This window comes from Onychostoma macrolepis, chromosome 02 (genome assembly GCF_012432095.1).
Source record: "Onychostoma macrolepis isolate SWU-2019 chromosome 02, ASM1243209v1, whole genome shotgun sequence".
In the NCBI taxonomy this organism is placed as follows: Eukaryota; Metazoa; Chordata; class Actinopteri; order Cypriniformes; family Cyprinidae; genus Onychostoma; species Onychostoma macrolepis.
In genome coordinates, this window is record NC_081156.1 from 23,986,777 (window position 1) to 24,439,276 (window position 452,500).

At 37.3% G+C, this 452,500-nt stretch overlaps 35 protein-coding genes, 1 long non-coding RNA gene, 1 other non-coding gene and 1 pseudogene across 73 annotated transcripts in view; 14 read left to right on the top strand and 24 right to left on the bottom strand.

Annotated features, from left to right (window-relative positions):
- The window catches only part of skila (SKI-like proto-oncogene a), a 29,202-nt gene extending 20,225 nt beyond the window's left edge, over positions 1–8,977 (bottom strand). For all 3 annotated transcript variants that reach the window (XM_058745943.1, XM_058745934.1, XM_058745926.1), the window contains exons 1-2: positions 8,840–8,977; positions 5,853–7,135 (exon numbers count right to left, since the gene is read on the bottom strand). In XM_058745943.1, the coding sequence (XP_058601926.1) occupies positions 5,853–6,968 (1,116 nt within the window). In that variant the 5' untranslated portion in view covers positions 6,969–7,135; positions 8,840–8,977. The remainder of the gene's footprint in view (positions 1–5,852; positions 7,136–8,839) is intronic.
- Positions 8,978–13,716: 4,739 nt separating this feature from the next.
- prkci (protein kinase C, iota) lies at positions 13,717–44,164 on the bottom strand. The gene is made up of 18 exons (XM_058750249.1): positions 43,800–44,164; positions 35,560–35,681; positions 34,082–34,171; positions 32,467–32,517; positions 32,237–32,322; positions 31,978–32,115; positions 31,653–31,710; positions 30,677–30,732; positions 28,260–28,436; positions 27,414–27,511; positions 27,129–27,215; positions 26,842–26,977; positions 25,739–25,826; positions 25,403–25,528; positions 25,232–25,311; positions 24,958–25,047; positions 15,656–15,771; positions 13,717–15,365 (listed from the first exon to the last, which is right to left on the bottom strand). The coding sequence occupies exons 1-18, from the start codon at positions 43,877–43,879 to the stop codon at positions 15,278–15,280; spliced, it is 1,767 nt and encodes a 588-aa protein (XP_058606232.1). The 5' UTR covers positions 43,880–44,164; the 3' UTR covers positions 13,717–15,277.
- Positions 44,165–46,204: 2,040 nt separating this feature from the next.
- Positions 46,205–57,217, top strand: phc3 (polyhomeotic homolog 3 (Drosophila)). Of its 10 annotated transcripts, none has more exons than XM_058750201.1 (15): positions 46,205–46,333; positions 48,777–48,982; positions 49,222–49,383; positions 49,467–49,556; positions 50,098–50,253; positions 50,375–50,464; positions 51,651–51,882; positions 52,533–53,140; positions 54,462–54,621; positions 54,703–54,947; positions 55,229–55,379; positions 55,461–55,575; positions 56,099–56,237; positions 56,337–56,589; positions 56,702–57,214. In XM_058750201.1, exons 2-15 carry the CDS (start codon positions 48,806–48,808, stop codon positions 56,854–56,856), a joined length of 2,733 nt encoding a protein of 910 aa, XP_058606184.1. In that variant the 5' UTR covers positions 46,205–46,333; positions 48,777–48,805; the 3' UTR covers positions 56,857–57,214. The 10 variants fall into 10 exon arrangements, with proteins under 10 accessions (XP_058606184.1, XP_058606217.1, XP_058606196.1 ...); XM_058750234.1 differs by having other exon boundaries at positions 46,214–46,333; positions 48,819–48,982; XM_058750213.1 differs by lacking the exon at positions 46,205–46,333 and adding an exon at positions 46,525–46,622.
- A 57-nt stretch (positions 57,218–57,274) lies between these two features.
- On the bottom strand, positions 57,275–68,249 carry si:dkey-127k13.1 (PWWP domain-containing DNA repair factor 3B). Of its 3 annotated transcripts, none has more exons than XM_058750270.1 (13): positions 68,133–68,249; positions 66,627–67,467; positions 64,771–66,536; positions 60,704–60,847; positions 60,550–60,620; positions 60,367–60,482; positions 60,190–60,250; positions 59,987–60,062; positions 59,791–59,841; positions 59,049–59,287; positions 58,703–58,918; positions 58,105–58,193; positions 57,275–58,017 (listed from the first exon to the last, which is right to left on the bottom strand). In XM_058750270.1, the coding sequence occupies exons 3-13, from the start codon at positions 65,360–65,362 to the stop codon at positions 57,942–57,944; spliced, it is 1,731 nt and encodes a 576-aa protein (XP_058606253.1). In that variant the 5' UTR covers positions 65,363–66,536; positions 66,627–67,467; positions 68,133–68,249; the 3' UTR covers positions 57,275–57,941. The 3 variants fall into 3 exon arrangements, with proteins under 3 accessions (XP_058606253.1, XP_058606264.1, XP_058606245.1); XM_058750281.1 differs by having other exon boundaries at positions 60,367–60,452; positions 68,024–68,210; XM_058750262.1 differs by having other exon boundaries at positions 68,024–68,210.
- A 3,106-nt stretch (positions 68,250–71,355) lies between these two features.
- dapk3 (death-associated protein kinase 3) lies at positions 71,356–78,184 on the bottom strand. Of its 2 annotated transcripts, none has more exons than XM_058750294.1 (9): positions 78,059–78,184; positions 77,295–77,382; positions 74,929–75,289; positions 74,221–74,350; positions 74,065–74,113; positions 73,713–73,739; positions 73,438–73,590; positions 73,130–73,175; positions 71,356–73,040 (listed from the first exon to the last, which is right to left on the bottom strand). In XM_058750294.1, exons 2-9 carry the CDS (start codon positions 77,354–77,356, stop codon positions 72,507–72,509), a joined length of 1,362 nt encoding a protein of 453 aa, XP_058606277.1. In that variant the 5' UTR covers positions 77,357–77,382; positions 78,059–78,184; the 3' UTR covers positions 71,356–72,506. The 2 variants fall into 2 exon arrangements, with proteins under 2 accessions (XP_058606277.1, XP_058606286.1); XM_058750303.1 differs by lacking the exon at positions 78,059–78,184 and adding an exon at positions 77,862–78,005.
- A 1,285-nt stretch (positions 78,185–79,469) lies between these two features.
- sppl2 (signal peptide peptidase-like 2) lies at positions 79,470–86,282 on the top strand. Its single transcript, XM_058750329.1, has 15 exons — positions 79,470–79,545; positions 80,745–80,861; positions 80,988–81,177; positions 81,274–81,356; positions 81,431–81,570; positions 81,665–81,807; positions 81,902–81,998; positions 82,080–82,196; positions 82,271–82,352; positions 82,438–82,512; positions 82,590–82,652; positions 82,740–82,839; positions 83,238–83,315; positions 83,449–83,609; positions 84,840–86,282. The coding sequence occupies exons 1-15, from the start codon at positions 79,498–79,500 to the stop codon at positions 85,011–85,013; spliced, it is 1,668 nt and encodes a 555-aa protein (XP_058606312.1). The 5' UTR covers positions 79,470–79,497; the 3' UTR covers positions 85,014–86,282.
- A 2,589-nt stretch (positions 86,283–88,871) lies between these two features.
- Positions 88,872–109,693, bottom strand: arhgef18a (rho/rac guanine nucleotide exchange factor (GEF) 18a). Its single transcript, XM_058750164.1, has 20 exons — positions 109,463–109,693; positions 101,577–101,703; positions 101,257–101,353; positions 101,006–101,146; positions 100,659–100,909; positions 99,718–99,843; positions 99,457–99,574; positions 98,951–99,205; positions 98,662–98,738; positions 98,391–98,569; positions 94,038–94,099; positions 93,757–93,942; positions 92,300–92,440; positions 92,136–92,218; positions 91,982–92,044; positions 91,577–91,624; positions 90,907–91,416; positions 90,567–90,825; positions 90,348–90,449; positions 88,872–89,995 (listed from the first exon to the last, which is right to left on the bottom strand). Exons 3-20 carry the CDS (start codon positions 101,345–101,347, stop codon positions 89,838–89,840), a joined length of 2,850 nt encoding a protein of 949 aa, XP_058606147.1. The 5' UTR covers positions 101,348–101,353; positions 101,577–101,703; positions 109,463–109,693; the 3' UTR covers positions 88,872–89,837.
- A 1,851-nt stretch (positions 109,694–111,544) lies between these two features.
- insra (insulin receptor a) lies at positions 111,545–179,943 on the bottom strand. 2 transcript variants are annotated; one of them, XM_058798753.1, is made up of 21 exons: positions 179,847–179,943; positions 157,863–158,411; positions 134,219–134,540; positions 129,609–129,748; positions 128,840–128,984; positions 128,519–128,733; positions 128,305–128,431; positions 126,885–127,135; positions 125,866–126,033; positions 125,565–125,763; positions 121,326–121,609; positions 121,097–121,236; positions 120,400–120,559; positions 116,934–117,033; positions 116,771–116,838; positions 116,313–116,542; positions 115,966–116,076; positions 115,674–115,833; positions 114,728–114,857; positions 113,306–113,440; positions 111,545–112,974 (listed from the first exon to the last, which is right to left on the bottom strand). In XM_058798753.1, exons 2-21 carry the CDS (start codon positions 158,317–158,319, stop codon positions 112,620–112,622), a joined length of 3,897 nt encoding a protein of 1,298 aa, XP_058654736.1. In that variant the 5' UTR covers positions 158,320–158,411; positions 179,847–179,943; the 3' UTR covers positions 111,545–112,619. The 2 variants fall into 2 exon arrangements, with proteins under 2 accessions (XP_058654736.1, XP_058654728.1); XM_058798745.1 differs by lacking the exon at positions 179,847–179,943 and adding an exon at positions 169,025–170,140.
- Positions 179,944–183,968: 4,025 nt separating this feature from the next.
- mfsd14a2 (major facilitator superfamily domain containing 14A2) lies at positions 183,969–203,759 on the bottom strand. 2 transcript variants are annotated; one of them, XM_058756733.1, is made up of 12 exons: positions 203,557–203,759; positions 201,468–201,557; positions 197,812–197,874; positions 197,330–197,457; positions 194,784–194,898; positions 194,329–194,547; positions 191,575–191,688; positions 188,007–188,078; positions 187,710–187,822; positions 187,046–187,143; positions 186,079–186,245; positions 183,969–185,995 (listed from the first exon to the last, which is right to left on the bottom strand). In XM_058756733.1, exons 1-12 carry the CDS (start codon positions 203,638–203,640, stop codon positions 185,783–185,785), a joined length of 1,476 nt encoding a protein of 491 aa, XP_058612716.1. In that variant the 5' UTR covers positions 203,641–203,759; the 3' UTR covers positions 183,969–185,782. The 2 variants fall into 2 exon arrangements, with proteins under 2 accessions (XP_058612716.1, XP_058612708.1); XM_058756725.1 differs by having other exon boundaries at positions 201,468–201,563.
- A 2,129-nt stretch (positions 203,760–205,888) lies between these two features.
- Positions 205,889–241,680, bottom strand: myo9b (myosin IXb). 4 transcript variants are annotated; one of them, XM_058750751.1, is made up of 42 exons: positions 241,398–241,679; positions 239,924–240,820; positions 234,148–234,242; positions 233,793–233,855; positions 233,581–233,680; positions 233,191–233,291; positions 232,298–232,421; positions 231,716–231,805; positions 231,403–231,519; positions 231,126–231,260; positions 230,916–231,037; positions 230,310–230,451; positions 229,990–230,185; positions 229,824–229,899; positions 229,590–229,682; positions 229,270–229,377; positions 229,049–229,088; positions 228,303–228,425; positions 228,000–228,080; positions 227,791–227,901; positions 226,546–226,668; positions 226,290–226,439; positions 216,158–216,282; positions 215,606–216,082; positions 215,201–215,288; positions 214,536–214,712; positions 213,252–213,340; positions 213,003–213,094; positions 212,617–212,801; positions 212,324–212,431; positions 212,041–212,211; positions 211,687–211,728; positions 211,474–211,585; positions 211,324–211,397; positions 210,944–211,133; positions 209,842–209,970; positions 209,644–209,749; positions 209,425–209,556; positions 209,042–209,165; positions 207,992–208,098; positions 207,619–207,746; positions 205,889–207,388 (listed from the first exon to the last, which is right to left on the bottom strand). In XM_058750751.1, the coding sequence occupies exons 2-42, from the start codon at positions 240,758–240,760 to the stop codon at positions 207,126–207,128; spliced, it is 5,946 nt and encodes a 1,981-aa protein (XP_058606734.1). In that variant the 5' UTR covers positions 240,761–240,820; positions 241,398–241,679; the 3' UTR covers positions 205,889–207,125. The 4 variants fall into 4 exon arrangements, with proteins under 4 accessions (XP_058606734.1, XP_058606741.1, XP_058606749.1 ...); XM_058750772.1 differs by having other exon boundaries at positions 207,251–207,388; positions 207,607–207,746; positions 241,398–241,680; XM_058750758.1 differs by lacking the exon at positions 229,270–229,377 and having other exon boundaries at positions 241,398–241,678.
- Positions 241,681–242,678: 998 nt separating this feature from the next.
- Positions 242,679–245,602, bottom strand: LOC131530071 (uncharacterized). Its single transcript, XR_009268316.1, has 3 exons — positions 245,551–245,602; positions 244,647–244,711; positions 242,679–243,637 (listed from the first exon to the last, which is right to left on the bottom strand). It is a non-coding gene; the product is annotated as an uncharacterized LOC131530071 (long non-coding RNA).
- Positions 245,603–247,553: 1,951 nt separating this feature from the next.
- myadmb (myeloid associated differentiation marker b) lies at positions 247,554–255,011 on the top strand. Its single transcript, XM_058760773.1, has 2 exons — positions 247,554–247,643; positions 252,445–255,011. The coding sequence occupies exon 2, from the start codon at positions 252,539–252,541 to the stop codon at positions 253,418–253,420; it is 882 nt and encodes a 293-aa protein (XP_058616756.1). The 5' UTR covers positions 247,554–247,643; positions 252,445–252,538; the 3' UTR covers positions 253,421–255,011.
- Positions 255,012–258,550: 3,539 nt separating this feature from the next.
- ftr66 (finTRIM family, member 66) lies at positions 258,551–262,951 on the top strand. Its single transcript, XM_058760761.1, has 6 exons — positions 258,551–259,182; positions 259,936–260,031; positions 260,301–260,522; positions 260,615–260,765; positions 260,902–260,961; positions 261,857–262,951. Exons 1-6 carry the CDS (start codon positions 258,601–258,603, stop codon positions 262,384–262,386), a joined length of 1,641 nt encoding a protein of 546 aa, XP_058616744.1. The 5' UTR covers positions 258,551–258,600; the 3' UTR covers positions 262,387–262,951.
- Positions 262,952–264,764: 1,813 nt separating this feature from the next.
- nfatc4 (nuclear factor of activated T cells 4) lies at positions 264,765–278,950 on the bottom strand. Of its 3 annotated transcripts, none has more exons than XM_058764265.1 (13): positions 277,715–278,713; positions 275,350–275,501; positions 272,922–273,428; positions 271,350–271,525; positions 269,611–269,773; positions 268,764–268,864; positions 268,571–268,672; positions 268,303–268,490; positions 268,046–268,186; positions 267,569–267,624; positions 267,335–267,461; positions 265,736–266,428; positions 264,765–265,074 (listed from the first exon to the last, which is right to left on the bottom strand). In XM_058764265.1, the coding sequence occupies exons 1-13, from the start codon at positions 277,914–277,916 to the stop codon at positions 265,004–265,006; spliced, it is 2,679 nt and encodes an 892-aa protein (XP_058620248.1). In that variant the 5' UTR covers positions 277,917–278,713; the 3' UTR covers positions 264,765–265,003. The 3 variants fall into 3 exon arrangements, with proteins under 3 accessions (XP_058620248.1, XP_058620258.1, XP_058620268.1); XM_058764275.1 differs by having other exon boundaries at positions 277,781–278,549; XM_058764285.1 differs by lacking the exon at positions 264,765–265,074 and having other exon boundaries at positions 266,041–266,237; positions 266,326–266,428; positions 277,715–278,950.
- A 2,268-nt stretch (positions 278,951–281,218) lies between these two features.
- On the top strand, positions 281,219–285,025 carry ltb4r2b (leukotriene B4 receptor 2b). 2 transcript variants are annotated; one of them, XM_058763860.1, is made up of 5 exons: positions 281,219–281,482; positions 282,355–283,386; positions 284,158–284,358; positions 284,447–284,487; positions 284,576–285,025. In XM_058763860.1, exons 2-5 carry the CDS (start codon positions 282,832–282,834, stop codon positions 284,781–284,783), a joined length of 1,005 nt encoding a protein of 334 aa, XP_058619843.1. In that variant the 5' UTR covers positions 281,219–281,482; positions 282,355–282,831; the 3' UTR covers positions 284,784–285,025. The 2 variants fall into 2 exon arrangements, with proteins under 2 accessions (XP_058619843.1, XP_058619851.1); XM_058763868.1 differs by having other exon boundaries at positions 282,813–283,386.
- A 2,314-nt stretch (positions 285,026–287,339) lies between these two features.
- On the top strand, positions 287,340–290,010 carry sdr39u1 (short chain dehydrogenase/reductase family 39U, member 1). The gene is made up of 6 exons (XM_058763882.1): positions 287,340–287,500; positions 288,078–288,184; positions 288,439–288,521; positions 288,628–288,749; positions 288,931–289,083; positions 289,334–290,010. Exons 1-6 carry the CDS (start codon positions 287,485–287,487, stop codon positions 289,756–289,758), a joined length of 906 nt encoding a protein of 301 aa, XP_058619865.1. The 5' UTR covers positions 287,340–287,484; the 3' UTR covers positions 289,759–290,010.
- A 1,816-nt stretch (positions 290,011–291,826) lies between these two features.
- mettl17 (methyltransferase like 17) lies at positions 291,827–296,792 on the bottom strand. The gene is made up of 14 exons (XM_058763093.1): positions 296,652–296,792; positions 295,173–295,311; positions 294,947–295,096; positions 294,761–294,848; positions 294,566–294,647; positions 294,180–294,253; positions 293,931–294,025; positions 293,779–293,849; positions 293,580–293,687; positions 292,758–292,826; positions 292,598–292,648; positions 292,411–292,503; positions 292,084–292,283; positions 291,827–291,993 (listed from the first exon to the last, which is right to left on the bottom strand). Exons 1-14 carry the CDS (start codon positions 296,727–296,729, stop codon positions 291,897–291,899), a joined length of 1,395 nt encoding a protein of 464 aa, XP_058619076.1. The 5' UTR covers positions 296,730–296,792; the 3' UTR covers positions 291,827–291,896.
- Positions 296,260–303,547, top strand: parp2 (poly (ADP-ribose) polymerase 2). 4 transcript variants are annotated; one of them, XM_058763078.1, is made up of 19 exons: positions 296,893–296,969; positions 297,046–297,111; positions 297,231–297,319; positions 297,559–297,762; positions 297,844–298,017; positions 298,300–298,373; positions 298,528–298,578; positions 299,099–299,195; positions 299,292–299,367; positions 299,452–299,554; positions 299,653–299,806; positions 299,959–300,097; positions 301,636–301,699; positions 301,823–301,957; positions 302,097–302,224; positions 302,389–302,488; positions 302,631–302,729; positions 302,956–303,080; positions 303,163–303,547. In XM_058763078.1, exons 3-19 carry the CDS (start codon positions 297,238–297,240, stop codon positions 303,320–303,322), a joined length of 1,965 nt encoding a protein of 654 aa, XP_058619061.1. In that variant the 5' UTR covers positions 296,893–296,969; positions 297,046–297,111; positions 297,231–297,237; the 3' UTR covers positions 303,323–303,547. The 4 variants fall into 4 exon arrangements, with proteins under 4 accessions (XP_058619045.1, XP_058619035.1, XP_058619061.1 ...); XM_058763062.1 differs by lacking the exons at positions 296,893–296,969; positions 297,046–297,111 and adding an exon at positions 296,260–296,527; XM_058763052.1 differs by lacking the exon at positions 297,046–297,111 and having other exon boundaries at positions 296,800–296,969.
- A 2,040-nt stretch (positions 303,548–305,587) lies between these two features.
- Positions 305,588–311,094, bottom strand: si:ch211-284o19.8 (protein lifeguard 1). Its single transcript, XM_058758380.1, has 7 exons — positions 310,412–311,094; positions 309,398–309,615; positions 309,197–309,276; positions 308,900–309,100; positions 306,620–306,748; positions 306,268–306,411; positions 305,588–306,166 (listed from the first exon to the last, which is right to left on the bottom strand). Exons 2-7 carry the CDS (start codon positions 309,612–309,614, stop codon positions 306,014–306,016), a joined length of 924 nt encoding a protein of 307 aa, XP_058614363.1. The 5' UTR covers position 309,615; positions 310,412–311,094; the 3' UTR covers positions 305,588–306,013.
- Positions 311,095–311,233: 139 nt separating this feature from the next.
- zgc:66427 (uncharacterized protein LOC406256 homolog) lies at positions 311,234–316,516 on the bottom strand. Its single transcript, XM_058758390.1, has 5 exons — positions 315,742–316,516; positions 314,527–314,622; positions 314,328–314,433; positions 314,149–314,241; positions 311,234–313,290 (listed from the first exon to the last, which is right to left on the bottom strand). The coding sequence occupies exons 1-4, from the start codon at positions 316,244–316,246 to the stop codon at positions 314,184–314,186; spliced, it is 765 nt and encodes a 254-aa protein (XP_058614373.1). The 5' UTR covers positions 316,247–316,516; the 3' UTR covers positions 311,234–313,290; positions 314,149–314,183.
- Positions 316,517–317,126: 610 nt separating this feature from the next.
- On the top strand, positions 317,127–318,400 carry cbln13 (cerebellin 13). The gene is made up of 4 exons (XM_058793777.1): positions 317,127–317,331; positions 317,481–317,543; positions 317,633–317,767; positions 317,887–318,400. The coding sequence occupies exons 1-4, from the start codon at positions 317,178–317,180 to the stop codon at positions 318,162–318,164; spliced, it is 630 nt and encodes a 209-aa protein (XP_058649760.1). The 5' UTR covers positions 317,127–317,177; the 3' UTR covers positions 318,165–318,400.
- Positions 318,401–318,661: 261 nt separating this feature from the next.
- On the bottom strand, positions 318,662–323,306 carry hbl4 (hexose-binding lectin 4). The gene is given in 8 exon segments (XM_058757705.1): positions 318,662–319,177; positions 319,283–319,366; positions 319,811–319,894; positions 320,008–320,191; positions 320,656–320,702; positions 322,028–322,111; positions 323,140–323,221; positions 323,223–323,306. Coding segments are annotated over 8 exon segments (1,014 nt in total). The 5' UTR covers positions 323,292–323,306; the 3' UTR covers positions 318,662–318,797.
- On the bottom strand, positions 322,803–322,962 carry LOC131533430 (U1 spliceosomal RNA). Its single transcript, XR_009269107.1, has one exon. It is a non-coding gene; the product is annotated as a U1 spliceosomal RNA (small nuclear RNA).
- Positions 323,307–325,061: 1,755 nt separating the features above from the next.
- Positions 325,062–328,045, bottom strand: LOC131527186 (mannose-binding protein A-like). The gene is given in 4 exon segments (XM_058756092.1): positions 325,062–325,943; positions 326,115–326,201; positions 326,282–326,486; positions 327,528–328,045. Coding segments are annotated over 3 exon segments (771 nt in total). The 5' UTR covers positions 327,528–328,045; the 3' UTR covers positions 325,062–325,464.
- Positions 328,046–328,178: 133 nt separating this feature from the next.
- On the bottom strand, positions 328,179–331,168 carry LOC131526856 (mannose-binding protein C-like). 3 transcript variants are annotated; one of them, XM_058755496.1, is made up of 4 exons: positions 330,183–330,332; positions 329,146–329,359; positions 328,967–329,044; positions 328,179–328,841 (listed from the first exon to the last, which is right to left on the bottom strand). In XM_058755496.1, the coding sequence occupies exons 1-4, from the start codon at positions 330,207–330,209 to the stop codon at positions 328,363–328,365; spliced, it is 798 nt and encodes a 265-aa protein (XP_058611479.1). In that variant the 5' UTR covers positions 330,210–330,332; the 3' UTR covers positions 328,179–328,362. The 3 variants fall into 3 exon arrangements, with proteins under 3 accessions (XP_058611479.1, XP_058611488.1, XP_058611497.1); XM_058755505.1 differs by lacking the exon at positions 330,183–330,332 and adding an exon at positions 329,657–329,681; XM_058755514.1 differs by lacking the exon at positions 330,183–330,332 and adding an exon at positions 331,000–331,168 and having other exon boundaries at positions 328,180–328,841.
- Positions 331,169–332,046: 878 nt separating this feature from the next.
- Positions 332,047–354,294, top strand: LOC131527799 (telomerase protein component 1-like). The gene is given in 59 exon segments (XM_058757109.1): positions 332,047–332,056; positions 333,359–333,986; positions 334,246–334,413; positions 337,062–337,211; positions 337,296–337,460; positions 337,639–337,776; positions 338,010–338,081; positions 338,168–338,289; positions 338,410–338,567; positions 338,649–338,758; positions 338,848–338,926; positions 339,647–339,839; positions 339,980–340,199; positions 340,384–340,536; positions 341,018–341,098; positions 341,189–341,307; positions 341,449–341,526; positions 341,809–341,955; positions 342,121–342,412; positions 342,825–342,946; positions 343,114–343,227; positions 343,305–343,422; positions 343,653–343,838; positions 343,922–344,106; positions 344,184–344,322; positions 344,417–344,596; positions 344,687–344,779; positions 344,882–345,014; positions 345,367–345,526; positions 345,608–345,741; positions 346,194–346,282; positions 346,382–346,496; positions 346,594–346,638; positions 346,801–346,904; positions 346,906–347,009; positions 347,227–347,347; positions 347,455–347,579; positions 347,689–347,788; positions 347,868–348,023; positions 348,100–348,312; positions 348,423–348,450; positions 348,453–348,478; positions 348,975–349,113; positions 349,230–349,460; positions 349,662–349,819; positions 349,913–350,020; positions 350,115–350,219; positions 350,298–350,427; positions 350,541–350,626; positions 351,343–351,478; positions 351,555–351,685; positions 351,814–351,935; positions 352,329–352,466; positions 352,586–352,685; positions 352,770–352,999; positions 353,001–353,137; positions 353,434–353,516; positions 353,612–353,716; positions 353,807–354,294. Coding segments are annotated over 58 exon segments (8,112 nt in total). The 5' UTR covers positions 332,047–332,056; positions 333,359–333,368; the 3' UTR covers positions 353,927–354,294.
- A 5,653-nt stretch (positions 354,295–359,947) lies between these two features.
- On the top strand, positions 359,948–383,909 carry LOC131528516 (telomerase protein component 1-like; annotated as a pseudogene).
- Positions 383,910–383,925: 16 nt separating this feature from the next.
- On the bottom strand, positions 383,926–385,813 carry LOC131530637 (cerebellin-2). The gene is made up of 4 exons (XM_058761009.1): positions 385,543–385,813; positions 385,213–385,296; positions 384,561–384,698; positions 383,926–384,470 (listed from the first exon to the last, which is right to left on the bottom strand). The coding sequence occupies exons 1-4, from the start codon at positions 385,709–385,711 to the stop codon at positions 384,184–384,186; spliced, it is 678 nt and encodes a 225-aa protein (XP_058616992.1). The 5' UTR covers positions 385,712–385,813; the 3' UTR covers positions 383,926–384,183.
- A 153-nt stretch (positions 385,814–385,966) lies between these two features.
- LOC131530629 (complement C1q-like protein 2) lies at positions 385,967–388,932 on the bottom strand. Its single transcript, XM_058761000.1, has 5 exons — positions 388,669–388,932; positions 388,280–388,363; positions 388,119–388,202; positions 387,718–387,837; positions 385,967–387,617 (listed from the first exon to the last, which is right to left on the bottom strand). Exons 1-5 carry the CDS (start codon positions 388,835–388,837, stop codon positions 387,334–387,336), a joined length of 741 nt encoding a protein of 246 aa, XP_058616983.1. The 5' UTR covers positions 388,838–388,932; the 3' UTR covers positions 385,967–387,333.
- A 400-nt stretch (positions 388,933–389,332) lies between these two features.
- LOC131530927 (complement C1q-like protein 2) lies at positions 389,333–391,339 on the bottom strand. The gene is made up of 5 exons (XM_058761472.1): positions 391,061–391,339; positions 390,815–390,877; positions 390,607–390,690; positions 390,153–390,272; positions 389,333–390,068 (listed from the first exon to the last, which is right to left on the bottom strand). The coding sequence occupies exons 1-5, from the start codon at positions 391,227–391,229 to the stop codon at positions 389,785–389,787; spliced, it is 720 nt and encodes a 239-aa protein (XP_058617455.1). The 5' UTR covers positions 391,230–391,339; the 3' UTR covers positions 389,333–389,784.
- A 1,981-nt stretch (positions 391,340–393,320) lies between these two features.
- Positions 393,321–394,549, bottom strand: LOC131530945 (cerebellin-2-like). The gene is made up of 3 exons (XM_058761504.1): positions 394,221–394,549; positions 393,853–393,990; positions 393,321–393,760 (listed from the first exon to the last, which is right to left on the bottom strand). Exons 1-3 carry the CDS (start codon positions 394,360–394,362, stop codon positions 393,477–393,479), a joined length of 564 nt encoding a protein of 187 aa, XP_058617487.1. The 5' UTR covers positions 394,363–394,549; the 3' UTR covers positions 393,321–393,476.
- Positions 394,550–399,668: 5,119 nt separating this feature from the next.
- Positions 399,669–402,186, bottom strand: LOC131530931 (cerebellin-1-like). The gene is made up of 4 exons (XM_058761484.1): positions 401,928–402,186; positions 401,051–401,098; positions 400,770–400,910; positions 399,669–400,437 (listed from the first exon to the last, which is right to left on the bottom strand). Exons 1-4 carry the CDS (start codon positions 402,100–402,102, stop codon positions 400,154–400,156), a joined length of 648 nt encoding a protein of 215 aa, XP_058617467.1. The 5' UTR covers positions 402,103–402,186; the 3' UTR covers positions 399,669–400,153.
- A 5,654-nt stretch (positions 402,187–407,840) lies between these two features.
- On the top strand, positions 407,841–418,447 carry LOC131530878 (uncharacterized). Of its 8 annotated transcripts, none has more exons than XM_058761378.1 (23): positions 407,841–409,357; positions 409,895–409,978; positions 410,321–410,368; positions 411,081–411,136; positions 411,250–411,354; positions 411,438–411,494; positions 411,724–411,789; positions 411,918–411,986; positions 412,440–412,490; positions 412,859–412,930; positions 413,060–413,107; positions 413,213–413,278; positions 413,418–413,492; positions 413,589–413,660; positions 413,748–413,816; positions 413,915–413,953; positions 414,383–414,445; positions 414,521–414,583; positions 414,769–414,843; positions 414,936–414,972; positions 415,250–415,301; positions 415,377–415,791; positions 415,928–418,447. In XM_058761378.1, the coding sequence occupies exons 5-23, from the start codon at positions 411,265–411,267 to the stop codon at positions 416,513–416,515; spliced, it is 2,067 nt and encodes a 688-aa protein (XP_058617361.1). In that variant the 5' UTR covers positions 407,841–409,357; positions 409,895–409,978; positions 410,321–410,368; positions 411,081–411,136; positions 411,250–411,264; the 3' UTR covers positions 416,516–418,447. The 8 variants fall into 8 exon arrangements, with proteins under 8 accessions (XP_058617361.1, XP_058617352.1, XP_058617384.1 ...); XM_058761369.1 differs by having other exon boundaries at positions 409,909–409,978; XM_058761401.1 differs by having other exon boundaries at positions 409,909–409,978; positions 411,438–411,488.
- Positions 418,448–418,594: 147 nt separating this feature from the next.
- pcp4l1 (Purkinje cell protein 4 like 1) lies at positions 418,595–426,189 on the bottom strand. 2 transcript variants are annotated; one of them, XM_058761522.1, is made up of 3 exons: positions 425,919–426,189; positions 422,714–422,768; positions 418,595–421,734 (listed from the first exon to the last, which is right to left on the bottom strand). In XM_058761522.1, exons 1-3 carry the CDS (start codon positions 425,919–425,921, stop codon positions 421,583–421,585), a joined length of 210 nt encoding a protein of 69 aa, XP_058617505.1. In that variant the 5' UTR covers positions 425,922–426,189; the 3' UTR covers positions 418,595–421,582. The 2 variants fall into 2 exon arrangements, with proteins under 2 accessions (XP_058617505.1, XP_058617498.1); XM_058761515.1 differs by lacking the exon at positions 425,919–426,189 and adding an exon at positions 424,552–424,755.
- Positions 425,481–436,001, top strand: dcaf8 (DDB1 and CUL4 associated factor 8). The gene is made up of 13 exons (XM_058761441.1): positions 425,481–425,782; positions 426,569–426,638; positions 426,972–427,058; positions 427,595–428,235; positions 429,123–429,263; positions 429,691–429,785; positions 431,120–431,230; positions 431,422–431,552; positions 431,665–431,772; positions 431,925–432,055; positions 432,563–432,682; positions 433,661–433,777; positions 434,113–436,001. The coding sequence occupies exons 2-13, from the start codon at positions 426,602–426,604 to the stop codon at positions 434,221–434,223; spliced, it is 1,830 nt and encodes a 609-aa protein (XP_058617424.1). The 5' UTR covers positions 425,481–425,782; positions 426,569–426,601; the 3' UTR covers positions 434,224–436,001.
- A 749-nt stretch (positions 436,002–436,750) lies between these two features.
- LOC131530916 (heterogeneous nuclear ribonucleoprotein C) lies at positions 436,751–442,340 on the top strand. 2 transcript variants are annotated; one of them, XM_058761459.1, is made up of 9 exons: positions 436,751–438,155; positions 438,999–439,140; positions 439,275–439,540; positions 439,618–439,690; positions 439,803–439,853; positions 439,931–440,100; positions 440,312–440,425; positions 441,445–441,584; positions 441,693–442,340. In XM_058761459.1, exons 2-9 carry the CDS (start codon positions 439,136–439,138, stop codon positions 441,801–441,803), a joined length of 930 nt encoding a protein of 309 aa, XP_058617442.1. In that variant the 5' UTR covers positions 436,751–438,155; positions 438,999–439,135; the 3' UTR covers positions 441,804–442,340. The 2 variants fall into 2 exon arrangements, with proteins under 2 accessions (XP_058617442.1, XP_058617436.1); XM_058761453.1 differs by having other exon boundaries at positions 439,800–439,853; positions 441,693–442,339.
- A 361-nt stretch (positions 442,341–442,701) lies between these two features.
- c1ql4l (complement component 1, q subcomponent-like 4 like) lies at positions 442,702–444,038 on the bottom strand. The gene is made up of 4 exons (XM_058761495.1): positions 443,788–444,038; positions 443,576–443,638; positions 443,334–443,465; positions 442,702–443,243 (listed from the first exon to the last, which is right to left on the bottom strand). Exons 1-4 carry the CDS (start codon positions 443,954–443,956, stop codon positions 442,966–442,968), a joined length of 642 nt encoding a protein of 213 aa, XP_058617478.1. The 5' UTR covers positions 443,957–444,038; the 3' UTR covers positions 442,702–442,965.
- Positions 444,039–446,264: 2,226 nt separating this feature from the next.
- casq1a (calsequestrin 1a) overlaps positions 446,265–452,500 on the top strand; it is a 10,682-nt gene continuing 4,446 nt past the window's right edge. Inside the window, exons 1-3 of the mRNA XM_058793607.1 lie at positions 446,265–446,674; positions 451,684–451,777; positions 452,322–452,422. Coding sequence (XP_058649590.1) covers positions 446,438–446,674; positions 451,684–451,777; positions 452,322–452,422 — 432 coding nt within the window. The 5' untranslated portion in view covers positions 446,265–446,437. The remainder of the gene's footprint in view (positions 446,675–451,683; positions 451,778–452,321; positions 452,423–452,500) is intronic.

The window sequence follows — 452,500 nt, forward strand, 5'->3', positions numbered from 1 at the left end:
TGAGGACAAACAGTTGGAAATAAATGAACGAAGCTTGGAGTGTGTGACCGCCTGAGCACATGGACTGCCACGAATCTCGATGAAGGTGAATGCTTCACCATGAATAGAGCAGAAGGAAAGAGTAAAAGCTGCTAAAACCGGCTACCGCCAGCATGTCCTGAGCTGAACCATGCATCCTTATATCTTTCTACTCTTTTTTTTTTTTTCATATACCACACTGTTATTAGTACCTTTATCTAACCATTTCTCATCATGTCTATGGCCAATGGGTGTGCACACGCACACCTGTCTATTTTTTTGTTTATCCAATTGTCAGCAACTCGCTACGTTTGTATGCATTAACATTTTTTTGACATTTATTTGTGTTTGTGAGAAGACTACTTTATTTTTATTTTTTTTTATACACAGCTAGTCTGACAATGCATCCTCCTGACCAGACTTGGCATAATAAAATGACATTTTGAAAAATAATTTCTGATTAGCAGTGATTTTTATCATTTAGCATTTTTATTAAAGGCAAAAAAACTAGCCCTGGTTAGGACATTGTGTAAATCAATCTCACTCTTCTTCAGCCTGTCTCTCTCTCTTCTATACACACGGTTACTGTCTGACTGAATTCATCCACTCCAGCCAGATCAATAGTTCTCCTCAATCGCTCTCTCTCCCCCATAAACACACACTCACTGCCTTCCGTTCCCCTTATGTAAACAGAGACTGATTAGGTCATTCGGCTGCTTATTTTGAGGGGCTGAGTTGCATCCACTGGAGTCTCTGATATTTACACTGGAGCAAACCCTGAGCTCAACACCCTCGATCAAACAGACAAAACCCTGAGCCTCCACCACCTCTGACCTTTCATTACCCTTGTATCTCTCACCAAAACCCAGGCGGCATGAAGATAAAGTTCCCAAGATACAATGTCGAGCTCTGCGGATTGCTGAAAATGCCATGTTTGGAGAGATCAGACGGAAAATATAAAGCAGAACAACCCTTCGTAATATCGATCTAAAGGTGCTGCCACATTTACCACTGAAATTTAACAGGTGAAATTTCAATAGGAATCCATGCAATCAGGAGTTTCTCATGTGGGTGGAAAAGTTTCCCACTACCATTTCACTTGTGTTCAAGTTGGTCAAAAGAAATTCACCACACTGACCAGAACAGAAAGCTGCATGAGTTTAAAAACTCTTCTGTGTGAGCAGCGCTTCATGCATCGCTACACTATTGATGATAGACAATGGACCTTTTTTGCCTGCAAAATTTTGCTAATGTGACCCCTCCCTTAGTGCTGCGGAACTGAGGTGGAGAGAATGACAATATAAGCAGCAAATGGTGAAGCAATAACACATGAGTAAACCTATAAACAAGTTAAGTACTTTACATTTTAGACACAATACAGCCATTTTGTTAATGTTTCCTCCAAAATTGTATTACCTTATATAGCCATACTGAAAGCAACAACAGATAGTTTACCTTAGAATATAAATTAAAGCAAAGACATAAGACAAAACTGTGAACTCAATGCGAACCAACAAGTGTATTCTTTAACAAAGATGGTATCAGTCACTTAGTATGTACATTTAATAATGTTAAAAAGGTTTAATATTTATGAATTAGATCATAAACTTATCCATTTCATTGCGAGTGCAGTGCGCTTCCAGAGAGAGCCCGCCCACACATGCTTTTGATTGACTGTGATATTTGATTGAGTCTCTCGCGTTGTGGTGTCGTGTCGCGTTTGGTTTGGACAGCCAAATTGCTTGTTGCGTTGTGTGTAGTTAAGACACGGTGTAAGGTTTTTATAAAAAAATAAAAATAAAGGGCTTTCCTGAAAACACCACATATCCAATCAATAGAGGACCGGAACTAACTGTAGAATGATAAATGATAGACACGTGACTAAATGGAAACAGCTATGCTGTGGCTGAAAGAGGAAGCAAAACCAGAGGAAAAAAACAGAGAGAGAGAGAGAAAAGTCTGACAAGGTACGTCACAGATGAGGTTTGTGGTCGAGGTACAGGACGAGAGAACAAAACACAGTCAGACAGGAAAATGACAGTTTTTCTCTCGTAGATTGAAAAAGGAAGGAAAGAAATACAGAAAGTGGAAATAAAAGAGCGAGATAGGGGAGAATTGGTCTCCGTGCCTGTGGTGCATGAAGTCACTGATTTCACAATTACAAAAGGGAAGATAGAGAGACACAAACAGAGAGAGAGAGAGGAAAAAAGAGAAGCAGCTGTCTGGTGTCTGCACCGCAGCCGCTGTCTCAGCCTCTGTGGGAGATCGACAGGACTCCATCTGTCTGCCAGACATGTCTGCACACCAAGCCTCAAACCATCACAGCTGCCTGTCTTTCACTGTCATACAATCATACAAACAAGCAAACACACACTAGCTATCTACGAGAGCCAAGTGGCACGATTAGAAAAACGAAATGAAACGGGAAATGATGAGGAGAAACAGATCAGGTAATGTCACAAGCCTAAATGACTCAAACTTGTGTCAACAAAATGAGCAGCATGGCTCATTGTACAGTCGATGCATGCATGCTAACCATTTGGCCACAACATTTTAATTTTAGAAGGAAAATCTAACATCAGATAAATCTAAACTTGGGTGTGGAGTCTAAAAATATTTGTGTTCTGACAGTCTCTGGTCAGGTGGTCCCCATCTAGCCATGAGCTTTAACAACTTGCTCTGTAGACGCACTAACCGGATACAGTGCCTAGGCAACAGACATAAATACAGACATACACAAACTCAAAAGGCATCCAAGAAAGTTCTTCAGAATTCTCTCTAGAACACCTGGAATGGCAGCTGTGTGTCAAATTTTTTTTTAAACTGTTCATTTGTAAATTTGATTATTCGTGTTAAAATTTACTTGTTAATTTTTTCTGTTTTTATTTTATTTTTTTGTATATTCATTATTTATTTTGGCACACAAAAATGTAGAGTTTTGTAGTTTCACTAAGACTTTTGTTAATGCTTTGGAGAACTTTAAGAAAAAATAAATTAATAAAATAGGTTATTATCTCTATAGTTTAGATCACAGGCATGTTTCAACAGTGGCTAGAATATACAGCTCACTAAAGTTTTGAAACACAGCCTGTGTCCTTGATGAAGGGGAAGAGGGCTGGTTCTGAACAAGCTGAAGTGCCGTGTGCAGAAGTCTGGCGGTGAGGGTCTGATCGTCACCGACATCCACATGGCCACCTGTGGAAACTCTGAGTCACTTGTTCTGGCACTACAGCATCACAGATGTTTAGAGTGAACATTTCACCCAGTAAACTGATGAGCCTGTCTGCCCTGCTTCCCGTTCAGACACACATGCACGTAACAGTGATTTCTTGATATGGAAGCCAGCAGATGAGTGCGCATGTGTTGCTGTTCTTTATCGGAACAACCCGTGTAAGCTCAGCGTCTCAGTAATGACCTTTCACGCACGCACATATGCCTGTTTACAGTTCCTTCAAAAGCAGTTTAACACAAAACTGTAAGCACCTGTTTCTTTGACAATGCTTCACTCCTAATCAGTGTTGTTACTGTTAACTGAAACTACATCTATATCTGTTAGAAATCATTTCCAGTAATTAAAATAAAGCTGAAAAAATAAAAATATTAGATGAAGTTAAAATTATAAAATTAAAATGAGTAAAAAAAACTGAAAATATTATTTCAATTTTAGCTTCGATAATTTTAACTTCATAACATCATTTTAATAAATTTATTTCAGTTTTAGTTGTTAAAATTATTAAATTAAAAGTTATCAAAACTAAAACTGAAATAAAAATAAAAGCTAAATAGAAATATTAAAAAACTAAAGCACAAAACAAAACTACTAAAATGTAAACTACAATTTAAATGTGAAAACTGAAAATATAAAAAACGGATTCAAAATGTTAATAAATATTATAATAGTAGATAAATATATATTTGAATTTCCTATATGCGTTTTACACCTGGGGTTTTCAAACCAGGGACAGTAGAAAATTAGAGAGTCAAAATATGCCAATTTTTAAATTTTGCTTAAAACAATATAAATCACAAAAAAAACAGAAGGATCAGGCAAAGCGTCAGGGCAGGTGCAAGACGCTGCCAGACAGGGATGTGTCAGGAGCTCGACAGTTAACGTGTAAAGAGAAGGTGTCACTGACTCACTCGTATTTCTGGGAGTTTGATATCTCACCCTTAGCCGAGCGCAGCAGAGACACTCCCTGGGGGCATTTAGCGTGTGCGTGTGAATCAATTTCATTAGTGTGCGTTAAGCATAAGTGAGCTGAGTGTTACAGTGTTACTGGCTGTTTGTGTGTCAGGGTTAGGTCAGTCTGTGCAGCAGATGTGACTGTATAACTGACAGACTCAAGGTCTGTTTTAATACATGAAGTGTGTGTGTTGGGGGGGAGGGAGGGCGGAAGGAGGAATGTGGTTTGGGTGCTAGACGAGACACCAGACGGTATTTCCGGCACACTTGCATAAGCACACAGGAGAGACCGGGGCTTTTCTTCCTCACTTAGACAGAACACAATCATTCGCTCACATCGCCTCTAAACTAAATATAATTGTGTCTACTGGAACGTTACCACACTGTTAAACCATTAACTGTTGCCACTTGCATTTGAAAGAAATCTCTGACAGCACCAACAGGGGGTCAATCTTTGTCTAACATGAGCATGAACAACAAAAAAAGCTCTGGCTTGGTCAAGGGGGTCATGAGACATAGCTGGTCAATGGGAGTGAAACAATCCAGACCTTTTTTCCCCCACTAGGATGACCTTTCTATAGTTTCTAGTGCACTAGTACAGTTTGTGGAGTTTTGTTTCAAAGGTCACATCATGAAAGTGGAAGTATCTCCAGTGTTCTGACTTTATGCAATCATGCAATGCGGGCTTTTCCCAACACAATGATTTCATTACAAATTTCCCTATTAAATAGGGACAACTTCAACAGATGACACATCTGAAGTGAAGGGTAAAATTATTTGGCTAGAAACCAGTGCTTAGAATATGATATCAAATACAAATTTGCAGTATCAAGCAATACATCAAAATGTTTTCATACAGCTAAAATAACTGGAAGCAGCTCACACTGAAAGCCTTGAACATTCAAGAACATTCATTAAAAAAAATTGCTAAAACTAACAAAAAACATGACATTATTAAACATGACAATGCCACTAGACAGCAAAAATACTAGATTTAAAGTACGAAACTTAATAATGTTTAAATGATAACAGTAAGCGCATTAATTTAACAGAAATAAAATAATAAAACTAAAAATTTTATTAACTTGAAAAGCCAAAAATCTGAAAAATCTAACAATGATAAAATGCAAAACAAACTAAATTGAAAATCAAATATAAAATAAAATAAAAATGTTCATTTGTGGATTTTATATTTTAAATTGTATATTTGTTATATTTTATTTTACATTTTTTTTACATTTTGCATTATTATTAATCACCTTCATAAGTTTATTTTATTTTTATAATACCACATTCAAGGTAAAAATAAAAATCCACACTCTTATGTATATTATATCAAATTTAAGGATGTGCTATGCCCCCGCACTCCCCCAAAGATGTCCCTCTTCTGACCTGGCAGAATAATGTACTTCCCCTTCAGCCAGACCAACTGGAATTCCCTCCCTCCTGCCATACGTCCCCACCTGCCTCGTGCCACCTCATAAAATTGGGTCAACACTAGTTTATCAAAACAACTGCAGCCTGGCCCAGACAATAGCAAACAGTCTCCTCTACAGACTATCACACATTACCATCTGGTCACACACGTGCAAATCCACTTGCAAAACTTGACCTTAGCGCACTAGCAAACATGGAAGGAAAAGACACTTACTTTGTCCAGAGGCCTCTTTAGCTGGTAGTGAAACTTCTCCTTCATCTCGTCCAGCAGCTGTTTGAGTTGCGGCTCCTCCAGCGTGCCCTCATGCTTGCGGCCAAGCTGTAGGTAGCAGGGCCACTTGGCTGAATCGAAACCCCAGTGGCAGGTTCTCTTGTCGGGGGACTTGTGTGAGTGCATTACAAAGTTCTGTGGGGAAAACAGCAGCTGGCATTCCATGCACTGAATACAAGGAGCGTCCGGCTGGACGTAGAATTGGGGCACGAACAGGCCTTGGCACTTGCCCAGACACTGGTGCTCGACCTGGAAACTTGCTTCGCTCTCCTTCAGCAGGCCTTGGCCTGGCAGTTTGCTGTTGGGGTCAGCCGAGAGGGCAGCACCTGGGCGGAGCAGGGCGTTGCAGAGGCGTTGGGCATCAGTTAGGGTGATCAGGCCACAGGAAGGTGCGTTGAAAGGCAGGATGCCCAGCACCTTGAGGATGTGCAGCTGCTCGGCATCGCATCGGGAACAGTAAACGTAAAGTTCGTCACAGACAGCGTTGATCTGCTGCAGAGAGAAATCTCGCAGCACCGAATTGAGTACCTGGGGCAGACAAAGACGCTTCTCGCCACCTACAACAAAGCAGGAGATGGACTCTCCTTCGAGCAGAGAATGGGTGAGCTCTGTGGAGCTGTCGCAGGGAACCAAGAGCGGACCGCCTCCGAGGACTGGGGGAGACGGTAGGGGAGCCATGCCAGCAGGAGAGGCGCACTCCTGTGCAGATTTTGCTGAGAAGGCAGCAGGACCTCCCAGGGAGCTCTGGCTGCTCAGCGTGAACTGTGCCAGAGTGTGCTTGAGGCCGGCGCTGAGATCTAAAGCCTTGGAAGCCCCGACTACGTGGAACTCTCTTTCCTCTATGTCCATTTCTGAGCTGCCGTGTTCCTCGCGCTCCTTCTTGACCTTCAGGGGCTTGGGGATGCTCTCCAGGCTGCGTCGTTTCAGGTGCATCTCTGCCATTACGCGCTTTTTAATGGGTGCATCCTCCAGTCGCTCCCTGTACAGCCGCTTCATGTTGCCTTTGAATGACGTCAGGTCTTTGAAAGGGGTTTTCAGACTAGTCTGAGGGCTGGCCATGTCCGTACACAGATGATTGGTCTTTCTCGGGTAGAAAATCTTCAGCTGTTCTTCAAACACGGCACCTTTGAGTTGGTCCTTCTTTCCTCACTGTGTTAAAGGTTGCAAATCCTTTTACGTCCAGCTACATGCATGATGGTGACAGAATTAATGATCTGATGAGCTTCCTGTGAAGGAAACAAAAAAGAATAAAGTTTCAATTGTTAAAAACATAAGGGCTTAGACAAAAATTTAGAAAAACAACGAATCAGAGTGTGAAGCCACACAAATGCTCATGAAAAGAATATGCTGTCAGGGCAATAAAAAGCATCCAGAACAGTTTTTGTGTTGGGCACAGTGCTAAACTAGACGACAGAAACATTTTCACCTCATCAGGATAATCTAATTTGAGACCAATCGATATAAGGACAGTTTCTCGGTGGTTTAGAGCGCTGTTTCTCTCTACTGACAACATGCCGAATCCGTCAACGCGTTAAATGAGTCAATGCACTAATAACGTCGGTTTAACACACAGATAACCAACAGCAACCGTAACTAACAGCGAGCAGCCATTTAGTCCTGTCCAACCACAGCAGGCTTGAGATAAGATGTAACAACTGTACATAACCACCACATATATGAAAAGATCAAATCACACGCGCCATCTATAACAGAGGAAAGGCTGACTGAATAATTGTTCGCAAAAGCCTGACTGACACTGATGGAAACGGAATTTCCGAGCATGAATATGAAGGCAAAATGAGAGATCACAGCCCCAAAATCAGCGCATGCCATTGAGGTTTCGGCTAAAACCAGCACGAAACGCGTTTAATTTGTTATTCACAACATGCGCCTCTGCTCCACGAATGTTAAACGACGCACACGCGCATACCGGCCAAATTTAACACGGTACCAAAACGCAAGTTCCTCGAAATAAAACGACATTTTTGCCCTGGTTACGCTTTACCAAATGTGTGACAGCTCAAATAGACTGACCCTGACCGCAGACGTCGTTTCGTTTCCTCGTAAAATAACCATTTTCCAGAAACACTGACAAAATGCTGTCTATTTTTAACCCTGAGCGACAGTGTCGATCTTTTTACCCCGCAAGGGCACCGCGGCTCTGTCCACGCCTCTATCCGTCTCTCCCATCTCATTCTCCGGGCACAGCTGCGCTGAGCGCCCGCGGTGTGACATTCCCCATCTCCGCGACCGGGAGACCCTCAACATAACTACAGAAAAACCGACCACATATTAAATCCCAAATATGTCAAAATGACAGCGAACGCTTGGATTTTAAACCCATTTCTGTGACTTTACACGGCAGTGAATCATTTGCCAAGCTATTTAACGTTAGACTGACACCTGACCCTACAAAAATGTTAAATAGCTATCGCCCCAAATGCGTTTCTGTCTTTTTTCCTTTTTAATATTAAAAATACTAGACATAATGTTGATCAAGCTGAGGTTTTAAATCAAAAACCAGATCATCGGAGCACGACGATGCGTCTCTTAAATATGAACGTTGAGCAAATGTGAATATAAACGTTCCTTTTAAACGGCACATCAAAACATATATCCCACCGATTCACACGCTACATTTAACCAAATCACCATGGCTTAATAACAACACCTAAACCGGTTTTACATCTAAAAGCTGGCTCGTTCGTACAGGCAGCTTTAGCAGTGCGGCTAAAACATTTAAACCCTTTAGCACGCGCTAACCGAGCTAACGCTACAAATCCCGTGCCGAGCTCGAAGAACATCACATAACCATTAAAAACCATCAAAAACGATTTAAAAACAACCCGAGAATCTGTTGAGCCGTTTAGTAAATGAAGACAGTGTATAAGTGAGCTTGCTGTCGCTTTTTTTTTTTTAAAGGGACTTACCTCAGGATGATCGCTCCTGGTCCGCTGTCTCTCTCTGTCTGACCGTCAACAACACGCGCACAGACTGAAAGCCTTCAGACAGCGCGAGCGTCACGGCGGATGTCGCGCGGGCGTGTCTGTCTGTCTACCGCCCTCCCCCAATGTCTTGTGAAGTTCAGACTTGCAAGACTTCAGGTATAAAGGTATAATTTAAAGCATGTAGAGGCATCTGTTTTCATACGGGATGTGGTAGGTAGTTTGTGTTACATGTGACGAATTAATGGAAGGTTTGTTTAGACGACGTTTCGAAATGCATTAACATTTAGTCATTTAGCAGACGCTTTTATCCAAAGCGACTTACAAATGAGGACAATAGAAGCAATCAAAACCAACAAAAAAATTAGCAATAATATGCAAGTACTATACAAGTCTTGGTTAGCCTGCTTACTATATTAGACTAGGCTATATGAGCAATAAAAGCCTGATGTACCAAATATGATAGGCCTACTCAAGAGAAAACACATGTGCAGACTTTTTCATATTTTGTCTAAAGGTTCAATAAACTGTTCCATTTAAAAAAAAGAAATATTTTTATGACTATTATTTCATATATCAGGCTTGACCTAGATGTCTTGATTATATCTGTCCTGTCTCTTCTCCAGCTCAGCTTCCAGTGTATTTTCATACTGAAGCAGCAGATGTCCTGTTCGCTGGAGATTCTTAGTGTTTTCTTTGTAAGTATTTGTAGAAGTATTTTCTTTGTATAAATAAGGGAGGTTTTTGTCACCATCGGATTTAGCGACATTCTTTTGGGGATCATGGGGGAATCGTATGCTAAATTTGAATAACTTTGTGGTGACAGAATGGAGTGAATGGAAATTAAAATGTCATTGCAGCCATTTCCCCAGAATGCAAAGATTTAGCATGATTTATGATGAACAGTGAAGGGCTGCATGAGCAGATGTCTGTAAACGTTTCACAAATAATGAATCATCTGAAATGTTTCCTTTGAATGAAATTCCTTTCATCTTAAACATCACACTTTTTGTATATGCTTGAGCAATGACTTAACATAAAAACGTGTGTTATTTTTGTAATAATATACCTATGTTATAATGTTTCATTAATTTTTTGAATTAGTTTTATTTTTATATTTTATTTTATTTTTATTTGTTTGTGTTTTTGTCATTTTTATTTGTGCTTTTTATTAGTTTACTATTTTTATGTCAGCTTAGTTCATTTTTATTTTTTATTTTTTTACATAGTAATTTTATTGCTTCAACTTCAACTTATAATTTATTTGCTGAAGCAACATTTATAATTCTTTTTAGTTTAATTTTTTATCTAATATTTATTTAAATTTCATTCAGATGTTTTTTGTTGATTTTTTTTTTATTTAATTGTTTTAGTTTCGACTTAAAATGAAAATATATGTCAACAGATTTTTCATCTTGCACTGTAGAAGCTTAAAAAGAACATTATCAGATATGATGTCTGAACTGACCTAATTATAAGACACCCGGACATGTTTATGGACATTAGTTTGAGTAACTGTTATGCTAGTACAAATGTTGTGGAGGCTTTTGCCAAGGACATTAAGTAATAGAACATTCTCTGTGGCTGAGTAATGGCCTGGAGCCAATCCAGCAGTTTGCTTGATCCACAGGGCTTCCGCCATCCAATGGGCTTCTTTTTTTCAATGAAGCCATGATGGGGTGCTGGGATCACCTTTGGTTTGGTATCCATCTCTGTGTGAGCCATTTGTTAGGTGTGATTTAAATATTAAATGGAAGAGGCAGAGCTATGAGGGCCTGAATTCAACAGCCCATTCACAAACACCAACTGCATTAACACTTTTAAAGGCTTCTCCACCACACTGACCCAGGTCATGTTCAGGCAAGATGGGTTTGTGAAGATTTGAATAGTTTTGATGTGCTTAGAGGTGTTGTGTTTGTGTTTAGACTGAATACTCACACAAAAGAGCAAGAGGTTACATTGACACCTTCCTTGGAAAATCTAACATTTAAGAACTTAAAAAGTGTTTTTTGCATTTGCCAGAATATGCAAAACACCAAAAGCCTGATCTGAACCATGCAGGCTTGTGGATTTTAGTAGTATTTTAGTGTAACAGGAATACTATTATATTAATTTGGGTAATTACCATGAAATTTAAATAATGACAACAGGACTCTGCAACTATACCTCATCAAGAACTATTTTAAACCTTTTTAAATTATTACTGTATATATATATATATATATATATATATATATATATATATATATATATATATATATATAAAATGCAGTTTTAATAAATTATTTGTGACACAGTAGAGATACTTTCATGGATATGTATTGGTGTTAATCTTCAGTAAGGTAAATAACATTTTATTTAATAAATATATACATAAAATATATACATTTATAATACTACTGTGTTTGTGTTTGTGTGTGTGTGTGTGTGTGTGTGTGTATGTATGTATAGTGTATATACAGTGTATATATATATATATATATATATATATTTATTTATTTATTTATCTTTACTTAATAAAAATACTAAATTACTTTTTTTTCATAAATAACATTTTCTAAACATTTTAACACCAAAACATGAAAAACATTATTTTTAAAAGGTAGATGTATATCTACCTTTAGATATAATATATATATTTTACTAAATAAAAACACTAAATTCTTTTTTTTTTAATAAATAACATTTTCTTAATATTTTAACACCAAAACATGAAAAACATACTTTTATAATGCATATATTTTTAAACGTACATGTTACATATATATATATATATATATACATACAACATCACACACACACAAACATGCTATGTGTATATGCTACTAAATAAACATCCTATTTTTATTATATATATATATATATATATATATACATATATATATATAATTATATAAATATATTTTATTTTATATAAATACATATATTTTTGGTCTAAAATCTTTGGGGAAAAATGTTACTTGTCAATAATTCACTTTTATCCCTGCTAACTGTGATTTGAACATGACTGACATCATTTGCTGGTTGGGTATAAACTAATTTTTTATGAGATCAATGTCACCAGTCTGTGTGAGGTTTGATGCACCAATGATCAAGGCCCATTTCAGCGGCGTTTTCACCATTCGCTGCAGATAGCAAGGTCAGCAGATGTATTATGAAAGCAGGTGCACCCACACACACAGTGTGCTGTGCCTGAACTCCAAACAGCGCATTGATTTTTTTTTTCCAGAGGGTAATAACATCATCCCAGTATTGTGAGGAGTAATTTAAACTTAATATGGGTAATTACTCTCCAATAGCTGATAGTTCATTTAAAGCTTGACATAATGCTGTTTGCGTGCAGGAGAATGAAGGATAAAGAATGCCAGGAAAATGGATTAAGCGCTGATGGGCCACACAGTTAGTCAGGCAGCTGTCTTCATTACAGTCTATGGGACTAAGCCCTAAGCACCCCCCTGAGGATGTAGCTTCAGAGGAAATCTATATAGAAATGCATCATCAGACAGCAAGACAAACAAACGCTTATCACCAGCACTACTGTTACAAGGCAGACTTGTGCTACCTGCTCTGAAAAGGACTTTGGGGTTGGCGTTTAAACAGATGATCTAAAGGAAACACACCTGGCTCTCCTTCTCTAAAGAACGATTCAGAATGGCAGATGTATTTTGAGTAAATACACTGTAAAAATGATTTTGCGAAGTTGTAAATAACATGAATAAGTCTTTTAACTAAAATTCACATTGTTACTTACTCAGCTACTTACTTTTTTTGATTTAGTGTTTGTTCTAAACTTCTAAAACTGAAATAAAAAGTAATAAAAATGATAAAAACACAAAATGACTAAAACTTTAATTAAAATTTTAAAGAAAACAGAACAAATGTATAAAAAAGTAATTAAAATATTAATAAAGACTATAATTGTATCTCAATGAACCTAAAATAACACTGGCTAGTTGGTGTTTCTTTGTCATTTTTTTGTGAAATTTATAGCAATTTTTAGAATGGCTACATTTGGTAATTCGAACAAAAATAGAATACAAAAGCATTACTTTAAAACAAAACAGAACCTCTATCTGTTCTCCACCACTAATCAAACAAGGTCACGCATCTCTTCTTTAGAGGGCAACCCTGCTCTTCCTTCCACAGGGAATTGTGTGCCCTGCTCTCGTGAGAAAGAGGACACAGAGACAATGTCACAGAGTACAGTCTGGTGCAGAAAAACATTCACATTCATCGTTCCTCACGGATTTACAGTAATGGCCAAAGTCACACAAGGTGAGCCATTCCACCGGCACTGTCAACGCCAGACGCGTGAGGCGAGGTCCTCAACCATCTGGCCAACAAGGTGCAGCTCCACACAAGCATGTAATACATATGTTTATTTAAATCACAGGAAGTGGATTTTGATTTTTTAAACTTTGAAGTGAGATTATGTATGCATGAAGGTCGTGTTAAATTTTTAATATCATGTTTACATATCAGATAGAAAGATTATTATTTGATGCAGACGGTTCAAGCCCAAAGGAATTTACAGCAATGGTGTGATTGATGTAGGAACTTCCATTTGTTTAGTCTACAAATGCATATTATGCCACTTGCGAGATTGGTACTGACGTTAAATACGAAACAAGATATACTGTATACATAATGAACTAGCTTGAGATGACAAATGTTCACTTTCTTAATCTTTGTGATACTGCTGTTCTCTCTCATTGTTTTATTGAACAGATGTTTCATCATATAAAACACACACCAATGTTTTTAAGAACAATTATTAATTTTATGCAATACTTTTTGCACATGAAATTGATTACAAATAGTTAGATATGAATTTTGTCCAATCACAACAAAACAAACTGATGTCGAGTTTTCCTTAAATATTTTAATTAGGTGTTAACAAAAAAGTGGTACAGTTTATTCCAGTCAGTTGATAGTGTTTTTCAGTGTGCATATTAATATACAGAACATCCAAAGAAAAAAACAGGTCCACTTCAGCCCCCTGATGTTTCTTTAAAGCATATTAGCACATCGTTTACTTTTTATGGGAATGCATCGAGGGCTTTAAACGATTCAATCATTTATAACGTCGGGTTGCTAACGAGCTCCTTACAGCTCGAAACCAGTGTGAACATCTGTGAAAATATAAGCGAGTTGATACGTGCATGGTGAGGAATGAGAGAGGGTGATGCTGTGTTTAATGTCATCATTTGGTCATTATTGTCAAAGGTCCTTTCAGTGTAACACACACAAACAAACAATAATGCGTCCAGACATGATCTGTTTTCAAAACGCTTCACCCGAAGAGCTGGGCGCCATTTATGGGGCCGTGAAGGGTAAATACAATCCAGGGCCCCTTACTACATCATGCATCCGATCTGACTAGAAATCCCCCAAAGGGACAAAATTAACAACAACAACAAAAACAGCTTTTCCGTGACTGTAATGAGAAACAATGAACTCGCGTGCATTGATGCTCAGTGTAAAAAGTATATAAACGGAATATCATAACCAGAAAGGCAACGTATCACATTTAACACAAAAAGCAAGAAATAAAAGAAGAAAAAAGTGAGAAATACTTTACACATGCAGCCGTTGAAGAGTAAAAACATACTTTTACCTCGTCTCTATGGAGAGCACTGACAGGAACATACTCACTTTAGTGTCTTATTTTGGTCCTGTGTTGAAGAAAGCTGTTGTATTTCATGTCTATTTTCTCCCTCCTTCCCCTCTCTATACAGAAAACTTCTCCATTCACAGTTTGACAGTATTTACAACAGTGTTCATTAGTGTTCCCTGCTCCATTCTTACAAGTTTGATACCCACTTCGATCTAAAGCGAGGCCACATGCCCAATCATCATAAAACAACTTCTTGATTCAATACATTGTGCACATTCTATAAAGATGACAGTATTTTTAAATAAAACATAACAATAAAACAAAGTATAAAGTTTTTTTTCCTTACGCTACAGGAGAGGCAGAACAGATTCAGAAAGTCTTCAAGAATATCCCATGTAGTATAGAGTTTAAAAATGGCTTACTATATATGCTCAATGGATTCTCTTTAATATATACAAATAAAGTGTGTATCAGACACCATAAGTATTAGGAGGTCTTGCGTACCATCACAGTCATTCTTTTCCTTTAGTTTGCAGAGTGTTCAGTAATCTAAAACTGGCATTTCGACACACAAAGGCACCGATACATTTCATCAGTGCTGATTTACATGATACAAAAATAAACAAGAAAAAGTAGACTTAAGGACTAGTGGTTACAAATGGCAGAAAGTGAAAGTGGTTTGGCAAAGTTAATGATTCATCTGGTCCCAACAAAATGAAGTCAGGTTGTTGTTTTCTTTCTGATTGTTTGCGACCATGCAAATAAAGGCAGCGATGATATGCACGTAACAGACACAGGCAGGCCATTCACACACACTCCTCTGCGGACATCAGCAGAGGGTTGATGTACTCAAAGCCCTCAAACTCAGACTGGTCGATCTTCTTTACAGCATCACTGGGAGGGAGACAAAGACATAATCAATCAGTATTAACTGCAACGGCACATTAAACTCACTTCGGCTTTCAAATAGAGCCCAGGCTGTAAAACATCTTCCTGTAAAACTGGGATATGTGGAAACGAGGGAAAACGGTATAATGTGTCATCAGGGGTCATAAATTTGATACTACTTCCTGATGAAACCTGCATTGCTGTGGTAAAGATCTGAAGCAGATTAATGGTGCCTGAGGTCTGATTCAGAAAGCTTGACGCGTGACACAGACAGATACACATGAACAGACACTCACTCATCGTCAGGCGTGAGCTGAATGGGCTCATTGGTGAATTGGGCATCAAAGTTATCCAACCCAAACTCGCCAGAGATGTTGGGCTTGAAGGGTGGAACCACTTGCTTCTGCTCCATCTGAAATACAGTTAACATGAGTCAATTAACGACTAGGAATGTGTCATAAAGCAGTCTCACACTTCAGCACGCAGTGCTCATATTAAATACTAACCAGTAATTACATATGGCATTGGTTTTTAAAAGAATAGAAAGAGTACTAGTGTTGGGCGATATGGTCATTTTTCATATCGCCGAAATTACCGTGCATGGGTGGGTGGGGGCAAGAGACAGTCTCCCTACTTATCATAGGCCATTTCATAACTATTTGGTGATTTTAAACCACAAGTGCGTGAGAGAGAGAGAGCCTGGAAGCACGATAACTTATTAACTGCATATTTTTTTATAATAACGATGATGAAGAATAAGCATCATTGTTTTTTGTTAATGTGCTGTAAAGAAAAAGAAATGCTGCCGGTGCAGTTTCGTCATGTTCATTCATAGCTCATGATGTCTCTTTTTGCACTCTTGACATAGCCTAATTTGTAAATAAAGGTTTATCACCCTGCAGTTAAATTTTGATGTGGGCTTAGTTTTAGAGTTTTGTGACACAGTAGAGATACTTTCATGGATATGTATTGGTGTTAATTAATTAATTTTCAGTAAGGTAAATAACATTTTATTTAATAAATATATACATAAAATATATACATTTATAATACTACTGTGTTTGTGTGTGTGTGTGTGTGTGTGTGTGTGTGTGTGTGTGTGTGTGTGTGTGTGTATGTATGTATAGTGTATATTTTTTAAAACATTTCCAATGAGGAGAAGCCTAATCCTCATTTGCGCGTGTGTGAAGTGCGGCGCTGAGGTGAAATAGCGGGACAATTTGATAATGATAGCCCAATAATAATAGGCCGCCTAATAATAATAATAATAATAATAGTTTTATACAGTAATAGGAGAATGAGCCTAATATCGTCTTGACTATCGACAAAGACATCTGCTATCGTCGATATCTCTGACTATCGTTGATACATGATACTATCGTCACAACCCTAAAGAGTACTATTAAAAATTTTTTATAAAAAGTCTTATGCTCATTAAGGCTATATATATATATATATATATATATATATATATATATATATATATATATATATATATATATATATATATATAATTTTTTGTTTAAATAAAAATACAATAAAACCAGTATTTATTCACAGGATTTGTTCAGTGTTGCTATTAGTTTGGCCTTCTCTGTGCTGTAAACCTAACAGGGCTGCAAGGTCAGGATCAGCTCCCCCTGCAGGCCGACTCGGGCACTGCATCCTGTCTGAGTAGAAAGTGTAATCTGAGCCCTTCAACCTGTCTGACCGCCACTTTGTGTGTGTGTGTTTACCCAGACCAAACAGGGACAAGAGGTCACCGTGTTCGTCTGAGCCTCGTCTGCTGGTTTGACATCATTTAAACCTGCCTCACACATGATACAGTTCACTGTCACAACCTCAGACCAGAAAAATCAATGATTTGACACCTTATCACCTTCATTAAATCACTGGCCTTACACGTGATAGTTCATGTCATGATACAACCATGTACCACCAAAAGGGTCACTTCTCGTCTGCTAGATTATTAGAGTATTTGATAAGAATTCATAAAATTAATGTTTAAAAATCAGTGCTGTCAATCGATTAAAAAAACAACAACTAATTAATAGCACATTTGTTCTGAAATTATTTGCGATTAATCCCACCTAACATTAAAGTTTTTAAATATACTTTTATATTGCAATAATTTCACATTCAATCTTCAAATTAATGTACAAACAACATATTTTTAATATTTGTTTAATGACATCTTTTTTATGACTGGAGGCCAGTATCACTGATACCAAGTAATACTGATTTCCCAATAAGAAATTTTCCCCTAATATTTAACCATTGACTATAGCCATTAAACATTACATTATAATTAAGAGAGCTCTATCAATTTTAACATTTATTAGACTTTAAAAATAACTTCTAATTTAAGTGAACTTAAAACAATCTTCACATAAACCCTTTATAATAAATGTTATATTTAACTAGGCTACTTGTGCCCCTCAGCAGAAATATACAGAAATTGAATAAAGTTGTCAAACACTAAATTCTAAAGTAAATACAGATAAATACGTACAGCTATTTAGAAGTTATTGATTTCCTCTTTTTTTTTTTTTTTTTATTCTTGATGAACAGACATCACAGTGGGGTTTGAACGACTTCTGATTTTTTAAAGTCGACTAGTCGCTGATGACGTCATTAATGAAGAAATAAGTCTGGAGCTGTGACAAACAGCTATGGCATATGATACAGTGCTGCCCACATGGCTATTGCTCCTATAACAGCTAATTTTTATCAGTTCTTTTGTCTTTGGGTCGTTGTATTTCTCACAGATTTCTGCTCGTTCTAAATCACATACAGATAAAGTAGCACAGTAAAGATTACATTCATATGAATGCATTAGTGAGAGCGATATTGTGTGTGAGAATTAATTCTACCTGGTAGCGCCTCTCTACTAGTAGTGAAGCTGTGGGATTTAGTTATTAAGAAATATATGCTTGAACTTTTCAGTTTCTAAGCTATTTTATTGAGAAATCACAGAACAGCGTTGACAATAGGCCTACATTTCTGCGCTGAAAGTTTCTGTGCACGCGCGAATGTGTTGCCAGATTGGGCAGGTTTCCGCCCAATTGAGCGGCTTTGAATTTGATTGTGCGGGTAAATATTGGCTTGGGCGGGTGGTTTTTGGTCAGTTTGGCTGTTTTCAAAAACATAAATTGTATAGGCTAATTGGTTAACAAACAAGCCCAAGTGTGCATATATAGCCTACTGCATGCATCCAATCAGTCATCACAACGTTACTAAGCACACACGCACAATATCTGGTGCTGATGTTGACGTCGCGGCCGCACTTTTAGCCATCACTAGGGATCAGCAGACAGATGTGATGATTCATGAGTGACTGGTTTTTAGCGCGATAACGGATCTGATTTTGAATGTATAACTGTAAGTGATCATAATGCCTAAATATAAGTTCGATGGTAAAGAGTGGAGAGTGTTTTAACTCACAAAACGTGAATTACACCTGTTGAGGGAGATGACACGAAGGCTCAATCACTGCAACTCCGAAATCAGAGCACAGTTAAATTATTTAATCAAAATCTATGTTATACGATCCTGTCTTTTGTCTTTTAAATGGTCCAGATTGGTAGCTATATCCTTTAAAGCTGCTGGACTTGTTAGTTTTGACTGTGCAAAGTTCTATATTATGTTCAATATGAACTTCACGAAAGACTTAGTTCTGTGTGAAATTATAGAGCTAGATGTTGTGGTTTAATTTTTTATTGTCGGATTATCATACAGAATGACACAGTTTTGACTGTCATGGTGTGTGCATGAACAAGTGTGAAATACCTATAATTACATTGCTTATTCTGATCACTTACAGGTGCATCTCAATAAATTAGAATGTCGTGGAAAAGTTCATTTATTTCAGTAATTCAACTCAAATTGTGAAACTCGTGTATTAAATAAATTCAATGCACACAGACTGAAGTAGTTTAAGTCTTTGGTTCTTTTAATTGTGATGATTTTGGCTCACATTTAACAAAAACCCACCAATTCACTATCTCAACAAATTAGAATATGGTGACATGCCAATCAGCTAATCAACTCAAAACACCTGCAAAGTTTTCCTGAGCCTTCAAAATGGTCTCTCAGTTTGGTTCACTAGGCTACACAATCATGGGGAAGACTGCTGATCTGACAGTTGTCCAGAAGACAATCATCGACACCCTTCACAAGGAGGGTAAGCCACAAACATTCATTGCCAAAGAAGCTGGCTGTTCACAGAGTGCTGTATCCAAGCATATTAACAAAGTTGAGTGGAAGGAAAAAGTGTGGAAGAAAAAGATGCACAACCAACCGAGAGAACCGCAGCCTTATGAGGATTGTCAAGCAAAATCGATTCAAGAATTTGGGTGAACTTCACAAGGAATGGACTGAGGCTGGGGTCAAGGCATCAAGAGCCACCACACACAGACGGGTCAGACGTGGCTACAGTTGACGTATTCCTCTTGTTAAGCCACTCCTGAACCACAGACAACCTCAGAGGCGTCTTACCTGGGCTAAGGAGGAGAAGAACTGGACCGTTGCCCAGTGATCCAAAGTCCTCTTTTCAGATGAGAGCAAGTTTTGTATTTCATTCGGAAACCAAGGTCCTAGAGTCTGGAGGAAGGGTGGAGAAGCTCATAGCCCAAGTTGCTTGAAGTCCAGTGTTAAGTTTCCACAGTCTGTGATGATTTGGGGTGCAATGTCATCTGCTGGTGTTGGTCCATTGTGTTTTTTGAAAACCAGTCGCTAAACCCGTTTACCAAGAAATTTTGGAGCACTTCATGCTTCCTTCTGCTGACCAGCTTTTTAAAGATGCTGATTTCATTTTCCAGCAGGATTTGGCACATGCCCACACTGCCAAAAGCACCAAAAGTTGGTTAAATGACCATGGTGTTGGTGTGCTTGACTGGCCAGCAAACTCACCAGACCTGAACTATGAGGTATTGTCAAGAGGAAAATGCGAAACAAGACCAAAAAATGCAGATGAGCTGAAGGCCACTGTAAAAGAAACCTGGGCTTCCATACCACCTCAGCAGTGCCACAAACTGATCACGTCCATGCCACACTGAATTGAGGCAGTAATTAACAGAGGTGGGGGCAAGTCACACATGTTCAAGTCTCAAGTCACAGTACAAACAAATCAAGCAAAGCAAGTCAAGTCAGTGGCTCACCTCAAGCAAGTCAAGTCGAGTCCTGATAAGGGTGAAGTCAAGTCAAGTCACAGTATCAAACAGGAACAAATATATTTTTGCCACACGACCTTATTCATTTTTCCTCAGAAACTTACTTTTTTAATTACACATTTTAAATAATAATGTTTTAAATATAACATTTTGAAAATAGGCAAAATACTACTTTGTATACTGATAAGTCTGTAATTGAGAAAATATTGATAAAAATACAAGATAAAAATATGTATCTCATATTTATGTTATATTGAGTTTGACCATCCTAGGAGATGATTTTGCACTAAATATCTCCAGTGAAGCCTGGGATTTAGTCTCGGCGCACGCTAAAGAATTTCAGTGTGTAACAAAACATGCTATTCAATTTAAAATAATATGTTGACTACAAATCACCCCTTATATCAGAAATAAAATGGACCCAAATTTTTCATCGGATATAGACACGCAAACATTGTTCTTGAAAACTATTGTCATTATGGCTCAAAACAAGAAACCTATTACTGTTAATGTTTATGTATCTTCCCCTGTAACTTATCGATTTCTTTGATTTTATCTTAATAAGAACTAAATTGACAGCTGTGCATTTAAGGTCTGCCTAAGCTTTTTGTTTTGTTTTGTTTTTGTTTTCTGTTTGTTCTGTTGGGGGGAACAAATAATTAAAAAAATTGAATATAGAAATATGAAATGAAATGATAGGCCTACTCTACGACATTAATGCCACCAGTAAGTGGTGGCAAATCACTGCTTTATCACAGAAGCGTTCATTGAACTGATTCATTCAAAATTGATTCGTTCATGAACAAGCAAGAATGGGCCACTGAATCACTCAACCGATTCCTTCAAATCCCTGGATTCGTTCAGTATTCAGTGTGTTGCTTAGAGACGCGTAACTCTAGCTGTGGGCTCAACGGAACTGTTGGCAGCCGCTGAAAATATTACTATATCGTTATAAATATAAAACTCATACTAAGGCCATTTTGACAACATGTCTTGGATTTTGGGTTCAAGAGAAATATCACTAATCGAAATCACTGTGGTTTCCGGGGTACAATTCCATATATTGATTTACAAAGAGGGATACTTGACACTAAAGCACTGTTTTGAGAGGCAAAACGCCAGCGAAATTAAAGTTTGACGTCGTTAATTACAAACACGAACAAGCTTACATACATTTCCTTTATGAAGTGGTGACGTCCTGGCTTTGCAAATGCATATAGTTTGGAAGAGTGTTAATCCAAACATCGCGATATTCTCTTGCTCCCTGTATTTGGCGCACTGTGTTCCTGTGCTCGTGCAGTGTCATGAACTGCGCAGACTCGGATCTCTTCTGCCGCTGGTTCAGTGGCTTGCGTTTTGTTTACCAAATTATGTCGCACTCGCAATGATTTATAATAATAATTAGTTGTTATAAAGTCAAGTCCTGCAGAGTCATGAAGGTCAAGTCAAGTCAAGTCTCAAGTCACTGGATCTCAAGTCCAAGTCAAGTCAAGTCATTTTCTTTATTTAGTCAAGCAAGTCACAAGTCCTTAAATTTGCGACTCGAGTCAAGTCATGTGACTCGAGTCCCCCACCTCTGGTAATTAAAGCAAAAGGAGCCCCTACCAAGTATTGAGTACATATACAGTAAATGAACATACTTTCCAGAACGCCAACCATTCACTAAAAATGTTTTTCTTTATTGGTCTTATGAAGTATTCTAATTTGTTGAGATAGTGAATTGGTGGGTTTTTGTTAAATGTGAGCCAAAATCATCACAATTAAAAGAACCAAAGACTTAAACTACTTCAATCTGTGTGCATTGAATTTATTTAACACACGAGTTTCACAATTTGAGTTGAATTACTGAAATAAATGAACTTTTCCACAACATTCTAATTTATTGAGATGCACCTGTATAATGGGCCCTTTTTTGCATTTAAATTCCGACTGTTGACATTGAAAATGATGCATGTGTTTTTCCGAGGGTATCGGTTAATTTCTTGATTGCCGTTTTGATAGTGTCTGCTTGCATATTTTAATCATATTTGGTAGTTCTCTTTAATGTATTTTCCCCGATTTGATCCATGGGAAATTTATCTAGCATTATATTTATATTATTTTGTCGTCATTATTTCGTTATAAGGAGGTAAAAATGGCTCTTATCAACCTTGATTTACATTCTATCACATTATTTTGACAGTTAAAGTTTTGGGCAGTTTTTGGGCGGGTAAATCGTCCATCCAATCTGGCAACACTGCGCGCGATGTCCGCATGAAGTACGCGCTACTGTCTGTAGCCTATGTGTGTGCATTACAGAGCAGCAGCGCATTATATTAGAATGGCGATTAACTGACCTGTACTATAAGCTGTTTAAAACATGCATTCTCCTGTTCAATTTCGAGCATCCAGTAATATATTCACACATGTCTTGTGGAACGCTTTCAGAGTATGCATTTATTTGTCATTTTAACTGTTTGTAATCGGAGCGTAAATGTGGAAGTCCTTCAGAGATTTCTTACACTGTTGCGCCCTCTATAGGACAAGCGACTAGTCAATGTCAAGCTTAAAGCGTCATGGCAGAGCATTAAAGTCAACTAGTCGATTAGTCGATGCAACCCCCACATCACAGCAGCTGGTTATTAGGTTGTTTTGGCTGCTATTTCTTTAAGAGATGTCGCTGCTGAACGTGACGCGGATCTGACACGCATCGTGTTTTCTCTGAACTCTCATCACCTTTTCTGAGCTGACGAGTTGAATCGGGTGTGTTAGATGAGGGAGACAGTACTGGGCTGCTCCAGGACAGTTTTGAAAACCATTTCAGAGACATGTTCTTAATGTAACTTATATATAACATATTACAAAAATGCACAGTTTTAAGGCAGCTTTAAGCGCCTTTTTGATAACTTCATGCCTTAACCGACCACGACATTGCATGCACGTAGTTTATTTCACGCTTTGATAAGAACTGATACAGGCTACAGTGCGCGCCGGGTTTCCGCACTTGTTTGACTCGCGCCTGCCGCTGAAGTGAAGCTGGAGCGCGCGTCTGAAACGTCCCTGGATTGATGTGATCGTAAAGACGTTCTGCAACTGAATAAATGCACTTCTTGTCAAGGAAAAAAAACCAGACAGAAACAGCAGTTATGAGAGGGGTGGCCAAACCTAGGCTCCGCCCCTGCGTTAACGGCGTTAAATAATTTTAACGTGTTAAACTAGAAAAATTTATTGCCTGCATTAACGCGCTAATTTTGACAGCACTAGTAAAAATATGTAAATCAGGAAATGCAGAAAATGCTGAAAAAATTAAAGGAATTTAAACATTTTATAATCATTTAGTCACACTCATGCCATTTCAAACCCTTATGCTGTCTTATTGATGATGATCATTAATAAACTAATAATAATGTAGGAACACACCCTAGAGATTCACAAAAACCTGTTGGAAACATTGTATAATATATACCGTATTGACCCGAATATAAGACGACCCTGATTATAAGACGACCCTCCTTTTTCCAGATGTACCTTTTGGAAAAAGGCTTTTTAAAAAACAAATCTTGTTTTGTTTTTTTTCTCTCTCTCTGTAAAACACATTTTTTCTTAAATTATTTTCATATTGCATATTTTCCTATTTTAATTTTTGTTTTGAAAGTATGGTAAATACTTGTAAAATGTACCAACAATGACATTGAAAAATATACACTTTTTGATATATCATAAAAATAACAGGAAGCCCATCTGAATTACATAACATTTAGGCTATCCATCTCATGGTAGCCAACCAAAATTTTATCATCAGTAGAATTGAAATCTTATTGTAGTCTTCAAATCTGGGTACTGTCTTAGATTTTAAAATCACTTACAGTGATTGAAGTTTGTTCCCATCAGGCTAACATGACAGTCATGACTCGTGCCGCTGTAAGCTTTTCTTTTTCTTTTGTTTTCACTCGCGATCTTTACAACACACATTACATTACATATTTCATGGCACACTCGTTTTATGTGTGTTTGTCGCCACCTATTGTTGTGGGTGTATTATTGACATGTCAAAGTCTAGACCCTGAATATAAGACGACCGTGTTTTTTCAGATGTATTTCCAAGAAAAAAACATTGTCTTATATTTGGGCCAATACGGTACATAAAAAATAACAGCAGGTGTGGGAAAAAATACAGGTGTAAATATTGACTACTTTTAAAGCTGACGTTCCTGAAATTATATGTAATAGTGGTAATAGTGCTAACGTCAAATTAGGTCTATATGAGTAATCAAATAGATGGTTACTCAAGGTCATAAACAACACTAAATAGTTTTTCAGGCTCCAGTAAGTCCTCTGTTTAGTTTCACTAGCGTCAGGCTACAGCGAATGATTCATGCTTCCGCTGCAGGCTCGAGTCAAAACATCCAATAAGTCAGATAAAGGAAACCGAGATAGCGGTGACTCACAAGATCCCAGTCTACATTTCGGAAAAAAGGATGGGCCATGATGTCTGCAAAGCCTGTCTGAGGGTGACATCCGAGGCGTTCCTTTGGCTCCTACAAAAAAATGGAAAAGAAATCAGTAAGAAGAAACAAGACAGCAAAGAGACAAAAACAGAAAAACAAAGAGAGTAGAGAGATTAGAGTGTACGAAAGAGGTGGGGAACAATGATTATGACAGTTCTATAACAGGTCCATATGATATAAGGATATTAACATTGATCTGTCTGGTCTGCTTTACCTTGTTGAGGAATCCCTTCAGCACGCTAGCGGCTTTAACTGATAACGATCTGGGAATTCTGATCTGCTTCTCCAAAATTACTGCAAATGAGGAAGACAAAAAAAATGAATGGGCTATACTGAGAGACATTGAATACATTTTTTGAAACACGTATGCTTGTGTGTCACATACCTTGGAAAAGATAATCTTCTGTGTTTTGGTCAGGGTTATCAGAGCTGCCGACTATATCAAAGGGTGACCTCCCAGCCATCATCTCAAACATCAGGACACCCAGTGCCCACCAGTCCACACTAAAACCTTTAAAGAAAACACGCACACACAAAGTTGCACATGTATCATCCTAAGCCTCTGAAATGGGAAGCTTAGCACTGACATAAACTCAAATGGCAGAAAGTCATGAAGTAGACACTAATAGCAATAAATGGATTAAGCACTATGCATTAGCGCACATAGTTGCCAACTGAAAGTCTTTGTGAAGAGGCTTGTCTGTGTGTGAACTGTGCTTACCGTAGTCTTCTCCTCTCAGAATCTCAGGTGCAATGTAATTGGGGGTTCCACAGAAAGTGCTGGTTGTGTCTCCTGGTCTCAGTCCCTCCTGCATAAAAGATGAATATTGAAACCAAAGAAACACTCAGGCACACAATAAGACTACTGATCAATTTTTTCTTTATAGCCAGTGGCTATATTTTAGAGATATACAATATTAATGGTAGTAAATAACACATGCATCATTTCTGCAATTAAATTATTTATTTTACATAATATTTACTAAAATAATAAAAATAGAAAGTGAGGAAATGAAGAAATATTTGAAAAGTAATTTTTAAAAGAGTCACATACTTTATGATTAAGTAAACCTATTACAGTATTTTACACAAATACAGAAACAGATAAAAATAAATAAAATGGAAGTAAAAACTGTAACCAGCAGTGCATTTAGTAACATGGTATGTTTGTGTGCACTGGGAATTATTTTCACAAATAAAAAGCAGGTAATGTTGATTTTACATATAGTACACTGTGAATATGAGATAAATATGACAAGAGGCAAACTTGATATTAGGGCTGCCCACGACTTAAGATTTTTCTAGCCAACTAATTACACATTTATATTATTTAAATTAATTAAATATACTGGGAGTGGGGAACTAAACCATAATGAGCCTTTAATATGTAGCCTATTCTGTGGTCAAGTGCACAAATAACTTGCCACAAAACACCGGCGAAAGTTATGACCATGTGTTGGGAAAGTCTAAAGCCTATACGCTGAGTTTCGCCACAGTCCAGCACGTGAAGACCGAGATAGCAGAAAGGGCGTCCTGTTTGTTCTCTTTATTTTACGAAAGCACAACATCTTGTCGATATTGTGTGCATATATAAATAAAAGCAGCGTCCACACTCCACACAGACTCATGCATATATAATAAAGTGCACCTAATAAAGCACATTTATCTAGGTTAACGTTAGAGCAAATGGCCATGTAAAGTTACTACTACTCAAATGTTTCAATGATAAAGCCATATTTGAGGTCGATGAATGAAAGGCATGAATGAAAGTTTGCATGATATTCAAAGATAATCAACTGAGACAATGAACATCTTTAGACGTACCTTACACATGCCGTAATCAGTGAGTTTGATGTGTCCCTCTGACTCCAGCAGAACATTGTCCAGCTTCAGGTCCCTGTAAATGATGCCACGCTCATGGAGGTAGTTCAAGGCAAGACTGATCTCTGCTGAGTAAAACCTGCCAGTAGAAAGAACAAGAGAAACAGTGAGTGACCTCATTTGTGTTTCTGTTCCTGTGGTGTGTCATTCAGACTGAAGTCAATTCCAACCCTGCTCAGACTGTTCATTAATATGTTCATGTTACTGATAGACCGCTCACATCCTCATACCTGGCATGCTCTTCCGGAAGTTTTCTCTGTCGCTGCATGTGGAACATTAGATCCCCTCCATTCACATATTCGATTACAAAGAATAGCCTGTGAAAGAAAAGCATTAAATAATCATTAGCCCTCACCAGACAAACAAAACAGTTTTCACTAAACTGAAGGGCTAAACCATAAGAATAGCCTGAGGACCAATATAAGAGCATCACTTTAATTTTTTTATACCAGTTATTCCTTGTCACTACGTCTTATACTTGTATGTTTGCATAAAAAGAGCGAGTATGGACAGACCTGCTCTCTGTCTGGAAGCAGGAATGAAGTCCCACCAGGAAGGGATGGTTGGAAGCCTGCTCAAACACATGCTTTTCTGTTTGAACCCAGTCAATATCCTGAAAAACAAGAAAGAGAAGAACACACACACACACACACACACAAAAATCAATCTCCCATTGAAAAGCAGAGCATTCTTTCTGTCAGTAGGGGAAACATTTGGAAGGACATTCAGGACTGTATCGAGTAGAAGCACCTCACAAGGCTGAAAACTGATAAAGGTTTAAAAGACGGGGGCAACAGGTCTTCCCAAGGAGCTGCTCCTGGATGTGAGGAGACTCACAATGGACAGATACAGAGTGAAAAACTAGGACCTTTCATTGACAGCCTGGTAAAAATACCTCTGACCGTGAGACTCGCACTGCGGGGCCAGTAGAGCGCAGCTGCCATTATTGACCATCGGCTGCTGCTGTCAATTCATCACACAAGGCTTAAGTGCATCTAATCAACGTTAAATGCCCACTTCATCAACATCTAGTCATCTGTATGTGTACTTCAACACCTCCTGGAAAGATTAGAGCCAGAGGCGGCTCTTTGCTTGTTTTATTTTGCAGTCAAGACTCAAAAAGCTCAAATTATTGAGTTGTTCAGTAATTTATTGTCACAAGAAGCATTTCAAGTTGTGAAGCGTCAAGAATGCTTTCAACCTTGAGCACAGAGTTGGGTGTGACAAGGTAGTCTGGGATGTGGTTCATTTGAACTTGGTACAGTTCGAAACCGATATGAATGCAATCTGACTGAATTTAAATAAATTACATATCAGTGGCATCTTTGCACATTCCCATTGTATGAAATGTGAAATGTCACCTCATCATCGTTCACCAGCTCCTTCTTCACCACCTTCATGGCGTAGATGCGGTCTGTCTTTTTGAGACGCACCAGCAGCACCTTGGCGTAGCTGCCCCTGCCAATCACTCGGAGCAGGTCAAAGTCTGTTAGCCCCAAACTGGATACAGCCTTCCCTGAGTCCCGACTGCCCACAGCCTGAGAGATGGACAAAGAGAATATTAAACCACCAACAGCTTTTATTTATTTATATTTATATACACATTGTGTGATGTAGCCAATTAGAATGCTATTATATGCTCCTAAAATTCCAGATATGAGGGCAAACAATGCTCCTGTAGGGGTTTTGTCTTATATTTATATCATGTGACAGTTTAACAGGATCATATGTGACCCTGGACCACAAAACCAGTCATGAGTCGCTATATTTGTAGCAATAGCCAACAATACATTGTATGGGTCAAAATTATTGATTTTTCTTTTATGCCAAAATTAGGATACTAAGTAAAGATCATGTTCCATGAAGATATTTTGTATATATCCTACCGTAAATCTATCAAAACTTAATTTTTGATTAGTAATATGTATTGCTAAGAACTTTATTTAGACAACTTTAAAGGCAATTTTCTCGATATTTAGATTTTTTTGCACCCTCAGATTCCAGATTTTCAAATAGTTGTCATATCCTAACAAACCATACATCAATGGAATTATACATCAGATAATGTAAAAAATCTCAATTAAAAATTTTTTTTTTGTGGTCCAGGGACACATATGAGTGCTGTTTTTCCCCCCTGAATATCTGCACAATTGCAAATGGAATACTGATTTTACACAACAGTTAAATAAACAAGAAGTAATACTGTTACATTTTAGACACACTATTGTCTGTTACTGCTCATTTTCACACAAAAAAGTTCCAAACAAAGCCACAGCAGAACTGTTGTAAGTCTCCAAACAACGCACAGTGGTGTTTCATTACTGAACGAATCCATGTTTTTTTTAAAGAATGAAGTGAACTAATGATTCAGTGACCCATTTATAAAGACAGTGACTTGATTCATTTTTGAATCAGTGGTTTGAACGAATCGGTTGAAGGAATGACTAAATGACTCACTTATTAAGACAGTGACTTGCCACAACCTACTGGCAGTTTTAGTTTCATATTCACAGTATCATTTCATTTTTTTTAAATAGTTTCAAATGTTATTGGTACATTTTAGCCTTGAAAGTTTGTGTAATCAATTCTATGTTGAATAAAAATATTTCTCTCTAAAGCTTTTTTGTAATGGCTATGTAATGGCTTTTTTTATTTATCACAATAAAAACTTTAATTGATCTTTTGGGGGGAATTTCAGCCCAAATCGATGAGTTAATTTGCAATTAATTAATCAGCACATCGTCATCATAATCAATTAGATTAAAAGTGTTAATCGCTTGACAGCCCTAATATGTATATGAATAATCAATCTCTTCTCTCTGGTTTATATCTCTTCCCTGTCCTTTCCCTCTGTATGATTTCCCATGACTGCGACAGATCTACAGGAGCATGTGCCCTTAATCAGATTCTAATGACCCTGATAGAAGGTTACTTTATTAGCTCCACTAAAGGAAATCAATACAGCCCGACTGAACCTTGTGCACACCCCCATCCCTTTCCCTGAGTGACAACTTCAGCCTGACCATCTGTCGGAGAATGGACTGCTGAAAGCTCATGTAATCAAACGAAACATTCATAATGGTGCCATTAACACCTGTTACTAACATTTATTTTGACAAATTGGATCAAGAAGTGGAAATTGCTAAAAACATGGTGTGGTCTGATTGATCATACCGCATTAAAAAACACATTTGTGTACATTGCATTTGTAGTGTAAATGCTTATCTGCCCTGGAGCATCTGAGAGATCATCAAACATGCAAGTGACCAGCTAATGATAAAAAAAGAACACCCTTTTCACCCATTCAATACAACTATAAAATAATAATAACAACATCAACAACAATTGCTATTATTCAAAGTAATATTTTTATTTTATTTATAAAAATTAAATCAAAGATATAAATTACTATTGCAATAATATAATAGTACTGTAAATAATAATCATTATAATTATTTTATTTTACAAAACAGTAAAATTACAATACTAATATTTATGGCTGTCTGTCCTACTTTGCTTTCAAACTTTAAACTATAGAGATTTTATTCTGGCATAAAACTGCAGGGAGACCGTAAAGCTTCTCTTTTGTTGACAACAGATTTATAAACAAAAGGGGAAGATGACTGGCGTGTCACGTTTTCAATGCACATTAAAAGCGACTTAAGCTCACAGCGCTTGCAGAGATGGAGATGGCGAGAAGCAGCATTTACCACTTGTGAACGGATCAACTGAAATGGATGTTAAAACCAGGAGTAAACAAGGCCAAAGCGTGTCTTACCTCATGCTCCTCTCCCTCGTGATTGATACTTTCTGTTGAGTTCTTTTTGTCTAGAACTAGAAAACAACAAAGAGAAACAGGAAAAATCATCACTCAGCAGCCTGTTGGCATTGTTCATTAATATACTTACAAAAAACTAATTCACAAGCCTCTAAACCTAACCAGGCACTTTGATAAATAAAGCACTTTGAAAAAACAGGGGGATTGAAATTTATCTGACCAGCACTGTAACTAAAGCCATGAGCCTGTTCACGTCATTAATTCCAACAAACAAGCTTAATCTTGTGAGAAGACTCACGCCTGTAGGCTGCTCAGTGCATCAATCTGTTTCAGTGCAAGCACACGCTAATTACTAAAGGGAAACATCGGCTTAGCCCATCCAGTCATTTAAAACCCCTCAAGATGAAAATCAGTGGCATCAATGAGCCACTATAGATCTTAGTGAATCAATTTAGTCACTTAATGAATGCAATAACTCAAATGAACACTGTTTAACACCTCTGCATTACAAGCTACTTTTTAGTTAGTGAGTTTGCTAAGAAAACACATGGCAAGTTTATCTGCTTGACTTCGGATTTTTGCAAATGGATCTCTGGGTAAAATGTTTATGTAGTTACCAGGTCTTTCAATTCAGGTTCAGAGTCGTATACCTGATTAAACTTAAAAAAAAAACATTCTGAAATTGATTTTTGAAAAGTCTGAGCAAGGCACAGAAGGTTGATTATTATGTGACCCCAGGCAGAATCATTTAAACTCAGATGGAAAGCCTTAAAAGAAAATTCTTTTTGAAAACTGATTGCAAGTTTAATTGAAAATCTCAAAAGGACATTCTTTCCTAAAAAAATGATTTTATACAAGTATTAGTCTGCTATTCAAGCACAAAGTAGTAAGGAAAATGTAATAAACACACATGATAGATATATAATGACAAGTGCATGTGTAGCACTTGACAAATATAGATGAGAGTCTATAGTACCTTGATCAGCATGCTCTGATGGAGTGGACCCTGGATCGATTCTTCCAATCATTGGGTCCTAGAAAAATTGTACGAAGGTCAAAAATAAAGACAGATTGAAATTCATAGTGTTATTAGCAGAAAATGCATGTCCAACATGAAGGTCTATACAAAAAACTGAAAGTTTTCCATCCCTTGCATGTCGATTTATTAAATATCTGGGATATCTGGTAATACAATTAGATACCAATAAGAATGTCTAATCAATTTTATATTTAAATTTACTTCACAACATAAAAAAGTGAAAGCAGCATGCAGATTCCATGTGGACTTACTAATGTCTCACCTGTATTACCTGTCTACCACACTCCACTGTGACCAATTTATGGCATTTCTTATGGACCAGCAGTTTACAGTTTATGCACTTGTATCCCTGCCTGCCCAGGCCCCAGATACGATCTGTGCAGATGGCACAATGTGCACGCTGTACACAACAGAAAACACAGGAACAGGAACAATAAACTATACTGAAGGCATGTGCATATAATTCAGACAAATTAAGTAACATACCCGGTTTCAGAAATAAAAAAAGAGCATGTTTGTACCCTGTTAAAACGTTTAGCCTGAAACGCATGTCCATTGGCATAGTAGAGTTTCCTCCAGCGCCGAGCTCCGCGACGGTATATGGACTCTGAACACAACATTAAGGCATGAATTAAACCTACTAATTACCATCATTATAACCCAATGCATGCTTTCCAGCAATATAAAGTGCAACCCCCCCCCCAAAAAAACATTATGATCTAAATGACCATAAGTGACAAAATGCACATACTGTCTTCTCCAGGACAGGGCATGCCAGGCTTCTCAGGGACACACGGAAACACTGTGGAGAGAGAGAGACAGTGAAAAAAACACTGACAAACATTTCCAGAACGACCTCTCTGTGACCTCTCCTCATCTGACAGCGGATAAGGACTTTGGGGTCAAGAAACAGAGTCTGTCCAGGCCTGCGAGGTCAGCTGGTGTGGAAAGTGGCTATTGACGGACAGTCGGTTGGGGTCTTTTTCTGAAAGCCCTTGGGGCCAGACGTCTCCTCCTCAGCATTACTAATTAACTCACACAGCAGGCAGAACAATGTATCTCTGTCAATCATGCCCTGAATCCTATCTCTCCTGTACACTATTGATCTAAGGACCTGTATAATGCTGTAGGGTGTGTTATAAATAAATAAATACATGTACCCAAGCTAGAACATCAAAACGTGGAGCTTGGACTAAGCTCATTAGCAGGGACCTGCTACACTGCATGTCACATGTCATGCTTCAAAGGACATGGCTGTAATGACTCTGACTCTGTGTCTGATGTGACAAGTTTCCAGCAACAAGCTGAATGCAAAATTGCTGTGCAATGTGACACAATCAGACCCAGTCAGAAGATATTTGATGTTTAAAGGTACAAAAATTTGAACAAGTGAGATTTCGTGGCGGGCCGGGCTACCCAGCGTAACACCACTGAAAAGGGAATGTAGATTAGTGTCTGTGACCATTAAACTGCAAAAATGTGCTATTTAAATAAGAAGTTTGTTTGTTCTGCAGGTCTGTCTGTCTTTGTGTGAATGAGCTGTTTTTGTCTACTACATACACTCAAGCATGTGTGGTGCATGTGGCCTTTTCAGCGTCTGATGTCTCTATACAAGGACACTCCACATGAACATCTCCAGAATTCACATCACAAGCATTTCACCATAAAAACTATTGTCAGATAAACACAGAAATTTAAAAGGTCTTCATTACAACCCTCCACAATAAAAGTTTAGTTCACTTTGAAGAAACGAAGGACAGAAACATATTACTAATGTACAGTAGAATTAATGTACTTCTCATATTAAAACATTATTTTTAAGGAATATCACAATTTTTCATCCATATTTTTCATACATTTTTCATCCATCAAACATCAAACCAGTCTGCAGCACTTTGCTTACTGAAAAATTAGGTATTGGTAAAATTTCATTAATTTCATTACAATTTAAAGATAAACTACATTTTTAAACAAAGTAAGTTTTATACATTCATTTGATTACGACTGTTTTTGATGATAAATTTGTATTAAATCAAAAAACAATGCAGAAGTTTCAAAACGACAACACTGAATTTCTGAAATAAAAAAATAAAAAAATTCACAGGCCACTACTGTCATTGAAATTTTAATAAATTATTAAATTGTCAAAATTGTATTAATTAAACATCCTTTTTGCTTATTAACAGAAATAGGGAAAAAACTAAAAAGTATTTCATAGGACCCTGTTTGTCGCTTTTTCATGTCACATCAGCTTAAGACATGGTTTAAGGCTCCATCTGTCATAATTCTTTCATGAATCTACAGAATGACACAGGGTACAAAATCATATGTAGCCCACCGACATCAAAAGCCAAATCCCAGCATACCGTGAATAATGAGCTCCGAGTCTTTGTTGAGTTCATAGAGACGTAAGGCCTCCTCCAGCTCCAGCTGAGAAGAAACGGTGCACGGATCCCCTACAATGACAAGCACAGTGAACACTCACTAGAAAATGCAACCAAGACATCAGCATAAGCGACATAACTGACACTGCAAAGAGAAACAGAGAGAGAGAGAGAGAAATAAAGTGAGGAAACTGAGAAAGAGACAAGAAACAAGCTCCTGCTTGTGATTCTACCGATTTTGGGAGCGCATAATGCAAAAACCTGTTTTTCACCATGAATTAGTAACAGGGTCTGTGGTGTTGTCCGAAGTTGACGTCAATCGTGTTGTCATCTAAAGAGCAGCCTGTGGCACTGACAGTCTCCGCTTGTGTAGACATCACAGCGGAGGCAATGAGTGACGGCGGGCATCGATGCCAAGGTTTGTGCAGACAGACGGGATTAACTGCTCGCCATGACGACCCTCTCAGATCAGCTATGCTAATGAGCAGCATGACTCTGGGCTCAGCGTGGAATGGTGAAGATTTTGGTATTTAAATGAACGTTCTCCCATCACCATTTCCCATCTCGCATGACTAATGCAGCAGTTAATCATAGCACACAGTCAATCTTTCCAGAGTAAAACCTGCTCCCTGCTGCGCGCTGCGTTCATATTCACTTTATTTCCCATGTAAAATCCATCCATTTTATTCCTGCCAGTGGAGTCCAGGGTAATTTTGAGACTCTAATGCAATCTACCAAAAGTGGGTTCATTTGTAATACATAAAATGCTGGTGCAAATGAAGCAGACGTTTCAGCAGAATGGCAGGGGGAAGCTTGTTGCTACGGTGACAGTTAGAGGAACAGAATGAGAGGCCACATTTAAACCTGGTATTACCATCTGTCTCAGGGGAACTGATCACAGGTGGACAGCACTTAATATAGGTTCAAACAGAGTCCAAAACATTTTGTCATCACTCAAACCACAAATGGAGATAGTCAGAAATGAAAATAAGCATACTGCATGTATAATGTAAAAGCCTGCATTTATAATAAACTTTAATTTGCGCCTCGCATAGCAATAAATAATACAATGATATGATATTGCAGTCAATACAGACATTTCATAGAAACATTAAAAACAAGCAGGGTTATAATATAATAACCCATTAAAAAAACTCACACCGTGTCAACATGACAAAAGACAGTAGAACCCATTATAAGTTATATAACAACAAGAAGAAACAAAAGTAAAAAATAAAGATAATGAGCAAAAATGGCACTCATTGGTTTAAGTCCTCTATGTAGTCATGAAATCAGAGTCTCTCTTTAACGAAATCTGATCACAGGAACGCATGTTAATACCAGGTGTAAATGGCAATTTTCTCAGCTGACTGCTTGCAATCAGATCACCAGGGACAGATGTTAATACCAGCTGTAAATATGGCCAGAGAGAGCAAAGAAACACAAATGAAAAAACGAACCTTCTTCATCAATCCATTTCATGGTGAAGAGCTGGTCATTGTCCATGGAGCACATGTCCCGCACCTCACTGCACAGCCCCTCATAGGAGATGGAGGGATCGAAATGTGTGATCATGATGTCCCTAAAACAGAAAAAGGTGACAGTCATTAAGGCAAGGCAAGTTTATTTATATAGCACATTTCATACACAATGGTAATTCAAAGTGATTTACATAAAAGGAATTAAAATAATCATAAGAAATATCACAATATAACAAAATAATACACAAATAATCACAACAATAAAATCAAGGAATTTATTTATTTTTTATTCAGATTTTTCTTAAATCCAATATTTAAAAATGTATTCAAAATGACTTAAACAGTTAAATTTAAAAAAATGACTGTACATAAAATACAGTGCGATCAGTTCGGACATAGCACAGTGCTCATTCAGTAAATGCACAGCTCAAACAGATGTGTTTTGACTCTAGATTTAAATGTGGCTAATGTTTTAGCACATCTGATTTCTTCTGGTTCCAACTGCGAGCGGCATAATAGCTAAACGCAGACTCCCCTTGTTTGGAGTGAACCCTTGGTATTTCTAATAACTGACTTGATCCAAATGATCTGAGTGGTCTCCTTGGTCTGTATTCATGGAGCATAATGGCAATGCATTTAGGTCCTAGTCCATTGAGCGATTTATAAACGAGTAAAAATACTTTAAAATCAATCCTAAATGTAACTGGAAGCTGATGTAAGGAGGACCTGACGACTGGTGTGATATGCTCTAGAATCTTGGCAGCAGCGTTCTGGATGAGCTGCAGCTGTCTAATGGTCTTCTCGGGAGGATCAGTGAGGAGACCATTACAATAGTCCACCCTGCTGGTGATAAAGGCATGAACGAGTTTCTCCAAGTCTTGACTGGAAACAAAACATCTAATTCTTGCAACGTTTTTGAGATGACAGTATGCCGAGTTAGGCCGTGTTCACACTTGGCGTCTTTTTTGAAGCTACCAGCGTCTGTTTTACATTATAATCCTATGGAGTAAACCGTGTTTCCAAAAAAGTCCTGAGCGCTTTTTAAAACGCCACCGCCGGCGTCTTTTTCTGCAGCTCAGAGCGTCTTTTCAAGTTGAAAAAAGTTTAACTTTTCTGAAAAAAACACCCTACGTCAAGCGCCTTTTTGACAGCTGACCAATGACAAGCGAGTGGCGAGTCGTTTCCATAACAACAAAAACAACAAGAAAAAAGGAGAAGATAGCCGGTAGACAGATCGTACTAGTTTCGGAGCACAAGGAACAGCATGAAACAGTGCATCATCCAACCGGAGCTCCTGGACTAAATTGTTGGTAGCACCATACAGTTTCCTTCCCCGTATAATGTCACGCTCCCACAAACGCCGTTGTGAACCGACACCCTCCCCGTTAACTTCAAAAGCCGACATTTCTGCAGCACACAGCGCTAGCTACTGTTGCAGCTGTTGTTATAGCAACAAAAGACGCCCTCGGCTGCTATTTGTAACCAAAACGCTGCCAGCTTTTTATTTTACTAAAAAAGCGCTCTTGTCGACTTTTTCTAGTCAAAAAAGACACCAAGTGTGAACACGGCCTTAGTTACTGCTTTGACATGACTACTAAAACTAAGGTCTGATTCCAGAATCACACCAAGATTATTGACTTGATTTTTAGTTGTGTGATCCCTAGAGTCAAGGTATGCATTCACCTTGAGAACTTCATCTTTGTTTCCAAATGCAATGACTTTAGTTTTCTCCTTGTTTAACTGAAGAATGATTTGGCACATCCAACTGTTAATTTCATCTATGCATTGGCAGAGGGAGTCAATGGGGCTGTAGTCATTTGGCGATAAGGCTAGGTAAACCTGGGTATCATCTGCATAGCTGTGATAGGCAATTTCCCTCAGTGGGAGCATTTACAGGCTGAATAGGAGTGGTGCAAGAATTGAGACTTGTGGGACTCTGCATGTCATGGTCCAAGTAGATTTATGCTCTCCTATACTCACATAATAACCTCTCCCTTCTAAGTATGACCTGAACCATTTTTAGGACCATCCGAGAAAGCCCGACCCAGTTTTCCAGTCCTTCTAGAATTATGTTGTGATCAACAGTGTCAAACGTAGCACTGAGATCTAGTAGTACCAGCACTGATATTTTGCCAGAATCAGAATTTAAGCGGAAACCAGATTGAAAATTGTCCAGGTATCCATTTGAGTTTAAGTAGTTGTTCAGCTGATAAGAGTTTATTCCAATAATATTCTATATTTTATTTAAGCTTATCATAAATGTGGGGAGATATTAGTGCTGGGCGGTATACCGGTTCATACCGAATACCGGTGTTTATTTTTCTTATGATATGAATTTTTAAAATACCGCAATACCGGTGTTATTTAAATAACGTTCAGAACGCGACACACTGTTTGAGAGGGGTCTCTTTCCACTATTGCATTGTGGCAAGAACGCAGCTGTATGTGTTACTAAGCGTGAAAGTTCTAAAGCTGCAGAACTAGTTGAACGTGATGACACAGAAGAACTCATCCACAATATCCACCGCCCGCTGCCATCAGCTCCCGCGTCTCACACACACGAGCGTGACTTTAGCACTATATTTAGCAACTTTCAGACCCTTTTAGCGGCTTTTTTTCCATAGATTATACAAACTGACAAACCTAGCGAATGTTTTGGATAAACCTTAGCTATGGTTCAGTTGGAAGATGTCTCCAGTGCTGCCCCGCGAGCGCGAGATCTGACTCCCAGCGCAGCGTCGCGTCTCTCTGCGTCTGTTCTGTGCAGCGAGCGGCAGAGAAGCACCGCATTCATTTGGCCGTACCGCGACTGTTTGGAATTATAAATATGAGCATAGTTCGTCTGTTAATATTATGCACTTTTTTTTTTTTAGTTTACTCAGAAGCAGGCAGTGCGCTGCATGAGACAAAAAAGTAATATAGCCAAAACCACCGCATAGCCACTCTTTAGTATAACGTTAGATGCAAATGAGAATGACTCCTGGTTAACGTGTATTAATGGGTCGTGTTTAGTCACTATTTAGTGTGGAATTTTTCTACAATATTCGCTCATCATGACAGTAAAATAGGGCAAGTCATAAGTCAATCTACTGCAGTTTTTTCTCTCTCAATCAGTAGAAAATGTGGTTAACACCCGATCATGCATGAAAAAAAAAAATACCGTCATATACCGTGAAACCGGTATAATTTTGAAAAATACCGTGATATAAATTTTTGGTCATACCGCCCAGCACTAGGAGATATTCTGTAACCTTGTATTTGGTAACTCGAAATTTATTCAAAACACTATCCGCCATTGTTAAAAGACCAAAAGACGAATACAGTACAGCAGGGAGTATCATATGGTGAGTTTCTGGGAAGCTGTGTTGTATTACTAGCAAATTCCCATAGTAGGAGGCACCCTAGCAGCTTCTTTCCCTCTGTTGACTATTGTGTTCACACTGTTTTGGTTAATTATTGACAGCAGGGGAGTCCTTCCTGTCTATGAGCCAACGCGCATGCCTTCAGGTGGCCGCTAAGACTAGCGGGAGTGCACACACCACCTTATGACAGAAAAACACAAGGCTGGTTTCATCTGATCCAGGACCATTATGAAGAAGCTACTGTATGAATGTTAAAGGGGAGCTCTGTGCTTCCTGTGATGCATATCTCTGACATTCTATAAGCTCTGCATCAGTAAACTGTGCTGTAGTTAATATTTACAGAGGGATAACCTTCCTCTTACTGTTGCCTCTTGCAAACAATATAAAATTATTCTGGCACATAACTGACATTGTACCCACTCTCTTGCATGAACAGATGCAGCCTGCGAGAGCTCAGCATCATTGAAAGGAGGTGGTGAAGCAACATTCCTCCGTAGGGCACACATGGATCAGCTAACACTCCCTTTCATAACAGCATAATGAACAAACATTCATTCCCACTGTCAAATAGGACTTATAAGAACGTGAAACACAATTTTCTGAACCTGGAGGTATAAACAAGCTCATGGACACTAAAGTCAATGTGATAAATACACAAGGAAATAAGACCATTATTTTAAAGCAAACAATGAGTGCATTAAAGGAATAGTTCATGCAAAAATACTCACCCTCATGTCATTACAAACCTGTATGACTTTCTTTTTTCTCTGGAACATAAAAGAAGATATTACAAGAAATTTCTCAGTGTTTTTTGTTTTTGTTTTGTTTTTTTTACCATGAAATGGAAGTCAATTGAAGACAATGGTCATGAAAACATTCTTCAAAATCTTCTTTTGTGTACCACAGAATAGAGCTGCATGATTAATCATATTTTACAATTAATTAAGAAAAATCGCCTGCAATATTGGCCTGCTTTCATCATTAAAACATTTTTTTATTGGACATTTCTGTTATACAGCATTGTAACAAGCCTCTAAAAGCATTCATGGGGGTTTACAGATGTCAAGAGTTTAAATCCCCCAATCCGAGCACTACTGATATAAAAACAGACAATAGTTAACAGTTTAACAGTCTCAATTACAACTAGAAGCTAAAGTTCAAAGATGAACTTTGATGTTGGCTTGGCAAAAGAGCAAGAGTACTTGTGTGTCCAGTGTTCTTGGGCTGCCCCGCTGCAAAAAACGTAAAATAGTATTTCTCTATGAACCCTTGCTATTTTCTATTCTAATAAAAAAGCCTACTAGGCTATGACAACAGCTTCAACAGAGCTGGCTAGCTGGATGCGAAATAAGTCATGCCTTTTATTGCTTTCCCTGTTTGTTATCTGCTACATTCAGTTACGTCAAATATGTTGTCAATACCATTAAAATTACGATTAAAAAAATGTAATGGTCTATCAGTATGTAGGAGATTACAGAAGTCACTTAAATTAAACATTTTCAAAGTCTGAACTGAGAGCTTGAAGGATTTGTTATCCTGTGGCTCCCTCGAGTGGACAACATTAGCATTATGGCCTTCATCTCTGAACAACATTAAGAGAAAATGGGCAATATGTTTTTGAATGATTACAAATGTGTAATGATTCATTTACTGATAATATATCCACATTAAACTGAAATGTACTGATTCTGTATTTTATTTCATGCTTTAAGAGTTTAATTCTCGACTTACATTTTTAATCAGCGATGATTGATTATTATATGAAAAGTACAACATTGTCTTCATAATATTTTGTATAGACACTTATTTTGAATTATAATGGAGAAGTTTTTATGGCAACAAGAATCGTAATTGCAAAAAATTAAACACTAATTTCATTCATATTGTTTTTCAATAGGTCAAGCACCTTTTCATAAATATTACTGTTTCCGAGTATAACAGAGCAGGTTTTAGGTTTTTAGATGTTTAGATGCAGATATGGAAAAATCCTAAAATAACATTGCATAGTTTTCATTAAATATTGATTCTTCTTAAAGCAATACATAAATAAATACATACATACATAAGTAAAAGAAGCCAAGACAAACGAATGATTTTCTGTTTTTTATGGATTAACATTGAAGACAGCAAGCAGCTGGTAAATGCGGTCCCTTTAATGTTCACATACATCCACCTCGGATTTATTTCTCAACAGTTTATATGAGACATAAACTAATGTTTTCGATTATATTCGCCAAGCTATCATGTATTTTGAAATAATCTCATCTGTGTTTGTCCAAGAGAAGTCTTTCTTATTGAGAGAAGTGAGGATGAATGCGGTCCGGAGTGCGAGTGTCCTGCGACGCGTTGCTCTGCAGTTAGATAAAAAATATCTAACAAGCACTCATTTTATTATGTTCTTCTATATGTGCTGTGTTCGATCGCTGGAATGTTTTGATTTATAACGCTGTAAAACACATGGAAATGATGTAGTTTATTGTATGTACTTCTCCTTTCAAACACGGAGGGCAGCTGCCGCGATTGTGACGTGTCACGTGCATGTCAGTAAAGCATAAAAAAACAGTTCACTTTTTTCACTCAATTTAGCTTTGTATTATGTTCTTCTACATGTATTATGTTCAGTCGCTGGTGTGCTTTAACTTAAAAGGCTGAAACACGTGCAAATAAGTTTAAGTTTAATGAGGAAGCTGGCAGTGAGCTCGCGATCGCCGCGCTCCAGGAGCGATCGACACAGACTGACTTCAGTTTCACACTAAAACAGCTAACAAACAACATAATAACTTGGAATTTTTTTTATTAATATTAGGCATTTCAATGTATTAGCATTGAGAAAAAAACTTTTAACAGTCTTTACAATGTAGAGATTGTGTTAATATATATGAAAAATAAAGTAAATCAGGAAAGTAGATGAGGTAAAACAAATGCCCTGTGGACATTCTCTTGATTTATGCAAAACATTTTGACATTCTGAAATATAAATTTTTCAACTGAGAACAACTGTGATTAATAATCAAGATAAAAAATTTTGTGAAAAATAATAACAACAGTTACTGATATTGCACAGCCCAATCACAGAAGAAAGTAAGCCATAAAGGTTTGGAATGACCTGAGGATGGATTAATAATTTAGTTTTGGTGAACTATCTTTTTAAGTCAGATGACCATGACATCTGGCAGAGACATAAAGACATAAAGTAACATTTCTTCTGTATTTGACATCCATACAAAAATTCAGAAACGAGTTGCAATATAGGTCAAATCCCCTTAAAGCTTATTACAGACATACAACACATAAGCAAGGGGAAAATAAAAACGCAGATGAGTGACAGAAAGAGTGACAGATAAGTGAAAGAACAGAGGGCAGAGAAAAAAAAAGAGGAGGTGGATAAAGGCTGTGAATTTCATATTTGCCAAGCTTCAGGGGCTTTCAAACAGAAGATAAAAGGTGCAGCGAGTAAGATGTCCTTCACTCTATTCAAGACTCTACTGCATTCAGGCAGAAACCTGCCATTAAGGCCTCCATACACCAAAGTAACAACCTCTGATCACCTCCATCGCGGCCACAATAGAGGTTTATACAGAATAAGGGCGTTGAAACTGGTTCAAAGATTGGATAAAATGACCTGCTGAAAAACAACAGAATCCAAAGGGAACACACATACAGGGACAAATGGTGGGTTTCAAAACTGTCCACACCCAGGAATTCGGTGCTACTATTTTTATAAGGCATGAGCCGTCAATCCACGCTCTCCACAGAGCTTTTCTTCAAAGCCAAAATGAAATCAGCTTCACTGAAACTGAGATTTAAAAAACAAAGTATTGTATCATGGTGGATGATAGGTTCAACATCACTGAGGCCAGTTCACACACACTAATGGCAGTGGACCTGTCAATTCCCTATAATGATATTAATAATAATATATTATTAATATATTATAAGAATTATTATTATTACTACTACTAATATTATCGTCAGCAACTGACAGAAACTGACTTAATCATCAAGACAGCTGCACACATACAATAGCGCTGATGTTGAGTGAGAATAGATCAGTCTCCCAACAGGTCTGGCATAAGATACTTGTCATACAAGTTTTTCAAGTGCATGACAAGCACAGGCGTCATCATGAAAGGAAATCTAACTGAAAATCAGCTGCGCATAAATGTGCTCCTTTATGCACATAAAAGATATATATTTTCATAGCAACCCCAAGAGTCGTTCCCTAAACAGTAAGAGAAGTAAGAAACAAATTTACAGGTCATTACGTCCCATTCTGCTAACAATTCACTGATACACTCGTTTAGAAATAAATCTGTCATAATATTAGATAAATAATATGATGATCAATATAATGTGTTCATAACGCATGAACAAACTGTTTACGTATATCATTTAATGAGTTCCATTACAAGTATCTGTAACTGTAGTATTCCTTTAATTATACTGTTATATAGAACCACATAAATGTGACAGAGAACGCAAACGTTATAATAGACAGGTAGACATATCAAGCTCCATGACAGGCACAGTTCTGAAAACATCACATCATAAGCCATAATTATCTTAACTCACAAACAATACACAAACATATAATCAGTATGTTTACGTGAACTATTATGAGAATGGAAGATAGACCAACTGTAGAGGAAGAAATGGAGAAACGGATGTTTTATTGGAGTTGGTTTCACTTGACAACTTCATCAGAGTTTTGTTTTGGGCTTAGCTAACACTGTCTGCTAGCTGGCTAATCATTTATTTGTTTATATCCCGAAACCACACAATTAAAGAGGTCAAGATAAGAGAATAAGTGTATCGAAATATCTAAAAAGACAGCGCAGAGTCTCACTGGCTACTCACCCTCTGTAGTAAGCTTTTACCCGGACCTGGTGCGGGTTTTCTCCGGGGTGGGACATGGTGCTGTCCCGCAGCGTGGGCATTATGAACTCCCCGTACTCCGGCTAGCGAGCTAACTTAGCTAATGAGGCTAGCCCGCTGTCGTCTGACGAGAAGAAAAAATAACTACTGGAATTAGAAAACTGGACTTATTCCTTGGTCCAAAATAGTGTTTTCCCCGGTGGTAGAATCGGTCTGTCTGAAATATTATTACTCAAGTTCTAACAGAAATTATTAGGACTAGTAAAACTTCTGTGTCTGACTGGAAACACTCCCTTCTCTCGCTCAGGCCTCGAGACGGAATGATCCAAACAGCGGAATGTGGAGGGGGAATGGGGGGGGGGGATTCCACCAAAAACATTACACATTATTAGTTACTGTTAGTATCAGAAAAATAATTTGTCTAGACAGTTTAGAGAATGTGAAAATATTAAACGCCCGCAATACGAATAATGTTGGATATATATGATATTTATGATCAAATGAGTTGGATTGGATGGAAGCGTCCGGTGGCATTCCGATTATACCACACGGACTCCGAAGAGGGTGGAGAAGAGTAGCCAAGGAAGTAGCTCGCATCCTTTTGCGAGGCTAGAAACGAGTAGAGATGGGTTTCATGAGCAACTTTACGATTCTAGCTGGCACCGATTCCTCTTTAAGATTTTTCTACTAGTTTTGAAGAAGAAATATTTGGGGAAAATGCAATTCAAAGATGTCAATAGAACGGATATAGCAAATCAGGAAAAAAATAATACAATAAAAAATATTTTTAATGACTTTTGAAATGCTGAATAAGTGCAGTCCTTTAAACTAACACTTGCACTCTTTATTCTATTTCTATTCTAACACTTGTTTTCTTTTAAAAAAAATAATCCTCTAACACTAGCATTCTCTATTCTTTTTCTTTTCTATCTACTTGTTTTCTTTGTACTTATTATAAGAATGACCCACTAACACACTAGCATTCTATTCTTTTTCTATTCTTTTTTTTAGACTTGTTTTATTTTTATTTTAAAAACCTCTAGCCTCTAATTCTCTATTATTTTTCTATTCTATCTGTTTTCTTTGTATTTATTATAAAAATGACCCTCTGACATAGCATTATCTATTCTTTTGCCTTGTTTTATTTTTATTTTAAAAACCCTCTAACACTAGCGTTGCCTATTCTTTTCCTATTCTATCTAGCCCACTTGTTTTTTTTTAATTTATTATCATATAATAAACCTTGCTACGTGTTCTGCGTTAGGCTAACCGAGACTTGTCATAGCGTTTAGCCTACATATTATTGCTCTTTTGTTGGTTTTGATTGATTCTATTGTCCTCATGCCGCTGTAGATAAAAGCGTCTGCTTAATGTAAACTGTACAGCATAACACAGTAACCGAGGCAGTCATGAGGAAATTAATAACTTGTTCATTAAGTCAAATTAATTCAGTAACTGTTCCGACCGATTCAATAAAAATAACCTGTTCATATTGACTTTGTTCGGTATGTTTTAGATTCACTAAAAGAACCATCTCATAGGAGTCATTCGTTCGGATTCTTGCGTGCTACAAGAATCATTTTACTTTTATAATTCATGGTGTAATACGCCTTCTAGTGGCAAAACTACTGTACTAGATTAGCGCAGATTCCTACTTGATACAAGAGTCTGTGTGCTGTAACCAGCCTAGTCTACTCACTGAACCATGTCATTCTGACAATATTATCAAATCGTATAACCTTAGAGGTTTAAAAAACATAACATTTTAATACGTTTAGGACTTTGCATGTAATGCAGACTGAAATCGATGTGCAAATGAAGCCGATGCACTCCTAATGAATCTGCACGTGTGCAATTTCATTACAAAGTTGAAAACATTTAAAATCCACCACTAAACATATAGGCCTATGCATTGTACAATCAATCAATCAATCAGAATTATTTGGGAATTAATATTACAGACTGTTGCTTTCCTTGTGTTAAATTTCGTATTAGAAAGTGTACAGAAATACGCACCGTGAATCTATAGGCAACATCATCCCTATTACATCCTTATTACATTTCATCTCATTTATCACAATAATGGCTCATTTATTGATTTTTAATACTGTCGCTAGTGAAATTTAAGTACTAGCCAAAATGACTGTATTTTACACTAAGTTAAAAATTTGTCGAATACAATTACAGAAAATCAAGTTTAGGCCTACCAATGCAAACTATCAGAAACTACAATTAGCGGTTTTTAACTACTGAGTAGATACAACTAGGAATGCAGTACCATTAGTGTCCCTGAATGATAAGCAAAAAAGGGCCAGTGGTGAGAATTCTTCACGTGGAGAGCAGCGCTGCAAGAAGTCCTCCTACACAGCAAGTGGTGCTGCTGGCTCAGAAATTTCTCAGCCTCGTAGCGTTTTGTTTTTATCTCCATTTTAGAGCGCGCTGTCGCATTACAACATGACTGGGGCCGTGACAGAGCACAGCAGCGCGCGCTCACGTCTCATATTCATATCAGCCAGGTAACTCATCAGATGCGCCTTCAACACTGCATGGGACAAAAGCGTCATGATCGCATGATTCCCCAATGACGGAGACGGAAAGTCTTAATAAAAACATATTTTGAAAAATAATTCCCGTCAAATCGTTTGTTAAAAGAAATCTCAGTGTCCCACATGAAGAATGTCATGGTGGGCTCGACTGGAGAGGTGGGCGTTTCTCCATGTCACTGGGTTGTTAGAAGCAGTTAGGACTATAGACAGATGATTGAGGCACACATTCGGCCTGCTGAGATACTCTACAACGCACTTCGTAAGCGACGACAGCCTGTTTTTAAGTATTTCCGATTATTGAAATAATTGATAGCCTAAATTTAAAATGCCGCGTATTCTACTGTAACAATGTTGATTTAATAACCCATAACACGCGAGTTCAAGTTGAGTCAAATTTGGAAGTCACACAAGTAGAAACAGATTTTATTGATTTTTTTTTTCTACAAAAGCCTTATTAAATAATTCCGACGTGCGTGAGTTTTATATTTAATTAGACTATATTTAAATATTTTATGCTATATAACATTATCAAATTATTTCTTTAAAGCCTTCCTTTGCCTTTAAACGGATTAGTCTATATACACAATCATTTTACAATTGACTGTAAGTTCACGACACAGAGATACCGAGAGAGGTCTGGCTTTTTATATTTTAGTTAACGTTAGGTTATTTAAATTTCTCCGTTGATCTTCTTCATCATTACATTGTAAAGAATTTATTTTACTGATTATGGTAGTCTATAAGGAGGTTTTTAAACTATTTACTGAATGACCTTTAGGGAGGGGAAAAGATTAGAATTCCTAAATAGGCTATCTCTGTGAATATCTAGCCTATGTAATATGATCTTTTTAATCGGCTAGCGCATATATTTTGGATAGTGTGTCTGGATACAAAATGTCGTATAGCATAAACTAATATTAAACATTTTTTAAACAAAAAATCACTCAGTTGTAAAGATCGAATGAAGTTCGCGGCAAAAGAAAGCGCGTGGGAGTAACGTACACGCATAAACCAATATGCATCCCCGCTTCATAAGCCTATTTTCGCCTATTCTAATTATTTTCCTAAAAAATGTTGTATGTGTGACAGTATGGCATAGACTGTACTGTACAAATACTGTAATCCGACAGAGAAAATGAATTTCACAATTTTAATATTAAAAACCTTAAAAATGCAGATCTAGAAAACAAGCGACATTTGCGCACAGAAATCGGCCAACATGCTGAATTTGAAACGTCAGGTTTTAAATAAACTATCCATTCTACAATTCATTGCTGTTAAATTTTGTTAAATGCAGATGTAAAACTGCAAATAAGCTGCTCTATTTCTTATAGCAACAGTTTTATCAAACTGATATTGTAAATGTATTATATAACCTATTAAATAAAATAGTTTTCAATAATCTTATAAAATAAAAATGAATTTATGACATTGTTTGAATTATTATTACATCTATATATGTACATTAAGTTATAGCCTACATTTTAATTATACATTTAAATGAATTATTTTAATTATAGCTAATAACTTAAAAGTTTAGAATTTTGTAAACTTGTGCATTTTCAAGGTATCTAGTAATGTGTTATAAATGTGAAATGTGATTCTGAAAGGCCATATTGGTGCAAGCATTCATATTGTAGTGTGTTAATCACTTTAATTTCCTTTCCAGAATATGTATTGCTGTTATGTTTATGTCTGTTTATTTTGGGGACCTTTTGAGCAATACTGCATTTATAAATGCATTTGAGATTTCTTAAGAATGACTTGTTTTTAGTGGTCCTGATTGATCTGGCTTTTTGATCTCAGGTTATGACATGGGATGGACCTAATTAATCACATATCACACCCAGAATTCACATTAATTCATACATTTTTCACACATTAATACATAATTCATACTTCTTAAATACAGCATAGGCTACACTAGGTTTTTTTTTTTTCAATCTGTATGACTGATAATCTAATGTCTATATAACATTAAGTGTATTTAATTATATAATTAAAAATCTTTTTACCCTAGTATTTTAATGTAAATTTTAGAGCATTTAGTAAAATATTTTAAATGCTAAATTTATTGATTTATTTTTTGGTAACTGAAACTGTCTGAACTAATTTCTGCAACGTAATTGCAAACATTGACCTTTAGTAATAAACTAAAAAGTTAACATAGGATACATTTTTTCATAGTTCTCAAATATGCCAATAAATATGTTGTAATAAAAAATTTTTTTTTTAAATTAAGTTAACCTCTAAATCAAATTCTTAATCTAGTTAAATCAAACTCAATGAGCTAAATAACCCAATAACCAGCAAACCATGCAGTTAAACAGAAGTGGATTACAGAATACAGGATATTCTCTCAGTTTTTTAAAATCTTTCTGTATATTTTTAAACTATTTCTCCAAAATTACAGTGGCTAGCTGTGCCTAACAAACCCTTCTGATGGGCGACACAGATAAACAGAGTCAGGAAGAGATGGAGGGTGACGGCTGTGTGACAACAGGCTCCAGCGTCACTGCACCCAACGCCAGCTCTACACCCAGATCCAGCACTCCCACAGGCACCCAGCCCAACGCCATTCCTCTGGGAAACATCACTTCAGACAGACAGGCAGTCCAGGTAGTTCCCCACCGGTATCAACGGTATAACTTATTAAACAAATGGTATTACACAATGCTAATGTATCCTGTTTCATTTAACACTGAGAAAGAATAGCAACAGCCAAATTCTGAACGTTGCTTTGAGGCTAATCTAATATTCAGATGCCATGTCTTTGTTGTGGTTTTGAGTAAATGAAATGGGCAAAAAGTTGATTCCTTCCAGTGCCGTGTGAAGCCTATGATGTGGTGTTTTGCTAGGTAATCCAGCAGACGTTACACAGACCACAGAGCATGACAGCTCAGTACCTGCAACAGATGTATGCTGCCCAACAACAACATATCCTGCTGCAAACAGCTGCACTACAACAGCAGCATCAACAAAACCTCACGGCTACACAAATCCTGAGCGCTACAGAGCAGGTATGAGGATATATACTCTATGAAAATATGTGCAATATAATGTAATATAATATAATATAATATATAATGCTACTTCTTATCAGGCCACACAAACTAATGGCAGGCAGCCCACCTCCTCCCCTCCATCATCCAATGGGAATGTAACACAGCTGGCTAGTGTATCTCAAACATCAGTGAGTGCTTTCATTTTTTTATACACTTTTGTCACAAACCTATTTTTGTTTCACGTAGATGGACCACATGATCTCATTTGGACATTATGCTAGAAAAAGAGCCCCATAAAAAGTGTACTGTAATTTTATTTGTGAAAAGTCCTTAATTCTGTAAAATAATTCTGTTCTTTGTAAAAAAGCTAAGTTCAGGCTTTATCTAGACATTTAAAGGGAAAGTCAATTCTGTCATAATTTTTTCACCTTCATGTTGTTCCAAACATGTATGAGTTTCTTTCTCCTGTTGAATTAAAAAAAAAAAAGATATTTTGAAAAATGTTGGTAACCAAACAGTTGACGGTAGCCATTGACTTCCACAGCATTATTTTCCATAGCATGGGAGTCAATGACTACCATTCAAAATATATTTTTTGTACTCAACAGAAGAAAGAAACTCAGAGTCAGGTTTAAATTGACTTAAGTAGATGATGACAGAATTTTCATTTTTTGCTACTAGCCCTTCATCAAAGATAAATTACATAGGAAAACCCCTCTCTCCCTCTAGATCACCATGCCAACCTCTCCTGTAACTCAGCCAATAGGTCGCATCCAGGTCACTAGCTCCAATAGCACAGCGGGAGCCATATCCCAGCAGGCCATGCTTCTAGGAAACAGCTCTCCCACAGGTAGCCAGGCCCAAATGTATCTGCGCACTCAGATGGTAAGCAGATATTTACTAAGAGCATCAGAGTTCATTGGTGTTCTGAAGTCTCCACTGACATGACCTGATTCTGTTTTGTGTTCTTTCTTCTATTGTCGTGTCTCTGTCTCTTAACCTGTAGCTGATTCTTACTCCTGCTGCCACCGTAGCTGCTGTTCAACCTGATCTGACTGTCGTGAGTTCAGTGTCCTCTCAATCAGCATCGTCACAGGTAAGACAGAGGTTTTTTTAGTCAATTTATGGGTTAATGGTGCCATTTGTGTCAGATTTATGTATGCATTTAATTATGTAATAAATAATATAAAATATATGATATAATAAATCATTTATTTCTTTATTTACTAAGGTTACTGATGTATAATGAATAAAGATAAAATCATATTTTCCCCACATCAGAGTTATTTTATATAGATTTTTGTCGGAATTTAAAAGAATTAATTTAATCCAGTCATTTATATATTTGTATAAGCATTAAACATTTTATAAATTAAATATCATGTAATAAAGAATGGGGGAATGCAAATTGGCTGTTTATTTTTTTGCAATAATAATTTAACAACATTTAACTAAACGGAGTTAAACCTATCAAATACATTTCTGACAATCTCCATCATGTATCCTGTTTATAATATCAGTACTAAGTCATTGTCAGTCCTCTGTCGTGTGTGTCATGAGTTCCTGCCTCTTGTTTCCATATTTGGTCTTGTTCCTGTCCTTGTTAAGTGTGATTATTAGTTAAGTCTTGTCCAGCTGTGTTTTAGTTATTATCAGTAATTGTCATGTGTATTTAGTTCCTGCCTGTTTAGTTAGTTTTCGTCTGGTCTACTCGTTATTCCCCGGTGTTCCTGTCTGTGTCAACCTTGCCTTGCCCTGTCCTGATGTCACCATTAAAGACTATTATTTTGAAGTTACTCCTCGTCTGCGTGTTCGTCGTTCCTCCCTGCTGTGTGCACCGTGACAGTCATGGACACATAATCTACACCCCAATTGATGCACTATGCACTTATACATTATGTACTTACGCACTAAGTACTCAACCATGTAGTGTATGAATTTTATAAGGTTATTTTGTCATCAATAATCAGAGTCTGATAGCCCCTCCCCTTTGGCTATAGAATTAAAGCTGCGACAGTTTTGTGCATGAAGTGTCCAACATTTTTTCCAACATCTTTTTTCCCTGGTTATTTAAGTGCATCTTCCATGTATTTATAGTGCACTTTTTTTGAGGGGGGTTTTCAGTGTTAACCCGCTACTCGTGCTATTTTTACTACTAAATGTCATAGAATAGTGCATAAGTATGCGATCTGGGACCCCCCCTACAATAAATGACCCAATATATTGCAATAAAATTAACAGTGATGCTCCACATTCATTGAGCATGTTTTGTCCTCTGCAAGGTTCAGAGTTTGGCTCTCCGCACACATCCTCCTGGAGCTCTTGCTACTCCCCAGAACGTCCAGATCAAGCCTTCTCTTCAAGGTCAGACACTAGTGTGCCCCCTGCCCAAGATGTCCATTTGCCCACTGAAGTCCACACAGCTGTCTCAGAACCTGGCAGAAACTTCTAGAAGTGAGTCACTGTTGACCGATGTTACTCAGCCACCATCAGCCCAACCACTCATTCCTCCTTGTAAGTCACAAGATCACATTTCCATCTCCATTACTTTCACTGTTGTTAATGCAGAATAATGTAAATGTAGTAAATATTGCAGAATTATTTTAATTGCAAAACAACTAAAATAATTTAATGTTGGTTAAGCTACATATCATAACACAGTGGTTCTCAACCAGGATCCACTAGGAGGCCTCAAGATGGTTCAAAATTATTTGTTGATTTTATGAAATTAAATATTTCTACATCTGGAGAAGTCACAGAAATTAATAATATAAATAAATAAAGGTTAAATATATGCATATATAATCAATATATACAGTGTATGTGTATATATATATATATATATATATTCTAATTATGTCAATTAGAAAATAATTGTCAACATAATTTATTGGTTAAAAAAACTTATCCTGTAATCATTAAGAGCTGGAAAAATCATGTGAATTAATTTGTCATAAAGAGTGTGAACCCTGAACAACTTTCAATTCTTAAAAGTTCTGGAATTATGGGAATTAATTATTTTAGCAGTGCCACTCTTAGTTGGCATCAAAATTAAAAAATGTTGAGATTCACTTCTACAACTCATCTGTTTTTCTTTTCAAAGATCTCTGAACTGTTTAAACTGAACACTTTCTGTTTGCTCCTAACGACTGTCTCTACTGCAGCAACCTTCACACCAGTTCAGTCTCATACCTTGGTCAGGCACCAACTACATTGCCCTTCTGGCCAGAGGGTGGCGCCACACCAGCTCTTCATCCAGCAGAGCTCCACTGCTCACAGACAGGTCCAGCCCATTGCGTTGCGTGTCACGCCGCAGGACAACTCTCCTCCACCCCTCGCCCTGCAGACCCGTACCACTCCCACTACAGCCACCGTCCAATCACAGCACACTGAGTTTCTCTCAGTGCCCTCCTCTTTAAATCAGCCAGCCAATCAATCAGCAGTGGTGTCTACGTCCACAACTCCCCCTGCAGTGCTCCCTGACCCTCCACCACTTCATCTGGGCCCAGCGCTAGAGCCAGTGTCCCAGTATTCACCTCTGTCCAGCCCCCCTCCTCTCACCATGGCTCTGCCCAGGCTGGTCCAGCCACAGAGACTGTCTCTCCGCTCAGTCCAGACTGTAGCTGTCCAATCTGACCACATGCTGGTGTCTGAGGAGGAGCTCCCAGTCGCTGAAGCAGTATTTCAGTTGCCTTTTCAGAATCTGCCGCCACCACAGACGGTGGCAGTGGACCTAAAGGTGCAACCCGCCACACAAACAGAAGCTCCCTCGGTTAGTCTTATTCAAAGCAATTCAATACTGTCATTATTTACTCACAATCATTTTGTTTGAAACCTTATTTTATTTTACAGTGGAAGAGAAAGGGATATTTTTATGTAAGGAGTGTCCAGACTGCTCTTTTCTATAAAAGAAAATTTGAACATGACCAGTCACTCGAATGTGGACAGGCATGAATGAATGAAATCAAAAGTTTTTTTAGTGACCAACAAATTTCAGTCTTTTCCTCACACAAAGCTATCATATGATTACAGAAGACTCAGAATATACTATATGACATGTATAGATTACATTTATGATGTTATGGTGCTTTATTGGGTTTTCTTGGAAGCTGCACTAGCGCAAGATCCGTAAGAATTTGTTTTTTAAAGAAATGAATACTGTTATTTAACAAGGATGCATTAAATTGATCAAAAGTGACAGTAGAGATGTTTACATTGTTACAAAAGACTTCTGTTTCAAATAAATGTTTGTCTTTTGAACTTTCTATTGATCAAAAAATCTTGAAACTGTCTTCAGCATTGATAATCATGTTGCTTGAGCACCAAATCAGCATATTAGAATGATTTCTGAGCATCATGTGACACTGAAGATTGGAGTAACGGCTGCCAAAAATTCAGCTTTGCTATCAGAAATGTATTGCTTTTTAAAATACACTAGGATTGGACAGTTACTTTAAACTGTAATATTTTAATAATTATTACAGTTAAATAAATGCCTTGGTGAGCAGAAGAGGCTTCTTTTAAAATTTTACCAACCCCAAACATTTAAATGGAGCAACTTCTGAGTTTTTACACAGTTAAAATAGTGTAAATACTCATAGTTTTTGTCTTTGTCTTTTAAAAATAATCAATATTTCGTCATGTCATATTCATTTTATTTAGTCATAGCTTTTGACTTCTGATGAAAATATCCTTCTAGTCAATATTTTTTCATGTAACTTTTATTAATTTTAGTACATTTTACTCTTAAAATGCCATCTGATTTTAGTTGATGAAAATGTCATTCAAACATTCTTAAATCAGTTTCAACATATTAACCTTTAACAAAAACAACATGTGAAAACTGTCTTACTTTTTGTATTCTTTATTTAATTATCATCATGATCTATCTGTCTACGCTATCACTGACATGCAAAAACTTCAGACGAGAATTTCAGACTCAGTGTGCAAAGTCCTTAACACTGTGTTCTATTGTGTCCCATAGAAGAAAGAAAATCACTGAGGATAAGTAAATTATGACAGAATATATTTTGGGTGAACTATTCATTTAAATATACTATTTTAATCATTATGCTTATTATGAAATTTGGCAGGCAACACTGCTGTTGAAGGAGAGTGGAAGCATGGATTTGGTGAAGGATGTAGAACGTGCGTGTCCTCAGAACAGAACGCCCACACCGCCGCCACTGTCCCCACCAGACGAGCCCCAGGGAAGCTCTGATGATGTAACAGCACAACCAGAAAACTGTACAGGTATCTTATATATATATATATATATTAAAGACTAACAAAGTGGTCTGCAGAACTCTAACCCGACTTCTACTCTAACCATAGCTGATCTGGACCAACCGAGCGAACCATCCAGCAGATCTGTGATCCAGTCACCGGAGGACCCCACATATGCCAACAGTCCCCCCCCTCCCCTCCTCACCTCTGCGGTAAGAAGCACCAGCAGGTTTCCCCCAGCCAGCCTCCCAGGGAACCCTGAGGGTCGGCCCTCACAGGCCATCGTTAGACCTCACATCCTCACACACCTCATTGAGGGCTTCGTCATCCGAGAGGGCCTGGAGCCGTTCCCGGTATGTCCACTGGTTGACAACGTAGCAACTCACTGCTGCCATGAGGCCCTAATGAAGCCCATGGTTCTCTAGTGTTGCTAAAGATCCCTCAAAGATCCCTCACTCCCTGAGAGCAGAGAGTAAGACGGCCTGGTGAGGATCTGGGGCCAAACATTCAGATCAACCAGTTATTAAAGTCCCCATCACAAAGTGCTCCATACTTTCAGAAGTCGAAACCACAAAAAGCATCTCAAAAATATGTCTGGTAAGTCCACTATTGATGTGCTGGTATTTTTTATCAGGTGAGACGTACTTCCTTAGAGATGAACCTGCAGGCCACACTACCAGAAGATAGAGAGAACGGAGAATCAGCCCAGGATGACTGCCTGATGGAAGCGGACCATCTGGAGAACTCCACCGATTCCGACCTTGATAACCCACCCGCTGAGGATGGTGGGCTCATTAGCACATTTCTTATTAACAGACTCTTAGAGTCACTATGAGCATTTCTTGCCGAATTTCTTCTTTTTTCAGAAAAGACAGTTGAAAACCTGCCTGATGTACTCGAATGTGAGTTCTGTGGGAAGAGAGGCTTCGCTCGTACCTTCCTCAGGTCCAAACGCTTCTGCTCCATGACATGCGTCAGAAGGTAAAGAGCCCTATGGGTAGTGTTAATCACACTTTTTGAAGTTTGTAGTGTCAGTCGAATTATTATTGCTCATACTTTAGGTTCAAGGATTGTTCTAAACCTCAGTATTGAACTTGTTTAAAACAGTTGTGGTGCCTAATATTTTTTTGTGAAAACTATGATGCATTTCTTTGATACTTAGATAAATAGAAAGTTCAAAAGAACAGCATTTATTTGAAATAGATTTTTTGTAACAGTTTAAAAGTCTTTACTGTCACTGTTGACCAATTAGATGCATACTTGCTGAATAAAAAAAAATTGTTAAAAAATTAATTTTGTCTTACTGACCCCAAACTGTTGAACAGAAGTTTATATGCACTCATTTCTGTAAGAATGTATGCATATAATGAGGAAAACACATTTATGATATTTGCCAGTCCAATTTGACGGAAACTGTTTTACCTAAACAGAATTTAGCAAGTTTGTGTTCATAAAACTGTATACTGCAGCACACACAGCCTTGTTCATCTGTCACACCTTACAGATTCAATATAAGCTGTAAAAAGCGTCTAAACCTGTTCAGGTCAGAAAAAGTTGGCCGCTGGCCCCACAGGCCCATGGGCAAGCGGGGGAGACCACCTAGTCGCATAAACGGTGGGTCCAGGGAACACTTCCTCCGGAAGGTCAGTGAAAACCAACAAATAACCATTTAACCAAACTATACAATGCAATGGCATAATTAATAAGTGAGCGTGACCTACTGTACTACATTATTTCCTTAGCAGCTGCAAGACTCCCATCGTACCAACAACGACCAGAGGGCCTCCAATTCAATTTGGATAGAGAGAGAAGAGGAAGATCCACCAGGACCGATGACGACAAGACTGCGTTTGCAGACTGAAAGAGAGAAGGAGCAAGACAGAGAAAGAGAACAGAGCAGAGTGGAGAGCAGCAGCGGCTCCGAATGTCTTCCTGACTCAAGTCCCTCACAGTGGAGTGTAGAGCAAGTGTGCTCCTTCATCAGCTCTTTACCAGGTAAATTCAGCTTTGGACCACAGGGATAAATTGCTAATAAATAGATTTCTCTATGATCTTTAGAATCATATGCTTATCTTTGCTTATGCTCATCTCCTCCACTTGCCCTAAGGGTGCCATGATATTGCTGCAGAGTTCCGGTCACAGGAGATTGATGGACAGGCCTTGTTGCTGCTTACGGAGGACCATCTCATGAATGCTATGAACATTAAATTGGGCCCTGCGCTCAAAATTTGTGCGCAGATCAATGCTCTCAAAGAACATTAGACATCTTTCCACTCTCAGTGTGTGGGTCACACAGTATTCGAGAGTCAGATTCCTCTAAAGTGCCATGATTTCAGCGTGTGGCCATTCTACAAATACTGTAGACACTCGTGGGGACCTTCTGCATATACCTCAAAGTTTCACGGTGGACTTATCTTGGATTTCATTCCATTCAGTGATAAGTTTTATAATATCTACAACTAAATTCTGATCTTGTATATTACATTTATAGTAAACAGACCAACTGGAAAGGCAGATTATGAAGAATGTGAGATGATGTAGCTGAGCAGCCACAATTTGTGGAAGTTGGCACACAATGTACGAAGTATTTAAAAAAAAAAACAATTTACACAACACTTAAAATATACAGAAATGCTTTTCAAATGATGTAAATGTTTACAAAAATAAAGAGTATATAATGTGTGTTGAAAAATAAAGATTTATTGATAAACATCAATTGCAATGTCCTGAATAAAATTTGTATGTACATTAGACCAGAATTCAGTTGCAGTAAAATGCAACAACTTTGGCATCTTTTCTTACATCGGTGTGGAAAAAGCTTCCATAAACAGAAAATTACTGTGAATTGTGGTGTGGCTAAAAAGGCAACACTTTTTAGAGACATCAGCCGTGTGGATTGTAAATGCAGCTTGACAGGGTTCAGTTAGTTACAAACACCCAAGCACACACTTAAGCATTTTCAAAGCAAGTAGCAACCACGTTTTAGTTAATCTGAGCAATAGTACATTATTTTTAAATTATGTATTTATGTATTAGCACAAGGCATTTACTTAGTTATTATACACTGCACACATTAAAAGCACCATATTTTGCTGACTTTAGCATCATAGATACACCATTCAGCTCATAACGTCTCAGAGATTTGATAATAAACATTTAATATCAGATTACTTTACAATCAACAGCAAAATCTTTTTTGACATGAAAAATCTTTCAATTCAACCATCATTCAATTAATTTTCTTATATACTATGATTAGAAAGAAAATATATTGAAGAAAATATTCCTATTCATAAAAATATGAACAGAATTCATAAAAGGTAATTTATTTTTAAAATAGAGGGCCGTCACTGCCTATGAAGCCGGGGGATTTCCTTGAGCTTCATCTGCTGTTCAATCATCATGTCAAACTCCTGTCTTTCTCTAAAACACAATCAAATAAAAACAGCTGCAAGTTACACAGATGCAAGATTCAGTTTTTCAGGGCAAGTGAGTTCACAAGTACTCTACCTGTTACTAAAGCACGGCCCTCTGCGATACTTTTCCTCTGCCTTCTCCAGGGAAAGCTTGTGGACTCCAGCAATGGCATAGATTATGGCCTAAAAAACAAAACTGTCACTGAAGCATGGCAATGCAAGATGCTAGAATGTGGTTGGAAGTATTAGACACAAAAGTGTCTGTAGGATTTAAAAATAATAATATTACTACTTTTATTTAGCAAGGATGCATTAAATTCATCACAAGTTACAGTAAAGTCTATTACAAAGGATTTTTAGTTCAAATAACACCAATTATTTGAAATTTCTATTGATCGAAGAATCCTAAAAAAAAATCATGGTTTCCACAAAAAATTAAGCAGCATATCTGTTTTCAGCAGTGATGATGATAATAGTTCATCGAGCACTGAATCAGCATATTTGAATGTTTAAAAAAAAATTAAAATACAGAACATAGTACAGTTATTTTACACGGTAATAATATTTCACAGTATTTCTGTTTCTACTGTACTTTTGATCAAATAACTGCAGCCTTCGTGAGCATAAGAGACTTTTTTCAAAAGCATTAAACCTTATCAAGCCCAAATGGTAGTGTAAATGAAGGCGATTACCTCAGGCAGAAGCACATCAAGAATAAGGCGGATCCGGTCGGCCTGGATGTTTTCTAGACAGGTGTTTATTTGAGGGGCACTATCACAGACTTTGCTCAGGTAGCGGTACACCTTATCAACCTGCTCCTCATCTTCCAGGTAGACATCAACCACTGGGCGAGAAGGCTTCTGGAGGGCTTGCATCCATTTAGAGGACTCATGACCGCTAATGATTGCCTATGAGCACCAGACAGAAGAGTTAGCTGTGTGTACATTCGTCTGTCATAATGTAATAAACGTCTCAAATTAAAAAAAAAAAAAAATGGAATTCTAAATACATTTACGAATATATCAGTAGCAATCGTACCAATAAGCGGCTTTCGACTTTTCGTCTGATGATGAAGTCAACCAACTGTTTGTTGGCACGGTTGCGTGCAGCCTTGGATCGGTCAGGCAGCACTTTCTTGGAGAGAAGCTCATCTTGCTCTTCCACGACGATGTCCTCCATGCTATTATCAGAGCTGTCACACTGCTCGCCCAGAATCTCCTGACTGGGGAAGGTCAGCACAGATTTCCCCTCGGAGTACTTCCTCCGCACCGGACAACCTGGGATCATCGGATCAAGGGACCATTTCTGTTAAATCAGCACTGGTAAATGAGAATTACTTAATACATAATGAGATTTTAAACTGTTTTACGTTGAGAATGGACATTGATTGATTGTAAATTTTCATAGTCAGCTATTATTAAAATGAACAATCAATTAACTGATTGTTAAAGTACCATAAAACGTGGAGTACTACAAATACCATCTGCATGTAGTCTATTTTATTAAGTACTACTTAATCTTAAAAATAGTATTGGAAATGTTTTTATTTTTAACATTATTACTGTTACTCACAGGTACTTAAATGAATTATTATTACTATTTTATTGATTAATAAATTAACCACCTATAATGTGTGTTATAGTTTTTATATTTTTTTATTTGTGCAGATTTAAACAAAGTCTTAAATCTTACATTTTAACAAGTAATTAATTAGCACCCCTAACATGCAATTAAAAACATGTTAGATGAGTGTGAAAATCTATAATGAAAGGAAACCTACTGATGTCAGCAGCACAGTATTCGATGAAGGAGCCAGAGAATGATCCACATCCTGCCAGAAAACATCTGAATTTCAGCTTTTCAGAAAGTTTTTGTAAATTGCTGTTTGAAAAGGTGACTCTGTTAAATATTATTTCTAATTTATTAATGTTTAAATGTGCTAAAAGAAAACAGACAAGACACTGAGAGATAAATACCAATGCGGATCCTGTAGTCTGAGATCAGTTCCAGAGACCAGGTAATAGCATTGCCATACTTTTCTTTTGCAATGTCCTAAAACGGATACATAAAATAAATACACCATTTCTTTAAAAATTGCCTTGAAGCATGCTTTTTTTTTTGCTTTTTTGCATGAAAAAGCAAAAAAAACGGAAAACAAGTCAAAGAGATGTCACTTTACCACCAAATGTTCGCATTCTTCACAATCAAAAGGTTTTAAGGTTCGCAAGGAAACAGAAAACCTACGGATAAAAAAAAAGGGTTAAGACACTTCAAATTTATTATGTGATTTACTATAAATACACATACATATAGACACTAAACAATAAGTGATATTAAGATACTGATCATTTCTTACCCTTTTCTAATTCTCTTCTGGTCGATTAGGTAACAATCAATAAATACAATGCTGGCTTTTTTGTTCTTGCGATTCACACTTTTAACCTGTGCCATGGATGAACAACTTGTCATCAACTACAGTATGAAATCAAGAGTTACAAACTGCACAAAATCCATAGTGTGCACAGTGAGCTTATCTTACCACTGCAGGCCAGTAGGGATATTTCCTCAGTTTGCACCACACACAAAGTCCCTTTGAGATTGACAAAGGCTCTGGAAACCAAATATATCAAAGCACATATTGGATGCATATAGGATACATATACACATTTTTCTTCTTTTTATTGCTCACTCACTTTTATTGTCCTGTTGCAAAAAGCTGGGCAGCTCCTCATCGTCGTCTAGGTCCTCTTCCTCCTCCATGAAGAGAGAGTTGTTAAGAGGATGAGGCTTCTCTTGCAGGCTCAGCTCGATGGAGAGGTCAGAGGACATGTTTTGATCTGATGGGTACATAATACAGCGACTGATTTCAAAAGACAACAACATCACATATTTGAGGCTCCATTTACAATTATTAACATTAACTTTGTAACCTTATTTACGCATATTTACGATAAAGCCACAAGAACAACTTTTTTTGTAATTGAACGTTTAATTGTTTTATTAGATTAATACAATTTATGTAACTGAATAATCTTAGGGATGCACCGAATATTCTCGGCCGAAAATGGCCCAAAAGTGCATTTTCGGTTTTCGGCCGAAAGACTTTTATCACCGAAACAATACGGCCGAAATTTTGTGATGACGCAAACAGAAACCGCGACCTGCACGTGCTTGTTTGAAGCAACATATCTGCGGTGTGGACGGATGTTTTCAAATGGAGCGGCATGTAATACACAGAGCCGTAGTTCACTGACAAGCTATGCAATATCACGTTCAATATCGCAGACGATTCATCTGCGATTCTGAGCGCGAATTGCGTAGTTTGTCAGTGAACTACGGCTCTGTGTATTAAATGCTGCTGCGTTTGAAAACAGGTGATGGAGATTTAGCGCTAATCACGGAACCGGCTTTACTGGCGAGATGCGCATGACTATCGCATGCAAAATATCGTGCAGCCCTACCTGAAATCCAAACATTCCGATCGCTACGCTGAATATGAGAGGAACGCGTCGCGGCACAGAAAAGGAAAACGCCTCCGAGCACGCCCACTCCGTCTGTGGCGGACGTTTTTGAAAAGGCAAGGAAGTTTCCCAGTGATGGTGTCAAGGCAAAGGGCATAAACATACACAAAAGTTAACATATGGGATATGGCAGTCTTTGTTTTGATACACTATTATGTTGACAGTGTTGGGCAAGCTACTTGGAAAATGTAGTGAGCTAAGCTAACAGTTACTCCTCGTTAAATGAAGCTTAACTACACTAAAGCTACAGCCCTGGGAAATGTAGCAAGCTAAGCTACGGCAACACGGCAAAAGTAGTTTACTACATCCAAGCTATTTAAAAAAAATAAAAAATTCTATTGAGCCAACATCATACCAAGTCAATGCTCTCTCGGTGATCAATAAAACTGTCAGTCAAGCAGATAGACAGGCATCAGTTTAATTGTTTATTCAACAGCTGTTCCAAACCAATTTGGCAACATAATCAGTATCAAATACACGGCCGGATTTACCTCATATTGTGACATAGGCAAAATACATTTTTGCTGTCGGCCAGAAACCTCCTATTGGTTGTTGGTATTGTGGCTTTATTGTATACAGATACATTTATATAAATGGTAACACTTCACAATAAGGTTCAGTAGTTAAGATTAGTTAACTAGTGTAGTTAACATGAACTAAGAATGAACAATACTTCTGTAGCATTTATCTTAATGTTAATTTCAACATTTACTAATGCATTATTAAAATCAAAAGTTTGTTAACATTTGTTAATGCACTGTGAACTAACATGAACTACCAATGAACGACTGTATTTTCAATAACTAACAATAACAAAGATTAATAAATACTGTAATACATGTATTTTAATGTAATACTGTAATGAATGTATTTTATACATTGTATGCTCACGTACATTAGCTAACATTAATGAAATCGTATTGTATAGTGTTACCATATAGATGTTTAGGTCTAAAGATAGGCTATGTTTATTTGCATCGTTGCATGTGTCATTAGATATTAATATAAACATTTCACCAAAATCAAGTTCAAATACGAAGCTTTTGACCAGCAAATGTTTTTTTTTTCCTGACTCGTGTCCTGTTTTCCCCAGTTTTCTGTCATTATGTGGGCGTTCAGTTTTTTTCTGTTATTTGGTCAAAGTATCATATTATGAAAGATTCAGCGCTTCGCACGAGCTGTTTGGCTGTGACTCGACAACAAATGCTAGACTAAGAAACTCTTCTCCGCTTCTCAAATACAAAAAAAAAAAAGCATTAGCCTTTATAATTAGTGTTTTTTGAGTAAAAAAAAACCGCTGTACTTATTCAATCAGCAGCTCTTTATTTACCTTCAGACTGCAAACAAGCTGAGATGCTCCAAACTGCGCTCCGCACTTCATTGACGAGGCGGAGAAATAATGAGGTTTGACTGACAGCTTGAGGAGCCAATGGCGTTACGAGCTTTTGTGTCTGTGGCGTCACTTACTGATCCAGGATCAGTGATCCGTAGCTGTTTTATTTCTGATTTGAGCTTGAGTTTCAGAATGCTTTCTTTGAATAATGTAACGTTAGCTTTTGTTGACGCTACCGCGCTACTTGATCAAAAAAAGAGCTTAACTAGCGTAAAGCTATTTGATTCAGAAAGCAGTGACGCTACCGCCACGCTACTGAGAAATGTAGTTAAACTAGTAGCGTCACTACTTGTAGCGACGCTACTGCCCATCACTGTATGTTGAAGGCCTTCAGAGAAAATATTATTGTATCTTTAAAGGTGCTGTATGTAGGATTGACACCGAGTGGTTGAAATAGGTATTGCAGTCCAAATTCAAAATATTGGAGACGGTTATTTTCACCCTCCCCTTCCTCCTCAGGCTTGACGCACACGCAGGTTGCCAGATTAATGACATCAACAGGAACGAGCGCACATGATGATGAAGACAATTAAATACACTGTGTTTTCCACCAACTGGCAACCCGCGGTGCCGAAATACAATTGGGTAAACTGGCAGTGGGCGGGTTTCACAAACCATAACAAACACAGACATTCCAGGCCGGAATGCACATTTTCAAAGGAGAATAACTGACTGTAGCATTGTTTTTCAGATAAACAAGTATGTTAACTTGGCATGTTTCTTAAATATCTGCAAACATTTTATGGTATTTTTATGCTTTAGTAGAGTCAAAATCCTACATACAGCACCTTTAAGCAGTTGCACTTGTTCTGAATGCACTTTCTTGTAGTGTTCCTACAGAGAAAAATTTAAAATGCATTTGACCTAAATGCACTTTGTTTTTATGAGAGAACATTTCATTTTACAACCTTTCAGCAGGCCAGTAGGCCTGTACATTATTATTTAATGTACACATGAGTGGGGTCAAGTTAAACATTTTAGTTTGAATTTTATTTTATACTGTGCATTGTTGCAATGTGCTAAATAAATATTTGCATAATTTGTAATTGATTTATTCTTTGAAACTTTAATATTAATTTATGCAATTGCAATGCCTTGATTTTAGTTAGTACACAGTCATGGCCATAAATGCAATGGTACTAATAATTGGCATAAATTCTTTCGGTGTTTCGGTTTTCGGCCTTGGTTTCCTCTTTTTTGGTTTTCGGTTTCGGCCAAGAATTTTCATTTCGGTGCATCCCTAATAATCATTATTATTTTTTTGGATATTTAAATAAATATTTAATTCAATTACTACTAATAGAATAAATAGTTTTGGTGTCCGCATCAAATTAAATTCAGAAGTGATTTACATACATATAAAGCTTATTAAATGTAAGTAAAGTGTCTACTTTAATGTTTCAATTAACTTGTGGGAAAACAAAATGTCAAAATGTGTGGGAAATTATTCAACATATATTTATATATTTTATATTTTCGATAGATTTATGTAAAAATGACACAACATGCTTATCCTGACCTGTACTTATTATAACATAAAAGAAAAAGTGATATAAAATTTAAAGTGATACAAAAGTGACACAAAATTTACAAAATTAACTTCTTTTTTTTTTTTACTTTTTATTATTTATAACAAGGTGTCTTCTGTCATGGTCAAATTTTTTTTTTGCTCAGAAAAAAAATGAAACATGACATACAGAAAATATACAGAAAAAATTATAAAATGCTATTAAACCTCCATTTATATCATTTTAAAAAAGTGATAGAATGTATCAAGTGTAAATACCAGGCAGATGCAAGACTATATTATTTTCATTTTTCTAAAGACAAAAAAAATGCCATGTACCTGATTCCTGTGGCTCTGGCATCTGGGTTTGAACGTAAGCTTTATTTGGAGGCAGCGTCTCAACAGCTGGCTCTTCCTGAGGAGATTCTAGATCAGATGTTGCACTCCTCCTGCGTTGTTTCACTGATGGAGAGGCAATTGGTTGTTCCTCCATAATCTTTTTCTTGCGTCCTCTTGGCCTCCCTACTGCCTTGAGCCTCCGAGGTTTAGATGGTGTAACGTCTGTAGGAGGCTCGGGCATCTGGGTTTCAACATGAGCTTCATTTAGAAGTGGCGTCTCAACAGCTGGCTCTATCTGAGGAGATTCTAGATCAGATGTTGCACTCCTCCTGCATTGTTTCACTGATGGAGAGGCAATTGGTTGTTCCTCCATAATCTTTTTCTTGCGTCCTCTTGGCCTCCCTACTGCCTTGAGCCTCCGATGTCTAGATGGTGTAACGTCTGTAGGAGGCTCGGGCATCTGGGTTTCAACATGAGCTTCATTTAGAAGTGGCGTCTCAACAGCTGGCTCTTCCTGAGGAGATTCTAGATCAGATGTTGCACTCCTCCTGCGTTGTTTCACTGATGGAGAGGCAATTGGTTGTTCCTCCATAATCTTTTTCTTCGTCCTCTTGGCCTCCCTACTGCCTTGAGCCTCCGAGGTTTAGATGGTGTAACGTCTGTAGGAGGCTCGGGCATCTGGGTTTCAACATGAGCTTCATTTAGAAGTGGCGTCTCAACAGCTGGCTCTTCCTGAGGAGATTCTAGATCAGATGTTGCACTCCTCCTGCATTGTTTCACTGATGGAGAGGCAATTGATTGTTCCTCCATGATCTTTTTCTTGCGACCTCTTGGCCTCCCTACTGCCTTGAGCCTCCGAGGTTTAGATGGTGTAACGTCTGTAGGAGGCTCGGGCATCTGGGTTTCAACATGAGCTTCATTTAGAAGTGGCGTCTCAACAGCTGGCTCTATCTGAGGAGATTCTAGATCAGATGTTGCACTCCTCCTGCATTGTTTCACTGATGGAGAGGCAATTGGTTGTTCCTCCACGATCTTTTTCTTCGTCCTCTTGGCCTCCCTACTGCCTTGAGCCTCCGAGGTTTAGATGGTGTAACGTCTGTAGGAGGCTCGGGCATCTGGGTTTCAACATGAGCTTCATTTAGAAGTGGCGTCTCAACAGCTGGCTCTTCCTGAGGAGATTCTAGATCAGATGTTGCACTCCTCCTGCATTGTTTCACTGATGGAGAGGCAATTGATTGTTCCTCCATGATCTTTTTCTTGCGACCTCTTGGCCTCCCTACTGCCTTGAGCCTCCGAGGTTTAGATGGTGTAACGTCTGTAGGAGGCTCGGGCATCTGGGTTTCAACATGAGCTTCATTTAGAAGTGGCGTCTCAACAGCTGGCTCTATCTGAGGAGATTCTAGATCAGATGTTGCACTCCTCCTGCATTGTTTCACTGATGGAGAGGCAATTGGTTGTTCCTCCACGATCTTTTTCTTGCGACCTCTTGGCCTCCCTACTGCCTTGAGCCTCCGAGGTTTAGATGGTGTAACGTCTGTAGGAGGCTCGGGCATCTGGGTTTCAACATGAGCTTCATTTAGAAGTGGCGTCTCAACAGCTGGCTCTATCTGAGGAGATTCTAGATCAGATGTTGCACTCCTCCTGCATTGTTTCACTGATGGAGAGGCAATTGGTTGTTCCTCCATAATCTTTTTCTTGCGTCCTCTTGGCCTCCCTACTGCCTTGAGCCTCCGATGTCTAGATGGTGTAACGTCTGTAGGAGGCGTCTAACAGGAATACCACATGAAAAATAGTTAAGCCACAAATTGCATAAAACAGTTAGCAATCGATAATGCAATAATGATTGTCACACTAACCTTTACTTGACTGGACTCTTTGGCATTCTGATGATTATGTTGTGTGCAACTATTCTTAGCTCTTTTTGGAGATAGGGGTTGGAAGTCTGAGGTCGGTGTGGAGCTGAAGAGAGGCCTGGTCCGGGGCCTGCCCCGTTTCGGGGTGCGTGGTATAGAGCTACAATCACCGTTAGTGTGGCAGGAGGAGAGCTCCGTGAGATGAAGAGGAGATGTAGTACATGTGTGAAGCCCTGTAGAAACATCAGAGGGGGTCTGATTGTTTTGAGTTTTTTTTGAGTGCCGATAAAGTGTCCCTTTTGTTTTTTGAGAGTGCAAGTGTTGTTCTGTGCAAGAATTGTGTTCAGAATGGTCCAGTCTGTCTGAACAAGCTATGCTAGCAGCTACTTCTTTCTCACTGGGTTGAATGACCTTCTTTTTTCTTCCCTTGTGAGATATTTTTGATGTCTCTGATGGACATTTGGGGGTGGTAATTTTTTGAGGCACCATCGGCTCAAGTTCATGTGACTTTGAAGACACCAGTCCATTTAGTTGATGTGCTGATTTCTGTAAACAAGCTGACAAGTCAGGAAGAGCATTTTGGTTTGTTGCTTGAAGTTTCTCCTTCTTGGTTGTTCTCCGTCCATGTGATTCTGCAGAATTCAGTTCTTGAGACACTGTGGTTCCTTTAATATGCAAGATGGAAGCTTTGTCACCTGAAACAGGTTTGTTAAGTTCTGAAGGAACTTCCAAAATGGTGCGACGGGTCCTGTGAGGATTCCTTCGATGGTGAGAAGAGTTCATTCCTGCAACCATAAAGGTTTCAAAACACTGGCACAACCAAGTTTGGTCCCATTATGCTGAGCTGCAAAGAAACCCACAGTGAGGTTTATTACTTCATTGTAGCTTGTAACCATATGCAACTTGCCATAAATTTTACATGGGTAAAAATTCACACAGCAACCAAGAGCCTGACAATAAAGCTGATAAACAAAGAGCTTTTACTGTAACAAAGATATAAAACGCATGACGTTAAATGAATTATACTATATACCAAATAAACCATAAGAAGATTCCAGCAACTGCATCACAGACTATACTAAACTTAACAATGAACATACAGAAAAAATCAGCTTATAAAGCCGCTGTCAGTTCTTGTAACGTTAAATACTTGGGTTTGCAGAGATACTGGAACTGGCGTAACCCAAGCGCTTTAGCTAAAAACATTCGCAAAAATCAACCTTATAAGATCCGTGTGATGACGGATACAACGATATATACGCTCAAAATGCAACACAAAGTAAGTAACTTATATAAAGGACGTCAGACGTGTTGACTAGGAGCGCTGTGTGTTAGCATTAGCAGCTCCATGGAAAAACCAACGTAAACACGGTCAGGCAGAGCGTGTTATAGTAACTTACTCTAAATCTGCAGAAGAAGGTTTAGTTGCTGCTGTTTTTTAAAAAGTGAAAATACATTTTGAAATAAAACGTGTGCGCTCATGTGAAATATCAGTATCTAAGCTCCTACTCATTGGATTTTCAGCTGTTTACGAAGCGTTCGGTCGTCAACAGTTGAACAGCGTTTCAGGTTCAATCAGGAAGTTGTTTTCTGCTGCTATTCCTTCTAAAAAACCACACGCAAAAGTACAATCTCTTTTCTTTTTCTTTTTTTCTTTCTTTCCTTCTTTTCTTTCAATAATTATAAACCCAAAATATAAACATATTTTCAAAACATGAATAAAAAACAAACAACTTAAAAAGAAAGAACTATATATATATATATATATATATATATATATATATATATGTATCTTATCTTTAAAGGAATCATTTCTGGTATGTCTTGAGACAAAGAATTAATTAAAAAAATCCAAAAATTCAAATATGTTCATATGCACCCAACTTTATTCACACAACAACAATAATGTATCATTATTTATTTAATTTACTATGGATATATCTCAGAATGTCTCATTATGATGAAGACCGTGTCAGTATATTTTATAGCACTTTTCATATACCAATTTACTTAAAAATAAAAATCAAAGTAAAATATTTTCATGTCATCCCAACTTTAGACACATAATGATGATAATGTTATTATTTTAATAATCCTTGTTTTAATCATCATCATCATCATTTATTATTATTATTATTATTATATTTCACTTTACTATGAAAATGTCAGAATGTCTCGATATGTATTACTGTTCAACGGCAACAACATAAACAAACAGTTTCCCTGGTAACGGCTGTAGACAAAGCAGCGCTGAGCTTACAAACGCTGCTTTATGTAAGGGATAATCAACTGCTAGCTGTTTCGTCAGTGATAGAAATATGATTTAAGACTATTGTTAGCAAGTTTAGTTTGAAAAAGTTTAATAGTAAATAAGACACAATTAGACAGTATTTCAATAAAATAATAACAATAAGAAGAAATATTTATTTGTAACAACTGTTGGAGCGCTGAATGCTGCACGCACGCGCAGCGTTGTCAAGGTAACATCTGGTCCATAATAACTATCCGTGATGGCGTTTTCTGTTGTTATGGAAGTCTTCTGTTCCTCACACATTAACCTTGCAGTTCTCTCTGTAAAATGGATAAAGAAGCGAATGAAACAACGCTCTGTAAAATAAACGTCTTGTATGATATATGAGGTCGATTTATAATCACTCACACTTGCTTGACAAGGTAAGCTGTTTTGGTTTCACAGGCTTTCCTCTGACTGTCTGCTGCCACCTGCTGGCTGCTCGCGGAATCCCGTAGAGCTGCGCATGAATCCAAGTGATGCGAGCCACTGGTCAGATTCACCCACAGAATATCAATGAGAGCTGCGAGAGACAGAAGAAACAACACGTTTTCATACATCGGTCTTATTCTGAAGTCAAATTCAAGCAATTTATTTATTATTTTTTAAGCAAACTTGACCTAATGAAATTGTTATCGTATTCTTTATAGCACGCTTAAAATAGCCCATTACATTATGCTTCTTATCTAAAAACAGATAATTATGCTCTCATGGAAAACATGCAGATGACGTCTTTGGTTGCACCAACTTTCCATTTTAGGCTCTCTTACCCTCCTGTTGAGCCAGCTCAGAAAAAAGTCTTGCATGTTCGCTCTGGTGCACGAGTCTTTGATTTTCCAAAGCTGTTAAATTTTTCTTTAGGGTCACCTAAAATGAGGGGTGGGGGGGGGCAATAAAATCAGTTTAACCATAATAAAAAACAATTCAGATAATTTTGTCTCTGTATCAATTTTTTAATCATCCTTCCACAACTGTGAATGTGGTACTCTGACATAATGCACCAACCAACACACATGCATCACATTCTGAAACTCACTTGCAGTCGGAGACTCTCAGTTAGAGATCCATTGGTTTTCCTCTGGCTCTCTAGGAGACTCCCCAGCTCTTCTTGGAGTTTGGTCTGGTTCTCTAAGCTCAGCTTCAGTACAGATTTCAAGACCTCTTGCTCTTTTTCCTTCATCACTTTGGCTCCTTCCATCTTCTCAATTAAGGCCTGTTGTGCTGCTCTGCATTGTGTAATGCCAGCCAAGGGGGGCCAGGTGGCCCAAACAACAATGACGATCAGAGAGATCATGGACCACAGCGCCAGGAGAGCCATAATCCAGTTACAGGTGTTCTGGGCTGAACTGGACTTGGCCATCCTGAGAAAGACACAAACTAAAGCGACCTTCTGCAGTCCGGTCTGACAGGGAGGGAAATTTATCTGGATCAGGGTTGAACCAACTGTGTTTTGCTCACTGAGGCTGGGCTGTGTGCTGTGTCTCTGGATGTGAGTGGAAGCTACGTCAGCATATCTACAATGTTATTTTAAGGACCTTATCAGTGCTCTGAGAAATAATTATACATTACAGTTTTAGAAAATATTCTAAAAGTTTTTCCCTTGAGACATTTCTTTCATGGCATTATGGCTCTTAAATGAGTGATAATCCACGATGCAGTAATGAGATGAGTATGGTGGCATTAAGACTTTTTAACAAAAAAAAAAAAAATGAACAGTTATCATTTAATATTTTTTGGACCCCATTGAGTTTCATTGTACGGACAAAAACAGTTGAAACATTATTTAAAATATAAAGCAAGTCATACATTTTTAAAACGACATGATGGCAAAAAAATATTAACGATTTAATTTTAAAATGATACAAATATTAATTATTCCTTTGATGACAGCATAGATTTAAAATTGACCATAAAAACTGGAAGGTTCACATCGCCAGAGCCAAACAGAGAAATGCACTGTTGATTTATGTCAACACATCTCATGGGAAGCTAACAGTTCTCAGAATGTTCATAGATGTCCTGTGGTTTGAAATTTCAAAGTAAACAGATGCATTTACAAGACCCCAAAAATCCAAATGTTTATCTGAGTAGCAAAAAAACGATTATGTTACAATGGAGATGGAAAAATATTTTGTTTAATTAAAACTCTGGGACTTTCAACATCTGTAGACATGTTGAAAATTCAGATAAAGAGGTTGACAAATGCTCAGAGTTATAAAACACTATACTTCACCTCCCAGTGCGTTCCCACACACACACCAAATAAAGACACTGTAACTCTATTGCTCTTCAATTCTTTTATTTGAATGGACTTTTCTGATGTATAAACTTGTCGTAAATAAAACAACATAACAACAGGTACAGTACTGTAAGCAAACAGATATGAATCTCTCTATGACCTAACTACAAATGAGCACAACCATTTCCAGATTCTGATGCTCACTCACATATGGAATGTCATACAAAAAAAAAAAAAAATGGAATGTTTGAAGTGTGTTTTGAACAAAAGTGTTTAACAATAGTTCACCCAAAAAATAAAAATTCTATCATAATTTACTCGCCCTCATGTCGTTCCAAACAAACCTCAAATCTTTCTTTTTCTGTGGAACACAAATGTTTCGATTAGTGCTGTCAAACGATTAATCGCATCCAAAATAAGTTTTTGTTTACATAATACGTGTGTGTACTGTGTATATTTATTTTGTATATATAAAGACACACACATACAGCATATATTTTGAAAATATTTACATGCATGTGTGTGTATTTATATAAACATAATAAATATACACAGCACACACACATATATTATGTAAACAAAAACTTTTATTTTGGATGCGATTAATCAGTTGACAGCACTAGTTTTGATATACTATGGCAAAGAAAAAAAAGATTTTTAAAATATCTTTAAAACAGCTTTCCACAAAAAAATAAATAAAAATAAGTCAAACGGATTTGGAATTTTATGAAAGCGAGTAAAGGCCAAACTTTCGTTTTTAGGTGAACTATCCCTTTAAATTGTCATATTCATAGATACAGAAGCAGCTTACTTAATATTCGATATATGTACAGATCATTCAAGACAGCATTTAGGACTATCATAAGTGTAGAAGTCGTTTCCTTTGTCTCATATCATAAAATTAGAATTCGATTTGCATAGGAAAAGTGGACATGCAGAGCAACAAAAGCAACTGGCATCTTGAGATTCTTCAATTCCTCATAGAGGACTGTGTAGTGCATTACTCACAATGTACATTAATATGCTTTGCTCTTAGTGCTGTAATAGAGTTGTAAATAAATCTACTGATCCAGCATGTATATTTTTGAGGTGACTAATAAAAATACTAAATGCTTGCTTCAGCTTTAACAGACTGGCATCACATAAGGATACTGCAATGCACAGGCGAAACACATGCACACCCTCACTCAGCATTTATAGAAAATACCATTTGCATTGCTTTTGTTCTAGGAGTAACATGAACTCTACAGGCTTACATGAAGCTTATTGCAAAGTTTAATACTCTATATATGCCCTGCACATACCAAGCGAAGATATTAGATAGTCACTGCATTCAGAAAGCAAACAGAGCCGCTCAAGCCATGCTGGTGCTGCGAGTGTCATTTTCAGCTGAAATTGAGCGCACCAGCTCTTCAACCCAGCGCACCTCGGAGACCATCTGCTCAGCGAGCACTTCATAGCGGTTCTCCAACCGGCCAAACTTGCGTTTGAGGGCATTGGCTGACAGCATGGTGGCGCGGGCCTCTTCCTGGCTCTGTCTGCGCAGGGCTTGTGCTCTCTGCAGCTCCTGTTTGATCTGATTGAGATCTGCAGCGATGCTTTCGTTCTCCTCCTTGTACCAGCTTTCTTTCTCCTCATAGATGGAGAGCAGAGCGGCCACGTCCTCAGCGCAGGAGCGCTGGTTCTTCTCCAGCTCTCGCAGGCCATCCTCGGCCACTGCGATCTCCTCCATGACCTGCGAGAAGCGCTCAAAGTTGATGTAGGTGTTGTTGGGAGGCATGCTGGAGTGGGATTTGATGGTGTACTCCTTCAGACGGGTGGTCTTCAGACGCCTGCGCTCTGTCTTGCGCTCGCTCTCCTCAGGTCGAACGTTACGCCTCTTGATCACCTGTATTGGGGGGGATGGGATGGGAACTAGTCAAGCACTGCTCAAACAGAGACAAAACTCAAGAGGGAGAAAAAGAGAAGCATTCAAACCTTGATCCAGGGGTGCTGGAGACTGTCCTCGATTGTCATTCTCTTCCTGAATGTTAAAAGCAAATATTAAATTAAATATTAATAAACAGGAATGAAATTTGCTTCATATTAAACAAATGAGGCTTATATCAGTGTTAATTACATACTATTACCGTATTTAATCATATTTTGAATTACATTTTCGGTTTTAATTTTAGTAATTGTGTTATGCACATTTTTTAAATGTATGTTTTTTTTAAATCTAATACTTAGACTTTATTTTATTACATAATTTTTAATAGTTTGTTACAACACTGGATTTGACTAACTTTGGATCCTTGACCAGCAGTCGGCGAATGAAGTCCTTGGCGAGCTCACTTGTGTTGCTGAAGTACTCTTCATCAAAGTCATAGTTGACAGCTGAAATGTTGGTAAGTGTTTCTTGTTTGGTCTCGCCAAGAAACGGAGAAGCACCACTCAAGCTAAAGACAATTAATAATGCATTAATATTAGTCAAGCAAAGTAAAACAGCATCATCTGGGTGTGGAAAAAGCATTGAATCAATGCAGCCAAACAAGTCTTTTACATGATTATTACAACTTACAGTATATATGTGATAACTCCGATGCTCCTGCAGGAAAGAAAATCACAAGAGAATTCATTTTGAGTTTTGATAATATCCATTTGATAAACCGAATATCATTTATTAACACTCTAACCCAGTGCTTCCCAAACCTGTCCTGGAGGACCCCTGACCTGCACATTTTGCATGTCTCCCTTATCTAACACATCTGATTCTACTCATCAGTTCGTTAGTAGAGACTGCAAGAACTAAATTGGGTGTGTCTGATTAGGGATACATACAAAATGCGCAGGGCAGGGGGTCCTCCAGGACAGGTTTGGGAAGCACTGCTCTAACCAATATATTAAAAATATCATTGACAGCTAAGACTCACCACATATCTGCCTCCAGGCCAAGAGGCTCATAATTCACTATTTCTGGTGCTACAAAGCATAAAAGTCATGACAAAGATAAAGGACACCTAATAAAGTTATCATAAATAAGGATAAAAATTATTAAGTGTTAACTTATAATAATCTCAAGTTCTCACCAACAAATTCAGGAGTTCCAAAGATGTTTTTAAATTCATTTCCGTCCTTAATCTGATGAGCAATTCCAAAATCTATCAGCTTGATTCTGGGGTTCGGCACATTTTTGTCCAGCAGCATTATGTTCTCAGGCTGAAAACAAAGTGATTCAAGATGTTTGTAGTACATGTTTCCATGGTCCCCCAAAAATAACATTAACATACATTAATAAATAGCAAACCTAGTTCACACAAAATGAAAAACTGCTGAAAATGTATTCACCCTCAGTTCATCCAAGATGTAGAGGAGTTTGTTTCCTTATCAGAACAGATTTGGAGAAATTTAGCATTACATCACTTGCTCACTAATGGATCCTCTGCAGTGAATGAAGCTTTTTCACTGAAGGAAGCATTATTATGGATTATATATATTAGCCTGAAGCAAAGGTTTGAAGTTAAAAAATGCCTTATTGATGGATTTATTACAAACATGTAGCTTTTCACTTCCCAAGATGTTAACTGATGGACAGTGGATTACTTGTGGAGCTGTCTGAACTCTCATTCTGACGGCACTCATTCACTGCAGAGGATTCACTGGTGAACAAGTGATGTAACGCTAAATTTCTCCAAATCTGTTGCAATGACGTAACTACACATTGGATGGCCTGAGCGTGAGCAAATTTTCATTTTTGGGTGAACTACTCTTTTAAAACAAATCATCCTTGTGCTCACCTTCAAGTCAAAGTGTGCTATGCGTTTCGAGTGGAGGTAGTGAACTCCATCCAGGATCTGCTTGAGGAACTGCGTGGCCTCCTCCTCAGTCAGTGACTCCTTCTCAGCCAGGAAGTCAAACAGCTCCCCTCCAGACACCAGCTCCAGAATCAGGATCACATCGGTTTTGTTCTCAAAGATGTCATGGAGGGTGATGATGTTGCTGTGCTGGATCTCTCGAAGGATGTTCACCTCTCGCTCGATCTCCTCTCGGCTCACACCTCGTCGGCTAGATGACAGCCGTCTCTTCTTGATAAACTTAGCAGCATATTCTGTTCCGCTGCTCTTGTCTTTACATTTACGCACAATAGCAAACTGCCCACTAGGAAACAGGGTACAATGATACACAGAAAACAGAAATGAAAAAGAAGAAATCATGTCATTGCATATAGAAGATAAGGATATGGAACAGGCACAAACAACACTACATATATGAACTAGGGTTGTCACGATACCATAAAAATGTCTTACGATACTATGCCAGCTGAAGTATCACGATACCATGCAGTATCACGATACCATGCAGTATTGTGTTAATTTAAAATTCAATTCTACAAAATAAATAAATAGATGTAAGTGAAAACAGACAATATTATTCTCTGAATACTTAATGTGAATGAATGACTGGCTATTGTTATCCATGAAATGATCTAAACAAAACTCATCTTAGCACTGCACAGAAGCAGCATGGAGTGACATTTAGATGTGGCATTTATACATAATTGCATAAATAATGTTATGAGATTAGTGTTTTAAATACTAAATTCTGAATATAGAAATATGTTGGAAAATAATGTAATATGCCTACTTTTAGATGGGAAACTTAAAAACGGCCAGCAGGTGGCAGAAGTTCGTGATTGAATCACTGAGTCATTCAAACGATTCTTTCAAAACGGCTGAATCCTTCAGGAGCGAATCAAATGACTTTTTATGAACGGCTCAGTGAATCAGTGATTCGCCCAAATCAACGCGGATTTGGATTCGAACACAAACGAAACAAAAACAGCACTCTTGCTCGTGTCGTATTGCCTAAGTGTCAGGAGCATTTTTTTGTTCTTGTATCTTGAAATTTCCGAGTTAGCAGCATGTATATTAAAACATAACATTATAAATGAATAAACAAAATATACATAATGATTGATAAGAACCAAGTGCAAAGCCGCTATGCTGATGAATGGATTTGCATTCGTGATCGCAAAGATGCTTCCAGAAACGAACTATTACACCTGTTCTAGAAGTGGTCAAATTAATTAAACTGTGAGACTACTTTCTTGTAAGATATTATGATGTTGAATAAGTGATGCTTGAGCTGCTGTTTTTTTTAAATTACATAAGATGGTCTGAATCAGACCCTTTCTTCTGATAAACTGCAGCATGAACAACGACGTGCAAGTGCGACTTCCCATTGCAAACTGAACTGAAGCATCGGGAAACACTCAGCACCATATAACGCGTAACGTTATACACAAAGCACAGCAGAAAGACAATTGGCAATCAACTTGTAATGTTTCTGCTGGCATGCATGTTCAAATGAAAGTTTTAAACAGTGTTCTTGCCGTGCATACAACATATCTTACGGTACCGTATGGACGATACTACCGTTTAAAAAATGCAATGGCACCGCGGGTATTTTTAAGCTTTAGTATCGCGATACTACCGTAGTACCGGTGTATCGTGCAACCCTAATATGAACAGAAGTACATACTGTACTTTCCACAAAACCAAGCTCTAATAACTTTCTAAAGGAGTTAGAGAGTAACTTGTTTAGGTAAATGGTATATATATATATATATATATATATATATATATATATATATATATATATATATATATATAAAAAAGTCAGATAAAATGTGTGGTTGATGGCTCCTCTCTGGCCCATCTGTAGTCTCATTTGCACTACAGCTGCTCTCAGGCTCAGAAAGCAAGCATATGCATTGTAAAGCAGTGATGTCATGCTGCAGCAGCACAGCACAGAAACCTCCACGTCCATATATAGAAAAAAGGCCAGGCTTGTGTTTGCAGATGATTAAGTCACTGTGCTGGGTATTTTTAAATTGCAGGGCTCTCATAATGTTTGTTGTTACACCGCACTGATAAGCACAAACACTACATTCCCTTGGCAACTCTAGGCCAAACACTATGATGCATTCACTTGCCTTTTATTAAAGAGCTTTCATAACTACATAATTATGGTGCTTAATCAAACATTAAGATCTTAGGCTAATTCAAATCTTAATCTTTGTTTTATTCACTATATATGAGATCATTTTAAATCAGGTTAAACTAGTTTTTACAGAGTTTTGGAGGGAAATGACATCTCTTACCTTCCTAACTCCTCTCCCATTTCATAGTACAGCTCCACATCCTCCTGCCTGAAGCCAGCCATGATTTGCTGACTTCAAATGAATCAATCTGTTAGAAAATGAGCAGAAATTGTGCCTAGTTTAGTTTCACGGCAGTTTTGACTTTGTCTTCAGTCCACTAAAGATTTTGACACTTTGTTGACAATGACTATAAATGACCTCACAGGAAGTTGGATTTTAAACTGACACGGGAATGAGAAGTTCCTTGTGCATAATGTGGACATTCTTCTATTCCTACTTATGTCATTACCTAAAGTCATAAACCAGGGTTGCCAGATTCTTTCATTTGTTTATTTATGGACCTTTCTTAACACTGCAGTGCAGTACAAACTTACACTAAAAATGACACTCAAAAGCTATGCTGTAAATCATGTTTCGAACCTTAATGTATAAAGATAACTACAAGAGCAGTCATTTATTTTAGCTCAGAGGTACTGTTTCACAGCCAAAAATAAGCTGAAATGTGGCCAATAGGTTCGTAAGAGAAATACGAAATAAACATATTACGATAATCCACAAAATATCTACCAAAGCACCGACTACTTCCAGGTAGCCATATGGCTAACTTGTAAAAGAAACGACCAACGAACACCGGCAACCTACGTAAGTTCCACACAAAACACATTACGGAATAAATATATAAGATTTTCTCTTATACGCTATTAATGATGTTATCTATAACAACGCTATCTCGAATAAGTAAACGCTGAGAGTTTGTTACATACCTCAACGTCGCCGCATTCCTCAGCCAATGGATATTTTCCGGTTGCTGCGCTCTGAGGGGCGTGGCTTTTTCAGTGACATCATCGAGACGCCACCGCAGGATGATGTCAACATGCGTGTACCTGTTATTAAGCGTCTGCCAGGTGTTAGCACTGATCTAAGTTAAAAACTACTTGTATGGGCTTGTTTTGCACTGTTCCTTTGTCAGTGTTACCACAACAGACTCATAACACATTTAAAAAGGTGTAAATGAATGAAAGAATGAGTTTGCCTGCAAAATCTAATAATAAAGGTACAAAAATAAATACATAAATACTTTTTGTTGTGAATCGGTGTTACATGAGAGACATCCACAGTGCTAGGGACCGATTTTAACCTCATTGCCAGTGTCAAATATTCCTCATTTATTGAGCACATCAGATTAGTGGTTTTCAGACGTTTCTTGAAGATGGCAGCTGCTCGGATTGAGTTGGGCAGGTCACTTCACCAGGAGGGAACAGTTAATGTAAAAGTCTGTGAAAGTGATCCCTCTTTGGGATGGCGCAATAATGCGCCGTTCACGTGCAGAACGCAAGCTTCTAGAAAGCACATAAGTCTGAAGTTGAGAATTTAGGTAAAGGGGTGCCGAGCCAGTGGTGGCTTTGTAGGTAAACATTAGTGTCTTGAATTTTATGTGAGCAGATAGCCAGTAAAGCAAATCTGCAGGACCGGACAGTTTCAGCAATGTGGTCTGAGAAATTCAGCTGATCATCAATCATAACTCCAAGGTTTCTGGCTGCTTTGAGTTATGGAGTTATGGTTGATGTGCCTAACTGGATGGAGAAATTGTGATGAAGTGATGGCTTTGCTGGAACCACAAGCAGTTCTGTCTTGGCAAGGTTGAGTTGAAGGTGATGGTCCTTCAACCAGCAAGAAATGTCTGTTAGACGAGCGGAGATGCGAGCAGCTATCGTGTCAAAAGCAGCGGACAGATCTAGCAAGATTAATACTGAAGATTAGCACGTACTGCCCGCTCTTGGCAGTCTTAGAGCTTCAACAACTGAGAGCAAGGCAGTCTCGGTTGAATGTCCACTTCTGAAACCAGACTGGTTGCTGTCGAGGAGGTTGTTCTGTGTGAGAAAGGCAGAGACTGAAAAAAAAATCAATAAACAACGGGGAAAAACAAAGGACTTAAATGCATTAGGCCTAATGGTTTTGCAAAACTGGCCGTAAAATATGATGTCACTAAGAAATGACAAATTTGGATGTTAAGAAGTGGAGGCGTGACTAAAATATTATTGATTAGAGCTAAAGCCAATAGGCCAAGAGGGGACGTTCGGAAGCGGACGAAGTTAGCCAATCGGCAAAGTACTGCAGAACGTGGGCGGGATAAGCGTTAACAGCTGATAGTTAAGTCGGAGGAGGGCAGTGCGGATGGGGGAGACGACAACAATCAGGCATCATGCGATTTTTGTTAAGTCTCCTTTGGGCAGCTCTTTTGATCGAACAGGTAAGACGTAAGAAAACAAAAGAATCCGTATTCTTTTTTGGTGGATTCCTCAACCGGTCTGTAACGTTACCCAGTTTGTCTGATTTTTTTTTTGCCGATGATTACTAGCTACATGCTATGTACGATTAGCTTGCGGTGGACTTCAGTAGGATGTGCTCGTGCATGTTTGGGGGCCGCGCGGCCGAGTCCTCTCGCGCTCCTGTTGACATGACACTGTTACAGCAAAACAAATACAAAACACTGATCAAACGAGCGACAAACTGTCATTTTTGCTGGATCACCATTAATGATAAACCTTTATTTTCATTTGATTATATATTGTGCAAGCGTCAAGCAGTGATACTGTAAAAACCCTTTCGTTTGCGTTACGTTAATACTTACCAAATTTAATTTCCTGTAAAAAGTAATAAGGCAATACGTTTACAGTTTTCAAATGACTGACTCTTTTCGGGATTCCCTGCGTGAAAAACATTTGTTTTTATATTAATAATGTAATGTATTATTTTCACACTGGAGTATTATATTGCATTTTATGTTATTTGTGACCCTGGACCACAAAACCAGTCATAAGGGTCAATTTTTCGAAATTGAGATTTATACATCGTCTGAAAGCCGAATAAATAAGCTTTCCAGTGATGTATGGTTTGTTAGAATCGCACAATATTTGGTCGAGATACAACTATTTGAAAATCTGGAATCTGAGGTTGCAAAAACATCAAAATATTGAGAAAATCACTTTTAAATTTGTCCAAATGAAGTTCTTAGCAATGCATATTACTAATCAAAAATTAAGTTTTGATATATTTACAGTAGGAAATTTACAAAATATCTTCATGGAACATGATCTTTACTTAATATCCTAATGATTTTTGGCATAAAAGAAAAATCTATAATTTTGACCCATACAATGTATTTTTGGCTATTACACAATTTCTGATGTGGTCCTGCAAGTTTAAATGAAACTAAAACTATTTAACTAAAAACAGGTAGCAAATGAAAGTCAAACATTTGTATATATTAGTAAACATAATTCACATTTTTTCTACGAAGTTTTAGGTAACTTTATGCAAGTTCATGTCACCTATTTGCTACAGACATATGCATTTCTCTCCCTTTTCCAAGGTTTCCCTTTTTGCACACCAATCTTATGCAGAAACCTGTTAACCAATAACCTAAGCTGCATCCGTTTTGGTTCACAGGTTTTAGGTGAATATGGCATGGCACATTTCAGTGATGGGGGGAACAGTAAAGGCAAAGATTACTGCATCTTCTTCAACTCTCAGTGGGCTCGACTACCTCAGGACCTCAGTAAAGCAGTTAGTAGCAATTTACAGTGTACACACACACACATAAATAGAAATCCCCAGATCTCTTACTGTTGGATTTCAAATCAATTGCAGCATTTCCATTGCCACATATTCACCCTTTATTGTTTTCCTCAGGCACGGCTGCAGACTTATGATCTCACCACCTCTGTGCTGTGCTCCCCCTCTGATGTACCTCAGGGTGGCTTCCCAAACAGCATCCCAATGGTGATGAGAGGAAATTGCACTTTCTATGAAAAAGTCAGATTGGCCCAGATCAATGGTGCCAAGGGACTTCTGATTGTCAGCAAAGATAGACTGGTAACACATCATAACACCATAAATGGCGCCATGAACGTTCGTCGAAACACTTTCACATAAGTCACACATAAATTAACTTGTTTGAAATGATTTACAGACTCCACCTCAGGCAACAAGTCCCAGTATGAAGAGATAGGCATCCCAGTGGCCTTGCTAAGCTATAAAGACATGTTGGACATAAGTAAGGTATGTTTAGAATCACTTCAACGCATTATATTGTAATGACAAAGGCAACAACAAAAAAAAAATTCTGTCTTTAGATGTTTGGAGAGAAAAGGCAGGTGGCCATGTATGCGCCCAATGAACCGGTGGTGGACTACAACATGGTGCTCATCTTCCTGATGGCGGTGGGCACAGTGGCTGTCGGAGGATATTGGGCTGGCAGCAGGGACATTAAAAAGTAAGAATTGTGCCCTTGAGGCACAGGTTACAAGATAAATGAGTGATAAAGCTGACGAATTTATTCAACTAAACTCACATCTTTGTGCTTCTAGACGTTACATGAAGCACAAGAGGGATGACGGTGCCGAGAAACAAGACGAGGAGACAGTTGACGTCACCCCCATCATGATTTGTGTGTTTGTGGTCATGTGTTGCTCTATGCTGGTGCTCTTGTATTTCTTCTATGATCAATTGGGTAAATAAATGAATCAGTTATTACCGTCGTTCAGTAAACTGTCTGTATTTTGATTAATCTTGATTTAATTTATTCCTCACCCTTTCTTTCACAGTGTATATGACTATCGCAACGTTCTGTCTGGCATCTGCCGTCGGTCTGTACAGCTGTCTTTGGCCTTTTGTCCGAAGAATACCGTTTGGGAAATGCAGGTTAGAGATGTGCATGAGACAGAGTAGATAGGTTTCTTTTTGGCTTTGTATTGAAGGAAATGCTTTGTTGTGTGTTGACAGGATACCTGAGAATAACCTGCCATACTGTCACAAGCGGCCACAGGTGCGCATGCTGATCCTGTCAGCCTTCTGTATAGGAGTCAGTGTCACTTGGGGAGTTTTCCGCAACGAGGACCAGTAAGAATAGAACACTTTAGGTTTTGACACTTTTAGCATTATTACAGTAACTGATCAAAAATCATGTTCCCTAGGTGGGCATGGATACTTCAGGATGCGCTAGGCATCGCATTCTGTCTCTACATGCTGAAAACAATCAGGCTGCCCACTTTCAAGGTGAGTTTAAAATGCAGATGGATGCTTCCGTTTGTCAGCATAACATATTTAGGATTTGGAGATGATCTGTTTCTTCTTGTTGTAGGCCTGCACTCTGATGTTGGTCGTGCTGTTCGTGTATGACGTGTTTTTTGTTTTCATAACACCACTCTTAACTGAGGTATGAGGTTTTTTTTAAAAAACTAAAACTGATGTAAAATAGAATTGTATAATATTTTTGTATGTGATTCTGTGCAGAGTGGGGAAAGTATCATGGTAGAGGTGGCGGCTGGTCCCTCTGATTCTTCTACTCATGAGAAGGTAGGAAGGTGTTTTTTGAATATGCATAAATTTAAATGCATATTTGTAATTTTTTGGTGTCAAATTTGGCATCTTTGTCTTAATTAGCTTCCCATGGTGCTGAAAGTGCCCAGGTTGAATTCTTCTCCTCTGGTCCTGTGTGACCGGCCATTCTCTCTCCTGGGCTTTGGGGATATCTTGGTACCAGGTAACGTCACTACGTCATGATGAACAGATTTACAGGATTCATGGAAAGAACTTAGTGATGCACCAAAATAAAATTTTCTACCAAAATTGAAATTAGTGTTCATTTAGCCGAAGATGAAGTTTGGGTAATTGAACGTGGCAAGCTTTCCAATAGCTATTTTGACCGTTAATTAATTTGTATTTTTTTGGTTGTCGAAATTTTTATACATCTTTGAAAGAAAATGACAATATTAGGCAAACTTGGTTGTCTGGCTCTGGTTTTATCAAACTTGATAAAAGATTTTATTAATGATGTATCTGATTTCTTGGTATTCAGACTTCAATGTTTTTTTTTTTTTTTCTTCCTTTCTTTTAGTCATCTTTTACTTCATTTTAATTATGACATTTTTGTTTCCTCAGGTCTGCTGGTGGCATATTGTCACAGATTTGACATTCTCATGCAGACTTCTCGAATTTACTTTCTGGCCTGCACTATTGGTAAGACGCTGACTACCTTGCACTGTTGTATTTTGTATGTTTCAAGCGTTTATTGAGTTATTTAGTATTTTTTAAGCATGCACGATACATTGTGCCTCTCATTTAGAGACTGTGAATCTGATCTGTTTTTTAGGCTACGGCATTGGTCTTCTCATCACATTTGTGGCTCTGGCACTGATGCAGATGGGTCAGCCTGCCCTCTTATACCTGGTGCCTTGCACGCTCCTCACCAGTCTTGCGGTGGCACTGTGGCGCAAGGAGCTGCCTTTGTTTTGGACAGGAAGTGGATTTGTGGTGAATACCAGTTTGATATGAGTGCCTTCTGCAGTCGGAAAAGTTCTAGGGTTATGTACAGTTACTAGACTTACAGTTGAGTAAATTCACCCACGTGTTTTTGTTCCGCTCTAATTTTGCTCTCATTTTTACTGTGGGTGTTTTCTTCTCTTTAAAGGAGGGGTTCGGTGTCAACCTTAGGGATAAAATATAACTGTTCTTAACACAGAATCTACATCCTTTGATTTCGCAGGCATTTGTTTAAAATGTTTAGAAACTTTTACAGCATAGATCCTGAACAGAAATTCTACCTCCTGTAGTAAAAGGAGATTTTACAGGCTTTAGACAAATGCCTGTTTGACTGAATTTATTATAGCCAAATATTTTTCTCTAAACCACGTTATTAGGAAATGCTGTGCTACGGACTGATATACACAAGTTAAATCCACCGTTTCACATCACAATGGGTTGATAAACACTAGATCTCTCCTTTAGATCTGGTAAGAGATCTGTGTGTGCCAGAAGAGGGCTTATGTTTCATTTCCTCGGCTCTTTAGCTAACAGTGTTCAAGCTTTTAATCTAATAATAGGCCTGGAGATTTGTTGGTCTTGAGTTAATCTATGGTGACTTCCTGTATGAGAAGAATCTGATCTGTGTCATGTCCTCTGATTGTTTGCTTCTTCGGTTATAGTTATGGATCAGAAGCCATTTTCTCGTTCTCACTGCTGAAGTGATTCTAACATTTTTCTTCTGCTTTTAATTGCAATTGGATTGGTATTGCTGTCTATATTTATATATACACTACCGTTCAGAAGGGGTCGGTAAGATTTTTATTAATTATGGAAGAAGTCACCACCATTTGATTAAAAAAACTATTTAAAATAACTGAATTTTCAGCAGCCATGACTCTAGTCTTCAGTGTCACACGATCCTTCAGAAATTATTCTCAAATGCTAAATGTTGTTTTTGTGGAAACCGAGGTAATTTCTTCAGGATTTTTTGATGAATAGAAAGTAGATAAGCATTTATCTGAAACAGAAATATTTGTAATGTTATTATAAATGTCTTGATTACAATTTTATTTTTTTTATGTGTCCTTGCTGAATAAAAGTGTTTTAAAAAATCGTACTGACCCCAAATTTTTGAATAGTAGTGTATACAAATATTTCGAATTTAATTACATTTTTTAAAAATAATTTAATTTAAAATTTTACTTATCTTTCATCATGTGTGTCTCATTTCGTCCTCAGCCGCCTCCCATTGTCATGGAACAAATTAACTGTACTCAAACCCCAGGACCATCCACAGATGAACCCCAGTCCAATCCTGAGCCGGCAGACTCTGAAACGACCAATCAGTGTGAGGACCCTCCTCCACCAGCACAAGAGGAAGTTCCGCATCTTACAGATGCATCTACTACATAAAGACAAAAGACTCGAAGGATGCTAATTTCTTTTTCATTTTTTTTAAGTCAGTTATATATCTGACTATATATGTAATAGACTTGAGCAGTATGAACATCTCGGTGCACTTGTTTTAAGCCGTTGAAATTGTACAGTCTTTTGAGTTGAAGGAGGAGGAGACACAACAACAATTGCTGTGCTTCAGCAAATTTGCTTCAAGTTCACGTTTGATGGCATTAGGAGGGCACAGAATGGATCACTTTTATCTTCTTTGCAAGGATCTCAACTCTGTGTGTTATTTTTGTTGTTCCTCCTTGTTTTTTGTAAATTAACATTCTTTCAGTAAATGAAACAAAGTGCAGCTAGACATTTGAAAACAAATGTCAAGAAAATTCTAGACAGCTCACTGAAAATATTTCTATTTGGCTTTCAGTTACTGATGGGTTTTGTCCTTGTCGTAACAGTGCTGAAGTATCACATCCTTTAAAACACGGTGCTAATAAGGGCCGAATGAACCAAAGGCTTTGGGAATTTATTCATTTCATCCTGAGTTTTGAGATACGAATGCTGTGGGTTGGTAAGATTGTTAATTGTTTATATCGCAGTACGCTGTATAAATAAGCAGTTCTGTTATACAACACATAATTTAACAAAAACGTCCTTATTGGTTTGGAAGGTGACTTCAACTTTAGTTGCATTGAAATAGATCATATTCATATGCTCATGGCTTATTGAAACCATTGTATTTAGAATGCGCTGTTTACTTGATGGAAGGGATGTTTGAGATTTCAAAATAAAAAGATAAATGCAAACATTTTTAAAAGAAGTGCAGTTTTTAAGAACAGTTGCCTGCCCAACTATTGAGTGACAGTCCTTCTGTTTTATAGTAGGATTTTTGTATTCATGGTACTTTTTAAAGTTGTTTTTCGGTGTAAAGCACTGATATTATATTCTCTGTATGATTTAACAGTTTTAAGTTACAGTATATAAGGTTTATTTAAGAAGTTTATGTGGCACTGTTGTCTCATTGAAATCTGTTTGACTTGGCCACAGCGTGTTTTGTTTTTATTGGGCCAATGTTATCATGTGGAATAACGTGGACAAGTTGTAATCAAGATGTTTTGTCCGTTTATTAATACTCCTGATGTCTGGAGGTCGTGTGTCATAGATCTTCAGAGTAATGTATGCTGAAGCTCTCGATTAGAGATCAACATATGCTGTAAAAGTGTGATTTTGAAAAGTTGTTGAAGAGTGCACATATTAAAGGAATAATGCATTATGTTAGTGGAATATTGTTGTGTTTTAATGTGTTGAGAATTAATTAGGATGTTTATTGTAAAATAATGTATTGTATCATGAGTTCTTTGCATTTCCTCCCACATTAAAAGGTACGCGGTAAAGCAGTATAATTGTGGGCTATATATTATCAAATTATGAGTCATAGTGGTTGTGACCTGGAATTGATACTTCCTGGATTGTGGTTACACCACCCAGAGCTTGATTCACTCTCTTTTATCTGGTTCACTGGACTCTAACTCCAGGCTATTGTTGAACTGTATGACCAAGCTAAAAAAAACAACACCACATTTTTATATTATATAAACTACTGTGTGCAAAATGAGCCATACTTAAGTAGTCTTAAGTAGCAGACAGAAAGAAATGACACTTGTACAAAAAGATAGTTGAGCCTTGGCCAAGAGAGCTCTTTTTTTAATGAACAGAAGCTGAATGAACAGCCCCTGCAAACAAGCCTGCACTGGCCCTTTACGGGCTGCCAGCGCAGGGCCCCTGAGAATTTGCTCATTGGCAAAATGTTGGGCCCTTAGCACTGGCAGCCCTCACTTAACCGCCAGGAAAAAATAATACAGTTTGAAGTCACCCTTATGGAGGTAAGTGCTTGCTTTATTTGGTTTCCTGACCCTTGACTTCTTAACTTTAATGTTTCTCTGGCTGCTGTAACTGTGTTTCTGTTTCTGTTTTGTTATAGCAAAAGTTTCAAGAAGAAAAACTGATTTGATGATTCAGTCATCACGTAGAGGCCTGATTCCCTGATCTCACCCAGAGTTTGATCTCTGAGGACATTATTTAAATTTAATTATTTCACTTTATAGTAGCCCTAAAATACTGCATGAAATTTTATCCGGTTTTAATATTTTGAAGTCTTTATGCAGAAATTATTTGGATGGGATCATGTAGACTCACACAGATATCAGCGTATGAAGCTCAACAATGGTGACAATGGTGACAAAACAAGCTTTTTGTTGATTGTCACCATTGTTGAGGTTCATACACTGAATCTTGATATCTGTGTGAGTCTACATGATCCCATCCAAATAATTTCTGCATTACAACTTAAAAACATTCAAAATATTAAAGCAGGACAAAATTTCATGCAGTGTATTCTAGGGAAACTATAAAGTGAAATTATTAAACCTAAATAATGTTCTCAGAGATCAGCCTCTGGATGAGATCATTGAATCAGGACACTACATGATGACTTTTGCTATAACAAATGTGCTTCAGAAACACAGTTATAGCAGCCAGAGAAACATTAAAGTTAAGAAGTCAAGGGACAGGAACCCAACTAAAGCAAGCTCTTACCTCCATAACGGTGACTTCAAACTTTATTATTTTCAATAAAACAGCGCTTAGGCCTCCTGGATGCTAAGTGAGGGCTGCCCGTGCAGGGCCAGTGGTAAGGGGCCAACGTTTTGCCAATGAGCAAATTCTCAGGGGCCCTGCGCTGGCAGCTCTAAGTGGGCCCGTAAAGGGCCAGTGCAGGCTTGTTTGCAGGGGCAGTTTCAGAAGGCTAAAATTATTCTTCTGATCTATGGTTACTGAATGGATGTTGCAATGCCATTGTATAGATCATGTGTGTCCAATTCTAATGTTCTACCCTGTTGAAAAAAAAAACACTTCCTATTTAGGTATGTTTTGAAGCATCACTACTGGTCATGAGCTGGTTCTAAGCAACTAGCTCCTGCTCAGCACCAGCACATGACCAGCTTAAACCAGCAGCCATGCTTTAAAACTAGGGGTGTGTGATACTGCAAATTTTGGAATCGATCCGATACCAAGTAAATACAGGGCAAGTTTCGCCGATACCGATAACTTTTTCCTTTTTAATAACATACATTTAAATGACCAATTACACTTTGAAAATTAACAATAACTTCTGTTGAGATGACTAAAATATTACATTCACCTTAAAGCTATGTGGATATTATTTGCCTTTCTGAAAGGAGTTCGCAAGCAGAGGAGCCCAGAATATGAAAGCAATGTGTAAAGTTTTGTGTTAAGCATTTTCCTCCCATAGAAAAAAAAAAAAAAAAAAACTTAACGTGGCCTAATGCATAAAAGTAATATTGAAAGGCCAACTCAGTATACTGATGATGCAAACTATATGCAGGCCAACAGCCTAGGATATGAACGCAAAGTGCATGCATGTAAGCGTTTTCCTCTGATAGAAAACCTTTATAAAGAAAAAACAAAACAATGTGGCTTAATGGTTGAAGAAACCCATTCAATTGAATGGGTCTGGCTTCCAGTCTCATCTGCTTCCAGCAATTTTTAACTGTACAAAACAGCTCGTTTTACTGCTTGCTTGGTATTGCAAACTAGTGTTTCTTACCATATTATTTTAATGAATTGTCTTAATTAAAAACACAAACGGTGGATAGCACAATTTTACCGTTATTTTTCTCATGATTTCCCTACCGTGCCTAATGAAGTGGAAGTCTCACACATTCAGTCTATGAAAAAAGCTTACTTCCACATTGAAAAAGGTGAATAAGTTTGGTGCTGTTGCCACAGTAAATCTTTCACTTTTAAGCAAACTAGACACCGTTTTTTTTGTGAATAATGACAAACAACGTGAAGTAAATATGAGTATACAGGTTTTATGTTTGTTCATGTAACAGAGCGAGCACTTAAAAGTGCAGCAGTACTCGTTGAGAGAACCCAAAAAGCTGTATTTCTTCTGCACTATTTACAATGTACATTTCTACCTAAGACAATCTGTATTTTCTCAGAATAAAACAATGTATAAAATAAAAATAATGATCCAACAGAACTGTGCCACATGAATTTAGACAAAAACTAAAAAAAGATATAAGCAGAGGTACCTTTGACATTTAGTAGTGATGAGAATGTATCCCCAACTCATGAAGAAAAACAAGGCTATTTTTTTCTAAAACACTACAAAATTTTTGCTCAAATATAACATCATTTTCCAGTTAACAGAAGCAAAACAAAGATCCCCTGATCTGTGCAGAAACTGGAGGAAAACTCCAAAAGGAAATTTACACTTTAAACAAATTCCATACATTAAATAGGTTGACACTTTTTTGAGAGAAGCTCTTGATTACATGACTCCTATAAAGAGTCCAGGAAGAACACTAAGACAGTGCAACACTTGTGGGGCTCAAACATCCCTGAATTAAAATCACAATAAATAACTAAAAACGGCTATTTACAGGAACGACAAATCGTTAAGACAAAGACCACTCTGTAATGCGGACCTGAACTGAATTTTGTACTGATATACTGTGACTGTCGGATCACAAAGCCTTTAGGAAACAGACTTAAAGTAAAGAAGCCTAAATCTCACCTAAGTACTTCTGGGTACCTCCAAAATGGGTTTTCACTGTCCCTCTGAATGAATGTTTTTTTTCTTTCCCAATTCAATTTAAATCATAGTAAAAAAAAAAAAAAAAAGTCATAATTATGACTAAAATCTGCATGATTACATTTTTGGAAAAATGCACTTACGTCAGTGCAAGTCATGTTAGAGTGATAACAATCACTCTGCAACAATGTTGTACTCTCGCAGATTGCACAGGCTTATTAAAAGTAAAATATGTCTTCTGCACTTGCGTTGTCTTTGGTTTTACAATGTCCTGGCTGGGTACTGTGTGCGTTATGATTGTGGTTGCGTTTCCTGATGCCGTTTCCTGAATGAGAGGGTATGGAGCTGGATAACTTCTCTGGATGGATAAACATATCTACAGAAACACCACAGAAATGGATTTACTAATGTAGAAATACATATGAATGGTGAAATGACTAAAACAGTGCTGCTTTGAAGTAATATGAAGATACAGAATGCACAAAGAAAACAAAAAAGGCAGAATAAATGATAATTCACCACCCCAAAAATAATTTCAATTATTTACCACTCCAAAAAATCATACAGGTTTGGATTAAAATGAGGGTGAGCAAATAACTGAATTTAATTTCTAGGTGTACTGTCCCTTTAAACGAAGAAAAGGGAAAAATTTTAAAATTAGAAACAGACCAATCCCAAGAGAGAAAGAAACTAAACTTAAGGTGAGACACAGAATCAAGAAGTTTCACCTGGATGGAGCCGGTGGGGACTGTTGGATCTCATGACTCTTAAACTGCCTCCTTCCTTTGTTGAAATTTTGATGGGAAGTACCTCAGACACCTCTATGCCAGCTATAAGTGTGAAAAACCATTCAAGTTGAATTAAATTCAACTAAATCTTACTGATAGCTCTTCACCACTGCCCACAAAACAACATCAGCTCACAGACTAATGTAATGGAGTTCATACCTGCGCTCTTGGTGCGCTGGTGGGAGTTCCTGGGCTTGCTGTGCTTCTCCTTGCCTCTCGGTTGGGCAGCCAGTTTGGTGGGGATCTTCTGTTGGACGGAGCTGGCTTTGTGGGATTGGTTGGTGGTGCTAACGAGGTGGATGGGCACTTCAGGTTTAACAGGAATGTTAGCGATGCTCTCCTTGCGTGGCGGTACCAGAGGAGGCCTTTCGTCGAAGCCAGGAGTTACCATATTCAATATGGGGTAAGGTGGAGGTAGCTAGAAAGAAAGGCTAGTTTATGCATGTACACATATTAGGTACTTTAACTGTGATTTATACTATTTTGTCTCTCGTTATACCTGTATCTGTTCATTCTCCATGGGAAAGGTTGCAGTGTTAAGAACATTCTCATTCTTCTTATACTTCTTCTCCAGCTGTTCCAGCCTTTCTCTGTCCTTCTCCAGCTTCTCTCTGTCCTTCTCCACCTTTTCTCTTTCCTTCTCCACAATGCGCATCGAGTCTCTGAGGCGCTCCAGATCCTTCTGGTATTCTGATTTACACCCGGCCAGTTCCTGTTTATCCTCTGCCAGCTTTTTCTCCTGTTTGCTGCATTCCAGCTCTCTGTCCCTCAGCTCCAGCTCCCTGACCTCCGCCTGCACCCTCTGCCGCTCTCTTTCCTGCTCCCACTGCACCTGCTCCTGTCGGTGCTGGTTCTGGAGCCGCTGGAAGTTGACCAGCTCCTCACGCTGCTTTTCCAAGTTCCGTTGCTTTTCCTTCTCCAGGAGAGTATTTCCCCGGGGGCGGGACATCAGATCCTCAATAGTGGCGTGCTGTACCTCTATGTGGCTCTCTAGCTGCTGGACGACAGACTGAGGAGGGAAGGGAACAGATGAAGAAATCAAAGAGTCAGTTGTGCTGATCTGAATTTACACAGATGAAGCTTTTATTTAAAACCATCATAGGCAACAGATAATTAATCATTTGATAACTACGATAGAGAAGCACGACATGAAATGCAGTTTGGATTACCTGAAGGCTGTAAAGCTTCTGAGACAATTTAGTTACAATGTCATAAAGCTGTGGAGATAAAAACAGGTTATGTTTAATTAAAGTTCAATGTGTTTGAAGTAAGTGAAGTACACAATAGATTACACACTGCAATCACTTTTGTTAGTTTGTGCATACTGGTTGTCATAATAAAGGTGCAAATGTGATACGAACAGCATGAAAACAGAAAAGAAGTGTTCTTGTAACCTCACAAAACCCCTATAAATATATCTGCACAACAAATGAAAAAAAAAAAAAAAAAAACCTCACACACACTAAAACCTGTCCTGGTCAAAACAAAACAAAAAAGCTACAAAACACAACACAAAAAAACAAAACTCCTCAGAAGTTTTGCGTTAAAGCGAGTAATCAAATATTAAATCTCACCTCTGCTTTAGGAAAGTCTGAAGGATATGCACTCCAGCTCTGTGGAGTTATCTCCTCATCTGCCTAAAGGGTCAAAAGCAAGAACATACATTCTGGTTTAGAGTCCAGTCCCACAGCAAAAAATAAAAAGTATGACACTTTAGTGTCAGCTCACCGACAGCTCCAGGTTTTCATCAGGGTCCGAGTTGGCCCACTGACTTCCGTCTCTCTGTCTTTCCATTAAACTCCCAATACCATCTGCAAACAAGTCCATTAGTCAAGGGGACTGAATATGTCACTATTACACTGGTGTCACGAAAAAGTTAAAAGTTCTCTTACTTCCTGGCTGCATGCAGGCATCGCTGTCAAAGCCTGTGAAAGCACCCGGTCCCTTGGATAGTGGGACCAGATCCATTCCTTCACCAGAGGAAGGAGTTTGGCCCTCCTCACATGTTACAAGCATGTTCTGTAAAATCTCCACTGAAGAAAGATTGAAAATAGATTACAATTAACCAAGCTTTAATATTCAAATACACCACATTAATCTAATATACAGATACGCAGATATATGTGTGTGAAAAATATTATATAAAGGTGTTAAAAAAAAAAAAAGACACTTCTATTTTTATTTGAGCTCCACAAGATGAGATGAGACGTCACACCTAGAAACGTTTGCTTGCCATTTATTGTCACTGTCACTAGCTTTTTATTACTAGAACGGAAGGATGGCGTTTAATGAATTAACTTCAAAAAGGTAACAGCAATACAAACATTTTCGGTCAATTTTATCAATTTATCAATACACACATTTTCGGTAATCGTTGTATAATAGCAATAATATTACTGCTTAAGACTTAAAGAATTTAAACTTTTACACACAGTTCCAAAACAGTGGATCAATCAGAAGACCCCGGAGGCGGGGCAAGTGTTGTGGGCGTTTGTTTACAGTAGCAGGTTGACATAACACAACAGAGTAGGCTTTCTGCACTGTGCTTTTTTTAAACCATTCCTGAGTGCTGCGTCTTGCGGTTTTAGACACAAAGATGTGTTCTGTGTGAACGGCCAGTAAGAACCTAGAGTAAATACACATATAGGGTAACAGGACAAGATCAATGAGATGGTGCCATGCTCTTTCTCTTAATCAGCAGACAGCAGTGTTCTATTTGCATACATTCATTATTTAAAACATTTGTTTACAGGAGATGCAAAGTTATTATTTTCTACTTTTCACATTACATTATTTAAAATAATAGCCTATTAATTTATGAGATACAAGTTATTTTCTACTTTCCGCACAACGATATTTAAAATGCATTTTGTTTGCAAGAGATGCTGGTTATTTTCTACTTTTGACATGGAAATACTAATTTATTTTGTTTGCAATAAATGAAAGTTATTTTCTTTTTTAGGAAAGTTGCTTTTTACAATAAAACTGAAATGTGACTTTTTTCAAAAGACTTCTTCATTTCAAGCAAGCTTTGATTTCAGTTTTTCGAAATATTTAACAAACCATAAATAGTTTGTTCCCTTCAATTATTTTAAAATCACAAAGATAAGAAATGCACTCTTTCATTAGAAAAAAAAAAAAATCCCACATTTATTAGTGGAGTATTTTTACACTACAACCATTTAAATGAACTATGAGGGCAATAATAATAATAATCATCGTTTAATAATTACAATAAATTGTAATCGAGGTAAAGTGTTCAATTAATCGAGGTTTTGATTTTAGGTCAAATCGCCCAGCCCTAATATAAACACAATTTCCTTTTTCTACTGAGCAGTGGAAGTCTCACCATCTTTTACGGCTCCAGCGAGGAGTTGTTCTCCCTGCAGGGGCTCTGCTACATTCCCACGCAGCAGATGGCGCTCACTCAGTGAGATGTCGGGAACACCTGTCCCATAGGCTGTGAAGCTGGAGAATAAACTCTGCTTCTCTGTAAGGAGCTGCTCTATCAAGGCATCACGCATACAAAGCTCCTCTACTCAGAAAACACCATTCAAAAAAGAAAGGACAATGTTAAATGTGACAACAGCTCATTGTATATGAAAAAATGCACAGAAATATGCATGTTACTTTGAAAGTTCCGGATCCTCTCAGGAAGCTCTTCTGGCTCCTCTTTCTCCTCTTCAGGACAGCTGAAACAACCAGAATACTGTTGTTAGAAATAATCCCAGAAAAATTATGAAATATTACCCAGATTTCACTAATCCAAACAATTTTAACAAACCTTTAGGGGAAAAAAAGTTAAATGTTTACAAAAATCCAGTTTAATGTGCAAGAACATTGAACTTTCACTGCAAATCACAAGTCTGTTGTCTGGCACATTTTTAGCCTTTTGATTGACAGGACGTAATCAGCTCACAATTACCCATAAGAAGTACAATTTGTTGTTAATTTACTTTTTTCAGGGCAACATACACTACAGTTCAAAGTTTAGGGTCTGTAATAATTTTTTTTATTTTTATTTTTTAAATAAATACTTTTATTCAGCAAAGATGCATTAAACTGATCAAAAGTGAGAATAAAGACATTTATAATGTTAGATTATAAGCAGTGCTGTCAAATGATTAATCGCATCCAAAATAAAAGTTTTTGTGGTAACACTTTACAATAAGGTGTCATTTGTTAACATTAGTTATTGTATTAACTAACAATGAATAATACATTTGTTACCCTAATTATTAATCTTTGTTAATGTTAATGAAAATACAGTTATTCATTGTTTGTTCATGTTAGTTCACAGTGCATTAACTAATGTTAAAAAATAAAATTTTAGATTTTAATGATGTATTAGTAAATGTTAAAATTAACATTAACTAAGATCAATAAATGCTGTAGAAGCATTGTTCATGTTAACTAATGAAACTTATTGTAAAGTGTTACCGTTTTTGTTTACATAATGTGTGTGTGTACTGTGTATATTTATTATGTATGTATATATATATATATATATATATATATATATATATATATATATATATATATATATATATATATATATATATATATATATATATATATATATATATATATACACACACACACAGTGGGGCAAAAAGTATTTAGTCAGCCATCAATTGTGCAAGTTCTCCCACTTAAAAAGATGAGAGAGGCCTGTAATTTTCATCATAGGTATACCTCAACTATGAGAGACAAAATGAGAAAAAAAAATCCAGAAAATCACATTGTAGGATTTTTAAAGAATTAATTTGCAAATTATGGTGGAAAATAAGTATTTGGTCAATAACAAAATTTCATCTCAATACTTTGTTATATACCCTTTGTTGGCAATGACAGAGGTCAAACGTTTTCTGTAAGTCTTCACAAGGTTTTCACACACTGTTGCTGGTATTTTGGCCCATTCCTCCATGCAGATCTCCTCTAGAGCAGTAATGTTTTGGGGCTGTCGCTGGGCAACACGGACTTTCAACTCCCTCAAAGATTTTCGATGGGGTTGAGATCTGGAGACTGGCTAGGCCACTCCAGGACCTTGAAATGCTTCTTCTGAAGCCACTCCTTCGTTGCCAGGCGGTGTGTTTGGGATCATTGTCATGCTGAAAGACCCAGCCACGTTTCATCTTCAATGCCCTTGCTGATGGAAGGAGGTTTTCACTCAAAATCTCACGATACATGGCTCCATTCATTCTTTCGTTTACACGGATCAGTCGTCCTGGTCCCTTTGCAGAAAAACAGCCCAAAAGCATGATGTTTCCACCCCCATGCTTCACAGTAGGTACGGTGTTCTTTGGATGCAACTCAGCATTCTTTCTCCTCCAAACACGACAAGTTGAGTTTTTACCAAAAAGTTCTATTTTGGTTCCATCCGATTCTCCCAATCCTCTTCTGGATCATCCAAATGCTCTCTAGCAAACTTCAGACGGGCCCGGACATGTACTGGCTTAAGCAGGGGGACACGTCTGGCACTGCAGGACCAGCTCTCTGCAGGTCTTTCACTAGGTCCCCCCGTGTGGTTCTGGGATTTTTGCTCACAGTTCTTGTGATCATTTTGACCCCACGGGTGAGATCTTCGTGGAGCCCCAGATCGAGGAGATTATCAGTGGTCTTGTATGTCTTCCATTTTCTAATAATTGCTCCCACAGTTGATTTCTTCACACCAAGCTGCTTACCTATTGCAGATTCAGTCTTCCCAGCCTGGTGCAGGTCTACAATTTTGTTTCTGGTGTCCTTTGACAGCTCTTTGGTCTTGGCCATGGTGGACTGTTTGAGGTTGTGGACAGGTGTCTTTTATACTGATCACGAGTTCAAACAGATGCCATTAATACAGGTAACGAGTGGAGGACAGAGGAGCATCTTAAAGAAGAAGTTACAGGTCTGTGAGAGCCAGAAATCTTGCTTGTTTGTAGGTGACCAAATACTTATTTTACCGAGGAATTTACCAATTAATTCTTTAAAAATCCTACAATGTGATTTTCTTTTCTCATTTTGTCTCTCATAGTTGAGGTATACCTATGATGAAAATTACAGGCCTCTCTCATCTTTTTAAGTGGGAGAGCTTGCACAATTGGTGGCTGACTAAATACTTTTTTGCCCCACTGTGTGTGTGTGTGTGTGTGTGTGTGTGTATATATAAATGCATGTATATATTTAAGAAAAATATGTTGTGTTTATATATTAAATATTTATATATATAATATAAATTATATGAACAGAAATATATACACGTGGTCAGAATCCTTGGTAAATATGATCAAAGAAGGCTCTGAAAATAAAACATTGAACTAAAACAATTGAAAATGGGGGAAAATCTCACGTTGGACACAATTAATGGTACCCCTAGAAATTCTTATAAGTAAAATATCTTTGAAGTATATTCCCATTCATATTCACAATTTTGAGCACTTTGGGCGATTATGAACATGAAATTACCCAGCCATGGCTTCCTGTTTCACAGAAATATAAATAGGAGGGAAAACAAAGTCCAAATTCCCTTAATCATCCATCACAATGAGAAAAACCAAAGAATATATTTCTTATGTGCAGCAAAAGATTATTGAGCTTCACAAATTAGTGAAGTGGCTTTAAGAAAAGAGCTGGAGCAGTGAAAATTCCCATTTCCACCATCAGGACAATAATTAAGAATTTCCAATCAACGTAAAATGTTACGAAACTGCCTGGAAGAGGACGTGTGTCTATATCGTCTTAATGCATGGTGAGAAGGAGAGTTTGAGTGGCTAAAGACTCTCCAAGGACCACAGCTGGAGAATTGCAGAAAATAGTTGAGTCTCGGGGTCAGAAAACCTTAAAAAAAAATTGTCAAACAGCACCTACATCACCACATGTTGTTTGGGAGGGTTTCAAGAAAAATTCTCCTAGCTCATCCAAAAACAAACTCCAGCATATTCAGTTATCAGACACGACTGGAACTTCAAATGGGACTGGCTTCTATGGTCAGATGAAACTAAAAAATGAGCTTTCACTCAAGATGGGTTTGGTGCACACAGGGATAAAAAAAATAAATAAAAAAAAAAGTACCCCCATGCGTACAATGAAATATATTGCGGTATTTTTGATGTTGTGGGCCTATATTTCTGCTGGAGGTCCTGGACATCTTGCTTAGACACATGGCATTATGGATTCAATCAAATACCAACAGATAAAAAAATCAATAAGTGACTGACTCTGTTAGAAATCTTATAATGGCCCATGTTTAGATCTGTACAATAATCCCAAAACAAACCTCAAAAACAACACAAAAATGGATCACTGAGCACAAAACCAAGCTGCTATGGCCATTCCAGTCATCTGACCTGAACCCTATAGAAAATGAGTGGGGTGAACTGAAGAGAAGAAGCACCAACATGGAGCTGGGAATCTAAAGGGTCTGGAGTGATTCTGGATGAAGGAATGGTCTCTGATCTCTTGTCAGGTGTTATAGGAGAAAATTTAGAGCTGTTAAACTGGCAAATGGAGGTTTCAAAACCTGGTTTCAATGCAGACTAATTTTCACAGCCTTCTTTGATCATATTTACCAAGGGTACCAACAATTCTGACCACGTGTGTACATGTAAATATTTTCAAAATATATATTGTATGTGTGTGTATTTGTATATACATAAATATACACAGTACACACACATATATTATGTAAACAAAAACATTTATTTTGGATGTGTGATTAATTGTTTTACAGCACTAATTACATGACTTAGAAGAAATGCATGATTTCTATTTTCAAAGAAATGCTTTTGAACTTTCTATTCAAGGAAACCTGAAAAAAAGGGTTTCCACAAAAATGTTAAGTAGGACAACTGTTTCAAAATATAACAATATTTCTGAATATTACTGGTTTTACTGTATTTTTTATCAAATAAAGGTGGTGCAAATCAGAGACTTCAAAACAAATGTTACCATCTTAACCAAATTTCTGAATGTTAGTTCATTAAAAAATAAAAATAAAAAGCGCACCGTTCCACAGCCTTCCAGATTTGGTCTCTCCAGGTTTTGCGCTCCTCCCCGGAGGAGGTGCGAAACTCATACATTCCTGGATTGTCCGAGGAGGCTGAGATCAGGAACAAGGCCTTCTCATCTTGAGCCACTTCACGCACGATAAGCTTCAGCAGTGAGATCACCGCAGGCTTACCATCCTACAGGAGCACGTTAGGCAGCTGACATTTAATGAGATTGACAACTGTAAACTAGACATAAATAACATGCCAAATTAATACATTCTGCTCACCAGAGAGGCAAAGGTAAGTCGCTGATCTTTCTCCAGTAACAGCAGCAAAACATCTGACAACAGCAAGACAAGGACATCTAAAGGCATATGAGAGAAATACTGAAATGTCAGTCAGCTATCAAATGAGCAAAGTAAAATTACAGATAATTACAGAAAAAACTAAGCACATGACCTGCAACATAAGAACCCAAGTTGATGGGAAACAAGATGAAAATGCAAATTAAACTATGTTTTAATTATTTTCTATTAAGTCCAGTCATTATAGATCTGTTATTGGTACAATGATCACCTTTGCTTTTGTTAGAAGTTAGCCTCCAGTTGAGAATGCCCTCATGAAGCAGCTTCCTCTCACCCTGCAGCATGTCCTCTCTGCGGAACACTCTCCCGTGCGTCGTCTTGACCTGGGACTTGGGCTCCAGCTTACTGCTCAAGTCCCTCAGCCGTGCCGCTTTCTCAAACTCGTCAACGTGGGTATTTACTTGTGAGATGGTGCCTTTTAGCTGTTCCAGACCTTGTACCAGGTTCCTGTGCTCCTCTGAGTCAACTGTCAAAAGGAAGCAAATCATCTCAGTGAAGGTGTCTTATGGATATGCTTTTTTTAAACACTATTTTCAACACTAATAATAAAATACATAATATTTAATAATACCATTTCATAATAATTTTGTTCTAAAGAACAAAATTCTCTATTTGAAGTTACATTTACGTAAAAAACAAACTATACAAACTCAAAACAGAACATACTGTTTTCTTGAAAGAAAAACAAAAGTAATTCATTTTAAAAAACGTACGTACCTTCAGTGTATTTAATTACACGTTCAATTAAAACTGGATATTTTGTGATGCGCTGTGTTATAAGAAGAATTATCTCTGGTATTCCTAATCTCCGCATGATAGACAGCTGACATATTTTCTGAGAACAGAAAATGGTGTTGTTATCAGAAAGTAAAATTATTTATTGAACAAAACTTTTTTTTTTTTTTTTAAATAAAAGAATATAATAAAACTATTTCAAGAAGTCCTTTTAAAACTTGACAACAAAAGTTCAGGTCTTACTCGTATAAAACTCTGGAATTTCTTGCTGTTTTGCATTAAGTCTTTGTAGAAGCTGACTGCATCGGTGTGGTGACTGCAGAACACTCCATAGCAGTATTGCAGTCTGTCTCCTATTTCACCTGAAAACTACACACACAATCAATACATGCAGATCAGATAGTAGAAGTACCATTGCTAAAAGCAAAAGATATTTATAATGCTAAAAGTTAATCAAGAAATGTTCAGGTTATTTACAAATGTAAACATTTAAAATCAGTTAAGACAGTTATGAACACTGTTTAATTTAATCATACATTACAGTCTGAAAATGTTTGGTGTCAAATTTTTTTAAATGTTTTTTTCAAAGAAGTCTCTTACGCTCAACATATGCTATATTTATTTGATCGAAAACACAATAACATTGCAAAACATTCTTATAACTGCTTTCTATTTTAAAATACAATTTACTGATGAATTTTCAGCTGCCATTACTTCAGTCACACAGGTGTCCTAGCAATGTGGTTCAACACATTAACTCTATTAACAACTATGTTCCACAAAAATAAAAAATCTCAAGTTTAAGCCTATAAACAACCTTCCAGTAAAATGCTTGAATACTTTGATACTTTGTTATATAATGCAATTGCAATAATAGATTAATTACAGCTTGAGCATCCAGATAATTTAAAACCTATTTTAATGTTGAAACAATCATTCCATTCATTTCAGGAAGCACCTGCTGCTTAGCTCAGCCGTAGGGAATGTGGACCCAAAGATCATATGAAGGACAATGGCTATAACTGACAGCTTGGCGATCAAAAGCATGCAGCTAAAGAAACAAAAGTCTAATCCAGGTTGGTACTTGGTATTTTGTCGTTTAACTAACAATTGAGCCTCAAGTCTTTAAATGCATCTGGCATACTGGGAATCTATGCACATCCTACAGCATATAAGAAAAATACCTGTGCGATAAGAATGTCTCCAATACTGTGGATGCAGTAATTCTGGGTACTGCCTGGCTCCAAAGATTCGATTCTTCGCTGTTTAAGGTGGTTGAGGAAAAGCCGATGCAGCTGCAGCAGGTTATCCACCTGTGGAAACAGTCTTTCCAGCTGCATCTCGTCCATTTGCAGGGTCTCACGCAGTTCCCGAACATATACATCCAAAACCAGCTTTAGCATCCGCACGTGGTTTATTTCCGTCTGAATCAGCTCTGTCATAATAATGATAACAATCACATATTTCTCAAGCGATAAACTTTTCTAAGAAAATGAGGAAAAAAACAAAACAACGTAATGAAAGCCCATACCATGTATTACATCTTGTCTTTTAATGTCCTCTTTGGAATACTCTTTTAAATATTGCTGGTCAACAGTTAAACTCCAGGTGGGAGCCTCAAAGTCCCGAGCATCTGCTTCCAGATCTTCACGTAGTGCATTATAACACCCATCTGTGTAGAAGAGAAGTAAATATAAACTTACCTTAACATCAACAAACAAGACCTGTAATCATGACACATTTAATGCACATTACAGTAACTAAACAGGTAAAATATCCAACCGTCAATATTGATGGTGTCAGCAGAGTATGTCGACGGGACACTTGAATCTTCTAGCAAGGGCTTGAATCTCACAGAATCGATTTCTTCCATCTTGTTCTGAAAACAAAAGGACAACCAGAAGACTATTAAAATGAGCAAGAAAAACTGCAAACAATTCTTAAAGGTGAAGCATCTCATTTCTGTGCCACCAAACAGAATCATAAGAATAAAATCTAATATGCAAGTAAACATCAGTTGAGCCAATGTTGCTGCTTCACGAAAGAAATTATTTTAAAGCAACTGTTACTACGGTTTCTGCCCAGAATGCCAGAGCACTGACCTGTAGCTGGAGTGATAACTAGAGATGGTTAAAGTCTGGAGGATGCAGGTTTATCTGTGCTATAAGAGGGTCATGCCTGGTATGTCATGGAGCAGATACAGCCAAACGCAGGATGAATAATCTCTGTCTGAGGAAAAAGAGCAGAAAATTAGTTTTGGGTCTTTGGATCTGCTACTTAAAAAACATTCTGGATCAAATACATATTTAGACGCAATAAGTTCCTTCTTGGTATTCTTACACAGATACAATGCAGAAGTTACTGGGTTTCCAGAATTTAAGAAATATTGTAATATTATGAGAAATACATAAAATAGGGGCCAAGCCTTCTACCATTGATGCTTGGCAGTGCTTTCTCTTTGATATACGTGACTGTATAAAGGAGTGACTTTTGTGTTTTTCTTGTCCTTCCCTCTCTCCCTCCCTTTGACTGGACTTTGAGATATTGAGTACGTGTCTGTTGTTTTTTTTGTTTTTTTTTGGGTGTTATGTATGAAAAATAAAAAATGTTGATAACAAAAAAGAAATACATAAAATAGTTAATGTCTTACAATTGTTTTCCAAACTGATGGACAAGTAGAAAATATTTTCTGTTGTAATCGGCAACATGTGACAGTTTAAGCGGGAATGAGTGAGGACGCATAAAAAAAAAAAAAAACACTCTGAGACCATTATTCATTAAACAAGACATTAGAGCTAAAAGTCATTTAAATAGATCCATATGTACAACTTTACACCTAAATAAGATCAAGCACTGTTCCACACATTTTGCTTTTAATGATGGCCTTAAAGGGATAGTTCACCCAAAAATAAAAATTCTGTCATCATTTTCTCACCCTCAAGTAGTTCCAAACCTGTATGAATTTCTTTGTTCTGCCGAACACAAAGGAAGATATTTTGAAGAAAGTTTGTAACCAGGCTGTTTTGGGGCACCATTGACTTCCATAGTAGGAAAGATATATATACTGTGGAAGTCAATGGTGCCCCAGAACTACTCTGTTTCCCACATTCTTCAGAATATCTTCCTTTGTGTTCAACAGAACAAAGAAATGCATACAGGTTTGGCACTACTTGAGGGTAAGTAAATGATGACAGAATTTTCATTTTAGGGTGAACTATCCCTTTATAGGCTTGCGTGACTATGGCTGTGCAGGTAAAAGTGACAGAAGCATGTTTGACATGAATACACTTCTAGTGAACATATATGATATGATCTGCTTTGGTTTGTCTCCAACACACGCACACGCTGAAGTGGAAAACTGATCAAGCGAGTGCATGAACATTATATGACAAACCGATATAATGTAATAAAATGTATACATTGAATGCAACATAAGCCATTTTCATATAAAAGTGTCTGCCCAACGCAAATGCAATGTAGACACAGGCAAGAGAAATAAATGGGTACTAGTCCGGTTCCATACTTGGAAATCAGGATATTGAAACAAATCTGCTTCTCTGAAACAGCAAACTGGTTTTGGTTTGTCAGATTACTAAACTCTTGTCAGACACGGTTAAAGAGCAGAAGGCACATGACTTTGCAGAAAACAGGCTTGATTTTTTCCCCTTTTGCATGGATATTTATTTTTGGACTGTGGTTTTCTTTTCCCCCATTGACAAATTCAAAGGGAAGTAAACTTCTAATAAAAATGCAGATTTACATAGATAGGCCTAAATAGTAAAAGTTGCCTTATCTGAGATATGAAATGTTTCTTACAGTTTCCAGTATGTAAGGCATAAAACTAAAGTACACAAATCCACCAGCCAAATTTACACAGGTAGATTATTATATAATTGTATAACACTACAAAAGTTTGGTGCCAGTAATTAGTACTTTTATTTACCAAGGACACATTAAAATAGATTTTTTTTGGCAACAATGTAGAAGTCTGTCACTTTTAAACAATTTCAAATAAATGCTGTCCTTTTATCAAACAGTTCTGATAAATGCATCACTGTTTCTACATAAATATTACACAGCACAACTGTTTTCAACATTGATAAGAAACTCGTCATAAGAAATTCTATAATATTTCACTCTAGTTGTTTTTAGTATTTTTGTAATTTGTGTTTATTGCATCAAATACATACTTTGGGGAGCATAAAAGACTTTTCAAAAATGAACAAAAAAAAGATTGCACTGATCACAAACCTCTGAACGGCACTGTATTTTTAGATGCTTTGACAGATCACCAGGTATTTCAGCATTTTAGCGGTTCACCTCAGAAATATACTTTCAAATCTTCAAAGATTCTATGTAGGCTGGTTTCTTAATTAATACAAGGTCATAAAGTGGCAAAGTATAGATATAAAAGAATTAGAAAAATGCTGTTTGAAGTAGTTTTAGATGAAGTATTGGATGACACTGCAGGATACTGATGTGACTCATGTCAACTACCCAAAGGCTTTATTCTGAGAACAGCCAAACAAAAACATGTATAAAGACAAGACAATTTACAGAAAACCCAGAGAAACACGTTGACAAATGTACAACACACTATGAGATTACATTTATACACCAAAGGGTGTGTCCTAACAAAACACTGAAGATGAATCAATACTGTCTGACACATCAAGGCAATGACACAGTAAGGAGTTTCAGATCCAAACAACACTTGACCCCACTGACTTTAACTTTTAAAAAAGAGCGATTGAGACATTCTTCAAATATCTTCTTTTGTGTCCCAGACAAGAAGGAAAGTCATACAGGTTTGGAACAACATGAGGGAGAGTAAATGATGAGACATTTACTATTTTATGTGAATACCGTATAATTGTAGTTGTCATATTAAGCTGTCATAGGAGAAAATGTTTTAACAACAACTTATAATTAATACATTTAAAATGACTACAGTTGAAAGCACTCTGCTCTATCTTCAAGAAAGTTACGATACACCTTGTGAACACACTAACAATGCTTAATAGCAGAGATGGGGGCAAGTCACACATGTTCAAGTCTCAAGCAAGTCCCAAGTCCCTACCATCAAGTCTCAAGCAAGTCTCAAGTCACAGTACAAACAAATCAAGCAAGTCAAGTCAAGTCAGTGGCTCACCTCAAGCAAGTCAAGTCGAGTCCTGATAAGGGTCAAGTCAAGTCACATATCAAACAGGAACAAATATATTTTTGCCACACGACCTTATTCATTTTTCCTCAGAAATTTACTTTTTTAATTATACATTTTAAATAATAATGTTTTAAATATAACATTTTGAAAATAGGCAAAATACTACTTTGTATACCGATAAGTCTGTAATTGAGAATTTTTTTTATAAAAATACAAGATAAAAATATGTATCTCATATTTATGTTATATTGAGTTTGACCATCCTAGGAGTCAAAGATAATAGATGTTTGAAAATGATTTGCACTAAATATCTCCAGTGAAGACTGGGATTCAGTCTGGGAGCACGCTAAAGAATTTCAGTGTGTAACAAAACATGCTATTCAACTTTAAATGATATGCTGAGTATAAATTACCCCTTATATCAAATAAAATGGACCCAAAATTGGCATCGGATATAGACACCCTATTTGGACTGTTTCTTTCACTTTGCATGATTGCCTACATTGTTCTTGAAAACTATTATCATCATGGCTCAAAACAAGAAGACTATTGCTGTTAATGTTTATTTATCTTCCCTGTAGCTTATCCATTTCTTTGATTTTATCTTAATAAGAACTAAATTGACAGCTGTGCATTTAAGGTCTGCCTAAGCTTTTTGTTTTGTTTTGTTTTGTTTTTGTTTCGTTTTGTTTTCTGTTTGTTCTGTTGGAAAAATAATTAATTTAAAAAAAAATTGAATATCGAAATATGAAATTAACTGATAGACCAACTCTATGACATTAATGCCACCAGTAAGTGGTGGCAAATCACAGCTTTATCACAGAAGTGTTCACTGAACCGATTCATTCAAAACAGTTGATTCGTTCATGAACAAGCAAGAATGGGCCACTGAATCACTCAACCGATTCGTTCAAATCCCTGGATTCGTTCAGTATTCAGTGTGTTGCTTAGAGACGCGTAACTCTAATTTAGCTGTGGACTCAGCGGAACTGTTGGCAGCGCTGAAAATATTACTAAATATCGTAAGTTATAAATATAAAAACTCATACTAGGGCCATTTTGACAACATGTCTTGGATTTTGGGTTCAAGAGAAATATCACTAATCGATAAAACACTGTGGTTTTCAACTAACGAACACGTTTACATACCTTTCCTTTATGAAGTGGTGACGTCCTGGCTTTGCAAATGCATACAGTTTCGTAGTGTTAATCCAAACATCGCGAGCTTCTCTTGCTCCGTGTATTTGGCGCGCGGTGTTCCTGCGCTCGTGCAGTGTCAGCTGCGCAGACTCGGATCACTTCTGCCGCGGGTTCAGTGGCTTGCGTTTTGTTGACCAAATTATGTCGCAATGATTTATAATAACAATTAGAGTTGTTATAAAGTCAAGTCCTGCCGAGTCATGAAGGTCAAGTCAAGTCAAGTCTCAAGTCACTGGATCTCAAGTCCAAGTCAAGTCAAGTCATTTTCTTTACTTATTCAAGCAAGTCACAAGTCCTTAAATTTGTGACTCGAGTCAGACTCGAGTCAAGTCATGTGACTCGAGTCCCCCACCTCTGCTTAATAGCACTCAAACAATGTGCGCACTGCTATTCATACAGTACACTCATTCATAAAGACATGTGTAAAGTGCATGAAGGCTAAATGAAAGGCAATCCAGGAGAGAGAACCTGCCCATAAACACATGACTTTTGCCCCATTATAAAGAGGAGGATACTGACTAGGATGCATATTTCATACTCAAATCCAGCTGCACCTTGATGAATGGAGGTTAAAGGCACTGACTTGCCATCTGAAAGTGCTGGGAGACCAAGTAGTATCTCTACATGGGCTGAATCACTCAAATAAACACTCAGACCTCCCCTCAGTAGTTATGTAATGCCATTTTCTGCAGGTGGTTTCATTACGGTATACCGTTCACGCTGAATGACAACTTCTGCTGGAGGCTGCACCTCCCTTGAATCATCTACTGGATGGAGATGAGTATAGCCAATCAAAATGCGGCTAAGGTTTATGCTTATCGGTCAAACGAGAAAAGCAGGCTGCCCCAGTCTGGGTAGAACAACGAACGCCCTCCTTCCTTTACACCGAGCATAAGACACATGAAATTTGACTCTTCCACCATCTTTGTTTTTCTTATAAACTAAAAACCCCCATTCTGAACTGTAACATTGAGGGAGGGCATCGGTTACATTAATATTAACTGGGTTTGCACAGGTGTGATCAGAGGATGCAGCAGCTGCAAAATGTGAGAGTTTTTTGTTTACACATGCTGTAACTGATTTACTATTTCTGTTACTGTGTGGAAAACGCCTGGCTTGCAAACCGCTTCTGACCATGAAGCCAACCTCCCCCCTCGCACATCAACAGGCCAGATAAAATACAGAAAGCCTCCCTGTTTCTCACAAAAAAAACAGATAAGCTAAAGATTACCCATAACCTTTAAAGACGATGACCTTTAATGCTAGTCTAAGACAAGGTTTTGTGAGATTCCTGCTGAATGTGGTGAGCTCTTGATCAGAGTAAAGGGACTGACTTTATTAGAGGAATAATGGATGAATAAAGGGGTAGCAGAAAGTTGCATATTATATATACACAAGTATAAGTTTCATATAAGCATAACTGAATGCTGAAGGCGTATTATAAGCCTTTAAACTAACAAGTGCCTATTTGTATGTTACTGGTACTTAATTTATAATTTATTCCCTTTAATTATCAATTAGATATCAGTCTGTACTTTAATGATGGTTCATATTTTATACAGTCACAAGCACTTGTTCATCACATCTAGCCTAGTAGCACTTCTTTCTTCTACTAGTAACTATTCTAACAGTTATTAGTATCTATTCCTGATTTACAGTACAAATACCTTTATATGAGACACTAGTATTCATCCCAATAGTTTCTAGAAATATTTCTTATCTCATTGGTTATTTATTTATAAATAACCAAAGCATACAATTAATAAAAAACTACATAAGACATTTAATCTCAATACTAGACAAAGATTCCCCCAAAAAAACCTCAGGTGATACTTTTTTTTTTTTTTAAATACATCAGTTAAGCACATGAATAAAATTGTTGTTTATTTACACTAAAAACAGCGCAGTACAGTAAAATATGTTTAACAGCCATTGTAGTTGACTTTGAAGAAGGATGATAGCGGTAGTGTGTGCGTGTGTGTGTGTGTGTGTGTGTGTGTGTGTGTGTGTGTGTATATATACATTTACACTTTTTTTTTAATATACCTTTGTTTTAGTCAGATGTCCTAATCAGAATTGGGGTTGTCATAGTTAACGAAAACTTAAAAAATTATTGCTACTTGAAATAAAATAAAATATTAAAAAACTTAATGAAAATAATAAAAATAAAAATGACAATACAACAAAATTACTAAAAATGTAACTAAAAATTAAATATTATAATTTTTTCTTATATTAATAAAACCATAAAAGTATCTCAATAGCACTAAAATAACACTGATCAGTGTTTATAGGTCATTAAAAATGTCCCTATAAAGTCAAAAACATTACTATAAAAACTGGAATACAATACCGATGTCTATTTATTTACTACTAAGAAAACCTAAAAACTATTCTAGCAACTACTTCTATAGTTACAATCAGCTAAAGAAAAAAAGCTAGTACTAAACGAACTGTTTACAAGTAACTTTAATTGGGACAAGGAACAACTGCATGAAAATCAGAAGCTGACATCTGAACCACAGAGTCCTCTAGAGAAAAAACAAACAAACAAAACATTGTTTGTTTGTTTGAGGGAAGGACAAGAAAAACACAAAAGTCACTCCTTTATACAGTCACGTATATCAAAGAGAAAGCACTGCCAAGCTTCAATGGTAGAAGGCTTGGCCCCTATTTTATGCATTTCTCATAATATTACAATATTTCTTAAATTCTGGAAACCCAGTAACTTCTGCATTGTATCTGTGTAAGAATACCAAGAAGGAACTTATTGCGTCTAACAAAAAATTGCTATTGTTAATGGAATAGTAGTTACCTGTCACTATCCAGACATTTAGAAAAATAAAATGACTATAAAGGAGTGTCTAATTGAACAGATACTAGTCATTACTGGTTTCCAAGGTATTACTGGAAAAAGTACTAGTTTCTAAGGTATGAAAGGTTAAAAGTGAAACTGAATTACATATAAAAAAAATATACTAGTCACTGTTTGATTAAAAACAAGTATCTAAAACACAGGAAAACAAGTTCATTATTTTACAAATAAAAAAGAAAGGACCACAAACCAAACAAAAACTCAGTCCTTCTACAGATCCGACACCGGTGAAAACTAGTGTCATGAATGAATTAGTCATTAATCAAAGACAGAATGCGAGGAATGTAATGGTCGCACAGATCAACCATCTGCATTCTTCTTCATTACAGCAGAGTGTAAACACAGCCATCAAACTTCACTGACCGCAGCTACTCGCCACTATAAACATGTCATGCACTGATTAAAACACAAAGCTACGTTTGTGCTTCTTTCAGAATTAAAGAGGCTTCATTATTTATCCTGTAAATAAAGTAAAACCACAGCGAAACTTTTCCTGCTGCTGATCTCTGCGCCACACTCATCTGAGGAGCACCGCAACGATAAATGAATGATAGGCCACAAAAACTAAAAAATAAGCACTTAAAAGACGTCGTGTCTCTAAACAAAACCAAAAGTACTGTTTGGTAGCAAAAATACATGTTTCGCAACCTATAAACATCAACGTCAATTAAAAAACAGGAGGCCTCGATCACAAAACTTTAAACACAAAGAGGCTCGAGCAAAGTTTAGCTACGAAAGTTTCTACTCACCATTTTTAAAGAAACATCACATCATTTCAGCTTCGACCCGTTTATTCCTGATCCTATCCTACCCTCTCCTCTTTTTCAGGAGTTTCAGGACAGTTTCTTTTCTTAAGCATCCGCCACACTGCTTACAACAAGTGCAGTGCGCACACACACAAGAGAAAGATCGCTCTCCTCGCGCACGCTCCCGCGCGCGCACGCTCACTTCGAGGCATCACGGGAACAGAAGGCGCGGGGTTTGTGTTCACCTGCAGCAGTTTTGGTTTTGTCACTTTAGTAGACTAGTTTTCATTTTAAGTAGACTATGTCTATATCATAAGTGTAGATTTTTGAAAACCACCCCTTCTTTTCCTCACTTTATAAATGAACCTACAATTATTTCTTCATCTCTTTGTACACTTTCGAGTAATAAGTTTAGTGATTCATAGCATCTAAACCCCTTCTGCAAAATTACGTGCATGCATTATTGTTATTATTATTATTTAAATTGACTATATTTCATTTTGATTTCTAATTCAAATTTAACCACTGCCATGTATTTAACTTATAGTTGTGTCTGCCTATTGTTTACAACTGTATATATTGATATTTCTTACTTTAGTTCACTTAAAGCCTGTTTTGTTACCTTTTTGATTTTCAGTTATATATATATATATATATATATATATATATAGCGTTGATTGGGAGAGTGAGAGAAAGGCTGAGAAAATAGAAAGAAATAGAAATAAAGCAAATAAGACTGGAAACAAATATAGATGAAACAAAAAAGAAAACTAACATAATAGACAGTGTTTGTGTGTGTTGGTTACTCTCACAGTTTTGGCAAGTGTAGCGTAGTTTGTGGAATATTATAGGCTATAAAATGGTGTTATGTTATGAGAGAGCCTGCTAATTCATCATCTGATTCCGTAATTTAGCATTAATACCAAGTTACAGCTTTTACAGTGGACCATGTTACACAGCAGGTGGAAGCAAAATCTCTGTAGTTAACGTTACTTTTTAGGTCAAGTAGGCCATATAGAAATACTGTAGAACTCACTGATCTACAATAGAGAACATGTGACCCTGGACCACAAAACGAGTCATAAGTAGTTTGGGTATATTTGTAGCAATAGCCAACATTACATTGTATGAGATTTTTCAAAAATTGACCCTTGGTTTTGTGTTCCAAGGTTATATCATTATATAGAACCATCAATTAGCTCCACTTGATTAACTCTGTACATGGAACTTTGCAGTGACTATGAGGTCATCCTGACAGGCACAGGAGTGGAAGGACGGAGAGATATACTGTGGAGAAAAGGATAAAGCAATCCCATATAAAAAGATCTGTGCGAACAACACAGGCCTCTGTATATGGGATGGTTTCTAAAAATTATAAGAGGAGGCATGGGGATGTAATAGGCTGGGGTTAAGAGGAGAGGTCAGCCTAAAGTGACCAGATTTATGAAATGGAAACAGGGAACGTTTACTATTTCAGTGGTTAAAATATCATGAAACTCTTTCGTATTATACATTAATATAAATAAACAACTGTGCAATAACAAATTTAAACTGTCAATAACAGTGCAAATTGTTTGTTTGGTAGTGTAATTATTAATTTTCTTTTGTATTTATATAGATTTTTTTAGTCTTTGCTTCTTTGCATTTTTTCTTCTCTGCTGTAACATGGAAATTTTCCATTGTGAGACAAATAAAGGTTTATCTAATCTAATCTAAATAAATACACAGGAAAATTTATGCAATTGCATTTATGCAATTTAAAGCTTGCGTGTCAACTGTTACTGTGCTTATGGAAATAGATCTTAAATATCCCTAATTGGGCATGCTATTTTGTATTCACAAAGTATGTGCTTTCGGCAAAGTGTAAATGGTATAGTTATGATGTGTGTTTGGGTATTACTGCATTGTGGCAGCTAATTTTGGGAACATTTAAAATAGTGTTTGCAAAACAATCCCACACCCTGTTCAGGCCGTTATCTAGTACAGACAATCAGTACTACTTTAATTTAATATGTGGAGTTAGTACGTCACTACCTTAAATGACAACGATAACCAGTTTTTCAACAGAAACACATCCATTCGCTCTTGTTGAATGCACCTCACTGCTTTATTTACAGCAGTTATTTCCATTGATATCAAGATTTGACATCTGAAGCTGAAGGCGTCTAGATACTCCTGTGCATCTTGGAGCTGCTGGCTGATCAGAGGTCCAGGATGATTAGTATGATTTTCAGATTAGAAAAAATAAAGATTCGAGACAAACATGTAAAAACATTTCTACAACCGGCAATAACTCTCGAATGACAACATATCATCTATTTACAAAAACATCAATAATATATTTATATATACTTTTTATCATCATCTATACCCACTAAAATATATCAAAGCAGCAACTATTGGTCAATCTGAGGAACTCTTTTAGTCCTGAAAACAGTTTAAATATCCTTCAGCTGTAAATGTGTGAACACCAGGGGGAAAAAGAAGAGAAAGAGCACAGGTAGGCAAATAAATAAAAAAATAAGAGTCCAAAAATCAGTTCGTTCTCTGTGTAGTCTGGAATACTGAGTAGCAGGTAGAAAAGCAGTGTCTTGTACAGGCCTCCCCTGTAGACTGTTTGTTCTTGGAAGGATGCTTAATGTCATCCTACAGTTCCCAAGTTCAACAGATTTGCCACCAAAGCCAAAAAGTGTACAGATTGAGACACAACTCCATGTTGTCATGACGTAGGCCACAAACAGAGTAAGGTCACTTTTTTTTTTCTCTTAATTTCTTCTAGATTCTGTCTTTTTCTGGAGAGAGTCAGGGAGAATCTGTTGGTGGATGAGGAGATGTAAGGTTTAAAGCAGCCTTCTGGTTGTCTGAGGTTAATTTCACAGTTTGTTCCATTTGACCAGTCCTTGAAACTTGGCAAATATATATATAAAAAAAAAAAAAAAAGACAGAAAAGAAGCAGTTGATGTGTATCTTATTTAAATACAAGAAAAAAAACCTGCACCCTGTATCATCATCATCATCATCATCATCATACTGAGGCAGTAAAGAAGAAAACAAATGTCCTGAGATTACTTTCTGAAGGGCTTCTGATATAGAGCTCGATAAAAGTGAATCTATAAAATGATGAAAAACAATCTAATATAGCTTGATGGGGTTAATAATATTAAGAAGGGTTAGATCGGGGTAGGGATAAGATGCGTCCGTTTTTCTTGCTGCCATTCATATGTGTATACGGCACGTGTTCCTCATAACTCCCCCTAAGCCCCACGGAGGAGCCCTCGTCCCCGTCTAGACAGCACTCCCTCTGAGAGTATGAGGAAGGGTCCAGCGGGATGCTCTCCATGTTCTCCATGTCCATATCAAACTCTTCCGTCTCAGGCGGCTTGTTCTCCTCACTGTAGAAGAAGGAGACCTCCTGAAACGAGGGATGCAGATCCTCCCGGAGCATCTCGATGATCTCCTGGAAGGCGGGCCTCATTTTGGGATTGTAATGCCAGCACATCTGCATCAGGTTATGCCTGGAAGATCAGGAAAAAGGAGATGTATGAATTCAAGACTTATGCTGGGTTAAAGCAAATGCTGGGTATTACACTGATCATATGTAATCCAATTCCAAAAACTAAATACTGGTAATTAGATTATATTACCTAAAACACTCTGCCTACAGTTATTTTTTATTGTTTACATGATTACTTAATATTAAGAAAATGTAAAAATATATATTTTTTAAAATCATTCTTTCGTGCATCAGTGAAAATGTTGGCAGGGTAAGTAGAAATTGTAACTACTGGTTTGACTGGTCAGCAGAAAAAAAACAAAACACAGGCAATATGTCAGTAATATACTCACAATCTGTCTGCACAGTTGTCTGGTCTGTCCAGATACCCTCCCTCCATCACAAACTTAAGGACCTGTTCATTGGACAGCCCCTGGTATGGCTGCTCAGCCAGAGTACTGATCTCCCATAACACCACGCCAAATGACCTGGACAAGCACAGCATGGTTCATGAGTGATTAAAACATATGCTGTCCTACATAGGGTTGGGAATAGAAAATCGATTCTGATTCCAGAATCGGATACTTAAGGCTAGGAATCGGATATTTGTTGTCAAATTAAAATTTCGATTCCGCCTATCAATTCCTATGCGCTTTTTTTCTTCATCTGTGAGGACCGGACCTAGTGATCTGCCAGGACCTTGCTCGCTAATCTAAGCACTCCAAAGTTTGGCTACATTTGCGATCAGAAGCCAAAAAAGCTAAGTATAATATCTGTGATAGCTAAACATGTTGCAAGAGAGGTGTCACCACCAACATGACAAAGCAATTTAATTTAATAGATCGTTAAAGATCATGAACACGATTCAAACACCAATGTGATTCTATTCCTAAATTACAATGATTTCTTCTGTTTCATTCCTCAACCTTTGTCTTGTGCGATCACAATGTTGTGGTGATCACTTGGTTCGTCCGTGCAGCGTACAATCACACCAGTGAGATTTGAACATTTAAATCTGTGTTCATGCTGCTGATCTGAAGAGAACAGCTGTCATCTGTCATGAATGAAACAGCTTCACAGTCTTTTCAACCACACAGTACCATTATTTCTGTGTTACAAACATTCAAATCACAGAAGAACTGGGATAAAAGTTTATAGTTCAGATATAAACTCTGATGTGGACGGTAGCTATTAAAATAGAGCAAATCACCTTTTGAAAGTAATTTGACACTTCAAATGAAGATATATCGATTACATTGTTAAGCCAGTAGGTGGCGAAAAGGGGCTGTTAAAATGTATTTGTCTTTAAAACATACAAGAGATTCGTTCAAGAACGCTGATTCAAACAGTAATGAAACAAGTACATCTTGAGTGAGTCATTGAATCATTCATTCATAAATTACATGTGATTTTGTTTAGTTGTCTAATGTTTTTTCTTCAGAATCATGAAAGAACCACAACTTCCATTGGGAAAAAAACTGAATTTATCCAGAATCATGCAGTTCTATTTTGCACACAAACAGCTCTTAAAGAGTCCAGTTTTTATGTAGCCTGTTGATTTTTGTTCATGGTATTCAGCTGCAACTAAATGGTTTGCAAAAAAGTGACAGGATAAATGTTTGATATCATTATATAATCACATTGGAATCGAAACTGGGAGTCGAAAAGAATCTGAATCGGAATTGATCAAATTCAGAAGATACCCAACCCTAGTTCTACAACAATAACGCATGTCTTTGTATGGTTGTTTGTGTGTGTGCATACTGTCAGCTCACCAGCAGTCTGAGCGAGCTGTAAAAACTCCATCCTTCAGTGACTCAGGGGCCATCCATCTCACAGGAAGCAGGCCCTTCCCACCCTTTCTGTAGTAATCGGTCTCATAAATGTCTCTCGTCATGCCAAAATCTGACAGCAGAGAACACAAGACAAAATAACATCATTAGAAAGCTCTTAGAATAAAAGATGACACAATCAAATATACAAGATATATTACAGCACATCTTGTGCTTCAACACTTGTCCCCTCCTTTATCATTATGATCTTGTATTCAGATCTAGATTAAGACTAGTTCCACCCAGACAGAGAATAATTTATCATAAAAGGACATAATTATACATGGTGGTTTTTCATTCACATGAAACCAGAGGATTGAAGCGTCGCCTATGATGAAAATACACATTTTAACAAGGTATTTACACGGGAATCATAATTTTGGGACACAATGAATCAGTTAAGAGTGTCTGCATTTTCTTGATTGTGTTGACTGTTTATTGTTGTCCTCTTTTAAGAGCTGCTTTACAGCAGAATTTAATTTTGTTTGCATCACTGAAACATTATTATCCTGTTTAACACTGTAAAGCTGCTTTGACACAATCTGTATTGTATAAAGTTCTGTATAAACAAAGGTGACTTCACTTGATTTTTGAAAAGAAAATGGTACAAAATATTGGTTATGGTGTGTAATGTTTTTTCTTTTTCGCTAAATAAGCTATAGAAATCAATTTTATTTATTTATATAGCTTATTGATAGCTTTTTAGATTTTCAGTTTTCATTTCAATTTTATTACTTTTATTCGTGCTTTTGTCATTTTATTAGCTTTTTAAAATTTGTATATAGCTTTAATGCATTTTTATTTCAGTTTTAGTAATTTTTGCATTTCAACAAATCTATTTAGTTCAGTTAGTTACCAAGGAAGCATTTCTAATTATCTTGTACTATACCTCCAATTTTTACAGTCAGGTCTTCGGCCACCATGCAGTTCCTGGCAGCAAGGTCTCGGTGCACAAACTTCTTGGCGTTGAGGTAAGCCATGCCATCTGCTATCTCTGCGGCCATCTGAATCATCTCTTTCAGCGTTGGAGGAGGCCGACCTGGATTATTCTGTCAAACAGCAGAGAAAACAACAATCCATTATTTAAACACTGCTTTTATTCATCTAAAAGTCAAACTCCTTATAACAAATCTAAAAGCTGTAGCAGGTCTGATAGTGACTCTTCTGCTATGGTTCGTTACCTCGGATTCAGGTCTGAGAGAACGTAGATAACTCTTTAGATCTCCATGTGTCATGAGCTCCATCACCACCAGAGTTGGCTGGCCTTTAGACACCACTCCCAGCAGCCTCACCTAACCCACAAAATCACATTCGTTACCATCAAAATATGCCAGTCCAACCAGTGTTATTACAGTTAACTACAACTTACTTAGTCTTAAAGACTATCTTCATAATTAAAATAAAGCTGAAAAAGATAAAAACTGAAAATATAAAAATATATAAATAGTATATGAATAGTACCATAATAACACAGTCTAACTACAAAGCATGCAGGACAGCAAGGCTGACATGTAGAGACATGTCTTACCACATGGTGGCAGCTGAATGCCTTCATCACAGAAGCTTCGTTGAGGAACTCAATCCTCTCTCTGAGGCTGGCCGATTCGTTAACCGTCTTCACCGCGACACGGGTCTGCGGCTCACCTTTAACTATGTCCTTTCCGATGCCCTCATACACCATGCCGAAAGATCCCTGGCCTAACTCTCGCAACAGAGCAATCTTTTCACGAGGCACCTCCCACTCGTCTGGCTCATACACTGCACAAACACAACAGATGTGCATGACACACGGTGCCATATTTGAGATGGAGCAGATTTCATAGAGAGGAGAAAGTCATTTTAAATGTGATAATCATCCTAAATCGATAATACTGTTAATGTGATGAACTCTTGGTTCTATTAAAACAAAATTAAATGTGCATCGACCACAGCATTTTCTGTCAGATGTCATTAAGCACACTAAAAAAAGAAAGGAAAGTGGCTCACCCTCATCTGGGCTGAAATACTCTGGATTTGGAGAGGTATAAAGACGCCCAGTCGGACCTTCTGTTTGCCTGGTCAGACAAGCACACCAAATTAAATTCATATACCTCATAAAGTTCAGTTTCCTGCATTAGTTTTAAGGATATTCCCAAGAGAAAACGCTTACTTTTTCTTGAACATGAAAAAGCCCACAACTCCCATCACGAAGAGTAGAACGCCACAGATCACAGGACCAATCGCAATCTTCAGTATGTTAGGGTCCATACCTGTTCACATATACACAATAGAAAAACTATAGAAAAAGTGTGCATATCCAAACCATGTTTGGTACAGGTGCAGGACACAATGGAGCAAATACTAATAAAGAAAAAGTAAATAAAAATAATAAGTATCCATACACTGATTCAATGAACAATTCACTAATGTGTTACAGAAAGCCTTAAAATGCCAAGGAACAGGCCTGGCGCTATGGGGGGCATCGACCCCCCAGAAAAAAATGTATGCCCCCTCAGTTTTCATAATGAACTTTAATTATTTAACCCGTTAATGGATAATAATTGTAGGAGCATGGCTGTACCGTCTGAGCGCATAAAGTTGTGTTCGATTTGCACAGATCGATTAGCGCCTGCACCGCAAGAGCGATTCGCAGCAGATGCTGATTAGGGTCATCACAGTTTCTCCAGCGTGACTGCACAAGCTCTGATGAGGACAGCTAATTCTCAATTAACCAGACTCTCTGTATTTCATGTGGTGCTTTATTAGGTTAGCGTATTGTGTCATGTTTATCAAAATAAAACTGATAAAAAGTGAATTTACACACAAAAGATCATTTTGCCAACATCTCTTTCATTATTCTTAAAGGTAATGTAAACTATGGTGGCCTGGATGAGACTGCCGGCCTGGCTGGAAATTTGTCCCAGACCGGCATTAAATTAATATTTGTGGCCTGAAACAGCTGGAAAATTGAAAGAGTAGTGCAACTCAATGGATTTTTTGCAATTTAGGTAGGGTTATTAAAGTTAACTAAAACTATTAAAAACATTTCTGTTAATTGAAATAAAGCTGAAATAAAATAACAAATATGAACGGAGAAAAACTGAATACAAATCACACATACGAAATAAATAAATAGCCCTATTCACAAAATATATTTGACTTAATTCACATTTAACAAAATGAAAGAAAAACTGCGACAAGTTCTACATGCCGATTTTCTTGTTTTCTTTTTTTTTTTTTTTTTTTAAAGCACAGTGTTTTGTCGTTAGTGTCTATACTAGAGATGTTCCGATACCCTTTTTCCCTTCCCGATAACGATTCCGATACCTAGGCTCAGGGTATCGGCCGATACCGAGTACTGATCCGGTACCCGGGTGTGTATCTAGTTACAGCTGTGTGTACTACTAGCCCTGTATGAATTGATACAATTATTTTAGATAGATAGATAGAGAGATAGAGATATAGATAAATAGTCTGGCAAGTAAACAAAAAAATATTATATATAATGTTTGGAAAATGGCACATCTATTTAAATATCTAAAAGTACACTCTTAACATCAGTCAGTCAAGCATTATAAATATATTATGATAATCAGTATTATTTAATGATATAACTTTAGAAATTAGAATTAAAACTTGGTAACCATGTATGAATACAGTGATTTTAACAGAACTGGTGGTGGTGCTTTTTGGTCATTCAGTGTTTCTGTAAAATATGGAAGCTATCAATAATACTGATAAGATAATAATCATACTATGAGTTCTACTAAGAACAACATAAAATGCACTAAGGATTAACGAGCTGCTGGATTCATGAATATTAATCACGTTCTCTGCATTCGCTTAAACTGATTTGCTGAAATCAAACCAGGGAAGATAATAGGTGAGCGCCAGCCAATGAGATTGTCGTTTGCGCATTAGCTCCGCCTACTACCGGAGAACCCGGCAGTTATTAAAAGCTGAAGAATTCCAAAGGAACTCCGTTATTTTGACAGGAAAATACAACAAAGAATATCGTTTACATACCATGCAGAATTGACGCTACATGTAAGACTCTCTCTCTCTCTCTCTCTGCGTGTGAGGAAAAAGCAAAGCGACGGTAGTCGTGCGCTTCACACTAGAGTTCTGATGCGTCAAATACAGGTGCGCTGCGCATTCATTCAGATGATCTGAAAAATAGATCGCTTGACGGAGAGTGGAACTCTGAAGCGCTTGGTCAGAGTGTTCAGCGAGTGACAATATATCTGTGCTAAACTTATACATAGCCTCCAACTCACACACTGGCGAGTAAAATCTGAGCGTTTATTAGCCAGTGGCTAATATTAGACATCATTTAGTTGCCCAGGGTGAAGATTTAGTCACATATGCAAGTGATTTACTGGCAATGCGCTACCACATTTGTATTTATTCTTCGCAAGAAGAATCGATTTTCGATTTGCAGCGTTAGGCATAACTATAGGTCTTGTTTAAAAATGGTATAGGATCGGTACATGGGTTCAAGTACTCGCCGATACCGATGCCAGAATTTTTTGTGGTATCGGTGGAATTTCCGATACTAGTATCGGAATCGGAACAACCCTAGTCTATACACAAATAAACGTAGACCCTTTATAGTTTCATATTGATGTCTCAATCTTTGTTTCTGCTATCATAAGGAACAAATTCAAGTGATCACACAGGCACCTCACACACGCTCGCACACGCACGCACGCACACACACACACACACACACACACACACACACACAACATTAGTTCTAGCATACTTGACATCGCAGCCTGTTCATTATCAAAATAAAATAAGCCAACCACACATATAAAAAGTTACACTGCTCAATTTAAATAGTCCGAAGTACGCCCATTTAAGTTTCAGCAGCAATGAATTTGTTTTGAGTTGATGTTTGACTACTATCCTATTTTTCTGAATACCGTTAAATTTAAAGGATTTGTTATGGAGTGAGAGGAACTAGAATAGCTTTTAGTTATGTTTATCTGTATTTATAATGTTAGTAAACATTTAGCTTTATTTACCAGCATTTTACATTAGGCTATTCATGAATGTAATAATAAAACACAACTTGGCCTTTACACGGCTTACCTGTGACCTGTTTGTTTGTTTCTTTAGTCTCTCAAAAACAATTTTATAAAAGGTATTTTTAAACCATGCAGCAAACGTTTTAAAATATCTTTAAAAATGAGTCAACTTTTGTATGTGCGCACGCGGGTGTGTCCTTGTCTGTTTCGTCATTAGGCATTATAAGTAGTGGTGCCATTTGATTGAAATCCCCCCCTTTTATGCCATCCTGGCGCCAGGCCTGCCAAGGAATTAAAAATAATCTATAATCAATTAATAATAAGTATTAAAAATGAATAAATAAATTAAAACACAAATGACCAACAAAAAACAATAAAACCAATTTATGGTTTAAAAAAAAATCTTAGGGCTTCCAAATTAAAATGCAACATTTTCTTTTATGTGAACCTTTGCCCCATTATATCAGTGTGTGTGAATATTTACAAGTTTTCCCACATATACACACAAAAACCTTTTCAAAATCCAGTTATGTAATTTAAAAACTGAAAATGAGATTCATAAGCATAATACACAAGCTTTGTGTGTGTATAATAGCGTCTTACGTAGGTCTTCTACATAGAAGTGTGTTGGCTCTGTCCATGATCCATTGCCTGCCAGAGAGGTGGCTCTGAGCCGCACTGTATAATTCCCAGGATGCACCACTCTCAGCTTGCAGCCTCCGTCTGCAATATAATTCTTCCTGGATACGCAATGGTGCAGCTCCTAAGACATAAAGGCACGCAGTTAAGACAACCCACACTGCTGTGCACATCAGACTAAAGACGTCCATTAGCCAGTGGCACAGTCTTGGCTTTTATCATGGTTTTACAGTCCATCTCACACTAATACATCCAAATATTATTCATCAGACTTTAATGAAACTGCCAGAGGTCAGTGTAAACAGTTACAACAGAGTGTTTCAAATCCATCAACAGAAACAGGTGCATGTGCCACTAAGTGCAAAACCATCATGTTTTGCCCTCGCTTACAACAATTATTAGCCTTTATATAATCACTCCTTGTTTATCCAAAGCTTTTCAAAAACAACATTATGAACATTTCCACTTTCTCTGGCTAGATTTCTCCATGGTTACAGAAATACACAGCTGACGCAATGATGCTAAAATAGCTTGTTGATTTGCAGCTAGCACATGTTGATTTCAACAGGATTGATAAAAATCAGATTTAAAGTGCAGCCAGCGTTTATGGGAGCAGAGAGCCTGGAAAGAATACAGACTTCGATCTCATGTAACATCTCACCTCTGTATCTCCCAGTCTCTTATAATGGACTTCATAGAGAATAATCATGCCATTAGGGGCCTTAGGCTCCATCCACCGGATGTGTACGGAGTACTCAGACACCTCGCAGATTATCGGCCCTACAATGTCATCTGCTTTTTCTATAAAAACAGATAAAAAGATAGTTATTAATAATACATTCACTACACTATATGAAATAAAAATGCATCATAATATAACAATCCCATACCTTCAGGCATGGTGCGGGCACTGACGTAGGCCGCCATACTGCAGCGAGAGGGGTCAGTCTCATGGTTGCAGGCATGGATTTCTATCTGGTAGCTGGTGAAATGGCGTAGATTGGAGATGACCGTCGACTCCTTGGTCTGAACAATCAGGGAAATCTTACTGGCTTCTGCTTCCTCTTCTGGGCTACGAGTGGCAGAGCCATTGGGCAGTGAAGACGGGGTAGTGAAAAGACGAGACGAGGTCCTGTTGGCAATGCCCACCAGAGATCGACGCTGTCTTGATGTCCTAGAGACACAGAAACACGCAAAGTAGTACTAGATTTAGATTCAGTCTATACAGGTTGAATTTTACAATGGTTTGTATCTTGAATTAGCACATGTGAATGACTGATCAGATCTTTAGAATGGAAACCAAATGACTATGGATGTAGAAAAAGTGTGCATATGTTGTGATATCAGCTGTAAATTATGCTGCCTTGCCCGAAGATCAAACAATATGATTGACTGCAGCAAAACAAACATTTAAATGGCAGTTCTATACGTTGTAGCACTTATTGAGTCCATTAATCGAATGGTCACCTGCCCTAAACAGATGTTCAAGTAACAAGCTTCAACTCTTCAAAGCAACGTTCAATGTTCTTTCTTTGGCTCTGTGACTAAGCTAGCTTTACTACAGCTCAGAAGGAAAAGGGCTTCCATTATCACTTCATTGTTGGATACAGACCACAAATCACTGTATAATTACATAAAAGGCATGCCAAATTATGGTTTAGGAAATATATGGAGTCTTAAAGTGACTATTCATTCAACACCTCTGAACAAATTCAAACATTAGCAACTTCACTTGAGTGCAGTTTTCCTTCTGTTGACTTTTCCTGTTGAAGCAGGTTGTTTGCGAGAATATTTACACTGTAAAAAGAATCAACTGAACAAAAAGATTTAAATGTTTGGGGTCAGTAAGACTTTTTTAATACTTGAACTTATAAAGGACACAGAAAACTGATCAAAATGACAGCAAAAAAACATTAATAACATTACAAAAGGGTCCATGGTTTCTTGCAAAAATATTAAGGAAAGCATTATAAAAAAAATATAAAGCACATAAAGCACTAAGGACTATTTTCAACAGGGGTCACCAAACTTTATCCTGGAGGGCCGGTGTCCTGCAGAGTTTATCTCTAACTTGCCTCAACACACCTGCCTGGAAGTTTCAAGTATACATGGTAAGACCTTGATTTTCTGGTTCAGGTGTGTTGGATTAGTGTTAGAGCTAAACTCTGCAGGATACCGGCCCTCCAGGACCGAGTCTGGAAACCCCTGATTTTCAACACTGATAATAAGAATGTTTTTGAGCACTAAATCAGTGCAGTAGTAGAACGATTCAGAAGAAAAATTTAATCGGAACTGGAACTCCATTTTCAAAATGGAAAATAGTTATTTTAGATGGTAACACTTTTTCACAGTATTACGGTTTTACTGTAATGTTTTTCACTTTATTATCACATTAATGTAGCCTTGGTAGGCAAAAGATACTCTTTCAAAAACACTACAAAATATTACCGACCCCAGACTACTGAATGTTCATGTATTTGACCCATTATACCAGAAGACAAAATCTAAAGGTGTATATTTGCTAACTGTTATTTTGGTCATCTTTTAAGGAGCACAACACTACCATACATGGATTACAAGCCACAAAATTCCAGTTCATCGAGTTCATTACTCACATCACCACTAGAGGGAGCAGAGGAGCATTTCATGTGGTTGGTTTTAACTATTCCAGTGGTAAACCGCTACCAGAGCACCACAGCCTTCAGTTATTTCCTCGAATGTAAGAGCTCAGGACAGGAGGATTCAGCTCTTTTGGTGTGTTCTAAGAGCCTAAGCATTTCCGAGGATAAAACCATTTTTAAGTAAAACCATATTTTAACATCTAAATAAAATGAACTGAATACTTTTTATAGTCTGTAAAAGTGCTGTGAATAAAACGTGCAGACCAGCTGCAAGACAACCATAATATTTAGAACAATGAAGGGTAGCGAGACAAACCGTCTGGTGAGCATCGTGGTGGTCATCGTCAACATTGTCTATCACTACTACAGACAGCATCTTCCCCCAAAATAAAGATTACACTAAACCAAGGCCTGTAAAAGGCATGAGAGAAAGTCTGTGTGTACGTGGGAGCGTGCATGTGTGTAGGAGTGGAAGGGGATCTTTAAAGCCAGCTGTGAGCTTCTGAAGGCCAAAGATACACAAAGACAGTGAAAAAGCACCTAAGAAAAACACATACTCAAGGTCTTGGTGGAGTCAAAAACAACCCAGCCTGACCACTAAGATGTTCAACCCTGAGCTTAGAACTCTGGAGAAAACAGATGAACACCATGAACCACTAGAGAATCTCCTCCTAGAGGGTCACGTCAGGTGAAGAACCTGACAGCTGCATTTCAAGGGTCTCAGAATGGAAAAATATAATCTGTTTCAAAGGCTTGTTTCATTAGGACTAACTAAGAACTATTTTGATAATTGATCAATCTGTTGATAAATCTTGCACAATGCTCTCCTTGAAACAACGTGAAAACTGTCTATATATGCAAAAAAAAAAAAAAGACCTAATGTATGAAATATATACTGACTATATACGTAAAAAGCCTATATAATTTATGCTATATGTTGCCTAAAAATCCAAAAGTGTATGCAATATATTGTCTACATATGAAAAATGTTTATATAATATATGCAATATACTGTTAATTCATTAGTGCTGTCAAACAATTAATCGCATCCAAAATAAAAGTTCGTTTACATAATATACGTATGAATTGTGTATATTTAATATGTATATATAAAATATACACACATACAGCATACATTTAGAAAATATTTACATGCATTTACATGTTTTTATATTCATATAATTTATATCAGATATAAATTAATGCTGTCAAAGTTAATAACGCGTTAACGCAAATTCATTTTAACGGCACTAATTTTATTAACGCAGCACGCATTTTCTGTTCAAAAAAGCACCTAGCGAAAAATCTTTAGGGTTTGCCCAAACCTTATTTAGTTTCTGAGACTCTAGGTCTTGCTGTCCAGCACGCGTGAACACACCCCTTTCTTTCTCTCGGTGCGTATGTATTGTTCAGCGCGCGGCGGAGAGGAGCAGCGCTTTCATTTAAACACAGATATTATTTTGCTTCTCTAATTTTACATGAAAGTATAGCCGAAATCACAGCACAGCTATTGTCATTATCTTATGTGTATTTGATTTCATCAGATGACGGCTCGATTTCAGGATTTTTGTGCAGATTAACATCTTGGAAAGGAGAGCTGGTTATGTAGCCTTGTCTCAGTGGGTCACGTTTCAGTCACTATTTCATATTCATTCCGTTGTCTGACAACAGAAACAGTAAAATATACCAATGAAAAATTTTAATGAATATTAAAATAAAATGAATTTAGCTACATCAAAATAAATTATGTGGGCACAGAGAGGCAAACAAATCTAATAATAAATAATAAATGTACATTTTGCATTTTCAGAAGTGAGCTGCCCTGTCCTGCAAAAATGTATATAGGTTCGTGTAAGTAAATTGCTCAGTGCAAAGAAAGAGAAGTAATGGGAACCTGGTATTTCTTTTTTCATGCGTCTAATAGACATGAACAAGTTCTTTGAAAAACATCTATGACCTTTGAAACATGTCTACTCTTCATACTCTATGCTGACTATGGTTTCAATAATAATAAACATACATTTGCATAAAGCATCCATATTTGTCCATGCCCATGTTAATTAGAGTTTTAAAAACTTGAAAAGTATTAATTCAAGGTACATTTACAACAAATAAAAATGTGCGATTAAGTTGCAATTAATCAAAAGTTAACTCATGACAATCATGCGATTAAATATTTTAATCGATTGACAGCCCTAATATAAATATATAAACGTAACACATTTTTCTTAAATATATACATGCATGTGTGTGTATTTATATAAACATAATAAATATGCACAGTACACACACATATATTATGTAAACAAAATTTTTATTAATCGTTTGACAGCGCTAAATAAAATGTTTGGGGATTTTTTCCATAGAAAACCATTTTTTACTACTCAGTGGTGTCACTGGTGCAGGTTCTAAATGATAATTTGTAAATCAATTGTTTTCATTATCGATTACACTTTAATTTTTGCAGTTGTAATCTACACTAGTTAAATGAGGAACCAGAAAGTTTACCTGAGCTCAAAGACTTCATTATGGAGGTAGTTCTCGAAGGTTTTGCGGTATTCTGTCTCTTCCGCCTCTTTCTTCAGTTGTTTCTCTGTTTTGGGGCAAGCGCAGCAGCGGCTATCTTGGCCCTGCTCTTCAGTTTGGTTCCACTTCTGTTCCTCTTCACTGTCCACTTGTGTGGGGGCTCTGGTGGGCAGCTTCATACCTGAACAACAGAAACACAAGGCTCAGACTTTGTTCTTATCAACCCTAAACTTTTGAATGGCAGTGTGTATGTTCTACATTATGTTCTTGTATGTTTTCTAACCTTTCTGACAGTAATCAAACTTATAGAGCTCGCTGGCTTCTGGTTGCTGCTGGCAGAAGACCAGGTAGTGTGTGATGTTTCCATTTGGATCGTTAGGGGGCTTCCACTTCAGTATGATCTGAGATGAGGAGTTTGATGAAGATATGGGGTCCAGGGGCACAGAGGGTTCTAAAAAAGAACAAAAAAACAAAACACCTCAAACAAGGGTAAATGGAAAAATTTAATGGAATAATTTTAAATGAGAACAAAGCCAAAAAAGTAGACTAGTAGAACAGCAGACTGAACTCAATTCTGGTTAGACCACATTGTCAGACTGGGTCACCAATAAGACAAGAAGAATAACGACAGCTTCCGTCTAAAAAGGAAGAAGTGGAACAGCACCATCGATGTCATGGCGTGCAAACCCAACAGTTTGCCAAACCAGAAAAAAAAAAAGAAAAAAGAAAAAAAAAGAGAGAAAAACCCCAAAGCACTACTTTCAGCCCTTGCCAACCAGCTACTGAAACAATGTTCTCAGCTTAGTGAATGGTTATGTGGTTTATCAGGAAAGAAAGACAAAACAAGCTCAAAAGGAAGCCAGACAGACACCTGGCAGCACTGAAAGCAAACCACATTGGTTTTTTCTCCTAAATCACGGCCTGTCATGCTGCACACTGCTGAGTGAGCAACCTATTTTACCAGTCTTTGACCTCTTTTATTGCTCTCTCATGCCAAGCCTACACAATAAACACTGCTACTGGAGGCAGAAAACAACTTCCGAAATGATTAAATTCAGTTTAAGCAGGTTTGGTACAGAGATCATGCATACAAATGCTCCAAATTCAAACCTCTAAGAGAGTAGAGGTTGATGAGCAAGGGCTTACAAAAAAAAAAAAAAACTGACCTTCTTAACTTTCTAAATTTGTTTTCTCCACTTTTGGAAAAAGAGTCATATTTTTAAAATTTCATTTTGCACAACAGTGTAAGGAGTTGTAAAAAACTTCATAATCTTCTTATGACACTGCTTCTGAAGCTCTTACTGGTAGCATTGGTGCGGACATAAATGATTTCGCTCTTTGCTCCATGGACTTGGTGTTCATCAGAAGCGGAGAGCTGGGTTTTGACCATGATGGCATACTGCGTCCACGGCTTCAGAGGGAGGATGAGATACCCGGGTTCCTGCTGTTCCTTTCCATCTGTGGCGCGAGGCGGAGGGTCTACATCTGCTATGACCCAGCTGTTAGAGCCACATGCATCCTGACCGTCAAACTCAGTCACGTTCTTATAGGGCCTAGAGAAGCAGAGAGAAATGTCAACAAATCCTTACACTAGGGATGTTCATTTCGGTTATTTTTCCTAACCGACAACCGACGCTCGTTAACCGATTATTAACCGTTAACCGACAAGATTATTTTAAATTAGAACTAAAATTAAATTAGAAAGAATAAGTCTGTGACCATTAAAAATACTAACATTTGTTTTCCGGGGATTAATTTTACATGCGCAAAAAGCAGTAAACAACCCTAACCTTTTACCTTCATGACTAGTTGCTTCCACTGTTAGAAGGAAAAAAAAAAAAAAAAAAATAATCAAGTGATTGCTCCAGCACGCATGCGCGCACACGGTTAAGCATTCTACTTTGACAATACAGCCTGTTCATTATCATTATAAAAAAACAATCAGTCAAACATATGGGAAAAAAAAAAAATGCTCAGTTTAAATATGTAGTAAAATCTGTGCCGTTAAATTATCACCGTACCGCCGTGAAGTTATGCAAAACATTTTGTTTTACGTGGATATTGGAACGCGAGTGAAGTAGGCCTGTACATAAAAGGTAAATAATATTTTGGCATTCAAATACATCGCGAATACAGAAACATTTGATTTTGTGTCGAACGAGAGACCCAACATTGGTTTCCGTTTCGTTTTAGCCTTAATTCGTTTTGGTTTGTCGCTATAGCTTCTTACATTTAATTCTTGTTCTTTTCTGAATAGCCTACTGTTAATTGAAAGGATTTGCTGTGGAGTGAGGGGAACTAAAATAGCATAACTATGTTTACAGCGTTTATTATAATATTTGTAATTCGGTCAAAATTCTTATCGGTCGGTTAACGGTAAAACGGTTAAAATGAACATCCCTACCTTACACATAAATCATCACTTCATTGCAATGAACTCAATCTACAAACTTAAAAAAAACTATAAAATGAACCTTAGAGTCAGGGTAGATGACGTTTTGAATACGGTGAAAGTGAAAATGAGGCAGAAGTACAGGAAGTAGGGTCTGTTTAACTTGGTATGGACCATTAAGTTGACAAAACACAAAATACAGACTTCACTTAAAAGTTTCCAGTGGGCAAAATGCTCTGGATTTTGGACAGTACTTATATTCCTCAAAGCCTTGTTCAAAACACACTGTCTACATTAATTAAGCTCCATTTAAAAAGTCGAGTCACTTACGCCTCTTTGTATAAAACCATGAATCCCAGGAGGTCTCGAAAATCTGGTGGCCAGAAAGGCTCCCATTTAATTATGATCTTGTCAGAAAGTGTGCGGATCTGTGTGAACTTCAAAACCTGGCTCTCACCTAGTGAAACAGAAACAAAAATGCATTCAGATTTATTCAGAAAGAGCATATGAGCATAAATGAGAAGCAAGGCTATGTCTTCCTCACATGAAGCCTGATCTCCATTGGTCTTTGAGACAATGTCATTCTTTGTTTGCCGGTTCTTAGTGCCCGTCACCTCCTCCATCTTCCGGATCTCTGACATGCAGAGTTTAGAATTATGATGGAAAAACATGCGACCCTGCTTGATGGTCAGGTTGTGTTTGGACCAGTCCCACAGCTGACGCAGGTTCTGGTTATCGAGGGCATAGAAGGAATAATTCCTGATGGGAAAGAACACAGCACACGTGTGAGGACGAGGGAAGAGGAGGGAATATATAGATGACATGGGATTGTTAGGTTTGACAGATCCATTGACAAGACTCATACCCGACTTCCTGTGTCTCTCCATGGATGATTTGGAGCTTGCGAAGGAATGATAGAGAGACTAAGGCGTATGAGTGTCGTACAGTCAGGTAACCGGTGATCTCCTCCAGCTGCCCCAAGTTAGCTTCCAGCTCTGCGGCTATGTTATCTAACAGGAAGAAACGGAAAGAAGAGCAAGTTTAGAATTGAAATTTTTGAAAAGCCGAGACTGATGTGCAAATGTGTTTTTGTAATTGATTACATAAGTATAATTAATGACAAACCATTAAATTATTGGAAGTAAATGCACACCCAAGGTGGCAATGCAGTCACAGTGCAAAATAGAGAAATGTATGATATTATTAATTATTATAGTAGTTATTTATTAAGATTATTAAACCCCTGAATGACAGACAAATGAACAATTATAAGTTTTGTAATAATTATAATAATTATTGTGTATATTTATATGATTATTTAAATTATATATATTTATACTCTAGAATAATTGACAGATTAATAATTAATTAAAACAGAAACGGTGTGTGTGTGTATATAAACAAACAAACAAACAAATTATTATTAACATCTCATTGGTGTTTAATTACTAATCTGTAAAGGAGAATGGTTGCCACAGACATTATCCAATTATATAGTTTAGTCATGCAATAACATTTGCAGAACGCTGATTAACCAATCAGAACCATGAATTCCAGAGAGCTGTGTAATAAAGACGTCCTTCTACACTTGCACAAAGAGGAGAAATTGTATTAAAGAGATTGTTTGTTCTTACTCCCTCCGCGGATGTTGATGACCAAACTGCCATTGATGACAGTGCATCCTCTGAGAGCCTGCGCCGCAGTGACTGAGTCCACTGTCTTCAGCCCCATGCACACTTTCGGACAGAGGCCAGCGCAAGGGGTGCAGTTCAACCTGCGGCACAAAACACAAGAGTCACATGTACATAAAGCCGCACGACAAACAAAAGTCATTCATCCAAACGTGCTGTGAACAGAACACGGAAACAAAGAAACGCAGATATGATGGAGTGTTTCTATTCTCGTAGACATCGAAGCAAATTTGCTGTATTAGGACAATAACGGATTGTTTGTGAAAAGGACGTGGATCCTGTTGCGCAAAGTGTCAGCGCTGGGAGAAGGGGCGCGGGTGACCTTGCAGGGCAGGCCGAGGGTGCAATCAAGGATGAATGAGACGCCCTTTCAGACGTGCCAGAGACACAGCTTAATCACTGATTGTTTTTGTAGATACGTCGGGCCTGACTGAGGAACTGTTTGTCTTCTGTGCAGGATGCTATCTGCGCCACTGTTTCCTGTGAAACAACACTACGCATATTTGTACAACAACTGTAATAAAGTGTGAATCCACAGGCAAAAAAAAAAGGATATGGAGGCGTGGTCTACATGCCAAAAGTCTTAATTATAATAGCGTCACAACATGAGACCAGATGTGAAGCTGTGCCAAGAATGTGCACAAACCACTGGGTAAAGCGCAAGTAATGGGTCATCGCTGTGTTTTGCGCCTTGCTACTCTTTTGTGGTACCTGCCAAAAAGGACGGAATGTGCTGCGGTTTTATCCAGCTAATCTGAAGCGAAGCTGGTGCGTGGGTGAAAGCCGTATTGCAGACATATCAGAGAGTCCAGTATGCCGTGTCTCCCTGCGGCAGGGATGCAACTCAAGAGTCGTTTATCTGTCAGTGGCCAGACGGCGCTCCCTGTCTATGCAGCTGACAGACAGGGGGAGACAAGCTGATCAGACAAGGGTGTCGAAACTCCTGATATCTCAATGGAGGCCGGATAGCGTGCTGAGACTGTAACCGAGGGCGAGAGGCCTGACCACTGCGCTGTGTCTGTCCAGCCTCTTTGATTTGTGTGTCTGCTGTCTGAATTCCCACAGTGCACCCACACTGCCCAGCCTAGGGGTCATACTGGCACAGGGGAAGCAAGAGTATCATGAGAAAGAGGGAAGGAAAAAGAGTAAGAGAAAAGAGGAGTGCCCTAATCTGGCAGAACATGCATTTCAGTTCTCTCATTATTTACTCACCTTAATTTTTCTTCAACCACATTTTTGCTTTTATTCTAATGAACACAAAAGTAAATTTTAGGTCTGCTTTTTAGATACAACAAAACAGGATGGTAATTCAGACTGTCAAGCTTCAAAAATGATAAAAAGTGCCATAAAATTGGTTCATACAACATTTGAAGCCATGTAGTAGCTGCGTCTGAGAAACTCATTACACACAAAATATAGTCTGTTACTCAAACAAAGCTATAGAGTGGCTTCAGTACACTGGGAATATAGTGAAAGAGTCATAAGGGGTAATTTCCTGAAAGACTGCTTATGCTTATGGTGCTTATGCTTTCTGCAGATTGACAGTATGACTCACCATTTTGTGTTGTTGCAGTATGAATAAAAACAGCTTGGACATTACACATTTTCATGAGCAGAATAAACTGAATGTCTGAACAGAACTTTTACCCATTTAAACAAGGGTACTATTTTTCTATATTAAATTTTTTTAATCTTGCATCTAAGTATCTCATCTTGATTGTATGCTCTGCTGTTTTCATTTAGGGCTTTTGCTGGTGTCTGACTACAGCTGGACCAAAGAGCTTCTGAAAATCAGAGATTTCAGAATGTCAAAAACCATTTATATGAACAATCGCCCATCCTTACGCATACAGAAACGCATGTGTGTGTAGAAATAGCGTGAGAGGTAATAAAGCTATGAGACATTGGCTATCCTGCATTTCCACCACAAACAAACAAACAAACAAACAATACATTCTGTGTAAACCTATGTAAAAGCTCTGTAAAACAGAGTGTAAGGATGAAAGAACCTCAGATAATTTGATCTGAGAAACAGACAATACAAACATGCACGGGCATCTTCGAGACACCCCACAGAGTGGAGGTGCAGGAAACTTCCTTCCCTTCTGTCCACTTGTTTCTTCTTAAACCCCTTCACCCATCCTTCCTTCTACTCAGTCTGCGCAAAATGGTCAATAGTAGATTGTAATGTTCTACATTAATGCAAGTGATATTCAGTCATGTTTGGTATCATTTGAATTGTCTCAGGGCGACTGGTACAATGGTCTCATTCTTATAAGTAGTAAACTAAAAGGTAATACAGATCCTAAGAGTTTAGAGATATTTTGCACACTGTAGAGGGCAGGTAAGTTCCCATGCAAATTACCTTCTATCCCAAAAGGTGATAACTCTACTTGATCAATGCAAATTCCAATTGTTAATTCCTATCTCCATCTCGGGGGTCGTTGGTCTTGGTCTGAAGTACTTAAGGAAATGTTGCAAAAGGATCGGGGCCTTCTGTAGCTGGAATGAGCCCATAGGATGAAGTGTGTTCGCACTAGGGCTGCACGATTATGACAAAAATCATAATTGTCGATTATTAAACTGACGAAATTTCAAATTACAGTAACATGTTACAGTACTATTTATATTATCAGGGCTCCAGACTAACATTCGAGAGCAATGGCACCAGCACCTGATTCGGTAGCACTGAACATGTAAGAATAATATTACAAGTTTTGTCTCTTAGAAATGCACATTAGAACAGGAACTTGAGCTCAGAGTAGCTTGAGTTGGGATGCAGATGTACATTTAACAGTACCATTGTGAAAACTGTAACAGCCTCATCTTTTATACATAACCAAAAGTACAGCACCTCATTACCATGGTAAAAAAGTAGCCTAACTATATGGTTTCTATGGGGTTTGCATTGAAAAACAGTAGCCTAAAGACATTCAGTGAATTACAAATCCACATCAACTGATAAAATAATTAACAAAATAATGTAATTATATTCCATTACTAGTATATAATAATAATTATAATAATACTCAATATGAATATCCTACTTTTCTGCCACCGTACCACTGTTACATTTAGTGTTACTACAGTAAAACTATGGTAACTGTGGGTGATTTGTGGATTGAAACGTCTTCTAACTGGATCGTTGTTGCACTGTTTCTGCTGCTTTCTGCATCAGTGTTGATGAGAATAAAAGCTCTGATTTATTTGGCTTTAAACTAACTTTTCTTTTGAGGCGAGTGGACAAAAGGTCCATGTGGTACGCATTTCAAATGAGTACCTCTATTTTGTTCCGCTTTGAGTCTTAACTAAGTTGTTACATAGGTGACTGTAGGGGGCTAAACAGAACCACTATTTAAAAATGACAAACATAAAGCGGTCTATTAAATAGTCATAACCTCCGACTAATGATCAGACTGGAGGGTTTGTGACCGTGGGGTACATGTACATCGGCCGGCGTGTTACACCCTGAGCGACATAGATTCATAATGAACGAGTAATAAAAGTAAAGAGTTAACTAGAATAATCAAACGTCAGAAGAATAATAATTAGGAACAGACAACCAATTTGTATTTCAACCTAAATTCGAGGTCATAATAAAATGGAGTCAGATTAGAATTGAACATAAATTTAATAACTTTGCATGCTGAGAAGACTGAACACGCAGGAAACCTTCATACACCATTGGATACCTTCTTTGGGCCAAGTGTGTGGACCTTACAAGAGGTTAGTGGCCTGTTGTAGTCGTCCTATTCTTGCTCAGACCTTCTTTAAATGGGCACAAACAGCACTGCCAAGCCTCACGCCAAGTCATCGCTGCTTTAAAACTCACACTCTTCCTCTCATTAACATACAACGTTCCTTTTCTGACACACTCTGTCACTCGCTCTGTCCCAAATGATCCTTTGTGCACTCAGACAGTCGATTGAGGTCAGTACAGCCCTGATCACTCTAAGCCATCTTTGCAGTTTAGTCCTTTTCTTCACTTCTTGTTCCTCTTCCTTGAATGAGACAAACAGGAAGGATGCATGAAATCCCTGCTGAAAAAATTACTTAAACCGGCCTAAGCTGTTTTGCTGGTCTTAGCAGGTCTCTCAGCCTGGTCAGACTTGTCTAGCATAATGGATTTAGGGGGATTTTGAACATTTTTCAGACTGGTACACCAGCTAGACCAGTTTAAACCAGCTATACCACCAACCCAGTTTTTTTCAGCAGCAATGCCAGTTCATTTAACCAACACTGAGTCCTTGGTGCTGTTTGAGCATATGAAAAACATTAAAATCATGTTTCTCATGTAAATAAGAGGAAAAGTCAAGCAGCAAGTCTATCTATTCCATTTTCAAGTCTCAAGTCTGAAGGAGGCATAAAGTGGTCCAGTGACCCAGACACCTCCCTCTTAACAGGTCACACTTCATACACAAAAGATTTGGCTTTTATGGGTCCTGACGCACACATGTAGTGTGTGAAGTACCCTTTAAAACACTTGGGGACATGTGCGCTAGTATTTGTGCACGTTCATTGAGTGGAGAGCATACAAGTAGCGGGTTACTTACGTAGTGGAGTTCACAGTGGTGTACCCAGAAGGGCACTCTGGGATGCAGGCGCCGTTGTGGATGACGTATTCATGGCAGTCACCTTTGCCCGGCTTGCACTTGTTGTGGAGCTCCTGGCAAAAGCTGAAGCTGACGCAGCGCCAGCCCTTAAAGGTGTAGAAACCAGGTGGGCACTTGTCAACACAGATGTTATTGTGCATGTAGTTGCGGCAGGCCACGCATTTGCTCGAAGAGTTGGGCTCCAAGCAGCCACCCAGACACTGGTCGTGGCAGCACCGGTTGTCTTTAGTGCAGGCGCGGTGCTTGCATGAGGATGGGCACACTGTGGAGAGACAGAGAGAGGGAGGATATATTCAAAAAAAATTAATTTTAGGGAAAGAATAGATGCTTCTCATTCACAGTGACATATTCATATAGTGGGGAGCTCTGGCCTAGTGCGAAAAAACCAGGCTACCACACTTGACCATTCATTTCCATAGGGAAAAATTTATATAATTAAATATAAAACAAGTGCAAAATATGTACGAAAAAACAATGAAATAACTACACATTTTATTCTCATGGCAAATCAATAAAATATGCTAAAGTAAGACTGCTGTAATTTAAATCTGACTGGAAATATAGATTATTATCAGCAATATTAATAATACTAAATTATGTTGATAAAATAACACCAGACCACAACACACAATGATCAGGTATTTTATTTAATTTCACTTCCTTTTTTCAGAAATGTACTCATTAATTTAAAACATGCAAAGAGAAAATTGCAAGCATACACCTATTTAAGTGTGTACTTCAAAAGGCTCAAGCAATATTCCTATTTTCCAACTTAATATTGGACAGCATCTGTGGTCTGTTGTTGATTACCACAGAAAATAATGTTGACGTCAGTTTATAAAAAGAACAGAAAACACATTTACATGGAACCCTTGCAGGCAAAGTACACAGATTCTTCAAAAGCCAAAACTTCAAACTGTGTCAAAGACTTTAAAAAAATAAATAAAAATAAGCACATTAATTATTCAGCGCAATGTTTTTGTTTTTTCTGTAAAGCTGACTAAATTGTTCCTTATGAGGAAAGACTCCTTTTCTAAGGTGGGCCTACATGATCATATCTTTTCCATGTCTTTTCATGCTAACGTGTAAATGTGTAAAGCCAAAGTGTTATTATTTTTTTTTTTTACTTTCATTTCAGCTTGTTTTGCAGAATGAAGAAGATTGTTCCAAAAAGTGTAAAATACTTTGGCATTATCAACACATAATTCTGGTTTTTTAAACCCTGATTGGCTTGACACAAAAACACTGGCTTAACTTATGCCGCAAGTTTGAAGCAGGACTATCAGTTTGTCAAACCAATGGAAGACAAGGAAGTATTTTAATGCTGAATGTATGACAAAGTGTTGCTGAAACTTGTTAGACTTCCAATGCAAATGCAAAACAGTAAAAGCATTTAATTTGTTCCTTCCGTTTAATTCAGTATTTTCTGTGGAAATTCACAGATGCTGTTAATACCTCACTTGTAATATACGTTTAAATGTTTTCTCAATAAATCTACAGTCACGCCCTATCTTGCTGTAACACCACATTACAATTGTCAATATTAAAACAATGACAAAATGGCCTACTCTGATAAGCAGCTCCTAAAATGGTGTAACCGCATTCCTCTGCCTTTTATGTGCTCTTTCTTTCCGTCATACACACGCACACAAAACCCCATAAACACACACTACACACACATTGCTGCCAGTTGCTTGACAAGAGTCTTGTTGTAAGTCCTTCTCTCCCACAGAAGTCCGTGTTTACATATTTCTCCACCCCCCACCAAAACGACAGAGGTAAAAGAGGCCACATGTGGCATAGGAGAAGGAAAGAAAGATAGGAAAAACCCAAAAGATAAATTCTTGAGGGTCATAGAGGTCCTTATATAATGGATATAAGAGAATCTACAGTGATCTAGGCTATGGATTCCTCTGGAATTACTATGTGACTTTACTGGCCTCTTCCTAACAACATGACCCACAAGCTTGTCTCTGAGACAGCCTGTTAAAAATAAACCACACATGGCTAGCTGGAGCATGCGCTGCTGCCCTCATACATATGAACGCGCTTGCGCGTGTGTTTGAACACGCACACACAACCTCCCTCTCACAAACACACACAAGTGAACAGAGTTTCGTGGCTGGCTGTGGGATTCTTATATAAGAGTTACTAGAAATGAGTTCCTAGAAATGTACTCTTTGTGGTTTTAAACAGTTTTAAGTAGTAGAAGTTATTTATTTCTATTGCCATGTCAGCATCCAAGGCCATCCTCATTGCAAGAACCAAACTGGAACAACACAAGAGTTACAAACAAAACAAACCCCAAACACACACAAATACAGTAAATAAAATTATACAAGACTTTTTAAATTAACATATGATAAAAAAAATCTAAAATCTTTTCAGGGAAAAACTTACTAAACACGTCTTTCATAAAGTAGTGACTTTTAATGAAAAATGAAAATTTAATGACTAACAAAAATAATGTGGTGCAATTAACAAATAAAAGTACACTTTCATTATTTGAAAGTTTTTAACATTTCTTGATTTTTTTTTCTTCACATTTTTAACTATGTTAAAATAGAAAACAGTTCACATAATACTGTATTTCTGATCAAATAAATGCAGGTATAAGAGCTTTCGTTATTGTATGAGTATAAGAGCTTTCATTAAAAGACAAAATAAATAAAACAAAAAAAACTCACTAATCCCAAACTTTTGTATAGTAGTGAATGAATTACAAATTGAATAAATTAATAGATAGAACAAATTAATTGGCATTATGTCACTGATCTCGATGCGTGACTGTATCAGCACAACCCTAATGTACACAGAAACACACACCATTAGAGCTGTGCACAAGGAAAAGACATGATAATGAATCGCATTAAGACACCAAGAGGACAAAGAACAAGCCACAGAAGAAATGTGTGTGTGTGTCTCCTAATGGAATATTGGCTCTCGCCGGTGCGGTTAACACCACAACTCAGTCAAACACGATCCTGGAGTTGGTTTAGTTCATAAAGAAAGGCCAGCAAACACCTCTGCTTCCATGACAACAACAAGACAAAATGAGGGATCAGAAATGTCCAGTCCTGCCTTGTGTATAATAATTAAACATTCAACTGACTTTTAACACCATGTTAAAACCTTCGAAAAGTGTTCGGTGATTCAAGCAAACAAAACTAAGCTTTCAGAAATGCTTGGAGGCTTCTCTGAAATTTCCAAATGCTCTTGACAAGCTCTGACAAACCCAGGAATCATGAAATGCCTGGTAAAAAAAAAAAAAAGTGAATTTATGTAGTGCTTTGGGGAAATAGAGCGTGCTGAAAATACAAGAAAAAAAGAAAAGAAAAAGAATGAAAACAGAGGAAAAGTTGTCATGAAAAGTGAGAATGCTGGCGGTAATCCAAGCAGCTAAAATGGATTCATATGCAAGTTCAAAACAATTCTCAGTTTTTCCACTGAGCTCCTCAATACATATTTCGAAATACTGAAAAGGTATAAAATGGAGCTGCCTTTCACACATATGTTTTTATAACACGTTAAGGTATAAAACAAGTCTGGTGAGTGTATAGATGTTGTTCACTTCAATGTCAGGTGACACCAGGTCAGCCAACTCAAGAGCAAAACAACATTACCCTCTGCCCCTTATACACAACAATCCAGGGAGGGCCACCTCACCGCCTGCCGCGAAAAGAAGGGGAAGCGCGTGTGTGTGTGTGTGCGCGTGCGTGCACATGTGACAACAATGGAGGTGCTAAGTTGGAAAAAAACAAGCAAACCACAAAGATTGTGTCAATTGAAAGCACATTAAATTAAGAAGAATTCTGTACAAAAAACAACCTTGTTGACTCGAATGGCTTTCCGTGAAAATTCATTATCATCTATTCTTCGAAAAACCCTACTGCCTCTGCCCCTATTTTCTCTCCCTCCCTCCCTCCTTCTCCTCGCTCTCCCGGTTATAAGCAAACAGACACATGGCGTGCATGGTGACTCCTGATCCAGAGAGTCCAGTCCATTTAACAGCCCCAGCCGCAGACCCACCCTCAACCTTAACCAATGTGTTTGCTGGCTGTAGAAGGGAGCCATTCAATGGCCTGTACAGTCTGTGAGGCAGAGCCACCGTGTATTAACCCTTTATTGCCCATGTGTCCGCAACCTTGGGCAGAAAGACAAGGGGAGGGGATAACACTGCTACAAGAGTTAGAAAAACTTGTTCCTCTGCTCTGGAAAGATGTCTGCTCCTCTCTGCATTCCACCTACAGAGCCGCTGGGAAGTCCTGCAGTCCAGAGAGTTGTTGTTGATAAGTTGTGCTTGTTAAGTGGTGCATGTTTGATACCTTAAATAGTGCGGCTTATTGAGGAGAAGTGTGCCGTTACTTCACAGAGTCATCTTACTTACAATACAACCAGAACAGCCTAGCATTGTGGCAGAGTATGTCTAGGTAATATGTCAAAAATTCACTATACATTATATACTAACTTTTTTTTAATAATACTTTTATTCAGCAAGGATGCATTAAATTGATCAAAAGTGACAGCAAAGACATTGATAAGGTTACAAAAGATTGAGAGAGAGCAAGTGGGATTATGGCGTCTACAGATCGATAGTCAGGCAAAGACAGTAATACTAAAGAAAAACTTATGACATTACTTTGGCTTCGAAATGACAGACATCGAACAAAACAGGTAATTTGCAAGAGCTGTGCCACAACGCATAAGAACTCCCTGATCGGTTCTGCTTTTAGTACTGGAGGATAAAAGATACATTCTTAGATGTTTTTATTAGTACATGAATGTTATCTTACACATTTTATCTCCCCAACAGATTCTAATTTGAAATAGGTTTATAATACATGTTTGCTATTCTCAATTTGGAAGACTGCACACACAGCCTGTGTCTCTGAATGCTTCTCATACTCGCTCCTCTCTGCCCCACGCGGCACGAATACCGGACGAGCCATTCACACTTGCCGCACACATGCAGCCTGTTTCGTAATGCTCGTTTATACTCGCGCCCGGCTCCGCACCGCAAGTCTCCGTGAGCGCATAGTGTATCATCTCGCACCTGGCTCCGCGTTTAAAACAAATGTAAATTTGGTAACCTATGTAACACTTTAATAATTGACTAAAGTAATACAGTTCTTTAAAAAATAAAGTTCACAAAATAAACAAATCTTTCTTGTGAAATTCAGTAATTAGGTCAATTCTGTAAAAGCAGCAATACCATTATAATCTTCCCTACTGAAAAAAACAATAGAACTCCTCTCAAAACACAATAGAAAATTTTATGAATTTAAAGGGGTCATCGGATGGCCATTTTCCACAAGTTGATATGATTCTTTAGGGTCTATAAAATACTTAAATTTCTCAATGGTAGTGTAAAAAACACCTTTTTTACCCTGTCAAAATCAGCTCTGTTTTCAGTGAGCCATTCTAGTCCATGTTGCTTTAAATGCTAATGAGCTCTGCTGACCCCGCCCCTCTCTTCCGTGGGGTGACGAGCAGACTTTAAACTTCAGCCGCGAAACTGGCTAACTAGCACATTATTAGGAAAGGTGATTTCATAAAAAAACCCTTATACTCACTTATTCTGAAGATGAAGCTGGATCATGAATGATTTGCGCGAATACACGCGCATTTAGGCAGATCGGCGCATTCCCTTCAAAACGAAAGTAACGTTAATCCACTGCGTCTTCGAGTAAATGATGACTGCTATATTCATTATTACATCCAACAACAAAATGCCTCAATCTCTTAATCGGAGACATCTTGTCTTCCCCTGCACCGGAGTCAACACAATGGCGGATAGATGACAGCTCACTCAGGGCGGGTCTAAGGTAAGACGACCTCGTCAATCAACTATCGTGGGAGCAGTCTGTGCAGAACTACGTCATTCTGACAGGAATCTCAGAACAGCCTGTTTTGAGAAAGGGGATTTAAAAAAAAAAAAACACTGGGTGGATTTTTATCATTATAGGATGGACACACTTCCAACACACATTTATGTTCAAACAACTTGTAAAGAGAATTTTGCATCCGATGACCCCTTTAAGGGTTATAATGGGAATTGTATTGGTTTTAATGTAAACTATAAAGCTGTCTATTGGTATTTGATGGATTCTATTGGTGGGATGTAATCTGGTAGATGGGAACCAATAGAACAATAGTAATACCTATTGGAATAATGCCCAAAACACACTATGTAAAGGAATTTTGTAATGGTTTTAATGGAAACCACACGAATTTCTGCCTTTTATTTTTCCTTTTGTTCAATTAGTGAAAAACAGTTTGGAAAACATTACCTTTATTAGACTACTAATTGTCTGTTTTGGTCTAAATGATGGTTCTGCTGACACCCTTTTAAACCATTTGAGAAGAAATATAAAAATAGTGAATTATATAATATTGAATATTTTTAAAAGTCTAAAAAAAAAAAAAAATAAATAAAAAAAAAAAAAAAAAAAAGGGAAAATAAATAAAGCCATGTCAAGCAATATAAAATGTGATTTCTTCAATGTTCCTTCTCTCCATGTGCAGATCTAATTGAGTACAGAGGGAGTCATTCATTGCTCATTAGCTTTCATTCATTCATGTTCTGGGCGTCTATCTGCTGGATCTGGGTCACATTTCAACATCAGGGTGGGTGTTGTGTGACTCATTTATCAGAAACAGCCAGCTGTGCTCGTAGGCTTAGCAGCAGTGAAATTCAGTTCAGCACGAGCAGAAACGCCATCTACACCTGTGTGCAAACATCTGAGATGGGAAGATCAACTTCCATTAAGGATATGCAGTGCATAAATGTGTGAGAAAGAGAAGAGCGTTAAAGAGATGAGAGGTGTGTGAAAGGAAGAGAGTATTTACCTTTGGCGCCGAGACATAGAATCTGACCCTAGCAAAAGAAACGTCCTCGCTGGACATAGATCACAATACAGCTCGGTCTATAAACACACAACTGTACCGCAGGAAGGAAAGGCAGCACTAGAGAGTTCAGCCATTGTTTTTATGACAGCCGACATCTGACACTTCAGCAAGTGACAAACACTCTCGCAACCTGCTTTTTGTCACCGCAAATTCACAGTAATTCACACACATTATAGTATGTAATTAGCACCCGAGATGTTTGCCTTGAGTAAGAACGGTTTTATGTCTTTACGCAGAAACAACAGATTCGGTTAGGAAATGTAGGGTAACCATGACTCAAATTGTCCTACACAAGCCATGCATATAAACATCCATGAAAAGATTAAAGCAAGACAAACAGACACCTTAACAACTGCAAGAGGAAAAACAAACAAGCTATCTCTCGAAATTATTTGTCTTTAAACTGGGTCAAAGGCCATGAGATACAGATTCTCCTCAGAGAAACCGAAATATTCAGTGCTAAGACCAAAACAATCACACACAAACCTTCATGTGTATTCAGCTGCATGTCTTTTCTTGTTAAAATCATGCACATAATTCCAGACAGCACTGTTTATGAAATTAAACTCTGCTTTGTGCACTTGTCAGACAATTTTCAAGGTTCATATCTTGAGGACTTCACTACAGTAAGGGGCCCCTTATAATTCAACAGATGGGTGAAAGGATTTCTTGGAAAGAGTAGGGATCTCAGGGGAAAGCGGGGTAGATCCAATGGCAATATCCTGGCAAACTGACCTGGATGCTTTTGACAGTACAAAGAAAAAGATTCTCTGCAGTAAAGTAGCACAAGTAGTGCTTGCCTATGCAAAAGATGCTGGGTACCTGCAAGGGTGTAAATATCCAGTTGCTAGGGTATCCCAAATCAAAAGTATTCATTAAAAATAAATTAAGTTTTATAATTTATTATGTTCTGGTCTTTGATATGTAGTAAAAGTTACACAGTCAGTTTTAGGGCTGTCACAATTCCTCAATTCAATTCGAGTACTCCATTTAAAAAAATCCTCGATTACATTTTGTGTCAAATAACCAGCAAAATACCAGAAGCGATGCATTCCATGGACGAAAATCCATGAAATGTATTATTAAACCGTTTCCCAAGGCTGCATGATATATTAAACCCATTTAAAAATCATATTTAAGCATAATGCTATTGTGAATTCACAAATGCTATGACTCAATTTAATAAATATAGGTTTAATATATGTGCTTTATTTACATGCGTGTAGGTTACGTACGTGTGTCTCAGAGCGGCTCCGTTCACAGTAAATGCTGCTCCACACAAACTCATCATTTACATGTGTGGAGCATCTCAAACTCCATCTCTGCATATTGTTGAGTTTGCATTTATTATAACGTTCATCTGGGAACGTAACGTGCACCATTTCAGCAGATTTGTAAGGTAAATCATTTATAAACCTACGCAAACACGGGAGAATACATCAATACTTTTCTCAATATTCTACCTGTTTATCACAATTTCAAAATAAAAGTGTAAACCCTTACAGTGTAAACATTACAGTGGCTGTAGAAGAAATGGCCAAATATTTCTTCAATAAAACCATATGATTACTTGCTTTTGATACTTTATTTGATCTAGTTATTATTGCCTCATTACCATTTTATATGAATTTTAAGTTCATTAATTATTATGATCTGATTCCTCTATTAATCGTCGGTATAACTGACTGATTAGTTGATATAGAATAGGGCTGGGTATCGATTCAGATGTCCTGATTCGATTCGATTTCGATTCGCAAGCTCTCGATTCGATTCTCGATTTTTTTGTTGATTACATTCAGTGAATATATTTTTAAGACAAAAGCTATTGATATTTCTAAAAAATGAACAGTAAACGCAGTTTACAAATGGTGAATTAATAAAAAGAAATTAAGACCCACAGGTCTGTATTTTAAACCTATTCTTTTTTTTGTATAGGGTCCTTTCTTAAACAATAATAGAGCCCTATAAAATGTTCTTAATTTTTCTGGTAATCAGATGAAGGCCTAAAACATTAATTTATCAAATGAAAATTAAACCCTTTTATTTTTTGGCAAACAAAGTTCTGCACAACAGAGGTTTACTGTTAAAATTAAAAAGAAAACAAATAGGATTATTCCTTTAAAAATAAAGATTTATTAATATTTATTATTAGTAGTAGCATTGAGTCTTAAGACTGCGCTTAACGTTAAACTAAACTTTTATTTTGACAGGTTGCCATGAGGAACTTGCAGCTGCTGTGTATCATGTGATATGACGGTAGTTTTCTCAAATTAAACTGTAAAATGCTAATGAAATGACTCTCAGAGCAGCAGTGTGTTAATATCATCATATAGTGAGACGGCAGAAGATGAAAACACCACGAGCGTCGTCCGCTTATTATGTGTGTAGTAAACAAAAGAGTGCGTCGCACAATCCGCCATTCATTCATTCATTCATTGCAGAAATCACGGCGCCTTATGCATGATATCAAATGCTTCATTTCACCTGAGCATTACGAATCACATGCATGGTTTTGTTCTTTCTCATTAACAGTTTCTCCGCCATGATAAGCACTGAATGAATGACAGGCTTTCTGTTGTAACATCGCGCATCGGTAAATAAGGGTGACATCTAGTGGAGAAGACTAATGATAAGAATCACATTAATCAGATCTTGTTTTAAATGTGTGCTGAAATAAATACCGGAAAAGATCGATTCGTGGCTTTTGAGAATCGATATTGAATCGACGTCATTAAAAAAAAACGATTAATCGGAAAAAAATATTTTTTTGCCCAGCCCTAATTGAGAATGCATTAGATCTTTGTTCAACGGGTTGAGATTTACGGAGCCGGTAGCCTCGTGGCTAGGTCTGCGCGATAAATCGCATGTGATTGTCATGCACATCTCGTCAGTAAAGCCGGTTCTGTGATTAGTAGTAAATCTCCATCACATGCTTTCAGATGGAGCGGCATTTAATACACAGAGCCGTAGTTCACTGACAAGCTACACAATATCGCGTTCATAATCGCAGATGAATCGCCTTTGATTATGAATGTGATATTGCTTAGCTTGTATTAAATGACCGCTCTATCTGAAAACACGTGATGGAGATATACTACTAATCACAGAACCGGCTTGAACGAGATGCACAAGACAATCGCATGCGATTTATCGTCCGACATACAGTGCTGTTGCGCTACGGGCATCCAGAGTTTTGTGGACCTTTACCGATCTCATCCCTCTCTCTCTCCCAATTTCCTGTCTACATACGGTCCTATCGCAATAAAGGCAATAAAATGCCAAAAATAAATCGTAAAAAAAAAAAAAAAAAAGACTGATGACCATCATAGCGTCTTCCTATTTCCTATCTCTTTCTGTCCATTTTTTCTATGGGTAATTCCTGTCAGATCTGTGCTTGTGTGATTTTCCTAGCTGAACTACAGCAGGGTTACCTGCACGCAGATACCTAAACACACTGCTCAAACTACACCTCACATGTGAAGACAAGACTAATTCTTTACTTATGGGCCTCTCTGCCAAAGCAACTTGAGACTGAACAACACCTCCTGTCCAAATAACACATAATTCCAGAGTAAGGCGTTGTTTTATCATAAACTAGCGGGATGTTCTGTACTTCTTCAACTGTAATATTTCCCAGCCTGTCAGAGAGTCATTTAAATGCTTCATCATAACAGTGAAGAGGAATTACAGTAAAGTTTGGATGACCCTTTGAAAGTTATATTGTGGTGAAACCAGACTAGTGGTCTACTACATATGCACCTGCGTTCAGGGCCTTCATTTCTTCCAACATTTTCTGGTTATGAAGTTACTTCCGAGTGGATTAATTTGATTTCCTTTACCAATCAATCAATACTAAAAACGAAAATCATGAAGGTGATTAAATAATGACAGAAATGTCATTTTTTGGTGAATGATGAAAACTGAAAAAATGAAAATCCTTCTTTACATTAGATTTCAGGCCATTTACTTCAAAAATTAAACTCAAAAACATGTGTAATGTGCTTGCTGTAAATTCACTGTGCTGTATTTAGAAAGGCACATGACTACAGGAGGTGTCACAGTTCACGACAGGGCAAAACCAAGCATTGAACTCTCTGCAGACCTCTGCAGACCTTTCTCTCCTTTGAGAAGAATATAAATTTAACATTTAAGACTCCGAGGCGCAAAGTCAGAGAGGTGAGAAAGCACCCGATGGCCCCTCAGAGCTCCGAGTTACTGTGCAGAGCTAGAAAAACATCTAAGAAAGACAATCAAGTCTTTTAGCAAGAACTGAGAGACTGGCTCAGCATCACACAGCTTCACGCTAGAGAGGAGATTTAGTAAGACAACAACTTGAAGCACACAGCCAAAACAATGCTCAAGTTTCTGAATGCCCTCGATAACCTTGTTATTGTGGGCATTTGTGTGTCGACTGACAGAGAGGAAATCTTTTCAGTTCTTTTTGAATTGAAGTATGGCTGCATTTTCCAACAATGCGCAAAAAGCACATAGACAACTTCATTGGTGATAGTATGTGCATACATAATATACTTATGACAGTGTAGATATACTTGCATATCTAATTCATGCAATGATTCCTAAATAGGCAAGAGGAACAAGCCATTTAGAACATCAGACGTTTCAAGAAATAACCGTCCCAAAGAAATTGATCAAACAACTAAATAATCTTATACTGAGTGTAACTGCGTCAGAGAGTGCACATTTGGCTCAATAGCTGGCAGTCAGTCAGTTCTCTTGGCCTTATCACATGCATTTGGGTCCTTGTAACCAGTTTAGCCTGACAGGATGCTGCTTTAATGTGTGCTTACACATTCATTGAGTGCATTGAAGAGGATGTGTGTGGCCAAGAGGTCCTAACGCGTCAGAGATATGCGCTCGTTCTACGATGAGGATGAGGACTGTGAGAACAAGACAGAGTAATGAGATGCTACAAGGACAGCTATAAATTAGTCTTTGTGTTTTGGGGTTAATTGTGGTTTCAGAGAGGTGACAGCACTATGTGACACACTGCAGGCGGTGAAACAGTGGCTACTAGCAGTAGAGCAGAGACAGACGCTGTAAACACTTTCATTAGGCAACCAGCCACCCGTAATGGAGGAAAAACACTCCAACATCACGATTTTGTTTTTCATTGCCACCAGGTCGAGTATTGCAATGACAGGCAAGATATCGAAATTAGACATGAAGATCCAGATCACAAACAGTGCCGCATCAACCGCACTAATGTGTTGATGAATGACGCAGGGACATCATGCAAATAAAAACCATCTACGTAGGAAATTTGTTTCTCCCACATTGTGTTACAATAATTTATTGAGACTGTAATGAACATGAAATTTAGTCAAATGAAAAGGCTTGAAGGGATGATTCACTCAAAAATGAAAACGGTCTTCATTTCCTCAACCTCACATAATTCTAAGCCTGTATGACTTTTCCTTCTGTGAAGCACAAAAGATGATAAAATGGCACCGAGATTAGATTTTTCAATATTTTGATTTAGTTGTTATTTTTATATTTTCATTTTAGTGATAGTTTCAGTAATTTTGGATGGTGTTTTTGTCATTTTGATTACTTGTCTACGTTTTTTAATTCAATTTTAGTTTTAGTTAATTTAGTACACTGTTATACTTTAAAATGAAAGGTTGCTTTGGCAACTAGCTGAAAATAATGTTTAATAAATATGTTTGCGTCTAGTTTCAGTTCGTGTTCATTTTATTTCAAGTAACAAAATGCTTTTTTATGGTTTTAGATTTAGTCAAGGTTGTTTTAAACCCCAGTGTTCATCAAAATCCCATGTTCTGTTTTTAGCAGAGGAAAGATAGTCATACAGGTTTGGAATGACACAAGGGTGAGTAAAATGATGACAGAACATTAATTTTTAGGTGAACTATCCCTTTAATGACTGTATGCAAGACATCTCTCTCTTCTAACAGCAGAGAGGTATGTCAGATCAGCTTTGACTACCACACCCCAAACTGAAGCTTGAAGATCAGTCTGGACAGAACACCCCTACGGCTACTGAAAGAACAGCACCGTCTCCTTCTCGGTCTGTACCACATTAACATGTGTTGGGTGGATCTGCAAAGGTTACTTAGCAGATACGTACATAATTGAAACTGTCAAGGAAAAGATACTGTCACTGCTGGAAACATCTGAACTTCTTAAGCATATTCCAATTCTTCTCAAGTCATACAATACCTTTGTGTGAAAACAGACTGAATTCATTATGAATTAATTACTTGACTTAATTATTTTGATTCAATCCACTGAAAATCTTGGCATCCGCCCTAGTCTCCTTGGCATGTTAATAAGAATTTATAAGAGAAGCAGTGATTTCATCTGAAAAACAATTCATTCTTTTGAGATGAATCTTTTCAATGAATCAGCTGATACAGAATGATAAATGAAAAAATTGGACCAATGAGTCAACTCACTGACAGCAGTGAACAGCTCACTGAAAGGGAAGATTTGCAATGAAGGTCCCACTTTATATTAGGTGGCCTTAACAACAATGTTCTTACATTTAAATTAATCATTTGATACAATGCACTTATTGTGTACATACATGTTTTTACATTGTACTTATATTTTTTAAAAATACCTGTATGTAGTTACATCTGTAATTAATTTCTGTAATTACATTTATAATTACTCTGTTGACCCATCCCTTACACCTTAACCCACCCTTAAACCTACCCATACCACCAAACCTGTCCCTAACCTAGGGGTGTGCGATATGATCTGCTTTTGAAGAAATATCGTAGTATTGTGCTACAGTGCACATTCTGTAAGTTACAGTTCTGACGCCTCCGTCTCTATATGCTGTATAATGCCACATCCATTCAGTGTTAACTCAGCGGTAGAGTTACTCTCACGGGACTCTGCACTTATTCGCAATCACAAAAGTACATTATTTGCGTGTGTTATTAGCCTTGCCGGTTAAACTTTTCATTCACGCGCTGGTCTGACATGTGCTTTTTCTGAGCCCGTACACCTGAAGCGTGCGCACTAAAAAGCCTGTCTAACAGTGCCTGATTACCCAACTAAGTTATCTTTAGAGCTAATACTGTCAAAACACACAAGGTTTACATATAGACTCAGTTGGTTATGTCTAAAATGAAAGTAAACAGATGAGAGAGAAACGGATGCGTGCTTGTATATTAGATGAGTGCCGGTCTTAAAGGGACAGAACTAAACATGCAGACGACTGTCATTAAAGGGATAAAGGGATTAAAGGGTTCACCCTAAAATTTAATTTCTGTCATTATTTACTCACTCACATGTTGTCCCAAACCTGTATTAATTTCTTTCATGTGCTGAACACAAAAGATGATATTTTGAAGAATGTGGGTAACCAAACAGTTGCTGGTTCACATTGAATTTGATAGAAAAAAAAAAATACTGTGGAAGTCACTGTGGACCAGCAACTGTTTGGTTAAAACCATTAAAAAAAATTACACGTTCTTCAAAATAGCATATATGTTCAGCAGAAAAAAGAAACTCATTCAGGTTTAAAACTAATTTTGAGCGAGTAAACGATGGTATAAATATAAAACACTATGACAGAATCAACAGACAGATAACAGAATTTTTATTCTTTAATGTTAAAACAACAAAACACAAAAAGAAAAAAAAAAAACTTGTTACTCTTGACTGAGAAAAAAAAAAAAAAAGTTACTTTAATAGGAATCAATTTCTTGAATATTCCTGCTAAATATGCCTATTGTACCTGAAAATTAAACACTGTTTTATTTGTATATTATGTGTATTTTTAATGTGTATCTTTGTTCTTATATATTTATTTTTTAAAGATTTTAATCTCCGCCCACTTTGGCCTAAATATCCACCATTCTTTTTTATATTTTGTTACCTTGAAAGGATTTGTCTTTTTAATAGGGAAATTAGTTTGGCTGTACTGCTCAGACAAAATAGTAAAACCAACATGACCAAGAATCATGATAAAATTGTGAAATCGTGATATTTCTTAAAAAAAAAAAAAAAAAATTGTGATATGATATTTTTTCCATATCGCCCACCCCTACCCTAACCTATTTAGAAGATTACATGAATTATAGAGACATGGAGGAGGAGACAGGCAGCATGGCCTTTAAAGGCATGTGTTAGGGAGCTCATGGCTAAGAGGAGGCAGAGAGTTAAAAATATTACAAATAAAATAAAATAAAACACTATTTTGGCATCACTGAATGAACTAGTCAGTAGAGAAATGCATTACAGCAGCTTTGTATTTAAAGTGTTCATGACAGGTTCATTTTTGGGTGAACTATCCTTTCAATCCCTGATAAACTGACAAAAAAGATTTGAGCCAACTGCAAGCAATGTTTTGATAGTATGCAGACCCAGTGCAGAAATACCTCTCTCTGCAAGCTTTGATCTCTTAAAACCTAGTAGATCTAGAGTTACTACATTTATTGTGGAAAAGGATTGTAACGAAAAGGCAAATACTTCAGTTATAAATTTTCCAAGCACCAGCTCATATGTAGGACTCCACAAAATAAAAACGCTGCCAACTTCTCGGATAAAATAAGATGAATCTTGTTTTATATTTCACGCTTCTGTGCTCCACAAATCAAATCTGATTGCCATGATTAAGTTAAAACACTATTCATCAGCATGAAAGCAGATCTGCAGATGTGAAGAACGTCTAAAGAGCCTGGCCAGAGACGTCTTCACAGAAGAGCTTTGAGTGAAAAACTGTTAAAAAAAACTGATGAAATGCTTGCCTGCTGAGGTTTAATGAATGCTTTGGATGTCTGGGATTCCAGGAGAAGGGCTTGAGCAGTAAGGATTTTGACTGAGTTAATACCTTTGGCACTCAATGGGCCGCCGGTCTCAGCCCTAAAGGAGGGGCTCCACTAGAGTATACGGCCTTGATAATCAGCCCAGTGAGAACTCAAGCATCCAAAAGAGCCAAAAATGTATGTGGAAACTTCAAAAAGTTAACCAGATCCATTATCAGCCAATTATAATCAATTATCATAGACTTACAATTTGTATAATTGGGTCTTTTGAAAGGTTGAAAGATCCCAATCTTTTTTCAGATCTTAGTGACCTCACAAGTGGGAAGAGAAAACCTTCAAAATGTGTTTTGGTTTTCTGCCAAAAACTCCACCTGATGAATGCATCATTTTGTGGATGGACATATTCATTAATGCTGAATATGGCATGATTAATTTCCTGATATTACAGAAGGGCTATTTAAAGAGGCTTAAGAAAGCACTTTTAGGGATACATGTTCAGAAGCCAAGTTCAAACATTTCACCAAGAGGAAGAACGTTTCGTTGAGTAAGGCCGAGCTAAAGAAAGAAAGAGAGAGGGAGATTAGCTGCAGAGTATGAGCATGGTATAAAAAAATAAAAAAAATAAAAAAAACAGACAGAGAGAACAAGGGTGAAAAAGGAAGAGAGTAAAAGTGATTAATTTAGAGGCAATGATGTGGCTCTGGCTGGGCTTACGAACATGTGTGTTTTAGGAGGCTACAAGGTGCGTAATGAGAACTTGCTATGGAAGAGTTTTGAAAATGACTTGTGCAGCAGTTCCACATTTTGAACGAATGTCAAAAAGCTGCTTTAATCCTACAAATTTGGGTCAAGTGAACTTTCAAATGTTCATCAATTTACTATCAAAGTAAAAAGTAAAGATGCTGAAGAGGAACTGGCTTCCTCAATGTACTTAAGAAATTAAATCAAAATTGTTTGAGTTGTTTTGGCCTTTATTCTATGTCTGTAAACCTTGATGCTAATCCATAATGTTGACAAAATTCATTTATACACATAAATGTCTTTGTCTTTCAGGAAAAGAAACCAAAAACATTGACTCACCCTGTGCTACAAAGGTTTTGTCCAATCAAATGGTAGAACGAGAATGTCCTACACCCAAAAAAACCCGAATAAAACTGACTAGAAAGTAGCTAAACATGGTACACTTGAACGCTACTCAATTTCACCAGTATTATAGTATTTATTAATGTTTTGAATTTGCTTTAATTTTTATATTTCTAATTTTCAATTTAATTGTAGTTTAAGTTTTAGTAATTTTGTCATGCGCTTTTGTTTTCTTTTTATTTATTTTATTTCTATTTTAGAAATTTTAGTACGTTAACAAAGAACACTTAAGTTTAGGTTAAATTAACAATAACAACGCTGAATATGACATGTTCTGAAAAATCGAATGTCTCATCTAAACGATCAGTGTGCCACATACACACAAAGCAATACTTTAAAAGATATTACACATGGATGAAAATGTTGGCCCGTTTCGATCAACAGTATTTAAAATATTCACTTTTTTAAATGAGATTTTAACATTTTCTGAAGAAAATGCTCGCCAGTGCCAACTTTCACATATTTTGTGGGTGGTTATCAAGGAGTTTCTATGCGACTGCTACGGTATTCGGTGGTTTTCGTCAAGCGTCCATTCTCCCTTTCTCCCAAATCAGGCACAGTTCATGTGTACGGATCCTAACACGTTTTGGTCTATCCTTGAACTCTGGGTAAAAACATCCTCCCCACAGCTAAGCGGCACACTGGAAAGGTTTGGTTCCTGTCTAATATTGGTGGTGCTGATGGTCAGAGGGTCTAGGAGCTCTGCCCCTGGGACCATTCATAACCTCCCAGTAGGAAGCCACCTAACAATGCCCGGAAACAATTGGGACGAACATTCTGTGAAGTTCAGTAACAGCTATTGTTCCATGCTGAGATTGAATTGGCGCCAGTGTATCCTGTAGTATCGGAGTGTCAGGCAATTTAGGGGGAAACGGGGGACTCGATAGTGAAGCCTCCTGCCGTAGACGGTCCTTCCTTTAGGATACACCCCTGCGTGCACTTTACACACACTTTCACCCCAGGAGTTACTTACGTTTCTTAGCAGCACTAAGAAACAACAAGTGTATACATAAGATCTCATTTCCGCACATAAATAACAGAAGCATAGGCGAGTTATTTTCTAGCTGACCCTTACCCTCAGAGATTGAAACGGATGGCGACGTGAAGGTCACTGACGTATGTGAATCTGGAATCATCTCACATGGAAAAAACTACAGGAAGGATCACACTCCTCAAGGTCTAACACTTATAAAGAGTGTTAAAAATAAAACAGCTCCATTAAAAAGGTTTCCTTCAGCCTTTATCATCATTTCTCATGCTATTAATATATTTGACATGTTCCTATGCAGAATCGGTTCTGCAATAAAACAAGAATAGAATGATGTTTGGATCTGTTAAAGGTTCCCATACACAAGTTATTCCACCGATGTGTGCAGAACCACACTGAAACACTCAGACAGTGTTTCCTGCACTACTATTCAGAAGCACCACAATGCTACTAATCTACAGTGCAAAACCATGCAGTCCATCCAATTCCTGAGCTGGTTCTTTTCCATGAATCAAACACGTCCAGCTGGCAACTTACTTGAAGCATTTTTTGTTCAGTATTGTTTAATGTATAGTTAGGTCAATTATTGGATACAAAAGATTTTTATTTTTTTTTTACTTTCTATTCATCAAGAATCCTGAAAATCTATCAGTGTTAGCATCAGTGAATGGCACCAAATCAGCAAATTAAAATTATTTCTGAAGGATCATGTGACACTGAGCACTGCTTTGCTATCACAGGTATAAATTACATTTTAAAACAAATAAAAAAACTGTAATAATACAATATTTCACAATATTACAGATTTTACTGAATTTTTGATCAAATAAATGCAGCCGTGTTGTAAAAGATAAACTTCTTTTACAAACATTAAAAAGTCTTACCGCCTCCAAACTTTTCAACAATTATGTACTCTAAATGACTTTGTTTACTAACTAAACTAACGCTTAAAGAGCATCTAGTGAGCTATTTTGAGCTAGCTGCTTTATTAGTAGCTTGTAGCGTTACAAACTACTTTTTAAAAGGGTAGACAGTCATTTAACGACTTTAATTTATGTGTAGCTTGTAGCTTATGAAGCTACACTTTCAAAGTAGTTTCCTTTACATTGCTGCGTGTGAACAAGTCAGACAAACTATATGACCCAGGCTGAGCCTTGAGGAAATCGGATAAGAATGGCTACACAAAGCTCATTATTCAAATAACAAAAAAAAAAAAAGAAACATACTGTACTAGCTAATCAAATATGAGCCAATTCTCTAAGCCAAATGCAATCTGTCACCAGGGAGGTGGACGTTAAACCACAAACTTAAACATTTAGCTACATGTTAGTGTTCCTATTCTCCCAGTCAAACTACTGTTTCTCCATCCCAGCTGTGTTTCTAATCCCCTCTGAGGACAGATAACGAAGATCATTTTTTAATGTGTGTAAAATATTCAGTGGCGGGGGAAGCCCAGCCTCATTCAGCACTGGCTGACAGCCTCAACAGAAGCCTCGGCGCTCCCCTAACAGATCTAACACAAAACATGGACTTTACACCGACAGCGAACTTCCCAGGTGTGAAGGACAGGCAGAAACTGTTCCCAAATCACCAATGTTCTTCTCATTTGTACTGTACATGATTACAGAAGCACCTTTAGAAAAGCATTCAAGTATATCATCGTCCTTCAACGGTTCCTGTTTACCCTTTTATTTGCCCATTTAACGCCTCAGTTCCCCACAGGGCAGCTGGCGGGCACAATGAAGTCAGGCCCATTGCTGTGTCATCGTGCAGGATGATGCTCGGTTATTCAGTTCGGTGCGGTTGGTTGGTATAAGCGAGCATCAGGCATTTAAAAACACCAAAAAAGGGCCTGATCTACCGTCAGTCTTTATTAATTCCTCAATGGCGATAGATTTAAATCAGTTTTACTGCTTCCAACAGTCAAAATATGCTCACTGTGCAAAGCTGCTCAGGAAAAACCAGTGCCAACACTTCCAAAACTATTCCAAATATGAAACAAAACCACATTTGTACGGCTGCCAAAAAAACCGCGGAAATCTGCAAAAGAGACTTTGGCAGCACGTCCCTGCGCAGTTACCACAGGCTCTTTTTTCTTGCTATCTCTTTCCCTCCTTCTCTTTTAGAGGCAGCTGCGCAAGAGGCCTGCTGATCTGGCCATCCTCAGTAACTTTCCTCTTTCTTTGGATCAGACACAAGGAAGGGCGCATGGCTGCAGTCGACCACTCACCGTGGATCACCTACTGACAGAATTAAGCAATGCAACTCTGCAACTCCCTCCATGTGGCGCAGGATTGAGGGCGAGGGACACGCTTGGATTCCTGTTGAAATCCAGCAGCTGGACAGACATGTGTGTAAGACAAAAGCTCTTAATGTGATTCAACATTATGCAAAGAAGCATATGGGAAAGAGGGACCTTAGCAAATGAGCAAGAATGCTAGAGAGAGAGAGAGAGAGAGAGAGACGGTATGTGTAAGATCCTCCACGTAGAGGGATTAATGAGCGAGGAAAACTCACCTCACTAACAGCTTAATCCCACAGGGATTAAAGCTCTATTATGGAGCTCATCAAATTGATACGCTGTGTAGAAGCCCTCGTGTGCTTTAAGAGTAAATACAAGAGTAAATGCTTATGCATCCTGAATAACAGCAACCAATGGTAATAATTCACTTGCAAATGAAACAAACACTTTGCTAGTTACATGCATTTTACAAAGAAAGTAAATTGCTAACAACATAATTTAGGAAATATTTTTTTTGGAAACCGTGATTTCTATTTTAAAGTATGCTCTTTTGAACTCTCTATTCTTCAACCAATCCTGAAATAAACTTAACATTACAAATGTCTTTACTTTTGACAAATTTAACACATGCCTGATGATGAATAAAAGCATTGATTTCTTCTTTCTTTTTTTTTTTCTTTCTTTTTTTTTAAATCTTACTGACCACAAACTTAAAAAATAAATAAATAAATAAGAAACAGAAATGAAAGTACTGTTTTAGTCTGATAATGTTTTTTATGTAATATTTTGCATTCTTAGGGGATTTTATGGCCCTAACTTCTATTTATGTAGTAGTTATAATCCATTTACTACTTGTTAACCAACTGTTGTAAATCTTGAAGACACTTGGCAGATTATGCTGAAGTGAGAAAAAATCTAAAGTTTGTTATTAAAACTGCGCAAAAATACTATTTTACTATTACTATTAAAACTATTAATAGTGTATCACCTTTGTGTCTCCTTTACGCAGCAACAAACTGATATAGCAAGTGATGTATGCAGCTATGAATTCAAAGGCTCTCCTCTCAACAAAATCTGATCACAAGTGGCCACAGGAGACACATCTGAGATGCATGTCAATGCCAAGTGTAAACAGTAATGTGTCTCAACCCGACCACCTGTGATCAGATCAACCATGACAGATGTCAGTGGCCCAGTTTTTATCTGGTATTCTGTCGCCAGGACACTGAAAACAGTGTTTTTTTTCCCCACAGGAGTATTTTAGGTCAAAATGTACATATAAAAGGGAAAAATGTATATAGTAGATGCTGTTGTTTTAGCACTTCAATAATCTTAAAAAAAAAAAAAAAAAGCTACACTGAAGATTTTAAGTACACATATTGCAACAATATGTAGTCATGAAAATAAGAAAAAATATTGTAAAACGTTTTTTATAGTTTTGAAATACACTGTCAAGCCACAGAACAGGGCCTAAATACAACATCTTAAGGCATTGCTACAACATGGATGACGAAAATAAGACAAGACTTATTGCCAGAATTAGCTCTTGAGGTCAAGTGCCAAATGGCAGAAAACCTCTCATAAAACTGCACAAAATATGCTCGCTTGACTTTACACAATCAGCCGTTTTTGCAAAATCCACAAAACAACATCCAAAAAGGCAACTTTACGGTTCACTACCTTCTTAATCCATTATTAACGGATAGTGTAATTCCTGCGGTACACACAACAAACACTATGAGGTCTGTGCAACATACACAAATCAAAACTGTATGAAAACAACATTCATCTTACAGCATCTCTTTGCTCTTTAGTGCTGTGTGGTTTTATAAGCTGCTGCACACTCAAAGCAATATTGAACCCCTAACCACAAGTCCTTCACCACAGACCAAGCAGCAGGCCAGGACTGATTCTATCATTAGATAATGCTTTTTTAATCCCCGCCTTCGGACAAAAACTCCATCCCCTACTGTACAACTGCAACTCATCAGACATGAGTCAAAGCAGCCCGAACAAAGATATTATCAAGGCACTTAACAAGGACTTCAGTCTATCCTTACCCTTGCATTAATCACCTACAGGCAGTTTGTCCCTCAACTCCACATAAACAGATAAAGCAGCATTACAAAAATCAGCTGCTTTTGTCATTTAAAAGTTGAGGAGTTTATACACTACCGTTATTGTTTTCTGAATGTTTTTCAAAGTCTCTAATGCTCACCAAGGCTGCATTTATTTGGTCAATTATAAATTATATTGTGAAATATTACTACAATTTAAAAAAACTTCTCTATTTTAAAATGTGATTTATTCCTCGTGTGAGGAATTCTCAATATACTCAAGTCTTCAGTGTCACATGATCCTTCAAAAATCATTTTAATATGCACATTTGGTGCTCATTTTTTATTATTAATGTTGAAAACAAAAGTTCAAGAGAACAGCATTTATTTGAAATAGAAATCTGTTGTAACATTACAATTGTCTGTACTGTCCCTTTGAACAATTAATGCATCACTGCTGAATAAAAGTTTTTATTTGCAGTATATTTACTGTGTATATGAATAGCAATACTAGAGTTACATATTGACACTGGAATGGCTTTAGCATGTTGCTATATTGTTTGGGTGGTTGCTAAGGTACTGGCACAAGTCAAAAGAGCCCACCTCAATGTATTTATTTTGGTCACTAGAGACTCAGGCCCTTCTCCAACTTAAGACAAAGGGATTTCTGCCTGAAAACTAATTGCACACATCTGCCTTAGCAAACAGAGCAAGAGAAGAGAATCTTTTCTTTTTAAAATGGGGCCGCAGAAAGACCATAACAGAACATGATCATACCTCCAAGACACATATGACACCATACAGCTGGTTCAAAGAACAGTTACATGATGTGTCCCATGTGTTGCGTAATTGTGTGAGCTCAAGGGCTTTTCACCAATATGTAAAGTTCTTCCGCATGTTTAAAACTCAAGTTCTTCAACACTTCAAAAACAAATTGCTATAGACGGCTTCACTGGTCGCAGACCAGCTCAAAATGTGCAACTGGCCACTCCAATGAATCCTGTCAGCTAAAAAAAAAAAAAAACAACAAAGAAAAAAAACCACAAACACCTACACAGAGCACCTCCCACACCCCGAACTACTGCACAAACAGGGGAGTTGCGTCATAATCTGGAACATGGTTCATGCTTTGACACTTGGCTTAGTTAACTGCAGCTGATCACCTGACTTGTTGCTTCCAGCATGGTTGCTGTTGGCCGTTTTTATTGCTGAAAGAAACCAGTGAATGTACTGCCAACACACTGTCTGACACACACACACAGAGCCCTAACAACTTTCCACTCACTTCTCAAAACATCTCGAGACTCTATGGTAATATAAATATTATTACCCTAATGCGCCAGTGAAAACGGAGATTTGAAACGATTATCTGACGACGAGGGGGAGGCGAAAACGAGTGGGATTCCTCTTGAGGGTGTAAATACATTCTGTGTGATGGTTTAAAAGCGCAAAACTAAAATAAAACAAAGTGCTTTAGGTTACGTACTTCTCTGGCAATGCTTCTGGTTCCAGCAGCGCTCGCTGAAGTCACCGTTGATGGTGGTGAGGGGGCAGGTGGTTTTGCCCTGAACCGTCCCGGGGCAGACATCTCCGCACTCTCGATCGTTCTTATTGGCCACAATGTAGTTGTCCTCCACCGAGTCAAGGATCATGGACCAGTCGAGGGTGGAGAGGTAGCAGAGATCGGGGTTCTTCTCCACGCGCACGGCTCCACGGGTGATGTTCATCAGGCTGTGAAGGCCGATCTCTTTCAGCTGCAGCATCTCGAACAACACAAGCGCATAGTTGAAGAAGAGATTATTGCCGCGCACCACTGTGAGGTTGGGAAATAGGTTGCTGAGACTCTCCAGGCCGTAAACACGGAACAGGAGTAGGTAGTCCGTCACTACCGTCAGCTTGGGGTAACTCAGGCCACGGAAATCCTCTGGTTTGGTTGTGAACATGAGCAGGATCTTTAAGTGGCCTTCGATTACGGTGCAGTTCTCCAGCACCCGCAGGTTGGTCACGTTATTTCTGATGTCTTTACTTGAGCAAACTGCAACGACAAAAAAGACAGCATAATGTTAATTGGTGTGGTGAGAATGTACAGCAAAAATTGCTTACAGATGATGACCTTCAATTTAACAGGATTATATTCTGTAACGAGCATAAACAAACAAAAACAAAATGTGAAAATGTATTCTATAGAAACCTATAAAGGAGATCATATACAGAACCATAAAAAATTATTAGAACTACATAAAGTTTTCTGTCGCACTGTTCAATTTTCTCCCTTTGAGCTGATGCCTTCCATATGACATAACATGGTTAATGAAGATAATAAAAGCTCTTCCTGCAGATTTACTAGTGTATGAGCTGCAGAGATGCTTCTCAAGTGAACCAAAATTGCTTTGCCTAAGGTATGAGACAATGCCACATAAATGGATAAATAGACAGACAGACAGACGGATGTATAGATATATGGATAGATTTATTTATTTATCATTTAATGCCATAACAGCATCCAAGCATTTCAAGCAGAGTCCTGCACGCGGGCGGGTACCCGCGGTGAACCGCAAAAATTGACATAACGGGTGGAATAATATTGACGTGTCGGTGCGGTGCGGTGCGGTGCGGTGCGGGTCGGACTGGTGACAGGCACGGGCGGGTTGCGGGTACAATTATAACCAAGACTATTTCGACTTAATCCAGTACACGCTGATAGGCAGCTCCTTTCAAATTGTCCTGTGCTTGTGTTCGTGCGCTCTGTCTGAAGACCGGGCTTCTACAGCGGGATTTGCAAACACTGAGCACTGTAGCCAATCGACAGCTGTATTGACATTGATTGACAGCTGTAGGTCTAGTGATTACATTAAAGGGAGCACTCTTTGCTCGCTTTTCTGTAGTTAATCTATTCACAGTTTGAATAAAAGTTTTAGTCCGCAATAGTTTTATATTTTTTACACGTTGAATGGTGCTTTCTCTCTCTCTCTGTTAACTTGTTGGGCTGCTTGTTAAATGTTATTATTAAATTTATTATTATTTATTATTAAAATATTAACGCATTAACTCAGAATGACTTGTTAATTGCTTGTTACACAAAATAAAATAAAGGTGTTTTGTCTGCCTTATGTAGATTTAATGCGGGTGCGGTTTGGGTCGCGGTTTTTATGTCAAACGGGTCGGGTCGGGTTCAGAATTAAATTAGTGTTGCTGTCGGATAACGGGTTGGGTATTCGGTTAACTACTGCGGGTGCGGGTTTATCAAACAGGACCCGTGCAGGACTCTGATTTCAAGTCCCACTAGCTAAGTCAAATAGATAAAAATTCTCATTTGTACCATGTGCTATCAACCCTGCTCAATTCTAATGAGAAGTAGTAGCTTTTTAGACTTCTTGTTTTTTATTATTTATGTTTAATGTATTACTGATGTTTTCCATTTGTTGTTGTGTACGTGCTTGTAATTCACGCAGCAGAACAAATTGCCCTCAAGGCAGAAAATAAAAGGTTAAAAAAGGGCTATATTAATAGAATAATAAATAAATATTTAAAATAATGCTTGAATTGTATACAATAATGTAACCGTATATATTGCTTTTACAAACAAATGAAAACAATTAATTAAAATTATAGACAATCTTTCAAACTGATGCTTGCCAAAAAAAAATAATTATATATATATATATATATATTAGTGTTGTCACGGTACCAAAATTTCAGTATTCGGTACCGATACCAGTGAAAATCCACGGTTCTCGGTACCAATTTCGGTACCACATGCTAATTAAAAACACACTATTTTTAATAATAGTCAAACAAAAATAAAATTTACAAAAATCAATGCCATTCTTCATACTTATTTAAATTGTGTTTCAAGTTTTTCCGCAAGTAATAAAAGTATGAAAAATAGTAAACCGTAAAGTTTCACCCAAATTTAATTTGTCTTTTAATTAATGAAATTTAAACATTTTATTTTTTGGGTAAATAAAGGGGATTTACTATTAAAATTAAAATATGGAAGAAATATTGTGTGATTATTTCTTTAAAAATATATATATTTTTTAATCAACAGTAGTAATAGTATCACATACATTCTACTAAATAATAGTAATATATTTTTGGCACAATGTCTTTAAGATAAACTTTTATTTTGACGGGTTGCCGTGAATACCTTTAAATTTCTGTGTGTAGCTATATGATATGAAGCTGGTTTTACTCAAATGGATCGGTAGAATACTCGTGAAGGGACTCTCAGAGCAGTTCTGTAGATGTTTATGTATTTATGTCTTCATTGAGACTGCAGATGATGAAATCACCGCGAGCGTCGCGCACTTCAGTGTAAAAAAAAAAAAAAACTCGCGTCTCTGCCATTCATTCACACACACAGAGACTCGCAGAACATGCGGGATTCATATCTGAATCGACTTTTGCGGCTTAATATTTACAGATACTAGTCCATGTCGCGATTTGATTAAAGTGTGACGACCTACTTTTGATTAATTCATCCAAACTTTGACAAATTCCGTGCTAAACTGTAAACTCTGTTTTTATAACTGGAGTCCGAGATTCTGTCCGCGTTTTCTGCATCGCGGAAATCATAGGTCCGTACGCGTCAAGAACCGGGTTGACCGGGTACTCGGTAAAACCTGGTACAGTGACGTTTTCATTTTTTTTGTACCGACTTGGTACCGAAGTACCGGGTCTTTTGACAATACTAATATATATATATATATGTGATAAGAGAGAGAATTGTAGAATGTGTCTCTTCAAAAGAAAAAAAATAAAAGAAAAATGGACAGAAAACAAAGAATACAAAATATTACAAAATGTGACCCTGGACCACAAAATCAGTCTTAAGTTGCTGGGGTATATTTGTAGCAATAGCCAAAAATACACTGTATGGGTCAAAATGATAGATTTTTCTTTTATGCCAAAAATCATTAGTATATTAAGTAAAGATTATATTACATGAAGATATTTTGTAAATTTACTACTGTAAATATATCAAAAAGTCATTTTTGATTAGTAATATGCATTACTAAGAATTCATTTGGACAACTTTAAAGGCAATTTTCTCAATATTTTGATTTTTTTGCACCCTCGGATTACAGATTGTCAAATAGTTGTATCTCGGCCAAATATTGTCCGATCCCATTCGAAAAATTGACACTTAAGACTGGTTTTGTGGTCCAGGGTCACAAATCATAAACAATAATAATACCTAGGATGCTACAGATCTAATTGTGTCCTGTTGGTTCCCAGGCCCCCTTTAAATGAAAAACAGCCCCTGCTGCTCATGACTTGAAAGATTCCACAACGGTTTACATGAATTACACGCATACATGAACTCTGATGAGCGGTCAGCCCATGCATAACTGAGACCTTTCAAACACTGAGCACTCACAGCACGAGGCATTGGGAGGTCAAAAATACCTTGCGCTGGCTACTTGTTTACATTAGTTATAACAGTGGCCCCACCACAGGGATTCATAAATGTGGCAGTCCGGAAGTTTTGGAGCACGAGGAAGCTGAAACACGTAGTATAACCCTATTGACATGTGCTTCCTCTCTCTCTCTATCAGACACACACAATGTGCAATACCTCTACGCTTACACTTATTTTTAGCACCACACTCCTAATACACTATGTACAAATGAGGTGCCAGGCACTTGAAAAGATTATCGTTGAAGCACATGAAAGGAGCGGCGGCACAGTGAGCTGAGATGTGTCCTGGCTGACTGTGTGTAGTCATTCACTTTATGCAATGAATCTTTGAATGACGCTCTAGCCAAATTTAAAACCTGAACATCTAACAATGAGTATTATAAGTAACTAGTGTGCATTCATTTAAGGGACGGCTGCTTCAATTTATATGATTTTTAAAATCAAGTTTTGTCAAAAGAATTTGTATAAAATTTAATTTGTTTTTAAAGACAAAAATAATATCATGCATTTACATTTAAATTCAATTATTAAATATTTAAAGTTTTAGAAAGGTGTTATTTTATACAGGTTACACATTATTTGTTTTATTTATCCAAGTAAAAAACAGGTAAAAAAGCATTTTTCATTTGTAAAAGATCAAAACATAAACCATAACAGGTTAATTTTTAAGTAAACTACAGGTTTAAGAAGAAGAAAATAAAATGTCAAAATAAGAAAAGGCATGTAATTGAGGTAGCGATTTATGGCAATGCTGATTACTCTGACTTTCTCTGCGGCTAGTTCTGCTTTGTTACAGACCTGAAAAGTATATTTCAACCTGACATATTGATTGAAATCTGCATTCAATCTGCATAAGTGTGTTTGCCTTCGCAGCCACCATTAAGAGATCAAAATAAATCTTGTGTCAATGCAATGCAAATGTTCTTGAATGAAAAAATTCATTAATAAATGCAGCAAACAGCTAAACCACACAAAGTACTCACTTTCCTCTGAAACAAGACAAACAATAGCAAACATCACAGGACAGGGGAAGGAATTGTAAGTGTGACAATTTAAAAGCAGAAGTCTTAAAAAGAGGCGCGTCTCCACACCTCTCGTCCCACTTCCTCTTTGAGGTTTCACTGGTTTGTAATCATCTGCTTTTTGGGTTCTACCCATTAAACCGAATTGACGAGCTATAGTTGTATATACACTGAACAAAATTATAAATGCAACACTTTTGTTTTTGCCCCCATTTTTCCCCCAACTCAAAGATCTAAGACTTTTTCTATGTACACAAAAGGCCTATTTCTCTCAAAAATTTGTAATATACAAATCTGTCTAAATCTGTGTTAGTGAGCACTTCCCCTTTGCCGAGATAATCCATCCACCTCACAGGTGTGGGATACCAAGATGCTAATTAGACAGCATGATTATTGCACAGGTGTGCCTTAGGCTGGCCACAATAAAAGGCCACTCTAAAATGTGCAGTTTTACTGTATTGGGAGGGTCCGGGGGGGTCCAAAAACCAGTCAGTATGGTGTGACCACCATTTGCCTCACGCAGTGCAGAGAGAGATGTGGATTCGGATGGCAATTAAGTTACCACACAACCTTGGTGTTTATCAAAAAAACAGTAGATGATTTTTACGGGGTGGTGAAACACTGACATCCTGGATTCGAACGGCAATTAAATCGACGACTACCCCCACCGTAAATGGTGAAAGTCACTTACGTCCCCATGAGAAACAATTACTGTCCGAATAGGGCTTTACACATGAACATGCATTCAATAATAATAATAATAATAATAATATCAAACAACCTCATTCTCATAATTACTTTAAAGATCATGAATTTCCTCCAGACATGCTTTGTGCATTGGGCCAAACTACCATTATGAACATCCTTCATATCTTTATACTACAGTATTTTAGATAATTTATGTGAACACACTGGGGGCATAAATGTGACACCATAGTGACACACCTCACCCTGTGAAAAAAGACTGCAATAAAGGTTACAGGAAATAAATTTAGCATACAGAACGATTGGGTAACCAATATCAGTGAGCGGAGTGGAGAGTCTAGACACGGGATGATTTAAAGATACACCTGCACACCAGCTGCTGTGGTGTCCTCAAACTGAGTGAGAAGAACAATATTACTGGGCGGGTTTCCACCGCTAAACTGTGTAAGTCCCTGGGCACACACTTGAAATCAGAAAAAAAGTGGGGTCTAACAATTGTTGCACAAGAATTTGCATGAGTTCTGATTTGAGTCTGCAACTAGCTGAATCTATTTTAAAACTCGTGAGAGACAAACTGCATGGGAAATCACAATAACTCAAAGGTTGGGATTTGATATAAGAAACTATTTTTTTGGACAAAATGACCCATAAATGTGCTTTAAAAAATATCATGCTGTGTCAACTTCATAATAGCATGAATATAGCTGAACCAGTAGGGGTGGGCGATATGGCAAAAATATAATATCACGATATTTTTAAGAAAAATCACGATTCACGATTTTATCACGATTCTTTGTCATGTTAGTTTTACTATTTTGCAAGTTGTCTGAGCATTACAGCCAAACTAATTTCCCTATTATAAAGACAAAACCTTTCAAGATAACAAAAATATTAAAAAAGAATGGTGGATATTTAGGCCAAAGTGGGCGAAGATAAAAATTTTTGTCATTATTTTATCTTTGTTATTAAAAAATGAGAACAAAGATACACATTACAAACACACATACTATACAAATAAAATAGTGTTTTATTTTCAGGTACAATAGGTGTATTTAGCAGGAGCATTCAATAAATTGAATCAACAAATATAAAAATAAAACGCTATATAGATTGATTCCTATTAAATCAACTGTATTAACGTTTTTCAGTCAAGAGTAGTGAGTGATTTTTCTCTTTGTGTTTTGGTGTTTTATTAACATTGAAGAAATAATTAACCCCAAAATAAAAAGTGTTTTATATTTATACCATCATTTACTCACTCAAAAGTTTCTTTAAACCTGAATGAGTTTCTTCTGCTGAACATAAATGCTATTTTGAGGAACATGGAAAACCAAACAGTTGCTGGTCCCCAGTGACTTATTCCATAGTATTTTTTTTTTTCCTTCTATCAAAAGTCAATGTGGACCAGATACTGTTTGGTTACCCACATTCTTCAAAATATCTTCTTTTGTGTTCAGCACAAGAAAGAAATTAATACAGGTTTGGGACAACATGCGAGTTAGTAAATAATGACAGAAATTTAATTTTAAGGTGAACTATCCCTTTAATGACAGTCGGCAGCATGTTCAGTACTGCCCCTTTAAGACATGCACGCATCTAATATACAGAGGCACGCATCCGTTTTCTCTCAGCTGTTTACTTACTCATTTTAGACATAAGCAACGGAGTCTATACATAAACCTTGTGTGTTTTGACAGTATTAGTGCACAAGATAACTTAGTTCAGTAATCAGGCGCTGTTTGACAGGCTTTAGCACGCGCGCTTCGGGTGTACGGGCTCAGAAAAAGCGCACGTCAGACCAACGCGTGAATAAAACATTTAACCGGCAAGGCTTTAAAGCAGATCCCAATAATGTACAGTATATTGAGACGGAGGAATAAGAACTGCAGCTGATATAATGTGCGCTGTAGCACGATACTACGATATTTCTTCAAAAGCAGATCGTGGAGACATTTTTATCGTCCACGATCAAAAATCGTCATATCGCACACCCCTATGAACCAGTAACACATTCTTAATCATTTCAAAGTAATAATGAGCATAAGCACTGAATGCAAACAATGAAATAAATATACAGCAGATTAAATGAATGTGACACAATCAGACTCATTGTTAACAAATATCCTGTAACCACTCACAATGATACAGCGGTATATGAATTACTTAGTAAGCTCCTTGTGAGACACTAAAACCACCTGAAGAGCTATGACGAACTTTAAAACAGAACAAATAACAGGCTCAAGGGGAAGCTTTTAATCGTTGGTTTGAATGAGGTGATCACAAGGGATCGTAATAGAAGCTAACAATGTGTACAATCAGGAAGCACAATGAGCCGCAAGATCTGAGAAAGCATGGAGTAACGTGGACAAAGGGTGTGGCAAATACATGCGAAATGATTTCTCACTGCTTCAATGGTCATGCCATGTCAGCTAAGACTTGACAAGGTTGAACATAGCAATTACGAAATTATATATGACTTGTTTTTGGATATTAGCAATGCAACCAAGCAGGTGATTCAGTCAAACGGTTTCGGATTCTAGTCTGCAGAGGTATAAATTATGTTGTCATGTGCTGTTCGTGTCTATAAAGACACACGACTGACAGAAGAATGTTAAGAGTGACAGCTGTACTATTAGTTTGACCAAATAAAAACTTACAGACTAGCTGATTGACTGCAAAGAAGACAGATAGTAAAACGTACAGACGGCATTGGGCAATTGAGTAAATTTATACACTATATTTTTAATTTAGCACTGCAAGCACAAGAAAGCAATTAAACATGAAAAAAGCAAAATGTGTAAACCAAAAAGGATAGTTTATTATTAATAATAATATACAGTCAGAGGGGTGCAAAATCTGAGACCATATTGCAAATCTGAGATTCAAAGTATAATTTTGGAAATAAACAAGGTTAAGAAAATAAATGAAGTATTTTGATATAGAAGACTTTCATATGTAGAAATATCAACATAATATGAATAAAAGTAACTTAGAAAGATTCTGCATTTTTTCTAAGATAATAATCAAATAAGGAAATTTGCGATATTGAGCAAGTGTACAAAAGGTCAGATGTCCTCGTTTCCATTTAAAAACAAGATGCTCTTTGGATCATTCTCAGATCAAGCTTGAAAACATGATCATCAGGTTTTACTAAGGGATTTCACAGTTTGTGAGTTGCTGACATTGCAGCAAAAGTGTGACAAACAAAACACTAAAACAATCTTGTTCATTTTTAAATGGCTTTTTCAATCCAACTGTTACGCTGGGATTATAATTTGTAATGGAGAAAAATGTATTCAATAAAAAAACATTACAATATAAAATAGCGATCTCAGAATTTTCAACCCCACTGTAAGATTGAAGCTGAACTTTGAATTAATAAATGTTCCAAGATGAGCCGGGCTCTGAGCAGATTTCCAGTCCTGACGAGGCTGAACTGAAGCCCTAAAATAGTTCCACTCTTCCCTACAGTGGTTCACTACAAGCCGAAGAGGAACAAGAAGGGGGCCAACTTAGCAATTACACAACTTGTTTATGTTCAATCTGCCCTTAAAATCTCGCACAAACTGGTTTCACGATATTACTCAATCTTTTATTTTCAGTTTTAATAAAAAGATGGCATACATACACCCCCAGGTGTTAATTTATCTAATGCTAAAAACAATGTTGTGACAAGACACAAAAAAGAAGCAACACTCCAAATATTTTCTTTTCGTATTGCCTGGAAACAAGCCAAGCATATCTTACAGATTTTGTTGCCGATAAAGAAAATTTTGCCGAGCAACTTTATAATAACAAACAGGAATTAAATTTAGTACAAAAAGAATAAATTCACTAAAAGAGGCCTAGAGTGTTATAAGTATTAAAAGGCCGATTAAAGCCACATCAGATTATTACAGACAGAGAGAGCCAACAGTCTGTTCATTTGTAACTTTCCACGCAGTGCTTGTTATTAGTTTTTCAAACATATGTAGGTCCTGACCTAAAATCTAACAGAGTTTTTAAACATACTGTTCTGATATACAGTAGCTTAACCGTGAGACACATGGAAGAGTCTCAAAATGGAAACTGGCAGAACTTTGAATGCATAAATTTCATCCAAACCAATGCTATATTTAGAAATCTGCAGAGCAACAAGATAAGAAAAAATGCGCTTGGGGTTTAACACAGCTCACAATTCAACAAATAAGGCCCAAAATCATCTGAATTTCTCATAATGATAGCGTGCAACTTGGAGCATTTCATTTGATTTTCTCCCAAAAAAAAAGAAAAAAAACCTTAATGACAAAAATACTACTGCATTTTTTAACTTTCCAAAAAATATGGTAAAACTCATTTGTTGAGCAAACTGAATTTAAGCCAATGTTTTGTTTGGAGCTGAACATAGCCAAGTGTGTCAAAAGCATGCTTATATTTATTTAGCTGTTGCAGGAAGTCTTCCAAGAGCACTAAAAAACAACAAGTGGTACCTAATTACACAATCATTTAAATGACTACTGCCTAATTAAAAACAATTACCAGCATGTATGCATTTAGTAATTCTTTCTATTCTGTCTGTTTTATATAAAATATTACTACAAAAGTAATACAAACATATTAAGCATTTACATAAGTCACTATACATTAAAATATACTCTGTATAATCAAGCATACAGATAAACTATATCAATCTAATATTCAGCATTAAATTCAACATTTTCTGTTCATACAACGAGTCTTCAAAGAGCACTGCCTTGAGTTGACATGAAATAAGTGACTGATAAATAAAGACTTATTGATCAGATGTTCCGCTGCTCCAGTGTTTACCGAAAATTTCTGAGTAGTTTGCTAATAAACATTTGTGGCCCGGTGATATCAATCTACAATAGTTTTATTGTGCAGAAAGCTCAATTTTAAAAGGACATCTGCGAGCTCTAGTACTAGTTTGCTGCCAAAGTAACGCACTTTCCAAACTCATAAAGATCGGATCACAGACCTCCAGTCAGGTTTCATGACTTTTAACAACAAATAAAAACACAGCCCTATAGATCTCGACTGATCTGATTAGGATTTAAAATCCTCTTGCAACTCTGTCAACGCTGCAAATGGCTGCATGAAACAGGGGCCTGGCTGAACTTGAAAACCATTTCCGAGCCTCACTAGCAGTTCGAGCTACAAATAGATCAATGCTGTCCTCAAACGATTGATAATCTGGCTTTAGGGTCAAGGCGCACACTCCATATAATCGATCGTACCATTAAAGCCAGTTAGAAACGATTTGTCTAAATCAAAACTAACGTTACACGATATTTGATTTATTCGCCACTTGCCCTGCAGTGTCCTTCTGTCTGGCTCTGCTTTACCAAATGTGTCACAGTGGTCAAGAGCTACGATCCCCCTTTCCCGTTCAGAGAGCTCGATAACGTTTGTAGATTAACATTTAAACAGACAATACTCCTATGGTATTAAATCCGTATCCATGTGAAAGACAGAACAAAGCCGTTAAGTTACACTTACTTTCTCCATTTGTTTGTTGACAGTTGCAAACAGTGTAGACAGACGCAACCAAAACAATCAAAGTCCGCAGCCGCATTTTGACCCCGGAGAAACCGAAAATCTGACCAAAAATCCCCTCCGAATCCGTCTTGGTGTGGGTAACGATCTGTTTTAATAGTCCAGTGTTGTTTTTGGGAGATAAAAATAAAAAAGAACAGAAAAAGCCCTCTGTCACCCCCCTCAGAAAAAAAAATGGGCGGAGAGGAAAGTTCAACGTGTTCAATCCGCTCTGCTGTCGCGCTCACTGATGCTGACGCTCGAGCGCTAAGCTAATGACAGCGCGTGCTGCGACTTTCATTCACTGTTAAACAATCCACACCTATAAAGCATGCGGACTGCATCATTTACAACGAGCGGCCGAATCATTTCCGATCGATTGCATATATTTGTCCAGCACTTGCGTAGATTGCTACAAGCTTGGCGAAAAAAAAGGAAAAACTGGTGAAGCACGGGGAGGAATGGCTGCGCAGGCCGAGATAATCAATTGAGCGTCTTTTTTGTAGCGGTTTCGATTTATTTTTCAGATGAAAAGATCTTATAGTTCTAATAAGCTGTCTACGGACTTATAAGTAGCAGGTAGTGCTGCTGCAAAACGTCCAAGATCTCCAGGGTTCGTAACGGGCAGATTTCAGTGTGTACTTTTTCCAGGTTCCTGCTGACTGCGAGCTTTTGCCGTAGTGCGTTTACGGGTCACAAACGCGGTAGTTTCTCCGTAGCCTACTATTCCTCTCGGCGAGCCTGTAAGCTGGCAGTTTAGTGAATCGTATCGGTTCTGGAGGCGTCTGCTGAAAACACTGCAGTCGCTGAGATTTCCGCGAGACCTCCAGCACAAATGCTCCACATGCAGTCTTTCTGCGCCGCTTTGCTGGCGAACAGTTGCCTTGCTTCACAGATCAATACAACGAAGTGAAGCTGATTCCGCAAAGCTCACTTACTCGTCTTTAACTCTCTCGCGGAGAAAAAGAGGAGAATAAAAATTCAAGAAAAAATGTGTTTTTTATTTTTTTGTCGCCACGCTGGTTGTAACTAGTGCATTGACATATCCCCTCTCGCCAAGGATCCCCTTTCCTGTCTTTGCGCCAGTAAACAAGACCTGCCAGAGAGGCAGATAGAGCACAGGGGAAATATGGACTGGAACGATGGACCGAGACAGCGTGCGCGCACTAAGCACTGGCGTGCATTTTGCATATGCTAAAACACTGGCTTCTAGGCAATGCATTGACATTTAATTATGTTGTGTCCAGAGTAGGGATGCAACGATTATAGATTTTGTTGGTATGATTATAGTCTGAGGAATAATCACGGTTTCACGATTATTACGATTAGTATGCATTTATTCATTTCACAACATAAAATCACATAAACACTCTTTAGATATAAAAGTGTTATTTATTGCTGCCTTTTGAAACAGAAATAACACATTAACCAATAATACAACACAAAATAATAATACAAAAAAAAAAAAAAAAGGCTATCTCTCCTATTGGAATTAAAAAACTTTACCTCTGCTCTGTAAACATCCATGTCAGTATTTCCCTTTTGAAAATAACAAATGTATTTGGTGTTTTCATTTCATTCTTTCTACATTTCTTTTGGACCTGAGGTACAGAACTTGGAAAGATGGTGAAAAATAAATTGACATATGAATGAATAATACTATAACAGGGATGATAAATCACAATATTAATTAAGTATTATTAATATAAGACTAATATTAACTTTATTTATCCCACAGAGGACACTGTTACTAATGAGGGGAATAAACTAAACTATTATAGTAATCAACTGTCATCCATACTTATTCATTTTAATAATATTTATTCATCCATCTGATTTTACATATGGCCTGAAAAAATCATGTCTATTATTTTGGTTTGTGAGATCGAGATCGAGCTGCCCACACAAACATTTAGGAGGACAGAAACGTGTTGTCAACGCTGCCCAGTGACTTTCATTAATAAAATAGCTTAGATACTGGATTGCTACATTATATTAATCAGCAAAGAGGGGGTAAAACGACTGTTTAAATAACTAAACTCAAATCTTCATTGTTTGTAGTGACGCGCAGATGCAGGTAGGCTAATTCACACTCTCTCTCTCTCTCACCGCACTATTTAATCTCTGAAGCGGGCAGAATGTTAGAGCTAACGAACTTCGCGTCAGGTTGTCCTTGCCTTCACTTCGTGCATTAAAATAGTTTATGCCATGGTCTGTCTGAATACTCGATTCTGATTGGCTGGCAGGTGTTTGTTGATTAAATTCGTTGAACTGCACATGTAGTTCCCAGGTCAGTTTAATCACGTAAGACCTTTTTCTTGAATAACCGATGAGCGGCGCCATGATGGATTCTAACTTCCGTTTGGGTGCTCTCGTGTTCCGGTCTCCATAGAACTCCGTTAAAACGGGGTAAAAAAAAGACAGACTGAATTGAAACTTTTTCAATATAACTACATATAAAAATGTGCGGAGGGTTGCTGTGCTGTTGTTGGCTGCCACAGTAACTTCAGTAAGCTAAGGAATTCCTTTAAAGTACTTGTTTTGCGTATCAGAAAATCTGTCTTGTCAGGCACTGTATATATAGCTTGCAGCGCTTAAGTTAAAATACTGAGTGTGAAATAATAATATATGTTAAAATAATGTTTGCTCTTATCATTCTGTGTACAAAATCCCATGAACTTCACCCCGATCGGGAGATGTATGTGCATTCATCTGTTTTCAATGTAACGTTAGCTTAACCTCGCGTCGCTTCATGTCATCTTCCCACTCACTGAACTATGACTGGTCCTTTACTGCAAAAAGACGGTCATTGCGACACTGTAAAGTGATGAAACAATGGCGCCACATGATTTTTTAAAATGACTTTCATAGGTTTTACATTATATTATCGGCTCTGAAAATATGTAAATGTGACTAGAAACCGGAAATGTAAAGCACCGTTCTAATTGGGGGAGACTTCCGCGTTCAGAAAAAGGTCTTAATGCGCTTCCTATAAACATTGGTAACCATAGTAACATACAGTTAGAGTTGAACAGTAATACAGACGAAAATAACCGTCATTTTTATCGTTTCGGTCAAATATTGCAGCGCAAATATTATTAACATCTTTAATATGTGAATGCTGGGAAATGACCATGGCATAAATGGGATAATCAACGGCTAGCTGTGCATTAAACGATTTGAATGCACTTCGCGGAGGCAACCACACTCTGCTGCGCGTCGGGCGGTTCTTCGCCTCCACGTCGTGCATTCAAATCATTTAATGCACAGCTAGCCGTTGATTATCCCTTACTTATTGCACAGCGAGAACAGGTTGGCTAACCGTGCATTATCCCTTATGTATTCGCTCTTTAACAGCAATTTTTACGGCAATATTTAAATGACGCCCTGGTCATTCTTGATGTACCCAAAATGGTTTTAGTGTGGAAAAATCGCTTACTAACCTTTTCTGTGTGACGTTATAAATTTTACAGTCTCACTGTCATTATAACATGAAGCCATAAACCATTAAATTCCTGTAAAAATGACGAGAAAAACTTTACAGCTAAAGATATGCAAGTTTTAACAGAAGAGTACATGTAAGTGCCTTTACGAAAATATAAACTTCCCACTTCTGCTTTTAATTACTCCAAAAACATGCCCCATAACATAGCTTTTTTCTTTTCTAAAAAAAAAAAAAAAAAAATTGAGGCACAAGTCGAAATAATTTTTGTGGTAATCAACATTTTTAGCTACTTCCACAATTTACACTAAATCTACAACCTATAAACTGTAATTTAATTTTAAGTACAAAGAGTACTGAACGTAATCAACTTGATTGAATTCCGTGATCCTGGATGCCCTGTGGTCTCTTTAATCTCATAATAAAATGATTTCAGCTCAAATTAATTTCATGTCCATTTACTTATGTATTAGGTAAGCAGTCGTGCTAAAAGCGAGATAATATACAGCCAGCCGGTCATTATGCTTTACTGTCAGGGTTTATTCTGTGATAATGGAAATAATCTTTAGACAGTGTAGTCGAAAATCTGGAAAAAAAAAGGAAAATATAGGTTGATGTGTATAGTTCTGTTGAACTTATGAGCCTCTAAGATGGAAAGAGATCGTCATAGAAAAACAGTGTAGACTATGTCAATAAACATACACATCCTGGCCATCAGTGAGAACTGTGTTGGTAAGAAACAGGACTCTGTTGTTCAAGGTGATAAATATGTTTTTGTTTATGTTTTTACAGCTCAGATAAGCTGTCCAACAACATATGTTTAGGAATATTCTGGGATCAGTAGAAAGCTGATGGCACAATGTTGATTACAACAAAAATGATTTTGACTTGTCACTTTTAAAAAGCAGAAATGTGGGTTACAGAGAGGTACTTATAGTCGGACTGATCTGTAAATGTTACAGCCACAAGATGTAAACAATATACATTTTAACATGATTTTAGTATTACTGTGTATAGTCACACGCATTTTTAACAACTATGGTGCCATGACAACAAAACACCATAATCTAAAAATCACTGTTAAAATTATGAGATCAACTTTACAACTCAAATAATACACATATAATCATTAGAATTAATGTAATTCAGGGCTCGCAAAATTTCAAAATCCCTGGTAGAATGAATGAATGAGGCATATATATATCGGTTTATTGTGTATTGCTGTACACCCAAAGCGCTTTACAATCATGTGGGGGGGGTCTCTCCTCAACCACCACCAGTGTGCAGCATCCACTTGGATGATGCAACGGCAGCCACAGCACAACGGCGCCAGTGTGCTCACCACACACCAGCTACAGGTGGAGAGGAGAAAGAGATAGAGCCAATCAAGTGGATGGGGATTATTAGGAGGCCATGATTGATAAAGGCCAGTGGAGGGAATCTGGCCAGGACACCGGGGTTACACCCCTACTCTTTACGAGAAGTGCCATGGGATTTTTAATGACCACAGAGAGTCAGGACCTTGGTTTAACGTCTCATCCGAAAGACGGTGCTTTTTTACAGTATAGTGTCCCCATCACTATACTGGGGCGTTAGGACCCACACAGACTGCAGGGTGAGCACCCCCTACTGGCCTCACTAACACTTATTTTTGTGGGAGATTCTCACATTTTTGTTGTATAAACTTAAAAAGACAAGTTGAGAAAACTCAAAAATCTGCTGAAGCTGGTTGCCTTAAAATTTTAAGTTGGCTCAACTTTTTTTTTTTTTTACAGTGCAGGTACTCCAGATTTTGGTAACCCAAAAATTAATTTAACTAGCCCAAATAAAAAATTTAAAAAAGACTATAAATGTCAATCAAAAACATTTTCAATACACAAATATCAACGAATATCAAGGAAAGCGTTTTTTTATGACTTTTTAAGAGCTGTACAAGTAAAATGAACACCGTATAAGTGGGGTTGGACAATATCTATGGTAACATATTAAGCCATAAAATGACATGATTTACAATTCAGATACAGGTTTTCACAAAAACAAAAATCTTATAAAATGGTATTTCAGCCTTTAAATCATTTTTATGAAAAGGGATGTCAAACATATGAATTATTATATAAATTTAAAACATAAATATTACTGTCTAAATTGTTCAGATTTTTAGAAGGCACATTAACTTCTTTCACATTTACAACTATTTGCTGCGTAAAAGCATGGGTCGATATGCACAATTGGGCATTGATCTAAGCATAAGATAGGCTTTTTAGAAATGCAAATTCACTCTCTGTCACCAGGTGGCGCTTAAAGATCAGCTGAAATAAAGCGGTTCCCCCGGTAACGGCTTTACACAAAGCAGCACTGGGCTCATAAACGCTGTTTTATCAGGCATTATAGGCAAGATGACATGAAAATGCCAACGACACGTTTCTGAGGACAGTCGGTTCCCTTCAGAGACACATTCACATAAAGACATCCGTGCTGTGTTTTGACTTTAAAAGGTGCAGCGCTCATATTTATTCAATGACATCATTGCCTTTTGAAGTTTAATCCAGCTGTATCGCGATTCTTGCCTTTCCACCCCCAACTGTAAGACCTCTTGAAATTAGAATTAAGACTTTTCTTATACCATTTAACATATTTAAAACTTTTTAAGGCCATAAAAACTCTTTACAATTTAGTTGTGTCAAATTTAAGGACCCGTGGGAGCCCTGTATTTAAGATACATTTTTGCGGTGATACATTTTGGTAGCTCGACTGGAAAACACAATAGCCCGGGACGTCGGGCTAGCGATTTTAGGTCCTCCAAAATCAGCTCCATTTGCTTCCATTCTAAGTGCTTTTTTCTAAGTGCAATTTTTGCTTTTTTAATACACAAGTCAAAATTTGTTGTAATCAACATTATGCCACAAATGCCTTAGTGTAACTTGTTTTGAACCTGATATATTTCTTTAACACATCCATTTCTCTGTAGAACAATACAGAAAATCAATCCATGTAAATTCATAATACATTTAAATCTGCGATTTCGCCAATTGAATTGTGATCTGGAATAGAAGGGTGGCTTGTGTGTACACAGCCACAGGCCATGTCTTAAAACAAATCACAATGTGTAGTCTGACTGATGTCTTCCCTTCCTGATGAACATGAGAGAGAGGAGGAGGCACAATAACATCCCCAATCCCTCTTGCCCTACAACCTGTTTACATCCTCTGTTCTAAGAACCGCCACTATTATGTGTGGGAACACCACGTTAAACCCTTCCAAATGTCAGGTACACAGAGAGAAAACAACTGTCTTCGTCACCACTGGAAGTGAAAAAAGACACCAACGCCTTTGCAATATAAAATACATAAAAGCTTTTTGAAATTAGTTATGGAGTGAAACGTAATGGACTGAATTTCATGATGGACTGAATCTGAATGATTCATGTAATGCAGCAAACACAGATGAAAGGGGAATCTGTGAGAATGAACAGGTTGCTAATTATTTGACAGAACAGTTGAGGATAGGATGCAAACAGAGAGAAGAGAAGAATTGGAAAAGGATATATATATATTAGTGCTGTCAAACAATTAATCGCGGTTAATTGCATCCAAACTAAAAGTTTTTGTTTACATAATATATGTATGTTTACTGTGTATATTTATTATGTATATGTAAAGACACTCACATACAGTATATATTTTAAAAATATTTACATATACATTTATATATTTATACTCTTTTATTTTATATTATATATAAATATATTTAATATATAAACATAACATATTTTTCTTAAATATATACATGCATGTGTTTGTATTTATATATACGTAATAAATATACACAGTTTACACATATTTATTTTTTATTTTGGATGCGATTAATCGCGATTAATCCTTTGACAGCACTAATATATATATATTAGGGTGCATCAAAAAACACAATTCTTGAATTTTGATATAGCTGGGTGCTAAAAGTGTTCCAATATATGTAGAAACAACACATGCAAAATATTTTTCCAGTACATGATGATTTAGGGGTGCCACCGCACATCTGTTTTTGTTGGATAAAGTGGTTAACAGTGCTCAGTGGTCGCCATTGAGATCTGAGGTAAACAATACTACAGCTCAAGAAAACTGAGGTGATCTTTCTGTGTTGGGTATGTATTATTACATATTACTATCATATCTGTAGTTGTGTCTTTGTATACTTATTTATCATAAGTCATTTAAGTCATATTTATAGGTATTTGGTGCTCATTACATCTAGCTAACGTTAGTTTGCCAACCACAGTTAGCTATCTATGTTAGCTAAGCTTAATAGCTTAACATCAACAGTATTCTAGAGTGGACAATGTCATATTCAGTGTATACAGTGGGTACGGAAAGTATTCAGACCCCCTTAAATTTTTCACTCTTTGTTATATTGCAGCCATTTGCTAAAATCATTTAAGTTCTTTTTTTTTCCTCAATGTACACACAGCACCCCATATTGACAGAAAAACACAGAATTGTTGACATTTTTGCAGATTTATTAAAAAAGAAAAACTGAAATATCACATGGTCCTAAGTATTCAGACCCTTTGCTGTGACACTCATATATTTAACTCAGGTGCTGTCCATTTCTTCAGCTGTGTTTGATTATACTGATTGGACTTGATTAGGAAAGCCACACACCTGTCTATATAAGACCTTACAGCTCACAGTGCATGTCAGAGCAAATGAGAATCATGAGGTCAAAGGAACTGCCTGAAGAGCTCAGAGACAGAATTGTGGCAAGGCACAGATCTGGCCAAGGTTACAAAAAAATTTCTGCTGCACTTAAGGTTCCTAAGAGCACAGTGGCCTCCATAATCCTTAAATGCAAGACGTTTGGGACGACCAGAACCCTTCCTAGAGCTGGCCGTCCGGCCAAACTGAGCTATCGGGGGAGAAGAGCCTTGGTGAGAGAGGTAAAGAAGAACCCAAAGATCACTGTGGCTGAGCTCCAGAGATGCAGTCGGGAGATGGGAGAAAGTTGTAGAAAGTCAACCATCACTGCAGCCCTCCACCAGTCGGGGCTTTATGGCAGAGTGGCCCGATGGAAGCCTCTCCACAGTGCAAGACACATGAAAGCCCGCATGGAGTTTGCTAAAAAACACCTGTATAAGATTCTCTGGTCTGATGAGACCAAGATAGAACTTTGGCCTTAATTCTAAGCGGTATGTGTGGAAAACCAGGCACTGCTCATCACCTGTCCAATACAGTCCCAACAGTGAAGCATGGTGGTGGCAGCATCATGCTGTGGGGGTGTTTTTCAGCTGCATGGGCAGGACGACTGATGAATACAGGGATATCCTGGACGAAAACCTTCTCCAGAGTGCTCAGGACCTCAGACTGGGCCGAAGGTTTACCTTCCAACAAGACAATGACCCTAAGCACACAGCTAAAATAACGAAGGAGTGGCTTCACAACAACTCCGTCACTGTTCTTGAATGGCCCAGCCAGAGCCCTGACTTAAACCCAATTGAGCATCTCTGGAGAGACCTAAAAATGGCTGTCCACCAATGTTTACCATCCAACCTGACAGAACTGGAGAGGATCTGCAAGGAGGAATGGCAGAGGATCCCCAAATCCAGGTGTGAAAAACTTGTTGCATCTTTCCCAAAAAGACTCATGGCTGTATTAGATCAAAAGGGTGCTTCTACTAAATACTGAGCAAAGGGTCTGAATACTTAGGACCATGTGATGTTTTTCTGTCAATATGGGGTGCTGTGTGTACATTAATGAGGAAAAAAATGAACTTAAATGATTTTAGCAAATGGCTGCAATATAACAAAGAGTGAAAAATTTAAGAGGGTCTGAATACTTTCCGTACCCACTGTAGATGTCTCATGTTTATTGAGAGTAGCATTGTATTTGTTACAGTAAATTAACATGATGTTGCTCATTGGAGCAGACTCTGGCACAGACTGAGCAATTAAGTTTTAAGTTTAGTTAGTGTCAGCTCTTACCATTTAGGCCCTGTTAGTTGCCAGTGAGTTAGCCACTAGAGAGGGTTTGTTCTTTTAAGTGTGTCAGTATCTCCCCTTGTGTTTAACAATAAAGTCAATTAAACTTTATATGTGTGTCCGACATCCATCACTGCTGCACAAAATTCAGGGTAAGACCACGTGAACATGTCCCATTGACCTCCATTCATTTTGTCTATAGGACAAATTAATGGAGAATCTTGAAAGTTGAATTCTGAGAAATGCCCAAGTTGCACAAAGGGCAAACAAACAACTTTACTTTGATAACCCTATAGAACATGTTACTGTATAAAAGTTCACTGTACTCAACATTTCCAGGTCAACCTTTTGGCAATTAGACAAAAAATTGCACATTTTTCGAAATTTCGCCAAAGTTCATGTGTTAGGTGGCACCCCTAAATCTCAGTGGAATTCCTCAAAACTTTGCAAAAGTAATTTTTATGTTAATTGGAACAAAATGCAATGCCAGCCAAATTGATATTTTGAAATTAAAATTTCCCATTCAAATTTGATGCACCCTAATATATATATATATATACACACACACACACACACATATATTAGATGGACAGATGGCAAGGACAGGATGATGATTCAGCCTGTAAGCCAATGATGGTAACCCTCATGATATATATGAGGATGTTTAATCTGATGTAATAGTGATTACACCACATAGTGGAACTACTTAAATGGGATCATCAACAGTATGCTGACCACTCATAACATGATATTCATAATCTCAGACTACTTGAAGAATACTAATAAATTCTGTGGTAAAAACAAAACAAAACAAAATGCACCACAGCAGGGGCAAAAATGAACTTTTTCAGCATGGGGCAATATTTCTAACCTATTTTCTAATTACCTTACTAAATGTATCTGTTTTTATGTAAAATTCTTAGATTTAACTAGTTAGTTTAATCAATAACAATACTGTTACCAGTCATTTTTCAGCATCAGCAAAAGGTGGAATAGAAGCTGAATTAGCAGCTCATTAGAGGGTGAAGCTGCAATATCATGACAAGTCATTATTGTTGATTATTGCTCTTGATATTGTAATAATGATATTAATGGCGATTAATAGATTTATTAGATTAATAGATTTATTTTTAATGGGGGAGATAAAGAAAGTCATATTCTGGCTAAAGGCAAAACCACCTAATAGCCACCTTATTGTTTTGTTTTTTGTTTTTTACGGATTAGAAAACCAAGACTTCACACATTATTCCAGCATGAAAAAGAAAACTCAAGTGGTCATGGCTTCAGTCTGATAATGTGAGTTATGCATTTAGAAAAAACTACCCTTATAATCACTGAAGCTGTCTAAGCTGCAAAATAAATATCTTACTTACATATTTTCTGCAAGTCGTTGTTTATGATGATGATGAGAGAATTCGCAAATGCAGATTCACAATACAGTAAATGAGCGCGGGCGCGTTCTCTGCGGCGACTAATCAAAACGCCGCTGATTGGACGCTGCATTCATAAGCTCAACAAAAACGTGCGTGATTGGTTACGATGCAAGGCGCGTAAAAAGAAATTTAAGTGCACGGTGGGCAAACCAAATGTAAATGAAATCGACATTTTTAAATCTATTTATTTCACAGTCGTAATAGATCTAGCTTAATTGTGCAATTAATTAATTAATTGTTAATTAATGGAATTTGGGGGGCATTTTTGTTAATTTTGGTCAGAAAAAAATATGGAGGTGCTGGTCATAGATGGTTGGCTGGTCTGTGCTATTTGCCATCAGAGTGGTCTGATCTGATTTAATACCTTAATTTCCTCTGAAATTACTTTCTCCATTCTACAAACATTTATAGGGGCAAATAAGCATGAATGAGAAGCAGGAAATCATGAGAGTAAATTGCTAAAGCTCACTAATCACTTCTTTACAATATTTGGTGTAAGGTCACCATGACAACTTGCTTTTATGTTTCAGGACTGTATATTGTGTTCCTTCCTGGGATTGGTGGATTGGTTAAATGATGGTGGAAATGTGCTGGAAAGGTCAGTGAAAATAACTTGAAAACATGACACTTTTAGAGACGGACTAAAAATGAACACAAAATAGGACAGGATGTTATTTCTCTGGCCACGTATCGTAAGAACGGATGTCCTATTAATTGCTTTATTAAATCCGCTGCCTTTTCTTGCTGTTTTGGACTAAAAGGACAACATGAGTATTATCAAAATTACATGTGAGTGATTTTTATATTCTTTCTTACTTATTGAAATGTTGTTGAGAACTTCTAACATCTGACATCAGATCTGAGCATCCCCGGGGAAACTAAGCCTCTCAGATCTCTCACTTAATGCATGGCATTACTGCAGTGATATAACTGCTCACAATAGGCTCAGTTAAGAGCTTAATCAACACCATACACAAGCAACAGTGGGATAAATATGATAAAGTATTAAAGAGGGGGTTAGGATTTACTTTTTGTGGGGTCTCTTAATACAGGCTTCGCTTTAGCGAGAATTGTATTTAGTTGTAGGAAGACCTGATGAATTTCACATTGAAAAGTAGTCACAGGTAAGTAAAAAAATCAGCTTCCACAAAAATTTTAAACACCCTCAATAATTTTAATCATGAGAAAATGAGAAATGTTTCTTGAGCAACAAATCAGCTTTATAAAATGATTTCTGAAGGATCATGTAACACTGAAGAATAAATTACATTTTAAAATATATTATAGAAATTATTTTAAATTGTAATACTATTTTACAATTTTGTAGTTTTACTGAATTTTTATTATTTTTTTTATCAAATAAATGCAGCCTTGGTGAGCATATAAGAACTTTCAAAAACATTCGGAAATCTTACTGACTTCAATACAGTTTTGGTTTAAATAGACCGTTTTCATATTCATCTTTTTTTCATGTTGCTGTAATGTTGACAGTTTGCTGAAAATCCATTAAATAATTAATTTGAAAACATATGTGTGTTTATTTACCTCTACGTCTATCTCTATATCTACATTAATCCCTTTAAGGCAATGTGCTGAATAATTTCTTGATCTTAATTTCTCGGTCGATTTCATGATGTATGGAACATTTAGCTTAAATTCAGTTCAGATGATTTGCCCTTTACCTTTGAATAACCTTTCCAAACTAAATTCGTTGCTGTTATCTTCAGGAAGCACTCAGTGTTGATATGTTAACTCTAGGCCTTTCATTATTCGATTACACACAGATATAGCGTGAAACAGTTACTATGCAACTTCCACATCACCTCAGGAGGAAATGAGGCCAGCTATAGGGTAATAAAAAGGACAACACATAAATATCAGCAGCACTCATCACCATGTAAAAATGTTTGCTGTTCCAGTTCAGGCTAATTGAATCATTCCTTTGTGTATTCAGGACACTAACTGATAAAATGAACTCACTCAATGCAGTTCAATCCACTTGCACGTACTCTAACACATCATGCTGGCATTCACAACCCAAATATGACCTGACAGCACACACAGTCCCATGAGCTCTGACTTCTTTTGTTTAGTAGAATACACACCCGCTGAGGTTTAATGCTCAACCTCTGCCCTTAGTTAGCAAAAGGGAAAAGGCAGAAATCTATACATATCTGCTTATAGAACAGGAAAGGAAACAGAACAGGAGCCACGCAGGCTCCCACACAGAGATTCACCCCAAAGGTTCCTCCATGCACTGCTATCTAATGTAAATATATATGCTGGGGCCGATGCTGATTGAGTTTTTATCAGTCCTCTGTCTTTACCCTTCCTACTTTCCCCTTCAGAGCCACTCCAGCTGACAGTAGTGTCCTTCTGAAAACAGAATGTATCCTGTTTCTGACCCTGTCCCTGTCGCATTGACCCTACAGCACTCTAATAGGTCTAATAGGATTACATGTGCTGAGGCTGCTTTGAAAAACAGTCTTGAGCAACTGTATCATCTGTGTGAAACAGTTGCAGAGACAGTGCATTTAAAAGAATCTTGCAGAAAAAAGTATCATTGTATTATAATTATATTATATAATAGACATTTATTTATTCGAATATTTATAAATATGCATGTATATATATATATATATATTTACTGTATATATGTGTGTGTGTGTGTGTTTGTTTTGTTTTATTTCAGTTTACCTTTATTTTAAGGAACAAAAAATGTTTTTCACCGTTTTAGTTAATTATAGTATATATAATAACAGTAATTAGTAAATTTGTAGCAAAAGCCAACAATACATCGTATGGGTCAAAATTACGATTTTTTTTAATGTCAAAAATCATTAGGATATTAAGTAAAGATCATGTTCCAGAAGACATTTGGTAAATTTCCCACTGTAAATATATCAAATTTTTGATTAGCATTATGCATTGCTAAGGACTTAATTTGGACAAATTTAAAGGCGACTCAGATTCCAGATCTTGGCCAAATATTGTCATATTGTCCTAACAAACCATACATCAATGGAAAGCATATTTATTCAGCTTTCAGATGTATAAATCTCAATTTCAAGAAATTGACTCTTATGAGTGGTTTTGTGGTCCAGGGTCACATATACATATGTATTAGTTATTTACAATGTATTATATACTTAGAGTTAACTATAATTTTATGTTTTTAGTTTTAGTTAATAACCCTGATGGTTATTTTAAAAATTCTGTTGGTGCAATCTAGTCAGGTTAAAGTCAAATGAAATTAGATTTTTGATCAGTACTTAGATTGAAAATAAGCGCGAATTAAGTGCAAGAAGAGCGCTGATATATTATTACATGTGGTGTAGCTCTGGTGTTACATTGTGAAACTCTGACTCAGCTCGTCAAATTGTTTTTCTCACTTCTTATGCGTGATTCCACCTCTTTGTCAGACGCATTTCTTACACATGCTGCCGTTGGTGGCAAAATTACGCCAACTGCTAACTTTGTCTAAAACTATGGCGTATACACCAGTCAACAGTAACCAATCCGCATCACGAAAGGCGAAAGAAACTTTGAGAGTAAAACCACAAAACAATGTCTTCTGCTGCATCACGTCCAGTTTGCAAACACGCTGTACAGGTTGGTTATAAAGCTGTCCACTGCTGCCCTCTGGTGGATTAACATTGAATTGTCTTTTACAAAGCAATAGAGATACGTCTTTGGAAATTTGAGTCAAAAGCAGGAGGTAGATCTCAGGAAGACTATGATTACCCCTAACAGCACACATTTTTACAGACACGTCAGACTTGGCTTCTGTCCCCAGATTTCAAATATATTAGTCTGAATAAAAAGAGCCTAGACATTTTTCTCATTGCCTGCTTTAAATGGCGGCAAAATTTTGTTAAACCCTGAATAATCGCTTGTACTGAGACTTAAGAATAATCTTTTAATTTTAGCTGATATTAAAAATCAAAACTAAAAGCCATATACATATATAAATAAATGGGCTTATTGTGGATTTTTTTTTTTATATCAGCTAAAATTAATATATATTATTTTATTTATTTTTTTGGAAGAAAACACCAAGACTTCAATATCAATAAACTTTTAATAAATAGTTTCTCATTAGTTCCTAATATTTACAGCCAGTTCACCATTCACATAATGTTTCTATTCTTTTAGAGCACATTTTAGGCACAAATTAATTGGCTTTTTTTTTTTCTGAGGCAAACACCAGATTTCTTTGCAAGTTAGTGGCAAGTGGATGAAGTAATTATGCAGGTACAAAACAGGATGATAACCATTGTCTCTGTTACTCGCTAGGATATGAGACAAAGAATTCCATTCAAGTTTGGTCATACAGATCAATGCAAAAATTCAGTCCATTTTAAATAACATTTACATGGTTTTTAAATGCTGTAAAAGAACAAATGGTCCAAAATGTTAGCTAAAAGAAGTTACTATGACTAAACCTGTGGATCATCTTGTTGATTTGTCTTGAAAATAGTAAAAGAAAACCATACAAATACCAGAAAGTCAATAAAAACACACAAAGACAGAAATAAAGTCATAGGTATGGCACCTAAAACCAAATAAACAAAACCTAGATATCGGTTAAAAAAAAAACAAGTGATCTGAATGCACTTAGAGGTTTTCTCTGGAAAAATCAAACGTTCATGTTGAGATCTGATAAAGTATTCAAAGTTTGTTTCACCAGAAAGAAAGAAAAATAAATAAATGCACCGCAAATAGAAATCGGCCACAAAATTTGGGGTCTAAAATTACAACGACGTGCCCAGAAAGCTTAGCTCGAATAGAAATACCACGTTTAGAGTCTAGTATAATACCACAGAACTTTGTAACCTTGTACAACCTACAGTAGCAGCATGTGTGATATTAATTGACTGGATCTAGCGATGCTCATCCAATAACATGTAAGCTAATCCACCCACATCAGTGCTTGCGGTAATATGAAAACTAGGTATGCGGTCAGTAAGCTCTTAACCCTGCTAGCCTGTTGAAACATGGCAGTGCTGACGTTCACAGGGAGCTCTGGCGGCAAGGCGGACGATAAATGAGAATGAAATGTGTGCAGGCTCCGACAGGAGCGATACGATTGACCCTTCTCAGAGCGAAGTCTTCATCTGGGTTTGGTAATTGCAATAGAAAGTCACTTAAAGGCATCTTTTACTTCCCCTGCATGAATTTTGACATACCTCTCATGATAGAAAAGGAGAGGAAGTACAAACCATTTCATCTGATGTACAAGAACAGAAACTGTAGGTTGAAAGGGCATGATACTACAGCGATGACTGCGTGAAATGACGCTGATGACCTTCTCTCTTAAATTTCTTGGTTGCGTTTCCTCTAGGATTCAAAGAGAAGACACTCAATTTGTTGTATCTGTAGTACAAAACCCAAGAAGAACCAGTAGAAAGCAGCACATCAAAAGTTAGCCTGTAACGTCACGACAGACACGTTCCCTATTGTTACAGTTACCAGGTCTTTGGACAAGGAACATTTATATAATTTATGTTGAAATTCTGAAAGAGAGAAAAAACAACAACAAAAAAAAAAAACTACGTAACAGTAAAAATGAGGAAAACCGTCACCAAGTCTGTATCGGCACACAACTGCGTCTGCTCGCATTTCCCTCACTTGTGCAAGGCAAAATGTCTTTAGCTCCACTTCCTGTTCCTCAAGGCCAAGGTCAGCTCCCTGTTGGCCCAGTAACGCACTTGTAAGATCTGCACCAGTTCCCACAGCTCGTTCCGCGAGGGAACAAGAGAGGACGGTGATGCCATCTTGTGTAAAAGATGCACTGCACGCGTGCGTTTGGGGAGGTTGGGGTGGTGATTGTGAGGGGGTTTGGGGTCCGTCGCCCGTCCCCCTCGTCAGTGGGGTTATACGCTGCTGTCCTCCAGTAGAGGCTCCTTGCCCTCGCAGGGTCCGCCCTGCGAACTGTGTAAGTGGCTCTGTGCGCCGTTGTTGTGCTTCTTGTAGCTACCGGGCCGCTGGTTGAGGGCATTGTGCTCTGGGATGAAGAGGGCAACCAGCAGGGACAGCAACACCGAGCACGCTCCGAACAGGAAGGGAGGGCCAGGGATGATGGCACTCTGAAGAGGCACGGATAGAGAGAGATTTGTGGGTAGGTGCATGTTTTGTAATACAGATAGATTTCTCAATGCTTATCACTCACCTCATCTGTAGGGTTGGCCATGTTGGGTTTGGCACCCTTCTCTGGGCTCTCTGCGGGGTCCATTTCACTGAGCTCCACGTGGAACAGGTAGAAGACGAAGCCGTAGAGCGCTGGACCCAGACCGTTACACAGTCCTCGGATTCCCGTGATCATCCCCTGCACCACACCTGACACAGAAACAGGACAGACTGAATGAGTGCGCATTTTTCGCTTCTTTAAAAGAGTACAAAGCAAAGCAACAATACACTCCCATTCAAAATTTTGCGCAATTTGTTTAAGAAATTCATACTTTGATTCAGCAAGGACACAAAGGGAAAGACACCATTACAAAATGTTACAAAAAATTATATTAAAAATGTTATATTAAAAACACCTGCTTAATATTAAAAATATTAAGCAGCTGTTCTCAAGATTGATAAGAAGCCTTGTCAGAATAAGAGTATTCCTTAAAAAATAAATATTTATTTTAGTTGTTAGTATTCTACATTTACACAAAATAAAAATGTAAAATAAAATATAAAGTTAAATTAAAAATTTAAATAATGTATTTTACTATCAGTATAACATTAAAACTATTAATCAGCTTATTAGTATTGACCACAATTTGGTACATGAATAATAATTCAACCAACTGCATAAGATCAGACAGTCATTACTGGGTTAAAAGTAAACTGGTTTATTCTGCATATTATCCTGTTTATTACATGGTTAACAAATACATACATGCACATAAGATGATGATTTTATTACTTGAGACGAGATTGCATAGTTACACAAGAGACATGAAACTAACAAAGCTTTGTTTTTGTCCACGGAATGCAGCGAATATTCAAGAGAACCAAGTAATAACAATTAACAGCGGCTTATCATAATCATTCTGTGGCTAAGCTTAACTAAATGTGCCAGCCAGAGGATTTTGAGAGTGAATATTTTAAGATTGGACATTTTGAGGCTGCATGTGTCTCACCTTGTTGGTCGGGGTCTGCGTTGCGGGACACTATGGCACTGATTGCTGGGAAGGTGATGCTGGACATGGCAGCAACGGCTCCAGCAGCCCACATCATCCTTAAAAAACAAATCAACCATCGGACTCTCTCACACACACAGACTCAATCTGTTTTAGTTTACATGCATGTGTAACTGGTTTCAGGAACACGCACTGATCCAAAACACACACTGTTGAGGTCATGTTTACTTGTCTATTTGAGTTCCAGCCAAGAGACACAGATAGATAACTTAATGATAGCTTTCCTAAAGTTCAAAGAGTAAAGCGCGGTGCTAGCACCGCCAAGGTCACATGTTCGATTCCCAGGGAAAGCGTGAACCGATTAAAAAAATAAATAAGTGTACCGTGAAGTCGCTTTGGATGAAATGGTCTGCTAAATGTAAATGATGCTTGTAATAGCAGGATAAAGGAGTCAACATGTTTTCTTGTATTTCCATTTTTCCAAAATTATGTTTTAGGAAAGTATCTAAGCTCTAAAACATCTAGTTCAAGTGCTTTAAATAAAGCTTATGAAATACCACAATAATAAGTACTGATTTCAAGTACAAATCCGATTATCACCTGAACTGTACCATGCCTAATGAAGGTTGCTGCCCTCTAGTGGGTTTCTAGATGATAAACTCACCAGGGCTGGGAGCCAAAGCCGTACCAGGCCAGCTGTAGGATCTGAAAGCCGAGGCCTAACAAGATAGTGTTCTTATTCCCTATGGAACGCATCAGGATTCCCAGGACAACCGTCTGCACAGAGAAAGGAAACATTACTCTGAAATCTTCACTGCCTTCCATTTACAACCGAATGCCTGACGCACTCGCACAGTGAGCAGATTAGTACGAATGCACACACGCTGTGCTGCTCAGAGTCAGGCAATACAACCTTACAATGGAACGGGTGAAAAAAAAAAAAAAAAGCCTGGAAACCAACCTGAGCCAAGATGGACAGGATTCCCACCACTGCAATGAAGGCAGCAACTGTTTCTGATGTAAATCCAATGACCTGGGAATTAAAGGCAAGATTTGGGTAGTTGAAAATGTACACGGTTTAAGACGATTTTATGATTTAGGTACTAAACATTCAATAAAGGAAAATTTTCGTTCGGGTGCAACAATCCAGTGGATCTAACTGTGCAAATAATGATGTTATTTATGTATATGCATGTATGTGTGTGCGCGCGCGCGTGTATGCGTGCGTGCTTGTGAAAAGTCAGGACATAGATTTGTATAATGACAAAGGTATGACATAGGTACTACAAGGTGAAGGTGACATCGACATCTCAGGACATTGACCCATGTCCCCACTTTTCAAAACACTTAAATCATACAGAGCGAGGTTTTTTTTGGGGAAAGTTGAAATGCACAGTCTCCTGTAAGGTGTAGGTTTAGGTGTAGGGCAATAGCACATACAGTAAGTACAGTATAAAAACCATTACGCCTATGGGTTGTCCCCACTTTTCACAAGAACGTGTATATATGTATATGTATATGTATATATACACACATACATGTATACACAGTGGGTACGGAAAGTATTCAGACCCCCTTAAATTTTTCACTCGGTTATATTGCAGCCATTTGCTAAAATCATTTAAGTTCATTTTTTTTCCTCATTAATGTACACACAGCACCCCATATTGACAGAAAAACACAGAATTGTTGACATTTTTGCAGATTTATTAAAAAAGAAAAACTGAAATATCACATGGTCCTAAGTATTCAGACCCTTTGCTCAGTATTTAGTAGAAGCACCCTTTTGATCTAATACAGCCATGAGTCTTTTTGGGAAAGATGCAACAAGTTTTTCACACCTGGATTTGGGGATCCTCTGCCATTCCTCCTTGCGGATCCTCTCCAGTTCTGTCAGGTTGGATGGTAAACGTTGGTGGACAGCCATTTTAGGTCTCTCCAGAGATGCTCAATTGGGTTTAAGTCAGGGCTCTGGCTGGGCCATTCAAGAACAGTCACGGAGTTGTTGTGAAGCCACTCCTTCGTTATTTTAGCTGTGTGCTTAGGGTCATTGTCTTGTTGGAAGGTAAACCTTCGCCCAGTCTGAGGTCCTGAGCACTCTGGAGAAGGTTTTCGTCCAGGATATCCCTGTACTTGTCCGCATTCATCTTTCCCTCGATTGCAATCAGTCGTCCTGTCCCTGCAGCTAAAAACACCCCACAGCATGATGCTGCCACCACCATGCTTCACTGTTGGGACTGTATTGGACAGGTGATGAGCAGTGCCTGGTTTTCCACACATACCGCTTAGAATTAAGGCCAAAGTTCTATCTTGGTCTCATCAGACCAGAGAATCTTATTTCTCACCATCTTGGAGTCCTCCATGCGGGCTTTCATGTGTCTTGCACTGAGGAGAGGCTTCCGTTGGGCCACTCTGCCATAAAGCCCCGACTGGTGGAGGGCTGCAGTGATGGTTGACTTTCTACAACTTTCTCCCATCTCCCGACTGCATCTCTGGAGCTCAGCCACAGTGATCTTTGGGTTCTTCTTTACCTCTCTCACCAAGGCTCTTCTCCCCCAATAGCTCAGTTTGGCCGGACGGCCAGCTCTAGGAAGGGTTCTGGTCGTCCCAAATGTCTTCCATTTAAGGATTATGGAGGCCACTGTGCTCTTAGGAACCTTAAGTGCAGCAGAAATTTTTTTGTAACCTTGGCTAGATCTGTGCCTTGCCACAATTCTGTCTCTGAGCTCTTCAGGCAGTTCCTTTGACCTCATGATTCTCATTTGCTCTGACATGCACTGTGAGCTGTAAGGTCTTATATAGACAGGTGTGTGGCTTTCCTAATCAAGTCCAATCAGAATAAGCAAACACAGCTGGACTCAAATGAAGGTGTAGAACGATCTCAAGGATAATCAGAAGAAATGGACAGCACCTGAGTTAAATATATGAGTGTCACAGCAAAGGGTCTGAATACTTAGGACCATGTGATATTTCAGTTTTTCTTTTTTAATAAATCTGCAAAAATGTCAACAATTCTGTGTTTTTCTGTCAATATGGGGTGCTGTGTGTACATCAATGAGGGGAAAAAATTAACAAATGATTTTAGCAAATGGCTGCAATATAACAAAGAATGAAAAATTTAAGGGGGTCTGAATACTTTCCGTACCCACTGAGATATATATATATATATATATGCACTAATGTATCTATTATTTTTACATTTTTCAGCTTTTATTCAAACTTCACTAGTAACTTTGTGTGCTTTTGTCAATTTTTAAAAATTGTTTTAAAAATCTGTTTTAAATTTACTTAATTTTAGAACTTAAAAGTAATTTAAGGTTTTCATCATATGACCCTGGAGCACAAAACCAGTCTTGAGTGTCTCTTTTTCAAAATTGAGATGTATACATAATCTGAAATCTGAATAAATAAGCTTTCCATTGATGTATGGTTTGTTAGGATTGGACAATATTTGGCCGAGATACAACTATTTGAAAATCTGGAATCTGAGGGAGCAAAAAAAAATAAATCTAAATATTGAGAAAAATCGCCTTTAAAGTTGGCCAAATGAAGTTCTTAATGCATAACTAATCAAATGAAGTTGATATATTTATGGTAAGAAATTTACAAAATATCTTCATGGAACATGATCTTTATTTAATATCCTAATGATTTTTGGCATAAAAGAAAAATCGATAATTTTGACCCATACAATGTATTTTTGGCTATTGCTACAAATATACCCCAGCGACTTGAGACTGGTTTTGTGGTCCAGGGTCACATATGTGCTGTCAAACGATTAATCGCATCCAAAATAAAAGTTCTCATAATAAATATACACAGTATACACAAACACACACACAAAAACTTATTTAAAAAAAAAAAAAAAAAAAGCGATTAATCGTTTGACAGGACTAATATTATATGTGCTTTATTTCAATGAACAAAAATGTTTTAATAGTTTTAGTTTCTGATAGCAACACTGTCGTGAAATAAACCTCTGATTTATTAAATGGAAAAAACCCATTTATAGCAACAGCATCAATCATGCTGTTTCCTTAGTTTATTTTCAGTCATTTAATTTCCAATAACTGTCAGTTGCAAGGTGGAAGAAAACAAGTGTTACATGATGTTTCTAAGAACTGCAGTAATCAGATACAGGTACATCAGGCCTGTGGTATTGTATGCACGCATCTCACAAAACCACACAACGCTCTGCTCTGAAATATTGGCAAATGGCCTTCTGCAAAATAGATGCATTTTAAAAGGAAGATGAGTTTAAAAAAACATGACTATCTCAAACAGTTACTTCTATCTATTTACTTGGAGGGTGAGGGAAGCTATGTGAAGTATGACTCATGAATATGTGACTCACATTTAGGGTATTTGCTTAAGCTACAACAAGGTTTGAGTGTTTGCATAAGCGTCACGGTACATTCATGCTACCTGCAGTGAACAGCAGCTGCAACCTCAGAGATCCGCCGTGCCAATACATTAGAGTTACAGATCTGTTTCCTTGTAGTATTGATACAAAAGTGTGTGAACTGTACCTGTCTGAGATACAGGAAGAAACTGGAATACTGTCCAGCCTCAGGCAGGTAAGACAGGAAGACTGTGATGCAGATCAGGAGAACCGTGGAGTCCTGGCCCACCTTACGCAAGGACTGTGAACAAGAGAGTCACAGAGAGAACATGAGACTGAGGGAGGAGGACACAGAGAGAGAGAGAATGAGTGGGCAGCAGCACAGAAACAGGATTCATTTAGTAAGTGACAGACTACATCTATTCTTCTTCAAATGCTTGCTGTTGTACAGCAGCTCAGGGGTTTGTTTCTTCTGGTATCGACACTGGTAGTGATTTGTGGCAACAAGGCAACCAGATTGGGAACATGCAAATTGTTTCAGATGGGAAAATATAAAATAATAATCAAATAATAACCATCATAATTTGATTCAATTCTGATTTAATGATCAAGATGCATATTATCAATGCTGAAAACAGTTGTACTTTAATATTTTTGTGGAAACATTTATTCTTTGAATGAGAAACTGTAAAAATAGCATTTATTTTAAAATATACATATTTTTGTAACATTATCAATGTTTTTACTGTCAGTTTTGATCAAATACATACATCCTTGGAGAACTAAATTATAAATTTTTCTATTTTTTTTTTTTATGTAGTGTTTTCAAAAAAAAAAAAAAAAAAAAAAAACACACACAACACTACACCAAACATTTGTAGCACGCCTCGCATCCAATAATCACAAAGAGCTCCGTGCTTTCTTACTTCTGATAAGAAACAAACTCTCAGCTTTCAAATCCAGTACATTCTATCACTAAATACAAACAATGAATACCATTTTGACGCTTTTAAATGTGACGTGACGGATTGCTATTGCACCTCAGTTCTAGTCTCTTCCAGTTTAATAAGTTATAGCGCAAAATACACACGAATGTACATCATAAGATGTTGAAAGATACAGTATGGCTTACCAAAATGTATCATGTCTGTCTAATGTAATCACTCAATCAGTGTTTCAACTGTGGAAAGATGCCAATAAAACTGCTGAGGTAAATGTCACATTAAGTGACATACTGTTCACAATCTAAGTTATTCCGCTGTTCACAGTTCATTAGTTAGCTATAAAACAACACTGAAGGAGAGCTTTTTTTACTTATTATATATGCATGTTTGAATAAATCTCGTTCACCATTCCTGGCTGGTGGAATGATCTTCCCACCCATATTCGGAGCGCTGGATCCCTGTCAATCTTCAAGCAACAGCTGAAAACTCATCTCTTTCGACACTACTTGACTTCACCCTACACATTTATATAAAAAAAAAAAAAAAAAAAAAAACCTCTCCTTATTTATTCGTTCCCTTGCTAGCTTGTACTTATTTAAACAATGCCTGAGACTTGGTGTTACAAGCACTTCGTTTGTCTGATTGCCTCTTCAAGATGAATCGCTTTATGTATTCCCCAATTGTAAGTCGCTTTGGATAAAAGCGTCTGCAAAATGACTAAATGTAAAATGTAAATGTAAATCTGGCATTAAGGCATTTATGAAGAAAAAAAAAAAAATAAAAAAGGAAAATTAATGTTCAAGTTTATGGTAACAAAAGTGATTAACATTCAACCTGTTCTTTTTCATCAGTATTATTTGTGATTTGAATTGCGTGAACGGGAGTTCCTCTTTTGCTGTGCTATAAGCCGGGCTTCAGACGAATTCACGACCTTATCACTTTTTACAAGAAAAGATAAGTCCGTTTTGCTTACATCTATTCACAGTTTAAAACTAAAACAAATGATTGAAAGATGGATTCATTGTTATTCTTAACTGAAAAGCAGAACAACAATAAAACCGTAGGCTACAAACCAACTTATATAAATGTAATTAACAAACGAATAACATGAGGTATGGCATAGGCTACACCAGAACATTTAGCAAACACTGAGGAATCAAATAAAAAAAGAAAACATTTAAAAGAAAGCCTCCATAGCGTAACTTGAGATAAACGGCTAAGACAAAACCAACAATGTTCACCTTCTCTGGTTTAAGCAGCAGTCTTTTATTTTACTTTCGCTTGAAAACCAAATCCTCCGTCCCGTCTGCCATCGTTTCCTCATTTTTGCCGCTTGTGCTGACGAGAGTATAAATCAGGCTCTGCTCCTAAAGAGCTCGCATTGAAAGGGCCTCTCTCACTCTCTTCACGTGATCAGAAAACTTACACCTGCTGCACTGTGCGGCGGCTCTGCACCGCGCACTTTATGCATGGAGCAGAGCAGACAAACATCACAAAGAAAAAAAATTTAACTTGCTGCAGTAGGAGAAGGCACTGCATATAAATTTTAGTATACAATAAATTACAAGCTTCAGAGCACGCAGACGAAACATGATCTTATTTTGGGACCGCAGTTTTGGGAGTTAATTATAACAAAACACTTTGAAGAGTCTTTGCTCAAGCATTTTAGAATGACAACAAATGGCAACAAGATCCGTCTGCTGGTTAGTCAAATTATCTCATCGCAAAGTCACATGTCTTTTTTGATGCACCTTAAAGAATTTATTCGGTAAAAGTGTTGCCATCATAGTTTATGTGCATGTTTTCTTACCAGATAAGAAATTGATCCTACTTAGTGGAGTGTATAAGTTTATTAATGCGCATCTTGCCATTTCCATTCAGCATTTTTTTATACATATATATATATATATATATATATATACTTTTTTAATATAATATCCCAAAATGCGCATAAAAATAGGTTGACGGAAACATAGCTATTGACATCAGTGACTCACTGCAAAGGGGTCTGCCTGCTCCCATGAGATGGGGGCTCCCCATGAAGCTGGTCTCATCTTCTCAGGCAAGGACTCAGGAACCGCTACCAGGATAAAACAGATGTCTAGCAGAGCAATGGCCGTGGCAAGAATCACCACCAGAGTGTCTCCATATGCTGCTGAGAGGTAAGCACCGATCGCTGGGCTTGTCACCAAACTGGCTGCAAAAGTGGCCGATACCTGTGGGAAAGGACCAGAATCTTGAGATTAAAATCAACTGCGCTGACCGCAAGGGAAATGTTCAACAATGCAATTAACACATTCATTTCTTGTTTGCAGGGCAAAAACGGAAACCACAGACGGCTGTTAAAACAGGAAACTAATATGTGCCAAAGCGCTACAAAAAAAGTAACTGCTGTTGCACATATGCTGTGAAGTCAGGTTACAACATCAAAACATCATGGTTCTCTTCTCACCAAGCCATATGCTGTGCTCCTTTCATGCTCCTGAGTGATATCGGCCACATATGCAAAGATCACAGAGAAAGTGACCGCAAACACACCAGACATGGAGATCACTGCAAAGTACCACCTGTGGGATCAGACAGTCAGAATGAGAAGATCTCCAGAAAAATGCTTTAACTTTAAAATAACTGTACATGACATTTACAAAAATAGCTTCTCACCTTAAGGTTAAACTCACAACAGTGTGTATATATTAGTGCTGTCAAATGATTAATCGGATCCAAAATAATAGTTTGTTTACATAATACAGTGGGGCAAAAAAGTATTTAGTCAGCCACCAATTGTGCAAGTTCTCCCACTTAAAAAGATGAGAGAGGCCTGTAATTTTCATCATAGGTATACCTCAACTATGAGAGTCAAAATGAGGAAAAAAAAAAAAAAAAAAAAATCCAGAAAATCACATTGTAGGATTTTTAAAGAATTAATTGGTAAATTCCTCGGTAAAATAAGTATTTGGTCACCTACAAACAAGCAAGATTTCTGGTTCTCACAGACCTGTAACTACTTCTTTAAGAGGCTCCTCTGTCCTCCACTCGTTACCTGTATTAATGGCATCTGTTTGAACTCGTTATCAGTATAAAAAGACACCTGTCCACAACCTCAAACAGTCCAACTCCAAACTCCACCATGGCCAAGACCAAAGAGCTGTCAAAGGACACCAGAAACAAAATTGTAGACCTGCACCAGGCTGGGAAGACTGAATCTGCAATAGGTAAGCAGCTTGGTGTGAAGAAATCAACTGTGGGAGCAATTATTAGAAAATGGAAGACATACAAGACCACTGATAATCTCCCTCGATCTGGGGCTCCACGAAGATCTCACCCGTGGGGTCAAAATGATCACAAGAACTGTGAGCAAAAATCCCAGAACCACACGGGGACCTAGTGAATGACCTGCAGAGAGCTGGGACCAAAGTAACAAAGGCCTCAAATCCTGCAGTGCCAGGCGTGTCCCCTGCTTAAGCCAGTACATGTCCGGGCCCGTCTGAAGTTTGCTAGAGAGCATTTGGATGATCCAGAAGAGGATTGAGAGAATGTCATATGGTCAGATGAAACCAAAATAGAACTTTTTGGTAAAAACTCAACTTGTTGTGTTTGGAGAAGAATGCTGAGTTGCATCCAAAGAACACCATACCTACTGTGAAGCATGGGGGTGGAAACATCATGCTTTGGGGCTGTTTTTCTGCAAAGGGACCAGGACGACTGATCCGTGTAAATGAAAGAATGAATGGGGCAATGTATCGTGAGATTTTGAGTGAAAACCTCCTTCCATCAGCAAGGGCATTGAAGATGAAACGTGGCTGGGTCTTTCAGCATGACAATGATCCCAAACACACCGCCCGGGCAATGAAGGAGTGGCTTCGTAAGAAGCATTTCAAGGTACTGGAGTGGCCTAGCCAGTCTCCAGATCTCAACCCCATCAAAAATCTTTGGAGGGAGTTGAAAGTCCGTGTTGCCCAGCGACAGCCCCAAAACATTACTGCTCTAGAGGAGATCTGCATGGAGGAATGGGCCAAAATACCAGCAACAGTGTGTGAAAACCTTGTGAAGACTTACAGAAAACGTTTGACCCCTATCATTGCCAACAAAGGGTATATAACAGTGTTGAGATGAAATTTTGTTATTGACCAAATACTTATTTTTCACCATAATTTGCAAATAAATTCTTTAAAAATCCTACAATGTGATTTTCTGGGTTTTTTTTTCATTTTGTCTCTCATAGTTGAGGTATACCTATGATGAAAATTACAGGCCTCTCATCTTTTTAAGTGGGAGAACTTGCACAATTGGTGGCTGACTAAATACTTTTTTGCCCCACTGTATATGTATGTGTACTGTGTATATTTATTATGTATATATAAATACACACACATACAGTATATTTAGAAAATATTTACAGGTATATACATTTATATATTTATATTTTATATATTAACATAACATTTTTCTTAAATATATACATGCATGTCTTTGTATTTATATATACCAAATATTCACACATTATATAAACAGAAACGTTTATTTTGGATGCAATTAATCGTTTGACAGCACTAATAATGTGTATATGTATGCATGCATAAGTATTATTCTACCCAGACACAATGACACATTTTATCAACATATTAAAAATATTGTGTTTCATATTACATTAATTAGAATACATTTTTCAAATGGGTGTTAAAACTACGTAAGCCTTCATTTTCTTGATTAAAAATAATATTTTTCCATTTATTTTTTTTTAAATTGCAATATACAACATTTCCTGAAGATTTGTGTGAAATTAACTTACTAAACTAATACTAATCTCTGCAGAAGTATCTGGCTATGTTGCCTATAGAGCTGTGACATATTAACCCTAAATAGGAGTCAAGAAAACAAACATTTGTAATGTTAAGGTGTAGGTGATCTAGGTCTTTTATGTGCAGTCAATGTGAAGTCTATGGAGGGTGACTCTTGAGCCTTTGCCTGTCTGCATTGGTCTTCATGTAAGAGACGTACCATGGGCTGATCTTCATGAGAGGGATGGGAGCGCAAGTGAAGAACACCGTGAGCAGCAGGAAGGACTTCCGACCCCACACATCTGATAGAGCACCGATTAGTGGAGCACTCAGAAAAGACAGCAGACCCTGAGTGAATACAAAAGGCACATGACTCCCTTAAATGACACATTTACTTTAAAGTTACGAAACATCAGAATGACACGACCAGAGCTTGTCAGGATGTGATAAACTTATATTTGACAATAACACACAAGTCAGGCTGATCACAGAATCTTGTTTGTTGGTCAGATTTAAAAATGGTACATTATGTACCAACTTCACCATATTTAGGGGTATCACTGCGTGACCAGGGCTTATCATGAATAAACATGGCAACCGAAAGAGCAGCGAGCTTCAATCATGACTTATTCCTCTTCTCCCTTTCTGATGTGAGAAGAGATAAGAATGAGTAAAAGTGAACAGCTGTAGTCAATGTCCTACCTTGACACCATGAATAAGTCCGTTCATCAGGAATGTGTGCTGGGGGAATGTCTGATGTAACACCTGAAACGAAAACACAGATTGACCATAAATGTATGCTGTAAACTGATAATCTGTTGGCTACAAAATAACCACGAGCTGGTAATTATTCACTAGCTTTACGCTCTGACAGAACTCAAAGCAGCACTGCTACTGGCTAACAAGAAGGATTGGGTGATTCATCACAATGAAATTTACACAGACTTTGCTCACAATATAAAAGTATGCAACATCATGAACCTTACAACGATTTTAATGCACTTTTAGACTCAAGATTCATCTTTCTCTCATGAGTATAAGAGTCAGAGATGCTTTATTAAGCTCTTATTTAAACTTCCAATTTCAATGAAACATTACATAATAAACAGTCAGTTTTTAATTATGTCAGTGCGTATAATCACAACAGGTGTCAAAATATCAATAAAAGTGTTTATGTAGTATACAACTGCAGAAAACTTGCCTAATATTTTGCTTTACTTCATGCATTAAACATTTTGGTTGTACTTGGCAACAAACAAGTTTGATTAAACAGAATACAAAAATAATGAATAGATAAATACATTTCTGTATCTCTACTTATTTGCTCTGAAAATGCTTACATGTTAACTAACATCAGCAAACAGTTGAAAACAACCCATTTCCACTTTAAAAATTATTAATTGGGTAGAAAATCGTGTGTAATCTGTAATGTCCGTGTCAAATACCCAAGCTGTCGACAAGCCAAGTTTGCTGCATGATCGAAAAGCTCATTTGTTTTTCCAGATAAATGATGAGTGTCATTTGTTCTTACTGAAGGTTACAAAATAACCACCTCAAGTACAAAACATGCTGTTTTGACTATGCAATGAAATGACCAACCTATGACCAACCTATAATAAAGTACAAGACAAGGCTGTATTAAAACAGCAATGATACTTGTGCATTCTGAGAGGTGAACTGCTTTTTATTTGAGGCTGAGCACAAGTACCGTCATTGCTGTTGATTGCAGGTGCAGGCCTCTAACTGGAGCAATGATTCCCACAGCTGGATTAATCATTAAACTCACTGTATACAACAATGTCAATGTTTTACATATGTACATAAGTGCACAAGAGATCTGTTCTTTTATGATTGGGAGACAAATCAATTGACCTGTATACAAATTCAAAGACAAAGTCTTCAGTTCCAAGAGGTCCAAAAGTCTAACAAGGAACATTAAGCTTTACTTATAAAGCAGCATGGTCAATTCTTGATTCTGCTAGGCTAAAAAAAGGCATTTATCAGTTATCTTCTATAACTGCACAGCTATAACAGACTAACTGGTTATTGGTAATTCAATGTTGTTGGTCTGTTGTAAACTGACCTGCAAAAATGATTCTGCTTGTATATAGGTCAGATTCATACAATGAGAATGGAAATGTAAACGGTTTAACAAACCCTCAATGCACCAGTGGGGAGAAGTCAAGTCAAGTCACCTTTATTTATATAGCGCTTTTAACAATACAGATTGTGTCAAAGCACTTAACAGTATCAAATTGGAGGATAGTGTCAGTAACGTACAAGATTAAACACTAAATTTTCAGTTAAAGGCATTTCATTATTAAATTTAGAGATGTCATTGTCTAGATCAGTTTAGCATAAATAGTATAAAGTATAGAAGAATTTTTTTTTTTAAACTGAAATGAGTAAAAAAATAATTGTTTCTTCACTTTTGCTTAATGTTTCAATTGTTCCGTTCTCATTTAAGAAATGATGGGTGATTTTGAATTGTACTGGTACTTTTCCCCACTCTAAATGTCAGAATGAATGCTTTGAACAGACTGTTCTGTTGCTCTGTTAGGAGATGAAAAAGCACGTAACACATTTCACCTGCTGTGTTAATTTGATATAGAACTCAGATTTTAGGGTGTGCTGAAGCACAGCTGAAAGTCTGAAAGAGCAAAACTGTGCCTCTAACTGAGACATAAGACTTGTCAGTGCGGCGTTCAGCTGGAAGGGTTTGTTAGGCTCATTAGTGCTTCAGTGTCAGAGGCTACTAATCAAATAAAAGGCCAGAGCAAAGAGGCGACTTTCTGGCTCAACTGCACCAACTAAATGCTAATCCTCCTCCCAAATTAGGAAATGAGGACAATGAAGGGACAAAAAAGGGTCAATTTATTCATATATGAGACATTAAGCAACTAGGGTCCATTTACATTTCAGCCACTACCAACAGCCGATAATACAACCTACAAAAAAAAAAAAAAAAAGATTTCAATTTGTTCTCAGATTTCTGTATGCTGTGGCTGATAAATGATATCAAGGCTCATATTATAAATCTATATGGTTCTGTGTTTATTGTGCCGAGGTATCGAGAGAACAGACAATGCCAATATTTGCAGATACAGAGACGGTAACAGATACACTGCACCATACATCCCTAGAAACAACCCTACAAAATAAACAAAGAAAACAAACCTGGACATATTTGATACCTTAATTTAATAGCAGTAAGATTAAATCTTATATTTACACTACCAGGTCAGCAAGTTTGCAATGCAGTTAAGAAACTTATAATGCTACAAAAGATTTCTATTACCATTTATTTATTTACTTTTTATTCACCAAAGAATTTTGAAAAATATGCATCATGGTTTGCACAAATATTAATCAGCACAACTATCAACACTGATAATAATAAGGAATATTTCTTGTCCACTAAATCAGCATAATGGATTTCTGAAGGATCATGTGACACTGAAAACCGGAGTAATGGCTACTGAAAACTTTACTTTGCTAATAATATAGTCCACAATAACTGTTTTACTGTATTTTTGATCAAATAAAATGCAGCCTTGATGAGAATAAGACTTCTTTAAAAATAAAAAATGACTGACCCCAAACTTTTAGATGGTGTCTAATGTAATTATATATATATATATATATATATATATCAGATCAAATATACATTTAAATGCATATTAATATATATTGAGCTTGGCCTGATTGGTCCAGATTTCGCTCTAAGGGCTTGCTGACTTGTACTGCAAGTCAGACCCAACACTACTTTCAATTCATGCATTATTCAAGAAAAGGAAACTGCAATTCCACTTTGCATGCTGTGTAAATCTTAAGGAAACACCGGTTACAATCAGAGCCACGGATCACTTTGAGGCAAAAGGTTTTGCAAATAGCACGTTGTGCAGCATGCTGTGACTGTACTGGATACAGCGTCAACAATAGTATCGTGCTGACCAGCATAAAAAAAAAAAAATAATAAATAAAAAAAAACTGGCAGAAACTTACAAAGTAAATCACAGGTTCAGCTTCATTTACAACCATGTGGCCTGATAAACCCTCCAGTTAGCCTTCAGAATAAAAAGGTCATTATTAGCATGACGCCGTTTGATGTTGTTTTAAAATGGCTGGGTCCATTATACTCCGCCAACACAATCAACTAAAACTGAGTGCATCATTCTGCCCTCTCCATTTGATCAGGATTAATTTATTCAGAAATTTGTACAAGGCTCCTTAGATACGGGCAATGGGAAATGTCACTCCTTGTTATGGATACAAAAGGATGAATGCAAACATTCATTGCTCATAATTCGCTCTGATCTGAAACTGTGAATGTGGGCAATGAAGCAAAACTGGTTTACCGTAAGCATGGGAGTGGTGAGCAGTCCCCAGGCGAAGAACTCCAGGAAGATAACCACCACCGCATGGTAGACACTGGGCTCTCCAATCCCCTGTGGCTAAACAAGGAGGATCTACATTACAAATAATGTTACTACAAACAAACAAAATACAGGCTGCAATGTGAACAACATAGATAAAGGAAGCAATACGGAGGAAGTTTGGACAAGAGAAATAGGAGAAGGCATGATACACAAATACAATATATTTGACTTAACAGAGGTTTTATTATCACTAAATAAACAAGATCACAGTTTGCAATAACAGGGTCCAAAGGGCCTACAATGTTAAACTCATTATCTCACACTTACTTTCACTTTAGTTTTCACTAAACCAACCCCTAAAAGCCCAAAACTGCCTTGCCATACCCTTATTGAAATTATGCACGCTGAACTGGAACTGACTTAATGGTACGCAAGAAAGCCCACACACCTGTGTACAATAGCCTGCGGACTGAGCTCAATGCTAAAGATCATTAGAAAAGGGTGAGAGAAAGAAACGTGGTCTGTGTCAAAGCGGCTAACTGTGCAAACACATCTTGAATAGCTTGAATGTACTTGTAAAAGCTCTCAATAAAATTTAGAACATCACAATATTAACTGGGGAGTTTGAAGAGCTACTGTTGATACCTAGAGCTATTGTGTCAAACGTTTAAATTGACTTCGAGGAGACTCAAGCTAATCATTTGTACAACAATAATGTCAATGATTAGAAAGCTCTTATGTACAACTTGTTTATGGTACAGTGTATAACCATCTTACACTTCTTGGAAAATGTGTAGTGCGTTTAAATTACATAGGAGAGGTCAAAGAAAAAAATATTTACTTTAAAAGCAAACATATAATTTAGCATGGTACAAAATTACCATTCAACTCGGGGGGGTTTGTGACGGGAGTTGATAAAAACCTAATCATTAATTAAACTCGACATAACATTAAAATAAACAAACGGGGCTGCACAATTAACCAAATTTAAACTGAAATAGTTATATCTTATCTATCCATAATTATCAAAACAAAGGCTGCAATTTAACTGAAGTGTTGCATTTGGAAATGCAAAGGCAGGTGGTTCACTTTATTGACATTTACATAATTTCCAACATTTTTGAGGACAGAAGTGGAGTGCTTTTTAGCAATATTAAATAAAATAAAAAACGAAAGGTCAAAAATTACATGTTAAAAGCTTTTGGGTTTAAATGTTTGAAAGTGAAGAAATTAAGACTTTTTTTGTAACAAGCACAGGTTTCAAATACATGCACAAAACACCATGATTTCAGGGTATATAACAAAATTTTGTTTTACTTTATGATTAATCTTAATGCCCTTGTAGTCTTTTCAGACATTTGTGAGTTCAGGGCCTTTAAAATGTATTGAAAAGTGTTTCCTTCATAGACAATGGTGCCATAGACTATACAGTATATCATGGGAATACATCCTACGTGATCCATTAAAATTTGACAGCCCATTAACAGCTGTCTTGACATTTTAAGCCCAAATCGACCCTTTAAAAATCAGTTTACAACCAAAACACCATGATAAAACCATAAACACGTAATTTTTATAGAGGACACATCGGGTGAACTGTCGAACAAAACATATGTCATAAAAAGCATGTTGATTTCTATCCTGATGGGACACCCACTTCTGTCACTGGTGGTCACCATAAAGACTATTTCTCTTACTAAATGATTCATTGTCCTAATTTCTAGCTTCCAGTTTCATTTCCAGGTTTTAAGCATAAGGTAACTCACGCGATGTCAAAACGCAAGCTATGATTGATCTGGTTGGCTTTCACGCCAGCTGGCTTGTTTTCACTGTTGACTGCCTAATGAAACTATTGTCTCTCACAAATTACTGTTCATTTCTTCTCGTAAGTAAGAATATACGAGATTACATCACGAAACAGATTAAATCACCAGAAGGTGTCTGACAGGTTGCAATCGAAACGACACTCAATGTAGAGCTGTTACAGCTCATCCTGTAAAAACACTTGCTTAGCCTGCTAGCCCTGACTAGCATATGGCTAACTGCCACAAAGAAATGTTTTACTCACAGTGCCTCCATCTTTAATGATGATTTTCTTGGCTAGAAGAATGCTGCGGTTCAGCCGCTTTTTCTTCTTTTTCTCTCCAGTCATTGTTAACTTATATCCATTCTTGTTTGTGGGAGATGGACCTGCGAGGTGTGGCTAAATATTACAGTTTACCGTTAGCATCCACGCTAAGATATGCGACTTCCTGTCCTCAGTCCTCGCTCTGAGGAGTCCGGCCCATTTTTCTCAATGGGGGCTTTTTATTGGTCAATGTCATACGGGAGTGGTTTTCCTCGCTATTTGATTGGCTGAGTATATCGTCCGTGAGAGTGAACCCAAAGTGCTTATTACCATAATCGGGTACACAAAACAATGAGGAATCCCTCTGTCTTGTAAACTGCTGACTGTTGTGCTGTTTTTATTGTGTTATCCTCACTAACAGACTGGGTTTTGCCAGGCACAAAACTCCGGGGATGTTATTTCGTTACTTTAGAAGAATAAATGACAGATCACAATCATTTTGTTGGATCTTTATATTGGATGTCTTCAATGCCAACAACAAAACTGAAATCATTTGATTTAAAGTTACATAACATAAAGCCATTTACAGACAAGATGTAGCAATCTGCAGCATTAAACCAGTTTCGACACACCTGTTGTAACCATTTCTTACGGAGCCCGGGAAGGCACCTGTAGGAGAAAAAAATCCGTTCCCGTTCAATCCGTTCCCTCAGTTTATAAACCGTACTCACGAATTCTTAAACTGTTCCCTCGGTTTAACAAATCGTGCCCACGGATTAATAAACCGTACCCACGAATTTCCAATCCGTGAGCTCAGATTTTGTAAACCTTACCCACAGATTCATAATCCGCGCGCACGCTTTCGCAATCTGTCCCCACGGGTTTGTAAACTGTACTCACGGATTCATGCAGCAAGCTCCTAGGTAGCCTACGTGTTAACAAATCATACTGTATATTGTTTTATTGCTTATTATTATGTGGAATAGGCCTACAGCAAATTGTAACGGACACGAGTTGGAATACAACGATTTAATAAGAAAGAAGTGCGTCAAAATCTTGTTTAATTTGTGATCTTCTTAGACTTGATTATTATTGTATAATAAACCTGGCATTGTGACTGACTTTGGAGTCATTTGTTACTCTTTTGTAAGTCGTTTTGAATAAAAGCTTCTTCTAAATGCATGTAACCTAAATATATAACAACAACAACAACAATAATAATAATAAAATAATAGTTATTATTATTATTTTAATTTATAGGCTAAATAAATGAGTGCACTTAAGCCAGTAAAATTAACCCCCGGCCGCCACTCACATGCCACGCTTACCCTACTGTACATATGTATATGTATTGTTGAGTGTATGATGCATTGAAAAAGCGTGACGTGCAGCGTGGAACCAGCCCAGTGCAAAGTCCAAAGTCCAACCCTTGGTGTTTTTAACTCCATCCTAATGATCTGAGTGGTCTGTTAGGTTTATATTCAGTGAGCATCTGCAATGCATTTAGGTCCTATGCCATTGAGTGCTTTATAAACGAGTAATAGTACTTCAAAATCAATCCTAAATGTAACTGGAAGCCAGTGTAAGGATCTGAGGACTGGTGTGATATGCTCAGATTTTCTGGTTCTAGTCAGAATCCTGGCAGCAGTGTTCTGGATGAGCTGCAGCTGTCTAATGGTCTTCTTTGAAAGGCCGGTGAGGAGACTATTACAATAATCCACCCTGCTGGTGATAAAGGCATGAACAAGTTTCTCCAAGTCTTGACTGAACACAAAACATCTAATTCTTGCAATGTTTTTGAGATGATAGTATGCTGATTTAGTTACTGCTTTGACCTGACTACTAAAACTAAGGTCTGTCTCCAGAAACACCCCAAGATTGTTTACTTGGTTTTTAGTTGTTTGACCCCTAGACTCAAGGTATGCATTCACCTTGAGAACTTCATCTTTGTTTCCAAATGCGATGACTTCAGTTTTCTCCTTGTTTAACTGAAGAAAGTTCTGGCACATCCACATTAACAGCATCTAACTCTGGGGGGAAAAGCTTAGTATAATAAAATCACCAAAATAAGTCTTCATGTTAAGAATGAATAGTACACAAACACATTTCCAAAACTGTAAAATGTTATTAAAAATAAAGCATTCATGAATTATTGTATGACAAACATTTTACTGTCTTAAGTGCACTCATTTATTTAGCCTATAAATTAAAATAATAATAATAACTATTATTTTATTATTATTATTGTTGTTGTTATATATTTAGGTTACATCCATTTAGAAGCGGCTTTTATTCAAAACGACTTACAAAAGAGTAACAAATGACTCCAAAGTCAGTCACAATGCCAGGTTTATTATACAATAATAATCAAGTCTAAGATGATCACAAATTAAACAAGATTTTGACGCACTTCTTTCTTATTAAATCGCTGTATTCCAACTCGTGTCCGTTACAATTTGCTGTAGGCCTATTCCACATAATAATAAGCAATAAAACAATATACAGTATGATTTGTTAACACGTAGGCTACCTAGGAGCTTGCTGCATGAATCCGTGAGTACAGTTTACAAACCCGTGGGGACAGATTGCGAAAGCGTGCGCGCGGATTATGAATCTGTGGGTACGGATTCAAAAACCGAGGGTACGGTTTACAAAATCTGAGCTCACGGATTGGAAATTCGTGGGTACGGTTTATTAATCCGTGGGCACGATTTGTTAAACCGAGGGAACAGTTTAAGAATTCGTGAGTACGGTTTATAAACTGAGGGAACGGATTGCAAAACCGTCGGCACGGATTGTTTTTTTTTCTCCTACAGGTGACTTCCCGGGCTCCTCACTAGACCGGAATATATCAGTACTATCCTTACAGTATAAAACATCTGCCTTTATGACACTGACATAATTCTCACAGATTTCTCCTTAAAGAAAAGTAAATTGAATGCTGATAGGAGAACATTTTATAATCTGCAGTGGATAACTGCATTAAAAAATACATATATATCTTGCAGCAGCTTCAACAGTGCACTTCACACAGGCATGCAAGAACAGCAATGATAATTCCAACATCTCTTTAAAAAAAAAAAAAATTGATTTGATTTAATTGAGAAAGCTCTGGTTTTTCATAACTATTTACACCACTTACAGTAATTTCACAGAAAACTTAACAGAATCATGCATTAAGAGAACAGTCCTCTACAGTTTCTTGTTTGTGTGAAGAATGAAGAACTATCGACAAAATAGAAAAAAAAAAAAAACTGTTAATAAAATATTTTGAACAATCAAAATGTTGCTAAGATTAGAAAGAATGCTTAAATAATCCAAGCAAAACAAAACACAAAGTAATTATGGCTTTAAAGATTAAAAAAAACAAAACTTTTGTTTTATAAATGTATTGTATAAACACAACATGCTATAAGATCACTTGCATGAACCTGGCATTTGATTTATTCCTCAAAACAAAGTGAGTGCTGATATGGTCAGAAATGGGTTACCGACTGTTGCTTGAACCGTTGCAGGAAAGACAAACATTTGCATAGATTTTAAAATATGCTCTTTTTGGTGTAACAATGTCAAACATCCTCATCTATAAAAGGAATGTCAAGGTCTGAAAATCGTCTCTTGCCCTGATTGCCTGCAGAAACAGAGGCAGCGAGGGATTCTGTGACATCTTGCTTCTGGATGACACACATGGACTGGACTCCTTCTCGGCGTGAGGTGGAGCGGTTTTGGTTCTGTTCCTCAACAGGCTGTTTGCTCCCTCTTTTGGGATCATGTGTTGGATCAGGTGGTTTAGCAGGTTTCTCTGGCTTAGAGCTGTTCAAGGCAGTGTTTGCTGAAAGAGATGCTTTGGATCAGCCACTGGGGACTAAATATATTAACGCAATATTGTACATTTTTTATTAAAGCAGCAGTGCAAACCCATGGTTAGAGAAACAGCAGGTTAAAACTGAAGCTCAACAAACGGCTCACCGCAAGAGCAGCGAATCCAAGCCCTCTTTAACACCGAGCATGCGGGGCGTCCAATCATAATGTAATTAAAATGTCCTGTACCTCAGTACTGACCTTCCATGTCCAAACTCACACAATAGTCTTCTAGTAGACTGTCAGAGCTGACTAATGATTCTGAGTCTGTGTTCTCAGCATCGGAGCTATCCTGGTCAAACTCAGGCAGTCTGAAGGCCAAATCGTTCCTAAACGACAAACAGAAGATTTTGTGAACTGAGGTACTAATAATTCTCAATATCAGCACAAACCTAATATGTGCCCTTGAACAAAAGTTACTGAGGTTTGAACATAAAATCAAAATGCACACGTGAACTGACACTACTTCACTGTAAATTAAGCACTAGAAACAAATAACAATTTGTAATTATTTTCCCAGGAGCAAGAACAATTAATGCATGAAAAAATGTTAAACATTTATTTCTCAACTTACTTTTCCTTCTTAATGGACTTGATTCTCTCAAGCAGGTTCTTTTCGATTTCAAGGTGAGCGCTGTCCACTGAAGAGACATAGGATCCTAATTTTGGCCGCTCAAATATCTAATGGAAAATGAGATCATGAAATCATGATCGGTTAGGACATGAGGTGCACTTTGCTAACTGTTATACTAAAGGGGCTAATTATTAAGACTAGAAATGGCACACACATTTAAGCAATGAGGTACGTAAGTCTTCACTACAATCTGAATAGTTAGCCACAATGTGTCACGGATCGTCTACAGCTACGTCGGTATTCAGAATTTGGTTTACTGCTTTTTTAAAATGGTTAGCACATACTAAATGTTTGTGCTTTATGGATTCATAATCACACCAGGAGCATCATCTTTCCACTAGAAGATTCGATCCCGACATCTAAACAAAGGTTTAAGAGTTCTCTAACTGCAGCATGGTGATATATTATATACAGGTGAACAAGTGTTTTGTGTTACTATATTGCATATTTTATCATGCTTGAAAAAGTGGTTTTAATAATGGCATTACATCATTTCAAAATTTTCTAATTTCAAATTTTACTGTTACTGTTATCTTATTTACACTACTGGTTGGTAAGATTTTAAAATATTTTTGAAAAAAAGTCTCATATCTAGCAAGGATGAATTTATTTGTTTAAAAAAACAAAAACAATTTAAAACAACCGTTTTCTATTTGAATATATATTTAAAATATAATGTATTCTGTGGTGGCAAGGGTGAATTTTTAGCAGCCATTACTCCAGTATTCAGTGTCACATGATCTATCAGAAATCATTCTAATAGGCTGATTTGAAGCTCAGGAGTGATATTCTCAAGAAGTGATATTTTTTGATGAATAGAAAGTACAAAAGACCAGCATTTATTTGAAACTAAAATGAGTTTAATTGATTTTTTAAATTAATTATTTGTCAGTTTGATCAATTTAATGCCTACTGGCGGATTAAAAACACTAATTTCTTTTTTTTTTTTTTAAGTGTATTTTGCAACCTAGCATGTGATGCTTTTCTTACCGTGTTCTGCCTTCTGAGCTTGAGCTGTTTAACGGCCATAGCTTCTGCATTTTCCAACTGCTGAATTTCTTCCATTTTCTGATTATAGCGCCTTGTTTGCTCATTAATCAGAATCTCCACACAACTGCACATAAATGTTAACCATAAGGTTCATACAGTATGTGAGGCAATGTAGTTAAAGTTGGCAAAATGTTGACCTTTTTACAAAGTGTTGGCCAATTAACAATTATTTGGTAATAATAATTAACAATTTATCTGCTTACACAGATTTTTTTTATGTATTTTTATTTTACCTTTTCCTGTTTTACTACCAACCACCAGCACCTAGTCAAACCATACAAATCTAATCATAAAGAATACCAATAAACCAAAATGATTCTCACAGAGTGGTCTTGTTTATATCTTTCATACTGAGAAGTGGGTCAGAAGAATCCGGGCAGCGTAGAATGCAGGGTGCAAACACGATAGCAAGAGCGCTAGTGGACATTCGATTGTGAGCTTCCTCTTTTGTCACTCTAAATATAAAAAGAAAGTACACAAGCGGTGAGGCAATGCACAGGATGTCTAGATATTCACCTTAGTCATATGCAATGGTTCCTTACTTCACAAGATGAAAAATAAGCCTTTCAAGAGTAGAGAAGTTTGGGGGAGGCAGTTCGTCCAACTTTCGGTAGATAGCACGCAGCCGCTCAGATGCTTCGGGCAGATCTGGAGGGGAAGAAAATGTGTCATTCTTTCTAAATTGTGTGGTATACATGTTTAGCCTCCACACCCGAAATTGAATGTGGTGAAAAACCTACCAACAGCATACAGGAAGTCACTGTAGAGGCTGTATGTCATAAGTGGGTCGGGTAGCTCCCGTAACCACTGTTTGACCAGGCCGGTGATTGTGTGGATGGGGTAATTGTCAAAACTGACAGCCTGCGGATCTGGGGAGATAAAAAACTTTTTAATGCATAAAGGTTAAGCTATTTTTAAAATAAAATAGATTCCAGTAAACAGTAAGCACATGACAAAGGTTGCAAAACCAAAAAATGATTATCTGCTGAAATTACAGATTTTGAGAAATTTAGCATCACTTGCTCCTCAATGGATCGTCTGCAGTGAATGGGTGCCATCAGAATGAGAGTCCAAACGACTGATCAAAACTATAAATCACTATAATCTACAAGTAATCCACAACTCCAGTCCATCAATTAAAGTATTGTGACAAGCTGCATGTTTGTAAGAAACAAATCCAACATTAAATCCATAATCCATAATAATGTATCCTCCAGTGAAAAAGTCCATCCCTTGTTATTACGTTACAATTAAACCGTTTTGTACTGTTTTTGCATGTAAACGGTGCTTGATCTGTGCATATTTCTCTCCTGATTCAGACAAGATGACTTTTTCACTGAACAAAGCAATATTATGGATAGTGGATTTATATTTTAGCTAGAAGCACTGGTCTGAAGTTAAAATGCATTTAATGATGGAATTGTTTCTTACAAACATGCAGCTTTTCATTTCACAAGATGTTAATTGATTTACTGGATTATGATATTTTTATCAGCGGTTTGAACTCTTATTCTGATGGCACCCATTCACTGCAGGGGATCCATTACAGAACAAGCTATGCAGTGAAAAAATTCTGAACTATTCCTTTAAAACAATTTACTTTAAGGATGTGCCCTCTAATTTCTGATAATGAGGTGTTTAAGAGCATTTATTTATTTATATAGCACTTTTAATGCAACCACTGATTGCCCAAAGAGCTTCACTATCACTAACACACATGCATAAATAACATACAATCACAGAATAAAAAAAAAAAAAAGAAATACACAGAGCAACACACAGAGTTATAGACAAGGTAAAAATAAAAAAAATTCAAACAATCAATTGAAACCACACTAACACCTTTCTCTAGTAAGTGATGAAGCTCTTTGGCTCGGCAGGCTGAGCCAGACTTGCGGTAGATGCCCTCTGTGTACAGTCCGTTCATTTCAACATGAACCAGCATCTTCTCCATGACAAATGGTACAGAGTCAGCTGTGCGGACCAGGGCACAGACAGGTACACCAAAGTGAAGGGTCTGCTCACCATCTTTCTAAATAATGGAAACATACAAAGAAACTGTAACTATATGATCTAACACATCTTTTATTACAAATAGAAATTAAACTTATGTCACCATCTATGCTATCATGTTAGCGAGATTGAGTAGATGATGGCAAAAATCTCACTGTGTGTATGTGATGGAGTAATATTATGTGAAGTAATATGACAGCAGTGCTCACCTTCCTGTCACAGTGACCTGTGCAATTTACTGTTATCTTGCTCAGACACTTCTTATGACACACCATTTTACAAGCTGAAACAGAAAACACAGCATAAAGTACCACTGGATCCATTCACATTGTTTAATGAAAATAGTGGTGGATACTTACAGCTGCACATGAAGGCCTTTTCCATTCCCCATATGAAGGAGTTGCACTGGTCACATGATTGCATAATGGTCACCTGGTATGTGCTAAATACGTGACCCAGTGGGCTGTCAGGCTTACAGACAAAACAAAAGTTTTTTTTGGAACAGGTGAAATAAATGTTCTCATCATATATCATAAATATATACGTGTTTCCGTGTCACAAAAATAACTTACACATGTATCTCTTTTAGATTTTCTTCTATTCCTCTCCTTAACCTGAAAATTAGACAGAAGGGTACATATGCTCAATTCAAGGATAAATGATAACTAGTTTGGGTCAGATTAAGAATATTTTAAAAGAATAATTTTTTTGCATGAAATTGACCAAAGGTATAAGAAACATTTTTCAAAAACATTGGAAAATTAGCAAAATTGGATTCAATTGGTAATTGTATTTTTTGGTGTAAATCTTAAGTCCTCTATGGAATTATGCAGGCCCAGATTCATTGAGGATCTTGTGATAACTTCTCAAAAAATAATTAAGCACAGCTAAGCTTCTGTGGAAATCTTTATAACTTGTTAAGTTACCTTACAAGGCTCTGCCTCCAGTCGTTTGAGCTCTCCCCTGATAAATCCATCCAGAACTGACTGAAAAAGATTTACAACCAGTGGCACCTCAGATGCTTTCTTCAGCCCTGCGAGACTGGATACCCTTGTCTGGTAACCTGACATCAGGGACTTATAGCCAATATTGGGATTCTTTTGGGCACAGGAAAAATACAATTTCAAACACTTGCCAAAAAACGGAACTTTTTTTTATCTACTGCACTATGATGAGAGTAAGGTTATAGATGCGTGCAGATAAACTTACTGATATGGAGTACATGCTTTTGATGGCGTCTCTGAACTGCGTGGTGGCTAAAAAGAAGATTTTCTCCGTTTCTGAGAGTTCCTTTGTGCGGGTGCTTAGATCGTTCATCTGGATTCAATACCACACCAACAAGATTAAGTACATAAAAGTACAAAGTCATGACTATCAACAAACTATCAGGATCAGGACTATCAGGAACTCAGCAGGAAACAACTTTTAACAACTAGAGTGTCAAATCCAACTATAGAATTAAAATCAAAATGCCTTTCAAAAAGCCGACGAAGAACACAAACCTGATTTCCCAAGAACTCATCCAAATGGCGAAGTTCATTACTGTCAGTGATTTCTCTGTCCAGCGAAGCATTCCACTTCTCCTGGACACGAGTAGCTCGGCTGATTTTAATGGTGGGGTTGCGACGGGGTCCAGGAAAAGTGGCTGAGCTCTTGACACGTGGAGAATAAGAGTGAGGGCCACTGGCTTTTGGCCCGAAGAGAGAGAGGTAAATGAGAGAAAAAGTCATTGCAACTGAAACATTTACTCACAACTGGTCTACTAAATACATTTTTCTTAACTAATTTTTTATTCATTCATTCAAATACTTAACTAATTCATGAATAAATAAATACAAGATTAATTTAATTATGACTGAATAAAGTGGGTCTGGGAGAATAATTCAACCTAGCTCCTCTTTTTCTGCCAACGTCTTTGCCATAGTTATACTCCCATCCTGGGGTGTCAGACGCTTCTTAAAATATTTTAGGAATCCCCGCCTACAAGACACAAATGGAAAAAATAAAGTAAATTGAAATGCAAGCAACACGCTTATATGCATTATAAAATATTAAAAACAAAAATAAAACACATTACATTAGCTTTGATATCTCAATCAAAAGCTAGAACAGCAAGGTCCAGAAAAGGACTGATCACCTTTCTGGTGTGCTGGACGGTGCAATTGCTTCTTCACTTGTCCTCCTTTTGATACTAATGCATGCATCAGTTTCTGCAGGTGACTGGATCTGAAAGACCACAGCATGTTGAGAGACTCGATAAAAATTATTATCATGAAAAAGCGATTCACTCATCCAAACTCTGAATGCCCTGACAATCCCTCCAATCAAAATTAAACATAACAATGAGTTTTTATACTATATATTACTTTGTTCCCCATAGTCCCGCCATGCATTCAGATCAGCAAACCAGCCACAGACAGTTCAGGAAAAAGCAAGGCAATATTCAAGCGGATGCAAAACAACAGTTTAGCTGACAACCATTTAGCGAAGAATGTTTTCTAACCATAATATTGACTGACAATGCAAACTGATTGGGTTTATTTCCTCAAATTAGTGCCACCACCAACCTCCCACACTGCATCCCAAGATCCATGTTGACCTTTTTTGCTATGGGTTATGGGATTTTAGCTGTATTTCATATTGCTGTACAAAATGGGTCTTGCTAAACCTGCACAAGGCCTGACAATTATTAGTAAATTAATGAAAATTACTGTTAAATTAGTTGGCAAAGCTGTTCAGAGCCACAGTATCCACCATTGTGAGATCATTCTCTGTGGCAAATAAGTGAATAAATAGAAAACTAAAACCTCACAAAACAGATACTGGAGCTGTTAAAGCTTGGAGTCAATTTTGAGGAAATGAGTGTTGCAAAAAAAGTTATAAGGGATAGTTCACCCCCAAAAAAATAAAATAAAATAATAACAACGACAGAATTTCCATTTTTGGGTGAACTATTCCTTTAATATGAAATAGAATGTGTTTATGATAAAAAAATATTCTAGCGTACAATGTTATTGAAGACCCAAAAATCACAATAAAAGATGATTAAATCACTTCTATAATGAAACTAATTGTCGAAGCCAAACAAACATCAAAGGCATTGGCCATTTAAAACATCTGCAAATCAACAACCACAACATTATTTTTCTTATATCTATTTACTATTTTCACTCATTAGCACACCTAGCAGCAGCCTCATTGTGTGTACAGTGTCAAATAAAACAAAAAAGGTCAGAAACCAGCTTCCAGTCAGAAACATCCAAGAACAGGATCAGCCTGGTTTCCAAAGAGAAGTCTTTGAAACGTTCAACATTGAGCTAATGCTGATTCTCATGGTATGTTAGCTGTTGCGTGCAAAAGCAAGGCCCACAGCAGCTCGAATGGTCCCTTTGTAACTGTTGTAACTGGGTCAGTCTTTTACCACAGTCTCCAGTTCCACGCGGATACTGGACTGGTTGGGAGTGGAGGGGCTTATGGGAGGAAGGGGAAAACTCCAGTACTCCGCATCGCTTAGCTCCATATGATCCCACTTCAGCCCGCTGCGGGGATGTGCTAGTCGACGTTTGTGTCTGAAGCGCTTACGGTTGTGAAACATAACCTATGATATGTGAACCCGTTTAGATGAGGAAAAAAAAAAAAAGTAACCTGTACCTGCTGATCCATAAACACTGTAAAATAATCAGTAAAGCATCTTTGAGATTCTCTCAATATACACTACCGTTCAGAGGTTTACGGCTGGTGAAATTATGTAAACTATGTATTTTTGACTTTTCAGGATTCTTTGATGAATAGAAAGTTTAAAAGAACAGCATTTATTTGAAATAGACAACTTTTGTAACATTATAAATGCCTTTAGTGTCTCTCTTGACTGATTTAATGGGTTCTTGCTGAATAAAAGGATTAATTTTGTTCTTCCAAAAAAAAAAAAAAAAAAACCTTACAGAACCAAAACTTTTGAATGGTAGTGTATATGTTGGTATACATCTGTTTTTGGGGACAAGAATAAATGTAAGTCAATTTTTTTTTTGGAGGTCTCACAAAATTTTTGATTTAACAGACAGACCATAACTAGTTTTTGAACAGTACCTCATTTCTGGATGATGAGGCTGAGCTGTCCGACTCTGAAGAACTAATTCTGGACACATTATCCAGGGACTGGGAAATGCCACATTTCCTATCATATAAGAAAAAGTAACAAATAAATAAGGAATAATGTGTATAACAATCAGCCAGGCATTACTGCCTGAAAAACTGAATATACATAATTACATGGTTGCTTAAATGATAAATTATTATACATGAAACATTGATGATAGTTTCAGGTAAAACAGTCAAATACACCGTTTAATGGTTACACAAAAATTTACATTTACATTTATTCATTTAGCAGAAAATAATACACAAAAATAATTGATTACATAATGACCAATCAGAATCAAGCAATCCAGAGAGTCACAAACTAAAAAAAGTCATGACCAAAACAAAACTCACCGTAAACCCGATGTTCTCAGGCTCTTAAGTCGTAGTATCTCAGCACTGATGTTCTCCATATGTGCTGCTTCACTGCTCCTCTCCTTCCATTTCTCAGGCTTCTCCTTCATCCTTGTTGTCCTGTTGTGACGTTGTAGGTGTACAGCATTTTGAGTTTCATCAGAAGCACTTTGGCTCATGTTCAGTGGAAGTGACACAGGCCGAGGAAGGCCTGCAGGAGATGGTGGTCTTTCTATATTGCCAGTCATGCCTTTATCATCTTGAATAGGTCGGTCCTCACTGATGCTGAGTTGCTTTTTGATTCTAGTAGGTTGTACTTTGACCTTAGGCTTGGTCTCTGTGTTTGCCTGCAGGCTCAGTTCCTCCATCTTCTTTCGTTCAGGTGTGCGGGATTCATCAGGCAGTGGAGGCTGTGGCTTTGGCTGACTTGGCTTCTTTTCTTCAGTCTTGTTCAAATGGCCCAGCTCTGTCTGAGATCTGAAAGAAAGATCAAAATGACTAATATTGTTTTACCTAGAAGTAAAAAAACACTCAAAGGTAACTTGGCCTTACGTCTGCGCATTGAGTTTTTCTTGCTGCTTCAGATATTCAACTCTCTCCTTGGACCTTCGCCATGCAGTCTGGATCACAATAGCTGCTTGGCATCGGTATGTCTCACGCAAATAACGCCACGATCGCTGAGGGATAAGAGAGGAAACATCTGCTCAGGTACATTATTATTTATTGCAGAGTTTCCCAACCAGGTCCACAAACCGTTTGAGGCTCATGACGATTCAAAATTAAAATAAATTACACAACACTGTTTAACAGCATTACATACTGTAAAATGAGAATATTTCATTGGAACATCTATGTCTAACAAAGGATGAGTCTTAAATGTTATTGGTTTGTTTAAAACGAAAAGAAAGACTTCATTTTAAATGCATACACAACTTTTTAAAAGCTTGGTAAGAGTTTAATGTTTTTGAATGAAGTTTCTTATGTTCATCAAGGATGCATTTATCAAACATACAGCAAAAACAGTAATATTGTTAAATATTACAATTTAAAATAATCTTTCTTAAAATGTAATTTATTCCTATAATGCAAAACGTCTCGGTTACGTATGTAACCCTCGTTCCCTGAAGAAGGGATGACCGACGAATTGGGATCTCGCCAGAGAGACCAATCCACTTCGAGTGTAACCAAACGAGCCAATGGACATTGGCATACGATCATTGCATCCAGCTGCCGCTGATCACAGCGCGAGTATAAGAGGCAGCGGGTGCACCGCATTAATTCATGCTCTCGCTGAGGAGCCGAGCCGGTGGCCCGGCCGCCCAGCGGTGGTACAGCGACTGTGGTGACGGGACGTGACGTCTCCGTTCCCTTCTTCAGGGAACGAGGGTTACATACGTAACCGAGATGTTCCCTTTCAGTCAGTCACTCCGAGTCACGTCGGATGACCGACGAATTGGGATCCCTACCAAAGCGCCACAGGAGCTGCCCCTTCCAGTGCCCTGTGTAGGCCTCCTGACCCTTCCTATAAGGCAGACGATAGGACCGGGCTCTACACAGAGAGGGTCAACTACTGTTGTTCCTTGGGCAACCAAGACAGTAGGACTTGGATAACACTGGGAAGCGTGCCCTTCCATTTGGAAGAGGCACACTGCGGAGTCACCTCCTCCCAGAGGGGGTTAAGTGGCATTTAGACATGTGAAGTAACCCCGTAGGGCCCTATTGCACATGGAAGTCTCTGAGATGGCTTAGGCTGCATCATTAGAGATGGCAGAATGTGGTCTGCCAGAGGAAACACGGCTCTAATAAGCATACCGTGGAATACACATATGGGATCCCGGCAGGGTCTCTCATATGGGCACAAGCCTCACATCAGATTTCAAGAATTCATTGGCTGAAAGGCCTGGCGCCGGACGCTCCGCCACGTCCGGACGCCGCAGTGCTGGAGGACTCGACAGGGTTTGCCTGGTTAAGGAACTCTCTGGAGAATTAGGTGAAAGAACGCCGCAAGCCGACTCTGAGCCGGGCCTCTCAGTGCCACTACCCGTTTGAGGTGAGAACACAGGAGGAAACCGGTTCGACACATAGGCTATAAAACCTAGCGAACGTGTTAGGAGTCGCCCAACCCGCAGCTCTACAGATGTCTGCTAGCGAGGCACCACGAGCCAGCGCCCAGGACGATGCGACACCCCTAGTGGAGTGAGCACGCAACCTGAGCGGGCAGGGCACACCTTGTGCTTCATAGGCCAAGGTGATGGCATCCACTATCCAGTGGGCCATCCTCTGCTTGGAGACAGCCTTCCCCTTCTGCTGTCCTCCGTAACAGACAAAGAGCTGTTCTGAGGTCCTGAAGCTCTGAGTTCTATCCACGTACTGTCGCAGTGCACGTACAGGACAGAGCAAAGCTAGGGCTGGGTCTGCCTCCTCCAGGGGCAGCGCTTGCAGGTTCACTACCTGGTCCCTGAAGGGAGTGGTAGGAACCTTGGGCACATAGCCGGGCCGGGGCCTCAGTGTTGCACTGGAGTCAGCCGGCCCAAACTCAAGGCATAATTCGTCGACCGAAAATGCCTGCAGGTCCCCCACCCTCTTGATCGAGGCCAACGCAGTCAGGAGTAGGGTTTTCATAGAGAGAAACTTCACCTCAACTGACTGCAAAGGCTCGAAGGGGGCAATTTGTAGAGCTCTTAGCACCAATGCCAAATCCCAAGAGGGTAGGGAGGGAGGCCTAGGAAGGTTTAACCTCCTGGCCCCCCTAAGAAACCTGACAACCAGATCGTGCTTCCCCACCGACCTCCCCTCTACGGGGTCGTGGTGAGCGGAAATAGCAGCAACACAGCCTACGCTCCAACCCTTGTTGCAAAAAGGAAAGCACGGCTCTGATCAAACATCTCCGGGGGTCCTCACGGTGAGAGGAACATCATTCGACGAACAGGTTCCACTTCAGCGCATAGGCCCGTCTCGTGGACGGTGCTCGTGCTGAAGCGATAGTGAGAGCTACCTCCTGGGGTAGATCACCTAGGATGATCCAAGATGGCGGCGCGATCAGACGCAGCGGCTGCTCCAGGTCCCAAAGACGGTGCTTTTTTGTCTTTTAATGTCGTCTGTTCGTCTCCAAATAGTGTAAATTTACCGCTAGTTCATAAGGAAATCACTCCTAAACTCATATATGTTCGCCAAAGACTTTTGGATATCGGCAACGCATACAAAGACCAACTCTCGCCGGCGGCTACTGAGAAGCTACGAGGCCTCTGTTTACTGCTGAAGCCGGACCTCGAGACCGCGGCCTCGCCTACTGTCGCTACCCACACAAGGCGGTGTCGCAAGCGGTGTGAGAGAGGACGGAAGCGGTAAGCGCGGAGGTATCTGAGCTAGGCTGAGGAAAACCCCACAAGACCGGCTCTTCCAACACTCATGCTCTCAAACGTTCGCTCTCTGGAAAACAAACTGGACTTAATTCAACTCAGTCGATCTACACAGCATGAGACAAGGGATTGTTGTGTGTTTGTTTTCACTGAAACATGGCTGAACGACAACATCCCGGACTCCGCCATTCAGCTGCACGGACTAACTTGCTACCGCGGACAGAGATTCATCACTGTCTGGTAAGATTCGCGGCGGTGGCTTGTGTGTGTACGTCAACAAAGAATGGTGTAACAATGCTGGGGTAGTGACAAAACACTGTTCATCGCTGGTGGAGTTTATGTTTGTGAAGTGTCGACCGTTCTATCTGCCGCGGGAGTTCACGGCCATTGTTATTGTCGCGGTATACATCCCACCGTGCGCAAACGCAAAGGACGCGCTTCGCGAGCTGTACAGCGCCATCAGCGAACAACAAACAAATAACCCCGACGGCTTTTTCATCATAGCCGGTGACTTCAACCACGCAAACTTAAAGACAGTTTTGCCAAAGTTCTACCAACATGTGAACTTTGCAACAAGGGGAAATAACACACTGGACTTTGTTTACACAACAGTTAAGAGCGCATACAAAGCTGAACCCCGCCCCCACCTCGGGTACTCGGACCACATCTCTGTTATGCTAATCCCAGAATACAGACCACTTCTGAAACTGGCCAAACCGGTTCACAAACAGATCAAGGTATGGCCAAACAATGCCACCTCAGCACTGCAGGACTGCTTCCAGGACACAGACTGGAACATGTTCAAAGAGGCGGCCACCTACAACAACCACACAGACCTGCAGGAGTACACTGAAACTGTGACTGCTTACATCCAAAAGTGCACTGATGATGTGACAGTCACCAAGACCATCACCACACGCGCCAACCAGAAGCCATGGATGACAGCAGAGGTTCGTGGGCTGCTAAAGTCCAGAGATGAAGCATTCAGATCAGGAGATAAAGCAGCCCTCAAAACAGCAAGAGCCAATCTGTCCCGCAGCATCAAAAATGCAAAACGGTCATATGCTCAAAAAATCAACAATCACTTCACAGACAGCAGTGACACACGGAGCCTGTGGCAAGCTATTCAGACCATCACAGACTACAAGCCCCCGCCACAGGCCTGTGATGATGACACATCCCTCCCAGATACACTCAACCACTTTTACTCACGGTTTGAAATGCAGAATGACACACCTGCACAAAAACTGCCCACACCTCCCAACGACCAGGCGCTCTGTCTGTCTCCAGCCGACATAAGGAAGTCCCTATCTAGGATCAACCCACGCAAGGCTGCGGGTCCCGACAACATACCTGGCCGTGTACTGAAAGACTGTGCTGCACAGCTGACAGATGTCCTAACAGATATCTTCTGTCGGCCACAACACCTCGAGCACTACCACACTGAACACAGGTGCCCCACAAGGCTGTGTGCTCAGCCCGCTGCTCTTCACGCTGCTGACCCACGACTGCACTGCCAAGTCCAGCTCCAACCACATCATCAAGTTTGCTGACGACACAACAGTGGTAGGTCTCATCAGCAACAACGATGAAACGCACTACAGAGAGGAAGTGGCACAGCTGGCTGAATGGTGTGGCACTAACAACCTGTCCCTCAATGTGAGTAAGACAAAGGAGGTTGTGATGGACTTCAGGAGAAACTCCGTTGATCACCCCCCACTGACCATCGACAGCTCGACTGTGGAGAGAGTCAGCAGCACTAAATTCCTGGGGGTGCACATCACAGAGGATCTCACCTGGTCCACCAACACCATGTCACTCTCCAAGAAGGCACAACAGCGCCTACACTTCCTCCGCCGGCTGAAAAGAGCAAGTCTCCCTCCACCCATCCTCACCACTTTCTACAGGGGCACCATTGAGAGTGTGCTGACCAGCTGCATCACTGTCTGGTACGGGAACTGTACTGCAGCAGACCGCAAGACCCTCCAGCGAACAGTGAACACCACTGCAAGGATCATCGGTGCCCCCCTCCCCTCCATCCTGGATATTTTCCTCACACGATGCTCCAGCAAAGCCAATAGTATCGTGAAGGACTCCACACATCCCTCCCACAGTCTCTTCCAGCTCCTACCATCAGGAAGACGGTACCGGAGCATCAGAGCCCGCTCTGCCAGACTGCTCAACAGCTTTCTCCCCCAGGCTGTGAGAGCCCTGAACTCAAATCACCCTGCCCTCTCTGAACCCCCATACAAACCCCTACCTCCTGTAACATGTAACGTGCAATTCAAGTGTGCTACACACAGGTGAGTGGGCCTGTACAAACCACCTGTAGTAGCACACTCTCCTCCTCTATGCGCACTAGTCACTTTTCACACACACTGCTGTGTGTACACAAATCCACAAAAGAACTCAGTAATATATGTATGTTTACATGCTCATGCACTACAAATCCTCCTGCACTGTTCCCCAGCCAGCTGCTTGAACTCAATGTTTCTCCTTGCACATGTACAGTATTTATCTGAAGCATTCGTATAGTTTGTATAGTTTGTATTTTTTAGTTTGTATAGGTACTTTTTATAGATAGTATATTTATAGTCAAATCTATCAGTAGGATAGTTGTGTATAGGTTTATATTGTCTTACTCCATTGTTGTATGCCTGTATTTATGTAGCACCGTGGTCCTGTGAGGCACGACATTTCGTTCCACTGTATGCCCCCGCATGTAGCGGAATGACAATAAAGCTCAACTTGACTTGACTTGACTTGACTAGAACCTCCGCGTCCCGTCCAGGGACCACACATGGAGTTTCCACAAGTCTGGACGTGGGTGCCAGAGGGTGCCCCATCTCTGAGAAAGCAGATCCTTCCTCAGAGGAATCGGCCAGGGAGAGGCTGTCGCGAGGAGCATGAGTTCCGGGAACCAGGTCCTGTTGGGCCAATATGGAGCCACTAACAAGACCTGCTCCTCGTCCTGCCTGATCTTGCACAGTGTCTGTGCTAGCAGGCTCACTGGGGGGAACGCATATTTGCGCAGGGCCAGGGGCCAGCTGTGCGCCAGTGCATCCGTGCCGAGCGTTGCCTCGGACAGGGAATAGAACCACTGGCAGTGGGTGGTTTCTAGAGACGCAAACAGGTCTACCTGAGCAACTCCGAACCGACTCCAAATCAGCTGGACCGCCTGGGGATGGAGTCTCCACTCCCCAGGGAGTGCCGCTCGAGACAGCTCGTCGGCCACCTGATTGAACACTCCTGGGATATGGATGGCACGAAGGGACCTCAGATGCTTCTGACTCCAGCGGAGGAGGTGGCGGGCGAGTTGCGACATGCGACGGGAGCGTAAACCGCCTTGCCGGTTGATATATGCAACGGTCGCATTGTTGTCCGTGACGACCAGAACGCCCTTGCCCGGCGCCCTCTGAGGCGGTTCAAGGCAAGGCGTACTGCCAGCAACTCGAGGCAATTGATATGCCAACGCAGTTGGGGACCCGTCCACACCCCTGACACTGCGTGCCCGTTGTACGTGGCTCCCCAGCCGGTGGCCGAGGCATCTGTAAATACCACAGCATGCCTGGATACCTGCTCCAAGGGCACTCCTGCCCGAAGGAACGAGGGATCTGTCCACGGGCTGAAGGTTTTGCGGCAGGCCGGTGTAATCTGAACCCGGTGAGTACCGCGTTTCCACGCCCACCTCGGGACTCGGCCATGGAGCCAGTGCTGAAGCGGTCTCATATGGAGCAGACCGAGCGGAACTATCGCCGCAGCTGCAGCCATATGCCCCAGGAGCCTCTGAAAGAGTTTCAGTGGGACCGCCGTCCTGCCTGATAAAGTCTTGAGGCAGTTCAGCACCGACTGAGCACGTTCCTGGGTGAGGCGTGCTGTCTGGTTGACCGAATCCAACTCCATGCCGAGAAAAGAGATCCTCTGCGTTGGCACGAGTTTGCTCTTTTCCCAGTTGACCCGAAGACCCAACTGGCTGTGCTGCTCTCAACTGCTCTTGAGACTGTGCAAGTATGAGCCAGTCGTCGAGGTAGTTGAGGATGCGCACACCCCGTTCTCTCAAGGGAACAAGGGACGCCTCTGTGACTTTGGTGAAGACGCGAGGCGAAAAGGGACAGCCCGAAGGGCAGGACCTTGTACTGATATGCCTGACCCTCGAACACGAATCGCAGAAATGGCCTGTGTCGCGGGAGAATCGAGACATGAAAGTACGCGTCCTTCAGGTCGATCGCTGCAAACCAATCTAGGGGACGGACGCACCCAAAAATGCGTTTCTGCGTCAACATCCTGAACGGCATCTTGTGAAGTGCACGGTTCAAAACTCGCAGATCCAAGATCGGTCGTAACCCACCGCCTTTCTTGGGCACAATGAAGTAAGGGCTGTAAAACCCCGACCTCATATCGGCTGGAGGGACTGGCTCTATCGCGTCCTTCGCCAGCAGGACTGCAATTTCCGCACGCAAGACAGGGGCATCGACGGCCTTGACTGAAGTGAACCGGATGCCCCCGAACTTGGGGGGACGCCGGGCGAACTGAATCGCGTAGCCGAGTCTGATGGTCCGCAGGAGCCACCGAGACGGACTGAGGAGCGCTAGCCAGGCTCCGAGAGACCGTACCAGCGGGACCAACGGGGCCACCGACATACCCGCGGTGGGGCAGCGAGGTGGAACACAGGGACCCGGCTTGAGGCTTGTGACAGCCTGGCGTGTGACGACTTGAAGCGGGGACTTGAGTGCTACCGCCCTTACCTAGTTCCACGAATGGGCAGGAGGGGTGCTCTTGGGCAACCCACTGCTGCCTGCTGGCGAGAGAGGAGAAGGGAAGTGATCCTGTGATGCACGGTTCACCACTCTCCTCCTCTTGAGACCCAGAGATTGAGGAAACTGCTCTTTTACTGATGTTTTGGGTACCGCTGGAGCAGCCAGCGGCGGATCAAAAACAAAACGAAACAAAGTATTCTCCACCCGGCCCTCCTCAGTGGTGCGGTCACCATCTCCCGACGAGCAGTCTCCACCATCTCCGGGTCGCCCGTCTCAGGGCCTCTTGCACTTGCGCTTGCCGCCAGGTTTGGCGGGGGCCTGGACGGGCTGGGCGTCCTGCCTGCGACCGGCTCCACGACGCTGCCTGGTGGAAGGCTGCTGCGGCTGCGGGAGCGGGGCAGCCGCAGAGGCGCCCACGGCGACGAGCAGGCTGAGGGGCTGCAGCCGGAGTGGAAGCAGCAGGTTTCCTCCGGCGCATGATGTGTTTGATCGCCTCAGTCTGCTTCTGGGCTGCCGAGAACTGCTGGGCAAAGCTCTCGACAGCGTCGCCGAAAGGCCGGTCTGCGACACGGGAGCATTCAGGAACTGTACCTTCTCCTGCTCCTTCATGTCAGCAAGACACAGCCAGAGATGGCGCTCCTGGACCACTAGCGTGGACATCGCACGACCCAGAGACTGTGCGGTCACCTTCGTCGCTCGAAGCGCGAGGTCCGTCGCAGCACGCAGCTCATGTAGAACCGCCAGGTAGTGACCACCCTCGTGCAGGTCTTTCAGGGCTTTGGCCTGGTGGACCTGCAGTAACGCCATGGCGTGAAGGGCAGAAGCCGCCTCCCCACAGGCTCTATAAGCACTGCCAGTTAGACCTGACGAATACTTACAGGCCCGCGAGGGGAGACACGGGTCACCCCGCAGAGTGGTAGTGGCTGTTGGACATAGTTGTATGGCCACAGACCGCTCCACAGAGGGGATGCCCGCATGCCCCAAAGCGGCTCCACCATCGAGGGTGGTGAGGGGGGAGGAGCCGCAAGATTTGTTTCGGGCAGTGAAAGGAGCCCTCCACGATCTTGTGAGCTCCTCATGCACTTCCAGGAAGAATGGCACCGGAGGGGGGCGCTGAGCGACCCCCGCCGAGAAACCACTCGTCCAGCCTCGAAGGATCGGGACACGGTGGAGGATTCCACACGAGCCCGACATTCTCGGCGGCCCGGGAAAGCATAGCCGTCATCTCTGGGTCTGGCTCGACAACGCTACCACACCCGAAGGGGCAACGAGCCGGTCGTCATCCCGGAGAGAGGACTCACCCTCCGATGCAGCGACCGACATCTGGTCGTCAGAGGGGCGCCGGCAAACGCGTGGTGCACCCTGTCCAGCAGAGGGCCCAGCGTGCTCTTCGGCAGCTCCACCGCCGCGGAGTGCTTGAGGGGTGAGGAACTCCTCTTGGGGAAGCCCTCACCGTAACCCTCAGATTACCTCTGACTCCACTGGATCCAGCGCCGCCCCGGGAACGAACACTGGATCGCGGCAGAGGCAGAGGGACTCCGCCATGTTTGACATAACGGAGTCTATTGTGCAACTCCGAGATGGTCATGTCCCCACAAGAAGAACATGAACCATCCACGAAAGCTTCCTCAGCGTGCTGAATGCCCAGACACGTGAGGCAGCGATCGTGACCGTCCTGAGGCGCCAGGAAACGACCACACCCAGAAACGCACGGGTGATAAGACATCTTTAAAAAGACGCGATCACCCGTGTTACTCTTTTAGAGAAAATTTGCTCTTTATTAGTGCTGAAGCACGCAGGGGAGCTGGCCACCACACACTCCTAGTGTGACTGCCTTCACGGGAATCGATCTCTTTCTCCCGTGAGACCGCGACCACCGCTGCTGCGCTGTAACGCCCGCACTCGCTCGCTCGTCTTCTCACTCGTTCAGGAAAGGAGAGCAGCAGTAATTCACCGCCCCTTGGCTCCAAAGCGAAAGGATGAATTAATGCGGTGCACCTGCTGCCTCTTATACTCACGCTGTGATCAGCGGCAGCTGGATGCAATGATCGCATGCCAATGTCCATTGGCTCGTTTAGTTACACTCGAAGTGGATTGGTCTCTCTGGCGAGATCCCAATTCGTCGGTCATCCGACGTGACTCGGAGTGACCGACTGAAAGGGAACTAAATTTTCAGCAGCCATTTCTCTAGTCACATGATCTTTCGGAAATCATTCTAACATGCTGATTTGGTGTTCAACAAACCTTTCTGATTATTATCAATGTTGGAAACAGTTGTGCTGTTTTGGATTCTCTACTGAAAATAAAGTTCAAATGGAAAATGGAAAACTTTTGTTACATTTTTGATCAATTTAATGTGTTGTTGCTGAATAAAGTATTAATTTAACCCTTACAATTTTGAAGGTTAAGTTATTATATTTATATTTAAAGGTTAGATTATTACTTAAAACTTGTGAGAGGCAGCAAGTAAATGTATCTAGGTAGTAAGGTTTTAGCTGACCTTCAGCAAACCATAATCATAATTGAGACGCAAAGTGTAAAGTCCCTAGACAACCAAACGAATAGTACCTGTATGGTTATAATTCCTTCCCTCTCACGCAAATATTGTTTCCTCATCAAACAGGCACGGAACCATCTCTGCAGGATGATGATACGCCTCATCACTTCTTTATGAAGGGCTTCCTGAAGTATTTGTCTTTCTGACTCTTTCAAGAACACCTGTGCACATAGATTCATAGTCAATTATGGAAATCTGGAAACTGATCTGAATGACAAAATGCAGATATTGAGTACTTCTTAAATGAAGAGTGTAAGTGAAATAAACCTTGGTTCGGCCAATCTGAAAACTAGAACTGGGCAATCCCATTTTGGTCAGCAGATTGGTGATATCCTGTTGAGGTGTTGATATTTCCTTTGGCAGCAGCACTCTAAACTGATCTGTAAACTCCTGCAGTGACATTGTAAAATAAGACATGTCTGTTTAAATCAAAATATGAAAGGCATTTGTATTCATGGTTCCAAAATGCATTATTTCTCAATAACTAATCTTAAAGTAGTTCACCTTAAAAATGATAATTTGCTGAAAATTTACTCACTCTCAGGCCATCCAAGATGTAGATGAGTTTGTCTTCATCGGAACAGATTTGGAGAAATGTATCATTACATCACTCTTCAATGGATCCTCTGCAGTGAATGGGTGCCGTCACAGTGAGGGCATAATACGAGCAAAATGTGTGTCGATAATACATAATAATGCTTCTTCCAATGAAAAAGTCCATCCTCTGTTGTCCTCCTACATCAAAATCCTCTGACATATTAGTTTAGAACTGCATTGGACTGTTTTCACTGTTAAACAGTGCTTGATCTGTGTATATTTCTCTTTGATTCAGACAAGATGACTTTTTCACTGGAGAAAGCATAGGTAGAGGACTCATATTTTAGCCTGTAGCAACTATTTAAAGTTAAAAAGGTCTTGATGTTTTTTGCTTCATAAGACATGATGGACCGGAGTTGTGTCAATTAGTTGTTTTTATGAGCTGTTTGGGCCCTCATTCTGACGGCACCCATTCACTGCAGAGGATCCACTTGTGAGCAAGTGATGTAATGCTAAATTACTCCGAATCTGTTGTGATACAGGAAAACTCATTCACATCTTGGATGGCCTGAGGGTGAGCACATTCTCAGCAAATTATTAATAAATTAAACAAATCAAGCAATCAAATTAACCTCCAAACAACTGCCGAGAAGTCTTTATATGAAGATGTAAGCAGACGAGTAAAGCATTGGACAGACATAAAAATAAAAAAATTAAAAAAAATCTATATATGCCTATTACTGGCATACAGTCCACCGCAAACCATTTTGTAACTTTGTTAACCCTTTTAATGTTTTTAATCCTCTCAATGTTTTTATTAAATTAAAATTAAATGTCATAGTAGCAAATTTATTTATTAAGGGGCATAAACAAATTGGTTATTTAAGCAGTTACTTAAAAAATTACTTTAAAACTGTATTAAATTCAGAGCTCTAATTAATAACTCTTAACTAAAAACAGTCCATGTTACATTACCTTGAAGGTGAATTTGGCTCCATACCCAGACCTCCTTATCCGAACCGTCTGTAGCATGCCTGTGTACCTCAGCTGCTGCAGGACTAGAGCATCATCAAAGAGCATTTCCCTCTGTAAACACAATCACCAACATTGGTCTTTATATATGATCCTTGACCCAATACACAAAATGGACAAATCGCAAAACTTACAATAGCTCTCCACCATACCTTATCCCCATTTGATCTGATACAGCGGACAAAGAACGGTTCTGCTTTCCTCAGGGTTTCCAACAGCTTGCTTAGAGATGCCTGGACAGTTTAAGACATGAAAGCATGTGACTCATTGATTCGTCCATCAGCATCCATTAAACCCCTGCAAATCACATCAAAACCTCCCCACAGCTTTGGGGGTCTGAACCTTTTATCTCATTTACAACTACCACAAAAAAGGCTTTCACACAGAGATAGAACAAACCGATCTATGATGAAGGAGCTTATGCTTTCCACATTAAGATAATAATAATGTTGAACCTGGAACTGAGCGCTGATGCTTGGAGGTTTCTTCTTGGTGTGCAGATGAAGCAGAGACCTGGTTGCCCGGTTGTGCTGCGTCAGACCCATAATGAACTTCAGAGAGTGTGAATCGATGAGATTCTGTACAGAAAACAACACAATTATATTTAGTACTCCCTCTCATATTTTAACCAAGGAAAAATAATACACATATATTCTGTAGTGAGTCTCGCCCATGTACAACTTTGGATATACCCAAAATGAATTTATTTCTCATAATTCTACAATAATTCACATAATTCTTGTAATCTACAGGCATCTAAAACATTTGAAAATATTTAGTATTTTATATAATAAATATTTATATACAAATATATATAACAACAGAAACAAAAAAACTGAAATATTGTGAAACACCAAAGTTTAAAATAACTGTTTTCTATTTTAATATATTTGTGTATATTTTGTCCTGTGATGGCAAAGCTGCATTTTCAACAGCAATTACTGTTTGTGCAAGCGATTATGAAATACCTGACATTAGCTTTGTAGACAAATATAAATTGCGACCATGTATGACATTGAATAGTATAAAAAGTATTTTACTTTTTTTTGTTATTCAATGAGCTAAACAGCCAACAGGTATCACGCGTACATGGGCACTCCTTCAATATTCAATACGGTTAAAAACAGTCTCCTAGATGGTACCTCATAAAGTTGCCTTAGCAAAAACCACTACAACAGCAAGTTTTGATGAATGAATTTACCTTAGGAATTAGCTGCTTGTGTCTGTTTGGTCTGTTCTTCCTAGATAATAGTAAGATACAATTAGGATTTTGATTTAAAATATTACGATTTTGAAGAGAAAAACAACAAAAAAAGGACAGATTATTCAATTTGATTGTAGAATTAGACATAAGCACAAGCCGAAACAGAGAGCAAGCGAGCCGCCACAGACAGATGGTCACAGAATATGTGGCCCACTCACTGAGAGAAGAGGCGAGACTTCCTCACAGAAATTGTGGATAGACGGAACTTTTGAGGAACTTCACCATCAAACTGCTTAAGAGATTGGATGACTTTGGCATGCAATTCCCTGATTGACCCCAACCCCAAATCAGAAAAGTTTAGAAAGGAGATAAATACTACAAAAACAATAAATAGTAAACAGCTGAAATTAGTCAGTCCAAACACACATTTCACAGAAAATCAAAAAGGAAATCAGTTAGACTCTTCATTCACAGAAGGAAATCCTCATTAGTTGTAGAAGAACCCAAGCCTGGTACCCTTAAGTGACAGTGAACTTACTTCTTATTTTCAAATGTTGCAAAAATGTCCTCAAATGCTTCGAGTGGACCCTCTTCAGACCGATCAAAAGAAAAGTCAATCAAAGACCCCTGGCTGTAGAGATCGGAATGCATTTAAAAGCAGTTAAATGGCCATTTGTATAGATCGAATATAAAACAAACACCGTTATTTGCCATAAATCCACTGCTCCATCAAGAAGCCACACATCTACAGGAACTAATCCAGTCCATTTACCTCTTTAGCCTCTCTACCACAGTGCTGGGTCTCTTCATTTCCCCAAGAGAGCGTCTGGAGTAGCGCCTGACCTGATCTGATATGGTAACAAACATGTTAAAATCAATGGTAATCCACTTCTGCAAGCTGTAAGTAAAAAGGTGTTAGTAGATGGCATAGATGTTACCTTGATGTTTTTCTGCCCAGCTTCGCCCAGCCTCGTTAAACACAGCCAGTGTACGTATGGTGGCCCTAAGGATGCCCCACCTGAACGCAGCCACCGGATTAGCCCCGATCAGCTGCCGCAGGTAACTGCACTCACTACTACGAAGCAACGCAACAATATCCGGCCTCATGTGGTCTGTGTTCTTCTCTCTGAAGTACTATAGGGCAAGAACATCGCAAACACTATTCAGTATTGTTTTCCCACCATAGACACATCATTTGTTTCACAACTACACTCTTGTGCAAAGGGAAAAAAAATAGTTTCAGGGTCTGTTCATTTACCTTTATCTGGTATTTGACCTTGCCAGCAAAATGCTGGATAACAAAAGCTGGTTCCCGCACTGGGGTCTGCACAAAGAACGGGTTGTCCTGGTGCTGCTGCTTAAACTTCTCTAGTAGAGTGCTATCTGTGGCTCGAGGAAAACTAGGGAGGGAATAACAGAATATTAATTACTAAACTACTAGAAACCACATAACAAAATATCGGCTGCATAGCAATTCATATTCTGTACTATCCATCCTAACTTGCATACAAGATACAATTCATGTAGTGAATTTGCAGAAGATGTACCTTTTTCAGTGGATTTTTACAGCACGCACATGCTTTTAACAATAATTAATATACATCTGAATATTATAATTTTTTTGTATATTTTTAATATTTTTTGCATTTGTTAAAAAAAAAAAAAAAAGTTATTTTTTTTCCATTGTAAGGAACTAAAATTCTATTAGTCATTGTCACAAAGTAGGTCCAAAATGTTTAATTTAAGAACTAAAACACTGTAAAACCTAAGCAACCGCACTTTCCACTAAAGGAATATTACAATACATACAGTAGGAATACAGTTTGTATTGTAATATTACTGAATACCGAGGGACTGAACTCACTTGCTCTCCTCATCCAGCAGGTAAAACAGCCCGGTGGGTTTCTTGCTGAAGAGACTGATGCAGCCAATGTTGTCGAGGTAGTCAATATTGTGCCATGTGATTCCTTCTGCCCTGTACTCCTCCTAAAACACAATACAAGCATGAGGCATATGCTGCAGAAATTCCCATCCACCACAATTAGTGGAGAAGTCAAAGTACAACTCAACTCACTTGTTCAAGCATAAATATGCGCTGATTGCAGTAATACTGTAGTTGTTCATTGGCATAATTAATGCAGAACTGTTCGAAGCTGTTTGTCTTGAAATCTTCAAATCCAAAAATGTCCAGAACACCAATGGATAAGCACTGTAAGAAAGAGAATATTTTAAAGTACAATGTCAAAGCAGATGCTTTCAGTTTGCCAAGTCAAGCCCTTCCATATAAACTGCATGTGTTATATGTAAATATAATAACAAATATATTAAAAGTATAAATTAAGGATTCGTACTGGGACAGACTCCTCCAAATCTCTCTTGTTTAGTAGAGCATGGTTGATTCGCAGGACAATCCAGTCAAACAGGGCACTGTACAGAGACTTGGCCATAGAGTCTCTGGCAGTGATGGCCTGAAGACAAGAGTTTCATTATGAGGTCAGCAGATTTTACAGAACAGAAATTAAGAAAGACAAATGGAGAGCACAGAGCCTCTTCAAACAGCTGACTTCATGCATAAAGTATGAAAGATATGCATTCATGAATGGATGATACAGAGTTGACAAATGTCAAAAAATTTACCACCTAACACATAACAGATGCATTTACCTCACTGAGGCTATAAGGCAGGATCAGCGTGTCATTAGCAGTCATTGCTTTCCTTGTAGTCAGTGCTTCCACAAGGAGCTCCACTTTAACCTGTAATTGAACAGGGACGATATATATAAAAAAAAGCATTCAAACAGAGAATGGCAGGAATCTGTTAACTGATCTAAAATACTTTCACATATTGTGTAATCCTTTAAATAACAAATCAAAAAGTGTGAAACGGGTAAGGGATTCTGACTGGAAAATCTGAAAGTCTATTATAAAGAATCTAAAAGAAAAAACCTGCTAAGAGTCCTCTAAAAATCATGGTTCAGGATATGTGAATGCATATTTGGGTTTCGCTAAGTAGTGATGATTTATGAGCCATGTAGTTGTGATAACCCAGTAAATGAATAGATGTCACTGCACAGTATTTCCAAAGAACTGGGGGGTGAGGTTTACCGTTGCGTATTGCTATTCAAAGTAGTTCTGTTTCTGTGCAGCGTACCACAATGAACAGAAAAATATCTGAACCAGTAAGAGAGAAAGAAGTTCAGCCTCTTGTGATGAATTTATCTTGAACACTAAAATAGCCAGTGGTACCTTGAGAAGGTCAGAGATAGCAGAAAGGACACAATCAGGCCCAACTTTAAGCCCCTCTCCAACATCTTTTGGCTCATACGTCACATTTCCCAGGTACAGAATGGCAGAGAGTACAGAGAATATCCTGAAAAAGACCATCAATCATTGAACTACAATACAGTATGAAGTATATTTATAATAGATTTACGTTCTTTACAAGGTGCCTCAAGGAATTACATGTCCGAAAAACATAACGCAGTGGAATGTTTGTACTTTTTTAGGTAAATCAAATGACTCATGGGAATAGATCTTGAATAATTTAATAAAGTTCCTATTTTGTCTAAATAATTATGTTATTATTATTAGTTACCAGATCTATAGAACCGCATTTACATAAGGAAACAATGCTGTTCCTTGGAAGACAGCTCATAATGATTCAAATACGTCAGGTCTGACGTTTCAGTGTTGCATTCTGTCATCATGGCAAAAAGAGCACAGTGCATATTGAAAGACTTGATATATTTTTTCCCTCCGTGACAAGCACAGACTTGTACTACAACAGAATTCTTCATTTGTTAGTCACGCAAGCAGCTGGTAAATTTTCGGCAGTGTGACTGTATCCTTCTAGGACAAACCTAATTAGACACCATAAATCTTATTTATACTACGTAATCTTTCATATATTTACTATTTATGGGTAATTGTTACAATTCAGTGGTTTAAAGATTAAGCATAATACAAAAATTAGGTTTGAGTTCATTATAAACATTATAATTTATTATTATTTAACCTCTGAGACAACTGCACTAAAATAATTTCATTTAAATTAATTAACTAATTCAGACTTAATCTAAAAAAAAAAAAAAAAAAAAATCTGCATCACCATAATAATATTTATTTTACTTCTCACTTACTGCTTTTTGGTCGATGGCAGAAAACCAACCATCTCCATGGCCTGATGAAGTCTCCTGAATTCATGTTTCATTTCTGCTTGATCCACCAAAATTGGAATTTCCTTTGAGGGGCAGAAGAGTGAAGAATTAATGTTAAGTATTAATAAATAGCTATATAAATCAACTGGACAAGTCGGCCCAGAAAATATAGTCTTGAAAGAATTTGACTATTAGTGTTTTAGCAGGATAAAAAAAACTGACAAGCTTAAGCAGAAGTCTCCATTTGCTCTCTGTGTCATCTCACGTTTGGCCAAAAGACAACCGAGAGCATCATGAACACTAATTGAAACTAAAAAGGCTTTGTTAGGGAGCACTGATTCTATGTGAAGGCTGTTCTGAGAGTTATAGTACTTCTTTGAGGTAGCGGTATCGTTCAGGACACAGGAGCTTGAACTCATCTTTCTCCTCTTCTGAGGCTCCAATCAAAAGGTAGTAAAAAACATGGTAATTCCTGAAGGTCAGATAACAAAAAGATACAGAATGTATGTTGTTGCGATACATTTTTAATTTAAATGTAAAATGGATACAAATAATGATTTTCTATTTTTATTTTTTTTATTTACCTTTCAGTTTTTCCTCTGGACACTAGGCGGCATTTCTCTAGTAAGTATTTCTCAACAACAGCCCTAAAACATTGAGCAAACAGTGTTAGGAATTTTAGATCAATTCAGATCAATGGCATGTCATTTTTGTTCTTTTCTGCCAATTTTCTAAAAGAAGGGGAATGAAATCAACAAATGTTGTATGGTGCTTATGAACATGAATTAGCAGTATTACATAATAATTTTACATTAACATTATCCCCATAAGATAAAATACATTAGCATCAATTGCAGAAAATCTCTTATGTGGTTGATGAGAAGCTGTGGGAGTTGTGGTGTGTGATGTAGAATGGGCAGAAGTACACAGATGACTCACCCTCTCACAACGCCGCTCTCCAGATAATTCACTTGAATGAACTTCCCAAAGCGGCTCGAGTTGTTGTTGTATGCTGTTTTAGCATTTCCAAAGGCCTGAGGAAGACAGAAAGGAATGCATTAGAGAGGCAAATTGTTTCATTCTCACAGGAAAAAATATTTCAGATAAAAAAATTAAAAAAACACTTATGATTTTTATGAATGTTGACAGACAACTCTTGTGTTGAGACAAAGACGATGGCCTAACTTAATCAGATCAACTAGCCTTTAAAACTTGTCGAACAGAGAAATTGGATCTGAAACTACAGCCAACAGCCTGACATTAGAATATTACTATTATTATTAGTTGTTCAAACCACAGCATGTAGGTTGTTGTAGATTACAAAAAGGAAATTAAAAAATGTGAGCAGCACAGAGCTAATTTTATATCAGCCACAGGCATCACAACCTAATCTATCTTAGATGGCTTTGTTGCCCAGTTTGACTTGCTTGTTGATGTAGTTAATGCTGATATACTTGTAATTTTCCTCCTAATCCAGTTAATAGTTCACCCAAAAGTGAAATTTGTCATTTATTCAACCACGTCAATTAAAACTCATCTGACACTCAGCGACATACAAATTAATATGTTTTGAAGAATCTCTGAACCACTCTTTTTGATACAATGAACTCACTATAAAGTTCCAAAATGCACAAAAAACATAAAAGTACTCAAAATAACTTGCTACATTTAAGTCTTATGATAAAATTTGAGTCATTATTCAGTGAACATATAGCTCTCTTTTTGCCAGAACAATGGCAGATAAGGGGAGTTTTTGTGAAATTATATCTGATATTTTGTTTTGTGCCACAAAAAGTGTAGAAATTACATACTGCAGTTTTTAAACGAAATTTTCTGTAGATGGACTTTGGCATGTGTAACATGTAATGACAGGCTTGTTCACTGCTCCCTATTGATTCTCAACATGTGCATATTTTCAAGACGATCTCTACCATTACCATCATTCAGGACTTTATCCTGTTGTAAACTTGTTATTAAACATACAGTTTCCCGTTCCAGTTCCATGTTCAAATGATAGTGAATACTGAGGAAACACGTGAAAGAAAACTGAATGAGGGGTTACATCTGTCAGTTAAGTTTTTATCAGCTGGACTGACAGAGCCTGTTATGACTCGTTCTGGTATTCTGATGAAGCCAACGCCCAGGGCTTCCACATTTGTTAGACGCTCAACAACAAGGCTGAGATCAGGTCTAACACTGCTGTGCATTTTAACAGCTGCTTTCCAACAAAGCTCTCTTTCTTATTTAAAAGCACACAGGTCACAAGACTATCAAGTAATAAGAAAACTGAATTGCAGAAACTCTTAATATCAAAGTTCAGTGAAAGTGAGAGTAAAAATTCAGTGCAAGTGCAATAAGTTTTATTCTCAAAACATGACATGACCCAGTTTTTTGTGACCCATTTTTGTGTCCCTGTTTAGTATATTTTCAACATAAACTTAATATGAGCAGTAAAAAAAAAAAATAACGCTTGCATTATAATGCCCATAATGTAAAATCAACCACAACGGCAACGTACATCCCACCTTACCTTTCTGGATCTTTTTCAGAAATATACCTCTTCTTATTTTGTTACAAAAAAGTGGCCATTAAGAAGGACTAATACAGAACAATTTTAATACAGGACTAATTGAATAATTTCATAGAGTTTTCAAATCTGTTTAAGTACCTAAACGGGACAATGCTAACTGGATATCTAATGAAGAACTCTTTAGGTGAGGAAAGCTGTACAATTTAGGGGTCGACCGATATGTGTTTTTCAGGGCCGATGCCGATACCGATTATTACAGCCCAAGTGGACCGATAACCGATATTTTTAACCAATATATTATGTCTGATGTAAAAATGAATATTAATGTCAAAATTAATAATAACAAGGGCTCTGACAAAAACTGCCTTCCCTGGTGTTGATTGCACTTCTTACTCTTGTCATCCTCCATGCATCCATCTACAATAAGGGTAATATAAAGAGAGAGTTAAAAGTGGGGCCACTGCACGCTTCATGATTAAGCCTATGAATACTGTACTACAGCTAAACAGCTTGGGGAAATGTAAGTATTTGGCTTCAATAATTTACATGTTAGAAATGTATGTGGAATAGCATAACCTCTCATAATTATAATATAATAAGTGTAAATAATTTAATTGTCTTCATAGCTCCATTGTAGAAGTTGTGAAGAAGACTGTAACTATTTTAATTAAACTATAACACTAATAGCCTGTTATAGGCACACTTGGTTCAATAGCCTATTGAAATGTCAAAATTTATGTCGTCCTAATCTTGGCCTTTGTGACAGTCTCTTAATCTTAGCCTATGTGACAGTAATTTCGATTAGTTTTAATTTACAGTGCAGTGCAAATGAATCCATAAAACATTAATTTCAGTTATCTTTTAATCAAATGAGAGTTAAACTCAATTTTGTGGTAAACAAATCTGTTTACCATTAAAATTAAAACATGGAAGAAATAGCGTATTGTGTGATTATTCTTTTAAACAAAAGTTGTTGTTGTTGTAGTAGTAGATAAATCGAACTTTTATTTTGACGGGTTGCCATGAGGACCTCTTATGTGATATGACGATCGTTTTACTCAAATGAAACGGTCAAATGCTCATGAAGTAACTGTCAGAGCAGTTCTGGGGATGTTGTTCATGTATTTATGTCCTCATTTAGTGAGAAGGCAGATGCTGAAAACACCGCGAGCGTCGCGCACTTCAGTGTGTGTGTGTGTGTGTGTGTGTGTGTATAATCAAAACCGCGCGTCTGTGCCATTCACATATACAGGGAATTCATATTTAAATAAGTCTTTTTGCAGCTTAGTATTTACAGATACTAGTCCATAGCGCGAGTCAGTTTAACTGACCTACTTTTGATTAATTCATCCAAACTTTGACGAACTCCGTGCGCAGTAAATTCCCTTTATATGACTGGCTTCCGCGATTCCGTCTGCGTTTTCCTATCGCGGAAACCATAAATAGATAATATTGAGGTGTTTTGCAACTTCAGTGTAGTGGATTGTGATTTATTGCAACTTGAGCAAGGTCTGCTGCTGCCTTTGAGAGACAACTGATGCGTGATCACTGAAACTGTAGCAAGCGCTTTCAGTGTTAGAGTGCCTTAGTCTTCCACATTGATTGGTCTGAATCGTGACTCCCAACAAATCAGATGCGCGGTGGGCGGAGACTGCTCGAGGCCACAGAGTGGTGAGTTCTGACAGGCTGCATCAGAGCCAAATACCGCGTTTCAAAATTAAATAATTTTATCGGCACATCGGTTTTAAAAACGACCGATACCGATAATCATAAAAATGAGTAATATCGGCGCCGATAATCGGTCGACCCCTAGTACAATTATCTGCTCAAGGGCTAAGCTCTATGAGCCAAAACATAAAACACCATTACTGCGGTGGTGGAGTCTCTAAAGCTGATGCATAATAGATAAACAACACCATGTGTAAATAACACTACCAGACAAACAATGTGCATATTGTTGTGAGGGGTGCATGTGAACGCAATACACAAAGGTCTCTATGAAAGAGTGAAGCGGGAGACAGGGACAGTTTTTTTTTTAATTCAACAAAACCAAAGGAGGATAACATAGAACTCAGTAATATGAAGCACCACCTTTGTACCAAAAAGTCTCTTAAGCACTAACAAGTTAAGTGTATTATTTTCATATTTGTTCATATTTTTGTGTGTATTTTTTTCCCCAGGATTCTCAGATGAATAGCAAGTTCAAAAGAACAGCATTTCTTTCATATCATTGTCAAATAAATATCTTAATTGTGACTTTTTTCAATTTAACGCATCCTTGCTGAATAAAAGCATTAATTTGTTCAAAAAAATAAAAACTCTTACCGACCCCAGACTTTTGTACAGAAGTGTCGTCTTGTTCCCAAATTAATGTGCCAAGTTAATTAATGTTAATAAATGGAACCTTATTGAAAAGTTTTACCAAATACTTAATCTGGGAACAGGAAGATTTCAATGATTCATTTCAGGAACATATTTTATTTATCATTTACTAAGGCACGTGAGATCCAATAATCATCTAATCTATTCATTTAAATGCGCATCAAATATTAATGGTCACACTCAACCTCAGGCGTATGATGATAAAGTTTCACCAAGCCCACTCTGTTTGCTTGTTCTGCTTCTTCTACCCATTACACACAACTACTCAAAACATAACCTTCTTTATAAGAAATATAGCCTATTTTAAACCAGCAAGGCATAACGCAAGCTGCTTGTTCCTCTTTGCCATTTACTTTCTTTGTAAGCAATACTCCAGAACCGAGAGGGGCTGGAACGAGCTGAAGAAAGAAAGCTTTTACGAAAAACAGAGAACTTGCTCAACCCGTTTAGGATCAGATTGAGAATCCCAGTAGGTTAGTGCATGACTGACAGCTGTGTTTAAGAGGGCGGGATTTCAGGCCACAGTAAGGAAACCCAATTAATTATGAGTTATTTCCTCAAGAGAACTTCATTGGCACATTAGTAGCACTTCATACTAAATCCTGAAGAGGAAATTTAGGAAGCGGACTGTTCAGAGATATATACCATACTTGTAATGAATATATTGTATAAACAATTGAAAAACTCCTAAGAGTGTTGTGAACTAGTCATTCATCTCATTGTTTTGAGTATTAACAATGGCAGCACCTATAAATATCAGAGTGTTTTGAAACTCTTAAACTGTGACTGAGAGTTTCATGATCTATAGTGTATATTTATAGTGTACAAGGAGTCAGAGGTCTCCCCTTTTCCCTGGGAGAAGCAGAGGAAGCGGTGTGAAAGTGTACTGGCCATGTGACGAGGCAGAATAGTTTCTAGATCCTAGTTTGGCCATGCTTAGTGGAGAAAAGGGGAAACCATTCTCACACAATCTGTTGCACTATTTAAGGACAACATCACATTTTCATAGTTCTCTTGCACTGTTAATAGTCCTCAACATGAAGAGCTCAAAGCATGCTAAATACTATGACAGGGCAAGCCACTTCCTGCATAGAGGTCATCATTTCCGTCCCGAAAGGGACTCTTTATCAGCGCATCAAGAAATACAGATGAGTCAACTCAATATTAAAAGAGACTACAGTTTACAGACAAGATACAGAGTGTAACTTAAAAAAATCTAGACCCATGTTTGTTTCAGTGTTTCTTCATGTTTTTTTTTTTGTTATATGAAGATCACATTAAAACTGACTGGGACTAGTGTTGGTTACTTCTAAATACATCTGAAATTCAAAATGTGGTTTTGTTAAATGAAATAGAATAAAATATAAATATTACATGGGAAAAAGTTAAAAACTAAAACAACAAAAATTAGAAACTGAAAAACTGAAATAAATAACTTCACGACGGAGTGAACTCAACTTACTCAGGTCTTAGCCTGAACCCTACAAGACTAAAATCATCGTCATTTCCACTACAGAAAAGCTGTTGAAACCAATGCATCATTTGAGATGAGGTAAACATGATGTGATGGAAAAACCTCTAAATGTCCAAAAAAATTTAAGTTGAAGAAATCATTTATTGCGGAGTCCTGAACAAGGCCACAGATGTCATAAATCCAACAGACATTATCATTGTAAAACATCAGGGTCTCAACATAACTTGCTGTTTTGCATCCTTTCTTGGATTCCTATTACAACTAGGCACAATCAGACTTCAAAGTAGAAAATTAAATCTGATAAACCTCAAACCCACAGCAGAACTTACCTCAAGCACAGGGCCTGCCCCCAGGATGGTTCGCTCCACTCCACTGGTATAGCCCTTCTGGCTGAGAGCAGTCAGGCAGTGGATAAGGAAGTTGGTGCTTTGCGTCTTACCAGAACCACTCTCACCAGAGATGACAATGCACTGGTTGACCCGTTTGTTCAGCATTGCGTGGAAGGCAGCATCCGCAATGGCAAACACGTGAGGTTCTAGCTTGCCCAGCGTGTGGTTCTCATACATCTTGACATATCTGGGATTGTAGATGGGGAGAAACTTGAAGGGGTTGACTGCGATAAGAATGTTGCTTGCAAACGTGTAGATCTTCTGCTTGTGGAAGCGATGCCGCAGAGTTCCCAAAATGCTCTCCTCCGTCAGCCCAGGGAGGTTACATAAATCGTCGTATTCCTGAGGCTGTTGCGTGACAAAACCCCGATTCACAAGACCCTGAGCTACTTTCTCTTGCCGGACAGATGTCATAACATCATACTGGATGGATCCATCGTAGCTTCCCTCTTGAAGGGCGAAAAAGTATCCATCACTTTGAGGGTGCTTGTCTTGGGCCTTTCTAGGCCAGAGAAGGACTCTTTGAACAGGCTGATCACTGGCTTGAAGGACCCACTCCTCTCCGCCGTACTCCTGGACCTCCACGAGGACGTAAGTCTTGGACGTGTCCAAGCCAAGTGTGGCGAGAGCGGTCTTGATGACAGTGGCTGCCGTTGCCTCTTTTGGGACCCTGAGGTTGCAGCTTTGCCCAGGTTTGACGGACAACCTGGGATAAACTTGCAAAGTGCAGACCGTTTCATCCTGGCAGCTTGTCGTCTTGCCGTTTGTGACATTCATTCTTTAAACTCAGAGACATGCATCAGCATACCACACTGCACAGTACAGCATGATAAGGATCTGGAGACAAAAAGAATGTGTTTAAGTGGGAAACCACCAATCAGACCCCCAGTTTATGCAGGTACACACTTGTCTAATGTTGTAACTGCAACAGATTATAAATCAGCATAAACTGTGTGCCACAAACTATTTTGTTAAAAAAATAATAAAAACATACATTTTAATAATAATAATAATAAAAAAAGTTATTTTCACTTTCAATGCTCAAGTACTGCTGTACATATTTATTTATTCTCTGCTGGCTAGGTTGACTTCTTTTTGTGTGAGTACACATAATCCATATTAAAATATCGTGTGAAAAATAATATTGTCCTCAATGTTCACAACATGGTCAGAACGTACAAAAACAGCTTTTTGTTTTTAAAATATTTTTGAAATTTAGAGAAAAATATAAATGCACCAATTCCATCCTAGCATAATATTTAGTTTTATATACAAATTAACAGTGTAATAAAAACGCGTTTTAACAACCGTGACAAACTGTTTAGAGTTTAGAAAATCTGACTATAGTTATATGGACTGACATTAAAAAAAAAAAAAAGTAGGCTACATTAAATAACAATACCAATAAATTTACCTGTTTCAAAACACCTTCGTTGTGTTCCAGAACGGAGTCATTTCCAACATGGAAAAAAAAATCCTGCCGTGCTTTCCAGATAAAACTTCCAGTGCTTCAACTACTATTAAAAGCCGCCCACCTGCATTAATGCCTAACCGGACACGATAAACCGACATATACTGCACAGATTCTGTAAACAGCATAAATGACTGACACCGAGAAATGTTCAACGAGAAATAAGGAAGAATACTAACTCGCCTCCAGAATGTCGACGACGCTGACGGCTAGTTACTTCCTGACATCGCAGCGTGTTTAATTGCAGTTGAAATGTGTGATGACACGCCGCCCCCGCCTGCACTCACACTGCCACTGCAGCTGCCACGCGCTCACGCAGGTATAAACACCTGCAAGTTTGATACTTGAATACAGATCCAGCACCCCTCTCAAAAGTCATTGTTATATTTGTAATTATTTCCAATCACAAATTGGAAAAAAAATGTATTTATTTATTTATTTAAAATTTAAAAAGAGTTGGAACCAGGAAAAGTAAACATAAATGGCCATGTGTAACTCCCAATGCATGTTTGGTTCTCACCAGCAGGTGGCAGCATACAAAACCAATTTCCCTTCAGCAAGGTAAGTAAGGGTCCCTCACTATTATTTCAATGAGAGAAAAGCTCTTTTTTCGGTACTGTACAACAACTTTCATTAACAATGTAAACAAACATTATTACCAACTACAATGCAATATTTATGTGCTGTTCAGGGTCATTTGAGACCCCAAATTATGTTTGCTGAAATATACAAAAAATAAATAAATAAATAAAAAATAATAAAAAGTTACCTTCATCTAAATGGCATGAAACTTCATGTCTTTGTAAAAGAAATACAGTAAAATAGTAGTATACATTACATGGTTATATGAAAACATAAATTATATAATAATGGTTATATTAAACATGAATGGTCTCTATTAAATGGCTTTTGAAATGAAAATAAGAGGCATTTAAATTTGACTCAAACTAAGTAATATTCAAGTACTAAATGAAAATTGATTAAGTGATGGAATAATTTAAGTCACACTTAAGTTAAATAATCAATTAAGTGTTTCCAAAACCATAGAAACTGTAAAATATTTGTCCTATGAAAAAGAACACAGCACTCGTGAAGCAATTTGTAATTTTCAGTTGTTTTTATTAAATGCTTTAAGCACTTTTTAAGATTAGTAAATACTGATCCAAAATAATAAAGTATAGAGAAAAATAGAATTCTGACAAAATATACATATTACAGTCTCACACTGAACAATAAACAAATCAAAATATACAGTATATACATGAGTTAAATATTATTAAGGGGCAAAAGATCAAGAAATGTCATTTATTTCATTTTTTCTGCCACCCATCTCCGACTCATTCAACTCTTTCCAGGTCATCTTTCTGCATGTCCTGAGGTTGGTAAATGGAAAAGACTTTAGCAGGGCAATGAACATATTTCCCTGCTACGACAGGAAAGCCTGTGTGTATGTGAGGACTGTTTGGACCCTGCTTCAGCTCCATTTTACAAAATCTGCACAAGCGACTAACATGTTCAGTTTCAGGCCTTTTGTGTTTTTGCTGTCCTTTCTCCTCCACCCGTTTCTTTTGTGTCCTCAAGTTCTCTCTTAAATAACTCTGGGGTGTGTTAGTTCTTAATCACTGTTAGCATTAAAAACCATTGTGGAACAGTAGAAGTACCTGACAGGGCCTTGCTGATTAAGAAAAAAGTGGTTAGAGGAACCATCTTTGGCTGTCCACAAGCAAGACAAGTCTTCTCCTGCTCAGGTTGCTGCTGCCGCTCCATAACACAATTGTTTCAATGGTCTCATGAGTTAGGAGTGTGGTCAGAGCAGGTGCTGGTGGGTTTACATCCGCAGGCTTCATTGTTACCACTGGCACACTGGTTGTTTTACTGCCCGCTTTCAAGACGTTTCTCTGGAGTTGTTTAATGAAGAACTGGTGTTCAGCAGTTTGGCCAGGTGCTTGATATACTGTGAAATGTGCAGTTTTGTGGTTGAATGGAGCATGCTGTTTGGATCAGTAGAGGAATTGTGGAGCATTGCTGCATGCTCCTGAGGATGTCCTTCTTCCCACGGTGTTTATTAAGAAAGTTGTCAATGGGCTCTGTGTTTGTGGTCCAGTACAAACACCCTGCCATCAGTCTTCACAGGTCCAGGGGGGTCGCAGGCGAGGCCGGCAAAGGTGGCGTATATGTACTTCCTACACAGAGGGGAAAAATGAATTAATTTCTGCATTCTGAAAATTATGATAGGGGCTCCACATGGGAACCATGATATGAAAACAGCGAGGGCACAGGCAGTGTACCAGTGGTGTCTGCAACAAGTTGAATATTTAGTTTAATGTGTAAGAAAATATTTAGTTTAATGTGTAAGAAAATATTTAGTTTAATGTGTAAGAAAACAGAGTTTCTGCAGGTTTTATGAAGGTTAAGACATTTTTAAGACCAAGTAAAGCAAATTTGAGGAACAAATGAGAAAAAACTAAAATATGTTTTGTAGAATGTAAATGTCTGGAGAGAAACATAATGAGTTGTATTAACTTCAGAGTTTGAAAATACAATTTCCAACAGATATTCATAATTTTTTACAATTCATTTTACAAAAACGCACTGAAATACTCTGCTCCAGACGCTAGAATATGGAAATATCTTTTACTGCAGCTTCAGATCATGCTGCAAAAAAGTGATGTTCTTCCTCAGTATTTTTGTCTTGTTTTTCAGTGCAAATGCCTAAAGATTCTTAAATAAAATACATTTACTGGAGAAACAAAATAACATAAAATACAAAGTCTTGTTTGAAGTGATTTTGTGATTAAAACAAGAACTAATATCTGCCATTTGGCAAAAAAGTAACCTTAATTTAAAGGGAAGTTTTGATAGCTCATAGACTGATATTTGTTATTGTTTTAAGAATAAACTCTTTTAATTTCATTACATTTTTCAAGACTTCATGAATATTTGCATCTGAAATAAACATATTTTGATTGAAAGATGTTTGATATTTGTATTGGAAAACAAGACAAAATACAGAGGAAGAGATTCATTCACTTTTTGCTTTGCATCCAACATTTTATGAATTTAAGGCTTTCTGCTCTGATTTAAAATGTTCTTAAGGCATTAATTTGTGTAAGGGTAAATTAAGACATTTTAAGACTTAAAAACCTGCAGAAACCCTGTGTGTATGATGTAGTTGATGTGTCAAATATTTACCTGTATCTGACTGAGGATCTGCATGGTACCAGGAACAGATGACAGCAGTGTAGAAACAGTGGTCTCTACAAGAACATCGCAATAGAAATATTACAAAAAGCAATAATTCTGCACACACACTCACACGTCTGGTTTGCTATCCTTGTGGGGACTCTCCATAGGCGTAATGCTTTTTCTACTGTACAGACCGTATATTCTATTGTCCTACACCAACCCTACCCCTAAACCTACCCCTTACAGGAGACTACAGGCATTTTTAGATTTTCAAAAAACTTCATTCTGTGTGATTTATTAGCTTGTTTACCCGTGGAGACCTCAATTTAGGTCCCCACCGTGACACGAGTCCCCATGAGTCTGTGTGTATTCAGGTTTAAGTCCCCACCTGAATAGAAAAACAAGTACACACGTACACACACGTACACACTACAATACTGTAGTACTCCTGCTTTTCTTGGCAGACTGATATTCATTTACAATTTCATGGCTGTACTGTAAATATAATGGCCAATACAATAACAACAATGGTAAATTTATTTTTATGACTCTACTGCTAAAATACCATGGCTAAATTATGGTTACTATAGTAAAACCATGGTCAGAAAACATTTTTGAACTGTGGAATACATGTAATATCATTACAAAAATGAGAATAATGGTTACGCCCATTCATAATTTAGCTTGTAATCAACAGATGACGTGTTAATGATGACAAACAATAACGTTACACAGAACCGTAAATTACAGCCATGTTCATTCATAATTTGGCGTGCAAACAATCAACCTACGATAAACTATAGTAAACAAAACCCGACAGGGTAAAGTTTGAAAACGAACAAAGTTTACTAACGTGATTTCAGCATTAACGGTAACAAAACATATACTGATGTCACATAAAATATCTTACCTTTGACAGATGCTTGAGAATGCGTTGAAATAAACAACCGAGGCAGACTGCCACTGTTTTCTTCTCCTGCGAATTCAAACTTCCCGCGGGTGCCGAAACACGGAAGAGCGCCACGAGAGCGCTAGCGGCCGAAAGTATATTGCATCCGTAGTGGTTTAGCACTACCATCGAGAATGAATGGGAAACGGTTTAGGGCCGTTTAGCTAAAGAATCCGCGTTCAAGCCGCGGGTTGTGACAAGTCCAAATGATTATTAATACATTACTTTTGATAATTTACCAGTCATAAGCAGCCTTTAAAAAAATTATTTCATATGAAATGGACTATTGTGTCATCTTTTGATTACTGACAAGTAGTGATTTTTTTAATCAGTGGTGTTAACAATATTGGACTGATAATTACACATCTGTCAGTCTGACTAATCTATAATCCTGAACACTATATATAGATTTATTTTTTTATACGATTTATATACATTTTATATACATTCTATTAAATATACAATTTATTTATAAATATGATAGTCATGATAGTACAAGTTTTTCATTACCAGTTGTCATATAAGTCGAAAGTACTATTATCAGCTCATCACTGCTTTCAACAGCAGCAAACAAGATTATCAAATCGAAAGAGATGTGTGAAAGGGCAAATTTATTTTCATCTTGCTCAGCTACGCTCTTCCTTCCTCATAAACTCTCATCTCAGTAAGGGAGTGATTTGAAGCAAGAGAGGAATCACCGTTTCCGCTTTTTGCAGCAGTTCTCTCAGTGAGCGGACATGTGCTCCGAGTCTACATCACTCTAACCACAAACAAACAGCTGGTTTCCATAGTAACATGCTCTTGCATCCTAGCAACAGAAATAAAAAAGTGTTTTTTTTCTTTTTAAAGAAACATGCAAAAATGGATATACAGTAAGACAGTTGTTGGTTAAGTATTTATGATGATGTTTATTATCAATGTACATAGATAAGAACCCAAAATTAGGCTACTTTTATCTTGACAAATCTCTCTTTGACATGGGTGACAAATGGCTTGCATTAAAGAACAATATATATATATATGTTTAAAATACTGTTAACTGCAGCTATTAAGTGAGAATATAACATTTATATCCAGCTTGCACTGAACTCACAATAATAAAAATAAATAAATAGTATGCTAACATTTCTCTGAAAGTCTGTTTTTAAAAGTTTCTAGTCTTCTCCGGACCAGCATCCACTTGAGATACTTGTAGTACTTGATGAGGTAAAATAACAATAGTTACACAACCAAGAGGCCGGAAATGGACCAATTAGAGTCGTTTAACTGGTTTTTGCCAGTATCTATATTTGGATCACTATTAGTTTTCTTTAGTTTTTATAGGAGGTAAATGATGCTTTAATCTTTACTATATTGACCTAACTTTCAGGTTACATACGCTCACTATAAATAGGCCACACAACCTTTTAGGTTTAACCTGTTAGGGTTTGCTGTGAGCTAGTCTTTCCTGTCACAAGCTGTAGCAGCGCATAGCCTACTGATATTTCCATGACATTCATTTTCAGCATGCAATACAACAGTAATAGGCCTATATCCAGACACTTTAATGCCTGAGATGATGTGCGATAATTTCAAAGATGACTGTTTAAATTGGTCATTCTGATCAGGTAGGTCAGATTTCTTGTTATCCTACTGGGATGGAGTGTAAAAGGTAGTGGTGAATTTTAGTTTATTTTTAGTTAATTCAGTTAGCTAAGTTTAGTCAATAAAACAGTAAAAGACACTATAAATACTGAATACACTCTCTGGGTCTTTTTATTTGGCGTAGACTGAATTCAGTAACTGTATGAATGAGAAAGTAAATTCATGCTCAGAAATTCTTGTGAGGAGCATTTGCAGTTTATGAGGGCTGAAGAAAGAGCAGAAGAGAGAGAGAGAGAGAGAGAGAGAACATATTACCTAATTTGGCATGTAATGGGCGGATTGGGGGTTGGGTGGAGGGTATCCCTCATAAACTTGGGTTAAAGTGTCCTGACTGATGAAAAGTCAGATCCAAGACCGCGCCTACTTGTTTCAGACTGAGCACGTCGAGAGAAAGATAACGGGACAAGCCGGTAAGAAACAGGCAGAGGATAGTTTACATATTTTCATCTTTTTGAAAGCAGCACCGTTATATTTACCTTTGAATACTGACACACGTTCTTTATATAACTACAGATTGTTTTAATTGCGTTCTGGATTCTGATAGCCTAGCGATAACATTTTGGATCTAATTTGTTCAAACTTTCACTTTGGCGTAGTGTGTATCCGTAGCGATCAATCTGACAGATAAAATTAAATAAAATGTAAAATATTTATATTATATTTGCATCCGTCACGTGTTGCGCTTGTGTAAAAATTGTATATTGCGTCTGAAATAATGACGGAGACAGAAATCTAAGAATTTACTAAGACATTTGGAACGTTTTATTTCAAAATGCGTTCTTTTTTATTATTTTAAAGTACATTTTATACTGTATTATGGGTGCGGCACGTGGAGAGGCACGCCCACTACTGCAGCCAGTGTCTGTTAGGATGATGATCTCATATCGAGCTAAATGTAATTTTCACGTTCTGTCGTTTTAACTGTTTCACTCATTTGATCAGTTCATTTGATACAAATTGCTTCCATCGTACATTAAGCAAATTTTATTTTATGTTTTCCATTTAAGATCAGTTTAGGCTAGTGTTTCTGTTTCCATCCTGGTCTTTTACATAAAACTAAACTTGGTTTCTGATACACAAAGTGAATTTTTCCACCAAAAAAATGTGTTGGCAGTCAAGAAAGGGTACCTTACTTTATTCTTAGTGCAACAGGTAAAACGGTTTCACAGAGGTTGTTTTTTTTTTCTGCACAGAAAAGTGACTGCACTGTATACAGATTAAGGGAGAAAATCGAGTTATGTCTCGTGTCTCAGACATCCGCGTGACCTTCTCTATAACTCTGTCTCCAGCTTTCCAACCTCATGTCATGTCCTGTTTTCTCATACATGTGTTTACATGGGTCTATTTTCAGATTTTTTTCCTTGACATGGGCAACTTCTGTTGCATAAGGAGAAGATGAGTAATCATGTATTGCATTGAATTCAGCAACATTTCATCTCATGTTAAATAGCTGTGAGTGAATGACAAAAGCCAGGAGTTTCCTTCCACTGTTAGTATTCTGTTTCTTTAGTAGCCTAACCAATTCTGAATGGGAATGAAAGAAGTATAAAAAGAGAAAGGCTTTGAAAGGTGGGCGTGGGGTAGATCAGCAAGTGAGGAAAGAGAGGTCGGGGGAATTCAGTGTGGAAAACTCCAGGCACATCCCTCTCTTTTTGCAGTTTGATGGGATGCAGCACATCTGGAATAGATCAGCAAGTTGGAAAATCTGACACTAGGCAGAGAAAGAGTGTAAGAGAGGCAGAGCGGGAAAAAAATGGGGGAGTGAGGGATAAATGACTCACAACTATACTATTCCCGCCTGTGTTTAAAATGGCTCATCGTGAGGTGAAAGGACACACTTTTTCAAACCCCTTGGCTGTCTGTCCATATGTGGCTTTGAATTCATCTGCCTGGCGTCTTGCTTCTTTTGCCATTTCTTTAATGTTTTTTCGTCCCTATTTCCTAACCATGTTCTTTTCCATCTACTTAACCCGAAAATGTAAACACGCATGCCTCCATTGTTTACTTGAACCTCTCTGACAAGATGAAGGAGGTATTCCTGGCTGTTACAGAACTGTGTAGGAGGGCTGGGAGAGGGTCTCAATGCTCCAATTGTTAGCCTATCTGGCTCCTCCCACAGAGGTCGATGACAGATGGACTGTAGGGTTGAGTAGAGGTCTCGCTTGTGCCGCATTTGTCTAAATAGCTCGAATATTTTACAGAGATAATTTCACTGACTCCCAGTCTGGAATCCCGAAAGACACTCAGAGACGTTTTGTTATAGAGTACCCATTTATTCAGTATGTGGCCATTTTGATTTGCAGGACTATATGGCTTATTATTCTACAAGTTTCAGTTGGACATTGTGAGGAATTATAACTACCAATGTGACCAAAATGAAATTATTGTCATCTCAAATTAACTTCTGCATTTTACTCAGTAAACAACCTTACTCTGCCTTGATATTAAAGTGACCGGTTACACAAAAACGACACATCTGTCATCATTTACTCAAACTCATTTTGTTGCAAACCTGTATGATACATGCACGCATGACTTTTATAATCTGAGGAGATTTTAAAACACTAGGGCCTGGTTTCACAAACGGGGCTTAGTTTAAGACTAGGCCTTAGTTAAATTAAGATATTTAAGCAACTTTTACAAAAATGCCTTGGAAGAAAACATTAAGGTGTGCATCTTGACACAGAACAATGAGACTGACCTATTTTAAGATATGTCAGAGCAAGATATTTTCAGTTGAGACAGCTCAAATATGCATTTTAGTCTGGGACTAGTTTAAGCCTTGTCTGTGAAACCGGAGGTAGATGTTATAAACTTGTAAATGATTACAGAAAAAACTGAACATAAACAATCGAGGATCACACACTAGACTTTCAGTTTGTTCTGAGAACAACAAACTCACATTGAAACCTGTAACATGTTGCTAGGAGACGCACAACAAATGAAAACAATGTTCTAAAATCGGCTCAAAATATCAAACATGTTTGGTATTCGCCAACCGGATAGAATCATAATCTGAAGCAAAATATATACTGCATATATATATATATATATATATATATATACAGTGAGGAAAATAAGTATTTGAACACCCTGCTATTTTGCAAGTTCTCCCACTTAGAAATCATGGAGGGTCTGAAATTGTCATCGAGGTGCATGTCCACTGTGAGAGACATAATCTAAAACAAAAATCCAGAAATCACAATGTATGATTTTTTAACTATTTATTTGTATGATACAGCTGCAAATAAGTATTTGAACACCTGTCTATCAGCTAGAATTCTGACCCTCAAAGACCTGTTAGTCTGCCTTTAAAATGTCCACCTCCACTACATTTATTATCCTAAATTAGATGCACCTGTTTGAGGTCGTTAGCTGCATAAAGACACCTGTCCACCCCATACAATCAGTAAGAATCCAACTACTAACATGGCCAAGACCAAAGAGCTGTCCAAAGACACTAGAGACAAAATTGTACACCTCCACAAGGCTGGAAAGGGCTACGGGGAAATTGCCAAGCTGCTTGGTGAAAAAAGGTCCACTGTTGGAGCAATCATTAGAAAATGGAAGAAGCTAAACATGACTGTCAATCTCCCTTGGACTGGGGCTCCATGCAAGATCTCACCTCGTGGGGTCTCAATGATCCTAAGAAAGGTGAGAAATCAGCCCAGAACTACACGGGAGGAGCTGGTCAATGACCTGAAAAGAGCTGGGACCACCGCTTCCAAGGTTACTGTTGGTAATACACTAAGACGTCATGGTTTGAAATCATGCATGGCACGGAAGGTTCCCCTGCTTAAACCAGCACATGTCCAGGCCCGACTTAAGTTTGCCAATGACCATTTGGATGATCCAGAGGAGTCATGGGAGAAAGTCATGTGGTCAGATGAGACCAAAATAGAACTTTTGGTCATAATTCCATTAAACGTGTTTGGAGGAAGAAGAATGATGAGTACCATCCCAAGAACACCATCCCTACTGTGAAGCATGGGGTGGTAGCATCATGCTTTGGGGTGTTTTTCTGCACATGGGACAGGGCGACTGCACTGTATTAAGGAGAGGATGACCGGGGCCATGTATTGCGAGATTTTGGGGAACAACCTCCTTCCCTCAGTTAGAGCATTGAAGATGGGTCGAGGCTGGGTCTTCCAACATGACAATGACCAAGCACACAGCCAGGATAACCAAGGAGTGGCTCTGTAAGAAGCATATCAAGGTTCTGGCGTGGCCTAGCCAGTCTCCAGACCTAAACCCAATAGAGAATCTTTGAGGGAGCTCAAACTCCGTGTTTCTCAGCGACAGGCCAGAAACCTGACTGATCTAGAGAAGATCTGTGTGGAGGAGTGGGCCAAAATCCCTCCTGCAGTGTGTGCAAACCTGGTGAAAACTACAGGAAACGTTTGACCTCTGTAATTGCAAACAAAGGCTACTGTACCAAATATTAACATTGATTTTCTCAGGTGTTCAAATACTTATTTGCAGCTGTATCATACAAATAAATAGTTAAAAATCATACATTGTGATTTCTGGATTTTTTTTTAGATTATGTCTCTCACAGTGGACATGCACCTACGATGACAATTTCAGACCCCTCCATGATTTCTAAGTGGGAGAACTTGCAAAATAGCAGGGTGTTCAAATACTTATTTTCCTCACTGTATATATGTTTTGTATCCTCTGCCCTGATGGAATCAAAGTCTGAAGTTAAAAAGTCTGAAGCATATAGTGCCCTTTGTACACTATGTGATTTTCTGCAAAATCTAACAAATCTGTCTGCCCAAAATCTGCAAACTGGCTGTGACTTTTGTCAATTATTGTCAACATGTCCAGACTGCAAATCAGGGCAAAAATCTGGGCAAAAGTTGAGTAGTGTATTCCAGGTTTCATTTTTTCCCTTCATTTTGATTTGTTGTGCATACAGTGTCCAAGTCAATGGGGTCCAAAACATCATTGCATGAAAAAAACACACACACACACACACACACACACACACACAGATATTTGCCAAAAAACAATTGTGTACCAAAGAAGAAAGTAACTCATACAGGTTTGCAACAACAAGAGTCTGAATAATAGTGACAGAGTTGTCGTTTTTGGGTCAACTATTCCTCTAATATGTGAAAAATTTATGAGATGTTTTATTTATATTATATAAGTTTAAACAATTCTTTCTTACCACTGACTGATTACCTTTTCTTTATTTACTCCTAGACAACCAAGAAGCCCCCGAATAGAAGTGGACATCTATACCTGTTACTCACAGCTGACATTAATTGCTCTGTAAATCTTCTTTTGTGAGCCCATCATGCCTGTGGTGTTGCGTTCCTCGCCTCTCCTGTGGGCCCGTGTGGCTGCCATGGTTTTCGCCTGTGTAGCGTTCAGCGTAGCTCTTTATGGAGCGAATCTAACCCACGGGACGGGTGACTGGTGCGTGTTTTGCTGGAGTTTTAGTTTTGTTGGAACTCTTCTGATAATCTTAGTGGAAATGTTTGGCCTGCATACTCGCGCCCCGGTCTCATGGAAGAACTTTCCGATCACGTTCGCCTGCTACGCCTCCCTCCTCTGCCTCTCCGCCTCGATCATATTCCCCCTGTACTTCCTGAAAGGCTACGCTGGTCGCAGCGAGATGATCAACTGCCGCATTGTGTCTACCGTATTTTCTTGCCTCGCCACCATCGCATACTTAAGCGAGGTGAGTCTGAGTAAGGCTCGTCCAGGAGAAGTAGCCGGCTACATGGCCACGGCACCAGGGCTGTTAAAGGTGTGCGAGACCTTCGTCGCCTGCATCATATTCGTCTTCATCAGCGAGCCCATATCGTATAACCAGAATGCAGCAACCAATTGGTGCCTGGCCGTGTACTGCATCTGCTTCATCTTGTCGGCTGCCGTTATCGTGATGTGCGTAGGAGAGTGCACAGGTTGCCTACCCTTCTCCTTCGCCCGCTTCCTGTCCACATATGCCCTTCTGGCTGTGGGCTTGTATTTGTCTGCCACCATAATCTGGCCTATTTATAAGTTCGACAATAAGCACGGAGGCCAGAGCCACAGACCCAACATCTGTGGCTCCAGCATCGGCCTGTGTCCATGGGACAAGCTGCTGGCCATCTCAGTCCTCAGTGCTCTCAACTTCATTCTTTATCTGGCTGATCTCATCTACTCAGCCAGGCTGGTGTTTGTTACTGTTTAAGGGGTTTACCGGGAATTAAAAAGACAGAATAATACAAGAGGAAGGCAAAACAATAGAAGGCAGAAAGAGGGAAGAGGGTTGGGGAGTAGCGATGTTGAAATGATAGGTCATAAACTATATTCACTGTTCGCTATATTTTTGTCATGCCTGTTTAGCAATCATGTGTACAAAAAGTTTACACAAGTGTAAAATGTAACAAATGGACAAAATTAATTATATATGTTAAAAGGATTCAATAAAAAATAATATTTATATATACACTACCGTTCAAAAGTTTGGAGTCAGTAAGAATTTTTAGGTTTTTGAAAGAAGTCTTTGGGTGAAAACAGTAATCTTGTGAAATATCATTAAAATGTTAAATAACTGTTTGCTATTTTAATACATTTTTAAAATGTCATTTATTTCTGTGATGGCAAAGCTGAAATATTAGCATCCATTACTCCAGTCACATGATCCTTCAGAAACCATGCTGATTTGGTGCTCAAGAAACATTCATATTAAAAATATTCATGTTGCCTAATATTTTTGTGGAAACCATGATACTTTTTCAGGATTTATTTGAAGTAGAAATCTTTTGTGACAATGTAAAAGTGTTTACTGTCACTTTTTATCAATGTAACACATCCCTGCAGTATAAAAGTATTAAAAGGTCAAACTGGCCCCAAACTTTTGAACAGTAGTATATAAAAGTACATAATTGCCTTCATTTGCTTAACATAAGTTTGACAAAAATGGATGCAACTTTTTTCTGTTTTTATTATGTACGTTTCACATATTATTTTACTTTTTTGTATTATTTTAGCTCATTGTGCATCATGTTGCTTTGCATGAAGGTTTCTTGTACTAGCTACTATAACTTTGTGAGTAATTTGAGTGAATGTCAAGCTTTCAATCAACACAGTAACACCCTTCAGTTCATTCAGGAAATCAGCATCATTAAAACTGTTGCACTTAATATGTGTGATGTAATACTGGATATGTATCAGTACATAACACTGCTGTTTGGTGCATATAGGTCAAACCATTTATATGGTGGACTGAATAGTACACAATTAATTCTTAAAATTCTGTCTTCTGTCACATAAGACACGTTGACGATGAAGGGAAATATAAATGTATATCTGGACATATCATGAAACATTGAAGATATTGAATATTTTGTTATTCTTAAATACACATTGTACTGGATTTATATTTACAGGATATTATTGCTGTATGTGTGCACATGGATTTGCCAAGTATATGCAAATGCTTTAGATGTTTTCATGTCAAATCTCTATAAAAACCGTTGCTGTTCTCTTGTTCACCAGAAGTATCAGTTACACAAACACCTCACGATAAGAAAGAAAATGAAATGTTGTTTGCTGTGCTGTAAGTCTCTGGGATCTGCATGTGCCTGTCACAGACTGTTACACAGTCCTCGATGCTTGAATGAGAATGTTTTCATTGTGTTATCAAAGAGCGAGAGAGCATTTGTGGCACTGTGTTTCTCTCTATGTAAGTCCCTCTGTGCTAAGAGGAGAACAGCACACACCGCAGCGTTGTGTGAATGTGTAATCTAGCTCTGAATAAAGCCATGAAAAAGAAACAAGCGTGATATCTGCACATCTGCACTCTTGCCTCATTTACTATTGTATATGGTGATTCAGACTTACATACCATTTATTCATTCTTTGTTTAAAGTTACGCCTGTGTGAAAAGATACAGAACATCTGTTGACTCTCTGTCCTTGAACTAATGAATCACATTCTAGTACATTCACACTATATGCACTCACCCAGAGGAACATTTAATTGCTCAAAAGTCTTTCAAGGCTCCGGGGGCTTGGATGGATTGTTGAATTATGCTGAATTTCTGAATCACCTTTGCCAAATAAGTTTCTCCTAAAATTAAATAGGAGAAATAATAATCAAACAACTGCTTATGTACATGTGTACAGAATGCTACATTGAAGTATCTACACTTGCTGTCTCTTTTTTCAGAAATCAATCTCATAATTCTCAGTAAAAACATATGGAAGAATTTTGAAAATACAAACAGACACAAACACGGCCACAGGCATACATAAAAACAGTCACTTATTTTGTTTGTGGATGAAGTAGCTACCGTATTCTGAACGAACATATTCAATGAATGAAAGACCCACTCATAAAGACAGTGGCTGCCAAAACATCACAACAGTATGTGACAAAAGAAGTAAATCTGAATTCACAGTACTTGTAAAAGAGTAGGCAAAAAGTATACCCGCATTAACTACTTCCGGCGTGATTATGAAGTGTGCATATGATGGACACTTTACTACACCATGAGTTCACGGGAGAGGATTTATAAATGGCAGTGACATGATGCAACTGACGCTGTAAGGTCAAGTGACAATGACAACATGGTGAATGCAGTACGTCTAGATTACATTTACCACATTACCATTGCCTCTTATCCGGCAATGACTTTCCAGGCAACGTTTGCGCATGAAGACACCTCACGAAACTGATATTGGACATGCTTCTGAGGCAGCGTAACAGTTTAATGATCTACATCAAAATAGAATGAGCTTTGGTGATAATTAAGTGAATATTTTATTACTATAATACTGATGTATCGCTAGAAATAACATCAAAAGTGCAAAAAGTTGGTCAGAAACATACACAAACTAACCACCAAACGCAACACTCAGATCTTTATTTTTGTTCAACCATCACGGAATGGGATGCACAGGATTGTGGGATATCAAAGGCAGCATAGTATATATCTATGCTGCCTTCAAAAATCAACCAGATGAAGGCATCTCAAGAGACAGGAAGTGAAGCTAACACTGGATTCAGAATGCCTTGGTGCTTTCCTACCTTGAAATGTGTCCTCCGAAGGCAGCATTTTCCAATTTTCGGATGCAACCGCTACATATATCCTTCAAGCCATTTCTCCTGCAGTTGTACCTGCAGTCACTCACATCATTAACACATCCCTTCACACTGGTGTTTTTCCCTCAGCATTTAGACAGGCTCGTATAACCCCACTACTTAAGAAACCCACCCTTAACCCATCTCTTTTAGAGAACTACAGACCAGTTTCCCTTCTTCCTTTCATTGCTAAAACACTTGAATGAGCTGTGTTCAACCAAGTCTCTGCCTTTCTCACACTGAACAACCTCCTCGACAGCAACCAGTCTGGTTTCAGAAGTGGACATTCAACCGAGACTGCCTTGCTCTCAGTTGTTGAAGCCAAGACTTGCAAGAGCGGATTCCAAATCTTCAATACTTATCTTGCTGGATCTGTCCGCTGCTTTTGACATGGTTAACCACCAGATCCTCCTGTCAACCCTATTGGTAAAGGGCATCTCAGGAACCGCAATCCAGTGGTTTGAGTCTTAATTCTCAGATGGGTCCTTCAAAGTATCTTGGAGAGGTGAGGTATCTAAGTCGTAACATCTAACTACTGGGGAGCCTCAAGGCTCAGTTCTTGGACCACTTCTCTTCTCTGTTTATGGCATCAGTAGGTTCTGTCATTCAGAAACATGGCTTTTCATATCACTGCTATGCTGATGACACTCAACTCTACCTCTCATTCCATCCTGATGATCCGACGATAGCTGCTCGCATCTCAGCTTGTCTAACAGACATTTCTTGCTGGATGAAGGACCATCACCTTCAACTCAACCTTGCCAAGACAGAACTGCTTGTGGTTCCAGCAAACCCATCATTTCATCACAATTTCAAAACTGCCTGGTCTTGAAGATTTGCTTTATTCAACATCAAGAAGATCAGGCCCTTTCTTTCGGAACATGCTTCACAACTCCTTGTTCAAGCTCTTGTTCTGTCCAGGCTGGACTATTGCAATGCTCTCTTGGCAGGTCTTCCAGCCTATTCTATCAAACCTTTACAATTAATCCAGAACGTGGCAGCAAGATTAATTTTTATTGAGCCAAAAAGAATGCACCTCACACCTCTGTTTATCAATTTGCACTGGCTACCAATAGCTGCTCGCATAAAATTCAAGGCATTAATGTTTGCCATGACTGGCTCTGCACCCCTTTACCTAAATTCATTACTTCAGACTTATGTGCCCTCTAGAAGCTTACGTTTTTCAAGTGAACGTCGCTTTATTGTGCCATCCCAAAGAGGCACAAAATCACTTTCACAGACTTTTAAATTAAATGTTCCCTCCTGGTGGAATGACCTGCCCAACTCAATCCGAGCAGCTGAGTCCTTAGCCATCTTCAAGAATCGGCTAAAAACACATCTCTTCCTTCTTTATTTGACCCTCTAACTCTAGCTCTCTCTATTCTAATTCTATTCTTAAAAAAAAAAACAACAACTAACATTAGCTTTTCTAATCTTTTTGTATTCTATCATTGCTCTTTTGTTGATTTTGATTGCTTCCATTGTAATGTAATATAGAACATACTCTATACTCACAACGTAATTACTTACTCAAAAAAGTACCTACTCAAAAGAGTATGCGATTTCGGACGCAGCCAGTCACTTTTTCGTCTGTGAATGAATTAGCTATTTTGAATGAATCACTTCAATGAATGATTCAATGACTCACTTAAATTGTCACTTGGCACCACCTGAGAGTCACTGAAATAAAAACATCTAGAGCAGTTCTCAAGTTCTCAAGCTTTTTGACTCCAAGCTCTTTTAACCAATGAATTTACATGACTTTTGCAATCATTCATTATTTACAAAGATTAGGAATTTTTGAAAGCATATTTTACTTTTGTACCAACTAAAATATTTTATAGCTTTAAATAACTAGAAAAAAAAGTGAATTATTATTATTTATTTTTTTAAATGCCCATAGCATTTTAAGATTTTATTCTTTTACATGACTTTTCCAGGTCTAGACTTCACGGTTTTCCAAGACCATAAGAATCTTGGCTCTTCAAAGAAAAAAGGTTGTTGAAGTAAAGTTTTAAAATTCCTCTTGAGGTGTTCATCCAGTGTGGCAATTTGAGGAATCCTAAATGGTGTTTCAAGTATCTTCATTTTATATAGATATTGTTTAGCTTACAGAGAAGCATTTTTATTCAGTGCAACAGACAGGCACATTTACCTATCTGTCATCTAAATAGGAAGAACTGAAGGGTGTGGCCCAGTAACATCGGTGCAAAATCGGGAACTGCTTCTCAGTGACAGAACCTTTATCATTTCACACATTTTGCTACAACAGAAAACAACTAAATGGAAGGGCTCCTGGATTCAGAAGAGTTTTGCTGTTCTATTTGCCTGGATTTGCTGAAAGATCCAGTGGCCATTCCATGTGGGCACAGCTACTGCATGAAATGCATTAATGATTATTGGGAGAAAAATGATAATTTGGGGGTCTTCAGCTGTCCTCAGTGCGGACAGACGTTTAGCCCTAGGCCTGTTTTGAACAGAAATACCATACTGGTAGATATGGTGGGCAAGCTGAAGAAACTGAAACTTCTGGGCAACTCTCACATTTACGACAACTGCATGCCAGGTGATATGACCTGTGATTTCTGTACAAGTATCAAACAAAAAGCTGTTAAGAGTTGTTTGGTTTGTTTGGCATCTTTCTGTCAAAACCACCTTCAAGCACACTACAAGTCTCCTGCCTTGAAGAAACACAAGCTGATTGAAGCCTCCGTGAACCTGCAGGAGAAGATCTGTCCTCATCACGACAAATATTTGGAGATGTATTGTCGAACTGATCAACAATGCATATGTCTTTTGTGTGTGATGGACGACCATAAAGGTCACGATACAGTACCAGCAGCTGTGGAAAGCACAAAGAAACAGGTAAAAAAAAAAAAATAACAACCATCTTGCCTTGTTTTGCTTTGGCTCGTTTAAGTGGTTTTATTCAATAAGAACTTTTTCATGGTTCTTAACTTCTATGGAAGATGCAGTAAATTATAGTATTCTCAGAATCCTTCAGTAGCAAAAGTCATTTTCCACTGAGGCAAAGCACATTTTCCAAAGTGCACTCCACCTCAATATGAACAGCTTTCATTGTACAGAAAAGTTCATGCAACAGAGTAATTGGGAAAAAATGTGAGAGAAAGGAGGCATTGAATTGATGTGATGAGGATGACGTTCGAGTTTCCAACCAAAAACAATAAAGTACCCGTAAATAAGTGTAACATTATAACGTTAGAATAATATTAGAAAAATAGTTTCCTGCTTCACATTCAAATTTCAACCTGCGTACACAAAAGGATGTTCAGGAGAGCTTCCTTTTTCTGAAATAAAAGATAGAAATCTTTCACCAGCAACCAATCAGAGAGAGGCTTGGTCTGTTTGCTTTGACTGTGTGGTCAGCTACTTTGAATCGTTTGGTAGCTATCCTCATATGTGAAGTGTATAAACTCATTTGTTAGTGACAAAAGTTATTCTTATGTAACTCAAAAATAAACAGTGAAGTAGAATATAGGGCTATCCTGAGCAACGTAATGCAGAGTGTCTATTTGTGACATTAATCACATTATATTAATTCTACACAGAATGATTGTAGTTAAAAAGCATTTTGGTTTTTATTGTGTTTCTTCACAGAAAGAACTAGGCATGACACGCCAGAAATACAAGCTCAAAATCCATGCTAAAGAGAAGGACCTACTGGAGCTTAAACAGGCTGTAGACGCCCTGAAAGTAAGAAATTTCCAGAACGATTTGAACTTAACGAAATTAATGAAACAATAAAAACAACAACAACAAAAATAAAAATAATAATTAACCTGAAAATTAAGCATCAATTAATTCTTTACTTAGTATTAAAAATATTTATAATAATAATAATAATTAATTAATTAATTAATAATTTGTTACATTATTAATAAATTATTAATATTATTATTTAATTTAAAAATAATTATTAAATATTCAACAACATTAAACAACTCTTTTTTTTGCCCTAAAAGAGCTCTGCCCAGACTGCTATGGAAAATGGTGAACAGATATTCACTGAGTTGATTCAGTCTATAGAAAGGAGGAGGTGTAAATTCAGAGATCTGATCAGAGATCAAGAGAGAGCTGCGGAGAGCATGTTGCAGACACTGGAGCAAGAAATCACGGAGCTCAAACAAAAAGATTGTGAGCTTGAGATGCTTCTGAAGTCTGAAGATCATGTTCATGTTCTTCAGGTAAGCCTTATCCCAATGCTGACTGTGAAAAATATACCCCAGAAAGCTCAGAATGTGTCATTTGACAAATTGTTATCTCTCTCTCTTTACAGAACTGTCATTCCTTCTCTTCTGGCCTTCTTGACCCACCCTTCACAATAGCTACACTCTCAGATTTTGGCAAGGTGAACGATGCAGTATCTGCTCTAAAGAAGAAGCATGAAGATGTCTTTAAAGGGGAATGGCTCAGGATCTATCAAGCAGGTGAGGAGAAACACCCTAAGCTGATCTTTCCACCTTAGCAGTTTCTCTTTAGGTGATTTGCAGATTGTTGTGTAATTCTGCCTTTTTGTTAAATCATTTCCTTGTGATGTTCACATGCTTTCCATTTTCTCTCCAGCAAGATCAATGAAGATCCTTCATTGCACAGTGCCCAAAATTAGATCAGAGTTCCTGCACCGTAAGTCAGTCTACTGCACTAATGCAAAGTGCTATTGACTTTACAATGTTGGATTCTATTTAAACATGGATTTCTTATTAAACAAAACAATGTTGTTCCAATTTCCGAAAAGAAGCAATCACACCCATGCTGATATTCAGATCAATACTGCAATTATGAATGTGATGGCTGTTGTTTTTACTGTTAAAGTTTTACTACTTTAACAGTTTAGGAAATAAGAAGTTAAGAACATTTTATTTTAGACCCTTCTGTGTTCCAAATGAAACTTTTTAAAACTGATTTGGTTGAGTGAATGATTAAATGATTCACTCATGATGACAGCCACTTGATTCATTTTTAAATGAATCTGTTAGGTTTTGAACAAATCGATAAAGACAGACACTTGTCGAACACACCGTTATATAATATTACTGTTCAAAAGTTTTTTAAAAGGAGTCTCTTATGCTCACCATGCATTTGTTTGAAAAAATAAAATAAAATAAAATACAGTAATCTAGAAATATTGTAAAATAGTATTACAATTTAAAGGAACTGTTGTATTTTAATACCTTTTAAAATGTATAGTTTAATCCTGGGATGACAAAACTAAATTTTCAGCAGCCATTATTTGAGTCTTCAGTGTTTTGATTATTACTTGTGATGAAAACAGCTTAATTTTTTTATGTAACAACGTAGACTGTCTTTACTATCAATTCTGATCAAAATGCATCCCTGCTGAATGACGGTATTAACTTCTTACCGACCCCAAAGTTTTGAATATTAATATTGGTGTTAGTGTTCTTCAAGTTCTCAGCTGATATGTATTTATTTAATCATGGCTCAAGATGAATATGATATGAATATGACACACCGTGAATAAACATCCTTGATCTCTTATCCTCTATCCATTACTCAGATTCCTGCCCGCTGCAACTAAATCCTTTAACAGCCCACAAGGATCTTAGTTTGTCCAAGGGGAACAGAGAAGTGGCCGTTCGGAGCCGAGTGCAGTCCTGTCCCGACCACCCGGAGCGCTTTGATTACTGGTGCCAGGTGCTGGGCACAGAGGGCCTGACAGGCTGCAGCTACTGGGAGGTGGAATGGAGTGGGATGGGAGTAAACATTGCAGTCGCATACAAAAACATTGCCAGGAAAGGGGAAAGCAGTGAAGCTCACTTTGGTCACAATGAACAATCCTGGAGTTTGTTCTGCTGCAGGAAAAGTTATGCTTTCTGGCACAACGGAATTGTCAGTAAGATCTCAGAGCCTGGCTCATCAAAGATAGGGGTTTATCTGGATCATAGGGCCGGGACACTAGCATTTTACAGCATTGGTGACTCAATGACCCTTCTCCACAGAGTTCACACCACATTCACACAGCCACTCTACCCTGGCTTTGAGTTTTCATGCTATGATGCCTCAATCAAGTTGTGTCAGTTGGAATAAGGGAAAAAGGGTAGGCCCATTTGGCATTGGTAATTAAAGAATGGGTAAACGATTAAAGATATAAAATATACAATACAGTAGTAAAGAAATAAGAAATACAGTAATATTTGTAAAATTATAGTGGGTTTGCTTCTCCCACTGTTATTCTAGTATCACTGTGATACAAGTTTTTGTTAATATTTTGAAATAGATCTGCTTTTCATGTTAAATTTAGTTAAAGTTTTAGAATCTTTGTTGTGTGTTTTTGTCATTTTTATTAGCTTTTGTTGTTTTTATGTCTACATAGTTTTTCTATTTTTTTATTTCAGTAATTTAAAATACGAAATGTGTATATATAGCCACAGATAAATTGAAAATCTCAAATAATATATAGTATGGGTTTTTTTTCAGTCAGTCAAACAATTCTGACAGATTTATATCTTTGATAATCTCTTTCCATTTAAACTACACACATAGTCAATTGTTGTTATTTCTGTCTGTAGAATGTCCCTTAAGGTTAATATTGTGTGAATGCCCTTTACACTTTCATTCTCTGTCAGCTCTGAAAAAAAAAAAAACTGTAACAATCCAAATAAAATACATTGTTTACCGTTATATTTGCCTTTAAGAGACAACCGCATTCTTCACGTCCTAGAGTCTTTCCTTTGCTATTTGATGACATCTAGTTTGTAACAGTACACAAATAAATGGTGAGGACAAAATAAAAGAAAGAGCGACCTCTGTTGGCTAAAAGTGTTAAAACCAGGCCTTCAGAGGAAAAGCAACAATAAAACTATCACGTACTGTCAGAACGTATTTCTCTAGTTTGGTTGTTGCTTTTCCTCTGAAGGTGTAGTGCAGTAACTGGTAAGTTCATCGGAAATAAAAACGTGAACTATGAGCTAAACTGTTTAAAAACTGCAATACATTAACAATTTAATTAATCATTTTTTGAGTTACAGTGCCAAAATAAGTGGAGAACTACAGAGAAAGGCACTGATAGGAGTCTGGATGAAGGACTTGAATTAACAGTTCATGTGCTGTGAACATGTAGCCTAAATGTAATGTACTCTAAACTCATAAGAGAGGGCACTGATAGACTGAATGAACGATGTCTGGGATAACCATGAGAGACTAACTTTGAGGAACAGATCCAGGTCCATATACATGGGTTATAACCTCACCAATGTGGTTTCAAACCATGTTACACTACCAGCACCAGTTTCAGGCTTTAAATACGCTGCTATTTGGCAGCGCACCAAGATGCAGTCCTGCTTATTTTGGAAACAACACAACATTCCCACAAGACATATTTTCACATAGTTACAGAGGTGAGATTAATTATACTGATTTACAACTGATTTGAAACTATTTTCTTGTCAGTTACAACTTGGGGTTATTAAATCCAGATTTTTTTAAAGGTCAGGTTCCATTGAATGCCGCCTTATATTTTTGCTAAATCTTTTGTTTATCTAAATCAAGCTCATTTTAATCCAGCTCTCATTTGAACAGTCCCATGTCTGAACGCTTCACAACTAATATGTTCCTGACTTAGCCTCTCACCCATTGCCCTCTCTTACTGAAACATTCAAAGTAAACTTGGCCACTGTTAAGCATCTAAATGGCGTAATAAGATGTCATGGGACTAAATGTATTTTATAAGACTTTATGAGGAGACTCTCACGTTGTAGACAGTGTTAGAACACAACACAAAAGTACTATTGTACATGGCAATATAATGTATTTATAGCTTTAAAATGCTTAAACTACCTTGTAAATAATGTTTCATGAGGAGGCTAATCGAGTATCTCGTACTTACCTTCATTCAGTCACTGTATCGAGGTGCCGCAACCGTAGCCTGCTTTTTATGGTTGAAATGGAATAAGCAACAAGTATTGCTGTTGGTCCTTTATGTATTAAAAACACTAATGTAATAAAAACGGACACTTTCCAGTAGGGGGCAGAGAGCCTTATGTATACCACTTCATTTACACTTGTCAACCAACAACTTAATAGCTCAAGTTGTCACTAATCACAATACGCCCACATTGCTTTCTGGCAGTTCACTGTGATAATAACCTGCATTTAATTATTATAAAACTTTCTTATATTCTGCCTTTACAAATGTTTAGATGTCTGAAAGGGCTGTAATATTTCCTGCGTGGGAGCAGGGGTGAAGTCACATTTAAACTACTTAGACACTGTGTACAAAGGACATGTTGAGTGATCCCACAAACAGATATCAAGTCAAAAATGAAGTCAGTTTCTCAGATAAAACAGGGAATGAGCATGCGGTTTTAGATTACCTGTTCATTAAATGACCAATTACCCCCATAAATGCACATATTAGTGGATCAAAACATAGAAATAATATAATGATAATTTATTTTGCATATGGATTAAAAACATTAGTTCCATTCAAATATGTAGTCAGGAAGAAGTAACAGTTACATACATACTTACAACTGTACGCCTGCCTTCTGTTTTACCACAGATTCACCACTTAAGTAGCACAGTCTTTATTATTATTGCCATATTTTAGCAATATACCATAATTCAAATAAAATTTATACATAAAATGTTGATATGATATTAACTATACACTGATTATCACTGGACTATTACTGAGAGGATGTTGTCATCCAGGTCGACTATCCATGTGTGACCCCATCTGAAAGGATCTTATATCCTCTCCAATGAATTCAGTCACTGTGGGGATGAGAAATTGTGGTAGAAATAATTTAATTGATTGATACAGATCAGTAAGACTCTAGTTAAAGGAATAGTTCACACAAAAAAACGAAATTCTTTAGCAAATATCACAATGAAAATCCATTTTCATACCACACATTGTAATGTTGAGATGCCTTAATTCACTTGTAGCATTTAAAATAATTTTATTTATTTTTTTAGACAAAATAATTATATATAATATTAAATAATTATTTGATATTATTATACTACCAGTCAAAGGTTTTGGAGTCAGTAAGAGTTTTAATGTTTTTGAAAAAGTCTCTCATGCTCACCGAGGTTGCATTTATTTGATCAAAAATACAGTAACAACTGTAATATAGTGAAATATTATTATAATTTAAAATAACATTCTCTGATGAATAGATTTGAAAACATTTTTTGTAACGTTATATATTTTTTTAAATAAAAAGAAATAAAAATTTCTTTAAAAAAATTTAGAACAGATTTTAGTTTTTAGTGTTTTATTTTTTAATTTCGTTAGACAAACTAGTACAGAATTTTAATATGAGCAATTTATTGGTTATCGGCCATAACATGAAAATAATTATTGGCTTATCATTCAGAATTTTAATGTTGGTGCATCTCTAGTATTACATATACAGTCAATCATACCCACCTTCCTCTAGTGTGATATGCTGCATAGGTGTGGGGCCCGAGAAGTCCGGGGGTCCCTCCAGCTTCAGACCAGGGCCTGTGTCTCTTTCAGAAGGATGCATCTGGTGCTCCCAGCTGTCATATTGGCCATACGGAGGTGGGCACAGGTCCTGATAGTGGCTAGTGTTTGACGGAGGCGAGGAGCACATCTCTTGGGGGCAAGGACAGTGTGGATATGGGGAGTGAGAGAGCGGAGGAAGGGGCGAGGTGGAGATGGGACTGCTTGCAGGGAATGGGCTCAGAGAGCAAGAGTGTGAGGGAGAAGGTGAGGAGGACAGATAGGGAGAGTCGAGCCACGGAGAGGGAGATGGGGAGGGGGAAAGAGGTTGTGAGGCTCTTGGGTACATGGGAGGAAGAAGCTCTGTGAAGCCCAGCTCCAGGCTTTCAAAGCTGGGATGCCTTTCGCTCAGGGCACCTCGACCTCCACCGTCCTCGGGAAGCTCCGGTTTGCGGCAGTAGTCCTCCTGGTAGCCATGCGAGGAGTAAGAGTACTCATTGGGATATGGAGGCAGGTGGAAAGACATGCTTCTGTCATCTGCGGATAGGTCTGACCTCATGTCGACAGTGCTGCCGCTCTCCATGGGGCAAAGCGTCACCCCTTCCAGGGGCAAGTTGGAAGGACGGGACAGCAGTGGATCTTCTTCTTTAAACATGACTAGAAAATGTAAGATGCATGACTTAACGTCACAGATGTACCATGACATAAAAATAATCATATTGTATACATTAAATATGAAATGTGACAAGATATATTACCTAATATAAAATATCAAATAATTTTAATTAATTGTTTTATATTTAATTAAATGTAATGTTAAATAATTATTTTATAATCATTACACTACCATTCAAAATCTGGGATCGGTAAGATTTTTAAATATATTTAAAACAATCTCTTATGCTCATCAGGGCTGCATTTATTTTATTAAAAGAAATACAATAAAAACTAATATAATATTGAAAAATATTATTACAATTTAAAATAACTGTTTTATTTTAATAGACTTTAATAGACTTGTTAATAACGTCTTTTAACGTGTAATAATAACGTGTGATCCTTTGTGAAATTGTTCTATTACGATGCTTTGGTGCTCAAGAAACATGTCTTATTATTATCAACATTGAAAACAGTTGTGCTGTTTAATAATTTTGTAGAAACATGCATTTTTTTCTGGATTCTTTGATGAATAGAAAGTGAAATAGAAATTTTGTGTATTTGAAATAGAAATCTTGTGTAATATTATACATCTTTCTTTCACTTTTGATCAATTTAATATATCCTTAAAGAATAAAACTAATTTATTAAAAGACATAAGAGAAATTTTTTTTTGTAAAATCGCTCTTCTGTGATGCTATTTGGAACATTTTATTGGAGATCAAAGCAGCATTATCATGCTTGGGCTAAAAGTGCCTTTAGATTATGAATGAGAATCTGTTCTTTATTACACACAACATGCAAAAGACATATTTTGCATTTCTTGTGAACAGCACAGATAAATACCATGTGCAGAGGGATTCTCCCACATAAAGCATAGCTAATCGCCGTCTGTGTAACACTCACTGGGCAGATATTTAAAGCAGTGCGTGCTGCTCCTCTTCCTCTTCCCATTGGACACATACAGGCAGACAGATACTGGGTGGTTCAGTGAAAGATCGTTATAGGCTGGCACTCGTACACACAGTAAATTCTGCACCATATGAAAATACAGACATAATTAGTTAATTTATTTTCAATTTATACAGTGTAAATGAAAACAGTGAACGTTTTTATAGATACGGTTTATGGTTAATTTACCTCATTGCTTTTGTCCCTGTCCACATGTGCCTCCTCCTCCCACTGGACTTTGCCATCTAGAAAAAATAAGTAATAAAATTGTTTAATGTTTTTAAAAGAAGTCTCTTATGCTCACCAAGGCTGCATTTATTTGATTAAAAATACAGTAAATGCGCACAAAAAAACTTTAATATTGTGAAATATTATTACATTTCTTGAAATAACTCTTTTTCCATTTTAATATATTTTAAAATGTACAGTAATTTATTCCTGTGGTGGTAAAGGTGAATTTACTTCAGTCTTCAGTGTCACACAATCCTTCAAAAATTATTCTAATATGCTGATTTTGTACTCAAGAAACATTTCTTAATATTATCAGTGTTGAAAACAGATGCACTACAAATCGTAATTTTATTTTTTACAGACTCTTTGAAGAATAGAAAGTTCAAAAGAACAACTTTTCTGGTATTGTGCATTAATGTAGGCCTACTACAATACCTGATCCTCTCTCCATAAAGAAAACTCTGGAGGTGGGTAGAAAGTTGGTCCCACCTAGAAGTAGTTCCTCACCTCCCTCTGTTGAACAGGAAGTGAGACTGATAGACTCCACTACAGGAAGCTCCTGTGCAGAGCGCTGTGCTGCAGGCAGAAATTTAAGCTTAAGTGTACATTATGAAACTAAAATGTGAAAAAGAGACAAATTACACATAGGAGCTGCAGCTAAACAGGCATAATTGTGATTTGCCAACACTCACAGCATTCAATGGGTAAAGAGGCCACCTGCAGGGCTAAGACTCGTCCTGGAGGGACAATGGGTGGAGACAGAGGAAGGTGTGTGCGGAACACCAAACGCACTCGAGTGTTCTTTCTCCCTACATCTGTCTCTCCTTTCCGGAGTTCAATGTCAGAGTTCCTCAGCTTTAGAATACCTGCACAGTCAATGCTGAGGGGGAAACACAGGAATTCATGTATGATCACTTACTGAGTTGTCTACGACATACAATCAGGGCTCAGGAGTCTTACAGGGCAGTCATGTTATTCTCTGGGTTGAGTGGGATGTCCAGGAGTTTAGTGCCAGCCTGGATGCTCTCCTGACTAGCTGTGCCTACCATCTTCCCTGTTACTCTGTGTGGAGAGAAGTATTTCTCATGTGAAGCCATGGACCTACCAAAAACACTTTCGTTTAATACCTTGAAATGCCATGCGAGAGTTTTACCTGTGTATTTGATAAAAAGGATGGGGACGTATTGATCTGTCATCGGCAGTTCCTACAAACACCTGTAAGGAGAGCGGCTGCCTTTCAGTGTAACCCACCAGCTGGACAACAGAGAGAAAAGAGCAAAAAGTGAACATCGATTTAATTAAAGAAATTATTTTACTTTAAGTAATTTCTGTGTTTTTTCTCTTTTGAAACAGTGGCTGTTTCCAAATATGTGAAAGTCCACAGAGATCATGCCTTTTCTACTGATTTATTTATTTGACATATTTTTTCATTTATTGTTTATTTTACTACAGACCAACAAACAATCTAAAATTCTAATTCAGTAATACAAGTAAGTAATATAGTAAGTCACACAATTGACCCTTCACAGGGAGTTTGACTGACGATCTGACATTGTATCCGACGAACAAACCAGACAGGAGAGTAGATTAACATCGGTTGAAATAAGATACCTACTGATGTTCATACATGTTTATTTTGTGCTATAACTAGTAAAGATGAAAAGATGATCAGTTCACGTGGCGCTTGAACTGAGGCACTACAGCAATCTGTCATGACACATCAACAGGCCACTAAACGGTATTTATTGTTTGAATTTCTTACAAAATGACAAAATTTGAAAGCTGAGACTTTGTTTCATAACAAAAGTAACCTGCTCTATCTTGTCCGTCGTCATGTTGTCAGTTTCCTCTTTGCTCCCCAATATATTTTTTCCACTGTGTGAGAACATGAGAGCGCCATGGCATGTTGGACATAGCAACAGTAACTAAAGGGGGCGGGTCAATTATGAAGTAATAGCACCTACTGTACAGGACTGTACATTAAAGCTTATGAGCGTCACCTTCACTACTGGATGGCCTCCAGGTGATGCCTTTACTGCTCCTCGACTTCCTTCAGTTTCATAATGCGCGCGATGGTGTGGTCTGGGCTGTACCTCTATGCGCAGTTCATACTGGTCAAACTGTGAAGGCAGTGGCCAGTCAAGTGGCGGCAGTGCATTAGATCTGGAGCAGGATTAAGGAAGCAGAGACAATGTAAGGTAAGAGGTCAAAGATCAACATTATTCCGATTTCTATCATTATCTAAAACTAAAATAGTTTAGTAAGCAAAACAGCATGCTTCATTCCATAATTAGTGTTTCAAACTGTAGTATGCTACATTTTTATCATATGAGCTCAGAATAATGCTTGTTTATTTAAAAAAATGGTGTGTGTGTATCATCTTGGAAACACGTTTTCTAAAATAATCCATTTATACAAACACAAACACAAATACACACACACACACACACACACACACACACACTTACGTTACATGTAAAGGTTACATATATTTAAAGTTTAAATTAATAAATTTTAACTTTATTTAAAGGGGTCCTATTATGCTTTTTCACTTTTTGAATTTTAGTGAGTGTGTTGTGTATGTTTGGGCATAAAAAAATCTACAAAGTTACAAATCTCAAAGTCCACTCCAAAGGGAGATATTTCATTTTTTTAAAAATCCCTTTTCAAGAACTACAACGAACGGCTCGTTTGGACTACAAAGTTGTTTTCCTGTATTTGTGATGTCACAAAGCGGACCATTAGAATATCATTAAAAAATCCCGCCTACGGTAATAGAATGGTTAGCAGGTGGGAGAACGCTTGAGCACTGCACGTTTCAAAATCGAAACCCGGTGCGGGTGTTTTTATATCACTGTATTTCTGAAAGAAACCGACTGTCTTCAGAAAATTTTGGATGCAATTTTCATTTCATCTTGCATGTAATGTCTGATAAAGCAGCATTTGTGAGCGGAGCACTGCTTTGTGTACAGCGTTACCGGGGAAACCTCGCTCTCTACCACTCCAACAGCACCTCCTGCTGGCAGAGAATGAATTTGCATATATATGCTGCCACAAATAGTGTAAATCTATGGGACTAATAAATTCAACTGTATAAGTTTCACTGCAATTCATGTTATAATGTTAGAATTAAAGAACAATAAACATAATACATATCACCGTTGCACTTATCTGTACATAGTAAATGCAGTTATTTTTAAGCTGTTGTTGACATCTTATCTAAAACGTGATTTAGCCAAAAAAACAACAACAACAATACCGTTACCACTTTAATATGTCTTGCAATATCAGTGCGTGCAAAGGTTCTGTGTGATCATCTTGTTCAATATTCTCGGGGTCTGAATTGATATGGCAATATTGACGAACTTGCTGCTTTGGCAAGGGGTGGGGCAGTACTGAAATACCATCTAAACTGTTCGCCAATCACAACGCACTGGGACAGCTAACCAATCACAACACATTTCATTTTTCGGAAAGGATTTTTGAACCACCAAGCATGAGAGCATGTTCTAGTACACCCCCAAAACAAAATCAAGACTTTGTAAAAGAGCATAGGATAGGACCCCTTTAATTAATTAAAAATGTAATGTTTTAATCTTGATGAGGTCAAGTGGCAATGTGTCACACTGCTCTTGAAACTTTTGTATTCTTTTGCGCATACTATTTTCATGCTGTTTTAATTGTTAAATTCACATTAACTGTTAAATTCACATTATGAAATAAGAAGTTGTATGCAAACCTAAAGAGAGGACTGTGAGCGCTGGCCCTGGTTCTGCCCCAGCCCAGAGCAGGAGGCACAGACAGGTAGTCCATCCCTATTGTGGGGGGCTCCCTTCTCAACTGAGCAACCTCTGGGATGGGGCAGGGAGAGGTCTGAATGGGGGTCAGCTCTGGTTCGATTTCTCTTGATGACATCTGGATTGTGCACACCGATAAACACAACAAGATGGTAATATGACAGAATATGAATGAATTCTTCATTCATGGATGCAAACTCCTCATGGGTGAAAAAGGTGACAAAGACACCCCCCCCCCCCCCCTAACTTTATACTTGTGAAGTAAAATTCACTTTTCATTCATGGAGATGACGAAAAAATTTGCCAAAAAACCTTGTGAAAAACCAAAACTTTTGAGATGACAATTACATGAAATTACCATTATATCCAGTAGATGGCAGCAGAGGATAACTTAATAGCTTAGTTGCCATTTCCACTCCCTAGTTTTCAGGTCTTGATTTTGAATTTATTATAAAATGATGACTATAACAAATTTTTGTGTGGTACTGTACTGAAGTAGTATAGCAAGTACAATTAAATAATAATGCATTAAATATTTTGAAGTATTTTTATATTTAATTTAAAAACTAATTTTTTTTGCCTTAAAAAGGACACATCAAAAAGAGTGTTTTAACTGTAGAAGCTGCTAAATATATTCAGCCAACACAGACTTGTTGCTATTGTAGTTTTGTTACTCTGAATTTACTCTGCATCACTTAATGCACAGGTCTATTTTTGACATTGGTTTGTCAGATAGATCATTCCGCCCAGGGCAGTTATCACTATCAATCATAGCAATGACTGACGGAATAATTTAGCGGATTCACTCGCGTAATCTTTTACACTCGCGTTTGTCACTCTTGAAACAGTATACGTAAACGTTCGGTCCTCTTAGACAAACAAAACTTTCCTTCAAATTTCAATGACTATGTAGAGATTCTAGAGAAACAGAGCAAAGCTCTTAAAGTGCAACTTTAAGAGCTTTAGCTTACACTAAAAAACTCCTGATAAATCAATGACTAACTACACAATCAGTCTCTTATTTGTACCGTGTGTATGCGTTTTCTCTCTCTCTGATTATATTAGGTAGATCAGCAAGCGTGTAGAACTCTGTAAACTTACGAAAACAAAAATTAGTTCAGAGAGGATTCTTCTGATTAACCTACAGAAAACACCTCTGACTGGCCATTGCTTTCAACAGAGATGCCTGTGATTGGCTACAATACTCAACGCTGCAAAAACACGTAAATAAACTTGTGGTTTTGTAATTCGAAACCAGAGCATGCACGCAAAAACACACAGGAGCGTTTAAAAGTGGTTGACTACAAGTCAACAAGTTGATACAGACTTGTAGTCAAAAGTCTGTACCCACCAAAAACACTTTCTCATTGGATCTACACAAATCTCATAGGTGACCTATTTTGATCTCAAAAAGGTGAGTTTTCACCAAAAGGTGAGGAGTTTGAATCCATGTTCATTTAATTACCAAGAATGGACCATCAGTAAGTTTAACAGCCATATTTCAAAAGGATCACCTGTTCCAGAGAGGTCTTCCTGGTCTTCTGTGGGATGTCGAGCTCACAGCTCGCTGGAGCCTGAGACTGAGCCGAGGTTTCTCCCGTGTCCGGGAGGGAGGAGAGATCCTCGGAGTAGCTGCTTCTGCGGGAGGTGCTGGGGGAGGCCAGTGGGGAGTTCCTGCGCTTTTTGCCCCCAGGAGACGTGGGGCGTGAGGAGGGCGATAGGCAGAAGTGGGCAGCAGCTTCGTTGAGCTCGTCCTCCTCCACCAGGAGAGAATCACAGCTGGAAGCTGGACTCAGCCATCCACGAGATGAGGAACTGGAAGCAGGGCTGGGGCTGGGACTGAGGGAACCTGCCCCTGTCATGACGTCACGGTATGAGTCCAGAAGGGGCAGGTATAGGCGCTCCCTCTCCCAGCCACCCCCACCGTCCCAGTAACTTCCCCCTGCTGGACCTGAATCATCTTCAGGGGAGATGGTGGTGATCTGGATGCTGGGGCACTCAAGCACTCTAGACTCTGATACCTGGAACAGAAAAAGAAGAAGGTGTCATATCACTAGGTGTGTTTACATGGAGCATTGTTATCAGTTTAAAAGTCCAATCCGAATGAAAACGCTCCATGTAAACACCTCAATCTGAATAAAAATGCCCAAACCGAATGAAATTGTAATCGTTTTGAGAGGGGTGGGATAAACCTTTCTATAAACCGAACAAAATTAAAATTCTGCCATGTAAACGCGTTAAACCGATTACTTTGGAATTTGGAGACACCAACACTACAGTAGAGACTGGGAAATAGTGGAGGGAGAAGTGAACATTTAAATGTTCAGCTACAGTTAAAAACACATTAGAATGGAGAACGCTTGCTGTGTAATGAACTGCCATATCTGCTCTCATGACCGGAGTGGAAAATGGATCTGAAATGAAGCGCAATTTTCTGCTTTTCAGCCTAGAAACAACACAATGGTGACAGTATAGCTCAATGAAAATAAACAACTTGACCAAAATTTGCCTTTGTCATTTATTTATTTATTCATAATTTCCAATCTGCTTGAATTTATAAGTGCTCATGCCATGAATAATGTACGATTAAATGCTTGAAATGTTATTTGTGATACAGCTCGTTGCAATCACTCTCCGTTTTCATAAATCAACGCTCCTTTAAGTTCAGCAACTCTTGGTAAGAAATCATTTATTTGTTCTATTTAAGTACAGTAAAACTTTTTAGTATCACAATACAATTCATTTCAGAGCTGCATTACAGAGGGTCGTACTGTTATTTTATCCCTCAATGCTTTAACATGGCTATATGATGAGTGTTGATCAACTGGCTGAGAGATCAAGCTATATTGTATTTATTATTTTATCTGATAGATATATATGTGCAACTTAGTTATTAGAAACTGCAATTGAGAAATCAATTTGGTTCTGTGTGTGGTACGATAGAAGATGGCCGTATAATCTCTATGAATGTGTATGTGTTCTGGACACATGACTGAACGCTTGAATGAACACAAGGGATTCAAATATTAGTCAGTTTATTCTAAGAAAGTGCAAGCAGCTATTAAAAATATTAATGCAAAAACTGCGGGCGTTTTTTCCTCTGGTGATTTGTAGGCAATTTGTTGTCCTTCGGATTAGATGACGTCTCATGTAAACAGTCAAAAAATGGTGTGTGATTGAACTATTACAGCAGCACTGCAACACAACTAATGAATCTACACCATGACTGAAACATGCAGCGGTGTTTTTAAGAATGAAAGATTCTTGTCAGACAGTTCTTTTTAGTGAATCAAAAATTTTAAAAAAGCAGCACAACCAGTGTAATCTGAAAGCTGACGATACGACTCTTATGAATCGGTTATTTTTAGTAAATCAAACATATAAATCTTACAACCAGCTGTAAATTTTAAATCAGTATAGTTACTGACTGGTGATTCATATCAAAAGAAAGACTGGAATCATTTTATTTTTTAATGATTCAACACTATTTGAGACCCTGTTTACTTCTGTATTTTTGAGTGAAACAAGACATTCAAAGAGAAAGGACTCTATCTTATCATTCACAATGAGATTACAAAGATAATCATGTTTTTCTTTGGAATAATTTACAGATGAATGATTTACTATATGGCCAAAAACACGTATTAAATAAATATGGTCTTTTCGGTTTGATTTTGGTTGACTTTAAATGCTAAAGGATACTTAAATTTAACTGAACTCTTAACATTTATTTGCAGCCCTTTTGTGCCAAAACAAAATATGCACAACAGCTCATGGCAACCAATTCTGTTCACAATAAACATTACTGGGCAACAAAAACGAACTCCTGAAATTAAAACCAGACCTCTGGATTTATTTCACCATAATTAATCACAATGTGCAACATGATCTTTGTATCAGGATGTTTTAGAAATCTACAATTTAGGCAAATGTGTCTCCCACCTGTATTGATCTTGCTGGTAGACTCTCATAAGTCCCAATGAACTCCCTGACTAATGCCCGTCTGGGGGGTGGGGAATGCATCCCAGCCCTGCGACCGGCTGACGGTGGGATACCCACGGGTTGGCCAGCCTGTGCGGAAGTCAAGTGGGTATCTGTGACAAAAAAATAAATAAAAAATTGATTATTGTACATGGTAAATCACAAGCTTTCCAATCTGCAAGCATATGCATATGGCATAAACAATTGCTGAAACATGAGACACGAGGCCTCTCATTGGAAAATCATAACAAACACAGGGAAGCCTTTGTGGAGATGTCATTTATTATTTCCACAAGTACACACAGACTTGTTTACCTCAGAAAACATCCACACGGTTTTCCAAATGGGGTGATTTCTGAAATCTCAATTCTCAAAACTACAATCTGCCACACCAAAACATTAGCATAGCAATGACAGTTTCCACAAAAATGCTAGGTTCTATAGTTAATGTTTCTACAAAAAAACTCTAAACACATTAACAAAATTACAGTAACTTTATTTCAGTTTTATTCTTATTTTATTAACTTTTTTTCCTGAGGATTTTGAGCTCACGCATTTGCTTCACATTCCTTCTTGCTCTAACCAAATATACACATTTTAATAAAAAACATAATTATGAATATTATAATTTTACTTACAATAATATTTTAACCCAACATATATTCATAAAACATAATTAATTTAGTTAATTATTAATTTAATTAATACAGTGAGTTAATACATTTCTCACAATGAGTTAATACATTTCTTAAAAAACAATATTTGGCTGATAGAATATTAGAGATATTATAAAAGCTACTTTAAAATCAACGTTTCACTAGAAAAGGCCCATGTTTGCAGTCACCGCTCTATTGTTGTGGTAAACTATAGTAGTAGCATGGTATATGTTTGAAGGGCAATTCTAAAGTAGTTCAGGACCTACACATTAAGTTTGTTGATATGATAAAGGGCACAAGTAAGTAAATAATTAAGTATGGTAACACTTAAGAACATAGTAAACATCTGAAGAAGCACTTGTGGTAAAAGGCAGCAAAGTGATGCAGTGTGGACAGAAACCTGAAGTGCATGTTTCTACAACTTCACACCAGAATGAAGGCGGAGGGTGGGTGTACAACAGAATGTGTGCCAGGAGGGGAAAACAGGGCAGAGAAAAGGAGGGAATATTGGAGGGAGGTATCAAAATGCATGCTCAGTAAACAGAGATTGAGGGTTCGGGTCCAGATGGCAGCTGTTAACTCTGCTCACACGCACAGCTGATTAAAAACACATTGCACTGTGCTCCACACTTACCCATAAACACACGCACACTTCAGCGGATAAAACTTAGTTACATGGGCAGTGAGTCAGACTACATGAACATGTAAGCATTCTTTAGAGACATTAAAGATTTGCCTATTTAGACATTCAAAGTAAAGACATTCAAAATCTCCTAAAATATGCACAGTGTACAGCCTATGGGCCAAAATACAAATATAAGAAGGATGTCCAAGATGAGATAAAAGTGAAATCTTTTAAAAAGCAAGCTCACAACACAAGATCAACTTTTTTGAATTTATATTTATATTTTTTTACATTTCTACAAAAATCTAATAACTACAAAAATGCCAAATGGTGTAACTATCATCAGGCAACAAATACTCAGATATTTTCTTTCCATCTTGAATAAACTAATGTTCACAACTTACTATTTTAATAATAATTAAAAAGTATTTGTCAATGTAAAAACAAAATGACCCATTAATATAAAGAGGTATCCTTAAGATTTCTCAGAAATCATTCCTTATTATTAAAGGTGAAAATGTGTAATTTTTAAATCAACTTAATGACCTAGACACCATGAATGTCCTTTCTGTTTATGTTTTTGGTCACGTGACAACAAAATGGCTTCAATTGGCGATTTGCGAGATACGTTTTTTTACGTTAATATTTAAAAGCAAAATTGCTTAACTGCACACTTTATAGAAATAATAATAATAATAATGAGCCAAAATATGCCAGCTTAAGAAAATCTGAAAAATATCAGAAATTTATTTTAATTCAGAAACTGAAAAAGTTGCTTTTTGTCTGAATCACATGAAAAAAAACATTATCGTCACGTAGTTGACCAATTTACATTTATTATGTACTTGTGAAATATATTTATATTCATTAATAATGTGCACATTCTGTAGGATTCTGATATAATTAATGAAACGCTAATTATTTATCCAAAGCTACTTGTTATAAATACAGCGCCCTAAAGCAACTGCTCAAGGGGACAACAGTGATAATTAATATGTTAGGCTTCGCGGTCTTTAGACCTAGAACATCGGTTACCAGCCCAGACCTACGAGCACCATCCCAGTATGTATAGCTTCGCCACCCTTTCCATCTTTCCTCGGACCGCTCATACCGGCAGGATCACGGTGCGTCTGGCCGCTGTCGGTGTCTTCTGGGCCGCAGCGGCTCTGGCGCGGCGGATCCTCCTCGAACACGAGCTTGAACTCGAACTCTCCCTCCTCCCATCCCGAGCCCGGCGCGGCCCCCATCTCTCACTCCGAGAAAAGTACGACCGAGACCGGCTTCAGATATATCACTGACCCTCTCTCACTTCTCAACTTCGGCTCCGTTTAAAACTCATGGGAGTCATACAGCTTTTCCAGAATGTCACTTTGCACGATCCGCTTTCTCCTTCGTGCGCCTTCCTTTTGTTACGCTTAAGAATTAAAAGTTATCCTCAAGCTGAAGTATCACATTTGCATGGATCATTTTCTCATCTCCGCATCGCTCTTGCAGTTTATCAGCTGCTCATCTCTTTCTTAAACTTTTTTTTCTTCCCAGTAGATTCGCTTGCGATTTCCGTGACAATCGGTTATTATAACTTCATCTCACGAACTTCCATCGTTCAGAACCGGCCATGTTCACAGCCTCAAGTCCCACAAACGTTCACGTTCAAAAACAAATATCCGTTGAATTTACATTCATACCCTAACTCCTTCACCGCCATAGAACAAAAAAGTTATATCAAGTTCTTTTTCGTTCTTTACCCTTAATTGCCTTTGGGCGGGTTCTTCAGTACCGTTAACTCTCTCCCTATTGGCTATCTGACCTGTCAATCAACAGACCCCTTCTTTCTTAGCTTTACATGCCCGCTTTTGCTGCAAAGTGTGTTGATTGGCCAGTGAGCACAACAACATATTTTAGAGTGAAGTATAACTTTATGATACCCACAAGAATCTATTCCAACACACATTTTTTAAAGCAGAAACACTTTCTCTTCTGTCCAATAGAGAATTCCCTGGACAGGCACCAGTGAAAGCCTTGTCTGGCAAACAGGTTCTGAGAAAAACATATTTCATTCGTTTTCCACATGCTTAACACAGTGGCTATTTTTGTTTCAGACAAGACACTGATGCTGAAGGCTGATCCATCCGTGACGCCATAACGACAGTCATTCCCTCTCTCTCTCTCTCTCTCTCTCTTCCCATCATACTTTCCCCCAACTTTGTCCCTCCCCTTCCTTCTCCCCAACTCTTTATCCCAGTTCTCCCTCCTTTCCCTCCCCCTGTAAGATCTGTTTCTCATTATCCTCTGTAGTCTGCACTCTGTCTGAGACGGGAGATGAAAAACTTAAATAAACATGCTCTCTCTCTCCCTCTTTCTCCTGCTCTCTGACAATTCTCACAATAATTATCTTTTGTCTTATTTTAAAGCTCGTCTCGTGTTTGATGCTTGGAAGTGAGCTTTCCATGGCATCTGTTGCTTGATAAAGGTGATTCACAAAGGCATCCGTCTGGTATTCATCAGTGCTGGAATTACATTCCCATTTAATTTAGTGATGTGAATAGCCATAATTCTGGAAGAGAATAGAACACATAAAGAATATGAGCCTTTTTGAGATTGGATCTTATGGTCTTAAGCACAGGGCTTGATTTTGAGGCGGCACATTTCATCAAGTTATAAAAATATCAGAGTTATGCATGAGCTTCTCATCAGCAGCAATCTGTGCTGTCTTTATATACACTAGACCAAAATTTATGGGAGAATGTTGCCATCCTGTGGACAACAAAGATAGCTAGTATGTTTAGTTCCCACACAGCCTCCAATCACGTCACAATGACATATATGCAAATCTGAGTTAATATAAACTTCATACAAAGCAATGACTAAGCTGCTCACTTTGGTTGCTCCACTGAACCCAGTCATGAGAGTTTGGAGAAGCTTATGTTACTCATGGGAAACAGGTCACTGAATAATGACCCAGAGGTCAGAAATAAGGAAGTGGATTTTCTCGCTAAGTTTTCCTCTCCCTCTCTCTCTCTCTCTCTTTCTCTCTCCCATATATAACAGTACTTTCCCATTTGGAGCATGGCTAGAATGTGTAATATTTTTAATAATGGACACTGATAGACATTACTCATGCAATGAGTTTGTGTGTGAAAATACAATTCCATATTCACTGATGTACAAAGGTTCTAAAAGAGAGTTTTCACAGCAATGCCATGTAAGAATTATTCTGCGTTTTTTTTTTTTTATTATGTCATTTTGTGAAGTAACAATACACTGTAAAAAGTGATAAGTTGACTTAACTTAAAAAAAATTGTGGAAACCCGTTGCCTTAAAATTATTAAGTAAATAACTTAAAAAATTAATTTAAGTGAATTGTCAAGTTCACTTAACTTTTTTAAAATTATTATTATTTACTTAATAATTTAAAGGCAACGTGTTTCCTCAATTTTTTTAAGTTAAGTCAACTTATCACTTTTTACAGTGCAAGAAGAACTTTTATATCGTTAGTAAAATATTTTCATGTTAAAATGTGAGAATCAAATATGATACATCGACCATATTTTGAGGAACATTTATTTGTATCTCTCAGTAATAATTGTATTGCATGTTTGGATCTTTTAGCCCCCACAAATAAAACTACAGAGCTTTGATCACAAAACTAAGCATTTAAAAATCATCTTACGAAGACGTATTATTGGGACATATAGAGGCCTCTGAATAAAAAGTGACTTTTTTCACTTAAGCTTCATATTCATCTATATGAGCAATAAAAGTATGATGTATCAAATATGACATTTAACAAAAATATGCAAAAGTCAATTTTTTAAACCATTTTTCTGACTATTATTTCATATTTCAATCTTTACAGGGTTAATAATGTAAAGAACCTATTTAAAGCAATGGAACGGAACCATAATGCCAATAAATATATATATATATATTTTAAGCGTGTAAAGCTTAGTGCTGAAAGTGCCATATAGCACACAATTTCTTCAATGAACCTGACTCTTGTGTCTGCCCTTCTATTTAAAACTCTTCTGAGAACCAAGAGAATAATGTATCTTACAAATAAGTATGGCTTCAAAAGATGTGAAATCACAAAGATGAGTTGTATCAACCAGTTTTATGATACTTGTATCCTTTAATTTAGGAGCCTAACATTACCCATCCCCATTCATTATACAGAAAAAAAAAAAAAAAAAAAACATTCTTCAAAGTTTCTCCTGCTGTGTTCCACAGAGGAAAGAAAATCATTGTGGAACATGATGGTGAGTAAATGATGCTGGAATATTCAACTATTCCTTACATAAACAGAGAAAGTTGTATAGTAATCTATGATAAAGATCTAGTAATCTATGATAAAGATCGTGGGTCGGTGCAGAGCTGTGGAACTGTCATATACTCCACCCACACCTTCACCTTGCATGCTGTAGCCTGCAGGTTAGAAAAAAAGAACCTTGTACTTTCATTAACGGAAAAAGACATGGAGAAATTGGTGTTGAAATATTAGGGAGGAGGGAGGAGGAAGGATGGGGGGTGGAGTAAATATGAACATGAATATGAATCTAGTTGTTTAGTGACAGGAAGAAGTAGTTGGACATTTATAAGTGTGCTTGACTGCTATAGTATATACAATAGAGATTTTCTGTGAGATCACAGAAAAAAACAAGAACTTACGAAATTTTGAAGAAACTATTTTCAAGTTTATCTGAGACAGTGGAAAGAAAAGGAGAGACCAACTCGAAGACCACACAACCTAACCAGCTCCATCTGGTCACTTCAAGGGGAACACAGTTCAGCCATTCGGATCTAATCAAGTGTATTGGTGAGTTACAAGAAACACTCTTTGATTTTGTTCTTTTTTTGTTCCTTTACTTGTCTCTTTCATCATTTCCCAGTTGTCTAATTTTAATAAACCCATCCTTACAGAAATACATGACAGTCTTTCCACTTATTTCTCGTAATCAGCCCATCTTTCCATCTCCCACTCTCTGTTGATGCAACTGTGCCCAGTTTCTCAGTTTCAAACAACTTTGAGGCTCTGAGGCTGGCATTGTGCGTAATCAGGGATGTCTTTTGTGACAGCATTGCAGACTGGACAATCTTATATTCTTGCACTATACTGATTACAATTCTGATTCACTACAACCTTTATCTGTTTATCATACTTTATCTGTTTCTTTAAATTCTTTGCTTTATTTGTGTTCTTTTAACTTGACTTCAGTGTTTAATGTTTAATCTTTAATATGGTCTTTTTCTTGACAATTGCTGTGATAAAATAAACTGATAGGGACCAGTTCTCACTATTAATTAGTTGCTTATTAGCATGCTTATTATCAACATATTGGCTGTTTATTAGCACTTATAAAGCACAAATTCTGCATGACCATATTCTAGATCCCTAATTCACCTAAACTTAACAACTAACTTACTAACTATTAATAAGCAGCAGTTTAGGAGTTTATTGAGGCAAAAGTCCTAGTTAATGGTTTGTTAATGGCGAGAAATGGACTTTAAAATAAAGTGTGACAATAAAAAAAAAAAGTAAAATTTGAAGTAAAATTAGTTTTTTTCCAGATGAGGATGAGTGTGAGGATGTGATCCGTGATATTACAGCAGCAGTGGCATTCCTAGTAGTTGAGCTCAAGATCACTCGCAAGTTGTAGCATGTTGTTTTTCTTTTTCTTTTTTTTTCAGTGATGGCAGATTACCGGTGAAATATTTACATGGTTGCTGAGAGCCCATCCTTGATACTGGCTCACACTTTATTTGCCTCTGAAGGAAATATTATAAAAGGAAAGTTCACTGTAAAAATAATTTTTCAAAGTTGTTATATTATTGGAGTATGTTTTACAAGAAAATAATATTTTAGTCTTCATGTCAGTACTTTGACAAAATTTCATGTTTAATTTAATGTTACTCACCGTTTCTTTGTAATTATTTGTGAAATTTACTATCAATTTCTGCTATTTCCCTATTTACTTTCAGTGAAAAGTTACAAAAAATTAACAGATGACATGACTTCCCTACCGAAAAATTAAATTAAATTAAATAATTCATTCATTGATTTATTCATTCATCCATCCATTCGGGGGTTAGGGATATAAAAGCATTTTACATCAGCTTCAAATAACGTTGCTTTCTGATTCCACCAGTTTTTCTGACGCCTTCCTGATGGGATCAGATAACGAGACCAGCTCCTTTGGGAACTTGACAAACAACATTGTGAGTAACAATATCTCTGTTACCTTTGGGGCCCTCATCCTCAGCATCGTCTTCCTCCTGGGTGTTCCTGGCAACCTCTTCATTATCTGGAGCATCCTGGCATGTGCCCGCAAACGCTCCGTCACTACCCTATTCATCCTCAACCTGGCTTGTGCAGACAGTTGTCTGATGTGTCTGACGATTTTCTTTATAATATACCTAGCAAAGCAGAACTGGATATTTGGAACTGTCATGTGCAAGCTGCTTTTTTACTTGTGCAATACAAACATGTATGCTTCTATTATGATCATTACGCTGATGAGTCTACACAGACTAGTGGCAGTGATGTGGCCCACATACTTGACTGCCTGCACTCGTAGACGGACAGTGTTACTTGTGCTCGGGGGCCTGTGGATTGTCGTATTTCTTTTGGCACTTCCTGCTTTAATATTCAGACGAACAGAAAAGAATTACAATGGGAAGGAACGCACTGTGTGTGCAACTCATCACGATTATCCACAGCAAGTGAGTGTCTTTGCTCCACTAATACTTGAGAGTATCACTATATCAAACTACTCACCATTATTATACTTCATATCTCTCATATCATACCACAGACTTGCCCTTGTTTCATATAATCCAGCTTTAAAAAAAAAAAAAATCAAGGTATAAACTATTTAGGTATTTTAAAAATGTATATATTTTTATTAATCATTTCAATTCCAATTTCCAGTTTAAATGTAATTATTATTTTTATTAATAGCATATTGTTTTATTAAACAATACACAGTTTTATTGCTTTCACTTATTAATATATTGACAGCCCCAGTTTCTGTTATTAAAAATATCATAATTAAATACTTAAGTAATAATTATAGCTTATATAAGGGGACTTTGAATATTGTGCTGGACAACTGTGGGCCTTTAAGTCAAAAAGGCTGAGATCCACTAATATAAACACAGTTGGCACCAACTTGTGTTCAGTTATCAATTATATTGAAAACGGCCTCAGAGGACTTCATTATTAATATTACTGTACAGGGGTGTCCAAACTCAGTCCTAGAGGGCCACTGTCCTGCAGAGTTGAAACTCTGTCCTATACTCTGCAGGACAGTGGCCATCCAGGAGCAGGAATGGACATCCCTGCTGTACTATAATATTCAACAATAGGCTATTACTATAACAATACAAACCCCTTTGGGAAATCAAACTGTTTATTTTCTGATAATGAACTGCTGACTGTGCTTATCCCTTACACAATTCCATAATTCATACATAACTGTCTTTTATGAACAGGGAGTATTTCAATACACACTTGAAACAGTGGTGGGCTTCCTGGTGCCTTATGTGATCATAGTCAGCAGTTACGTGTGTATTCTTCGCCGCCTCAGACAGACCATGTTCAAGAGAAGGATACGAAGTGAGAACCTTATTCAAGCCATTATTGTGACGTTCTGCATTTTTTGGCTTCCTTACCACTGTATTAATATAGTGCAAGTAAGTTTCTCTCAATCTCTCTTTTTGGTAATCTTTTTCCAAATCTTCCTAAGCAAAATTTATGAATTATCATTTGACTTCTGATCAGGTGGCAGCAGCTCTTACATCAGATGGATTACTCAAAAAGCAGTGAGTTGAAGATTTTAAAGTATGGTCCACAGATATTTCACCAAATGTCAACAGGACCATAGTGACCACCTTCTCTGTCTATCCCCAGACTGGATAACATCTGGCAGTTCAGCCGTGCTGTTACGTCCGCTCTGGCTTTTATCAGCAGTTGTGCCAATCCTGTCCTCTACGCCTTTGCTGGACGCTCATACATCAAAGCTGATGGCCTGGCATTCATGGCCAGACTCTTTGAGGGCACGGTCCTGGACTATGGTGCACGGAGAAACCGTCAGAACAGAGATGTCATCAGGCTCTAAACCTCATTGGAGTGCAGACACAAAAATTAATCTTGGACAATAAATTGTATAGTTTTGCATTGGTTTGTATATTGTGACTGATACTGTAGACAACAGGTCAACAATTTAATCTAAAGGGAAATCAGCCTAAAGATCTAGTGTTTTTAAATTTGATTTAAGTTTATAAACTTAGTCATTGGAATAACCAAATCTAGACTTATGTTGTGTGTATATATAAAATCTTCAACGTCGTTTGCACCGCACTCCTCCGCTACTTGATTTTGTTTTGGTGCGTCAATCTGTTGAGTTACGTTGTAGAAGAATTAATGATCTGCACTCACGAGAACAATCTCTTTCATTTTACAATCACTACCATTAGGGAATAGATAAACGTTTCGGCTACAAAGCCTTCCTCAGTATGTGTCCTCATATACTGAGGAAGGCTTGGTAGCCCGAAACATGGCTTTATAAATTTTAAAAATAATTTAAATAAAAAATAAATAAATTAAAAAAGTCAATGTGTCTAAAGCTACTAAAGTACTTTGATCACACACAAAAGTACTTAATACCTAATCTATTTTTATAGCTGACTTTAAGTCATCGCTAGCACACAATCCACACCATGAATCAGCCATGTATTTTAAAATGAGAATTTATTGCAGCAGTTTCAAATTACATCAGTGACAGTATATTGCTGGCATCTTTCAGAGTTCCAAGATGGACAGCAATCATAGACATACACCCTACTACAAATTACAATTATATACTTTAGTTTTCTGTAAAATAATTAGGCTTTAGCTCCAGTAAAACAAAGGTCAGTGGAGTTCATTCAAATCCATAGAAGTCAGTCTGGTCACATGAAGTAAATACCTAAAAGGAAAATAGGATCAATACAGTCCACAGACATTAAATAAGGAGTGGTGTTACTGCCTTTACAGTCTAAATTTACTTGGCATCAGAATGAAACAATGCCTACCTTATTCAATGCATTCCTGCTTTCAGTAACTAAGGTACCTGCAGAATAATAGTGAAGAGGTTAGAACAAACATAGTAAACTGGGGTTCGTTTTCACCTCTGAGCACTTTATTAAATCAGAGCATGTTAATAATCACTGACTATCAGAAACACGGACTCACATGCAACTCATCACTTCAGCAAAAGACATTGGCTTGAAAGAGACACATGAGATTTGCACTCACCTCATATCCATAAATGCATGTCCCTGTAAAAAGTAAACATCGCATATTACAAAAAAATCCGATGGAAAATAAAACAGCTTTATTCCTTTGAAACGCACAAATACTACCTTATTCAGCGCTTTCAAAAAATTGAGGTTCCTGCAAAACATTAGTGAACATGTTAGAACGTTTAGACTGGGGTCGTTTTTCACCTCTGAGCACTTTTTTTTTTTTTAAGTCAGAGCACGATAATAATCACTGGCTATCAGAAACACGGACTATCATGCAATTCATCACCTTGGCGGGAGACATTTGCTCACACCAGGTACAAGAGATTTGAACTCACCTCATGTCCATAAAAGTGGATTCCTGCAAACAAACAAATGCTGCATATTAGAAAGAATTCCAAGTGAAACCAAAACATCTCATCGCTGCATTCCGCAACTTTAACCAGTCAGTGCAGTAGGTTTGTAATCATCAGATTCAGGTGAAACACGGACTGCAAAATCATCATGTCTGGGCTGAGCAGCGGCGGACTCGATGCAGGCTAAAACTCAACAGTAGCGATACAGTCGGGTTTATAACACGAGGCATCTGGATGTAGTTAGCAAAGCAGATGCACCTGCCAATTCGGCAAGTAACAAAACTTCAATTAAATCACACATTAGCTTTCGGTATTCCTGTGAAATATGAATAAAAAGGATGAACTTACAGAATACAATCCAACTGGTCCATCACATCGATCTCCTTTCGATTTCATTTATATTTTACAAACGGTCAAAAAAAAAAAAGGAAGCGAGAGAGAGCAGCAGGCTAAATGCTTAAGTTTACAATACATGTAGGCTAAAACGATATAAATAGGCAATTAAATTAGTGTTTAAGTATTAACAGAATAAAAAAAAAAGGGCATTCAAACCCACTATTTCGATGGCTACACACAATTGTCGCTACTTCATTGAACGTCGCCAGCAGAAAGGATGTTAATCTGGCAAAAGGTCGTATTTATCTCCTAATCAACCACGTGTTTCTACAGGAAAAAAGCGCTTCCGGTTGCGGCACCCCTACCCCCACAAATTATTATTAACTGGATCAAAGTGAACTCATTAAATTAAGTCATACTTATGTGTGGAAAAGCTTTGATTAATTCTTATATTGTATTAACTGTCAGCAGATCTAGCATGGCGCATTTAATAGGCATTATGAATGTCCAATAAATTACAATAGTTGTCTTAAAAGAGTATTATTAGAAACAGTGTATGTTAATAGAGTGTACATGAGTTACCATGTCATATTTGTAGTATCATATTACTAATTGCTACGTAATAGCATTGATACATTTAAACGGTCAAGCACAATAATGCTGATAGTTGAAATAAAGTAACCTGCCGCCCTTATCAACATGGCTGCGGTTGCGTACCAGTTTGTGTCGGTCACGCGGTAAACATACGACACTCTCATTAGTTTAACCTTTGAAGGCAGAGAGATGTAAAAGAAGTGGATTTCTGCAAGTTGTTGGGATAAACGGACTGTACTTTAGAAGCACGATGAGAGTTGTAATAGGTATATCAGTTATATTCATTTTCGCATTGTCGCTGCATGATAGCGTAAGAAAATAGCTAATTTTGAATGCCAGTGTGTAACACTTAGTGCCTCTTGCGATATAAACATAGCTCTGTTATATTAAAATATGTAGTCAATGTATTAAAATACCCTGTCACCTTTGAACGCATGAGATCTTGTTCTTATAGCATGACTGGCTTCATTTATCAGTTACAGTATAAATGAGAATTTAATTTTGCTTGAGGTGATCTGTTTCGTAAGTGCTTCAACAGCGCATGCGAGTCTACGCGTGCGTGGGATGGTTGCAAACACAATAATTATGTAAAAATATAATTACGTAAAAAATGTAATGATTTGATCCAAATTGCTGTACAGTATGGGAGAAGACATCTACACTCCATATTCTAGTTGCTATATACTGTAAATACAGTAGGAAAATAACTACTTAATGTATTAATGTAACTACAGTAGGATAATAGCCCCAACCGACCCCTTTTATGTTTTACCACACTGGCTATATTTGATTGTAACATTAATAAAGCGTTATTTATTTTTTTATCTTTTTCACTCTCATCAGGTGGAGGATCAGGGTTTGTGGGTCGTGAGCTGACACGTTTGTTGAAAAGCAAAGGTCATGAAATCACATTTATATCCAGGCAGCCTGGCCCAGGAAAAATAACATGGGTATGGTTTAACTTACATTTAAGATATGCTCTAAAGTCGACTTTATTTGGTTAATCTATATTTACTTTTAAGTTAATACCTTGATATTAACCTGATTACAATGTTATTCAGTATTATAGCAATAATAATGAATTGCTTTGTAATGCCCAACTCTGGAGTCATTCATGTGTCATGTTAAAATACCTCTTAAAGGTAAAGTTAAATCTAATTGTTGCATTTTGGTAAGTTTGACTGAAGTTTACCTGTCCTAACAGGCTGATGTAGAGTCACGAGGCCTCCCGCCGTGTGAGGGCGCTGTGAATCTAGCAGGGGAGAATATTATGAATCCTTTAAGATGGTAAGGATTTTGTTCATAGTGACAATGTAAATAAGTAATTGCATCAAAATAATGAGTTCTTCTTTTTAATATGGTTATGTTAATTTAATTTTAATGTTTTCTCTAGGTGGAATGAAAGTTACAAAAAGGATCTGGTCTCCAGCCGAGTAAACACGACCAGAATTCTTGCCCAAGCTATTGCTGCTTCACCTACTCCACCACATTCATGGGTGCTTGTTACAGGAGTAGGTAAATAACAGGTGTTTTAATAATAAACACATCTGTCTCCATCTATGTTCTTGTCTCCTCTATACTGATTTGATCAGTTAAGGGGAAAAAGTCAATTAGACAGAATAATCTACAGTTCTTTTTTATAATGTAATTCTTAAGGCAGACTTTACATGCAGCTTTTCTCTGATTTTGTCTTCAGCATGTTATAAACCTAGTCTTCAAACCCAGTACACTGAGGAGAGCGAATGGACACCATTTGACTTCCTGTCTCGTTTGGTGAAAGAGTGGGAGGCGGCAGGGCAACTTCCTGAAAACAGCGCTAAGAAAACAAGACGAGTGATCATCAGACCAGGTGAATCTTCTAAACAAATGTCTCACCAGAGTGCTAGATCTCACCTGCAATGTAACAAAATAAAATGTATTAAATTACATTTTAAAATTTGTTAAAATAGAATAAAAAAAAAGATTGTAGTAATATTTTACTGTATTTTTGATCAAATAAATGCAGCCTTTGCGAGCGTAAGAGACTCAAAAACAGAGATAAATCTTACAAACCTTTGTTACAGTAGTGTAATTATGTACTTTCTTCCACTCACCCTCAGGTGCAGTGTTAGGGCGTGACGGTGGGGCCATGAAACAGATGTTGATTCCCTTCTGGCTTGGCCTTGGTGGGACGCTTGGCTCAGGACGACAGCCCTTCCCTTGGATCCATGTGTCAGACCTTGCTGGCATCATCGCCCATGCCTTGGAGCCCAAAGAAGAGCCATCCACAGAGCCAGATGTATTTAATGGAGTTGCGCCTGCACTGAATACCAATTTTGAATTCACCAAGGAATTGGGCAAGACTCTAAAAAGACCTACTATCTTCCCCGTGCCTGGCTTTTTCTTGGATGTCTTCCTCGGTTCTGAGAGAGCTGTCATCCTCACACAAGGCCAGAAAGTGGTGCCCAAGAAAACTCTTGAGTCTGGATTTGAGTTTCAATACCCAGATCTTACCTCTGCTTTAAAAGAAATTGTTGGACATTAGTAATCAGTCAAAACAGAGAAGAGACCTGAGGAGAGTGTGTTTTTTTTTTTTTTTTTTAAGCAGACAAGTGCAATATATTTCTTATAATATATCATATTAAATTTAAATTAAGCATATAAAAAATAAAGCTTGTTTGTACTTGCTTGATTTAATGTAGATACAAAATACACATTGTTCTCAGCTGCTTTGTCTGTCCCCCTTAAGAATGAATCATATCTGTTTGTATGTACAAAATGAGCACTTCATTTGTAAATAAATGTTTATATGAAAATGATTGAGTCCAGCTGTGGTATCTGTGGTATATTCCATCATTATATAATCACAGCAGATGTTATGTCTCTTATGGTTTTGAGTGGCTATATTTGGCTCATCAGTCTGATCCATGGGGTCATCCTCTACATGGAACATTTACATATTTTTCTTCAAACACTACTTTTAGAACAAATGCACATCAACACATGATAAAATCTATATATGGACACAATTCACTACATCAACTGTTTAATGTTAGATGTACTCAATAAGCTTCTTAAATGGTGTATTACATTACTGACTGCTTTAAAACTATAGAAATATGACCAAAATAATAATAAAAACTTGCTAACCTTAAAATGAATCGTGTTTATATATAGCACAAAAGTAAAACTTGGAGCTGGTAGTGGAAAGTTTTACTATACAAAATCCTATGAAAATACTAAAAATACTAGTGGCACGTTGCCTTTTCTGATGGTGTATTTTAAATGTACAGCTTCTCTTATTTTTAGTTTATTCCAAAAGGTGTATGTATTATTTTAAATCATTTTTTAAAATGCAAGAAATTTGGTTTGCAAAGAGTCAGTTTCTGCTTGTTTCAATAGTATTTTCTTAATAAAATAGATAATTACATGATGTAATGTTTTTTATATTTCAATATAAATCTGCATACAGCTTTCTCTTTGAATTTATATACATGATGTATGTTTAGAAAAAAAACGGTTCAATGATACGTCATGCATCAACTACCCAATCACTGCGAACTCATTTACATATACACCACCCTTAACATTCGGCTTGAGAATAGCGTGCAATATTTTAACTAAAAACCAAACAATTTTCTGGGAAACAAGCTGACCTGTAATGTTTTACAAAAATATATTTTATAAATGTTTTACCTTTTGCCGCCCTATATGACTCACCGTCATTGTAAAGAGTAGCACAGTCGCGAGGCTAAATACGAGGCACAGCCTACGTCACACTCCGGAGCGGAAGGAAGCTTACTGTAGAGGTCACGTGCTGAGTGCTCGTCACTCCACCAATCACCTCGGGGAAGGTCTGAGACAAGAGCCAATAGCTGTCCTCGCAGGACATCATCTGAACAGATGAGCGAGCGCACAGGAAACATGGGTCCGCGCGCGGTGTTCTCGCACAAGACGTTGATTCCTGCGCGGTTTCAGCAGATCAACTGATGCGATCCCCGCCGACTTGGAAACGCTCGCGGCTGGCGAATGAGTTCAATGTGTGAGCTAGTACAAGATACTAGAACCCAATTCAGACTACTCTCCCTCCGCTCTTTTGCTCTTTTGAGAAATTCGTTTGTTAATTGAGAAATGAGAAATACATTGGTTAAAATAAACTAAGATTAATAAATTATGTATGTTGATGTATGTATTGTTATGATAGGACAATATTTGGCTGAGATACAACTATTTGAAAATCTGGAATCTGAGGATGCAAAAAAAATCAAAATATTGAGAACATCACCTTTAAAGTTGTCCAAATGAAGTTCTTAGCAATGCATGATACTAATCTTCATTGAACATGATCTTTACTTAATATCCTAATGATTTTTGGCATAAAATAAACCGGTAATTTTGACCCATACAATATATTGTTGGCTATTGCTACAAATATACCTGTGCAACTTATGACTGGTTTTGTGGTCCAGGGTCACATATGATGTTTGTCCTATTTAGAACTATATTAACCTTAACCAGATTTTGATTTTGGGCTTTGATATTGGTGAATAAAAAGCATTGGGCTCAGTGAAATAACAAAACACAATCAGGTTGCATAGATGAACTATTGCATTTGGAAATAAACATTACAAAAATCCAACTGTTATCCACAAACACTGCATTAATAGATTAGCATAGTAGGTTTCATTGCGTCTTATCATTTTTAGTGTCGTCGTCTTCTGCATGAAACATTGGCAGCAGGTCACCCCACTCACTACTACGAGCACATCTGTACATGTCCCTGTTAAAATAGACGATGAAAATTATTATTAAAAAGAAGTCATTCACTGAAAATGCAAGCTGAGATCCAATAAATGAAAGCATTACATACTTTCCATGACAACGGGCTGTTACAGCAAGCTGTTTGAGTTCTCCATTGGCGCAACACAGCTGACACTGAACATGTCTGGGTCGGCGACGGACGTGTGAGATCAGTCTGGCCATGTCCCAGTGCTCAGTCTTCTGAGGCTTTTCCTCATCGGACCTGGATATAATCAGGTAACTGAACTTCTCCTGCTGCCTTTCTTGGCTCTGTAATGATTGGATCATGAGAAGAGAAATATAAAACATGATGGACCGTCATGAACAGAACTGAAAACATTCAATATAAATGTCACAATTCAAAAGTCAACTGTTTGAACACTTGTTGTGAACTTACCCTAGATAAGGGCAGAGAATAGTAGAACTGGGAGAAGTTACAAGGTACTACATGTTGCTTGATCAACTTGGGACAAGGCAGCTCGTGAGTGCACTGTCCAAAATGAAACCGAGCAAAAGATCATGTCAGTATAAGACATGAAAAACAGATCATGAGTATCAAATAAATGTTAAAAAATTTAACGCACTGGGGCAAATACAGATGGTCTCCTCAAGTCATGTTTTACCTCCTCTTCTCTCTATAGTGATAGAGCAAGAGTTTGTGAGAAATTTCTGAAAGGTGTTCTACCACCACCACTTCAAACAGTCATGTTAGCAATATTTGAGCAAAACAATCTCAGATCAAACCTTTAGTATAGTGTCTCTGGCCTCCATAAGCATTTGATGGCCATCCTTGGTTCCATTCTCCACCAATACCTTTACAAAGTACCAAGAGCTGCATTAGGAAACAGTAATTCTACAAGAGAGTAGTGTAATTTTAGTATTATTTATAAATTATTATAGTATTTTCAATATTTAAATGAGCTTTTATTTACATATTTTCAGTTACCATTTTAGTTTTAGTAATTTTATGTGCATTTGTTATTTTATTTTATTTAGCTTTTTATTTTTAGTATTTCAACTTAAACTTTTAATTCAGTTAGTTGTCAAGACAACACTTCTAATTTTGGTTTATGTTTGAGTATTTCATTTAATACTTATGTTATTTTCACCTAATACTTATATTTTATTAGACTTGAGCTTTATTTTTAAAAGCAGTTTTAGTTAAAGGGATAGTTCATCCAAAATGTTTGTTATAATTTACTAACCATTAAGTTGTTCCAAACCTGCATACATTTCTTTCTTCAGCTGAACTCAAAAGAAGACATTTTGAACAAACAGTTGATGGCAGCCATTGATGTCCATAGTATTTTTTTTTTCCATACCTTGAAATCCAATGGCTACCAACAAGTGTTTGGTTACAACATTCTTCAAAATATCTTCTTTTGTGTTCAACAGAAATAAAGAAACTTGGAACAGCTTGAGGGTTGAGTAAACAATTACAAAATTAAATTTTTTGGGGTGAACTATCCCTTTAACACTAACAACACAGCAATTTATTTTTAAGATCACAATCCTATAATTTAAAATATTAGTTTAATCATTAATAAATCAAGCATCATCACTCACAAGGTAGGAGTTGGTTTTTCTCCAAAGTGTGAAAATAACGTTCACCCGCTCGTCCAGAGTGGCCAGTTCTGACAAAGAGAAAGCGGCTATCACAAGGTCAAACTGCACCTGCAGAAAAAAAAACTTTTGTTGTATTCAGTTTTGTAAAAGCAGTGTATAATTTGGGCAAATAAAAGTTAAGTAAGGCAGCTGAAGATACCTTAGGAGAAACAGGGAGGAACTGACGGAAATATACTTGTTTGATCACTGGATTATCAACCTCATTGCCCCCTGTTTGGTACAAATGAACATTTTTGTCTGTAGATCTATTTGCATAACATTGAGCTCATGAATTCTACTGAATGTTCTTACCGCTAAGAAGCTGTTCTGCCAAGGTGTTCATGTCTCCAGAGCTGTCTACACAAACATACTCTTTCAGAGAGTCTCCCCAGAGTGTGTGTGATGCCCTGAGAATCAAATATAGTATAAATTCACTAATCTTGAAACATGCAAGTTTAATTAATAACATTAAAAATATCAGTCAGCATCCTCATATTTATAAGCAAATGTGTGTTCTTTTCATTTTAAAATGCTAAAAATATTTCCGTATTTTATACTCACCAAGTACCTGTTCCAAGTCCTGATCCAAAGTCCAGGAGAGAATATGGCACAAACACAGGATCTCTTTTCTTAATCTATAATATACATTAGAAAGACAACATATGTTTATGAAAACATATACCTGTTGAAAAAAACAGCATATACTGGTTAGGTAAGTTTTAAAGCATGGTAGCTGGTTTGAGCTGGTTCTTAGTTGGTCTGAGCTGGTTTAAGCTGGTCATGTGCTGGTCCTAAGCAACTAGCTCCTGCTCAGGACCAGCTTAAACCAGCTCAAACCAGCTGCCATGCTTCAAAACATACCTAACCGGCATATGCAGTTTTTGTCAACAGGGTAGAGATAGTAAGAGAGAGAGAGAGAGAAATGATTGTTAAAGTGTGTAAAATACCTCATTTAATGCTCTGAGGACAGCAGCATAACCACCTGCGAGCCTAGCAGCCATATACACCAACCCAAGATCTTCATCGTACCTTGAAACATGCCAGCACAGCAGAGAAATCAAAGTTGAGTTATCCAGTAATACACACAATACCTCACAGCCTCAATCTATTAAAAATGTTTCAAATCGATTATGCATTTGTACCTTAGGGGAGTCCTGTGGTATGTTGTTCTTTTCAGTTCAGATAATACTCTCTTTCTTATTTGAGCCTCTAGCTTGTGGTCAATGCCATCTAAAGGAAACATTTAATCGCTGTTTTATTTTCAGTCTTCAGTGCACAGTCACTGTGGTTGATCTCTTTATAACATCTCTCCTGCATCTTTAACCCACCTGTATGGATATCCCTCACTTGCTCCAAGAATTTATTCTCAAGAAGGACGGCTTTCTCCCTAAGTTGAGAGGTTTCTGTCGCCCGTTTCCTGCTCCAAAGGAAGTTGGACAGCTTATGTGCCTTTTCACTCAGACTTTTTACATCTGCCCCTACATATCAAATAAAGGCATTTCAGAACACAGACTGATTTGAATGCTTTAAACTGGTGGATCAATGTTTACTCACTTTTTAAGATGGATTGTGCTGCTACCTGCAGTTGCTCCGGCAGATGCACTGTTTTGAGGTTTATCACACCTGGGTGCTTTCTATGAGGAGCACCTTTCAAAAAGTCATCCTGTTCCAGATGTGCTGCAGAACTCTGACACTTTAAAAACAGTAAGACAGAATGTAAATTCTACAATTACTCAAGTCAACATACAAACAACATTTGCGACCAATTTTACTTCCATAAATGTGACATATTTATGACTGAAATGGAAAAAAATAGATTTTTTTATTGCCAATTGATTGGATGGTATTTATATTGCAGGTGATTGGAGGGCAGTTTTATTTTAGTATCACTGATAAGTTATTAAAATTTTCCATTATTTTCCATTTTCACTTTAATTTCAGTTTTAGTTATTTAGAGTTAGAGTACAAAATTTCATTGAGAACTAAATTTCCTTGGCAACTAGCTGAAATAAAATAAGGTTGACCTATGAGTCTCTGACCAACTAAACTGGGTGCTTCCCAGTCAATGGGCATTTATTAATGGCCTTATCCAAATGTATAAAAAAATCACGCAAGTCCACCCCTAACCCCATCCCCAAAAACCTAGCCAGTGGGTGAGAGCAAATCGGATAAAGCAGTTGAAAATGCCCACAGATTAGGGAATGCCCTTATTTTTTATGAATGTAAATAGAGTCCTGCAGCACTCTATAAGGTCAATTTTGATTTCATGTAGAGATATTTAAATAAAAGTGTCAGAGACTATCCAACTGTGATACTGATGAATTAAAATATTCACTATTAATAAATAATAAACTGTATTTAAATACTGAATAAACAGTATATTTAAAAAAAAACTAAAAAAAAAAAAGTTTAGCCAATCACTGCGCAGCAATTAACATGTTCTTGTTCTCTGATTATTTGACTGTTGAACTCATTTATACAACATATATCTGTATTTATACAATATATATTTGTACTTCTTTTAGTAGGACAAAGAAGGAATTAAAAAAAAAATTAACAAATGTAACAAATTATTATATCCCTCACCGTCGTCTAAACGAATAGCTTGGTTTGAGCGGTATATAGTGTATGACACTTAACCATTGAAATCGTAGCGGCAGGAAGCTTACTGTAGAGGTCACCAACGGAGTGCTAATCACTCGACCAATCACCTCGGGGAAGGTCTGAGACAAGAGCCAATCGCTGTCCTCGCAGGACATCATCTGAACAGATGAGCGAGCGCACAGGAAACATGGGTCCGCGCGCGGTGTTCTCGCACAAGACGTTGATTCCTGCGCGGTTTCAGCAGATCAACTGATGCGATCCCCGCCGACTTGGAAACGCTCGCGGCTGGCGAATGAGTTCAATGTGTGAGCTAGTACAAGATACTAGAACCCAATTCAGACTACTCTCCCTCCGCTCTTTTGCGTTAATATCTTTAGAATTTAGTAAATAAGACATATCATATCATATTGACAAGACAGATATACTCACCCGTTGCGCGTCTTTTAAAAATAAAGCCACATGGCATCTTGTACATTTAACATACATTCGGCTGCCTAGTAAATACATGTTTATTCACGATTATCAAAACCAACAAAAAATTAGATACTTGGTTAAATTAACATTGGTTACAGTCACTATGTATGTATCGGTCACTGTATGGTCGCATGCTCATGTGGTCTTCGGCAATACGACTTCAAAACAAGTCCGTCTAGAAACAATCTCAAGGCTCAGTTCGTTCCCAGACAAGGTCTGGCTAATTACTTTTCGCGCCATTCAGTGCACCGAAGTAGAGATATTAAATCTTAGGTAGGTGCTGAAAACCATTTAAATCATGTGATTATTTACATTTTAATGTATATTATGTTGTAACATTTCTCTGAAGTTGTTTTGACTTAATATCCATGGTTATGGGATGATGAGGAGGAGGAAGTAGATAGAAACTCAAATGGTACGAGCCACCGTATAAGTTATTCCATCACCGCGTTTCTGTATAACTCAGTTTATGTAATATTCAACGTTACGTAATACGTAAACCATCGGTACGGGAAACGTTTCCTCTCATTTCAGCTGTTCTATGGAAAGCATGCGACGAACAAGGAGTTGCCGGGGCAAGTCTGTGGCAGATTCAGGGAGTGGAGCTTCAGAGGCGAAGACAAGTATGAATTCACTTTCAGTGAACATGCCAAAACAACTCGAAGTTTCATAACCAGCATTTAAAGTATGTTAGTCAAGCACTGAAAACTGACCACACAAGTGCTTCTTCAAGTAAATATGTGTAACTCCACAGCCACACCAATTTGATCTCTAAATCACTTTGATTGTATAGGTGTGACACTTTTTAGTTTTAGATATGCATATTTCACATAATGACCACTGAATATTTTATTCTTTTCAGTTTGGCAGTGGAAGGAGGACGATGGTGAGTGGGAACCGTATCCTCCAGAGGTCTGTGTCCAGCTGGATACAGCAAAGCAGGCCGGTGAAAAGTCAGTGTCACTGGCGATCGGACCTGGTTATGTAGTGGATCTTGCGAAAATGACTCAGACTAATACTGTCACCAAGCATAAACGAAAAATACGCCTTCAGAAAGTGAAATCGGGTATGTCTGTTTGTATCTGTGTCTGATGTTGCATCAGAATCTGTCACACAATCTAATACCTGCTTATTTATTGCATTGCAGAAGATGCGAATGAAGGGAATGCTTTGAATGACAAAAATGGAGCTGCAGATGTTGTTCAGGTTAAAGAAGAGAAAGAGGAGGAAGAGGAGCAACCGGTTTCCAAGAAGAGACGCAATGAAGGGAGGAGTCAGAGAGGGAACAAAGCCAAGCCCGTTGTAAAAGAGGAGAGTGAAGGTGATGCTTCTTTGGTAGATGAACTTCCTTTGACTTTTCTTTTTGTCTGATATTACCAATCCCTCTTAGTTTTCAACCCCTCTCCTTCAATCACCTGTCAGATTGAGACCACTTTCCACAATCCATTCAATTTCCATTGGACAAAATTTGTCCTGTCCAACATTTAAAAAAAATATATATATATTGTTTGAATATCTTTAACTCTCTAATGCATCACATTATATTACATAAGTTTTAGATTGACTTTAACTGTTGTTTTGTTTTTCCCCTCGTGTTCTGAAGAAGAGGTTGTGAAGACGGTCATTATGAAAGGAAAAGCCCCGGTTGATCCGGAATGCAAGGCTAAAATTGGAAAGGTAATTACCTTAAATGCATTATAGATTCATGTGAAATGAAATTACTGTACAGTATTTGACTATTGTGTAATCACATTTAAAAACTTAAGAATATAGACTTTGTTTACTTCAATGCATTCTTCTCATTAGATTTGTTTTCTTTGGTTATTCACAGGCCCACATCTACAGCGAGGGGGCTGATGTATATGATATAATGCTGAATCAGGTAATTATTGAAGATATTACCTTACTGTTCAAAAGTTTGGGGTCGATAAGATTTTCTTTGTGTAATCTCTTATGCTTACCAAGGTTGCATTTATTTGATCAAAAATAAAAACAGTAATATTGTGAAATATAATTTAAAAGTAATTATCTTCTGATAGCAAAACTAAATTTTCATGTGATCCTTCAGAAATCATTCTAATATGCTGATTTGGTGCTTAAGAAGCATTTCTTATTAGTAACAATGTTGAAAACAGTTGCTTAATATTTTGTATACAAAATAGAAAGTTCAAAAGAACAGCATTTATTTGAAATAGAAATCTGAAAATTAAACTTAAACTGTAAATTCTGATCAGTGTAATGCATCCTTGCTGAATAAAAGTCTTTCTTTCTTTGAATAAAAATGTCTTTCTTTAAAAAAAAAACACATTGACCCTAAATTTGTGAATGTTTGTGTATATGAAAACAATGTGCAACATATGACATTGTGTGATATCCCTTTCTTCTTCTTTTAACTGTTACAGACTAATCTTCAGTTCAACAATAATAAATATTACCTGATTCAGCTTCTTCAGGATGACAATGGAAAAGCCTACAGCGTTTGGATGAGGTGGGGACGAGGTATGTACTGAAACAATTCAGATGGTCTTCACCAGGCTGGCCTTTATTATCATGACTCTTTATCATCCATGCTCTTGTTGTTTTTTTTCTCTTCAGTGGGTAAAGTAGGACAGAACAGCTTGGTTAACTGTGGGGGGAATCTTGCTCAGGCCAAAGACACTTTCAAAAAGAAGTAATTTATTTTTTAAAATTAATCAATGTTATTTACTAATATAAGATATAAGAAAGATTTTGCTTATAATCTGCTTATATACAGATTCTTTGACAAGACCAAGAATGATTGGGAGCATCGAGCTAATTTTGAGAAAGTTGCAGGAAAATATGACATGGTATTTGTAGACTACAGCACTGAAGACAAGGTAAAAAGACCTCAATACCACATGATCCATTGCTCTGCATTACATTTGTTTCATTCCTCATTATAGTTATATATAGATCTAATTTTTCCCCTCATCAGGAGAAGGACAAGGCTGTAGTATCCTCTCCTCCTGAAATGAAGCCCTGCCAACTGAACAGCAAGGTCCAGTCTCTCCTAGAGCTTATATGTGACCTGAAAGCCATGGAAGAGTGTGTGCTAGAAATGAAGTTTGACATCAAAAAAGCCCCACTCGGTGAGTGTGTGAGCATTTGTGTACCAAACCGATGGAATGAATCTTGTATATTCTTAGTGTTGATGAATGTATTCAAACTAAACAGCACAAACATTTCTATATGATAAAATTGCAAATGAAAACCATTAATTTATTTAATTTTTTTGCTAAAGGAAAACTAACAACAGAGCAAATTCGAGCAGGCTATGCCTCTTTGAAGAGGATTGAGGAGTGTTTAAAGAAAAAGAAGAGTAATAAGGAACTCTTGGATGCATGTAACCAGTTTTACACTCGTATCCCCCATGACTTTGGGTAAGTTACACTACCATTCAAAGGCTTGGGGTCAATTAAATAAAATAATTAATTAATACTTTTATTTAGCAAGGATATTGCTAAATAAATTCAATTGACATCAATTTTATGCACAAAATGAGCTCATTTCAAATTTGAAGCCTGCTACAGGTCTCAAAATAGTTGGGACGGGGGCATGTTTACCATGGTGTAGCATCTCCTCTTCTTTTCAAAACAGCTTGAAGATGTCTGGGCATCGAGCTTATGAGTTTCGGGAGTTTTGGTGTTGGAATTTGGTCCCATTCTTGCCTGATATAGGTTTCCAGCTGCTGAAGAGTTTGTGGTCGTCTTTGACGTATTTTTCGTTTAATGATGCGCCAAATGTTCTCTATAGGTGAAAGATCTGGACTGCAGGCAGGCCAATTCAGCACCCGGACTCTTCTATACGAAGCCATGCTGTTGTAATAGCTGCAGTATGTGGTTTTGCATTGTCCTGCTGAAATGCACGTCATCTGGAGGGGAGCATATGTTGCTCTAAAACCTTTATATACCTTTCAGCATGCATAGTGCCTTCCAAAATATGCAAGCTGCCCATACCGTATGCACTTATGCACCCCCATACCATCAGAGATGCTGGCTTTTAAACTGAACGCTGATGACACGCTGGAAGTTCTCCCTCCTCTTTAGCCAAAGGACACGGCGTCCGTGATTTCCAACAAGAATGTCAAATTTGAACTCGTCTGACCATAGAACACTTTTCCACTCTGAAACAGTCCATTTTAAATGAGCCTTTGCCCACAGGACACGACGGCGCTTCTAGACCATGTTCACATATGGCTTCCTTTTTGCATGATAGAGCTTTAGTTGGCATCTGCCGATGGCACGGCGGATTGTGTTTACCAACAGTGGTTTCTGGAAGTATTCCTGGGCCCATTTAGTAATGTCAATGACAGAATCATGCCGATAAGTGTCTTGCATTGTCGTCTGAGGGCCCGAAGACCACAGGCATCCAACAAAGGTCTTCGGCCTTGTCCCTTACACACAGAGATTTCTCCAGTTTCTCTGAAACTTTTGATGATGTTATGCACTGTAGATGATGAGATATGCAAAGCCTTTGCAATTTGATGCTGTTTTTAAAGTATTGCACAATCTTTTTACGCACTCTTTCACGATTAGAGAGACTCTGCCTCTCTAAGACATCCCTTTTATAGCTAATCATGTTACAGATCTGATGTCAATTAACTTAATTAGTTGTTAGATGTTCTCCCAGCTTAATCTTTTCAAAATTTCTTTCTTTTTCAGCGCTTTGTTGTCCCTGTGCCAACTTTTTTGAGACCTGTAGCAGGCATCAAATTTGAAATTAGCTCATTTAGTGGATAAAAGTGTAAAATTTCTCTGTTTAAGCATTTGTTATGTTCTATTGTGAATAAAATACTGGCTCATGTGATTTGAAAGTCTTCTAGTTTTCATTTTATTCAAATTAAAAACCGTCCCAACATTCCCAGAATTCGGGTTGTATATGTGTTTATGTTGTTCCTGACTACTTGATGTTCATTCAGGTTGCGGACACCCCCCATAATACGCACAGAGGATGAGCTAAAGGAGAAAATTGCTTTGCTTGAGGTGCGACATTGTAATTGCTGTTTAATATTGCTGATGTTGAATGGCTAGAATTGATTGACAGTTTATATTTCACTGCATTTTCATAGAGTTCTATGTTTATAGTCATGTTTTTTTGTCTTTTAGGCTTTAAGTGACATCCAGATAGCTGTGAAAATGGTTCAGTCTAGTGTTCAGAACGATGAGCATCCTTTGGACGGACAGTATCGTTCTCTACAATGTCGACTGCAGCCACTGGATTCTAACAGCAATGAATACAAGGTACAGTATGGGACTTAGCTCTTTTATGGCTGAAGTACAATATAATATTAATAGTAGAATTTTGGATGATGGATGTTAAAAACCTAACTAGTCTGTTTAAATATGCAGTTTTAGACACAAACAGTCTGTCTTTGTGAAGGTTATAGAGAAATATCTTCAGTCCACTCATGCACCCACCCATTCTGACTACACAATGACCATTCTGGACATCTTTGCTGTGGAGAAAGAAGGCGAGGACGACAACTTTTGCTCTGAGATAGAAAACAAGTACCAAACCACCTTCCTCAGTTTTACTTTATTACTTATGTTATGCTCTATGTAAACAGGAACTCCCTTAAATTCTGGTCTAGTGTGTGCCTCATCTGATTTCACAGAATTACAGCAATCATATTTCAGATAGTACAAGTTGTTTTTGTTGTTGTGGATACTAGAATGCTCCTGTGGCATGGTTCCCGTCTGTCGAACTGGGTGGGGATCCTGAGTCAGGGGCTGCGAGTGGCCCCTCCAGAGGCTCCAGTGACCGGATACATGGTGAGACGCAGAGATCATACAAAACTGAATCATACAAATAATATCAATATAATATTGGCTGCCACCATTACTACATTCTTTGTAAAAGCAATGGACTACAACAATTCAAACCAATATACTTTAACTTTTCCTCCCCCTCAAGTTTGGTAAGGGGATCTACTTTGCAGACATGTCATCTAAAAGTGCCAATTACTGCTTTGCCAATCAGAAGAACGACCAAGGACTCTTGTTGCTGAGCGAGGTTGGTTTTTTGTATCTAAACATCAAAAGATCTGCTCCCACTTCCAGAATATTTTTGTGGAAACATAAAAAAGTTGGATACGTAGAAAAGGACAGCATTTATTTAGGGAGTATATTTGAGTAAAAACTACTACAGTGATGTAACACTTATTTTTAAAGAAATAAAAGCTAAACTAATTACAATCTACTGATTACAGGAAAAAGTAATTTCAATATTGTGTTCACAGGTTGCCCTTGGGAATAGTAATGAAATTTTGGATGCAGATTACAATGCTGACCAACTGCCTTCTGGGAAACATAGCACAAAAGGCCTGGGGCAAACTGGGCCTGACCCAAACAACTATGTTGCATTGTGAGATTGCGTTTCGATTTTCTTTTTAAGTGCTGTAAGTCATAAGTGCTGTACTGAATAATTTTTTCTCATTCTCTCTCAGGGATGGTGTGACTGTACCCATGGGGCCCTCTGTGAAGACCGGGGTGGGGCAGAAGGGAGGTTACTCCCTCCTTTATAATGAGTACATTGTTTATAACCCTGCTCAGATACAGATGAAGTATCTCCTTCGAGTTAAGTTCAACTTTTCTTCGCTGTGGTGAGGCAGTCGGGATTCTTTACATTTAGAACAGTTTTTACAGATGAAGGACCTACACTATAGTTATACAGTATGTAGCTCATGTGTTCATGAATTGAAATAGATTTAAACATTTTTCTGTAAATATCTGTTGTAACTTCAATAGCTATCTGAAGTTGAGTCATTTCCGTTGACATAAATGGAATATTGCTATTATTAATCAAAATAAAATATTACATTTTCTACTGTTATACTGTGTTATATATGGTTTTGTTTACGTTTTTCTCAATCTGTGAAATACAAACAGAATCTGTTAGTTTGGTAGAATGTATATGACTATTACACTGAAGCATAAATGAATAGCAGTACATCAAAATTAATACAAGGGGGAATGAGTGTAAGATGATAAATTCAATATTTGCATTATTACTGTAGAAATACACCATGACTAAAAAGTCATGTTTTGTGTGAGAGTATATTAATGGGCCTCATGAGTATTGAGACTATTTCTGTGTAAATATCACTTTCAGTTTAATTTGCATGTCAATGGTTGTATGAGCACTTTACACAAAATTGTGTTCTGCTACATGACTATATTATATATATGTCTATGCATAAACATTGCTTTAGATCATGGAGTCCAGCCCAAATCATAATTATGTAGAGAAATATCAAAATGATGTCCACATAAATGAACAGCATTTATTTGGGGGATATATGAGTAAAAACTGCTAGTTTAAAAATAGTGATAATTATTATTATAAAAGCTAGAAATGATTAAAAGCTACTCTAGCATTGGAGTAGTTCAAACCAAAGCATTTGATTTAGAAAATAAGTGTATTACATTGAAGCAAATGTCAGCAATTTGTTGCCTGTACATTTAAGCACCAGAATGCACCATTTAATATGGAAATACTGGGTCTTGATCTAATTAATATTGCATCAGATGTTATCACTGTGTTTGTGGAGTTCACTTAGATGTTAGATTAAACAGATCTAAATGTCTTCATGAATGAATGTTTTTGTTTCACGCAGGCTGAGGTTGGTTTTATTCTCTGACTACATGGTAATGTGTAGACATCATCTAACCATATCTACATTATTGTAAACACTTGCCAGTGTTCAAAAAGGTTCACATGGCTAAATGTATTCCTGCAGGACTGTTTGAATGACACATGAATCCAACACCCAGAAAAAAACAAAACCCAGGTTGGTCTCGAAAAACTGGTTGAAGTACAGCTTCAAAGACGATGTAGTTTACTTTAAGGTTAGGTATAATTCTCCCTAAAGGAATGTCATTTCAAACTTGTATGAACACAAAAAAAAAGACTTTTGAAGCGAAGCGTTCACGAAGCCTATATCTGCTCGAACTACGCCATCTTTTTCTCAAGATCTCCATTAAAACAGTTCAAAAGTAAAGTTAATCTGCAGTGAAGGGCTATTTAAAGTGAAATGCACCTAAATAGAGACAGTTTACATGTTACTTGGACATTCTTTAATTGAGCCACAATACAATGTAACTTCGAATGGCCTTACTTCCCTTTCTTACCTTGAAATATCAGTTTCAATATAATTCTGATGGTACACTGACTTCTATTAAGTCAAATGGCTTCTCTTTCTTTACCTCGTTCCAATGTTGTTGTTTTTTGAGCGGGTAAAAATTCAAGTCTATAACTGCCACAGCGAATAGCACTCACTTAAATGTAGGGGCTCCAAAGCAGCACAAATCACAAAACTACATACTGTTGCTTTAACGCAAACATTTGTCCAGGTATTATAGAATTAGTTGTTTTAATGCAGGTCGTGTCTATACAACAACAGTGTACTGTGACCATACCTGTCAAGGTCCAAAAGGACAAAAACACAGTAATAATTTTATGTTGGTATATGCTGTCCTCTTTGTTGTCCTATTTAGAGCTTGACATACATGATCACAATGAACTGTAAGTGTCATTGAATTGAAAGTTATTGTGTTAAGATTCTTTAGAATATTCCTTTTGTGTTCACTGGAAGAAATAAACGCAGAGATTTTGAATGACACGAGGAAGGCTACACCCTCTACTACAGTGAAGATTATTATTACCCTGCCCAGCCACTTCTTAGTTCCATATCTTTTTCACTCTGTGGTAAGGCAGGGAATCTCAGTCATTTAGTCCACTATTTAAAGTAAATAACAAAGATACTGTTTGTAGTCAATTACCTAACCGATACATATACATAACTGAAAAATTTGTCTTCTGACTGTGTCTGTCAGTGTAAATGGAATAATGTGCTATATTTATATGAAATATACGCTTTAGGATTTATTTTTACTTGCATAGGCAATTACAATAAGATTTTGTTGGAATCAGAAGCAGTCACATTATAGAGTCGTATGTGTTAGTATTTCATGATTCACATCAGTGGGATGTTTATCACATTTATAACATTTAAGGCATTTACATTAAGCATAATATTTAAGACTTACAAAAGGTTCTTGTGATCAACAATTTGTAAGATTGCAATTTACAATGTTTATCTGCTAAAAAAAAATAAAATGAAAAGCGTGCATATCAAAAGTGCACCTTAAACAAATACAAACAACAAGATACAAGTACCGTGATCAGTGAATCAGAAGAGAGAGCATAGCAGTGATGTAAGAATATTTGAGGTCAGAAGGTTGAATTTCAGCCGGCATGTGCAGATTGGGAGTGCCTCAAGTTATGCATGTGTGAATTTAATTTTTGGAGCCTCCACCCAAAATCATAAGTATGTAGAGGAATATCATAATGATATCCAGGTAGATAATTAAGGCAGCATAGACATACTCTTCAGGATTAAGGCTGTATGTTTGTCTGCCCATCACCAGCTGACAGTCCACTGCCAGAAACTACATGAGAGAAAGAGAAACATTGGTAACAGTGAGACACAAATTAAATCATATTTTCTTAAGTGGTTACTTAGTATTATTAAATGTCGATCATGCTTTACCAGGGCATAAAGAAGAGCTCCCAGACATCCATAGAGAATTTGCAGAACACTGGAGTAGAAAAAGATGCTGAAGAATCCAAACATGAGTAAGTCGATGGACAGTACGAGCAGAATACCATTACAAATTGTGAAGTCCAAGCGAGTCTGAAAGGATCACAGCAAAGGAAATGAGTTTAGAGGTTGCAGAGCAACTATATAAAGTCCGGTTATGCTTTTCCGAATTAGTTTTTCAGGGTTTTTTTTTTTATCTAATGCACAGAGGTAGTTCAGTGCTTTAAATTACATATAGGTAACTTTAGCTTAAAATTAGCTGATGTGAGATTAGTGTAATTTATAGAGAAACTGAACATACCTGGGCAGAGAAAATGATGATGGTGAATGAGATGACCAGGGTTGATCCTAAAGCAATGACCACAGCACTTGTGTTGTGATATGAGGCTACAGTTCCCACCATGTAGGACAGACTCAGCGTAACCACAGACTGCAGGTAACACAAGGGGATGTTAGGCCTATATGAAACAGTTCTACCAAGGCATATAATTAGTGTTGAGTATAATAACATGACATTTTGATTTCTGATCAAGACTTTAGAAGTACCAACTGAAACCGCAAAAATACACAAACAAACCCTTATGAACAAGTAATTTGTCAAGCCATTTTTAATAAATAAAATGCATTATTAGAAATAATTTGACTTCACAAATGTATTTATTTCTGATTTATAATTTAATGTATAGACAAATGCACAAATAAGTGTGTGGTATAGGGCTATACTGTATGTGTTCTGGTTTTGAGAATGGTGCGTTTTTCATTCACACAGTTTCCTGATATGCATGCGCCCAGTCTAGAAAGCGAGCATAAGAAAGCCCTTATATGGACATGTTTAGACACGTTTTATGCAAATAATATAGCTGTGGCAAGCGCTCTGGATTCATTAACATTACAACGAAGATAAAAGCAAATTCAGCTGTGAATATGGCGGAAATTGTGTGAGAATTTTTCTGTGCACATAACTAGGTACAATAGGTATGAATTTATTACTTTTCTATGATCTAATGTAAAAGCTATTTAGGACATCACAGCTCTTTGGAAAATGCTATTATGATTAGTAATCGCTGAATTTTGAGGTCATTTTTTAATAATAAATGTTAAACCACTTTAATTGACTTTTATCCCAGGCAACAACTTTCCTCTAGCTATGCTTGTAGTTTCATATCATCTTTCTTCTCACAAATCAATATTTCATGTCCATTCATTTGGCGAATAATAAGGAAGATAATGTAGAGTCAGCATTATAACAAAAATAAACCTCTTCACCCTAACTTCACATAAACTTTTATATATAGGCCACTTTACTTACAGAGGAAATAAAGGCTGCACCAGTCTGTCGTGGTCATGGAGAGGAAGTAACCACAAAATGCAACGGCTGACTTAAAAGAAGGAGATTTTTTCCTGGGTCAACCTATATATTATAAATGTCCTCAAGTAGTACATTTTGGGGAAAATTCAGAAGGATTCAATTTGGTTAACTGAAATGCTGCCTTTTCAAGCTAATCCTTCATACAGAATACGAAGAAGAATCAAGAAAAGCATAGGGTGCCTACTTTGATCAGCAGTCTTGGTTTAAGAAGTATTTCATCTATTCATTTTTTATATAGAGATTTAAAAAATGAATTAAACAGTTGTAAGTCATGAACCAAATCTACCAGCTACAAGGTGGATCATAACATTTCAAACTTTGATTTGAAGAAAAAAAAAGAAAAAGTTTTTGAAAACTGGACAATAATGCAAATAAATCTGTGTACACATATATAATGTGTACATATATAATAGAAACAGTATATTTTATGTTTATTGCAAAATATTCATATACAAATATTTAAGTAGTTTGAGAGCGTAGGGAAACTGACTTTCATTTGCAGTGCAAAAAAACAACTTGTCCCTTTTAGACTTGCACTCTATTAATTTACTGCTTGTTCTCTTCAAAATAAAATAAAAATAACACTAGCTTTTCTAATCTTTTTCTATTCTATCTGTTTCTTTTTATTTATTATACAATAAACAAAAACAAAAAAGGCCTCTAACACTAGCTTGCTCTATTCTTTTTCTATTCTATCTGTTTTCTTTTTATTTATTATATCATTTGAAAAAAAACCTTGCTAAGTGTGCTGCGTTAAGCTAACTGAGACGCGATATAGCACTTGCATATCATTGCTCTTTTGTTGATTTTGATTGCTTTGGCTAAAAGCATCTGCTAAATATCTAAACGTAAATGTAAAGTTTTTGCTGCAATTTGCTTGTTTCAGTTCTCTGACTGGTGGAAATATCTGTGCAGAATCATGAATAAAGCAATTTTTCACTAGAAATTCCTGTGTTGGATGGTTATTTAAAAAATAAGTAAAAAATAATGTGGGCTGTTGACTTTAACAAAAGCATATACCATCGAATAACAACATTGAAAATCAGGTACCTATAGGGCCTATAGAGAAAATGAATGTGATTTTTACTTCTGGGACCCAACTGTTGCACTCTATTTGATAGAAAGATTCATTATCTCCTAACTGTAGGCGACTACAGTGTGTGTCTATGTAATGCACAGCAGTAAGACACATATCAATACACAGACACTCACCAGTCCCAGTAGGTTCCAGGGATGTGTGCGACTGAATTTGGAAAACACAGCAAGACATGTGCCCACCACTACAAAGACAATGTAAGAACTGAGGTACACCCAGATGTTTCTCTGAACCGCTACCTTGACTGTGTTTGAGAAGGTGAACACACAGACGACAGTGAAAGTGACTAGCAACTGAATTGTTACCACACTGAACACCTGCGTGGGTAGAGAGAGATTGGAAATGACAATGAGGACTAGCATTCAGAGCAATCATAATATTTACGATGGCATGCAAATCCCAGAAATGCTCACCTTTCTGATAAACGCCTTCCGAACAATATCATCCTCAAATGATGACACAAACATCTGAGGTTCCTCAGGTGGAAATACAGCTATCAAAGAAAAAAAATGTTATTACTGTGACGACATTCATGTCATTAGATGGTTGTTTTGGTTTTGTCGTAATTTTAAGTAAATGTTAGATCAGATGGATAATTGAGTGAAATATAACACCTGCTGGGTCTGGATTCGGTTCTTCTGCTTTGCTGATGCCGGTCTCTTCTGGCGGCAGGTTGGGTGGGATGAAGCTGACAGGAACGGGTTGAGGGTACATGACAGGCCCCGTAGGATAAGGAGGAGGCATGTATGGAGGTGGGGCATACATCGGTGCTGTTGCCGCATGGCTAGGGTCATTCTCAGGCACAGGTTTTTGGCTCTCGATATCTGTCATCCTAAACAAGATGTGGTTAGTTGAGATTGCATTGTCAGAATGTTTGGGGTGGACTTTTATGAGTCAAAGAAGAAGAAAAAAAAAAACATGTAGAAAAAGCATCACAGTACACAGGAAATGGTAAAGGGTCTGCAATGTTTGTTTGCTATTGTGTGGTTTGTTATAGTTCCATTATAGTTAACTTAAGACAGAAACACATTGAAAATGATCCTGATATACAGTATAAGATATACTGAGAAAACTAAATGTAAAAGTTTCCAGATTTATAAGATTAAAAAGGGAATACTAGGATAATAGTAACATTTTTTTTTTTTTACTCTTTAAAAGTAAAAGTATCTTTAATATTTTTAGTTTGGAAAAAGACTAGTTTTTTTTTTTTTTTTTTTTTATAAAGTGTTGCAAGCTTTAAGGCTGCATGTGCTAAACTGCACCACTTTAACACATTGTGTTTTACTGTTCACCTAAATCTATAGCATTGCAGTTCATTTGAATTAGAAATGCAGAGTGGATTACAAATGGGCCAAATCCTCAATTGGTTGACTGAAAGTTGATCAAAGAGACAAAGAGTGCAACATTCAGCGCTAAAAGCTGGCTTTTGTTCTCATGCCTAGTTCAGTTGATGTTATCACGTTATTTCTAAAGGGTTTACTGATTGGATTATAATCAGATCAAGTTTATTTTACAGATTAGTACTTTGTTTTCTTTTCTATTTAGAACAATCAATTTCTGCATGCACAAAAATAATACTGATATTCTATAATATAGTATTATATTATACATAACTAAACAAAACTTACCTTGATTCTTCTTACCCTCAGTGTGGTCTGGTGTGAAGTCTCTCAGATGTTTAATGCTTTTTGTTTCACACAGACTGAAGTAGGTTCTACATTCTCCTATTACATCATTTACAAAAACCCTCTTTGGACAATCTGTTGTGAAGTTGTTCACACAATTGCACACAAGTTCCTCAAGTAAAAGTTCACACCACTGGCTTCCCTTCTCAGTGCCCACTTTTTGAACTGTGACATTTTTACGACTCCACCATTAAATGACAATAATTCTAATATGCAATCTTCAAGCGGTTGCACTCTCGTATGACAAAAAAAATAAATCGGCAAATCCTAAAATCTTGACTAGACAGGCTTGTGTACATTTACAGATATAAAGCAACATGCTAGACTTTCTAGCACTTTCTTTTTCAACATGCTAGACTCACTAAAACAAGTTTCACAAATTCAACCACAAAAAAGTGCAACAAGAGCTGTTGAAATATAGGTTATTCAGGATTTTGACACTTCATGGCAAAACCCACTTAATTCAGGCACAAGTGCTTCCTTTTTAACAGAATTCAAAGTTTACACCATAAAACGAATATGAAATTAATGTGCCAGTGCATTACAAAATCAATGTATACACTATAGAGTCAAACTTTAAAAAAAAGGAAGTAAAGGAAACAGAACTTCCACAATCACGGTCAAATTAAAATTGAACCTTAAAGCAGTCAATTTACTTATTCACAACTAATGTCATACTGACATATTTCAATGTAACATATATGCATACACATGTAAAATGTAATACATTTCCATTAGCAAAGATGATCCAGAGCACAAAAACCATCACACTTAAGCATATTTATTGTAAAAAATACATATAAAAACCATTTTTCAGACATACAAAAGATTTAGGCATAGAAACAGCATCATGGACAAACAAAAGACAAAGCCATTTTGAAATGTGATACATATTTACACTTTAATAAATAAATACTCAATTGTTCTTTAGCAGAATGAAGGCAGATTGTCTGTCTTTGGGGATGTGAATATATGCAAATCATATTGACCTTAAGAACATTCCCAACTCATTCATATTTGACCGGTAACTGTCAAAACACAGGATCAAGCGGGTCAAGACCCTTAGCACTGAATAATTACAGAACTTGCTATGGTATTTATACTGTGTATATATATATATACTAATATTTCGAGAAAAAACAAACAAACACCACCTTTGGAGTTAGCTAAGCCCCAGGTTAGTATAGTAAATATTGATATTGAGGTATGGCACCACATAAGTTAAAGGGCAAAAGCTAACTTGGAGAGCTTAAAAGATTGTCAAAATACTCTGACAATACCTCCCCTCCACTCCACTCCACAATGCACTACACCGGACACAAAACATAAATGTAACTGTAAAAATGACTTTTGACTTTGACTCACACAGACACACCTGGCATTTCTCATGTTTTCAATTGGAAAGAACCGTCAGACTGTCCTGTAAAGGAAACACATTGTAATACTTTCAAAGTTAACCTCTCAGCTGGGAAAAGCAAAGTCTCCATTCAGAGGTCTTACCACTCAAAATATAAATCCTCGAGCTAAGGCAAAAAAAAAGTAACAGACCAAATAACCTCTACAAGACACAATAGAATAATGAACATGATAACACCCACAATCAGGAAATCCCATAAACCTCAAAACATGAAGTATTTACCCTGTGGAGGTCTGAGAAAAAAAAAGTACCTGTTCATCATATTTAATCTGTTCTTTCCAAGGGGGTCGATGACAGTGTCATAATTACCCATCAGCTGTTCTCAATCGCCATCCTCAGGCAAAGCGTGCACCATATGGCGTTTCTGTGCCTGACATACATCTCTGCACCGCAGATGGCCTCATTCAATGTAGAGGAGGCCTGGTGTAAAGAGTGTAAAGTGACTGGATTTCTCTAGGCTCCTACGTCTGAGACGCAGCGAGGCAATTTCACAAACCCTCCCCTTCAAAAGTAGTACATGCTGTCAGGTCATCTGCGTCAAAATCTTCTGCATTTGAGTACACACACTTCACTGCAACCAATAACATCCATTAAGCTAGCTAGAGGAAGTATCGCTCTGATCTGTTAACAATATACAGTTTTACAATTGAGTAAAAGCAATCAGATCAAGAGGTTAAAAGAGCCTGATGTGGTAATGAGAGGGAGTTTTGCCTCAATGATGGATAAAATCACTATTCATGGTAGTTTAAACCGAACAAATCTATTGGAAATTCCACTCTGTCTTTGAAATGTTCCTATAGTAACAAAAAGAGAAAAGGGTAAACAAAAAGATTATCCCCCAAAAATATAAAACATCATGCCTCATATGTAATTCCTGTGCAATATTTACGCATGTACAACTCCTCTGCGTTCATCCGGGATCTGCCCAACAAACTCTACAAAATCAAGTAGTTCATTCAAGCCAACGCAACCCCAGCAGGCTGCACAAACCAAACGCTAAGCCCGGCATAAATTACAGATCGCCACGTTTCCATGGTAAGAAGAACACCATCACTCTGGGAGATCAAGATGTCCACGCGGAGATACGATCCATGTGTAACTTCTCTCCATTTACATGTTTGTTTTACAAAGTTCTATTCAGTTTACCAGTTTCACTCTGAGCTTTAATGTAAAAAGTTAAGAGAGGAAAGGCAAGCAGAGCAAACCCGCCGTTCACGCAGGTGCTGTAGAGCAGAGAAAAGCCAAGTCTCAAGAGTCACATCAGTTAGTTAAAGCCAGGCTCACTCAGGGCCAGACCGATTAAGGTGACCACAAGTGATGATGCTTGTTATTTGTTTTTGTTCCTTTGTGTCTTTCTCTCAATCCTCTCATCAGAAAATATGCTCCTGCCAGGGGGTATTGTCTCCTAAAATTATGAAACAGAAAAAAATATGCACTTAAAATGTTAAGTGAAGAGGAATCTAAAAAGTTTTCATTCAATCTGAATGTAATGCAAATGGCTCCTCTGCAGTGAATGGGTGCCGTCAGAATGAGTGTTTAAATATTTGATAAAACATCACAATAATCCACACTACTCCAGTGAAGCTCAAAGCTGCATGTTTATAATAAACTGTTGCTTCTGACTAAAATGAGTACTCTATCTATAATATCACTTTCTCCTGAGAAAAAAGTTATCTTGTCTGAATCAGGAGAGAAAAAGGCACATATCAAGTACCGTTTACGGTCTTACAAACCCGCGTTTTGCTTCAAAAGACTGATTGACTGGAATCGTGTGAAATACTTGTGGATTAATGTAGTGTTTTTAATCAGCTGTTTCAACTCTCATTCTGACGGCACCCATTCACTGCAGAGGATCCATTGGGGAGTAAGTGATGTAATGCAAAATTTCTCCAAATCTGTTCTGAAGAAGAAAAACTCATCTACATCTTGGATGGCCTAAAGAGGAGTACATTTTCAGCAAATTTTAATTTTTAGGTGAACTATTTCTTTAAAGTAATTGTTCGCTAAAAAAGGTTCAAAAACTTGCATGCCTTTCTTTCCTCTGTGGAACACAAAAGATGTTTCTTTGAAATTATATTTTAATATCTGTACAATCAAAGTCAGTGGGGTCTAAGGTTATAAACAGATGAAACATTGTTCAAAATATCTTCTTTTCTGCAGAATAAAAAGTCATACAGGTTTGGAACAACAAAGGTGAATGACATGACATTAATAAATTGAATATATGTTTTACAAAGAAAACTACCTGAATGACCAAACTCACCTGAGTCAAAGTGTCATTGCACGTGAACACATGAATCAATCAAAAGGATGCTCAGGGCAGCACGGCTTCACTTTGCTCCATGTGTCAATGCAACTATTTAGAGAAATATCAGCCATTACATATTGGAAAGCATTTGTATAGCAAATCCTGAAGTTGTTTTTTTGGATAGTTGTGGTTACCTCTTATGGTAGACACACAAGCAGGCCAGTCGAGCGATGGTTTCCCCCTGTAGCAGGTCTTCAAGACAGATTGAACACTCTCCACTGTCCTTAGCTAGCACATCAGCTATTGGACAAGATATGATAAAATTAATATCTTACATATTAGCAGATGAAACAAAAACAAAAAAACAATAATAAAAACAAATGGGATGCATACTGTTATAAGGGAGAGGTGGAGAAGTCAGACAACTTAAAAGGTGGTCCTCGATTCGCCCTCCAGGGAATGGCTTGGTGCAGAAGGGACAACGAATAGCTGGAAAGGAGGGGAAAACTATTAAGCAAGTAGTCTAGCATTGTAAAATGGAGATGCAGAAAGGGATTTGTGATATGCACGCCAGTCACAGTAATAGACGGGTGAGTATGCACCCATGTGGCCCACTTTTCTGAACCCTCTGGCTGGACTACGGCCAAATGACCAATATAGTGTAAACAAATACACAGAGATCATCAAGTAAACTGGGTTTACCTTTGGTCTTTCGGTTTCAATCTATCATGGTTCATCCTGTCAGGAATGTTTGAAATGTCTATAAACCCCAAAGCCTATTTACGCCGCAAGCTCATTAGTCTCGTGCAGCCTTTTTTTTAATCACCTTCCCATGTTTTATTTGGGTTAAAACAAAATACTGAAAATTCACTCACATACTAGTCAGACTGGGTTTTGCCCATTTTATTATGTATATAAACTTTCAGTAACACCTTACAATAAGGTCCCATTAGTTAAAGCATTAACTATCAATAACAGCGAACAATACATTTGTTACAGTTTTTATTACTCTTTGATAACCTTAATGAATCTATTCATCGTTGGTTCATGTTAGGACCACTAATTAAAATAAACAGAATTTGATTCTAATAATATATGAATAATTGCTGAAGTTAACATTAACTAACATTAATAAATGCTTTAGGATATAACTGCTATTCCTTGTTAATGAATGCTAATAAAATGGAAGTGTTACCAAACTAGTTTTGAAAACAACTAGACTTTTGAAAACAAAATGAGATGAATATTAGAGACTTCACTTTCTTAGCACATTTTTTTTTTTTAGAGTAGAGTTTATGGAATAGAGCTGTCATTCTGCCTAATGTCTTTTGTGAAACTAATATAGATTTGAAACAACATAAGGAGAGTAAACAATGACAGAATTTTGATTTTTGGGTGAACTATCTCTTTGAATACCATGAAAAAGACCATATAGGATTATTTGGTTTATACTTAATGCATTATACATGTTTATACTTAATATATTATACATTTTTGGCTATTACTCACTGTGAACAATGCAGGTTTAAATGACACAACTGGAGTTGAACAGGGTGTAACGTCTGAAATGACTACTGAGGGACAGGAACGATGAGTCTTTCCACTTACCACCGTGGCGGTTGTTGACCCTGTAGAGGCCGATCCACGCCTCAGACACTGGCCGGGCGTGAGTGCCCCTCACCCGGGCGGACCTGGCTGTGACGCCGCCGGCGGAAGAATGGCGACCACCGGGCAAACGCTCCGAGAAAGTGCGCTGCGGTGCCCGGCCTATTTCCTCCGCGCTCACAGGGCCTCCCGGACTGCCATCCTCCTCGCGTTTCTCCTCGGCCCCGTTCTCGTCCGTCGGCGAGGCCTGGCTGCTCAGAGACGGGGACGTGTGGCTGTCGGCGGGGCTGCCGTTGCTGCTCGCCTGCTGCCCGGTGTCCGAGTCGCTACCCTCTTCCGACCGGCTGCGGTTCGTCTCCGAGTCATGGTCGAAGCTGCCGGAGAACTCCACCATGAGGCTAGTGGGCCTGGTGCTTCGGATTCGTCGACAGGACTCTCTCTTGATGCCATCTTTATCGAAAGCTGTCGCGGCAGCCTCCTCGTGTAAACGGCTCGATCTCGTTCCCATGTTCAACCGCGCTCCCTAATACCGATCGACCGATGACTGATCAGCGAACCCGATTGCTTCCGTCAAAGAGCCCTTAGGCCATATAACCATATGCCACATTTATTTCAAAGTCGTAAAGATAGCACTTTGATGTGTTGTGTTTTAATTTCTCTTTCAGTTATGACAACAGCCTACCGCATTTTCCTGGCAGTTTTGTCCTGTGGTCCCTGTTCAACGCACCATACCGGAAGTTGGCCTCTTTCCTTCTTCGTTCAACCGACCGTGTGACGTCACGCCCTAAATTAACTTTTTATCCAATCGTAGAGCAAACACATGAATGTTTGAAAAGTATGTGATTTTGTTTCGTAAAGATTAATTTTATGTTGGGTATCATTGGCCCAATAATTTAAAAAAAAAATTATAAATTTAAATTGAATCTAGTATATATATATATATATATATATATATATGTAGCCTACTAGATTAAATGTAAAATTTGGTATTTGTTCTTTATTCATTTATGTTTTTGTGATGCATTGGCAATGAAAACGTCACTATACAATCATTTCTTTATTCAAAGCGACGAAAGACTTAACCGTTTTTTTAATTAGCCAATTATTAATCTACATATATTAATCTGATATACAAAATCAGCAGGGGATCAAATAATTCCCTATAATGCACTGCACAGGAATCAACCACTGAGACATTTGTCTCAAAGAATATGACCAAATCTAAAACAAAAACAGTTAATTTAGCTATATAGAAAGTTAATGTTTGTGATGTTTTATCTTCTCACTTATTTGCAGATTAATCTGAAGCTTTTCTGAGTCAGCGATGCAAGTCCACACAATACAAGGGTCATGTTTGCTTTTACTGCATCATTAGGTTCGATCTTGCCCAAACTGTGCAAAATTCACATGCCCCATAAAATCATCAGCCATAGATAGCTATGAAGATGTCGGCAGCTCAAAAGATGCTCTTACTGCTTTGTGTTGGGGTCTCACTGGCACATGATTTCATTACACCAGAACAGTTGAAGAACATTGAGGAAAGGCTGAGAGCCACTGAGGAAACACTGAAAGAACTGAAGAGAGAGAATGAAGGTAAATATCTCGCAGTAATAGTTGCATGAGTTCTCAGCAACATGCATCTTATGTATTTTCTTTACAAGATTGATTGATTACATTGATCTGTTAAAACATTTCCATCCCAATACACCATGACAAAATTCTGCAATGTTCATTCTGAATAGCTCTAAGGATTTTTACAAAAGCATCAAGTGATACACTTGAATCTATCCAGGCAGAAAATAAAGGTAAATTAAAATAATAATTCTATAGTGTTATATTTAAAACCAACTGCAAAGATGACAAAAACAAAACAAGTCCAATTACCTTTTCACAGCCAAAAAGGTTGCCTTTTCTGCTGGATTTTTGGCATCTGGATCACAAAATTTTGGACCCTTTGAAACAAAAAGGGAAACTTTGGTGTACAAAAAAATCTTCACTAACACTGGAAATGCATATGACCCCAACACTGGTAACCCCTGCCATTCATATTTCTATATGATGTTAATTGTCCATTATGACTATGGATATTCAAGTAATAAAAGGCATTTCTTTGCAGTTACTAAATTCATATGTTTATGTATCTCACAGGTAAATTCACAGCACCAGTGAATGGAGTTTATTTCTTCAGATTTTATTCTCATGCTCACCCTTTTAACCAAATGGCAGTCAGTCTCCTTAAAAATGATCAGATCCAATGCTCTGTATTTCTTCTGAAGCCTGAGACCAATGCTAATGGCAGCAATGGTGTTGTTCTCTCACTGCAGAAGGGTGATGAAGTGTACACACAGCTGTGGGAGAACAGCTGGGTTTTTGACGATGAAAGCAGCTACACCAGTTTCAGCGGTTTTCTGCTTTTCCTCTCGTGAGTGTCCACAGAATCCAGAATTGGACATGACAAAAAGATTTTTATGCCACTTATGTTGTTATAATAATATTTGTGTGAAATTTGCCTCAAAGGAAGAGAACATTGTATGATCCTCAACTCTTCTTGAATTTTTAACATAATAGATAAACATGGATTTCAAATGAATATATCAGTATACAGTACTTTTTTCAGTATGCAACACATTTTTAACAACCACAAAAACTGTACATGTAATGACCAGTCAGTGTGTCATTTGTATTGGTTGCACTTCAGTAAAGGAATAATTTGCCTAAAAATGAAATGCCATCCAAGATATACAGTAGATGAGTTTGTTTTATCATTAGAACAGATTTGAAGAAATTTAGCATTACATCACTTGCTCACCAATGGATCCTCTGCCGTCAGAATGAGAGTCCAAACAGCTGATAAAAACATCAGAATGATCCACAAGATTCCAGTCAATGAATAAATGTTTTTTTTTTTTTTAACTTAAAACTGTTAATGAACTGTACCTGAATTTTTATGAAAGCAAACTAGAATATGTTTTTATGAGGCAAATCCAAATTGTTTTTTAAAGATTTCCTTTATTCCTTCTTAATTCAAACATTAGAGCAGTAACAATTCATAATCTGTTTCACAGTTCACACACCACATGCCACTCTGAATTACAGTTAATGTCATTCCACACACCATCTTTGTAAATAACTGTACAATCTTCTACTCCATCATAATTGTTCGGCTCTTTTTCCTTCCAGTTGGTGAAAGTTAATGGTTGGTCACTCATATCCACAAAATGCCCTTCTTTCTTTCTGTCTGTTGCACCAACATATACATAAGTAGACTCAAGGGCAGCTTGCATTGAAGTTAGCACTTTATTCTCATCTTCACTTCTTGGCAGGACAATTTTAGCCCCAGCGTCAGAGCAGAACTTCTGTGCCTTTTCAAAATCTCCCACCAGCCCATCAGACACGTAATATTTCTGGCCCGCTTTCCTGAACATGTGATATCCTAGGACTAAACATTTTCTTTATTTTTTAAAAAGCATTATCTTAAATATATATACACACATATAAACAAAACATGCATAGTGGAGTCATTGTTTATGTAGGAGAATTCTACCTTTCTCAACTACAGCGAGTCTGTCTGTTAGGTACTTGACATCTGATTGAAGCCGTGTTACTAATGCACTTTGAACACCAGTGCCTGTAAAAGCATAGCAGAGTGAAAATCACAAGCAAACACCAAGAAGTATATTTTTCTTGAACCTTATGTAACTACTGTATAAACTCAATTAAGATATGGTTAAAAGACAATAATTGATCACAGTCTAAATCAGGGGTGCCTAATCCTGCTCCTGGCGATCGACTGTCCTGCAATGTTCAACTCCAACTCTAATCAAACACACCTGCCTTTAATTTTCAAGTGACCCTGAAGACCTTAGTTGGAGCTGAACTTTGCAGGGCAGTCGATCGCCAGGAGCAGGATTGGGCACCCCTGGTCTAGATCTTCATTCACTATTTATCAACACCTTGCTTGAATAAATACATTTTTAAATATAAAAGTTTCAAATTAATCTCGTTTTTCTGTTTAATAATTAACTCATTTTAATAAATAATAATTCACTGTGTGTGTGTGCATTCATTTTACCTGAACCTGGATTCCCTTTGTGTCCTTGAGGGCCAGCAAGACCGGGTGGTCCTATTTTCCCTGGGGGTCCCTGTGCACCAACTCCTGTAGAGTGATGATTAAATCTCATTTCTCTGATCTGCGGTCAGCGTTATGTTCTAAAGCTACATCAAACTTGATCAAAATGACTTAACTCACCAACAACTAAACACACAAACCTGGATCTCCTTTTTCTCCTTTTGGTCCAGGAAACCCGTCTCTTCCATCTCTGCCAGGGCTGCCGTTGTGTCCAGGTGTGCCCGGCACCCCAGCATAAGCTGGACAACTACTTTCAGCTGCAGCTAGCAGCATGAACTCCATTAGGAGCAGCACAGCACAGATTTGATGCTTTAACAGCGCCATCTACTGTTCACTGTGGAAACAAGCAGGATTTCTGTTGCCGCAGTGTTGCATTCAGACGTCAGGGAATACGCACCCTTGAGTCCAAACAAAAATATTTTTTTTATCGTTTATAAAATTATTTTTTATAAACGATAAAATAACTTTAAAAATAACTTTCACTTCGTAAAAATGTAATTTCAATCTGATTATGACGATATTTAATAAAAACGAGGTTTTATATTAATATATTGAGTTCAAACAAGTTCACAACGGAAGGTAAGCAACAAGTCTAACGTTTTTTCTCACATTTTCAGTTATATATTGAATATTAAAAGGCATTCTGCCCAACAAATCAAAATAAAATATAATGAAACTCTAAAATACTGAAGCTGGACAACAACAAAACATCACTGGCATGTAGGGCTACTTCACTCTTTTGTTTCCTGCTTTTAAAAAAATCCTTACCAGAAGCATATGAATCTTACCAACAGATCCGGCCTGGCGACTAAAGCAGAACACGACTCCACAAACCCTTCACCAAATATCAGTGACGTGGTTACCCAGAGTTCAATGACAAAACAAAGAGAAACAAACACTGTATCATTTTACTAGTTTTTGTATATGTCAGTCACATATGTTGTCCTGTAATTTCTATGCAACTTTACACTGAAAAACGCATACTTTCGTGACCTAATAATAATCGAGGTCAATCAACTTATTACAGATGAAAGGTTACTTTTTCTGATAGGTGCTCAGTCTAATGCAAATGCACTGTTTGAACAACTGAAAGAACGCCAGGACATCAAATGTTTGAGCTCCTGAGAGAAACTTTTCTTACTAACCCGTTTAGCTATGTGTTATAGAAAATCCACTTTTGGACACACTGTAAGTTCTGTTTAAGTTGTGAAGGGCTCAATTCCTCTGCCTGACTGCTTACATTTGTGGTCATGGTTCATTATTATGTATCTTATCAGTATTTCGAATTGGTTTTGATCCTAAAGTGACACCTCTGTGAATAAAGAACTGTTTGTAGTTTCCATTAACTTTAACATTAAATTAATAATACAATTAACTGCGAAATCACAATATCAATATTATCACTTCTTATCTCGATTTGTGCAAAATATAGGGTATACGAACCATATTTAAATATACACTCCTTAAAAATATGGTCTGTACTGATTTTTTTGATGGTGTTTTCCTTGTATTGTCAATTACACTTTGTATTGTGTTGTGTTGTAGGGTTAAAGGAAACACCTGTAAACTTAACAGAAAGGCAGAAAATTATCAATACTTTTTCCGTTTGTCTACTTTTTTTTCTTATAGTGTAGAAGAAATTTGACGAATCCAAATATATCTAGATGTCCAAACACAAATTTGATGCGTTTTATACAAAACAACAAGATCCATTGTTTATATAAATGTTAATGATTGATTTTCTTAGGATAACCAGGAGTGAAGTTGTGGCTTTGCTTATGCAGAAGGCAAAGGCTAAAGTTATGATTGTAGTCAAACCATTTTTACTCATGTTATACTCATGTTAAATAAACAAATAAACTCATAATTGAAGTATGAAACTAAATAATTACTTTAAATGTTCTCCGAGATTTATTCAATTTGTAGTTCACACACCACGTGTCACTCTGAGTCACACTTAACGTCGTTCCATTCACCATCTGTGAAGATGGCAACACAGTCCTCATTTCCACGATAATCATTAGGTTCATTATTCTTCCATTTGGTAAAAGTTAGAGGTTGATTGTGCATATCTACAAATGTCCCCTCTATCTGTTTGTCTGTTGTTTTTCCACAACAATAAACTCTGAGGCAGTTACTATTTGTTTAGAAGTAACATACCTTTCTCTATTCCACTGAGTCTATCTGTTAGATGTTTGATATCTAATTGAAGTTTTGTAATTAAATTATTGTCAGCAGCAATGCCTGTGAAAAAATCACAAAACAGTGAAATTTCGTTCTTATGAAAATTAAGGAGTTTATGCAGTTGTGTATACACACACACACACACACACACACACACACACACACACACACACACATATATATATATATATATATATATATATATAAAATAATAAAAATATATAAATATAATATAATATGAATACATATATAATTTATATATTATATATGAAATGCATATATATATATATATATATATATATGTGTGTGTGTGTGTGTATGTATATTTGTATATGAAGAGTTCGTTTACAAAACAGATAACATATAACAAATAACATTTTTAACAATTCTCAAAAATCATGTTTTTCATTGTGCATTCCAATTAATCTCAATCAAACTGCAGTTGGGTTATTTTGACTAGATCAAAAATAACTTTAAAAAACAGCTAACTAACACAAAAAACACAATAAAAACATGATAACATAATAAAAAACATGATTTTTGAAAATTTGTAAAACAGAGTTATCTGTTTTTGCAAATAAACTTCATATATATATATATATATATATATATATATATATATATATATATATATGTATTATTATTATTGTAGTACAATGCATTTCAAATTTTAATAACAACAATATGTTTTTTATGGAAAGGAAAGGAAAGGAAAGGAAAGGAAAGGAAAGTACGTGACGTGACGCCAAGTATGGTGTCCCATACAGTCCCCCACTAGCATAAATTATGCAGTCGAGATTCCCACATTTGGGGAATTCGCAAGGGGTCAGCACGGCCGGAGTGCAATGGCTGAGCCTCGCCCTGGGGGAACCACCTTCTTGGTCATAGTGTCTCCCCTGCCAGGTAAGTATTTTATGTTCAAATGTATTTATTTTACCTCGTGGACCTGGACTTCCTTTCTGTCCTTTAGGTCCAACATCACCTGCTGGCCCTGCTGGTCCTTTTTTACCTGGGGGTCCCTGTGAACCAACTCCTGCAGAGTAAGATCTCATTTTAGCATTAGAACATGCAAATAAGAAAGCACAAACCTGGATCTCCTTTTTCCCCTTTTGGTCCAGGAAACCCGTCTCTTCCATCTCTGCCAGGGCTGCCGTTGTGTCCAGGTGTGCCCAGGTGTGCCCGGCACCCCAGCATAAGCTGGACAACTACTTTGAGCTACAGCTAGCAGCATGAACTCCATTAGGAGCAGCACAGCACAGCACAGATTTGATGCTTTAACAGCGCCATCTACTGTTCACTGTGGAAACTACAAGAATTCTGTTGCTGCAATGCTAAATCCGTTTCAGATCTGTTTATGGGTCTTATTTATGTTCTCTTGATTTATAGGCCTATGCGATTTGTGATGAAAAACCGTTTTTGGTTCCTGATAGGTGCCCCGTGTTTGTCTAATGCAAATTCACTATGTTTGAACAGTTAAAAAACGTCAGGACCTCAAACCTTGAGCTCCTGAGAGAAACATTTACCCACTAACATATTTAATACCATCTGTAGATTTTCATTCATTATATAATCAGCCTAGACACTTTCAGCTGGTGCACTTTGCAGTAAACCATCGGCATACTTGTTAGTATATTAATTAGTGTTAGTATATTGTTAGTATACATAATTAATTAGTGGTTGTGTATGTTGTGATTTTGTATCTTATCAGATTTTCAGTGTAATTAACAGTCATTACTCAAAAAATGTAATTACTGACTTGAGTTATCCTTTCAAAAGTAATATGTGACCCTGGACCACAAAACCAGTAACACGCCTATATTTGTAGCAATATAGCAATATATTGTAGCAATATATCGATTCTTCTTTTATGCCAAAAATCAGTAGAATATTAAGTAAAGATCCTGTTCCATGAAGATATTTTGTAAATTTCCTACCATAAATATATAAAAACGTAATTTTGGTTAGTAATATGCATTGCTAAGAACTTCATCTGGACTACTTTAAAGGCGATTTTCTCGATATTTATATTTATATTTATATTATATTTTTTGATTTTTTTTTTTTTTGCACCTTCAGATTCCGGATATTCAAACAATTGTTTCTCAGCCAAATATTGTCCTATCCTAACAAACCATACATCGATGGAAAGCTTATTTATTCAGCTTTCAGATGATGTATAAATCTCAATTTTAAATAAAATGACCCTTGTGACTGGTTATGTGGTCCAGGGTCACATATTATTACTTTACTTATTACTTTCTGGCAACAGTAATTAGTTACACGACTAGTTACATTCCTTTTTTCACTCCCCACATAAGTTGTAATTGCATATCATCCCCATAAAATTTTTCTAAAATGTTGCTAACAATATATTTCTGCCTCATCATTTGACCATAATCCACATTGAATCGCAGTCAGAAGTTATTACAAACACTCAGTGGTGATTGATAGTTACATTTGAGTAAAACTGCTGTATTATCCTCATTAACTGTCATGTGTATCATCTTTTCTCCCGGCAAAATCAATGTAATGGCAATATTTCCATCTGCTGAATGTAAGCTTTTCCATATTACAAGCTTGCCCGCTGCACTGGTGACTGTGCAAGTAGTGAAAATTCTGAAAATAAATCTAGGAATTATTGGATTGTTGGACTTCAGATCAGTAGGGGTTGAGGCATCAAAAGTCAAATCAAAATTAAAAGTAACAAGCTGTTTTATGGATGATAACTGTAATATTATTACTGAAATCTTATTAGTAATTAGTTAAACTACTAGTTACTGCAAAAGTAATATTATTACTGTAACTACAGCAGTTTATACAAAACAAAAACAACATCCAATGTTTGTCAAATCCTTCATTTTGTAAGGAGAGTTGCGAGTGAAGGGTTTGTTTATTCCATTCAGAAGTCAAAGGATATCAACATTTATTTTTTGACCGCAGGGTGTTTGTCAGTTTCCTAACTAAGAAAATACCTATACAGTGTGTAAAAAATGATATAAACAGCCTTATGTGCATATACAAATCTCACTAACAAAACAATTTAAGAGGTCACTTGGAAATATTGTAACCTTGGACATACTTTTGCAGGGCATAACCATTATAAACAAACAAATATGATAAAATCGCTGTCCTATCATTTCATTAGTTTCAGTTTTTCATTTCATCTAAAGTTCTGCAATGTAAGACTTGCAATGAAATAAAAGAGACACACTTTTTGATTCATGACAAATAATCATAAGAATGCATTTATTAATTAGTTCAAAAAAACATTTATAGCAAATTATTTATGCACTGTAATAGATTTTTTTTTGAAGGATATATTTTACTGTGTGATTTATACTGTTTATTCTGTGTGTACTGTTAATAGCATGTTATTGTTGCAGATATGTATACATCTTAATATTGTATACACACTATTTGATTTCTATTTCACATATGATGGGATGTAGACCATTACAACCAACATCATCCCAAAGGCCAGTGTCTGTTATAGTTCCACAGTCTTGTTGTCCCTTATAGTCGTCAGGCTGACCGGTATGCCAGCTGGTAAAAGTCAATTGCTTCCCCTCAGTGTCCTCAAACCGTCCCTCTATTTCTCTGTCTGTAGTTCTAATATATGGCTTCTTACTACCTAAACCACTGGATACTGATACTTTCAGTAATGCCTGATTTTCAGAAACAGTTCTTGGCAAAACTATTGTTCCACCAACGTCCTTACAGTACTGCATTCCTGTGTCAAAAGTTGCCTCAACACCATCAGTGATGTAGTATTTCTGTCCCACTTTTCTGAATGTATTAAAACTCACAACCTTCTCAATCATGACAATCTTGGCATTGAGTTGCTGCATCTCAGATTTTAGGGAGTCAGATATTCTTTCATGTCCAGGAGAGCCTGAAAATAGAATAATTGCATTTTGAAATTAGGTACATGTCTACATGAATAAACATAAATTATTGAATATAAATGATTTAGGCCTAAATTACAACTTCTTTGAAGTAGAAAAATCAATGTTTTCACATTTTCTGAATCTCTAATTTCCACATGAGGGACTTTGCTTAATACCTTGTGGACCTGAAGGCCCCCTTTCCCCCTTTTCTCCAGCTGGCCCAGGTGGTCCCGCTTTACCTGGTGGTCCCTAAACACTCACTCCTATAAGGTAGGAGAAAAATAGTTGAATCCACTACCTCAGACTCCCTCACTTTAGTTATTTCTCTCTCTCACACACAGACCTGGCTCTCCCTTCTCTCCTTTGGGTCCGATTGCTCCATCTTTACCATCTCTCCCATCTCTCCCAGGCAGACCGTTGTGTCCAGGAGTGCCAGGAACTCCACCATATGCAGGACAGTTCAGGTTCTGAGGTTCAGCTCCATCCAACAGCTGCAGTGCAAACTGAAGGAGCAGAAGAGCCTTGAGGAACAGTTTTAACAGCGCCATCTGGTGGTGCACAATGGGAAAACGTTAGAGATTTTTTATTTAATTAAAAATGCATCAGTTTGCATTTCCAGAACAGAAATCTGAACAATGCATGGGGGGAGGGGTTACAGAATTGACAGAAATCATAAACAATCACTCAAACAAACAAACAAACAGCATTTTTGTTTGCAGTTTGTCTTGTAATGACATATTCACTAGAACAGACAATGTATCAATTATAGTCAAATATATTTATTTATCTTGAGTTATGTGTATTAAGATTTTATGTTGGTTTTGGGTTTGCAATCCAGGTTTCTTTTTTAAAAAAAAGTCCTTATTTGTTTTTGTGTGAAGCCCTTCATACGTACAGATAACTGAACTGCATGTTATACTGAAGACTTTTAGCTACTATCTACTTTTTTATAAATTGTTCTGAAATGTGAGGAAATTATTCGATATTAAATTGTGTGGCAGGATAGAAAATGTAGAAAATGTTGTGAATGAATATTGATGAATCACAACAGTCTCTATCTACGCAGTTATACTCAACACCTCCGAACATTTCAGTGTAAATCAATCCAACAATTTTCCCCTTAAGTCAGCATGAAAATAGGAATACATCCTTTTAACCCAACTTCATTAGTCTCATGAGAATTTAGAGGAAAGGTGTGACTGCTAAAGGACTAAGCAGAAAATATTTGCCTCAGGACAAACCAAGTCTTTTATTTGAAAATCTTTAAAGCTTGCCCAAATGGGATTTTGGAAAAATCCTGATCAGTTTGTAATTCTTGACTAAAATTCATTTAATTCACTTTTATAATTATTCCATGGACAATAACTTCTATATAACTTCAATAACTTATTTCTAAAAGTTTCTTCGTGTGATCCATCTGAATATTATTGCACTAACACATTGTGCATGATTGCCATCCATTTTTATGTCTCTTTACTGTTTAAGTTCAAGCCACTTTAGTAGTTCACTGTTCATCTTTTTTTTTCTTTCTTCCATAGATTTCCTTCAATTTTCAAAAAACTGTTTTCAAAAAACATTTAGAAACTTACAGGTTTAATGCAGGAGTCCCGGTGACAGCCAATGCCTGTTGCTCAACAAGTCCACAAGAAAGAAGGGTTTTCTTTCTTTAAATCTGATGGGTTTGTTGTTGTGAATCTCAAATTCTGAAAAACTGATCTTCCTCTCAGGATGTACAGCCCACACCATGCGCACATGTAGGCCGTCCCAGCCTCCCATATATTGACACCCTGGTTAAATGGTTGTGTTGTACTATTTCTTCAAGAAATAGTGTGCACCAACTCAGGAGAATCAGGAGTGAAGTCACTGATTTGCTTATTTCATTTAAAAGCCAAAGGCTAATGACTGTTAGCCATCAGAACTATAGCATTTACCAATTGATAAAACATTTGTGTCTGATGTAGTGGTAAAAATGGAAAAAGTGTAGTGGTGTTACAGTTTGTTATTTTTTTATATAGTTTACAAATATAGTGTGTCTAAAGTGATATGATCAGCTATGTTCACTTACAAATCTCGCAAACAAAACAGTTCACTGGGAAATAACCTTGGCCATATTTTGTGCAGGGCATAGAACAAACATTATAAACAAACAAACATAAAAATAAAATGACTAGCCTATAAAATTTGATCTTCTGTCAGTTACACAATTAATGTCAGATTTGTAATGAAATAAAAGAGACACTCTATGATTCATGACTAATTGTCATAAGAAACTTTATTTATTAATTTGTAACAAAATTTATAGCAATTATTATTTGTATAATTTATATGCACTGTAGTTTTTGAAGGATTTGCTTGACAATGGGATTTAAACTGTGCACTGTTTATAGCATATTAATATTGCAGATGTGAATAATGATATACATTCTATTTATTGTCTATTTCGCACATAATAAAACGTATATCACCACAACTGCCATCATCCCAAAAGCCAGAGTCCTCTATAACACCACAGTCTTGTTGTCCCTTATAGTCATCAGGCTGACCAAGACCCCAGTTGGTAAAAGTCAGTTGCTTCCCCTCAGTGTCCACAAACTGTCCCTCTGTTTCTCTGTCTGTGACTCCAATATATGGCTTCTTACTGCTTAAACCACTGGACACTACTAATTTCAACAACGCTTCATTTTCTATAGAAGATCTGGGCAAAACCATTGTTCCACCAAAACCTTTGCAGTATTTTAATCCTTGACTAAAAGTCCCCTCAACACCATCAGTGAAGTAGTATTTCTGTCCAGCTTGCCTGAAGTGGCTGAAACTTGCAACTTTCTCAATCGTGGCAATCTTGGCTTTAAGTTGCTGGATCTCAGATTTCAGGGATTCAATAACACTTTCATTTCCTGGAGACCCTAAACATGGAAGAATTACTTTGTTTAGCTTGTATAATACACATTCAGACTTGTTCATGTACAGTTTTAGTCTCTGAAACACAACATTTCTAATAATAACTTAAAATGTTTAATAACTTGTGGACCTGAAGGCCCCCTTTCCCCCTTTTCTCCAGCTGGCCCAGGTGGTCCCGCTTTACCTGGTGGTCCCTGAACACTCACTCCTATAAGGTAGGAGCAGAACAGTTGAAAATAAGGTAGGAGTGAAATAATCCACAACCTCAGACTCCCTCACTTCAGTTATTTCTCTCTCCCACACACAGACCTGACTCTCCCTTCTCTCCTTTGGGTCCGATTGCTCCATCTTTACCATCTCTCCCATCTCTCCCATCTCTCCCAGGCAGACCGTTGTGTCCAGGAGTGCCAGGAACTCCACCATATGCAGGACAGTTCAGGTTCTGAGGTTCAGCTCCATCCAACAGCTGCAGTGCAAACTGAAGGAGCAGAAGAGCTCTGAAGAACAACTTTAACAGCGCCATCTGTGGTGAAAAAAAATAACTCCACAATTTGTAAATGACATTTTTTAGCTAGTTACTGTAACTAGTAGATATCTCAATACTTCTCTAATTAATTAATCAATCAGTACACCACAGAAGACACTGAAATTTTATGTTTAAATATGCAAATGGTGCATTATCTAATTAAAAAAGCACTGATTTGCATACATTTCCAAAACAGAAATGTGAACATTGGATGAAGCAAGATTATGAATATCTGTTTTATCACTCCATAAATCAGAAAATACTGCCAGAAGTCATGTTTTAGGAAAAAATCACCATGGTTTAGGAATAAATCAGGTGAATGTTATTGTCACGAATCTGGTCCATGCACTTCCGCTCCCTCACCACCAGAGGTCACCCGCTCATCACATGGACTCTTGCACTTCACCATCTAACTACATTTCCCATCATCCATTGCACAGATATCACAGCTGTCACCAATCACTCATTGCACTAATCACACGCACTATTTAAGCCTTGGACTTTCTCTGCCTCACTGCCGAGTATTGTATGCGTTTACCGCTCCCCTAGCCGTAGCTACTCTACAGAGCCCTTGTCAGTATCATAGTCTTGGATTACCTGTTCACCTGTGTTTGTTTTTTACCCGTGTTTCCTGGATTAACCCTTTCTGTGCCGTTCCGTGTTTCTTTTCAGTTCCTGTATTGTTCTGCGTTTTTCACTCCCCTAGTGTTAGCTGCGTTACGGAACTTGTGTTGTTTTCTAGTCTGTGTTCCTAGTGTTTACCCCTGTCTCCCTGTTCGGACTCTGATTATTTCCCTTGCCTGGATTATAGCTCGTGTACCTGGATTTTCTCTCTGCCTCGCCCCATTGGATACTGTTCGCCGATCGTCGACCCACGCTTGCCCTAGGTTTACTCTTTGTCTTGTCCCTGCCATACTTGTGTGCCATTGTTTCGACCCTGCCTGTATTTATGACCATGCCTTTAAATAAAAGCTTGCACATGGATCCGCACGTCTCACGTCTCGTCAGCCACGTTACAGTTATAAACAAACCTCCACCACATCTTTTAAACCCAACTTCATTAGTCTCATGAGAATATAATGGAAAGTATTTGTAAGGCTCCAGAATGGTGCAACTGCAAATGGAATAAACAGGAAATACTTACTTAGGCAGACAGACACAAGGTCCAGACAAAGTCTTTTCATTAGCAAAACAAGTTTGTAATTCTTGATTGCACTCTTAAAAAGAACATCCATGGAACCTTTCAAAGGTTCTATAGCCAAAAAAGGTTATTTAGATTTTTTAAATGTTCTTCAAAATGGTTCTTTTAGGAAATGTTCTTTTGCGAACCAAAAATGCTTCTTCTATGGCATCACTGCAAAAACACCCTTTTGGAACTTTTATTTTTAAAAGTGTGAAATTAACTTGTATATGCAATGCACAATAACTTTGAGTATTGATATGATCATTAAATTTTGTCATGTGGTCCATCTGGATACACATTAAATAGCATTGTGTGCTATTGCCATCCATTTCATATGTCTCTTTACTGGATAAGTTCAAGCCACTTTTGTGGTTCACTGTCCCTTTCTTTCGTAGATTTACTATCGATTTAGCAACTATTCTCAGCTCTTTTTAAATAACATTCAAATTCTTACCAGTTCAATGGAGAAGTCCAAGTGATGAAATGTCTGTTGCCCAACAAGTCCACAAGACTAAAATCACACAACTGACTGAAGAAAGGAGGGTCTTCTTGTTTTAAATGTTAGGGGCTTGTTGTTGTGAATTTCCTTTTCTGAAAAAAAAAGCTCTTTCTCTCAGATATACTTCCCACACAATGTGCAGTGGGCTTTTCAGGCTCAGAAAGCAACATGCCTGAAGACGCCTCCTTGGTAAATGGTTTACGATTATAATATGTGACCCTGGACCACAAAACCAGTCATAAATTGCATGGGTATATTTGTAGCAATAGCCAACAATATATTGTATAGGTCAAATTATGGGTTTTTCTTTTATGTCTAAAATCATTAGGATAAAGATTATGTTCCATGAAGATATTTTGTAAAAAAAAAAAAAATTAAAAACTTAATTTGGTCAACTTTAAAATATTTTTTCTCAATATTTAGATTTTTTGATTCCAGATTCCAGATTTTCAAATAGCCTAGTTGTATTTCAGCCAAATATTGTCCTATCCTAACAAACCATACATCAATGGAAAGCTTATTTATTCAGCTATTTCCCTTATGACTGGTTTTGTGGTCCATGGTCACATTTTGTTAAAGGAACCTTAAGTCTACTGGAATATTTAATTATATTTTGGTTCAAGTATGGTAAGTTCAACTAAATGTCCATCCCACACTAAAATGTTATGTAAAATGTAAAAATGTAAGCATCACGCAAGTTTGTAAATATGTAACACCTCTCCATCCATAATTGGTTCACTTTAAAAAAAAAGAAAAAGAAAAAAGGGCTACTGAATTCATTTGTTGTTCCAGTTTTCCTTCAAAACACATTGCATTTAAAGTCCTTTTCAAATAATGTTAAACTGCGTACCAGTTTAATAGAGGAGACCTGGTGAAAGTCGATAATCTTCAAAACTAAAACTGCTCATGTGAGTAAAGAAATAATTTTCTGTTTCTAAATATGATACGCCATTTCCACCAATCCTTATGCGTCTATATTCGGTTCATTACGGTAGTGACATACACATGACAGGTGAGGAAGTTGTCTAGTTTCACCCGTGATATGCAGTCAGCAGCTCACCGGTTTACTTCATTTTACACTAAAACCTGGTCACAAAGCATTAAAGGTGAATTATTGTCTTTATTTTGTTTAGCCACACCACTGAATGAATCATGTAGCACGTGATAATCCAAATATAGTGCATGCGTTTATTTACAGCAGCGTTGCTAGGAGATGTTCATGTCAATAATCAGTGTCAGACAGACAAGACTGTCTACTTGTGTGTCTGTTGTGTTTGTGCACATTTATGACCATAAGGAAGTGATTCTAAAAATGGAGAAAAGAGGGAGTGCTGATGAATCTGTCTTGTATGTATGTATGTGGCAATATAGAACAGACATTGCGAAGACAAAGACTGTTCTTCATTGATTATCAGCTAAGAGAGTGGACTTTGTCCCACACTCACCGTCACTTGGCGCGCCTCGATCGATCAAACTTTACAACTCATTCAGAAATCTAAAGAGCGTACGTGTTTAATTGGAAGGTAAGGCAAACGGCACAGGGAGAAGGTACTTCACTTAGCAGGCAGTTGAGAGGGGGAAATATACTAGTAAGACCAGTACGTAAAGAAGCTGGAATTAAATAAACGCAGTGAAAAGGAGTGGAGGCAGGCAGCTTGTTGGATTTTCCAGGTGTGTCTATAATACATGTGTTTGCATAAGACACACCCATGCTTGTCAGTCCTAGCTATTTTTGAGTACTGTACTGGATTGTTGTCACCTTTAAACAGAACATCTCACAGGATTGACAGTTTATGGTGTCGAGTGTTAAAATATATTATTATTAGTAGTAGTAGTATCATCATCATTATCACACATGTATTACATGCTGTGGATATTTTGTTTTTCTAATGTTGCTAGCTGCTAGGGCCTAATTAAAAAGAGGAAAATTATCTAAAATCCCAAACAGTTTCATTACAATTTGTCAGTTAGCACAATTATTTAAGATTATATGCAAAAACATAAAACTCATCAGAGCTTGTATGATCTTGTTGAACTCAAAAAGGTAAAACATGGAAAGAGGTGTTGTGATTTTAAAAAAGTGTGTGTGACCAGGATATAGTAGCAGTTTATCTTGAAACAGTGTATGTATTTTGCCATTTTTGCTTTCTGACAGGTGGTTTTAAGGAGGTTTCCTATTTAAATCTTAATTTGCAGGAAATTCTGTGGGACATTTTTTTGTGCCCTGTATCAAGAATCAGTTTGGTGCTTTTAGCTTTTGCAGTGTCTGTGGACAAAAACACAGTTTCCTGTTCTGTGTTTCTCTTTTCTTCAGCCAGACAGACATGAAGACTCTGGCTCCCCTTCAGACTGATCTGAAGGCGAACACAGATGCCAGACTACAGCGAAACTATAGAAGTCCAAGGCTGGAAAATCACTTTCTGGCTCAAGCGCCCTCAGTATTGTCTCAGCATCAGAACACATCTCCATCCTGGGCCAAGCAGACCTCCACCTCTTCATCATGTCCAGCACTCCAGCCAACCAGCCTGTCCTCCACCATGGCTGCCTCCTCTCTTCTGTCCTCCACCATGGCCGCCTCCTCTCTTCTGTCCTCCACAATGGCTGCCTCCTCTCTTCTGTCCTCCACCATGGCCGCCTCCTCTCTTCTGTCCTCCACAACGATGAGCTCACTATCCTCTTCCTCTTCTCTGCTGAGCACTAAGAATACCCTCCTAATGGAGTCTTCACTTCATCCTCCAGGCTCATCCTCTCTAACCTCCTCCTGTTCCCATAATCCTTTACTCTCTTACTCCAAAATGTCAACTCCCAGTGCCGCCCCACCTGTCTGCTCCTATTCGTCACCTTCAATGGAGAATAAAGTGGGCTCAAATGAAAAGAGAGAAGCTGAAGACATGCTTTTCTCACCTGAAGGGCTGCTGGGATCTACTGAGGAGCCTAGACAGGTATAGAGTGATTTCCTCTATTGTATTAGGGACTATTCCTCTATTATTATCCTCTATCTATTCCTCTATTATTGCTGTGTAAAACTGTATGTGAATTAATGTAGCATCTTTTTTTTAATTTATTTTTTTAATTTCGCCTCCACAAATTTTTTAGTTACATTACTTACATTTACTTATAAATAGCTTGCAAGGACTGGTATTTTCTTTGGGAAATGCAAATGTAGTTATTATATTATATTCTCTCTGTACATCTTAACAGGATGTCAGACATGAAAGCATTGAGGAGGATGACCAGATGCTGTCCTCTGAGATGGATCTGAATATGGACTTAGATAGAGAGGGTGAGCAGACTGTAGCTCTTCATGAGGAGTTTGGGGTGCTTGAAGCAAGCGAGGATGAGCATCTTGTGCAATTGAGGGACCGAAAGGTGAGTCGAGTGAACACAGTTCTGGGGTTTGTGTGAACCTAAATAATGGTTAATAATGCGCTAACCCTACTTATTTATTTTTAGCTTTGTTTATATGCATTCTTTGGTGATTATACACTGAACAGAATTATAAACGCAACACTTTTGTTTTTGCCCCCTTTTTTCATGAGCTGAACTCAAAGATCTAAGACTTTTTCTATGTACACAAAAGGCCTATTTCTCTCAAATATTGTTCACAAATCTGTCTAAATCTGTGTTAGTGAGCACTTCTCCTTTGCCGAGATAATCCATCCACCTCACCGGTGTGGCATATCAAGATGCCGATTAGACAGTATGATTATTGCACATGTGTGCCTTAGGCTGGCCACAATAAAAGGCCACTCTAAAATGTGCAGTTTTATCACACAGCACAATGCCACACATGTCGCAAGTTTTGAGGGAGCGTGCAATTGGCATGAATTGAATGTTAATTTCTCTAACATAAGCCATCTCCAAAGGCGTTTCAGAGAATTTGGCAGTACATCCAACCGGCCTCACAACCGCAGACCACGTGTAACCACACCAGCCCAGGACCTCCACATCCAGCATCTTCACCTCCAAGATCGTCTGAGACCAGCCACCCAGACAGCTACTGCAACAATCGGTTTGCATAACCAAAGAATTTCTGCACAAACTGTCAGAAACCGTCTCAGGGAAGCTCATTTGCATGCTCATCGTCCTCATCAGGGTCTCGGCCTGACTGCAGTTCGTCGTCATAACCGACTTGAGTGGGCAAATGCTCACATTCGATGGCGTCTGGCACTTTGGAGAGGTGTTCTCTTCACGGATGAATCCCGGTTTTCCCTGTACAGGGCAGATGGCAGACAGCATGTATGGCGTCGTGTTGGTGATTGGTTTGCTGATGTCAACGTTGTGGATCGAGTGGCCCATGGTGGCGGTGGGGTTATGGTATCGGCAGGCATATGTTATGGACAACGAACACAGGTGCATTTTATTGATGGCATTTTGAATGCACAGAGATACCGTGATGAGATCCTGAGGCCCATTTTACTGCCATTCATCCTCGACCATCCCCTCATGTTGCAGCATGATAATGCACGGCCCCATGTTTCAAGGATCTGTACACAATTCCTGGAAGCTGAAAACATCCCAGTTCTTGCATGGCCAGCATACTCACCGGACATGTCACCCATTGAGCATGTTTGGGATGCTCTGGATCGGCGTATACGACAGCGTGTTCCAGTTCCTGCCAATATCCAGCAACTTCGCACAGCCATTGAAGAGGAGTGGACCAACATTCCACAGGCCACAATCAACAACCTGATCAACTCTATGCGAAGGAGATGTGTTGCACTGCGTGAGGCAAATGGTGGTCACACCAGATCCTGACTGGTTTTCGGATCCCCCCCAAAATACAGTAAAACTGCACATTTTAGAGTGGCCTTTTATTGTGGCCAGCCTAAAGCCGGGCTCACACTGTGGGATTTTTTTAAAAGTCCTTTAGGATTGTACTTGTCAGACTGTACGAACATGATGATTATGTCACACTATGGGATCTCAGTTGTCATTAATGTCAGACTGTACGAAAGTCAAGACGAGTTAAAAACGGGTGCGCGCAAGAAAACTTGTCCGAAGTTTTACATTATCAACCCATACACGTCCAGTGACTGCGAACTGCATTCCACGCGGCACCGAAATGTTGGCTGTCATGAAAAGTATATGAACGGCGGCAATACCGGCATGTTTAAGAAGAATAGTGTATGTATTCATACACACGCACATGAAAACAGCGGCGCAACCAGTGTTTATATAAAAAAGAAACATATCAGATGAATTCCGTGAGCGGAGGACGGGAGCACCGGAGTTTATAGCTGATAGAATAATTCTCAAGCATTAATTCTGCTCATAGCTTGCCTTGAAAAACGGAGACAGTTTGATATTCGTCGCAGGGGTAGTCACACTGCAGGACTGTGCGCCAAATCTTCTGACACTGCCAGAATTTCGTCGGAGGTGAAATTTGATCGCAACAGCCATTAATCGGCTGTCGGTGAACATGTCAAACCAGCGATCAAAGACTACGGATTTTAGCCTAGGATCATAGGAATCTTTTAGGATTTTCAAAATTTGTCCCAGACGACCAAATCGTGGCCAAAATCGCACAGTGTGAGCCGGGCTTAAGACACACTTGCGCAATAATCATGCTGTCCAATCAGCATCTTGATATGCCACACCGGTGTGGTGAATGGATTATCTCGGCAAAGGAGAAGTGCTCACTAACACAGATTTAGACAGATTTGTGAACAATATTTGAGAGAAATAGGCCTTTTGTGTACATAGAAAAAGTCTTAGATCTTTGAGTTCAGCTCATGAAAAATGGGGGCAAAAACAAAAGCGTTGCATTTATAATTTTGTTCAGTGTATTTAGACAGTCGGCACACATGTTAAATCCAGTCTTTTATTTTTCCTTTATGCCCTATATCATAAAGGTGTGGATAATTCAGATTGTTTGGAATTTTCACAGTAACATTTGGGTAGTCTTAATTAACACGAATTGATTAATGAATAAGATTTATATATAATATTTTACAATATAATATTTGAAATCAGTCAACATTTCTTATGTGACAGTTCTTTTGTTTGTCCTTCAGAACAACCTGCTGAATATGGTGTGCTGCTCCCTTGTCAATAAGAGCTGTACCCCGGGCCAGAAGGACTGGGATAAGAAGAGGAGTGTGTGGGCCGTTATTAAGGTTCTGGCCACAGAGATTACCACAGAAGACCCTGAGTTTCTCCTAAAGGTTGGTGTTGTTTGTGTGAGTGTGTGTGGGAGTTATGTTATCAAGTGTTAACATGTATGGTTTGCATATTTGCATTGGTTTTAGGTTGCGGTCTATACTAGGCAAGAACTAAACATTCGTATCACAGCCAACTTCCTGCTGGCACTGGCGGCCCATCTGCCTGGTTCTAAGCCACACTTGAGAAGGTATTTTTGTGCTGCTGTACAGCTGCCATCTGATTGGCTGGAGGTGACAAGAATCTATAGCATGGTAAGTGTTCATATTAAATATCATTACTGCCCTTAAGAAATAAGGGCACCATATTTTTACTTGTACCATATTCATATACAGATTACTGTTTTAGCATGGTAGATGTTTAAATAAGGATTTTATTTTGCTCCTACTGTATTATTCTTGTTTTTCATGCCTTTTAAATGTTTTTGTGCAGTGTTTCAGTAAATCTTTACCCTCCTGCCTGAAAAAAGCTCTAGCGGATAAATTTAAGCAGTTCACTGAATATCAGCTGGCCAAATACAATACACGGAAGCATCGCTGCAAACACAACAAGAAACAAAAGAAAGGAGAGGTAATATGTCAAAAACACTTAATAAATAATATTATAGATCAAAATATATAGTGCTGTCAAACAAAGAAAAAAATTCTTAATTTCTGATTATTTCAAGACATTTTGAATCCCATATTTTCAGTGTTGCACACATCCTACCAACATACAATAATGAACATATTATCTCTTTCTAAATTTTTTGTCATTCCACATCACTTTTAAAATGCTTTTGTTTTCTTTCCCTCTTCTTTCAGAAAATCTCTGATGCACAGTGGAAAAAGTGGGGTGACCTTGTCAGAGTTGAGGACTCCATTCTCAAAAAATATGTGAGCTTTGTTGTGTTTAGTTTGATATTACATAACATTACAAATGACTATTGTACATCATGCCTTCTGAACATCTTATGATACAGTTGGAGAGCCAGAATCGTACTGCTAAGGATAAAAAACAGAGTGAATTCAGCCTCAAGAAGATGATAAAGCGCCTTCACATCAAAGAATCTGCAGAACATGTCATGGCCATTCTGGGAAAGAAGTTAGTTCTACAAGCTGGCATATACATTTTTGTCAAACATTTTTTATATTAACTGATTGCTCAGTCCAGTGTAACTTCCAGCCATGAGTCAGTATGTTTGTTGGCTGTTTTTCTATGCAGATACCCAAGTGATCTGAAGGCCTTCTCTCGCAGTGGTCTTAGTGGGGTTTGGGAGAGAGAGAGAGCTGGAAAGCGGATGAAACTTAAGCAGCCCGACACGTGGGAATGCAAACTAAGTCAGGAGGGAAACAAGGCTGCCACCTGGGAGAAACTCATCGGTGTGAATGAGGGACATGCACTGGGTCCATAATTGGCTTAATTCTACTCAAACTTAAGTCTATGTTTTCTTGTGATTGCAGATGGAAAGTCTCTTCCTTTTATGGCAATGCTGAGGAACCTGAGGAACATGATCTCTGTGGGCATCAGTGAGAAACATCATACTAAGATCCTCAACAGACTGACCACGAAGGTGAGCATTTCTTAGTTCAGTCGTTTGCATACTGAAACTTATGTAACACGATGAAGTAATTTACGGGTTTGTGGTGTTTAATCTTACAGAATGCTGTAATCCAGAGCAGGCAGTTTCCTTTCCGTTTCCTGTCTGCATATAAAGTCATTTTAGAGCTCAGTAAATTTGGTAAGTTTATGTATGAAGGATGTACCTGGATCAACATGTTTGTCAACCAATCAGATTGTAGGGTTAGGTTTTCAGGTTGATGTTGGGGCTTCAACAAACAGTTTCAAGTTATAATTTTCCTTAATTTTAGAGGTCAGTAAAGGTTAGGGTTAGGACTTAACCTTAGCAGGAAAAAGATAATGATTCAGAAACTTGTCCTCCTTGGCAAAATCATATTGACAGTTTGGCTATATGTGATGAAATGTAAAGTATACACTGCCATTCAAAGGTTTGGTGTCAGTATTTTTATTTTTTTTAATAAGAAATTCATACTTTGTTTCAGCAAGGCTGTATTGAATTGGACAGAATTGACAGCAAAGACATTTATAATGTTACAAAAGATTTCTATTTCAAATAAACGCTGTTTTTAACACAATATTCATCAAAGAATCCTGAAAAAATCCACAAGTTTCCACAATTATAAAATTCCACAAAATAATTTTACCAATAAATGCAGCTTTGCAACTTCTTACAGACGCCAAACCTTTGAACATCGGTGTACAATTATTGAAGTCCTCATGAAAGACTTTTTGAGAATTTTAGTGTTTTAATCTACAAAACATTGGATCCCGCTGGATGTCAATGAATCCATATTAATCTAAACGAGAGAGCTCATTCCCCCAGTGTCTTCAATAGATGTGCACCTGAGGAAGTTTGAGTAACATGTTCTCCCCCTTTCAGCTGGTGGGCCTGCGGTCGAGGTGCCAAGCTCCAGGGAGGTCCTTCAAGGGGTTCTTAAGAAATTGCCAAAGAGCCAACGATACCAACAATACAGCTGGGAAACAACAGCACGCAAGAGACTGAGGAATACAATGAGAGTTCCCTTCGTCTACCGCTTATTCAATATCAAACGCAATCTCCTGAAAAAAGCAAAGTGTGTATTGCTGAATATTTAGCTTAATATTAAAGAAAACCTTTACATAGTATTATCTTTTTATTTCAAAATATATTAATAAATAAGTTTAGTTCATTTTACCCCTGCATTGACATGTTTTTTGTGATGTAATTTGTTAGTCAGAGGCTGTACACTCAGGAGATTCTGAACAAGTACAGCTGTGCTTTGGAGAAAGCTGTGCAGATCTCCTGCAAGTACAACATCCCGCCTCTCCCTGGACGCACTCTTGTGATGTGTAATGCGAATTTTTCAGAGGATCGGGACTGGAGTGGCGCTGATGATGTCTGCTTGCCCCCTGAAAGCACTGAAGACATTGACGAGAATAAACTCTCAGCATCGGTCAGATATATGAGCATCTTATTGTTTCAATTATTAGCACAGTACAGTTGTACTGTTATGTATTTTTCAGAGTAACTGTGGATTCATATTTTTGTTACATGTTGTATAAGTGATTACATTTAATTTGTTATGAGATTATGCTACAAGTATAAATGAAACACATTGTGAACTATATATTCTGCAGGTACAGGAAGCTGCAATGCTTTTATGCATGATGATTAACTACTGTAGCGAAGATTCCCAAGTCATGCTGTTTTGCTACAAAGGCCTCCAGGAGGTCAAGATGAAGTCTGATGTCCTTTTGGATAATGTGAGACAAGCAATGAAGCAAGTGAAGGTAAGAATTTCCCTTTTATTGTGAATATACACTTATAAATCAAATGTACCTTTTTTCCATTTTTTCTGTTTAGAAATAATATACAGTATTTACAAAAAAAAAACCTTAAATAAAAATAAAACAATAATATAACAAATTAAATGAAACCATAAAAATGTATGATAAGCTACTATGAAATAAAATCAGTCATTTAAAATGCTACAAGTGAAGATAGACACCACAACATTGTAATATAAAGTGGAAAAATGGATATTCATTTTGAGATTCACTAAAGATTGCTTTTAACAGTGTTATTAAATTATTAGTGTTTTAATCTAAATGCAAAAAGGTTACATATCCAATCTTGTACTATAATGCTGTTTGATGTTCTAAGTCGCTTTGGATAAAAGCGTCTGCAAAATGACTAAATGTAAATTATTTTTGGATGGCGTCACAGCTTTTTGTGTTTTATCCTCTCTGTCTCTGTCCCTCTTTCTCTTAGGATTTGAATGACTACGATGTACAGTCTGAATGCATATCTCCCACTACATTTTTCACCAAGCTAACTGAAGAGAAGACTAAGGTGTGAGGCCCTTTTGTATTTATAGTTTTCCCAGGATACATTAAAATTATTTTGCATTTGACATGTCTGTTAAAACGTCTCCCCCCACAGCTGGATCGTATAGTTGTGTTTGAAAATTTCACCTGCAGAAATTTAATGGCGGATATCAATAACTATCGCCAAGATACCAACCGTGATGCTGTCGTGATAGATGTGCTGCTCGGAAAAATGTATGTTTTGTAAACCGTGTTTCTTCATTTGCCATAATTGAAATTTTATATCTTTTCATAAAAATTTCAGCTGCTTGGAGCAGAAATGTGATCAGAATTGTTGTTGCTACAAATAAATCATTTACTGTTTGTTTTGAACAGATCTCCAATGTATACTTCGAAATACAAACTGAGCTCCAACACTGTAGAGCTTTGGGGGTTTAGCGAGCAGATCCTGAAGTAAGATCTTTAGCTGAAACATTAGCTGTTCTACTCGATATATGTTCTTTCTGTTGAAATACTTTATGCTGATTTTCTTGTGAAAAAAACATAGTCATCACAGGATCTACCAAATATTCACAAGGTTCACTGACATTTAAAAAGCTGGGGTTGGTCAAATTCATGCTCACAGAGGCAGCATTTATTTGCTCAAAAACAAATGTTGTGAATTATTATCACAATTTAAATGCACATTTAAAATGTATTTTCAGATGTTCATTTATATTTGTTCTGTGGTTGTAGGTTTGTCTCAGAGAGAGGCTCCTCGAGGATGTTGCAGCATGTGGAGCACATGGACAGAGTCTATAACATCCCGCCACCACAGGGGCGCAAAACTGAACCTGAGAGAGCTGCTGATGTCATCTCACTGCCGGCAACACCAAAGTTCAGGTATAACCATAAAAAAATCCATAATTTACTTCATCAGTCACTTTATGTTGGGTGGTTGTGGTCCAGCATATATTCCAGTGGAGACCAGACAGGTCATTAGCATACTGGAAATGAAATACTAAATAAAACCTGTCTTCATCAGTTCTCTTTTCTCTCTTTTCATAGATGGAAGGGTGTGCGAGTGTTCATCTCTTCTACGTTCAGGGACATGCATGCGGAGAGGGATGTTCTTGTGCGTAGCGTGTTTCCCGAGCTCAGGAGACGAGCCGCTCCACACTACCTCCACCTGCAGGAAGTGGAGCTGCGCTGGGGCGTCACAGAGGAGGAGTCTAACCGTGCTGTGGAGCTCTGTCTGTCAGAGGTCTGCCGCAGCCAGCTGCTGCTCGGGATTCTGGGAGAGAGATACGGCCTTGTGCCGCCCCGCCCCACCCTACCTGAGCTTCCTCAATACAGCTGGGTAATTACATTCATTTGTCTGATAGATGCTTTATTAAAAGTGTGATACAAGTTATTAGTCACATGCAATCTTGCTGCACAGCATTAAGTTCTACTATATTTCATGTTTTCAAAAGAGAGCTCAAAGGATACCCATTTTTTAAATTCATGTCAACAGTAAGCATTTTGTAGAAAGATAGAGACCTGTCTGAAAAAAACAAAAACACTCACTTTGTCCTAACAACAGTGATTTTTGGATTTATACGCTCATAAGTCATGATTCTTCAGTGATGTCACATCTGTAACATTTTAAAGGTTAAGTTTATATCATATAAAAATTATTAACACAATTAATTAGAAACATTCTGTGCAAAGCCAAATTATGTCCATTCTAATAATGATCAACATCTCATCTCCCTTCTTCACTCTGCCAGCTGAACTCTGCGCCTGATGGGTTATCCGTCACTGAAATGGAGATTCGACAGTTTCAAGCTCTGTATCCAGACTCTGCTCAGAGCCGCATGTTCTTCTACTTCAGATCGCCTCGTCTCGCCAGGTATACATTCATTTATTATCTGCTAACTGGATTTATTTTGTAGTTGACAGACGGCAGCCTAGGAATTAAATCATGCAAAACACAATATCAACTGCAAGCTGATGTTTCTGAGGCTCTGTGATTTACAGTAGATACAGTACGTACATTTTGTGTGTTTGTATGTTTAGTTCGGTGCCAGTGGCATGGAGGACAGACTTTGTGGCAGAATCCAAAGAAGCTGAAGCTAAAATGAACCGCTTGAAAACATGGATCCAGAACAACGACTTCAAAGTGACAGAAAAGTGAGTTCAGTACATTTGTTTTGCCAGCACAGTGAGTGTTTATGTATTTATTTTTGCACTGCTTCATATTCTCGTAGTTATCCCTGTGAATGGGGCGGTGTGGTGGATGGAAAGCCCTATCTGAAGGGCCTGGAGGACTTCGGGAGGGCGGCGCTGGAGGATATCTGGGAAACCATACAGCAGCTCTTTGTGGAGGTCAGACTATGATCAAAACACATGAAAAGAACTGTTTTCGTTTTGTTTTTAAGGGCGACTCAGTGATTGTTTGAAACATCAATACATCAATTAAAAGATAAATAATCTAAACAATGAATAAGGATGATGTGGATAAATATGAGTCTGTCAGTAGCTTAAATATCCCCTAACATTTCTTTATTACTTAGTGAAGTCTCCTCCTCTCCAAAATTTATTTTCTTGTTTTGTAGGAGACGGATGAAGATGTGGACTCAGAGATTAAGGAACAGGAAGTGCATCAGGATGCCCAACAGCGGCAGTTTCACGGCAGGGCAAAGCTTATTTCTATGGCAACAGCAAAAGTTCAAGAATGTCAGCAAAAAGGAGGAATTCTGATGGTTGAGGGAAATCCTGGAGAGGGCAAAACTGTGTTCATGGTAACTATACACTGTATGAATAAACATTGTTCTTGATATATTAATGTTAATCTGAATATCTCTCTGTCTTCTGTTTTATTAAGGCTGCCCTGGCCCAGGCACTCAAAACCTCTGTCAAAAACAAGAAAGCCCCTCTGTGTGATGTCATATCCTACTCCACAGATGCTAGCCAGTCAGCTTGCAGTGTTGAGCAGCTTCTTCACTGTCTTGTTCAATGGCTGAGGAAGAGAAAAGACGATGTGGAGTTGCTTCTAAACACATCATATAAGTAAGGAAGTATCTGATGAAACATGCATCATCATTTCAGAAAACTCATTTCATAATTATTGTCTTGTTGCACTACAGAGACTTGTTGTCTGAGTTCTACTTGAACTTGAATGACCGGAACAAAGAGCCACTTGCATTGCTTGTTGATGGGGCGGACCGTATCCATGACGGTCGAGGTCAAAGGGTGTCAGAATGGATCCCACAGCACATCCCTAAAGTAAGAAAAACACATTCACACTTACTCTAAATAAGTGGATTTAAAATGATGAAACTTTCTAATCAACCTGTCACTGTGTTCATTGTCCTCTCAGGGTGTCTGTTTGGTTCTGAGTGTTACTTCAGAATCATCCCTACAAAACACTATTAGCACAAGGAAAGGTACTGTGTCATTTCCACTGGGACAATTATCTTTACCTGACAAGAAGGAGATTGTGCAGAAGCAGCTTGTTGAGTTTGGAAAGAAACTGAGTGATTCTGCTTTCAATAATCAGGTGAACCTCCCTTTTGTTGTTGGAGTAATTTAAGAAGAAACTGACACCTTTTGGCATATCTAGTACATTTATCATTGTGTTCCCCTGTAGCTTCAGACACTGCTGATGAAGAAAGGCTCTGTGAGTCCACTCTACCTCCGTTTGGCCTGTGAGGAGCTTAAGAATTATGCCTCCTTTGAGAAGGTATATTTTTTTTAAATGTGTTTCTTAGTTATCCACATAATGTTATCATACAAAAGAAGTGTGAAGTTGAACATAATATTCATGGTGGAATTTGTCATTTAGATGAAGGACAGTCTCCAGTCTCTTCCTCAGTCTCTTGGTGAGCTGGTGCAGCACAGTCTGCTGAGGCTGCAGAATCAATATTGCAGAGCAGGACTGGGATGGGCATTAGCTACTCTTGCCATCAGCTCCACTGGTACAAGATATAGTGTTTATCGCTCTGCAAGAACTTATGTAATTTGATGCTCTATTACAGTGTTTTGTTAATTCTTTAAATTAGGCTCTACAGGTGTCCATTTTTTGCATATTTTTTAAATAAACAAATTAATTTATTTAATGCATTGAATATATTAAGGAATCTGCACACAGAATTCAATATATATATATATATTTATTTATTTATTTACATTTTCTGTTTTATGTATTTGTTTTTATTTTGTAAATTTTATTTATACATATATAAGATTTTGCATAACATTTTAATTTATTTTTAATTGGATGTATTGACGATAAATGTTTCTCTAATCAGTAATCTGTTTCTTTCACAGGACTGCGGGAGAGTTCTCTTTACACTGTACTGAACATGTGCAATGATTTAAACTCCAGAGGTGGTCTGGTGACATGGCAGGAAATTCTTCATATAGCGAGGCATCCAGAGAGCCGTGTTCCCATGGCAGTATTCTCTCAGCTGGCACGAACTTTGCACAGGTACAGCCCGGTGAAATATATGGACATAAGAAGTAACTACTGTTGCTTATAATAATTTGTTTGGTCATTCTTCTAATGCAGCCTAATTGGACCGTCCCATGGTCAGGGCTCAGATGACCTCCTGATTTTGACCCATCCAGAGGTGAAGTCAGCCTTTGAACATCTGTATCTGTCTACTGAGGAGAGTAGAACCAGAAGTCATCTGATAATTGCAGGTAAAACAAGATACATGTCAATCGTGATGCATTTTGTGTTTTATCTGGGGTACAGTAAAAAAAATAAAAATATTTTGGTGAAGGAAATTATTTTTTTTCTGCAGCAAGTATGTATTAAATTGAAATATTGTTCTTTTATATTGTTACAAAAGAATTTTATTTAAAATAACTGCTGTACTTTCTATTTATCAGATAATTCCAAATCATGTTAGAATAATTTTTAAGGATCATGTGGCACTGACGACTGGAGTAACGGCTGCTTTTGGCAGCTTTGCATCACAGGAATAAATTACATTTTAAAATATACAAAATAGAAAACAGTTATTTTAAATTACAATAATATTTCACAATACTGTATTTCTGTATTTTTGATCCAATAAATGCTGCATTGGTGAGCATAAGAGAATTCTTCCAAAAAAATCTTACCAACCCCAAACTTTTTTTTTTCCCAGCTCACCTTTGGGTGCAGTCAAATCCTCAGGGGAAGGACACATTTCTTCACTCTGATGCTGATATTCTGTCTCAACTCCCTGCGCACCTGGTCAGTGTCCTCCTGCTCTCCTCTTTGATCTTTCAGCTTCAGTGAGCAATATGAGGTTACAAAACTCATAAGAGATGTCTATTCTCTCTCTTTACTCAGATGGGCAGTAATCAGTGGGAGCCTTTGTGTTTTCTGCTGTCCAGTTACTACTTCCTCTATGCTAATGTGCGGCATGGACTTCTTCATCAACTTCTGGAGACCTACATTTTGTTTGGTAAGAGAGCTTTAAAACTTCAGATTTTTAGCAGTAGTATGTTTCTTCATATATAACAGGTTATTATATTGATTTGTTTTTCCTTTTATCCATTAAGGCCAAAAATACGAGACCCATCAGGTGCAATCCAAAACATCAGCAGGTATTTTACATGTCTATAGTTGTATTTTTATAAAAATCAAACTACTTGGACTTAAAATAGTTTCATGTTCGTGATGTGTCCTTAATGAGTGGGAATATGTACTGAAATTACAAATGATAATTTCTGTGTTAAACTTATACCAAATTCATGTGTGTTTTTCAGATAACATGAAGGACTTTGAGGACTGTCTCAGTTTTCTGAAGCGCCACAGTCGTCTCTTCTCCCAGTGGCCTGCACTCTTTGTACAAACAGCTCTTAATGAACCTTAGTGACAGCTCTGCCCATTTGTGGGCAGAAAGCATGACGAGAAATGGAGGAGTGCAGGCTGTAAAATGGCTAAACGGCACAGATACAGCACAAAAAGAAGTCAGGTATTATTATTGGTTCTTAATAATGGCATATTATTATATTCCAAGTTTAAACAGTCAGTTATAAGTCCACATTAATAGTTTGTGGTTTAGGGGCTCACCTATAAAATGTTTAATTTAGATTTAATTTAATAATTTAATTTCAGACTTGGACACCACTATGAACAAAGGTTATTTATCTAGAATTTTTGTGTTTTAATATTGTTTTTTTTCTCCTCAGTGAGCTGGTTTCCACCTTCCACTCTGAGCCGAGTTGTGTGGTGGTGAGTCCTGATGGAAAACTTGTAGTAGTTGGAACTGGAGAGGGAACAATTCACTTCCTGCATACAGAGACTGGACAGGTGGCAGTTCTAAACCAAAATAAACATAACATTTTCTATGATTTTTGACATTAAGATAATTCAGTGGACATCAAAATTGGCTTTTTTCATTTATATTTTGCATACAGGAAGTGAAGTCATTGATGAGCACTGGTGATGGGATTTCTGGGTGCGTCTTCCTTGGGGAGGAGCTTCTGGCGACAACCTCATTTGATGGGCAGGTGGAGGTGTGGGATGTTGCGAGTGGTTGCAGGTTGTTATTTTTTTTTCTGACTCTAATGCACAATTTACTTACTCAAAAATGAATGAAAGATGACTAACCTGTGAACCTAACCTGACTAACCTACTTTTGTAACTTTAAGAACTGGCCACGTGAATGCTCACTCCAACAAGATCACAGGATGTGATGTCAGTCCAGACAAAAAACTCTTTGCTACTGTCTCACTAGACTTAAACTTGAAGGTAAAAACCAAGAAAAAAATCAATTTAATTTTGAACTACACTGTTTAGAAGTATTCATCATTTATGTGGCTGTACTCAGGTGTGGTCAGCGCAGAAGAGCACAGAAGTGGCCTCTCTCATGAATCCCTCCCCTCTGAACTGTGTGAACTTTGACCTCGAGGGTCAGCTCGTGGCAGTGGGATGCTGGGATGGAGCTGTTCGTTTGTGGAGCTGGCTTGAACAGAAAAACGTTACGGTGAGGAAATGACTCCAAAGATGCAGTACGCTATTATGCCTTATATACTAAAACTTATCATTTCTCTTCTATTTAGACTCTGTTAGGTCATCAGAGTTCAGTGCGGAGTCTGTCTTTCTCTCCCTGCTCCTCCATATTGTGCTCAGGCTGTCTGTCAGGAGAAGTGCGGCTCTGGTCAGTGACGGCAGCTGCTTGTGTGGGCAGTTATCATGCTCACCACGGCTCCACGCAGTCACTAAACTTCCTGCAGGGAGGAAACCTCTTGCTGAGCGCTGGACACGACAGTGTGGTGAGGAATATGATCTGATAATCTTCAGTTCTTAGATTTTATTACAGTGATTCACTCTGCCATGCATCCTAAAACACTCGGTATTGATTGAGTACTTTTTTGTCGTCTAGGTTCATGTGTGGTCTGGTGGTCTTGGAAAACTGTCGCTGTACTGGGAGAAGAAAAGGTACTTTCATGTTCTTAAATAGAATTGTAGTATTTTTATTATTTATGAATATTAAATTTTGCAATGAATTCAGCCTGAACTGCTTGACTTACATACTGCAAACAGATTTTTTTACATTATTTCTACCTCTGTTGGTCTTTGTAACATATTATTGATAAAAGTGCAAGCAAAAATATTGATTAATCAGCATGTCAAGTGATTAGACTACAATTTCTACTCGATTGACAGCCCCAATAATACTATATGTAATTTATTTATTATTAAGTTTTTTTTAAAATATATATTTAAAATGTGAAAATCTCCCATCAATGTCATTGGTCTTCTCACATATAGCAGTCTTTAAACTGCAAAGACAGCTCTGGTTTATTTCATTTTTGCAGAACCAAAGCTTACTATTCTTTTACCGCCTTGTAAGCACAGGAGGCATCTTTCAGGACATCCAAATAATTTTAGTTGAGTACCTTTACAGATGATGTTATTTAATCATTATTTGCAGATACCAACACTGCAACAGCAAAAGCGCACCAGACGTGGAAATGAAGATGAAACTAATGCTCTGTGTGTGGCTGTAGCCAGTGGATATGCTGCTGTGGGTTACCATGGAAATGGTATCAAAATGTTCAATTTGAAATCAGGTATTTAAACATTTACATCCAACATGCTCATGTCAACCTGAGTACTCACATTCTCAAACTGCTTATCAATCAGTAATTATAGAGCAGGAGCAGAACTGAAATGCTTTGTGCTGTAGGAGAGAAGGTTTGGTCCAGTGAGGACCTCCCGGTGTCCATGCTCTGCCTCATGTGGATGGAGGCCAAAGAAACAGAGCTGCTGCTGTCGGGGGGCATGGATCACCGTCTCAGGGTCTGGGAAAGGCAAGGAGAAAATCCAGAAAACCTTGTGTTGATGGGATCTTTTGGCGTGCAGAAGGGACCTATTCTCGCCTTGGCTCAAAACTCCACCTGCGTAGCTTCTGCATCTGGTCAGTGTACACAAAATTTTTGCAAACTCACTATAGCCTATTTGTGTTTGCATTCTTTTTGCAATCTTTGCAATCATGTTTTAATTTCATTTATTTTATATTTTATTTTATATCTGCTAAATGCATAAGTATTTTCCCCCCAAAAAAGAAGCTAAACACATTTAAAAAAATGTTTTTATTAAAAATCTCCCTTTGTTTTAGATGACTTCACTATTGGTCTGTGGTTGAAGGATAATTTGACTTCTAAGCCCTGGATTGACCCTAAGGTGAAGTGTGTTCTGAGAGGTCACAATGGAGGGGTCACATGCCTTGCCTTCAGTCCTGATGGGAAAGAGTTGCTCTCAGGAGGGAAAGATCAGGTACTTGCTCCACTCACCATCTATTGCTGGAAGAAATGGAAGAGAATACACAATTTCTGTCACACTCAGTTTTGTCACAATTTCTTCTAATAGGCTTTGATGATATGGAAGGTAAACGCTTCTCCTCCAGTTCTTTCCCAGTCCATTTCAAATTGCCATGGAGACTGGATTACAGGATGTGCCTGGACATCATCTGCTGTGGTGAGAAAGACATTTACAAAGTGCTGTTTAGTTCATTTCATCAACATCTGACTCTGTGTCTGTAACCGAATACAAAACCTCTCTCACACCTCAGCTCAGCTGCTCCAGTGACTGTAAGCTGCGGATGTGGGATATCCAGACAGGACGTTTGCTGAGAGAGATCCTCTCTAGTTCATCTCTGAGCACATTGTGCTGTTGGGTAAGACAGTTGGGCCATGTCGCAAAGACATACAGAAGTGGAACCTGTTAATATGTATGTAGTTTTTAATGTCTTTAGGAGGATCATGTGATGGCAGGCTCTACAGATGGACTGCTGATGGTTTGGAAGTGGGAATCAGGGGTAGAAATCACCAGGATCCAGGCCCACAAGTCACGTCTCCATCACTGCACTGTTGTCTCTCAGCCAGGTACAGTGACTAATACACACATGTGCACACAAACAGCTGCTTGATGTCGAAATATAGATATGTATCTTGCTCGCACAGAAAAAAAATCATAGCAAAACAATTTTTGCACACAGATCTGGAAAACAATTTAAAACCGGAAGACTTACTGGTAGCTTCAGCATCAGAAGATGGAACTGTTAAACTCTGGCATCCACTGCAGGTATGCAAATGAATGTTTTCATTATTAGTTTATTGTTTAGAAAAATGATTGAAAATCAGATATTTTAAATAATCCCCAAAGATTCATTCTAGGGACGCATAATATATCGATACCATCATTAGTCATTAGTTGATATTTTTATGGAAGCTTGTTTCAGTCACCGGATAAAAAAAAATTAAAAAGGTAATTGCGACTTTTTATCTCATAATTAGGACTCTTTTCTTGCAAGTCAAAAGTCTGATCTTATGTTTTTCAATCTCGACATTTTATAATTAGGAAAAAAGTCTGTATTGTGAGATAAAGTCACATTTACCTTCCATAGAAAGGCTTCCATAGATATTCAATAACTCAGTAAATCCCCAGTTTTATTTACATCCAGATGATCTTTGCAGTCATTAAATTTGCACTTACAATTTGTCTTTAAAAAAAGAATTTGACAATTGACATTTAACAGTGCTAAATGTAATCGTTAGCAAATTTAAACAGAAATATTCATTTTCATACTGTATATTGTAATGTTGTGATGCCTACATTTACTTCTAAAATTTGACAGTGTTTTATTTTTAGTTTATTTAGACAATATAGAATAGAATTTTAATATCTTCTATTTGTTGTTATTGGCCATAAAATTTTAATAATTCTCATCTGATCTGTTTGGGCCAGAAATTTAATACCAGTGCATTCCTAATTTATTCTAAAAAATGATGTTTTCTTAGGTACAGCACCACAACACTCTGCACGGTCACAGTGCAGAAATCCAGTCTTTAGTGTGCAAAGAGGCTGGACTGCCAGAGTTCCTCACTGTCTCAGTGGATCGCTCCCTCAGGTCCTGGAGCGTCACCACAGCAATGGGTATGACAAAATGGTGTGCATCTAAATATAGCATTTGATTGGTATTAATAACTTTTTGATATACATTCATCCACAGAAACCCCTCGCTGCCAGAAGGGCGGTGTCAGAGCTGTATGCTTCCTGGGTACTGATGATCTCATGGTGTGTGGTTATGACACAGGCAGATTAGAGATATGGCATCAGAATTCAATGGTTTACTGGAAGAAGGTAATCATGGGTTGGGAACTAACTTTATTATTTGTTGATTATTCAGTTAGTAAAAATACAGTATGAGTGTGGTCTTTACCCTCTTTTAATTGGAAATGTCAGAGTGAACGGCTCTGTGTGTGTTGAAGGTCAGTGATGGCAGCTTATGTGCAGTCGCTGGGATGCCGGATGATGAGCTGGCGGTGGGTTGCAGCGACTGCTCTGTATGTATCTGGAAGCTGGAGCGGGACTCCAAGAAGTGCATTGTGGGGTAATGACCTTTAACCCTTTTCACTTTCATACTTCAGTTCTGCAAACTTGTTGCCAAAATGTACCATTTTGAACCAAGAACATGTGTGCATAGATATCTCGGTCTTTGAAAATGCATTTTGCTCTTGAATTTAGTAGTGTAATCACAGGCATAATATTATTTATTATTTCATAATATTTATTATATATTAATATTACAATTCTTTTATCATAATTATATTCATATAATTACATTTTATTTATTTATATTGTTAATTTTAATCTTTAATCTCAAAATTTCAGTTTTTAATAGTCATAATGTTCTAAATTCACTTTACATTTGACTAAAATCTAAAATCATTGTTTTTTTAGTGTTTTATTGCCAATTATTGGTTATTATTTTATTTTGTTCCAGACTCGATAAGGTGTCTTCATACAAAGTGAAGTCTCCTGTGAGCTTTTTGTTCTACTGTGGCTGTCTGTTTGGAGTATGTACGGATCGAAAAATCGTTGATGTGGTCTCTACTAAAGACTGGATCAGAGAAACTTATGCGTAAATAAACATTTGTAATTTTTGTGTAATGTAATTTTTATACATATAAAAGCTGTCCCTAAAGCACTCCTCTGTAAGTATTTTTCCATGCAAAGTGTATAGTATGTGTTTTATTGTAGCTGGGCAAACGAGGTACGTCCTCTCGGCGTGATGGCGAATGATAGCAAGAGTTTTTGGCTTTTGGGACAGAAACAGGGCGTACTGTACCTTGGCCTCATTGTAAGTTCATCATCTTTAATGATCATGTGATATTGACATTGACAGTGAAAACGGTTATATTAATCTGAAATTATTTGTTTTCAGATGTCTCTGAATCCGAGTAGCTCTTACTACATAACTTTTTGTGAAGATGTAGTGGGCAAGAGGCTGGAGGACTTAGAGGCAGAGGAAGAGAAGCAGCAGCAGGAGGAGCAGGAGCAGCAGCAGCAGCAGCAGAAGGTGGAGCAGCAGCAGCAGGAGGAGCAGCAGCAGCAGCAGGAGGAGGAGCAGCAGCAGAAGGAGCAGCAGGAGGAGCAGCAGCAGCAGCAGCAGGAGGCAGCAGCAGCAGGAGGAGGAGCAGCAGGAGGAGGAGCCAAAGAAGCTGAGTGAGGAACAGCAGAGGGAGAGGCGAAGTACACTACAGAGGGCGGCACAGATCAACACCTGGATCACAGCTGCAGCAGTGCAGAATGGTACCTGTTTTAATGTACTGATCAGGATTTGTGTGGGTGCTTTACAGCATACAAGCAACAACATAAAATTACAGATTTTGTGGGAAAAAAGCTAATTTATTTATAAAATGTAATGCATATTTTTTGCATATTGTAAAATTGTATGTTTTAAATACAAATGTCAAGAAAATGTTTGACATTTGACTAAAAAACTAACCAATGACCCATTACCCACTAGTAGTCATGTAGTGAAATATTTATGAATGACACACACCTGTGATTTGACTGTTTTTAAGTCATGTTGTTTTTTTCTACAGACTTTTTTGTGTGTGGTGATTGTAAAGGGAACATGTGGTTCAATCAGCCTCCTAATCTGTCCACCTGGACTCAAAGAAGACCGGCAAGTATCTTTATATTCTCTCATAGATATAACGATCACGTGTCAATCATGCAGTCATGTGTTTCTGATAAATGGTTTGTGTGACTGGTCTGTAGGCACACACAGACAAAGTGAGTGTACTGCGGCTTACAGAGAGCCTCATCATCTCAGCGTCTCACGACAGAACCGTCAAACTGTGGGACAGACGAACTAAGAAACAGGTATTTTTATTCTTGCTTTTATGCACGGTGTATATACCAGTGTTTATTTCATCTGCTTTCTGTTTCTCACTCATTTTCTATATTTCACAGGTGGGCATGTTTGTGTGTGGAGGCCCTGTCAAGGTGCTGGAGGTGAACCCATGTGACCCCAAGGAATTTGTTTGCGGTGATACGCAGGGTCAGCTGTACTTCCTGTCTTGGAAAGATTGATTTTCTGAACATCAGGGATCATAGGACATCAAAGGACACAGTCACTTGTTGCATGTCATTATTCATACATTTATAAACTTTAATCTTTTATTCTATTAGTTGTAATGCTGCATTCTGCACATTTTCTTTTTATTTTACATGCATGAAGCATTTTGCACTAATGATACTATTGCCTTAAACTGAGCCATGATATGAAGAATATTTGATTTTATTATAATAAATTTGGCAACCACTTGATTATATATTCAGATTGTACATCCTTTATGTATGAAAAGCTTCTTTGGGTGAAAAAACCATCTGCAAGTTCACATGGGGAAAAGCTCCTTATTTACTATTTCTTTAATAAAGTCCTTGTTGCACTTTTAAAATGTTTGGTGTTTTGAAGCCTTGGGAGTGACAGCAGAGACTCCAGGGATCATTTTTGTAGCATTATTTATTTTGTTTAAACTTATTCGTAACATCCATCGTACATTAACAAGTGTATTATGCAAATATGTAACATCTCTCTGTCCTCTATAAAGTGGAACCAAAAACTGAGGTTATCCGCTCGCTTATCCTCAAACATACCCAGGTATGTTACATAACCTGCTTTCTGGAAGTTATACCCCCGTGGTGGTGTAAATAGAAAAACAAACAAAATCTAAACCCAAAGTTCACAAAGTTGTATTTTGGTTGCAATTAGGTAATGTTGTAGTACAACGTTTTAAAAACTTTTTTTTAAATAAAAAATAATGTAACCAAAATAAAATGTTTAAAACGTTGTAAAAATACCAACCTGGTACATTTTCTTTAGTCGAAAAAAAAAACAAAACATAAATATCACATTTGTCTACTACGAAAATGAAACCAGACCAAACTGCAACTTTTGGGAGACGTTTTATTCAGGTGTTAAAGTAATCTGCACGTTGGAATAAGACGTTTTAAAAACGTCATGAAAGTACCCAAATACAACCTTGCAAAAACGCCTACATTCTGTTTGTGTAAAAATATCAGTAAAATAACAGTGAGATTTTAAAATTTTAATATTTTAAAGCAATTCAGTGATGAGTAACAGATAGCATGAGCAATATCAAAAGGACTTAAAAGTAATATGTGAATGCTTACTTATAAAATATTATTTATTGTGCAATAGCCATTATAAACAGTATTTATTATATATTATTTAAACAAGTTCTAAATTGGATGTTATATACCTGTAATTTTTGTTGAAAAAAAATCCTTAAAATATAAGCATTACTTTAAGTGCAAAAAAGTAATAAGATTGCAATATGATTATTATTATAACTGCAATAAAATAATTTGTAACTACTTGAAATTAAATGCTTCACATTTTACAAATGAAATGCTGTTTTTTTCTGTTAAAACATCTATGCACTGAAATATCATGGAGTTTGTTAATGTGCTCATATTTAAATTTGCCAGTCACTGCATAATTTTCATGTGTTGTACTTTATTTGAAACCATTTAATTTTATTGGTATATATTTATGCATTTGTCTTGTTTCTCTCTCTCTATATATATATATATATATATATATATATATATATTTATTATTATCTTTTTTTTTTTTGTGAACTACCCATATCATATTTATATAGTGTAGTATAAATTATTAGGCCTACATATGTTAAACCCTCCTCCATCGGCTATAGGTGAACCAAAAACAACTGATAGCTACTCTCAGTGATATGCGTCGGGCCCCTTCTATGTTAGCAGCAACTTACACAAAGGTTTACAGAACAAGCGGGAACCCAGTGTGCCTGTAGCTTTCTCTATCTCTGTTTTATCACGTGGCCTTCTCAAGCCGTATGGCTGACCCATCTAATCTGCAGCCTGTAATGCGTCAATCTAAGATTGCTGTAGAGACTAAATGTAATTCCATCAAGTTAGCATTTTTAAACATACACTCATTCAAAAATAAATCATTTCTGATCAATGACTTAATAACCATGTTTTGTGCACAAACAACCTGGATTTTATGTTTCTAAATGAAACTGCAGTGCAACAGTCCCTCCTAACTTTAATTTTACAAGTGTCTGCAGGACTGTTAGGAGAGGTGGAGGTGTAGCTGCTCTATTTAAAGATGTTCATCAATGCAAGCAAGTGTCATTTGGTCAGTATTTGTCTTTTGAATACCTAGGTATTGTGCTGAAAGGTGCTCCACGCATTCTGTTTATCATTATTTACAGGCCTCCAAAATACTCTCCAGACTTTGTTGAAGAATTCACGGAACTCAATGATTTCCTCTGAGTTTGACTGCTTTGCTATTGCAGGGGGTTTTAATATTCACATAGATAATGCAGAAATCAAAACTACAAAAGAAATTATAACTGTTTTAAACACTTTTGACCTGATTCAGCATGTGCATGGAACCACACACAATCGTGGACACACTCTAGATTTACTCATCAGTAAAGGTCTAAAGATTTCATCCATTGTTATTAAGGATGTAGCACTATCTGATCACTGAGAATACTAGTGCGCTATTTATGAAGGCTATAGCTTTAACATCAAGCATTTCTGCAGACTCTGTTGATCTTCTCCTGGATTCATTTAACTCAAAAGTTAAGAATGTTATTGATGATATTTTCATGATATGGCACATTTCACCGCAATTTCAAGAAGAGGTGACTATGTCTGTTTTGGAAGCAATTGATAGCAAAATTTTGGAAGAAATAGTACAGCATCTTAAATCGTCAACCTGCTATCTTGACACACTTCCCACATCTTTTTTCAAAAGTGTGCTTAACTGTTTAGAAGCAGATCTCTTAGAAGTGGTGAACGCCTCAATTCTTTCTGGGATGTTTCCAAACTCCCTGAAAACTGCAGTTGTTAATCTTGATAACACCATGTTGAGCAACTATAGACCAATATCAAATCTTCCTTTCATAGGTAAAATCATTGAAAAGGTAGTTTTTAATCAGCTGAACCACTACTTAAACTCAAATGGATACCTGGACAATTTTCAATTTGGTTCCGAGCGCATCACAGCACAGAGACAGCACTCATTAAGAAAATAAATGATATTCGCTTTAATTCTGATTCTGGCAAAATATCATTGCTGGTACTACTAGATCTTAGTGCTGCGTTTGACACTGTTGATCATAACATACTTCTAGAGAGACTGGAAAACTGGGTCAGGCTTTCTGGGATGGTACTCGAATGGCTCAGGTCATACTAAGAAGGGAGAGGTTATTATGTGAGTACAGGAGAGCATAAGTCTAAGTGGACGTCCATGACATGCGGAGTCCCACAAGACTCAATTCTTGCACCGCTCTTGTTTAGCCTGTATATGCTCCCACTAAGTCAAATAATGAGAAAGAACCAAATTGCCTATCACAGCTATGCTGATGATACCCAGATTCACCTAGCTTTATCTCCAAATGACTACAGCCCCATTGATTCCCTCTGCCAATGCATTGATGAAATGAACAGTTGACCATTAGACAGCTACAGCTCATCCAGAACGCTGCTGCCAGGATTCTGACTAGAACCAGAAAATCTGAGCATATCACACCAGTCCTCAGGTCCTTACACTGGCTTCCAATTACATTTAGGATTGATTTTAAAGTACTTCTACTCATTTATAAATCACTCAATGGCCTAGGACCTAAATACATTGCAGATATGCTCAACGAATATAAACAGACCACTCAGATCATTAGGATAGAGTCAGTTAGAAATACCAAGGGTTCACACAAAACAAGGGGAGTCCGCTTTTAGCTATGCCGCCTGTGGTTGGAACCGGCTTCCAGAAGAGATCAGATGTGCTAAAACATTAGCCACATTTAAATTCCTTGTTTTTATTATTATTTTTTAATTCCTTGTTTTTATTGTTGTGATTATTTTTTTAATGACACTTCCTTTTAAGTAAAGCACTTTGAATTACCACTGTGTATGAAATGTGCTATATAAATAAACTTGCCTTGCCTTGCCTACAGTTAAGGTGAAATGTAAAAAAGCGTTGGTAATGAGATGAATATTCAGATTTAACACTGTAAAGAAAACATTTTGATGGCAGCATGTAAAGTACCAGTTTGGATGTGGTAAGTACGTTTTAAAACGTTGGAAGGAGACATACAAACGTTATATAAACGTTTCTGCAACGTTGTGAAAAACGTATTTATAACGTCAAAAAAACCCGACATTTGTCGTATTAAATACGTGGGGGGAAAAAAACATTATCACGACCTTTTCACAGCGTGAAAAAAAAAAAAAGTTTTTACAACGTTGTTGTGTTTGCTGGGAATTTACTTGAATTTTCAATGAATGCACACAAATTAAAACAATAGGCTAAATAAATTAAATTAAATGAGTTATTGTATGCAAATAGCCTATGTAACATCTCTTTACATTACAATGTGTACAAAACGACAACTAATCACTGAAAAGTCGTAAAATTCCTGTTTATTTTTTACATATCTGTCTATCTGAGGGTTGCGTACGTTTTGCTCGACTGACTGATGTTCCACAATCTGTTCGGAAACCTATTACAGGCATATGGTTCTTTCAGTGTGATAGAAGGAAAAAAATAAACCAAACAATATTTTAAACTTTTTTTCATCAATAATCAAAGCTAGTTTGTCGATTTAATTACAAATTCATATATTAGGCCTATATTTTAGAATAGGCCTGTTACATAATTCATCAATGCCCGTCTGTCATGTAGCTATAATAGGCTACACCGACCAATCACGATCTGGCACAAGTTCAAATTTCATTGGACAATTAATGTGAAGTGGAGTGGTCATTTTCCGTTCTTATTCATAAATCGGTTTAAAATTACACGGTACAGACAAGCTTATTTGTGAAGCGATCTGGATCTGCGGTTTTGTCTCATTTTATAAATCAAATTACATCGCTGAGAAAATGGATGCTAAATGACTACAAAAATGCAGCACCAAAAGTCGCAATAATGGTAATCAGTATTCAATTCACTTACATTTATGTATGATGCACCGTTTACTATTTCATGAAACTCTCAGTTAATGAAGCCCATGTGTCACCTAGGCCTATTATGTGAAGTGTAGGCTGGCGAAATGGTGACATGAAAGGACTTTATTGTTACAAATTATGCAGCATTATGAAAGTGTCTTATGCCCATCAAGCCTGCATTTATTGGATCAAAAATACAGAAAAAACTGTAATATCATGAAATATTATTACAGTTTAAAAGAATGTTAATCTATTTGAATATACTTAAAAATATAATTGATTTGTGATGCAAAACTGAATTTTCAGCATCATTACTCCAGTCTTCAGTGCATGATTCTTCAGAAATCATTATAATTACGCTGATTTATTATCAATATTGGAAACAGTTGTGCTGATTATTTAAATTTAATTTAACTAAATGTATTTATTTATTTATTATTATTATTTATTTATTTATTTATTTTTATTTTTGAACCCGTGATACTTTTGGGGGCTTCATTGATAAATAAAAAAATAAAAAGAACAGCATTTATTCAAAATCGAGATGTTTTCTAACAATATTATTCAAAATAGAGATGTTTTCTAACAACATCAATCTTTAATATCACTGTTTCTATCAATTTAGCAAAGCTTTGCTGAATGAAAACTAATTTCTGAAATAAAATACTGACCTCAAGCTTTTCAACATATTGTTACATAATTTCATAAAATGTTTTTTAAAGTATATTACAAATTTGAGCAAATAAATGCATGCTTGATGACCATACGTGACTTATTGCAAAAATATAAAATAGTAATGTATCCAAACTTTTGACCTGTAATTTTATTTTATTTTATTATTATTCTTTTTTTTACATTGCCCTTATTTTACATTTGAACCCCTGCCCTCCGAGGAACTCTCTGCACGTCCCTGACTTGTTGTTCCAGTTTTCCTTCTAAAATATATTGCATTTACTGTCCTTTTAAAATTACATTAGATTGCATACTTGTGAAAGTCGATAGTCTTTAAAACTAAAATCGCTCGTGACTGAGGAAAAGCTTTTCTTGCTCGCCTCCGCCATCCGTCTTTATAACGAGTCTGTATTCGGTTCATTACGGTAGTGACACACGCATGACAGGTGAGGAAGTAAAAAGTTTCATTTGTGATACAGTGAGCAGCTGACCGGTTTACTTCATTTTACACTAATACCTGGTCACGAAGCAACAAAGGTGAGTTGTTTTCTTTATTTTTAGTCACACCACTGAAGGAACCGTGTAGCACGTCATAATCCAAGTATATTGCATGTTTATTTACAACAGTGTTGCTCGGCGATTTATAATCACTTCAGTGTTAGACAGACAGGGTTGTGTTTGTGCACATTTATGACCATGCAGTCATAAAGAAGTGGATGTAAAAATAAAGATAAAATGTATTATTTGAGAGATGAGGGAGCGCTGATGAATCTGTTCTGTCCTGTGTTTATGCGGCGATATCCTCCTGAGAACCATTAAATAGATTTTGTGAATTTTGTATTTTTTAAATGTCTTTAATTGTTTGGAGCATAAGAAACAAATGGAGAAAAACATTTTTGAAAAATTATATTTTATTTCAATTTTTTCGTTTTTTTTTTTTTTTTAGGTTTCAGGCTATTTTTAGAGAAACTTTGTACAAAGATGATTCTCAACTATGTTTTAAAAGATAAAACAGAATGATTTTGATATACTATTTTACTTTATGCAGTATATGCATAAAATGTCAGTAAACAACATGTAATGAAAAAGTGTAATAACTGGAGTAACTTGGCAGCATTTTCATAAGAATATCTCATATTTCATAGCATTATTGATCTATAGTTTCTTTCCTTATTCACTTGTTGTGTCTTCCCAAAAATGTTTAATTAACATACTGTATGTCCTTTTGTCCTCTACAGAAGACATATGAAAATGATGCTCTGTTTTATAACAGAAAGTCGTATTAGGCAGCATAACCCTGGGATGTTTACAAAAAATGTGAAAATTAGTCAGATATAAATAATTACAAATATTATCAAATATATACAAATTATACAAATATTATCATATTCCATAAGACTGCTAAATTCTCTACAGAGGACAAAAATCTATGCCTGGGTCAGATTGTTTATTTATTATCAGCTACTATAGAGGACTTTGTCCCACACTCACTGTCACTAAGTCCCTCACAATCAACCGTAAATGCTCTGCAAAGTGAACTTTACATTGCATTCCAAAATCTGAAGAGAGATTCCAATCCGAAGGGAGTGTACGTGTTTAAAATTGAAGGTCACTGCAACAGTTAATCAAGGCTCATCAATCAGGCAGTCAAGAGGGAAATGTACCAGTACGTAAAGACGTTGGATTTAAATAGAGGCAGCTTGTTTGATTTTTTAGGTGTGTCTACAATACATTTGTTGTTTGCTTAAGACACACCCATGCTTCTCAATGCTTGTGATTATTGAGTGCTGTCCTGAACTAACACATTCAGACACAAAATCTTTTTACAGGATTGACAGTTTATGGTGTCAAGTGTTGACTGTATATGTTATTATAATGCGCTATTATTAATATATTATTATTAATAGTCACATATGTATAACATGCAGTAGATATTTCGTTTTTCTGATGATGCTAGCTACTAATATGGCCTAATTTGTGAGGGAGGCATATGGAAAGTAACATTATCTAAAAGTGCAAAAAAATCTTTAAAATTTGTCTGACAGGGTAGGCGTTGTGACAGTTAGCACAATTACTTAGATAAGATAACACACACACACACACACACACACACACACACACACACATATATATATATATATATATATATATATATATATATATATATATATATATATATATATATATATATATATATATATATATATATATATATATATATATATATATATTAGTAGCATTGCTGTGTTCATTGCTGTTTTGCTTTCTGAATGTGGTTTCAAGTGTGGTGGGTGATGATGTCAATTTTGATAAAATAAATTACGTTAATTATGTTAAAAGAACATTCTTGTGATCATCTTTGATTAATTTCAGTGCATTCATTCATTTCATTTATTTAAAATCTAATTTGTAGGAAAAGTCGTGGGATGTATTTTGTGCCCTGTCTCAAGAATCAGTTTGGTGCTGTACTTTTAGCATTTGTGATGTCTGTGGACAAAACACAGTTTCCTGTTCTGTGTTTCTCTTTTCTTCAGCCAGGCAGACATGAAGACTCCGGCTCCCCTTCAGACTGATCTGAAGGCGAACACAGATGTCAGACTGCAGGGAAACTATAGAAGTCCAAGGCTGGAAAATCACTTTCTGGCTCAAGCGCCCTCAGTATTGTCTCAGCATCAGAACACATCTCCATCCTGGTCCAAGCAGACCTCCACCTCTTCATCATGTCCAGCGCTCCAGCCAACCAGCCTGTCCTCCACCATGGCTGCCTCCTCTCTTCTGTCCTCCACCATGGCCGCCTCCTCTCTTCTGTCCTCCACCATGGCCGCCTCCTCTCTTCTGTCCTCCACAACGATGAGCTCACTATCCTCTTCCTCTTCTCTGCTGAGCACTAAGAATACCCTCCTAATGGAGTCTTCACTTCATCCTCCAGGCTCATCCTCTCTAACCTCCTCTTGTTCCCATAATCCTTTACTCTCTTACTCCAAAATGTCAACTCCCAGTGCCGCCCCACCTGTCTGCTCCTATCCGTCACCTTCAGTGGAGAATAAAGTGGGCTCAAATCAAAAGAGAGAAGCTGAAGACATGCTTTTCTCACCTGAAGGGCTGCTGGGATCTACTGAGGAGCCTAGACAGGTATAGAGTGATTTCCTCTATTGCTGTGTAAAACTGTATGTGAATTAATGTAGAATTTTTTGGGGGATTTATTTTTTTTAAATTTCGCCAATTCTTACATTTAGTTACAAATAGCTTGCAAGGACTGCTGTTTTCTTTGGGAAATGTAAATGTAGTTATTATATTATATTATATTATCTTAACAGGATGTCAGACATGAAAGCATTGAGGAGGATGACCAGATGCTGTCCTCTGAGATGGATCTGAATATGGATTTAGATGGAGAGGGTGAGCAGACTGTAGCTCTTCATGAGGAGTTTGGGGTGCTTGAAGCAAGCGAGGATGAGCATCTTGTGCAATTGAGGGACCGAAAGGTGAGTCGAGTGAACACAGTTCTGGGGTTTGTGTGAACCTAAATAATGGTTAATAATGCGCTAACCCTACTTATTTATTTTTAGCTTTGTTTGAATGAATTCTTTGGTGATAATATTTAGACAGTCGACACACATGTTAAATCCAGTCTTTTATTTTTCCTTTATGCCCTATATCATAAAGGTGTGGATAATTCAGATTGTTTGGAATTTTCACAGTAACATTTAGGTAGTCTTAATTAACACTAATTGATTAATGAATAAGATTTATATATAATATTTTGCAATATAATATTTGAAATCAGCCAACATTTCTTATGTGACAGTTCTTTTGTTTGTCCTTCAGAACAACCTGCTGAATATGGTGTGCTGCTCCCTTGTCAATAAGAGCTGTACCCCGGGCCAGAAGGACTGGGATAAGAAGAGGAGTGTGTGGGCCGTTATTAAGGTTCTGGCCACAGAGATTACCACAGAAGACCCTGAGTTTCTCCTAAAGGTTGGTGTTGTTTGTGTGAGTGTGTGTGGGAGTTATGTTATCAAGTGTTAACATGTATGGTTTGCATATTTGCATTGGTTTTAGGTTGCGGTCTATACTAGGCAAGAATTAAACATTCGTATCACAGCCAACTTCCTGCTGGCACTGGCGGCCCATCTGCCTGGTTCTAAGCCACACTTGAGAAGGTACTTTTGTGCTGCTGTACAGCTGCCATCTGATTGGCTGGAGGTGACAAGAATCTATAGCATGGTAAGTGTTCATATTAAATATCATTACTGCCCTTAAGAAATGATCACCATATTTGTACTTATACCATATTCATATGCCGATTACGCTCTTAGCATGGTAGATGTTTAAATAAGGATTTTATTTTACTCCTACTGTATTATTCTTGTTTTTCATGCCTTTTAAATGTTTTTGTGCAGTGTTTCAGTAAATCTTTACCCTCCTGCCTGAAAAAAGCTCTAGCGGATAAATTTAAGCAGTTCACTGAATATCAGCTGGCCAAATACAATACACGGAAGCATCGCTGCAAACACAACAAGAAACAAAAGAAAGGAGAGGTAATATGTCAAAAACACTTAATAAATAATATTATAGATCAAAATATATAGTGCTGTCAAACAATTAATCGCATCCAAAATAAAAGTTTTTATTTACATTATATATATATATATATATATATATATATGTATGTGTACTGTGTATATTTATTATGTGTATATATAAATAAACACACATACAGTACATATTTTGAAAATATTTGTTTATACATTTATATATTCAATATTCTTATATTTTATATTATATATATATAAATAAATTTAATATGTAAACATAACATTTTTCTTAAGTATATACATGCAGGTGTTTGTATTTTTATACATAATATAATAAATATACACAGTGTACACACATATTATGTAAACAAAAACTTTTATTTTGGATGTGATTAATTGCGATTAATCGTTTGACAGTGCTAAAAATATATACAGAGGGCTGCATAAGTCTGAGACCACTGAACATTCTTCTTTAAAAAAAATGTTTTATTTTAATTTTAATTTTAATATTAATATAAGAAAAAATCTTAATTTCTGATTATTTCAAGACATTTTGAATCCCATATTTTCAGTGTTGCACACATCCTACCAACATACAATAATGAACACATTATCTCTTTCAAAAAATTTTTTGTCTTTCCACATCACTTTTAAAATGCTTTTGTTTTCTTTCCCTCTTCTTTCAGAAAATCTCTGCTGCACAGTGGAAAAAGTGGGGTGACCTTGTCAGAGTTGAGGACTCCATTCTCAAAAAATATGTGAGCTTTGCCGTGTTTAGTTTGATATTACGTAACATTACAAATGAATATTGTACATCATGCCTTCTGAACATCTTATGATACAGTTGGAGAGACAGAATCGTACTGCAAAGGATAAAAAACAGAGTGAATTCAGCCTCAAGAAGATGATAAAGCGCCTTCACATCAAAGAATCTGCAGAACATGTCATGGCCATTCTGGGAAAGAAGTTAGTTCTACAAGCTGGCATATACATTTTGTCAAACATTTTTTATATTAACTGATTGCTCAGTCCAGTGTAACATCCAGCCATGAGTCAGTATGTTTGTTGGCTGTCTTTGTATGCAGATACCCGAGCGATCTGAAGGCCTTCTCTCGCAGTGGTCTTAGTGGGGTTTGGGAGAGAGAGAGAGCTGGAAAGCGGATGAAACTTAAGCAGCCCGACATGTGGGAATGCAGACTAAGTCAGGAGGGAAACAAGGCTGCCACCTGGGAGAAACTCATCGGTGTGAATGAGGGACATGCACTGGGTCCATAATTGGCTTAATTCTACTCAAACTTAAGTCTATGTTTTTGTGATTGCAGATGGAAAGTCTCTTCCTTTTATGGCAATGCTGAGGAACCTGAGGAACATGATCTCTGTGGGCATCAGTGAGAAACATCATACTAAGATCCTCAACAGACTGACCTCGAAGGTGAGCATTTCTTAGTTCAGTCGTTTGCATACTGAAACTTATGTAACATGATGAAGTAATTTACGGGTTTATGGTGTTTAATCTTACAGAATGCTGTAATCCAGAGCAGGCAGTTTCCTTTCCGTTTCCTGTCTGCATTTAAAGTCATTTTGGAGCTCAGTAAATTTGGTAAGTTCATATGTGGTAGATGGTACCTGGATCAACATGTTTGTCAACCAATCAGATTGTAGGGTTAGGTTTTCAGGTTGATGTTGGGGCTTCAACAAACAGTTTCAAGTTATAATTTTCCTTGATTTTAGAGGTCAGTAAAGGTTAGGGTTAGGACTTAGTTTTTTTTAGCAGGAAAAAGATAATGATTCAGAAACTTGTCCTCCTTGACAAAATCATATTGACAGTTTGGCTAAATGTGATGAAATTTAAAGCATACACTGCCGGTGTCAGTGTCAGTATTTATTTATTTTTTTTATAAGAAATTCATACTTCGTTGACAGCAAAGACATTTATAATGTTACAAAAGATTTATATTTCAAATAAATGCTGTTTTTTAACACAATATTCATCAAAGAATCCTGAAAAAATCACTGTTTCCACAATTATAAAATTCCACAAAATAATTTTTTTACAGTATTTTTAAACCAATAAATGCAGCTTTGCAACTTCTTACAGACGCCAAACCTTTGAACATCGGTGTACAATTATTGAAGTCCTCATGAAAGACTTTTTGGGAATTTTAGTGTTTTAATCTACAAAACATTGGATCTCGTTGGATGTCAATGAATCCATATTAATCTAAACGAGAGAGCTCATTCCCCCAGTGTCTTCAATAGATGTGCACCTGAGGAAGTTTGAGTAACATGTTCTCCCCCTTTCAGCTGGTGGGCCTGCGGTCGAGGTGCCAAGCTCCAGGGAGGTCCTTCAAGGTATTCTGAAGAAATTGCCAAAGAGCAAACGATACCAACAATACAGCTGGGAAACAACAGCGCGCAAGAGACTGAGGAATACAATGAGAGTTCCCTTCGTCTACCGCTTATTCAATATCAAACGCAATCTCCTGAAAAAAGCAAAGTGTGTATTGCTGAATATTTAGTTTAATATTAAAAAAACCTTTACATAGTATTATCTTTTTATATCAAAATATATTAATAAATAAGTTTAGTTCATTTTACCCCTGCATTGACATGTTTTTTGTGATGTAATTTGTTAGTCAGAGGCTGTACACTCAGGAGCTTCTGAACAAGTACAGCTGTGCTTTGGAGAAAGCTGTGCAGATCTCCTGCAAGTACAACATCCCGCCTCTCCCTGGACGCACTCTTGTGATGTATAATGTTGAAATTTCAGAGGATCGGGACTGGAGTGGCGCTGATGATGTCTGCTTGCCCCCTGAAAGCACTGAAGACATTGACGAGAATAAACTCTCAGCATCGGTCAGATATATGAACATCTTATTGTTTCAATTATTAGCACAGTACAGTTGTACTTTTATGTGTTTTTCAGAGTAACTGTGGATTTATATTTTGTTATAAATACAATTTTTGTTGTATAAGTGATTGCATTTAATTTGTTATGAAATTATGCTACAAGTATAAATGACACATATTGTGAACTATATATTCTGCAGGTACAGGAAGCTGCAATGCTTTTATGCATGATGATTAACTACTGTAGCGAAGATTCCCAAGTCATGCTGTTTTGCCACGAAGGCCTCCAGGAGGTCAAGATGAAGTCTGATGTCCTTTTGGATAATGTGAGACAAGCAATGAAGCAAGTGAAGGTAAGAATTTCCCTTTTATTGTGAATATACACTTATAAATCAAATGTACCTTTTTCCATTTTTTCTGTTTAGAAATAATATACAGTATTTACATTCAATTAAAACCCCTAAATAAAAATAAAACAATAATATAACAAATAAAATGAAACAACAAAAATGTATGATAAACTACTATGAAATAAAATCAGTCATTTAAAATGCTACAAGTGAAGATAGACACCACAACATTGTAATATAAAGTGGAAAAATAGATATTCATTTTGAGATTCACTAAAGATTGCTTTTAACGGTGTTATTAAATTATTAGTGTTTTAATCTAAATGCAAAAAGATTACATATCCAATCTTGTACTATAATGCTGTTTGATGTTCTTCATAATGAGATTAATGCTCTTCTGGCTGGACTTCCATCAAACACAATCAAACCTCTACAAATGATTCACAATGCAGCGGCACGACTGGTCTTCAACGAGCCCAAAAGGGCCCATGTCACACCTCTCCTTATCTCCTTGCACTGGCTACCGGTTGCAGCTCGCATTAAGTTCAAATCATTGATGCTTGCATATAGAGCAACCACTGGCTCAGCACCCGCCTACTTCCACTCACTATTACGAATCTACATCCCCTCCAGAAGTCTGAGATCTGCTAGTGAACGACGCCTCGTGGTACCATCACAGAGAGGCTCAAAATCGCTCTCCAGAACATTCTCGTTCACCGTTCCTGGCTGGTGGAATGATCTTCCCACCCCTATCCGGAGTGCTGGATCCCTGTCAATCTTCAAGCAACATCTGAAAACTCATCTCTTTCGACACTACTTGACTTCATTCTAAACTATAAAAAAAAAAAAAAAAACACTTTATCTTTCTCTTTATTTATTCGTTCCCTTGCTAGCTTGTACTTATTTGAACAATGCCTGAGACTTGGTGTTACAAGCGCTTCGTCTGTCTGATTGCCTCTTCAAGATGAAACGCTTTATGTATTCCTCAATTGTAAGTCGCTTTGGATAAAAGCGTCTGCAAAATGACTAAATGTAAATTATTTTTGGATGGCGTCACAGCTTTTTGTGTTTTATTCTCTCTGTCTCTGTCCCTCTTTCTCTTAGGATTTGAATGACTACGATGTACAGTCTGAATACATATCTCCCACTACATTTTTCACCAAGCTAACTGAAGAGAAGACTAAGGTGTGAGGCCCTTTTGTATTTATAGTTTTCCCAGGATACATTAAAATTATTTTGCATTTGACATGTCTGTTAAAACGTCTCCCCCCACAGCTGGATCGTATAGTTGTGTTGAAAATTGAAAATTGCTACACCTGCAGAAATTTAATGGCGGATATCAATAACTATCGCCAAGATACCAACCGTGATGCTGTCGTGATAGATGTGCTGCTCGGAAAAATGTATGTTTTGTAAACCGTGTTTCTTCATTTGCCATAATTGAAATTTTATATCTTTTCATAAAAATTTCAGCTGCTTGGAGCAGAAATGTGATCAGAATTGCTGTTGCTACAAATAAATCATTTACTGTTTGTTTTGAACAGATCTCCAATGGATACTTCGAAATACAAACTGAGCTCCAACACTGTAGAGCTTTGGGGGTTTAGCGAGCAGATCCTGAAGTAAGATCTTTAGCTGAAACATTAGCTGTTGTACTCGATATATGTTCTTTCTGTTGAAATACTTTATGCTGATTTTCTTGTGAAAAAAACATAGTCATCACAGGATCTACCAAATATTCACAAGGTTCACTGACATTTAAAAAGTTGGGGTTGGTCAAATTTTTAAAATGTTTTTGAAAGAATTCTTTTATGCTCACAAAGGCATAAAATATTATCACAATTTAAATGCACATTTAAAATGTATTTTCAGATGTTCATTTAAGATTTGTTCTGTGGTTGTAGGTTTGTCTCAGAGAGAGGCTCCTCGAGGATGTTGCAGCATGTGGAGCACATGGACAGAGTCTATAACATCCCGCCACCACAGGGGCGCAAAACTGAACCTGAGAGAGCTGCTGATGTCATCTCACTGCCGGCAACACCAAAGTTCAGGTATAACCATAAAAAAATCCATAATTTACTTCATCAGTCACTTTATGTTGGGTGGTTGTGGTCCAGCATATATTCCAGTGGAGACCAGACAGGTCATTAGCATACTGGAAATGAAATACTAAATAAAACCTGTCTTCATCAGTTCTCTTTTCTCTCTTTTCATAGATGGAAGAGTGTGCGAGTGTTCATCTCTTCTACGTTCAGGGACATGCATGCGGAGAGGGATGTTCTTGTGCGTAGCGTGTTTCCCGAGCTCAGGAGACGAGCCGCTCCACACTACCTCCACCTGCAGGAAGTGGAGCTGCGCTGGGGCGTCACAGAGGAGGAGTCTAACCGTGCTGTGGAGCTCTGTCTGTCAGAGGTCTGCCGCAGCCAGCTGCTGCTCGGGATTCTGGGAGAGAGATACGGCCTTGTGCCGCCCCGCCCCACCCTACCTGAGCTTCCTCAATACAGCTGGGTAATTACATTCATTTGTCTGATAGATGCTTTATTAAAAGTGTGATACAGGTGATTATTATTAATCATGTACAGTCTTGCTGCATATCAATTTTAATGTTAACCAGAGTTAATGTTGACCAGAAATTTAGTAGTTAAATAAGAGAAGCAAACTAAAAATCAAAAGTACACTACTGTTCAGATGACAAAAGTAACTATAAAGATATTTAAAACGTGTAACTGCTTTCTTTTGAACTTTCTACACAACATAGATTATTGAAAAAAAAGATCATGGTTTCCACAAAAATATTAAGCAGCACAACTTTCAACATTTTTGGCAATACTAACATTATGAATAATAAGTGTTTCTTGATACAGGATATTTAATATTTGTCAGTTCACCTATTTTTTTTTTTTTTCCTTTTCTGTCATTTAAAACTCACTTAAAGCTAATCTTTTAAAAACACTAATAATTTGCTAACACTGTTAAATGTAATGTTTAGTAAATGTCAAAATTGATATAAATTTTTCTTAAGGCTGTGATGCCTAAATTCATTTGTAGCTTTAAAAAATTATTAGTTTAAATTATTAGTGTTCACAAAAAAAGTATAGAATTTAATTTATTTAGAAAAAATTTACAATTGTAATATTGGTTATCCATTTCTCTATTTTCCGTCTTTATCATTATTACCTTTAATGGTATTAGAATCAGTCAGAATTTTTATATTGGTGCATCCCCAAAAATTACTAATATATAGCTAAACCAAAATAACATGACATTATATGACACTGGTTTGGGCTCCTTGTCCTGAAGTTTCATTAATTGTTTTCTTGCTTCTTTCTTCCAGCTGAACTCTGCGCCTGATGGGTTATCCGTCACTGAAATGGAAATTCGACAGTTTCAAGCTCTGTATCCAGACTCTGCTCAGAGCCGCATGTTCTTCTACTTCAGATCGCCTCGTCTCGCCAGGTATACATTTATTTATTATCTGCTAACTGGATTTATTTTGTAGTTGACAGACGGCAACCTAGGAATTAAATCATGCAAAACACAATATCAACTGCAAGCTGATGTTTCTGAGGCTCTGTGATTTACAGTAGATACAGTATGTCATATCATGTATATTTTGTGTGTTTGTATGTTTAGTTCGGTGCCAGTGGCATGGAGGCCAGACTTTGTGAAGGTCAGACTAGGAGTTCCACTTTTTGGGGGCCACTCAATCACTTGAAATATCATTACATCAATTATAATATGAAAAAATGAATGAGGATAAATAGATATGAGTATGCAATTTAACAAAAAATGGCTAAATTGAAAATATTGTATTCATTTTAATTCAGTGCGCAATTATATTTAGTATGTTCTACTATTGTATATTTTATAAATAATGGAATTGGGATAGTCTATAGTCTACATATTGGGATTATCTATTTTATTGCTAATGAATAGAATTAGCAGAATTTGTCAGCCTTGGCCAATGACAGCATCTCAAATATGTCCCACAGCAGATTATGTCCCACTGTCTGGCCCAACTGGAAAATCAAACATAGGGCACTAGATAATAGAAAAGGCAAATGTGACCCTGGAGCACAAAACCAGTCATAAGTCGCTGGGGTATATTTGTAGCAATAGCCAAAAATACACTGTATGGGTCAAAATTATTGATTTTTCTTTTATGCCAAAAATCATTAGGAAACTAAGTAAAGATCATGTTCCATGAAGATATTTTGTAAATTTCCTACTGTAAATATATCAAAACTTAATTTTTGATTAATAATATACATTGCTAAGAACTTCATTTGACAACTTTAAAGGCGATTTTCTTAATATTTAGATTTTTTTACACCCTCAGATTCCAGATTTTCAAATAGTTGTATCTCGGCCAAATATTGTCCGATCCTAACAAACCATACATCAATGGAAAGCTTACTTATCAGCTTTTGGATGATGTATACATCTCAATTTCGAAAAATTTACCCTTATGACTGGTTTTGTGGTCCAGGGTCACAAATATGCAATTACCAGCCTCTTCATAATCACATAACAGTACTTCCATATTATCAGTTTGCTAAATTAAACATATGTTCTATTAGATTGTTAATTTATTTCAATGTTTTTATTAAATTATGGTTGCATTTAAAATTGTTTATTTTATTCATATCAGTGTATTTAACATCATTAACATCAAAATGTTTTGTAGGAGACGGATGAAGGTGTGGACTCAGAGATTAAGGAACAGGAAGTGCATCAGGATGCCCAACAGCGGCAGTTTCATGGCAGGGCAAAGCTTATTTCTTTGGCTACAGAAAAAGTTCAAGAATGTCAGCAAAAAGGAGGAATTCTGATGGTTGAGGGAAATCCTGGAGAGGGCAAAACTGTGTTCATGGTAACTATACACTGTATGAATAAACATTGTTCTTGATATATTAATGTTAATCTGAATATCTCTCTGTCTTCTGTTTTATTAAGGCTGCCCTGGCCCAGGCACTCAAAACCTCTGTCAAAAACAAGAAAGGCCCTCTGTGTGATGTCATATCCTACTCCGCAGATGCTAGCCAGTCAGCTTGCAGTGTTGAGCAGCTTCTTCACTGTCTTGTTCAATGGCTGAGGAAGAGAAAAGATGATGTGGAGTTGCCTCCAAACACATCATATAAGTAAGGAAGTACCTGATGTAACATGCATCATCATTTTAGAAAACTAATTTCATAATTATTGTCTTGTTGCACTACAGAGACTTGTTGTCTGAGTTCCACGGAACAAAGAGCCACTTGCATTGCTTGTTGATGGGGCGGACCGTATCCATGACGGTCGAGGTCAAAGGGTGTCAGAATGGATCCCACAGCACATCCCTAAAGTAAGAAAAACACATTCACACTTACTGTAAATAAGTGGATTTAAAATGATGAAACTTTCTAATCAACCTGTCACTGTGTTCATTGTCCTCTCAGGGTGTCTGTTTGGTTCTGAGTGTTACTTCAGAATCATCCCTACAAAACACTATTAGCACAAGGAAAGGTACTGTGTCATTTCCACTGGGACAATTATCTTTACCTGACAAGAAGGAGATTGTGCAGAAGCAGCTTGTTGAGTTTGGAAAGAAACTGAGCGATTCTGCTTTCAATAACCAGGTGAACATCCCTTTTGTTGTTGGAGTAATTTAAGAAGAAATTGACACTTTTTGGCATATCTAGTACATTTATCATTGTGTTGAATGAATGAATGAATGAATGAGGCATTTATATAGCGCTTTCATGTGTATTGCAATACACCCAAAGCGCTTTACAATCATGTAGGGGGTCTCTCCTCAACCACCACCAGTGTGCAGCATCCACTTGGATGATGCGACGGCAGCCACAGTACAACGGCGCCAGTGCGCTCACCACACACCAGCTACAGGTGGAGAGGAGAGAGAGTCATAGAGCCAATCAAGTGGATGGGGATTATTAGGAGGCCATGATAGACAGGGGCCAGTGGCGGGAATTTGGCCAGGACACCGGGGTTACACCCCTACTCTTTACGATGAGTGTCATGGGATTTTTAATGACCACAGAGAGTCAGGACCTCGGTTTAACCCCTGTAGCTTCAGACACTGCTGATGAAGAAAGGCTCTGTGAGTCCACTCTACCTCCGTTTGGCCTGTGAGGAGCTTAAGAATTATGCCTCCTTTGAGAAGGTAAATAATTGTTAAAGAATAAATTTTTCTGAAATGTGCTTTTAGTGATCTACATGATGTTATTTTGCTAAAGAAGTGTGAAGTTGAACATAGCATTGATGATGTAATTTGTCATTTAGATGAAGGACAGCCTCCAGTCTCTTCCTCAGTCTCTTGGTGAGCTGGTGCAGCACAGTCTGCTGAGGCTGCAGAATCAATATTGCAGAGCAGGACTGGGATGGGCATTAGCTACTCTTGCCATCAGCTCCACTGGTAAACAACATATTATTTATTTCTCTGCAAGAACTAATTTAATTTGATGCTGTATTCATGTTTTGTTAATTCTTTAAATTTGGCTCTACAGGGGTCCAGGGTTGGCCTGTCCAATTAAATTATCCAACCCTACTCTCTTAAAGGGGGTACCATGATACAGTGATTAATATCAAATAGTAATACTAATATAGCACTGAATGATTAATGTATCATTGTAATTACATGGTAAGCTCATCCAGAAAACATGATTCAGGGTCGTCCTATGGGACTTGTTTTGCTTATTTTTATTATAAAGAACTGTGGCCCAATGTACGTCTTAAGTGCAGTCATATTGGTAAAATTTCACATGCAAAAAGGCCCCATTGTCTGTTGTCAATAATGTAGCAATGTATGAAGCTCAGCTCACACAGAAGTCACTTTCAAACCAAACAACTTTCTGTTAATCAAAGCAGCAAATTCAAGAGTCATGACCAACTTGAACCCGATGTAAAATCTGTCTGGAAATCTTTTGCCCTCACATGAAATTCATGATTGCGTGGATTTGAATTGAAATGACTGAATTTCGAAAGTGAACAATTTGACAAACAAGAGTAAATGTAAATGTGACCATACCTTTAGAATTGTCATTAATAGATGTTTATAAAAAAGGTTAAACCTGGGAACCTGGGAAGATTTTAGAGATTCTATCAAATATGAAACATCAAGCTAAAGCTTTAACTCAAAACTGTATTAAATTTTAAGATCTTATATAGTTTTTATCATAATGTTGTCAGAAGTTTAATTGCATGTTGTTGAAAATAAATATTTTTCTAATCACTTTCTTTCACAGGACTGCGGGAGAGTTCTCTTTACACTGTACTGAACATGTGCAATGATTTAAACTCTAGAGGTGGGCCGGTGACATGGCAGGAAATTCTCCATATAGCGAGGCATCCAGAGAGCCGTGTTCCCATGGCAGTATTCTCTCAGCTGGCACGAACTTTGCACAGGTACAGCCCGGTGAAATATATGGACATAAGAAGTAACTACTGTTGCTTATAATAGTTTGTTTGGTCATTCTTCTAATGCAGCCTAATTGGACCGTCCCATGGTCATGGCTCAGATGACCTCCTGATTTTGACCCATCCAGAGGTGAAGTCAGCCTTTGAACATCTGTATCTGTCTACTGAGGAGAGTAGAACCAGAAGTCATCTGATAATTGCAGGTAAAACAAGATACATGTCAATCATGATGCATTTAATGCGTTTCATACACTATTGCTTAAAAGTTTTGGGTTCAGCAAGTTTTGTGTGTGTGTGTGTGTGTGTGTGTGTGAGAAGAAAATTAATACTTTTATGCATCAAGGATGCATGAAATTGACACTTTATATAGTTACAAAAGATTTTTATTTTAAATAACTACTGTTGTTTTAAACCTTCTTTATTTATCCGAGAACCTTGAAAAACGAATATGTCATGGTTTTAGATTTACCATCACTGGAACAAATTACATTTTAAAATATCTAAAATGGAAAACAGTTATTTTAAATTATAATATTTCACAATTTTTTATCAAATAAATGCAGCCTTGATGAGCATGAGAGAATTCTTCCAAAAAATGTTTTACCAATCCCAAAGTTTTGAAAGGTAATGTATGTTTTTAGATATTTATTTCTGTATAACTTTTTCCCAGCTCACCTTTGGGTGCAGTCAAATCCTCAGGGGAAGGACACATTTCTTCACTCTGATGCTGATATTTTGTCTCAACTCCCTGCGCACCTGGTCAGTGTCCTCCTGCTCTCTTCTTTGATCTTTCAGCTTCAGTGAGCAATGTGAGGTTACAAAACTCATAAGAGATGTCTATTCTCTCTCTTTACTCAGATGGGCAGTAATCAGTGTGAGCCGTTGTGTTTTCTGCTGTCCAGTTACTACTTCCTCTATGCTAATGTGCGGCATGGACTTCTTCATCAACTTTTGGAGACCTACATTTTATTTGGTAAGAGAGCCTTAATGCTTCTGATTTTTAGCAGTAGTACATTTCTTCATAGATCACATATCACATATTGATAGTTTTTGCTATTATCTATGTAGCCCAAAAATATGAGACCCATCAGCTCCATTTTTTATACAAACTTTATTATTGTATACCTGTAAAAACCCAACCATAATGACGTGAAAAAAGACTTAAAATAGATTTATGATCATTATTTTTCAGATAACATGAAGGATTTTGAAGACTATCTCAGTTTTCTGAAGCGCCACAGCCTTCTCTTCTCCCAGTGGCCTGCACTCTTTGTACAAACAGCTCTTAATGAACCTTGTGACAACTCTGCCCATTTGTGGGCAGAAGGCATGATGAGAAATGGAGTGCATGCTGTAAAATGGCTAAAAGTGGTTGCAGGTAACTTTTTTTTCTTACTCAAATGTACAATGTACTAAGCAAAAGAAAAAAAAAATGAATGAAAGATAACTAACCTGTGAAAAATACTCTGTAACTCTGTAACATTAAGAACTGGCCACATGAATGCCCACTCCAACAAGATCACAGGATGTGATGGCAGCTCAGACAAAAAACTCTTTGCTACTGTCTCACTAGACTTAAACTTGAAGGTAAAACCAAGAATTTTTTTTTTTAATTCTGAACTGCATGCAGTGTTGTGCAGTTTAGAAGTATTCATCATTTATGTGGCTGTACTCAGGTGTGGTCAGCGCAGAAGAGCACAGAAGTGGCCTCTCTCATGAATCCCTCCCCACTGAACTGTGTGAACTTTGACCTCGAGGGTCAGCTCGTGGCAGTGGGATGCTGGGATGGAGCTGTTCGTTTGTGGAACTGGCTTGAACAGAAAAACGTTACAGTGAGGAAATGACTCCAAAGATACGTTATTATACCTTATATACTAAAACGTATAATTTCTCTTCTATTTTAGACTCTGTTAGGTCATCAGAGTTCAGTGCGGAGTCTGTCTTTCTCTCCCTGCTCCTCCATATTGTGCTCAGGCTGTCTGTCAGGAGAAGTGCGGCTCTGGTCAGTGACGGCAGCTGCTTGTGTGGGCAGTTATCATGCTCACCGCGGCTCCACACAGTCACTAAACTTCCTGCAGGGAGGAAACCTCTTGCTGAGCGCTGGACACGACAGTGTGGTGAGGAATGTGATCTTACAGTCTTCATTTTCAGTTATTAGCAGGGATGTAACCTGTTGAAAATTTACAATATGTGATGTAAAGTTGGGGGTACGAGTTTATATGAATGTATCTCTGAGGGGAACTGACTGTCTTCAGAAAAGTTTAGATGGTATCATCTTTTCATCTTGCTTCTGCATAATGCATATTTAAGTAGTGTTTATAAGCGCAGCGCTGCTTTGTTCACAGCTGTGACCAAAGAAAAAAACTATACCACTGCTGTTCCATAAGTGCCACCTGCTGTCAGAGAGTCAATTTGCGTTTTCATTCAGCCCATCTGCATGTAGTATTATGTAGTGTAACTTCACAAAGCTGAAGTCAGACTATTCTGTTTTTGTTTCAAATTTTGAACTATAATCTAATTTAAATAAAAAAAAAAAAAACGGCTCATGCTGCATGTATGCAGCATCTTTGTTTGGATCGTGGTTGCCAGAAAGCCTTAGTTAGTTTGTTTATATGAAGAGATTTCTTTTATTTGTATTATTCATTTATTTATTCGGTTTGAGATTTATTTTAATATTTCAATTTAGTTTTGCTTTTTGACATAAGATATTTCAATTTCACAAAGAAATGTGCAGCATTTTGTCTGAGTACAAAAAGTACACTGAGTACTTTTTTGTTGTCTAGGTTCATGTATGGTCTGGTGGTCTCGGGAAAACTGTTGCTGTATTGGGAGAAGAAAAGGTACTTTCTTGTTTTTAAATTAGAATTGCTACTTATTGTAGTATTTTTTACTGCTTATACTAGGGATGCACAATATTATCGGACTGATATTGGAATCGGCCGATAATGGCTTTAAATGTAAATATCGGCATCGGCCCGATATGAAAAATTATGCCGATATGTCTTACCGATAAGAGGAATACGTTAACTCACATGTGCTCAGGCTGTGCTAGTGATTAGATCACGTCAGCAGTGTGGCTCAGTCTTGAAGCAAAGTTTTGTCTGAATGACGATTAGATTGACTGTTTTGGATCACTGCATTTAATCTGTGAAAGCACGTACAGAATGAAGCGTTCGGTGTGTAGAAGAGTAAATAGTAATAGCACGTGCAGCGGCATAAAATAATGAGTATGTTTTGATTTAATGGTCAGAAGCTATAGCTTACATGAAAAAAAAAATCACAAACATGACACTTGTAAATTAAATAATTTTATATATACTGATTTATTCATTAATGTGTAATATGTTTTATTTTTTAAACAAATCATAAGAATTTTCAGAATTTTTACAACTCTTTTGCTTTAGACCAGGGTTCCTCAGATCTTTCCCTGGAGGGCCAATCTGCTGCAGAGTTTAGCTCCAACCCTGATCAAACTCACCTACCTGTGATTTTCTAATGATCTTGAAGACTCTGATTAGCATGCTCAGGTGTGTTTGATTAGGGTTAGAGCTAAAATCTGCAGGAGTGGGCCAGATTTGAGGATGCCTGCTTTAGACCATCTACAAATGTTAAATTTTAAAATAAAATGTTAGGGTTAATGCAGCGATTGATATATAGTTTATTTATAGTTATTTTCAAAGCTTCAATGTACTGTCAAAAAACCTTCATTATTTTTTTATTTAATTCTAACAAATAAGTTCTTGTTAAAAACTAACCAAATTAAAAATATTTTGCTTATCATTTCTGCACAGGAGAGGTGTTGTTTCCAAACAAAAGGAAATATATCGGTATCGGCCGAAATAAGTTGAAAAATATCGGCATAACGGATATCGGCAAAAATCCAATATCATGCATCCCTAGCTTATACCATTTATGAACATTATTAAATTCTGTAATGAATTCAGTCTGAACTGCTTGACTTGCAGATTCCAAGCAGACTTTTTGTAAATAATTTGCCTCTATTTTGTCTTCTAAATTTGTATACCTGAATATGTTTGTGTGATATTTAGGCCTGTTAATTTAACTTTATTTAGAGTGAAATTTAGGAGCTTAAATTAAGATGAAGCGAATGCTTTGTGTGTGGCTGTAGCCAGTGGATATGCTGCTGTGGGTTACCAGAATGATGGTATCAGAATGTTCAGTTTGAAATCAGGTAAATAAAAGTTTACATCCAGCATTTACAAACATGCTCATGTCATCCTGTTTCAAGATATATGCAGAGCTCACATTCTCAAACTTCTCAATCTTACTTGTTCTCAAAAATCACAACATAAAAAGAATAAAGTTTTAAAAAACTTTACAACTCCAATAATTATAGAGCAGGAGCAGAACTCAAATGCTTTGTGCTGTAGGAGAGAAGGTTTGGTCCATGCTCTGCCTCATATGGATGGAGGCCAAAGGAACAGAGCGCTGCTGCTGTCGGGGGGCATGGATCACCGTCCCAGGGTCTGGGAAAGGCAAGGAGAAAATCCAGAAAACCTTGTGTTGATAGGATCTTTCACTGTGCAGAAGGGACCTATTCTCGCCTTGGCTCAAAACTCCACCTGCGTGGCTTCTGCATCTGGTCAGTGTGCACAATGCTTTGTTGATTGATTTCAGTCCATATTGGATATTTAGTTTTTACATTTAGATTACCTTTGCCTTCATCTAGCACTCGCTTAAAGTTAATCTTTAAAAACAGTAATTTAACAGTTTAAAATGCAATCTTTAGCAAATCTCAGAGTGAATATCTATTTTCATACTGTACATTTTTACCATTTTTAAAACAATGGATTTTAGTTTTTAGAGGTTTATTCTAAATATTTTAAATATATTTTTATTACATATCTGCCATTTTTTAAATATTTCATATCTGCTAAATGCATACATTTAATTTTTTATTAAAATTCATTATTTTTCCTTAAAATATTGTTTTGTTTTAGATGACTTCACTATTGGTCTGTGGTTGAAGGATAATTTGACTTCTAAGCCCTGGATTGACCCTAAGGTGATGTGTATTCTGAGAGGTCACAATGGAGGGGTCACATGCCTTGCCTTCAGTCCTGATGGGAAAGAGTTGCTCTCAGGAGGGAAAGATCAGGTACTTGCTCCACTCACCATCTATTGCTGGAAGAAATAGAAGAGAATACACAATTTCTGTCACACTCAGTTTAATCACAATTTCTTCTAATAGGCTTTGATGATATGGAAGCTAAACGCTTCTCCTCCAGTTCTTTCCCAGTCCATTTCAAATTGCCATGGAGACTGGATTACAGGATGTGCCTGGACATCATCTGCTGTGGTGAGAAAGACATTTACAAAGTGCTGTTTAGTTCATTTCATCAACATCTGACTCTGTGTCTGTAACCGAATACAAAACCTCTCTCACACCTCAGCTCAGCTGCTCCAGTGACTGTAAGCTGCGGATGTGGGATATCCAGACAGGACGTTTGCTGAGAGAGATCCTCTCTAGTTCATCTCTGAGCACATTGTGCTGTTGGGTAAGACAGTTGTGCCATGTTGCAAAGACATAAAGAAGTGGAACCTGTTAATATGTATGTAGTTTTTAATGTCTTAAGGAGGATCATGTGATGGCAGGCTCTACAGATGGACTGCTGATGGTTTGGAAGTGGGAATCAGGGGTAGAAATCACCAGGATCCAGGCCCACAAGTCACGTCTCCATCACTGCACTGTTGTCTCAGGTACAGTCAGTGACTAATACACACAAATAGCTACCTGATTTCTAAATATGGATATGTATCTTCCTCACACAAAAAAGAAATTCTAAGAAAAAAAAAAATTTGCACACAGATCTGGAAAAGAATTTAAAACCAGAAGACTTACTGGTAGCTTCAGCATCAGAAGATGGAACTGTTAAAATTTTTTCATTAATAGTTTGTTTAATCACATTCTTTAAAAGAAGTTCTGTCAGATCTTTTAAATAATCAGATCTTTTAAATAATTTCCAGAGATTAATTCTAGGCATGCATAACATATCGATACCATACTGGTCATCAGTCGATATTTAATTTAAGTGTTTTATTTTTATTTATACAATATAGCATAGAATTTCAATATTGTATAGAATTTTGGCCAACATTAACATTTGTTGCTACTGGGATAAAATGAAAATAATTCTCATCTTATCTGTATCAGAATTTTAATACCAGTGCATTCCTAATTTATTCCCAAAAATTGTTTTCTTAGGTCCAGCATCACAACACTGCACAGTCACAGTGCAGAAATCCAATATTTAGTGTGCAAAGAGGCTGGACTGCCGGAGTTCCTCACTGTCTCAGTGGATCGCTCCCTCAGGTCCTGGAGCGTCAACACACCAATGAGTATGACAAAATGATCAAAAAAGCAGAATTTAAACTGATGCAAAAATCGCAACATTTATTTTCTTGTGAAACTATAGCAGTGCATCCAAATATAGCATTTGATTGGTATTAATAACTTTTAGATAACTTTTTGATATACACTGATTCATCCACAGAAACCTGTATCTGGAAGCTGGAGCAGGACTCCAAGAAGTGCATTGTGGGGTAATGACCTTTAACCCTTTTCACTTTCATACATCAGTTCTGCAAACTTGTTACTTAAATTCACTTTACATTTCGCTCACATTTAAAATGATTGATTTTAATTCTTATTGTTTTGTTTGACTTTTTTTTTATCTTAATTTATCGGTTATTATTATTTTGTTTTGTTCCAGGCTCGATAAGGTGTCTTCATACAAAGTGAAGTCTCCTTTGAGCTTGTTGTTTTACTGTGGATGTCTGTTTGGAGTATATATGGGTGGAACAGTCACTGATGTGCTCTCTACTAAAGTAGCTTTTAAGTAAGAAATCACCACAATTTTTATATACGTAAAAGCTGTCCTGCAATCCTCTGTTAAGCATTTTTCCATGCGAGGTGGCACAAAGTGAATAATAACATTCCTTTACTGGGTAATAAAAAGTAAATGTACAGAATGTGTGTTTTATTGTAGCTGGTTAAGAAGGGTATGTCCTCTTGGCATGATGGCGAATGATAGCAAGAGTTTTTGGCTGTTGGGTCAGAAACAGGGCGTTCTGTACTTTGGCCTCATTGTAAGTTCATCATCTGTCATTATTATGTGATATTGGCATTGTGAAAACTGTTATAATAATCTGAAATGATCTGTCTTTTAGTTGTCTCTGAATCCGAGTGGGTCAGACTTCTACTTAACCTTTTGTGATGATGCGATAAGTAAGAAGCCAAAAGACTCAGAGATAGAGGAGGAAATAGATGAGGAGCAGCAGGAGAAGCTGTGTGAGGAACAGCGGGGAGAGGGCGACACAGGTCAGCTCCTGGATCACAGCTGCAGCAGTGCAGAACGGTACACCTGTTTTATTAAAGAATTATTTTGTCAGGATGTATAAAAATCATGAAAAGTGTCACTTTTTTCCCATATTTTTCCCACTGTGTAAAGCCCAGGTCAAACAGCCCTGGAGGAAAGCATGGTTATGGCATGTAGGGTTATCTAGATCAGGAGCTTCTATATAAGTCTTAATTTGCTTCCAACTTTTTAGAGCATTTTTTTATGACAAAATGATTATCATATAGAGCTGCATCATTTTTATTTGGACTATTGGAAAGAGCAATAAGAGATGTCTCGTTACAAAATGTTCGTTCCATCTTTAACCAGGAAGGATCTTCATGTTCCACAAGGAAAAAATGCTAAAATTAGTCGCCCATTAATCATATTTAAACTGCGGTAGGTTAAACCCTCCATCTTTTTTAGCTTTACATAAATTATTCTTGGATATCCACACACTCTTGTATTCCCACAAATAAAGTACAATCACATAAAAACATAAAATGTCCAAAACAGGGAATAAAGTGTCCAAGGGGATCTGGTGTCATCGTCGTGCTGGGGAATTGTGAAGGAAGGACTCTTCTTTTGTGTTGTTGCGTATAGTGATGGACTTGAATCGGGAATCGGGATTTGATTGGATTGTTGGATCGTTGTCGTTTGTTATTTTAATGTGGGTGACCGGGATTGCTGGAAGGGATTGAAAGTCCCCTGACAGTTTGACAAGCTTATTGCCTAGCCTTTGTTTTTTTTATTAAAAATTACAACTGCACGCAAATTTTTAAGAAATAATGATGTGCACAGATAAATAACACCGCCCTGCATCAAGAATTATGATAAGTGACAGAAGAAAATGCAAACATGACGCAAATGATTTCTGCTACGTCTGTGGGAGTTTTTCTTGGGATAAAAAGCTTATTTATAAACTGTAGTACATATTTTTCCGCTTCTTTTGTAGTTTGTAAGTTAAATTATACATTTTAAATATTTCTTCTAGTCATGAATACTTTTAACATTTGACTTTTTATTTCAAGTGCATTAAAGCGGATATTATAATTTGAAAACATTTCAAAAACCTTATTTTGTGAAAAAACTGTATTTGATGGAAAGTTTTTTTTTTTTAAATATATTTTTAAACTCAGCATCAAATTAGGCAATGTTGTGCCTTTTTCCGCAAATCGGCAGAATACAAGGCTGTGTAATGAAAAAGAGAATTGTCTATTTTGAGTGCATGGTGGCTTTAACACGACCAAAGAAAAAAACAAAAACAATAATCTATTAACCTCAAGTGGTCATTATGTGAACTGTTTATGACTGATAAACACATTGCAATTTGGTTGTTTTTAAGTCATGTTGTTTTTTTCTACAGACTTTTTTGTGTGTGGTGATTGTAAAGGGAACATGTGGTTCAATCAGCCTCCTAATCTGTCCACCTGGACTCAAAGAAGAACGGCAAGTATCCTTTCATATATATAACGATCACGTGTCAATCATGCAGTCATGTGTTTCTGATAAATGGTTTGTGTGACTGGTCTGTAGGCACACACAGACAAAGTGAGTGTACTGCGGCTTACAGATAGCCTCATCATCTCAGCGTCTCACGACAGAACCGTCAAACTGTGGGACAGACGAACTAAGAAACAGGTATTTTTATTCTTGCTTTTATGCACGGTGTGTATACCAGTGTTTATTTCATCTGCTTTCTGTTTCTCACTCATTTTCTATATTTCACAGGTGGGCATGTTTGTGTGTGGAGGCCCTGTCAAGGTGCTGGAGGTGAACCCATGTGACCCCAAGGAATTTGTTTGCGGTGATACGCAGGGTCAGCTGTACTTCCTGTCTTGGAAAGGTTAATTTTCTGAACATCAGTCAAAGGACACAGTCACTTGTTGCGTCATTATTCGTACATTTGTAATCTTTAATCTTTCTTTCCATGAGTTGTAATGTTGCATTCTGCACATTTTCATTTTATTTTACACGCATGAAGCATTTTGCACTAATGATACTATTGCCTTAAACTGAGCCATGATATGAAGAATATTTGTGTTGATTTTATAATATGAATTTGACAGCCACATGATTTAGGGTTCAGTTACATTAAGTAAATAGATTTTTATAAGAATTGCTTTTTTTCCCCTGCAAGTTCACATTGGGAAAAGCAGATGTCCACTGAATGTGCTGTGATGGTGTTCTCCATTGTCGAAAATCCATTGTCCAGGATAGAGATTTACCTTCACTTTATCCCCTTCTTCTAGCAGCAGAGAGACTCCATTTGAAGAGCTGATAAAACCGCTTGCTTGGTGTCCATGTGTAGAAATGATATGCTGGTCATTTTTAAACAGGCCTGCGGTAACGGCTTTCTCTGGACTTCCAAAGGCCTTGGAGAAGACCTTGAAAGCATATGCTCCCCTCACAGGTGCTGTAAAGATTCCTGTATCGGACAGTGGTTAATTAGATACATTCATCTGAGAGCATTATAGAAAATCCCAGAGGTACATTCACACTAAATGAATTGATTCACCTGTGTTTGGATCATAGGCATTTCCAGTATTAAGGAAGATGTATTTGTAAATCAGAGTGTGTAAACCATTATCAAAGGGTCCAATGCTTTGTGGTCCAAAAGAGGTCAACAGAGCGGCTGAGAAAGCCACTTTAGGAGCTAAAACATAAACATAAAAATGATGATCTCATGTTTACATTATCGTTCAAAAGTTTGGGGTTGGTAAGATTTGTTTGTTTTCAAAAGAAGTCTCTTAAGGCTGCATTGACTTAAACAGCAAATAAACGAAATATATTCTTGTAATGGCAAAGCTTTCAACAGCAATTACTCTGTCTTCAATCTAATAGTGATTTAGTGCTCAAGAAATATTTTTATTTTTATCATTTTTTCAGGATTTTTGGCGATTAGACAGTTCAAAAGAACAGCATTTATATGGAATAGAAATATTTTGTAACATGTCTTTACCTGTCACATTTGATAAGTTTAATGCATCCATGCTGAATAAAAGTATTCATTACTATACCAAAAGTGTAACTTAAGCTCTGTACAAACAGCAGTACTGTAGAGCTATAAAGTTTAGAAAATCACAAATTCAACATCATTAATAAATTAATCTTTTAACTTGATGCAACAGCCTTAATTTTTAAAGTGACTTTTCAAATTTGAATGTTACCTTGATTCAGCTTCATTAGTTCATCCATATTGATCTTTGTGTCAGCTGTTGTTTTATTCAAAATCTTCAGTTCTTTTGCTTGTTCTAAAATAATAATTAAACAAATGTTTAGTGCATAGGGACAGTAAATGTAAGCTGAAGAAATTCATAGATACACCTTCTTAACCTTTGTTAAGTAGTGATAACACGGTATGCAATTTAACTTTATTTTATAATGTTTCAGTAGAAACAATATGGTGTTATAAATATGTTTAGAAATATACACATTATTGCAGTTCATTTCAAACTGGCACTGTCGTGTACTGCATGTATAGGAGCTTGTCATATTACCTTCGTTCTTTGTTTTTAGTCGTTCCATTTCATTCTCCATAGATTTCATCTTTTTTTCCATGGCTGTTATTTTTCCTAGTTCTTCAAGGATATTAATGTTTGGTGAAAGTACTTCATCTGCCGGTATAGCCCACACATTGAGCATTACAAGTGTTACAAGAATCAACATTATTGCGCTGTAGTACTGTACTGAATCAACTGAAGTCTTGTTTTTTTATACTCTTAAAGACAGAACAACATCTTGCGTAATTATTTAAACTGTCCAGTAGACTTTGGACTACAGACCAATGCTTTTTTTAGTGTGTGAAAAGAAGGATTTTATAGTATTGTGCGTTTTTTCCATCATTTTACCTAATTAGTCTTTTCTTTGTTAGTTTCTGTTGAATTCAGAGTTGTATTCAGATCAATGACACCAGAGCACAATCTAGGGCCTTGTAACATTGTTAAAAACTTGATACAAACCAAAAATTTTTACAGTGTAAAAGAAGTTCTTATCGATATGTGTAGTCTAAATGAATCCATTCTTTTACTAAATAGGCCTGTTTTGATTTCCAAAAGCTTTAGTGAAATATCTTGTGTATATACCGTCATAGGTTAGGACACCCTATTGAATTCCATGGTTTTCTGTATCAGGACATTTAAAAAAAAAAATTCTGGTCCTTGGCAGGTCTTCAAATTTGGAAAATAAAACTCAAGATGAACAATAACACATGACACACACACACACACTCTCTCACACATACACCCACCATTCATATCTGCTTATTGCAGTGTTTCTTTTTCTTTTCTTTTTTTCACATTTAAATAAAATAAAATTGTTTTGATTTGACTTTTTAGATTAAAAAAAAGAAAAGTGCCTGCAGTCAAGTTTTAGAAACAACTTTCTGTAAAAAGGTTCTGAAAATTTATGTGGCATTATTGCAAAAGCAGGCACTTCAAAATACATCAAACAACAAAAACAAATTCAAACCTTTGAGAAAAATACTGTTTTTAAAGTATTTTATAATGTTTGAATATATATTTACAAAATATATATCAGAAAAGTTGTGAGAGGAGCAGTTAGCCACTTCCAGCAAAAATGAGTGGATCTCTATGGGCCTCTGCCCACAGGACCTGGGCACCTCACAGTCATTGAGTCGACCATGAACTCCTCTGTATAGCAAAGTATTACCATCTGGTCATCCAAAAAAAAAAACAATGATCCCAAGCACACCAGCAAATCTACAACAGAATGGCTGAAAAGAAAAGAATCAAGGTGTTGCAATAGTCCAGACCACATCCTGACTGAAATGCCGTGGTGAGAGCTGTGCATAAACTAATGCCCACAAACCTCAATAAACTGGAGCAATGTGGGACGAAATTCCTCCAGAACGTCGTGAGAGACTGATAAAATCATACAGAAAATGTATGATTGAATCATAGCAATTGAATCATAGGGTGTCCTAACTTTGTCACACACGGCTTTTCCATATTTGCTTTATTTTTGTTAAATAAATAATGACACAGTGTGAGGTTTTATTTTCTGAATTTTAAGACCTGCCAAGGACCAGATAATTTTTTTTTTTGTTTTTATGTCCTGATACATGAAACATTCCCATATCGGACAAAGGTGATATTAATAACACAAATGAAAAGGCAAGGATTTCTAATTCCTGTTTTGTGCACTGTGGAAACCTTACAAACTGGAGGGAAATAATGTGCATTGAACATTTGAATGATTGCAGATTACAGAACATTGTTAATATGATTACAGAACATTTGTATGATTACAGAACTTTGTGCAAGTTTTTATCACATGGGGAAAAGCAGATGTCCACTAAAGGTGCTGTGATGGTAATCATTGTCAAAAAGCCAAAAATCGGGATAGAGATTTACATATACTTCATCCCCCTTTTCCAGCAGCAGAGAAACTCCATTTGAAGAGCCGATAAAACCACCGTCTTGCCGTGCATATGTTGAAATTTCATGCTGTCCGTTCTTGAAAAGGCCTGCAGAAACCCCTTTTCCTTGACTTCCGTAGGCCTTTGAGAAAACCCTGAATGCATACACTCCCTTCATGGGTGCTGTAAAAATTCCTGTATCAGACACAATGTCTTAAGTCAACTAAACTCTCCCTTTAACTTCGAAGGATCATAAAAATGTTACATTTACAGTATATGAAGTGATTTATTGTACCTGTGTTTGCATCATAGGCCTCTCCAGCATTGAGGAAGATGTGTTTGTACATCAGGGTGTGTAAACTACTGTGTGGTCCGGTAGTGGATGACAGAGATACTGAGAAAGCCACTTTTGAAACTAAAGATATTTTGAAAATATGTAAATTAGATTACAAATGATGTCATTAGCTCAATTTTTAAGGTTTGCCTTTAAAATTTGAAGTTTAACATTGAAGTTCTGAAATTTTTTTTTTTATTTTTTTTTTTAATTGGCAGTACTTTAGAGTTATAAAAAATCAAGGGAATAAATCACAAAATTAAACTTTGATAAACTGATAAATAATTAATTTAAAATGTTGTGGTTAAGATTAAGACTAAATGAACAAAATTGTAATTTACAGTACAGTTACTGTACATTACCTTCATTTTGTTTAATTAGTTCATCCATTTTGGTCTTTACGTCATTTGTTGTACCACGCAGGATCGCCAGCTCCTTTGCTTGTGCTAAAATAATAATAATCCTTAATAGATAAGTATATTCACTGACTTTTCACTGACAGAATTGTAATTTGTAAATTTACCTTTATTTTGTTTAACTAGTTCATCCATTTCGATCTTTCTCTCATTCATTGTAACGTTCATGTCCTTCAGTTTCTCAGCTTGTGCTAAAATAATGAACAATCATTAACTTTTCAGTGCATATACACTAAAAAGAACCACCGATTCATTTTAAAACCATTCACAATGCTTCGGGTGAGTTCTATAGTGCTGTTAGATTCTAAAAATAATACCATTTATTGCATTGGAAATAATTTTTATGGTAGGACTTGGGTTATAGGCATGATCTACAAAGAAGAAACCATTCTAGTTTACCTTTTGATGTTTAGCTTACTTTTTAAAGCTATTTGTATACTTAAAGTTCTATATAGATTATGTTCTTAAAACACATTTATAAATAGTGTCACATTACCTGTATTCTCTGTTCTTAGTCGCTCGATTTCCTTCTCCGTAGATTCCATCCTTGTTTCCATGATCTTCATCTTTTCCAGTTTTTCAAGAATATTTATGTTTGGTGAAAATAAATAATCTGCTGGTATAGCCCACATATTGAGCATTAAAACGGTTATAATAATCAACATTATTTATTGTTTTGTGATGTATCAGCTGAATTAACATTCTCTTAGTCCTAAAGTCCACAACTTGTGAAAGTGTTTAAATTGTCCAATAGACTTTGGACTGCAAAGTCCATTTTCATCTATTTTTAAAATAGCAAGGACCACAATGGAATTAAGCCTATGACTTTTTTTTGTGTATATTATCCTCGACAGTTTTGAAATGTGTATGAATTAGTCTTTATGGGCTTTTTTGTATTATGTTTAAAATTTTGTCAAATAAAACAAACAAACAAACAAAAAAACACACATTTTGAAGCAATATTTGTTTTAGGCAGTAACTATAAAATGGAACATGCCAAGTGTGTTTCTATTAAACAATATTGAACTTTTAAAAATTTTGTTTAAATATTATTTTGCCCAATTCTTTTCCACATTGATACTGCATGAAGACAGTAATGATCAGTGACTCACACAGAAAACAGTAAAAGATCAATATAATGGAATAATGAGAGACTCCACTATTTTAGTAAAATGCTTTAATGGGTTACATTTGGCACATTGACACACACGTGTGTGTCAAATATGTAACATTGCTAAAAATCTGCAACAATGCTGAAATTCAATATACCAAGATTGGTAGTGTATAATATAAGCTATTTACTGTGAAAAATAAAATCATATACAGTAACAATACCGTATAGGCCTATTTTAATTTCCAAAGGTGTTAGAGAAAGATCTTGTATAACTTAGCTACATGCATATTGCTTAATTCTGTAGGTGCCATAAACAAAGGTGATACAGCTGAGGTATCAGTTATGCTATATATCAAATTGACTTGATATGTATTACTTATCAAATTCATTTACACACAGTCTTCCAGACAGAAAAACAATAATGTGAATTGAACATTTTGTATGATTACACTCTTGATATACAAAGATGCTAATGAGTAAACCTGGTGTATTTTCTGTTCACATGGGGAAAAGCAGATGTCCACTAAAGGTGCTGTGATGGTGTTCATTGTCAAAAATCCAATATCCAGGATAGAGATTTACATATATTTGATCTCCCTTTTCCAGCAACAAAGAAACTCCATTTGAAGAGCCGATAAAACCACCGTCTTGCCGTGCGTATGTTGAAATTTCATGCTGGCCGTTTCTAAACAGGCCGGCGACAACTGCTTTATCTTGACTTCCGTAGGCCTTAGAGAAAACCCTGAATGCATACACTCCTTTCATGGGTGCTGTAAAAATTCCTGTATCAGACGGGAAAAAAAATAACTTAAATCATTCAAGATTGAAAATATTCACGGTAGGCTATATGAAGTGATTAACTGTACCTGTGTTTGCATCATAGGCCTCTCCAGTATTGAGGAAGATGTGTTTGTACATCAGGGTGTGTAAACTACTGTGAGGTCCGTTAGAGGACGACAGCGAAACTGAGAAAGCCACTTTTGAAACTAAGACATAAAATATCATTAGAAATGATTTCATCAAACCTCTTTTTAAGGATTACCTTCAATAAAGAAAGTAAATAACTAAAATTCTTTATAAGCAGCACTACTAACATGTAAAGATAAATATAAATCACAAAATTCAACATTTATATATATATATATATATATATATATATATATATATATATATATATATATATATACATATATATATATATATTCAACATTTAAGTATTTAATGTTTGTGGCTATTAAAGTTATAGCAGGCTTTTATATGGTAATGCTGTTTTAGATTAAAGCTAAACATTTAAATGGTAATTTATGGTAATACATATACCTTCATTTTGTTTTATTAGATCATCCATTTTGTACTTTACATCATTTGTTGTACCACGCATGGTCTCCAGTTCCTTTGCTTGTGCTAAAATAATAATAATCCTTAATAGATAAGCATTAATTCATTTATAAAAAACATTTCTGATCAGTTGTAAGCCTTGACATTTTTGATAGGCTGCAATATGTGAGATTTGTCAATGAAAAAATACCTTCATTTTCTTTTAATAGTTCATCCATTTTGATCTTTGTGTCCTCCAGCCTTTTTGTTTGTGCTAAAATAATGAACAATCATTAACTTTTCAGTGCATACATGGACAGTGAACAATCCACATTCTATTGCACTGGAAAACACGTTTTTGGTAGGATTTATTAATCTATGTCTATAGGAAACCAGTTACTTTTTGATACTCCATTCAAGTTCTCTGTTCTTAAAAACACATTTAGTGTCACATTACCTGTATTCTCTGTTCTTAGTCGCTCCATTTCCTTCTCCAAGGATTCCATCCTTGTTTCCATGATCTTTATTTTCCCCAGTTCTTCAAGGATGTTTATGTTTGGTAAAAATAAATCATCTGCTGGTATAGCCCACACATTGAGCATTAAAACTGTTATAAAAATCAACATTACTTACTGTTCTGTCTGTTTCTAATATTGTATCAACTGAGTAACACTCTCTTTGTCTTAAAGACCACAAGTTGCGTAATTGTTTAAACAGATCAACAGACTCTGGACTGCAAAAACTACATTTTGAAGCAATAATTGATGTAAGCCACATGGATGTGACAGCTGACCAAAAACTATGATAATGCTGGATTACATTTTCCCAAAAAGGTGACTTAAAAAGCATATAGGTGGTAGAGAGTAACATTTTATTCAATCATGTTAAAGAGAGATTCATTTTTCTACAGCTTTTCAGTGGTGTCCTGATGTTTCTTTTACTAGCCTTTGCTAGCATTCATGTAGGGTGAAGTCAGCTAAAATGGGCTATCAGATAAAATGGGCCAAATAAGGCTGTAGCATCATCTCTTTCAATTTTTACAGAAAATCACAATAACTGATCTTGCATTGTTGCTTCAACACTTGTTGACATGTAACAATCATTTTTATTGGTCTGAGTTTTTTAAGGCGGGCAGGGCAGAGTGTTACATGAAGCTTGTCAGAGAAATTGTAAGGTAATTGAGGCTGACAGTAAATTTAATTAATCACTAATAAGGATACTAAAGCAATTATAAGTAAGCTTACCAACAAAGCAAAGGTTTATGAACAATGTTTTGCTCTTTCAAATAAAAAAGTTTAATTTATAAAAGAAACTTGAAAAAGGTCATTTTAGGTAGAAATGGTTGGTTAAGCTAAAATGGGCCACAATTTTCAGCTAAAATGGGCTGCAAACACACACACACACACACACACACACTTTTACACAGAAATTGAGGGTGAAAATAGGCCTACTGTAGATATGTATCCATACAAAGTCTTAACAGTCTTTAAAAAAAATACAAGTATACACACATTCATGCACACAAAAGACACCAATGCACAGAAACACACACCTACACAACATGATCAGTTCATTTTTACTTGCATTGTTTAATTAAATATTCATTCAACTTTCTATTTAATGAAATACATTTATGGTGTTGTTATGGCACACTAAAGACAATAGTGTCAATTTACTGTAAAAAATAAAATGATTTAAGTTGAAATGACCTGTATTGTTCTCTTTTTATATTGGCCCATTTTACCTGAATGTTGTGCCGTGGCTCAAGAAGGTACCTGCTGATACGCTAACTCTCATAAATGTAAAACTTTTATACTTTTTCACAAAAATATACATAGATTTAAGAGACCCATGCTAATTTACAAGAATATCATTAGATCTCATGCATAGCTTATTTGATGGTATTATAAGTCATTAACCAAAACGTGGCCCACTTTAGCTGACTTCACCCTAATATGCATAGAATTTGATTCATGACATGTAAGAATTGTTAGTGTCTACACATCAAACTGCTATATTATTTCACTGACACAGGTTTTAATATTAAAACCCACTTAATCCCCATTTTTCTCAGACATGAAAGTATCAAAATGTTGTGTCTTTAGTAACCCCTTAATTGAAATAATAATAATTTTTTGAAAAGTGTGTGTTTTATGGTTGGTCACAATTGTGACCGGTGGGAAAATGTGTATACTGAAATTAAATTATTTTTGCAGTCATCAAATTTCTTATATATCTCAGGCAACCCAGTTATTAACCTATTTTAAACGGTTTCATCACATTCTATGGTTATTATTATACATGAAAACCCTTATACAACACTGAATAATTATACGAAGATAAAAAACTAAAATAGTTATTATCCCACCGGTCACAATTGTGACCATCAACATGTTTACTCATTCTATGTCCACACTCAAGAAAACTGAATAATTGTGAATTCATATATAAATACTAGACACCTTAAAGATAATGTGTACCAAAAATCTTTGTCATATCTTTATGTTAACATACTTTACTAGCCTTTCGTTTTGGAGCTTTGATGCAGCCATCATCATCTCGTGGTGCAAACAGGAAATAAACTGTTATTTATTCCATATTTGCAGAAAATGCACTAAAACACCAGTCAGTAAAATTTTTAGAGCTTTATAAATAAAAACTTTCTTTATACGGTCACTGTTGTGACCGGTAATGAAAACGGTACCAAATTTAAAGGATTTTTGTAGGCTATATTAAAACTTTATTGTATTTTTGTCACCTTTGGGTTTTTTTTGGCTTGTCTTGCCAAGCATTGATTATTTTTCTTTCTTCTCATCTGAATAAAGCAGTGTATTTGGACTAACATTCTTTAGAAATTTACATGGGCAGAAACTTCACATAGTAAAAAGTAGGTGTCCACTGAAGGTGTTGCGTCTCAGGGCATCTGTGTAGATACGACGGTTCTCTATGAGCTGAAGACGTATCTGGTCCCCTTGTTCAAGAATAAGACTAACTGAGTTGCATGTAGTGTCTTCAGTGTCTTCTTTGGGAGGGTTATCTGTTGCTGCGACCACAAACTTGCCGTTCTTTAACAGTCTCACACCGGTTGATATGTCATAAGGATTGAAGACCACAAAGTTGAAGAAATAAACTCCTTTTACTGGTGCAGTGAAGATTCCTATTAATAACAGTAGAAACTTAGATTCTTAAAATGATGATAAAATTGTTAAAGCATCATGTTTGAAACTTTTTTAAGCAATGTGATGGTACCTGTATCGGTGTCATAAGCATTTCCAATGTTAGTTAATACATTTTCATACACAAGAGTGGTTGCTTCTTCATTTGGCCCAAAATATTTGATGCCCCATGAAGATGACAGTGAAGCTGAAAAAGCTACTTTTGCCATTTCTGCAAAAAAAGAGATGAGATGAAAATGTGCAAGTGAAAAGAAGAAACTTTAATGTGTCTTTTCATGCAATCATTGCTATTCACATAGTTTCCTTGCATGTTTCCTAAATGTCATGTGTGTAGTCAGAGCTACATTGGGGGCGAAAAAAGAGAATATATATCAGCTTTAATAAACAACTGGTCTCTCCAGTAGTCAGACAGTTTAAAAAATAAAATAAAAAATACAGTACCTTTATTCTTGCTTCTTAGTTCTCTGACTTCCTCATTTAGAGCATTTAACTTAGAACTGACTTCATCATTTAGAGAATTTAACTTTTCCTCCATGGTCTTAATCTTTTCGAGTTCGGCAAAGATGTCTAATCTTGGTGACATTAAATCCTGTGCCAGTGTGGCCCACACTCACAGCAGTAAAATGCCAACTTCCATCTTCATCATTGCTGCTCTTGTGATCACTTTCTTGTAGCCTCACAAAAACCTAAAAATATTTATTGAACAGTCTGACAGACTTTGGACTACAAATATTTAAACGTCTTTTCCTTAAACAAATAGTTACCATTTGTAATGCAGTTACCAATGGTAATACAAGATAATGTTTAAACATTATTTTGCCCAATTCTTCTTATATTGTTCTACTATAAATTCTATTGGATCAAAGTCTCTTTATAGGCCTTTATCACACTTCCGTTTCGTTCTTTTGTTCGTTCATTCATTCTGAACTTTATATTTTTTAGGCTTGTGGTTTTTGCCGTGGTATCAAAATTGAAATCGAGAATTGTAAAATTGAATTGGTATCTTAAATATTGGTGTCATATAAGCTTATTTATTAGAATACAAGATAACATAGATCAAAAACAATGATAACAGCAACTATTTAATTTTTCTTTTGTGGCAGGACCAGTGAAAATATTGGCAGGGCAAGTAATAATTTGAACCACTGACCCAACCAGGCCAGTAGAAAAAATCCTTAGCCTTTAGCCCTCTTGATATACAAAAATGCTGGTGAGTAAACCTGGTGTATTTTCTGTTCACATGGGGAAAAGCAGATGTCCACTAAAGGTGCTGTGATGGTGTTCATTGTCAAAAATCCAGGATATCCACAAGTTTCCTACGCCCCATGAGGCCTTGCGTCAAAAGTGGGAGTGTCTTCCGGTTCGAAGTAAACAAGCGGGACTGTCTGAGTTTCTCCGCGTCTGGAGAGCGTCAGCACCGCGGATCATTTCATATAGTTACCAGCTAACATAAACATTAAAGACTTGTAAAATAGTTTTAGCTCAAAACACACTTTCAGACTGCAGCGAGTGTTTGAAATAGCTTATAGATTATCAACAAAGCAAAAATATGCGATGCAAAAGACTATGCGGCCATTACCATGGTAAACATAGTAAATACGACCGCCTGAAAAATCAGACAAGTGATGTATTTATTTATTTACACATTTTATCTGTTAATAAGTCTCCTCTCTTTATACCTGATGTTCATATATAGCTCCGCGTATGTCATAAATCATTTACCCAATTTTTGTTTGATTCTTAAAGACATTTCTCCCACTTCCACCTGCATTGACGATACCGGAGATGTTTTAAATGATCCACTGCAGATTCTAAGAGCCTGAGCTTGCAAAACATCTAATCTCTTGAGGTTTGATTCTGCTGCTGACATAAGCTATACATCCATAATCAAAAACAGATCTCATGAGTGCCCAGTATATATTTTGCAGAGATGCTCTACTTGCTCCCCATTCCTGTCCTGATAAACAACGAAGTATGTTGATGACCTTTTTACTTTTGTCCTTAATTTTATCCAGATGAACTTTCCATGCCAGTTTTTCATCAAACCAAACTCCAAGAAACCTACCAGTTTTAACCTGCTCCAGGAGTTGCCCATAAAGTTTTAAAGAGAGGGGTGTGATTTTATGCCGCCTTGAGAAGCAAATGACCTGTGTTTTTGATACAGATCATTTAAATCCCCATTTATTTGTCCATTTTTCCACCTCTACTATTGCAGCAGCTTGTATTTTTTTATTAACATATGATATATTGCGCCCTCTAATCCACAAAGCCCCGTTATCTGCATACAAAGATTTTCCTACGTTTTGTTCAACCTGAGAGAAAATATCATTAATCATTATGTTAAATAATAGCGGACTACAAATCTCTCTTCACAAATTCCAATTTACTTTCTCCAGTTTCTATCTACGAATTCTCTTTTCCTTTTCATAGCATATCTTTGTACCTATTTTAGTCATTACCGGGTAATGGTCACTCCCTACTGTAGTATGTTTGATCACATGTGCTAACCCCTGCTATTGAACTAGATACAAATGTCAGGTCAAGCATCATTAAGATGATCCAGCCCATGTCTGAGAGGATTGTGTCTCTTCACTGAGGATGTCTCTAACTGTTTCCCAGAGCAGCCATTTCACATCTAGATACTTCTCTGCTGATTTAACAATTATTTTGACCCTTTCATTTCGGCTTTTTGTCTGTGCTGAACAATTTATCATCTCTGCCATAAACAATACAAAATCATTTTTACTCACTATCAAGAGTTTCCTCTTTCAATTTATCACATTTCTGACACTTATCTATGTTTTTGTTCCTAATTTCAGTTTGTTTAGCCATGGTCCCAATTCCCGACACCTTCTTTGTGGCCTCTGCATAACTGATTCCCTGAACAACCTTAACTCGTTGTACTTCAGCTTGCCTCTTGCTAACCTCACACCCTCGATAAGCTGAACTATGTTCCCCTCCACAATTACAGCACTTCAGCTTTGCACTCTCTTCACATTTGCCATACTCATGTTCACCACTTTACCACATCTCTGTTTTCCCTTACACACCGCCGCCACATGTCCAAATCTCTGACATTTAAAATCTTAGTGGAGGGGGTATGTAAAATCTCACGTCGTAACACATATATCCAATGTAGACCTTATTTGGGAGTTTCTCCTCATCAAAAGTAATCATAATTGAAAGACTATCACATGTACTTTCATTCCTGTTTATTTCCAGACGTCTTACTTCACTCACATTTGCATTTGTTATATTTGCTTTCACATCTTCCCTGTGACAACTCCTTTGACAAATTTTTTACCATTAGTCTTAGAGCATTGCACTTTCTTTCCATTTATTTTGTTCATTCTGATTACTTTCATTTGCTGTTTTTCATCCTTACATATAATCAGCAATTATCCATTTCTTAATATTTTAGCACTCTTTATCACTCCAATTTCCTTGTTTAGAGTTTTTGTTAGCTGTTTTGGATTTATATCACCAAACGAATCCCCTTCATGTACAAGTTTTGCAAATACCTTAAACTCCTCTCTCTCCGTTTCCTCTACAGTTGATCCTCTGTCGGAATCACTTTCATCTGACTTATTCTTTCGTTTCTTTTTCCGTGTATTTTTCCTAACCATCTCCCATTTTTTATAATTCCCATCACCTACTTCCATCTTGTCTAATTCATTTCCTGACCCGTCACTTCCCTCTGCATTCTCCTGTCCATTCACATTCCAGTTGTTGCCAACCACCTTGGGATTTAATCGTTTTGCCATCCGCTTCCCCACTAATCGTCTGTGGCGAAAATGACTGACCAACAACTGACACTTCATTGTCACTCTAAAACACTATTGTTGTACAAGTGGGATGATTGGTCGGTGTAGTATTTGCCCACCCCTTCTCCATTGATTGGACGGCTGGGTAAAAAGTGACAATGACAAGTGCTGCGTTTTACTTGTAAAAAACCAAAGCTATCCAAAGCTAAACAGTTCATGAACTCTCAGCTACAAAAGAAAAAAAAAAACACTGTGCAAAGGAACTCGTAAAATATTATAATGGCAGTGCATCAAAATTCAGTGTCATCAGTCACAAAAATTCGTTCTGCTTGTGTTTCATGAATGAGGCCCATTGAGCATTAAAACTGTTATAAAAATCAACATTACTTACTGTTCTGTCTGTTACTAATATTGTATCAACTGAGTAACACTCTCTTTGTCTTAAAGACCACAAGTTGCGTAACTGTTTAAACAGATCAACAGACTCTGGACTGCAAAAACTACATTTTGAAACAATAATTGGTGTAATCCTCATGGAAGTGACAGCTGCCAAAACACTGTGATAATGCTGGGTTATATTTTCCCAAATAAATAGAAAAAGGTATGTATAAGCATGTAGGTGGTACAACCCGAATTACGGAAATGTTGGGACGTTTTTTAAATTTGAATAAAATGAAAACTAAAAGACTTTCAAATCACACGAGGCAATATTTTATTCACAATAGAACATAGAGAACATAAGAGATGTTTAAACTGAGAAATTTTAAAATTTTATGCACAAAATGAGCTCATTTAAAATTTGATGCATGCTACAGGTCTCAAAATAGTTGGGACGGGGGCATGTTAACCATCTCCTCTTCTTTTCAAAACAGTTTGAAGACGTCTGGGCATCGAAGTTATGAGTTTCTGGAGTTTTGGTGTTGGAATTTGGTCCCATTCTTGCCTGATATAAATTTCCAGCTGCTGAAGAGTTCGTGGTCATCTTTGACGTATTTTTCGTTTAATGATGCGCCAAATGTTCTCTATAGGTGAAAGATCTGTACTGCAGGCAGGCCAATTCAGCACCCGGACTCTTCTATACGAAGCCATGCTGTTGTAATAGCTGCAGTATGTGGTTTTGCATTGTCCTGCTGAAATACACGTCATCTGGAGGGGAGCATATGTTGCTCTAAAACCTTTATATACCTTTCAGCATTCATAGTGCCTTCCAAAACATGCAAGCTGCCCATACCATACGCATTTATGCACCCCCATACCATCAGAGATGCTGGCTTTTGAACTGAACGCTGATAACACGCTGGAAGGTCTCCCTCCTCTTTAGCCGAAGGACACAGCGTCCGTGATTTCCAACAAGAATGTCAAATTTGGACTCGTCTGACCATAGAACACTTTTCCACTTTGAAACTGTCCATTTTAAATGAGCCTTGGCCCACAGGACACGACGGTGCTTCTGGACCATGTTCACATATGGCTTCCTTTTTGCATGATAGAGCTTTAGTTGGCATCTGCCGATGGCACGGCGGATTGTGTTTACCAACAGTGGTTTCTGGAAGTTTAGTAATGTCAATGACAGAATCATGCCGATGAGTGATGCAGTGTCGTCTGAGGGCCCGAAGGCCACAGGCATCCAACAAAGGTCTTCGGCCTTGTCTCTTACACACAGAGATTTCTCCAGTTTCTCTGAAACTTTTGATGATGTTATGCACTGTAGATGATGAGATTAGCAAAGCCTTTGCAATTTGACGTTGAGGAACATTATTTTTAAAGTATTGCACAATCTTTTTACGCACTCTTTCACGACTGGAGAGACTCTGCCTCTCTAAGATATCCCTTTTAAAGCTAATCATGTTACAGACCTGATGTCAATTAACTTCATTAGTTGCTAGATGTTATCCCAGCTTAATCTTTTCAAAATGTCTTGCTTTTTCAGCCCTTTGTTGCCCCCGTGCCAACTTTTTTGAGACCTGTAGCAGGCATCAATTTTGAAATGAGCTCATTTAGTGGATAAAAGTGTAAAATTTCTCTGTTTAAACATTTATGAATGTTCTATTGTGAATTAAAATATGGCTAGTGTGATTTGAAAGTCTTTTAGTTTTCATTTTATTCAAATTTCAAAAACGTCCCAACATTTCCGTAATTCATGGTTGTAGTAAGTAACCATCCTACACTGTTTTGTTCAATCATGTAAAAAAAAATAAAAAATTTTCTTCATATATGACTTTATTCGTGTAATATGCATGGAATTCGATTCGATAAGTAAGAAGTGTCTACACAAAAACAATTACATTGTTACCCATTGACACAAGCTTTAAATTTAATGAATGGTCAACAACAAAAATCAACAAACAATAATACAAAGCAGAGTGTGAAAACATTTGTAGGATTTTTGTAGGCTATATTAAAACTTTATTGTATTTTTGTCGCTTTTGATTTGATTTTTATTTATTTATTTAATTTAATTTTTTGTCTTGCCAAGCATTGATTTTTTATTTATTCCCCCCTTCCCTCACAGCATCAGGAAAGTTTTATTTTACTACTTTATGTTTTGTATCTGATTAAAACACTGCATTTGGGTTAACATACCATCAGAAATTTACATGGGCAGAAACTTCACATAGTAAAAAGAAGGTGTCCACTGAAGGTGTTACGTCTGTTTCCATCTGTGTAGATACGACGGTTCTCCATGAGCTGAATATATATCTGGTCCCCTTGTTCAAGAATAAGACTAACTGAGTTGCATGCAGTGTCTTCAGTGTCTATCCCAGGAGGGTTATCTGTTGCTGAGACCACAAAATTGCCGTTCTTTAACAGACTCACACCAGTTGATATGGCATGAGGATTGAAGACCACAAAGTTGAAGAAATAAACTCCTTTTACTGGTGCAGTGAAGATTCCTATTAATAACAGTAGAGGATAAACAGTCAGGAAAAATTTCCAGAGATACATTATACAAACACAACCCCCCAAAATTACAATTACCGACAATTACTAATATATTTTAAAACAAATAATGGAACATTTTAAACTACAATCTACTTTACAATGGCAAATGTTTGCTATAGGCATAGGCAACACTTAAAAGTTTTAGGAAATTTCTATAGATATAGATTAGGGGTTATTGCCTACAAACTTGAGTTCTTAGAAATAGCTGATAATTCATCATAATAAAATTAATAAAATAAAATCTAATAAATTTAAGCATTATGTTTAGAATTTGTGATGATACCTGTATTGGTGTCATAAACATTTCCAATGTTAGTTAAGGCATTTTCATACACAAGAGTGGTTGCTATTGTATAAGGGCCAATAAATCGGTGGGCATTCCCCAAAGCTGACAGTGAAGCTGAAAATGCTACTTTTGCCCTTTCTGTAAAAAAAAAAAAAAAAAAAAAGAAGTTAGAATATCTTTTAAATATCTTTTCATGTAATTTGTAATGCTATTTCTTGAACTTACCCTAAATGTTTTGGTCCTAAATGTCAAAATAAATTGAATTATTTATTATTTACCTGAAACCTCTGTCTTCTCTTCAAAGGTTTTCAGCTTTGTAGTCAGTGCTGTCAAGGTTTGGCAAAGATACATCAAAATGTACTCCATTTAAAAAAAACAAATACCTTAAATAAACTAAAATAAACTATAAAAAACAGCAGCCACACCATGTATCAAAATAAACTACTGTAGTTTTGTATTTTAAAACTACTAAAAAATACTTTTACAAGGGAGCATGAAATTTCTTCACAAACCTATTTGATCTATCCCTTCACCAATACACTGACTCAGTTGATTAAGTAAACATTAACCCAACTCCAACCATGGTCGCCGTGATTTTGCCAATCTTTTTTTTTACAGTGTGGATCATCATTGTTGATCCTGGATCAACATTACTGTCCAAAAATATAGACTTAACCCAATCCCTACCCCTAAATCTAACCCTATACCCATAATTTACATAATATACCCATAATTTATCCGTAAAATCAGTGGGAAATGATAGCTGATTAACAAGGGTGTAGAAGCACCTAACCCTGATCATAAGCCTAAAACAGATATTTCCTGAAAAATTATCTCTCAATTCTGATTGTTTGATTGGAATGTTGTTCCAGGATCAACAAGGATGTTGATCCAGGAACATGTGTTTACTTGGTGAAACTGAATCTATTGAGAGCCATAGAAGTATAGAGGACACATACACATTAATAGTGTAGTAACAAGTATGGGCAAACTACTGAGCAGGCTATCAGAGGGTGCATTTTTATGATGTCATCATGTAGACAAAGTATGAATACTACAAAAATACAAAACTAAAGTATTTTGATACAAAATATGAAGCCAATTTAATCAACCCTATCAAATACAAATTACAAAATACTATTTTGGAAATATTACCTTCATTCTTGCTTCTTAATTCCTTGATGTCATCATTAAGAGCATTAAACTTTTCCTCCATAGTTGTAATCTTTTTAAGTTCACTAATGAAATCTAATGTAGGTGACATAAAATCCTGTGCCTGTGTGCTCAACACAGACAACAATAAAACTATGTAAACTACCATCCTCATCATTGCTGCTCTCTGATTATTATAGATCGTGATCACTTTCCTGTAGCCTCATAAGAACCCAGTAGCCCCTCACTGCAGAACACAAGATCCAGGCGGTGAGGTTATATCCACATCTAAGGGGTGGAGATTGTTTAGGGGTGGAAATGGGTGGGTTTAGGGATCAGGGTGCGGAGACGAATAGGTTTAGGGACATGTAAGGTGGGACGAGTTGGATCTCCAACCTTGCCCCCTGGATCTTGTGTTCTGCAGTGAGGACCATCTAAAAACCTAACAATATTTATTGAATAGTCCGAGAGACTTTGGACTACTTCCCTTCCTTAACTGTCACTGGTCCAACGTTGAGCCCACTTGTTATTGCATGATTTAAACAGTAATATTTTAGTCTAAACTTAAAGTAATCTTGACAAACTGTATATTGTTTGAAAGCCTAAATTCTCTTGTTTTCATATTTGGTGACTGATTTTTGAAATATTTTGCAGAGCAACTGTAATTTATTAATTTGAAAGAAGAGTACTCATCAGAGCCAGAGAGTGAGTTCTGACCTTTATTTTGAAACAGTGATGCACATATAAAATCATGAAAAATCTGTAAAAACCTCCATTCATTTTCATGTCAAGTGTTCAAAAGATAACATCCATTCTATTTTTGAGAAAAACAATTCTAAAAGTGTTTTGAATATAAAGAAAAATAATAGATTCTCCATTTTTGATGCAGAATGAAATATAACACATATCCAGAGTTCTCGCCGAATGTCTTTATGTGCTTGTTAGAGGTTGAATTCAAATCAAAAGTACAGTTAGATTTTATAAACTAATACTAACCCTACCCCTCACAGAATTTTTACAATTAAAAAAACAACGTTGTTTAGGCTACTTTATTTTTTATACCAGCTTTCAATGAGAAACGTCCCCAAAGTGAGTTTTTTGGAGATTTTGTAAGGTTTAGCTAACTTTTGGGTACAAATTTATTGACAAAATATGGTTAAGTAGGTCTCTCTCTCTCTCTCTCAATTCAATTCAATTCAATTCAAGGGGTGCTTTATTGGCATGACAAAAACTATACATTTGTATTGCCAAAGCAATTGCAGCTGGGCTGCTTACAAATAGTGCATATCTATCTCTCTCTCTCTCTCTCTCACACACACACACACACACACACACACACACACACACACACACACACACACAGAATAGCAATAACACTGACTAGCAGTCTCTGAGTGAGGAAAGCCTGATTAGCACCACCTGACTGCCGTCCGTGGATTTACAGGCACAACAAACACGGCAAGAAAGGGCGGAGTTATAAATATTTCGCTACACTACACTGGAAGACAACGGTTAAACAACAAGTAGGCTACTGCTGCACATTAGAATAGAAAATACAATGGAAACAGTTTACAGTACACAGTTTTCTTTCAATTCATAGACAAACCACAGATTTATTTCCCTTTCGCCCTGCTCCTTTAAGGCATTTTTTTCCTCAGGGGAAGTAGGCGGTGTGCGGTAAGTGCTCCAACTTTTAACGACTGCGTTTTTTGTGTCGTTTATTTTAACAAATTATACAAACTTTACTATGTATGGTGGGAAAGCACTGTCATATTCAGGAAAAGACCGAGAGAGGCATTAAATCCCGTGATTTGACTTGACTCTGTTGATGTTGACAAAGTTGCCCGAGGCAGCAGGACGAACATAACCGCCGTTACTTTGATTTATTTTCTCAGATACTCTTGCTGTCACCCCTATATTTAGTCCCCAATATCCATGTTTTACCTAGGTAACGTTAACGTTATGTCAGAATTTCAGAAGCGGTTTTAGTGCATGTCTCTTGTTTTATGGTTTATAATCTGACAATAAACTGAGTTTATACAGAATAATTTCTGAAGAATCATGTAACACTGAGGCCTTGGTGAGCATAATACTGACTTCTATAATGACTGATGTTACTGATCCGGGGTCTGTTCTGCCCTAGCATATAATGTTGATTCATGAAGGTCATTTTTCAACAAAAAGCCTATTCTTTCTCTGTCTTAGTTCAAAGACAACTTTCAGCATGTGATAATGTTCTGTCTGACCGCAACATCAATGAGAGTGTTTAATATTTCTGTTTTTGCTCATCTGACTCTCAGTCCTTTCTTGATCATTTACTAGGACATTATAATGGACACAGAACTTTCTAAAACTGATGAAAACTCCACTACTGAAGTAAGTCTTAAGTTAACTGTCTATGCTGTATATGTCTCACTTTCACTTACATATTGACATTGACATATTGCATGCTCCAAGTGTTGTGTGTTAGTTAAACCTTACTTACTTAACCAAATACTTGATCTTTTTTGTAATTTCACAAGTTCTGATAGGTGATAAAACATGTTGTAATAGGAAGACATATGCTTCCCCAGCAGGGCATGGAAAAAACACAACAGTCCTTGGAGCCCTGTGAGAAACCTGAGGATAAACATTCAAAATCTATCCAGGTGGGCATACATTGTTTTTTTTAAAGATGCAACTCAGTTTTTTAAATTATTTGCTGGCTAAATACATATATTACAGCTCAGATTTATTATACACATCTTTGGGTGGCTCTTAGGACTGCCTTTAATCCAGTCAATCTAAAAAGACATGGGCATTTAAATCAAATGCTTATTGTCAAAAATGCACTTTTCTCTTTTATACCAAGGATAAAGGTTCTGGTTTAGATACAGACGAGCTGGTTAATGTTGAGAGCCAATCAACATATGAGCAGGTAAGTAAGCAGTTTCATCTCTGCGCTGGTTTGTAATGTAAAGAAAATTTAACTGCTTTTGCTTTTTATTTGATTCTTTTTATAATATTTTATTATAAAAATTACAATATTATTATATTTATTTGAAAATTATTATTATTTATTTTTTTGTAAATGTATTTCTTGTGACATTCCTGTGTTGTTTGTTTATTAAAAAGGCTTAAGACTTTAACACTCGATTAGGTTTATATATGCAGACATTACCCCTAAACTTTGAGCTTCATTGAAAACATGTTATAACATATTGGTGAAGTTGCTGCTATTCATTTAGGAATCTTGTGCAAGTCTAGCTTGGTATGGAAGCTGTTATTTGAGCATACCTTTGGGCTTTTTATTAGCTTAGCCTAAATAGCAATAACCAAAGGTAAAAGGCAAGTAGCTACATGCACATCAGAATGCAGGGTGGAATATGACTCAAACTGTTGTATAAGATCATCTAGCAGAGTTTGAATAAAGTAGTTCAATAACAAAGCAAATTGTGAGGCTACAGTTTAAATACTTGTCTGAAACATGCAGCAAATTGTGCTGTTTTGTCTGGCAAACATGAAAGGTTAACCAAAGTTTTTTTAATGGCACTGTTAGTTTATCATTTTGTCTTTTTTTTCATCAATACAGATTATAGGCCAGAAAAACACTTTTAAAGTAATTTCTGTATCATAGGGTTATATGCATTCTACTCTGTTACAGGACACTAGCAATGAGATCCTGGAAAAGAAGCCTGACAAAGTGGCCGAGACACCTGGAGAAGAGGAAAATCCAAAAGTAAGCACCCATCTTACCATTTGGAGTAAATATTGATGGCCTTACCATTGCATGTTTTCAGAGAACCAAAATAGGTGATCTGGACTTCATCCTAGTTGAACAGCTTTAAACCATATGACATTTTCACAGCAAAAAGGACAAAAGAAGAAACCCAGAAATCCATTTATGCCCCAGGTTGCAGCAAAGGTAAACTTTTTCTTCTTTTTTTCATGTTTACCTTTTTTAATATGCTCACAGTTGTTAGTTCATGAAACCATGTGCTGTTATTTCAGAACAAAACAACACAGAAGAAGAATGGAAACCAAAATGGAGACAGTGGCAGTGACCTTGCAGAGGTGCTGTAATGTCCTAGCAGTTCTTTTAATCAATAACTTTTGTGACACTGAAAACGAGACTCAACCAGGTAAAGAATGAGAACTGAGAGATGTGGTATTCTAAATATAAAAACCCACTGAGGCGTTCATAAACTGTTTACGCTACAGGTCAGGTGACATAAATGAGCCATGCATTGGCTTGCCTAACAAACAGTTGCACAAGAAAATGGAATTCCATATGTCTGCAAACATTAATAAGAAAAGTTGTGCCTCTAAAGGAAGCATTCTGTGCTTCTATTATTTTGCATCTTGATTAAAAAACGAACAATTGCTGGGTTTTTTTTACTCAAGCAAAAAAAAAAAAAAAATCAGCTTGCAACACCAAATAGTGATTTTTGCAACCTGTTACAAAAAACAAAACCACTCAAACACACTACCTTCCTTGACTGACAACTTCTGCAATTTCTGTTGGTTTCTGCATTGGAAATTTCCCTTCAAGTTCCCTTTTACACATTATTGTCCAATCTACCCCCCAGACTAAAGGCGCCAAGAAGTCCCTCATGGAATGGCTGGATGAGTTCCGTTCAAGTGAAACTCAGAGAGAAGCTGAGGAGGTCGGTTCCATAAAATACAGATCCTTGCCTTTTTTTTCTAAAAAGACCGTTTTTTTTTAGTCATCCTAAATGTGTCTGTCACAGGATCTTGATGGCCTCATGGATTGGTGGAACACTGTGGAACGTGAGTTTTCCTACCCTGTTTGTCCACTTTCAGAAACACCCACCCCCACCCTACTTATTAGTTTAATCTAATTAAAAGCAATTCATTCTTAATAAAGTTCTGATAGATGGTTCATCATGATCTGAACTTGTTCTTAGCTATTTTCCTCCAATTTTGTTTTTTCCCATTCAGAATGGGAGGACATGCCCAAAAGTGACAACATGACAGATAAAGAGGAAGCCAAGTAAGTCCCAATTCATTCTGTGTGCATGTGACATGACAAAGTGAATTTGACTTAACTAATTGTCTTTTTCTCAGGGCTTTTGCTGTAACAGCTGAAAAGGTGCAAAAGGGCATACGTGTGTTTAACAAACTTTTCTCAGAACGGGCAGAAGGACTGTGGCAGCACGTGATCGACCTGAATGCCATTGCTGATGGCCTGGACCGCTTCAACAAGAAAACCAAGATTGCCCAGATTACTGGTGGCTCCACCAGTGCTGTTGGAGGTGTTGCTACCATAACTGGCCTCATCTTAGCACCTTTCACAATGGGAACCTCTCTAATCGTCACTGCGGTTGGTCTGGGTGTTGCTATGGCAGGTGGTCTTACCTCTGCATCTGCTGGGATATCCAGTACCGTCAACAACTCTTTGGATCGCAAGAAGGTTGAGCGAATTGTGGAAGACTACCAGGCGAAGATGACTGATCTTAAAAAATGCATGAAGTTTATCAAGCAAGGCATTACAAACCTACGCAAGTTCAACCTGAATAAGATGAAGCAGCATGCATATAATCGAGACTTCCCTTGTTTTGACAATATCTATGAGGATGGCGCCATGGCAGGCAAAGCTATTCTCACCAATGCCAATGAGATTATGCGTGTGATGCAGATAGCCAACGTGGCCGGAACCACTGCGGCACGTGCTGTGCAGATCGCTAGTATATCCACAGGTGTTCTGACAGGGCTTTTTGTTGGGATGGACATCTATTTTGTGGCCAAGGACTCCCATGAGCTGAAAAATGGTGCAAAGTCAGAATTTGCTGCTAAGATTAGAGAGGTGGCAGATCAGCTGCATGAGGGTTTGATGGAACTTAACATAATCCGAGATGAGTTGCGGTTTACCACTACTATAAAAGAAGACAAACCATCTTAACAAGCTCTGTAAACACTCCTCTGAGTTTATAATTACTTTCACACTAGATGATATATCAAAAAAATTATATGGTTCTAGAACTATACTGACTTTCCTTATTACACAGCAAAGGAATTTCAGGATCCTATTTTGTTTTTATGACTTTATATCCACTGCTTGTTAGGGTATATTTGCTGCTTTTATAAGGCTAAAAGAATATTAACTAATATATGGTCTCTATGGTCTTGAACACATGGTTATCCCACCATGGTGAGTGAATAGAGGGGGTTATTTTGTATTTTTTATTTTTTTGTGTGTGTAAAACAACCTGATAAAGAACATTAGTTCATTATTTATTAAATTTAATTACTTGCAAATTTACCATTTCCCAATATTTATATATCACTGATGCACCTATCTATCTATCTATCTGTCTGTCTGTCTGTCTGTCTGTCTAGCTGTCAACATTTTTGATGGTTGAAATGTCACCACAACTGTCTGCTACAGTCTTAAAATGATTTTAAAAACCAATATAATATATTTTCACACAGTGAATATTGCAGTAGATTGTGCTTATTTCATTTTGTATTTATTCTCCAATATTTTTTATGGGTTTTCTAAAAAAAAGTTTTCAAGGCGATAATTCACCCAAAAATAAAAATTTGATGTTTATCTGCTTACCTCCAGGGCATCCAAGATGTAAGTGACTTTGTTTCTTCAATAGAACACAAACGAAGATTTTTAACTCAAACTGTTACAGTATTTATATCATTTTTTACCTCTGATCCACCACAATGTCCAACTGTCCTGAGCGCATTCACAATAGTAGACGCATGCACGGAAGCGATCTAAACAATGAGTGATGTATGCGCACGACAGATCGCTTCTACTATGCCAGAGAGAGCACATTGACGCTTCAGGACAGTTGGACATTGCGATGGATCAGAGGTAAAAAATGATATAAATACTGTTCAGTTTCTTGCACAGACCGATTGTTTCGTGTCTTAAGACATCAATGTATCGTCACGAGCCGCAGGGTTTAATTTGGTTTTGTCTGTGTATGTTTTCTTGACTCTCAAAGCCGTGGGTCCCATTGACTGCCATTTATATGACAGACAGGCTGCAACGGTTTGAGTTAAAAATCTTCGTTTGTGTTCTACTGAAGAAACAAAGTCACCTACATCTTGGATGCAGGAGGTAAGCAGATAAACATCAATTTATGATTTTCATTTTTTTCATTTTCATTTTCATTTTGGGTGAACTAACCCTTAACGTGACCTTTATGTAACAAAAAAAGGTTTTATTATAATTTTGTTATCAAATTTGTTATAATAAAACGCAATACCTTGGCCAAAAGTGACTTGACTTAAACATTAGGCCCCTACTTGTTACTCTTTTAGTGAAAGTGAAGAGAAATGCCTCACCATCGTCACACTGACACCCAACTCAACCGCCCCGCTGTGCTGTCTTTACTCAACACAGATTAACCGGGCGGAGCTTGACAAAGTTTTGACAGTCCGTTTCTCTGTTGCTGTGCGCATGGGAACCCAAGGTAGGCAAAGCAGTACGGTGAAATATCGTTACGATTGTCAATTCTGTATGTTTATTGAATAAACTATTAAGTTTCGGTAAGAGTCTTTGTGTTTGGCTCGCTCGCGCAACGTGTCATTCCAGAACAAACGCTTTCTCTGAAAGTAGAAAAATCCACAATAAAGACAGAACGAGCCATCGGCTCAAAAAAGAAAAACAATTCTACATTGTTTGAAAATAAAAGAAGAAAAAGAGAGGAAACCAAAGCGCTAACACTGCCTTCTATGATGTGCAACACAAACACCTCTGTTAAAATCTCAGAGAAAGCATAGTCTGGGGTTTCATGACCCTTTAGCGAACGTTTAATGAAGCGTCTGGAACGCGAGGCGTTGACGCCTATGATACTGTTTGCAGTTGTTTGTTATCATGAATGGTGTTGTCAGTGTCTGGCGCTGCTCGGGATTATTTTACAGTGCACTATTGTGTAGTGTTACCTGTGTAACGCTTCATAATAATAGTTTACATTATTTAGTTTACCATGATACATTGTGTAACACAGTTTCCTTATGTTAGAAATGGAGAAGTGCAATTGTGATTCCAGAGGGGAAATTGAAGCAGGAAGCTCAGACCTCCCCTAAATGAGGTAACCTGGTTATATGAGCCAATGATACAGTCATGTTATAAAATATCACTCTTTGCCATTTCCAGGGTGTCATACATGACACCGCTAAAATAATTGATGGATTTTTACCATTTAAGCACAAACATTAAAAACAAAAAATAAAAGAGGGGAATAAGCAGATTCAAGTCTAGTCAACCTAACTCCATTAATGCTTTATGTCAGCTATTCACAAATAGTCCATAAAATAGAGGATTTTCTTCCCTAAGAATATATAGACTTATATTATTTTTATTTTATCTGGCTGTGGGATAGGTCTAATAATATTGACAAGAGAGTTGATTATGAATGTCTGTTGCATTTCAGGAAATAAATGTTTCCAGTACCTGTTTAATTATGACATAAAAAGGCAAGGTAAGTTTATTTGTATAATACATTTAATACAGTCTAATAAAGAGAGAAAAAAGAAAAACACATTTTACTATATTTCTACTAAATGCAATGAGATTACTAAATGCAATGAGAAAGATTGATTTGAAAATCTATTTAAACAAATAAAACGGAAAGAAAAATGAGCATAAAAAGGCACAGCATTTAGTATTTTATTAAACATTTATTATGTATATTAACTTAAGCATTTATAATGAAAGTTAGATATAAAATAGGAAGTCATGAACTATTTAATGAACCACTGAAACATGTCTGGAGATGATTGTCCATTTCTTTATAATCTGTGAAAGAAGTTGGTTGTGATAATTAATTTTGCTCTCTGTGGGCCTGGTCTGACAGAATAACATCCATGGACATGAGTTTCGAATAGAAGAGTCCACCCCAGAGAATGTCCAGCTAGGGAATGACATAGAGCAAGAAAATCAAAGCCAGAGAAAACTCTTTTTATAGGTTTATGTGTAAATGTAAGATATTGACTGTATGTTAGGGAAAAAGGCGCAATATTTTAGAATGATTCTAGTATGAGAATATTGTAAAGATTAGCTAATTAGATTGGCGTTTCAGAAAATACAAAAAAGCTATGCGCTTTCAAGCTAATTTTAAGGCATTGTATTTTAAAAATGAACTGCATTAACGGATTTGTAGAATTGATTTAATGGTGAATACTTCTCCATAGGTGTGAAAGTTGACAGACAGTGACAATATTTCCGAGGAAAACGGCAGATCATTCAAGTGAGCAATATCATATGTCAGTGTGTAACATACTTCAGTGTGCAAATACATTTTAGCAACCACATATATGAATGACCTCCTGATTTGTGTTTTTTCCTCTGCTTGTGCTATAGGAAAAAGCAGTTTCAATGTCCAGGCGTTCAGATGTAGTTGAGCACTCATCTGAGGCGAGACAGCACATGTTTAAGGGTGTAGGAACAGGAAGCTTTCACACTAAGGTAATTAGTTTGATGTAACCAGACTCTCTCGTAATATCTTGGCTTTCATTTGCAATGGTTAGTTGACTATTTTTTTTCTCTAGGATGAGAATGGTGAACTCACGGTGAATAATGACGGTCTCAGCAAAATTAAGGTTAATGTATGTAAAGTTAATGTATGTTTTGTCTTAATACACTTCAAAGTTAAAGTTATGGTTTGATTTCTCAGAATACTGTTCTGAATCTGCATCAATTGTGCTTTACAATAAATAACATTTTGGAATATATGCAGACTGCAAGGAAGAATCTGATTTAGTAATGTGTAGAAGCTATACAGTAAATATAGCAGTGACATGTTTCTGAGAATAATCATTTAACATCTTTTCCCAGAACAAGCTAACTGAGAGTGAGCTAGCAGCTCTTAATGATCAACCATCAGGCAACAATATCCCAAAGGTCTGTCATCTAATTATAAGCTTGACTTTTGTCATAAATTGTGTATATTTACATCCGATTCATAGTTTTCACTTTTTATGATGATTGATGAAAATGTTTATAGAATGCAAATTTCCTTTATTTATCAGGGGAAAGCTGCCGTTTTCAGCCGGTTGTTTAAAAGAACTAAAAAGTGGACAAGTCTCCCTGCACAAGAGGTAAAACATTAAAATAACCAATTTAAGCCAATAATTTTATTCATGACAGACAACTGAAGCTATTTCATATAGTCATATATAATCAATTATTAGTGTTGAAATGACCTGAACATGAGTCAACAGCACTGAGGAATCAAAATGTTGCTAACATCCATTTTCATCCATTGTGTCTTACTTGCTTTGCAAATAAAAATGTCTTAACACAATTGTGCTCGGCACATTACATCACACAGTTGGTGTCAGGCCATGAAACTGTACCATCTTTTACCACACTAAGGGGAGGCAAGAGACTTCCTCAGTGAAATTGACCACAAATCAGCCAAACCCTCAGGAGAGGAATCTCATGGTCAAATGAGATGCCTGTAGAGTTGCACATACATTTTAAGCTAATGATTCTGATCTGATATGAAATATAATGCAAACTTATGAGAGATTTCTCTCTGTTTGGCTCAGGATGGCTTCACTGCCACCACTGACAGTCTTTCTAGCCAACACAGCATTAAGGTTTGTTGTGATAACAGTACACCTAACATCACATGGCATAACATCTTAGGCTGAATATCCAGTGTGAATCACATAGTTTGTAATGACACAATAGGTTTGGATTTAAAAATAAGTATTTAGTGCTCTAAGGACACCGCAGTGGCTCAGATGATCCACCCTGCATCCACAAAAACATACAGTATACTGTATAAAATTTATTGCTATAATTGTGGTAAAGTTTTTTTTTTTTTTACGGTTCAGTCAGTAAAATCATGCTTTGATGTTGCACATTACACAGAATAATGCAACCTGCAATTTTAAAGCTTGTCTTTGGTTTAGCTCATAAATACTCTATGTCTGATGTTACCTTCCTCTCTCTTTCTTAACAGGAAGAGCTATCATTACAACACGGAGAACTCTCAGCTGGCAATCACAACCAAACACAAAACAACAACACCATGGTGTGACAAAACTGCAGCCTTGCATGCAATCATTTTTTCTTAAACGATTGTCTGAAAAGATTACATTTTGCAATACTGCAATACCAATTGTCTCTTTGCATAATGTGCTGGTCCTCTATCTCTTTACAGGAAGAACCAGCATTGAAAAATGATGATTTTTCAGGCACTGACAGTCTTGTAAGTCACAATGGCAGTAGGTTCAGTAACACCAATCATATTGGCCATATATAATGAATTCAAAGGCACACAAAATGTCATTCTAACTCTGATTCATTTCATTAGGAGGGAAATTCCCTGTTTAATTTTCTCAGAACATTTCCTAGTGGAACTGAAGATACTTCTGAAGAGGTATATTGCTACAACAACAACAAAAAAATTAACATATGACTGTCTATTTTATTTATATGTAGGATTTGTATATTTTTTGTATCGTTACTCATGCCTTCCTGTTGATAATTCACAATAGTTACAAGCTTTCTTGTTGTAGGACAGCCCACCGTTACACATTAAACTGTTGGCCTGTAATGACAATCTGTTATATCTCTCCAACAACAACTTAAAGGTGCTTATCACAACCCTTTATTTATATTATAAACAGTAGGATATATATGTATATTAATGTAATTGCTTGGTCACAATCTCTGTCCCTTTTGTACAGGATAGCTCAGGGAAGCTAAGTGGCACTTTCCGCAGTTCCCCAAAACCAGCGTTACGTTTTCCTGCTGAAACAGTAAAGAATCTTCCTCTACTTATTAATGTATTTAGATTTTATACCATTTTTAATCAAATTAAAATGAAAGTTTATCTGATTATGTAGGATCCACTAAGTGAGCACAGTGAATTTACAGACTGGGATTGTAACTTCTTGGACTCTGGCATTGAAAAGGTACTTAACCAAACTGGTAAAGATTTTAAATTGCCTGCAAAGTAGATGATGTTATGGAACAAATGCTGAATTGTTTCCTCTATTCCTCTATTTGATAGAAATCTGTACCCAGAAAACTCTCTAACAGTAATAACAAGGTAATCCTCTCTCACTTTTATACAGAGGAGCACTTGTTTTCTCTTCTGAAGGTCAAAAAAAGTGGTATACATAGGCAGGAATAGTGTAGGAAATTGAAGTCCCTAATTCTACACTCTCAGAAATAAAGGTACAAAAGCTGTCACTGGGGCGGTACCTTTTCAAAAGGTACATGTTTGTACCTAAAGGGTCCATTTTGGTACCTTAAAGGTACATATTAGTACTTAAAGTGTACATATTTGAACCTAATAGGTACAAAAGTGTACCTTTTGAAAAGGTACCGCCCCAGTGACAGCTTTTGTACCTTTATTTCTGAGAGTGTACTTGCCACAAACAGTAGTGGAATTGGACTTTTTGTTTGCACTTGAAATTATTTACAGTGTCAGTTCACATATTCTACAGTAACTCATGTGCTGTTCACATTTTTTCAGGTTGTGTCATTTAGAGTGAAGAGAACCCTACCTAGAATGTCCAAATTTTCATCCAGTACGCAGGTAGTGTTAACACTTTTGTAAAATATACTTGATATTTTACATCAAAACAACTGTCATCCTCTAAAATCTATATAGGATTCAGATCAAGAAGATATGATTGAGGAGCCAATGGAAATTCAGCAACTGGGGACAGATGAGGTGAGTTATTGTTGCAGTGAGTATGTGAATGAGTGTACATTATGGTCATTGGAGTTTACTGCTCTGGCCACATCTGCAGTCCTTGACTTATTTGACATATTAATTATACTCCTTCTATGCTGGTGTATCAATATCACATCATGCCATCACATAATAATTAATTTCTTATTCTCTGAATGTTACAGGACTGTACTTTTGAAATCCTGCCACTGGAGATGGCTGCCTACCCAACAGATTTAAATTCTTTAGAGACAGATGAGGTATCTTATTATTATTGTTTCATTATTATGCAATAATGTTAATTATGATATCTATTTGAAGCTTTTATTGCTCTCTTGCTCTCTTTTCACAGGATGATGACCTGATGGACTGGTGGAAAACTGTTGAGGGTGAGTTGGGTCAAATTGCTTGATTACCTATTATGGATATGCAAAACTACATATTTTCAGAAATGACTAGTCTCCTAGAAGACCAGCCTGCTAATCTGTTTTAAGGAAGTCCTTGTATAATTAGACTTCTACAGTATATGAAAAATCTAGACACTCGACCTCACTCGACTAAAATTAATCAGTTGGACGATTGGTCAATCTTTGTCCCTCATCCCTGTTACTATATATAGTTTAAATCACTGTAAGCAACTTTATATGACTTACTGACTTTTGACAGGTTGGAGTGAATGGAATGAAACCGCACATTTTCAGGAGGACAACGAGGAGCTGTGAGTAAATGTGGATTTTATTTGAAATCTTTGTCTAATTGCCTCCACTGATCTTTTTTTTTAATGTTTTGTCAGGGCTGTTGAGGCTGCTGCAGACCGTGTGTTCATGGCCGCCCGTCTCTTTGTCAGTCTGTTCAACCAGCGTGGAGCATCTCTGCAACGTCGTATTTTAGAGTTGCTTGCTCTGGCGGACACTGCTGACAGATTTCATAAGAAGACTGTGAGTGCAGCTGTTGGAGGAGGTGTAGCTAGTGTGGCAGGGGGCATAGCCACCATTACCGGCCTCATCTTGGCACCCTTCACCTTTGGCACTTCCACTATCGTCACTGCGGTGGGTATCAGTGTGGCAACAGCTGGAAGCATCACCTCAGCCACAGCTAACATCACAGATGCGATTCAATCCAAGATGGATCGCAAGAAGGTGGAGAAGATGATCCAAGGCTACCAGAATGAGATCAATGACATCAGAGATTGTCTGGAGTTCATGCAGGTATGTTTAGTAATCCAACTGTGTGTCATCTGTCTGTATGCCAGTCTGTCAGTCTCTCTGTATGTTGATCTATCAGTCCATCTGTTTGCTTTTCTGTCTGTCAGATTGATGTGATTTTTCTCTTTTGTGTATGTAGGAAGGAATAAACACCCTACAGGAATGGGATTTTAAGGGGTACTCTGAGAGTGTGGTCAACACGAGTCTTAGCCGTAACATAAAGCATGTGATGAAGGAAGGTGGACGAGCAGGTAGAGCCCTTATGATAAACACAGATAGGCTTATCAACACTGTGAAAGTTCTAGGTGTTGCTGGAGGTGCTGCCAAAGCCGCCAAGGCTGTCAGTATCACCACAGGGGTCATGTCCACTCTCTTCCTCGCCCTGGATGTCTTCTTTCTTGCCAAAGACTCCAATGAACTTCGCAAAGGTGCTAAGACCAAATTTGCCTCCAAGCTCCGAGAAGTCTGCAAAGAGCTTCAACATGGCCTACTGGAACTAAACAAAGTGAAGACTCAGCTTCAAAAGACCATGGATGGAATTGAAGTGGAAGAATATGAGGAAGAGGAGGAGGATGAAGATCATTGTGAGTCAGATCCTGTTAAACTGGCTCTACTTGAGCAAGAAATCGATCAGTTGGAGGAGAAACTTGACCAGAAAACTATGCAGCAGCAAATGAACCGAAGCAAGAGAGGAGATGCTGAGAAAGAGATCCCAAAAAAAGAATAAAATGAGGAGTCAAAGAGACAAGTGAATGATAAAGTCTTATCAGTGAGCCAACATATGGAAACAACAAAAGCACTCAATTTAAAGATTTGAAAGGAAAAATTAAACAAAAATGAAGAGGCATAAAGCAGTTAATTTGAAAGGACCTGGAGATATTTAGAATATAAAAAATAGAAGACTTTACACAGATGTTAAGGAGCTGAAAACAGATTATAAGAGGAATTTAACATTTCTGGATTAACGAGACAGAAAGAAAAGAAGTTTATAAACACTCATGTGTTATTCAGGAAAATCAAAGTGACAGATGATATAGTAAGATATTAGATTTGCATTTCTTTAAATAAATACCAGTCAGTTTAAGATTCATGTTGGAAGTTTTTAGGCAATAGGTTTCAGGTTTTAATTCTATATAAATCACATGTGTGTAAAAAAGCAGAACACTGTAAAAATGTGAAGGGTTGAGTCAGAAACTTTACCCTCAACCTGTTTCTCACAGCCTATAGCCTATAATTAAGATTTTCACAATTTGTTTCAGTTCCTGCAGCATTATATTTGTGGCTTTACATTAATCAAATTGTTCGTGTGGTTCTGCCTTAAACCAGTACTGATAGAGTGCACTACTAATTATTGTTTGTAGGTAAAAAGTAATTCAGTAAATCTAGATTTATTTTCTTTTATGAGTGCGGGACCTTTAAATGTGCAGTTGTTGCTGACCTAGTGGATAGTTCATGTGTTCCAACACATGAATCTTTGGAGTATGTGCAGATGACACAGGTTTGGATTATAATAGAATTTAAAAAAAAAAGGCTTTTATGCTGGGCTTTATGCATCAAAGATGTAATGTTTTGTTATTTTCTGTATTATTTATTTTTTTGTACATATATATTTATATATGTTTTCTGTTAGTCCATTAATAGGTAGTTTGTTTATAATTTAACATTTATTTCTAAAAATGCTTCCTAAAATGTGTAGTTATTTTTCTCTGGATTTATGCGATGCATAAAAGTTGTTTTTTTAAATAAATGCAAAATGCGTTTTTGTATTTATTTTTTAATAAATAGCCTAACCCTCCTCCTATAAAACAACAATTTTTTCAATCCAAAATGAATGTTTATTGGCAAACATGTTGAAGATTAGCCGCCTGTTTCCTCACGAGTTTATTCAGCAGCATACTCCGAAATCGAGATGAGCATCTATCTGCTATCACAACAAAATCTCCTACTTCCATTCAGAGCATCCAAAAACAGTGATGTGCTTTTTTTTCTTCTTGCTAACATTGAAGGCTCCTTGAAGGGCCTCTGATAAAATCCATCTGCAGCAGAGCCATAAGTCACAGCTGTGTGATTGAGGACTCTTCTGCAACTTCAAATGACAAATGGGACACCCTATACAGTCTCGTGAACTTTTAATGTGTACAAACTTTAAGCTTCACATCAATTGTTGCATGTGTGACAAGGCTTCATGTTTCTCTGCTTGTGTGTACATAGGCCTAAGGCTGAAAGAAAGGGAGAGGGTGCCCTCTTCTGTTGAAGAAAATGTTTGGAATTTTGGGTATTTATAGTTTATAGCTATTAAGGTGTTTATAGTTGTTTTTTGTTTGTTTGTTTTTGTTTTTTTGGTAACTATTGAAGTATAACAGCATCATCTCCTCTTACAAGATAAACATTTGCATGTCCTACACATCAGCACCAAAAATAAATGTGCATTCATTAAATGATCAAACGAAGCAACCCTTGAATGTGCTTCGTTACAGGGGACAGCAACAAACTAGCTATATATATCTTAACATTTTGGGTTATAAATAACCAGTAGAAATAATCAAGTACTTTTTACTCTTCGCTTTGTGCTTAATGCTTTGCCTGCATTAATGTTCTGCTTGAACATGTTATTTTTGGATCGCAAGTTTAAATAAATACTACTACAACCTACAAGCAATATGCATTTCCAGTATCCATTAAATATGTTTGATGGTAAGAAGCAAACTAATGTTATATAATGCTCTTTACTTTATATAACCATGGACTCACTGCCCCTAGGACATACAATTCAGCTCAGGACATACGGTTCTTGCTATTGAAGCATATATTTTAGACTGAGTCACACGGAGAAAAAAGAAACAAGTGTGGGTTAGAGCACTCAAGCGCACATAAGTACATGTACAGAAAAAGAAGTACAGGGCAATACAGGACAAGATAACTGTCCAACAGTAAAATGTGTCATACTTTATATAAAACATACAGAATAATAACATATGTATTAAATTGTTGCATTGCCAGTGATTATTTGAAAACGATCAAACACCGATGACATTTTCATCACACCTGTCTCAATGCAATTACAGGCATCATTTGTCCCATTAACTGTGAGATAATCATGAGTGTCTATAGACTGCTCTCATTATTATGAGCTATTCTGAGATATCTGTAGAGACCGCTTTAATTATAGGGGAAGGAGAAAGAGAAAGACACTTAAAATAGATCAAATGGTACACTTTCCTTGATAATCATCTTCATTTGACTAGCCAAAAATTCAAGGATCTCACTGCACGCCTGTAACTGGCAATAAAGCAAAAATTAAAGGCATTATGCTAATTTCAGTGAGTATGACGTGACTTAAAAAGGTTCTCGGCCTTGTGCTAAATTCAACCAGCCGGTAAAATACAGTAAATTGAGCAAAAATGTCATACTTTGCCTGTTTCACATGCCATTTGCATGAATAGGGACAAATTTGAAAATATAGTGCCCTTCACTAATATTGGCACCCTTGGTAAATATGAGCAAAGGCGGCTGTGAAATTAAATCTGCATTGTTTATCTTTCATTCAAAAAATTCACAACATTTTAACCTATCATTGAAGTAAATCAATTGAAAGTGGAGGGAAATCTCATTGTGAAATAAATGCTTTCTCTAGTTCATGTTGGCCACAATTATTGGCACCCAATTATAGCTCTGAGTTTTCTCCTATAATGCCTGATGAGTTTTGAGAACACCTGATAAGAGATCAGAGACCATTCCTTCATACAGAATCTCTCCAGATCCTTTATAATGTTTTGGATTATTGTCCTGATAGAAGATCCAACCAAAGCCCATTATAAGCTTTCTAACAGAGGCAGACAGGTTTAGATTTTTTTATCTGTTGGTATTTGATTGAATCCATGATGCCATGCGTCTGAACAAGATGAGCAGGACCTCCGGCAGAAAAATAGGCCCACAACATTAAAGATCCAGCAGTATATTTAACAGTGGGCATGGGGTACTTTTTATCCCTGTTTGTACTAAACCTATCTGGAGGGTTTGCTGCCAAAAATCATTTTTTTGTTGTTTTGTTTCATGTGACCATATAAGCCAGTGCTATTTGAAGTTCCAGTCGTGTCTGACAACTGAATATGCTGGAGTTTGTTTTTGGATGAGCGAGGACAATTTTTCTTGAAATCCTCCCGAACAACATGTGGTGATGTAGGGGCTCTTTGATATATATTTTTTAAGCTTTCTGACCCCAATATTCAACTAATCTCTGCAATTCTCCAGCTGTGATCCTTGGAGAGTCTTTCACCACTCAAACTCTCCTCCTCATCGTGCATTAGGACGATATAGACACACGTCCTCTTCCAGGCAGATTTGTAACATCTTTAGTTTACAGGAACCTCTTAATTATTCCCCTGATGGTGGAAATGGGGATTTTCAATGCTTTAGCTCTTTTCTTAAAGCCATTTTCTATTTTGTGAAGCTCAACAATCTTGTTCTGCACATCAGAACTATATTCTTTGGTTTTACACCTTGTGATGGATGATTAAGGGAATTTGGCCTTTGTGTTCCTTATATTTATAATCCTGTGGAACAGCAAGTCATGGCTGGACAATTTCATGCTCCTAGTCACCCTGGTGTGCTAAAAAAATTTAAATATGGATGTAATATACTTTAGAGATATTTTACTCATAAGAATTTCTAGGGGTGCCAATAATTGTGGCCAACATGCATTGGAGAAAAACATTTATTTCACCATGAGATTTTCTCCCCACTTTCAGTTGTTTTACTTCAATGAAAGGTTAAAAATTTCAAAAAGATCAACAAAGCAGATTTATTTTCACAGCCGCCTTTGCTCATATTTACCAAGGGAGCCAATATGAGTGGAGGGCACTGTAACAAGCTACTTCATTTTATACAGTGTTTTGATTAAATACCTGTCCAAAATGCAGAAATATGCAAGATATTGTTATTGCTAATTCTTCTTTTAATGTCTGGTTAATATATTTTTTCTGTTATCAAATCATTATGTGGTCTACTGTTGATATAAAGAAATTTCGGTAACACCTAATAATGCATTAACTAACATTAACAGCGAGCTGTTCCTTTGTTACTGTATCATTAATCTTTGTTAACATAAATGTTTTTAATTATGCATTAACATTAACTGATATTGATGAATGCATTAGGAGTATTTAATTGTTAGTTCATGTTCATGTTAATGTAGTTAACTAATGCTAAACAGATAATGGTGTTACTGAGATTTCTTTATTTTTTTCAAACACTCATCATTTAGAAAGAAAAAAGAGCTAGGCCTACCACTAAGAATGCATTTACAACTAAGCTACTTCATATCTATGCTAATTCACACCAGCATGTTTAACTGTGGTGCAGTGTAACATTTGGTCATTACTGCCCTTTGAATTCTTACATTTATATCAGTTACATTTTGCATCAATGATATACTAAATATACTGTATTAAATGACAGATGTGTGTTGAGCATGTCAATAACACGTTCCTACCTATATTTATGTCTACAGGAGAGGAGAGAAAGGATGGAGACAAATCTAGACAAACACAACAAGAACAAAATCTGCAATGTCTTTTAAAGTGAAAATCCTTCTCTATTCCTATGTACTAAACTCTAATCAACCCAGCATGTTGATGCCACAGGGCTATCATTTGTTTTCCAAACCCCTAATTTCCCACCCACACTTGACTTTTCCCTTTTCTCTGTCTCTTCCTTATTAAATCTCTTTCCATTTTGAATATTGCGGAAGTTTTTTTGTCCTCTGCACTGATCCTTTCGTTCATTCTTCCCTTTTCTACTTCTTTTTCTTCTGGAAGCGTCTGAACTGATTCTGTATTGCCAAAGCTGCCTTTTCCGTCTCTGGCGCATCCAGATCAATGTCAATCTCTTCTTCGGGTTCTTGCGTAGGGTTCTTCCCCGCTTTGTCCGCCGGTTTCTCCTGGGGGGCTGAGGGGCACATGACATAGAAACACTGCCAATGTCGATGACACAGTAAAAGGATTTCTTACATTTTTGAAGCCAGTGTGTCCTAATTCAGGTTAAATCCTGTTACATAAATTGTTTACACATCTTCATACCACAGAACTGTAAAAAATGCAACCATTCTAATATCTCTTAGCAGAACATATTTTCAGTGTCTATTTGTTTCGATGTTAAAATATTTTCTTGTATCTTAAATTAATATGCAGGGATGTGCTGCAGGAATGACGTACTTTTGAGGGCCGAAAACTGTAAATGAGTTCGAATCTATGAGTTCCATCTACCCAAAGTCGATGAGTTTTTTAAATGGATTATTGGTTAAATGACTAAAAAAAGGCCTGTGGTTAAAACAAGCCTAAGATATTTTCATATATATAAATTTAACAGTAAAACCCCGTAATGATTTTTTAAAGGTTTAACTGTCTTGAAAAGAAGGAAACAGATATGCATATAATGCATCATGCTCACAGGTCATACTAGATCAAAACCAGCTGAATCATCCTTCAAAATATCTTCTTATTAGATGAAATATCCCTTTAAGTTATTACGAGCTCATTTAATTAGCTGATGCGGTTTGCAACGTCAGGGCTTCGTTGAGATGAAAGGGTAAGTCAGCTGAATATACCCTGACCTTATGGGAATAACCAACCTTCACTAGATATGCAATAAAGAACGGTCTCCCGAGTAAATGCGTGCTTCAGTTCTCATGGGTGTGCATGTGCGCTTTTTGGTTAAGGGGATGGAGAAAGAGAGAACTGAACTGATCTTTTATGATAAAAATAGTAAAAACGGATAACAATCAGACTGAACTGGTAGACATCTGTTTTGTGGTATAAACCTGGCCTTATGTAACTGTACAGTTCTGGTGGAGAACAAAACACGGGGGAGTTTTCAAGAAGTCAATTATGAAAAATCAAACATGGTGTAATGAAACGCATAAACGCACCTTTTTTATCTGTGGTGGGCCCCTGAGTGCTGTTGGGAGGATCAGATGAACTGTTCTGCAGGAAAGAGACGGCAACATTCAGGTTTATCGTTGTGTGAAAGCATTCATACATGCAGTACAAACAAAACAACATTTGTGAATTTTTATGAGGTCTGCCATTAAATTAAAAGCTGATATGGGCTTTATGAGTCATGTGTTAGGACAGTGAGTGATAAAGACCCCTTAATCCCCATCGGTTTAATCCTCCTTTTTCAATTCTGTGTGCAATCTGGAACAGTGGCACTCAGCCCTGGAGAGGATCGCCATAACATGCAAGCTTAGTGTGTGTGTATATGCATGGGTGTATATTTTATGTTATTTTTTAAATTAATTTATCCTTGTTGACATTTTTAGTGAGGTTCACAAATATCACGTTTATCTAGAGGTTAAATAAAAGTGTGCATTTGTATTTTTGTTGAAGATAGAATCCGTCACTATCCTTATGTTGCCTTTTCAATGCGCACAGCATGAGTAAACTACTTGAGGCCAAAATGCATTCAGTATATCAGTGACCTTGCTTCTTCAATTACGAGAACAAATTAGCCTTGAGATGATGCCCTAGATTTGAGTTATTCATATAGACACTGACATCCAAAATGTGCCAATTTAATTCATTTATTTCTTGCATCACATAATTTAAGGTAATATTTATTTTAATGTAATGTTTGCTTTTAGCAGTTAATATACTGCAATTACTTACATATTATCTGTAGAGCACAGAAAATGTCATTAAGAGAGAACGAAATAGAACATTGCCTAAACACACACACACACACACACACACATATACACATATTATGCACTCTCTTGCTGCAAGGGACTCTTTCAAATGCAAATCTCTGCAGCCCTCCCTCTATAATCCCTTTTTTTTTTGGAATGAAAGAACCTCTTCACCTTACCCTAACTCTGAACTTGCCTCGTCTTCCTCTCTCTAGTAGGTTTTAAAGCATACATCCACCGCAGTCTCTAAGCTGTCAGATAAAATCCCTTTGAGTGTAAAAACATGACAACTTTTGTCTCAAGAGATTTTGTTTTCTTTGTATATGCCATTTTGTTGTTTATTTTCTGTCTTATAATTTGCCAAAAGTAGGTTATATGAGTATTATGAAGGTAAGATTTTTCACACTTCTGGCTTTCACACTTAAAAGACATGATGATGAAGGGGGGAAAGATCCCATCCAGCCAGCTGGCTCCCAGTGTGTTGGCTATTACTTTTTCTCTGCTACATTACCTCAGCCAGCTCTTTATTTTCACTCTCACACATCAGTGATACACACAAGCCTCACGGCACAATCTCCATCTGCTAATTAGCCAAGCTCATATCAGCAAGGTCAAGCTCCCCTGAGCCACTTATTAATTGCCAATTAATGGGACACACAAAAGAATGTAAAGCACCACACTTTCATTTTAAACAGGGAAATCAAAGATTTTATATTTTCTCACTGAGTAAAAAGCACTGTAAATTGTAAAATTTGTAAAATTGAAAAAGAGTAGATGGCTTAGTTGTAAACCCACCTCTAATTTCTTTTTAGTAAAGATGAAAAACACAACCCTTTTATATTACTCATCTTTACTGAAGACAAATTGGAGGTGGCTTGACAGCTAAGCAATCTGATCTTTATGAAGCTAACTTAACAATGGCTCAAAGAATTTAAATTACTGAATCCTTTTTTGCCTCAACAAAGAATATATTTACATTGAACGTAATGCTATAGATGTTTATACTTTTGTTATAAATTTCTAATTAACTTTTAAATTAATCTGCTTTATCCGATTTAAAATAACAAATGAACACTCACCTCACTCATAGTTCTGAGGGAAGTCGAATGTCGTTTTGGGTTCGCGGGATAATTTGTAGCGTGACTTTGAAACACTAAATAAATTCAGTAGAAATTTCCCTTTTTTTTGTCCGAGTGCTTTAAAATTATGTCAGAACAACTGAACCGAGAATATTACGCAGAGAAGTGAATCTCCATCTCACATCCCGAAAAACACGCCCCTGCTCTCTCTCTCTCTCTCTCTTTCTCTCTCTCTCTCTGGCCAGTGTACTAGAATAATAATAAATTTGAATGTTTTTATTAATGGAATGTTGAAATGTTTTTATTATTATTATTTGCAATCTTGATTATTAGCCCTAATTAATCAAAAAATGTTCAATATTATTTTGAAAATAAAATGAAATACGATCAAATATTGGGCAACATTTTTATCTGTAAAAACAGGTTATGCTGCTGTTTTTATCACTGTTGATGAATTGGTATAACAAATTTCTTTAATTATAATCTTAAGATTATTAAATATTATGAAAACTTCGTTGTTGTTGTTATTATTATTATTATCATCATCATTATTTATTTATTTATTTATTTATTTTCATTCTTGATTATTATCATTATTTAATTAAAATACTATTTTCAGATATGGTCAGACATTGCGCCATACTTTTTTTGGTATAACTAGGCTGTTTTTGTTACTGATGGTGAATATGCAATTGGTATAATAATCATAGCTTAACAACAATAATAATTCTGTAATTGTTTTCGAATTATTATTATTATTATTATTAATGTGTTATGTTGTAAGCATAACGTAAATGGCGTATTCATAATCAATACTGGGAAAGAAAAAAAAAAACAATCCTAGTGTGTGTGTATATGTGTATTTTTAAAGTGAACATAATGTCTCACATTGTGTAGTGTGATATTAAGCGCTGCTTTGTTTGTGGATCTAGACCTACTTCCGGAGAACGAGCGTCTTGCCGGAAAAAGAAAGAGAGAAAAAAAGGAAAGAGAAAGGAAAAAAACAGAAGTGCAAACGAAGCAGATCAGCCAAAACATAAACACTGCGGGCACGACCAAAAACGTGACCTAAAACTGCGGGGTTTTTTGGATCGCCAGTGCGTGAGCGTGTTGCGGGCGCATCTCACTAATGTGTCGAGCTTTTGTTTGCGCTTGACTCGAAGGAGAAGGAAGGGAAATCTGCGCAGAGGATTAACAAGTGCGGAGACTTTGGGCCTACAGTACGTTAGAGGTAACACCACCGCTCGCTAGTTCGCTCTCCATTTTCTCGCAACGACCAATGTTTACATGTTGTCAGCTCGAGTCAGCACTCATAACATATCCGCAACTGACATGTTGAACTTGTGTTTTTCGTGCACGACACATACCATATTTCCTCGTCGGGATGTTTTTGTGATCTTAAGAATATATTTCTTTGTTCGAACTGTAGAACTATTTGCCTGCCAACATCCGTGTGCGTTTGCAAAACTAGCCAGCAGCTTTTCTATTTTTGACCAGGGTAATGCCACAAAAGCAAATGCTAAGATTAGTTAGCACACTAGCTAGTTGCAGCCAGTTTACTGCGCACTGTCAAGTTATGTGGCATTAACATTAATGCATCAACACTTGTAAGCTGCTATCTAAGGGTCGTCTGCAGTTGGACTCAATTGTTACTGTACAAGGTAATGTCATGGGTATTGCGATTAGAGGCAGGTGTTTACTAGCTATTTACTGTAGAAGCAGGATTATTTTGTCACTTTTAGCTGATGTCAGGGATCCTGTCAGTCACTATCTGGGGTCAGCACCTGTCAAAATGGCAGTAATGTCTTTTTATGTTCATCAGTTTGAAGACATGCATTTTGATTAGACCTCTAGTAATCATTGACTATGAAATATCATCTTTAAGTGATCTGTCAAGCATTCTTTAACAGTACCCTCAAATAATTTTTTTGTCTTGAAAATAAATAATGTTATCTAGTGAATATCCAATGTGTGATTGATTGTAGCAAGCCATTTTCTCTCTCTTTTTTTTTTATAGGGTCTCTTCTGTCAGAAGAGACAGTCAGACAGAATGTGCGATACAGATGGTAAATCCAGTGTTCCAAATGGTAAGTAAATCATGAATTAAGTAAAAGTTCACCCAAAACTGAAAATTGTTCAAAAATTGCCATGAAATATTCGTAACAATAATCCATGCAATTTATTCTCATTATTACTTGTCTTCTGAATTCATATGATCTTTTCCTGAGCATTAGACCAACACTAAGTCACTAACTACAGCACTGACATTATTATTAACATCTCATTTTGTGCTTCATGGAAAAATACAATAAAATAAGGTCAATGCGAGAGTGAATAAAGTTTTGGGTGAAATGCTCGTAATCTCTGATGTATTCAAATGATGGTGAAAGTAGCCGATTTTTATGGGCCTGATTTACCAGGTGGTTCTGATGATCCGGAACCTGGAGAAGGAAGAGAGGAGGCAGACACATCTGCAGCGCCAGAGGCCCAGACCAGTCCTGATTCAGGTATGAACACAAATATAGTCGTAAATGTCATATTCAGTGCTGTTCATATGTTTGTGGTCAGTAAGATTTTTTTGTTCATGCTTTTGAAAGACATCTCTTGTGCTCACTAAGGCTGTAATTTATTTGATTAGTAATATAGTAAAATATTGTTATAATTTAAAATGACTTTTTATTTTTTAAGTGTAATTTATTCCTGTGATGGCAAACCTTAATTTTCCAGTCTTCAGTGTCACACTATCTTTCAGAAATCATCTAATATGCAACATTTATTTTTATTATCAACGTTGAAAACAGTTGTGCTGCTTAATAGTTTTGTGGAAACCAACAGCATTTATTTGAAATAGAATACTTGAGTAATATTTTAAGTGTCTTTACTGTTATTTTTGAACATTTTAATGCATCCAACACACCTTAAAATCGTGAACTGATGTGTATTTGTTATGGAATCGTAGATAATGTTGGAGTCACCTTGACCTTGACACCTTGATATGTAAATAAGCAGTGATCCACTAATTTTTCAAGTTTTCTCTTGACAGCAAATTTGAGTTCAGTCCCAGAGGGAAGTGAGGATGGTCAGGACAGGGCTTTGGCAAACTCTGAGCAGAAGCAGGGACCAGGAGAAGAGGAGGACACCGACAGCATGGATGGCAGTGGTCTGTACTCTCTCACTGAAGAAGGAGAAAGAGAGAGTGAGGGAGGAGGACAGAGAGAGAGGGGAAAAGATGAAAGTAAGAGATCCGCCAGGAAGAGGAATCGACCCAGTGGTGGAGCCACACGCCACTCTTCCAGTTCAGATGATGACGATGAAGAAGAGGAGGAGGAAGAAGAGGATGCTGAGGAAGAAGATGAGCAAGCCATGGAAGCGTGGCTGGGAGCAGACCTGTGTGACCTGAGTCGCCCTTCGTGGCACGCGGTCCCATCGCTACGTGCCCGAGAGATCGGCCGTGATTCACATCAGTTTGTGAGGAGGGTGTGTGGAGCGCGAGGTCTAGTGCAGAGGCTGGAGCTGCAGGGCCGTCTGGAGAGACACACAGGCTGCGTGAACACCCTCCACTTTAACCCTTCTGGCACCCGCCTGGCTTCCGGCAGCGATGACCTCCGTGTGGTGATCTGGGACTGGGCTCGCAGAAGGGCGGAGCTGGAGTTTGACAGTGGACATAAGAGCAATGTCTTTCAGGTGAACAAGTGCAGTTCAGCTGACTGCAGTTGTCTGAAGCTGTGAAATCTATGCATTTCGATTAAAAAAAGTGGCACATTGCTGTGCCGCTCCGAATTTAAGGTCACTAATGGCAAACATTATCTTGTTAGAGAATAATTACAAATTTTTCAAAAACAGTTTTAACCTCTACTGTAACACTGCTGTTCAAAGGTTTGGGGTCAGTAAGTTTTTAATGTTTTTGAAAGACGTCCCTTATGCTCACCAAGGCTGCATTTATTGGATAATATTGGGAAATATAATTACAAACAAGAACTGTTTTATATTTTAATATATTTAAAGTGTAATTTCTTCTTTTGATTGGAAAGCTGAATTTACAGCAGTCATTATGCCAGTCATCGGTGTCATAATTCTTCAAAAATCATTCTAATATGCTGATTTGGTGCTCAAGAAACATTTCTTATTATTAGTGTTTAAAACAATTGTGCTGCTTAATATTTTTGTGGAAACTGTAATTTTTTCAGGATTCCTTTATTAATAGAAAGTTCAAAAGAACAGTATTTATTTAAAAAAAAATAATAATTTTGTAACAGTGGAAAAGTCTCTACTGTTAGTAATTTTCATATAAATTGTACTGATCCCAAAATTTTGAACGGTGGTGTACATTAGAAGTGTTTAGAATGTGATTGTTATTAAAATAACCACCATAAAACCACATCAGTGGTTTAGCCGTTGTCGTATTTGTGATTTTCTTTTTTTATTGGGTTGCTATTGTTGGACAGAAACCTCTTTTTTGTGTGGATCCACTAAAGGTGTTAAATCTTAGTTCCAGATGTCCAGAAGAAGATTTTAAAATGTATACATTTAAATCAATGCATCCTCTTTATTATTTATTATTCTGTCCCCAGGCAAAGTTCCTCCCACACAGTGGTGACTCCACTTTGGCCATGTGTGCCCGAGATGGACAGATCAGGGTGGCCGAGCTTTCTGCCACACAACGTTGCAAGAACACCAAAAGAGTGGCTCAGCACAAAGGTGCAGCTCATAAGGTATGATCAACCTTAAAAGCTTTGTTTAATTGTATATTTAACATAAATAATTTATGACAGACCGATTATTGAAAATGAATGATAACTCCATGGTGTTTCAAGTTGTGGCCATTATTCTGGCGTGTATATTAATTTTCCAAAATTAATTGTTCTCATCTTGCTTGTTCCGTGGTTACCGGTTTGAACAGGTTTGAAATGTGACTAGTTGGAGCTTTACAGTCACATACATTCACTAATCAACAGCTTGGAAACCTGTCACCCAATCAGAATCAAGCATTCAATCATGTTGTGGTGAAAAAAACAAAGAACCTTTTTTTTCTATAATATCAAAACCGATATGTTTTATTGGTTTATTGCAAGATATAAAAAGAGTCACATGGGAATGCTTGTGATTAAAATGCTGCTTTTTTTATTTTTTTCCTCTCAGCTTGCACTGGAGCCAGACTCTCCCTGCTCTTTCCTCTCCGCTGGTGAAGATGCAGTAGTGTTCGGCATTGACTTGCGTTTAGACAGACCTGCCAAGTGAGTGCACAGTCATGTCACAAATGTCACAAACAGCCCTAAGATTGCTGAAGGAAAGGAAAAGAAAAGAAGCACTTCAGCAGAGTGACACAAGTGAACAGGGGCAGGATTAGATATCCTACAAAGAATTGTGTCAGCAACTAGATGAGTCAGTGGAAGCTTTTGTCACAGGTTATTATATGGTTTACTTAACAGTGGTACTTTTAACATCTCTGATACACAAGCTGTTGTTTTTAAATTAATGTGGGAAACTCTGCTAATTGCTTGCTTTATTGGGAAAAGCTTAATTACTATACCTCAGAGAAGTAATGCTATAAAACTGTAGCATTTAATAACAAGATAAACCCAGCAGTTCAAAGTTTGGGGTCAGTAAGATATTTTTAATGAAATGAGTACCTGTATTCAGGAAAGATTTATTATATTGATAAAAATGTAAACACATTTATAATGTTTCAAATAAATGCTGTTCTTGCTGTGCTGTTCTATACTTAATCCTTAAAAGGTATATTACAGTTTCTTTAGAAATATTAAGCAGCACAACTGTTTCCAACAGTGATATTAATAAGAAATGTTTCGTTTGCACCAAATTAGTTCTGAAGGATCATGTGACACTAAAGACTGGAGTAATGGCTGCTGAAAATTAAATATAGAAAACAGTTGTTTTAAATGGTAATATTTCACAATATTACTGTTTTTACTCTATTTGTAATCAAATAAATGTAGCCTTTGTGAGACTTTTTGCGACTTCTTTAAAATTATTTTTAATAATGGTTCAGAGCATTAGACTCACTTTATTTGGGCTAAATTTGGTCTACTTACCCATAAAAATATCTTATGTGATCTCTTTTCACACTTACTGCTGTGTAAAAACAGCTCATACTTAGGTCCTTGAAATCTTAGAATCAGCCTGATTGTCAATTTCTTTTCTTTTTTTTTAAGACATATTTTTATCCTGCAGCTTAAAAGTGAAGGTGTTTGATATTCTGGCTTGCAATCCCGATCCCCTCTTCTTCTCATATTTTCTTTTCTATACTACAAAAATAAAAATGGCCAAAAGGCCAACAATAGAAGAACGTCTGCTGTAGAAAGAAACAGAAAATGATTTGAAATGATATTTTGACAATCAGATTCTTCCTCATTGGATCCCAAAACCATTACTGGCATCTCTTTACACTCAAACTTATAAAAATGTTATTTAATTCTTCAAGGTAAGATTGCAGTCAGAGTAGATAGTACATAGTGTGATTCATGGGCTACATTTCATTCTTTTGTTTTATGTGAAGCATATAATGTTGACCAATCTTTTTCTGTTTCTTTCTTCTTTAATCTCTCAGCAAACTGGTGGTGGTGAAGGAGGGTGAAAAGAAAGTGGGGCTGTACACCATTTTCGTGAATCCAGCTAACACACACCACTTTGCTGTGGGTGGTAGAGACCAGTATGTCAGGTGAGACTAACATCATCACTGATATGTCACCTCCTTTACACAGAAGTCATGCAATTGTCTTTATCACAAGCTGCTTCTGATACAGCTGTCAAACTTTATACTTACAGTTGTTTCTCCAACGGCACCATGACTGGGCAACTGTTGTCCTGCATTACTCACTGTTTCTCTCTCTTCCTCTCTTTATATGATAGGATCTATGACCAGAGAAAAATAAATGAACACGATAATAATGGTGTGCTGAAGAAGTTTTGTCCCTCTCACTTGGTGTCCAGCGAGTCCAAAACAAATATTACCTGTTTAGTGTACAGCCATGACGGCACAGGTAATATGTACACATAACTCTCAGAAAGTGACTCTTGCATGGTTGCATGCTTTACATTACATGGTTTGTTGTAGCAACATTCAAAGTGTGTCATTGTTGAACTGTCTTTCAGAACTGCTGGCAAGTTACAATGATGAGGACATTTACCTTTTTGACTCCAGCCACAGTGATGGAGCAGATTACCGCAGGAGATACAAGGGTCACCGCAACAATGCTACAGGTACTTTCTATTTGATTTCATTGCAGTATAGTGCTTGCATCACAATTTGCATGCATGTTATAACCAATACAAACTCAGTTTTTGTAAAATCCAGTTCTTAATCATCGCCCCTTTTTTCGTCTTCCATCTGCTATTGGAAAATCCTCCTCCAGTGAAGGGAGTTAACTTTTACGGTCCCTGTAGTGAGTTTGTTGTCAGTGGCAGTGACTGTGGACACATCTACCTTTGGGATAAGAACTCTGCTCGTGTGGTTCAGTTTATGGAGGGAGACCGGGGAGGAGTGGTAAGACACTGTCACTTCACAAAATTGAACTAGACCATTGAACTTCTGGTTTGAAAAAAATCATATGTGACCCTGGACCACAAAACCAGTCTTAAGTTGCTGGAGTACATTTGTAGCAATAGCCAAAAATACATTGTATGGGTCAAAATGCCAAAAATCATTAGGATATTAAGTAAAGATCATGTTCCTTGAAGATATTTTGTAAATTTCTTACCTTAAATGTATCAAAACTTAATTTTTGATTAGTAATATGCATTGCTAAGAACTTCATTTGGACAACTTTAAAGACGTTTTTCTCAATACTTAGATATTTTTGCATCCTCAGATTCCAGATTTTCAAATCGTTGTATCTCAGCCAAATATTGTCTAACAAACCATACATCAATGGAAAGCTTATTTATTCAGCTTTCAGATAATGTATAAATCTGAGTTCGAAAAATTGACACTCAAGACTGGTTTTGTCGTCCAGGGTCACATATGTTAATAATATTCCCTTTCTGTGTTAAGGTGAACTGTCTGGAGCCACATCCTCATCTTCCAGGTTTAGCCACCAGTGGTTTAGACCATGATGTGAAGCTGTGGGCGCCCACTGCTGAGAATCCCACAACACTAAAGGGACTTAAAGAGGTATACTTTATACATATTGCACCACACTCTCGTGCTCTCTCTCTCTCTCTCTATATATATATATATGTATGTATGTATGTATGTATGTATGTTTTAAGTCTCTCTTGCTCAACAAGGCTGCATTTATTTGATCAAAAATAAAATAAAATGGTACTATGAAATATTACTACTACTACTATTTACAACAACTGTTTCTATTTTAATATATTTCAAAGTGTAATTTATTCCTCTGATGGCAAAGCTGAATTTTTAGCATATTTTCAAGATTCAAAAAGTAATTGCTTAATATGTGCATTATGACCCTTTTCATCTGATAGTGTTGAAAACCTTAAAATATTTAAAATGATCATTTCTGGGTCTGAAAATGTCATGGAAATTGACAAGAATTAAATATTAAATTATATAATGCTTTGATTTGTTTTTTAGCCAACCCTGTATGTAAACTACGGTTCAAAGGTTCTGCATCAGTAAGATATTTTTTAAAAATTATTTATTTATTTATTTTAATTAAAAAAACAAATTAGTACTTGGATGCATTAAATTGATTGAAAATAGCAGTAAATACTTTTACATTTTTACAAAAAATTTCAATTTCAAATAAATGCTGTTCTTTTGACCTTTTAATGAAAGAATCCTGGAAAAAAGTATCATGGTTTCCACAAACATATTAATAATAAAAAGATACCCAAGTATCATATCAGCATATTAGATTTGTGACAGATCATGTGACGTGAAAATTCAGCTTTGCCATCACATAAATAAATTAGGAAACAGTTATTTAAAATTGTAATAATATTTCACAGTATTACATTTTTACTGCATTTTTGGTTAATTAATGTATCCTTGGTGAGTAGAAATATCTTTCAAAAACAACAAAAAAATTGTATCCAAACTTTGATGGCAAACTTAAACGGGTGAATAAATATTTTTGTTAAAAGCAATAAAACAAATGTTTTATATTTTAAAATGACTATTTAGGCAATGAAGAAGAACAAGCGAGAACGTGATGAAGACAGTGTTCGTCATGGTGACCAGTATGACACACAGCTCCTCTGGTTCCTGATGAGACACATGAGAAACCGAAGACCTCAGCGGGTGAGAACTTACATTTCTAGGATAATTTTCATTACCAATATAGTCCAGTCCATTTCTAGGTATTAAAGATACAGTGCCTTCTACTTTATGCAAAGTAACATGCTGCTGTCTAAAACTGAAATCACTCAAATGGTAGCGTTTTTGTTCCCTCCTACACGTAACCTACCATTGATGCTTTTTCAAACTATAAATAGAATAACCTCATAATGCTTCTTCAAACTATTGGTTTACCTGACAGAAAAGAACCTAACCTCATCCTACATGATCTGATCTCTTCATAGCCATTAAAAAGAAAACTATACACTGATAGCTTCTCAATGTTTTGCCCCTTGTAGGCTCGGCGAGGGGAGGGAGGAGAGGGCGACACAGACGAATCCTGGAGCTCGCCTGATTCCTCTGATGAAGAAGAGGGAGGGCCAGACCATGTGCAGTGCATGTCCTCCTGAGCCACACACCTACACACACCTACACACACACACATGCTCCTTGCCATATATTTAAGCACATACATACTAGTAACACACTGGTACACAAATAGACACTGAAAGGCCAGCAACAAAAACACACACAGCTTTATATATACATACACACAGTGTGAGGGAGAGGGAAACGACTGAAATCTGGCTTTATGCTCCACACACACAAATTACATCATTAGGGGAAGAACTGATACTGATATTCGTATTTTTTATATATTTGCAACCACACATGCAGTTAACCACTCCAATTTTACATGAACATGGATACAGGCACATTTCATTCCCAGTTTTACAGCGTATCACAAGGAAGAATACAGACAGTGATCAAGAAATATCACCTCTACAGTTTTGCTGCCTTAGTTTATCAACAACCACGAATTTTAGAAGCAGCGTTTTGCTGCTGCAGCAGTCGTGAGGCGCAGAAGAGGAAATTTGTCATCTGTGCTGTAGTAAACAGTCCCACTTGAAGCTTTTCTTTCACAGCGATGTGTTCGCAGCATGACGGGACAGTACGGACACTCAAAGCCGGTCCTTATGCAGATTACTGAGATGATGAGTGTTACTTGTTCTAAAAACCAGCACCATCTTTTACTGGCCTCATCAGTTTTCTCCAGTGATCTGAACTGCTTATGTCTCCATGTAAGACTGAGCTGACGTTTGTTATTTTTGGACTGCAATCTTTGTTCATCGCAGTGATGGACTGTCATGGGCCGTCTGGCCGTCCAATCCTGTCTTGTCTTTGATCTCTTCTCCTGTGTGTGTGTGTGTGTGTGTGCGCGTTTGCTGAAGCCAGGCACAGCAAATTTTCTTGAGGTCAATTATGCTCTCTTAGATCTGACTGAAGACACAGAAGATGAGCCAGAGCTGCTTAATCTGGTTCCAGAGCTGGCTGTTTTGCTCCGTTCACCCTCTCCCATGCTACTGAGTGCACTTTAATCAGGGATCTGCTTTGAGTTTTGAATCTCTAAGACGAGTGTGCGCTTAGGGGGCATGCAATACTTGGATTAAATGTTAATTTTGCTAATTTAGGTTTTTTTTTTTTTTTTTTTGCCCTGCAATTCCAATTTACTGTGGACTTTTAAATTGAATAGAGATTTGTCACCAGCTCTTTGGTTTTTGGATTTGCACTTGGATGGAGTTCTTTAAGAAATTTCTAATGGCTAAAAATGTAACTCTCCACGGACTACCGTCGTCTTCTCAGCCCTGTCCCGTAAAAATTGAGAGCAAAGACGATGATGTGCTCGGAGCCAGTGATTTGTTGAATACATGTTTCTTCCTCTGTCTTTTGTTTGAATACGCATCCTCAAGATCTTTGCCTAACTATATGGCGTGAATCAAATGTAGCAGGATTTCCCGTGTTTGCCAGAGAAAGGCTAAGCCCTCACAACCCATTTTTTCATAAAAATGGTGTCTGTTCTTTGTCAGTATTTGAATTCAGCTGGTTAAGAGCAAACACGGATGGACTGTGACCTGTTGCGACTTGCATGTGGAAAGGAATTATTCATTTCAGAAGGATGGGTTAATGGCAGGGGAGGGATAGCACTTGTGGGGTACGCAGGGAGGGGTAAGGAGCTTGAATTACTTTGCCCCTTTTTTCCTTCTTCTTTTGTGAGGGGAATAAAGTATCAACTTTTCTCTTTTTGTATGAGAAGAATAACTTAAATGACTATGTATATATAAAGATATATATATATATATATATATATATATATATATATATATAAATATTAAAAACCTGTAAAAATAATCTTCAACCCTTACTCTTTCAAAGGGTGTCTAAATTGAATTGGTATTTGATGCAGAGGTTTATATTGTATAAGACAGAATACTTTTAAATGAATGGAAACATTGGATATATATATTTTTTTTCTTTTTCTTTTTTGGATTACAACCCTAATTGTCACTGAAATTAAAAGCATTAGTTTCTGTTAATGTTCATTTTCTCATTCTCACTTGTCTGCTCAAAATGTCCTATCACTGGCATGTTTTTTTTTCTTCTTTTCTTTGTTCTTTTTTTTTTTTGATCCGAGTTATCCCACGCTGCCTAATATTGTGTTCTTTCAGTTCAGTTCAGACAACATGTACGAATTGTGCAGTAAAAAAAAAGAGAAAAATCTGTTCTTCTGTTTCTGACCACGTGCCTTATTATTTCAAGTGCCTTTATTTGCTGTAAATACAGGAGGAATTTATTTTCTGTGTAACCGACTTAAGGCCCTCAAACATTATGTAATATTTAGTGCTATTTAATTAGTTGTATGGATGGTAACACAGATACTTGTTTTCTCTTTCACTATTTGTGCATCCTGAAGTTAGACAGGAAATAAATCACATAATTTATTTCTATTATATATTTTATTTTCACAAACCCAAAAATGCCTAATATGGGACATGTCATGTACAGTCATGACATTTAATTATCCAGCATAAAACCATGTAATAGAAATCTAAAAAAAAGACTTTATAATAAGGTCACATTAACTTTAACATCAGTTAATGCATTAGCTACACAATCACAATGAACAATGTATTTTATAGAAGTTATGTTAGTAAAATGTTAATTCATGTTAGATTACAGTTTCTAATGTTAAGAGAACTTTTGTTTTAAAGCATATAATTTATTTACTAATTAATGGTGTAGAAGTGTTAATTGCTTATGGTAACTAATTTAGCTGACTTGCTTGTAAATTGTGAATAATATTTTTACACTGGTGCCGATTTGGTATTAGGCTTATACTAGTCAATGTTATTATTTGGAATGAAGCTCCTTCTTAGAGCATAGAAATGAAACTACAGAAATAAATTTTCTTAACGCCTTTGAACAGTTGTTCAATAATTTAACTTTAAAGTTTGTGGAGCAGTATTTATTTTGAAAAATAAAATGTAAAGGAAAAAAGAAAATACAAGAACGACTGCAAATCTTACTTGCTATATCTGAGATTTTTTGCACGCAGATCAATCTTATAAAAGATGATTGAAACGAAATGAGATGAAATAATAAATTCTAGTAATTTGCATGAACAAGTTGTCTAAATCCTCCTGGCCCATTTGATTTTCAGGCAAATTTATAGTGTGTTGTTTATGTCCATAATTAGAGTACAAAGAGAGGAAAAAGTTATACGAAAAAGGTTCACGGGACTACTGTTCACTCATTTTTAAGTCATATCATGCTTAGGTCATATATGCTTTTCATAATACATAGCTTCAGTGCAGCTTCACAGAAATGTTTGTCCCAGTGGTTCAATCATTCAGCTTTACAATAAATAATTTTAGAGACGTCAATATCTCTAATTCCCCAGTGACCAAGCCAAAACCTGTAAAAAAAATAAATAAAAAAAACTTGTAACGTTATATGATGTTTAGGTATTAGAGAAAAATCTTGAGAAAAACAAGACTCAACTGGGGAGCCCTTCCCTCTGGCAACAAATCATTGTCCATATGATAGTAATATATATCGTTATGATACCATTGACAGTCGTAGTAGGCTACATATCCAAAAAAAAAAACTAAAACAAACAAACACTGTCCGTGACCACCAATTTGAATGCATGCCTGTATGTGTGAAGGGCGCGCGGTGCGACTCGAAAGGTCATGATTCTTTCAAAATACAAGGCTTTACTCACTTGTCAATTGGCACAACGGCGACCTAAAATCACTCATTAAACAGAAAACTTAATATAGTCTTTGTTTTTATTTCAAGAGCACTAGGCAGGTCAGCGTTACGTGGATTAAACGAGAAGGGCTTAGTACAAAAATTAAACTGATGACTTTTAACTTGAAAAATGTGTGTCCAGCTTTTACGTCGTCGCAGATTGACTGCTCGCGGCGAATTCACAGTTGTTGCTTTTTGCAGGCAGTGAAAGAATATTGAGCCTTCCCAAATAACGCATTTTAAATATTCGGTGAGTAGTTTTTGTATTCTTTTTTGTTCAGCAATGATCTTTGCTCATTTTTCGTGCATTTACGGAACGATCCGTTATACCGCCGCCCTCTGAGTGTCTAGGCCGAGCAGCGCTCTATGCAGTGCGGTCTGTCCTCTTTGTCTGCTACGAGGATTTTCACATTTCACGAATCTCTGCACGCGTGTTTGGTTTTGTTGAGTCGTGATGCATTGCATCAGTGATTTCTATGAAAAGAAACCAAACCACGGTGTTGCGGGTTAAATACGAACATTCACATTATATTGTGTTTGTTGCGATGTCGCGACCACAAGCACAGAAACCCAAACCCAAACAGCACTGCAGCTCTCTGGTCGCGCTGGGGATTTTTAGGTTTAAGTTAAAATTTCATGATATTGTATCATAGCTGGAGTCTATTACATCAATTTTTTATTTAATTTTATTTTTTGAGCGATGAAGCCAAATATTTTACAAAAATTAGTTGTTTACATGTAACTTTTTTTCATTTTGTTTCTTTTTTATTTTTAAATTAACACCCAGTACAAGACCACTCTGTATACTAATAGTGTAGAGTGACCTTTAAGTATATGTTCGTATTTTGGGCTTTTGTAAACATTTAACTTTAAGATATCTGAGATTAAAATTTTTTAATTCTTCCTTTGAATTCCATTGATGGGATGGAATGTAATGTATCCTAAGACAAATTCAGAGTTTGTAGCATCCAGTGAGTTGTTGGTGCATATCTATTTGAAATATCTATCTACCATATCTATTTGGGCATTGATTAAAACCAAACTAACCATGTCCGATTTTAATGTTGTTTATTGTTGTTATCTCAATTTTAAGTCAGTTGGCAACTGCACGTTACCGTTGTTGGAGGTGCTGCTCACTGGTTGAGTGCTGGTCTTGTCATTTTGGCTGAGAACAATCTACACTTCGGCCTGCTCACTTTGACGAACAGACAACTGCCCTGCACTGACACCATGGAGTGAGTCACAATCATCAACACTTTCTTTCCATGTCAAATATTGTGTGATATTTCTGAATATAAATGATTTAGGAGTAGTATTGCTTTCCCTTTGGAAATATACTAATGTTTCTTCCTTCTTATTCCTGCCCTAGTCGTCCTCCCAGCACTAGTCAGCTGATGTCCGGCAATGTCACAAATAAGACAGACCCACGGTCCCTGAATTCAAGAGTCTTCATCGGGAACTTGAACACTATGCTGGTTACCAAGGCAGATGTTGAAGCCATTTTTAGCAAATACGGCAAGGTTGTTGGCTGCTCTGTGCACAAGGGCTTCGCCTTCGTCCAGTACGCTAACGAGAGGAATGCACGGGCGGCTGTAGCAGGAGAGGATGGCCGGATGATTGTCGGACAAGTGCTTGGTGAGGACATTAAAAATAATCTTAGGCTATCTTATATTTTCCCTCTTAATTGAGCAATCACCTTGTCTTTCCATCAGATATTAATTTGGCAGGAGAGCCCAAACCTCACAGGTCAAAAACAACAAAGCGATCGGCCGGAGATATGTACAGGTAAGGAAAACATTTCTTCGTATGTATTTTCATCCATTTTATTGTTTTATTTAAATTAGCAATTGCTTTTTTTGCCAAAATATCTAATCATTTTCTTAAATCTCTCCAGCAGTAGTTCTACTTTCGAGCTTGATTATGATTTCCAGAGAGATTACTATGACAGGTAAGATCTGCACAAACACTGTGTCAGTGTGGATTTATAAATGTGTGCTGACTTTTTGATCTGTTTGTGTTGTGCAGAATGTATTCATACCCTTCCCGTGTGCCCCCTCCACCACCACCACCTCTCTCACGGGCTGTGATCCCATCCAAACGTCCACGGGTCAGTGTGAGTGGGGGAACCAGCCGCCGCACCAAGCCCAGCTTTTCCACTTCGTCCAAGAGCAGCCAACGGATGTCTTCTCGAACCTGTCAGTGCATTTTTTTTAAATTTTTTATTATTCTTCCTCACTATAGGGGTTCATGTTAATTTGTCAGTGACAGATGCATTAAAAATAAACATTGATTGATTTTTGTCTGCATTGTCATTATTAGCCTTCCTTTTCTCATTTAAAATTTTTGACCTTGGTTGGCTTGTCAGTTTGTACATGCATTAAGTTTTTTTTCCCCCTTTTTTTTCAGTGAAAACCGATGACCTTCAAACTATTAAGAGAGAGCTTGCTCAAATCAAACACAAGGTTGACTATCTTCTGGAGAGTCTGGACAGGATGGAGAAAGACCACAACAAGAAATCTGGTAACATTCTTCATGATTTCCCCCAAAGTTTTTGTTTCACCAGACCAAAGGTTCACCAGACAAATCAGTATTCCAAAAAATGTTATAAATTATTAGGGCTGTCAGTTTAATGTGTTAACTTAATTAGTTCCGAAAAAATAATGCGATTAAAATATTTTAACGCACTGGCCCCGCCCCCAGACCTGTACGTCATCTTATATTTCATACAGTTGACTGTTGACAAATATGATCAAAGACTATAGAAAGGAACTTTGATTTGATGCAGGGCAACAACTCCATAAATGCAGTTATGCCCTATAATTCAAGATATTTGGGCAAAAATGCTCCTGTATGAGTTTTTGTCTCGTATTTATATCATATGACAAGTGGCATTTGTCCCAAATGTGATTTTACACAAGAGTTCAGTAAATAAGAAGTTAGTATTGTCATATTTTAAACACAATATTGTCTGTTTTTGCTCCGTTTTGCCAACAAAAATATTAGCTATAAAGCCACAGCAGAACTGTTATGCGTCTTCGAGCAACACAGCAGTGATTCTGAGTGAATCCACGTTTTGAACGAATCAGGTTAATCAATGATTCAAAAGCCCATTCATAAAGTGAGCCATTTACTGAATTCCTGAATGAATCGGCCATTTGAACGAATCGAATGAATGAATGACTCAAAAGGTATTTTGGTTACCAATGATTTCCATTGCATGAATGAAAAAAAACTGAGATGTTTCTCAAAGTATCTTTTATGTTCCATAGTTCATGTTAGGCCGTTGTAGCCTAAATGTGTAATAAATATTATGTTGAATCAAATAAAATATTTCTTTATAAAGATTTGTAATGTCTACTTATTTTCTCATTTAACACAAAAAATAGCTTTAAATAATCTTTTTCACATCCAAATGTAGTTTACGATTAATTAGGTTCATTAATTGACATGTAATTAATTAGATTCAAAAATTTTAATCGACTGACAGCCCTATAAATTATTTAAAATACCATTATGTCAAAACTTTTTTTTTCCCTCAGAGGGGAAGAGCGTGAAGGCAGAAGTGTGTGAGGCTTCCTCCCTTCAGCATTCCAACAAGAAAGACAGAGAGAGGGAAGAGCAAGAGATAAATGATTCTGAGGAGGAGAGAGATTTGTTGGAAGAGGAGGACGAGGAAGAGGTATGTGTAAAAAAAAAAAAAAAATCCATGTGCAACATGATGGAGGTTGTGTTGTAATTGGTGCTGGTTACTGCACAGAGACACTAACAAGCTTTATGTCTTTCTCAGGTTAAAAGCCAGGGAGGAGAGAATGAAGAAGAAGAAGAGGGAGAGGAGGAAGAGGGTGAGCATGAAGAAGGGGAAGATGATGGTGACAGCGTTAATGGTGATGACTCATAGGATGCTTTAAACACCGTGGATATGAGACACGCACTCAAAATTCAGCCCTTTCAGTTCTTTCGAAAGGTTGAAGCCAGTCTTTGAATGATTTGTCTGTTATGATGTAGATGCCTGCACTCTTATAATAACTGACACTACAGTTACATCAGTTTCACTGATGTCAGTTTATTTTTAATGTTAGCATGACATCTTTTCAGGCTTTTGAAGTGTCCCTCAACCTTGATGAAGACAAACATATGTTTTCTGGCACAACAGAAACCATAACATTCTCCAGTTATTCTTAATTATTCTGACTTGAACCTGAGAGATTTTTATTTTTCACTAGCAGAATATGTCCATTATGTATTCTCCGAGTGAAACTGGCCTGATCCCTGTTTGCCCTGTGTGTCTCATGGGATTTTTTTTTTTTTTTTTTCTGTGAACAAAAAGGTAACATTTGTATTTTAAAAGGAGGAAACTTGAGTGGCTCCTCTATTACAGAGAGCCAGGAAGCTTCCAGGAAACATCTATGTTTGTATTTACCTGTCTTTTTTATATTACCCTGTTTCAGAATAATTCTACAGGATTTCAGAGATTTCAATAAAATATTAAATTAAAATTGTGTTTCTTCAGTTTTGCGAACAAAACACTCATTCAGGCTTTAAAACACTGGAAAATCGTGACAATGTCAGTTTTATATATATAGAGAGAGAGAGACGGAGAATTTTATTTTTTAATTTAGTTTTTAATGCTGTTTCATTCATACCACCGGTAACATGAATTTGACGTGAAATATGGTTACTATTTTACCATGTCACTGCACATTATGTGCTTTAAATGACTGATTTTCACAGTTTATTACAAACGCTTCTTTGCTGGTGTCTGACCACATGGGGGTAAGAATGAAAGTGAAGCATAATTCAGTGACACATTTGGTTTATTTAATTAAATGTTCAGCATTTGATATTCTAGAAATATGGACAAGTGCTACTCTCGTTCTTAGAAAAATCATTTTTGTTATGTTTAGACTTAAATACTGTAACTAAAAAGCAATGATCTCCTTTTCTTTTCCTACTCTTATTTACTAAGATGCGGTTTACTTAAACAGGAACAATTAAGTTCAGTTACAATAATTGTTTTGCATTGCATCCTGCACTGGATATGAGATACAAGATTCAGACATTCACAAAGGGAAAATCAGAAAACCACCGAAACTGGTGTAACTTGCTGGATCATCATAAACCCAGGTGTTCGCCCAAAGTCGTGTAGAAATTTGATCACCAATCTCCAGTGTGAGAACAACACCATTGCTGGCATTACCATTGGAGGCAGGCTTCCAAGCATGCATAGAGCACTGGGTTTCACCATTCTTCAAGAGACTGACTGCCATTGTGGTTCCACCATGAGTATGACCATAAAATCTGAAGTAATAGGCTCCTTTGATTGGTGCTGTGAAAACGCCTGCAATGCACATGAACAAAATAGCCACAGAGAATATCATATGTGAACAGGATTCTATATTTGTCATGATATTCTCTTTACAGAACTTACCAGTGTTTGAGTCATAGGCACCTCCAATATTACTAAAGACTTTTTTGTAGACCAGAGTTTTCAGAGCGTTAGTGGGCCCAGTGTATCCTGTTCCAGATTCCAAAAGTCCAGCTGAAAAGGCAACCTTTTTGGCTGTGAATAAGCAAACAGATGGTGTGAAATGTATAAAATAAAATAAAAAATGAAATATGTAATTTAAAACATTTAAATGTATATGGGAACAAAGTATGCCTTTTACTTGCCTTCATTCTCTGTTTGGAAAGACTCAAGCTTATTTTGTGAATCATGGACGATGGTTTTCAAAGCTGTCCCGGAATATACATTGATTATAATGATGTTACTAATGATGTTGCTAAATAAATGATTTAAACAGATGTTAGTTGTAATGTCTTTAAAGTTTTTTTCCATAATGACAAAAAAAAACAATGCAACCACTGTTCACCTTCCACCTTACCTTCATTCTCACTGAATACTTTGGCCAGTGATTCTTCTAATTTTTGTATCCTTTCATCCATGTTTTTCAGTTTCTCGAGCTCAGCAATGATGTTCACATTTGGTGAAAATAAATCTTCTGCAAGTGAACTCCCAGCACAGAGCAGCAGTAGCATTTGTAACACCGCCATCGTCAGTTATTTTTCAGATACACAAATTACTTCGAATTGCAAGCGCTGTTAAATGTTTTGAAACCTTAAGGTTGCACAAGTTAGTAAACATTTGTACTTTAGACTGATGTTGTAAGGGTTTTGTTTATTTTAGTAATCCATTAGGACAAGTCGGATGTAGAATTGAGTAGGTAGAAAATTACACACAAACGTTTGTTTTTGTGAAAAGTGGGGCATCCCATAGGCGTAATGGTTTTTATACTGTACAAACTGTATGTGCTATTGCCCTACACCTAACCCTACCCCGTACAGGAAACTTTGTGCTATTTCAGATTTTCAATACACTCCATTCTGTGTGATTTATAAGCGTTTTGAAAAGTGGGGACATGGGGTAATGTCCTGAAAAGTCACCTTCTCCTTGTAATACCTATGTCATACCCTTGTCATTATACAAATTTAGGTTCTCATTTGTCACAAAAAAATTTTTTCCTATATATTTTATATATGTTTATACTTAATTTTAACATGATATCGCGTAAATATTTGTCACAGCTAAAACGTCTGTAATGTTTTATAATGAATAATAATAGACATGCAACAGGTAGTAGCCTACATATCAGACTGTCACTTTCTTAAGAAAAACCACACACCCTGATTTAGCATCGTCGTGCGCAAAATGCGCTGATAAATTCTGTGATTTGCAGACAGTGCTCTTAGCTTATGTTTTGTTGAGCTGTATTGACAGCATACTGTGAATACAATGTGAAATACTCAGGAGTATAATGACATGCTGAATAAGAGCTCTGTTCCAGTCTTTAATTTGTATCACATCTTCTTACCACTAGATGGTGCCATAAAGGCAAATATGAATAAGGATTAGTTTAGTATCCATTATCCAGGTGGTCAAAAACGAGATCTTAAATGTTATCATGGTGATATAATAATATCTCTCCATTTTAATTTCCACATGGTTTACTTATTGTTTAGAATATATTTATTATCCAAAGCCATTTTTACGTAACAGACATGTAAAACGTTGAGAATGTTTTGCACTGTTTATAATTGACCCTTTTTTGCATCTAGAAATGAAAGATGTCAGAGTTGGGTAAACTTATATAGTGGTGAATGGAAGCTAAGAAATATATTTTTGTGTTCCCATTTGCTCCAATAGTAAATATCCAATCAGTTTATGATAGGTAAAATTCTCGTCCTACATTTTTTGTCCTCATTGCATATTGTTAGAAATAGGTGACATCAGAGACATAAAATAGGTTGCGAACAGAGTTTCATTTTGACTCCAAGTGTTCTGATGTCACATCAGACACCATCATCATTTAACGAAGCATTATGTTAAATGGGCTGATGCTTTGCACAGTCAACACCGGATATGCAGTGACATCCAAGCACTCTCCTTTTACTTACGACCCCCTTTTCATCACATCATCTCTCTCTCAAATGCTCTGCTTTGCTTCATCATTAACCACCAGCTGGCGACTAAATAGGCATTAACTCCACAGGTCACTAAATACAGAGGTCTGAAGGGAAGAGAACATGTAAGATCATGTTACATGATTTTTATTAATAACTCCCTCTCGTCTTTCAATTTGTAAAGTAATCTTGAGCTATTTAGCTAACACGCGCAAGCAAATAATCTTGCACATATGTGTACTGTAGTGCCCTCACAGAGTTTAGGCATGTAGGCCATAAAAATAAAATTCTCAGTGCTGATAAACACACTGAGCATGAATGTGGTCGGGCACGTATCATATGCACCATTCTGGGTCAGACAGAAGTGCAAGCCAGAATTGATTGCCCAAAAAGCAAACTGACATCTGTGAAATCCAAGGAGGTGCACCAGCCTCTATGTCGTCCTGGAGTGACCTAGTGCCACATTCTAGCACCAAGGATGAGCCAAGTGCAGCAAATAAGACACCCCCACCCCCCACCCTCTCCACACGTCCGTCTCAATGCTACATCTTGTATTTTTAGCCAAGATCTGAGCTGTGTAACACTTAATATGGCAGAGAATGTCTTCCTATGTGCCTTAAGATCCCTTCCCTTTCCATCTTATAACATTTCATTCCTTATAATCTTTCATTCATGCTTCATTTTTTGGTTGTCCCATACATAAACTTTCTGTTGTTTCCTTAAAGGTCATACTAAAATGTTTTCTATGGTTAACTCTACTTTGCCTTGCTTCAGTCTCTAGTCTGGCTTACTCCATGAAGAATCGTGTCTCTTTCTTTTTTAGCAGCTCCCTCTCTCTCTCTCTCTCTCTCTCTCATGCACTCACCTAATCCCACCCCCTAAAATGCTCTTGACCCTGTTACTCGTCTCTTTTACCCGTGTGTAGGGGTTTCATACAGGGGGCCTCAGGACTTGGTCTTGTCTGTTCTGGGTGGCGGGGATCACAGGTCCTTTCTAATTTAATTTTATGACGTAATTAGTCAGTTTGTTTTAAATTCATTGGAACTACATATTTCCCTTCTTAAGTATTGAATCATGAAGTGGAACCTAGTGTTCCTTGGGCTCCTTCTGACCTTCGGGCAGCTGTCATGGGGGCAGAAAGGTATGGACATCCCTGAGTACGATGGAAAGGACCGCGTTCACGACCTAAATGTCAAGAATTACAAGTCTGTGATGAAGAAATATGACGTGATGGTGGTGTACTACCATGAGCACGTAGGATCCAGCAAAGTCGCCCAGAAACAGTTTCAGATTGAGGAGCTGGCCCTTGAGGTGGGTTTGACTCAGAAATCGGCCAAAGGGGAGGGAGTTGCAGGTAGCACCTGGAATCAGTGTAACTACGGGCAAGTTTGATGTTAATGAACATCCTTTACCAAAAGACATCTGTGAAAGTTGGAGTGTCATTTAGAGTAGATTATCATATTTGCTGTTGTTTTAGCAAAATATGACTTTATATGCACCCCTGAAATATGCTTGCTACTGATATCGCTTATTTAGATAAAGTGTGGCTAACCTGTTTATTTAAAGTCTTCATTCCACATATTACTTGTGAGTTTTACACATTGTGCAGTGTTTTAATAAGAGCAGAACATATTTGCACACAAATTCTTGTGAATCAATGTAAAAAACATTTTTGTTAACTAAAACTGTTCAAAACAGTTATTGTTAATTGAAATAAAGTTGAAATAAAATGAAAACGTATCTTTAAAAACTTAAACGCAAATAAATAGTCAATAGGTTTAACTTGAAGTACTAAAATTACTTAAACTAAAACTGAAATGAAAAGAATATAAATATAAATATATATTAAAACTAATAAAAATGACATGCATAAAAAATAAAAAATATTAACCAAAAAATATGAAAGCCATTTTTAAAATATCAATAAATACTATAATAGCATACAAATAATCCTAAAATATAAATAGCCAGCCACAGGTTAAATAGATAGCAGGTTCTAAATATAAATGTTACATTTAAACAGAATGCAAAACTATATATTTAGCTAATAGTCAAATGTGTTGCCCCTTGAGCAATGTCAATCAAAGACTCATAAAGCCAGCAGAAAAGTTCATCTTTACAGGAATTAGTGTGTGAATTTATAACATGTAGTAATTTACTTCCGGCACTTTATAGTTCTGCTCTTATGGTTCAAGGAAAGTTACATTGATAGTAAACAGAGCTGCATGGCACTTCAATTTGACAAAAGTATTGTAATTTGCATTGATGTATCTATTTGTGGGTGGCATTAGCCATAGTTTTTGATTGCTTAACACCGATAGAGGACAATTACAAATGACTTTAACTAATGATATACATCAGATGCTTTGCTCTATATCAGAAGGAAAAGAACTCCACCAGAGGCAGGGGAATGTGGGGCCTGTTACACCAGCCATGAGAACACTCTGGACTATGGCATCTATGTTCAGAAAAGTGCTGATGCACCACACAGTATATTTGCACCCTGAGCATAAGCCTGGATGGGTCATTTTTCAAAGGAATTAGTTTTTCTGGATTTATCTCAGTACGTTTTCTCTTGGGTTTGTCGACAGGCCCACATGCAAATACCAAAACTTCTGTTAAAAAAGACATTTTGAAGCATCAATACTGATTTTCTGCAACAGTACAGTATGCGCCAGGGGCCAAATCATGAGTAACACTGTATTAGATTGCATAAGAAGACGGATATTAGCCAGCTGTTGACAACTAAAACAACAACCAAAAAATAGTTATTTTAAAAAAGAAAAGCTGTAATAAAAGGTAATACACAATAGAACTGCTCATAGCTGAACTGAACTCATTTCAAAATTGATGACCTTCACACTGTTATTGATCTGAACTGAACCAAACACTTAACCGACTTGAGCTAAATAACACGATTGTCTATTAGAGCTGCTTTACAGCGAAATCTGAAGACTCTATAATAGAGTTTCCAAAATTGGTCCTGCTATTTCCCTTTTTATCTCTATATAAAGTTGCTTTGAGTCAATCTGTACTGTATAAGGCGCTATATAAATAGAGGTGACTTGACTTGAAAAAACTCAAAACATCTTATATGACAATTAGATATAGACCCTGGCAACTAACTGAAATAAAATAAGCACTGAAATGACTAAAACTGAAACTGAAATAAAACTAAATGGAAATATAAAAATAAAAGCTAATTCAATTAATAAATACTTTATAAATAATACTAAAATAACACAAAGAGTATCAAAAATTCACATCACTTCCATTTTAAATCAGATAAACATACCAATTGTAATGTGGTCGATGCCACAAGCAATCCCAATCACCCATTACATTAGCATCTTCCTTTAAACTCTCAGCAGGCAGAGCTCACCCCATGTGGTCAAAAGGTTACACCGTCGTTTAGCTGTGCTGTCACCTCCTGCATTCAATAATGGCCTGTTGTTATTAAGGACTTTGTGTGTGGGCCACAGTGCAATCTTAAAAAAACAACAGATATTGCTATATTGTGTTTGTTGTGTGGGATTACCTAATTTGAGTAACAGTATGTCTAAATCTCTGATGTTAGTTATGAAATAAGTGGCATACTGACTGATTTGTGTTGGACATTGTTTTTTTGGGAGAAGGGCCAGAACATCCAATCGCCCGACCTTTTAGTTTAATGGATTATTATTAGGCTATTATTATTGTTGTTGTTAAAATAAATAAACAATGACAATTAAATTATTATTATTTGTATTATTATTGTTTTTTGTAATTTAATATATGTGGGTAATGTGTTGAGGATTAATATTTGACCCTCATACAGGTCTAACCAGTTTGTTTAACAGTTTTGCTAACATTATTCAATATAATTGATCAACCATGCATTATGCACAACCTTTTTATTGATAGGCCTATATTATGAGGGTAAAAAAATGTCCTTGTTTAATGGCCCAGCAGCTGTGGGTTTTTGCGTATGTGGCTTTGCTCCCTAATACACAGCAGTCCAGCGCTGATGTAATGTTACGGGAGTTATAATAACTTATAACAGCTTGTGTGCTGTGTGGATGCAGGAGGTTCTAGCATGAAATCTGCAGTGTCGAGTGTTGGGCACAGTACTGTACCTGTCAGCGGATCCCAGGAATTGAACGTCACCACCACCTTGCCAAAATAGTCCTGGTTGGTCTCTGCAGCGGCGCTAATTATAGTCGGCTCTGCTGTCATAGCTGTTTGTGTGGTACAGGCCACTGTGATGCTCCATAACAGAAGATCTGCTTTCTGCCCTTATAGAAACACTTTCATTTACACCAACCAGTGCAGGGTGTTCTGGTTAAATTTCCTTTACAAATGTTGGCTAATAATGTGTTGACTTATAAACATTCCTTAGGCCTCTGAGAAACCTAGTTGTAGATATGATAGTGTTCTCAGTTCTGCTGTTGGGAAGCCATATTTAGATTTGTTGGTTGTTGTAAATGAACTGTAAATTGATTATTTAGTTGATCTTTCATCACATCTCTGAATTGTTGAATATATGCTGAATTGAAAAGATATGAAGGTATGACTGAAAGAGATGGAGAGATGCATAGAGGAAGAAGAAGGGTGCATTACACCGTTAAATTGAATTGAAACGTTTATTTCGAACACGTAAATGAATATAGTCAAAACAAAACAAAAACAATACAACACAATACAAAATCATTTTAACTTATACATGGCTGTGTACCGGATTAAACGTCTCCTCCTCCTTCCTCTGTCCTGATTCTGATTTGCCATAAGCAAACTCTATCTAGATTCATTGCAAAAATCATCTCTTGTTGACTCATGGCTTTTTGTGGGTCACCTTATATAGCCGTGGTCTATTTGGCCTTAAGCCTTTAGCTGAGTTTAGCCTAAGATTTGATTAACAGACATGTATCCCCCTCCTTTTAAAACTAGTGTGTTGCATAGGACTAAACTCATAGGAAAAAATCTGTGAAACATTATCCCTTTATAAGGCACTAATAAGACTTTTATCTCTAAAATAGTGACGCTAATATTACAAACAAAGTGGAAGAACAGCACATTAAAACAATTCAATAGAACACTTGGATAAATAATCAAAATTAATTTAACCAATTTCTAAGCTATATGAGATTCAACTCATTTACTCACCCACATTTTGATCCAAACCTGAATTAACATTTTTGTGCAACAGAAAAAGGATACAAATTTTTGTTGTCTTTTTCTTTGCAATTACTGTAAATGAGAACGGAGGGTTTCAAGTTGCACCATAAAAATATCAGAAACATTCATATAATTCATACACTAAATTCCAAGTTTCAGACTGTAAATGTAATTCATTATTTAAAAAAGTTCTCCTTGGCATGTTAATTAGAGAATAAATTTATTGACTTGATTTGGTCACAGCAGTTAATGCACAGATACCTACGAAGATGTCACATAAGGTGCATTACGTAAACTATCTGACATAATGAATCAGCCGAAGTATTCAGCAGCATCTGAAATGTTAACTGTTCCAAGATGGCGGACGTGTTGACATATGTGAACCAGTCAAATGAAAAAGAGGGATCTACATATCTAGACATCTATGCGTTAACAGCTCACTTGAGGAGAAAATGATCAGTGAATAATGACTTAAAATTCAGTCTGTTTTTCATACAAAGCTGTCACATGGCATCAAAAGACTTTTGTGTTTTGCAAGCAAGTTACTGACAATTTTAATTTGACCATTCATTTTCTCAAAGTGAGATATGTGTGAGTATGAATAGGTATTGGTTCCTCACAGTGGTTGGAGAAATGGTTGGTTGCACCTGTCACCATGCCAGCACCCTGTTACTCCAGCTCAGCAGGCACATGTAGCACTGTGATTGGTGGAAGCAGCTGTCCATCATACGGGTCAAGTTTCACACCGATTTAGAAAGTGCAGGGGCAGCGCTCTTGATGACGGCTTTTATGGATGTAAGACTGTGGACGAAACTAGCCACAGTTCTTACAGCATAGCCTGAAATATCTGTGCAGGCAGAAAACAAATTTGCTGTCCGTGTCCAACACGCTGTGTTTGTACTCAGTTACCAAAACCAGGTTGATAATGAATACATAATGGTAGTGCTGATAGGACACAAACCCTAATGAGCTTAAAACAAAAAGTCACTTTACCTTAGTGTTTCCAAATGAACAGGAACTGCCCTCTTAACAGTTATATCATGTGAACTGGGTATATGTTAGGGCACCACTAAAATGCATTTAAACATTTAATCTAAATCACACATGCTGTTTAAAGGAGCTGTTGGACATTATTTTTTGTTTTATTATATTTCTTTGTTACACAGCTTGCTGCACAAGTCCTGGAGGATCTTGACGATGAGGACATTGGAGTCGGCCTACTAGATGAGAAGACAGACAAAGCTGTCGCCAAGAAATTAGGTGCGTACATTCAAGAAACACTCAAATTTGACCATAACTGTAATGTGATGTGATCTACTCCATGTAAAAGTTATGATTAAGTGGAATATTTGTACATTTTTGAACAAAAAATAATATTTTATGCAAAAAAACAAACAAAAACAACCTAAAATATTCATTTTTGTCCATAAAAAACCTTATGTAAAAAGCTTCATTTTATGTATAATCTACTCAGTGGAAGAAACTGTTGGTGTGTTTTGGTCTGTCTAGTCTGTGAATAAGTCCATGTCTTTTACTGTAGGGTAGTGGAAGAAATATTATGACATAGGTCAAAGGTCATTTTTTTGACATTTCATTGAAGTTTAATTGAATCTGATTGTGTGTTTTCTGGTGAAAATCCTCCAAATTAGTTTTCCTGTTTCAGGCATTATTTCATGCTTTATTTATTCCTCTGGTACAGATTACTTGTTAAACTTTAGGATATCAGCAGAAGAACAACCATGACCTCTGGTGGACATTTCCCACATGGTTCTCACAGCTTTATTTCCATTCTTGTGCTCTTCAGGTCTGGATGAGGTTGACAGTATCTACATCTTCATTGAGGATGAGGTCATTGAGTACGATGGAGAGCTTGCTGCGGACACACTGGTGGAGTTTCTCTATGATGTACGTGAAATATAATTTATACCTGGTGCTTATTATGGACTGTTTGGTCTGAAATAATTCCTCAATTTTTTGGTTTTC

Excerpts from the sequence above, each read along its gene's own strand:
- si:dkey-127k13.1 (XM_058750270.1), bottom strand. The coding sequence starts at position 65,362 with ATGGAGGAACAACCAATTGCCTCTCCATCAGTGAAACAACGCAGGAGG. Across the intron at positions 60,621-60,703 it reads TTTGCAACAGGACAATAAAA|AGCCTTTGTCAATCTCAAAG; the intron begins GTGAGTGAGCAA and ends TTTGGTTTCCAG. Across the intron at positions 58,919-59,048 it reads AAGTCGAAAGCCGCTTATTG|GCAATCATTAGCGGTCATGA; the intron begins GTACGATTGCTA and ends TGGTGCTCATAG.
- sppl2 (XM_058750329.1), top strand. The coding sequence starts at position 79,498 with ATGCGATTTTTGTTAAGTCTCCTTTGGGCAGCTCTTTTGATCGAACAG. Across the intron at positions 82,197-82,270 it reads GTTTTCCGCAACGAGGACCA|GTGGGCATGGATACTTCAGG; the intron begins GTAAGAATAGAA and ends CATGTTCCCTAG. Across the intron at positions 82,840-83,237 it reads TGGGGATATCTTGGTACCAG|GTCTGCTGGTGGCATATTGT; the intron begins GTAACGTCACTA and ends TTGTTTCCTCAG.
- LOC131530945 (XM_058761504.1), bottom strand. The coding sequence starts at position 394,362 with ATGTCACCAAGATTAGACATCTTTGCCGAACTCGAAAAGATTAAGACC. Across the intron at positions 393,991-394,220 it reads ACTAAGAAGCAAGAATAAAG|AAATGGCAAAAGTAGCTTTT; the intron begins GTACTGTATTTT and ends CTTTTTTTGCAG. Across the intron at positions 393,761-393,852 it reads TGCTTATGACACCGATACAG|GAATCTTCACTGCACCAGTA; the intron begins GTACCATCACAT and ends TGTTATTAATAG.
- insra (XM_058798745.1), bottom strand. The coding sequence starts at position 169,100 with ATGCGGCTGCGGACTTTGATTGTTTTGGTTGCGTCTGTCTACACTGTT. Across the intron at positions 128,432-128,518 it reads CAATGGAGATCAGGCTTCAT|GTGAGAGCCAGGTTTTGAAG; the intron begins GTGAGGAAGACA and ends CTGTTTCACTAG. Across the intron at positions 120,560-121,096 it reads AGAGACTGGGAGATACAGAG|GAGCTGCACCATTGCGTATC; the intron begins GTGAGATGTTAC and ends TTTATGTCTTAG.
- zgc:66427 (XM_058758390.1), bottom strand. The coding sequence starts at position 316,246 with ATGGGAACGAGATCGAGCCGTTTACACGAGGAGGCTGCCGCGACAGCT. Across the intron at positions 314,623-315,741 it reads GGTCAACAACCGCCACGGTG|CTATTCGTTGTCCCTTCTGC; the intron begins GTAAGTGGAAAG and ends CCTCCTTTCCAG. Across the intron at positions 314,434-314,526 it reads TCCACCTCTCCCTTATAACA|CTGATGTGCTAGCTAAGGAC; the intron begins GTATGCATCCCA and ends CTTGTCCAATAG.
- LOC131526856 (XM_058755496.1), bottom strand. The coding sequence starts at position 330,209 with ATGGGGCGAGGCAGAGAGAAAATCCAG. Across the intron at positions 329,360-330,182 it reads GAGGCAGAGAGAAAATCCAG|ATGGCGCTGTTAAAGTTGTT; the intron begins GTACACGAGCTA and ends TTTTCACCACAG. Across the intron at positions 328,842-328,966 it reads GGGGGAAAGGGGGCCTTCAG|GGTCTCCAGGAAATGAAAGT; the intron begins GTCCACAAGTTA and ends TTCCATGTTTAG.
- LOC131530637 (XM_058761009.1), bottom strand. The coding sequence starts at position 385,711 with ATGTTGATTCTTGTAACACTTGTAATGCTCAATGTGTGGGCTATACCG. Across the intron at positions 385,297-385,542 it reads ACTAAAAACAAAGAACGAAG|AACAAGCAAAAGAACTGAAG; the intron begins GTAATATGACAA and ends TTATTATTTTAG. Across the intron at positions 384,699-385,212 it reads ACTAATGAAGCTGAATCAAG|CTCCTAAAGTGGCTTTCTCA; the intron begins GTAACATTCAAA and ends TTTATGTTTTAG.
- LOC131530629 (XM_058761000.1), bottom strand. The coding sequence starts at position 388,837 with ATGTTGATTATTATAACCGTTTTAATGCTCAATATGTGGGCTATACCA. Across the intron at positions 388,364-388,668 it reads ACTAAGAACAGAGAATACAG|CACAAGCTGAGAAACTGAAG; the intron begins GTAATGTGACAC and ends TCATTATTTTAG. Across the intron at positions 387,618-387,717 it reads GGCCTATGATGCAAACACAG|GAATTTTTACAGCACCCATG; the intron begins GTACAATAAATC and ends TGTCTGATACAG.
- LOC131530916 (XM_058761453.1), top strand. Across the intron at positions 439,541-439,617 it reads GATTGTCGGACAAGTGCTTG|ATATTAATTTGGCAGGAGAG; the intron begins GTGAGGACATTA and ends TCTTTCCATCAG. Across the intron at positions 441,585-441,692 it reads AAGAGGAGGACGAGGAAGAG|GTTAAAAGCCAGGGAGGAGA; the intron begins GTATGTGTAAAA and ends TGTCTTTCTCAG.
- dapk3 (XM_058750294.1), bottom strand. The coding sequence starts at position 77,356 with ATGGCTGGCTTCAGGCAGGAGGATGTGGAGCTGTACTATGAAATGGGA. Across the intron at positions 74,351-74,928 it reads TAGCACACTTTGACTTGAAG|CCTGAGAACATAATGCTGCT; the intron begins GTGAGCACAAGG and ends CTTTGTTTTCAG. Across the intron at positions 73,591-73,712 it reads GGAGTTATCACATATATACT|CTTGAGTGGTGCTTCTCCGT; the intron begins GTAAGTTGTAAT and ends AATTGTCTTTAG.
- prkci (XM_058750249.1), bottom strand. The coding sequence starts at position 43,879 with ATGCCCACGCTGCGGGACAGCACCATGTCCCACCCCGGAGAAAACCCG. Across the intron at positions 35,682-43,799 it reads GTAAAAGCTTACTACAGAGG|GGACATCATGATCACACATT; the intron begins GTGAGTAGCCAG and ends TTTCTGTTTTAG. Across the intron at positions 27,216-27,413 it reads TGCTTCCAGACAGAGAGCAG|GCTATTCTTTGTAATCGAAT; the intron begins GTCTGTCCATAC and ends TTTCTTTCACAG.
- mettl17 (XM_058763093.1), bottom strand. The coding sequence starts at position 296,729 with ATGTATTTACTAGGCAGCCGAATGTATGTTAAATGTACAAGATGCCAT. Across the intron at positions 293,850-293,930 it reads GGCAGAACAGCTTCTTAGCG|GGGGCAATGAGGTTGATAAT; the intron begins GTAAGAACATTC and ends TGTACCAAACAG. Across the intron at positions 291,994-292,083 it reads ACAGCCCGTTGTCATGGAAA|GGACATGTACAGATGTGCTC; the intron begins GTATGTAATGCT and ends CTATTTTAACAG.
- cbln13 (XM_058793777.1), top strand. The coding sequence starts at position 317,178 with ATGAAGATGTCGGCAGCTCAAAAGATGCTCTTACTGCTTTGTGTTGGG. Across the intron at positions 317,544-317,632 it reads TATCCAGGCAGAAAATAAAG|CCAAAAAGGTTGCCTTTTCT; the intron begins GTAAATTAAAAT and ends ACCTTTTCACAG. Across the intron at positions 317,768-317,886 it reads TGCATATGACCCCAACACTG|GTAAATTCACAGCACCAGTG; the intron begins GTAACCCCTGCC and ends TGTATCTCACAG.
- arhgef18a (XM_058750164.1), bottom strand. The coding sequence starts at position 101,347 with ATGGAAGAAATCGATTCTGTGAGATTCAAGCCCTTGCTAGAAGATTCA. Across the intron at positions 99,206-99,456 it reads TGTAATTAAATACACTGAAG|TTGACTCAGAGGAGCACAGG; the intron begins GTACGTACGTTT and ends TCCTTTTGACAG. Across the intron at positions 90,826-90,906 it reads TGGAGAATGAACAGATACAG|CTACCTCCACCTTACCCCAT; the intron begins GTATAACGAGAG and ends CTTTCTTTCTAG.
- ftr66 (XM_058760761.1), top strand. The coding sequence starts at position 258,601 with ATGGAAGGGCTCCTGGATTCAGAAGAGTTTTGCTGTTCTATTTGCCTG. Across the intron at positions 260,032-260,300 it reads AGGCTGTAGACGCCCTGAAA|AGCTCTGCCCAGACTGCTAT; the intron begins GTAAGAAATTTC and ends TTGCCCTAAAAG. Across the intron at positions 260,962-261,856 it reads TAGATCAGAGTTCCTGCACC|ATTCCTGCCCGCTGCAACTA; the intron begins GTAAGTCAGTCT and ends TCCATTACTCAG.
- nfatc4 (XM_058764265.1), bottom strand. The coding sequence starts at position 277,916 with ATGGGGGCCGCGCCGGGCTCGGGATGGGAGGAGGGAGAGTTCGAGTTC. Across the intron at positions 271,526-272,921 it reads GGAAGACCTCTCTGGAACAG|ATGTCATCAAGAGAAATCGA; the intron begins GTGATCCTTTTG and ends TGCACAATCCAG. Across the intron at positions 266,429-267,334 it reads CTGCTTTAAATATCTGCCCA|TCATGTTTAAAGAAGAAGAT; the intron begins GTGAGTGTTACA and ends TACATTTTCTAG.
- LOC131530878 (XM_058761378.1), top strand. The coding sequence starts at position 411,265 with ATGTCCAGGCGTTCAGATGTAGTTGAGCACTCATCTGAGGCGAGACAG. Across the intron at positions 414,844-414,935 it reads ATTCTTTAGAGACAGATGAG|GATGATGACCTGATGGACTG; the intron begins GTATCTTATTAT and ends CTCTTTTCACAG. Across the intron at positions 415,792-415,927 it reads ATTGTCTGGAGTTCATGCAG|GAAGGAATAAACACCCTACA; the intron begins GTATGTTTAGTA and ends TTGTGTATGTAG.
- pcp4l1 (XM_058761515.1), bottom strand. Across the intron at positions 421,735-422,713 it reads GCCCACCACAGATAAAAAAG|CCCCCCAGGAGAAACCGGCG; the intron begins GTGCGTTTATGC and ends TGTGCCCCTCAG.
- ltb4r2b (XM_058763860.1), top strand. The coding sequence starts at position 282,832 with ATGGGATCAGATAACGAGACCAGCTCCTTTGGGAACTTGACAAACAAC. Across the intron at positions 284,359-284,446 it reads ACTGTATTAATATAGTGCAA|GTGGCAGCAGCTCTTACATC; the intron begins GTAAGTTTCTCT and ends ACTTCTGATCAG. Across the intron at positions 284,488-284,575 it reads GATGGATTACTCAAAAAGCA|ACTGGATAACATCTGGCAGT; the intron begins GTGAGTTGAAGA and ends GTCTATCCCCAG.
- LOC131530931 (XM_058761484.1), bottom strand. The coding sequence starts at position 402,102 with ATGATGAGGATGGTAGTTTACATAGTTTTATTGTTGTCTGTGTTGAGC. Across the intron at positions 401,099-401,927 it reads ATTAAGAAGCAAGAATGAAG|CACTGACTACAAAGCTGAAA; the intron begins GTAATATTTCCA and ends AAACCTTGACAG. Across the intron at positions 400,438-400,769 it reads TGTTTATGACACCAATACAG|GAATCTTCACTGCACCAGTA; the intron begins GTATCATCACAA and ends TGTTATTAATAG.
- mfsd14a2 (XM_058756725.1), bottom strand. The coding sequence starts at position 203,640 with ATGACTGGAGAGAAAAAGAAGAAAAAGCGGCTGAACCGCAGCATTCTT. Across the intron at positions 197,458-197,811 it reads GACTTATTCATGGTGTCAAG|GGTCTGCTGTCTTTTCTGAG; the intron begins GTAGGACATTGA and ends GTATTCACTCAG. Across the intron at positions 188,079-191,574 it reads TCTTCCTGTATCTCAGACAG|GTCATTGGATTTACATCAGA; the intron begins GTACAGTTCACA and ends TTTAATTCCCAG.
- c1ql4l (XM_058761495.1), bottom strand. The coding sequence starts at position 443,956 with ATGGCGGTGTTACAAATGCTACTGCTGCTCTGTGCTGGGAGTTCACTT. Across the intron at positions 443,466-443,575 it reads TTTCCAAACAGAGAATGAAG|CCAAAAAGGTTGCCTTTTCA; the intron begins GCAAGTAAAAGG and ends GCTTATTCACAG. Across the intron at positions 443,244-443,333 it reads TGCCTATGACTCAAACACTG|GCGTTTTCACAGCACCAATC; the intron begins GTAAGTTCTGTA and ends TGTGCATTGCAG.
- parp2 (XM_058763052.1), top strand. The coding sequence starts at position 296,800 with ATGTATGTATCGGTCACTGTATGGTCGCATGCTCATGTGGTCTTCGGC. Across the intron at positions 299,368-299,451 it reads AAAGACACTTTCAAAAAGAA|ATTCTTTGACAAGACCAAGA; the intron begins GTAATTTATTTT and ends GCTTATATACAG. Across the intron at positions 303,081-303,162 it reads CCAAACAACTATGTTGCATT|GGATGGTGTGACTGTACCCA; the intron begins GTGAGATTGCGT and ends ATTCTCTCTCAG.
- myadmb (XM_058760773.1), top strand. The coding sequence starts at position 252,539 with ATGCCTGTGGTGTTGCGTTCCTCGCCTCTCCTGTGGGCCCGTGTGGCT.
- LOC131530927 (XM_058761472.1), bottom strand. The coding sequence starts at position 391,229 with ATGTTGATTTTTATAACAGTTTTAATGCTCAATGTGTGGGCTATACCA. Across the intron at positions 390,691-390,814 it reads ACTATTAAAAGAAAATGAAG|CACAAGCAAAGGAACTGGAG; the intron begins GTATTTTTTCAT and ends TTATTATTTTAG. Across the intron at positions 390,273-390,606 it reads TCTAATAAAACAAAATGAAG|TTTCAAAAGTGGCTTTCTCA; the intron begins GTATATGTATTA and ends TTTATGTCTTAG.
- si:ch211-284o19.8 (XM_058758380.1), bottom strand. The coding sequence starts at position 309,614 with ATGACAGATATCGAGAGCCAAAAACCTGTGCCTGAGAATGACCCTAGC. Across the intron at positions 306,749-308,899 it reads CCTGGAACCTACTGGGACTG|TCTGTGGTTACGCTGAGTCT; the intron begins GTGAGTGTCTGT and ends TGTTACCTGCAG. Across the intron at positions 306,412-306,619 it reads TCATCATTTTCTCTGCCCAG|ACTCGCTTGGACTTCACAAT; the intron begins GTATGTTCAGTT and ends TGATCCTTTCAG.
- phc3 (XM_058750176.1), top strand. The coding sequence starts at position 46,574 with ATGATTGAGGCACACATTCGGCCTGCTGAGATACTCTACAACGCACTT. Across the intron at positions 46,623-48,818 it reads GATACTCTACAACGCACTTC|ATAAACAGAGTCAGGAAGAG; the intron begins GTAAGCGACGAC and ends TGGGCGACACAG. Across the intron at positions 56,590-56,701 it reads CTTCATCAGCTCTTTACCAG|GGTGCCATGATATTGCTGCA; the intron begins GTAAATTCAGCT and ends ACTTGCCCTAAG.
- myo9b (XM_058750751.1), bottom strand. The coding sequence starts at position 240,760 with ATGAATGTCACAAACGGCAAGACGACAAGCTGCCAGGATGAAACGGTC. Across the intron at positions 234,243-239,923 it reads GGGCAGGCCCTGTGCTTGAG|GCCTTTGGAAATGCTAAAAC; the intron begins GTAAGTTCTGCT and ends TGTCTTCCTCAG. Across the intron at positions 216,083-216,157 it reads GAAAAACTCAATGCGCAGAC|ATCTCAGACAGAGCTGGGCC; the intron begins GTAAGGCCAAGT and ends TCTTTCTTTCAG.
- dcaf8 (XM_058761441.1), top strand. The coding sequence starts at position 426,602 with ATGTGCGATACAGATGGTAAATCCAGTGTTCCAAATG. Across the intron at positions 431,553-431,664 it reads GTACAGCCATGACGGCACAG|AACTGCTGGCAAGTTACAAT; the intron begins GTAATATGTACA and ends ACTGTCTTTCAG. Across the intron at positions 432,056-432,562 it reads AGGGAGACCGGGGAGGAGTG|GTGAACTGTCTGGAGCCACA; the intron begins GTAAGACACTGT and ends TTCTGTGTTAAG.
- sdr39u1 (XM_058763882.1), top strand. Across the intron at positions 288,185-288,438 it reads GCCCAGGAAAAATAACATGG|GCTGATGTAGAGTCACGAGG; the intron begins GTATGGTTTAAC and ends CTGTCCTAACAG. Across the intron at positions 289,084-289,333 it reads ACGAGTGATCATCAGACCAG|GTGCAGTGTTAGGGCGTGAC; the intron begins GTGAATCTTCTA and ends ACTCACCCTCAG.